Source organism: Ornithodoros turicata, chromosome 3 (assembly GCF_037126465.1).
Source record: "Ornithodoros turicata isolate Travis chromosome 3, ASM3712646v1, whole genome shotgun sequence".
NCBI lineage: Eukaryota > Metazoa > Arthropoda > Arachnida > Ixodida > Argasidae > Ornithodoros > Ornithodoros turicata.
Genome location: NC_088203.1, coordinates 49,676,801 through 50,249,975, shown reverse-complemented (window position 1 = coordinate 50,249,975; position 573,175 = coordinate 49,676,801). Strand labels below are relative to the sequence as shown.

Genomic DNA, 573,175 nt, shown 5'->3' with positions numbered 1-573,175 from the left:
TGGAGCCAGTAAGAGTAGCACTTGCAAACAACTATCCTGGTGGGTCCGGCCTGCTTCTAACCACCTCTACTAGCGTGCACATGCCAGTGAAGGTGATGGTGACCTCCTTGTGGACATTTGGAAAACCATGGTAAACCATGCTGCCAACATTCATGTGGGCCACAATGGGATGTTGACAAGGTGCCTCCACAAGCCACTGGACAACAGGTCTTGGCTCCGCAAAGGTACCTTTCCATATCTAATAACGTATGTGTTGCGTTACTCATTTGATTATCATGTCTAGGATCTCCAGCACACAAAAGGCTTGAAGAAATCGTCACAGCCCCACTGCTGACACGGGACATCAAGCAGTTGTCCCCACACACGCAGACCTTTGCCTTGGAGTCATTCCACAATGTCATTAACCAGTTCGCTCACAAGTCTGTGGCGTTTTCTTCGGGGTGTCGGAGCGAATCGAAAACCGGAACCGAAAACCGAAAAAAAACGCCATTTTGGTGCGAACCGGAACGGAATCGAAACCGTATAGGTTTTTTTTCGCTCAGGAGGGAAACCGAAAAAAATCTTTGACGGTTTTCGGTCCAAGCAAAAACTTCGCCGGTTTGGAACGAGTAAGCAAATGAAACTGTCGTCGTGTGTTCTGAAGTCATGTCATGGATACTTTACGAGAGTTACGGGTAAGGTGCAATGTATGTCGGTAGACTATGACCCTTAGGCTCCCTTTGTAACGTTTAATCGTTCGCGCACATAGACTTAGATGTACATGTGACTGGTTGTGACTCTCAACCAATGTGCGACCCAAGGGGGCTGCGAAACGGCTTCTCTGTCGGTAATCTCTCGCAACGTCTCCCCTGTTTCAGAGCAGCGAAGTTGAATACATGTACGTACCCGCGAGGCAAGCGCGTGCGAAGTGGCGCCTCTTTTGTGGACAGGACACGAAGAAAAGAAAATGGAGCCGTTTGAGCGCGTTTGTGAGTGAAGGTGTTCCTCGATTTGCGTCGTACTCGTGCTGTAGTGCTTGCTGGCGAGGAAGCAGCAACAGGCACTCGGATGGGACGCGATCGCACCAATCCAGCAAGGAAGTACTTTACGTATGACATCACAACAAACAAGTCCGTCTGTATCATGCGCTTCAAGAAAGGAGAATGCCTATTTGAACAGACAGTCACCTACAGGAGCCAGGAGCTACTAATTTCACAGCTGCCTATTAATATTAAATACCATGTATGCATATAAACGGGTTTACATTTTGCAGCATTGATTTTTTTTGCTGGGATTGAATATGTCCACCAGCGGAACCGGTTAAAACCGCTATGAACCGTTATTTTTTTGCTCCGGAGCAGAACCGGTACCGAACCGTTTATGATAGAACCGGAACGAGAACCGGAACGAAAACTGGAACGAAAACCGGAACGAAAAACGTTTCGGTTCGACACCCTGGTTTTCTTACTTCGGCATGCAAGCTAGGTGAATTTCACAATGCCTTGTGTTATTTAGTATGTTCCTCATGCTTTCAATGCACACGTAGGACATACATTGCCATCCTGCACTTCAATCAAAACTCCGCACGTTTGCAAGCTACTACAAAGGATGGACGACTGCATTGGAAACTGAAAGCACCAAAGGCGAAGGCTGGAGAAATGATTGCAAGCCCTGTAATGACGCAGGCGACATTTGGTGAGCAGTTCAATGAATGCGGACCATGTGCTGTTGCTCTTCAGTGAGGCACAAAACTCTTTGTCGTGTTTGCATAATTGATTCATGCATCACTTTTGAACTCTTTGAGCCCGCATAGTGACATTCTTGCTTTGGTCGTCACCATTTCAATCCTTATTTTGTTGGTTGAGAAAATGTTACCTCATGGGTGCTGAAAGTCCCTATCCACAAGAGCGTGTGAGCTGAGTTAGAAGGATTGGTACATCAAGACCGTTCTCCACACAAAACGAAATTGGAAGTAAAAAACCACTAGAAAAAAAAAGAATACTGCACACAGTATATGCTGCTACATAATGCCTATAGAAATATGTTGCTTCTAGTCATTTATGCAATACTCAGACTTGCTCTATACCTGATTCAAATGATGCATGTATTTCGTCACGATTTGAAGACATACGTAGTTATATTTGCAATCTGTTTCGTGTCTGAGGGGTAGTGATGCTGCTAGTAAATATATTCATAATAAGTAACAAAATCTTATAGCTTTTAACAAATGTTACCTGCAGTATCAGTCTGATGAACACACAAATTCTGTAAAAATATGTTTCATAAGAGAATATCAGGCAAAATGTGTGATATCTATGCCCACAAAGGAACCCCAGCTCTAAAGGACTCTCACCCCCACCTTCCAGCATATATGTTCAAGCAGAGAAAACTTGTTGTGCCATCTCAAGAGTGACATTCCATTACAGGCTATGTGAATGACCTCCTTGATTAGACTCTTCGCTTGGCAAGCACATACATCACCTTCGCAGAGGCCTTTGCAAATGCAGAGTGTGATGTCCCACCACCAATGACGCACCGCTTCAGACAGAGACCATCCAAGGACGACGTTGTAGCTGGTCATGTTTCACGATTCGCTACAACACATACAAAGTATGTACAGGCTCTTTGGTGCATGCTATACTTCATTTTCCTTGGATGCGCTGTGCACGTTATAATAGTGACAAAGAAAGCAGTGTCGTGCTCTTAACTCAAACGTAGCACATATATTTTTTCTCCATTACATAAACCCAGGAATTATTTCTGATACCTATGGTCACAGGGCCAACAGAGAAACATTTGATAGCCTCCAACAGCAATCCTTTGCAACAGTTGTGCGACCAATTAATCACAGAATACTGTACAGCCTGCTTGATCGTCCGCTGCAGCATTATCTTGCCTACCATTCAGACTCTGTTCATTGTTCACGAGCCTTATCACTTTACAGTCCACTTCATACTGTGCTAGGGTATGACGCTGAGGATGATGACTTTGACGCAGACCTGTTGATGCCTGAGTAAACAAGGCTGCTTCGCAGAGGTACAGACTTCTGTCTTGTAATCCAGCCCCTCAGAATACATGCAGTCGAATAACGCAGTAAGCGAAGGCAAGCAAGCTCATGTGGACTTGAAGAGGGTAGCATATCCTCGAGTCTAAGGAAGGTAAACGCAGAGACAAACACCGCAATGAAGTGGACAAGACGGACTTTGAGTCCATCTTATGCACTTCGTTGTTTGTGTGTTCACCTCTGTGTGCCTTCCTCAGAATGAAGGATATGTTACTCTCTGCATATCCAGTTGCATTCTCCAGCTGCGTACTACATTACCCCTTTTCTTTTCCAAAACCAGCGTTGCACACCGAAACAGGATGTTTTCCAATGGCTTTCACCTGAGTGACAGGCAAGAACAACTCCAGTGAATGGCCTGTAATTCACCTCTAAAATACAGCAGCCTCCATTCGATGCACCACATCATCAGGTGACATCGTTCCTATTACAGTTCCTAGTGCTTTGTTCTGTTTATTTTACTAAGCATAACCGTACCAACCATAATTCAATCAGTAGGAAGGGAGTTGCCTCAGGACAGAAGCCGCCGATATTTCGAACAGAGACTGTTCTTCTTCTGGGCACCGTCCTCATCATTGGCATGGTATTTAAAGGGTTAGGTGTGACGTGTTTAAAGGTTCATGCGAATTGTGGGTCAACAGCCCGGAGGGAAGAAAGGTCCGTACGGGTTTTTACGGCGGGAGTGAATGGCTGCTTTGTTAGAGTGTGGAGGGGATTATGTGAACGTAGTGATCTAGGCTACAGACCGCTTGCAGAAAAATGGAAGGTTCACGAACACGTGGACGAAACGGGACAACAGGCAAGAATTCGCAAGCATAGCGGAAGATAAGGAGGTTAGTGGTTACGTGGGGAAAATTCCAGAACGAGCAATTTCTTTTTTTTTAATATATATTTGTAATACAAAGTTGTGGCATGCAATAAAGAGAGCAGAAAGCAGTGGCCATGCAGAACATAACAGATGATAATGGAGGTAGATGGGAAAAGCATATTTTATTTGTGAAGTGTTTCTAGGGTGCCTTGTGATTTGTTGATACCGGACGGGTGGAGAGCGTTGAACTTGTATATGAGATAAGACTCCCTATCACGTCTGTCACGTGTGGATCTAAACCCGGTTTCTAGAATATTATTATTATATTCTAGAAACCGGGTTTAGATCCGTGACACGTGACACGTGACAGACGTGATAGGGAGTCTTATCTCATATACAAGTTCAACGCTCTCCACCCGTCCGGTATCAACAAATCACAAGGCACCCTAGAAACACTTCACAAATAAAATATGCTTTTCCCATCTACCTCCATTATCATCTGTTATGTTCTGCATGGCCACTGCTTTCTGCTCTCTTTAGTGCATGCCACAACTTTGTATTACAAATATATATTTAAAAAAAAAGAAATTGCTCGTTCTTGAATTTTCCCCACGTAACCACTAACCTCCTTATCTTTCGCTATGCTTGCGAATTCTTGCCTGTTGTCCCGTTTCGTCCACGTGTTCGTGAACCTTCCATTTTTCTGCAACCGGTCTGTAGCCTAGATCACTACGTTCACATAATCCCCTCCACACTCTAACAAAGCAGCCATTCACTCCCGCCGTAAAAACCCGTACGGACCTTTCTTCCCTCCGGGCTGTTGACCCACAATTCGCATGAACCTTTAAACACGTCACACCTAACCCTTTAAATACCATGCCAATGATGAGGACGGTGCCCAGAAGAAGAACAGTCTCTGTTCGAAATATCGGCGGCTTCTGTCCTGAGGCAACTCCCTTCCTACATCTCTACCGGTTCGCTGGATTTCTACCCATCTACATAATTCAATCAGTGTTATACTACTGCATTCAACATGCTCATGGACTTGTGCATGTTACCCAATAAGGTAATTCGGTACAGTAACTATTACTCTGGTGACAAAAGTAATTTCTCACAATTACAAATTAGAGAGCTAAATTTGTAATCAAGTAACTGCTCAAAATGTAAGGTATTACTATTGTTGTTACTTTTGATAATAAGTCATAAGCTCTGTAGCGATATAGTCACAACTTCAAAATTTCAAGTGACTGCCTATGTCCAAAGCTTGACCTACTATACAGACAACACGTTGTGGTAGGAAGAGATATAAGGTATCCCCAGGGCGTAGAATGCGTGTCCAGATTGATTTTACTCCGGTCACTAAGGTCCGGTGAGAGAACTTACGGGCCCCGGGGGATGAGTCTTGCCCCGGTCTCCCTTGTCACGTATAATTGTGCTAACATCCGTGGGGAGGGCCCTTCGTTGCCGGCCCTGTATACTGTACTGGAAAGCAGATTAGATGTGGCTGTGCTGGGGCCTGTGGACTGGTTTTCGTCCATGAATTCAGCTTAGTCGTTACAGTAGTTGATCAGTTTGTAATCCAATACCAAAAATTCTAATCAGATTTGAAAAATTACTTTCTCAAACATCTAATTGATTATATTTACAAAATTAATGGCTAGTAATGGCTTACTAGTAAGACAAGTAATTGGTAACATGCTAGGTGCAAGTCTGAGGTCATGCTGCATCCAGTTAAACGTGTCTAGCAGCTTTGTGTAATTGCTAGTGGGCTTCACCCCTATTTGCTAATAACGCTGATCCAAATACAGCTGCCAAATATGGTGTTGGGCAGCATAACATATAACACTTACTGTGCACGTATATATTTGTGATACGGTAAAAAAATTATGTATTTGTAACATATAACCTGTATATAGATGTACAGCTTGTGGTAGTTCTCAAACATTGTTGTTGTTGCATGTGCTTGTAATTACTTAGTATATCCACTTTCACGAAACGTTCTGTGACTAGTACTTGCATGGTGTGGCTGGATCACCGACTGTCGCTTAGTTTTTTTTTAGTTCCCTTTGATCCTGGGTCCACATGCATAAGGTCATTTACCATTTTGTTATGAGACGCAGCTCTAAGCTGCTTCAGTTTTTAGCTTCGTTGTAATTTATTTATCACACTTACTAGCTGAGTTAAATGGCGACATAACGGCTGTTTCAGCACAGTCCCCTCATCTTCGACACATATGCAAGTGGGCCCACATCCTCGGCGGAGCCTGCACCGCTAGAGGACGCTCTGTCCAGGTGGCGGAAGTAGTAATGTATCAGCTCAACTGGCCCACAACTCACATCTTCGTCTGGACGCCATTAATTAGCAATTACAGCAATTTGGGACCCCCCACATTAATCAGGATAATTCAGGGAGTCATTACACTAATTGGGGAACATCTAGGACGTGTCCAGACCACTGTGTGAGTTGTGGGCTAGTTGAGCTGCTAAAAAATAAAAAAATATGTAGAAAATAAAATGAAAAGATAGAAATAGTGTGGAGAGAAGGAGTTTAGTTGAAGATCAACGACGCCATCTTGTAGAAAGCGGTCCAGAACAGCCGCTGACTGTCGCTGGGCGACAGAGCACGGAGGCAGGTTGCAAAGCATCGCAGCTATGAACACCAGTTCCGGACATCCTGTGACGTCAGCTGTGACTTCATCATGGCATGTCTGGGCAAGTTAGGACAGCTCTGGACATGCAAGGAGAAAAACACTCGTAATACAGAGGCTGGGAAAGCTAGAGTATGCAAACCATCAATAGCTAACAAGAAAATAGAACTAGTTACACAACAAATGATCCCACCACAACAGGAGCGCAGAACCATGCGACTGCTCCATCCGAGAGGCAGGCAGAAACTGACTCGTAATGGTTTTTGTCCTGTATAAACCCCGCAGCTGCACCCCCTAGCGGTTACTTTCTCAACTAATCTCACAACAAAATTATTAAGAATCACGCCAGCGCTACTCCCGGTCCCAAGGCAGAAGATGATAGAAAATGGCGGGAATGCCCGGACAACAGCAACCAGCACCCGACGTGCACGGGCACGAAAATCGCAAACAAAGCGGGAACAAAGTTGGCGAAATCATTAGTTACACAACAAATCACCTCACCACAGTAGGAGCGCAGACCGATGCGACTGCTCTCGTCGACAGCCAGGGATCAAGTGACGACGGAGCGAACGACCGCACGTCTTCTCCCAACGAGAGCCAGAGGTGGACTGACGTAAGCGCCACTCTACGGGTGCTACGCATGCGCGCGCTCGTAGCGCCCTCTGCGCGCTCCTACCGCCACCTGCGAGAGGCTAAGAGAGAAGAGCATTCCTGCGCCCCCTGCTGGCCGTTCTCATTGGTCGTGAGGCTAAGTGAGAAGAGCATTCCTGCGCCCCCTGCTGGCAGTTCTCATTGGTCCAGACATCATCCTATTGTCTCAGGGCTACACTGTTTTTTTTTCCACTAATGCTCCTTTGGTCAATCTGCAGTGAAGCCACGGTATGACGTCATCATGCACCTGCGTGGCTCAAGGACGCGTGCGCTCTAGACAGGGGACCTATTATTTATTGAATCACTATCCCAAGATTATTTCTTTATTCTTCTATAACGATTGCATAGGAAACTATTGCAGAAGAGCACCATGCATGAAAACTGATCGTAGGAATTACTAAAGTCTAGTAAAAATTACTAGAAAATCTTACTAAATGAGACTTGCAAAAGAACAAAACATCCTAACATGTAACTCCATCAACGGCTAATGAGAGGACTAGGCACTCAACAAATCAACGCGCGCAGAACTCAGGGCAGCACTATCGTCAAGACGACAATGTTCCTTGTCAAAAAAAGACAAAATACAAAGCGTTAACAAAGGAAAGCATGCATATCGGGGCATGTCAGGACACGTCAGGACAAATTCGCACGACTGTTGGGCAACAGAGGAAAACGAACACTTGAACAGAGTGAAAAAGGCACTCACCATCATTTTTCCCGTTCACAGCATTCCCTCATTGTAAATCCGCTCGTCACAAAATCCACCTGCATCATCGAACACCATTCACCAGTGACGAACCATACATCCACACCCCATCAGAGGCAGACAGAACCCCACCTAAGCTACGCTCTTCCACTGACGGCCAACGCCAGGATCATAATTACCGTGTCTACACCCGCCAGTGTCCAAGAGAGAAGTGAATCCTTGCGCCCCCTGCAGGCCAGTCTCATTGGTCGTGACGGCATCCTATTGTCTCAGGGCTACACAGTTTTTTTTTTCCACTAATGCTCCTCTAGACAAGGTCAACCTGAAACAATAGTCTCTCGGTATGCGGTCATCATGCAGGTGCGTGGCTCAAGGACGCGTACGCTCTAGACAGGGCACCTGTTATTTATTGAATCGCTATCCCTAGATTATTTCCTTTATTCTACTATAATGATTGCGTAGGGAACTATTGCAGAAAAACACCATAGACAAGAGGAGATTGTAGCATTTCATTCCCAAAGTCTTACTGTACAGGAAAAAAAAATGGTTCAGCAAGACATAAAGTCACACACCTGTCCCCCTCGCGGTTACTCTCTGAACTAAATGAATCGCAAAATTATTAAGAATTGCTCTACTCACATTCAAGGCAGCACTATCGTCAAGAATATGCCTTGTACAAAAGGAAAAAAACTACATGCAGAAGGAAAGCATGTCAGAACAAGCCCAGGCATGTCAGCACATGTTTGTCAGACAAGGGGGGAAAAAGCGAAAAGAAACAAAGAAGGAAACCAGCATCAAACTATTTCTTCTTATTCAAAAACAGTGCTCATCATAAATCTGCCCAGGACAATACACACTATTTTTCTATTGCCACACTTTTTTCCAGTAACGGTCAATGCATTGCTACAGACTGCGTGACGTCATCACATCCTGTCTGAAGAAGAAGACACCGGCAAAGACTCCTATTATTTATTGAATCGCAAGATTATTTCCTTTGTCCTACTCTTAATGACATTGATTCTCTCATTAAAATTCAACAAAAAAGCACCCCGCATATTATCGATTTTCACCCCAAAGGCTCATCATGGTCATTAGAATTACAGTAAACTGCCACTGCTCTTTTAAAATAATAAGTGAGACCACTCAACATCACCTCCAGGCTTATGTAATACATGACCCTTTCTATGCTCATACATTCGTTGTCTGAGGCTACACCTGCGAGCAAAAAAGGCGCGGAAGCCGGGTGGGCAAAGTTCCATTCACTCATTGCGAGCAAAAAGGCGCGAAAGCACAAGACAGAACGCCTTTACGGGAACACGATAGAATTCCTATACTATATTAATGATTATTGCATTGCAGTTTAGAAAAACTACAACTGAACTATAATTTTAGGAGCCCAACTTTCTATGGAAACTATAATTGCCCTATTACTTGGATCGCTACTAATGAAGCGCTCCAATTTTTTCTCTCTTCCCATTTCAGCCTTGTCATGCAGGGAAGCAGACTCATATCCAAAATAATTAATTTACACTGAGGGTGCCGTGCTTCAGGAATTCCTATCCTGCGCTCAGATGCAAGCATTTCTTCACGGATACCTTTAACAGCTGACTTCACCAACATATCGAACACCCAACAAAATCAAACAAACAATCAGAGAAACCCTCTTCTCAGCTGCACCATGCGACTTTCTTCTGCGTAAAATCGGTGATTCGAAGAAGAGAGCTGCGAAAAATTGCGCGCGCTTGTGCTCGACCTGAAGCATATGCCAATAAACCAAGAAAAAGGCACTCATGTCTGGTATCTGATAGTGCCACATACACAGACGCATTGCCCTTGCGTAAAGAAAGCACAGGACACGGATACACAAATTTCCTTAGGTGAGCAGGGAAAAGGCTTAAGACCACAGGCCACATCGCCACGCGGCTAGCACAACATGACACCAACAAGATACTAGCAGCGGGAAGAACTGCAACACTGCTAAACAAGTCCAGACATGCCACGATGGCGTCACAAATCAGGAAGAAAAAAAAAAAGCACACGCACGCACGCACGCACAGAGGACAACGCATTAAACACACGGAGCGCTCAGGAATAATCGTAGCGTCACCGCACATGGCTACGAAGCTAAACGTCTAACACAAGACGACGACAACAAGATATTAGCGAAGGGTAAAAATTGCAACACTACCGAACAAGTCCAGACATGCGACATCGCATACAAAACACTGCTCATCGGGGAAAAGGCCTAAGCCTGCGGCGGATCATCATAGAGCGTACACAACTTCATTTTTTCTATTTTGCGTAAACTAAACGCGGTCTGCTTGGAAAACGACGTACAAATTTTCTTAAGGAGCAGAGAAATGTTTCTACTCCGTGCTCAGATACCAGCATTTCTGCTCAAAAACCTGCAAAATTAAACACTGCTTACTTCGTCAAGATATCGAACAAAATCAAACAAACAACCCCACTTCCACTGGTAGAACACTATTCAGCTTTTACGCAGGAGGCTTTCTTCTACATAAAAAGTAGAGAAAATAAGAAAAGAGCAGCGAAATATAACACGCACATTTGCTTGACTTAAAAAACCTGAAGCATATGCCAATAAACCAAGAAAAAGACACTCATGTCTGGTATCTGATAGTGCCACATACACAGACGCATTGCCCTTGCGTAAAGAAAGCACAGGACAGGGATACACAAATTTCCTTAGGTGAGCAGGGAAAAGGCTGAAGACCTCAGGTCACCACACATCGCCACGCGGCTAGCACAACATGACAGCAACAAGATACTAGCAGCGGGAAGAACTGCAACACTGCTAAACAAGTCCAGACATGCCACGATGACGTCACAAATCAGGAGAAAAAAAAGCACACGCATGCACGCACAGAGGACAACGCATTAAACACACGGAGCGCTCAGGAATAATCGTAGCGTTACCGCACATCGCTACGAAGCTCAACGTCTAACACAAGACGACGACAACAACAAGATATTAACGAAGGGTAAAAATTGCAACACTGAACAAGTCCAGACATGCGACATCGCATACAAAACACTGCTCATCGGGGAAAAGGCCTAAGCCTGCGGCGGATCATCATAGAGCATACACAACTTCATTTTTCTATTTTGCGTAAACTAAACGCGGTCTGCTTGGAAAACGACGTACAAATTTTCTTAGGGAGCAGAGAAATATAGAAATTTGTACTCCGTGCTCAGACACCAGCATTTCTGCTCAAAAACCTGCAAAATTAAGCTCTGCTTACTTCGTTAAGATATCGAACACCCAACAAAATCAAACAAACAACCCCACTTCCACTGGTAGAACACTATTCAGCTTTTACGCAGGAGGCTTTCTTCTACATAAAAAGTAGAGAAAATAAGAAAAGAGCAGCGAAATATTACACGCACTTTTGCTCGCATAGCTATAAGAGAAAAAAATAAATAAAATAACGACGCACACGCTAATAAATTGTGACAAAGACACCCATTTCTGCTATCAGATAATTATTGCATAATGCTAAATACTCATTTGCATTGGCCCTGCGTGAAGAAACCACAGGACAGGGATACACAATCTATCTTAAGCGAGCACGGAAAGTCACTTCTACTCGAACAGCTTAATACCATAAAGTCTGAATTTTTGCAAAGAAAATAAAGCCTGAACAGCGCTACGAAGTTGACAGACACATACTAACAAACAAACAAACACTTCTTCGAGTCTGTATTATCTTTTAAAAAATAACGAAAGCACACATAAAAAAAAAATCAAATCGGCTAGGTAGCCTACCAGACGTTGTGCCTTAAAGTTGACTGCACGCAATGTGCGGAAGCATGCTGTGAAGCCAACTTGCGGTTTTGCTGGATGCACATGAAGTCCGATTCCAATTGGAAATCGCGCTAAGGACGTGCCAAACGTGGAATTTTCGCAAGATTAATCCCAATACCTGGAATTCTGTTCATTTTAGCGGGAATGCTGGCGCTTGTGCTCCATTATTCGAAATTTTCGAATATTCGAATTTCTCGATTATCAAATTTTCGAATACGAATAGGGTTCGAATATCAACAATATTCGAACAATATTCGAAATTTCGAATATTCGCACACCTCTAGTGAATACTGACATTCAACGATATATAACAAAAAACAAACAAATTCCATTCTCATGAACTCTCCTCTGCCGAGCGGCTTTCTCCTGCTCTACCTGGATGCTGACTTTTTCCCCCCTCACCTACATTCTGAGTAAAAACAGTGACAGAAGAAAAGAACCGCGAAAAATTACACGCATTTGTGTCACAGGACAGGGATACACAAATTTCCTTAAGTGAGCAGGGAAAAGGCTTAAGCCGGTACCGCTCAGGAATAATCGGAGAATCACCGCGTATCGCTACGCGGCTAGCGCTTGAACAGCGCTACGAACGTGACAGATACATACTAACAAACAAACAAACAACAGCAGGACCGGCGTCGGGCACTCATAAAATACCCTGGCCAAAACAAAGACTTCGCCAGGTTCGCGAGGCAATTCCATTAAAAACGCTCGTCCTATCCTACAGATAGCAATGCAAACGCGACTGCCCTTATTTTTTAAACCACTATTTCACGCAATAGTACATAAATGTATCATTCGTGCCACACGAAAAGGCAAACACTTACTTGTCAAGTGGGGTCCCAGCGCGTGCGCGCGCGCACACACACAGGCACACACACACACACACTAACATTTTCACACTCACAAACACAAAGTCTATTTTCACAACCACATAAATCCATATTATTCCTCAGGTCAATAATTATCCTGACATCGTCAAAAGACGACACAGACATGTATGCTTACGCAAGACAATCGGTCCTCGTTCCGGATGTAATAGGATATCGTCACTCGGCCGGCGCGAACCAATAAATAAAGAAAGGAATGCATGTTCGCTATACGAAGAAAACGGTGCCGTGCTTCTACGCAGAGATCATTATACAGACGCGTAAATGTGAACATCATTCGCTACACACTGTAGCTCTCATCATTTTTAAACCAAACCGTGTTCATAGGTCTTCACTAAATAGGTGAGCCGATAATGACTCCAAATAAAATAAAATAAAATAATCATTCCAGCATCGCTGGCTGCAAGCTTGGGTACCCAACAGAGCAGCGCGCTCCTATCAACACGCCTTGGGCTGACCTTACACACCCGAAGCCTTTTCTGAATGCATTCTGCCGGAGCTGGAATAAAAGATTTATCGCGAGGGTACTACGATGTCAGCTCTGTTGCTGTTTAAGTGATAAAACAGTGCGCTTACTCGGGCAATCGCGCGCGCCCAAACCGCGAGAACGGGTCCGCGTTGCGCTCGCACCGCGGGGAATCGCACGCGTCGCGAGTCCAAACCGCGAGACCGGGCCCGCGCGCGCGCTTCGCGGTTCGGATGCACTGTTTTATCACTTAAACAGCAACAGAGCTGACATCGTAGTACCCTCGCGATAAATCTTTTATTCCAGCTCCGGCAGAATGCATTCAGAAAAGGCTTCGGGTGTGTAAGGTCAGCCCAAGGCGTGTTGATAGGAGCGCGCTGCTCTGTTGGGTACCCAAGCTTGCAGCCAGCGATGCTGGAATGATTATTTTATTTTATTTTATTTGGAGTCATTATCGGCTCACCTATTTAGTGAAGACCTATGAACACGGTTTGGTTTAAAAATGATGAGAGCTACAGTGTGTAGCGAATGATGTTCACATTTACGCGTCTGTATAATGATCTCTGCGTAGAAGCACGGCACCGTTTTCTTCGTATAGCGAACATGCATTCCTTTCTTTATTTATTGGTTCGCGCCGGCCGAGTGACGATATCCTATTACATCCGGAACGAGGACCGATTGTCTTGCGTAAGCATACATGTCTGTGTCGTCTTTTGACGATGTCAGGATAATTATTGACCTGAGGAATAATATGGATTTATGTGGTTGTGAAAATAGACTTTGTGTTTGTGAGTGTGAAAATGTTAGTGTGTGTGTGTGTGCCTGTTTGTGTGCGCGCGCGCACGCGCTGGGACCCCACTTGACAAGTAAGTGTTTGCCTTTTCGTGTGGCACGAATGATACATTTATGTACTATTGCGTGAAATAGTGGTTTAAAAAATAAGGGCAGTCGCGTTTGCATTGCTATCTGTAGGATAGGACGAGCGTTTTTAATGGAATTGCCTCGCGAACCTGGCGAAGTCTTTGTTTTGGCCAGGGTATTTTATGAGTGCCCGACGCCGGTCCTGCTGTTGTTTGTTTGTTTGTTAGTATGTATCTGTCACGTTCGTAGCGCTGTTCAAGCGCTAGCCGCGTAGCGATACGCGGTGATTCTCCGATTATTCCTGAGCGGTACCGGCTTAAGCCTTTTCCCTGCTCACTTAAGGAAATTTGTGTATCCCTGTCCTGTGACACAAATGCGTGTAATTTTTCGCGGTTCTTTTCTTCTGTCAGTGTTTTTACTCAGAATGTAGGTGAGGGGGGAAAAAGTCAGCATCCAGGTAGAGCAGGAGAAAGCCGCTCGGCAGAGGAGAGTTCATGAGAATGGAATTTGTTTGTTTTTTGTTATATATCGTTGAGTGTCAGTATTCACTAGAGGTGTGCGAATATTCGAAATTTCGAATATTGTTCGAATATTGTTGATATTCGAACCCTATTCGTATTCGAAAATTTGATAATCGAGAAATTCGAATATTCGAAAATTTCGAATAATGGAGCACAAGCGCCAGCATTCCCGCTAAAATGAACAGAATTCCAGGTATTGGGATTAATCTTGCGAAAATTCCACGTTTGGCACGTCCTTAGCGCGATTTCCAATTGGAATCGGACTTCATGTGCATCCAGCAAAACCGCAAGTTGGCTTCACAGCATGCTTCCGCACATTGCGTGCAGTCAACTTTAAGGCACAACGTCTGGTAGGCTACCTAGCCGATTTGATTTTTTTTTATGTGTGCTTTCGTTATTTTTTAAAAGATAATACAGACTCGAAGAAGTGTTTGTTTGTTTGTTAGTATGTGTCTGTCAACTTCGTAGCGCTGTTCAGGCTTTATTTTCTTTGCAAAAATTCAGACTTTATGGTATTAAGCTGTTCGAGTAGAAGTGACTTTCCGTGCTCGCTTAAGATAGATTGTGTATCCCTGTCCTGTGGTTTCTTCACGCAGGGCCAATGCAAATGAGTATTTAGCATTATGCAATAATTATCTGATAGCAGAAATGGGTGTCTTTGTCACAGTTTATTAGCGTGTGCGTCGTTATTTTATTTATTTTTTTCTCTTATAGCTATGCGAGCAAAAGTGCGTGTAATATTTCGCTGCTCTTTTCTTATTTTCTCTACTTTTATGTAGAAGAAAGCCTCCTGCGTAAAAGCTGAATAGTGTTCTACCAGTGAAAGTGGGGTTGTTTGTTTGATTTTGTTGGGTGTTCGATATCTTAACGAAGTAAGCAGAGCTTAATTTTGCAGGTTTTTGAGCAGAAATGCTGGTGTCTGAGCACGGAGTACAAATTTCTATATTTCTCTGCTCCCTAAGAAAATTTGTACGTCGTTTTCCAAGCAGACCGCGTTTAGTTTACGCAAAATAGAAAAATGAAGTTGTGTATGCTCTATGATGATCCGCCGCAGGCTTAGGCCTTTTCCCCGATGAGCAGTGTTTTGTATGCGATGTCGCATGTCTGGACTTGTTCAGTGTTGCAATTTTTACCCTTCGTTAATATCTTGTTGTTGTCGTCGTCTTGTGTTAGACGTTGAGCTTCGTAGCGATGTGCGGTAACGCTACGATTATTCCTGAGCGCTCCGTGTGTTTAATGCGTTGTCCTCTGTGCGTGCATGCGTGTGCTTTTTTTTCTCCTGATTTGTGACGTCATCGTGGCATGTCTGGACTTGTTTAGCAGTGTTGCAGTTCTTCCCGCTGCTAGTATCTTGTTGCTGTCATGTTGTGCTAGCCGCGTGGCGATGTGTGGTGACCTGAGGTCTTCAGCCTTTTCCCTGCTCACCTAAGGAAATTTGTGTATCCCTGTCCTGTGCTTTCTTTACGCAAGGGCAATGCGTCTGTGTATGTGGCACTATCAGATACCAGACATGAGTGTCTTTTTCTTGGTTTATTGGCATATGCTTCAGGTTTTTTAAGTCAAGCAAATGTGCGTGTTATATTTCGCTGCTCTTTTCTTATTTTCTCTACTTTTTATGTAGAAGAAAGCCTCCTGCGTAAAAGCTGAATAGTGTTCTACCAGTGGAAGTGGGGTTGTTTGTTTGATTTTGTTCGATATCTTGACGAAGTAAGCAGTGTTTAATTTTGCAGGTTTTTGAGCAGAAATGCTGGTATCTGAGCACGGAGTAGAAACATTTCTCTGCTCCTTAAGAAAATTTGTACGTCGTTTTCCAAGCAGACCGCGTTTAGTTTACGCAAAATAGAAAAATGAAGTTGTGTACGCTCTATGATGATCCGCCGCAGGCTTAGGCCTTTTCCCCGATGAGCAGTGTTTTGTATGCGATGTCGCATGTCTGGACTTGTTCGGTAGTGTTGCAATTTTTACCCTTCGCTAATATCTTGTTGTCGTCGTCTTGTGTTAGACGTTTAGCTTCGTAGCCATGTGCGGTGACGCTACGATTATTCCTGAGCGCTCCGTGTGTTTAATGCGTTGTCCTCTGTGCGTGCGTGCGTGCGTGTGCTTTTTTTTTTTTTCTTCCTGATTTGTGACGCCATCGTGGCATGTCTGGACTTGTTTAGCAGTGTTGCAGTTCTTCCCGCTGCTAGTATCTTGTTGGTGTCATGTTGTGCTAGCCGCGTGGCGATGTGGCCTGTGGTCTTAAGCCTTTTCCCTGCTCACCTAAGGAAATTTGTGTATCCGTGTCCTGTGCTTTCTTTACGCAAGGGCAATGCGTCTGTGTATGTGGCACTATCAGATACCAGACATGAGTGCCTTTTTCTTGGTTTATTGGCATATGCTTCAGGTCGAGCACAAGCGCGCGCAATTTTTCGCAGCTCTCTTCTTCGAATCACCGATTTTACGCAGAAGAAAGTCGCATGGTGCAGCTGAGAAGAGGGTTTCTCTGATTGTTTGTTTGATTTTGTTGGGTGTTCGATATGTTGGTGAAGTCAGCTGTTAAAGGTATCCGTGAAGAAATGCTTGCATCTGAGCGCAGGATAGGAATTCCTGAAGCACGGCACCCTCAGTGTAAATTAATTATTTTGGATATGAGTCTGCTTCCCTGCATGACAAGGCTGAAATGGGAAGAGAGAAAAAATTGGAGCGCTTCATTAGTAGCGATCCAAGTAATAGGGCAATTATAGTTTCCATAGAAAGTTGGGCTCCTAAAATTATAGTTCAGTTGTAGTTTTTCTAAACTGCAATGCAATAATCATTAATATAGTATAGGAATGCTATCGTGTTCCCGTAAAGGCGTTCTGTCTTGTGCTTTCGCGCCTTTTTGCTCGCAATGAGTGAATGGAACTTTGCCCACCCGGCTTCCGCGCCTTTTTTGCTCGCAGGTGTAGCCTCAGACAACGAATGTATGAGCATAGAAAGGGTCATGTATTACATAAGCCTGGAGGTGATGTTGAGTGGTCTCACTTATTATTTTAAAAGAGCAGTGGCAGTTTACTGTAATTCTAATGACCATGATGAGCCTTTGGGGTGAAAATCGATAATATGCGGGGTGCTTTTTTGTTGAATTTTAATGAGAGAATCAATGTCATTAAGAGTAGGACAAAGGAAATAATCTTGCGATTCAATAAATAATAGGAGTCTTTGCCGGTGTCTTCTTCTTCAGACAGGATGTGATGACGTCACGCAGTCTGTAGCAATGCATTGACCGTTACTGGAAAAAAGTGTGGCAATAGAAAAATAGTGTGTATTGTCCTGGGCAGATTTATGATGAGCACTGTTTTTGAATAAGAAGAAATAGTTTGATGCTGGTTTCCTTCTTTGTTTCTTTTCGCTTTTTCCCCCCTTGTCTGACAAACATGTGCTGACATGCCTGGGCTTGTTCTGACATGCTTTCCTTCTGCATGTAGTTTTTTTCCTTTTGTACAAGGCATATTCTTGACGATAGTGCTGCCTTGAATGTGAGTAGAGCAATTCTTAATAATTTTGCGATTCATTTAGTTCAGAGAGTAACCGCGAGGGGGACAGGTGTGTGACTTTATGTCTTGCTGAACCATTTTTTTTTCCTGTACAGTAAGACTTTGGGAATGAAATGCTACAATCTCCTCTTGTCTATGGTGTTTTTCTGCAATAGTTCCCTACGCAATCATTATAGTAGAATAAAGGAAATAATCTAGGGATAGCGATTCAATAAATAACAGGTGCCCTGTCTAGAGCGTACGCGTCCTTGAGCCACGCACCTGCATGATGACCGCATACCGAGAGACTATTGTTTCAGGTTGACCTTGTCTAGAGGAGCATTAGTGGAAAAAAAAACTGTGTAGCCCTGAGACAATAGGATGCCGTCACGACCAATGAGACTGGCCTGCAGGGGGCGCAAGGATTCACTTCTCTCTTGGACACTGGCGGGTGTAGACACGGTAATTATGATCCTGGCGTTGGCCGTCAGTGGAAGAGCGTAGCTTAGGTGGGGTTCTGTCTGCCTCTGATGGGGTGTGGATGTATGGTTCGTCACTGGTGAATGGTGTTCGATGATGCAGGTGGATTTTGTGACGAGCGGATTTACAATGAGGGAATGCTGTGAACGGGAAAAATGATGGTGAGTGCCTTTTTCACTCTGTTCAAGTGTTCGTTTTCCTCTGTTGCCCAACAGTCGTGCGAATTTGTCCTGACGTGTCCTGACATGCCCCGATATGCATGCTTTCCTTTGTTAACGCTTTGTATTTTGTCTTTTTTTGACAAGGAACATTGTCGTCTTGACGATAGTGCTGCCCTGAGTTCTGCGCGCGTTGATTTGTTGAGTGCCTAGTCCTCTCATTAGCCGTTGATGGAGTTACATGTTAGGATGTTTTGTTCTTTTGCAAGTCTCATTTAGTAAGACTTTCTAGTAATTTTTACTAGACTTTAGTAATTCCTACGATCAGTTTTCATGCATGGTGCTCTTCTGCAATAGTTTCCTATGCAATCGTTATAGAAGAATAAAGAAATAATCTTGGGATAGTGATTCAATAAATAATAGGTCCCCTGTCTAGAGCGCACGCGTCCTTGAGCCACGCAGGTGCATGATGACGTCATACCGTGGCTTCACTGCAGATTGACCAAAGGAGCATTAGTGGAAAAAAAAAACAGTGTAGCCCTGAGACAATAGGATGATGTCTGGACCAATGAGAACTGCCAGCAGGGGGCGCAGGAATGCTCTTCTCTCTTAGCCTCTCGCAGGTGGCGGTAGGAGCGCGCAGAGGGCGCTACGAGCGCGCGCATGCGTAGCACCCGTAGAGTGGCGCTTACGTCAGTCCACCTCTGGCTCTCGTTGGGAGAAGACGTGCGGTCGTTCGCTCCGTCGTCACTTGATCCCTGGCTGTCGACGAGAGCAGTCGCATCGGTCTGCGCTCCTACTGTGGTGAGGTGATTTGTTGTGTAACTAATGATTTCGCCAACTTTGTTCCCGCTTTGTTTGCGATTTTCGTGCCCGTGCACGTCGGGTGCTGGTTGCTGTTGTCCGGGCATTCCCGCCATTTTCTATCATCTTCTGCCTTGGGACCGGGAGTAGCGCTGGCGTGATTCTTAATAATTTTGTTGTGAGATTAGTTGAGAAAGTAACCGCTAGGGGGTGCAGCTGCGGGGTTTATACAGGACAAAAACCATTACGAGTCAGTTTCTGCCTGCCTCTCGGATGGAGCAGTCGCATGGTTCTGCGCTCCTGTTGTGGTGGGATCATTTGTTGTGTAACTAGTTCTATTTTCTTGTTAGCTATTGATGGTTTGCATACTCTAGCTTTCCCAGCCTCTGTATTACGAGTGTTTTTCTCCTTGCATGTCCAGAGCTGTCCTAACTTGCCCAGACATGCCATGATGACGTCACAGCTGACGTCACAGGATGTCCGGAACTGGTGTTCATAGCTGCGATGCTTTGCAACCTGCCTCCGTGCTCTGTCGCCCAGCGACAGTCAGCGGCTGTTCTGGACCGCTTTCTACAAGATGGCGTCGTTGATCTTCAACTAAACTCCTTCTCTCCACACTATTTCTATCTTTTCATTTTATTTTCTACATATTTTTTTATTTTTTAGCAGCTCAACTAGCCCACAACTCACACAGTGGTCTGGACACGTCCTAGATGTTCCCCAATTAGTGTAATGACTCCCTGAATTATCCTGATTAATGTGGGGGGTCCCAAATTGCTGTAATTGCTAATTAATGGCGTCCAGACGAAGATGTGAGTTGTGGGCCAGTTGAGCTGATACATTACTACTGGCGGATGGGACAGTTCTTCTTTTATGAAGAAGGCAGACAACTGCCAGCGGACCAACAGGCATTTCAGTTCAAACAAGACCAATTTCTGCTGTCTGTTTTTTTGTTGCATTAAAAAATGGGACATACAGCAATGACGACTGGGGCTTTTACTTCCTTTCCAGGTGCCTTCATTGGTGACTTCCAGCTTAACATTACCTCTTGTTAAATTGCTTCAACAATAAATGTAAACAGTTGCCAGAAATAAATATGTGATGTACAGCTTATTGTCAAAAAATCTATAAACCTTTTAAGTATCTTCTAATAGTAGTTAACTAACCCTTATATGTGCTTGTGAAATACCTCACAGAGACAGTTGTTAAGTTTGTGCAGACACGCTTGTTGTTAGTACAATGTTCACAGTGATACTGAGCTTGATCATCACTAAATGCCCATAACGAATTCTTGCGCGAAAGAAACATTGGTAGGATAAGTCCTCCTAAGGAACGCAATACGGTGAGCCAGCCGCTACTGTAGATCAGTGGAGAAGTCTCAGCATACCGGTCGAAAACGGGAACATCAAAACACGCACGAGTAGGAAGAACAAAATATTAGGCAGTTTATATTTGTAATGTGTACAAACGAACCCAGCAACAAAGGAAGATAGCCTACAAAAACAACGCCGCACTTCGCAAAGCGCTTACTTTGTTTCCAAAAACAAATACAATGATGTTATTTGCGCTTGCTTTCAAATGACAACACTTAAATATGAATTTGCAACACCAGGTAACTACGAAAAAGTTCCATCAGTATTCCAGTGAGTCAAAGTATTGCAATGAATCCCTGCGTGACTCGGTTGGCTCTGTCTCGGTGAAGAGGGACGGAAGCACCTCACTGATTGACGCGAACGTAGGAGCTTGAATCTTGATTGCTTGCTCTCATCGTCCGCCGAGCAAAAGACAGTTACAATAGGACACGAAGCACAACTCGCATGTAACACAGCCAGCGCAAGGGCAGCACTACACACGCAAAAAGCAGTTATTTTGTATTATCCGCGACCCGCTCACAAAGAAACGCCGGAGATCCAAAGAGAAGCGAAACGCTGGCACGACTACGACCTTGGTTGCCATGGTGCGAGAGCGATCGCCTTCACGAGAGGCCATTGTGCAACAGTGGTGACGTAACGGTGGCCACGGGTGCGTGCGTGCAGTTGCTCGAGGTACGGAACGATCGGCGCGAAAGAGGAGGAATGCGAAGGAGCAACTTCAACCGCGCGCTTTTTACAGAAGGGAGCGATTTCGCCCTGAAAAAATTCTCGCGTGTTAGGTTAAGGATAGAGAGAACCGTTTCCAGAAAAAAAAAAGTATCGGGGGTTCGGGAAATTAGTTCGGTTAAATTCGTAGTCCCTTTAAGAACGGAGCGCGTTTTGGGCCAAGTACACGATTAATTTTCGGCAAGTTAGCATTCTCACAGGATCCTGAGATTGTGTATGCTCATAAACTACTCTATAGAGATTAGCTTCAGGTAAAAATATGACGTTGATCAGTATTCATTGTTTAACTAAGCGACCGTGAATATCCACAATTCGCAAAAAAATGACGCTTTTCAGATGGTATTTTCACAAATCGTGCCATTTGTAGAACAAATCGTCTCCTGTAACATATTCAAAATCTACAGGTGTATCTTTCATTGAACGAGCAAAAAGAATTTTTCCCTTCCCGTACTCCGCTGCAGCTCATTCGTTAGCTGAGATCGTCTAGGAAGTAAAAAGTGATAACTTTGTGCCCTTTGTGATAACTAAACGCCCTCCCGCAGAATAATAAAAAAAAACACAAATATGAAATAAAGAAAACGAAAAGTAACCACTCCCGTTGTATATATATATGAATAAAAAAAAAAGAGTCTAGTGTTCTGAAATAATGGCGCTAAATTCAGTCGGCGCTATACGAACGGATACAAATTAAGTTCCCAATTCAAACTTGTCGCTTTGTGCGATGTTGTAATAACATTAGACAAATGAAAACGCCTACAGATGTTTTCATTGAATGACAGGTAGCAGGCTTTCCGAGAAGACTTTTCGTATCTCTTCGGCCTTTATCATCACAACCGCGTAACACCTTGGAAATAATCCCTCGTTCTCGGAACTTCCGTCACGAGATGTTGGGAAAGTCCGCCCCTTGGATATGCGGAGCAGTGGAGCGACCACTCCATGCCCTTTGCAACGTGGAGCACGTGTCACGTGCAGCGCCACCGTGAACGCACTGAAAAGTAACGCGATTCGCAGCGAACTTGAGAAATGCGTACCAAGGAACGTGGCTGTTATCACACGTTCCTTCCCTAGCCGGTAGCCAAACGAATTCCCTAGAAAAGGGCAAGGGATACAGGAGAGGGAGACAACAGGAGGAGTGTGATGGCACACATTTGTAATGATCATTAAAAGCGTTAAAATCCCGGTGCCCGGGTTGTACACATTTGTAAACAATAGGCGTATGTACATGATCGTTGGCTCCGATGCCGAAAGTTTCAGTTGGGGAATGCTCTCTGGAAGAATTTCTGGATCTGACCGCCGCTTGTTTATTATGGATTACGATGCACCTCGGATAATTTATTCAGGTATGTAAATTTCAAGCTTCAAATCGAGTGGCGCCGCTAAACTGGACATGGACCGAGCATTGAGGATATATCGTGTCGGAAAAAATATCCGAAAATCATGATCTACGGAGCTCGCAGACGATAGCGCGCGAGGACTTTTCCGGCGAAAGCATTGTCAGTGCGACGAAAGGAGGTTGCAAACCCAGCTCACACCGGCATGGTAGAAAGAGATAACACAGACATAGCCCAAGCAGCACAATGTACTGAAAGTCGAGTGGGGTGGACGGTATGTGTCTTACCAATATTCTTTAGTTTCACGAGTCTGTTCAAGGCCTTCTACCTACCCGTCCACCCCTATTGTACTCGACTTTCAGTACATTGTGCTGCTTGGGAGCTATTGCGTCCGGCTTTGGCTGGGACCATTCCTTCCCTCTCCCAATTTCCGGAACGGTCACTTTTTCTATCACTCTGTGGACAGGGTTTCCAACCTCCTTTCGTCGAACTGAGAGCGATTGCGCTCAAAAAATCCTCGCGCGTTGTACTCAAGTGCCAGAACAAGCATGATGTTCGGCTATTTTTGCCAATAGGATAGACCTTGAATATCACACTCAATCATCATGAATTGCAGTAAATTCGGGACGCTCTTCATGTTGGTGGGATAAAAAAGTGAACTTTACTTGGCAAATTTCCGAGTTCACTTCACAAACATAATTAAACTTAAAGGGACCGAAAAGTGAAAAATAACCCCCATATTTTTGCCCACCATTGTGCACAACATCGTTGTTTGATAAGATACAGAAAGCATCACTTCTCAATTCCGCATATCTTTTACGTATAAATATTTTGAAGATTGCCGGAACATGGACGGTGCTGCCAGCGAACGGCGAAAAAGAGCAACTTCAGGTCCAGGGCTCCCAGGGATTGGTCAACCCACTGATCTCTATGTATAAAGGCTGGATCGCGCATGGGAGAGGGGCTTGTGGGGGAGAGGCGTGCCTTGGGGCCGCCATGTTGGTGGGCCCTAAAGTGCTGTGTGTGCCCATAGAAAACAATAGGAGGCAACAGAGATTGTGAGTATTTATTGCGCTGCTAGCATTGATCATTGTTTGTCATCACACAATTTTGTAAGGTGCCAGTATACTGATGTATCCTAACAGTGTTTCACAGGTGTCCTGCCGTTCGATTCTTAATTAGGTTATGTTTTGCATTCCGAAACTAGACCGTCACTGCAGTGCAGCGCTGGGGATTCTACTACAGCACGTTTCCCAGCCAATATTTCAATAAGAAACGACTTGAGGTTAACAATAACCATGTATATAATATCCCGTACTGCGTTCTGAACAAAAATTGTTCCATAAAGAAAGGTCCGCGAAAAGATATACTCGCATGGCAGAAAGAGATCGTTCTGTAGAATCACAGCCGTTGTTTTAGCCGTGTACGCGTTTAGTATGATTTATATCAAGCATCGCCTTAGAAAGAGTCTTTTAGTAAACGACAGCGGTGCTTTGCCTCGCGAATATGGACACACCGAAGCAGCGCAAATAATCACGCAATTAGATCACACTCGTTAGGACAGTTAATCAGGTAGTGTTGTAACCTTAATCAATTAAGTTACTTAGAAAGTGGTAACACCTCCTTGAGACACAGTTCTTATATCTTTTTGAAGTACAGCCCTTCTATGTTTGTTTGCTTCTTCCTATATTTGTTCTGATTATTTGTAGGCGCGGTTGTGCCAAACTGAATGTCCTTCTCCAGCACTCACATGCTTTTGTTGAATACAACTGCAGCGTGAGAAAAGCTGCTTGGAGACGGGGTCCTGCTATCCAGTGCTGACTTTGTCATGCTTGTTATGTGGAGCATATTCCAAAAAATGCAGCTCCACGTATGGTGTTCAAATTGCAACAGGACTATTTGGAGCTTGAAACAGTTGTGATTTTGTCATTTTGGCCCTCGTGTACCCAGTCTGTGAAACGCAAACAAAAAAAGTCTAACACGATATGTTTTTGTAATGAAGATCACTGATGATGAGTAGAGAGAATATACGAGTTCAAGTTTATTCAATATTTTATAGCATTCATTATATTATTCAACATTTTATGTCAAGTTTATACAACATCAAGTTTATTCAAGTTATTTCTTGCACTTATGCGTTTCAGGATACAATGAACGTGCAGGGAGGTCGCAAAAGACTACATTTATTGTTTTGTGACCTTGCTACAATGGCAATATATATTTTAGGAATGATAATGGTCAGCTACGCTCTCTCAATTTGTAGCACTCAATTTTAGGTTGGAATGAGCAATGAATAGCAACTTCCCTCCTGATATTTTCTCATATATGCTAAATTTTAAATTTAATGTGATTGAATATGTGATAATATAATAATAATATATAAGAATATAATATGTGATAAATGAATGTGATCAACAGTAGATGTAAACAACATGAGTAGCCAGAAAAGTGCATTCTCAATAAATAATTTTCTTCTTATAGCGTATATGTGCATGCCTATTAACTGAAACAATTATCACAGTTCCCTGACAAGTTTTAATTTCTGAGAGTGTACTGTAGAGGCTGCTTAGATCTACAACAGTTCATACAAGGTATTATATACTGTGAATGCCTTTAAAAATCCCATGTGACACATATGTCTTTACTTTCTGGAGGTGCTGTGGTAGTCAAAGTTTGTGGGCATTACGCAGGTTCTGCACCCATTTCTTGAGTATGTCGAGGCACCTGTGAAGTAACCTGCATTGATGATGATTATTCCAATTTTTATGGTGCATCGACAACAATGGAAATAATACATCAGAACATTGGTTCGGGTGCAACCAGTTAAAAATGAATATGTTGTTTAATAAATGCATTGGACAAATGTTAAAACATCAGTTTAAAACATGGTTTACAATCCCTGTATCTTCTAAAAATTAGAAAGATTAAAAACTATTCTAAAAAGAATATGGAGAACTCTTCTAAAAAGAATTATAATCTCTAATTATTATATTGCTGGGTGAAGGAGCCTAAAGTGTAAGGTGTGTTTCTGATGTGAACATGTAAGAAAATATGCAAAACTGAGAGAGGCTAACCACAGTGCGTGCACTGAGGTTGTTCCTTCCTGTAACGTAGAAACCAGTGGATGAGGAACGTGATACTTACCTGTACACCCAGCCGTATCACACTGCACAGATTATTCACTGGGTAGCCCTCATGACGAAACCTGTATTGAGAGACCACTTTTGCCTTAAAAACTGCTTCAAATAGCACGACACGCTACAAATTATTACTATCGTAACAAGCTGACGATACAGCTCAGACAAAGGCGTTATTCAAGTCGCGCCACACCACCGTTACGTAGGATTCTTTGTCCCAAATCAAACCAAGGCACAAAATAATACCAATACATGAAAAAAGGTGACAATCGTGGTCTCATTATGACGTAATACCGAACTTGTGCGTGAAGGTAATTCAAAGAAATGAATGTGGCACTTGCTTCCGCAGAGAACACTGTGTACCATGCTAGCAATGCATGCAAAAAAGCGCTCGAGTGCTCGCACATATATTGATGACAACACCACCTGTGTAGTGTAACGTGTTCTTTCAAGCATATTATGCACTCAAACTGTATTTGCCGCCGGGTAAAATGCAAGTGTGCTCGATTGAACGTCGGAAGAGCGATCAAGCAACCTGCATCCAGTGCTCGTTTTGGGCAAAAAAAAAACACTTCATAATGGTCAACTAAATATACAGAATGGACGCCTATTTATTCCTCGATAAAGACTGACTCACCTGTATAAATTTAGGCCCTGTAACCTTGCCAGTACGGTTGGTACGACCGTAATTGCAAGAAGTTGCCATGATCGCTGCGGCGATTGTTGTGGGTACAGTAAGATGGCGGCCGGTTTCTTCACGCTCGCGCTCCCTATCCGCGATCCAGCATTTTACCATCGAGATCAGTGGGTCAACCCTTACCACGTCAGAGTTAATTTTGTAGAGAACAAAGCTGACGCACATTATCTTACAGCTAAATGCTATTTTAAAAATGACGCTCACTTCCATAGCTTGTACGTTAATAAAGCATTCAGCTACTTCGCCACTACGAGCTACGATCCGCCGCGCCATCTGCAAAGCCGTCGGTGTTATCCCGTTTATTGTTTACGTCGTGGGTGGTCGTGTTTGTCGCGCGTAGAGAAGTGAATGACATGTTCGTGGTTGTCGTGTCAATTATTCGAGAGACCTACATATGCCTGGTGTAGTTTTGGTGTTCGGGGATGCAAATATCATGTTCGTTCACCATCGGCGGCGTGCGTTTTCTATCACAAGATTCAACAGGAGAGTGGGCGAAAATGAATATGGTTCGAAACACTCGGTTATTAGAGGTAGCAGTCGTGCCGTGTGTGCTGAGCTCATTTTGCTTCCAATGACTACGAAGATGCCGTAGAAAGCGAATTGCGAAGACGTCCGAAGCACACTGATGCTCAGAACCCGGTGATTTTGCTTCACCGAGGTGACGAGTTCAACACAACGTCTTAGGTATGTGCAGGCGTCACACATGTATAAATTATAATATAGCGACGACGTATTCCATTTAACTTATGTTATCCTACTTGTCCCGTACTCAACATTGTCAACATCAACAAATTTAATTTTAGGGGCCTTCCAGTGTTGAAGTGGCGCAAGACTGCTTCGTGTGTGTGTGATCCAGGCACTCAAGTTGACATGACAGAAATAGCTGAAAGCAGGTATGCAAAGTCCACAGATGGAAGCACTGGATTTGTTACTTGTTGCAGACTTTGTGACATTTTTTTGAGTCTTTGGACAAGTGCAGAACGTTAGTATGATGTCAACAAGAGGAGAAGAAACCGATGAGAACTACTAGCGTGTTTGAAGGGTACAAGAATACTTCCCGTTGAGATGTAGTTATGACTTTATGACTAAGGAACGCTAATTAATTTTCTAGAGATGCATCCTCTACACTTGAATGCCCAGTGAAACAGCAGACGTTCATTGTCTTTGAAGGCCCACTACTGGAATTGTTCAATGCGTATCAGAGCTGCAGTGAGCCATGCAAGGTTACCACATCATATTGGTCCTAAATTTGCAGAGTTCCCCTATCTCAGACGCAACTGTCATTTCTCTTTATTGCTCTTCCGATCCTATCTCCTCAGAGATTAATGTGGTTCACCATACACTGCATGGGCGCTGCCTTTCTCTATACTAATGCTTTCAGTTTCTTGTTCTGTTGCATAAATCTTCACCTGAGTTTGCAGCCATCACGCTGTCTACTGTGTTTGCCCCTCATCTCTATTGATGTGCTGTAACGGTATAGCACATCAACATGCCAACAAGCTACCAAACAACCTTGCCTAGTCCTACTTTTGAATGGAAACTACACGATGTGGTAACATCCACATATATATAATATTTTAGTCGACAGAGATTTGCTGTTTTTGTACAACCTTCATTGCACATTTCTTTTGTCTCACTTAGCATGCCCGAAGAAATGTTCTGATCTTCATCAAGATGACAGGTCATTGTTTGATCTGCAGCATCATTGTTCCTGTAATCTTTTCACCAACAGAGAATACAAAAGTGAACAAATGGTAAAATATAACTAGCGTGTTAAATTCAAAAGGGAAAGACGAAACTGCTTATACTTCTCATGTTTATTTTGTTGCAGGCTTTACAACTCTATCAAGTACGTCAAAACATCAGGGCAGGAAATCCTGCTCTGTTTCCTAAATCCCTGGACAATAAAAAAGAAAGGTATAGTTTGAGTTGTGACAAAATGTTGCTTCTGCTCTTATACTATATTTCAATTAAATGTTAGGATGCATTTGTAGTGTACACTAAAGCCAGCTTCAATTTGCAGGGCTGTCAAAAGTACTTTACAAAAGTACATCTCAATTGCAGTAACAGATAACTTATGCAATAAATTATTTAGCCATTTTGGAGTACTATGCACGCCAATGGTGCATGATTAACTTTGAACCCAGATCAAGGGTTAATAATACTTGAAGTCAGCCCTCAACTCCTTCTTTACAAATGTTAGTTGGTGACGTGATAATGAATCAGTTACAAGTACTCCTTTTAGCAAAAGAGAGTTAATTAAGTGTTAAATCCCAATCTTGGTTCAATTATTAGTTGACATTTGGAAACGTGGTCAATAAGAAGTATACTAAAAGGTTATGAACACAGTTCAGCTGAATGACACTGATGAAGATTATCTTACTTACTCCTCACATATACAATTGAGACACGAGTATAACCTACAAATACATCTATGCCCACAGGCTACTTAACCCTCCAGAAACAAACTAGTAATTATAATATGCTGTGACAGCAAAGAAAAAGCAATGAGAAAAACTTGCAGCAAACAAGAAATGAAAACATGCTGACAACATTTCTACAGGGCAGCGCACTGATGGGAAAGCGTCCCTAATTGCATGCATGACGCATATCGAGATCCAGTGGAGTACTTTCTGTTGTATGTTCTCGGAGCACCCCATACCCTTCTTGTGAATGGCCGACAGGTGGTATAACGGAATTTCCTTCAGAAATAAGGGTTTCCGCCCAGTTTGCCGTTCAAGTAGTGCGTAAAGACCACGTTGCCAAGTACGTTGCCATGCTCTTCGGTTTCTCGGATGTATGTAAAAGACACTTGCAGTACTTCGGTGTCAAGGCACAGTATTTCGAAATATTCGTTAGTTCTGATGCAATCATCTCTCTGCATTTCACACGCATTCTCTACCTCTCGGCAGCAAAAACCGTAGTATCCATCCGTAGTATCCTTCAGTTTGCATTTCACACATGAACACCTGTACGACGAAAAAACAGCGCTTGTTTCGGCTTACACAAGTGCTTCTCCCTGATACATGGAAATTTCACAAAGCAGTCCATGTTCACGGCATGGTGAGCTACTGCTGAGGACGAATGTGACTCCCATTAATCTCTCGACGAGGAATCTTCTGCTGCTGCGAACACACTTTCCAGCACGCTAATGCACGAACAACAGTTCTGTGTGAGCGACAGTTCTCGAATGCGGAATTCCAGCGCACTCAGGTTCAAGAGGCTCGACATTCTCGACGTAGAAAGTGGTCACAAATGCCCACTGCCATTTTCGTTTTCGCCGGATTAGCGCCCGGAAGTGCGCATATTACATGCGTCCTCGACAGATGGCGCGGGGTCATGCAATTGCTGACAGACTGCTCGTTTTCCTACTAGGTCAACAACAACAACTTTATTTTCGGCCTAGGAGAGTGGGGAGTTTCATCGCAACAGGCGATACTCTACCCCAGTGCTTGGTGGAATGGGGGGAATAAAATAACGAGCCCCTTTACAATAACGATCGAAGTCCGATGGTGTCCAGAAATGTCAGAAGAGCTTTGAGCGCAGAGCGTTGCTGGGCTGGATTGGGCCAGGGACCAAGCAATTTCGGTAGGGAGAAAGGGCGAGAGTCCAGCTGACGAAGAGACTCGGAGTGTGTGATTCGGGAAGGTTCGTAGTGAGGGCAATGAAGAAGAATGTGCTCCAGATCCTCAAGAGCACCACAGTGGCAACAGGTGGGAGAATCAATTTGTCTCAAGCGGTAACGCCACTCAGCTGTAAAGGCGACATCGAGGCGCATGCGGTGGATTAATGCAGCATCCTGACGAGATGTGTTTCGTGGCATGCGGAAAGCGAGCATGGGATCAACTCTGTTCAACATAGAGGGGGGAAGAATGTCGGTTGTCCGTTGGCGGGAAGCCAGGGGTGTCACTAGACGTCGCAGAATTGAACGGCGGTCTCCTCTGAGCAGAACAATACGGGTCCGGTTCCGAGACGAGAGTGCTGCTTCTGCGGCGCTGTCGGCCTGCTCGTTCCCCACGACACCACAATGGGCTGGAACCCACTGGAGAACGAGCCTGTGGCCTGCGGCGTAGACAGGAGTGTGACTGGGCGTCGCAGAATTGAACGGCGGTCTCCTCTCAGCAGAACAATACGGGTCCGTTTCCGATACGAGAGTGCCGCTTCTGCGGCGCTGTCGGCCTGCTTGTTCCCCACGACACCACAATGGGCTGGAACCCACTGGAGAACTAGCCTGTGGCATGCGGCGTAGATAGTGTGGTAAGCCATTAACACATCTGTGACTAGGGGTGCGGATGGGCCTCGTATGCCGGAATTTTCAATTGATTGAAGTGCAGATTTGGAGTCTGTAAAGACTGCCCATTCCCGAGGTGTAAAGTCAGCGATGTGTTGTAGAAGGAAGGATGGCATAGAGTTCCGCAGCTGTGGAGGAGGTTGGATGTGAAAGGCGTGTTCCGTGCACTTCGCCTTCGGATGGTATGACGAATGCTGAGGCGGACTTGTTGTTTCGGGATGCGCCATCGGTATATGCTGCCGTAAACGTAGAAAACTTCTCGTCTACCAGAGCATGAAAATGGGCACGAATTGTATCATGCGTAACATTAAATCATTTCTGTCCTTTGTAGTGATTTCTATATTTTAATTAATATACTGATTACAAATAAACAAATCATTTAAATTTCAACATGATAGTGTACTTCCGTCCGTCGTCCATCACGCATCCCGAATGTTCACTCCCGAATGGGAAGTCACAGGGATGTTCGAGGAGCTGACAATACAGTGTCCGTAGGACGCCTTTTGTCTAGACCCGTTCCGCAGGATGTCGTGAGATCCTGTTCAAGACATCCGTGGGACTTCCGTGGGACTTCTGCCTGGGTCGCGACCAGGCGACATGGCGCAGGTGCGTCCGTTTCCACCCCGGGACGGATGGATGATGGATTAATGCACTTGTGTTGCAATGGCGCTTACACCTCGCAGCTGTATCGTCCATCAGAACATGTGCTGCAATACAGCCGAAAAATTGCTAAGAAGTTAAGTCCAGTCTCAAGCGCCACACAAAATTAACTTGTCCAATGTGTGTCGAGCACACAGAAGCAATTTGTTTTTTCTGCATAAGCATAAGTGGGCAAGCAAGCGAATTCGCACTTGCCTTGCTTCACATTCTCTGCGACGTTTTCCAGAAAACGTTGTAGCATGGTCCGAGCACGCTTTCCTTTCATCTCTTGTGTACCAGAGTCGGTGTTTGCATCTGATGGATATGACTGAATAAGTTCCAGCCTCCGATAGGCTTCCTCGTATGATGTTGTAAGCATGAAGGTAACTAAATTAACCATGAGGATACCTCACATAACGTCACGTGCGGCCTAACAAAATTCAAAGGTGTGACACTATATAAAACTGTATACTGCGCGTTGCTTAGAGAACTTGCAACGATACCGTTATCAGTGGTGCGTCTATCCTACGTGAAGCAGTACCATGTGACATCCTATGCTGACATGTGGTATCCAAACAGTATATTTGCAACGAAAATGGCTTCTCACCGAAAAGACCCTTCACAGTGACACTGTAGGTGCCGATCGGCCCTGTGACCGGGAAACGTTTCAAAATTTTCCTCCTCCCCTTGTTGGATGGAACCTTCAGCCACTTGCGTGTCGTGCCTTTCACCCAACTATTTGGCACAACTTCAGCTTCATCTTTTTGAGTGAAATGCGCAGGAGCAAGCACCTGAGAAAACAAACAATGTCCACAGTGTAACTCAACATGATTTGCACGTGAAGGGGTACCCAACTGACGAAAGAAAAGTTCATCCTATTGCTGCTAAAGTCTAAAGCCCTTGTCAGGACGTTATGAAGAGGAGAGTGAACAATGAATGAACTCGAAGTGACAAGTCCAGTGACGTCACGGGGTATAGAATATAGCACTGCTGCACTTCATGGTTGATTACGTTTTTGTCAGTTACCCATACACAAGAAACAAAGTCTTATCAGGGTGTCTCATATCACACTGTAGAAGCAGTACAACACATGCTTTTCATGAAACGGTAGTTTCGCAATTTTTTCGCGTCTTTTAAGTGGCCGGCACTTGAGACTAGACATCTGTGAAACAACTTAGATCCGTATGCGAGAAGACTCGAACGGTTGATGATACAAGTTTTCTTTTCTGCAGAACTCTCTTCCTATAGGGCACAAAACTCTTCCGAGACAGAACATTATGTCCCATAATATTCCCAAATCCATCATCCATGTCCGCATCTTGGGCAGATGTCCTATTTTTCCCATACGGATGTGAATACTCCCCATTCAAAGGCCGTGCTCAAGCTGTCCCGCGATTAACCGCCCCGGGGTGGAGACGGATGCACCTGCGCCATGTCGCCTTGTCGCGACCCAGACAGAGCAAATCGATCCCACGGAAGTCCCACGGATATCTTGAACAGGATCTCACAACATCCTGCGCAACGGGTCTAGACAAAAGGCGTCCTACGGACACTGTATTGTCAGCTCCTCAAACATCCCAGTGACTTCCAACGGCGGTCCAATTTGAACATTCGGGATGCGTGACGGACGACGGACGGAAGTACACTATCATGTTGAAATTTAAATGATTTGTTTATTTGTAGCCAGTATATTAATTAAAATATAGAAATCACAATAAAGGACGGAAATGATTTAATTTTACGCATGATACAAATACAATGCACTCGTGTTGCAATGGCGCTTACACCCCGCAGCGGTATCGTCCATCAGAACATGTGCTGCAATACAGCCGAACAATTGCTAAGAAGTTATGTCCAGTCTCAAGCGCCACACAAAATTAACTTGTCCAATGTGTGTCGAGCACACAGAAGCAATTTTATGAATATAGTATAAGCTAAGCATTAAACGTTTCACGGAAATGCGCCGTGCAATGATAACAATACAAAAGTTGTGAGTGGGGTAAGTCGAGAGGTCTACCTGAGTTTCGCGGCATGTTCCTGGACAGTCTTTACAGGTAATTGTTAAGATATTTTTCCTCTGGCATTTGTACGGCCATCATATAAAAACATGAAAATTCTCATGCCGACATGCATACGTTCCATTTGCGCACGAGTTCTAAATTTGATTCGAAATTTTCCATTTTACAAAAATCATGAGGACAGTTACTCACAAAGTTACATTATTATGCCTAGAGAGCATAGGTACACGAATATTTTACAGCACCGTAACACGCCAAATTCATGCTAATTCCACAGAATATCGAACAATTAATCATAAAAATGACACGTTTGAATGGACCTTTTCTCAGAGTGTGGAAGCTCTCAGACTAGTGACAGAACAACATAGAGCAGCACACATGTCACATATTTTTACGGTCTCAGACACAGAAATATATGTAGAATGTTCAGTGAAGAAGTAAATTATAATCAATTGCAAATTCTACATCAACGTATCCCAAACTGAATCTGTGAAAAGCATAATGTGAGCTGACTCAGAACGAATGAAAAAATGAGAAAAAAAAAACAGCTTGCCGAAATGCTTAATGTATACTAAACCCTAAGCATCAATTTCTCCGAGTACACCCAAACTTACCCTAGCGAAAGTGTGTTAAAAATTCGTCAGAAATAAATCACGAACAAGCGATTTGAAGGATGTTTGGAGGGGGCAAAACAATGGGAGTAATCAACATGCAACGCAAATGTTCCTCTGTACACAAATACACACCCACCGGCAGACACACGAATAAGTTTTTCAACAGTGTTTTCAATTTCTGCAGCTTGATGCTTCCTTGTAGGCAACTCATTAAATATGTCGGGGTAGGTGTTCTGATGTATCCTTTAAACCACGACTTGATTGCTTCTACGTTGCGTTTTACTTTGTGCAAGAATCTTGTCGTCAAGCCATGCGAAGCAATCTAAACATCAAAGGAAAGTTGGCTGCACTTGAGATTGTACATTTTTTTGTTGATACATTGAGCTTCAAAGAATATGCATGCTAGTCACATTATCAAATCTGAATCACATGCGCTTATATTCCTCCGAAGTGGTAGTTTGGGACATAATTAACTTACTCAGTGTGCCAAAATTTCAGTTTTTCTTGTGTTGCTTCCGATAGGATTGAGTCATTTGCCTCAATTATGTCGGTGGCGTCACAACTGTACGCAAGATGAGAAGACACCCAAGATACGTGATTCAAAGAAGATTCACATAAATCACTATAAGAAATCTAAAACACATTTATATTTCTCCAAGGTGGAATGTTAGCATGTAACCTAGTTACACAGCGTTACTCAAATAATGCCGCGATATCTGCTTTTCATGTCCCAGTAAACCACAAACGTCTATCGGACGTACCAGAAAAATATAAACGTCTACATTCAAGAGCAACATTCCATCGATATCCATCGTACGTACAGCATGTAGTTTAGAAAAGTCGGACGTCTGAGGAACGTACACAGTACCCTGATTTCAGACGTCTAGTGTGCACCCATTCCTACGTGCATTGAACGTCCGATATATGTGATACAGATGTGTTGTAAACATAAAGATGTTTGGCATCGAGAACCCTAATCGGAAATGTTACTATCTTGTAGTTTGATGGGCAGCGCGAAAACGAGCGCACAACGTCGAAATTAAAAGAAAAAAAAACGTAATGTTGAACAATTTATTTTTAATCGGTCGTCGTTGTAGTTCTTGCTTAACTAGCAAAATAAAGGTACATCGAAATAAAATCTTTCTCTGCGACGAATCGATCTCTGCTTCTTCTTCTTCAGCCAGGAGGGCAGTGACCGCTAGCCACAAAGGGCGATTGGCCAGGGCAGGTGACACCTGCATCTCGAGAGAGACTTGGCTCCGCGCTTCTACGCATGCGCCTCCGTGGGCAGCGCTGTGGCTCCACCCACCCACCAGCGCTCCCCCCCCCCCCCGTCTACACCCGCGCGCGGTTTCGCTTCGCTTCTTGCGACTCTCCAAAAGCGCGCGAACTTCGGGTTCATGTTTCTTCTCCTGCAAAATGGGGAAGACGACTGACTGCCCTTATTGCGATCGCCGTTGCAGCACTACCTTCAACCTCAATCGTCACGTCTTAAACGTTCACGGAGTAAAGTTTAACGACAAGGGTAACTTCGCCTGCTGTCACTGCTTCACCAACCATCGACATCTTGAAGACTTGGTGGCACACCATGAAACTACTCATGGCTTCCCTGCAAAATATGAAATGCGGGAGTTTCCATCGATGGCAAGTAAGTATCAAGAGGCAGAAGCGGGTGCTGTAATGATGGATTATTTCCGTTACTGAGGCAATGTCCCCCACTGTAAAAATGACAAGATGATGATAAACATCTGGAGGGCTCCTTGCAATGGACAAAAGTAAAGAAGAAATCTCAGGCATTTTAGTACAACGAAAAAGAAGAAAACTCAGGCATTTTTTTTACAGTCAGTGTCATGGTTACTAGATGACATGCAGCTTGTGAAAAGCTAGCATATCTGAAAGCTTATTTCAGTCAAGACACTGCCTTAAGTAGTTCAACAACTTGCTTCATACCAGGGATTTCCTTACACCCTCCTTGCATTTTTGCAACACCCCTCCTGAAATTTCACACGTGACCCCACCCAGCTCCGCCACCAACACGTTCTTGTAGAGAGTCCAGCGCTGCAAATTACATCCTGTACTGTCAAACTTGGGCTGTAAGACCACAGTCATACAAATGATCGTACCATGCATTTGTCCAATCTGTGTGCTAGGTATTCATTGAGCTTCGTGAGACAAGGTGCTAGTCTTTTTTCTTTGTCAGTCGTGTGATTATGCATCTTAATGTGGAAATGCCGTTCATAATGACTCTGTATTCTAATTTACTGTGAACTAATGTAATAACATGTACATACAAAACGGGAAAGTTGTGCAGAGATGTCACCATTGTGCAACAATTCTTTCCATGTCTAAGAAAAATTCCTTACGTGGGACCTTCACCAAGCATACCCCCCCTTCCCCCCTGAAAGCTCGGCACCCCACATCAGCAAATTTCTGGAAAAATCACTGCTTTATACTCCCAGCCCAGCATAACAGTAACACTCAGAAATATTTGAACAGAGTTTAGAGAGTGGAAAGAAGAAATGGAGAAGACTACACACTCCAGATTTTCGGCGTCTACGGGCTCAAGAACAGCTGCTGATGGCATCCAGAAGTGGTACCTTAGGTGCCGTCGATCAGGCACATACATTCCAAAGGGTATGACTGACGCAAAGTGAAAGTAGTTGTATAGGCTTACTTGTAAGGTTAGCTTAAAACCATTTATCTTCCTTCTGCAGGAACCGGAGCAAGACAGCTCAAATCACAGGGTAGCGTGAAAAGCGGTGGAACATGTCTTGCACATATGAAAGTCTCAAAGGATGACCAACTAGTGACGGTCAAATACCAGAGCTCACACCTAGGGCATGATTTTCAACTATGTCACACCACTCTCTCTACGTCCGAAAAAGCTACCATTGCAGGTATCAGCGTGCAATTGATGTCACAGCACTTCTTGATACATGCTTTCTTTTTGAGCTGTCATACACATATAGAGAGAAAGCTTTCCACTTGAATATCACACACAAAATATTGGGGAACAAATTGCGAGTTACCTCAGAATCCTTGAAGAGAGCTACCTCATCTTTTTTTAAAATTATGAAATAAACTCATCTATGTGCATGCATGCATTCACAGCTTGATGATGGAAATTAGTTGTTCTGAGGCTAGAACACACTGTGGACAACATTTACGTATGGCAGAAGGGCAGAGATTGTGTCTGTGTTTCTGTACTCACCGGGTGCACGGAAATAAAGCAACTATTTACATTAAAGTGTGGCCCTTTGATCTCAAAGTGCGCTGTCCGACATGTCAGCCTGGATGTATGTATTTGTTGCATTACATGCAGTCCATTGCAGAAGTTTTAGTGTTAGTCACCTAATCAATGGGGCACAATGCGTTGGTGAGTTTGAAAACAGTGCAGGCCCTCAAAGCAGTGCCTTTTTCATAAGTTAGGACTGGTTAACATATTACTGGAATACATTTGCTTGTTGTTAATTTTCTTTGAATGAATTTGATATCTTAATTGGAACCCTAACTGTAAGCAAGTAAACAGTTTTATCAGTATTTCCTACCTTTGTTGCAAATGAAATACAATATGTTACTCAAAAATGCCCCTTTTTTACACCAAAGTAGTGTAGTGTCATGTTGTACACAAGGCTTCCCTTTGTGCACGGCATGCATCATTTGTGAGTTCAGTACAGCCTCGTGGTGAACCCACATGTAGTGTGAGCTCATCTTTCTAAAACACAGTTGAGCAGTAGTTTATGTTGTGAAGGTACTGATACTGTGAGGGGTTTTATTTGTTCAACTCATTTCACTACAAACAAGTTCTGCTGCCAGTTAATTCCGTGACACAGTCTACTGGTAGAAATCGTGGTCAGATATACAATAGCAAGACATGATTACACTTTTAAGCTATCACTTCAATGTCGTAAGGAAAACATAGAACTAGATGCTTTCAGTTTCCAATGCACACATGAAGCATACATGTCTTGTTTCTAGAAAAACTGCAAGAAGGGGTGACCCTGGATGCTGTTCTGGACAGCACACGAAGTAATTTGGACGGAAGCCTACAGAGGATACATCTGGCAACACGACATGACCTCCACAACATTATGAGAGATTTTAAAATTACGTATAATGAAAAATTACATGAAAATGACTACGTCAGTGTGGCCTTATGGGTTGCAAAAATGAAGGCGGAGCATCACAACCCGGTACCCTTTTTCAAACAACAAAATGAGCAGGACGACCCAGCAGTCTTAAATCGCACGCAGGGTGACCTACTAGATGAGAGAGACTTTCTTCTTGTCATCATGACGCCACCACAATGTCAGCTCCTCACGGCCCTTGGCACAGACAGGATATGCATTGATGGCACCCATGGCACTACAGGTAATGACATGCTGTTATACTTTCATACAAGGTTTTTGGGCCTTTCACTTTTCCTTTCTGACTTCCTGATGTGCATATGCTTACTCCTGCTTTCATGACACTGGTTACTAACTTTAAACTGAGAGCAAGGGACCTTCAGGGCTAGCAGGGAAGCTCAGGGCTAGAGATTTATTCTGAAACATTGGTTAGCAACAGTTTCAGTTCCCATAGTACAAGTCAGTACTGCCAATTATTCCCACCTTAACCTTATTCCCAATTTGTAGATCCGGTTTAGTGGTGAACTAGCATTGGTGAAACCAGGACTAAGGCTTCTTGTCATGGGTTAGACATTTTGTGACAAGGCAGGTGGCATCTTTTAGATGGCAACACACATATATGTTTGTACTGCTGTCTATGTAGGCTCTGACTTTTCAGATTAGGATTTGCAGCAAATTGGGGGTTAAGAGCCTGAGACAAGGAGGGAAGGATGGAAACAACCCGGTTTCTTCCGTCCTTGTCTTGGGTACTTTCTGTCACCATGTACCAGGTTTCCTGCACCCTAGCTCTTCTACTGACAACGGTTAAACATTGAACTCTTCAACTTGACTTCAAGCTAGCTTGAACAGAAATGTATGTTAGCTTGTACATGATCTCTTTGCCTGAAGAAATTTCTTTATTATGGCACGCACACGTCAGTTACAGTGTACTAAAAGCAGCATTTAGCGCGTTGTCCCTTATACACAACAAGGCTCACAAATCAACAGCTCAGCATACAGCATGTGCAGGTTCTTACCATATGCTTGCATCATCCTTCCAGGTTTCGACTTCGAACTTGTAACACTGCTCTGCGTTGATGAGTTCGGCTGTGGTTTCCCCTGCGCTTTCTGAATTACCACCCGTACGGACTATGTGGCGATGAAGATTTTTTTTGTGCAGTAAGGGAACAGACAAGGGGGGATATATATTTATTGAATGGAAAGGTCTGCCAGGAACAGACAGGAAACCTGCATGTCAAAGCATTTATGAGTGATGATGCACCAGCATTTTACAATGCATGGAAAGACACGATGGGAAGTGCAGAGCGACAACTCTTTTGTACTTGGCACATAGACAAAAACTGGAGAGAGAACATCAGGAAGCACTTAAAGGGCAAGCAGGCACAGGAATTCACATACAAGGTAAGGACGCATTACGACAACAAGTAGAACCCGAGACAGGGAAATAAGGAACAGACAACACGTTCTCAAACACAGCAACCTATTTCATGAACAAGAAAGCCTAGGTTCCCAACAGCCCTCTGATAGGACCTTACCTTGGTCAAGAAGACGTTCAAGACCAAGAACTTGGTTTTAGCGTCATGCGATAAATCTGGGCGGTTTGCGGTGATGTCAGGCAATTCCTTTGCCGCTAAGGCCGACAAAGCTCTAACCAGGTTGTTTAAGCCATTTACAGCAGATTTAAACGCCATAAAACATAGCGTCCACACTTATCAACATTTTCAGCGATTTGGAAAGCCCCTACAAAAGAAATAAGAGATTGTAAATAATCTTCTGTTGCTGTAAAGTGTGCTCTAAAAGACCACAAAGTGCATAGGCCCTTCCGTGGTAGTGTTAGTGAGATCGGAACGTGGCAAAAGCAAGTGTCCTGTTTTGTGAAATATGCTTTGTCTTCGATTGTCCTTCCTAGCAGTTTGTCTCTGATGAATTGATTCATGTATTAAATGGTTTCCATGGCTTTCAGTGTGAGGTGATTTCCCTTGATATTAAGGCATTATACTACTCACTTAATGTACGGTAATTGTACAACAATAATAACAATAATAAATATAATCGAAACTCAACTGATTCGGTTCCAGTCTTCCACCCTGTTTGTCCCTCACCAAATTTCTTCATGTTCTCCAACTGTACGTTGACTCCACAAACATAATTTTTAATAATGCTCTTTTTGTACAGGCTGGAGGTGTTTGCATAGGCTCGGCTGTTGCTTCCGTTCTCTCTGAAATTGAAAGAAACGTTGTGTCTTTCTTGCAATTCTAAGCTTGTCGCCCACTTAAAACTGTGCAACAACTGCCAGCCTCGTTTCGACCGCACATCCGTTCTCGAAAAGAGGTAGACCCGTCTTTTTGTGGAGTATAAAGAGATTAGCTCCAGGGGGAATTGTGTTAGTATACTAACACTCTGTTTCCCCCTCAGCACTCATCAGAAGGTTGTTGGGAACCTAGGCTTCCTTGTTCATTAACTAGGTTGCTGTGTTTGAGAACGTGTCGTATCTATCCCTTATTTCCCTGTCTCAGGTTCTACTTGTTTTCTAATATGTACCAGCTTGCCTGCGCCCTAGTCCTTCTTCCTTGCGTTACGAGTTCCAGCAAGCATGTACAAAACACTTCAAGCATACAAATGAGTCCTCTTGTACTTTGTGGGGCTTTCGGGACATCCTTCATGTCGAGCTACAATGTTTAGTCCTGTTTTGTGGAAAATGAGGCAGGCAAAGTGAAAGAGGAAGAGAAAGGTGCAAGGAAGAATAATGCATTGAAGCTATGTAGCATGCGATATGAAAAGAGGAAATGTAAAGGACATTTAAGTATTGAGCAAATAATTCTGCAAAACATATTTGAATTGAAACTCTTGTGTTTGAAGTTGTGGCAGTGATTGTGAAATTGTGTGCGCACTTTTGGTTATTTTAGAAAGGGTTCCACATGATTCTTGCTGAATGTTTATCTTCATGAAGTTGGGCAATTTATGGTGATTTTTCTGGTCTGCACAAGGCCTACCCTGCAGTCATCAGCAATATAAACCTGAATGTGGAAACATGATGGATAACTAAGGGTGGACTTCACCAGAAGTGACATTCCTATGGTCACAGGTGGGGCAACTACAATGGCACGAGGTTGTGTCTTACATAACGTCTTACAATGTCTTACAATAACGAGGTTGTGTCTTACGCGTGCCTCATATGAGCCAAAACTGCTGACCTGGGAGCACCCCTTACAATGTACTGAAATGTCGACGCGGGCATCAACTTGTTTCGTTAAATTTAACGTGTACAGCGATTTATCCCTCTAATAATTCCTTTAAAGTTCTTTTGTATAAGTGCTTATAGTCAATACCGAATGATGAAAAAATTATCGTTTAGTGTTTTTCTGATAAAGCTGAAAATGTGGAACAGTACTTATTGCTTTTTGTCCCCTGGACAAATTGCAGGCCTTGAGGACACTAATGGATGAGCCGAACGAAGAGAAATTCAAAGAACTCTTGGAAGCCTTTGTTCAAGAGTGCAGGACACAGGAGTGCATGACAGCCTTCCTAAATTACTTCTTGCAATACTATGCTGGCAGAGCAAATGTTTGGGCAGCCTGTTATCGTGCAGGAGCTGGGATCAACACGAACATGAGGCTTGAGGCCCTACACAGGGTATTGAAATACTGTTACCCCCAAGGAAAGCAGAACAAAAGAGTTGACCGCCGGATATCAGCTCTTCTAAGACACAAAAAACAAGCTCTTCGATCGGCTAATCAAATTCTCCAAGCACGTACCTGCAGCACAAGCCCGGGAAATTGTAAAGCGGCATGAGGCTGGGTCTACAATCCTACCGGAGCACATCAGCACTGTTGACACACACCAGTGGTCCATCGAATCCCAGACTTGTGAAGGGATGTCTTACACTGTGACACAGCTTCCAGACAGTCCTTGTACAACAGAACCCTGCAGCTTCAGGTGTCCAAACTGCACTGCCTGCATCCATCATTTCACCTGCACGTGCCCAGATCACATTGCGCGACTGAACTTTTGCAAACATATTCAAGCAATTGCAGCTGCACAGAAGAAAAGTAGCAACACTGGAGCAGTTCCACTGCAGCCAAACCGACAGGTATGGTTATTTCATAATCGTACTTGCATAATCGTTCCAACTACTTTCAAAAATTTATTGTAACTTAAAAATTCGTAATTTAGGACTAGAAAGGCTCGAGTAGACATCCCACAGAAAAACACACAGACAAGAGAGTACGGTACTTTCTGCAGTTACTTTTCTATGATATCATTACGAGCCAACAAAGTCATGGAACAGAACTGGCGAGCACTTGTGTTCCTGTTACACGCTCGCCATTACCTGTGCTACATCAGGGGCTTCTGATTCCATGCTTGCAGTAACAGTTGCATTGTTTTCCTCATTGCAGGCGGACATCACTGAAGACGTGATGGAGTCATTGGTTACCATAGATGCCATACAGGGGAAGGGTGGCAACACACAATAGAGGAAAAGTGTTTCACGAGCCGCAGCGTTGCACCAGCAGCTTCTGTCCACTGTGATAGACCCAGCACTAGATGATAAGATAGCGTCCACACTAGACACCCTGATTCAGGCTGTGGCCTCGGCCAGATCTGGTAATACAGTTACCCTGCCACGAGAAGCTCCTAACAAGAAAGTAGTGCCCCAGCCACGGTTTATGAGCTGTAGGAAGAAAGGCGCGAAAGCATCAACGACACACATGACAAAGCCTACACACAAGGAGAAAGATGATATGACATCAGTTCTGTTCCACATGGGAGAAGTTCACCACAGTGGGTTTGACCACACGTACAATAAGTAACTGGTCATCACGAGAGGAACATATGTTTTGCATGAGCCTTCACCCTTAACTGCATGTTGAGGCCTGGTTTCTTGTAAATATTCACCACTGTGACCTTGTTTTATTATAATCTGTGTCAGACAGTCTCGCTAGAAGTTTCTGTTAAGTATCGACAATGTGTGGTCTTTGCAGTATGACATGTCCATTACATGATTACTTATCCCGATTAATTGTGATATAAAACCTACCTTCAAAATCATCATTCGTAGAGCCCTTTCGTGATGAAACGTGTTCAACATGTGATACTCAACATGTAAAAAACGCGAAAGGGCACAAGACGACAAACACGTACGTCGTTCAACTAGTAACTGCATTTATCTACCACGGTAGTCTGGAAAGACCACGCAAAGGCTGGGAGAACATAAAGCTCAAACTGGGACAAGGTTGGAGACCTACGGTTGGCTAACATTGTCAGTAGCACACTCAATAACCCGAGTATTTGTGTACGTGCTGCTGACAATGTAAGTCAAAGTTCTGTAACCTTGTCCCCGTCTGAGCTCGGCCTCGCCTTCATGAAACGGACTTTCCCCGGTGGTGCTGTCCGAATAAACTTACTCAGCTCACCACGCGTGGCCCGAATATCTGATGTGTTCGTTCAAATCAGTAAACATTAGGGACTCGTTCAAAAGATTAGTTCGCGAATCATTGACGCCAGTGGGTCATGTGACCCTGATCATTACTAGTTTTCTATGCGGAGCCTCTGCCGTAGCCACTGAGGCGCCAAATTCGAAGTAGGCAGGCACCAGGGGACTGGTTTAAGATTTCTAAGTAGTGATCATTACTAAATACGTACATGAAAAACATGTTCGCCATCTCACTTGCTAGCCAGAAAGGGCCTTTTCCGGTATACCTGACAAATAACTTGGATTTATCGAGTGCCGATCACCACCAGCGATACGTAGCGCGAGCCGATCATAAACAAAAAATAATCAGAAAACACATTTTTGATTCTGAATACCTCCACCCATACGACATCTGCCACAAAGCTCGATATCGACACGCCGTAGTGAACCATCAACGCTAAGATTCCAAAGGAGACCAGCAAGAACAGCGCAATTGTACGCAGCGAGTCGCGGAGAACCGTTCTGTATCGTTCTTCGATCCCTGGCTTTGCGACTCGCCGTCAGTGCTCTCCGATTCATCCGAGATCGTGGGGCTTGGCCAATCACAAACTGGTAAGCTCTCAGTGTGGCCAATCGAGCTCGTGGCCTGTCATATTCAAGCTTCAGAGGAATGCCGACAGATGGCGCCCGCGCCGGAATAGTTGAGTGTTGATTCATTCGATCGCTGGGAACGGCGGAAACACTACCTCGAGCGGCAAGTAAGCTTGTAGTGCTACTGAAGACTAACGAGACCAGACAACAACATGGCGGTGGAATTGCCAGGTCAGAGCGAGAGCTCGGGCTGAGCGAGGCAAGGCTATTTATTATTCGCGCCTTGATGTGATGGCGCTGGCAATGCCGCCACAGGGCCTCCCCCCTAGCCAAGCGCTGGAAGCTGGCGAATAGAAACGAGCTTGGGAGCCCAAGTGACTTGTCGGGGCGGTCTGAGTCGGGTAGACAGCCGAGGAGGCGACGGTGGGGGAAGAGTAGTTGGAGTAGTGAGCGGACAGCTTGCCGTGGAGGGTGAGTCGTAGAGTAGCTCCACGGAGAAGGAGGGCGGCAACGGTGGTACAGCGTCGACGTATGCCGGCTTAAGCCGTTCTAAGGCAACAGTGTCCTCGCGGCCGTTCAGCTGAATGGTGTAAAAGTTGGGTGAACGGCGCAGCACGAGGTGAGGGCCTGTGTAGGGCGGTTGCAGGGGCTTCCGTACAGCGTCACAGCGCACAAAGACGTGTGTGCAGGAGGCGAGGTCGGGATGCTGGAAGGCCGAGGACACACGCGAGGGCCGAGATGTTGCTGGACGAAGGGCGGCCATAGTACGGCGGAGCCGCGAAACGTAGTCAGCTGGTGAGAGAGCAGTGCTGCCTGGCAACGGGCAAATGAGATCTCCGGGGAGGCGTAGGGACGTGCCGTATACCAGCTCGGCGACGGCGCAGCCTATGTCAGGTTTAAAGGTGGAGCGGATCCCCAGGAGCGCGAGCGGGATGACTTCTGGCCAGGGTGTTTCGGGAGCTGCCCGGAGGGCAACCTTGAGCTGTCGGTGGAAGCGCTCCACGAGGCCGTTTGACGCCGGGTGGTAGGCAGTCGTTCGAATCCGCTTGCAGCCCAGTGTGTTGACGAGTCTAGAGAAGAGGGCGGACTCGAACTGGGGACCTCGGTCTGACGTGATGATAGACGGTACACCGAAGCGCGACACCCAGGTGTTCAAGAGGGCGGCTGCAACTGTGGATGCAGTGGCGTCGTGTACCGGTACAGCCTCGGGCCAACGGGTGAAGCGGTCAATGATGGTGAAGATGTAACGATAGCCGGATGATATTGGGAGTGGTCCCACCAAGTCGATGTGGATGTGAGCGAAGCGGCTGTCTGGCGCGGGAAACTGAGAAGGATGGAGGCGGGTGTGCCTGTGAACCTTAGTCCGCTGACACGGAATGCAGGCTTGAACCCAGCGCTTGATGTCCTTGTTCATGAAGGGCCAGACGTAGCGCCGAGAAATGAGTTCTTCAGTTGCCCGTATGCCAGGATGGGACAATGAATGATAGGTCGAGAAGACTTCTCGTCGAAGTGCCGCCGGAACAAATGGGCGGGGTCGACCTTGTGACGTGTCGCACGCGACAGGCTGTGTAGCGCCTGGCAGGTCGACATCGTCTATGGTTAAGGAAGAAGAAGGGTCACTTCTGAAATATGCGAGTTCTTGATCGGATGATTGGGCCTGAGCCAGTGCGTCGAGGAGCGAAGACTGACAGGTTGTCCCAATGAAGTTGACGCGACTGAGAGCGTCCGCCACCACATTATCTGCACCACTGATGTGCTGAACGTCTGTGGTGAACTCCGAGATGAATGCGAGGTGGCGGGTCTCACGAGGGGTGTAGCTTGTGCTGCATGAAGAAAATGCGTAGACGAGGGGCTTATGATCGGTGAATACAGTGAATTGTCGGCCCTCCAAGAAATGGCGAAAGTGCTTGACGGTGAGATATATGGCCAGGAGCTCGCGACCGAAGACACTGTAGCGAGTCTCCTGGGGCTTCATCTTGCGTGAAAAGAATGCTAGAGGGCGCCAAGCGCCAGAGATACGTTGTTGGAGGACGGCGCCGACAGCTGTGCTGGATGCATCGACCATGATGGACGTTGGGGCGTCGTGTTGAGGATGGAATAGAAGGGACGACGAAGCGATTGCCTGTTTGATTGCCTGGAAGGCAGCTGCCGCTTCAGGGGTCCAAACCAGCACAGAGTGTTTCGAGCGCTTGGTGCCGAGCAGAGCCTCGAGGGGACTCAGTTTGGCTGCGCATGATGGCACAAAGCGCCTATAAAAATTCACCAGCCCCAAGAATTGTCGTAGTTTGGTCACGGAAACGGGCTGCGGGAAGTCTTCAATGGCAGCGACTCGGGATGGTAAAGGCATGATGCCCTGGCTGTTGACATGGTGGCCAAGGAAGTCGAGTTCTCCGACTACGAATTCGCTCTTAGCGGCGTTGATAATGATGCCGCTCTGTTGTAAGCGGGTAAAGAGTGCCCGAAGATGATGTTCGTGCTCTGTTGGGGAGCGGCTTGCGACGAGGAGGTCATCCATGTACGCGTAGACAAATGGTAATCCGCGAATGATGTTGTCGGTGAACCTCTGAAAAGTCTGGGCAGCGTTCCGCAAGCCAAAGGGCATTCGAAGGAACTCAAACAGGCCAAATGGGGTCGTAATGGCGGTTTTTGGTATATCCTCCTCTGCCATAGGAATCTGATGGTAAGCGCGGACGAGATCTATTTTCGAGAACGTGGTGGCGCCTTCCAGATGAGCTGAGAAGTCCAAGATGTGCGGGATGGGATAGCGGTCGGGGATGGTTGCTTTGTTCAATGCGCGATAGTCGCCGCACGGGCGCCAGTCCCCGGTCTTCTTTGGCACCATGTGCAGCGGCGAAGCCCAAGTACTGGATGATGGCCTGATGATACCAAGTTCAAGCATGTGGTCAAATTCTGCCTTTGCCACGCGGAACTTTTCGGGTGCGAGGCGCCGCGGGCGGAAGTGAACTGGTGGGCCACGGGTGGAAACGTGGTGAACAACGTCGTGTTGTACGGGTTTCGTCCAGTCGGGTGGTTGAGTCAACGCAGGGAAATCCTTCAGGATAGAGGCGAAGGGGACGTCCGGCGCAGTGCAAGATAGTACGCGGGATGGTGGTGCAGGGAGGTTAAGGCCGCAGACTGACAGGGACGTTGAGCGATCAATGAGGTGCCTGCCGTTGACGTCAACGAGCAGCTTGAAACTGTTGAGAAAATCTGCTCCGAGAATTGCTTGGGTGACGTCGGCGACAAGAAAAAGCCACCTAAAATCTCTTCGGAGCCCGATGTTGAGGGTTAGAGACCGTTGGCCGTAAACGGGTATGGTAGAGGCGTTGGCGGCTCTTAGGCTGAAGCACTGCTGTCGGGGTCGGCGTGAAAATTTGTCGGCGGGTATGACGCTTACTTCCGCGCCCGTATCAACGAGGAAGCGCATCCCGGTGGTACGGTCAATGATGTGGAAAAGGCGGCTGCTGGTGGACTCGGGCGCTCTTGTCGTGGAAAAGGTTTTCGGCTGTCGCGACCACGAGCAAGGTAGGAGGCAGCGTCGCGCATCGGCGCCGAAACGGTGGTGGTAGTGACAAAGTCTGCTGGAGGTTCGGGAGCAGGAACGCGCAGCAACCGATGGGGAGTCTGCGCGATGGTCAGCGCGGCAGGAAGTTGATGATCTTGGTCGGCATAAAAGGTTTGCGACCAGATGGGTAACGTGTCGAACCTGCTGAGACAAGGCGTGGGCGGAGCTTTCGAAGCTGACCTGGGACACAGGCGGAGCGGGCAGTTCCGAGAAGCCGGAGGAATTGACGACTGCCATGTCCAGGTCTGTCAGGTATTGTCCAAGGTATTGTCCGGGTCGCCACTGTAGTGCTACTGAAGACTAACGAGACCAGACAACAACATGGCGGTGGAATTGCCAGGTCAGAGCGAGAGCTCGGGCTGAGCGAGGCAAGGCTATTTATTATTCGCGCCTTGATGTGATGGCGCTGGCAATGCCGCCACAAGCTCGATGGTGGATGGCTTTCGATTCTTACTAACAGCCCGCAGTGAGTCTCGCTGTTTCCCGTAGACGAAGTTCATTCTTTTCGAAAGAAAAGTGCTGCACCGGTCCATCGCCAGTTCTTAAACACATGAGAGGTCCGTGGCGAAAAGAATGTGAGAGAGTTGCCCTGCTTGAACTAGTTCAGGGCCGGGGTGCAGGCGAAAAGAATGGACCTACTATGAAGGGGACCAAAAAGTAACTATGAAAGTGAATTTGCGTGACCAAAGAAACCCTGCCGAGAGGCGGAAGCAAGCGGAAAGTGGACTGAAGAATGTAAACTACGAGAGAATTACAGTGCGGCAGAATGGATTGTTTATTTTCTTCACGACAGCGAAAGACGGTCCCATAAACATGCATTCCCTTGTCGCAACATATGACCAATATGGCCGGCAGGTGACTGTCAGATTTAACGCGGTAATGCGTTGTACGTACACATCATGAAACACACTAGCCCACAAAACAGAACTCTTACTCAGTTACTGTCTACAACCCTGCACATAAGTAGATGCCGGTTCGCCGTTGAGATCGGTCACATGATGTTATGACGTCACGAAAAGATGAACGAAAGAACGAATCTTTTGAACGGTTCAGTGAAGCAAAGTGAACTGTACGAACGAGTTCACCAAAGTGAACTGGATTGTCCATCACTAATACCAATATTAGCTTTATATAACATCCGAGCACAGCAAATATAATATGGGCTGCGGAACTACTGACATGCGACCTCAGACAACTGTGTGGCGATTGTGAATTTTAGCACATCTGATACTATGTGATACTGGAAGTGCCAAATTACAAAGTTGTGTGTACTGCGTTACAAGCAATTTCAGTGAGATTTGTGTTGGAAGTATTTGTTCCTGAGTCTATTAAAATAATTTTGACTTAAAACTGCTGCGTTGAATTACTATTACCTCACTTCGACCAAGAGATTGAAACATTGTGAATTCTGTGCTGCTGCTCAGGTGAAGTGAAAAATATGTCCTGTATCATTCATAACGCATGGCATGTACAGCGTAGAGCGGTGATCATATAGAACGCCCGATGGACATCCATGTGCTTCGGATGTATGTCCACTGGACATACTAAACGTCCCAGCTGAACGATCTTCTGGATGTCTAAAGGACATATGTGGTCTACTGGGTTGTGTCTGTTGACGTAAGGAATGAGGAGACGCTGTTTGCCATGAACACTAAAATCATTCTGCAGTACCCTTGAATCATGCGCCTCATGAACCGTGCAGTATGATCTTCCTATACAGGGCGTCCCAGAAAACGTGCCATTCAATTCTATTAAAAAACTACGCCACCTAGAATCATGTGGTCAACGGCGTTTGTCCTTACTAGGTTTTTGCCACCTCCTGATGTGCGTGTCATGTAATTTAAAGGGACCGAAAAGTGAATATAAACGTATCGAAACTTCATGTTCAGCGAAAAGCTTGAACCTTCAAAAGTTCAAATATCAAAGAACTCCGCTGAAATCGCTGTAGTTTTCCTGTAATCGAATTTTCCATAATTACATGTCCAGGGACCTAGTAGGAATTACCTCAAGCAATTACCCGCGGTATTCAGGACGCGGTGGTCACGTCTAAAAGGGTAACAGGCCATATCGGCCATTCCCCCGCTATTAATCACCTTAGAGCATTACGTCGCCGAGCAGAAAGAACGGCTCGTCGGACAGGGCAACTTACGGACATTGTGGAATACCGCCGGATGAAAGCTAAAGTAACACGAGAACTTAAAAACGAGGACAGGAAGCGTTGGCGTAAGTTTTGCCACCACCTTTCACCGTTCGATCCGGCCACGAAGATCTGGCGGACAATCCGTTCTCTGAAGGAGGCGCCCCCTCAAAAGAATCCTCTCGCGGCCTTGGCTCTCGTTCAGCGTGTAGACGAGAACACGCTTGCGACGGACTTCTGTGTGGTACTAACGACTCCGGCGGCTGCCTCGACCACGCCCCTACACCGCAGTTTTGTCCACAGTTTGACGGCTGAACTTCACCACGACTGGCCCCGTCCCCCGGAAGTTATGGACCGCGACTTCACACTAATCGAGCTAAAGGCAGCGTTGAAGCTTGTGAACGCCAGCTCGTCCCCTGGGCCCGATAAAATCACCTATGCCGCCCTACGAAACCTTGACGAGCGGTCACTCCAAGCTCTCCTTCATGTCTATAACACGTCTTGGCAACAACGATCTTTACCACATACATGGAAGGAGGCCTTGGTTGTTCCCATCCTGAAACCAGGCAAGCCCCCAAATGCCCTATCCTCCTTTCGCCCGGTGAGCCTGACAAGCTGTATGGGGAAACTGATGGAGAGAATGGTTCTGCATCGCCTCGACTGGTGGCTCGAAAAACGACGTGCGTTCCCTCACGAAATGGCTGGATTTCGTCGCCACCGAAGCTCCATGGATCCAGTTCTCGACCTAGTCTCTACAGTTCAACATGCTCGAGCCCATCGACGGATCGTCCGATCGGTCTTCCTCGACATCAAGCGCGCCTATGATACCGTCTCGCACATTTGTGTGCTGCATGCCTTGCGCTCGTTTGGAGTATCCGGTCGGCTCTTCATCTGGCTCCAAGACTTCCTTACGGACCGAACTGTCGCTGTCCGTACGTCCCAAGGCCAAAGCCCTCAGCATCCTGTTCCCCAAGGAGTCCCCCAAGGAAGCATTCTCAGCCCGACACTGTTTAACGTGGTGATGGCCGGCCTACAATCAGTAATTCCTCGCAAAGTGTCGTTCTCCGTGTATGCAGATGACGTCGCCCTTTGGACAGTAGGAAAATCACGCCCGGCTCTCCAGCGCCGCCTGCAGCTCGCTTTAAACAATATCCATACGTACCTGACGCACCTCGGGATGGAGCTTTCACCCGAAAAGTGTGTCGAGCTCCCTTTCACGCGTAAAGCTATGGCCAATTTCCCACTTTGGCTTGGCTCAAAGAAGCTAGAACCAGTACGCTTTCACCGCTTCCTTGGCGTGGTAATCGACTCGGACTTGCGCTGGGCTCGGTACATTAAACACCTTGAAACTAAAGTGCAGCGATGGCTCCCCGCAATCCAACATCTTTCTGGCCCAGGATGGGGCTGTGATCAGCGTTCCCTGCTCGCGGTTCACGCGGCATTGGTGAGGGCAACTGTGCTTTACAGCCTTCCTATTCTGCACAGGATATCAACAACTTCATTAAATACGCTTCGGTCCCTGTTTGCTCGAAGCCTTCGTCGATGCCTCGGAGTTCCACGAATGGCTGAAACACGACAAGTACTGGCTGAAGCTGGTGAGCTCCCGCTTGAAGTTCTCCGTGAACGGGAAACGGCTCGGCACTACCTCCGTTTGCGTGCTCACATTCCCCGCCACCCGCTACTCAGGAAAATTCGATACCGCCCTGGAAGCGACTTCTATCGAGTAGCGCAGAGGACACGCCAGACTCTCACTGGCTTCATAACTAAGGACACTATACCGCCGGAAGCCCCCTGGTCTCTCCCGGTACCGCCCACGTTTGTACGCCTCCCAAACCTTCTGCAAAGAAGAGATCAGGTCCCCCCTCAAGTCCTCCGAGCCCATTTTCATGCTCTGGTAGACGAGAAGTTTTCTACGTTTACGGCAGCATATACTGATGGCGCATCCCGAAACAACAAGTCCGCCTCAGCCTTCGTCATTCCATCCGAAGGCGTCGTGCACGGAAGACGCCTTTCACATCCAACCTCCTCCACAGCTGCGGAACTCTATGCCATCCTTTTCTTTCTACAACACATCGCTGATTTTCCACCCCGGGAATGGGCAGTCTTTACAGACTCCAAATCTGCACTTCAAGCAATTGAAACTTCCGGCATACGAGGCCCATCCGCACCCCTAGTCACCGACGTGTTAATGGCTTACCACACTATCTACGCCGCATGCCACAGGCTAGTTCTCCAGTGGGTTCCAGCCCATTGTGGTGTCGTGGGGAACAAGCAGGCCGACAGCGCCGCAGAAGCGGCACTCTCGTATCGGAAACGGACCCGTATTGTTCTGCTGAGAGGAGACCGCCGTTCAATTCTGCGACGCCCAGTCACACTCCTGGCTTCCCGCCAACTGACAACCGACGTTCTTCCCCCCTCTGTGCTGAGCAGAGTTGATCCAACGCTCGCTTTCCGCATGCCACGAAACACCTCTCGTCAAGATGCTGCATTAGTCCACCGAATGCGCCTCGATGTGGCCTTTACAGCTCAGTGGCGTTACCGCTTGAGACAAGTTGACTCTCCCACCTGCTGCCACTGTGGTGCTCTTGAGGATCTGGAGCATATTCTTCTTCATTGCCCTCACTACGAACCTTCCCGAACCACACTCTCCGAGTCTCTTCGTCAGCTGGACTCTCGCCGTTTCTCCCTATCGAAATTGCTTGGTCCCTGGCCCAATCCAGCCCAGCAACGCTCTGCGCTCAAAGCTCTTCTGACATTTCTGGACACCATCGAACTTCGATCGTTATTGTGAAGGGGCAAGTTATTTTATTCCCCCCATTCCAACCAGCAATGGGGTAGAGTATCGCCTGTGGCGATGAAACTCCACACTCTCCAAGGTCAAAAATAAAGTTGTTGTTGTTGTCTACAAAGAATAAAATGAGCTCCTGCGAAAGAACGATGAGCGTGGGTCACCCACAGAGCGAGACCTCTGTTCCGCACATGTATGAAAAATCTTCGCCTCGTGAAAGGAGCGCATAAGCGGAACTAGACGGCATCGTGCCGTGTCCCACTCCCCTGAATGCGACCAGAGGTACAGCTCAAGCATGTACATGTAAGTCGTGCGGGAGCTGAGCAGAAAAAAACAAAAAAACAAAGGACAAGGTGGAGCCTTTTCCATCTCACGTGCAGATTGCGTCGGCCGTCCGGGGCTGCCTTCTCTGACTTTTTTCTTGTTTTCTTATTTTTTCTTTTTGTTGTTGTTGTAGATTCCATTCTACAGCTATGACGTCGCAGAGGGAAAATAATTTACATTGCTTGATAGGCAAGGCAGGGTTTCGAGACATGTTAAAGGAGCACTGAGGTGACCACCAATTTCTTTTGTTTTCTTTCGTTTTTCACTGCGGAGTGTTCTGCAATAAATAAGATGAAGGCAGGTGACCTATTGGGCGAGCGCGTTCCCCATAGCTTTAAAAAACAATCTCATCGTGAAACGATGCATGGCAGACCGGGAGGATGTCGTGACGTTCGTGATCCCGCGGCACGCAATTCGTAACGTATACAGCGGCACAGCTCAACCGGCGCAAGAGCTGAAAGAGAAAGAAAGAAAAGGCTCAGGGCTCTCCTCTCTCACACGAGGACTGTGCCGTCCCTTCGTAACTGCTTTTCTAAATGTGATTGCGACACCGACTACACACCACACAGGGGAAATATTTCGCATGGTGACTCCTGATGCACAGCTTGTCGTATGTGGCAGAGTTTTGAGCCACGTTAACCTCATGCCATGCCACCTCTTTGCTCCTTTTCAGTTTCTGAAGAAAGTGTTACCAAAAGGTCTTTCTAGCGTGCATTGTCTTATGCATTTTTATTTGATGGTATCCAGGTGCCCAAGTTTGGCCTCCTGCTGTCCATGGCAGTGCTCTTTCTCTATAACGGTACCTTCCCAAGTTTGTGAAGAAGACGAACAAGAACGCACCTTGCCTGAAGAGTCTGATTGTGTGGCAGATGAAATGTTCCCGAGCATGCCAACCATTCCTTTAAACTTCTCACGCTACAGTGCAGCTGGTAACCTCAGAGGCTTCACCTCTTTAGTGTTTGTGAGAATATGTAAACATATGCGGCTGTCGGAGACATGAAGCAACGTTTGATGTTTAACTGCCAGTCGCTAGGGCGTACTCCTCATACACACATTATATTTTCGACTCTTCAATTCTTTATGCCTGTTGCTCCAGCTAATGACCATGGCGGCACGTCACCAATTCTTGAACGTGCGCCCAGCAGACCACCGACTGCACACAGACGTGCATAAGACGTCGCAACATGGATATTTGGATATGCAGTGGATTTTCGTGAGGGTCCAACTTACATCCAATGGATATCCATGGGAGCTGGACTTTACCCCTGTTTTCTGATCCTAGGAATCTCCAGACAATGTCTTTCATGGACATGTGGATATGAGGTGGATATTATACGGTGCCAATATAAAGACTCCGTAATTTAGTAGTTTTGATACTGTTTGTCGTTTGATCAGTAAGTATATTATAGTATCATAGCCCAAGGTTATTATTTAAGGTGTTATTGTTAAAAATGCTCTACCTCCCAAAAAATGAAAAAAAAACAAAAAAAACAAAACAGCAGGCTCCCTTTGTGCCCCCTCCACAGCGAGCGCGGATTTCATGGGAGACCAGATCACTCGCAGTGGCCTCTCTTGGCGAAATGGCCGGAGGCCAGAGCATATACTGTAGTACAAGTTGTTGGGGCACGTTCATTCTAAGTGTATTGGGCGGAACCCGTTTGTTACGGTGAAAGGGGCTGTCTTTGCAAGTAGCTCACGTATCTGCAGAGTCAAGGTATAATCAATAACGTGACTCGCATTCCTTCCTGCCAAATACTGTGTTTTTAATTCAAGCTATCGTTTATAATGTGATTAGCTGCTTAGTGGAGCTGTAAGTGATCGAATTCCACTGTTGTTTGACGAGCGTTACGCATAGATAAATACTTTCACGACTTGCAGCACGTGAACGATAAAAATATATAACGATTTTACTTGTTCCTCCATATCCAGTTAGCGTTTACAGAAGTTTTTGCTTGCTTTCAGCACAACAAAGTATGTGGCAGTCGGAACAGGATGTCATAAACTTCACATTTATCCGTATATTTCCCTGCAAAGTCCTGGCGACGTTCTTGTGACGTCCAACCAGTGCCCAAAATCTCGTGTACTGGATCTTACATGGATATCCCAGGGATCTCCAGGCTGCTTCCTCCAGCCAAATATCCAAAATGCGATGTCCTGCGGATGTACCTAGGACATCTGTTGTTTGCTGGGTAATACCGAAACGCGAATGTCGTTCTGAGACATCCAGTAGATATCGCATGGTTGTCCAGATATTCAGGATGTTCGCGACCTTATGGGGATGTCCTATTGATATGAATGGTTTACTTGGCGTGGAGGGAATGGGTGAGGATGACTTTGGGACTGACAAAAGGAACTAACAAAGTGTTCTTCAATGGTATATGACTATGAGCAACTACGTTATAGTCCCAGCACTGTTATAACTGTGTTTATGGTATCTGATATATGTGCCGGTTTGCTTTGCATTGCAATGCACCCTGCAATGAAAGCACCATCCTCACATCAAGAGAGTCTGTCGGTATACTTGAAGTTATGAGAATGAGAGTGAAGTAATAGTGAGTTCACAAAACGCTTGTTGACATTTCCACGGAGAACAATCCACGACAGAAATTTCTGTCGTGACAACTGGATTTTTTGTCGTACGACAGGCACTTCTGTCGTCACTACAGAAATTTGTGTCGTCATGACAAGGGTCATGTCGAAAGGGTCATGAAAGGGCCATGTCGCCTGTCGTAACGACAAGCACTTTTGTCGTGTGACGTACACGTTTGTCGTCACGACAGACTGTTCTGTCGTTACAACAGGCGGTCTTGTTGTAACTACAAAAGAGTCTGTAGTAACGACAGGAATGGATGCTGTACAACAAGCAGCTCTGTCGTACGACAGACATATTTCCCGTCGCCGTAGATAGTCGATCTCGCTGTGGCGACAGGTACTTGTCGTGCAATAAACAGCATGGGAGAGGGGCACCTAGTAAAAAACAAGAAAAGGAAAAAAAAACACGAAGTAACAGCTGTTGTGTTGTTATTATTGCTGTTATTATATTATTATTGATGCTGTTATAATTTCTGTTCTTATTCGTAGCTCTGTGTGTCCTGTGGTGTGTTTGCTGGTGCCCGGCTCTGGGTGCCGGTAACAGTTGAGTTGCCGACAATGGTTTGAGGGCGCGGGCTCACTAGCATCCTCTCTCACAAAATGACGTTCGCTAGATCTATGCTGACGACACCACAAAAAAGAAAAGGACAAAGGCAGCAAGTACCGGCACCAAAAACAGCGGCGCCGATACGACGATACACTTGAAATCGCATTTCGTGCGCGTTACTCTGGCCATGTTGCAAGACAGTCAACCAAGAAATTTAGAGAAAAAAGACAACGAAATATGAGCAAGAAACGTTCCTTACTGAACAGTTATTTTTTAAGTACAACGAAAGAAGGAAAATTTGACACGTCGTTTTCCTGGAAATAACTCGATGAACGTAAGAAATTTTCCAAAATTCGATTAGTGATGTGCTAGGAAAATTTGTAGGAATGTAGTTCTTATTAGTTTAATGTACTGGTCCTTTTTACGCCTCACGCGCACATTAACTCGTAATGGATATTTCCTCTCCGTGTGGCTTCCGATGACGACTAACATAGCGCGCCACCTGTACGCGTAGTAGGCCTGATCCTGATTCTGGGTGTTTCTGAACATTACGGCGCCATTATTATTTGTGTCGCTCGGTGCGGTTCCCTTCGTTGGCAAGTTTGCAGTTATGTTCCTGTTTATTGTCGTGAGGACAATAATGTCTGTTGATGACTGTTTATGTCGTGAGGACAATAACATGAACTTCCACGCAATAGATGGCTACGACAAACGAAACTTTTTCGGGGCATTTTGGAATGCGACGAGACGACACATGTTACACGACAGGTAAGGTGGTTTCGACAGATCATTTTGAATAAGTTTTCTTACTTCTTTGTCATACAAACATTCCAGAAACAAGGCAGGATGAATGAGCGGCGCTGAAGCAGGTGTAAAGTGGATCACGAGCCACTTGCAGAAAAAAAAAGGTAAGGACCGGCACTTGAGCATTGCGCCACGAAATGATTTATTCTGGTGTTCTAATGGCTGATTAGAAGTGAATACATGTCAGATTTTGCTCGTCGCACGGTGTACGCCAGTGTTCGCTCATCGAAACATGTCGTCTTTGCGGCTTTTAGGCAAGGCAGGACAAACAAGCACTGCACGAAGGCATGCAGAAGAAGACACTGTTTCTGCCCCTGGATTCCGCGAAAATCAGTGAACAAAGACAACGAGAGTTTGAAGACATGGGACGTTTGCAGACAGAATTGGCAACGCTGGCGCAAATTAATCGTATGCCGCAAAAGGCCATCGCTTCAAAAGTTTTTCAAAGAACTTTGCGTATGTATGCAAGCTGCGCCAACTTGTTTGTTTTCAAGTTTATTTATGAATGTACATGTGGTCTTTATTCACAAGTGATTTTTATGATGCAGTTTTGATGTCTTCCTGCGTGTTGCACTTACTATTGGGTGAATACTTTTGGGGAAATTTTGTGAATATATATATATGATTAGCATTCTTTGTCTGTCAGAGAACATCAAGGTAACTTTCAAAGCTAAGTGTACATGCACTACGTCACAGTGTTGCTCCGTTCTAACGGGTGCTGTTGACCAGATATGACTGTGTTTTTGTGACTGCGACCTTTTTTTTCTTTTTCGTTTTCTTACTAGCAATAAATACTGAAGCCATGAATGAGAAAGATGCTCGATTACTTGTGCCAGTGTGTTGAAGTGTCATTTCTGCTAAATTTGACAGGACAATAATTTGTCGCAACTTTTAGTAATAAATGTCAGCGGTAAGAATTACACGGTTAGAAACATCTCATAGTAAAAACAAAAAGCTTGTGCAGTAGGCTCCATATCACACTTTTTAAAACTATATAAATGCTTGTGAGCTCCTGATGTTTTGAACAGTAATAATTCAGAGCGCATGTGTTCAGAGTTTCGGAAATATGAAATCGACAAAAAAGTTTCTTACAAGTAGTTCGCCGGGGGCTAAAGCATCATGCACTGTTACTACAAGTCCAATTATGCTTTCTATTAACTAGAAACTACTTTGACAGATTCCGATAAGACCTGTTTTAGCACCTCTTCACTCCCAGTCTCTCTAGCAACCATGACAAAAACGGTACTAGATGATTGAAATGTCCTCACATTTGTATAATTTTGTGTATTGTCAAGGTCTAGCTTTTTTCCTAGTTTGCATGCATATAATCGCATATGAAAGATATACAAATATGACGCTTAACAAATGCTGTCATATTATGACACTGATATAGTCTCTTTTTTTCCTTTCCGTACAGGCTACAAGAGGCCCCATACATCCTGCTACAGTGAACAGTGCATGTATGAGTTTTGTAAAAGTACAGACAATAAATAGATGTACTGTTCTTCATACACAGGTTCTCCCTCATCTTGCACGTTTGCATGCAATTATACATAGTCGACACTTGTTACTGCAGATGCTGGATGTGAATGACACAACAACACGACAAGATTCATACGACACAACAAAGTACACCAGACGACAGAACAACACACGAGAGGCGTCTACAACAGACGACAGAACGACACACGACAAACATCTACAACAGAGTCGCACACGACAGGAATCTACAACAGAACGACACACGACAGACATCTACTACAAAACTGCACTCGACAGGAATCTACGACAGACAAGGTCCCAATATACGACAGCCTTGTTGTTTGTCGTATTTTTCTGTCGTTTTTTTTTCGACTGGGTAATGTCTATGAATCACTATGCCCCGTGCCTATAAGGGCAATGTAATTTCTGCCCAAAATGCGAACGGCGATGTTGGGTTCTCTGTCCTGAATGCTATTCCGAACAGATAGAGCAAAAGGAGCTAATGCGTCTCCTTTGGTGGTGTTGCTGCTTGCAGAGCCAGCTTTTGCATGATCAAGGCCGCTGTTAGCGACCGTTCGTTAGCTGTTTCGGCATTCAGCCGACGTCGTTAAGTGAGCGTTCATGGACGTCGGCTGCGGCCGTTTCCCGTTGGCACATTACGGGTATTCGGCCCTCGGTGCGGACAGTCCCGACGGAAATGTTCGGGGCTGCCGCAATTCTAACAGCCGGCGGACCTTTGCGGCTGCGGGTGCGACAGACGCTGCCGTTCCCGCTGCCTGTCCGTAGTTTCGCCAGCTGTGTTGCAGGGTTGACCACGATGATTAGGCAGGACGGGTCTGTCATGGCTCGTTCCTACGGGGATCGCCCTCTGTCCTTGACGGCAGGGATCAATTGCTCGGCGGGATGGCCCCGCATAAGGATTGCGGTGGTGCTCATCGTGTCCCACTGCAGGTAGGCGTTCGACCGAGGCTGCCCCCGCTGACCACGCACAGCGTGGTTCTAACGCCCATTCAGGCGTCGACGGGGGCCGATATTCGAGTTCGGCCAGGAGGTCGCCCTGTATGGTACGATCCTCCTGCGCCAACGCTTCAAGACTATCAAAGCGATGAGCTTGAAGGTAGGGCACGAAGCGTGGGTGGCACTGGCGGATAGCCCGTGCTACTCGCTGCTGCTCTGTTGCAGTTGGTTCTGCTCTGCTGTACAGCTCTTGCAGGGCCCGTACGAATTCTGCCAACGTCTCATTTGGATGAAGAGTACGTTTGTGCGGCTCCTCCAGGATACGATATTCGTAATCCGGGGGAAGGAATTCGTTTTTAAACCGCTGCTTGAAGTCCTGAAAGGACGTGAACCACGACTGCAGTCGGAGCCAGCGGGCGGCGTCTCCTACCAAAGCAACCTGCATGATGCGTATGATCAAGACCTCGTCTGAGATTCCCACACCAGCCTGATAGGCGGTAAGGTCATCCAAGAAGTTTGCGACTGACTTTCCATCGGTGTACCCTGAGAACGCAGGGACAGGGATTGTCAGTCGGGCGGGGACTTGTGCCTGCGGCGGCGAACCAACCCGGCATCAAGGCGTCGCGTCATCAACGAGCACAGCTCTGCCATACGTGACGGAAGCTCTGCCGTTGCTGTGGTGTCTAACTGTGGCACCGCAGATACCGCAGTCGACGTACGTTGGGATGGAGGCACGGCAGGTGCCTTCTCATCGTCGATCGGTCCTCTCGGCTCCGTACGAGCCGGGGCGACGTGTGCCGGTCGCTCCTCCGAGTGAGAGCGCTGGGGTACTGGAGTTTTTGCACGACTCCCGAGCTTGTACCCGCGGGGCGGCGTACGGTCCATCTGCTCCACGGGTCAGGCACTGGGCGGGAGGTATAACACTCAATGAAAACGAGCGGCGAAAATGCTGCCGCAACAAAGCGTAGTACAAAGAAAAAAATGAAAGAACACGAAGTAATTGAAGTACCACAATCCGGCGGTATCACACTGAAATAAAACTCGACACACTAAAATGGAACGAAAAAAATAGAACGTGCCACGTCTCCCACGTCGTCGAACGAACGAACGAGCGAGCTCGTGCCCCACGTTTGGGCGCCATTTGTGGGAGCCTACTCCCACTCTCGGGGGCAAAGCCCGTCCATTCGATCCCAGTGGAAGGCGAAACACAACTAGAAATACAAGATGTGCCAAGAAACCCTTTACTTTAACAACTCGCATGTTACAGTCTGTTCCTGTGCGCTTCCACGTCCACAGTCTTAAGGTCCGTTACAGTGTGCTTCCACGTTCACACTGCGTCAAAACCCTTCGTCGTCCTCCTTTTTACCACCTGTCCCTAACCCCATCGTCGTCCTCCTTTTTACCACCTGTCCCTAACCCCATCGTCGTCCTCCAACCTCCCAATTTCTTCGTCCTCTTTTTCCCCACAAATGAGCACCGATATGATCTAATTAAGTGTCGAGGCACACTACAAAACAGAACAGACAATTGCTATACATTGAATTGATGGACGGATTTTGTACTCGTTACCATAGGTCATGGGAGGACCTGATAAAAAGCTGCTTCGAAAAGGAGGAGCCTCGAACCGATTCAATTATCGCTGCATTTCAATACGTCCTAGACATGGTCGTATTCGGAGATATGGTGCAAATTATGGAATTCAAGATGCGAGAACTTGTATGCCGAATCTACAATAGTTATAAAAATATTTGCACGTCAACATCGGAAGGACCACTGGGATTGGTGGCGGAGTTTTTGAGGTTTGCTAACGAAGAACTGAAATACACTAGACCGAATGTAATTGTAATCATTGCAATGGGCATTGCATTAATCAAGAAAGCAATCAGATCAAACTATCATATACAAGCCGTCTATATCGCACGATTCATTACGGATTTGTTGAAGTTACACCTAATGGTTGAGACGGAAAGTACATAAAAAATCTTATCACGTGATATATTCCACCCTAGAGCCTCTACACATTCATTTTACCAGTCAATGATGTCGAATGAACAGAAGTTCAATATTGTCGTGCAAGGTCTGATGTGCCATCACTTATTGAAACTCAACAAACATATCAATTGCGGTGGACCACGGGACGATTTTCATCTAATACTCTATTGTACGCCATTCAAGAATCTTCATACAAAGAAAGTAAACATCAATAAGAGACTGTGCAAGTTCATCGCAACATAGTGCAAGTTGTTGAAGCAATACAAACACGGCGACAACATATCACCTGTTTTAATCAACGCCGGATTCAAGCGCCCAATAATCAGAATAAACTACTTGATGTCTTCGGAATTCATCAATCGAGACAACAAACGGAAACTTCAGAGTTTGGAATAGAACTGTAATTTATCGAAATAAACAAGTGTATAATTGAAATAATAAATATATTCTTTGTCATCATTGTAATGTATTCTACACATTGCAACGAAAACAGATTGTGATTAGATTGGAGATTGCTAAGGAGACGTTTATTCCACACTATGTACAGGGATCTTCGCATTTAATCAGCGCTGGCAATCAAAGAGATTTTACAGGAACACACTCTATACAACACCGACACCCGAAGGAAATAATTGTAGAAGAATCGCTAATTGAAATTTAGAGGTATATTACATCAATCTTTGTTTACAAAGAGCATCACTAATATTTATTATATTTTACTTTATTACTTATTTTATGAATGAAATTGCACAGTGTATATATTTTCTCAAACGTTTGAACAGTTGACAATACTATATTGAAAGGAATCTATGATCAAATGACGCGATGCAAGTGATGGACAAGCATGACGCGCAGGCGGAGTCTACAATTCTAATCATCATAACGTGCGGCACACAGTTCCAATAAGATTTTGGAGAATCGAATCACACAACTGTCACCAGAAATGTTTAACCACTATACAATGAAGATGAGCACTATGCGTAAGATATGTAATTATAATAAGTAACTTTTGCAAACTTAACCAAAGCAGAACACATAAACGTAGCTCCAATTCGCAGAATGTACCCGAGATTTTGCATTAGCCATACTGAAAAACTATGAGTCTATTCATTATGTTACAGCATATGAGGCACTACAAATGGGAAGGGCATACTTTAATTTTAGAAGATTTGAGCTCATAATGAAACAAAACGCAAACTCCAACACCAAGGTTCTTGTTTAAATTTTCAAAGTCAACACTGTACACTCTTTCTTACATTTTTTTAATATATTGATTAAAAAGCTGTCTATATAGTCACACATTGTATACAAGATATTTGTTTATACCTCCAGTCATCACCACAAAAGTTCTGGCGGCACATATCTACTTCCTTAGCTTCACCAGACAAAGAGTCCCCGTTGATGGATGGCGAAGATGTTGCTGATAAATTTAGTAACTTCTTCGAATCTGCGTTTTCGACTGATAACGGTATCATTCCAAATGGCTGCTTCGCTTCAAGTGTGCCCCCTATGCCTGACATTGACATCTCATTGCCCGGTATTATATCATCCCTTCTTAAACTAGATTCCAAAAAGACCCCTGGCCCTGATGGCATTCCTAATATTTTTCTCCGAACTTATGCGGAATGGGTAGCGGAGTACCTGGCGACTATATTTCATAGATCGTATCACAGCGGTGAGGTACCCTCAGATTGGAGGATAGCTAAGGTTATTCCAGTTCACAAGGGGGGCAACCGGAAGGAAGTGAAAAATTACCGCCCAATATCTCTGACGACTTATTGTTGTAAAATATTTGAACATGTTCTCACTACGAGTATGGTTGCCTTTCTTAATGAACACAGTCTGATATACTGCAGCCAGTACGGTTTCCGAAGAGGTTACTCGACCACTACACCGTTAATAGAGGTCGTTCATGATCTTTCCGAGGGTCTTAATAATAAAGTCCAAACTGACATTATATTTTTGGACCTATCCAAAGCCTTCGATAGGGTTTCTCACACTAAATTGTTGCACAAAATTAATCAGTATTTGAAAAATCAGAAGGTCGGCAAATGGTTAGAGGGCTATCTTCGAGACCGTTCTCAATTCGTTACCTATAATAATAGAAACTCTGCACTTACATCCGTGACTTCTGGTGTTCCCCAGGGGTCAGTTTTGGGGCCCCTTCTCTTTATTATGTTCACGAACGATCTCCCAAAACATATTACCTTTAAAATTAAAATGTATGCAGATGACTGCGTTCTGTATAGGCAGATCACCACTGTTGATGACCAGTGGGAGTTACAGAGGGACATCGACAGAGTGTCGGAATGGTGCCAGAAGTGGCAGATGACGCTAAAGACGCTGTGCATGACAGTGACCCTTAAGAAAAATTGCCTTTTGTTTCCCTATACGTTAGCTGGTGAGCCAATTAAACCTGCAACTAAACACAAATATTTGGGCTTAACGATCAATAATAAACTTTCGTGGCAACCCCACATCACAGACGTTTGCTCCAAAGCGTATGGTCGTCTTTTTTCCCTCCGTCATGCCCTAAGGTTAGCTACACCTTCCACTAAATTAGTAGCATATACCACTTGTATTCGCCCCTTAATTGAATACGCCTCTACAGTCTGGTTTCCACAAACTAATACGATGGTGTCACAGCTTGAAATGGTTCAGAGAAAATCACTGCGCTTCGTATACAGTAAATATAACCCTTTAGACTCTCCTTCTGCGCTGCTGGTACGGGCAGGCCTTCCTACATTAAAAACACGAGTAAGGATACAACCATTGAAAACCTTTTAGCAGATTCTGACAGGAATTTTTAAAATTCCATATGATGAATACTTTACATGCATTCAGAGAGGTGCCACCAGAACTACCCATAATCGTTACATTAAGCCCCCGTATAGTAGGGTGGAAGCCTTTAAAAATTCATTCTTCCCTATTGTAATTAAGGACTGGAATGCACAGCCTAGCGATCTTGTTAACTTCAACTCTCTTGCCTCATTTATTCGTGGAATTGATTACTTTCAAAAAATGTAAACACACTGTATTTTATTGATGGTGTTTCGGTACCTTTCTGGTAGCAAAGTGTCGTTTTGCTGTTGATGCCTACTCCTGTTTAAATTCGTGTTCAGTTGTTCGTTCAATTATTGTTTAATTGCCATTTAAGTCTTGTTAATTTTGTTCTAATTCCGAGACGGTGGATTTACTTTTGCTGTACAATATGCTCATGACCTGTACATTTTTTTTAAATTTTCACACTCCTGCAAATGACATCTTGGTGATGTCAGCAGTATCCCTTAAATATACATTAATTGCTAAAATTTATCAGATCACATTCCGGAGCAGTGGTGACTATCACACATCAGTAAGTATTTAATTAAAATTTGAACTGCTGCCGCAATTTACGAACTGAGTTGTAGAAAGTGTAATTTCACAGCTTTAGCTGGCTCACTTTGATGCGCGAAGGTTTTAGGAACTCTTTCACGATGACAAAGAATTTAATCAAGTGTATTGATATTTTCTATATACTCTATAACGTAATGCGAATTCTCAGTGACGTGGATAGTAAAAGTTACTAATATTTTTCGAACTAAATTTACTTAAAACTCGAAGAAATGGTCATCCGCGTCGTCGAACCCGTTTCCGGAAGAAAGCAACACGCTCGCATGTGGTGCCGCGCTAATGCGTCGGGCGCCGAATCGCGTTCGGTTTCGGAAGGGTGTCCGGGAAACGTGGCCGGCGGTTTGCCGAAACGCATTCGGCGACGCGACATTATTTTATCATATATTTTGTTTCAAGAGAAGCTGCCAAAATGGTGGTAGGACTCCCTAGTTTGACTATTTTGAGATGTTTCTTATCGTAGAATGTCTTGAAGATATCTAAGATGGAAAATCTGTTGTTGAAATTGTGCGTGCTACCTGGGTGAAAGGTAGTACATGTCAATGGCCCAAAGCGCCCTCTGATAAAGCAAGATGACTAATTCTGATGTGCGTTGAACCATGTGCATCCTGGGACAGCTATCAGGTTGCCATCAAGGGGTTCTTTCATGAGTATAGATCCTGTAAATTCCATAGGGTTTATTTTGTGTGAAAACGTTTTCTTTGTAAATATCTGCTGGTATTCTCTAACTAATGTGCATATCTCTCACGTTTAATTTCAGGGCAAATTTCTTTTTAGCGACATATCAACATGCAAACAACAAGCTTGACTCCGCACAATATACGTCAGAACTAAACTCTGCATCAGATGGAGACAGTCGGAAACGAAATCGGGCCCTCCCTCAAGATCTTGGTGAATGCATGGAGGTGCCAGGCCTAGGTGACGCAAAAATTGTAGTGCATTGTAGTGTAACGCATGTAGTCTATATGCTATGCAAGTATGTTAGTTGTATGCGCAGCTCCTCGGCTATTCCTCGTTCTCCCCATGGAAGCGAAACCATCTCATTGAATCCCTCTGAAATAACATCATTTCGACTGCAAAGCCACAAGGCTCAGACTTTTACCATAGTGTTGTGGCCCTTCTGTGAATGTTGCCTAATTGCTGCCTCCTTAGCGGACAGACGCTATGTCCAACCCTTTCCTCCTCTCACGCGCAGGGACACACTTGCATGGTGTACTGTGGCCTTCCGAATAAACATCACTGGGTAGCTATCCAATGGTTTGAAAATGGACCAAAACCCAGGAGAGCTCATACTAATAAAATGCAAACACTGGCTTAAACAACACGTGACATAATTTACTGTTGACGTTTAGACAGCTATGTGAGCATCCTCATCAGACAAACACAATGTACAGGACCGATTTCTGCTTTATTGTAATGGTGATGCTCTTGTAAAATTCATGGAGCATTCAGAAGGGGATTTTCGGAATACTGGCGCATCCAGCTTCATTTAGGCATAAAAGCAGGTCTTGTACTCGCACTATTTTGTTTGTCTGACGACTGCTGCAAAGGTGTCCCAAAGTTACCTGTAAATTTTGTTGTCTGCCATTTGTGTTTTTGTTGTCTGCCAGAGATATTGTGTCACATTGGAGGGAATCATCCAGGTCAGCCAACACGCAACATGTTGAGCTACCTCATCACTGACTCCTTGGCAGAGGAGTACAGTTGGCTCGGCCAAAGGGGAAAGAGAAAGTTTGTTGAACTGAAGCATTCAGGGATCGTTTTTAGTATGTATGCCACAGCTTTCAAGTTTCTCATTCTTGTGAGTCTGGACGAAATTACAATTGGATTCCGAACAGCAGTTAATTTCCTCCCCCTCTGCTTTGACCCCTTAGTGCTTGCCTCAGTTATGGCAAAAGTTGTAGGAAGTCAAATATAGTTGGCCCCATCACCTTGGAGAGGGGATTTTTAATACATATTTCTTCACGTATAAAGTCACTAATCATGTATACTTGAACTGTACGTGTAACTGACAGACGCAACGTAGTACACAAGGACGAGACAGACGATGTTGCACACTTTGAACCACTGTTTTACTAGATGGTTGAAAGTGTGCGACATCGTCTGTCTCGTCTTCGTGTATTACGTCTCGTCTGTCAGCAATATGTACCAACCTGCCCGGTCTTTGTTACACTGTACGTGTAGCTCTGTACACTTCACAACTTCAACAGCTGCAAAAAGAAAACAAAGAAATTGCCTTATATTTCTGTTTTTGTTCTGATTGCGATCTACTATCTCTATTGATAAGAAGTGTAGAAAGGATGGGGTGCCCAGCGGTCTTTGAGGAATGATCACAGAGCATATTGCATCCTGATCCACTGGACAATTCACCTTGAACAGCCTGTGGGCACCTGCTCTACAAAACTGTTAGTGAGTGCAGAGCAATGCACGTAGCATTATGTTATGCATTTGACAGTAGCATATTTGGCACTGCCACGGCTTAGCTGGTTATTTCAAATAACACTGCTAGGAAATACTGGTGTAAAAACACTGGACGTGGGCAGCAATTTCATTTATCATCCTTGAGTGTGAAATTGAAATTTTTTTCTTATTCCTTCCATTGATGTCAGACTCTGTATCAAACAATTTTAGAAAACTTCCTGAAACGTACCTAACGAGTGCAATTCAATTGCATAGATGGCCCTACATATGGAACTAAAAACTCCAGTGTTGCTCCCTTGTAACAAATACAGACATCTCAGGAAATGAACCGAAAACTGTGCTCGATATGGCCTTGACCTGTGTTTCAGTGCTGCTCTATTTTATCTCTCACAGTGACAATGAGTCTTAATTGCCGTTTGTTTCAGGAGCTGCACGGGCCAATAAAAAGACATCAGTAGCGACGAGGGTTGAAGTTGAGGCAGCCATAAAGGCTTGGATGCACCACGCGAAAGATCGCGAAGGCAAGAAGTCGTCGCAGACTGATGCTTGTGAAGGTTTTTCCTTCGCTTCTGGGACTGATCCTTCATTGCGTTGTTCTGAAATTTTATTAAATTCGTGATTAGTTATTTTGTGAAACCTGTTGCACATATATATTCTGGCTGAGGTCTACCTAAAGGTATTATGGTAACGATAAGGCACCTACCCGTCCACCCCTATTGCACTCGACTTTCAGTACATTGCGCTGCTTGGGAGGACTAGGCAGCAGATAAAGGTAAGTCGCGTAATGTTAGACAAGTCAGTCATGCGGTGCAAATGCCATCACATAAAAAATAAAAATACGCTATCTGTCAGTTACTCCTTCATCTTTTAGAGATTAGGCAAGGTAAATATAAATGGTAGCGAAGGCGAGAAAAAAAATACCAAATCTGTGTTAGCGACCCTGCGCCCTTCATGATAAACATGCGAGCGTGGTTGTTGAGGGGCAAACTACGAAGGTAAACAAAAATAATTTAATCGGAGGCGCGAATAATGTGTGTATTAATACAATATGCATATTTTTAATATAGCGATTCGCCCGGTCTGCCAGTAATACGTAAAATTATAGACAGAGCCGAATACGCTTCCGGTTCCTGTCCCTCTGCATGGTGTTAGCTACGAGTTTGCCGTACGTTGACTGCGCACTTTGTGACTGTTCATAGCCGTTTTCTTCTTCATCGCCGTCTTTTCAATTTCAAACCACCAAGTCGAACAGGGGACACTTCTCGGAGAGCTAAGGTAAGGCAGCTAGCACACACGAACAGTGGTGAAACACAACAGAACGCCGGTAAACCTGTTCCTGCAGGCTCTACCGGGAGACGCACCATGTCGAAGCGCGTACATAAGCGGTGCCTCCTGAAGGAGAAACGAAACTGTGACGCCGATGACACTATGGGCGGTATAAGTTTCCATCGTTTTTCTCGGGACCCCTTGAGGTGAGTTCCTATATATTGTAAGGAGGAGCTGAGTCACTTGGTTGAGGACGTGCAGTGTTTGCTGAGGTACAATGCGTACCTACGCCCCTTCCCCCCGAGTATTATTGACAGCGGTGAAGTGAACATAGTGCAAGCTACATAAGATTAATAGCGTTTCAATGGTATCACGTGTTTTCCAGCTTTCAGACTGTATGGACACTCCCTGGATAGGTCATCCTTCCACAGTGAGATGGTAAACATGTAAGTATTTAAGCATGTAGCTGCTGGGCTGCTTTGAACGAGGAGTTTTGCAACGGTTTGCATGTATGGGACACAAAGGGTTGTGCTGCATGTGGTCACATGTACCCAATGCTAGCATGTTGACGGCTTGCTTTGCTTGCTGATTTTTTCTTTTTTTTACCTCTGAATGTAGGGCATACAGGGTCAGGCTGCTGTAGCTAGTGCATGTTTTCATGGCACAGCGTTGCATAATTCTTCAACAATAAAACTGCTTCGCAGGTACAAGGCGTGGCTGGAGTTTTGCAACCTGGAGGCGGATACGAGTCTAATTTTTATGCGCTCCTGTCCTTTTTTAAGGTCCTGTGCTCCCAGCACTTCGCACCATTTGCTTATTTGCGCACAGGAAGGCTTCGGGTGGGATGCAGTTCCTACATTGAAGCCCACACTGCATGGCGTTGGTAAGTATAATACAAGTCAGTATGATCAAGTTATCACATGAAAATGTTGTAACCCTAGAGGCAATTATTGCGAGTGCTACTGGTGGTTTACAAGCGGAAGTAGTGCCTACGCCAATCAGAGCAGACTTGAAAGCAGTGGACCTTCAACGGAGGAACGTGTGCAAGCTGTAGTAGCCCGTGATGACGACAGCACAGGAGCAATAGACCTTCACCAGATGAGTCATCCTTGCCATGCTGAAGGTATACTTGAGTAACGTAGTTATTAGGTTGGCTAACTGTACGACATCATCTGCTTCATCAGAGTGTGGTACAGAAGCAAGTCAGCAACAGCGTGATCTGTCTCATCAGGACCATAGCTACGCATGACACACACCAGCCTTGTCAGCACAGAGCACTGTTGTCTCCCCACCGGCTGCAGTTGTCACTTCTCTGCCAGTAAACGTTGTCTGATGTCCTATGGGCAGTCTCGTCACCTCAGCACTTAGGAGGTATGTGACGAATACTCTACCGCCATGAAGTCCGCAGACCTGCGAATGCTTGTTTTGATCACCATTTGCAGGTGGAAGCGGCTGGCATCCCCCCAAAGATAAGCTCATCGTCCGGTAGTCTGGCAGCTCCACCCCAGCCAACAAAAGGCAAGCTGGATAACCTCCGGAAGAAGGTGCACCAGCTGCAAGCTCGCAACAAGAAACTTCAGAGAGACCTTGAAAGGCGAAGGCGAACGAGCACCATCCGTGAGCTGATGGAGCATGTGAGGTGTCACGTCTCTGGAACTGTCGCAGACTTCGTTGAGGCACAGATAAAGATGGGAGGTGCGCTGAACTTGTAGTTTCACAGCCCCCGTGGCTACAAGTGCTGCCAAAAGCTGTTCCACTTGCCGTCACTGAGGTCACTGCAGTTGTGGATGAAACGTATCCCACTACGACCTGGATTTTCAGATGAAGTCTTTGATGTTGTGAAGCGAAAGGTGACGAAGTTCTCTGAAATGGACAAGCTCTGTGTGATAATCTTCGACGAGATGCACATCAAGAGGGAACTCCACTACAATGCAACAGAAGACTGTTTTGAAGGATTTCCGAGCTGTGGCAACTATGCTCACACCGAGTTGGCAAACAAAGCACTTCTCTTCATGGCTAGAGACATTTGTACCCCATGGAATTTGTACCCCATACATTTGTACCCCATGCTTCAGGTCTTAGGCTACTTCTTCACTCACAGAGCAGCATCTGCTTCAGACTTGGAAGAGAAACTGCTTGAACGCTACCACCGCCTCCTGAGTGCAGGATTGAGGTCAAAAGTTGTGACATGTGACCAAGGAAGCCAGAATATCTCTCTACTGGGGAAGCTGGTTACAACTGCGAAGCCGTGTCTCACTATTGGTGATGAGAAGCTGTTCTTCATATTTGATCCACCCCACCTGCTGAAATGCCTTCGCAACATGCTGTTAAAGTATGACTTCCAGGTTGGCAACCACATCATAAGGGCGCAGCATATCCGGGATGCTTTTGTCAATGACAAACAGCTTGAAATACGGTCCATGCCACGGCTAACTGATGGACACTTCAATTTAACGTTCAGCTCAAAAATGAAACTCAAACTGGCTGCACATATCTTCAGCAACGATGTTGCAGCCTCAATGTTCACCCTATCCACTTTCCACCAGCTACCACCTGATGCCATTTACAGAGCCAGATTTGTTGAGCGCGTCAACCGTCTCTTCGACACACTTAAAAGTAGCCACCTGCATGGTAAGACGAAATATTCTTCGGCACTACAACAGGGGTCTGCTCACAAGGACTTCTTGCTGGAGTGCCTGTCCCAGTTTGAGAAGATTACAGTTCTTGGATGCAAGGAGGCCGCCCCCGTGTATCCGTGGCTTCTGCTTGACCATGACTTCCGTGCTTCAGCTCAGCGAAGACCTGCGAAACTCTGGCATACAGTACCTCCTCACTCGAAGGCTGAACCAGGATGCACTCGAACACCTTCTGCATAATTAGGACAAAGTGTGGAAGCAACCTTGACTTCAGCTGCATTCAGTTGCTACCAGTTGTTATCTGCTACTCGGACAACTTTTTAAGACTACGCAGGGCTCAAACTGTGCTGAAGACGTGGACTCCCTCCTGGCGGCAATACCTATTGGTCCTAACTACATGAGCAGACAAGGGACGAGGGTCAAGGGACAAGGGACGAGGGTCCAACAACACAACATTCTTCGCAGTGTGGTTTGGTTCAAAATTTCTCGGTGCTCACACTTGCCCCTCTGAGCAGAAATGCAGCCTGCTGGAAGACAATGCCACATCTCAGGACAGTAGCCAGCTATTACTTTTTTTTAGTGTAAAGAACATGGACAGTACTGACTTTGGAAAGCTGTCGGTTCCTCTTCCTGCCTTTGCGACGTTTGTGCGTGCGTGCGAGGAAGCCTTCAAAGCAAACATCAAGACATTCTTCACCTCCCAAGGGGTCAGGTCCAAGCTCTGTGAAGTGTTGGACACACTTGTGCCAAAGACATTGAGTTTATGTTCTTCATCGGTGTATGATGATTTATTTCAATTTTTCTCAGGGTGCGACTGTTCTGGTTTGCTCGACATAGGAATGAGGAAGTACGAAATAGTACGTTACATCAAAAGGCACTGCAGCAGGCAGTGAGACTAAGTTCATAATCTGTGCACGTTGTTTTGATGTAACCAGAATTTATTTTCTTTCCATGCAAAAGCATATGCATGGTTATGTTGTCTATCCAGTGCTTTCAGTTGTAACCTAGATTGCACATGATCTCTTGTGATTCTTTCATTCCTGTGTAGCTTACGATTGTCATAGTGCACTTTTACACATAGCTCCTTACTGTGTTGTTTGTATTTTGACAGCCATGCAGAGTTCAGTAGTCTGTGCCTCTTTATATGTTTAGTGTATGTACACCTGTGTAAACAGATACCTAGCATGCATTTCCTATTTTGAATCTTCAGCAGTTTGTTATTCTTTGATACGTATTAGGTGTATCCCTGTGAAAGCCCAAGTCATCATCTCATAATAAAGTTGTTGTTGTTGTTTGATTCCCCTTGTATATAGTTTCCTTGCATGGATTTTCTATTTTGGATCATCAGCAGTTTGCCCTCTTTTTGATATGCATTTAGTGTACACCTGTCTACATAGATCCCTAGTACGTTATTTTATATTTTGGATCCTGCACTGAGTTCAATAGTTGTGTGCACAACCGCCAGTATGTACGGGCAGTTATGTGCAGGGCTAAGCACTTTGTGCAGCTTGAAAACCTACACCACGCGGCAAAATGTGCACAAAATAGCAGAAGCAGAGAACATTGTCAATGCTTTGCCATGCCTTTAATACAAAAATGCTGTTGTAATCAAAGTAGTAGTCATGAAAAGTGTGTGTACGCTCGGAACAAGGTTGTCATTGCTGGAAGCTGAATTATTTTGGCTGAATTATTTTTGCAAGATAAAGTATCACAGACTACTAAACTAAGCTAATGGACTTGTGCCTTCTAATTCCTCCATTGCATTCATTACGAATGCCAAAAACTGTGGGGAGACATAGCACCACACAGCATGCAAGTATCATATAATGTGATCCAAAAGTCCAAATATGTTCACTGCCACCTTCTTGGTACGAGAGATATGTGGAAAGCTCCAGATGTGCATGGGGACAACAATAGCAGCATGCCTTGGACATTAAAGTCCTGGGCACTATTTGCTGGAATTCGTACATTATCCTTTTGTGCTTATTCACTACATAGACTGTCACACTGGTTATTGCACATTATTCTGTCGTGGGTGTTTATACCGGTGTTGGACGAACTAAAAATAATACAGTTTATACTGTATTTATACGGTATTTATACTGTTTACAACGCCATGGCGAATTTACCTGTGATAAAAGAAAGCAAGCCCCCACCTGGTCTCCTGTGTCCTTTGTTGCACGCATGTCGCTAGTGTTAATTCATCTCTGTTTACAAGTTGTTCATGATCTTTTGCTCTTGGATTTGCCTTCAACAGCTATTGTGACATTATGCGGCTGGGTATCGCGGTGCAAGGAACGCGCAGCGCGAGCGCCCTCCCCGCCCCGTGCTATACGTAACGGAGACGTACCAGGTGAAGTCATTATGACGAAATTTGTAGTATGCCCTGCAACGGATGGATGGCGCTGACGGTTTCTATCATGGCCGTCCTTGAAGACGTGGTGGCCAATGCAAGCTTCGCTACCATTTATATGTACCTTGGATTAGGTCCCAGCGGGTATCTTCTCAGAACAGATTTGGAATTGCCTTACTTGTTAAATGATTTCACAGACATTCTGGGACCACCGAAAAGCTTGCACTCCACGTCTCAACTGTTACCGTCTGGGTTTCAAGCTGAAAGGCTGTCTCCAGTACCAACCAGACGCCCCTTCAAAGTTCATCTGTTTTTGTTGACGGAACAGGGACACCTGGTACTGAGACATTTCATTTTCTGATGAATCAAGTACATTGCATCACTTGGGCTTGACTTGTTTTATTCGTATACCCTTGTTGCTCGGTAGCTAAGAGAAACCATGTCTGAGGTGTTTGTGTTCTTATTCCAGCGCTTTCAGAGTACATTTAAGCAGTATCATCGTACCATATGCACTGCAGCCATAGCTGGGCGAACTCACTCATGAGGGCCCTCATGAGTGCCCCTCACCCTCACCTCACGCTTTTGAGGTGAGGGCAAGCCCGCGATCAGGCCATCCGTGAGTGCACTCATAAGGTTCTTACCCTCATGAGGTCTCCTGTGAGTGCACTCATGAGGTCTTACCCTCACGAAGTCTCCTGTGAGTGCACTCATGATGTTTTGCCCCTCATGAGACCTCCTGTGAGTGCACTCATGAGGTCTGAGGGGCGCCAGGTCTGTGTGAGTGAAGTCACTGGTGAGGCCTGAGGGGTGTGAGGTCAGTGTGAGTGCATTCAGAAATGAGGTTAAATGACGCTTACGAGACGTGGGCAAATTATGAAGGCACTAGTGATATGGTTCCAGCGATCCAGCTACCGGCAGGGTGCACTTTAGAGGGCTGGTGTTCCCGTTTTTAGCAATTTCGTCTACGTCGCGCCGGGAACACAGCCAAGCGTCCTGAACTGATGGATTAGTTGGTGATATGGTTCCAGCGACCCAACTACACACAGTGTGCACTTTAAAGGGCTGATGTGCTCGCTTTTAGGAATTTCGTCTACGTCGCGCTGGAAACACAGCCAATGACAGAATGGCGTAAATGCAGGCTAGCTGGTGGATAAATTCCATGATAGGCAGCCAGGTAGAAAACACAGCCAAGCGTCCTGAGCTGACGGATTAGTTGGTGATATAGTTCCATCGACCCACGTACACGCAGTGTGCACTTTAAAGGGCTGGTCTGCCCGTTTTCAGCAGTTTCGTATATGTCGCGCTGGAAACAGAGCAAAGCGTCTTGGCTGACTGATTACTTGGTGACGTGGTTCCAGCGACCACTACACGCAGTGTGCACTTTAAAGGGCTGGTGTGCCCGTTTTTAGCAATTTCGTCTATGCCGCGCTGGGAACAGAGCAAAAGCACCCTGAGCTGACTGATTACTTGGTGATATGGTTCCATCGACCCACCTGCACGCAGTGTGCACTTTAAAGGGCTGGTCTGCCCGTTTTTAGCAGTTTCGTATATGTCGCGCTGGGAACACGGCAAAGCGTCTTGGCTGACTGATTACTTGGTGACGTGGTTCCAGCTACCCAATTATACGGCAGGGTGCACTTTAAAGGGCTGGTGTGCACGTTTTTAGAAATTTCGTCCACGTCGAGCTGGGAACACAGCCACGTGTCCTGAGTTGACTGATGACTTGGCGATATGGTTCCAGCGACCCAACTCCAGGCATGGTGCACTTTAAAGGGCTCGTGTGCACGTTTTTAGAAATTTCATCTACGTCGCGCTGGGAACACAACAAAGCCTCCTGAGCTGACTGATTACTTCATGATATGGTTCTAGAGACCCAGCTACTGGCAGGGCGCACTTTAAAGGGCTCGTGTGCACGTTTTTAGCAATTTCGTCTATATCGCGCTGGGAACACAGCAAAGCGTCCTGATTTGACTGATTACTTCGTGATATGGTTCCAGCGGCCCAACTACCGGCAGCGTGCACTTTAAAGGGCTGATGTGCACGTTTTTAGCAATTTCGTCTACGTCGCGCTGGGAACACAGCCAATTGTCCTGGGCTTTGTTGTGTTCCTAGCGCGACATAGATGGAATTGCTAAAACCCGGCACACCTGTCCTTTAAAGTGCACGCTCTCGGTAGTTGGGTCGCTGGAACCATATCACGAAGTAATCAGTCAGCTCAGCAGGCTTTGCTGTGTTCTCAGCGCGAAGTAGACGAAATTATTAAAAACGGGCACACCAGCGCCTTAAGTGCACCCTGCCTGTCGTTGGGTCGCTGGAACCATATCACGAAGTAATCAGTCAGCTCTGTAGACTTTGTTCTGTTCCCAGCGCGATGTACACGAAATTGCTAAAAACGAGCACACAAGCCCTTTAAAGTGCACCCTGCCGGTAGTTCGGTCACTGGAACCATATCATCAAGTAATCAGTCAGCTCAGGACGCTTTGCTGTGTTCCCCGCGCGACATAGACTAAATTTGTAACAACGTGCACACCAGCCCTTTAAAGTGCACCCTGCCTGTAGCTGGGTCGCTGGAACCATATCGCCAAGTAATCAGTCAGCTCAGGACGCTTTGCTGTGTTCCCAGTGCGACGTAGACGAAATTGCTAAAAACGGGCACACCAGCCCTTCAAAGTGCACCCTGCCAGTAGTTGGGTTGCTGGAACCATATCATGAAGTAATCAGTCAGCTCAGGACGCTTTGCTGTGTTCCCAGCGCGACGTAGACGAAATTGCTAAATACGTGCACACCAGCCCTTTAAAGTACACAGCCGGTGGTTGTGTCGCTGGAACCATATCATCAATGCCTTCATAATTTAATTTGCGGACGTCTGGTATGCGTCTTTTGACCTCATTTCTGAATACCCTCATACGGACCTCACACACCTCAGGCCTCACCAGTGACTTCACTCACAGAGACTTGGCGCCCCTCTGGCCTCATGAGTGCACTCACAGAAGGTCTCATGAGGGGCACAACCTCATGAGTGCACTCACAGGAGACCTTATGAGGGTAAGAGCCTCAGGGCTTGCGTTTGTGAGGGCGGTGACGGTGAGGGCGATTGAGGGCATGTGTCTGTAAGGGCCGTAAGGGTGAGGGCGAGTGAGGGCATGTGCCCGTGAGGGCCGTGAGGTTGAGGGCGAGTAAGGGCATGTGCCTATGAGGGCCGTGAGGGTGAGGGCGAGTGAGGGCCTGTGCTCGTGACGGCGGTGAAGGTTAGGGCGAGTGAGGGCATGAGCCCGTGAGGGCCGTGAGGGTGAGGGCGAGTGAGGTTTCACCAAAATGCCCACCTATGACTGCAGCACATCTTGTGTATTTTGAGTAAGGTATAAATTGAAATGTTGGCTCAGCTGTTGTATTTTGGTCACAAATAAGGTGTTCTTCTAGAGCACTCAAGGGTTACATTAAAGTAGTTTCATGTGTGCAACAGCACATACATTTTCTCAATTTTGAGTAAGGTAAATCGAAATCTTCCAGTTGATGTGTTTCGGTCATAAATTATGGTTTTCGAGACGTTTCAGGATTACATTCAAACAGCATCATTTGTGCAACAGTACATTCTTTTTCCTCAGATTTAAGTGAGGTAAATCTGTCCGCTGTTGTGTTCAGTCAATGCAACAGAAGCTTGCGTTGCATTCAAGTGGTATCATGTATACAAAAACTTATTTGATGCCTTTCTGTAGCTGCTGTACTAATATTGTGAGTAGAGGCATTCCTGCAGAACGTATCGGAGCATCTTGTACAGGGTGTCGAACCGAAACGTTTTTCGTTCCGGTTTTCGTTCCGGTTACATCATAAACGATCCGGTACCGGTTCCGCTCCGGAGCAAAAAAATAACGGTTCAAAGCGGTTTTTAACCGGTTTCGCTTCTGCTGGGAATATTCATCCCCACACACACAAAAAAAATGTTACAAAATGTAACCCCGTTTATTCCGCATACGTGGTATTTAATAGACAGATGTGAAATTGGTAGCTCCTGGTTCCTGTAGGTTACTGTCTGAATGAGCTTTCTCCTTTCTTGAAGCGCATGCTACAAACGGACTTGTTTGTCGTGATGTCATACGTAAAGTACTTTCTTGCTGGGTTGGAGTGATCGCGTCCCATCCGAATGTCTGTTGCTACTGTCTAGCCAGCAAGCACCACCGCACGAGTACGACGCAAATCGAGGAACACCTTCACTCACAAACGCGCTCGACGGCTCCGTTATATTTGCTTCGTGTCCTGACCACAAAAGAGTTGCCACATCGCACAGGCTTGCCCTCGCGTATACGTAAATGTATTCAACTTAGCTGCTCTCAAACAAGGGACGCGTTGCGCGACATTACCGATAAAGAAGCCGTTATGCAGCCCCCTTGGGTCGCTGTTTAGTTGAGGAGAGTTGGGGGATCAAATTAAAACGAACACTACGGCACATTGCTAGAGAGTCACATGTACCTCGAAGTGTGTGTGCGTGCGCGAACGATAAGCCATTACAAAGGGAGCCTAAGGGTCGTAGTATACCAACATACATTCCACCGTAACCGTAACCCTCGTATAGTATCCATGACATGACTTCAGAGCACACGACGTCTGTTTCATTCGCCTATCCGTAGTCCAAACCGGCGAAGTTTTTTCTTGGACCGAAAACCGTTAAGTATATTTTTCGGTTTCCCTCCTGAGCGAAAAAAACGTACGCGGTTTCGATTCCGTTCCGGTTCGCACCAAAATAGCGGTTTTTTTTTTTCGGTTTTCGATTCCGGTTTTCGGTTCGCTCCGACACCCTGATCTTGTATGCTATTGTTGGTATGATCTGTAGCAGTATATATATTGATAATGTTAATTATTCCATGACTTCAGCTAACATTGACATTCTTACTATTTTATTCCCCCCATTCCACCAAGCAATGGGGTAGAGTATCGCCTGTTGCGATGAAACTCCCCACTCTCCAAGGCCGAAAATAAAGTTGTTGTTGTTGTTTGACATTCTTACTTCCAGGTAGAGCTGTCACGCAGATGCCCTACCCCTTGGTATGCTTAGTTCAAGATTGTATCGAAACAATCCACCTGGTGCATTATTTTTCAATTGGCTGTGGCATTAAGTAGTGGTATATATATAACATCTGGTAACAATGGGCCGCTCAGGTTACATGCGACACGCACACGCACGATAAGACATCTCAGAAAACAATGGAAATCATGTATGGATAGTGTGAACAAAGGGTTCCCAGGTTTCAATAGCATGCGCCGCCAGGATAAGGTAACGGTTAACTCAGGTAAACAACGGGAACTCACGTGTCGATAGTGTTTGATAGGCACCTGGATGCATATTTAATGACATTTAATAACACGCAATGACATGTAATAACACGCAAATGACATGTAATAACACGCAAATGACATTTAATAACAAGCAATAACTTCCGATGACATTTAATGGCATTTTTCCGATGGGTTGACGTCACGATCAGTACGACACCTAGGTTGGTTGCCGCGTCAGAGCTCCAGGTAGTTTTGGTTTCGGTTCCCACCAAGCGCCCTCTAGTTTTCAAGCTTTGGTCGTCTGTAGTTTCGGTTTCGGTTTTAAATAAATGGACGCCAAGCTTGGTTGCTCCCACTGATCTCGATTGTAAAAGGCTGGATCGCGGATAGGGAGCGCGAGCGTGAAGAAACCGGCCGCCATCTTACGGTGCTCACAACAGTCGCCGCAGCGATCATGGCAACTTCTTGCAATTACGGTCGTACCAACCGTACTGGCAAGGTTACAGGGCCTAAATTTATACAGGTGAGTCACGCTTTATCGAGGAATAAATAGGCGTTCATTCTGTATATTTAGTTGACCATTGTGAAGTGTTTTTTTGTCCAACACGAGCACTGGATGCAGGTTGCTTGATCGCTCTTCCGACGTTCAATCGAGCACACTTGCATTTTACCCGGCGGCAAATACAGTTTGAGTGCATAATATGCTTGAAAGAACACGTTACACTACACAGGTAGTGTTGTCATCAATATATGTGCGAGAGCGCTTTTTTGCATGCATTGCTAGCATGGTACACGGTGTTCTCTGCGGAAGCAAGTGCCACATTCATTTCTTTGAATTACCTTCACGCACAAGTTCGGTATTACGTCATAATGAGACCACGATTGTCACCTTTTTTCATGTATTGGTATTGTTTTGTGCCTTGGTTTGATTTGTGACAAAGAATCCTACATAACGGTGGTGTGGCGCGACTTGAATAACCCCCAAGAACACACTGTCATCCCTGGGATATCCTAGGGGTGTCATATAGGGATGGACAGGACGTCCTGAGGAGGGTGAAATCGGTCCTCAGGGTATCCCGTAGGTGTCAAAGTGGCACTAATACATGTCCTCACGTTATGCTTAAGATCGTCCTAAGGATGTCATCAGGGACTGAATTAGGACAGCGTCAGGTTATTTGTGGGATAGTCAATTCTGTTGGTTTTACTGGTTTTCTTTGATTTTCCCAATGTATGTATGCCCTGCATCCCTTTACGAACTATATCCCAGTTCTATATCCCAGAACTACACGAGTGACCACAGCGCAAATAGGAATTTGTGGAACATTTATTGCAATTATCGCTCTAAATATTTTAAAATACAATATACAATTTTTGCAAATGGGGCCAAATACCGCTGTTGACAATCATACCAACAGTAATTACATGCTGGTCTTTTACAACTTGCCCTGTTGCTGATAACTTCTTTACTATCCTCCATGTTTTGAGGAGTAGAATGGTGCTACGGAGTAGAGGATTTGCCAGCCTTCTTGTCGGCTCTCTCACGTGCATGCCGCAACCAAGTCTGTATTGCCTTTTGAATCTCTGCCACGGTACCAACATCAGAAGTCTTGCTGACAGCACCTGCAAAAATGAATATATCCACTGAACTGCAAGCACTTTGCAACACTCAGACTACTCAAGTAATTACTAAAGAACACCTTGGCAAAAATTTCATGCCATGCCATTTCATTCATTTCGTGCCATGTTTCGCTGCAGTGGCCGGTAAAATCTTTTAGGTAGGAAAAAGCAATATGTTCCGGGCGATTTGGAATTCGAGCACAGTGCCTTATTCTCCAGCGCTTGGACATGCTTCCAACAAATGGAGGTTTACGACCGGTGTTTTCAACACGGATGGAGCATAACCTGCAATCTGGAGCATTCAGAGACATTCGCAAATGTTAGTGGTCGCGAATCTATTGACTGTGTGTGCCCAATTCACGAAATTTTGGGGGGCGTGAAATAATAGGTTTGTACAGTATGTTGATGTACACACCAGTCGTCGCGTCTCACTGGCGTCACCGAAGACCTTTCTTGTGCGGCGACTAAAGCACACTGTCAGGAAGAACTGTGGTGTCACCGTACGACACACATATTTGTACTGCACTACTGATTCTTCCCATGGTGTCAGGGATCCCGAAACGTCATTGGCAGCCTTCGAACCCTTCATTTTGGACATCACGTAGCTGAAGAACTTCTAGCATCGCAGAGGCGGAAGCAGACACTCTGGCCTGAGCAGTGCTACTGACCAATGGTGACCAACGTCACCCTAATCATGTGAACCCAGATGCAACAAGAAGTGCCTCCTCCCCTCAAGTAACGTTGTGACGTGCGTCCTGGTGCTCACATGTCTATTGTGTAGATGGAGGAGGGTGTTTAGTGCCCGGGGAGATTTGACGGGCTATTGTAGGCATCGCAAATGTGCTATGGTTGCACTCGTTGTGGGGTAACGGTTTTTCGGGCGCACGCCATTCCATACTGACCAAAACCGGAACAAAGCTCCATATCTCTAGACTGCCCCTTTAAATCGACCCTATGAAACTGCTGCACTCCAGGGAACTGAATTTCTGCTTGCCACCTGCCCCCGTCCAGTTGAATTGTTGAGCAACACTGTCCGTAATAAGCTTGTACAGGATACGTCGAGCCTTATCTCCGCAGTTCGTGCCTCCCAGCTTCATCATGTACTTCTCCTGCAAGCCAGAGACACTTCTCATGCATCACTGGCATATTTATGGAGATTATATGCACATCGTATGGCTACTGAGACACATTTTCGGCCAAGCAAAGCTGATAAGCACTAGAATGCCACAATAATGCCCAAAACAAGGTCACATCTTTAATAGTTTGAAACGAGGTCACATCAAACACCATCAGTGTTAGTTTGTTGACTCCACGCCAAATTTCCCGGGGAGGTTGGGGGGGGGGGAGGCATCGCTCAACCCGCTCGATACATATTCATTAAAAAATTGTGCGCGCTCTTTATTATGCAACATCATCCAGAAACTCTGAACTCCAATTATTTACAGTCTCGAGTTTACAGTCCTCTAAATTTCTGCTAAATACCACAGACCCCTTTTTACGCATGACTTTATGAAGCTCCCTCGAAACTCGGAAGCATTCTGTAAACTGTGAACCCCGTACAGAGAACACGCTCATGTGACCTAGGCATGCAAATTCAGAATGCTACGAGAAACTGCAAAACCTTTGGCGTCGCATGAAGCGTTCAACCCATCGGCGGCTGGCTCTGAACACGTGGCGTGGAATATCCAACCTCTTCGCGATTTCCCTAGCTTTCTCACGAAAGCCGTCGACGGTCACAGCAAGGCCGTCCCTCCTTTCTTTTCTTACGTACTCCGCAACTTCGGCTTCGAGCTCTGGATGCCTGCCTTCCTTTGGTCCCGAGAACGTCTTCCTCGTCGACGTGCAGCTAAAGATGGCGTCCCGCTGCTGGTGCCAGCGAATAACGCATGTCCTTCCCAAGCTGAATTCCTCTGCTGCCTGATGGCTGCTATGCGATTCCGCGTACAAAATCACCTTGCGCTTGAACTGGGCAGAGTATGATGCCCTCTTCGAACTCATCATGTGTGGGTAGCTGAGCAAACCGGAAAGTGGATACCGACCCTCCGAATAACTTTAGACCCCAAGCGCGCGGTGGGAAAGAGAGAAAGGAGGCCATGTCAGTGCCAGTGAGGTCGCTCGTGGTCATGTGGATGAGCACGTGGGGGAATGACTCAGGGACGCGGCTGCTACAGAGGAGTAGGGAGAAGGTGGGGTCCTTATATTCGCGGGCAAACTTTTTCAAAACTAGGTCGCTTCAACTCGGGGGGGGGGGGGTCCTTACAATCGGGGGGTCCTTAAATTTGCGAAGGTACGGTAATCTTTTCAAGCAATGAGGCAGATATCACATACTAACACCAACTCTATGGCGTCAGGCAATAAACGGAGTGGGGGAATATGTTTAATGATGATAAAAAAGAGGAAGTTTTTAATTAAGGAAAGGTAGAGTTTGAGTTATCCAGCTTTTCAATATATGGAAAACAAAGCAGGCCAAGCAAAAAGTCCAGATTTGTTTGAATTAACCAAAAGTTTATATTATCATGTTTTGAGTTAACGAGAGTGTACTCAAAGTGTATGTGTAAGTGTATGTGGTTAAAGGAGCATGGAAGTGACCCCCAAAATATTTTTGTTTATTGCTGCGACGTCTTCTGCAACGAATAAAATGAGATCCTGCCAAAGAACGATGAGCACGAGTAAGACATCGCTCTGCGCACCTTTCAAAAACCCTCTCCACATCCAAAGAGTGACTTATCACAGGCTCCGGCGCGTGACCAGTGACATCCAGTGACATAGCTCAAGCACGTATAAGATGCGCATGACCCAAAAAGAAAAAATGCCATGAGCAGATTTCACGTCATGCGGGGCTCGTGTCTCGTTCACGACTGATTTTTCCGGCTGCCTTTTGTATATTTTATTGCACAGTGACAATACGACGCAGAGCGAAAGTATTTTGCATGGTGACTCCTTGTGGACAGCTTCACAGACGAAGCAGGGTTTCGAGTTAAATGTCAGTTCCATGCTCCTTTAAATGTAACTCCTGTCTGGTAAAGCTCGCTAAGTAAATTGTCAGGTCATTCTCTGCAGCCCTTGGGATGAGCACTGAGGTCAACGTAGTATGTGATTCGATTAGCACTTGAGGTCTGTGTTGGTACTCCAAGACGAACACTGGAGAAAGATGTAGATGGGTAGAAATCCAGCGAACCGGTAGAGATGTAGGAGGGAAGTTGCCTCAGGACAGAAGCCGCCGATATAACTAATACGCCGATAAGGCAACTTCCCTCCTACTGGAGAAAGACGTACTCTAGGGGTACGTACCAGCTGTACTTTCTTCATCTCTGACTCTCTGACTTTCCTGTCGAAGTCCAGGAAGTTTTCAACATCCATGAAAGGCTCAGGGATGATATCATTTCCCTGCGTGTCTTTTGGTTCTTGGTGGCTTGAAATTAGTGTGTCCAGCATATCAGAGTGCTCTCGGAGCCGAAGCGTGATGATGCGAAGGTTGCGCAGAACTTGTTTCTCGAATTCTGCAATGTTAAGTGTGGACAGAATACTTCTATATGATTGTTCCTGAGCATGTTTAAAATACAGCGGTGAAAGGAACTATCATGCAAACTTTAGCACAGCTCAAAGCCTGATGCATGTGGCATCATACCATTGGCAGCTCCTGTGACCTCAATTGAGTACACATGAGCTGTGCTATGTGCAGGATCCCAGTTCAACTCTCTCACAAAATGTGGTGTCAGCATGATAAGCAGTCCAGAGGTTCGTGTGCATTTTTGAATATTCGGTATTATTACTGTTGCTGCTACTCGTCTTTAATTGGTCTTCGTTGCATGTGTATGTGTGTTGCACTGCGAAATATAGTCCTCATATTGAGTTTGAAAAGCAGTCTAATGCTGGCACCACTTAGCACCTGCACGGAGGGGCAGTGGTAATAAGAAAGCATGCCTATAGCAAAAATACCTTTGTCTACTGTTTTGCTAACCCATATGTACCTCAACCGCTAACTTGAGGGGAAACCAACCTGCAGGATAGCATCACCAAAATAATGTCAAACCTCCGGACATTTCTGATTACTCGTCTTCTATACCCACAGCAAGCTACTACTTTCGTCACATAACAGACTACCAGCCATTCTCACATATGATCTCATAGGACGAGTTATTGGTGGACAAAAATATGCAAGTTGAAAAATTGACAACACAAACAAAAGTTGTGGAAAGAAGATTTCCACAATCTTTCCATGAAGTATCCAGATCCAGAAGACCCTGACCTGAAGTGTAACATGATGGCAGTGGAGATGTGCGAACACGAGAGTCAGGAGGATCATGCCCTGGACGTTCTGCGAATGGGGATGAATTGGTGAAATATACAAAATCAACTGATGTGGAAAGCCTCTATATATACTATATATATATATATATATATATATATATATATATATATAGAGAGAGAGAGAGAGAGAGAGTTATGAAGAAGTGAAAGGTAAACAACAAAGGTAGGGGAAGCAATGAAAAAGGGGATGATTTACTACACATTATACTGTAAAAAAAGGTATCTAGGGGTGTGGTTAACGCTGCAGTTGAAGCTCTGCCTTAGTCAGAAGTAAAGGGTAACAAGAGTTGCTTGGAGCTTTTACACGTGTCTAGGATGGCGTCCAAATCAGGAGGCCCGCCACCTAGCGGCTGTCAGTAGTACACTTAATAGCAAGGTTGATCAACAAACCATTGAGTTCAGGATTCACGCATCATATTATGAGTTCAGAATGGGCGTCCTGTTGCACTTTTGTTGTGTAGAAGACTTGTGTGTTTCCACACTTGTTTTGTGCACTCCAGCCTTGATCCCAACTGGGGCAGGCAGTATTTCTAAATAATAACAGGGGCCATTACAGCCAAAATTAGCCAGAGGTGTAGCGTGACCCTCTCGGATTTCGCAAAAAGAAAAAAAAAAGTGTGCATTCCTTCAGGGATATGATGTAAGACATGAACTTTTTTTCACAAGATTTTGTTTTCTTGAGCATTGGGAATGCCTAAAACTTGCACCAAACATGAAAAAATGTTGTCCATTCCATGTGCCCTTCTGACCCATAGGGGCAGCATTTCTGTGCTTTCCTTGTCGTGTGTTAGATGGGAAGGGTCCATCTCACTTCCCGAAGAGCATATCTAAAGAGTACAGATCCTGCGACATCGTAAGAGGTCAAGAACAAAGCATGTTTTTGGCCAACTTTACTATACTTTTTTTCAAGTTAGCCTTCTTCTAGGGGACTTAGATTATTCATACTTGTACTACTGTACAGAGATTCGCATCATGTAAAAATTTCAAGGTGATTGTTTTCCGTTGCTTAACTAAGCAATCAAGGGGATTGATTATTCATAAAAAATGACATCTCTCAAAATTCTCACATACCTGAGGTCGCCTGGGAAGTGAAAGAAGTTGTGCCATATGTAGGACCGACCCTCTCCTATAACATATTGAAAATCTACCGGGTGTTCTTTTTTCTTTAACGAAAAAAAGAAAAACATCACAAAGCTCCGCTGTAGGTCATTCATTAGTTGAGGTCATTTAGGAAGCAAAATAAATGTGCCTTCATGAAAAGGCACACACACACACACACACACATTAAGTCCACATGTGTGTGTGGACTTCAACAAACAAAAAAATGAACAAAGGAAAGAAACTTCAGCGCATTTATTTCCGCTGTGTTAGCTACCATTATAACCTTCGAAAGAAGTTCGCCTTCTACGTACTGTTAGTTTACCAAGAGCGAGTACTCACCCTCCCCCCCCCTCCTCCTGGAAGCAGCTTTGTAGCTATTCATTGCCTGGCTCATGGCACTGATCACGGACCACAATGAGGCATGCTCCTTCCAGGGCACTAAGAGGGTATTTTTACTTTAATATATCTCATGTTCAGGGCTCATTTGCATATAAGCTGAGTATTAGTCTCAGACTAATTCTCCATTGCCTTGGCAGTGTATGGGGCATGTGTTCTACGCACGTGCAAGAAGCGCTGTCATAGCTACTGAGAATGATTATGAGACTCTTACTCAACCTTTATGCAAATTGGCCCTGGTACTGCAGCAAAAACATCTATATCCAGTGAAAGAAAGACTTTGCACATACAGCTATGCTTTCTTATTTTTTTACTTTCTGTTGTGGGAAAAATGCGCGCTAGATTATAAATGGTTTTCAAAGACTTTCGTTGGTGGTGGTACAGAGGCTGATAATGGTACCTTAGAGACGGGATATGCAAGTGCACTGACGAACCTTATGTCTCGCATATGAACAAATCCATCTGCAGATTTTCAAAATGGTAAAGGAGAGGGTCTCTTTTCACAGGAGATTATCACATATGTATAACTTTTTACGTTCTAGATTACCTCAACTAATGAATGAGCTGCACCGGAGTGTGGTGACGGAAGAAAATATTTTTTCTTGTTCTTCAAGAAAAAAAAAGAGAGAAAAACACCTGTAGATTTTCAACAAGTTCTAGGAGAGGGTATGTCCTACAAATGGCACGACTTCTTCCCAGGTGACCTCAGGTATGTGAAAATGCTATCTGAAAAGTGTCGTTTTGGAGGAATGATGAATATCCTCGATTACTTAGTTAAGCAATGAAAACAGGCCAGCTTCAAATTCTTACCGAGAAGTGAACCTCCATACAGCGGTTTATGAGCATAAATAATCTCTAGCTCCTAAGAGGCGGCAAACTCGCCAAATATTTATCGTAAATTTGGCCCAAACGTGCTTTGTTCTTGAGCTCTTACGACGTCACCGAATTAGTTATCGTTCGATATGCTCTTCAGGAAGCCAGGTGGACCTTTCCCCTCTAACACCAGACAAAGAAAACGCAGATATGCCGCCTGTATGTGTCAGAATTGCATGCGTAATGGACAACACTTTCATTTTTGGGCCAAGTTCGACGCGCTCCCACTGCTCAAGAAAACAAAATCTTGAGAAAAAAAGTCCTACATACATACCCCTGAGGGAATACACACATTGTTTTGCAGTGAAATCTGTGAGGGTCGAGCTACACCTCTAGCTGCTTTTGGTTGGAATTGCCCAATGTAAAATGCTGCTAAGGTGCCCTGATGGCAAGCATAGAGTATTACAAAAGATATGCACCACCAAGGTTCTGTGACCTTCCTAGTACACCAGAGAACCGGAACCCTACAGGCGACTGGAGCTCGTCATCTACAAAAGTTAGACAGTAATATATCACAGCGTGAGCCCCTGACAACACGTTCTGTGATGCAAAGAGCTCACCATCACTGCTGATGTTGACAGACCCCCTGTTGCTCCTTGACTGCACACGGTTGCACAAGTTTGATGATGGTGCTGCCGAGTTAGTGGATGTGCTGTTCTTACTGCTTGTGCCTTGCCCTGCAAGACACATGCAGACAGGGCAATGAGGTAGAATTACCAAAATCTGAAAAGCTGGAAAAACTTTTACCTGCTTGTTTAAAGGGACGGGCTTGCAGAGCCCGGGCAATTCCGAAACTTATCAAAACTATCTTCACGAGTACTGCACACATACAAGCGTCAAAGTTTTATTCAGAATAACCAAGTCATTTTCTAGGAATTTGTCAAAAAGTGCTGTAATGGCAGACGACGAAACCTGAGCCCCACTCTCATCCAACATCATACATAACGTCGCCCTGCGGGCAAGCTACCGTTGTCATAGTAGTTGCAACCTGTAGAAGGACCTCGGGTTGAATCGTGCTCATAAGCTCCCTTTTGTTCTCGGAATGGGGACCCCCAATGCACCCCCCCCCCCCATGCACGGGCACATTGGGTGTGGAGTCTGAGAATGTGGCATATAATCAGATACATAGAACCTAAGTCACGTTTTCTTTCCACGAGTATTTAATGCAGTCTATAAATATACGTAAACACGCATTCCTTCTCCATGTACATTGTCAGCGATACTTCATTTCGAAACTTGATCACTGTGCAATGGGGAGTGTAATTGAAGTGAGTGTAATGTATTTTTGGTCGGAGCTGTAATGCCACAGCCCGCACCCAATGATGGGTGACTTCAGATTTGTGTTTATGTGTGGGGTTGTCTCTGAGAATTAACATAGTTCTTAACCAGCATATGGGCCCAGTCTTAGAATGTGTAAGTAACGAAATGGTTTCGGCATGTTGGTAAGAATCAACCATAGTTATAAGGGCAAAATACATGAACAGAAGTAATTGGACACGGACGAGCAAGTGCTTGTCCATGTCCAGTTCCTTCTGTCCGTGTCTGTTGCACTTATGATTATGGTTAGAATGTGTGTTTTTTCGCCTGAGAACTGAAAAAAAATGTACTAGAGTCGCAGCGGTTCCCAGTCACTTCCGAAAGTCTTCTGCTCACGCCGGTGCACTAGCGCTTGCAAAAGCAAACGACTTCTGCATCCAGTCAGACTTTCCAGCAGGGTGACGTAGCCATTCTCATTGTTGCCAACTCATATCACAGCATGCTTTACAATCTTTATCAATTTAATTTGGTTATTTAATAACAGTGAAGTGCTTTGTCGGGTGAATGTGCAGTATTCCATTTTCAACAAAGTACTACAATCAAATGGTAACTTTACGAGAGGGGCAGGATGTACCAGACCGTCCCTTTAAGGGATGCAATTAGTGAGATGAACCAATAACACCAAATTACCCAAAGATGACTACAAAAAATAGCACCTGATTCCAGATAACGGAAGGACATTCGACAAGAAAAATTTGCACTATGTGCATAAATGGTTCTCCCAAGATAGCTCTAAGCCAAAATGAAACAGCAGGCAGACTCAAGAAATTGAAGTTACTGTGGAACTACTAAAGATAATGACTCTGCATCTTATCTGTTGATTTGCTTGTGTAGGGATGCTATAGGTACTATATTATCAACAGTTCGCTAAAACTGGCTAATTTGAAGAGGAGAGCAAGCTTCTTTACAGGAGCTTACATATACCTGTACAATACTTACGAGGCCAACCTTCATGCTGTTTTTTTTTGTCCCTGTGTATCCCCACTAATTTTCATCAACGACGCTGACTGCACACAACTTTCAGCTAAACGTCTGAAGCCTGTAAAATGAAGGTAATTATTTTACAATGTATTGATCAGGGCAAAATTATCTCTCAAGCAACAAGCAAGGAAGCAAGACATTTTGCTCCTTGCCCAAATTCAAGTAAAAATTTGGGCAACCGGCAGAACACAAAACTAAAACGCTAGAACACTGAAGATTTCAGTACTTGTGCTCCATTATTTTTTCACCTACTGCTGGACCACTGGAGATCAGTGTTTAAGGACCTTGGGTAATAAAAATCATTTGAAATTGTAAATTAAGGCACTGTACTGTCACATTCAGAAAGCATCCGCGCTGACCAGCTGCCTGCACCAACTCGGACTTGGTGGCAGTCAGCTGGACACCATCACCCACGATCCAGTCAGGTCGGTGGGAGTTAGTCTCCGAGCAAAAACTTTGTCCTCTCCACTCGTCCGTGTGCTCTTACTCCGACCAATCAGTATGAGTAGCACTGACACATGACCCATTTGCCACATTTGGAAGCTGCAGGAAATGCACTCTCGATGGCTATGCATTTATTACATATTTTGCATTTCCTCGTAACAGCTACAAATCTTGTACACACAGTCGAGGAACAGCTATTTCGGAAAGCGTCAATGCATGATACATCAAGCACGAGGGTGTTTCTTGTTAGGATATTGATCAGGCACTGAAGGGGGCTAACAGAGAATGGGACCCAAACAAATATGCACAGCCGGTAGTGTGCCCACGAAAACGGTAGCACTTTGATTTTGGTCATAAGACTATGGTTGGAGTTGGTGGAGAATTTGCTTGTATGGATGATGCCTTACCATCTCCAGTCCTTCTAACGGCTTCTATGTCGGGGCAGGATGTCGCACTTCGGCAAGGACGTCGGTTTTCCTTTGAGTCTGTAAAGAAAAGTTACATGCAGCAATAAGAGTCTCAAGTGAACAGTATGATGGTGAAGGTGCTTATGTGTACCAAGTCTGTAATGCATTATACAGTGATGTATCAGTCGGTGGGAATGGTTCACTGTATCAGTCGGTGTGAATGGTAGCATAGTAATGCATACAACATCAAATTCAAAGCATTGAGGAGGTTAGGGCGAGTATCTTACAAAGAACCAGGCGGGAGCACAGCCTGTAAACAACCTGGGTTTTAAACATTGAGATTTCACATTAGGAACACGCCAGTGAACAGTAGACAGATGAACATGAAGCTCACATCACAGGACAAATCTTTGGTAGATAGGCCGCCTGCTGAAGTGTTCAGTCGCAAAGTGCAAAAAAATTCGATACTTACAGTCAAGCTGCAACCAGACAGGTCGTTTTAGACATTTCTACTACATAAGTATAAGAAAATGTTAACTCACAACTTCTGAAGGGGGGAGTGCACTGACTCACTGTTGGAAGAAAGGGTGATCGCTGCTGGCTGTTATCTGCAGAGGCTGTATTGAAAGAAGGTAATCAGGAACGATTGTGCCCTAAATGCTGGCAGGGGTGTAACTTGTGACTCGCAATAACTAAAATTTACATCACAAATGTTAGACTTGACTCCAAAAACACTAAGCAAAGTAAATTGCTCACATGCCCGCTTGTTCTTGCAGGGTGGCGTAGGAGGTGGTGAACATTCATTATCAGATAGATTTTGTAGGATATGCCGCTTCCTTTGTGGCACATGCTCTGCATTCCCAGTGGAGCGTATGGTACCTGCTGCAGAGGAACAAAATGAGGAAATATGACGAAACGCAATGGGAAATATAAAGCAAGAAAGGTGTTGGAACGAAGGCCATGCACGATGGCAGTAAACTTAGGCGGAAGTTCAAGCATACACATGGCCGATTAATTTTTTTTAATAAGCTGGCTGAGTAGTTTGCATTTGTTTCCCACTTCATGCCCTAACACTGAGATGCTTTTCCTCAAGCAAACAATGTCACGTGCATCAACAAGAATCTGTGTTCAAACTTTTGCTGCAAGATGGACAATTGCCATAGAGAAAATGTTCCAAATCTTCGGAACTTCTACTCTATACACTTATTGCCTTCTTTAAGCACTCCTATCCTGACTGATAGGGCTGACCCTATAGGAGATTTCACTGGTTACACTCATTACAAACATAGGCAAACCAAAAGAGGCACTTACATCTTGGTTGTCACTGACGCGGAGGTGTAATAGGAGGGGAGCTATCATGATCGTCATCTGAAAACACTTTCCTTATTCTGAACCTCTTTCCTCGTCCATACTCCACTTCACCGTTTAGATCAGACGTCTTGGTAGCAATGGGCAGCATATGTCTTGCTTCGTCGTAAGTTTCTATTCAGCGAACAAAACAGCTCCAGTTGAAATTGAGGTGGCTGAGTAGAAGCCCAAACGACGTACCGTACGATTCCATTTCTTGACACTCGAGGAACTGCCAGTGCATTTGCGGTTGTTTCTTTTTTCGCACATACAATCCAACCTTCCTCTCCTCCTTATCAGGAGGCCAGAAGCACGAGGACCCTACAATCCATGACGATGGAACGACTGCTATTTGGTCCTGTTCTCCCGTGACCTTCACAATGATGTATTTTACAGGAGCTGCTGGAAAAGTCATTTAAGTGATGCAGCGTAGTGAGATGCGTCTTCGTCCTTAAAAACAGAGGCACAGTGTCCATGTGATGATGAATATTATGTACATGCAGCCAGGGACACAGAAAAGTAACACAGGACAGGTCCATGAGTGCACAAGGACAGCGGGCGACAGAGAAGGTGACTTTTGAGGCAGGTGCTGCTGACACAACAAAAACGACTTTGTGCATCACCACATCACTACAACGCATACGAGCGCAGAGCAGTAAGCCACTTGATGTGTAACAAATACTCGGGCAAGAACACTAGTGGCACAACACAATCCATTCAAAGCACATAAACGGGTTGCTTCACAAAGACTTGCTACTATTGAAAACTAAAAGCTGTGCATATTCAAATTGTGCAGTTAGATACAAAACAAATCACATTTCAGTAAAAATGTATTGTCATTTGACCTGGAGGAAAGCATACAGGGTGTCCCAGAAAACGTGTCATTGAATTATAATAAAAACTCTGCCACCTAGAATCATGCAGTCAACGGCATTTGTTCTTACTATGCTTTTGCCACCTCCTGATGTGAATGTCATCTAACTTGAGTTTTATTATGTCAATATTTACTAACTGAACTTGAAAATTTGCCAAGTAAAGGTCATATTTTACCTCAACAATGTGAAGCACATGCTGAATTTTCTCAAGCACATGATAACTGACATGGATATTGAGGATCCCATCCCCATCGGGAAAAATAGCCGAACATCATGCTTTCTTGAGTCCCCAGAGCATAGAGCTTGACGACTTTTTGAGCACCTGCGTGCAGTCCGACGAAAGCAGGTTGTTAAACCCAGCGCATAGACTGAGAGTAGAAAACGTGACAGTTCCTGAAATTGGGAGATTGAAGCACGATTCCAGCACAAGGGGGATGCAATAAGTCATGCCTGTCTCATCTCTTTCCATTATCTGTGTGGGCTGAGTTTAGCAACCACCTTTCGTCGGCTTGGCAACGAAGACACGTAAAAACTCGTCCAGCACTATGTCCAGAGCGCCCCAAAATGCATGATGTTCGGCTATTTTTTCCGATGGGATAGCTCCTCATTATTTGTGTCAACTAGCATGAGCTTGAGTAAATTCGGCACATGCTTCACATTGGTGGGGTAAAAAAAGCGAACTTTACTTAGCAAATTTTCCAGTAGAGTTCGTAAAAATTTACATAATAAAGCTCAAGTTACGTGACATTCACATCAGTAGGCGGCAAAAACCTAGCAAGAACAAATGCTGTTTACTGCATGATTCTAGGTGGTGCCATTTTTTATTATATAATTCAATGACACATTTTCTGGGAAACCCTGTATAATTAAGTGGCAAAGTCAAGCCCTTATCCCACTGGCACTATTGTTTGTCAGTGTGCGGTAACGGGAACACCACGTGGCAGTTAGTTCTGAAGGGCAAGAGCACACACTTCATTCGAACAGCAGACAGTGGCCAGACCTGACGGCGGGAGGGATTTGACACAACATGAATGTCAAGAATTGAAGAAGCACAGGGATGCACACACAAGTCCTCTGTGCACCTAAATTTCTTCCCTATGACACATATTTCCTGCGTCGAAGCAATACGGGCCACGCCTGTGACTTTTATGAAACTGCCATCACCCAAAAGACATGTGCTGTCACTAGAGTTATTGCGCAGTTCAAACCGTCCTGGTACAAGTACGCGCCTGTAAACAGGGTAGAATACAACCTGCAGGAAGTAACGCATCTTTGATTTCAAATGACATTTGCACAGCACTTGGAGTACGATGCCTTAAAGGAGGGGTGCACCTTTGCTCAAGGACTATGTTACGGAGCTGCTCGAGGGGCCTTTCTGGCTTACACAAGTGCCTTTTTAGAGTCTGCATATAGCTCTCAAAAGGAAATGCGCTCCAGCAGTCGAGATGTCCATGGTTTCGAACGTCATCAACCAGGTGGATCAGCCCGTGAACATTATGAGAGAGAGTCCCCTGCCCATAAATGTCAGCATGTTTCTTAACAAAGTGGCGTAGGAGCTTCTCTGCATAATCTGCATGATCTTTAGACATGCTTGGGCTCACCAATATAGATATCGCCACATGAAGCTCCAAAAAGTGTTTGTACATGGCTCTAGGAAGGGAGGTGGCCACGGAAAGAGGGCCTGTATAAAGTAAGAACATTCCGTGGCTTTCCACCTGTCTAGTTCTGACATAACCCTCGGCTTCCTAGAAAAGTCAGCTGGGACAAAGGCAGCCAATGACGCATGTTTGACAGAAACAGTCTCACGTAGTGAAGGGCTGAGGCGGTGACTTCTAGTTCCCTTAAACCACAAAGAAAGCAGTCTTTTCTGAACTCCAAGACATACAAGATGCATGTAATCCAGTGGTACATCCCGTATCATGTCTATTTGGAGCTCCTCTAGTATCGACATGCCTACATGGTGTTCTTTCTGTTGTCGGCCACGGAAACTTTCATTAGTCCTCAACGGTGCATCTAAGCATGGGAAGCACACTCTATCCTCTACATATGCACCTTCGACAGTGCACTTCGTGCAGCTATAGTATTCACTGTGCCCCTTGACTGAAAGTACATATGCCTTAGCAGGGGCATCACAAATAAATGCTGAAACCACCACTTTCACTTTTTTGCCTTTGAGGTCCATGCCGTTACTGTGGAGCTCACTGGACTCTCTCATAAATGGAGTCAGAAATGTGTTGGCACAAAACGGTTTTGACATCCCATAGTAAACTCCTACTGGGAAAGGTGGCAATCTCCTATCACAGTTAATGACTCTGCACAGGATGGGCCAAAACTGATTTTTGCTGCTCTTAGAAAGTGGAATTCCGTCTATATTGACATGTACAAGGATCACATCTGGGATGGTTTCTGCCGTGGCTAGTGTATGCTCTAGACCGTTCTTAAGCCCAAAAATGGCAGTACTTCCCCTCGCACATTTCTATTATGTTGTTTCGTCGTGGAGTGCACAACAGAGAGCGTGCACTGCTTGGAAAGTTCGCGTGGCAAGGATGTAACTTAAGAAACTTTAACAATGCTGTCACGTGCTTTTGGCCGACCCCTGAAAGTGCCCAAGTCCTCAACTGTGTCAGCATGAATCCACTTTCGGTATTCTCAAAACTGCTGTCCGTCGTATGATGACTCGAACTCGCAACAGGTTCTGAACTAGTAGCAGCGATGCGGTCTGACGGACTGCATTGTGCGGATGACGGTTCAGAGATATCCGATGGTGCCTGATCATCGTGTTGCAAGATATCTTCATTCTCATCGACGACTTCGTGCACGCGTTCGAGTGAATGATCGTGTTCTGATGCAGTGGAAGAATGTGCTGTAGCAGCACCGTCATCGTGTTTACTACCAGATAAAAGCTGGCAGCTATAGTTAGTGTCTCTCCGAACGTGCCGGTAAAACGTAGTTTTGGGAACTTTCGGCATGCCGAACACCTAGGTCATAAGACGCACTTTCGCACAGCATGTTATACACGGAGCCTAAAACAAGACATGTTTCTTACGTTCGTCTGACATCTCGACAGAAGCAAGGAATGTGCCGCAGCAGCTTTGCGAAGCACCCACAGCTTGAAATCTGCTCGAAAAATGCTGATGAACAATGACGAACCACGGAACGCTTCGAACTTTCGAAACACACTACACCGGCCATAAAACCTGGAGGCGGAACTGAACATGGAAGTGAAGTACAATATAAACCATTTACGGGAATAGCACAATAGCACAAACTCATCCAAGCATTACTGAAAATGTCTCACTTTTTAAATACTAGTTTACTTTTTATTAGTATAACGAATGGCGAATAAGATATGAAGATATGAAATCATGAAATCGAAGAATGTGACGTGCCGTCTCTCGTGCTTGTAATCCGATCGGATCTAATCGGAATCCATCCAAATCCAAATCTCCCAAAGGGAATATAAACAAACATCAATCCGTGCTTTGTTTTTCCGTATCGGAAAACCGATCTCTACTTGTGGAAATATGTTGCAGTGCGAAATTAACTGTGTTGTGTATGTTCGGCATGAGTGTGTTAACTGCTTCTACATCGCAATACGTTAGGGGTGCAAGTGCAAAGCAACAATTCGCACACGGTGACTTCGTGAGTAGTGCGTGTGGACGCTATATCACCGTACTCCTCTTCTTGCAACCGTTATTGATGTCTGCCTTCCCCAACACTGTACTCCCAGTTATTTCGAGTTTTTAAGACTGCATCACTGACAGCATAAAAGAGAGAGTGCTTGATTGTAAAGCCGATCGTGAGAGTAACATAACTTATTCACGTAACATAACTTTGATCCAGGCCAATGATAAACACGAATTGTATATTGCGTTTACGAAACATAACTACACCGTTATTAGGCGCTCTGTACAAACTTGGGGAAGCACAGTCTCCCCAGTCTAATTCGAACTCACGTCCTGCCTTGTGCGGCTACACGTAGTATTCCACAAGTCGTGTCCCCTAATTAATGTAGTGTCGTTGTGTGGGCTGCGATTCCTGATGAGATGGTATTATCTGAAATATTCACTCTATGTTGTTGTTTTCTTAATTCATAAGTTGAGCGAGCAAAAACATTAAGAATGTAGTTCCGTACCTGCTCTATGGCTCTAAAAATGAAACAATAGACGAAATACAAAAGCAGCATTACCTGAAAGTTACAAAGTTGCCATTTGCCGATATCAAGATGACCAAGGAATGTCACAAAAACTAAAAAGCAGTATTGATTCTTTTTTTCTTCTTCAATAACATTTGCCATGCTTGTGGAGGCATTTCGGCGGCACAGTCTGATGCCGGCACTGTCGACAGCGTGTGTTAAAGGGATCATGAAGACATCCCAAAGGCCTCTGCAAGCATATGTAATGCATTCCTACCCACTAATCCATTCATCATGTGGAGTATTAACCCAACACTGGAAATAATGACAGAGGTATTAAGTAAAATCCACAGCCAAAAAAGGTAACTGCTTCGATGCCTCCACTGCCAGCACGACAAAGAAACTGACTATGATGTCAAAAGCTTGCGGCTCGGGCCACTTGCTTGGTGTAACCTTGGAGTGAGCAAAGGATGTATGTGACGTCAGTCCGCTTGGAGCCATTCTCCACTGAGAACTCAGATTTTTTGGAAATCTCTTCATGGTCTGCACACTTCAGTCCACTGGTTGTGAGCCCCGGTGTGTGTGCATTTTTGCTTATGTGTCCTCTTGCTCAAGGTTTATGGGCTGTGAATGGCCACTCCAGCTGGGCACAATCTTCTCGGTTCTCTCAACATATTTTAACAAATTTGTGTGCACAATTGCATGCATAGCCCATGTATATATAATGCAATCTTCCAAGGTTACTATTGCGATGGACATTGTCACGTGAAGGGTTTGTGTTGCAGTTTTGAACATCTATTCCAAGTACGGGGTGTTTCACCTATCTTTCCAAAAAATCATATTAAAAAATCAACTCTATTGATCTCGGGGAAGCTCTTGCCATGATTTCAGAGCACTTTTATCAATTAAAATTTGGGAGAAATTGAATTTTCTTAAGTCACAAATTTAAGAAGTCAGCAATCTCTTTTACGGAAAATACTTGGTCTGTTTACCCCGTTCCATTACAAAATACATTCCCTGATACAATGGTAATAGCCAAAATAAATAAATAAATCGAAATTCAATGAAATCCAGATGTCTGAAAGAAGTGATGCATGGAGGTTATGCGTCCCATCCACTTATCATTGTCTATGCATCTGCTAATAACGGCGGCACGAACATAATGTAAAGTTATCTGAAACGAGCAAAAAGGAAGCAGAAAAGGTGGGCTACTGTTTTTCGTACGCCATGTCTTGCATTAGTTTGCATTAGCTTACCACTGTATAGTTGTGTTCAACTTAAGAAGGATCAAATGTAGTCCGTCAACCAGTGATGGCCAGTAGTTAACTACATGTAGTTAAACTACCTGATTGTAGTTAAAAAGTAGTTAGCAACTACTTGCAGAAATGTAGTGGCAACTACTAGTTAAACTACTATTTTAAGTAGTTAACTACAGTAGTTAGGTTACTGAACACGCCAGCTACTTCCGATTTGGCCGCCAGCTTTACGGTAGATTGTGCTTCCGACTTTTACCTTGAGCTACTTGTTTGATGACAACGGAGGTGCAGAGCAATTGTGTCGTGCATGTCTACTAAATCTTCACTTTCAATGCTTGTCTAGTGAAGCCTCATTTGCTGTGAAATAATTCTGCAACTTAGTTCATCGCGTAGGCACAGAAAGAATCCCTCCGCAAGCTTTGTATATGACGATCGTAGCAGTGGCTTGAGCCAGAGTTTCTCATTGCTCGTGATTCATATTTAGGTGTCCAAGAACATTACAAGGGATTGGTGTTTGTGGACAACGTTAAGTAGTTATAGACGTAGTTAAACTACATTGCTGTAGTTAAAAAAGTAGTTTTAACTACTCCCCTGAAAAGTAGTTGAACTACTAGATAAACTACTCAATCACAAAGTAGTTAGTATTTATAGTTAAACTACTGTAGAAGTAGTTAGTGGCCATCACTGCCGTCAACCTTAAAAATAGTACTGCACTGCAGATAGGATGGCTGGGCACAAAGATATCGCTGCTTCCTCCACTAGATAATGCAATCCGTCTCACCCACTCTGCTTCCGTATTGGCTGGCCGCATTACACCACATGTGCCCAACCCCATGGTGGTGGTGCAGTATCTTGCCTGTCGTGCTAGTGTGTCCCCTTATCTCCAACGGTGTATCTACATGATGGATTATATTTTTTTTCCTTCTTAAGTTGAACATGACTATAGCAAGAAACATATTTTGCAATGGAATGGTGTTAAGCTGACATACATCTTCTGTTCCTGTAAAGAAAAGGTAACCTTGATTTGTAACCAAGTAGTGTTATTTATAGTGTATGTTAATGACATCGTGTAGTTTCATACAAATTGTAAGCTGATTTCATACACTGAGGATACTAGTATATTTGTGACAGTATGGGTAACATAATGACGGAGGCAAATTTAAATACTCTCAAAAGTGAGTACATGGACTAACGCAAAATTCGCTTAAAGTCATATATGTCCAAAAGCCAAGATATGATCTTTAGGTAAAAAAAAATGTAAATACTCAATTGATGTTCAACGATGTGCCAATAGAGACTGTTGATTCAATAAAATCACTAGTGTTACTTTTCATGAAAGATTACCATGAGACGTGCATGTAACTGATATTAACAAGAAGTTATCTAGAGCATTTGGGCTAATTGACAGGCACATTTTTCCATTCCATGTAAAATTGCTTTTTTATAATTTGCTCTTTTTATCATATTACAATTATGGTTTTCTAGTATGAGGTCCACTACGCAGGAAAATTTAGGTGAACAGCAGATCATGAAAAAATAGGATGTTGTGCATAGTTGCAGATTTAGGTTATAGGGATTCCACAGAAGCAAGTTTTTGGCAGTACCACATATTGGATGCATTTAGATTTATATGACTAGGCTACGTTGTCTATTTAACAAGTTAGATAAAACGAACTGTAATATTAATTTAGAGTCTAAATCATCGTTACGTAACACACGTCATGATCATCTGTGGAAAATTGCTACGGTAGAGACTAATTATGGTAACCAATCTTTGGATTGTACACTACCCAATTTATTGAATAAACTTACTTTTGAAAGGATTTTCTCTGTCAAACTTGTCAATTCCAAAGCTGTGTCAAATTATATGTGCCTCATTCACAAATGTTTTTGGAGTCGTCACATATATAACGAGCATCCTTTTAAATTAATGTTTGTACGAGGAGCACAGCGTGAAGCAGGAGCCCGGACTCGTCAACCTGCTAGACAGAATTCTTTCCAGGTATCCCTTCACATCTGTACTTGTACAGATGAAAATAACCTGAATTTTGTAGTGCATTTGGGAAAATTGAATTTCCTGCAACTTAAATCTGATAAAGTGCCCAGAAGTCAAGGCAAAGCCGCCCAGAAATAAACGGCATTGACTTCATAATGTACAGACAAGTGCATTTTTAATATGACTTTTAGTACATACAAGGTAGCTTGCAGTCAGGACTGGTATGACAGTGGCCTATAACAGGGGTCATGCAATCGTATGATACATTCTCAATCAAATATTATTGAATTATCTCTTTTGCCACACGGGTACTTTTGTAACCAGAATAACAGCATGTCAAGCACAGTTAATAAAAAAGTACGAAAATATGCAATCTGGTATCAAATGCTGATCACAGGCAGCTCCCATATAGCGAACAATATTTCCGTCCCCTTAGCTACCCACGGGGACAGGCTAAGGACGTACGCGAATGACTCTTCACGGACAATCCGCGAGTGTCATCCTCAGGACACTCTGGGGACAGATATCGAAGGACTAGGACACGATGACACTGTGAGGATATCCTGAGGATCGTGTGTGTTCTTGGGGACGCCTTTGTCTGAGCTGTATCGTCAGCTTGTTACGATAGTAATAATTTGTAGCGTGTCGTGCTATTTGAAGCAGTTTTTAAGGCAAAAGTGGTCTCTCAATACAGGTTTCGTCATGAGGGCTACCCAGTGAATAATCTGTGTAGTGTGATACGGCTGGGTATACAGGTAAGTATCACGTTCCTCATCCACTGGTTTCTACTTTACAGGAAGGAACAACCTCAGTGCACGCACTGTGGTTAGCCTCTCTCAGTTTTGCATATTTTCTTACATGTTCACATCAGAAACACACCTTACACTTTAGGCTCCTTCACCCAGCAATATAATAATTAGAGATTATAATTCTTTTTAGAAGAGTTCCCCATATTCTTTTTAGAATAGTTTTTCATCTTTTTAATTTTTAGAAGATACAGGGATTGTAAACCATGTTTTAAACTGATGTTTTAACATTTGTCCAATGCATTTATTAAACAACGTATTCATTTTTAACTGGTTGCACCCAAACCAATGTTCTGATGTATTATTTCCTTTGTTGTCGATGCACTATAAAAATTGGAATAATCATCATCAATGCATCTTACTTCACAGCTGCCTCGACATACTCAAGAAATGGGTGCAGAACCTGCGTAATGCCCACAAACTTTGATTACCACAGCACCTCCAAAAAAGTATGTGTCACATGGGATTTTTAAATGTATTCACAGTATATAATACCTTGTATTAACTGTTGTAGATTTAAGCCGTCTCTACAGTACACTCTCAGAAATTAAAACCGTGAGAACCGTGATAATTGTTTCAGTTAATAGGCATGCACATATATGCTATAAGAAGAAAATTATTTCTTGAGAATGCACTTCTCTGGCTACCGGTGTTTACATCTACTGTTGATCACATTCATTTATCACGTATTATATTCTTATATATACTATTATATTAACAAATATTTGATCACATTAAATTCAAAATTCATCATATATAAGAAAATACCAGGAGGGAAGTTGCTATTCATTGCTCATTCTAACTTAAAATTGAGTGCTACAAATTTAGAGAGAGTACCTGTCCATTGCATTCCTAAAATATATATTGTCATTGTAGCAAGGTCATAAAACAATAAATGTAGTCTTTTGTGACCTCCCTGCACGTTCATTGTATCCTGAAATGCATAAGTGCAAGAAATAACTTTAATAAACTTGATGTTGTATAAACTTGATATAAAATGTTGAATAATATAATGTATGATATAAAATGTTGAATAAACTTGAACTTGTATATTCTCTTTACTCACCATCAGTGACCTTCTTTACAAAAGCATATCGTGTTAGATTTTTTTGTTTACGTTTCACAGACGGGGTACACGAGGGCCAAAATGACAAAATCACAACTGTTTCAAGCTCCAAATCGTCCTGCTGCAATTATCCTGTTGCAGACCATACGTGTGTAGTGCAAGAAGGCTCTTGCACATCAAAATGTAAGATGGAAGTCACAGTTAATGCAAAGTGGTTCCTATGAGAGACTTCGATGCTGAACAAAATTGTGCAAACTGCGGAAGGAGCCATAGAAGATATTCAGAAAGCGTGTCTGGTCTCACAACGGTGCTACGACGCTCTCTTTTAGATGACGATGATACTCATTGGAGTTTCAGATCTGTAACTGCATTTTTTCGAACGTGCTCCACATAACAAGCATGACAAAGTCAGCACTGGATAGCAGGCCCCCGTTCCTAAGCAGCTTTGCTCACGCTGCAGTTGTATTCAGCAAAAGCATGTGAGTACTCGAGAAGGACAATCAGTTTGGCACAACCGCGCCTGCAAATAATCAGAACAAATGAAGGAAGAAACAAACAAACATAGAAGGGCTGTACTTCAAAAAGAGGTAAATCTTGCGTCTCAAGGAGGTGTTACCACTTTTAAGTAATTTAATTGATTAAGCTTACATCACTACCTGATTAACTGTCCTAACGAGCGTGTTCTAATTGCGTGAAGCAATTAGATCACGCTCACAACGTATTTGGCCCAGCAAACCATCAATATCCCACAGACCTCCCAAATTGGTCTCACACGTCACAGATGTCACGTGTATCCTCTCAACGTCCGCTGTATATCCACCATGAAACGTCACAAATATCCCCCAGTGAATATTTTGTGGATATGCTACGAATATCACAACAATGACATTTCTTTACATTACAATAAAGATTCTTGCGGCTATAACAGCCATTTCCAGCATTCTCCAAATGCGTGACAATTTCATTTTTTGCATCAAAATGTTATAAACTCTCTTTCAATAACTAATTTCTCGCTTAAGACATGTCCATCAGAGCAAATAAAAAAGCTCTCACAGAATAATCTGCCAGTCAACACCGACTGTTGTTGTAACGTAGAATCTAATGTTGACTAATGTTGAACAATGTTGTGCGTATAAAGATAGCGCTGAATCAACGCTATTTCAACTGTGCCTGGTCAATGGTGGATTATGAACGCAAAGAAACAACGTTGAGTTTCCACAAGCCACCCAACTGAGGATTTACGCAGCAAATATTTGCGTGGATTCTACATTGCACCTTCACCATATTGTCAATCTGTATCACGAATCGAAAAGTCGTTGCGCCTTTAGTCAACATACTGCGCACCCAGTTTGTTCGCACTGTATTTTATTTATAAATTCTAAAGTGCCGTTCGCATGTAGAGTAAGGACTGTTTGATGTGGTATTTATCTCACGCATTCCTCCATTACTAATAATATTTATTTTTTTACCCTCATATCCACACCCTCTATAATCATATTTGTAACGACTCAATACATATCGCACGATAGTCAATAAACGGAGAGAGAAAAAACATATTTTACCTTTTCCACGGGAATTATTATGGTCGGGCACGTAGGTGAGGTATGAAGAAAGGAAGAACGAAGAAAGAACAAAAGAGGAAAGAGGACACAGGGAGAAAGAAGGAACAGGGAGAAAGACAGGGGAACAAGAAATGAAGTTCCCAACAAGCGCGAGCCGAAGCGTAACGACGTCAGCCTCATCGCCATTGACATTCTCCAACCGCGTTTCAAACAAGCGAGGCGCAGGCACGTCGTAGCAGTTCGATAGGATATGGCACGGAAGGGTCTTTGGAGCTTCAGCATCATGCGTATTTTGTACTGGAATATCATCGAGGTAGTACTGGCCAATACGGTGAACAACTACGTTGAGCATAACAGCGAATGCCGTGGTGTGCGAGAGGTATACCGTTCCTTTGTTCTCCGGCTTTGGAGTTCGGGTGAGTTTTCGTTCTTCCTTTTGCCTCACTTAAGATCTGTGCATTGTTGTTTGTTCAACAATCACATGTGGTGGAGGTGTGGAGCAATAACAGCTTAGAATCTCAGTAAACAGCTATCGTTTTCAGACTGGTGCGTAATACTGACGAACTCGCGCGAACTGTGGGACTGTGCGTGTGTGTGATATGTACTTTGGCGTACGCTCAAACAGTACGTAGCGCAGTTATTTCAGATGTTGCATATTGCAAAATGCAAGTATATTTCTTCACATCTATTTGATTCTGGTACTATTTTATAGGTCCCTGTGATATCTTGCATTGGGGATGATGAAAGCAACGGTGGCCTATTCTATGAACTATGAGCAGCCTGCTAGTAGATAAGCTTGGCTCAGCTACAGTTGTCTTTCATATAAAGGAAAGCAGTTACCTTTTCATGTCTTACTGCGCTGTTCTTCAACGTTCCTTAGTTTTTGCATGACCGCTAATCTTGCTGTAGAGTAAGCTAGTTGCGCTTTTTGCATTCTTTATTACATATAATTTCAGTAACAGTTGTCAGAAAGTTTGAATTGCGTGTGTTTTTGTCACATGGATGCGATGTGACTCTAGATTGATGAAACGTGACTGTTTTACAGTATCCATACCAGAGAGTCGAACCGAACCCGAACCGAAAACCGTTATTAACCGTTATTTTTGGCCGAACCGGAACTGAACTGAACCGAAAGAGTCGACACCATCTTGGAGCTGAACCGGAACTAAACCGGTAAAAAAATACCGGTTTCCGGTTCAAATAACGGTTCACACGGAATTAAGTGCGAAACTTTGGATGTTGTGCATGAACACAAAAACTATTTTTCGTATTTTTTCTTCATTTATTAGGTTCGTAGACATCCTCTTGCTTGCCGAAAAAGTCGTGCCCTCCCAACAATGATTTGGATCTTCTCGAGTCACGAAATAGCAACAGATAGTAACTTAAAACTGCTAGGACTACTAACGTCTAAAGACATACACATAAATATATATAAGAATTAGATATCAACAGGAAATGAGGGACATTTTTGGGTAGCAGTCAATAGGTGACATATTATAATGATATACTAATCAGAGTCAGCTGTACACAGGGTGTCCACCCTAGCAGCAGAAATGACCGGTGGTACATAGAACCGTCAATGGGAAACTGACACTATCCTGTGACGTTTGCGTCAGAAACAGGCACTGCACCCAGAGTCAGTCCGTTTGTAACACAAACCTGTCAGTTTTTCTTTGACAGCGCTATGTCTTCGAGATCATCTCTACCGTTATCGCAGGCATCCTGATAAATGCGAATACGCGGACCAACCGACGTATATGTCGTCGGCTGTGCGACCTTCGGTCTCTCAAATATTCTCCCCTTCCTTTTTCTTCTTCTGTTCTCTTGTACGTAGTGTATTGCGAAAGCAAACTACCTGAGCTCAGTTCTAGCACGCATTCATGTGTACAACCGCTGCAGCATAATTCCCAACGTGTGCGCGTGTGAACTTACATAAGCCCCTTATACGCTAGCCACACTGTAAACTTAATGAAACGGAATGCCGGTAAGTTCACCTCCTCACCAACTATCATCTTGTGTGGCGTCGTTCTCTCCTGGCTTGTTGAAAGCAGGGGCGTGTTGAAAAAACGGTGTCATTCGGGATGCTGGTTGGTCAGGAGGTGAAGTTACTGTCATTTCGTTTATTAAGTTAGCCCGGGCGTGCCTATAGGGTACTAGAAAGTAAAGCACCGGCCACACTCACGCTGGTCAGAATGAAAAGAACATGCCAAGTTGCCTTTCTTTGTGGATTTAAAATAAAAGAAGCAAAAACGACCATACTGATACAGTATCTAAAAATCGCCAGTGGGTCTAAAATGAGCCGAAGTGTCTGTTTGCACTTGCTTTGTCTTTGTTCCACAGACACTTCACTCTAACGCCGAGCACGGCGGCGGTCAATGCTGACACAATAACGTGCCCTTTAGTACACGTAATATCCCGGAGCTCACGATCGCACCATTCCTATCCACTTACATACCATGAAGCGTCGTTATCTGATTAACGTGTAATCGCGATTCTGACTGGTAGCGAATAATTTCAATTACTTAAATGACTTAGGCCAAGGTAGGAGGTTTGGTTGACTGTTATTCCTGGTGAGATTCTACGAACAATCCAGTGGGTGAGTTAACCTCCGCGACCTGAGCTATACGTGAGGGGAAACTCAACCCAAACGAGTAATTCATGGCTATGCTCCTCTTGTAACCGCTACTAATCTTGTCTTTCATATCGCACAAAGTCTTTCAAAATCCTGAACGACTACTGACGCTTTCCTGTCCACTTCAAGCACCGTAACACACATACGGAAGCTTATTTTAACCTGCCTGTTGTGCTTCATTCGCACCCGTCGCCCCTGAACCGGTTCGGGAACCGAACCGTTTGGAAAGAACCGGTTTGAACCATTATAATTGCTTTCTGGAGCTGAACCGGGACCGAACCCTTATCGCCGAACCTAAACCCGAACCGGACCGTTAAACGTTTCGGTTCGACTCTCTGATCCATACACACCCATGGACAGCCTCACGCATGTGTAAAGTACCTGGTGTCTCTACAACAATGAAGAGCCAGGCATAAATCAGAAGACGTCGCTTGGGTCTGCCAGTGTTTAGGCTGCTTTCGCATCGAACCATCTATATACATCGAAAGAAATTGCGCTAAGTCACTGTCTTGCATTTGTTCCCACTTGTTGCAGAGTGTCTGTTCTTTACGCCTATTTATGGCAGTGTTTGAGTTCCTATCCCAATAGATGGAATGAACTATGTTATTGATTATCTTTCAGGGATGACCTTTGCGAAGAGTCGTAGCAATCACGTGATGGTTATTATTATGACCCTTATCAGTGATCATCTGTTTTGTACATGATGTTTCACTAATTGATTTAAGATTTTAATGAACGTGCACATAAAAGGACTTACCCCTCATTGTCTTCTTGAATATTCACCATTACACATTTGCAGTATTGTACTTATCAGCCTATTTACGTTGTAATATAATATTTTGTACTATTAGAAAGAGCGTTTTTTTACAGTGCACATACCGTCAATGTACTTGGTTTGTATTCAATAAACAAACGTTAGTTGATACTATGTTCTCTGTTGCAGAGTAGTATTTTCCGTAGTATAAGTAAAAATTGCAAAAACGCAATAAAATACTGTAATAATAATATGTCCTGTATATGTCCTCTATATATCCGAATATCCCTGAGAGACATTCCTGGAACCTTCCCTGGATCAGCAAATGTGGAAGAAATACGGGTCCTCTGTCTGTCCCAGAGACGTCAACGGGCTATTCAGCTTAGTCCCTGGGATATCCCAAAATCCCAAGCGGGATATCGTGTGGACGTTTCTGAGACATATCTGGTTTACTGGGGGGCTGCTTCGGTGTGTCCATATTTGCGAGGCAAAGCACCGCAGACACTAAAAGACACTTTCTGCGGCGGTGCTTGATATAAAGCATACGAAACCGATACACGGCTAAAACAACGGCTGAGATTCTACAGAACGATCTCTTTCTGCCATGCGAGTATATCATTTCCCGGACCGTTCTTTATGGAGCAATTTTTGTCCAGAACGCAGCACGGGATATTACATACATGGTGTTTGTTAACCTCACATCGTTTCTTGTTAAAATATTGGCTGGGAAACGTACTGTAGTACAATCCCCAGCGCTGCACTGCTGTGACGGTCTAGTTTCGGAATGCAAAACATAACGTAATTAAGAATCGAACGGCAGGACACCTGTGAAACACTGTTAGGATACATCAGTATACTGGCACCTTACAAAATTGTGTGATGACAAGCAACGATCAACGCCTGCAGCGCTATAAATACTCACAATCTCCGTTGCCTCCCATTGTTTTCTATGGGCGCACACTGCGCTTTAGGGCCTCCCAACATGGCGGGCCGAATGCACGCCTCTCCCCCGCGAGCCCCTCTCCCATGCGCCATCCAGCCTTTATAGATAGAGATCAGTGGTTGCTCCACGTGTAGTCCTGGTTTCAGTTTCGAATTCCTAGGTGTTGAATGGTTGCCAGATGCCCTCTGGTTTCGAGCTTTTGACCGTCTGTAATTTCGGTTTCAAACCACAGCAACGCTAGTTTCGCTGTGACAACGTCAACGCAGGTTTTTGAATGGTTGCCAGATGTCCCTCTAGTTTCAAGCTTATGCCCGTCTGTACTTTCGGTTTCATTTGTCAAAAATGGATGCCGCGTCACAGCATGATTTTTTCCCAAGCTACTTTGATAAGTACACTCAAATAATGATGTATATCAGAGCCCGGACAATACTGTATATATTCATTTTTATTTAAGCCCATTATTTTTCTACTCTTTTATTCAACTAACAAAAGATATGTTACAAATTACCAGAGTCTTGCTTGACTTCATCCTTGTACAGAAGGAATCTGCAAAAACAAAGGAAAAACGAAACATCCTGTGAATGCTTTTCTCAATCAGAACAAAGTCTAGGATGACTCAAATCTGGATCAGGTGCCACGCAACAACAACAAGCAGCATTATCAAAGAATCGGTTAACGTTTTCCGCTTTCCGATATGCCTCTGATTCTGTGTCATGCATTTGCATTGGAGGACGACGTTTGGATTTGTCACACGGTAAAGTAAATAAACCAGTGACAACAATCACTATAAAGCAGAGGGGTTCTATACACACACATTTCCAAACTTGTGTTGCGCATTGCGACAACAGCAAACAACAAATCGAGAAACATTGCATGGCCACGTATTGTGGTTACCAGCTGTGATGGTTTCAAAATAAAAATAACAAAAATGGCATAAGGACAAGGGGTATACTCACATCCTTTCAAAAGTTGCGTCGTCGATGAAGGTCTGATCGGTCTCAGTCGTCGACAGCCAGCTTATCAGACCCTTGATTTTTGTTTTATTTCAAGGGAAGGAGGGATCACGTGAATGCATCGTGGACAGCTTCTCCTTTCGCAGGAGCAGCATGTGAAATGTGATACCTCTTGCGACGCGATCTTTTTTATTCTTCTTTTGGTATGATAACACAACTGCGAAACACCCGTCTGGCTTTTTCCAAACGCTCTTTGGGAACACCAACCACACACACACACACACACACAAAAGAAAACGTTATCGCCCTCGCAAGATGCATTTTCGCACGGCGGTAAACGCTGTCTGCCACGTACGAGGTTCCAGCAGTGAGTGTGCCAGGTAAGAGCCAAGTGACGTGAGTATTTCAAACCATTCTTGTGTTACCGTGTATCTTATAGCTAAGTGAAATGCAGACATGTATTTGTTTTAAATTCTTTTTGTTGTTTCGCTCAGATGAGACAGCAGAGACATGGTAGCCGATTTCGAAATAGTGATACCGTAACCGCTGTGCTTTCCATTCCCAATGAGTCTCGCAATATTGTACATATTGCCGGGGCATCGGTACTTGCATGGGTTCGAAGCTTATTTCACATACCCTTAAGCACTCGAAGTTGTAATAATTGTGCGCGACATTTGCTTCTTTCAAGCAATGCCATAGTTGATGTGTATCATTTTGCGACAGATTTACTCCGTATCTCGTCGGATGACCATTGCTGAGCCAAAGACGTACGGCAGTTATTGCAGCTGGACATCGGTGCACATAGATGTTATGGTCAATCTGAGTCAAGGTAGTGCATTTTCCCTGTTTCAGTGTTGGTTTTGTAAATGCTGTTGTAGCTACGAAAACGAACAGGGAAACAGCACTCAGAAAGGACAAGGTGTAGCACGACATCTCCGGGCATCTATTTACCATGACGACCTACAGCAAAATGAGACAACTCGTCATGGATTTCAATATTTATTGGTAAGCGTCTTTGGGTGACAACCTATTTTGCAACAGGTCAATTGTCATGTCGTTTATGTACACAGCGAGGTAATGGTAGCCGGTCTTCATTGCGTAGTACATGATACATAGACTTTCGGCCACCAGTTGCATTACGTCGACGTCACGATCACCGTAATAGCTGAATATGGAGCTCATCTGTTTTCCCCATTCGGAGACCAGGTCGAACGGGTGGTCGGATAGGTGTTCACACTTCCTGTGTACCCTGGCATACATTGTTTTTGAAGACTCACACACAGTCTTTTTTGCGGGAAGGTTCAGAGGCAGGGACTGGAACAGGAAAATGTCTCTGGTTATCTTAAACGCTGCGACGCACTGTGTCGTCCGTTGACTTCGATGAACCGCATTCTAACATGTCACTGCAACAGGTATGAGGACGGCGACATTTTCCTTGGAGTTGATGATCCTGGGTAATGTCTCGTATGACGCACACATCATTACCCGATTGGGACCAGGAATCGCCAGCGTTGTCTGGCTGTTCGACATCGGACCAGTGATCGCCAGTCATTTCGTCGTCGGTGGTGGCAGGTAGTTCTCCGGAACCCAAGCCCTCCTACGACTTCCACATGGTTGCAACAGGTACTGCACCTTTCCATTCCGAACGCGTCTTTTTATAATGCGGTGGCCCTTTCCAGGCTGCACACGTGTTAATTCGCTTGCATAAAATTGACCTTCAATAGGTTCTTCCTGCTGGTCACGAAAGAGATAGGTATTCGGGTAATCAGTCTTGACTGTTCTCACCACAGAAATTTCACGCGTAAATGAACCAAGATAACTTTTGACTAACTTGTGTCTAGACTTCGCTATTCTGACAAGGTCGCCAACACGAAAACGTGGCTTCTCTGGGGGTTTGCTCGGAGTAGGATAGAGCTTTTGCCTAAATAAATGTTCATTTTCTTTGTTGACATCCACAGGTCGTGCCGACATAGTTGTATGAACACGATGATTATATGCTTTGACCACAGGCTGTAAAACTTTCAAGTACGATTTATGTCCCTGATATTCGAAAGCACGATAAAGTGGCGTCATAAGACTTCGAATAGATTGTTCTGCAATACTTGCTTTCGTATTTGAATTAGAGTGGAAGAGAGATATCCCTTTTGATTTTAAAAATGTTCCGACCGATTTATTGGTGAACTATGTACCGCTGTCTGAATGAATCAGTCTCGGAGTCCCAATACGTCTAAAAGCGAGTCTCAGTCCACATATAATTTCCGCTGCTCGTTTATTCTGCACAGACACTACAGCAAGCATACGAGAAAATGCGTCGATACAAAACAAAAGATAGCGAAAACCCTATTTGTATCCCGGCAGTTTCTGAAGGTCTTTCAAATCTATTTGGAATATATCCTTCACACCCAAAACGATGGTCTTCCGGAACTGACGTGGTTGCTTAAGTTCTCTGAAGAGAGAGTACACATCACTGGCTTCCAGGAACTTGGCAACCTTTGCCGGGTTTTCATCGATGGCTCGTGCGAGTCGTTGAACACAACCTAGAGCACCAGGATGGTATACGTCCACGTAAGCAGCCATTAGCACGATTTTCTTCCGCGAACACGAAGTCCGTCGAATGACAAGTAGGCATTTATAACAGCTGCAACGTCACCTTTGTACCAAGAGGGCGATCGACTGTGCAGTTCCTATTTTATAAGCTCGATGACAGAACCACTTGGAACAACGCGAGAATGACAGATAATCCTTCCCTCTTCATCTATCGCAAATACGGTCTTTAGCATCTGCAGAATGGCGAGGGCCTTCTTCCTGTGTCGTGCGGGAAAATGCGCCAGAATGTTTTCGTCCCGAAGGTAACCACAGTGTTCCTGTTGCGGTTCCAACGTGCTAAATACTGGTTCCATTCTCGAAGTCTCTAAGCCGCTCTTGTGATAACCGGAGAAATGCGTCGGTGTGTCTCAGGTGTGAACGTAGGACTACTGGCTGATGACTCTGCAGTCTCCTCTTCAAGTCCAGATGGATGTACGATAAGTGTCGGTATATTTAGCTTGACCAATAGTGGTAGGACCTTCTCGAGATATGCGGTCGCCACACATTTCGCGCTCTTGTGAACAAATAATAAACAAGGTATACAACGTTGGTATTTGGTATTTGTCGACCATTGACAATGAGCTCAAACGTTTTGCTATTCCAGCTGAGCACGAGTTTTAGTAAACGCAGTAATTGGCTTGCTCTCATCTTGTAGCCGCTGTTCATAAAATTAACGATAGCATCTTCCTCCTCGTCCTGCTCTGAATCTGTGTTTGCTCGCTTGTCGTCGCCACAGGATTTGTCTCCTCACTTGCTGCACTAGGCTGTCTTAATGTGTTCGCGGGAGGATGCAATAGCTTGTGCAAGTACTGGATGATCTCCTTAACCTTGATATCACCAGGCTCCTGTTTATTCAATATCGACGGAATAGTGCTTTCCCGATAGGGAACAAGCTCGTATTTCTGCATTCTTTAAATTCCGATTGCTTTTGCGATGTTTTTGCCCGCTAAACTTCAAACGAGACCTAACAAGGGTAGCAACAAAAATTGCAAAAACCCGTCAGACTGATGAAGAATCCGTTTAACTTTCTTCACATCTGCACGGTCTTGCCTGGAAGCCAGCGTCCTAATGGGTGCTGCAAAAGGCTGCAATTGCTTTTTAACTTTCGGCGGTACGTCGATGTTTCCTTTGCAGAGGTTCATACAAATCTCCCTGATTGTTCGTAGCTGTTCCCTGCTGGCATGTTGCATCAGGTTGTAACGTTCTTCCGGTGTCTTTGCTTCAGCGATCATACGAAAGAAACGAATGTGTTTGTTCAGCCATCATGACCTGTATACGATCTGTCTGTGATCGTCCGGGAAAATGTTGGTCCACACCTTATAGTGATCGTTGCTCTGTTGAGACAAGTTGATAACTAAGTATGAGTATGGTTTCTGACAGGCATCTTTATATATCGTGGGCAACAAATCATTTCGACCGAAAATCTGCCTGGACAGCATACACAGCTGGTCTGTAGTGCGTGGTGAACGAAATAAAACGAGAGCCGTGCTATTGAATTGTATTGTGCGATACAAAGGGCCGTTGACGAACAGGTATTGCGAGATGAACACAGCCGTGATTGACAGGTGGTGACACCCAGCAATACAAAAATTGCAGATGTCTTTGAGTCTTTGCCGGTCAGCTAAACAGTCGTCAAAGATAAATAATGAGTGGCTATAATTCTGCGGATCTGCAGGGATGTCTTGACTGAAATTTACTTCAGGAAGGGTATCGAATACCGGCTGCTTATAAAGATAGATATACCATATTTGCTTGAACGGTTTGTCAAAGAGGACAGCTCTGTGCTTAATTAGTCGTGCCACGAAGGTGGATTTCCCGTTTTGACTAGCCCCTGAAATTGGCACCGAGGCAGGCGTCACGAACCTAAGCGGTGCTATCACTGTCATTTCGTGCAAGGGAATGAAGTCTGGTCAAGATAAGTTTCGTTAGATAAATAAGTCCATGCTTGCAAAGTGCAGGAGAAAAAGCAGACTGCAAAGGTAGGTTCGACTGCAGAGTTGACTATGTAAAAAGAAAAAAAAAGACTACTCAAGGTTGCCATGCTGGCAACTTCTTATATAAGAACTGTCTGACGCTCAGCTCCTTCACTCTCGCTCCATACCTCCTTCTGAGGAGGTATGGTGTTCAGAATGATGAAATAGTTTGCAGTGTTCTAACATGTGCTCCTGTTGTTTTCAGCTAGTCCAACCTACCCGAAGGATCATCATCATCATCATTGCATCAGTGTACAAGTAAGCATCATGTCTTCGTCGATCTTGCATAAACTTGACAAGCTAAAGAAATGTGGAGAGTTTCAAAAAATGGCGACAATTCCTAAAAACATCAAGTATTATGTGGTCGATGTTAACAAAATTGAAACGAGGTATGGCGAGGCAGTCTACGTAGAAATTATGAAGGATCACGAGCATGTAAAGGTGTTCCTTCCTGCTCGGTTTCATAAACTAAGCACTCAAGACATCGAAGACATGAGGAACACGAGCGGACTCTGGATGGAGAAGAAAGAGCGAGTTGGAAAAGACGGGAAACGTCTTCTTTCGCCAGATATCGTGTTCGGTCAATCCGAGTAAAAAAGGGAAAAGAAATGGTGACATGCCACCTTTGTCCTCCGGCCGATCGGCAGCACAACACAACAGCGCTAGGACTTCAAATTCATCTGGCTAACGTTCATAACCTTGCAACACCCTGTATCCTATTTTGTGAGGCACTCTGTACGCTCCGCTATGAGCTTCATCTACATGACAGAGACGACGACGAGCAGGATGTCAGCACATTCTTTCATGAAAACGGACGCTACCTTGCCAGTGTACTTCGACATTTCGGATTTCCGTTACGCTTTTATGTTTTGCTGAAGGCAGAACTCGGTCGACATACGCCTGAGGATGGGATCATATTTGTCACTCAATTTATTCCTTCGAGTGTGCATACGCTGTGGTCGCTACGAGACGTAGAACGTGCTGTCATTGAAGTCGGCACTGAAGTGACCAACAATTTAGAAAAGCTTGAAATGCAGGGATCGGGAATTTACTTATTTCCAATTCACGTCTGCATTCTTCATGTCGGTCGTCTCGCACCACAGCTCATTGGTTGTACCGACTTTGAATTGCCACACGAATTGAAAAAAAAGTGTCAGTGTCTTCTGAGCGTCGACCTTCACGAGGATAGTGAACAGAACATGTGTTTCGCATGTTGCATACTTCCCGGACTGCATCCTGCAAAGGGTTCTTACAGACGCAGAGCTTCATCCTACAGGTCGTACCTGTCTCAATATGTATTTCCAGAGACGTTTCCTGTAGTGTTCCCGAGAGATCTAGAAATGTTTGAGAAGCAGAACGATGTGAGCATTAACGTGTACGGTTATGACAAAGACGAAAAATATGTTTACCCGATTAAGGTTGTCGACGACCAGTGCAAGAAGCATGTCGACCTACTGCTAATTGACTTCCATTTTGTACTCATTACTAATTACATTGCTGTGTCCACACCACCTGGTTATTTTCACTGCAAATGGTGTACGATGGGTTTCACCACCCCGGGTGTACTCGCCAATCATCTACTAATGTGTAAACAGCAAAAAGTGTCCAAGACTATTTTTCCAAAGAAGGGTGAGACATTGTCGTTTGCCTGAGAGCATTTGATGTCGGAAGTTCCCTTCTACTGTGTATACGACTTTGAGAGTGTACTATCACCGTGTTCGGGAGGCGGGAATGTCTATGAGGAACACATCCCTTCATCCTTCTGTCTCCTCATCATACGCTCGTGCGATTCGTATGTCTTGAAGAAACATATTTACCGTGGTGCAGACTGCGTTTCCGTTTTCATGGAACTATTGTGTAATTTGCATGATGAGCTGTATTCGATGTTGCACGATACTGTGCCCTTGCAAACGACACCAGGAGACGAACTCGAACATTCTGAAGCCACTCACTGTAACATCTGTAAAGAACCATTCACTAAGAAGCAGAAAGTGCGAGACTACGTAGGTGGAGCGAGATCACGTAAGTGGAGAATTTTGCCAATCGTTGTGTCAGGGATGTAATCTGGAACTGCGGATACCACGTAAAGTGCCCATCATTGCGCATAATGCCAATCATGACCTCTGATTCATAGTAGCTCATCTGCACCTGCTTCGGAAGACAGACATCAGAGTGATAGCTTCCAGTTGTCAAAAGTTTAAGGCTATAGACATTGGTGTGTTCCGCTTCATAGACTCGTTAAGCTTCCTCAATGCTAGTCTCGACACATTGACGAAAAATCTATGCGACAAAGGTGAATCTAACTTCAGGTGTCTGCGTCAGTTTTTTGCAGAGGAGGACTACTTCAAGTTGGTTGTACGTAAAGGGGTTTTCTGTTATAACTACGTTACCTCTTTTGAACGTTACGACGAGCCCTGTTTGCCATCACGTGACCAGTTCTTTAACCAACTGAACGGATCAGAAGTGAGCGAGGAAGATTACCACCATGCGCAAAACGTGTTTGAAAAATTTCAACTGAAGAGCCTGGGCGAGTACTCGGATTTGTACCTTCTGACGGAGGCACTGCTTCTGGCAGACGTGTTTCAAAACTTCCGAATATGGGCGTTGGAGACACACAAAACTGAACCGCTTCATTTTGTGTCACTCCCAGGACTAGGCATGTCTTGCGCACTAAAAATGAGTCGGATTAATCTGGATTTAATCCACGATCCCGATGCCTATCTGTTAATTGAACGGGGCCTGCGTGGTGGTATGACCCAGTGTTCAACGCGAATGGCCACTTCAAATGTCCCAGGGACAGATCAGTACGATCCCGAAAATCCAAAGACCATAATTCATTACATGGACATAAATGGACTCTATGGCACAGTGATGCGTGAACCACTCCCATTCGGAGGCTTTGAATGGCTGTCACCCGAAGAGGTTGCAGGTGTAGATGTAACCCTTGTTGCAGGTTATGCAGACGTTAACCCTTGTTGCAGGTTATGCAGACGTCGGTTATTTTTTTAGAGGTAGACCTGGCCTACGTACATGAGCTCCACGAACGACATAGAGATTTACCGCTCGCGCCCGAAAAAATGAGCATTCCGTATGAGTTGCTCTCAGATTATCAGAAAGACCTGATGAAAAAATTTAACCTCCCACAGCATGATATAGAACCGAAATTACTCCTTACATTGCTTGACAAGAAGAAGTATTTCCTTCATTATTGCAGTCTAAAGTTGTACCTACAGTTGGGTCTCCAGCTCGAGAAAATTCACCGGGTGCTCAGGTTCAAACAAAAAAACAAAAACCATTCCTGAGGTCCTATGTTGACTTCCATCACAAACTACGCAAGCAGACAACCAATACCTTCAAACGTAACCTGTACAAGTGTTTAATTAACTCCGTATATGGGAAACCATGTATGAATGTACGAAAGTTCGTCGACTGCCGCTTGGCAACTTCCGAAGAGCAAGTGTTGAGATTCCTGCGTATACCGAACCTCAAACAATTCAGGGCTCTAAGCTCTAACATAGTCTTGTTTCAGTTCGTTCAATCGATAGTCCATATGCGACAGCCTCTGTACCTGGGGTTCACTATTCTCGAGCTGTCTAAAGTCATGATGTATGACTTTTATTATAACAACTTGCTTCGGGTAGCCCCGGACACAAGGCTCTTGTATATGGACACAGTTTCTTATATCGTGATGCTGAGCGATGAGAAGGCCCTTGCGGAGCTCGCCGATACCCACCTTGATACATCTGGTCATTCTTGTGATGACTCGCTGTATTCTACGAAAAACAAGACGGTGCTAGGAAAATTTAAGAACGAAATGCCCCACGACCACATCCTAGGGTTCTGTTGCCTGAAACCAAAGCTCTATGCACTAGACCTCCATAGTAAAAAACGATACAATCGTGCTAAGGGGGTGAAACAATCTGAAGCCCAGAAGTTGCATTATTCAATGTACATAGACTCTCTTAAGCTTGGTGGAGTGTACAAAGTTTGTCAGAACCTCATTGTGCGCAAGGAAAATATCAATAAAAGTGTATGTGTTACGAAAGTAGCTTTAAATCCCCTAGACACAAAGCGTTTCATTTGTGAGGATGGTATCCACACGCTACCCTTTCGGTACGCATCCAATGGAAAGAAGTAGACAGTTTTTATGCATATGTTGTCCTAGCTGGCTGTTGTTGTTGTAATGCTGTTGTTTTTTTATATAAGATTGGCCTGTAACAACATGGAAATTTTATTGTGTCAAAGTACACTGCAACATGACATGTTGTCTGTCTTTCTTGTGAATTCCTTGCGTACAAGGACGGGTATCAGCTTGTCGTTCAGTGTGAAGTTTGTTACGAAAATCTCTGAGTGCACTCTTGGAGCGAGAATCCACAAGCCAGCATGCTGCCTACATACAGGCAGTAGAGGCCACATGTAGCTGATCCGTAGCCGTGAAGTCTTTTCTTGTTATAGTAAAATGGTAGAATTCTTTGTAGACGGGCTGAATGCCGTAACTATCAAAATATATAACCACATTGTCACCGAAAACATAAGTCATGGTCCAATGTTCACCGTTACTGCTCCTTGGAGCTGTGTTAATCACATAAATGCCGGGTCTGGCTTCCTGTTTTGCGATTTCATTGCATGCAAAGGTTCCCCGAAACAGTTCTCTGGTGCAGTAGTGTCTACTGAATGCCGCATAGAACTGCCACTCCTCCATGTTTATTCTTCACACAAATTTCACTCGTCTGTCTTTGTTGATTTCTAGCACACGAGGTGTTTCGGACACAAACAACAGCGTAACTGCTTCTGTGAGATTGGCAGCAAACGTTAGGGTCAGACGAACGTTGGCTTGAACAACAGGACAAAGGGCATTCACTTCTGCATCTGGAGTCAGATGGTAATAAAGCATAAATGTCTCTTTTGCATACGCAGCTGGAGCCATTGGTATATCCTTGTGTTTTAGTTTGTGAAGCACGTGTATATAGGCTTTGGAATAGATGTCTCGTTGGAAGTCGAACTCATCTGTGTACTGTTGTCCACCAACGTCCAGTACTGCTCGTTTTAGTTTGAAGTTCTCAAGCTTGAATGGGTTTCGTGGTCTGCTACCTTGGTAGGCATCGCTCCTGACCATCAATACTGTTAACTTGGAGGGAACTCGCTCGCTGTCCAAGTCGTCAAATATCACCTGAGATTGGTTAGGGGCGATGGTTCTGTACTTAATTTCCAGTCCTCGGAGAAGGTATACTGCAGGTGTTGTTTGAAGTCTTCGTTCTATACCAACAAGTATACTCGGCGATAGCTGAACACGTCGGAGGTAGAGCACGATACGTGAAAATTCCACAGTGTGCTTTTCTGTTGAACCCTCAGCTTGCAATAGACGAAAATCGTCCGACGCTTGACGTAGCACAACTCTTATGTCAGTTCCGTTAAGAATGAGCTTCTGTTGTTGACATATGTTGCTGAAGATTGGGCTGTACACGTCATACAGTGCCGATCCTCTGGTTCGCTTGTAACGAGCGAAAACTCCGTTTGAATCAGATGTGGGAGCATATACCTCACTCGTACCTAAAGGGTCTGGCTCGTATAACATTGCTGAAGGTGTGTGTCTGAGTTACATTGTTGGCATTCGTAATGATGTCCAGGTAGGAACGGTAACCATAATGTTCGAAACTCGAAACCAAGGCTGAATTCAGGTAGATATGTACGTGTTGAAACAACGATGAACCAAACGCTTGGACAGGTATGACTGCATCAGGTGTTGTTGAAGTGCTTGTTGTAGTTACCGCTGGATCTCCATTCTTTCGAATGATCTTGCACTGAATGTGCAAAAAGCTGGATTGAAGATCAAAGAAGCCCCCACCGAGTCCCGGAACATTGTACTCGATCACTCCGCTTGATGTCGGAGCAGATACTGGGAAAAACTCGACGTATTCAGACTTCTTCAAAGCAAAGTTTGTAGGTGAAAGAGAGAAGAGTTCCAGCTGGTTTGTAGTACACAGACAGGAATCTTTATGCACTACTGCAATAGACTTTTTTTTTCTGTCAAGTAAAGAAGTCAGATTTCCTCCGCAGGTCGAGCTTGTTTACCGGCCTTGCATTTTCTTCCTTTCGCTGTGAGTCTCTGAAATAACTCGTCATGAGTTTTATGCACTGTGCGGTCTACTCCTTTCTTGACGGCTTCTCGAAATGATGCTCCTTGCTGGACTTCCTCGGCTATATGTCTTCCAATATCAAGGAGCTTTCTTCCAACGTATGGTGCTACCTTCTTGGTCAGTATGGGCAAGAAACCCTTCAATACGTCACCAAATATGCCTCCTTCAATCTGATAAAAGTTCTGGAGCAGAATAGTGTGGTAGATGCTCTCGCTTTCCTGCACCAAAATGCGCTATGCAACATGGTGGGTTTGTTATATACATTTACGTAGGTGGATCGTCAACCCGACACGTTCAGAGCCAGAAATGAATGGAATGAAATCACCTATCTCGTTTGCCAACTCGATTTGAATGGTTGTCAATTCCTTCGCAGATACATATTTATAGTAGAGATTTGTGAATAAATAAGACATCACATCATTCCTACCCTGGACTCTGAACGGTATCGATCGAAGAAGTGGTGCTGTCACGTCACCCACAAATTTGTTCTCGATGACATCGCAGTATATGAAAATATAGTTTTGAGCAGGGAATAGACACCCGTCTCGTACGGCGACTGCATAAGTTGAGAAAGTTGTCCTCTTTCCGAAGCCCAATATCAAAGCCAGTAAGGATGAAAGGTCACATAGCCATCGTTCATGCGTTCCAGGTGACCAATTCCGTTGTATGGGTTACACACGAGGAGACGAGCATCTTGCAACAAATGAAGCTTTGTTCGATACGCATGGTTAATGGAATTAACGAGGTCCTTCCCTGATTCGTAGTAGCCTTCTGGAACTTCATACTTTACCGTTCGTGAACGATAGGTAACTATGTTAATCGTTTCTTCCGTATCCACCTGGTATTTGAGTAGCTTCACGGGTGACCCTCTGTCCAACTCCCCACAGCCGATTATCTTTTCAGCCATGCCAAGCTTAGCGGCAAGAGTTGCGCTAATTTCCAACCCATAGTTCAGAGGAAGTTGTATCTCATAATGACCGCTACCACGTATAATTCTTGCCTTATACTGCAAATGCTTTGCTAAAAATTGTCTCAAAGGCAAGAGAACGTTTTCACTAGCGTTGAACTTGACCTTCTCTGTTGCTTCAATCGTAGAACCAAGGAATGTCGTAAACAACGAGATTTGGCCGAGGTAGACCACACTTAGGGACGACACAAACATGTAAGCGTCATACGCCCGGAAATCAATTAATGCAACAACTGAGGGGAAAGAGGCGCTGACGCCAGGAATCGAACCTGGGTCTTCCGATTTCCGGTCAGATATGCTAAAATATCGTTGTTTACGTCGTTTACAGATCGCCCTGGCCGTGTATGAATGAGAGAGTGGGTGAGAAAGATGTAAGAGAGAATGGGAATAGCGTGGTTGGTTGTCCGTCCCCCCCGTACTTGAGGCACTCAATGACTCATGGGAAACGGCATGCTGGTGTGGTGTAGTAGTAGCATATCTCACCGGAAATCAGAAGACCCAGGTTCGATTCCTGGCGTCAGCGCCTCTTTTCCCTCAGTTGTTGCATTCAAGGAATGTCGTTTCCGATATACTATTGACAGTGTCAGTGACATTTTTAATCGCAAAAGGGATGTTGATTTCTGTTAAAGCGGCCTCTCACCTACCCTCCAACTTCTGTGGATGGGCTAGCTTTACTCGGAACTTGCTCATTGTGTTGTCGGGAAACACATCCAAAGACGCATTTGAGAGCAGGTTCACATAGAACTGGTCAACCATGTTTTTTTTCTGATGAAATTTCTACGTGTACGCATAATTTATATCACCAGAAAATGCGTTGACGTTGTCACAGCGAAACTAGCGTTGCTGTGGTTTGAAACCGAAATTACAGACGGTCAAAAGCTTGAAACCAGAGGGCATCTGGCAACCATTCAACACCTACGAATTCGAAACTGAAACCAGAACTAGACGTGGAACAACCAAGCTCGGCGTCCATTTATTTAAAACCGAAACCGAAACTGAAACTACAGACGGCCAAAGCTTGAAAACTAGAGGGCGCTTGGTGGGAACCGAAACCAAAACTACCTGGAGCTCTAACGCGGCAACCGACCTGGTGACGGACTGATCGTGACGTCAACCCGATCGGAAAAATGCCATTAAATGTCATCGGATGTTATTGCTTGTTATTAAATGTCATTTGCGTGTTATTACATGTCATTTGCGTGTTATTACATGTCATTAAATGTGCATCCAGGTGCCTATCAAACACTATCGACACGTGAGTTCCCATTGTTTACCTGAGTTAACCGTTACCTTATCCTGGTGGCGCATGCTATTGAAACCTGGGAACCCATTGTTCACACTATCGATACATGATTTCCATTGTTTTCTGAGATATCTTATCGTGCGTGTCCGTGTCGCATGTAACCTGAGCGGGCCATTGTTCCCAGATGTTATATATACCACTACTGCATTACTATCACAACACACACTGCATGTCTAAGGTGCGTGCACAATGCATCAAACTTATTCTCAGGTACAGGCGAGCTGCTACACAATTACAACATGGAACAATTGACACAGAGATCGTGAAGTCATGCCTTTCCTCCGCGCCTTGGGCTTCATGTTGTTATCTTCACAAGCAGTTCATTTCGCCTGTGCTCTGCAGCATGAGCAAAAGCACATATTGGTTTTGGTCACAAGATACGGGACATAAATACTACACAGCATTCTACATCATGATGTCTAACAGTTGTTCACGTTTGGATATTTTAAGCATGGAATTTACCCTGCATGCACCACACCATGTCCAAACACGAACAACTACTAGACAGCAGCATGTACTGTTGCCGTATAGCATTTATGGCTTGCGTCCTGTGATCGCAAACAATGGTATCTTTTTCTGCTACAACCAGTAAACTACAGTAAAGATTTAGAAATACTGTGGCATATCATAAACCACTATCGGAAATGGCAGTTTGAAAAACCGGAGAAGACTGTCATTAGAACGGGGGGGGCATGTTTCACGGTGAAATTGTTTACAGTGTGTGCTGTACCACGTAATGCACTGCAGGCCTACCACAGTATGGTAACGCTCTGAATACTGATTTGCTCAAAAAAAGAACGTGTGCGCTTGCCTGTACTAACTTCCCCTTATGCAAAGTCGTAGAAAATTGTTGTCAGCCAATGGGGAAGGAGAGGAGATCATTCTGGACTCTCATTGACCTAAAATGTGTTGTGTGTGAAGGTCATTTTGAAGAGTGTGTTCAAGACTGTGTTCCCAGATTCTTGGCAGTGTTGACTAATAACCATAATCAAGTAGAAAGTACATTTGTTGGTTCATATATTTGTGTCATGGCAAAGTATGTAGAGAGACATCTGTCTCAACATACAGGTGCCAAAACTCTGTTTGTGCCTAAAATTTGACAAACAGTTGTCTGTTTAACACCACTAACCATGTGCCGGCCTCCATGACATGTCTGTGACATTCCAAAGTGATTAACATGTTCCATAGATATGTGCAATGCTGAGGATTATTGTGCGTGGTCATTGCTTTCTGACAAATGGTGACTTAGAATCTCAGGACAGAGCCTGCAGTGGTAGTATATTTGTGTTCTCAACATTGACGCCCATTGTGTGTCATCGGTCACCTGTAATCTGCTAACATGCACATAGCTAAAACAAAGTATATTTGTATTTGTTTGAATACAGTTGGTACACACATTGTTTGTTACGTGTTCTTTGGAAAATATAAATAAACAAATTCTCTGCTCTGCAAGTCTCCTGTCAGCGCTACAGAGGAGCTTCGAATTTCACTAAAAGCCAAGTGTGAAACTTAGACCAAATTAGTGTTGAAGGTCCATATTGCCACGAATCATCTTCGAGAAACTTCCAGGGCAGGCACGGGGGGGGGGGGGGAACGGTACATCTCATCCCGGCACGTGCTGAAGAAGAAGCAAGAAGCTTCCAGACACATCGCCTGCTCTCTGGCAAACGCACGTCCTGTTTCTAGACCTTTCGGCGCGGCGCTTAAATGCTTGTGCGCTCCAGGCTGGAGCATTCTTTCTTTGGACTCAGTTGAGTTCAGAGAGCTATCACTCTTGTGTTTTGCTACCAAGTAGTTTAATAAACCGTTTGCTGTTTATTCGACGACTCGCCAGCCCATTTCGCTTCGGGACAATATACGTCATAGATAAATACTATTATTATTATTAGATCATAGTTCAGGCTTAGGTCCTGGTTGGTAACAACGCAATTCATCCTTATTAAAAATTGGTGCAGGAGGTGACCAACATAACTAAATGCACTAATTGACTCTCACAAACTCTGCGATGTTACACTTTTGAAGCAACATTATTACGCCGCAGTGCTGTTTTTCTTTTTTTGTACCTTCTAACCTAGAAGTATTTGGTCTTCGGCATCTCCAGCCTTAGTTGCAGAGCCATTTATTTACGTTCAGCGCTGCAGCTTCATATTTGTTTCTCTGGTCGCTTGTCGGCATTAGAGAACGACAAAGATATCGTAATTAAGAGGGCAGATAAAGGAAGCGCGATAGTTGTAATGGATGAACAATCATACGTTACAGAAGGCCTCCGCCAACTTCAGTGCGCGGAATTTTACAGACCTCTGGAAACTTACCCCACCCCCGAAATTAGTGCCAATGTAACCAAAGTACTAACAAGGTTAAAAAAACGCTAAAAAGATTGACGAGAACTTGTAACAGTATTTACTCCCAAAGGACCCTAGGCCTGGTAGATTTTGCATGCTCCCCAAGATACATAAGCCAGGTAACCCCGGAAGGACGATTGTTTCCTGTAATCGTACAGGCACTGAGAATCTTTCATCATTCGTGGATCATCTCCTCAAGCCCATCCCGTCTACATTCGACGCATACGTTAAGGACACCAACCACTTCCTTCAAGATATACGTAAAATAAACGTTGCCCCTAACTGTCTGTTAGCAACTCTAGATGTCACTTTCCTGTATACTAACATTCCCCACTCAGATGGAATAGCAGCAGCAGAGTGTGCATTTAAGAATCAACCCGATCAGAGTTATGATACGTCCGTTCTCACGGAACTCCCGAATCTGATTCTAACATGCAATAACTTCGAATTCGACGACAAACACTACAGAGACAAAAAAAGGGGGGAACTGGTGTCAATTTCTTCTCCTTTCTGCGTTGAACATCCGCGTAGAGTTTTTTTTTTTCTCTCTCTCTCTCTCTGTGTACGTGTGCCTGGCAGCCTTTTTGGTTTTTCGGACAAACACTACATACAGGTCAATGGTACAGCAATGGGAACAAAAATGACCCCGAACCATGCAAATATCTTCATGGCATCCTTGGAAGAGCCGTTCCTCAGAAATTGTGCACTGAAGCCACTCCTATATAAGCGATTCCTAGATGATATATTCATTATTTGGCCCTACTCCGAATGCGATCTTCAGTTGTTCGTTAACGATTTTAACCAAGTGCCATCCCCAGTAATAAATTTATATTCAATTACTCCTCCTCAGTTATCAATTTTCTGGATGTGGAAGCGGAACCATAATGGAACCATAACCACCAGTCTGTATCGAAAGCCTACCTACTCCCAACAGTATCTATTGTTCCAGAGTTGCCACCCCAGACACACTAGGCTAGCTATCCCTTATAGTCAAGCGCTGCGTTACCGGAGAATACGTTCTAACGATGATGAACTAGACAATCTTCTTGAGAGCCTTGAAGAAACTTTCGCAAATAGAAAATATCCTAATCAAGTCGTAAAAGATGCCATAGCCAGAGCTAGACCAACCGATCGAGATAACCTAATCCAAAGACAGCCCCGAGCCGATAAGAATTCTTCAGTGAACCTCACTATTAGCTTCAACGGCTATGCCCCTGACGTAAGCCGCATACTTAAACGGCACTATGCAATCCTCACCCAACCTGATCGTATGAGTCAGGTGTTTCCGGAGCCCCGCGTTACTTATCGCCGAGCAAGGAACATCCAAGATAGACTTGTGAACGCCAACTTAAACAAGCCGTCGGAACATAACGGTTGTCAACCATGCAACGGACGCAGATGCCAGATCTGTAAATTATAGCAAACTGCTACGATAGTAGAAAGCACAAATTCTAACTATCGCACAAAAAATAATGGTCTATTTAACTGTAACTCTTCTAGCGTCCTTTATCTTCTTCAATGTAATGAGCGCAAGGCCCAATATATCGGTCAAACAGCTACATCCTTCAGAATCCGATTCAACAACCACAGGTCTGACGTCTCAAAGAAACCTAACCTACCAGTGTCTCGACATTTTAGTAAACCCGGCCACTCAATTAACGACATAGCCATTTTCGTTCTGCAATCGGGTTTTCCACCCCAACGCCTTAGGGCACAAAGAGAATTGTTCCTGATTTACTGTTGGAAGAAGCCGACAACCGGCTCCCCATTTAAGGAGCATGAGCACTACAGCATGAGCTCATGCACACGTTCATTCTTTTTTCATTAAAGCTGCTTCGTTCATCCTGAACAGTCGTCAGTCAGACAGTCTCCAATTACAACAGGTTACGGACCAGGACAGCTGTGAGTTTCACTGCGTCACTAAGAAGTCAGTGTGGAGTACTTTCGGGACAGCCTGAAGATGGATGGAGCGAACAAGTTTGCCATAGCTCGGCTAACTGATGGGAACTATGAGTCATGGAAATTCAAGATGAGGATGTTACTGATACGTGAGGAAACTTGGACCTATGTTTCTGACGACACGCCAGACAACCCACCGGATGCTTGGAGCGCGGGGGACCGCAAGGCCCAGAGCACCATATCTCTCTGCGTGGACGACACCCAGATTGTGCATATTTGCAATTGTTCGTCATCGAAGTCTATGTGGGAAGAGCTCCGTAAGGTGCACGAACGGGCCAACTTGAGGAACAAGCTCTACCTTTTGCGAAAGTTGTACCAGTCGAACATGGAAAGAGACGCAGATATGCAAGCGTATATTAGGCGCATTTTGGAATTGGTTCAACGCTTGAGGAGCATTGATCAAGAAACGACGGTCTTTCAAGTTGCCGCACTACTCCTCAGTGGACTTCCAGACAGCTATGAAACCCTGGTCACGGCCCTGGATGCTCGCTCGGAAAAATACCTCACGCTGGAATATGTCGAGGGCAAGCTGATGGACGAGTACAAGAGGAATAGAGAGCTAGCAGCTGCCACACGCGAGTCTGAATCAGCACTTCGTTCACAAGCCAAGGAAGGAGTGATCCGTTCGAGCGCGGCTGATTCGGGGGAGTGCTTCTACCGTAAAAAGCCTCGCCACTTCAGACGGGATTGCCCAGCCTGGAATGCAGAAAGGAAGTGCTCACGCAGAGTTGGCACCAAACAGCGTGCCAGGAAAGCTGCGTCGAGTCACTCGTCCTCTTCAGAAGCCGCCTTTCCTGCTGGGAGTCTCTCAGGGGCCTGGTACATTGACTCTGGAGCGACGAGCCATATGTGCAACGACAGGGAGCTTTTTGAAAAGAGCTACAAGGAGAAGTCAGAAGTTATCACTGTAGTGAACGGACAACAAGTCTTTGCTCAACGTGTGGGAGACGGCGTACTGTACTGCAGAATTAATTATTCACTGATTCAGAAAGTACGAGTACAGAGTGTTCTCTGCGTTCAGTCATTGGAGAGCAACCCACATTCGGTCAACAAATTAAACTCAGCAGGGGAATGTTGTGATCTTTCGAGAAAACCACTGCGTCGTTACAAGAGCGGACCGCGTACTCGCTAGAGGTGAGGCTCACAAAGGCCTTTATAAGCTTGTGATAGCCGATCCAGGAGCAGCCCGCGCTACGAGAGGTTCGAGTCATCACAGCCACCATGACTGCATTCACGTGTGGCATCACCGCCTCGGACACCGCAACCAAGCGGCAGTATAGAGGCTACAAAAGGAACGCTTAGCGGATGGAATTGTAGTGGAGCAGTGCGAGGAACTGCTACAGTGTGCCAGCTGCATAAAAGGAAAGATGAAGCGTGCATCATTTCCTCAACATACTTCGTCGAGGTCAGAACAACCCCTAGACTTAGTCCATACGGACGTCTGCGGACCAATGTCTGTGATGACACCAAGCAAGAGCAAGTATTTCATCACCTTCACAGACGACTTCAGTAGGTACACCTTGGTATACTTCCTCAGGTCTAAGGATGAAGTTCCTACGAAGGTGGAGGAGTACCTGGCGTACGTTTCTGACAAATTTGGCGGATATCCAAAGATCCTGCGCGCTGACAACGGTACAGAGTATACTGGGGGACGGACACGGCCAATTCTCCGGCAGAGCGGTATCGTACTTGAGTCATCAGTGTCATACAGTCCGCAACAGAATGGCGTCGCAGAAAGAAAGAACCGCACGCTCTGCGAAAGTGCTAGAAGTATGCTCTTCGGAGTGGCTTTGCCGAAGACGTATTGGGGTGAAGCTGTTCTCACGGCATGCTAACTTCAGAACAGGGTCCCAGGTAGAGCAGTAGACAGGACGCCATATGAGTTATGGAATGGTAGGAAGCAAAGCCTGGGTCATTTGAGGATCTTTGGGAGTAGGGATTTTGTGCACGTCCCAAAGGAGCACGGCGGCAAGTGGGATGCCCATGCTACTCAAGGAACACAGGTCGGCTACAGTGATACACGGAAGGGATACAGGATACTGGTAGCCGGCACAAATAAGGTTAAGACAGCTCGGAGCGACGTCTTTGATGCAGGCCCTGTCATAGAAAGGTTCTCTCTCGAATCAGGATCACAGCTAGCACCTACACACCGTCGCGACCTCAAATGCGAGGAAGCCACCACAGATCTGTCAAGCTGCGAGTTTGGGCCTTACAATGACATTATGGCGGACGTGTGTCCGACAACGTATGCACAGCCAAGTGTTGGCACACTGCTTAATGGAGTTGAGACGGTCGAAGTTGTTAAGGGTGGTGATCAGGGACGGGAGAACCCCGCTGTCGAAGTTCCTGTCGACCAAGGTCACGCCGTAGATATACCCAGGAGGTCGACGAGACCCAATAAAGGGGTGCCGCCTGTACGCCTACGCAGACTGAACTTGACAGTGATCCAGCTAACTGGAGGGAGATGCAGAAATTTCCGAACTGCGAAAAGACGAAACGGTCACCAGCAGCGAAGGAGGGAATGGACTCGCTGCATCAGCTCAACACCTGGGATCTCGTGCCGTTACCATACAGGTTGGTCGCTCAAGGCTTCTCTCAGAAATACGGGGAAGACCATGATGCTACGTTTGCCCCAGTAGCGAAACTGACGACACTGCGAGTCCTCTTGACCATAGCGGCAGCGGAAAGGCTAATCGTCCTGCATTTCGATGTCAAGACCGCATTCCTGAACGGTGACATACAGAAGCATATATACATGAAGCGACCTGAAGGGTTTATTATATATATATGTTTGCATATATGCTATATGTAAGCATATATGTTTGAAGGGGTGGTTGTTTGGTTTGAAGGGGATGCGAGGAGCATCTAGTTCGCAGATTTAAAAAAAATCGCTGTGCGGACTGAAGCAGGCAGCTAGAGCCTGGAACGTAAAAGGTAAACGTAAACATTCAACAATAATTTCCAACATCAACACTGTACTTAATCGCCACCACGGTATTCTTCGTCAGTCAGAGCGCATGCGACAAATCTTCCCGGAACCCCCACGTGTGGCCTACAGGCGCATGCAAAACCTCCATCTAGTCAGCTCCAAAGTCAACCGGCCAACAAGTCCGACGGCAGGCTGCCACCCGTGCAATGGCCACAGATATCAAATATGCAAACTAATGCGAAGTGCCCACGTGCTTAGCAGCACAAATTCTAATTTATTCGTCAAAATTCATGGTGACTTTGACTGTAATTCATACAACGTCATTTATGCCATTCAGTGCAACGCGTGTCAAGCACAATACGTAGGTCAAACCAAAACATCTTTTCGCATCAGGTTCAACAACCACCTGTCGGACGTTAATAAAAAGCCAAATCTTCCTGTTTCTCCTCATTTCAACCAGCCTGGTCATTCAATAAATGACGTCGCCCTTTTTGTTCTTCAATCAAACTTTACCTCCGATAGAGGCAGGGAACAACGCGAGCCTTACCTCATTTACAAATTCCAATCAATCATTAACGAAGATCCCGGTGTACTTTCAACAGTAAGGAATCTGGTCGTCTAGATGGGATATACTTTCCCATTTTTTCCTTTTATTTTCCTTTTTGTTTCTTTTCAGCTATGACCTCAGTACAGCTCACCCTGAGCTGGCTCCCCAAGAAAGATGACATCACCACCCGGACTTGACCTTATGGAATGTTCCAAAATATGACTCAGACAACTGACACGTGGCATACTTGCACCGATTGTGACGTCACCCAGGGAAGCTATTTAAGCAATATGCAACCCTTCTACCTCTTTTGTCCGGACGAAAGACAGTGCCACTGTCGAAACGTCGACCATTCTTTTTTTAATCTATGTGTTAAATTGTCCATTAAATAAGTTATTTATTGTTAACGTTCCTGTAGTCTGTAGTCCAAGTCTTATTATTTCACTTTATATATATATATATATATATATATATATAGCTGAAATGAAAATTGAAACACAGACTACAAAGGTACGGGAAGTAAGAAAAAAGGGATAATTTATTTACATTTAAGATACTGGGAAGCAGGCCTGGCTTTTTTAGTCCTGACGAAGACAGTGCCACTGTCGAAACGTCGACAACCCTTTTAGCATTCCAAGTATCTTAAATGTAAATAAATTATCCCTTTTTTCTTACTTCCCGTACCTTCGTAGTCTGTGTTTCAATTTTCATTTCAGCTACATATATTCGCGGTCGTCCGAACCCCATTCACCATATATATATATATATATATATATATATTAGAAGCTTAGGAGGGCGGTTGACCACGAGAATGAAATAAGCAGGAAAAATCAGAAGACGACAAAGAGCTTACAGGAAAACACAAAGGGGAGTTTATTAACACATATAGGGATAGGGGTCGACGATTCGGCAGTCAGCGCTGCCTTCGACGGGACCCGTCGAAGGAACGTGACCGTCAGAAGGTCACGTAACACGTGATTCCTCCCGTCAGGGTGATATAACTCACTCACTGAACGTTGCTATATGTATGCTATACGTGCAGCCAAAGAGCTCTGGCTATTTTTTTCCTTTTATACTTTACTGGCTTTGCACTGGGCTTTCAGTGAGTGAGTTATATCACCTTGATGGGAGGAATCACGTGTTACGTGACCTTCTGACGCCATCCGCTCAAACGTTGCCTGCCTGCGTACTGTTGATGAGGCCCAACAAGGCCGAAACAGCTGTCCAGTACTGGCATGGCGACGTTTGAGCTACAAACATATGCTATACGTGCAGCCAAAGAGCTCTGGCTATTTTTTTCCTTTTATATATATGTATATATATATATATACATATATATACGTGTACATCCCACATGAGGATGGCGTGTTAGCAGCGGAGGCGACGTATCTGCAGTACTCCGATCGCGCGGTTGACCCATCTGTATTACCAACGCTACTCAACTTGATCCTCAAAAATAATAACTTCGAATTTGACGTCCGCCACTATCTACAAATACATGGCACAGCTATGGGAACTAAGATGGCATCAACGTACGCAAATATTTTCGTGGGTGCACTAGAGGAAAAATTTCTAGCCGTGCGCGACAAAAAACCTAGTCTATACAAACGCTTCTTGGACGACATATTCATGGTTTGGCAACACTCCGAAGAAGATCTCACAGGAATCATTCGCGATTTTTACCTGGTACACCCCGCCATCAAGTTCACCCACTCCTTCTCGGCAACGACTGTTAATTTCCTAGATGTAAAAGTAACCTTAACCGAGAAGGGTTTTTCCACTGACCTGTACCGAAAGCCAACTGATGCTCAGCAGTGCCTTTCCTTTAACAGCTGCCACCCGCGCCATACTAAACTCGCCATTCCTTATAGCCAGGCACTCCGATACAGGAGGATATGCTCGGACGACGATGTTCTAAACAAAAACCTCGCGGAATTAGAGCAGACCTTCGTTAATCGTAATTTTCCACGCAGTCTAGTAAAAGACGCCCTGTCCAAAGCACGACAAACAGACCGGAGGAACTTATTCGGTAAACGCAACGACGAACCCAAGGGCGACCGCGTAAACCTTGTTCTTACCTTTGGTGCAGGCGCAGGTAATATTAACAGTATCCTCCACCGCCACCATAGCATCCTTCTGCAATCTGAACGGACACGACAAATATTTGCCGAGGAGCCACGAGTTACCTACAGACGTGCCCGCAACCTTCAAGATAGACTAGTCAACTCCAAAGTTCCCTAACCATTAACACCCACGGCGGGATGCCATCCATGCAATGGTAAAAGATGCCAAATATGCAAATCAATGCAAAGCACGGCAGCGGTCAAGAGTACAAACTCCGACTTCTTCCTTAAAATCAACGGCGACATTGACTGTAACTCCAGTAACGCTATTTACATCATTCAATGTACAACATGTTCCGCGCAATATGTACGTCAAAGTAAAAATTCATTTAGGATTCGATTCAATAACCACCGATCAGATGTTTTGAAAAAAGGAAGCCTCCCGGTTTCCCGCCATTTTAGTCGACCTGGTCATTTCATTAATAACGTCGAACTTTTTATTCTAGAGTAAATTTCAAATGCGATCGCTGCATAGAGCAACGCGAATCGTACTTGATCTACAAATTCCAACCTCTAATAAATGAGGATAAAGGAGTGCTATCAAATGTAAGAATCATATCCGGACAACGTTTTTTCTGTGTGTTCTCGGAGTGGCAGCTGTCTCTTTCTCTACAGCTGGACACAATGACGCTAAGGACACCCCGGACAACGGTTTCAACGAGCGCGACACCAGACCTTTCTGGAACTCCAAGGCTTTTTTTACACGTAATCTCCCCGGCCGATTACCCAGGAACCTTCCGGAACTTTCCAGAACATGACTCACTGACGACTGCCTCGCAGTGGAATTGTGCCGGCTGTGACGACACTTTTGTAACCTTTCAAAAGACCTTGTACATAGACTTTCGTCTTAGTCCCGAAGAAGGCGGAGCCTCCGCCGAAACGTAGACTTCCCCAGACCCTTAGTTTAAATGCCAGCTTAATAAATAACTTTCCCCCACTCCCTAGTTCAGTCTCTGTCTTTTTTCCCCCATCTATATACGACATCCTGTTCGTTCGAACCTCCATTGTGTTACGTATATATATACGTATATATATATATGCATATATATATGTATACATATATATACATACTAATTGAACGATGCGACAGCACCAGAGGACACGTGTTTCGCCGTGTTTGCGGCTCGTCGGCCCTGGGTAGCTGCGCATCGTTCGGGATTGGCAAACCAGGGGTCACTCAGCGAGCGATATACACCTGGGAGGGTGACGGAGCACTCCTCAATGCCACAGTGCAAGCCAGTGAATTATAAAGAGGGGGAAAAGCCATTAAAAAATAATTAAATGATGCTAGACGTGTTTGAAATTCAAACTTACAGATCAAAATGGCTTCTATGGCTGCACGTAGAGAAACAGATACTAATTGAACGATGCGACAGCACCAGAGGACACGTGTTTCGCCGTGTTTGCGGCTCGTCGGCCCTGGGTAGCTGCGCATCGTTCGGTATTGGCAAACCAGGGGTCACTCAGCGAGCGATATACACCTGGGAGTGTGACTGAGCACTCCTCAATGCCACAGTGCAAGCCAGTGAATTATAAAGAGGGGGGAAAAGCCATTAAAAAATAATTAAATGATGCTAGACGTGTTTTAAATTCAAACTTACAGATCAAAATGGCTTCTATGGCTGCACGTAGAGAAACAGATACTAATTGAACGATGCGACAGCACCAGAGGACACGTGTTTCGCCGTGTTTGCGGCTCGTCGGCCCTGGGTAGCTGCGCATCGTTCGGGATTGGCAAACCAGGGGTCACTCAGCGAGCGATATACACCTGGGGGGGGGGGGGGTGACTGAGCACTCCTCAATGCCACAGTGCAAGCCAGTGAATTATAAAGAGGGGGGAAAAGCCATTAAAAAATAATTAAATGATGCGGCTCGTCGGCCGACGTCGGCCGTCGAGCCGCAAACACGGCGAAACACGTGTCCTCTGGTGCTGTCGCATCGTTAAATTAGTATCCGTTTCTCTACGTGCAGCCATAGAAGCCATTTTGATCTGTAAGTTTGAATTTCAAACACGTCTAGCATCATTTAATTATTTTTTAATGGCTTTTCCCCCCTCTTTATAATCACTGGCTTGCACTGTGGCATTGAGGAGTGCTCCGTCACCCTCCCAGGTGTATATCGCTCGCTGAGTGACCCCTGGTTTGCCAATCCCGAACGATGCGCAGCTACCCAGGGCCGACGAGCCGCAAACACGGCGAAACACGTGTCCTCTGGTGCTGTCGCATCGTTCAATTAGTATCTGTTTCTCTACGTGCAGCCATAGAAGCCATTTTGATCTGTAAGCTTGAATTTCAAACACGTCTAGCATCATTTAATTATTTTTTAATGGCTTTTCCCCCCTCTTTATAATTCACTGGCTTGCACTGTGGCATTGAGGAGTGCTCAGTCACCCTCCCAGGTGTATATCGCTCGCTGAGTGACCCCTGGTTTGCCAATCCCGAACGATGCGCAGCTACCCAGGGCCGACGAGCCGCAAACACGGCGAAACACGTGTCCTCTGGTGCTGTCGCATCGTTCAATTAGTATCTGTTTCTCTACCTGCAGCCATAGAAGCCATTTTGATCTGTAAGTTTGAATTTCAAACACGTCTAGCATCATTTAATTATTTTTAATGGCTTTTCCCCCTCTTTATAATTCACTGGCTTGCACTGTGGCATTGAGGAGTGCTCAGTCACCCTCCCAGGTGTATATCGCTCGCTGAGTGACCCCTGGTTTGCCAATCCCGAACGATGCGCAGCTACCCAGGGCCGACGAGCCGCAAACACGGCGAAACACGTGTCCTCTGGTGCTGTCGCATCGTTCAATTAGTATCTGTTTCTCTACCTGCAGCCATAGAAGCCATTTTGATCTGTAAGTTTGAATTTCAAACACGTCTAGCATCATTTAATTATTTTTAATGGCTTTTCCCCCTCTTTATAATTCACTGGCTTGCACTGTGGCATTGAGGAGTGCTCAGTCACCCTCCCAGGTGTATATCGCTCGCTGAGTGACCCCTGGTTTGCCAATCCCGAACGATGCGCAGCTACCCAGGGCCGACGAGCCGCAAACACGGCGAAACACGTGTCCTCTGGTGCTGTCGCATCGTTCAATTAGTATCTGTTTCTCTACCTGCAGCCATAGAAGCCATTTTGATCTGTAAGTTTGAATTTCAAACACGTCTAGCATCATTTAATTTTTTTTAATGGCTTTTCCCCCCTCTTTATCATTCACTGGCTTGCACTGTGGCATTGAGGAGTGCTCAGTCACCCTCCCAGGTGTATATCGCTCGCTGAGTGACCCCTGGTTTGCCAATCCCGAACGATGCGCAGCTACCCAGGGCCGACGAGCCGCAAACACGGCGAAACACGTGTCCTCTGGTGCTGTCGCATCGTTCAATTAGTATCTGTTTCTCTACCTGCAGCCATAGAAGCCATTTTGATCTGTAAGTTTGAATTTCAAACACGTCTAGCATCATTTAATTATTTTTAATGGCTTTTCCCCCTCTTTATAATTCACTGGCTTGCACTGTGGCATTGAGGAGTGCTCAGTCACCCTCCCAGGTGTATATCGCTCGCTGAGTGACCCCTGGTTTGCCAATCCCGAACGATGCGCAGCTACCCAGGGCCGACGAGCCGCAAACACGGCGAAACACGTGTCCTCTGGTGCTGTCGCATCGTTCAATTAGTATGTTTCTCTACGTGCAGCCATAGAAGCCATTTTGATCTGTAAGTTTGAATTTCAAACACGTCTAGCATCATTTAATTATTTTTTAATGGCTTTTCCCCCCTCTTTATAATTCACTGGCTTGCACTGTGGCATTGAGGAGTGCTCAGTCACCCTCCCAGGTGTATATCGCTCGCTGAGTGACCCCTGGTTTGCCAATCCCGAACGATGCGCAGCTACCCAGGGCCGACGAGCCGCAAACACGGCGAAACACGTGTCCTCTGGTGCTGTCGCATCGTTCAATTAGTATCTGTTTCTCTACGTGCAGCCATAGAAGCCATTTTGATCTGTAAGTTTGAATTTCAAACACGTCTAGCATCATTTAATTATTTTTTAATGGCTTTTCCCCCCTCTTTATAATTCACTGGCTTGCACTGTGGCATTGAGGAGTGCTCAGTCACCCTCCCAGGTGTATATCGCTCGCTGAGTGACCCCTGGTTTGCCAATCCCGAACGATGCGCAGCTACCCAGGGCCGACGAGCCGCAAACACGGCGAAACACGTGTCCTCTGGTGCTGTCGCATCGTTCAATTAGTATCTGTTTCTCTACGTGCAGCCATAGAAGCCATTTTGATCTGTAAGTTTGAATTTCAAACACGTCTAGCATCATTTAATTATTTTTTAATGGCTTTTCCCCCCTCTTTATAATTCACTGGCTTGCACTGTGGCATTGAGGAGTGCTCAGTCACCCTCCCAGGTGTATATCGCTCGCTGAGTGACCCCTGGTTTGCCAATCCCGAACGATGCGCAGCTACCCAGGGCCGACGAGCCGCAAACACGGCGAAACACGTGTCCTCTGGTGCTGTCGCATCGTTCAATTAGTATCTGTTTCTCTACGTGCAGCCATAGAAGCCATTTTGATCTGTAAGTTTGAATTTCAAACACGTCTAGCATCATTCAATTATTTTTTAATGGCTTTCCCCCCCTCTTTATAATTCACTGGCTTGCACTGTGACATTGAGGAGTGCTCGGTCACCCTCCCAGGTGTATATCGCTCGCTGAGTGACCCCTGGTTTGCCAATCCCGAACGATGCGCAGCTACCCAGGGCCGACGAGCCGCAAACACGGCGAAACACGTGTCCTCTGGTGCTGTCGCATCGTTCAATTAGTATCTGTTTCTCTACGTGCAGCCATAGAAGCCATTTTGATCTGTAAGTTTGAATTTCAAACACGTCTAGCATCATTTAATTATTTTTTAATGGCTTTCCCCCCCTCTTTATATATATATATATATATATATATATATATATATCTGGATGCTGGAAGAAAGGGGTTCGGGCGACCGCGAACTTAAATAGGTACTAGCAAAATATGAGGCAGACAACGAAGATGTAGGAAGTAGAAAAAGGAGGGAGTTATTTATTTACTAGTGGAAAGTTAAGGGGGAAGTCAACGTTGCGGCGGAAGCTCCGCCTTCGTCAGGACTGAAGAATGACAAATGACACTTGCAGTTTTATACAATGCTACAATGACGTCACAATCGGGGGGTCCCGCCACCTGGCGGCCGTCAGCAGGTCAAGTACAAGGAAGTGGTTGAGTCATGTCCGGTGAAGAGGTCATCGTCCGGGAGGTGGGATGGAATCCAAGGGCTGTGGACTGTTGTTCTGCAAAGAAAAGGGGAACAAGCAGCAGTACACGATCTAAGCAGATAAGTTTCTTATTGTTGACAGTACACCAGGGTCCTCGTTTATGATAGATTGGAATTTGTAGATAAGGTAAGATTCGCGCTGTTCTCGACACCGGTCGGAACTGAAGTTTGTTTGAAGAAGGAAAATTGAAACATCGTTAATTGAATGCCCTGGCTGGCTAAAATGGCGTGGCCTAGGCACGTGCCCACACACAGAGCACTCAATCGAACTACGGGATGATATCCCAGTGTCGTCTCGACCGTATCGCTGTTCACCTGCAGATCGACAATTCATACACGATGAAGTCCGCAAGTACTTGCATCAAGGAATCATCAGGAGAAGCAACAGCGAATACGCCGCTCCAACAATAGTGGTGGATCAACCACACCATCCTACGACCCCAAGATGAATGGTCCATGACTACCGCAAACTTAATGAAAAGACTATAAACCCACCTTACCCGATGCCCATAATCGAAGATTCTCTGGATGACATCATGAGGAACGAGACTCGCTACTTCACAACGATGGACATCAAGACTGCCTTCCTAACAATTCGCATAAAGTCAGAAGATGTCCACAAGACAGCATTCATAATGCCAGATGGGAAGTACGAGTACCTAAGAATGGAGTTTGGTTTCTGCAAGGCACCCCAGACTATGCAAACAGTCATGCGCAGGACATTCGAAGGACTTCCAAACACAACCCCCTACATGGACGACGTGGGACAAGGCTCCAGAACGATACAAGAAGCGCTCGAGATACTAGAAGCAGCAGTCATCAGAGCAGTGCAAAACGGTCTCCGAATCAACATAAAGAAATGCCAGCTCATACGATCAAAAGTGACATTTCTTGGTTACGTAATCAACGCCGAATGACGCACTCCCGACCTCGCGCGCGCAGCCGACGTAGACAAATTTAGACCGCACGAAGACTCGAAACGACTCCTCTCATTCCTTCAGTTCTGCAGCTACTACAGAAGATTCATAAAGGATTTCTCCGCAATCACACGACCTCTACGAGAAATACTGCAGAAGGACTCCAAGTTCTGGTGGTCAGATGAGTGCCAACAAATAGTTGACAACCTCAAAACACAGCTGAAAAATCCGCCCACGCTAGCTGCGTTCCAGCTTCAACGCCCCACCACCGTGTACGTTGACGCATCTCAGGCTGGTCTCGGTGCCATCCTCGCCCAAACACACAGCAAGATAGAAAGAGTCGTCGAATCTGCAACCAGAGCACTCAACGCTCGAGACTCCCTCATGCACGCAAATATGCTGGAATGCATGGTCCTGCACTGGGCAGTAACAGAGAAATTCAGCATATACCTCAGGGGCGGACCAAGATTCACCGTAGTCACATACAGCATGTGTCTCACTTATCTTGTCCAAAACGGCCTCAAAAACCGCAGATTCGCACGCTGGACACTCGACCTCGCGGAGTACGACTTCATCATCAGACACTGTCCAGGAAAGTCAAATGCAGCAGCTGACGCACTATCCAGATTGCATGAGACTTCGGAGAAGCTCAAAACCTCACAGAGTGCAGAGGACACCATGTGTCACTTAGTCGTATCCAGCCCTGGATCTTGTCTGCGCGATCACCAGGCCAGTGACCCATTTTGTCGATCGATCATGCCTAAGATCAGCCAGGGTACAGGCTATCAGTTGAACAATGGCATCATAGTAAAAACCATCGTCCGTGACAATTTCAGTCGTCACGTAGTCATCGTCCCCGAAACACTTCGAGCAACTGTAATGAAAGTGTGCCATGACCAAACTGGACACATGGATGTATCAAGAACGAAGGACCAAATACAGAAAAAGTTATGGTGGCCTCAAATGTCGTCTGAGATCGCAGAATATGTCCGCAGTTGTGACACCTGCAGACGGATAAACCACAGGACAACTACGAACGAAGGTCTCCTTATTCCAAGAACAATTCCAGAGGCTCCCAATGCAGTCATCTCTCTCGATCATTTCGGACCCCTGCCTGAGAGAAATGGCAACTCTCACGTTCTGGCGTGTATCGACCATGCCACCAGATATGTAGACGCATCAGCCGTGCCTTCAACTTCATCGAAGTTTTACATAGACTTTCTGTGCAACCGTTGGATACCTAGGTTCGGCGTTCCTCACGTCGTCATCACCGATCAGGCTCGAGGATTTGTCAACAAGCATACAGCAGCCGTGCACCGGAGGCTAGGTGTCACCCACATAACCACACCGCCCTATTGGCCCCAAGCCAACGGTCTGATCGAACGCACAGTCCAAACCATGAAGACCGTCATCAGAAAGCTCATAGACTCGCACCGAAACTGGGATGAGACACTGCACGAGGCAACGCTCGCAATCAATGCTTCAAAGCAAAAAGCGACAAAGAAGTGTCCCTTCTTTCTGATGCATGGGTATGAACCGACACTTCCGAGCCAACTTAACATTGGAGTCGTCTCAGAGCAGCTCGACGAAGCACAGAGACTCCACGAGCTGGCAAAAAGACGAGTGGAAGCCAAAGAATACCTCGAGAAAAGTCAGACGTATCAGAAGCAAAGGTACGACTCAGCAAGAAAAGAACCCCACTTCAAGATAGGCGATTCAGTCTACTGCACAATTGGTGCCCGATCGTCCTCTCTCGACCCGTTCTACGAGGGCCCATTCTACATAAAATCTTTCAAGAGCTCGAACACAGTGAAACTCGAGAGTGTGCAGCCCATAAGAGGCAAAACAAAATTTAGAATTGCTAATATTGAACAACTTCGACGCAATTATCCACGCAAGGACGACGTCCCGGAGTTTTGCGACAGCATTATTGGGCGTCTTCTGTCTTCAGAACCCTCCAGAGTTGACATCACCGAGGGGACCGTATCGTTGGACGATGATGACACTCATGTGTCTCAAGAGCCTCCCGCCAACAACTTCCTCCCAGATGACGACGACCCCATACCAAGACCCTCGGCAAGCGGCCGACCAGTACGACAGCGTCGTCCACCTCAGCACCTTCAGGACTACGACGTGGAAATGATTTGAGGGCAAATCAACTTTACCCACCCGGCCGTGTCAGCGCCAGCGCAACAGACATGAAAAACAGCGACACAGCCAGCCGCAGTGTCAGAGACATCAAGAACTTCCGGCCCGATCAAAAACGACGGGTGTACGCGCTCCGGCATGAGTCTGTTTTGTCATCGTTTGTAATCTCAGTTAAATAAACCCATATGTAAAAATGTAGCGCTTGTCACCCCAGGGAAACCGCTAACACATACATACATATATATACATATGTAAAGTTTTGAACGAATGAAAGAAAAACAACGAAGGTAGGGGATGTAAAAACGGGGCGATTTATTAAAATTTAAACTAATAGAAATATATCTAGGGGAATGGTCAACGTTGCGGCGGAAGCTCCGCCTTCTTCAGGACTAAGAGCTTAGAAGGGTGTCTTGAAGCTTTTGTACATGTGTAGCATGACGTCACAGTCGGGGTTCGCGCCACCTGGTGGTCGTTTCCGGCCAACGTTGTCCAAGACACCTTGAACAAGGCTCGGAAAGTCAATTGCCAAAGCTTATTTCACAAACGAAAAAAAAAACTAAAATATGATACCATAAACTTAACTGTAACATTCGCTGGGAACATCCCAAATATTAACTATATACTGAATCACCATCATAGCATCCTACTCTAGTCCGCACGCACTAAGGAAATTTTCCCTGACCCACCACGTGTCACTTACAGAGGTGCACGCAACTTACAAGACAGCTTAGTTCGCTCTAAGGTAACAGTACCAGAGAATTCACCAACTGGCTGCCATTCATGGCTGTAGATGTCAGATTTGCAAGTAATGCAAACGGCTCAATCCGTTAAGAGCACACACTCCAACTTTTCTGTTAAAATCCACGCAGACCTAGATTGCAACCCCTCTAACGTTGACTACTTAATTCAGTGTAATGCTATGTTCACACTACGTCAGTGAACGCCGCGAATGTCGCGAACGACGGAGATGCTGGTGAACTTGTCACGTTCACACAGCAATCCGGGAATCTCGCGGACGCCGCGAAGGTGCCGAAAGCCGCAACGCGAGAGCAGAGATTGGCTCTACTTTTGACGGGAGTGCCGGGAAAGACGCAAGTCTGGACCAATCAGGGCGCTCCGCGAGCGAGAATGCTGGGACGGGAGAACAGCGGCGTAGACAACAAACATGGCGGATGCGTAACCTGGTCTACGAAAATCTAATCAAGACTCTAAGGTAGAGCTAAATGGTGTACGACACGAAACGCAAGAGGAGCGGGAACGTAGATATGAAGACCGTATCATAGCAGCTGCTGGAAGAAGACGAGGAAGTAAGTGTGTCGACTGTGTTGAGACATGTATAGGTGCACGTCGCCTGCTGCTCGAAGCGGGCATCGCTTTACAGGTTGCTGTATAAAACGCAATAAATGCGTATTTGGCAATTGTTATTCTGATGTATCACAACGACATTTTACACGTGTTACACGGAGCTTGAGTACAGTCCCAAAAATGAAACGGATCAGTTTTTGTAGCGGAGTACGGTGGTGCCAGTAGTTCCCGGCGTTCGGAACACAGTGTGAACGAGAGGGTCGCCAAAGCCGTAAAAGCGGTGAATGAGTTTCCCGCGTTGGCGGCTTTCGATGATGTAGTGTGAACATAGGATTACGCCTGCCAAGCACAGTACGTAGGCCAGAAGAAAACGTCTTTTCGAATTAGTTTCAACAACCACCAATCAGAGGCGACAACGAAAAATACAACAAATATTCCTGTTTTGCGCCATTTCAGCCAACTGGGCCATTCAATTAACGAAGTTTCAATTTTTCTTCTTCAATCAAACTTTGCTTCTGATCGATCACGAGGACAACGGGAATCTTACCTTATCTACAAATTCCAGTCCGCCATTAACGAAGACCCTGGTATATTGTCAACAATAAGAAATCTAACTGCTTAGATAAGGTATTGCTTCCTTTTCTTTTCTTTTCAGCCGGATTCCTGACACCCTTCCGACCCCAAGGACTATGACCTCACGCCTGCACTTGACACAACAACATTACCGAGCTTGACCCTAACGACTGCCAGGTGGCGCGAACCCCGACTGTGACGTCATGCTACACATGTACAAAAGCTTCAAGACACCCTTCTAATCTCGTAGTCCTGAAGAAGGCGGAGCTCCCGCCGCAACGTTGACGATTCCCCTAGATATTTTTCTATTATTTTAAATTTTAAGAAATCGCCCCGTTTTTTACTTCCCCTACCCCCTTCGTTGGCTCCCCCCTACCCCTGGCTCGCACTGTGGCATTGAGGAGTGCTCAGTCACCCACCCAGGTGTAGATCGCTCTCTGAGTGACCCCTGGTGCCAAATCAGAACGCTGCGCAGCTTCCCAGAGCTGACGAGCCGCAAACACGGCGAAACACCTGTCCTCTGGTGCTGTCGCATCGTTCCATGAGTATCGGTTTCACTGCGTGCAGCCATAGAAGCCATCTTAATATGTAATTTTGAATAACAAACACGTCTACTGTCATCTACTTGCGTATTTAATGGCTTTTTTCCCCTCATTATAATTCACTGGCTTGCACTGTCGCATTGAGGAGTGCTCAGTCACCCTCCCAGGCGTAGATCGCTCGCTGAGTGACCTCTGGTTTGCCAATTCCGAACGATGCGCAGCTACCCAAAGCTGACGAGCCGCGACACGGCGAAACACGTGTCCTCTGGTGCTGTCGCATCGTTCCATGACTATCGGTTTCACTGCGTGCAGCCATAGAAGCCATCTTAATATGTAATTTTGAATAACAAACAGGTCTACTGTCATCTACTTGCGTATTTAATGGCTTTTTTCCCCTCATTATAATTCACTGGCTTGCACTGTGGCATTGAGGAGTGCTCAGTCACCCTCCCAGGTGTAGATCGCTCGCTGAGTGACCCCTGGTTTGCCAATTCCGAACGATGCGCAGCTATCCAGAGCTGACGAGCCGAAAACACGGCGGAACACGTGTCCTCTGGTGTTGTCGCATCGTTCCATGGGTATCTGTTTCACTGCGTGCAGCCATAGAACCCATCCTAATATGTAATTTTGAATAACAAACATGTCTACTGTCATCCACTTGTGTATTTAATATCTTTTTTTCCTGCATTATAATTCACTGGCTTGCACTGTGGCATTGAGGAGTGCTCAGTCACCCTCCCAGGCGTAGATCGCTCGCTGAGTGACCTCTGGTTTGCCAATTCCGAACGATGCGCAGCTACCCAAAGCTGACGAGCCGCAAACACGGCGAAACACGTGTCCTCTGGTGTTGTCGCATCGTTCCATGGGTATCTGTTTAACTGCGTGCAGCCATAGAACCCATCTTAATATGTAATTTTGAATAACAAACACGTCTACTGTCATCTACTTGCATATTTAATGGCTTTGTTCCCCTCATTATAATTCACTGGCTTGCACTGTGGCATTGAGGAGTGCTCAGTCACCCTCCCAGGTGTAGATCGCTCGCTGAGTGACCCCTGGTTTGCCAATTCCGAACGATGCGCAGCTATCCAGAGCTGACGAGCCGAAAACACGGCGGAACACGTGTCCTCTGGTGTTGTCGCATCGTTCCATGGGTATCTGTTTCACTGCGTGCAGCCATAGAACCCATCCTAATATGTAATTTTGAATAACAAACATGTCTACTGTCATCCACTTGTGTATTTAATATCTTTTTTTCCTGCATTATAATTCACTGGCTTGCACTGTGGCATTGAGGAGTGCTCAGTCACCCTCCCAGGCGTAGATCGCTCGCTGAGTGACCTCTGGTTTGCCAATTCCGAACGATGCGCAGCTACCCAAAGCTGACGAGCCGCAAACACGGCGAAACACGTGTCCTCTGGTGTTGTCGCATCGTTCCATGGGTATCTGTTTAACTGCGTGCAGCCATAGAACCCATCTTAATATGTAATTTTGAATAACAAACACGTCTACTGTCATCTACTTGTGTATTTAATGGCTTTTTTTTTCTGCATTATAATTCACTGGCTTGCACTGTGGCATTGAGGAGTGCTCAGTCACCCTCCCAGGCGTAGATCTCTCGCTGAGTGACCTCTGGTTTGCCAATTCCGAACGATGCGCAGCTACCCAAAGCTGACGAGCCGCAAACACGGCGAAACACGTGTCCTCTGGTGCTGTCGCATCGTTCTATGAGTATCTGTTTCACTGCGTGCAGCCATAGAAGCCATCTTAATATGTAATTTTGAATAACAAACACGTCTAGTGTCATCTACTTGTGTATTTAATGGCTTTTTTTCCTGCATTAGAATTCACTGACTTCCACTGTGGCATTGACGAGTGCTCAGTCACCCTCCCAGGTGTAGATCGCTCGCTGAGTGACCCCTGGTTCGCCAATTCCGAACGATGCGCAGCTACCCAGAGCTGACGAGCCGCGACACGGCGAAACACGTGTCCTCTGGTGCTGTCGCATCGTTCCATGAGTATCGGTTTCACTGCGTGCAGCCATAGAAGCCATCTTAATATGTAATTTTGAATAACAAACACGTCTACTGTCATCTACTTGCGTATTTAATGGCTTTTTTCCCCTCATTATAATTCACTGGCTTGCACTGTGGCATTGAGGAGTGCTCAGTCACCCTCCCAGGTGTAGATCGCTCGCTGAGTGACCCCTGGTTTGCCAATTCCGAACGATGCGCAGCTATCCAGAGCTGACGAGCCGAAAACACGGCGGAACACGTGTCCTCTGGTGTTGTCGCATCGTTCCATGGGTATCTGTTTCACTGCGTGCAGCCATAGAACGCATTCTAATATGTAATTTTGAATAACAAACATGTCTACTGTCATCCACTTGTGTATTGAATATCTTTTTTTCCTGCATTATAATTCACTGGCTTGCACTGTGGCATTGAGGAGTGCTCAGTCACCCTCCCAGGCGTAGATCGCTCGCTGAGTGACCTCTGGTTTGCCAATTCCGAGCGATGCGCAGCTACCCAAAGCTGACGAGCCGCAAACACGGCGAAAGACGTGTCCTCTGGTGCTGTCGCATCGTTCTATGAGTATATGTTTCACTGCGTGCAGCCATAGACGCCATCTTAATACGTCATTTGGAATAACAAACACGTCTAGTGTCATCTACTCGTGTATTTAATGGCTATTTTTTCCTGCATTAGAATTCACTGGCTTGCACTGTGGCATTGAGGAGTGCTCAGTCACCCTCCCAGGTGTAGATCGCTCGCTGAGTGACCCCTGGTTTGCCAATTCCGAACGATGCGCAGCTACCCAAAGCTGACGAGCCGCAAACACGGCGAAACACGTGTCCTCTGGTGCTGTCGCATCGTTCCATGAGTATCTGTTTCACTGCGTGCAGCCATAGAAGCCATCTTAGTATGTAATTTTGAATAACAAACACGTCTAGTGTCATCTACTTGTGTATTTAATGGCTTTTTTCCTGCATTAGAATTCACTGGCTTGCACTGTGGCATTGAGGAGTGCTCAGTCACCCTCCCAGGTGTAGATCGCTCGCTGAGTGACCCCTGGTTCGCCAATTCCGAACGATGCGCAGCTACTTAGAGCTGACGAGCCGCGACACGGCGAAACACGTGTCCTCTGGTGCTGTCGCATCGTTCCATGAGTATCGGTTTCACTGCGTGCAGCCATAGAAGCCATCTTAATATGTAATTTTGAATAACAAACACGTCTACTGTCATCTACTTGTGTATTTAATGGCTTTTTTCCTGCATTAGAATTCACTGGCTTGCACTGTGGCATTGAGGAGTGCGCAGTCATCCTCCCAGGTGTAGATCGTTCGCTGAGTGACCCCTGGTTTGTTAATTCCGAACGATGCGCAGCTATCCAGAGCTGACGAGCCGAAAACACGGCGGAACACGTGTCCTCTGGTGTTGTCGCATCGTTCCATGGGTATCTGTTTCACTGCGTGCAGCCATAGAACGCATTCTAATATGTAATTTTGAATAACAAACATGTCTACTGTCATCCACTTGTGTATTTAATATCTTTTTTTCCTGCATTATAATTCACTGGCTTGCACTGTGGCATTGAGGAGTGCTCAGTCACCCTCCCAGGCGTAGATCGCTCGCTGAGTGACCTCTGGTTTGCCAATTCCGAGCGATGCGCAGCTACCCAAAGCTGACGAGCCGCAAACACGGCGAAAGACGTGTCCTCTGGTGCTGTCGCATCGTTCCATGAGTATCTGTTTCACTGCGTGCAGCCATAGAAGCCATCTTAGTATGTAATTTTGAATAACAAACACGTCTAGTGTCATCTACTTGTGTATTTAGTGGCTTTTTTCCTGCATTAGAATTCACTGGCTTGCACTGTGGCATTGAGGAGTGCTCAGTCACCCTCCCAGGTGTAGATCGCTCGCTGAGTGACCCCTGGTTCGCCAATTCCGAACGATGCGCAGCTACTTAGAGCTGACGAGCCGCGCCACGGCGAAACACGTGTCCTCTGGTGCTGTCGCATCGTTCCATGAGTATCTGTCTCACTGCGTGCAGCCATAGAAGCCATCTTAATATGTAATTTTGAATAACAAACACGTCTACTGTCATCTACTTGTGTATTTAATGGCTTTTTTCCTGCATTAGAATTCACTGGCTTGCACTGTGGCATTGAGGAGTGCGCAGTCACCCTCCCAGGTGTAGATCGTTCGCTGAGTGACCCCTGGTTTGTTAATTCCGAACGATGCGCAGCTACCCAAAGCTGACGAGCCGCAAACACGGCGAAACACGTGTCCTCTGGTGCTGTCGCATCGTTCTATGAGTATCTGTTTCACTGCGTGCAGCCATAGAAGCCATCTTAGTATGTAATTTTGAATAACAAACACGTCTAGTGTCATCTACTTGTGTATTTAATGGCTTTTTTCCTGCATTAGAATTCACTGGCTTGCACTGTGGCATTGAGGAGTGCTCAGTCACCCTCCCAGGTGTAGATCGCTCGCTGAGTGACCCCTGGTTCGCCAATTCCGAACGATGCGCAGCTACTTAGAGCTGACGAGCCGCGACACGGCGAAACACGTGTCCTCTGGTGCTGTCGCATCGTTCCATGAGTATCGGTTTCACTGCGTGCAGCCATAGAAGCCATCTTAATATGTAATTTTGAATAACAAACACGTCTACTGTCATCTACTTGTGTATTTAATGGCTTTTTTCCTGCATTAGAATTCACTGGCTTGCACTGTGGCATTGAGGAGTGCGCAGTCACCCTCCCAGGTGTAGATCGTTCGCTGAGTGACCCCTGGTTTGTTAATTCCGAACGATGCGCAGCTACCCAAAGCTGACGAGCCGCAAACACGGCGAAACACGTGTCCTCTGGTGCTGTCGCATCGTTCTATGAGTATCTGTTTCACTGCGTGCAGCCATAGAAGCCATCTTAGTATGTAATTTTGAATAACAAACACGTCTAGTGTCATCTACTTGTGTATTTAATGGCTTTTTTCCTGCATTAGAATTCACTGGCTTGCACTGTGGCATTGAGGAGTGCTCAGTCACCCTCCCAGGTGTAGATCGCTCGCTGAGTGACCCCTGGTTCGCCAATTCCGAACGATGCGCAGCTACTTAGAGCTGACGAGCCGCGACACGGCGAAACACGTGTCCTCTGGTGCTGTCGCATCGTTCCATGAGTATCGGTTTCACTGCGTGCAGCCATAGAAGCCATCTTAATATGTAATTTTGAATAACGAACACGTCTACTGTCATCTACTTGTGTATTTAATGGCTTTTTCCCTCATTATAATTCACTGGCTTGCACTGTGGCATTGAGGAGTGCTCAGTCACCCTCCCAGGTGTAGATTGCTCGCTGAGTGACCCCTGGTTTGCCAATTACGAACGATGCGCAGCTACCCAGGGCTGACGAGCCGCAAACACGACGGAACACGTGTCCTCTGGTGCTGTCGCATCGTTCCATGAGTATCTGTCTCACTGCGTGCACCCATAGAAGCCATCTTAATATGTCATTTTGAACAACAAACACGTCTAGTGCCATCTACTTGTGTATTTAATGGCTCTTTTTCCTGCATTAGAATTCACTGGCTTGCACTGTGGCATTGAGAAGTGCTCAGTCACCCTCACAGGTGTAGATCGCTCGCTGAGTGACCCCTGGTTTGCCAATTCCGAACGATGTGCAGCTACCCAAAGCTGACGAGCCGCATACACGACGGAACACGTGTCCTCTGGTGCTGTCGCATCGTTCCATGAGTATCTGTCTCACTGCGTGCAGCCATAGAAGCCATCTTAATATGTAATTTTGAATAACAAACACGTCTAATGTCATCTACTTGTGTATTTAATAGCTTTTTTTTCCTGCATTATATATATTTTATATATATATATATATATATATGTGTGTGTGTGTGTAGATATACACAGTAGGTAGGGGAAGTAAAAAACGGGGCAGTTTATTACAATTTAAACTAATAGAAAGATATCTAGGGGTATGGTCAACGTTGCGGCGGAAGCTCCGCCTTCTTCAGGACTATAGTTTTTCCTGAAGAAAGCGGAGGTCTGGTGAACCCAGTTGACCACCCAGAAAAATATTTTTGCCATTGCTGCATGATGGTTCTGTTCGTTGATCACTTGCTCGCTGCCTCGCAATACTCAGCATCGACATAAGGTGTCGCTACATCACAGCGCGCGACGTAAGAGCTGCTGCTTCGTTTTCGTGAAGAAGTGCGTCACTGCGGGCGCTCCATTCTCGACGTTGTCTTCTTACAGAAAACGTGGTAAGAATCTCGTGGCACACCGTCCATTTGTTTCATCACATGTCCACGTTCCGTTGAATATGCTATAGGCCTGATTCAGCGCCGACTTTTGGTGCATCTTGAGAAAAACGGGTGGTCAAGTGGAGGAACCACCGTGCTGGAAGGGGTCACTAACACGCGGAACGGGTGTTGTTACTTTTCGCACGTGCGTCAGTACGCTCTCAGGCACGGTGCCTCCATATAATTCACGACATCCCCGAAGATCCATCATGTGCATCACCTGCTGTGTTGTCTTGTGCATGAAAAAGAAAAAAAAAACTTTTTTGCGCTCTACCAATTTTTGAAGATTTGTAGCCCCTTGCTGCACGGTGGTCAACGCCATTGACCACGCTGTATACTGTCACCAGTATACCACGTATTTTTTCTAACTGAATTTTTGTGTTCTACAGGGCATAATAAACAATTATATCATGAAACGGCTCAGTCAATTCAACATAAAATTTTCTGTGCTTCACAGAGTTAAACATCTTGGAACCATAGAACCATCCGATATAGGTTTAAATTTGTCCATTTTGCATACATTTGCAATGGACCTATCACCATTAGACATAAAAGCATGTGATCATAGATCCTCTACCACGACACAAGATTTTATTAATGGAAGCTCAAAAAAATCAGAAATAAGCCAAGTAGTGTTGATGAATGTACCGTAATGAGCTGCAGTCCACTTCAAATGCCAACAGGCGCTTCTGCATTTCTGAAATACATGCAGGGTGGATGAAGTGTTTTCCGTTTCTCTTGTTCCTCTACCTTGCACTGCTGCGTACTGTAGTTGCTCTGGTTGGCACCGCGGAATGCTGCGTTGACGGCCGTGCTGAACGTGCTTGAGTAGTCGGTAGTGGAGGTGAAGTGAGGGAAGTGAAATGACCAGTTCGTGGCTCGTTTTGGTCTTGTTGAAGAGCCTTTCTTGCAAGACTGATGAATATTTTTTCCAATGTGGTGTCTGATACAAGGACGTTTTCAAGTGCAAACTGTTTACGCAACTCTCCAATGCGCTTGAACAGCTCACTCCATGGCAGCATTTCTAGTAGGTGGTACTCGTACAGTCCCTGCGAGTTAAGACGTTACATATTACATTGGCCTTAACCTTTACCGTAATTATGTTCCCAAGAAATTGATTAAGAAGATGTCTGCCCGATATACATCAATGACTACCTTATTCCAGCTAATAAAAGATGTTTGCTAACGCACGCGAAGCTGGTAAAACAAATGGTTGGAGATTCCTTTGGACTGATCAATGCGCGATCAAAGCTAGAGTTGCCGTTGGCACCCCCTACATTATATCTTGGTCTTTCTCGCATTGACTCCCAAGTCAGAGTCAGATATTGCAATGTGATATGTGCAATAAGTCCAATGTAGACCTCTACGTCATTCGATATATCGGCCAATTGAGAAATATGGATGCCTCGCTAATTCACCTCAATGCTACGAGCTTCAGGAAACACTTTAACGATAGTAGTTCTCTTTTGCATATCATGAAACAAAACTATTCCCTGACTGCAGTTAGCAAGACCTGGCTAAAAAGTAACCATACGGCTGTATACCAATAAAAAAATTTCAGGTCTGAGTTCAAGCGTCGTCATTATTTAAATACTACCAATACTGGCAGGGGTGTCGGTTTGTTTATAGCTCCCCAGGTACAGCACCAGTACTCCATTCGAGACAACATGACCATTGTCGGAGTAGTTTATCGTCCTTCAGCTGGACCCATTCCTGCGTTTATGCCAGCGTTTGAACGGATGTTACTCTATCTCTTGCATGAAAATAAGTCTGTACTTATTACTGGTGACGCCTTCAATACTAATATCCTAGACGATAATTCTTCAGCTTGTACCATGTTTTCCAATTGTCTCACTAGCTATGGCTATGTCTGTCCAGTTGTCTCACCTACCAGACTTACTGCTAATTCATCCACACTGCTGAACCATATATGGATAAAAGATTGTAACTTAGCTGTTGCTCATGTTATACAAAGTAATATTCCAGACCACTTTCCAGTATCCGCTACATTCACTACTCGCCCGTAAGTTAGTGATAAACTCACCAAATCTGAGCGCTTTGACACTCTGAAATACATCGACACTATAAAAAGTATGGACTGGAGTGCCGTTCTTAATCCTGTATGTGCTGAGGAAGCATATGAAATATTTGCGCAGTGTGTTACTGCTGCTATAAGTGCTACTACTACAATAAGAGTTCCTATGAATAAGTATATCACCTCCAGATCCCCGTGGATAACGTACGAAATCTTCAAGTGTATAAAGAAAAAAAAACGTGAGCTTGGTAAGGAACTGGAAACGCAACCATCTTTAAAAAAAATTATTCACTGTATTCAAGTTCTTAGCGAACACAGTTAAGCACGCCAAAAGGCGTTACTACCAGCAGCAAGTTCCGTCGTCCACAAGTTAAATCGAACGCGGTCAACAAATTCCTCAACAGAAATAAACGTCCTATATTAACACATAAAGTTGTAACAATACCTTTAGAAACCCATCTGACAAACATAGCTAACGCCTTCCAAGATTATTTTGCTTCCGTGGCTAACCAGTCAGCAAACGTTCCTTTGTCGCTGATGTTCCTAGACAACGTCAATCCTTTTTAGGCCATACATCTCCCTAGGACGTATATGATGCCACAACAACATTGCGTAATACCTCGCCAGGTCTACATAAGATAGCTGCCTCAAAAATAATACTGGTGAAAGAAATTATCTCTCCTGCGCTGGCGCATGTTATAAATCTTTCATTTATGCAAGGTAGATTGTAAAAAGCCCTTACAAGCGCAGTTATTCCAGTACTAAAAAAAGTCAATCCTACAATCATTAGTAACTAGAGACCAATTTCTATATTGCCAGCTATAAGTAAAATCTTTGAAAGACTGTTACATAAACGCTTTATGAGTTACCTTACCAGGTTCAATATACCAATATGAAACCAATTTGTCTTTCGCGCTGGAGTCTCACTAGAAACAGCTCTACTGACCTTCTTGGAGCGCAAAAAAGAAACAATTTATAATGATCGTTTAGCTATTGCTGTTTCTGTTGATTTTTGCTAAAGCATTTGATTGTATTGTTCATGAGGTATCTTTAAGTAGGTTAGCAAGCCTTGGAGTTTCGGGTCCTGCATTTGAACTAATTTAGAGTTGCCTTACTGGCCGACCTCAAGTTGTTAAATTCATGGAGGCTTTTTCACTACCGGCTTATTCAAGCATTGGCCTCAAGGTTCCATTTTAGGACCTCTCTTCTCTTTGATTCGCATAAGTGACCTCCCTAACTATAATAAATTGTATGAGACATTTTTGTACGCTGACGACACAGCTTTACTTGTGACTGGTCAGAATTTAACAGAACTAGCTGTGCAGCTGCAAGCCGATATTTCAAGATTAACAGAGTGCAGAGTGGTGTTTAACTAATAGGCTCAGTTTAAATGCTAACAAAACAATCGTGATTATTTTCACTCTCCTCAACGCGTGATTTTTCCACCTTATCAATATTCTTGCTTGGCGCTCAGTCAAAATTCTCCCGCGAAGTGAAATATCTTGGGGACATTGTAGGTACTCGCTTACGATTCCAGCCTCATATCAGACAAATCAGTAATACATAATGTGATATCAGTGTTCTAATGTGAGCTAGACATTATTTCTTACAGTCTGTAATTTTAAATTTGTACTATGCATTTGTGCATTTCCAATTGACATATGGCGTATGTGAATGGGGACTCACTTATGACTGTCTTATTATGAATCACAGTGCTAGATATCATTCAGAACCGGGCCATTAGGATTGGTTTTGAACTGCCATACCTCTGCAGCGTCACTCAATTTGTGACTAACGCACATATTCTTAACGTGTCACAACTAATTGCACTTCTGGTACTAAAAATTAGCCATCGTACCATTAATCGCACTCTTACCTTACCAATCATAAATTTGGAGGAACTACATCTCAGTAGCCACACAAGGGCAGGAACAAATGGCGTATTTAATCTTCCGAACATAAAAACAAATTATGGCAAACACACATTTTTGTTCCGCTCTCTGAAAGAATGGAATTGTCTGACCCCACAAATTAGTGAAGATTGTATTTTTTTTTATTGCCACCATTTTGTGATTTGAATATTCAGTTACTGTTTTGTATTGTTGGTGTATTACTGCAAGGTCAGTGTAAATTTCACCTTTAGGGTGTATTATGCTTGGCGGTAGTGTTGGCGATTATTTGGCGGCTTTGTTATTAATATCAATGCTCATAATTGTTGTAACCCTTATGGTGTGAGACAGATTTCATCATCGTCGTCGTCACCCCATCGTCATTACAATAAAGCGTGTGTCTTCGAACACCCGACATTTTGGTGGAGGTGCAAACGATTCCCCTCCCTCAGGAAAACTAGAACTACGTAGCCGCCAAATTTATTAAATGGCCACGGGCGCATTAAGGAGGAGAGTTTAAGAGGGAGTGTTTCCCTCTGTCTCCTCCAGTCTTCGTGTTTGTGAACACAATGTGTGTATAAAAGGTAAAATCAACCAACTCAATCAACACTAGAGGAGCACTGCACTGTTGTTTTTGTGATATACAGGCCGTTCCAGTTAAATCCCTGGAATAACTAATTCACCAACGCTCTTTTACAAGTATCTCTCCGATACCACCTAGAAGTTGCGAACCGTGTGAATGAGGAGATGTCGTTTTTCAAGGTCGTTATGAGAGTTCATTATTTAAAAACAATTTCAAATGAGTTAAAAAAAACGTAAGTTCTAAAGCAGGGCCCCGTCGGCAATAAAATGGGTGCCACCTCTTTTTGGACCTTCAGTGGACACGCCCGAAGCGGGTCATTTGTTGGAGTAATTGAATAGTTTCGGTTTACATATTGTGGTCGCGGCTGGTCGCGCTGAAGTGCAAAAGGATAATAGCTCTTCCACTCCCTTATCCACCAATGAATTACATCCTTTTACGCTTGGCCTCATCCCGCCGGAGCAAAAAAAAAAAAAAAGACAATATGTAAACCCAAGCCAATTAATCATGCAACAAATGACCTGCTTCGGTGGGAGATTTTTCTCTAAAAGGTGTCAACTGAAGGTCCCAAAAGGGGTAGTACCCATTTTAATGTCGACAGCGCTGTCGACATTACAATGGGACCTTGTGCCGGCGGTGTGACACGGCTCTGTGCACATTGATACAATGACGATGGCGCAGCGTCAATATACTTTGCTGATGCGGTGTCTTGTGAGAGACGCTACTGCAGCATTGCATTAATATTGCTTGCCAAACATGGTGGCGTCGGTATATCACTCGCATCATTGCTCCGTGAACACAATCACTGTTCGGTCTACGCATCTTTTTGAAATACAGCAAAAAGATTACAACACTTGCGTTGAATTTACGTTGCTGATTAAGCGTTTCGGAAAAAATGCAAATGCAACATAGCACTGCCATAATATATTCAACATTGCTTCAATAACATCATGGCAGCGGTAGCTTTACGGAATCTTTGAAACATAGCTTGGACATAACAAATATATTGATACAAACATTAAGTGGGCATGAAACAAAGCTGCAACATTGATGCAACACATTTGCAATATCTTGTGCTGTCAGGCGTGTAACAAAAACAAACTGTATAGGACGCAATGACTCGTATGGCTTGCACATTATGCATAAGAACGAGATCGTCCTAGCTGTACAGTTTTCAAGGGCACACTGTATTGATGCAATAGCTCGCCTGACTCCCTTATGCAAGGCCTACAATATGGAAGACAACATTAGTCTTCTCCTGTCGTTGTTGACTTCGTCTTTGGTGGTTCAGAGCCCTTACACCTTCTGTTGAACCTGAACCTTATGTTGTCTATCGGGATATCTAAATGCTGATCATACTTCCTTTCCTTTGCAGGGAGAAGATAAATATATTTGGTCTCACCAGGATCTCCTGCGCTCAAACTGTTACTAAACAGAACTCTACATTTCTTCAATTGCTCCTAAACACGTAATAATGTATGCAGCTTGCGAGAGCAGCGCGGGAAAATGGCAGCAAGAACATCCTGTTCGCATGTCTGGCGTACTGCGGCATTTGGTTTAAGGGAGCATGGAAGTTACCCCCCCCCCCCACACACACACACTTGTTTTGGTTTCGCTATGGTGTCTTCTGCAACGAATAAGATGAACTCCTGCGAAGGAAGGATGAGCTCGGGTAACCTACCGAGCACGCGCAAGGCTCTGATCCGGACACCTTTAAAAACTCCTCTCCACGTGCAAAGGGCGCATCTGCGAACGAGAAGACGTCGTGACCTATCATGGGCTCCGGCACGTGACCAGTGACTTCCAATGCCACAGCTCAAGCATGCATAAGCGGTGCGTGAGCCGATAAGAAAATAACAAAAAAAAAAAAACACTGCGCAGCTTCGACGTCACGCTAGGCTCGTATGTCTCGTCCAGGACTGCTTCATCCGACAGTCTTTGGTAAATTTTATTGCGCAGTGACGATACACCTCAGAGCGAAAATATTTTCCATGGTGACTCCTGGTGGAGAACTTTACAGATGAGACAAGATTTCGAGGCATGTTAAATGTCACTCCCATGCGCCTTTAAGTTTCCCTTGTATACGTAGGGGAATGAAAACCTTTCATGGTCTCAAGGAGGCACTGTCACTGCACTGTTGTGGCTTTTTTTGTTTTTTGTTCTTGTTGACTAAGTTTTTGGGATTACTCCTCTACGGCCCCCTCCACGTTGAGAGATCGTAACACCTTACACACTGTATGTACATTTTTGCCTGCATGACACGCAGGAAAACAGGCGCGGCACAATGCTGTACTTGCAACACAGTCTGTTATACAAATAGTTGGGAGGGAGTATCATACATACGTACGTATGACAAATCACGTCTATCCATGTACTCACTTTAGTAGGGAGGTGGTTTCTAACATCCAAGTCTGTCAGCATCCAAAAACTGCGTAGGGCTAAATAAGCGGAGCTTCAAACGCGCGACTTAAAGAGCATCATGCTTCTTCCATCAACATTCGAGACACTTGACGCTAAGCTATCACATAAAAAATTTCGCTCACGCGCGTCGCTCTGAGCCTGTAAAATTTCCTGTAAATTTTTGTGCAAAATAATTCTGCATTTTGTCGTGCTCGCCACAGAAACACGTCCTGTGCTGTGTACTCGCAACGAGGCTCTTTATTACCTGAATGTTTCTTCAGTTATTTGTTACCCTTGCCGCTAATAAACGGCCTCAAAACGGTCTAGCGCTTCGTGTACTCGCGTTGTCTTCCTTTTTGCTCAGAGAACATACAACATAATAATGTGTTAACGCCGTTTAGACAGAAAGCGGGGATACCACTGAGCACGCGGAGAACGCTCAGCGGGAAACAATTTTGCAGAGCGATGTTTCCTCCGCTGTAACTCCTCTCAGTCGCAGTAGTAGCACACTTGTAGATTTATGTCTCTAGAAAAAAATCGCCATGTTGCTTTTTTCCTGAACGCACTGAATTCCTTCCAACCACTTGGTACGCTGATATGATTACCTGATGGGACTCTGTGAGCTCTATCCCAGGAAATACATTATTCACGGCTGCTTCAAATGCTGGTTGCTGAGATTCATCTTTGGAGGTCAGCTTAATGGCCAAGGTGTATCCCTGACCCATCTTCTGCTTGAGGTGCTGAAGGGATCCAAGACACCGTAACTGACCCGCAACCAGTATGGCGATGCGGTCACATGCTGCCTCGCACTCATCCATGCTGCAAATGTTGGTTTGTGTATCAGTACAGTGAAACTTCTCTAATACCGACATGCAAGGGAAAAGGGCGATTGTCCGCTCATGGGAGGCACTACTTAGCGGCCGTATATGTGTGGTTACGTACTTCGACAACGGCAACATCTGCTAGAGTCTGAAGAAAGTAACATAAACACTGACAACCATCACGAAACTGAATCACGATCATTGTCTGTGTCCCCTGTGTGTACGCTACCTTGCCCAGACTCAAAGCAATGTTGGCCTATCGAATCTACCATAATGTAAAATGTTCCCCTAACCCGCTTGCACACTTTCGTTTTGCTCATCGTTATGCATTTGAGACGAATAACAACGAAAAAAATTCATCGAACACTAATACAGTCGTAAGGAAAGCACATAAGCTGAAGATGAGTGAGAAAGGTTCGTCCGGTGGCATTCGTGTATTAGGACTTTGTGAAAATGTTGCAGGACGAGAATTTCTTCCTTAACATATCTGTCGGGAGTTCTAAGAGAAGAAAAGTACCCGGAGCAGTGTTTCGTTACAGCTGTTTCGGCCTTATTGGCCTCTTTCGGCGTTCTTAGATATCTGTTAGCATACGACAGACACTGTTTCCATCGTCGCGATCAACCTCACCCATGAAGTCGTCGTTGCAAATACAGAAGCTGAAATAGCACAGCTACGGAGAACTACATCTTATGTGTGGTGTATTGTGATCCAAACTCTGGACCTCAGATCTTCGCGGACCTTATTTATTACCTGCATTTACCTACACTTAGACAAATGTAGAAACGCAAAATTAATTTTGGTGGGCAATCTTAGTCGTCGGAACTAATGGCCTCGGAGGGCAGTGATCTCCCATCTGAAAGCATGATCGATATTTGTTTCCAACATAACCTGAAACAGGTATTTTCAGAGTATACCCATCTTCAAGGGAATACACGTTCTGTTCTGGATCTTCTATTTCTAGGAAACGATATTGCAATGAAATGTTAGCGTTGTGAAGTCGTCGAGGGTTTATCTCAGCGTTCGAGGTAACTCGTTACTGTAACTAAGCTCTTTTCTTAACTTGTAACCTAACTCGGTACTTTTGCACCATGGTAGCTTTAAGAGGAACTCGTTTCTTTTTCAGGTAACTTTGCCAAAGTAACTTAAGCTAAGTTCCAAGTTACTTTTAATTCGCTTTTCGCTCACGTCCACATATTTTCTTACTTTCTCTCCGGTTCTTTCGTGGTATTTTATGTCATAAAAACTCATATTCAATCTATGACAGTATTCTATTCTGGGAGTAAGAACGGCTGCCATTGTGCGCCCACAAGGAGTAAGATGCAAAGCGCTCGAATTGTTGGACATAAACAAAAACGATGTAAGCGTGTTGCACTCATCCGCAGGCAACTCAAGGTCTTGCTCAACAGCTCACGGGCGCCGCACCTGTGTTGTGCTCTTTTGTGTCCGAAGTAACTTGGAACTAACTCGTTCATCTTTTTAAGTAACTCCGTAACTGCGGGTAATATCTCAAGCTGAAGAACTTCGTTATTAACTTAGTTACATTTTTCAGGGATTTGATGCTTTTAAAAGACGGCGAAACATCAGAATAGCTCCATTAAAGACATGTGCTCCTGCTTTAACGGAACACCAGAGTATTACCCAGCATGGCAAAAAACTTGTAAAGCACTGCATGAAAAGCATTCCCACAAAATATTTCAGCCAAAAATGTTTTCGCTGCGATGCAATTTCATTTACAAAATCGCTGGAGCGGGGTTCGACCGCTCGAACTGTAGATGACACCCGTCTAGTGCGCCGTCCGTGACTGAGAACCCTCTCATTCGTTGGTAGAAAAAATCGTTTGCTACGAGCTGCTAAGAACATGGCAAGCTGTTCCTTGTTGGTTCATTATGCCAGGTTTTCTGAAAAACATAGCATATATTCAGCCCGACAAAACCACCAGAATAATTTTCATGGCTTCTGTGCAATCCTTTGTTGCAGGTCTCCAACTGGGGAGCGAGGTACAGACTTTGTCATGACTGGGAATTAGCGAACACGACGGAGAGACACATAAAAGCAAACTCCTCGGAAGTATTTTCGCATTGAACGCCGCATCACATGACTGACGCATACAGGTCCCGACAAGAGTTGGCGGAACACGCGAGCGGTGTACATTCTCATCGGTGCGACACCTTAGCGGCAAGCGGAAGCAGGCTTGTCCTCTCGGTCAGGGGGTGCTGGCAACGACACCAATTCAAACCACCTTTCGAGTACATTAAAACCATACCGAAACTACCATGGCGTTCTTGCGCAACCAACTTCCAGCGCATTCGCTCACTCTACTTAACGAGTGAACGAGCCTATTTCCGCTCGCCGGTAGGGTGTCGCAGCGAGGAGAAAATCACAGGGGTGACATAAATCCGCCATCTTTGAAACTACCCTCAAGCGGGTGCTCTTTGCACAACCGCACCTTGTCCTGGTCGCGTCACACGAAACGTCATTTTGAGGTCATGTGACTTTGTTCAAATCCCCGCGGGAAATAGGCCTTTTCAAAATAGCCCAGAAATCTCATTCGGTTTAAAAAGATATCGCATTCACAATTCTCATTGAAAGTGATCGAAATTTCCATTGCCCAACGAACAATTTTGGACAAATATCATACTGAAAGCAACGGGTATTGAGCAGGTTTCAAAGAGAAATTCCACTAAATTTCAGTGCAGATGAAGTGGAACCACGCTCAATCACGTCCACTGAAGGCCAGTCTATAGTTTCCCACTGGCCCAATGTGCCACAGCAAGGATTTTCCCAAGTGAGCAGAAAGAAATTCTTTTTGCTGTAAAAGAGAGTCACACTAGACGACGTTTCTGCGTGAACATTTATTCTTCATACAGGGTGATTCAAGAACCATGTCATTTGGGGTTTATAAGAAAACGGTAGAACGGAAACATATGCGGTCAACGGCTCCCGTGCGGCAATTAACTTTGCCATCTGCGAAAAATACTTTTGTCGAATTTCAGCTGCAGTAAATTGAAATTTCTGAATTGAACCCTGAAATTTGCAGATGACGTTTTTTTTTACAGAATCAGGAAGCCCGTGGCGAAAAAGTGAAAATCGGCTTTTTCTGAGGCGCGTATTTGAACGGCGCACGAAATCGGCCGCAAGGGCGTGATGAAAGGAGGACATGTCCCCGCCAAGATGATAGAAAGAACACTGCCAAAAACAAGAGAAAAGAGAAAGGAAGAGACATCGCGATAATAACATGAGGTTACATGGATTCCCACTGGTACACGGCAGGAGCAGTGGAGTGCAGCTGTAGCTTCCACAGTTTCGCCACGAAAACCACCGCCCCCCTTGACCACGTGATCATCCGTCACGAATCACGACAAAATAGCCGGAAAACGGCGCCAAAGAGCGCGCGCTGGCTGATCGAACTGCGCATGTGCGCTGCGTGCCCTCTCCCCCCTCTCACTCATCTCCCCCCCCCCTGTTCCGAGCGCTTCGCCAGATCATCTGCTAATATTATCAGGAAGCAGAAAATGAAAATCCAGAAGACGAAGGAATTCACATGTAAAAATGTATTGACACGCTAAACATATACACAAGAAGCAACATTTGAATGCAAAGTAAATCTACACGATTATTACAGAATACTGCAGAATAAACAGAGCCGAGCAACAGAAAGCGTGACTATCATATTATACAATCCTTAAGGGAACCTATTCGGTTTGGAGAAAGTAGATATTATTATACATATCTATAGCACGTGATGAGTCGCAGAAGCCATCCGCTTCATCCCATCACAACTGTCGAATTTTCTGGTGACAGGGGCCACATGCTCGCGGATCGCAGGGCCACGAACAGCTGTCGGTGTCTGAATGAAAAAAAACAACAAAAAACGAGGGAACCTGTTAATGATATGGTAAACCGGAGCACAGGCAACGTTAATTGGCTGAATACGCTCTATAAGACATGCCAGCGTTACGCGTCTAATGTCGACTAATGCCAAAATTGGAGGAGCCCTGCGTACGCGATGCACGCTGTTTTCCTTTTCATGCACACCAGTGTATTAAGCATCAGACACATTCAAACAGCGGAACAAAACGCAAGAAGCAACGCCACGCAGAATCATCAACCAGATCATGACTGTTAACCGGCAGAAAGTGATGTAATACGGGGCAAGGTGCACACAGTTAGGCGACAGAATTAAACGTCTGATCACTGACATGCATCATACGTTTGTCTGGTTACCTTTCATTCAGGCGTTCATCCATGGCTCGAAGATCTTCGAAATCCACGAAACGAAATCACCGCCTGCTCACATAGGCAGACACGAGCTACACAACGGTCAGACGGGTCGGCGCCTCGGAGAAACGAACGCGGGCGAATCCACCGGTTAAATGAGCCTCAGCCAATCATGATCGAGAAGGGTCACGTGGGAGACCGGAGCCAATGGACAGTAAATAGCCGGAATTTGGCGGGAAATGCCAGTGGCGACACTATTTGCGCGGCGGCGAAACCGGCTTACTGTGCCTCCTCTGGCAGGAGCATGTCCTCCTCTCATAGCATCGGCCGACTTCGTGCGCCGTTGAAATACGCGCGTCAGAAAAAGACGATTTTCATTTTTTTTTTTTTTGCACTCGCTGTAGCATTAGAGATTTCGGCTTCCGGTGTATTCGACGAAGTTCGCCATCGACTTGCTGATTCTGTAAAAACAAAAACAAAAAAGAAACGCCATGTTGACTAGGCAAATTTCAGAGTCCAATGCAGAAATTTCAATTTATTGCAGTTCAAATTCCACAAAAGTATTTTTTTAAGATGGCAAAGTTAATTGCCGCACCGAAGCCGTTGACCGCATATTTTTTCGTTCCACCGTTTTCTTATAAACTCCAAATGACATGGTTCGTGAATAACCCTGTATATAACAATACGGTAGGCATGAAAATATTACAAGTGGTAGAAATGCGAATATTCACCAATCAGTGAAAAATCGCTAGGAAGACATAGTAAACAACAAGAGTAGAAACTTGGTTGAGCAGTTACACTTTTTGAGAGCATACTGTCCAGCCTCAACACACACCACATTTATCTATAATGAGTCAATTCATAGGGATGTATCCCCAATGTCCGAACAGCGTTGACGAAAAAAAAAATATTGAAGCAGTGAATGCCACGACGATCATGCCCTTCTGTGTTTCGTAGGTGATTCGCAATGCCCCGTGCAGCTTGCCTTTCTTGCGTGAAAATATACACAAAAGACGAAAACCATATTGCGAAGGAAGAAGCGGAGAGGGCGGACTTGTCCACATGGACAGGGTTTCGAGGCACAGGACTACACAACGTGGCCCCAGCAATGTGGCAAAGGCGACCTCATGCGCCAAAGGCATTGAGACAAAATTGCTGTGCGCTCCTCAAAAAACCAAGGTATCAGCGTTGAACCGTGGTATCAATGAGTTCTTCCAATAATGAGTAACAACGCGTCCGCGTAGCCTATTGAGAGAGACACGGCGACTTGCGCTTGTCGCTTCGCCTCTCCGGCCTGCCGCCAGCGCCGAGATTCCGGTGACGGCGGAGTTTCGTTGAGGAGCCGCTGGGGGCGCCACGCATCGCGGACAAGCAGGCGAGGTTGAGTACTCAGGAACGCGGCGCGCTTGTGCCTCCGAGCCTCGTTTACATGTTTTCTCTGCGTTTTCTTCTTTCTGTGTGTGTGTGTGTGTTCTGTGTGTGTGTGTGTGACTAAGCCTTTCGTAGCAACCATGTTTGTCCAGCACATGGTAGAGGAGGCGTTCCGAATGCGCTCATAGATGATAATGCCTCTCACGCCGCATTGCCGCGTTGGATGGGCAGGCATACCTCACCCTTTTCTTTTGTTTTGTTTTTTATGAACGTCATTTCCCCCTCTACGTCAATGACTGCATGCATTTTTGTACGTACACAATGACGGGCCATTGTTCCTTATCGTACAAAAAAATAAACAACGAAATCACATATGCCAAAAAAGAGCGTTCCAAGTAGGAGTACCTGGAAATTATAGTTTCAGTCAGTTATAGTCAGTTTCAGGGCTTCATGTTTTCATTAAGAATCTTCATTTCATATGAGATATTTCACATAACCTCAAGACCTTTCTTGAAAGTGGCTTGTGTAGCCGCTCAGGACACGTTGGACTCTTTCGTCTAAATTCACTTTCCTGGACATCTCATCAAGGATTAAAGACCAATACACAGTTCGGGGAAAGCTCAGTTCCTCTATCTCTACTTTGAGTCGTTGTGTGATCACCGGTGTCACATCAGTTTCACCGCAAGGCTATCCAAGAAATTCCTGCAAAGTGGATCTTGATGATAGATTGAGAAGTTGCCGTCTCCGTGTCGTTTATGAAGCTCTGGAGATCAATCTCAGTCTGTGATGCCTCGTCTAAATTACGAGACACAACGTCGGCTTTGGCACCATGTTCGCCACTCAGTGTAGGTCGAACGCTGGATGCTCTTTTATGCAACAACGCGCACACATTTGGTTATTTCCGGACACAGCGTCGCCTAACAGTTTTTCTTCTTTTTGCCTATTCTGCGTTATCCTGAACGAGGATCACCGCTGCCACACTTCAGTTCTGTCGTACATGACTTAGGGGGTGCAACACCCTCCGCGTTTCGTCAATTCCGCTCGATAGATGGGGCACAGGAGGACCTAACAGATTACCTAGCGTTCACTGCGGAGGTTCCTGGTACTACGGCGGCTGACGGTTACATGTTACATTACGCGACTGATCCGCCATATCAGCGGAAAGGATTACAAGACACTGTTTTCCTCTTGCTTTGTTCTTTTACCTTAGACTTCTAGCTTGCCTTGAGACCTTGACCTTCAGAACAGCGTCCGCGTATTATCTGTTACTTGTGCGTGTGATAGCAGACGGATCGACAGTTTCATTCAACAGAACTTCGTGAACACAATAAATGTTTCCAACACTCATTGTGGAACCGCGGAGAAAACAAGAAAGAACAGTAGCTGATTGCGCAGACCTTTACATTAATTTGAAAAACAGTCGCTGGCCTATTGAGAAATCAATGGAATGGTATGGCTTGCGGGTGCCCCAATGAATTCATGAATAAATTCATGCAAGCTCACATGTGCTCCTGTGTATTAGGAACCGTCGGGATCATTTCGTGAACAGGAAAATTACTGCTGCACCATCGTCAGCCCCAGATCATTAGTGCACTGTGCTGTAAAATTATTGAGGAACGTTCTACGATATCACGGTGCTTTGACACTGGCACATCTAAAGCTGTATTTTTGGTTTTTGGTATTTGGTTCAGTGTGATCGGTAAAGACCAGCAAAGTTGTGTAGTGGGCAGTGCGATCTTACGTGGCGTTCTTTCTCAGTTTTGACGGCATCTGATCACCTGAACAGTGATGGGTGTCTCAGTATAGTTGACAGTGCTGTTGTCGACTTATTTACGCTGACGCCACAACTTCGACACTCATATTTGTACACAAAGTCTAAAAAGACTGGAATGAAGCTGCATATGACAGCGGCAGCAGTTATCTTCACGAGCACAGAGCCAACAGTACATTGCTTGCAGTGGATTGTACAGCGCGCGGGGACGTCGGACAGGTTGCTGGTCGCCATCGGTGGGCAGCAAAGGGAGGCTGTAACAATCGGAAAACTTGATAGCCACATGCTTTTGTAACGAGGTGGTATGCATCGACCGCTGTGCACTGGAATTTCTAAGGCGTGCTCAGTACACAAATTGTGACCAATGAGACGAGGACGCTGACCATCGGCAACCGTGCTTGCAACAAGTCCCTCCGTTCCCTCACCTAGAGAAGGGCGATCTAGGGTACCGCGAAGTTCTATACCAAGTTCTACGCCACGTTCTACACCAATGTTTCAACTGTCAGCCAAACTGTTCGCTGCCACATGTTTTAGTACACAGAATGCAGAACATCGAAGTTGTAGAGCTGTCAACTGTCAGCTGTGGTACATTAGTGTTGCCGTTCCCTGTCGTATTTTACCCCATGAAAGGAAACTAAGCATGCATGTGAACGCTGTGTTATTTCACTGAAGCTCACGCATGCCTCATACAGGCAAGGACAGTTCAAGACAACGTAACGTTTGAGGGTTGTCTATAACAGGATGCGACTGCCGCATGCAAATGTGATTGGGCAATAAGCTGACCAACTACAGCGTTGTGCAGGATGCGCATATTTCAGTTAAGCGGCATACCGACTAACAAGAGCTCAAATATGTGTATATAAAAAAACTAGTATATAAAAACAAACAGTCAAAAAGGTGAATACAAGAGATAAGCTTCCACAATATGAAATCCACACTTGAAATCTGTTGAACAAGTGCACATACCCCACAATGCTTCGCGCTTCAACAACGCATGGGTCCGTTTCCGGACGTTCCTGTAGACACGTCTTGCGTACTGTCGCTTCTGCTAGCTCTTGATTGCTTGATTCGTGAGAGGCTGATGCTACTGAAAGATTATCCAGATGTCTTCTTTTGTAAGGCTTGTTCTTTGCGTCTCATCCGTTTTCCGCAGATAGGTTTCCTGCTATGCGAAAAACCGTGACTGTCGAGGCACAGTCATGGAACGAATCACGGAACGAAGGATTCCGAGATAAGAGCGATAGCTGAGCGCCCAAACTCTATTTATTATCACATGCCAAAAGACAGATTGTGACGATTTATCCGTTTTTTCCCACTTGTGCAGATTTCTGTGGGATGCAGACAGATGGCACCACCGCGCACAGCCAAAATCCCAGCGGGTCAGCATCGGCTAAGAATTGCTCACGAGAATCCGTGTAGCAAGCAAGAATCCGTGTAGGAATTTTGTTTATGCTTCGACATAAACAAAATCTTTCGGGACACATCGATTTTAGACATATTTTTCTAGTACTTAATGGGATTAAAATTCTCACTTTAGGTCTATTTATTTTGTGACCGGCCAATGAAATTGAAGGAAGCGCGAAACACAATTTCTGACGTCTGCGGAAACATTTCCCACATAAAAGATGGATTTCTAGAAACCTTTGAGATATTCCATTCAAGACTTACTTTTATGCAAATTGAGCAATTCCTTGCGGAGTTACGCGGTTTGAAAAATGCATGAGGAATGCCATTGGGCCAGGAGGGTGTTGCAGCCCCTTAAGTAACAGTCAGATACAAGCCGGCTCCCCAAACCTTAAAACAAAGTACTGAATACGGGCAGAACGTGAAGAAAACCAGCTGATATGCGTTTGCTCCCCGTCCGCACGCGTGTCTCGTTGTGCAGCGCCCCCGCGGTGAAATGCCGAAACTCTACAATCACAGCTCTTCCCTGAAACGGCGGCAGGCCGGAGCGGAGCGACGCGCGCAATGGCGGTGAGAGGGGACAGTGCAACCACCGAGAGGGAACAAAGCAATCCATGGATATCGTGCTGGAATACAGGTCTATCCATATGTGTCATCATTTTATGTATGTTCGTTTACAGGACATCCTGAGGACAACCAGGTAGCCGCGCTTCTCGAATTTTGTGGATATCCTGTAACAATCCTTAAGAGTGCCACGTGGACGTATAGGGGACTTCTATGAACATGAATTGAATGAATGTGAGATCCCTTTCCCAGATGCTGTCACTGCGGTGCTCTGGAGGATCTGGAGCACATTCTTCTTCATTGTGCACACTACCAACCTTCCCTAACCGCACCCTCCGGGCCTAGTGACCTGGACTCTCGCCCCTTCTCCCTATAAACAACAACAACTTTATTTTGAGATGGAGAGCGGGGAGGCTCATCGCAGGAGGCGATACTCTACCCCATTGCTGGTGGGGATGTGGGGAATAAAATGAGCCCCTTCACAATAACGATCGAAGTCCGATGGTGTCCAGAAATGTCAAAAGAGCTTTGAGCGCAGATCGTTGCTGGGCTAGATTGGGCCTGGGACCAGGCAATTTCGATAGGGAGAAGGGACGAGAGTTCAGCTGACTTAGAGACTCGGAGAGTGCGGTTCGGGAAGGTTGGTAGTGGGGGCAATGAAGAAGAATGTGCTCCAGATCCTCAAGAGCACCACAGTGGCAGCAGGTGGGAGAGTCAACTTGTGTTGGATCAACTCTGCTCAACATAGATGGGGGAGAATGTCGGTTGTCCATTGGCGGGAAGCCAGGGGTGTCACGAGGCGTCGCAGAATGGAACGGAGGTCTCCTCTCAGCAGAACAATACTGGTCCGTTTCCGATACGAGAGTGCTGCTTCTGCGGCGCTGTCGGCTTGCTCGTTTCCCACGACACCACAATTGGCTGGAACCCACTGGAGAACTAGCCTGTGGCCTGCTGCGTAGACAGTGTGGTAAGCCATTAACACATCTGTGACTAGGGGTGCGGATGGGCCTCGTATGCCGGAATAGCTTGAAGTGCAGATTTGGAGTCTGTGAAGACTGCCCATTCCCGCGGGGTAAAATCAGCTATGTGTTGTAGAAGGAAAAGGATGGCGTAGAGTTCCGCATCTGTAGAGGAGGTTGGATGTGAAAGGCGTCGTCGTTGCACTACGCCTTCGGATGGTATGACGAATGCTGAGGCGGACTTGTTGTTGCGGGATGCGCCATCTGTATATGCTGCCGTAAACGTAGAAAGTTTCTCGTGTACCAGAGCATGAAAATGGGCTCGGAGCACTTGAGGGGGGACCTGATCTCTTTTTTCCAGAAGGTTCGGAAGGCTTTCGAAAGTCGGTGGTACCGGCAGAGACCAAGGGGCTTCCGGCGGTATAATGTACTTAGCTATGAAGTCAGTGAGAGTCTGGCGTGTACTCTGCGCTACTCGGTAGAAGTCGCTTTCAGGACGGTATCAAATTTTCCTGAGGAGCGGGTGACGGGGAATGTGAGCACGCAAACGTAGGAAGGGCCGAGCCGTCAAAGGCCGAGCCCTCTCCCTATCAAAATTGCTTAGTCCCTGACCAAATCCAGCCACCAACGCTCTGCGCTCAAAATGCTTTGACCATTCTTGATACAATCGGACTTCGATCCTTATTGTGAAGGGGCTCATTATTTCCTTTCCCTTATCACCACCAGCAAAGGTGTAAGGTATCGCCTCTGGCGATGAAGCTCCCCGTTCATTATCTTAAAGAAAAAGTTGTAAATTTTCAAGAGCTCCCGTTGACTAAATGCAGCATCTATAAAAATGCATGTAACGTCAAAACTGTTGAATCTCAATCATTCGTTTCCTGTATTTCTTGTAAGGAAAAACAGCGAAGTATTTTACAAAAAATATAAAAGTTCTAGATCCACTGAGTCTAAAGAGATCCCTTCGAATGGCACCAGCTGCATTTCCGTCCAAAGAGAGGACAAATACCATATTCCTTGTTTTGTGGCGGTCCACATCTTGGAGAGTCCTGCTCGCCACTGAGGTAAAATGGAAGGATGACGTGTCTACGCTTAATTGTACGTGCACAAACAACACGGAACTACGAATTGCTCGGAAAATTAACTCGCTACCAATACAATATATGTGTTTCTTACTGCTTTTACTGATTTCGGTGTGCGACATTTGGTAGGTCTCTCGCACGCGCTCGAGAAATGCTCCATGTGACATCCCATCCTGTATGTCATTCGCACAATTGTCGAAATTGCCGCGAGAGATCCAAGTCAACACACATTGTTGGCAGAATGCAAAATTAACATTGAATGTTGCTGAACAATGGAGAACGCAAAATGAGAACATTGGTTTCGCGCGGATTCTACGTAGTCAATTCAGCACGTCAAATGTTTTGCGTGAATACAACGTGGATTTGTTGCACACAAGTTAACAGTAGATTGTCAAACTTGAAAACAGCGTCGATAACTGTAATGGAAAGTCACAGAAGGACAGACGCCGAATATACGACGTTGCATTTGCGAAAATTTTGCCTCACACCTTGAGCAAAAATTACGCTCAAACAGTGTGGCTCTGCCGCGCAGTCCGTTCAACAGCGCTTTACCAATGTTGCTTTTGCGTGATTCTGCTACTGTTAACATTGCAAAAGATAGTACAAATAAAATATTAATATGGTTGGAATTCCATATGTGGGAAACCGATAACTGATGGGGAACCAGTAACTGCTCACCCAGTAATCCAGACACGTGTATGTTATAAAATTCAGAGGATCTCGAAACCCCTACCTATAATCGAATTCCATTCATGTCAACGACAAATAAAAGTTTGGGCATTTCAGCCCCCTTTTCACAGCCATCCGACTTCGCCCCATCTTTTTAAAGGGACTATCGCATCCATCCAGGTCGATTCCGAAACTTTAGTACCACAATATTTCCCGGTGATCCCAGACAAGAGCCGCGAAAACCCGAAGTGAATACGTTGCGTCTATGCTGAGCAATCTAATGAAATGAATGAAATAAATCGAAAGAGCAGACGACGGAGTATGAAGTCCCTCTCCACCAGCTTTCCCCAAAGTCTAGAAAACGTCACGCCCAACAGGGCCAATGAGAGCGCGTCTTCTCACACAGCTGATCGGTTGGGTCGGCGAGCATCTGAAATGCGAGGCTGCGAGCAGACAGCCATCGTCATGTCGGAATCGTCGTAATACGAAAGTGACGTCGCGCCGCTTCCAAGCGATTCTGGGGATTACAGCGTTGAAGAAATGTGTGTTCGATGCGTTTTCGATGACGACTCTTACTCCGTAGACAATCTCCAACTTGACCGTGCCGCAAGTGAAGGTGCAGGCAGTGAAACGAACCGTCCGATGGCGACGACACTTTCTGGTAAGCCTATCATATCCGATCGCTCATGATGATTGTGCACTGCGGGGCATTTTGACATTTGTCCACTTGGAAATGACAGATGCCTCTGCCCTCGCTGTACCCCAGTGGAACCTGACGAACACCGGGTGTCGGTTCCTCCGAAATTGCGGGGACAGTTGTATCGCCGATCACCTGCTCCTCAATGGCGTTTGTCTGCGCTCATAGACGTACTATTCTTTTGTTGCGATGAGCGCCGCGTATTCTTGGGCGACTTGACAGTAGGTATAGTGTCAAAACACTTCTCATACGTCGTAAATGGCGTGATTTCGTTCCCATTTCATTCCGAACACACGCATAACGCTTTACTAAAACTTTGCTCTTCTTCGTCAAATAAATCATTACTTTTCTTCTTTATTATTTTTTCACACACTCCGATTCACTCGATCACTCCGATTCGTTGCGTATTGCTTCTTCACAAGCTGGATTTATGGGTACGTTGGATAAGAAACCCAAGGCAGATACCAGGATGTCCTGTGCGCAGGATCAGGAGGACACTGTACCGATCAACTTGATATAGTGGATGATACGTACAACGTAAGTGTCAAGTGTACGCAGACGAGGCATATTCAGTGTAGGACTCATCGTTATTGACATTGTTCTTTTTGTATGTGTATAAAAGCTGGTTTGCTATTGAGAAGACGTAACTGGTGTACACTATCAAAACATTATCTATGGTTCCTGCTTTTCATGACCATATGTGGTGAAGAAATGTTGCAGTGTGAAGTGACAAATTATTGAACGGTTATACTGGTCATAGTGTTAGTCATATGTGCATGCACTGACCGTTTCGGAAGTGTTAACCCTTTGTAACAGTTCAAGAAGCATGACTCACGAGAAGTGCAGACTTGAGGTCAGATATTGCAAGTACAGTGGAATGTGTAAATAATTTTCATTGCAAATCTTTCTGCAGTACAAACCCAGGTTATCACACGACAAGGACAAGCGCTGGTACTTGTGTAATGCATATTTTGAATACCAGCTTTCAGCTTCACCATAGATACGTTTCTTTTGTACCACGTTGTTCACCTACGTTGGGAAAAAAAAAGAGAAAGTTGTGTGTTTTGCCCTGAGCATGGATTTATGTTTCATTTCTAAATGAAGGTTAGAGGTTAGTGCCAATGTGTGTATTACCACAGTTTTATGTCCTCCTGTGTACATGAAAGCTTTGTGAACGTGATACAAATAATAAATGTGTCAAACAAAAGTTGATTACATTATGTCAGTAGATTTCATTTTTCCCCTCCTGGGAGAGCTGGGACTTAGGTTCATGTTGACTTGGTAGTAACAGGTTCTTTCCATACAATATACGAGCAGTGCAGATGTGAAGCTTGATGTGCTGAAACAAGAAAAAAATTAAGACTAAGAGAAAAAAACTTACTATCATGCACATATCAATGCCCAATACCACCATATTCTTGAACCGTTGGAGTGTCGTCTGTGCACTGTAACTGTAAACTGGAATTGTACCAAAAGTCACAGGTGTGCATATAGTTCATGAGACGCCGTTCATAGCCAGTTACTAAAACTGCATTTAAAAAAAGTTAATTAGTATAATAATGTGCATATTAGAGGGTCCATAACGTAGTGTTTTTCTCTGCATAAAACATGCGGTGGAAAGGGCCTTTTTTACTTTAGTTTCACAGGCTCGTTCAGTGTTTGACGCAGGTGGAAGCCTCACTTCTCGAAACTAAAAATAAAAATTCACTATATAACAATATCAAGCCTTCACAGTATGTGAGCAACACATATCGCTCGTAGAGGCTGATACTCCGCACGAACTGCCAGTTTCACAACATGAAAGTTCACTCTGGCTCAGAATTCAATTCATTCACTGTAACAACACAGATATTCAACACAGATATTCAACTTTCCTAATAAATAGAAGCTTGTCTTGCTCACCACCTGAAGCAGATTGCTGCTACCATTACCATCAATTTGCTTCTCTCCCCCTGTGATAGAAATTGAGCACAGTATGATGCATAAAAGTGTAATGCCGAATGGGGCTATTCTGTTGGAAAGCTGCCTCCATGGCTCTCTCTTGCTCACAAAAATCATGGTGAGTGCATGCTGGGTTACATGAACAAACAAATATGGGCTAAACTTTTTCTTAAACTTTAATATATTTATTTGATGAATAATAGATAATTTGATAAACTTTTCAATATCGCAACCGGGAAAGTTAGAAGGATGCCGTCAAAAAATTACGTGAGGTGCTAGTGGGACCTAAGGGGGTCTGGTACATCATTGCCGGTCGCGGTTCATACATATTCCGATGTACATTCGGAAACATCTGGAAACAAATGCTTACCTGCTCATCCGGTACGTCGCTGGTGTCCATTTGCTCATGGAACAATGTGGGCACAGCATAGGGCGTTTGCCCATTGCATTTTGTTGCGTTTTCTACTCCCATACGGGATTGCAATAGGTCCACCTCCACGTACGCTTCGTCAGCAAAATGTGAGGAACAAATGTGCCGAACGTGCAGTTCTTCTGCCACGACATGAACCCTGCCGGCGATTGCTGCTTCCAACTTGCGTTTGGCGTCCCTGTCCTTGGGCTAGTGAAATGTCATTTCTGGTTCGCCCCAGACGATTTTTTGCCGTCAGGAACACCACGACGCGTTCCCGAACTCAACGACATGTTGCAATTTCACCACTGAGCGAAATTCACCGCACATTCGAAGAAGTTGGTTGTTTCATACACGTAGCCATGCACGACGCCATCTCCGAAGCAGACGATGTCTCCGAGAGAAAATGGGAGAATGGCGCCGCCCTCGCATTGGTCCTGTTGGCTCCTACGTCACAATGATGTCACCGGAGGTTTCGCTGATCGAAAAAGCTCGTTTATTTAAAACCCAAGCAGCAGTGAAAATCGGTGAAATCGATTGTCGAATGATGCCAAGCATTCTCGTAACCATTTCCTATCCATGTCTCCGGATGCAATAGTCCCTATAACTCTGCCCCCCCCCCTTTGCCGTCTGAGACTCACCACCACAGGAGTGACACAAACCCGCCATTGTTGTAACTACCCTCAAGCGGGTGACCTTTCCTTTGAATAAATATATATCCTCCCCCCCCCCCCTCAAGCGGGTGCTTTTGGCAAAACTGCCATCTTGTCCTGGTCGCACGTCATAGGTCACGTCATTTTGAGGTCCTATGGCTTTGTATACATGCCATTTTGCCGCTTACCGACATATTTCCGTCGCCATAACGCCAGGAGATGAACGTATTTTGCCAGCGTAAACTATGCGGCGCTTCTTCCGCAACATGGAATCCCATTTCTCCTTTGTTTAAGTATATCGCATCGCCTCACTGAGTCTTAACGCGCGGTCGTCATCGTATCATTGGAAGTCGTCAACAATACTTTCTTTATTTATTTATTTACCTTCAGGTCAGGGAATTACAGAGGGGAGTGGCATAATAAAAGGAAATACAACGAATTACATGCAAAGTAATTGGTCCAGCAGCTTGCGGAAGCTATTAGGGTCCCGGACGATGACGGTGGAGGCGGGAAGACGATTCCAGTCGTTCGCTGTTCTGGGAACAAATGAATTGGCGAAGAGATTTGTGCGACTAAATGGAACAAGTAGTTTCTCTGAGTGGTCGAGGTAGTTGGAAATATGATGGGGTGGTGAGAACAGCAGATACCTGGGCAGAATGTTGTGGTAGTAAAACTTGTGAAGCAATGTGAGGCGAGCTATTTTGCGACGAACAGAAAGAAGGGGAAGGGAGGCTTGTTTCTTGAGTAGTGTTACGCTTGAGTGTCGGGAGTAGTCAGAAAATATAAAGCGAACTGCTCGATTTTGTAAGCCTTCTAATTTGTTAATGAGAGAATCCTGGTGCGGGTCCCAAATAGATGATGCGTATTCTAATTTTGGGCGAACTAATGTAACATAAAGCTGCCGTTTTAAGTCGCAGGGTGCATTTGGGTAATTGCGTATGATGAAGCCAAGCGTTTGGCTGGCTTTGGAGAGCACAGAATTAATGTGGATGTCCCACCTAAGATCACTCGAAATGTGCACACCTAAATATTTGTAACTAAGTACGCTACCCAGCTTAACGTTGCCAAGGAGGTAGGAATTAACAAAGCGGTTAGTGTGACTGATTGTCATGTGCTTGCATTTGTTAACGTTCAAGGACATGAGCCAAGTTTTACACCAAGAAGATAAGCTGTCAAGATCATTTTGTAAGTACGAGGCCTTATGTGCAAAACTGCGCATTTTACTGCAGATTATCGGATAAAAATAATTACCGTGATCGAAATACATCCAAAACGCTGCGCAGAAACAACAACCGTAGCTTCATGAGTCTTCGATATCTGTTGAAATTGTTTTAGCGAATGAAAGCACATTTTAACCACGGTGATGCTTTGCAGGGACGGACGCGCTGACACAGCATGTTGGTTAACTTATTATCGGATTGGTTCAAGTTCGGTGATTGCATTTTTTTTTATCCAGGTTAGTCTATGTTTGCTGTTGGCAATTTGCCTGGCGTGACTACATTTTCGGCGGCTTATTTTCAATATGAGGACCAGAAAACATGTGTGTGCAGCAGTTTAACAGAGATATCGACCACTGGCAAGCAGCAAATTCGTTAGGCTCCACAAGGCTACCGTTGCCCTGCTGTAGAAGTGCTTCAAGTTGTTTTATTAAAAAATATGTAAAAAAGGTTCTCGACCACACGGTTTTATTATTCTTATATTTTTAGTTCCGTATATGACCCTCTTTCACTAGCATGTTTACATTTTGCTTTCAAACGCTTTCCCTAGTTTTCTTCTTTTTTTTTTTATTCAGAGAGTGATACTAAACGGTAGGAGCAACTTATTTATTTAGACGTGGTAAACAAGACTTTCGTGCACGAGACTGCACTTCTTCAGGGTTCACCATGTGTAAATAAATAAGTTGTTCCCACCGTTTAATATCACTTTTTGATTTCCTCACCACCGGCAACTTGACATCACCTATTTTTGTGCCTTCATATCTTCATTTTTCGAACCCAGTCGTCCCGATTACGAACTATACCCTCGAGGAATTCTCGAGGAGTGCAGGCTTGGCCCCTTGGTACATGCAACTTTTACTGAGGATGGCTTGCCGTGCAGCAAGGAACTAACGCTTAAGCAAATAGCACGACTAACAGCAGCAAGTAACAACACCTAAGTGTAACATCACGATTTCATCCCGTATTCCAGAGAAAACAGGAACAAATTGTTGTCCGCATTCCTCTTCCTGAATACACATTACAGTTTGGCGCAAATGGAAACTTCAACGTCCACCATCTTGAGCGCAAACTGGCCCTCACCGTTCGAAAGAACGACGCCCTTGCACATCAAATGACCGGAATGTTTCAAATGTTAAGAGTTGAAGGACCAGACTATTTCACTCAATTGTCACCACGGGTGAAACAGGGGATCACTCAATTGTGATAATCCTAACCCAGGGAGCACATGGTGGGCTAGTAAACGTCTAAATGACGTCTAAAAAAAGAGATAAGGAATGTCTATAGAACGTCTAGGCAATTAGACCAAATGTCTAGTATCCCTCCACTAGACGTCAAATAACACGTCTAACGTTACGCCACCTAGCCATCTAGCCCTAGACATCCGATGTCTATGTACCTAGCCGTGATTTAGACACTCTTTTGACCTGGATGTCTGGAACAGGGTCAGACACTTAACCATGTATTAGACATGAAGTCTACAGCTAGACCAATTTTATCCCTCCATTCAGGCGACAGGTCTAGGGTTATACATTTCCTGTACCTTACTTTAGCCACCTTTAGACCTACTTTAGACCATGACTAGTCCTGCTACCGTCCTGGCATGCATTCATGCAGAAATATGATATAATTGATAGCAACACGGATCTCAGCATAAACATTTATTCGCAGTAAACCACACACAAAGTCTACGGTACAAAACTCTTGTCTAAAACTGGATTGACTTTGCCGCCAAGCAGGCGTCTTGTGTTTTGACTGAGGAGTGTTGAACTGGCAGCAGGGTGTTGATGGCCACCTCATTCCTTTCTTCCAACGAGTGATTGTTGGTGCTGCAGCACTGCCTCCAATGACTCACTGTGGCTAGAAAATAGAACAAAACATGTCAGAAAGCATTATGTAGCCTGCTAGTTTGTTTAGTGGCTATGCACACTCTTTCACGGGATGCTTGTCTGGCCACATAAGAGCAAAAGCTGTATCAACACTGATCTGAGAGACACAAAGAAAAGAAGCTGCACGTACAAAAATCACAGAACTGTTACAGCTACACAACACAAATTGCAGCAACAGCTGAAAATCTGTTTGCGTGTCACTACCTGATGTGGACGCTAGAGCCCTGCACCATCCGCGGATGGAAGCGGATATCCGTAAGATACTTGCGGATTCGGATGAGAATTTATCACTTTCTGCGGTGTGCGGATCGGATGGCTCGAGGTCGGATGCAGATATACCGCATGCTGTAATTTTTCTACTAGCAATTTATTTGTATTGCGCACCGACAGCGAGCGCATGCCCGGCTTCACCTTTGACCATGCACGGCCAAGACGGGAGAGAAGGCATTTTGGCGTCCACACGAGCACCGGTGAGGAAGCGTTCCAGAAGTCTCTCCATATCGCGTTTGTTGACCTTTGCTTGTCGCCATGAGTCCTTCCATTACAGCATGGAGGCATCTGAAATTATACCAACATTCTTCCGGCTGTGTTTACGCGTCCTTCGAAACTTGCGGATCTAAACGGTTGTGTATGCAACGGTGCGGATCGGATAACGTGTACGCGGATGCTAAAAATCTTATCTGCACAGGGCTCTAGCGGACGCTGCCAGGATCTCAGGGAAATGAGGATGTAACAGCTTTCGCTGTGAAAGTACATCAATGTGACAGGCGTTTTCTCGTGACACACGACCTTACCTGGTCGAGCAGGCGACTGCTAAGCACTCCATGATTGGCGCAGCACTCCCATCACTCCATTACGCTAAAACAACATCTGTGCTGCTCTGATAACTTTGGTGCAAAACTTCTGTACAGGATAAAAATAAACACTGTGTATATTATAAAAGACAATACAAAGCAAGAGCTGTATCACCACGTCAAATATTATAAGTACGTACAAGTAGTATACAAGTTTATTCACATGACGTCATCCGCAGGAGACCGCCACTGTCGCTAGCAGGCGGATTTGCTGCCATCGGCCCTATTGTAGATTTCAGTCAAGCTGTTACCCATATTATACTCACCGTATATCTGTTGTTTAAAACGTGTTGCTCTGTGATTTGTAGAATGTCTGCGCAATTTCCATATTTTTGGTGTTAATAGTCACCTAAAAAGCATAATGCAGCAAACAAATGCAAGGACTAAACATTGAGGGACCTATAGTATGGCGCTGAGGTGACTTCAGTGAATAAACCTTTTAGGAACTCAAATCTTGCACTACTACCAGATAGCTGTTTGGGTGAAGTAAGACGGAATGACATAGTCACGCTGTATACAATACCAAGGATGTCTCAAAACGACCAAGCACAAAAATACTAGTTTTGTACCGTTTGATGAATATTTTGTCTGCTGCCCACACAGGCTGTGCGGTTCCTTAGCAAGCTTCTGGCAGTCGTTTCTTCTATATCGCACTTCCCTGCTGACTTTCACAGCATCTGAAAAAAAGTTCGATTTCGTTAACCACACGACAACCACGTAAATGGAAAGCAGTTAGAGTCTTCCACCAACTATATTTGCAATACTTTGTTGACAAAAAATTTAAAGAGGCACCCTCCAGAGTAAGATTAGGGGGCACATCGAACATCAGGAACATTGCAGGACAACACAGTCACACCGTCAGTGACAACTGCTTCCCCTCACCTCACAGGGAACTGTTAAGCTTATGTGCAAACAGCTGTTTCGTAGGGTAGGTTACCACTATTTTCATATCCACCGATGCAAGATAGTCCAAGCACCTATAAAAAGAAAACCCCAGTTGCTATGAAACCATGATATGCAAACAAAAGTACTTGCGCAAAATTTTCAGTGTGTAGTTTCACTACCAGCGAAAAATGCAACAACCGAAGTCGGGCTGACATGACAATGAACTAACCAGCATTTATGTTCCGGCATGTCCGCCCTGCAAACCGTAACTGTCGACTTTCGTTTACTCAAGACTTCAACAGTCATCGAAAACTCGTTAATCTCGATGGTTAATTAGTGATACCGTATTTGTTTTAGCACAAAGACGCACCAAGGCACTTAATGAAACGTTGTACTGCCGAACATACAACGTTAATCACTACTTTGAATGCAAGTGCAGTCAGGTCAACCCACACTTCCAATATGCTTCAATCGGTGATACGAAGCCGAAATAAAGGAAACGATATTCCAATATTATGCCACGCATCTCTACTACATGCGATTTGGTGCACAGAAACAGGCACATACTTTAATGAAGAGTGAACTCACCCCTTAAACTTGAAAGCCAGAGAACAAAGAAACGTTGTCCACCACAGTACTCTGGGAGCTCTGCTGTGCTCAACAGCTTTTATCACTGGACAGTACGGCGTACGTTCTCGCTATACTCAAAAATTGCAAGACAAAACGCCCGGGAGATTAGAACTTCGAAAGATTTTCGTATAACAACCAGTGGAATGCAGCCGCGAAGACCCCAACTGCTACCCGTTGCGCGTCTGGAAAGTTTGAAGTTTCAACCGTTGAAACTGAACTGGTTCGAACTGGTTGGATGGATGGATGATGGATGGTGATTGGGTGGTGATTGGGTAGACGGGCAGGCGTCATTGCCATTGCTTTAGCTCGTGCTTATTGAGTACTTATTTTTTGTAATATCTTTAATTTCCGTGGCCGTTCATTATAATTGGGTGGTGGAGGTTAAATGTTAAATAACACATATGCCAATCCAGCGGAAGTTACACCAACATCATCATCATTATGCAATCGCCATCGTTGTTCCCTCGTTGTTGCAGCGACGAGGGCGACGAGTGTCGTATTTTGTGATGTATGTGTTGAAAATCGCTGTTCTTTTTGCAAACATTTTATCAGTGCCTTTGCTACTGAGCTACAGGTGTGCCTAATATGTAGCGCATTGCCTGTTCAGTGGTTTCAAAGAGATACCATGGGCAGTTTCAAGATTTTTTGAAGGGTCCTGAAATCCCTGAGTCACGTCAGATTCCATTTTACTGCTGCAGCTGTGTAGCTTGTGGGAAAATGTTATGTGCAGTAAACAAACATCTGCTATCTGCTGCCCACAGTACGTGCAAAGTGCTTCTGTGTTTGTGGAGCTATGGTTTATAGTGCTGCGCTGCACGATTCGTCGGCGTCGTCGACTTTTTTATTGACGTTTCAGTGATTCAGTAATTTAGTTGCTGATTTCTTTAAGTTGGTGTAGCAGTTGGTGCTAAGGTGTTGGTGCAGGGGAGTTACTTCGTACAAAATTTACATTTACCAGCAACGGTAACGCCATCAGGAACGCTAGTCCAAAAAACATTGGCCCGAACAAATGCGGGCTTCCGTTAAGAAAAAAAGATATATATTCAGTAAAATAAAATATTACTTCACAGCACTTAGATTCTGGTAATGTCTTCTAGTTGTGGATGCTGTCAGTGTATATGCATGTCAGTGAGCCAAAAACACTCGGATCATCATATGTATGGACATTATTTAAATTATCTACATACCTCAGTCAGACTGCTTTCATTTGACTGATCTTTTGTTACAATATATGGGCATACAACTCACATAACATGAAAGACTACATACTATCCATTTGGTCATAATATAATTGGACAAAGTTAATGTGGTCCATTCCTTGCATAGTTTCTGAAGGTTGTCGCAGAGTCCAGTTTTATTACCTCAGTATGATCATTTGCAAACAGATTGTACTTGCTGCTCCACACACGTGTGATGGAAAGTAAGAGAATAAGGAATTTCCTTCATGTATGAGGATCATCCAACAAAAGTTCCTCTGCTGTGATCAAAATAATAAACCTATAGCACAACATTGAAAAAATTTATGTACAGATTAGAGCTCAACGTTACTCCCTAACACAGTCACCTTATTTAGCTGAACATTTTTGATACTGTGATACCAAGTATTCAATACGTTGTCTGTGCCATGCTATGCCCTGTTTACAAAGTGAGGCATTCACTTTGCATTTCACCCGATCAATTTGTGTTTCATGATCACTTGCGAATTGGTGACTGCCGAGGGGTGCTTTGAGAGGAAGATGGAACAGCAGATTGGGCAAATTTTCATTGAAGTAGGAATCATCACCTTGAGCATGAGGAGAACGAAGTATACAGGAAGCTCACGAAAAGGAAACTCACGTTTGTGTGTCTCCTGTATACTTCATTCTCCTCATGCTCAAGGTGATGCTTCCTATTTCAACGTTGTACCAGCTCGCTTGTGTACTTTTTCTCTCTTTGGCAAATTTCCAGATGAATTTCTGGAACAAATCCCGAGTCTTTCAAGACGAGTGCAGACAGCGTTGACGTGGTTGTACTACACCCTTCCAAGTCCTGTGCGTTTTTGTTTCATTGTAGTTTGACGCTTTCCCAGGATCTCGCAGTACATATGCATTTACTGTCATTGTGCATGTGAGATAATCTACAAGTTGCACACAATGATAGTCCTAAAACATTGTCGGCATAGCCTTTCCAGACGAAAACGCGAGTTTGACCTCCTTCAGAATGCTTTCACCGGGCACCCACCATGACTTCCTATGGTATTTTGTCTCAGCACTTGCATAATGCATCCAGGTTTCATTAATAAAAATTGTTCCAAGAAATTCATCTTCACCGTCTTGATACCATTGAAGGAAAATGCAAGCTGCATTCATTCGTTGCCCTTTACAAACGTTACCGAGCAAATGTGGCCCCCATCTCGCATAACTTTCGTTGGCCATGCTGAAGGAAATTTGTTCTCATTAGTATCAGAGTGCAGTACCAGTGACCCGCCAGTCTCCGTTAACAATTCTCGGAATTTCAGAAAAGAAACGTCGTTCCGTGGTGTTATAGCTGATCTCCCACTGTACTGTTCATTGTGCAGATTTTCACGACCCTGTATAGAGGACACACCATTTCAATGCCTGTAAAGTGTTTTGTATAAACAGGTGTTAACTGTCAGTGGATATTCTCTAAAGTACTCTTTCACTCTTTTATTCTTTAACGAAAAATAGGATAACTCTTCCGTACTGGGATAGTCAGACGTACTCGGAAATATTACATCCATGCTTGAATGCCTGACACATTAGGTGAACGGCACTCCATTAACCAATATCTGCAGTGCCGGGATGTCACACCCAACTACTACACCATTCAGTTTGTCCTAGTGGTGTTTCCTTTGAATAACAAATATCGGGAAACTTATTTTTGGATAGCCCTCCTAATTCCAGTTCTCTTTCTGCATTTGGCTACATTTTTTAGATTTCTTGTGACGACTCTTGTGGACAAATACCAGCATGGAAGACTTAATAACAATTGGGGTTTACATTGCGAGACAACTGAGATCATGAGCGACGCCACAGCAGTCGGTCTGTGGATTGCCCACCTGAGTGTCCTTAAATGTGCAATGAAAGCTCACCACACAACACACCGTATTTAATGTCCCTTGTGGAAGATGGCATGTCTAAGCAACCTGTATCCTGGCACTAAGTTGCTGCTGTTTTTGGCCGGGTTCGAACCGGCGATCTCGGGATCAAAAGGCGAACAGACTCAGTCACCAGGGCCGGTCCACGGACAACTTGAACACCACAATTATGTTAACTCTGCCATCAAGTAATTCAGTTTCCTGCATATGTTTTGTAACAATTGAACTTCAGTTTTGTAAGCCTGAAAGCTAAGCTTAGAACCACCTCTTATAATATAGTGACTGTATCTGATGTGTGAATGTGTTCACACCTCTTAAAAAGCTAATAAAACAAAAATCTTGATGATTTCTAATATGTGGTACATACAAGGCCAGCTACAAGACGTCTACAATTAGACGTCAATTACTAAATGTCTACAAGATGTCTAGTAAATCACTAATTTTAGACGTCTAAATAATGGTAAGACTTTTAGACGTCTAGTCAACGTCTAGTTTGGGCACTATCCCTAAAGTCTAGGGCTAGAACAGGTCTGGACGTCTAGTTGACTACCATGTGTTCCCTGGGAAATGCCGTTCAAGCGCTGCAATCTGGATAAAAAGAAATATCGGACCAGTTATCCCACCTAAGCTCGCACCTTTCTGCTGTTCAAAAAATGAAATCCACGGTTGAACAGGTAAACGAAGAGCTGGAATCTGTAAAAGCAGAAAACTTGCTCCTTCGCAATCGTCTTGACATTGAAACTCGGTCACGGGAGATAATTTACCCAAGCAGCACAATGTACTGAAAGTCGAGTGCAATAGGGGTGGACGGTATGTGTCTTATCAATGTTCTTTCGTTTCACGAGTCTGTTCAAGGCCTTCCACCTACCCGTCCACCCCTATTGCACTCGACTTTCAGTACATTGAGCTGCTTTGGTAGTTTTCTGCGGCGCTTCCGACTCACCGGCAGAAACGTGGAATGAAACAGAGGCCAAGATTCTTGAATTTATCTCAGACAAGTTGGCAGTCTCTGTTAATAGCGGTTTCTGTTCAATCACTGCAAAGTTTTCGTCATTTAAAACCCGGAATGTTGTGCTGCAAAACAAATAAAGAAAGGCGGTACTTTTTTTTTTTTGTTCAAGAGGACTTTTGTGCCGCGACACGGTTGCCAAGAAAAACAATATTCGAGTTTGGTCTCAGAGAAAAAACTGTTCAAACTTCACTTTCATGATCTCTGGATCGATAACATCTGCTATATATATATACAAAGTGAAAATAGCTGCACGTTGAGCATATATTTACAGTTTGATCGTGCACTCCCAGCCAAGCACAGCTGTTTCGCTCTACTTGGAGCTCGTCAGCCGGGCGTAGCGAAGTGACACGATCTTGGGTCGGCACAACACACGCACACACACACACACACACACACATATATATATATACGAGGGTGGTTCCATAAGTTTCCGGCCCGAGGTAGAAAATGCCCGCGAAATTGAAAATGCGATTAAGGACGCAGGGAGCCATCTGTTGGAGGGCCGGAGCACCAGCCTCAACCCTCTCCATGCTTTTGTCAGTTGGAGAGCGGGATTTCAAACAGCCAGGGTGCACTCTTCAGTTAAAATGGAAAAAAATCGAGTACCGCGCTGTGATAAAATTTTTGACAAAAGAGGGACTTTCGCTAAAGAAATTAAAGCGCGACTGGACAACATGTGCAGGGAAGCCACTCCGCCGTACACAACGGTAAAAGACTGGACTAAGCAGTTTCGACTGGGGCGAGAGTCCATTGAAGACGATTCACGCGATGGTCGTCCAGTGGAAGTGGTGACACAAGAAAATTTGTCTCTTGTCGAGGAGGAAGTGCTGAGCGACGGGCGTCTGAAGGTGAAGGTGAAGGAAACCTCACCCACCCACCCTACAGTCCAGACTTGGCACCGAGTGACTACTTCCTGTTCTGAAACTTGAAGAGAGATCTCAGAGGACGGAGGTTTCAAAACGATAGTGAGGTGCAAGAGGCAGTTTTCCAGCATTTTTCGGACAAAACTTCGGACTATCTGTTTCTCAGCATGCAGCCATAGAAGCCATCTTAATCTGTAATTTTGAATTTCAAACACGTCTAGTGTCATTTACTTGTTTCTTTAATGGCTTTTCTTTTTCATCATTATAATTCACTCGCTTGCACTGTGGCATTGAGGAGTGCTCAGTCACCCTCCCAGGCGTATATCGCTTGCTGAGCGACCCCTGGTTTGCCAATTCCGAACGATGCGCAGCTACCCAGAGCTACAACGAGCCGCAAACACGGCGAAACACGTGTCCTCTGGTGCTGTTGCATCGTTCCATGAGTATCTATAGATATATACATATATATTTACAATTTGATCGTGCACTCGGCTGGGAGTGCACGATCAAATTGTAAACATATGCTCATGCTCGTCGTGCAGCCATACAGCATTAGCTATTTTCCCTTTATATATATATGTACACATGTTTATAAGTCCCAAACGTCGCCACACCAGCATTGGCGACGTTTGGGACTTATAAACATATGTTGAACGTGCAGCCAAAGAGCCTATGCTGTTTTTCTTCACTATATATATATATATATATATATGATTCCGCCGGTGCAACTGTGCGCTGTGTTGACCGTAGTATTAGTGATAGTTCTGCTGTTTCGGCTGCTTCTTCTCATGCCAACTTCGTCAGTGAGCAGTCCTCGCATCAGCCGCAACATAAAACTTCAATTACATTGCGGCCATTGGTTACGAATTTCATCCGCAACCAATAACCATTGGCCAGGGCCATGAATAACCATTTCGCTGTGCCCAGATTTTATGTACTCTACACGAATACAAGAAGCCTAGTCAAAAAACAGGATGAACTGTCTTCGATAGTGGATTCGTGTGAAGCAGACATTGTGTTTCTTACAACAACCTGGCTGAACGCCAGAATATCTAACGTCAAGCTATTCACATGTTACAAGGAGAATCCTTTGTATCGTGCTTACAGGCCAACCAGAACAGGCAGTTGAGTACTGATTTCCGTGTGAAATGTCTTGGAAACTTCGTTGGTGAATATTGACTAAAACCTAGAAGCTATATGGCTGTCTGCAGAGTGATCTCATAAACAAATAATTATCGGCGTATGTTACCGTCCCCCTGCAGCAAACAGTTGTTACGAATACGAAGTTCCCATTACTGAAGCCAAACAAATGTTTTTATTTTCAACGCTTCCGAACTTATTGCACTCACCCAACTCACCCAAACAATTGTGGCGCACTGTGAACAAACAAGTCCACGTAGCAACAACGTTCACTGATAACAATGGTGCCACCATAAGTTACCCTGCAACAGCTAACTTATTAAACATCCTGCTGCAAATACCGATGACCCTCGTGTACCGAAACCGCGGAACTTGTTGCCTATGGATTCACTGATAATCGATCCGTTCGGTGCGGCCAACTTAATAGACCAGCTTAAGCTGCTGTCAAATTCGGGCGTTGACCATATCAACACTAAACTGTTAAAAAGCACGAAACTGTATTCGCGATCCATTCTTACTAAACTCTTTGAACAGTCGTTGGAGGTGGGCGAGCTCCCGGATGCGTGGAAAATCGGAAAGGTTATCACTCTTTATTGGTCATGCAACCAACCCAAACAGAACACTGTATACGGAAAGTAGAGTGCAATAGGGGTGGACTGTATGTGTCTTACCAATGTTCTTGAGTTTCAAGATTTTCTTCAAGGCGTTCCAGCTACCCGTCCACCCCTATTGCACTCGACTTTCAGTACACTGTGCAGCTAAAGTATACTGTTATACTTGATATAATATATACTTTACTATATATACTATATATAACTATACTTATACTTTATCTAATAATACTTATATATGTACTGTTGCACAGTATACTGATATATTCAGTATACTGTGCAAGATATTAGTGAGTGTTACTGGATCATCCGCTATCGCCTTTGCGTACGTAAGCAATAGCGTTGGGGGTGGTTCTGCGCGCGCGCAAAACATAAAGAGAGCTTCGCACATGGCGCAGAACCATCAACGTTATCGATTACGTACGCAAAGGTGATAGCGTACGGTACACTAACACTCTCTATTGGAACATACCATCTGCAGTCATCTAACCCATCACACTGAACCAAACTCTTTCTTCTGCCCTTATCAACATCGCTTTCGCAAACATTTTCCTGCTGAGACTCAGTTGGTATCTTTCATTCACGATGCGAATCTACTTTTAAACGGCGGAACTGATGTTGATTGTATATTTTGGGACTTCATTGGGCATTCGATAAGGTCCCTCATAATCGGTTGCTTTTAAAATTATCCTTACTAAACACTGACCCTAATGCGTTGTCCTTGATTCAGTCTTTCCTTATTGAGCGGTCCTTGAGCGTCCCCCGGGGTCCCGCCTTGGGCCCGCTACTTTTTTTCATATTCATTGACGATTTACCCGGGTGCGTTAGCTCTTCCATTCGGCTTTATACCGATGACTGTATAGTCTCTCGAGCCATGACTAACTCCTCCGATTCCCATATTCTGCAGTCTGATCTGGACTCCATTCTTGACTGGTGCTCAGCATGGTCCATGGAACTGAATATTAATAAATCTAAATGTTTCACGTAGTCAGCGACCCACGTTTCAATATAAAATTAACGACGTCCCTCTCGATCAAGTATCTGAATATAAGTGTCTTCGATGTCCCATATCACCCACATTTGTAATACAGCTAACTATCCTCTTGCCTTCGTCAGACGCTCATTCTCCACGGCCCCTTCCAAGGCCCCTTCTCTTGTGCGACCAAAATTTGATTACGCATCATCAGTATTGAATCCTGGAACTGATAACATCATCAAGTGTTAGGATCGATACAAAACTGACCCCCCCCCCCCCCAGCCATTTCATACTCTTTCAACTGTCGTCGTCGCACGAATAGGTTTCTGGGTTTACCCTTCTTAGCATCTCATCGCAAGAATGCCCGCTTGTCAATTTTCCATAGGGCACTCTATCACAACGATACCATTCTCTTCTCGTACATTTAATCTTCCGCTTACACTTTGCACTGCACAGACGATTTTCGAAAAGTGCGCATTCTGTATGGAAATACTAGTGCCTTCTCAGACTCCTCCTTTGTCCCCACCGCGCCGGAATGGAACAGGTTGCCACGTGCTGTTGCTTCCATCCAGGACCCGCTCACCTTCAGGGACGCCTTACCTGATTTATTTGATGCCTAACTATTCTTAACACCTCAATTTCCCTTTTGTGCTACTTTGGTGGGGATAGGAATTCTGTGAAGACAGGATGTGGCCTTACATTCCACTGCTCTTATTCTTACAGACGATTGATTGCGTCCAAACGCCCTACTTACGTCCCTCTACCAGGAAACTTGCTCACCTTATCGAAGACACGGGTCCACAAGTTCGCTTCTGTCAACGGGGATATGTGCACAAACAGGGTGATCCCGATCTCTCCAGCGGTAACTGTGCTTCGTCAACAATTCCATGTACTTGTCATCACGCTACGCACTCTATACATCACCCGTTTTACGACCGCAGCTTCAGTGGGCATGGGAATTCTGTGAAGACGATGTGGCCTCACATTCCTCTGCTCTTATGCTTAGACGATTGCGTCCAAATGCCCTACTTACGTCCCCATACCAGGAAACTTGTTCACCATATCGAAGACACGGGTCCACAAGTTCGCTTCTATCAACGGTGGTATGTGCACAAACAGGGTGATCGCGATCCCTCCAGTGGTAACTGTGCCTTCGTCAACAATGCCATGTACTTGTCATCACCTTAGGCACTACATACACCACCCGTTTTACGACCGCAGTTTCAGTGGGCGTGGGAATTCTGTGAAGACGATGTGGCCTCACATTCCTCTGCTCTTATGCTTAGACGATTGCGTCCAAATGCCCTACTTACGTCCCCCTACCAGGATCTTGTTCACTTTATCGAATACACGGGTCCACAAGTTCACTTCTGTCAACGGTGTTATGTGCACAAACAGGGTGATCCCGATCTCTCCAGCGGTAACTGCGCCTTCGTCAACAATGCCATGTACTTGTCATCACGCTACGCACTCTATACATCACCCGTTTTACGACCGCAGCTTCACTGGGCATGGGAATTCTGTGAAGACGATGTGGCCTCACATTCCTCTGCTCTTATGCTTAGACGATTGCGTCCAAATCCCCTACTTACGTCCCCATACCAGGAAACTTGTTCACCATATCGAAGACACGGGTCCACAAGTTCGCTTCTATCAACGGTGGTATGTGCACAAACAGGGTGATCGCGATCCCTCCAGTGGTAACTGTGCCTTCGTCAACAATGCCATGTACTTGTCATCACCTTAGGCACTACATACACCACCCGTTTTACGACCGCAGTTTCAGTGGGCGTGGGAATTCTGTGAAGACGATGTGGCCTCACATTCCTCTGCTCTTATGCTTAGACGATTGCGTCCAAATGCCCTACTTACGTCCCCCTACCAGGATCTTGTTCACTTTATCGAAGACACGGGTCCACAAGTTCACTTCTGTCAACGGTGTTATGTGCACAAACAGGGTGATCCCGATCTCTCCAGCGGTAACTGCGCCTTCGTCAACAATGCCATGTACTTGTCATCACGCTACGCACTCTATACATCACCCGTTTTACGACCGCAGCTTCAGTGGGCATGGGAATTCTGTGAAGACGATGTGGCCTCACATTCCTCTGCTCTTATGCTTAGACGATTGCGTCCAAATGCCCTACTTACGTCCCCCTACCAGGATCTTGTTCACTTTATCGAAGACACGGGTCCACAAGTTCACTTCTGTCAACGGTGTTATGTGCACAAACAGGGTGATCCCGATCTCTCCAGCGGTAACTGCGCCTTCGTCAACAATGCCATGTACTTGTCATCACGCTATGCACTACATAAACCAACCGTTTTACGACCGCAGCTTCAGTGGGCATGGGAATTCTGTGAAGCCCTTATTCTTACAGGTTGGTACTTTAACATCGTTATATGCAACAACAAAAACAAATATTGTTACTCCCATGCCCACAAGTGTTGCTGACAACTATATGTGACTGTGTCTGTATTGCGCATGAATTGTTGCTTCAGTGCGGCGACATTGAGTCGTTCCCAAGGTCCCGCAACTGATATATTATCAAAACAAATGTGGGAGATGTGCGGAATGTTAAAAGAACTCAAAATCCAAACAAGTTCGCTGGACAGTCGTCAGGACGGTGTACTTAACGCTGATTAGGCGCTTCAAACTGGGCAAAGAGGCATTTGAAACCAGGTAACTGAGCTTTGCGCACGATTATAAGCGCTGTCGACGAAATGAAGTCTGCAGTAGAGCGAATGTGCCACGAGATTGAAACTGTCAAGGCAGAAAATATTCAGCTCTGTTGTCGTCTTGACGACATTGAAAACCAGTCGTGTAGAAGCAACTTAATATTTCATGGTATCAATTACATCACTAACGAAACATGGGCCCAGTCGGAACCCAATGTAACTGAACTCATGACGCAGAAATTGGGTCTCTCCATGCCCACAGATGCTTTCGAGCGCGTGCACCGTCTATAGGGCGGTTCAGAGAAGGAAGTTCACGTCCTATAATAGCGAAGATCTCGTCCTTTAAAGTTCGGGATACCGTGTTCCAAAATGAATCAAAGCTGCGTGGAACAAACTACTGTATCTATGAGGACGTTTGTGCAGCGACGCGGTTGGCCCGAAAAAAAAGCCAATTGAGTTTTGTCGCTTGCGAAACATGCCCTGTAAACTGCGCTAAACAAGCTTTGGATAGATAACAGTTGCTACGTGTACGACTCGCCGCGTAATCCTGTACGCTGTGGAAAGCGTGCTCCGACAGCTTCCTCTGGTAGTTTCCCTAGCGCGGCACAGGACGGCTATGATAGACAGTCTTTTCCTGGTGTACCTGTACTCCAGTCATCCATGGCTCTTCAGCCGAGACGTGTCGTCACAAATCAGGAATAGCTGTCCCTAAGGGGAGAACATCCTCCAACATCTAGACTATACCAGCGCTATACACAAACGGACGTACCCTCATAAAAAAAAAAAAAAAAAACGTGATAAACTTTGCTCGATCAACGACTCCTGTGGTGCAGATATTATTTTTTCTCACAGAAACTTGGTTATCTGCAAAAGTGTCAAACTCCGAAATGTTTAAATGCAATAGACAGTGCAGACTACACAGTTCATCGTGCGGACCGACCCGGCAGGACGGGAGGTGGTATTCTAATCGCTTTTGCTGATTCACTCACCGCATCCCCCATGCATATCAACACTGACCCTCAGCTGCTATGGTTGAACACTAAATGTACCTGCAAGTCTATGGTTCTCGGTGTCTGCTATAGGCCACTTTCTAGTTCAGCGACGTTTGCTAGTAAACTACATGACGTAAGCTAGTGAACGACGGCTGCTAGTAAACGATGCTAGTAAACGACATGACATACATACAACCAATTCTTAGGAGTCGTATTCGACAGCCATCTTCGATTTACGTCCCATATTAACGATATCACTCGCAGGAGTTCATACGGTATCAACGTACTCGTAAAAACCCGACATTACTTTGCGCCGTCCATTCTGCTTAACTTGTACTATGCTTTCATACACTCTCATCTGACGTACTGTGCTTCTGTGTGGGGTTTAACTCACAAAACTCATCTTCGTGCCCTTCAGGTAATTCAAAACAGAGCTATCAGAATTACATTTGGGTTACCGTTGCTCGCTCATGTCCCATATCACGAAATTCGTATTCTTACAGTTCATGACATAATCTCTTATAGTATACTAAACCTGACCTACCGTATATTACAACTTAACCTCACTTTGCCGAAAATAAATTTTCTTCACCTTCGTTCAACCCGGCGTACTAGGGCAGGAGCTGGTGGTCTGTTGAACCTACCTACGTCTAATACAAACTATGGGAAGCTGTCGTTTTTGTTCCGTGCAGCTTGCGAGTGGAACCAACTAACACGTGACATAACATGCATTCGATCTCATCCGCTATTTAGACACAAACTGAAGCATGTGTTATTCCATAATGCATCTCGTTTGTAACCACCTTCGTTTTTTTTTGTATAATCTATCTCCGTTCCACTTGCTTTTTTTGACGATGATATAAGTGTATTGTACTATAGCATCTGTAACATCATCAAGTGTATTGTATCATCTTAAATTGTTTTTATCATTGTGCTCTGTTATAATACCTTCATTTTGCTATTGATGAGGAACCTTTAACCGGGAGTACTCCCTCTGGTTCCTCTATGTGTATATTCATCTATGTATTTTCATTTATTTTGGTAAAATAAATAAATAAATGTCGAATGTCAAATAGTAGCTCGTTTCCTAAAGCTGTCCATATTTATAGTGGGCGAGTTCAACTGCCCTAGTGTTGTTTGGTTGGGACCTGACCCCCGCTTAATCGTGTACTCTGCTGCGGATGCTGACCCTTTGAACTTGTGCAAAGACTAACTTGACGGAGATGGTCACCGCCCAACACGGATTACCGGAAACACAGCTAGCACACTCAATCTTGTTTTAGTTTCTGACCCCTCTAATGTTTCAGACATTGTGTACCGACCTGAATTGAGTGACCACGTTATTATGCATTTGTATATTAATTATTTTCGAAAGCCCCGCCTAAAGAACGAAAAATCCATCCGTAACTACCATAAAGCAAACTTTGATGCTATTAACACTGAGCTAGAACGATTTTGTGACCATTTCTTCCAAGAATTTCGCGGGCGCAGAGTTCACGAGAATTCGGAAATATTCAAAACTAAGATAGAGAGCCTCATTGACAAGTTCATCCCGCTTACTAAGATCGTTTCATCACCCGAATCACTATATGGTTCAATAAGACCATCCGCCGCTTAAGGAACAAAACACGTAGACTATTCCGGATAGCTCGCTCTTCGCAGAGTACACGCCATCGGCAGAACTTTGAAGGAACCGCTAGCTTGTACAGGAATGCCATTAAGGTAGCTAAACAGGCATTCTACTCTCTAACCTTGCCTCATTTGCTAACAAGAAATGCAAAAGAATTTTGGAACGTGGTGAACAAAAAAGACAGTCATCCAGTAACACTTATAGATGATAATGGCAAAGTTCTGCCCGACTCTACAGCTGCCGATGTCCTTAATGACTACTTTGCAACTGTCTTCTCATCTGTACAAAACACTGTCCTCAGTACACCACGATCGCTAAATTTTACACCTATGGGCTCCATCGTTCGAGACCCGTTTGGCGTAGCCAAGGTAATGGCCGCACTAAAAGTATCATCCAATGCCGGCATAGACAGCACATACAGTAAATGTCTGATAAGTACTAAAATGTACTCATCACTAATACTAACGAAAATATATGGGCAATCTTTGGACGCGGACGAGTTACCTGACGTATGGAAAGTGGGAAAGATCATCCAGGTTCACAAGTAGAAATCATGCGACAAACTATAGGCCAATATTACTTACTAGTATTCCTTGCAAAATGCTCGAGCATGTAACTTACTCACATCTTATCCACCATCTGGATTTGATTTGCATTGAATGCATTGCCTCGCCTATTCGAATGTACGCTGACGATTGTGTAATTTATCGTACTATAACCAGTCCTCCTGACATTGATCTCCTTCAGTGCGACCTAAGCTCATTACAGTTGTGGTGCTCAACATGGTTAATGAAATTAAACATCCACATATGTATATATTTAAGATTATCTCGTTCACGTAACGCGTCGCGCCATCCGAGTTCTCGAGTCTGTTACATCTTTCAAGTACCTTGGCGTCCATATATCACCCAACCTGTCATGGAAGACCCAGATTACTCAGAGATGTAATGCCGCGAATTCATCCCTTGGCTTTATCCCTGGCAGTGATAGCCTTATCAAGGCGCGTGGATCTTTCCAGAACCGCGCAGCACGCTTTACTTTGTCGAACTACTGTCGAACAGCAAGTGTCGTATCAACAAAAAGATATCTGCGATTACCGCTGCTCTCTTCTCGTAGAAAAGTAATTCGTACTCGTATTCCGCAAACTGCTACACCATAACGACCCAATGGTGTCCATCTACTTTTCATCACCAGATTACACCAGTACAGGTGCATTACACTAACAGGAAGTCATTTTCCGATACTTTCTCCATTCATACAGCGTGGGATTGGAAGTCTCATCCCCGTAACATCGTCACCATCCGGGATGCTTCCACTTTTAGGGACGCACTATCCGATTTGTTTTCTTCTTCAACTTCTTCAACTTTTCGTACACGATATGTTTCTTGGTTTGTATTACATTTGTTACATGTTACTGTATCACTTATTTGTGTAATATCATGTGTTATTTATGTATAACTTATATGTTTTTCAAATGATGCCATGTATGTGCCATACGTGTAATTATATTATGCTATTTTGGTATGTGCCTTGTTTTGTGTCTGATGCCTCTCCTCTCTATAATGCCTTCTGGGCCCTGAGGGTATATAAATAAATAAACAAATAATTTGTCGCTATCTCTGCGGAGTGTGTGGATCGTTCTATGTTGCCTCTTTTCCTTTTGGTTCCATTGCTTCCCAAAGTTATACTGACCCTCCCCTCTTCAACGCCTCATAGCTAGGGTTCCACGTTTTCGGTTTTAATCGAAAATCATCGAATACACAGGAACATTCCAGGAACCGTGACAGATAAACTGCTGCACATGCACAGCTTAAGATTCCAACATGCCAAGCAGGCTTTCCTTTATTACTCTTCTTTTCTTGGTATTTGCTATGGTTGGATGACCTGCGACCACACGGAGTGTTCCAGGGTGAACCCTTTTGTCCAAGATTGGGTACGCTACTCCGAATCTTGTTCTGCTGCCATTGTAGGTGCCCCACCGCGCTTGTGAACCTTTTAGGGACGTGACGCCAAGTAGAACCTCCGTCACTAGCCTTTAGTTCTTTAGTAGAGAGATTACGACAGTACATACACGTCGACTTTCCACATACGGCCGTCCTGTCTTTCCGCAGCACCCGAGATGGGAAGAAAAAGGAAGAAGACCACGGACTACGTTTGCAAAAATCAACTTTTTGAACGAAACAATGGTCATCTAGTCCTGGCCAATCGCCCTTAGTGGATAACGGCCACTGCTCCGAGGGCGAAGAAGAAGAAGAAAAAATGATTTTGAACTCTCAGGCAAGGAAGATGTTGTCGTATGCCAGTATTGTCGCGTGACAGTTAATGTGGGCTGTGAAAGAGGTGCGGCGCGCATATCGGAGCACGTGCAATCGCGGCGTCACGTGAATCTGAATAGTTCGCGTAATGAACAAGGCGAACAAACGCCTTCTGGTCATTTCTTGCAGCACTTATAGAACTCGATCTGGTACTTCGTAAAACTGGTACTGGTAAAACTGGTAATTCGCATTGGTTGTTGCTGCTAAGGCTGCGTTAGACGTGCACAGCACTGAAATTACATTGCACTTCATATTCGCCGATAACTGTCGCGTAAACCATGTACAAGCAAGGAAAAACACCGAAAAACTCAGATTTCGCGAAAATCAATAAACATCGAAAAATATACGCCGAATCCGCCCAAAAATAAACATCGAGAACGCGGAACCCTACTCATAGCCCTGAGGATATGGATATCAATAAATAAATTATTATGAAAGTGAGTAAATTCGGCACGGTGTTCACACTGGTGAGGAAATAAGTGACCTTTCGTTGGCAAATTTTCCAATTCAATTCGCGAAAATTTTCATAATAACACTTACGTTATATAACATTCACGTCACGAGGTTGCAAAAACCTAGTAAGAAGAACTGCCTTTGACTGCGTGATTCTGGGTGGCGTCGTTTTTCTATTATAATTCAATGACACGTTTTCTGGGACTCACTGTGTAAGAGAAGCCTGTGTGTTTTGACTGCAGGCGCTTCCGAAAACTCTAAAACGGCAAACAACAAATGCAGGCGGCAAGTGCACTTCTTCGCAAGTGCTGGTGCCGTCTGCAAGCGGAAGTGCTACGCGTTCCTGGCAGCGGGCGAAGGACAACAGCTGAAAAGAATAACGGGTAGAGAGCGAGGTGTGCAAGGGCAGTCGTAGCTAAACAATGAGCGCATGAAGATGGCATGGCCGCCGCTGCAGCAACTTTCGGTGAAACACAGCTCTTTAGAAGAATTTGTGGCACCCAGCGCCGCATACTAATAATGGATTTCGAAGCACATCTAGATATGTAGGTTTCAAGGTTCAAATCGAGTGGCTGACCTAAACAACACATGAACTGTTTCCAAAACCACTATAAAGGATTTCGAACAGAGCATAAAAAGAGCGCCTGGAACGAGAAGGAGAAACTGTACAGATAAAGCGAAGTGCTGAGGCTACGTGAAATGACACGGTGGGGAAGTGAGAAGAAAAAAGACGACAATCGCAGGTGGCATCCCTCCAAGAACTTCTTTTGAATGACCACACACTGGTCAGCCAAGGTGTCATGTCAAAGGACACGGTGATGGGGGAGAGTGCAAGAGTTCTGCTGAAGGACACTAAGTAAAAATTGCCAAAATTCCTCCAGCGCATTCAATATATTGACAGTATCCCGCAGATCAAGAAAAGGGAGGAACCGGACGAACGTTGTACTCTCAGCGATGCCCATGGCACAACAAATTATGGATAATTGGATCGATTGCATGTTCAGTGCTCACATTGATACAATTATCCATAGTTTGATGTTCGCCGGGCAGCGCAAAAAGTACAACGTTTGTCTGGTTGTGTATTGTGACTGCCTTTAGACAGTGCGAAACGTTTCATGCTGTACTAGTGTTTACCAGGCGTCTGTGTACGTTTTAACTAATCATGCCAGCTGGTCCACAAAATATTACTACTTTTCAAGAGTGTGTGTACGTTTTAACTAGTCATGCTAGCTAGTCAATATTTTGTACATTGATATAAAGATATCAGTATACAAAATTACATAAAAATGTTTACATTAAACAAATGCTTTGCTTCCCATGATTCCTGACCCTGTGCGGATATCAAATGTTCAAGGAACCAATCTGCGTACCAGACGTTTCTTCTACAAAGTCCGGCATATGTGCTCCAAAATGCCAATTTGCCTCCTCCATATCTGTTCCAGAAGCAGATTTTTGCTGCTCCAATTGGAGCTACAAAGGCCCTGACACCACTTACATGCGTGTCTGTCTCAGTGGCCATTCACGTAAAGCTTAGTGCTGATCCCTGAAGAATTCGCGTAACAAATCAATTTTCTCGAAGCCGCCATACAAGACGACAGCCATTGCAGCCGACATTGATGTGCTCGCCTACACAGTTGTGATCAGCGCCGCCGTGAGGTGCGCTGAAGGTAGTGTCTGAGATGCCCGCTGGTGAAGTGTGATGCGTCTGTATTGTCGTTCAACGTAAGATTGCTATTCTCGGTGCATCTCTTTCTTCCTATTGCTGACCAGCTGAAGCCAACAGTGTTTCAATCGTTGTGTTAGTTAGACCTTCCAATATATTTCTCCCAGTTATTTTCACAGTTCAGTGCAATAAGCATGTGTCAGGAAGTTCATCTGCAACACCTAGGATGCTATTCATGGCTGAACATGACTACAGCCTTAAACAATAACTCAGTTCTCTGTGAAGTGGTCCAATGTTTTGGATAGCAGTTTTTATTTCATCAGAGGAGGATCATATAGTATGTTACTGCACTTATCGCATAGCTGCTGAATTTAAGCTGATGAAATTCTGCATAATCTATGACGAAGACATTTTAATGAGGGTATTACGACGCAGAAACATCAACACTCTCGCGCTCTTTGACGTAACTACATTGTCTCTTTTTCGCTACTATTTTCCTTCGCTCCTATTTTCCACGTTTTCATTACAAGTGCCATTAGAACCAGTGCGTAGAGCTCAAGTAAATAAAGGATTAATAAATCATGCATTCGTCGGGAACATTTCAGTTTTGCTATGCAGCGCCAAAAACTGAACTAATCTTGTAATACCTACCTATGCGACGTCAGAATCATTGAAATCCCCGAAGCAGCCCTGACACTCTTCACTACGGTGAAGATTTTCCGTCGAGCCACAACGTCCACTCCGGCACTCGGCTCGTCCAGGAACACCAGTTCGGGTAATCCTATCATGGCGACTGCGATGCTCAGCTTTCTCTTATTCCCTCCACTGCAATCGTCGAAGGCCATAAAAAGTCACGACACTAGCAAATAGCGCCGTCTTGCACAAATAGTACAGGGGCTCGTACACTGCGTCGTGTTTTGGATTTTGCGAGCGCAAACGTCTCTTCGGGGATAGAGATTGCGACCAATAGTAGGGGCCAATTAGAACTCGAGTAATATAAGAAGCCTAAATAATTAGGGAAAAGTCAAAGTCGAAATTTGTTGCCGACATTTAAAGCTCTCAAGCATTTTTAGACGTCTCCGAACGAATAATACTGCATTTCCCAATTCATCAATGGGGCACGTAGTTAACCTATCACATTACTCCCAATGTCTAGGTGGCAGTGATATAGAAATCAGTCTCTGTATACACACTTGAAATGACTCTGGAAATGAACGGCACATACATCACTTCCTAACTGATTTAATGATTCAAGTCATTGCTATGCACATTTAATTCGTTAATGACACAGTAATGGCACATCTTCTTTCAGGTCATGGGCTGTACCATCACGGGTTACACCTGGTGGGTGTTACATCTGGGGTGGGGATGCAAAGCGGTACTCGAGGTGGCAACACCGTCGTCATTACGGCGGCTTTCGTGGCAAAAGAAAAAAGAAGTGGTATTGAGGGGGAAAACGTGCGCGAATATTCCAGCAACGGGAAAAGTATGCACGGGTACAGAACAACCACGGCTAATACACTTTTCATCGTGCATGATTAATCGCACATTTAATCACGAACATGCAGGCGAGACAAATGTCACTTGCAATCGCAAACACGTCGGCCAGACAAACACATACCTCTAACGAGTTAGGCTATACAGTACTCATCGCGGTCTAAGTAATACAGTGGTCTTCTCGGACATACATGCGTGTCCAGGCCAATCGCGCTATCATGACAACGCGAACAAAGCACTAAAAAAGACGAAACGTCACTCACCAGCACCCCAACATATTGTTAAGAGAAACGGAGGTGACTCAGTCTGTTTATTATCGGGTCGGGTCGGGTCGGGTTTATTAGACGTCTTCGTCCTCTCACGCTCGCCTATTACCCGTGACAATATTTCTCTACACACACTGTTCACCACATCAGTTCCGTCCAATTAGTCCACCCCCGCCGCCACCACAACAATAGTAATGGTCACGAGAAGCACTGCGCATGACCTCCGCACTTGGCGGGAGCCAAATAGGCTTGAATACCTGAATCTTGGCGCTCACTCGCTGGGCATACGTCACGTCTATGCGCAATGAGAGTGGTGGGTTTACAGAGCCACGTGCGGCGCCGGAGGAGTAGGAGACCTTTCAATTTTGTTCTGGCTTTTCTACATTTCATTTGGAAGCAATCTGTAGAGGCAGGTCACGTTATCTGCGGGGTGTCATTTCTGCTTGCCCAATACGTGGAAAACGCATCTGTGGTCTATGGTCTTTTGACAAATTTTGAGGCTTGAAACCGCGTGCTTTCTCATTCAGCTGATAACAGGCATAGCTGAGGTTCTCCTCGGGAAGTCGCCGAAGAAGCACGAAGAGGCTCCCAGGCATGATCGCCCATCCAGGATAGCAGTCATTCCATATATCTACGCCGTTTCCCACAACATAAAGAAAGTTGCCCAGCCTGCCGGCGTTAGCGTTGTATTCACTGCACCTAACAAGTTAGGCGGGTTGTGCCGACGCGTCAACAGTGAAGAAGCCGTTGCTTCCGGATGCAACAAAAAGCATGTAAGGCCTTTCGTCCAGTGCAAGTGTAATGTTATTTGTGACATTCCTCTGACGTACGGGAAGTCGTATGTGGGGCAGACAGGATGGTGTCTGAATGACAGGCTGCGCGAACACTCACCTCGTTTGGAAGACACGCGTGTACTTAGGAGCTACACCGACAGGCTCGCCAGGGAAATTTACGAAGGAGCACAAATTCATAATAGAGGCGAAAGATGTGTCAGCAAGCCGTCAGTGGATCTATTGTGCAAAGATATTAGTTATCTTCAAGAGTGTTCCTGATTGTCCTCCTTTCATGTTCTTCTCTCCTTTTCGGTTTTGCCCCCTTTGGGAAGTAAAGCTTCAGTTGCTAATCAGCGCTCTGTGCGTGCACTTGTTTCTTCTTCGTGTCCCGTCCCTGCGTTGTTTTGCACGTATCTATGGTCTTGTTTCCTAGTCGACGGGGAAATATAAGAAACGGGAACTCCTCGAATTTATTCGCGTCATCTTGGAGGAAGCGTTTCAAGTCAGTTATCTGGAATGGTTGGAAACGCTTCAAAAATGTGTTAGGAGAAGATGACGCTCAGTCGCCTTTCGGTGAAGAAAGGAATATGAGCCAAGCAGCTGGTGGGCTGAATGCTGAGTTTGGGGAACCGAAACCGAAAGAAACCGAACCGCACACGCGAAACTAAAACCAGCAAATACTCTTAATGGGCCTAGAATGTAAGGGAATAGAAAGTCTAAAAGGGGAAGGTGGTTCAGCGGAAGGCATGCTGACGCACCGGGGTGTTCTTACAATCAGTGCAGCTTCTATCATTCATTCTATAAGCCACACGTCTTCCTGCAATGCTAGCCTGCTTGCCTAGAGTCGGAGATACATGTATCCGACTCTCTATGTCGGATATATCTACCGTATTTTGCACGGTAGCTGTGTGAGTTAAGCAGAGGTTTAGGGTGCATTGTCCCGTAGTACCAACACAAGCCATTTGAAATATTTAATGTGAGGTGAAGAAACCTTACTTTAGTTTACTCCTGGGGTAGGATTTTCACTGCTATATCTTCCGAGAAGCTATGTAAAACAGCGCAGAGCCGGGACACAAAAGAAGAGATAAATGCACACACAGAGCGCCGAGTGGCAACTGAAGCTTTACTTCCCAAAGGAGGCGAAAAAGCGAAATGGAGAGAACAGGAAAGGAGGACAATCAAGAACAATCTTGAGAATAACTAATATCTTTGTACAGTAGCTCCACTGACGGCTTGCTGACACATCTTTCACCTCCATTTTGAATCTGTGCTCCTTTGTAGATCTCCCTGGCGAGACTGTCAGAGTCGCCCTTAAGCACACGTGTGTCTTCCACATACGCAATCGCTACAGTGCATGGCCAGGTGGCTGCCTGTGTGGGTTTGCAGGGAGGACAAGTGTAAGCGCAGCCCGTCGTTCAGACACGGCCTGTCTGTCCCACATATGACTTGCCCCAGGTCAGAGGAATGTCCTAAATAGCATTACACCTGCATCTTACAAGCTTTTTGTTGCATCCGGAAGCAACGGCTTCCTCACTGTTGACGCGTAGTCTACGCCTAGCAGTCAGGGAAGAGAAATCCGTTGCGACACCCCGGTTACGTGACTGATTATCGGGAACTGATCAGAGCAGCAAAGGGGAGTGATCCTATATTCTTGGTCACATGACCAAGGCCAGACCAGACTGCCAAATGATCAGGGCACCGTTGGGGGTCGGTCTTATGTTCTCTTGCGCTCTGCCTCCTCCACTCCCACACGAATGGGAACCGGTCGTACACTATCGCACGTTCAGAAGGCTAAGCCCCTATTGCGTTTCCATTATTTTGCCGGCGCTCTCTCCTGCCTGTGTGAGAGCATAAAACAGGCAATGTACACAATTTCCAGGCTAGAGAGAGCTCGGTCCCCTACGAGGACAAGTACTATTCGGTGGATGCCCTAAACCTATACCCTCAGGGCTGCTTCCAGGGTTTTCCTTGCTGAAACAATTGAACTCCACTTTCTCCCAAGAAATGTGCATAGGATGACTTCTCAAAGAGTAGTAGATGTACACTTCCAATAATTGGGCAAAGCACATTGATACAGCGCAGTTCGCGCAGCGTTTCATTATAGGGTGATTCCGAATGAAACGTAAAGACAAAGAGGCCATAACGGAACCGAAAGGTCTCCGTTTGTCCCCGGTGCCACGCGGTGCGTTCCAGGAGCAATGTGCCTGACGTAGTCCCAGCGAGAGGGCGCCAAGATGGCTATAGACACTACTTAGTCATTAATGAATTAAATGTGTCAATAATATCTTGAAGCATTAACTTTAGAAAGTGCATTTGTCTGTACGTGCGCTTCATTTCTAGTGTCATTTCGAGTGTGTAAACCGTGGGTGAGCTCCGCATCACTGACACAAGATTTTGGAAGCGACATTGTAAGCTTATCTGTCATCATATATGGCGCATATGTCTATCAACCTAGCCCGCCGACAGTGTCGGCACAAAATGGTGATTTTAACTTGTTGGCTGTGACACCTTTTACATAGGTGAATCCGATAGGTGCGTATCTAACTAATGCAATCACAGTTACCTCACGCAGTCCGTCGGTCCGCAAGCTTTTTTTCAACGCATTTCTTCTTATCTGCATATTTTACGCGTGTTTTGTGGACGATATGCGTACGCTGCCTGCTGTCGTCGTCTTCGTCGTCAGAGTGAGAAAGAAAGCTCTTTGCACGAAACAACGCGTGTCAAGCAAGTAACGCGCAGAAGCATATTGCACGGTCTCACATTGTCTGCCCAACATTTTAGGCCATTTGCTACAACTCGCGCAAGTTCGTCATTGTTTTTTCCGTTGCTCCTGTACTGCTCTCCGACCTAGAGCAGACGACGTTATGTGTACCTTCGCGTTAGCGTGTAATTCTGTGCTACAGTTCTACAAATGACGTAACAATGGGTAGAGGTATCGGGGTATGCGGTAGGTCGAGTATTATTTTCGTATTAACGCTCACACGAAAGGAAGGAGAAGTATTCAAGGAGGACTTGTAAATAGAATTACGAAGCGTGGAAGATCTGTTACACCTGTTAGACCAGTAACTGCGGATAGGACTCCTCACCTCATGATCTGCCCAATTTGTGAATGAATTATTACATTACATAATTAATTATTTAATTAATGTTACATAATACATTATTATTCCTCCGGTGACCTCCGGTGGTGTCACAAATACAATTTTTTTATGATACACAAAATCGAATTTTTATGACCCTAATTAATTAGTTATGAAGCTTCTCATATTACCCTTGGCCTCCTACCACTCAGATCATACTCTAGCTTGCATGGTGCAAGAATGTCCGTCAAACGTTGAGGTAATCGTATTGCAGAACGCAGCGCTTATCACACACATAAGCTCGACATTGACATTCATGATCGAAGCTTGTATTCTTCACGTAAAGTGGATTCCGCACACTAAATGAAATACTGCGGCTGCAGCTTGACGGCGTTGCACGTGCAAGGGGCTTGATTTTGGGTTGAGCTGGTGCCGTATGCCTTGTTCGTTGATAACCCCGAAATTGGGTGCCTCGTTCCGAAACGTACGCACTAAGGCTTCGCTGTACTTAAGGAAACCCTGAAGCCGCGAATACAGTTGTCTAAGCCCCTAAACTGATCGTAGGACTACAACTGTGGTCGACAGGAAGTGGCCTGTAGATGCCACACGTAAAATTATTTCCGACATAGTGTAGTGGTTCTTGAGATAAATACCAGAAATGAAGAGCATGATAATAGCAGCAATGCAGCAGTTTTCAATGACGTAAATATCAGCTGCGACAGCTTAGTAGTTGTCACGTGGGTGTGCGCCGAATAAAGGCGATTTATAACTGCTTTGAAATATGCTGAAGCGTCAATGGTAGAAGTGCAAGGCTGCAGGCGTGGTGGTACATTGTAATAACGACGATAAAACCCGAGACAAGGAACAGAAAAAGGGCAACACGACACGTTCTCAACTCAGCAACCTATTAAATGGGGTTGCTGAGTTTGAAAACGTGTCGTGTTGTCCTTTTTTTCTGTTTCTTGTCTCGGGTTTTATCGTCGTTATTATGCTGAAGTGTAGCCGGCAAATATTATTTTTGACCTGGTAAATTCATTGTTTTCCAAAAAAAGTAAAAAATACAAACGCTGCTAAGGATGACGGCATCAAAATCAAAATCACTAGCCGGCTCAATGATAAATATATATTCGTATCGATGGAGACCCCTCTGTCGTGTTCTTTAGCACCTTGAGGATTGTGTTGTGTTTGTGAGTCTGAGTGTCACAGCAGCAAAACCGCTACTCTACGAAATATTTTGATCATCAGAATGCACGTGGCAGCGTTTTCGCCCTTTAGGTTTCACAAGCGACACGCCCAAGCAGCACAATGTACTGAAAGTCGAGTGCAATAGGGGTGGACGGTATGTGTCTTATCACTGTTCCTTAGTTTCAAGAGTCTGTTCAAGGTCTGTTCAAAGTCCACCCCTATTGCACTCGACTTTCAGTACATTGTGCTGCTTGGGACGTATTGGGACGTATTGGGCTGCTTGGGACGTATCCCAGATCGCTGCTGAGGATACTCTAGCTGAAATCAATGAATGAAGCAATGCTTACCTATAATTGCCAGAAACCTTATGCGCGTGCAGCGACAAATCCACAACCTTGATCATGCTGTCCACTAGTGTACGGATGTCCTTTTCGGGCACCCCACGTAGACGAGCGAACAGGTATAGGGTTTCAAATGTATTCAGCTCTGCAATAAGGCCGCCATACTGCATGCAGTAGCCAATTTTAGACTGCCACTGTAATGAAGAAGCAGCGCATGGAAGAGGTTACGTGACACCAAACATCGACTGACAGTTATGGTATGTTCGACTCATCCCCGCTCGCTCTAATGCGCGTTGGCGAGGCGCTTTGCAGGAGTTTGTTTTCAACAGTGCGCGCGCTCTGCGCTCGCCAGCTTCCTCTTGATCGGTTACTCCCATTGGAAGTGCTCTAGGGATCCCACCAGCTTTATTACTGCTGTTACAACATACGCAGAAGGGTATGACCATGTCACTGTGGGGCCTTCTACTGGAAAACCGTCAGCGTGGTTGCAGTGGTAGATTCAGGTCCCATATCGTTTTACGCTTCTACAAATAACAAAACCCGCCTCAAGTTATCAAGAATTGCTGAGGTGTTCAACTCGGCTACGGTTCGTGTTCGGCTCGTGTACGGTTCTTCCGCGTCGGCTGCGGAGCAAGAGACGGGTTGTCCCGCTTCCGTTCAAAACACCGGCACGACCAGCTCAAGATACCATCACATGCAACAAAGGGTTACAAACCTGTCGAACTCCAGCACTCATAATCATGTTGCCGATACATGCGTCCCCGGCCGTTGGAGTCACCAAACCGGTCAGCATTTGGAAGGTCGTCGATTTGCCAGCCCCATTCACGCCAAGCAAGCCGAAACATTCTTTAGGGTTGACGGTGAAACACAGAGAACGCACGGCTGTTAAATTAGGAAACTGTTTTTTTAGCCGACGCACAACAAGTGTGTACCGAGAAACAGCTTGGGTTGATACTACTCTCTCGACAAGCGCCCGCTCTGCCTCAGCATCGCTGTCTTCTAACACTTGCACTTCGCCCTCTGTATTCCATCGTCCAGATGGACTGTCCCATAGGCATACGATCGCAAGAAACACAATTGCTTCAATCATCATGATGATAAGCTGCTGACCGACAGCATCCGAAGAGAGGGACAATGGCGGCAGCATGAGATCGTTACCTTTCTTTCCTTTCTTCGCCTCTGAAATAAAAATAACCCATTTTGTCGGAGTTAGCCATCTCGATCTACTTTATACAGCTTCTCTCGGTTCTCCCTCCAGAACTTAGACCCTTCATCATCCCGCGCCACTGTTAGAAATAAGACGGTAGTTGTGGTATAATAATCTCTATTCGTCTCAACGTACAACATATGAAAATGGGACGACAACTAGAAGCCCGCTTACTCACGGCCTTGTTTTTGCTCTCCCGTCTGTCCCCTCTCAGGTTGAACGTTTTCCATGTCTGACCGTTCTTATGTCTCTTTCATAGAGCTGCGTTACTAAATGCGACAGCGTTTATGAGCGAGCCCACTGTGTTTTCTTGAGGCAGGGTATGTCCCTTTGTAAAACCTGCATTCATTCCCTGCTGCTAGGAGATTACGTGTGTTTTGAAAACGCCGAAGTACTCCCAGTGATAACAATCGTGGCCACGAAACGTGACGAGGGCGCGAAGGAAGTCGTTAAATGCGGCAGTGACAACACAGAACAAAGCAGAGAGAAAAAGAAGAGACAAGACGAAGCTGAAGCAGTAGCCCATTCACAACAGCGACATTGCGCACAGCAAACAGGGAACACTACAGGGCCCGGACCTTCAACTTTCACGTATCTATCGTTATCGTTATATTCAAGGTTGGCCCGCTCCAAAGCCGCTGTGGTCGCATAGGCTCGCACATAAGCTCGTGGCGAATCACGGGTCGAAGTGATACATTTAACGCGCGTTATGGGACAGTGACACGTTTAAGATTGGGTACCTGAGCACGAACACGTCTCGTATAACGCCAGTCCCCACCTCGCTTATCTGAGTGATATGCGCCCTTTCTCTGTCATGATCGCACGGACGAAACACAGATAATCACATAGCACCTTGATATCACATGCTTTCCATTTTCCTTCAGCAAACTAAGTTCAAGAACGCGTAATTCGTTGTTGGATAAGGAAGTGGATGACCGTCCTCTTGCGCTTCACTGCGACCAGCAGCGACAAAAATATGTAAACCGAAACCAATTAATTACTGCAACAAATGACCCGGTGGCAGTTTTTTCTCTAAAAGGTGTCCACCGAAGGTCCCCAAAATGTGTCGTACCTATTTTAAAGCCGACTTTGCCCTGCTTTAATGTTTTGTCACGAAACTCATTTGAATTTTTATTTAAATACCGCCTACAAGCCGCGCACCGCGTGAATGAGGGCGAGGGGCTCACCTCGCCCTCATTCACACGGTGCCCGGTTTCTAGATGGTATCGGACAGATACTTGTAAAAAAGAAAGTTCTTCGTGCACCCATGAACCCCTCGGTGCACCCATTCGTGAATTACTTAGCCCGGGGATTTAACTGAGACACCCATATATATTGTTAATTAAATATCAATTTAATTACTCGAATTTTAAAATTAATTAAATTAACTAATTTAATTTAATTGATTAATTTATTTTCATTAATTATTTAATATATATATATATATATATATATATATATGCAGGGTGTTCCAGATAAATGCGAACATATTTTTAAAAATATATATGCCACTTTTTCCGAGATGAAGTCAGTTGCATTATAGTATAGGCTGAAAGGCACTCCTTAGGAGGGCGTTAGCAAACTCCTAGGGCAATGCCTTAACTAACTTTTTATTTATAAAAGCTACGAAGTTGCCTCAATGAGAACATCTGGTCCCTTTGGTCATCTGATACCGCAGCCGTTTTGAGAACAAACATCCGTTTGATAGATCGTCCGCAAAAAAATTCGTGAAGGAACGCCATTTTTTCTTTATTTTGTTGATTGCGGATCTTCGGAGACGCGTCTTTCTTCCACCCCAATATGAGAGGGTGAAGGAGCACAGTTCCTCCTCATGCGTCGAAGATGAGCTTTAACTTGCAGAAACAAAAGAGAAACGAAACAAAAACAAATGTATCCGGTGACTCTATCAGGACTGCCCTTATCTTGGGTTGCATTTTCTGTTTCCTTTTAATATTTTTTTCCGAAACGCAAGAGGCGATAGTGTGCTCTTTTACCCTCTCACATTGGGGGTGAAGGAAATACGCGTCTCCGAAGATGCGCAATGAACCAAATAAAGAAAAGAATGGCGTTCCTTGACGAATTTTTTACGGACGATCCATGGAACGTATTTTTGTTCTGAAAACGGCTCCGGTATCAGGTGACCTAAGGGTGACCATATGTTCTCAATGGGAGAACGTCGTCGCTTTTCTAATTAAAAAGTTAATTAAGAAAAGTTTTATTAAGACATTGCCGTAGGAGTTTGCTAATGCCTTCCTAAGGAGTGGCCTTCAGCCTATATGCTATAATGCAATTGATTTCGTCTCCGAAAAAGTGATATATATATATATATATATATATATATTTAAAAATATGTTCGCGTTTAGCTGAAAACGTGTGATTGAATTATAACAAAAACACTACACCACCTAGAATCATGCGCTTAACGGCATTTGTTCTTATTAGGAATTTGCCAGCTACTGATGTGAATGTCATGTATGGTAAGTTTAATTAAGTAAATATTTGCGAACTGAACTCGGAAATTTTCCAAGTGAAGGTCACTTTTTTACCTCACCGATATGAAGACCGTGCCGAATTCCACTCCAATTCATGATAATCGACAATAATATTCATGAGCTATCCCATCAAAAAAAGAAATAGCCGAACATCATGCTTTTCGGAGCACCAGACCATAACGCGCGATGATGTTTTGAGCGCAATCGCTCACAGTCCGACGAAAGGAGGTTCCAAAGCCAGCCCACAAAATGATAGTAGAAAAATTAGCAGTTCCTAAAATTGGGAGAGATAATGTTTTTTTTTTTTGAGTCCGTGTTAGCGCCACGAAGCAACTGTGGCAATCAGCGGCGTACAGATGTGGACAGATGGAGAGAGGACAGCAGGAACGAGCGAAATTCTGATGCGATAAGCCATGCCTGTGTTATCTCCTTCTACGATGCTGGTGTGGGCTGGGTTTACAACCTCATTTCGTCGGACTGACAAAGACAGCACTGAAAAGTTCATCGTGCGCTATCCTGTGGGAGCATGCAGTTCATGCAGTGGGTGCAAAGCATGATGTTCGGTTATTTTTTCCCGATGGGATAGCTCCTGAGCATCCCTGTCAATTATCATTAATTTGAGTTACTTAGACACGCTCTTCACATTGGTGGGGTAAAAACGTGACCATTACTTGGCAAATTTCCGACTTAAGCTCGCAAAAGTTTACATAGTTAAACTTACGTTACACGACATTCACATCGTGAGGTGGCAGAAACCCAGTAAGAACAAAATGCCGTTGACCGCATGACCCTAGGTGGTGTAGTTTTTTTATTATAATTCAATGACACGTTTTCTGGGACACCCTGTATATATGCTGAAAGAAATGGGTTCGGGCGGCCGCACAATGAAATAGGTACTAGAAATAAACGAGAGGCAGACAACGAAGGTATGGAAGTAACAAAAAGCTTTTTATTAGCATGTGAAACGTTAAGGGACAATATACTATGAAACTTGGAAATGAACTGTCCACGTTGCGGGGGAAGCTCAGTCTTCGTCAGGGCTAAGTGGTGACAGTGAATCTTTGGAGCTTTCGCACGTGTCTAGGATGACGTCAGAATCAGGAGGGCCCCGCCACCTGGCGGCTGTCAGTAGGTCAAGTCCACGAATGTTGTGTGAAGTCTGGGTGATGTCATCGTCCTTGGATTCAGGGACGGGGACGTTGTCAGGACCCCAGCTGAAACGAAAAGAAAAAAGAAGCAGTACCTTATTTAAGTAGTTAAACTTCTTATTGTTTACTGTACACCAGGGTCTTCGTTTATGGCAGACTGGAATTTGTATATAAGGTATGATTTCCGTTTATCTCCGGATGTATGGGTAGCGAAGTTTGTATGAAGAAGAAAATTGAAACGTCTTGAATTGAATGGCCCACTCCTGGCTGAAATGGCTCACACCCGATTGGTGGTTATTGCATCTAATTCTGAAGAACGTTTTAGTCTGACCCATGTACTGTGCGTGGCACGTGTTACATTCGATTACATATACAAAGTTAGAGGAGTTGCAATCTAGACCAGCGTTGATTTTTACGTAAAAATCGGATTTTGTGCTCTTGACTGGTTGGGTGGTTTGCATTCATTTACAAATCTGGCACCTACGTCCGTTGCATGGGTGGCAGCCTCTTGGTGAATTTTCTGGCTGGCTGGTTACGGTCACGCCTGTAGGTGACACGCGGCGGTTCAGGGAAAATTTCCTTCGTGCGCTCAGACTGGAGTAGGATGCTATGATGGCAATTCAGTATATGGTTAATATTTGGGATATTTCCATCGAAGGCTACGGTCAAGTTTAATGTACCATTTGCTTAGTTATTTTTTCGTTCTTGAAATAAACTTTGGCGATCCACTTTGCGAACCTTGTCTAATGCGTCTTCAACTAGTCGGAACCGACCTAGACCAATCAGTCAAGAGCACAATATCAGATTTTTACGTGAAAATCAGCGCTGATCTATATTGTAACTCCTCTAACGTTTGATATGTAATCGAATGTAGCAAGTGCCACGCACTGTACGCGGGTCAGACTAAAACGTCTTTTAGAATTAGGTTCAATAGCCACCGATCGGATGTGACGAAAAAGCTTAATCTTCCAGTTTCGCGCCATTTCAACCAGGGAGGCCATTCAATTCAAGATGTTTCAATTTTCTTCTTCAAGGAAACTTCACTACCCATCGATCCCGACAACAACGGGTATCATACATTATCTACAAGTTCCAGGCTACCATAAAGGAAGACCCTGGCGTATTGTCAACAATAAGAACTTAGATAAGGCATTGCGTTTTTCCTTTTCGTTTCAGCTGGGGTGCTGAGAACGCCCCCTACCCGACTCCAAGGACGATGACATCATCCAGACTACTCCCAGTGTACGTGTCGTGTCCTACACTGTGGGACCAACGACATGCCGCTGGCGGAGCCCAGGTTGGCCATGTCCCACTACAGACAGCTGCTTGAGAGGATCCGCTCCCGCGGAGGCATTGAACTGGCCGTATGCACACTGGTACTGCCTCGATCCCATAACCGACGCCGCCCTTTTGTTGACAGGCGCAGGGAATACCAATGCAACCCACGAGCCTTCACCATCAACCGACTATTCGTGGAACTCTGCAAGCGGTCCCCGGACCAGTGTTATTTGGACCACGGATTCCATCAACGACACCCGAGCCGCGTCCTCGCGGCGGACGGCCTCCACCCGAACTTCGTGGGAGTGAGGACTATCACCCGCCACCTACAGGACCTGCTGCCTCGCCTGCTCCGGCATCTGCCGCAGCGCCGTGCGCACGACCCGGTGGGCCCCGACCTCGTGTAGCCCACGCTGCAGAGGCAGGTTTCTTGGATCGGCAACGCCCCGGACATATCCCAAGTCACCAGCGCCAGGATTGACTAACCGCCGGTGAGAGTGTCTCTTCTGTCTATATTTCAATTTCAATTTATTTCAATTTGTGCGGTACAGAAATTTGGTCCATGTACAAAAGGCCCAGGCCCAACAAGGTACATGGACCAACATAATGCAGTCAGTGGAAGCACATCAAGATGTACCAGTGAACATGAAAAGATCACACATCATTTGAAATACAAGCAGTATTCAAGCAAACATAAGTGACTGCATATTAATTCTATTCCGCAGTTCGAATGAAAGAAGCAACAAGACAAAGGAAGCAGAGAGAGAAAGATTAAAAAAAAAGAAAAATAGCACATGGAAATAACGCCTATGCAAATGATAATTCAAAATTGGATTACAGAACAAAGAGAACGTCGAGGAGGAGACATGGTTTAAAAGTGTCTACAGTAGAGTGCTATCTGAATTAGTTGTCAAGTATGATCTGAACACTCGTTTAAATTGCGGATACGATTACAGAGGCTCTATGAAATGCACAAGCTTATTTAGCAAATGGCGAACCAGGTATCGCATCGACTGCCTGCCGTAGTTCGCTATAAGCAAAGGTGTTTCGAATTTTCGGACATCTCTTATTGGGTACAACATCGTCCAACATGTAAGCACAAGGTTCCCTTACCAGTTTAAATGTAAACATGCTTTCAAGAGTAAGAATGTGCCCATTGGAAAATAGCTGTGTAGAAGGGGTAAAAAAATTATCATTTGTAATCATACGCACAGCACGTGTAGGACACGTAGTTTACGTAAGTTCCCGGCTCTTGTATTTCCCCAAACCAGCAGACAGTAATAGAGCTTTGAGTAAACTATTGTATAATAAATGGTTTTGATCACCCATTTCGGAAGAATATTCCTGATTTGACTTATTGCGCCTACTGATCTTGACAACTTGTGAGCGAGTTTCTTAACGTGTGTATTTCAGTGTAAGTTTTCGTGAAACCAGACCCTAAGAATTTTACTTCACTTGTTCGCTCGAGGGGTACTCCATTAATATGTAACAAGAATGATGGATCTATTGGTTTATTGATCGGTGTAAATATAATAAATTTGGTTTTCTGGACGTTCACTGTAAGTCGGTTAGAAACGAGTCACGTGAAGAGGTCCTCTAAATGTCAGTTCGCAACCCAGGCTAAGTGCGGTAGATTATCGTTGGAGAAAAATATACTGGTGTCATCAGCATATAAAACTACATTGGGGGTGCTTGGGATATTGACAATGTCATTAATACAAAGCAAAAACAAAAGGGGCCCAAGAATGGATCCCTGCGGGATTCAGCGCCATGCATTGATGAATGAATGGAGCCCTACGGGATCCATGTATTTTTACATACTGGTAGCGACCAGACAAGTAACTCTTGATCAGGTTAAATGCTATCCCGCGGATGCCCTAAAATAACATTTTTTGGTAAGATTTCGTGATGAATAGATTCAAATGCTTTGCTCAAATCTAAAAATATCCCAACCGTGTATAAGTTTTGCTCGAAGTTTTGTACAATTTTGTCTCTAATATGTATCAGCGCCATTTCTGTAGATTTGCCTTTTTGAAACCCGTATTGTGCCTCCGATATTATGCCATGCATTTAAAGATATTTGGAAAGACTTACGTTTATTACCTTCTCAATCACCTTGGAGAACAGAGGAAGTATTGAAATGGGACGGTAATTATTTAAATCTTGTTCGTCAACCACAGTCTAGTTCTCCAGTGGGTTCCAGCCCATTGTGGTGTCGTGGGCAATGAGCAGGCCGACAGCGCCGCAGAAGCAGCACTCTCGTATCGGAAACGGACCAGTAATGTTCTGCTGAGAGGAGACCGCAGTTCCATTCTGCGACGCCTCGTAACACCCCTGGCTTCCCGCCAATGGACAACCGACATTCTCCCCCCATCTATGTTAAGCAGAGTTGATCCAACGCTCGCTTTCCGCATGCCACGAAACACCTCTCGTCAAGATACTGAATTAATCCAACGAATGCGACTCGATGTGGCCTTTACAGCTGAGTGGCGTTACCGCTTGAGACAAGTTGACTCCCCCACCTGCTGCCACTGTGGTGCTCTAGAGGATCTGGAGCACATTCTTCTTCATTGCCCTCACTACCAACCTTCCCGAACCGGACCGAGTCCCTTAGTCAGCTGGACTCTCGCCTCTTCTCCCTATCGAAAATGCTTGGTCCCTGGCCCAATCGAGCCCAGCAACGACCTGCGCTCAAAGCTCTTTTGACATTTCTGGACACCATCGGACTTCGATCGTTATTGTGAAGGGGCTCATTATTTCATTCCCCACATCCCCCAGCAATGGGGTAGAGTATCGCCTCCGGCGATGAACCTCCCCACTCTCCGTCTCAAAATAAAGTTGTTGCTGTTGGTTGTTCGTCACCCCCTTTGTTGATAAGAACTACTTTTGTTATTTTTAAGGCATCAGGGAAGACTCCCGATTCTAAAATGTTAGAGATTTGACAATTTTTTTCACGCACGAGGCGTATAACGTGTTTAATAGCAGTCACTTTACACCCATCGATGCCAGAGGCAGCGGAGATGTCTTGTGCCCGTACCACAGTTTCTATTTCAGAAGCTGTTGTCGGAAAAAGAAATATAGAATATCCTGGTAGCTCGTTGGACAACCGTGACAGAACACAATCGTATGTATACTGATCCATAGTTCCGTGGGTTTTACTAATATTTCGGGATCCAATGCTTAGTAGATAATCATTCACCTTGTCAGCCAGTTTCGTACCGGAATAGAAACAGGAGTCAATACATATCTCACTCGGAACAGCAGGGTTCCCATAGCCAAAGGTCAAGTTTCTCACTCTTCTCCAGATTTTTTCCGGGATTATTGTGATTACTCTCAAAATAATGAGCATAATGATCCTCGTTTGCGTTCCATAGATCAGCAGTGACCTGATTACGTGCTTGCTTAAATGCAGCAAAAAGTGCTAGATCCCGCGCTTAAAAAATTTTTTTAAACATTGTTTTTTGCTTCAATACGGCGGTACAACGTCATCGTTATCCACTGCTTTCGTATTTTAGTTGAACGGGGTCGTGTTTTTTGTAGCGGGAAAAATTCGTTATAGCATTGCGTTATAATTTGAGCAAAGATGGAGTATTGCGCATTGACGTCGTTTGTACTGTAGAACGTTTGCCAGTTAATGCCAGATACACGTCAGATACTGACACGTCAGAACTAAGACAGATCACTGACAAATCCGTGCGATATAAATCTCACCACGCCGCTATGCAACTCAAAACTAAATTCCCAGAGGGCTAAAGATCGCTCTTAAACCAACTTTTCCCCTAAATGAACAACTTCAGGAGAGGTGGAATAGCATTCTACACAGTACTTCCACGGCGTTAATCGATCTCGATATCGCACTGTCAAGAAGCAAATGAGGAGCTCGCACGCGCAGCACAGATCGTTCACGAAACGGCCACCTTAACTTCATCACATATCTGTTTTGTGTATGTTTGTTGAAATATGATGTTTTATGGTGCCTATTGGAGAATGCACCCGTTTGGGTCCCGCCTGGGTTCGCTCCGATATCGTTCACTATTGTTAGCTTTGCTACCCATCTAATGGTTTATATATTGCTCTCTATAAGTGCTTCTTATTGCTCGTTTTGATAGAATACTTGTCTGTTCCTCTGTTCTTCAGAATCGAATAATGTAAGCAGAGAATAACTATTTTGTTGCGTCTGCGCTGGTCATATACAGCAAGCTCAGAGATTGAAACTATTTATTAAAAGTTATGTCCTGAAGGGTCTGAAGAAAGCATGTGCAGTTCAGATGTGTCTTCTGTATTGTGCTCCGAATTCGATTAATTTCTTACATTTATCAACACCGGTAATGTAACTTAATAAGAAACTACTTTCTTCATTAAAAGTTATATCCCCACTAGAATAATTTTTTTTGATTGCGTGTTAGCGCCGCGAAGCAACTCCCACTAGAATAATAGTTGCTTGTGTTTGGATGTACGTATGGATGCGTATCGGCATCCCTGGGGAGATTTTTAATGTTGGGATTCTCGCAATGATGGTGTGGTCACGTATAGAAATCTCAAATGTGTTAGAACAAAAGTTTAAATTTCGATTGTTATCATGTCGGTTATGAATATCTTCGTTAATTAAAAGACGTCCTTTGATGTAGCAACATACTGTTTTGATGTGGGTGCTCCAGGACGTGAAAATTTCTAGTGTTCGATGACTGATCTTTATGTTGACTGCCAATAAGAAAATAATTTTGCTTGTACAGTCGCGGATGCATTGGGGTTGATACTCTAATATATCCGTTCTGTGGGGAAATGTGATGGCTCGCTGGGGTCAACAGGTGGTGATTGACGCCGCGCTGGGTGATGGTTGCGGGAGAAACTATTTTTAAGTTAATGATTGTGTCCCCACTATAGGATAATGTTGGTCGGGTAAAATTGTAATCACAGTCATGGTGGTCACATATAGGGATCTCAGACCTGTTATAATAAAAGTTGTATTCTTGATTGCAATCGTATTGATTAAGAATATCTTCTTCAGTTAAAAGTTGTGTCAATTGATGTAAAATAATTATTGCTTGTTTCGATATGTATGCCCTGGCTCATTGAAAATTTGTGTGTAAGATATGATTACTGATCCTTATGATGATTGCCAATAATAAAACAGTTTTGCCTGTAAGCTGTGTACGCATTGGGGTTTATTCTTTAATATACCCCTTCTGTTGAGAAAGGCGACGGCGCACTGTGGCCAGTGGGTGGTAATTTTTGCAGCGCTGTGTAGGCCGGCTGAAAAAAGTGCACGCTTAAACAAAAGTGTGTACTCCGTTTTCTTGCCATATATATCACTCCCTTTTGGAGAATACAATTACTACCAAAAGGAGTCTCCTCACTCCCTTCAGGGAGTGGGTTTACGCTTTAACTCCCTACCGCGCGGAGAGTGATATTACTCTCCGGTAGGGTGTAAGGCGGTAATGTTACTCCCTGGTGGGAGTGAGGACACTCCTTTTTGAGAGTAATTGTAGTCTCCAAAAGGGTGTGATATATGTGGCAGGAAAAATGAGTTAAAGTAACCCTTTTTTAAGAGTGTGTAAGTGCTATGATATCTGTCACAATGATGGTGATCACATACAGGAAGCTGAGTATAGGGAACTCACACGTTTTATAATAAAATTTGTAATTTTGATTGTTGTCATGTTGATTAATGATATATTATTTGAGTAAAAGTGTCCAGTGCACAATAATTATTGATAGTTTTGAAATTGGTGCTCTGGATCAATTTGCAAGGTATATGCTATGGTATGATGTATAGCCTTACCTCTTTGGTTGCGCCTAGAACCCAAACGTTGCCACACCAGCACTGGACAGCTGTTTCGGCCTTATTGGGCCATCGTCAGCAGTGCGCAGGTGACCGACGGTTGAGGGTGGCGTCGGAAGGTCACGTGGAACGTCATAACCTCCCGTCAGGGTGACAGACTCACCTACGAAATCCCAGTGCAAAGCCATTGAAGTACTACGGGATTACTTCACTGGCCGATGCCATTTTTACATAATACTTCACTGGCTTTGCACTGGGCTTTCAGTGGTGAGTCTCTCGCCCTGACGGGAGGACTTAACGTTCCACGCGATAATCCGACGCCACTCTCAAACGTAGCTCACCTGCGCACTGCTGACGATGAGACCGAAACTGTTCAGTGCTGGCGGGCATACACGTGCACACGTGCATGCATTAATTAAGGTTGATTAGTTAGTATATACTTTATATTGGGCACTGCGGTCCACAGATGAGTGGTACGACAGGGTAGGTGACATCGTTAGTGTTTAAAATATCTAAAATGTTTGTCTGTTGCTGTTTCTTTTTCCTTTAATGACTGGTACACAATTAGCACAATTTCCAGCACCATTGGATTTAATAAATATAATTCCACTTCAACCTTTTTTGTACGACTTTTCTTTGCACATCTATAATTGCGTGTTGTAAGCGCAGGTGCATGTAATCTACGCGCAGCTGCAACGCACGTTAACTGTTTCCGAAAAATTCGCGACGGAGGCGCCCCTGGCTGCAATGTTGGCGTTTCGCCACTATTCACCAGTAAACCAGAAATGCTCCTGGACGTACCAGAAAAATCTAACTATCCAAGATCGAAGGGAACGTCTAATACAGGGTGTTCAAAATTAAGCTTTCACTAGCCCTTTATAAAGAGGCGAACAAAAGAAAACTGGTGCTATTTTTCTGTTCCTTCAGTAAGAAACAGGTGCTGCATAATTAGAAGCACCTGTTTCTTACACAAGTAGCGTAGAGTTATCATCCAGTTTCCTGTCATCGCTGTGTTTGCGTAGCGCTCGTGAAAGCTTAATTTTGAACACCCTGTATATATCTAATATACGTACTGTTAGTACGCTGGAGACGGTAGAGGTCTACGGAATGGGCATTGTACCTATGTTCTAAACATCTCTTGTGCATCTATTTAGTATGTGCAGTGGACGTATAATGGATGGTACAAACTTGTGAGATGTTTATGAAACGTTGTTCCCATTATATCCCATATTTTTCCAGAGTGCTAGAAGCAGGCGAATATAACTTGTGAGAGCGTGGGATGTTGGGGAACAAGCAACATCATCAAAGTGAATATAAACCTATCGAAATGTTCAGCGAAAAGCTTGAACCTTCTAAACAACTCCTCTTAATTCGCAGTAGCTTTCCTTCCATCGAATTTTCGATGATTGCATGTCCAGGGACCTAGTACGAAACCGACAATTTGTCAACAATTGCACCACACCGCGCCATCTGCCGAGGACGCATGTAAGACGCGCGCTTCCGCTGGCTAATCCGGTGAGATCGAAAGTGGCATTGGACGTCTGTGACCACTTTCTACGTGGAGAATGTCGAACCTCGGAACCTGAGTGCGCTACAACTCCGCATTCTAGAGCTACTGCTAGCACAGAACATCTGTTCGTACGATAACATGCCGGGAAGTGTGTCCGTCGCAGCAGAAGATTCCCCGTCCACAGATTTACCGGAGCCACCGCACCGTTGTCACCAGTAGCTGACCCTGCCGGGAACACGGACTGGTTACTGAAATTTACTTGAATCAGGGAGGAGCAGTTGTGTAAGCCGCAACAAGCACTGTTTTTTTCGTCGTGCAGGTGTTCATGGGGGAAATGCAAGCCGATGGATACTGCGGACGAGTGTTTGTGCTGCCGAGATGTAAATGCGTGTAAAAAGCAGACAGACAATTGCATCACGAACAACAACAAAAAAAGAGAAAGAAAAGAAAGAAAATCATGCGCGTGATACGCGTCGTGACGAAACGTCCATGGCGGTGCTCGTCGTCCATTTCCATCGGCTGCTACAAGTGTCTTTCACACAAGTGGCTTTCCGATAAACCGAGGAGTATGACAAGATACGCGGTAGCGCCGTGTAGTCTTCATGCGCTATTTGAACGGTAAACTGAACGGAAACGCTTATTTCTGCAGGAACTTTCGTTATATCGCCTATCGGCAATTCACAAGATGGATATGAGGTGCTCTGAGAAAACACCATAGGAAGATTCTTCCTGCTTGTGCCGTGCATGCTATTAGGAATGCTTTCCCGTCAGATGTCTATAAGGGCTTTGCACCTGCAGACTCGTAGAAATGTATATATATACATATGTTTGTAAGTCAAACTTGTTTGTAAGTCAATTTGTTACGAGGGTGCCATTGCATATGCTTATATGGACATCTAGAAAATCAAGAGAGCTATATGGACATCTAGAGAGCATAGATTTTCTAGATGTTCATATAAGCATATGCCATGGCACCCTCGTAACAAATCTGTACCGAAAACCGACTGACTCCCAACAGTACCTGTCATTTCACAGCTGCCATCCCCGACATGCTAAATTGGCCATCCCGTACAGTCAGGCCCTTCGCTACCGGCGCATTTGTTCCCAAGATGACGAGCTGGACGCAAACCTTAACGATCTTCAAAACACGCTGGTCAGCCGAAACTTCCCCCAGGATCTCGTGAAGGACGCGATATGTAGAGCCCGCCGTACTAATCGCAGTGAACTTCTAAAAAATTGAACACGCCCCGAACGCTCCAAGCGGGTTAATCTTAATCACCTTCAATGGCGCGATCCCTAACCTTAAAAACATACTAAAACGTCATCACCCAATTTTAACACAGTCGGGGCGCCTTGGAGAAATATTCCCAGAACCGCCTCGCGTAGCATATCGTCGTGCAAGGAATCTTCAAGATCACTTAGTCAATGCAAAAGTCAATAAGCCACCTCCTACAACCGAAGGCTGCCACCCATGCATCGGACGAAGATGCCAAATTTGTATTGTGATGCAGACTGCAGACAGGGTACGAAGCACAAACAGCAACTTCCAAGTAAAAATCAAAACTACTTCTGACTGCAACTCAACCAACGTAGTACATATATTGGAATGCAACGCATGGAAAGCACATATGTTGGCCAAACTACAACATCATTCCGAATTCGTTTTAATAATCACAGATCCGATATTACAAAGAAACCAAATCTCCCTGTGTCGCGTCATTTCAATCAAACCGGCCACTCATTCAAGGACATCCGCGTGTACATCTTGTAATCTGGTTTCCCCTCAGACCGTAGCAGGCAACAGCGTGAATCATTCATAATCCACAAATTCCAGTCCACGATAACGGAGACCCCGGCGTATTGTCTACAGTTCGCAGCCTTAGGTCGTAGACGAAGTCCCCCGACCCTCTTTCGTTCTTTCTGCTGTCTCTTTTTTATAATTTCAGGTTTATCATACGACCAAGGAGCACTCTCCTGGAAGACAGCCAACGCCCCTCCAAGTGCTCAATGGACCATTAGCAACAATACTCCTGCAACATCACCAACGTCGCTCCACGTGCACTGTTCCCCTCTCATTTCCCCCCTTTCCCTTGTATATAAGCCCTTGTCACCTATTTTCAAGTTTAGTCCTGTTGAAGGCAGCGCTGCTGCCGAAACGTCGACCCCTAACTGTAAATCTATTTGAGAGTGTTTCGCATAAAAAAAATTCTAACTGGCTATGTATTCGTCGGAGGATTATCGGACTTTCGGCAATTACCTTCTGGAAACTTTTGCCTCCATTGAAGATGGCTTTGGACAATTTTTAAATGCGGGGAATTTATTCTTTATATTGAGTTTTGAAAATTATCTCAGTGGTGACGTCAACGTTAATATTCTTGATGCTTCTAGACCGTCGCAGGAGTTCTAGTAAACACGTTTGGCCTCTGAAATGTCATTTCATCACGCACACGTGTCACCGAAAACTCCGCTTCTTTAATAGACTTGTTTATTACCACTGCTAACACTGACAATGTCAAGGCAGGCATTGTAACTAGCTATATTGTTTATGTTTATATTGTATTGTTTATGTTATTGTTTATCGGCAATGTTTATGTTGGTGGATACGTACTCCCGTTTTACTAAACGTGTTTCATCCCTGAGTCTTCGCCATATAAATGTAGTGGGGCTCGAAAATTTCCGTAAGGATGTCTGCTCCAATTCGGTCAACTGGAGTTCGGTGTTCAGTCACGACAATGCGAATCAGGCACATAACGACCTCTTCTTAAAGGTCAAACACCTGTATGATGTGCATTTCCCTGTTAAAACCATAAGGACTAATTGCCATGGGTGGAAGCCCTGGATAACAACACGACTGCTTTGCATGATTCACGAGAGAAATAGGCTTTATAAATGCTTTATTCGCTCTAGAGAGCCTGGCGCCTTAAAATAATTTCAATGTTATCGAAAAGTCGTGAATAAGGCATTGAAACATGCCAGAGCAGCTTATTACCAGGCATCCATCATTATTACCATGATCCAGGCAGCATTACCAGGCAATAATTCTGCAAGCACGTGGAGAACTTTGAATAGTATTTTACATCCAAACATCCCCAGACTCAGTGCCACGATTATAAACGGAGAGCAAGTAAGTGGTACAGGTTGGGACAAAAGTTTACGGAACACGCGAGCGACGTACTTTTTCTCCGGTGCGACACCCTAGCGGCTGCCGGAAGCGAGTGAGTTCACTGTTGCGGAGGGGTAGAAGGGAGCGCTGTTAGCGACACATAGCGGTAACTTGTACTTCCCTGGCACGCATAAGCGACACTGGAACCACCACTGTGTCGCTAACAGCGCATCCGTCCACCCCTTTGAAACAGTGAACTCACCCGCTTCCGGCAGCCGCTAGGGTGTCGCACCGAAGAAAAAGTACGTGGCTCGCGTGTTCCGTAAACTTTTGTCCCAAGCTGTACATCTCTCCATAGTCGTTCTAACCAGTATTTTGTAGATGCTGGGCTCAGAAATAGGTCGGTATGTAATACCGCAGATGCCTGTACGCATATTCATAATAGAATTACGGACTCAATCTTTCTTTTTCCAACCACTGCAGAAGAGGTCTGTTCATCGTTCCTTCAATTAAACAACAGTTATGCTCGTAAATGTGACGATTTACAAGTCAAACCAATTAAACATGTTATTGACCTATTACTCCTTTTTTGACACATATTTTCAACTTGTCTTTTACAACCAGAGTTTTCCCTTCTATGATGAAAGTGGCGAAGGTGATACTATTAAGTATTGGGTAAGTCGCGTTCAACTAATAATAATAACAAAAACAAAACAGTAACTAACCCAGTTGATGTATATCTCTGGGCCATGATCAGATTGAAACTGTAAAGGTCCTTAAGGTGCTCGGTGTATATTTTTCCGAAGACCTATCCTGGGAGTGCCACATATCCCATGTAAAGATCAAAATATCAAGGTCGATAGGACTTTTGAACCGTCTGCGTCATGTCTTGCCTTTGAGGTTAAATTCCTCGTATGCAATTCACTAATTTCTTCTGTCTTGCGCTGTTGCCTTTTAGTCTGGGGCACTGGAACGCTGAGAGACATAATTAGTTTCCTGACCCTACAGAAACGGGCGATTCGCATAATAGACGGTGTACCTTACGATGCATACACACAACCTTTGTTTACCACTTTCAAGGTAATGAAGGTAACCAGTATCTACAACTACCATATGTTCAAGTCTTTCCTAGTTGCTACACGACAAAATATTAGTGAGTATTAGTATACCGTTGATAAAGTTATCGTCTGTATCGGAACCAATCACACTCGTGCGTGACTCAAAATCTTATCCACTGATTGGTTCCGGTTGATACGGTGAGACGCTAGCCACGTTATCAACGGTCTGTCAAAACTCTCTAATAATGTTATGTTATCCTTGTTTGCGTTACGACACTTGTCACAACGTACTCGTCACTGTGACAAATGGACAATACCCAGGTTTAGGACGAACTACGGCCATCAATCCCTGAATTATACGATTCCGTACGGTTTGAACAGTTTCATACCCAGAAGGTGTATATCAATGGCGTCTCCTTTCCTTCCTTAACATCGTTGTTTATTTAATTTGATATTCGGGATAGCAGCTCAATATCAAGTTCTTGTTATTTTGTACACAATGTCATTGTGGTATTGTGTCATGGTTGTGTTAGTTTTAAAAGTCTCTTATGTCAAATAACGTTCCATATATTTAGCACTAAATAGATTATCTTGCTCATTTCCTGCATGCCGTCGCGAAGATCATGTTAAAAGGGGTAATGCTCTTGTCAAGCAGCCTCGTGCTGCTTTTTGGCTTCGTCCTGATTGTGTTTTTTTTTTTTCTGTGGGAGTTGCAATAAAGCATCGTTTATCGCGATCGTTATCGTTAAAACTGTCAAGCGAACCTCACTTTTTTTTACACAAATATGAAGTCCTCCACGGATAACCACACACCCAACCGAAACTATGCACAGTGTCGCAACAGAAATGGTTTTAAAGAAAGTGGTAAACATTCTGCTTTAGCCCCGCCTGCTTGATTGTCGAAAAGAAAAGTGCATGGTATTTCCTGGGAGAGGAGAAGTTGTTCCAGCCTCTTGTCTTACCTGTCTTTGCGCCGCATCGACCTTGATGCTGGTGGCAACCGACTTCTCACAAAGAAAACAAAACAGCCGACTTATCACAAGGAAGCCAAGGGAACTGAAGGCGGAAACACTTTCTCGTCTAGACACAGATTTCGCGCGCTTCTCTGCGAAAATCAAGCAGGAGAAGCCAGAGCGTAATTTTTGCAAATTTTGTTCGACTGTTTCTGTTGCGATACTGTGCATGTTTTTTGTTAGGTCTGCGGTTATCCGTGGAGCACATCATATTTCTAAAAAAAAAGGTAAGGTTTTCTTGGCAATTTTCAAAGTTCAATTGGAAAAATACATTTACCGCAGTTCAAAATTGTAAATGATGGCAAAAGTTTCCGGCAAGTACGTTGCCGGTTATAATTTTTTATCACTTTAGGTGAAACACCCTATATAGGGAGTAAATAAGATAATGTTCATCATTGATATTGGTCATTGATATTGATATTGACCAGGTTTCCAAATGCCAATTAATGTCTGAACCGAGTTTGGGATTTAGTAACTCTGTTTTGCTAAAAGGAGTGCTTGTAACTGATTCATTATCATGTTACCAACTAACATTTGTAAAGAAAGACTTGAGCGTTGACTTCAAATATTCGCAACCCTCGATCTCGGTCCACAGGTAACCATGCAGCATTGGTGTGGGCAATAGTACTCCGGAATGACTAAACAATTTATTATGCTGTAACAGGCACTCTCTGTCTTTAGGAAGGAAGTTGCCTCAGGACAGAAGCCGCCGATATTTCGAACAGAGACTGTTCTTCTTCTGGGCACCGTCCTCATCATTGGCATGGTATTTAAAGGGTTAGGTGTGACGTGTTTAAAGGTTCATGCGAATTGTGGGTCAACAGCCCGGAGGGAAGAAAGGGTCCCTGCGGGCTTCTACGGCCGGAGTGAATGGCTGCTTTGTTAGGGTGTGGAGGGGATTATGTGAACGTAGTGATCTAGGCTACAGACCGGTTACAGAAAATGGAAGGTTCACGAACACGTGGACGAAACGGGACAACAGGCAAGAATTGGCAAGCATAGCGAAAGATAAGGAGGTTAGTGGTTACGTGGGGAAAATTCCAGAACAAGCAATTTTTTTTAAATAATATTTGTAATACAAAGTTGTGGCATGCAATAAAGAATGCAGAAAGCAGTGGCCATGCAGAACATAACAGATGATGATGGAAAAGCATATTTTATTTGTGAAGTGTTTCTAGGGTGTCTTGTGATTTGTTGATACCGGACGGGTGAAGAGCGTTGAACTTGTATATGAGATAGGACTCCCTATCACGTCTGTCACGTGTGGATCTAAACCCGGTTTCTAGAATATATAGTTTAATGTTGTCAAAATTGTGACCAGGAACGTTAAAGTGTTCGGCGACTGCTTTGGGGAGTTTGTTGGACGTGTCGGTTCTGTGTCCGGTAAGGCGGTTGTTCATTTGTTGGCCGGTTTCACCAATGTATTGCATCGAGCAGTCGCCGCATTCAATGCAGTATATGACATTGGAGCTTGTGCATGTGAATGCGTGGTTAATGGGGTGGGTGTAATTGCTCGCAGTGCTTTTGATGGAGTTAGCGTGTTGAACGTGCTTGCATGTTTTGCAGCGCGGGAGGTTGCAGGGCCGTGTTCCCGTGTACGGGGCGCTTGTTTTGCTGATTTTGCTGAAAAAAAAATTGCTTGTTCTGGAATTTTCCCCACGTAACCACTAACCTCCTTATCTTTCGCTATGCTTGCCAATTCTTGCCTGTTGTCCCGTTTCGTCCACGTGTTCGTGAACCTTCCATTTTCTGTAACCGGTCTGTAGCCTAGATCACTACGTTCACATAATCCCCTCCACACCCTAACAAAGCAGCCATTCACTCCGGCCGTAGAAGCCCGCAGGGACCCTTTCTTCCCTCCGGGCTGTTGACCCACAATTTGCATGAACCCTTAAACACGTCACACCTAACCCTTTAAATACCGTGCCAATGATGAGGACGGTGCCCAGAAGAAGAACAGTCTCTGTTCGAAATATCGGCGGCTTCTGTCCTGAGGCAACTTCCTTCCTACATCTCTACCGGTTCGCTGGATTTCTACCCATCTACTCTCTGTCTTTGTAATTCTATTTAACAATATAGTGACACTTTTCCACACATAGTGCACCCACTCAATAACCAAACTAGCCCGAAGAGTTTTTCGGAATGACTGTACCCATGTACCCGTAAGTTCTCTGTTACTGAGATTGAGATGTACTTTTGTAAGGTAATTTTGAGAGCTGTTCAAATAGAAACTGGCTTCAGTGTACGCAACAGACACGTCATAAGATTTATTTGAAATATAATATCAGAGCAGAAGCAACATTTTGTCACAACTCAAACTTTATTTTTCTTTTTGATTGTCCAGGGATTTAGCAGACAGAGTAGGACTCTGCCGTCTCATGTTTTAACGTACTTGATAGAGTTATAAAACCTGGAACAAAACAAACAAGAGAAGTGTAAACAGTTTCGTCTTTGCCTTTTGAGTTTAACAAGCAAGTTATATTTTACTATTTGTGCACATTTTTATACACGAATGATAATGCCGTATATAGATCCAACCTGTCATCTTGATGAAGATGAGACCTTTTCTTCAATGAAAGATGAAAGTCACTGAAAAGGCTAGTCAGCTGTTGTACACGAACCCACATCTTCTGGATTATCGGTCCAGGGCTCTACCAATTGAGCTAAGCTAACACGGTACCTCAGCAACTTCCAGGGTGCGTCATCTGAAGGAACAAACCAGTCACTCTCTCTCACTCATCCTCCTTTCACTCTCACATTTTTGCACACTCATACACACATTCATACGACAGGGATCGACGCAAGCGGCAAATGTTGAACATGAGAGAACTGATGTTCTGAGGCTGGAACAACATAGAAGGGACAATCACATACAAGGCTTCAAGTTGCCTAAGAAATTAACGATGAAAGATGAAAGTCACTGTAAAGGTTAGCCAGCTGTAGGAAACGAACCCACATGTTCTGGATTACCGGTCCAGGGCTCTACCAATTGAGCTAAGCTAACACGTCTTCTCAGCGACTTCCAGGGTGCGTCAGTAGTGTATAGATTAACTCTGCAGCCAGGAAATGACGTGAAACAGGAAATGACGTCATCAAGGACGTATGACGTCACTCCAAGCCGCAGCCGCTCCGCCCTCATATCAGTGAGGTCAGTGGATAAGATAGTTAATCAGTGACGTCACATAGTTAATCTTAGTGATATGATATCAAAGATAAGATTAAGTAACAATAATGACATCATGGTGAAACACACTAGGAATCGAACTTGGGTCCTTTAGGTTGTCAGACGAGCAGCTTAAGCCACTGGGCCACGGGCTCTACATGTTTACTTGCGTCGCTAATCAGAATAGAATTGTGTGGGGTGGAGAGGTTGTCTGATTTCTTTTACGCCAAGTGGCGTCATGGGGAGTTGAGTTCGTTCATCTAGAGATGGCAGCACTTCCAGCAAATTTACCGCCGTTCAACAGATGGCGCTACCTGCGCCCCCAAATTTTAAATTTCGCGCCCATTTGACTTCGCTCTTGGTTTAAAAGAACTCCTCACGATCATGTTGTTTTCATTTTAGAAAAAGAAAAACAATGGCGAGCCAGTTCTATGTCAACTTACTGTCAAACGCCTCGAGTGATGTATTTCCTAGTAACACAATGAGCAAGTTCAGAGTTAAACTAGCTCAGCCAGTGCAATTAGATGGAAAGTGGGAGGTTGCTCTGGCCGAGGTGAATATCCCATTTGCAATTAATAATGTCACAGATATCGTTAATGGTATATCGGAGACTAGCCTCTTCGGTGGCGTAACCACGACAGAGCAAGTTAAGTTTCTTGCGGGAGAAAACATTATTGTACCTTTTCGTCAACTTCTAACGAAACACTTCAAAAACCAAGCCAAAATAATACGAGTCAGTGGTCATTATGAAATACAACTTCCACTAAATACTGGTCTGGAATTAAGTTCAACTCTCTCTGCTAAGCTTGGCCTTCCTGAAAAGATTATCGGTTCTTCGGAATTGGATGAAGGCCAGCCAGTAAAAGTATTGAAATATCAGGTGGACACTGAAGAGAAAGTCACCCTAATCACGTATCGTTCACGTACAACCAAATACGAAGTTCCTGAAGGGTATTATGAGTCAGGGAAGGACCTCGCCGATGCGATAAATCACGCATATCGAGCAAACTTACACCTACCAGAAGATGCTCGTCTCATATTTTACAATCCCTATAATGGAGTTTGTCAACTGGAACGTCGCAATGAGGGTTACGTTACATTTCACCCATATTTAGCTCTGATGCTTGGATTTGGAAAACGAACAACCTTCTCCAGTTTCACAGTTGCTCAGCGTGATGTCTGCCTCTTCCCAGCGCAAAATTACATTTTCGTTTACAGCGATATCATCGAAAGTGAAGCTGTAGGTGATATAACCGCACCCCTTCTTCGACTTCTCCCATTTAGACTGCAGAGTCGGAATGAGGTTATGTCCTACTCTTTCACAAATCTTTACTATAAATATGTGACTGTCAAGGAGCTGACTAGCATTCAAATCGAACTGGCAAACGAGATAGGTGATTTCATTCCCTTCATTGCTGGTTCTGGTCGTGTGGGAGTAACATTACATTTTCGAAAATGCATATAACTCAGACACCCTGTTGTATATCGCATTTCGGCAGCGGTAAACAAGATTAACCATTGCCACATTACTCAGCTCCTCTTTATCAAGTTGGATCTGGCTTTTTTTCTGAGTTGGTGCAGCGGTTTATACCTATACTGACTAAACAGGTAGCGCCCTATGTAGGTCGGAAACTTCTTGACACAGGACGTCACATAGCGGAGGAAGTGAAACAGGGAACAACGTTTGGAGAGGCACTAAGGAAAGGGGTTGGTCGCACCATCCATTCAACTCGTGACGAGTTGCTGCATAGACTCAGAGGGAAGGGTAGGAAACGTAATAAAAGCAAGGGCAACAAAATTGATCGATCAGTAAAACCAACGAAGAAACGAAGAAAGGTTGACTTTTTCACCTGAGGAAAAAAAAGATGTCTACCATCGCCTTAGTACATAAAAATTCTTGCTTCTGCACAACGAATCAGTTGGACCTGTTTTCTGTTCCACCGACAAACTTTTCTCTGGAGAAGTCAGAATATGTGGAGTTTTTCCCCATTTCTGCACCTACCTCGAGCGGTGTGATTGAATATAATGTTCCAGGTCTCGGTGGCGGCTTCTTTGATCTCCAGTCGAGTTTCTTACACATTCAATGTAGAGTTGTGCGTAAAAATGGAGACGCAGCATTGACTACAACTGGCAGTACAGTGACAACTGACAACGTTATTCCTGTACAAGCATTTGCATCTTCTCTCTTTCATCATGTCCACATTTATCTTAATTCGACTCTGGTATCTAATTTCGAACATTATGCCTATCGTTCTTACTTGGACATTGTTACAAATGCAAACAATGTTACTCAAACTCACACCCTGTCTGCAATGCTTTACGAACCAGATCCAGTGGGAGAATCTGAAAATTTTGCTGTCCCCAACGAAGCAAAAGGACTTTTCGCACGCTATAAACGCACCAAAGGATCAACTCTCTGTGATCTTTATTCTCCTATCTTTAGCGACATCTGTCAGCAAGAGAAACTTGTCCTTAATAACACCGATATACGAGTGGTGCTACCCTGCTGGAAATGAAGGGCATGATCTCAATGAATTCTCCCGCAGTTCCAATGAGATTCAATGTGAAATCAGACGACCAATTTATTCAATGTGCATAAGAGGAGTATTTCTCATTGAGGGAATTGGGAGTTTTGTAGGGAAGCGGCCTTCGCGACAACGTGTTCCACCATGTTGTGTGGCGAAGGCTGCGCACAGGGAATAAAGAACCAATTCAAGGAATTGGTCTAATGAGTATCAATGAGAAACGCTGACTTCCAATTGATTTAATGAGATACTCCACCAATACAAGGAATGCGAAGCCAATTGAATGAATTGGCCCAATGTGAACGAATGAGATACGATCATTCCCAACTGAAGGAATGAGATGCTACCTTTTCGGCGCCGTAGCACGTTTCCCCATCCGCGCTCCAAAATAGTTCGCGTGATTTCAAATGTTTTTGAATATTTCCTCAAAGGTACAGGAGCCGTGGTATAACCTACTGTTGCGCCTCCCACTTGAAGCCATTGTGTTGCAATTCATGCAATATTGCACTGCACAGAAGTTGAAGCGTCCGCCAGTCGCCAGCGGAATAGTCAGTCTCTTATGAATCGTCGAAGTGTGAGGATGGCGGTCGCGCATCTCCATCAATTCGCCCTTTATCTTTATGATTTTTGCCGTTTTAAGGTACATAGTTGACGTGTAAGGCGTTCCTGCTCTTTGTATGCCTTTACCCCTGCAGGTATTATGAGCGCTGACGGAAAGATAGCAAGATGAAGTGGAGTGTTTTAGTGACTGTTACCAACCGCGCTGTGTGAAACGGTACGTAATATGCTTTTTTTGCCTTCTGACATTATAGCGACGTCATTTGAAATTGTATTTGAAATATTATATGAAGTGTATCTGAAATGCTATTTCGTGCAGGTTGAGCCTGTACAAGGCGGCATGCAAGGGAGTCTTTGTCACGATGTGACTATCACGACGTCGTGGGAACGCAGTCTCGCCTAAGTTGGATATGCGTTAATTTTCGCTCAAGAACGGCAGGCTAGATCGTAAATCGTGAGGCGGCAGGTGCACAAGACAATGAAGAACACGGTCATCGAAAAACTCAGTGATTGAAGGAAATTTCCCCCCTGCGTTGTGCGCTGTTCGTTGTTTGGACGTTGCGAGAACGAGCCTCCATGGATTACGGTAGTGTGTGTTGGTGATGAACGTAGGTACGCCTTCAAAGACGCGTAAGTGCTGAATTGAGTATTTGTTCGTGCTATTTATTGTTTTGTGTGGTTTCTCAGTTCTATGAATACTGACACATGTGCAAGTCACTTGAAATAACTTTTCGTTTTTGTGTCTTGCTATTTGTCATAGTTTCACACCTACTGTATTGTTATGTGAACAATAAATTTTCACGAAGCAACCACACCGAGTGTATTTCTTTTTGCAGCCACAACTTCTTTGATTCTTCAACGTAACTTTCATTAGGAGCAACGGTTTCGAATACTACTACTCATTAAAAAAGTGCATTGGCAGGGAGAATATCAGGGTGACTTCAGTGGGAAATTCCATAGTGCAGCACGTTGGCTCAATGGGACGCAAGACTGACCTCGAATGAATTTGTATGGATGCTATTCAATGTGTCTCGAATTGGGCCCCATTGACTTCTACAGAGGATTTTCATTGAGACCAATTAAAACACCAGTTGTGTCCAATATAATATTTGTTCCAAATCATCTATTGGGAATTGGAATTTCAGTTGATTTTTTAATGGTGTTTGTCTGAAAGACGTCCAATTGAATTCAATGAGTTTTTCGGAAAATCTTCAATGGGACCATTTCTAGCAGGGTAAGACAATGCACTGACGAATTTAGGCTCCTCTCTGGTCCCAGCGAGACTGAAAAGCATACAATAGAGTTTTCTCGAATTGTGCTCTACCTCCGACGTGTGCAGGTTTCTCCAAGCGTACTCGTTGGCATTGAAAGAAGACTTCAAACGACACCCGCCACATACCTTCTTCGAGGTTTAGAGATTAAGTATAGGACAATCGCTCCAAACCAATCTCAGGTGATATTTGATGATCTCTATAGTGAACGAGTTCCTTCTAAGTTGACCGTATTGATGGTCAAGAGTGAAGCATATCAGGGTCATAGAGAACGGAACCCTTTTAAGCTTGAAAATTTTAAACTCAAAAGAGCAGTGCTCGACGTTGGCGGTCAACACTACACCGACGACTTCGACTTTCAACGAGACATCTATGCAAAGGGATACATGAATTTGCTTCACAAACTTAAGAGCAAGGATATACCTCTAGCTCCGGCTGCATATGCAAAAGAGACATTTATGCTTTATTATCACCTCACACCGGATGTGGAACTGCAGTCACTAAGTCCAGTGCTTCAAGCTAATGTTCGTCTCACATTGACATTTGCTGCTAACCTTACAGAAGCTGTCACGGTGCTCTTTGTTTCCGAGACACCTGTTGTTCTGGAAAAACCTGTTGTCCTGTTCTAGACGCGTTAAATTCGTATAAACGAATCAAAATGGAAGAATGGGAATTTTATACAGCTTTTGCTCGGAACCATTGCACAAGGACATGCTTTCGTGGAACTTTCGCTCGCGATGAAATTGCATTGCAAAAAGCTGGACCGGGTCTTTATGTGGTGAATACAGCTCCAAGATCTTCCCCGGGAGAACACTGGACTCTATTCCATATCTCTAACGATAGGAGCATTTCTTATTTCGATAGCTACGGAATGCGACCACTATACAAGGAGTTCTACAAATTCATACACCCAGCATCTTCATTTCACTACAACAGGAAACGACTTCAGGGATACGGCTCAGCCACATGTGAACTTTATTGTCTCTATGTAGGTAGTCTTCTCTGCTGTGGGTTTCTACTTGAAGAGTGTACTCGGAGGTTCTCACACAGCAACTTTAAACTCAATGATAGGTTGATAGCAATACTTGTGCGTAAACAGATACCACGAAAAACAGATAATATGTCATGTTGTAATGTACTCTAAAAGTGAATAAATTTGTTTTTGAAAAGAAAAGAGCCTTTATTTAGTCATCTTAGCAAGAAAGTAGGATACATTACATCAGACAGCTCACAAAAATGGCAAAAAGTATTATACAGTCACAATTTCATCATCACTTTGAAAACAAGAGAACTGAAACAAGCTGTTTTGCAAAGTACATACTCCACTTTTTTTTGCAAACACTTTGAAAAAGTTTCATTATTTAAGGAAGTGACAACTCTCTCATTCACATAAAAAAACTTAGGAAAAAAGGTGCACTGAATAAGTCAAATGAAGATATGTACAATCAACACTCCTTTAGTGTTAAACACTTGTTAGAAAAAAAAAACACAAGAATAAAGAAAGGGTAACATCTATATTGATGATAATTGGCTTTTCCATCATTTACCATCCTGATGCTTCCATCTTTGTTTACACTTGTCCGATGCATACATATGATTAGGTGTGAAAACCAAAAGGGAACGTTTCAATTCCATCTGCACAAATGTAACGCTTTGTATCCAAAGGGTTGAGAGCAATCTTTGTCACTGAGACACTTTTGTTTACATTGTCTTTGTGTACGATCAGGTTCTGTTTAATAGAGTGTATTCTGACATACTCAAGAGCGTCGGTGTACAGGGAATAAAGAAGCTTCTGTGCTTCAGAATGTTTCACACCTTTCGCACGGTTGTACTGCTTTTTGCTACTCAGTTCGAGAGCGTACAGTTTTGGTTTCAGACAACAGAAACCGAGAATGTGATCACGAGGCATCTCGTTTTTAAACATTCCCAGTACCATCTTATTTCTCGCCGAATATAACGGATGATCGGGGTCATAGCTAGAGTTACCCAGATGCTTGTCAGCTAGTTCGAGAAGCGCTTTCTCTTCACTCAACTTTATGATGAAGGAATCTGTGTCCATATACAACAGTCTAGTATCTGGAGCTACACGAAGAAGGTGGTTGTGGTAAAAATCAAACATCTTCAGCTTGGACAGTTCCAGTATCGCGAATCCTAGGTACAGTGGCTGTCTCATGCGGAGCACAGATTGAGAGAATTGGAAGAGGATAACATGAGAGCTCAGCGGTCGGAACTTCTTTAGGTTTGGTTTGCGTAGGAGTCTGAGCACTTGTTCGTCGGTTACTGTGAGACGACAGTTTACAAACTTTCTAACCTGCATACACGAACGTCCGTACACGCTATTAATTGCAATCTTAGCTTGGGAGCTTTCGAAGGCATTCGTAGCTCGTTTTCGAAGATCGTGATTGAAGTCCACATAGGATCGGAGAAAGGGCTTTTGATTGAACTTTAGAACCCTGTGAACTTTGGTGAGACGCAAGCCCAAATGCATATACAACTGCAGATTGCGATAGTGTAGAAAATATCTCTCTTTGTCGAATAATGTCAACAGTAATTTTGCATCGGTAGCTTTCTCAGGAAGGTGAAACTTCATCAATTCCTTTTGATATTCTGACAGCAGATCATAGGGAACTGACATTTTCTTGGGGGCAACTGGCAGATCTCTGTGACGTTGGTGGATTTCTTTGCCATATGCTAGATCTACCTCGAGGAAGTAACCCATAGGTGCGTCATCTGGGAGGTGTGTTATATCCAAGTTCGTGATTTCATCCTCTGTGAGCCACTCGAAACCTCCGTAAGGTAGTGGTTCTCCCATTACTGAACCGTAAAGCCCATTAACGTCTATGTAGTGGATCAAGCTACTTGGGCTTTTGGGGTCAAACTGCTCTGTTCCTGGTACATTTGCGGTCGCTTTCCTCAGCGAACACTGTGTAATACCTCCTCGTATGCCATTTTCAATCAGCAGGTATGCGTCAGGGTCGTGAATCAACTCTAGCTCTACCTTACTCATTTTTAGGGTGCAAGACATGCTTAATCCGGGCAGAGACACAAAGTGAAAAGGTTCAATCTTGTGAAAGTCAAGTGTCCACTTACGAAAGCCCTGAAACACGTCTGCTAAAAGCAGTGCGTCTGTGAGTAAATATAGGTCTGAATACTCTCCCAGATTACGGAGTTGAAATTTTTCAAAGACCCTCTGTGCATGACAATAATCTTCTTCACTTACTTCTGTCCCATTCAAAGTGTTGAAGAATTGATCCCGAGGAGGTAGAGAAAGCTCATTGTAGGCTTCGAAAGTGGTGACAAAATTGTAACAAAACACTCCTTTGCGAACAACAAGTTGAAAGTGTTCTTCGTTTGGAAAAAATTGACGAAGACAACGAAAGTTGTCTTCACCTTTCTCACGTAGATTTTTCACTAATGTTTCGAGACTAGCATTCAGGAAGTTTAAACTATCTAGGAATCGATAAGAGCCAACGTCTATAGCCTTGAATTTTTGGGAGCTACTGGCAATCACCTTTATGTCTACTTTCTTAAGCAAATGCAAGTGAGACAAAAGAAAACAGCATAGTTGGCATTGTGTGCAATGATTGGAATCTTAGGAGGCACTCTCAGTTTTAAGTTACAGGTGTTACACAAAGTTTGTCGAAATTTTCCACTTACATGGTCATGGTCACGAACTTTTTGCTTCTTTGCAAAAGATTCCTGGCAAACGTTGCAGTGACTTGCTGTGGCATGCTGCTGCTCGTTTTCTGCGGTCATTTCTAGAGGGGCAATTGTACGTATCCATTCCAAAATGTCGTCATGGAGTCTGTGCAGTAGCTCCATAAAGACAGTGACACAATTAGGTCCACGATACAGATGCTTTTGGAGGACATATGAGTCGGATGCGCGTATCACTAACAGACAAAATGAAGAGGGGATGTGATCTTCATACACATTTCCTGAATCCAGACACGGTGACAGCACACTTTCAAAGTCATATACACAGTAGAAGGGAACTTCTGACATGAGATGTTCCCCTGCAAATGCTAATGTCTCTCCCTTCTTTGGGTAAATGGTCTTGGCTACTTTCTGTTGCTTACACATACTTAAATGACACTTCAGACTTCCCTCTGAGCAGAAGCCCATTGTACATCTTTTACAATGAAATTGTCCACGAGGAACAAACAATCCATTAAAATTTGCGATGAGCACAAAATGAGAGTCAACTAGTAACAAGTCCACATGTTTCTGACGCTCCTCATCAACAACTTTGATGGGGTAAATGTAGTTTTCTTCCTTTTCGTACGCGTACACATTAATGCTAATTTCATTACGTTTCTCAAATATCTCTACATCTTTTGGGAAAGCTACGGGAAATGTATCAGGAAATACATACTGTGTTATGTATGGTCTGTAGGAAGATGCCCTCCGCCTGTGATGCGAGGCAGGATGTAGTCCAGCAATCACGGAGAAGGCAAAACACATGTTCTCTTCATCTTCATGTAGTCCATAATCCACACTCAACAGGGAACGATACTTTCGTTTCAATTCACTCGGTAACTCAAATTGGGAACATCCAATTAGTTGAGGAGCCAAACGTCCAATGTTTAGAATACAAGCAAGAATGCGAAAGAGAAAAAAACCGGAGCCTTGAATTTCTAAGTTTTCTAATGTTTGTGCTATCTCACTACTCGACTGCGCAATCGAAGGCAGTACATCTCCCTCTGACCAAACAGTTCTCACTTTAGAAGGTACAAAATGAATCTCAAGTCGTATCCTCATCGGGTGTATGTCGCCCAAGTTCTACTTTAAGAAATGTGAAGTAGCGCAGTGGGAATCAAAAGTGTCGCAATACATGAGCAAGATAGTGTTCATACTCATGAAAAAACGTTGTCACTTCATGCCCCGCCTCGTCTCTGTCATGTAGATGCAACTCGAAGCGTTTCGTGTAGTTCTGTAGTGTGCAGAGAGTCTCACAAAATGGTATGCAGGGTGTCTGGAGTTCGTGAACGTTTGCCAGATGAATTTGGAGTCCCTCTATTGTTGCATAGTACTGACGTTCATGTTGAGGACATAAGTGACAGGTCACCATGATGTGGCCACAGTGTCTCAGGATAGGAGCTGCCGATATGTCGATGTATCATCACTTTTTCTTCCCATGAGTGAATAGAATGTCGGGCGAGGCAACTCTCTTGCCATCTTTGAATCTCTCCTTTTTCTCAATTTTAAGATTTGGCAGTTGTCTCATCGCCTCTAGATCATCCTCTGTCAAACGCTTAAAGCGACTAGGAAGGTAGAACTTTACACGTTTGTCGTTCTCCATCAACACTTCTACATAGACCGCTTCGCCGTACACCGTGTCAATCTTTCGCAAATCCAAGACCTCCAGCTTTTCATTCTTCGGTAGGGTACTCATTTTCTGAATATCTCCATCTCCAGGTTTCTTGAGTTTATCGAGCTTATCCAAAATAGATGTCATACCTTCTCTTGTGGTGACTTCTCACTCTGGCTCACTTATTCTTTTCTACACACAGAGTGAAGCTGAAAATAAGAATAAATATAAGCACACTTTCCCACATATCGGAGCGAAAGGAAAAAAGTGTAACGTACCCTTCCTCCTGTGAGGATCTGTGCGAAGAATCGTCATGGAGGGCAGTCTTATATAGCGCTTTGCGAACAGTGCATGCATAGACACGTTTGACTTTGTTGGTTACCTTCTCTGACGTAACCAATCACGTGCTCATCACATGTCTAGACAAGTTTGAACAGGAAAAAGTAAGAAAAAAAACCGTCTAGAACAGACTTGTTCCGAAAAAAAAAGATACAGTCACAGACTCATATTGCGTGTTTGCACAAACTGAAAGTGCTAGAACTTGAGAATTCTACACTGACTTGCTGCACAAGATATACAGATATGAGTTTCTCAGCTCTCATATCCAACATTGACAAACTAAAGGAGTGCATAAAGGTTAAGTGTTGTTTGCCATTTATCGTTTTCATAAAAAAACACACATGCTTGAAGAAAAAAAAGAGTAAAAGTGCTATTTATACCAGTCTTCATTTACTTGGAAGAGATGACTGAGGTTAGACCTTATAGGTTTATCACTCCTGTCTCAATGACTATATCTGGACAAAGTCAAAGTGGAAAGACGACACTCGTTACACGTTTGATCAAGCATAGAGCCACTGTCTTCGATAAACCTTTCGATCGTATACTATACATATACTTGTACAAGCAACCTATTTTTGACGATTTTCCCGAGGTAACTTTCAGTCAAGATATTCCCACTAACCTGGAGGATGTTAGAAATTCTTTAATCATATTTGACGATTGCTTGGCTGACAAGAAAAGGCTAAAAGAAATCTGTAACTTCTATGTAGCTGGATGCCACCATCTCAACTGTTCGGCCATCTTCATTACTCAATATTTATTTGTTAATGATCCTCTGTATAGATGTATTCAGTTCAATAGCAGTGCTCTAATTCTATGTCGTTCTGCTCGAACTGTGGATCAATTACAAATACTTTCACGACAATTGTTTGGACGGAACAAAAGCGACTTATTGACAAGCATATATAAGGATGCTTGTAAGAAACCGTATTCATACATCGTAATTGACTTGTCTCAAAATTGTTCAGACCACTATCGAGTGTGGACGAACATATTTCCCGACGATCATCGCCAAATAGTATATAAAACATGAAACGTGTAAAGAAGAATATTCATTTTCTTCACTTGCTCGCAGAAACTACGTCACCCGAGCAACGTTATTATCTTTTGGAGCATGCTACAAAGGATCAGTTGAATACGGTCAGAGAAATTTGTATGAACCTTTGTGAAGGAAACGTCACAGTACCTCCGAGAGTAAGAAAGCAATTAAAACCTTACGCAGCATCAATTCGCATTTTGGCAAAACGAGACGCAACGGGGGCCAAGAAAGCTAAAAAGGTCTTGCAACAATCAGGTGGTTTTCTGCAGTTTCTATTACCACCTTTGTTGGGTCTCATCTCCTCATTGGGTGGAAGAGCGATTGCAAAAGCAATCGGAGTATAATCGATGCAGAAATACGAACTTGTACCTTACCGAGAAGATCACATCCCAAATATATTGAAGACAGATGAACCGGATGACATCAAGGCAAAAGAGATAATTCAGTATCTTCACTCTTTGCTACATTCAAGTAGAGCTGCAAAACAACATACAAGCGAAACACTTCCTGGATCGCGAGAAGAAGGAACACAGACCGAGGAGGGGGAGAAAAGTGACACAATTGTTGGTTTTATGAGTAGTGGTTATAAGGTCAGAGCAAACCAACTTCTGCAACTTCTACAACCAACAATCTCCTGGAATGCGCAAACCTTCGAAGTAATCGTTGACGGTCAAACGTTGGAGAATAGTAATATAATCGATCTAGTTTATTATCTTGTCTCAAGAGCGAGAAATGTTCCAACTCCTCCTTACTTCGATCGCATCTTGCCGCTATTGGTCAAACTGAATCTACCAACACTTATTGTGCATCCAAATCGTTTAAAAAAACACAGAGTACCGGGAGCATCGAGCAGTCGAGCATCGCCTGTTACAAGTGAAGCAAGCACACCTGAAGGCGCCTCGCCAGCAATCACACGTGCTGCAAAGCGTGCCCGCCGAAACCTAACATGGAGCCCATATTGAAGCCTGTGCAGGAGGAACAGAAAGACTATTTTCAAGATGAAACCATATTGTCGCACTTCCCTCCAAGGCATCATAAAAAGGTATTAGCAATACTCAAATTGATAACAACTGTTCTAGCTTACGACGAGTACGGAAGAGTTATATGTCACGGGAAGGTAGTGCCACACTCGTCCATTGTCGAATTGCTGAAGTATGAACTTCACAACAGACAACCTTCCTGGATGAGAGGAGACGTGTCAGCTACAATAAATGCCTATCTATCCCTTGACGCTCTTCGAGTTCGCAGCAGAAGAAAGCACTAATGGCCGCCTATTACGACCCAGAACATGCCGGCAGTTTTGGTGGAGTGCAGAGACTCGCTCAAGCCATCGGTGAAAAGAAGGGGAGAGTTGCTAAATATCTGGAGACAAGTGATGTTTACAGCTTACATAAGGAGTACAAGCCACCCAAGACCTTTCGGAAAATAATTGCACTCGGAAAGCAGGAAATGTTCCAAATCGACCTAAAGGACATGCAGTCTCTAAAAGGGCAAAATGATGGTTTTCGCTATTTGTTCTTCTGTATAGATGCTTTTTCCCGGCTCCTCGCTGTTGTACCCATTCGCAATAAAAAATCTCCTGAGATTCTTCGAGCATTTAAAGTTGCATTTAAGAGGATCGGTACTCCACGGCTGATACATAGTGATCGAGGAACAGAGTTTACGAACAAGGTAGTGCGAGAGTTCTTGAAAAGAAAAGGCATAACGTTATATCATTCTATGTCTATTTATAAATGTGCGATCGTTGAGAGATGTCAGCGAAGTATTGTGTCTACACTTTACCGTATCTTTACCTATCAGGGTCATAAACGTTATGTGAAGATTCTACCTCAAGTAATCAAAGCGTACAACAATCGAGTGCACAGGACTCTCTCTGCGAGACCTGTGGATGTAACCAAAGAAAACGAGCACATTTTCCGAGAAAGACTTTACCCCACCCCAACTGAAGCCCCAAAGAAACCACGTTACAATCTTGGTAATCTCGTTAGAATTGCCAAATATAGACCCCAGTTAACAAAGAGATATTTACAGTCATTTACGAAAGAGATTTTTTTCGGTGAGGGCAATCAAAATATGTTATGCTAATACATACCTACTGCGTGACCTTAACAATGAAGATATCATTGGTAGTTTCTACGAGAGTGAAATGGTAACAGTGAGAGAAGTACCGAAAGTAGAAAAGATTATAAAAAGACGAGTTAGAAATGGAAAGCTCCAGTATTTAGTTAGATTCAGTGGAACTGCGGACAAGAAGTGGATAGTAGAAAATTACCTCGGTTGAAAAAAAAAATGACCAGTACAGCATGGTCCGACGTTGAAACCCAGCCTGGCGATTCATGGTCCACAGACGACGAAACAGAGCAATCGGAAAAAGGAGAAGATGAATGCGGTAAATGGAATAGGAGGTCCCACATATTTCAACTCCATCTGCCATGTAATGAGAAACATACCTCTTGGAAGCAGCTATCAAATTGTGGGTTAACAACGGTCAAGAGGACGCCATTAGCGGAAGCTTTTCAAGTTGTGACGAACATTGTGCTGTTTCGAGCTCTACCGAATAATCCTCCAAATCAAGTCATTTGGGAAACTGCAAAGGAAATGTATTCCATGCTTCATACAGACGATTCGCTTTTAACAAGTTCATCCTTCGTTTTACTAACCGAATGGTCACGGCAAATGAGTGATCTATTTGACTTATCGACTCGTTTCGATGCCATGCAACTTGCTACAAAGAGTCTGTGTTTTATCGGCACTGCCATAAAGCATGGATTCCATTCAACTGCCAAGTACATAACTTTATTTACTCTGGACCTTTTGAAAAATCGACTTGTTTGTGAATAAGAAAAATGTATCGTCAATAAGAAATAAATTCATCCTCAATACTAAGACTTTCTCACTTCATCATAAAAGAGCGAAATGGATAGGGTGTGTTTTCTATTTTGTCTTCTGTGTCACATATTCTTTCTCGTCATAGTAACTTTTCAGTTAACGAAGTCATCATCTTCACTTCGACAAGGTAACTGTAGCAAAGAAGTTGAGCTGGAAGAATACGTTTATGCCCATACGTGTCCTCCTAATGCATCACTGCTGGCGTTACGACTTTGGGACAAGACTGGTCTTCCAACACGCTATGGAGTTACTCTCACACACAATGAAACACAACAGCTACAGATGTGCTTGAGATTGGTGAATGTCAGTCATAGCTTTTACGATCAGGAATGTGTAGAAGTATGTTGTTTGTGTGAGGATCGGGAGCTAAAAGTTCACCGCTACCCACAAAATGTATACACACTCGGTCGAACACATGGCCAACATCATTCTGGATATGGAATTACGATGTCGAAGAGGGCTGTTATATTGTTGTTAAAGTATCTCAATAAAAAGATTTAATCGGAGAATCACTAGTTTATTTTATTTTGTTTTTTAAGTGAGTAGAAATATGTACATAATAATCAAGCACTCTTTGAAGACATTACTATTTCGTTTCAACTTATTTTTTTTGTTTTAGTTCTTAACATGTGTCGCTATCATTCCATGCCCACCTCTCTTCGGAAAAGTGATGAAAAGCAGACGACGCTGGATCTCTTCCTTTGCGAAAGCAGATTTCGAAAGTGCTACCCACGCTCTACTTTGCAAAGGAAAAAAGAAAAAAAGGTCAACGAAGAGTTTGCGGACCGTGAGTAACGAGGATGTTGACTGCAACGATGTAACACGAAGCCATATGCATGGAGCGATCACGTAGAAGGAAAAGATGTAACACGATGTCGAATGCGCAAAAGTTGTCAAGCGGAAAGAAGTGAGATTAGGCTAGCGATGAGTTTGCGGAAAGAGGTGATTAGTGTCTATGACGTCTACAAGGCACGCTGTTGTCACGTGGAAGTTGTCAATAAAAGTATGGGAAAGAAAACCTTGACATAAAGATGGCTGAAACATTCAACAGAACTCCTAGCACAGCGTCGAATCCAGAGAGGGGGGCAGTCATGCGGCCTGCCTGTCAAATCCTTATGTTTTCGCCGTCACTGCGAGCCCCTCTCTGGTGAGACTGAGCTTTGCTCAATGTTCATAGCATCCGAGTTCATTGTAGCATTCACGGAAATGCAGTACGAACGGTTCATGATTGTCTCCGTCACTTCCCCATACCGTCTGGCTCACTGTAGAAACTTCAGCGGCTCGTCGGCATCATGTGTAGAGCGACTTTGCTCCTCATCGGAGCGAGACAGCCTTTCTAAGACTCTCTCATGCAACGGGAAAGTTGTCCTACAACTTCATCAGTCAAGACTTGAGTGTGATGACCTCCTTTTGTCGGAAAATCTCCGCAAAGAGACCAGTGATCTGTTGGACTTTCTGTTCGCTTTGGATATCACCAACACAAAATCAACACTGCCTCATCGTCGTCCTCACACGGTATGTGGATCGACTTAATTTAAATGTCGATTCGATGCTGTGTTAGGTTGACTGTGTCATGTAACGTCAATAGAAGGAATATTTATCCCTACAGCGAGACATGTGTGTAATTGTCTTACAATATGTCCGTTACTTACTTTGCATAACACAGTGAATTAGAGTATGAAAATCCAAATGTCAACGAAGCTCAACTGTTTTGTAAACTAGAGTAGCACTATGCTTGGCTCATTCTTTGAAATGAATATAGACTTGAAAGATAACTGTGATCTAACTGTTATAATAAAAATAAGTCATGAAAAAGCGAATGAATTTGTTCTTTTTTTATACTCGTTATTTTTTACTGTTTCGTTAGGGATGGAGAAAAATTTACAATAATGTTTTCTCCCACATTTTGCTTGCTCTCTCATGCTTACAGTATCGAGGAGGGGCTCTCCTCGTGTTATTGTTAATTGCAAATGGAATATTCATCTCAGTCAGAGCAATCTGTCACTTTCGATCTAATTGCACTGAGTGAGCGAGTTTCATTCTAAACTTGCTCCTTGTGTTACTAAGAAATACATCACTCGAGCCGTTTGACAGTAAACTGACGTAGAAGTGCTTCGTAATTTTTTTTTTGAACGAAATCATCGTGAGGAGTCTAATGGACTAATGGCGGGAATTTCTTTAATTCGTCATAGCTTCATCTGTTGAGGCAAAAGTGAATTCGCCATCTGTTTAAAATGTCAGAAAAGGCGGGCAAATTTAAAATATGCTGTAAGCTGCTGAACATGACACAAAAATCTGCGGGCGCGAAGGGGGCGCGAGTAGCGCCATCTGTTGAACGGCGGTGAATTTGCTGGAAGTGCTGCCATCTCTAGATGAACGAACTCAACTCCCCATGACGCCACCTGGCGTAGAAGAAATCAAACAACCTCTCCACCCCACACAATTCTATTCTGATTAGCAACGCAAGTAAACATGTGGAGCCCGTGGCCCAGTGGCTTAAGCTGCTCGTCTGACAACCTAATGGACCCAAGTTCGATTCCTAGTGTGTTCCACCATGACGTCATTATTGTTACTTAATCTTATCATTGATATCATATCACTAAGATTAACTATGTGACGTCACTGATTAACTATCTTATCCACTGACCTCACTGATATGAGGGCGGAGCGGCTGCGGCTTGGAGTGACGTCATACGTCCTTGATGACGTCATTTCCTGTTTGACGTCATTTCCTGGCTGCAGAGTTAATCTATACACTACTTGCGTCATCTGAATCGACAAACCCGTCAGTCTCTCTCACCCATCCTCCTTTCACTCTCACATTTTTGCATACCCATACACACATTCATACGACAGGGATCGACGCAAGCGGCAAATATTGAACATGAGAGAACTGATGTTCTGAGGCTGGAACAACATAGAAGGGGCAATCACATAGAAAGCCTCAATTTGAATAAGAAATTAACGATGAAAGATGAAAGTCACTGAAAAGGTTAGCCAGCTGTAGGACACGAACCCACATCTTCTGGATTACCGGTTCAGGGCTCTACCAATTGAGCTAAGCTAACACGCCTTCTCAGCGACTTCCATGGTGCGTCATCTGAAGGGAGAAACCAGTCACTCTCTGTCACCCATCCTCCTTTCACTATCACATTTTTGCACACCCATACACACATTCATACGACAGGGATCGACGCAAGGTGCAAATGTTGAACATGAGAGAATTGATGTTCTGAGGCTGGAACAACATAGAAGGGGCAATCAGATACAAAGCCTCAATTTGCCTAAGAAATTAACGATGAAAGATGAAAGTCACTGAAAAGGTTAGCCAGCTGTAGGACACGAACCCGCATCTTGTGGATTACTGGTTCACCGTAATCCAGACCGTGATTGAAAGGAGGATGAGTGAGTGAGAGTGACTGGTTTCTCCCTTCAGATGACGCACCCTGGAAGTCGCTGAGAAGGCGTGTTAGCTTAGCTCAATTGGTAGAGCCCTGAACCGGTAATCCAGAAGATGTGGGTTCGTGTCCTACAGCTGGCTAACGTTTTCAGTGACTTTCATCTTTCATCGTTAATTTCTTAGGCAAATTGAGGCTTTGTATGTGATTGCCCCTTCCATGTTGTTCCAGCCTCAGAACATCAGTTCTCTCATGTTCAACATTTGCCGCTTGCGTCGATCCCTGTCGTATGAATGTGTGTATGGGTGTGCAAAAATGTGAGAGTGAAAGGAGGATGGGTGAGAGAGAGTGACTGGTTTCTCCCTTCAGATGACGCACCCTGGAAGTCGCTGAGAAGGCGTGTTAGCTTAGCTCAACTGGTAGAGTCCTGGACCGGTAATCCAGAAGATGTGGGTTCGTGTCCTACAGCTGGCTAACCTTTTCAGTGACTTTCACCTTTCATCGTTAATTTCTTAGGCAACTTGAGGCCTTGTATGTGATTGTCCCTTCTATGTCGTTCCAGCCTCAGAACATCAGTTCTCCCCATTTTCTTCAAGTGTGCTGATTGTGACAAACGAAATATACAATGAAAGTTGTACAAAAACAGCAGATCTCTGTCAACTAAAATTTTAGATATGTGGACGTTACCACATCATGTAGTTTCAGTCCAAAAGTAGAACAACACGACACTTTTCACTCGTGGCAGGGGCAGAGGAAAACTCTTTGAAGTTATGATCTGTGGCAACAAAGATATTGGCATGTTGAGAAGGACAGCATAGCACATCAACCCAGATGAGGGGCAAACACAGTAGACAGGATGATGGCTTCAAACTTGCAATTGAAGAGATAGGCGGAACCCGAGACGAGGAGGGAAGAAGTGATTATGTTGTTTTACGATTTCCCTCATTCTCGTTTTTAATGTGACATTTATGACATACTTCAATTCCTTTTGTACTTTGATCATAGATATCGGTTGTTGGACATTGAAACGTTACGAGACATGCTTTCAACAAATTGGTGCACCGATGCATCGATGCCCCAAGTGCGTTGGAACATGAGTTGCCATTTTCGTACAGCGAATTTTCTGGTTTGCGTTTCGTAGTATTTGTGTGTGGCAGTAGGTATTAAGTACTTCGATATCCATCAACGAAACCTGTTTGAATTCAAATGTGAGCCTGACTACATGCCTAATCTTTGTGTCTATTTTGAGTTATCTGGACAATAAACGTGTGGTGGCCGCCGATGGTGACGATGTGCCCCTGCTGCCCCGTGCTAGTACGGTTGATCGTCAGTTCTACCGGCACGCCACGCACATCTGTCCGATGGGACATTCCATCATCACCATGTAGACAAATACCACTTCCTCTATAGTCCCGAAAGAAGAACACCATGTCCGGCGTAAGTCGGCCTCTTACCTGTTACACTGTATATAGTCGCCCTTTTCGACTCGCCACCAAAATTAACGTGCCGCTCTTTTCTCTTCCTGCTGCCTTCCCGTTATCAAAGACGGCTTTGAACCCAAGCTCTTCAATTCGTCCAACTGACAGGAGATTTCCATCTAGTGCTGGTACCTAGAGGACGTCCATCAAAAGAAATGATTTCCCGCCATTGTCGGGTACAAGCTCGAACTCTGTCTCGCCTTCCCCTACGATTTCCACGACGTCTTTATTTGCCATCTCCAGCGTTGATGGTGCTGATCGGAAGTTGCGGAGCTTGGTTCTGTCTGACGTCATGTGGTCGGTAGCGCCGCTATCCAGATACCAGAGTTGACTCCCTGTCACGACATGTCTGGTCGCACACAGTGCTTTGTGGGTTACCTGGCGGATAGGACGGGACCTCTCTCTGCATGGTCACTGGCTTGATCGTCAGAATCTGCTTCGCAATGCTTGACGATATGCCCGACCTTGCCGTACGCGAAACATCGGACAGGTCGCCTCGTCGTGTTGTGAGACCCGCGAGTCCTCCTGCCCGCGTCGCGGTCCTTTCTGTCGTCCCTTCTCGTCCTCGCAGGTTTCGGAACTGACTTGTTCTTGGCCAAAAGAGCTGTCTCCTCGCCGTGCGGGTCTGTCGACTGTTCCTCGTTACGCCGGAGCTTCCTAGGGTAAGGGTAGCTTCGTCCTGCTCGAGCTTCAAGATGAGGGGTTCATAGCTTTCGGGTAGACCCAGGAGCATTACTAGTGTCACTTCCTTGTCCGTAAAACCGTATCCTGCATTGGAGAGCTTCCTGTGCAAATCCATAGGCCTACTCAAATACGCCTTCATTGGTTCTTCCTTCTTCATTCGAACGTTCACGAAGTCACGTAGCAACTGCAAAATGTGTAGGAGTCCATATTTCGTGTGCAGCTCACGCAAGATGCCCCATGCTTCTTTTGCGTTGGCACAGGCTACAATGTCATCTAAATAACTATCTTCCACCACCAATAACAGAAAGGTAAGCGCCTTGTTATTGTATTTCTTCTCGTCGTTCGTCATTTCAGTGCCTGAGTATCCTGGGCCGACAGCCTCCCAGCAGCCCTTCTGCACGAGTGCAGTTTTGGTCCTGAGTGCCCAGGCATGATAATTCTCCGACGTCAGCTTCGGAATCTTAAATTCGTCTGCGGACACCATTCCAGATCGTCACGTGACAAACGTCTGACTGGCTGACGGCGTAACCACGGGTAGTTGCCTTGCTGGTCCAATGCTAGTCTTCGTGACGTCCTGGGCCCTTGACCTGTTACACCGTAACCCCAGGGTTCAGCAAAAAGAAAGCATCGAAAATGTGTCTAAGAGACCTCTCAAAATTTCCTGAGAGGTCTGAGAGGACCTTTCAAGAAATGTTGAAAGGTCTGGTAGGACCCTTTAGCACTTTTGAAGGGTCAGAGAGGACCTTTTAGGCAGCACAGAGGAAGACGTTGTAGAAGCATTCATGTAGCCGCGGGGGGTGGGGGACCTCTCAGACAGCGTTGCGACAGTGCGTCGTGCAACACCTCCCAGAGCAAGTGGCTACATGTGTTCCGCACCGCGGGACATGCTACCTCATCCGCTTTGGAAAAAAGTTCGCAAGATTTCACATGTTTGTGCATTATTCCTCAAAGGAACACATGCCGTGATAACTCTGTATTGCCGTTCCCCCTTGAAGCTATTGTTCTTGCAATCCGTGCATTATTGCACTGCACGTAAGTGGAAGCGTTTCGGCCAGTCGCCAGCGGTTCAATCAGTCTGTTTTGAAACGTTGAAGTGTGAGGACGTCGGCCGCGGATCTCAAGTAATTTGCGTTTTGTCTTCGGGATTCTAACTGTTTTTGGGGTATGTAGACGATGTGTTAAATATGCTTTTGTGAGTGACAGGCATTCCTGTTCGCTTTACGCTTCTACCCCTGTTCGCAGACAAGCATTATGAGCGCCGATAGGAAGATTACCAACCACGTTAGGTTACCAACGGCGCTTTGTGTCAAACGGTATGTCATATATTTCGATGCCTACACACTGACTTACACTGACATTTTGAAATTTTATTTCTTACAGATGAATCTCGTACGAAGCGACAGGTGGTGAGAACCCAAGTGGGTGAGAACCCAATCCCGGCAGTTAGTTGGCGTCTTACGCAAGCAAGGGAAACTAGACGGTCATCATGTGTCCCCAAGTATACGTAAAACAGACGAACTTGATCACCGAGAAGCAGAGTTCCTCAAGAATATTTTTCATCGCCGCTGTACGGAGATTGCGAATATGTGTCCCATGAGTTCACGCTATGTGGAATACGACAGTATGTGTTGATGATGACTGTACGCTTTCGTAGACATGTAAGTGCTAAATCTAGTTTCTGTTGCTGCTATTTACCGTTTCGTGTAGTTTCTTGCGAGCGACCCGTCAACAAATATTAGATATTCACAATTCTGCAAGACATTTGAACTGCTGTTTGAAACATAACTGTTAGATAATCTGATAGCAGTGTGCATGCCTTGAGTGTATCTGTACAATCGAAGGAACTCAATATAGGAACTCAATATGGAGTTTTGTAACATGTACTTGTCTGTATCTCTGGTGTAGCACTGTATGATTGTACTGCTCCGACGACAGGTGCAGCGTAGACGGCGAAACTGAACATTGATGTTCCGATGTCGGATCTGGGCATTAGCTTCTGAGAGGTCCTGAGAGGTCCTGTCAATCTGAGAGGTCAGTCTGAGAGGTCCACCGGCCTGAGAGGCCCTCTCAGGCTGAGAGGACCTCTCAGTCTCATAATACATTAGACCTGAGGGGTCTTTTCACTAGGGCAGGCAAGTCGAAGCTGACGGTAACGGCCGCCGAGGTTTAATGATGAGAGAACGTGAACACGAGACATGCGGGGGTATGCGCTAGAAGTGCGTCAACACAGAAAACGTAACTGAAAGTAGACGACAGATTGTCCATCATTAACATTACACTCCCAAATTTGGACAATGGCTACCATCATATTTGAGTTCGTCACACCTCTTCACCACCGCCACCACCAAACCTAGTGCAGACAGCAGTCAATGGGGCTACGGCACAATTCGTGAGTCCCCTAGCAGATTTCATTCGAGCGGGAGCTCGTAATACTAGGCCACCGTCGCTGCTCTGCCGGCCACCGCTCTGACTCAGCACCCTCCGGCTTAGACGCCCCGTACCGGTCGCGGTACGCTGTGGTAACTCACACTTCGCCAGGCCACCACGTACATCGTGATGATATTCTCCGGATCTACCAGGGGCACCTGGTCGAGCAACGCGCTCCCTTACCGTATCGCAATGCCGTTGGTCACACGCCCTGGCGACGCGTCAGCGTCAACGCCTGAACACGCTCGTGACAACGGCTCAGGTCTCCCCCACCGCACACGCCCTGCATGCCTTCACCACCCTCTTTGACGGTCTGGTACTCGTGTCCCACCAGCGACGGTCAAGTTACCGCTCATTCCTGCGCCATGGCTCTTGTCGCCGCGTGTCCGAACCCACGCCGCGTCTGAGGGGGAGCGCTACTGTGGTGGCAACTAATGATGCCAGCCATTGCGCCTGCTGCCACGCGCTGTAGGCTCTGAAAGTAGGTCAGCCAGCGATAGGTAGGTAGCTAGTAGGTGTAGCGCAGTCCCTCAGCTTTTCCCTTTCCCCTCTTGGACGTAGAGCAGTCTCATTGGATCCCTCACAAATAAGCTACCACAACAACTGCACGTGAGGTGCACATTGCTTTATCTTTTTCACCATACTGCTGTGGCCCGTCTGCGAATACCCACTTATTCCTGCTTTGTGAATGGGCTTTGCCATGTGCTTTCCATGACCTTTTTTTTTTGTCTCATGCGCAGAGACGTACTGTCCTAACGTATTGCACTGGGTCTTCAGTTCTACCGGCACCGTCCTAGCGTAAGGACACGTACATCTGCCAGCTGGGACATTCCATCATCGCCGCTCTGGGGTGACGTAGAGGGATACCACCTCCTCTACAAATTTGTACTGCAGGCCACACCCGCGTACTTCGACATTGGAAATTTTTGTGTGCCTCTTCTCTCGCTTGGTTTTTCGCTATTCACAGCTCATTTGGTATTTTGTGCACCTTACAGCTCTCTATGGAATTAGTATAGTTCTTTGTGCATAGGAGGAGGATAAGTATACCTCTCCTCAAAGTGGTACAATAGACTCGTTCTGTGGTGTTCGTTACGGGACCAAGGAATATATATTTTGTCCACCAGTACTACAGGAATAAATGATGGCCTAGCACCAAAACATGATACTAATTGAGCTATCTCTTGGTATATGGTAGAAGTGCAAGGGTGCAGGCGAGCTGATACATTGTAAAACGACGATAAAACCCTCTGTTTCCCCCTTTCCACCCATCAGGAGGTCATTGGCAGTGTAGGCTGTCATTAAATGGGTTGCTGTGTCTGAGAACGTGTCGTGTCGTCTTTTTTGTTCCGTGTCTCCGGTTTTATTGTCGCTTCTCTTGGTATATGCCTGGCAGATGCAAATGACAGGTACGGTAGACTGAGGATGTAGTTCACCGGCTTATAGTAAATACTAAGGGATGCCGGAAGAGCGGGGATATAGAAAGGGAAATAAAAAACTACAACATTAGAATACTTCAAGTTAATGTGGGTCCATATTTCACAGAGTTGCAGCTGCAGAATTTGACAAATACTAGGTTCTAGTCTAGGACCAATATTGGGGTGTGGCCTTGGAGCACTGTTCCTGTTTCTAATAATGCACATGCCTGCACACTTGCGAACATTGATTCCACTGGTGGCTGACAAACCCATTCTGGTTAGTAGAACCTCGAGTGGATGGAAGGGGCAGGCAGTGAAACTCTCGTCTTTCGAAACGTTCTCAGGTGAGCAGTCTGCGCATGCGCAGGTTGTGTCCTTGCTCACCCGCACAACGGAGCGCGACCTCACCACGTATAACTAAAACTGCCTAATGCTTCAGCTAGAATTTAATAGCTCACTACGTACGTTCGCAGCAATGTGTGATGCCGAGGAACTTCTCCACGCCACTGCAGTATCCCGCTAGGGCTACCCAAGGGTCTCCAGCAGGATCATCAGCATACTTCATGCATTTCTTATTTATGTCGTCGACTGCCAGTAGTTTCATTATGCTGTATGGCGCAATGCTTGTCGGCATACTGGACAACACTGTGTGAATGATCTCCACTGCTGACGAACCACCAGCTCTTGCCTTTACCAGCCAGATAAGTCCAGTAACGGCAATCGTTATACTGCCTGCAAATAAAAGGACTGAAGCAAGACGAAAAACAAACAAACAAAAACTCATGCTTATACATATTAAGTAGAGATGGGACGAATCCAAAATTTTTCGAATCCGAATCCACGGAAGATTCTACGAATCCACGAATCTTACGAGTCCCGAATCTTTACGAATCCTTTTTAACAGTTTAAAAAGCAAAAGAAAAAAAAAAAACACTAGCAGAATCTGATACCTTTGCTTAATGAAAAACAAATTAAATAATTCTTAAGTTTCAGGAGATAATATACCCATATGGTTTTGAAACGTAATTTATTTAACATGTTATTGATCGACTAGAAGAAATGCATAAATTCTCGCTTCTGAATTATTTCTATAAAACTAAGCAACAATCAAAAGTAAAACAAGCTAGGTTACTTTTAAACTTATAATGTAACAGTTTCTACGTGAACTCTTTCAGTCCAGAGCAATGTACATAAATAAACAAACAAACAGACAAACAAGAAAACACCTGTCGGCCAATGAAGCTTTCGGCGAACTCCAGAGGCGCAAAGTTGAAAAAGAAGCAAACAAACGTGGTCGGTGGATTCGAAAGATTCGATTCGCCGCTTTGGGCACTGGGATTCGGATTCCCGAATCTCGAATCCCTGCCTAGGTTTCGAGGATTCGCGGATTGGGTTGGCACATTTCTAATAATAACTCTGATAGGTGGCATTCAAATGCAAGGCACCATCCAGTGTGGACGCCAGCAACTTCGTCCACCATCTTGGTTATGTAGAGAGTGGCGGCGTAATGGAACGTTGCTACGCCGCCGTAGCTATGTGCATCCGCGATCTTTCTCCCCCCACGCGACATAAAATGCATACACGTTGTTGTGTTCCGTTACGCAAACAGCGTGGAGCGACCCACAGCGATGGAAATAAGCCATGTGTCACGGTGCTCTCAGTTTTACGTATGCGGGTGACGTTCGAACAAATGCGGTTTGGAAAAGCGTTGTCGTTCTCCGACTGTTTAAGCAGCTGACCGATTACTTTAGCAGCTGGATCAGGTACATTGAGATGCTCCGCAAGGAACTGCATATGCTTTCAATGTAATTGTGTAGATAGGTAAATTATGTGGATAGCCGTACAGTGCCTCTTCTCCTCCCTCCGTCTCAATGTTTTGCCATTAAGCACGTCGCTTACTCGTTTCTGCGACTGCAGTGCATTCTTCCGGAACTTGCTTGGTTCACGGAGCATCAAGATATGCACAAGGTGCTATGAACACCACCCGTGTTTTCTAAACCACTCGTCTTACCCTCATGTGTCAGCTGCCGCTCGTTCAGCATAGGCAATGCGAAATTTCCACGCATAGATGTGAATCATTGAATTTCTGCGTGGTGCCCTAGGACCATCGTCAATTGTATTACAACGGCGTTGTACCACAAGTCGCTGCTGCTATAGATACAGGTATATTGTTGGTATTAATGTTGTAATTCGCTGTCACAAGTGAGAGTGTGGATATATTTTCCTATGATACGCGTATCAGTGTTATAACGGCTCGAACACGACGAGCGCACGCATTAAAATGTTTGAAGCTTGAGAGCCTCGTTCGTCTCGTTGTTCCAGCGCCATTCCATACTAGGACCGGGTCGCACTGCGTACACGTTTCTAACACACATTTCTATGAAGACAAAATGCGAAGTGCTCCGAAAATTCGACGCGTATAGACGAAAGGTGGAAAATCTCCACAATACAACAGTTAAGACTTTGCGCAGTGACAACGGAGGAGAGCACACCAGCAAGGAATTCAACCAATATCTAGCTAACGATGGCGTAAGACGCCGGCTGACCATTTCTGGCACTCCTGAGCAGAATGGAGTTTTTGAGAGAGAATGAATCAGGAAAATCGCCAGGAGATCTGTTGAGTAGGAGAAGTGAGAATAGACCACTTACGAGTATTTGGATGTCGAGCATGGAACGTGCGAATCAGACGATGCAAGGAAAAGAAATTCGACCCGAAAGCTGAAGAATGCATCCTTGTTGGTTATCCAGAAGGCGTTAAAGGCTAAAAATTGTGGAACTGGAATCGATCGTTTCTTTGTGAGTCGGGACATCATTTTTGATGAAAACTGTTTCCCCTACAAGCTTCATCAGGCAAGCACCAGTGTTGGGACATGTGATGGTCACGTCATAATCACATTTGATGTCGATGACAGCTGAAGTGCGGGCGCACAATACCGGTCAGCAAGACCGCTGTTCTATTCACGAGCAGGATGGCTCAGAACGAGTCCGTCCGCCGTCAGCGTCAGGTGACGAGGCAAGCGGTTCAGTACCCAGCAGGTGCCCAGCACGACAAATGATTGTGCTAACACGATCATAGACGATCAGACGTTCATGGAGGTTGGCGAACAAGAATCTGCATTCAAATCTTGGCCACGGCAGTCACTTAGTGATGCAAGTCACCTCCAGAGTCACACTCTAGATGGAGCCCCCTCAGTTCCGGATAAGGAAGAATGGACAGCAGCTACACAGTGGGAGTTGGATAAAAACTTTCAAAACTGGGAGCTCGTGTCACGGGCAAGAGACTGACACGTGGTGAAATGCAAGTGAGTGTTTCCTAAGAACGCAAATTGTAAATTGGAGCGGTACAAGGCACGTTTCGTGGCATGCGGATATTCCCAAGCGGAACGGATCAATTTCAAGGAAACGTTTTCATCTGTCGTGAAGCTCAAGTGTATTAGGACGTTGTTGGCCATAGCAGTAGAAAGAGACAGGAAGATTCACCAGGTCGACATCACAGCAGCGTACCTGAATGGGACACTAAAGGAGACTGCCCCAACCTTTTACGGAATGGGGTAATCACAAGGTCTGCCTTCTAAAGAAAAGTCCGTATGGGCTGCGTCTATCAGGAAGGGAATGGAATTTCACCTTCGATAAATTTCTCAAGTCAGAAGGGATGAAGAGGTCCAAAGCTGATCCATGCGTTTATGTCGTCGTAGGAGTATACGTTGATGATCTGCTCATTACGTCAAAATATGAGAGCGAAGTCGTCAAGTTTAAGGGACGTACATCGCAAGAGTTTGACACAAAGAATTTGGGAGAGGCAAGCCACATCCTTTCCAAACGGTTGAAAAGAGACAAGGGTGGGATGCTGTCGCTCGATCAGACGCTTTATGCTAAGGAGGTCCTGGAGACGTTTGGAATGCAGATGCGAAAAGAACATCATCTCCGTTGAATCCAGGAAGTATCAAAGAGCGGACAACAGCAACAAAGCAGGGGGAGGCTTGGAACACAAATACAGACAAGCAGTTCGAGCGTTTCTGTACCTTGCCGGAGGAACCAGACGAGATTCGGCTTTTGCAACTACATATGTGAGTAAGTTCAATGGGTCTCCAACAGAAGAGCATTGAAGTGGCGTAAAGCATATCCTTGGATACGTAAAACAGACAAAGAATTATGCACTCGTTTACCAGAGAAGTGGGAAGTGCATTCAAGCCCTTTGCGACTCAGACTGGACGGGCGATCAAACAGACAGAATCATCCAGTGGATACGCGATCATGTTGGCTGGTGGTGCTATATCTTGGAGTAGTAAAAAGCAGTGAACGACTGTGCTGTCAACAACAAATGTTACGCGTATCGATGTTATAACGGCTCGAGCACATCGAGCTCACGCATTAAACGGTTTCAAGCTTGAGAGCCTCGTTCATCTCGTTGTTCCACCGCCATTCCATACTAGGGCCGGGTCGCACTGCGTGCACATTTCTAACATATATAACGCCAGCAATTAGATGATCATCATTCTTGTTGCGACTCTTGTAGGTGTCCTTTCATCGCTTCTACAAAGACTCCACACTGTACAGCAAATAAGCCATAGCCATAAAAAGAGATCAGGGCCCTAACTTGAAAGTGACACAATTCACGAAATTGTGTTAAAACATTTTGGTATTTCTGACTTTATCCCTCGTGTTGCGAGCGGCCATAACACTATCAGAGATAAGGCTGTTCCCTCTGTGTTCGCGTTCAGCAAGAAGTGCAACATTCGGAAGCCGCCATCCCACCGTGCATCACCACCATGCACCTCCAGATCACGAGGTCTGGCAGTTCCAGCACAAGAGTCGATGGAATCTCCCATGCGCCCTGACATCACTGACAATTTAGATTGGTTTACCACCAGTAGCAATGCTACTCAGATTGCAGGGTCAGTAGTGGGTGATCACCAAGTGAAGACCAGGCGCAGTGTGATACCTGAGGTGTTCACGAATATGTGATGCAATATTTTAAAACAACATCTGGCTTTAGCTAGGAATGCAGCTGTGGGCTCCGAGTGGAAAAGGAGTCTCTTGCACGCCAGCACACAGAAAGAAGGTTGCGAACGTTTAATCGTTCCATTGCACGGTTCAATGGTTGTGATGAGGAAGCTATGCTGGACCATGGAGAGAATTGGAGCAATGCTTTACGTACATGCTCAGGTGACAGTGCAGGTAAACCTGGGAAGAGCCGCAAGAGGAAGCTCAGTACTGAAAACGAACTATTCTTGGTCTTGGTGAGGCTGAGGCGTGACCTCTTTGAAGTTGATCTTGCTCATAGGTTCTGCACTGCACAGTCAACCGTGTCAAGAGTATGCGTATCATGGATCAATTCCATGTGTGTTAAACTGATAACCTTTCATCTATGGGCACCAGGTGAGGCTATCGAGGCAACAATTTCACCTGAATTCATTGAGAAGCATGCATCGAAAGGAGTGGTCTTGGACGCCACTGAGATAAGCTGTGAAGTGCCATCATCGCTGCAACTCCAGTATCATACATGCTCTGTGTGATGGTCTTCAAAGACGTTTAAGGGACTGATAGGCATCTCTGCTAATGAGCTTGTGACATTTGCGTCTGAACTGTTTACAGGCTTCACTTCTGGCAAAGGATGTGTCTTAAGGAATAGCTTTCTTGACCTTAACTTTCAAGAAGGTGATGCGGTAATGGCCGACGGAGGCTTTGTGATCAGTGATCTGTCGGAGAAGAAGGGGGTGAAGATAAACCTGCCCCCGTTTTTGTTGAATTGTTGCATACAAAAGAGATGTCTTCGCTGCGAATACATGTAGAGCGGAGGATACACAGGATAAAGGGGTACCACATTTATGACAGGCCAATGCCGCTTTCTTTGGCTTCAGTGATCAATCAGCTTTGGACGGCCAGAGTCCTCTAATATAGCAGTAAGCAGCATCCTCTCTATCCGCAGTTTCTAGAAGAGCAGATACTCGTGATGGTGCATTTGCACAGCTGTCATTTTTGCCCTTGGAAAGTGTCTGTATGGCATAGCTCTCACTATTTCGCAGCATTTTGTGCGTTGCGCTCTTAGCCCTGCAACAGTATCTTCAGTGATTGACAGCCAAAGGGTGAAGAGTTGCAATATGTACTTTCTATTATTGCGTTTTTACATTGTATTCCATGCTGAACAGAAACGTACAAAGATTACTGACATACAAAAGCATCTTACATAGCAGAAAAGGCTTCTCTGAAGGGTATGAGTGACCAGGTCGTAGAAAAGAAAATAGATGTATGTCGACCAGCTATTTGCCCTGCTCAGAAGATAAGGCAGCATATCAGAGGAAAAAACAAAGTTGTCGAGCTTCAACTTGAGGTGTGCCTGCCCAGGCTGCTGCATGAAACCGAAGGCACTCAATAGAAATCCAGTTTTCGGAGTACACAACAAAGTCGGTCCATGGGCTTTCTCTTAGAGCCACCTAGGCATAGTATTCGGAGTCCCTCTTGAGACTTGGTTACTTTGTTGATCATTTTGGTTGAAGCACAAATACAATTGTTGAGACCTCATAACGTGTGTGTCACTGTTTTTTGAGTGAACAGGGACACTTTATTTCAAGTATTTCATAAGTCTCTTCCTCTGGATCATCAACAAATCTGCCTGGGCTAGCACCCAACCAAGGATACTCCGGATGGACAACAAGACCGACCGCTGTGTCTTAATGAAATGATGTAGCCAATTATTTTCATCACGGTGCTGTAGCGGTCTGCAGCAACGCCCTCATTTTGTCGCGCATATTGGACAACAGGGACACTTGCTAATCAGTTATGTATCCTGGAGTTTCTCAAAAATCGTGCCACTCGCTTTACTTTTCCCGTAGGTCAGGTATACTCCCATTCGAATTTGGCTTACCTCAGTACAGCTTGCGACATACTTGTCCGGAATCAACAGTTTGCGATTTATCCTGCCTGAGATTTACAAGCGTTGGAAGCAATGTTTCTTCTGACTAATAGAGACGTACGGCGTGCTACCCAGTAGGTGTTCGTTAGCCGAAACAAACGCTTGCAACGCTGGGGAGGTCCCGCACCGCATACACAAGAAGCTGTCCATTCCAGGCAATCATGTCGCGAGCTGTAAATCATATATGCGAATATACAGCTTATGTATATCATATACGTAATACGGGTATTTGTATGTGTCCTGGGTAGTTTATTTTTAAATGACTTTGCGTGTAGTTTTAGAACTACTGAAATATGCTCGGTACGAAAGGAAAGCTCCTAGTACTCGATATTGGAATATAGAATTTCCTATTCGATCCGTAGTCGGAACTGAATACGCAAGTAATCGTCTTGTGTATTTGAAGATTTTGTTCTAGAATAGTCTGCTGATGTCGTACAAGCAACCGTACAACACGACCGTGTGAAACAAGGGATAAAATAGTGTGACGGTTCAGTAATGGCTGGTGTCACATTGTCCTCGGTGTGTGCCAGTGCGCCAGCCGTTTCATTCTACTGGTTTGAAGTGTACTTACCTCCAAGAGTGAAGAAGATTGTAAGTATGGAGAAAGCTCCGCCTTCCGTGTCATATAGAAAAGAAGCGAGGTAGCTTATAGAGATGGTCACGCAGGCAATTGGGAAGAGCAGAACCAGAGCGGCAACTGGAAAAAAGAACCAGAACACACCTCTTTCAGCAACGGAATTGATAGAGGAGCGGAGAGGGGGTTGAAGAGGATGGACAGATAATGATAATAGGTTATTTTACGTCGTTACACTACCATGATCATAAGCGACGTCACAAGCGTCTGACTGCGTTTTGATTTTTCCCACTTGAGGTTTCTTAAACGTGCGCCATAATATCAACACACAGCACACCATATTTAAAGGAGCACTAAAAAGCAAAAACAAGTTCACTTCAAATTACGTTACACGCTATGTTAATTTCGTACTTGTTATCGTAATTCAAAACTTTGATTCAGTTATGAAGCTGCAATCAAAATTATACCGAACTCTATCTTATTTCGGCGCTAAGCAGTGAACTTCGCTTCAGCTCGTGCATAGGTGTATTTTGTCCATGCTGCGCGTGCCATGCCATGGAGCAGTCCCGGTGGAAAAGAATAGTGCGCGTTGCGAAGCAGACTGTAGTCGCTGTCCGAAAGCCGTGAAGATATATGTTGTCAGTGGAGCATTCGCGAGAGCTGTTTTGGGCTACAATTCAGAGAAGCGCTAGTGAAAAATGGAGGACTGCACACCATGCCGCGCATTCGCGGAACACTACGATCGGACCCTTCCAAAACCCACACGTCCACCATAGGTATGCGCACGCTTCTCCTGCTGTCTCATTGGATGACGCCAATCTTTGCCTCCTGGGGATGCCTTTCGTTGCCGCCAAAGACTGCTCTGTTTTCATTGGGTGTTTCTTGTAAACGGTAGTGTTGTGTCAACTAATTTTGTCTCAAGTGTACTAATTGGAACACGGACCTTCAGTTGAGAACAAGTTGTGTTTGCATTTTAGTGCCCCTTTAATGTCCCACGCGGAAGATGGCGCGTAAGCGACTTGTACCCTGCTACAAAGTTGCTAGCGTCTTCAACCGTTATCTACCCTACAAGGACGGGACCCACGTTTAGAAATCCCGAAAGTCCGAGATTCTATCCTATTACGAAGCGCTGATGAGATGCTAGTGGAAGAGCCCCATGAAGGGCACCGATGCCATTTTGAACAGACTGCCCTTCTAGCTATGGCTCGAAATCCCAAACTTTTGTAGATACTCGGGTTTTCGGGAAATACGATACAGTGCGAGTTCGCTGTTATTCCCGCGGAACCTTCTAGTGGAGGAACACACACACGCGCACACACACATAAACACACACAAGACAACGCCACTCACAGAACGAAAGTTTCGCCGCGTATTATATTGAGCTTTCGCACCGTGCAGGGATATCCAGTTTGCACTGGAACGCGTCTCTTCTTGTCCGCAACGGTATACCTTGTTGCCGCGCCCGGCATTTTTTGCCGCAGTTAGCAGTGCACGCGACTGGTGCGCTTTGCTCTTCTCCCCTTTAAGTCCACAGTAATTGTTGTGTTCTGGTCTGGAGCATACCAATCTATTTTCTCCAACGGCTGTCGCAGCTTTTTGTTTCCACTTTTAAAACATACCAAGTCATGGAGATTAAAAGAAGAAGAAAGAGAAATTCCGCAGTGAGAGAGAGAGAGAGATTCTGCAATATGCGTGTGGCCTTATGGATCGGAAAGCTCGCGATTTCGTAGAATTTTAATCCAAGTTGAGGGGTGTTCTTGGTTATAGCCTGCGCGATCACATAAGTCAACAGGTGACCTGTCGTAGAAGGCGAGGTAGGATCGGCTTCGAATTGCAAATGATAGGTTTAGGGGGCGCTCGAAACCAAAAGACGGTAAAACATAGTTTTTTTCTTGTCACTCGTACGACCGCCTATTCATTATCCAGGAAGCTGAAATTCATTATCCCATCGCGGGATTTGACCTCGTCAAATTCCGAGGTTCAGGAATCCGCTTCAAGCCGTGGAGAAGGAATGTGTCTGTTCGAATTTCGGCGGATCTCTTCCTTCGTGTCAGGATGGCTAGAATCATCGTCCTTGCACAAGAATTCACGTTACTTCATGCAAAATACGCAGAATCTCAAAACACACAAACATAAAAAGTAAATGTAGGATGTCTTGACTAATCACTTAAACTTTGACCACGGGGATCGATTCGGCTGCCACGCGTAGCATATCTTTACGTACAAGCGAAGTGAAAAGTTGTTGTTTGATATTTACCTTTCGTACTTGTGTAAGTGTCGTTGTGAAAACTAAAAATAATGCAGATGATAATCCAGGTCACAACAAAAGTGACGGCATCAAAGAAGAGGTTGGAGAACCAAAAGAGGACGCTGGACATTCCGCTCATGAGTTGAAGCGCCTTGAAATTGCTGGTACGTTCCATGATGGCAAAGAGGACTGTCACACCCACAGTGAATGACGTAATCAATGGAAACCCCACACCGCGTAGCATGTTTGTAAATAAAGAGCTTGTGAAGTCCACCATCACGTCCACGGCGCTAAAGTTATTGGTACTAGTATCGTTGTACATGGTGGAGTCAACGACTACTGTTGCCGTTATCTGAGCCATGACCTCACCGGATACTGACCGTAGAACTGCTGTGTTTGCCAGTAGCAGAGTGAGAACTTGACTAGCCCCGTAAAAAGGGTTCCACCACGCCACAATTCTGAAACATATTAAAAGAGGACACTGTACCTGCAACAAGTATTTCACCATCCCAACTACGCAGTTACGGAACATAAACGCAATACACACAGATGAAAAAATAACAGACATAAAATGTGGCTGTTTTCCTGCTGATGCGACAAGGAGTAAAGCGACAGGACTCGGTGAGCTACTAAGGGAAGGCGGGAATAGTACAAATTGCACGTAATGGTTTGCAGATATGGGCCAACTGTAGGAGCAGAACTGCAATGAGTTATTATTTAGTGCTAGAGGTAATAACCTGCTGTGGGATTCATCGTAAAGTAGTGGTCACCCGATGTGAAATTGAAGGAACAGCGAGCCTGTAGTTGGTCGTCCTGTCAGTTCAACGAGTGCTCGGGGACGGGCAGGGTATAGGGTAATCTGTGTTGGAGCGGAGCAAATGTTTGCAGGATTTTCATGCTCACTCGCGTGAAAGACGTAATTTTTAGGATATCCCTCGAAGCGTCAATCCTGAAGATCAGCTCGGTAGACTTTCTAGAAACGCGAATTTCTAAAAAAAAAAAATAAAGCAGAAGAGGAAGTGGGGTTCGGCCACCACGCGTTCGCGCCTATACAACCACATGAGTGATCCGTGAACCACCGTTTATTCATGTCGACAGCACACGAAAAAACGAATCAACACGTCGCTCTCCCGCCTAGGCAGCCTACCAAAAACGCTTTTTGCCCAGGATTCCCGTGGCGCCATCTAGCGTCTTCGGAGACCAGCTTTCGGCACATAACTAAGGAACTTCCGTGGAGGTGTCGCAATAACACTATCGCATTCAAAGCTTGAAAATTCAGTACCTGTTACAAGTGGTACCTACCAAGAGATACACGTGCACAACACAGGCCGCAAAAAATTATTAGAAAAATACGCAGCATGGTGCTGCGCAGCTTGTGCACAGGCTGGGCGCTATAGTTCAATTATTCATAACTGAGTGGTTAGCACGAACTGGTCCAGGGTGATGACCAGAAGAATGAGTGTCTGTCGTTTGTTAAGATAATTACCCTAGGGAGATAAATGCTGAGAGAGTGTGAGAGAAGCGGGACGCTTATCCATGTGCGGAGCATGCCCTAAAAGCGATTCTCTCTCCAGTGTGTTCACATACACACCACATGTGTTCATTACACCCGCATGTTCGACAGTGGACGGCAAGGTGTCCTGAGGCAGTTGAATTGGATACCGCTGCCCTATGCTCACGCAGCCGTGTGTTGAGGCAGCGCCCCGTTTGCCCAATATATCGTCGTTCACATGAGAGCGGTATGCTGTAAACTACTTGCTGTCGGCAACTCACAAAAGCTTCTTTTTTGTGCTGCACTTTACATTCACCTGTGGGCTTAGGGTTGTTGACTCTAGAACACAAAACCTGGAGCTTCACAGGAGCAGTCAAAACTACTGGAACCCCATGCCTTTTAGCCACATTTTTGAAATTGTGAGACAAGGTATGAATGTATGGCATTATTATAGGCCTGCCCCTCAATTCGCTACGCAGCCTTCTCGCCTTGCCCTTTACCTTCTGCAATACGATCTGAGCAACGTTCTGCAAAAGTGAAAGTGGGTAGCCTACCTCCATCAACTTCTGGACCTGAGAGGCGAAGCTGCTTTGTATTTGGTGTTCACATGATTTACTCAAAGAAGACCAAAGAGCCGTTGACGCAATTCCCCTTTTAACCAACTTGGTGTGGCATAAATCAAACGGTACGACTCCTTTTTTAGACCTCGGACTGTGCTGTGCTGTGTGTGCTGTTCCGACTCAAATTCATGTGACTCAAATTCGCGTGAGCATAGGGGAGCGGTGTCCAATTCAACTCCCTCAGGACACCTTGCCGTCCACTGTCGAACATGCGGGTGTAAGCCACTTTTTGGACACACAGAGGTAAAAGCTATGCTCAAACAAAATATAGCAAGGGAGGTAGCTGAAGCATCTTTAATAATACAGAACGGGGATATGTGTGTAAGCCAGCCGTCCATTGACCTTACTTTGGAAGAGATAGCATATATGCATACGATGTAATCTTTGATGTGATAATAATATGATGAACTTTGATGAATAATATGCTCGGTACTTTGTCAGCCATGCGTGGCATGTGTGAAATTGTTAGATAGTGACGGGTTTTTTCTTTAAGCATGTGTGTTAACAAGGGGGGGGGGGCAGTGGATCTTATTCGTGCTTCAAACCTGTTCATCGTAAATGCTTTATTTTCCTTGTCCGTCTCGAAATAAATTTTCTGTCAGTTGTGAGTAAGCAGCCGTGGTGTCAACTTCGTTCTTCCTTGTGTGTTTCTTGCTGCATTCAACAGTATGTCAAGATACCAGCTACCCCAACTTCGTACACTGCTATGGCAGACACAAGCACTAAAAAAGGCAACGACGCAGAGAGCTGGCGCGCATACTATTTTTTATATCTCAGTGACAACATAAAAGTGATACATTAAGGCTGAAAGGCCATCCGGATCATAGCCGAAGCTAGTGCTATCCGTAGAAACATGCCAAACAAATATATGACAGCAGTATACACTGAACCCCAATACTACTACACTAAAAATATGCAAGTCACAAAAATCGTAAACAGTGTTATCTATGTTGATTCAAGACCAGTACTGTGAAGTAAGTGCCTATGTAATGCTAATTTAAAGTTCCTAGATGAAATTACAGATAGTGGTAAGGAATTCCACTTAATTACGCCTTGGTATTGTAAAGTACGCATCGCATGCTCATTCGCTTGTTGTTGTACTAAGAGATGATGCCCTAACACGGAGCGGCTCGTGCGAGTTAGAGGAAAATGAAGACCTAGAACTAGCCCTTCAGTAATAATACATTTCCTTATCATCAATACAGTCCTTTCAAAACACAATGTGCTAAATGGCAGAATGCGCAGTGTTTCATACAAAGGTAGACATGATTGCCTAGGATGTGCATTCAATATTGTGCGAATTATACGGTTTTGAAGAAGTTCAATGGGTCTTAAGTATGATGATTCAACGCAATATAAGAGGTGACCTTGGACTAATGAGAAATACAAAATTCTTAAGACAGCCAGAGGGAAGATTTTGCTCACCCTGTACAAAGCGCCACACGCTTGAGATAACTTAGAACATACTTGTGAAATATGTGGCTTCCAGTTAAGATGGAAGTCTAGCACAACACCCAGGTACTTAATACTATTAAGGCGTTCGATGGGTAAGCCCTTGATGATAATATTAAATTTTGATAAGTCAATACTTTTACGATGCGAACGAAATACTATGTATTTTGTCTTCGATATGTTTAACTCAAGGGCATTGTTTTCTAACCATTCGAGAAGCAATGGCATAAGAGAATCAATGTTGGTTCGAATTGTATCTATACATTTGCTGGTAAAAAACAACGCCGTATCGTCAGCATACATAAGGCAATTTGAAGACATTCCACTAGGAAAGTCATTTACGTACAAAATAAAGAACAAAGGTCCCAGGGCCGAGCCCTGGGGGACGCCAGTATGTATTGGGAGTGACGAAGAGTGGTGTCCAGCAATAGATGGTTCTATTGCTGAGGTAACTAGAGAAAAACTCGAAAGAATGGCCTCTTATACCATATTTAGACAATTTAGCGAGGAGGATATTGTGTTGAACTGTATTAAAGGCCTTCTTCAAGTCTAAAAAAATGCCAACACAGTATTCACCTCTATTAATAGTACTGTTGATAATTTCAGTTGCTGAAAGTACAGCAGTAGCTGTGGACCTCGACCTGCGAAACCCATGTTGGTTTGGGCTGATTATATTGTTTTTCAAAGAAAGTTGTCAAACTAGAGAACAGTAATTTTTTGAAAATTATGTTAAGCGCGCTTAACACGGAGATTGGGCGGTAATTAGTTAAATTATTATAGTCGCCATTTTTATATACTGGTACCACTCTAGCACTTTTAAAGATAGCTGGATAGGAGGTGAACTTAAGGAGGCGAATGCATGTGTTGACGCCGTGTCTGAAGAAGTTGAACTAGAAACACTCATAAGGAAACGTAGATGGGTAGAAATCCAGCGAACCGGTAGAGATGTAGGAAGGGAGTTGCCTCAGGACAGAAGCCGCCGATATTTCGAACAGAGACTGTTCTTCTTCTGGGCACCGTCCTCATCATTGGCATGGTATTTAAAGGGTTAGGTGTGACGTGTTTAAAGTTTCATGCGAATTGTGGGTCAACAGCCCGGAGGGAAGAAAGGGTCCGTACGGGCTTCTACGGCCGGAGTGAATGGCTGCTTTGTTAGAGTATGGAGGGGATTATGTGAACGTAGTGATCTAGGCTACAGTCCAGTTACAGAAAAATGGAAGGTTCACGAACACGTGGACGAAACGGGACAACAGACAAGAATTGGCAAGCATAGTGAAAGATAAGGAGGTTAGTGGTTACGTGGGGAAAATTCCAGAACAAGCAAAGTTTTTTTAAATATATATTTGTAATACAAAGTTGTGGCATGCAATAAAGAAAGCAGAAAGCAGTGGTCATGCAGAACATAACAGATGATAATGGAGGTAGAAGGGAAAAGCATATTTTATTTGTGAAGTGTTTCTAGGGTGCCTTGCGATTTGTTCATACCAGACGGGTGAAGAGCGTTGAACTTGTATATGAGATAAGACTCCCTATCACGTCTGTCACGTGTGGATCTAAACCCGGTTTCTAGAATATATAGTTTAATGTTGTCAAAATTGTGACCAGGAACGTTAAAGTGTTCGGCGACTGCTTTGGGGAGTTTGTTGGACGTGTCGGTTCTGTGTCCGGTAAGGCGGTTGTTCATTTGTTGGCCGGTTTCACCGATGTATTGCATAGAGCAGTCGCCGCATTCAATGCAGTATATGACATTGGAGCTTGTGCATGTGAATGCGTGGTTAACGGGGTGGGTGTAATTGCTCGCAGTGCTTTTGATGGAGTTAGCGTGTTGAACGTGCTTGCATGTTTTGCAGCGCGGGAGGTTGCAGGGCCGTGTTCCCGTGTACGGGGCGCTCGTTTTGCTGATTTTGGCATTGACCAAGGAGTCTGCTAGGTTTTTTGCGCGTCGGTATGTCACCTGTATGGGATGGGTGAATATATTGCTAAGTCGGTCACTGCTTTGGAGGAGGGGCTCGTGCTTCTGTAGAATGGCTTTGATGTTTGGAAGTGCGTTGGAATATCTTGTGATGAAGCTTATTTGGCACGCGTCAGGATTTTTTCGATTTTCCAGAACCTCGTTTCGATCGAGTGTGAGTGCCTTGCGACGGAATTCGGTTAGGAGAGAGTCTGGATAGTCCCTTTGGGCAAGTGTACTGCAGAGTTCGTCAAGCTTCTCAGCGTAATCTGTGTCGTTTGAACAAATTCTGCGTAGTCTTACACTCTGCCCATTTGGAATTCCAACCTTACAGTGGCGCGGGTGGTGACTCTTGAAGTGAAGGTATTATTGTTTGTCAGTTGGCTTTTTGTACAGGGTTGTGATGAGGTTGCCGTTGTCTAGTGATATTGTGGTGTCGAGGAAGTTAATTAAGTGAGCTGACTGTTGTGATGTGAACTTTATGGTGCTATGCGCGGTGTTCAGTAGATCTACGAACTTTTGAAATTCATGTTCCCCGTGTTCCCATATTATCAGTATATCATTTTTCAGTATATCACATATTATCAGTATCGAAGGTACACAGTGGATTTTAATGAGAGGGCGCTGAGATCTTTGTTTTCGAACAAACCCATGAATATATTTGCGTATGTGGGTGCAACAGGTGTGCCCATACTTGTACCGTGTAATTGTAGGTAGTATTGGCCATTGAACTCGAAGTAGTTCAGTTTAAGAACCAAGTCCATTAGAGCGAGTATGGTTTCCGTGTCTTTTCTGGTGTTTGTTGTAGAAAGGGTATTGCAGAGGGCTGTGATTCCGTCGTTGTGTGGGATGTTAGTCTACAGTGATGTCACATCCAGCGTGGCTAGTATTGTGTCCCTACCAAATGTACGAGTGTTGTTTATATCTCTGATTATTCTGAGGAGGTGGGGTGTGTCTTGTACATGCGATGGCAGTGTTGTCGGAATATGGTTTAAATAGTGGTCCAAGAATTTCGAGAGTCTTTCTGTTGGTGTGTTGTTATTAGATACAATTGGCCTGCCGGGGATGTCAGCCGTATAGAGCTCGTTGGCATGTACCTTGTGGATTTTGGGCAGTAAATAGAAACGACCTGCGCCTGTGTTTGGTGGGGTGAGATATCTGAGGTCATCACGTGTGATGAGCTTTCGTTCGTGGAGGTCCTGTATGGTATGTGTTATTAGAGCCGTGTACTCCTTTGCTGGGTCATGGTCCAGTTTGAGGTAGTGTTGCGTATTGTTGAGTTGCCTATGAGCTTAAGAAATATATTTATCTGTGTGCCAGATGACGATACTCCCCCCCTTATCTGCGGGCTTGATGATGATATCATCTCTATCAGCTAGCGCTTTGATGATGTCACGGTGTGTTTTAGTGAGGTTGTGACCACGCGAGCTTTGGGAAATACTGCGAAGGATGTCGTTGCTTACTTGTTTAATGTACAGGTCTAATGCGGGTTCTCGGCAGTGATTTGGTGTCCAGGTTGATGGTAGTCGGAGGTAATTCTCTAAGGCGTAGCCGTCTCGCAAAGTCTGATATGTCTTTGTGGATTTCGTATTCGTTAACAGAATTGAGTGTAGCGCAGAATGTTAACCCCCTAGAGAGGACTTGTAGTTCGTCGCTGGTTAGTGAGCGTGATATATCTATTACGGTGCTTGCGTCAGCGTTTTCTCGGGGTGAGTCAGCGATGTTGCGGTGAGTTGTGGTTGTGGTGCTGGAAATGATTTGTTCGGCTGCTGCGTGTGTCATGTTAGTGGGTCCGGTATCCGTGTCGTTGTTGGAATTAGGTTTTCCGAGTTTTGAGTGTTCCTTGTTAGCTAGCTCGCGATTGAGTTGTTGAATGTGTAGTTCGAGAGTGTTTGCCTCCGCGTCGGTGAGACTGATATTGTTCATATGGGCCTGGAGACACATTTGACACAGAGACAACAGTCGTACATTTGGTAGGGACACAATACTAGCCACGCTGGATGTGACATCACTGTATACTAACATCCCACACAACTCATAAGGAAAGTTTCACGCACTGCACATGAGAGCCAACCATGCAGATATGCACATGAAGCACACATGTTAAGCAGGACATATTCGTGCAGAGATTTAGAACAGGGGGATATTCATGAAATAGAGCACAGGGAAATGCACTCAACTAACATGCGCTTGGTTCACTGTGGTGCTGAAGATAGCCAGGGCGAAGCACTCCTAGAAAACCTATCTAGCAGCGATCCATCTTCTGATGAGGATCAACAGAGACCAACTGGCTCTGACAACAACACCGTGTCGCAACTGAGAGAATGGGTTGTGAACAGAACATCTCCCGCACCTTGGTAGATGCAATACTCAAAATACTTAAATACCGCATTCGAGAGCTTCCAACTACATCACGATCACTGCTCTGCACACCGAGAGTGACAACACTGGTGCATTTTCCGAATGGTCACTACGTGCATTTTGGCATTCTCTCGAATTTGAAGTTCTTCATGGAACAATATGGTGTCACCCGCAGATACTCATTGCTGTTGTCATTCAACATTGATGGCCTACCGTTTTTTAAAAGCAGTTCGACGGGATTTTGGTGTATCCTCGGACAGATCCAAAGCGAAGGTCCATTTCAAGAGCACCCCTTTGTCTTTCCTGTTGGTGTGTTTTGTGGCCAAGGGAAACCACCTGTCACAGATTTTCTTTCCCGTTTTGTTACTGAGCTTGGAGACTTGCTTTCTAGTGGGTTTGAGCATGAAACCTCCACAGTAATGGTGTATTTGAAAGCAGTTATATGCGATGCTTCAGCTCGTTCTTATGTGAAATCCATCAAAGGACACGCCGGGTCATATGGATGTGAAAATTGTACAACACAGGGGGTATACGATAGACGCATGATTTTTCCGGACTTCGAGTGTCCCCTTCGCACCGACGAATCATTTGAATTGCAACTGCAGCCTGAGCACCATACTGGTACATCCCCTTTAACTGCGATACAGCTTCCAATGGTGACTAAATTCCCATTGAATTATATGCACTTAGTCTGTCTCGGTGTAACAAAGAAGATGTTAGACTCGTGTCTGCATGGTTCTGAGGGCTATAGGCTCCACACAAGTAGTGTTGCTGACATTTCAAGAGCCCTTGAAGACATTAAATCTGAAGTTCCTTCTGACTGCCCTCGAAAGTGTAAAGGCTTGCATGAGGTAAAAACGTAGAAAGCCACCGAATTCAGATTTTTTCTACTCTATGGAGGACCGGTAGTACTGCGAAACATTCTGTGTGCTGATATGTATAAGCATTTTCTTGTGCTGCATGCTGCTGTTGCCATCCTTGTCAGCTCGTCACGTACACACCTGTTGGACTATGCTGAGCAGCTCCTACTTTACTACGCAAAACAATGTGTTTTGCTCTATGGAAGACCGTTTGTTGTGTACAATATGCACTCTTTGGTACATTTAGCTAATGACTGTCGTCTCCATGGGGTACTAGATTCCTTCAGTGGATTTCCATTTCAGAATTTCATGCAAGTCTTGAAGCGTCACGTTCGGCCCGGTCACAAGCCTCTCGAGCAGCTCCACAGGCGAGTGACTGATACATGGCAACGAGGCCATTGTCTGCTCAGTGTCGAAGTAGAAAAAACGGCGCAGGCTGTGAAGTGGTTACGAGCTCCAGTCACGCTCGTGGACCTTTAGTTGAGGGCTGTCATGAGCAATATAGCAAAGCATACTTGTTTGGGTCCCTAATAACGACTGCTCGAAGGGACAGGTACTTGCTGCTTTTGGATAGACGTGTTTTTGTGGTGCATAACATTGTAGTGCGTGACGCAGTGCCAGTGTTCATAGGGAAGGTATTCCAGCCGTGCCACAATTTGTATGAGTTTCCTTGCCCGTCTTCGCTACTATCCGTGTTTCTCGTCTCTGGCCTGGAGCACTCGTTTACAGCTGTGCACAGTTCAAACCTTATTTGTAAGGGCATGTGCCTTCCTTGTGGCGAGGAACTGGTGCTTTTTCCTTTGTTTTACTTTTAAGTTTTCAAAGAGTGACGTAGTTCGTGTTACTTGTTAGTTTTCATCTCGTGGAGTTCTTAAACGACCGAAGCACTTATGTGGTCTCATCGCACTGGGTTTATGAATCAAGAGCTGGGTTATGTTCCTATTGGCCATTCAAAGCATCAAAGCTTGAGATGCTAAAGCTACTAAAGAGTCACCATTTGCCTGAGCCCTCATGGAAATCCCACAGGAATTGGGTTCTTTTTAACAACAGGTAAATAGAAAATGTTTGTTTTCTGACACACTTTTGAAATAATACTACCTTGTAACTCCTTGTTCTAAATTTTGTTGTCATTAAATTATCACTACCTGCAGAGAACATTGATGAAGCACATGCGAAGTTGGCCGTGGCAGAAGATACTTCAGATTTGGAGACCGACACTGAACAACACAACAGGTCACGGAAAGAGCGGAAACGCGTTATTTTTTCTGGGAGTGACAGTAACTCAGAGGAAGAAGAAAACAAACAAGTAGCCAGGAAGGCAGCAAAGCGCGGTGAGCAGGTTAATACCGTATATTTCAGATAAGTTAGCTTGTTGTTTTGTCCAAGCCCGTAAATCCTAATATTAAGCTCTCAGTACCACGCCTGCGTGTATAGTTACCGTATGCTCAGCTAGCTAATAGTAGTTACGAGACCCATATTACTACCCCTAAGAGCAGTTCTCACCCACAAAAAATAGAGCTGGACGATAAGTTTGCATCGGTGATGTTTAAGCTTTCGCGTATCATGAAAAACCGTGAAATGTCAACTATGAGCAACGCTCAGGCACATGTTATCAAGTATCGACAAGCTCATGATTTGTGTCTTAGCGCATGCAGTCGCTCGTGCACGGACGATGACAGAAAAACAGCTTCCGCCACCCCCTCCTGTGCCACGTGTAGCGGAATTTGTACGTCCCCACCTTGTTCAGCATCACGAAGGACACCATATGGGTGACAGTGATGGTATGCATCATTTGAAGCAAGTGCGACTATATGCTGTTGGGATGCACAAAGTGTAATCGTAATTATTATCGTGACGTGCTAATTTTGCAGACGATATTAATCTAGACTGTCATCCGCCACCTCCTATTGATTCCCGGCCAGCAATTCTCCACTTATGCTCCCCTTCCAATAGTGCTGGTGAGTGTTCTAGACACGTGGTCAAACTGTAAGCTGTGATTTGCCAAGTAAGTTTCCCCTAGCATCTCAAGACCGTCACCACATGTAATACCCGCAAAACATTGTTTCATCAAGTGTCTAGTCTGACGAATACTTTCTTTTAGGTGGTTCACCAATACGCAGTGTGCCAGAAACATCAAGTCGTAGTCTCCAGAGCACTGTGTACGCTTCCACAACATTAGAACGATCGGGTAAGGCTCCAATAATAATGATGGTCGTTATGGTGCTGACAATGCATAACTAGCTAACTTGCGTTTACGTCTTCTTCAATACTAATAATGAGTTCTAGGCCAGCTCTATTAGAAAGCGCTTTCACTGAGCACATCACAATTTTACCTGTGTGTGCTCTCAGCAAAACATTGTTTCGTCAAATGGCATGTCTTAAGAACACTTTTTTAGGTGGTGCACACATTGGCAGTGCTCTACAGGCACCAAGTCGTGGTTTCCAGAACACTGTCTGTCCTCCTTCCACAATATCAGAACAGTCAGGTAAATGAATAATCATAGGACCGATTCCGTCGGCAAACCTTTTCACTGGTCATATTTCGCATGCGCCAAATGTGAACTGCTGGAATAACGTCATCCTATAAGCTTGTTTGAAGAATTCTTTCTTTTTAGGTGCTGCGTACATAGACAGTGAGTCAGAGAGACCAAACCCTGATTTTCAAAGCTCTGTGCATACGTCCTTCAGAACATCACAAGGTATGATAAGAGACTGATAACCAGCTGTGGCTTCACTTCCAAGCTTCGTTTTGGTGGGTGTATTTCTGAAACCTCCCACCGTATGCGCCGCCATCATAATCTTGCATTATCAAGCGGAACGCAAAATACACTAGAGAATGAGAGCTATACCTTGTTGCCACAGCTATTGGAGACCACTTGTGCACTGGAATTACGGCTGAAAGGTATGGCTACCTGGGAGTGCATGTCGTTGCAGACATGATGTGTGATTGCGCTTCTTGTTTTTACAGCCTTTGAAAGCAAGGTGTTTTTGCACATCAGAGAAATAATAGCACACCTGAAGTACCTTAAAGGGACTCTGACCAGAAGTTCGACAAATCTTTCGTTTGCATCTATTACGAAGGTATAATATGCTTCCAAGCCACACACGAAATATTTTGGCTGTGCCCGGCGGCAAAGTTTGCCAAACGGGGAGCTGAAAACCGGCTTCGCCTTTCCTCCTCAACTCGCGCAATCGGGGTCAAAATCTAGCCTCTTTGTAGTGGACATCCGCCAGTTTCCGTGTGCGTGACGAAAGCACGAGGTCCACGTTTCATTGGGCGCCCGGACCTGTTGTTAGTTCTGTTGTCTGACCGGTCTGTTGTCTGACCGGTTCTGTTGTTAGTGAGTTTGTGAGAACGCCGGCATCCGTCCGGAAAGCTATCTTCAATATGGACGTCGAAGGAAGAAATGCGGAGACTTCGAGCCCGGAACTTCTTTCTGACCTTTCTGCGATCGAGAAGAAAATTCTGCGTGCTGAACAGCTCGGTAGGCTTTCGAAACGTCGCCGATGCCGCGAATGCGAGACGAAGTTAGAGCTCTACGAACATCGGTCACAGATGAAGCAAAGAGCATCAGTCGCCTGTCTTCGACAGGCAGGTAAGCGATGAGCTTTTTAACGCACACTGTGATCGAACATGTAAACGTTCTCTGAAATTTCGTGATCTGATATTTAATGCGCACTTGATGTTCATGGTGCTGGTGTGGGGTGTGTCATAATGCCGAAGGAGATCGAATGCTTGTGCTGCAAGGAGCTCGAAAACACTGCCGAAGATTTCCAACTACTATTCTTCAATATGACTGTCCTAGGGTCGCATATTGAACTCCGTGGGCAGCGCGAACCTAGGAGCGACTATATTCACAAGTAAGTCACATGTGTCCTTGTCGAACGATGTTAAAATTCTGGCGCCCAAAACTGGTTTGGTCCTGCATTGAAGTCGTTAAAAACTCCAGTACAGGGCGCATCACATAAAAAGACTATACAGTACACAACTCTGAACTGGAGAAAACCAATATAGGCAATTTTGTAAGTGTCAGTGTGCTGTTCCTGAGTCACGTGTTTATGTATTGCCCTGTGCATAAGGTTTTAGCGTAGGTTTTTAGCGATATTGAGTGTTCTTGATTGTCGATTCAGTGAAAAGTAAAACAATGTTGGTTTCTAAAAGAACACAGCATGTCGCTATTTTTTTAAATTGGCCCTTCAGTGCTTCATGTGAATGCAAGAATGGCATCCCCTAAACAATAGGCAATGAGAATGATTACTGTGTTTCTGTGTAGTAATGTACAGGGTGTGGGCAGGTAAACTGCAGTTGCTCTCAGGTACATGTAGAAATGACACTATACAGACACTGTACTGTAACCGGTTACCTGTTTGCCTAAACTATATATTTTATGTCTTATGCGCCAGGAAAACCTGAATCATCATCATCATCATCATATTTTATGTACATCTGTGTAGACGATGCAGATACACTGCGTATCGCCAGTTTGCAAGGTGAGTATGGCACAAGCTTCGGAAAAACAAGAGCGTGGTCATCCCAGCCTGTGCAATGAAGAGGGTCTGGCAAGCCTTTCGCACAGAACATGCCACAGGCTTCAAGTACCCAAGATCCTAACTGGAGGTACCTCTTCGCACAGCTCGTCTATCGCATTTAAAATATTTCAGCATCTGTATTTAGGATGATTTATAGCTCTCAGGATGATGCATGGTTCATGAGTTCAATATGTTGTGTTGAAACACAATACTAGTCCTTTTTAATGAGTCTTGCAGAACAATAGATGAGCACTCCTTTCGTGACATTGTGTACCATTGCTACAGTGAACAATTTCTAGAGCAAGACTGATGAACGAACGAAAAACAGAGTACGTCTTCCAAATATGTATGTTCCTTGTAACTTCCGTATTTGTTAAGTGACTCATGTTGATGTCCCCCCTCATGTAATGCCTGTGAGGGCCTTTGAGATATATTCATAAATAAATATCAAAACGGGAAAAAAATGTAACACCTATCCTCTCTTTTTGTAAATGATACATAAACATTCTCAGAAGACTTGTTCATAGTCACACTTTGCCTCATTTTGCGTAAAGCCTAGTTCCACCTCTTACATCATCTCCACATCTTCAATCTCCAAAGCAGTACAAGGCTAAAGTAATCAGCTACTACATAAAAAGAAGGAGGGGGAGGAAAACAACAGCTAGCACATCTAAAATTCGAAGAAACCCTACTGCTTTCACGGGGCTACTCACGGCTCAGTCCTGAATCAGATCCGGATGGAAAACAGCTTTTCTGGGCCTCAGTGATAGATTCCCTTGATTGCACTGACTGTGAGGCACAACTCATTGGCTTGGTGGCAAGTGGGCTTGCATCTGATAGTACAATTTGGAATAAAGGGAGCAAGGAACATCTCTCTACGGTCTTAAGAAGGATATCAACATTACCTGGCAAGGTACAGCATTTCATGTTGCTTTCAGTAAGTACGACACTCCTCATAGCAGTTACCATTCGTGTTGGGAAAGCATGCTGAAGTTAGCTCAGGCAGTGCATCCAGAACTGTCAATCAGGTTCATAAAGAGCACCTGGTGAGAGGAACAGCAACAGTGTCCAGTAAAGACTCTCCAGGAATTTTGCAGGTTTGGGGGTCACACCTTTTAATAGTGTCGATGGAAAGCAGGGTGTGTGAAACACTAATCTCTGGTAGATGATTTCTTGTTATTTATAACCAGGTACCCATGTTCTAGTAGCCTAGAAAAAGCCTTGGCTTGGAAAAAGCTTGGTAGAGGAAATTGCTAATGAATCTGAGTGTCTTTTGTGGAAACAGGTTGTAACTGCCTTTCTGTCCACCCTTATTAGTTGCCCTACCAAAAGCAAATATGTAATGCTGTACACCATATCTGATGCTAGCACACTAATTGCTTTGAGTGTTCTCAGGCTTCTGAAATGGAGCTACCTTGTACATACACTGTGCCATGTCGGCAAGGACATAAATCAGACTGCCTTTATTTTTTTAAATTGGCCCTTCAGTGCTTCATGTGACTGCAAGAATAGCATCCCCTAAACAATAGGCAATGAGAATGATTTCTGCAATGTATTGAGCTTTGTAAAACAACAACTTTATTTAAAAATATATTCCAAAAGCCGGGTGACGACCTCATAATGTAGCGTCCTTTACTGCAAACACCGCTCAACACAACGATTAAAAACAGAGCGTAAACGTTTTGTCGCCTATCCGGGTGGCATGATCAGTACAACAGAGGCCAAAGACGAGCACATCAGCCTATCTAAGAGGGCATCATACACATCCGATAGGGGGCCACGGTTTGTATTACAGGCTGAAGCATCAGACCTGATAAAGCAGGATTGTAAGAACTTTCTAGGGCCCCATCGCTAGTCATGTGCAAAGGTTACTGCAAAATATATGTCCCTTAGGACAGCAATGGTAGACTAATTCAGACGTGGTTAGTTAAGCTAAGCATTAGTAGCTTTGGCAACGTCCCTTGTGTGCTCTTTTAGTCTTGTCCCACATCTTTTGTCTATCTCGCCAATGTAGGTTGCATCACATTCTATGCACTCAACTTGATATGCACAGTCAAAATGCCTGATGGGCACAGTGCCCTCCAAATAGCGCATGAAATACGTTGGATGAAAGGAATGCGCACCACCGATTTGACTCCTTTGATGTTGTTTTTGATTGTTCTCTGTTGTAGGGATGATGCCACCTGGATAGGCAATGAAACGTTTACTCTCTTTATTCTTAATTGTTGTGTTAAGCCGGTGTTCTCATTAAAGGATTTTACATTATGAACTTTGTTTGAATGATGATTAGTGGCGAGCTTCATACGCTGGGCCTCTACTCTAACAATTGCTTGTGGTAGTGTGGCGAAATGGAATAACGAGACTTGTAAACAATGTACTTGGCAATACATTTATTTATCGCTCATTGGTTGAAGAACCTAGTGTGGGGTTACATAACGGAGGGGCATGTAATCATACATGACCGATCACCAAAAGGCCTTGCTTTTGACTTGATTAAAATGTGAAGCGATTCTAACATAACAAATGCTGCATGGTGGCGATATGATAGGTTCTCCTCACGAGTTGTCGCCACGGTTACGGTTAGTTGAGAAACTGCACATCCAGGTAGCAGGATCAAATTTTAATTAGGCTACTTTGGTCAACACGCGAGCATACAGCACAGTGTCAAAAGCCCTTACAAAATAAAAAAAATACTACATCTACATGGACCCAGAAATCAAGACAGTTTAAAATGCTGTGAACGAATTCCACTACGTTATTTTTGCCTGAATACCCTTTTCTAAAGCCATGCTGGAATTTAAAAAATAAATCGACAGACTCAACTTGGTTGACAACGTGGTAGTACATGATGTGCTCCATTAGTTTACAGGGAACCGTAATTTCATCTTTCGAAGGCGGAGGAGCAGCTACCACGACGCTTCGTCATCTCAATGCCTCGGAGCGGCATAGCCTAGTAAGAAGCCATCAGAAGGATCTCATAAAGATAACTTGGTTGAAAAAGTGGAGGGTTCTGTGGGATACGTAAGAAAGCATACGCGTTACACAACAGCTACGAGAATGATCAACTGCACTTGCATGGTTTTCAGTACGTAGACTTGGAACTGAAAAATAAATGTGCTAACCTTGTTGAAACTACTTTTCCGTCAGGACCACACGAGAGCACACTTGGTTTCTTTAGTTGAAGGTATCATCAGGTCCCCATGCTCCTTTGAGATGCAGCAGACAGAATTTCGCTGAGGCGAGTGACTGCCGTTGCGGTTCGTCGCTTCGCAGCAGATCAAGAACAGTACACCGCAACGACAGGTGAAACGTTCAGAATATGGCGACCAACTCCAACACCAACCCAATGACCCGAACAAAGAGGATGAACCGGGAGTCACACAAGTTCGCAGTTCGCAAGCTCGGCATACGACATCCATTACAGCTGACCGGATACGGAAGCGTATATGGAACGCCGTGTACAGATTGAAAAGAAAATCGTAGAAACTGTTGCAGGTGATAAATGCAGGGTATATTTTTCTTTTTGAGGCTCTGTAACAAAAACATATTAACGTAGAAATGCCATTTCATGAAGGAAATTGACAGGTATCGCGTGACCACGTGACGCGCTTAAGCCAATTGTGGGTGTTGCGAGTGGCCCCCGTGTTGACGTCATCTTGATGGTGCGCCGGGGTGGATATTCTATATAAACGTATGTTTTCTCGGTTTGACGCTAGGCGTGCTGCACTCGGATGAAGTCGAATGTTTAAAATTCGAGTTTAGAGAAATCGTGGGGTTTTAATGCATGAATTTTCGCATGGAGAGTCGTTGTTGGGTGCTCTATCGACTACAAGTACGAAAGAGCTCCCACAGTTCCTGGTCAGAGTCCCTTTAAGAAACAGAATTCCCATATATGTGTAGCTTTAAACCTCCCAAACAACTGCCCGTGCCTACCGGCTACGTCGTTCTCCATGCTCGAAGATTTGGATATTTACCTTGAGGACGACTCAAATCTTACAGCACTGGTAATTCGCTTATTTCGCTCTAAGATCATATTCGACAGTTGGACACAAATTCCCCCATGGGACTAGATAAGCTTGTAGTCGTCTCGCATGCCGTCTCTTGATACTGATCAAAATTGCTGATGATGCAAACGATTATGATCATGAGAAGAAGGGCACTATGCGGCGCGTAAGAGCAACATATACATTAGTGGTAGTACTTACTTCATGTACAGTAGATACCATAGTTTCTATTTTTATGTCTGCTATGGCCTCAGTTGACATCTTCACATAATTTCTACGGATAGAAACATTTCTTTTATTGTATATACAGACAGAAACATGTCGCATTTATCATTGCCGAGGAGCAGCACCGTTGATAAACAACAGCACTATTTGTTTCAGGTAATTTTTTTTTACCACTAAGGGCCGTACAGAGGAGAAGGATGCCGTGCGGTGCGTGCTACGCAACATCGTCTCCAATTAGCTGGCAGTTCGATGCAGCTGGAAGGGGTCAAAAGGCGACAAGCATCCTTTCTCACAGCTGAGCAATGTTCTCAAGATGATTTTGGGTTGGTTTGGCAAAGCCTATTTACTATACGTTTATATTTATCGTAGTTGCTGCTGAGGTAACCAGTTTCAACAGATTTCACTGAGACAAGTAATCCTGCTGTGTGGTTCTCATTATATTACTGGCAAAAAAAAAGCATGCAGGTTGAGACAGCATATTACATTAGAAAAAGAATAGAATACAGAAAAGAAATCTCACGGGAGACAGCACAGTAGTTCTGAAACGGCTCATACACTTCAAGCCAGCGTATACTCCCCACAACGACCTGATGGGTGGAAAAAGAGGGAACGGGAAGTACGCAAACAGAGTTGCCCCTGAAACAAATTTTGTTCAAGTGTGTCATGTGCGTCCACGAACACGTCTACTGCTGCACGTCTACACGTCTGCCGAACACGTGACTTTAGCTTCTTGTAGAAAATGCACAATCTATGTCATCACAATGACCTTCGAGCTATGGTGATGTAGAGCCTCCAATGTCAGAGAAACGCGTGTTTAATTTTATGGAGTCTGAAATAGCATTTTTGACTCCTGCAAAGGAGATTGGCTTCTGTTATCCTTTCTAATTCTTGTGCCTGAGCTACATTTTCATTGAAGTAATCATACACCATGCACTTGTTTTCTTGATGCCATTGCTTTTGTCTCTGGCTTTTTCTTCGAGGGGCAGACTGAGAGGTGACCCTACTTCGGTTCTGTTAAAGTTACGATAGCACTATATTCTGATTAAACACTCATAAATCGCCAGTAGGAATCCTGACATGATAGGAGTGTCTAACTCTAACTAGTGTCTAACTTTTAGGCCTTTCATATATTTCACGCCATATCAAAGCTAACACTTTTTTCAAGTGTTTGTTTCAGGCTCTGTGAGGCTGAACTTCCAAGTCGCTACAGAGGCCTCTGTGACAAAAGTGATGAAGGAATGGATCTACTTCGCGGGTGACCGCAACGGAGGACGTACAGTCCGGCGCCATAGGGCCAGAGAGCCTGTGGAAGGGTACCCCCAAGCAATAATACGAAGAAAAGTGCAGTCATAATTAATAGATGTCAGTCGGCATAGGACTGTAGAGCCTGTGGGAAACACCCTAGGAAAGAAAAGTAGTACTATAACCAATAAATGTCGTTGTTATTCTTTTTGAGTGTTGTTTCGTGAATGTATTGTACAAGGGGAAGCGCATTGGTGCTTGTTGGCGAGCCAAAAGGGGGCCTAGAAAAAGCATTTGGGTGCGCACTGGCCAGCCAAACAGAATCCCATGGCGAGCATTTGGGTGATTCTTGGCCAGCCAAAGAGGTACTATGGTAAACGTTTGGTGCTTGTTGGCGAGCCAAACAGGGACCCAGGGGAAGTGTTTGGGTGCTTGTTGGCCAGCCTAAGAGGGGCCTAATCTTTGGCCTTTTTGGCTAAAAGGAACCGATCCCATACCGGTACCATACTCTTTGGTCATGCTTAGGCCAGTCATGGCCAGTTAGGCTGGCCAAACTATGACCAATTGTGGAAAATATTTGGCGTGTTGCTTGGGTTAGTCGGCCACTGCACCTTGTACCAACGTCGGTCTGATGTCACTGACAGTGGTGGTTGGCGAAAGACATTGGGCCGAGAACGTTGTGCGACGTGATGCGAGCGTACAATTGAAGGTTTGGCATAATAAATGCGTGCTAATGTCGGCCCTACTCTGCAAACAAACCCGAAAATAATGCAGCTGCTATTCGAAACAAAAGAAAAGAAAAAAATACGCTTTGACGGTTGGCAAAAAGTTGGATGACAGTTGGCCAACGACTGTTTCGGCCCGCCAACGTTGGTGCAATGCTGCATAGTGATAGGCAGAGCAATGTTTGGCAAGCCATCGGCCAGGGGGCAGATCCGACGAGACAAGACACGAGCTCGTTGGCCAAGTACTTGCCAATCACGGCTAGGTCGGCCAGGCAAGCTCTTGCAAAGCTTGGTCAAATCTCGGTGTGTTGCCTTGGGGGGAGGGAAACACGCAGTCATGTAGCACTGCATACGTTCGACTTTCGATTGTCCAAGTGATTGTCTCAAACCCAAGGCAGTAAGAGACAGAGACGTTAACTTCATGGTGAGCTAATACGACAAGCAATTCCTCATTTCAGTGTTGTTTGTGTACCCTCATTTTGACTAACACGCGAACAGGAAAGCTCGTGAAACAACCTATATATATAGTATCTGTCCTTCCTCAGGAAATAAATGAAATTGCTTTTCTTTGAGAGCTGTTTGATTCTAGTGGTTTCGGGCATATTGCGAGATTTTATGGTGCTGCCTCTCTCTATTTTTTAGCACTTTGAAAGGCTTGCGCGTTGTCCATTCTGGGAATTTTTTGTGCTTTAAAACGCCGTGCCCACTGTTCGTTGTACACTACGCCGCGAGACAATTGAGCATGAATATGAGCGACTGCTTTGGCCTAACTTGGCACAATTCAGGTTATCCGACAAAGGGCCAGCTACTGCCCAAACTTGGTTCTACACTGGCCCTGTGTTGGCCCCATGTCTTATAGGTCGGTCTGCTACATTGGCCCAAGGTTGGCAGTATTAAGTCAGGCCGAGTATGGCCAACGTCAATCCCCAAGCTTGGCCCAACCTTTTTTGCAAGGACGGCCCAACGACTTTTAGGTCGGAAGGAAACGCCGGCACGCATTTTGCCGACTTTGTTTTTCCCCTTGGGCATCCTGAAGAAGAATCACTACGACACGAGCACGATGACAATGTAGGAGTGTCTCGGATGATTGGGAGATACGAGTGGGAATATATAAAAAAAAAAAACACAAGTAATGATTAGGCTGCTGCAGTACAATGAGGTAACTCCTACTGTGAGCGAACCACAGTCGAATCGTCATGTATGTGACGCTGAGGGGCAGTGGACAAGGCTGTCATGCTGGGAAGGGGATGCGGTGAAATATTCGCACACGATACATCTCTGTATACTCAAATGCCTGTACCTGCTACGTACACGACAAAGTAAGGTATTCAAGGAAACAGGAGGTTCATAGACGGTGCACCTCCGAAACAGCCTCACTCGTGGCGTTCAGGCTCCACCAAGAACAGCTCTAAGCGGAACATGTTTGCTATGTCTGAGAAGGGTTAAACCGCCTAACTCGCGACGCAAACCCCTGTGATCCCTCTCCTCACGGCCACGAAAAAGGAAGAAGTGTTTTTCATGAACTTCCCGCCAACAGAAGGATTGTGTTGGCACTGTTCCAGTAGACGCTTGTTGCGTCCGTGTTCGTGTCATGGCACTGAGCCAGTGTGGTTTGCACGGAGTCCTTATAATGCTGTTGCGCTAACCAGGCGGCGCTGCGACTTTCCGAAGCATGTATCTCTAGTGTCCGAAGTCGGAACTACTGCCGCCCTCTCCGGTCGTCACCTAAGCGTCAGTTTGAATTAAATCTTCTACGCCCTGTTGTGATCCCGCGTGTATGGACTAATATGCGGCACTCGAATGGTTGTACATGTACGGTATTGCGGTGGGCAACTGCAGGTTTTCCCGTCCATTGTAGTCCAAGTGCCATCTGAATTAGTCCAGGTGCCATCTGATATAATCCAAGCGCCATTCAGTTTGATCCGCGCGCGTCTGAAAAATCCCAGACGCTATTCAGTTTAATCTGGGTACCATCTGAATTAATTCATGGTGTTTTTAAGCACCCTTACCATGTACCCACACGAAGGACATCCCCGCAGAATATTCTACAGACATGTAATGGATGGAAAGGTAAAATGCTGCTGACAGGACTTCTGTTCTGCTGCGTCTTATGTTGAGCATTTGCACGGCGCCGATATATCGAGAGTTAAAGCGGAAGCATAGCAGACGACACCACTGGTGCTGTCGTCTGCTAGAGAATGTCTTCTCACTGAGCTGCAGGATATTCCACACGGTTAGAAGGGCACGGGATACATGAGTCACATAGCAGACGACACCACTGGTCCTATCGTCTGCTACGGCATATCTTGTGGCTAAGCTGCAGGATGTGTGTGACGTCTTTCTGTGCTCTTCAAACCGCAGAGAACATCCTGTGGCAGAGTCACAAAATATTCCTTCGCAGACGACAGCACCACTGGTGTCGTCTGCCATGAGCATCATGCCTTTTCGCTCTCTTCTAACTGCGCGGAATATCGTGCAGTTCAGTCAGAACATATCCTGTAGCAGACGACAGCACCAGTGATGTCGTCTGCTATGTGAGTCATGCGTTTTCGTGCTCTTCTAACCGTATGGAATATCCTGCAGCTCAGGCAGAACATATTCTGTAGCAGATGAGAGCATCACTGGCGTCGTTTGCTATACTTCCGCTCCAACTCCCAATATCTCAGCGTCGTGCGAACGTTCCACATCAGACACCGTACAACTTCAGTTCCATCACCAGTTTGTTTTTACTTGTCCTTCCTCCAGAATACTGTACAGGGATGCCTCGTGTGAACACACGGTTATAGTGCTTAAAAACACCATGAATTAATTCAGATGGCACCCGGATTAAAATGAATAGCAACTGATTTGTTTCAGACGGCGCCCGGATTAAATTGAATGGCGCTTGGATTATTTCAGATGGCACCTGGACTAAAATGGACGGGTAACCCTGTAGTACTACTTTCCGAGTCCGAGGTACTTGGTATTTAAATGTCACTGTGCCGTTCCTAGGTCGACAGTCAGAGATGAACTGTAATTGAGAGGACTTGCACATGTAAGGCGGGCAGAAACATGCTGTAGACGTGTGCACTTAGAATCATGCACCGACAGACCGCAGAGTTGGGGCAAGCCCACCGTAAATACAGTGCAAGGGGGCAAGAAGCGAATTGCAGACTCGTTTCCATCTCAACGAGGTGGATTTTTTTTTCTGAAATAGCTATCAGGGGCGCAACCTACCAAAAGCTCCCTTATAGCATTTGTACCTCTGTTCCAGGTCATGGTGGGAACACTAAACGTTATGATTGGCAGTGTTTGCAGTGTTAACAATTGGCAGTGTTGCTGCGTTTTAACGGTATTATTTTACCGTGTTGACGCCTTAATGCTATGTTGACGCCCTTATAAAAATTCATTGACGATCTATAAAAACTCTGTTGACAAATGTCAATACGAATTGTTGTCTAGTTGGTCTCACGGTAGGTTATCTACAGAAATTCTCTTGACCTATTCCAAAGTGGCCACTGTGTATGTATTGAGAAGTGTCAATAGACACTATGCAATAGAACAAGAACAACTTTATTCCAAGACGATGACTGAGGAGCTTCATCACCAGGGGCGATAGTCTACCCCATTGCTGGTGGTTATGCGGGGAATGAAATAATGAAGTCCCTCACAATAAGGATCGAAGTCCTATGGTGTCCAGAAAGGTGAAGAGAGGTTTGAGGGCAGGGTGTTGGTGGGCTGGATGTGGCCAAGGTCCAATCAATTTTGTGAAAGGGAGGGGACGAGAGTCTAGCTCGTTCAGGGATCCGGAGAGTACGATCCTGGAAAGTCGGTAGTGCGGGCGTTGAGAAGAATGTCAGCACCGCAGTGACTGCAGTCAGGAGAGTCAACCTACCTCAAGCGGTAACGCCACTGTGCTGTGAAAGCCACATCGAGGCGCATTCGATGAACAAATGCAGCATCTTGACGACAGATATGTCTAGGCACACAGAAACCGAGCGTTGGATGAACTATACTCAGCATGGCTAGGAGGAGCATGTCAGCGGTTCATTGCCGGGTAGCCAGAGGAGTCACCAGGCGTCGAAGTACGGACCGCCGATCTCCTCTCAGCAGCGCAATGTGTGTCCTTCTCCGAGACGACGGGGCTGCTTCTGCGGCGCTGTTGGCGGGTTTTATTTTTTCCAAATTAAGGGGGGTAAAATTCGGGTCAACTGAAGGTCGAAAATTCATGCAAATTCGAGTGGAAAAATTACTCTCGGACTCAATTCAGGGAGATATCGAGCTTCGTTGTAGGATAAACTTTCGTTGTACCGTTTATCCAGCGTGTCAGAAGTATCAGAAGTAGAGATCAACTGCGTATCTTGTGAAACATTGGAATGACACTGCCTTGAGGTGCCTAGCTTAGGTACAATTTTGCGGGTAGCAATCGGGTTTAACCCGAAACACGTAGACCTTGATTCAGGGCAGAAATCCGGGGCGAAATCTGGTTTGACACTAAAACGTCTTGAAGTGAATTGGAGGGACAGAATTTAGTTTTTCTTTCGGCCATCCTGTGTGCCGCATATCACACAGTGGGTAATGTCAACCGATCCAAGTACAAATGTCCTCTACATTTTTGTAGCTTCAAGATCACGTGATTCAACATTCGCAGAAGACTGGAACTGCTCTTCAAATTCTGCCGAGGCAGTCAGTTTGAACGATGGTAGGTGAGGCTTCCCCCTTGAGAGAAAGCCGGATGTGTATATATTTCACAGCTGGTGCGTTGGTTCCAAAAACAAATGTGGTCCTTTTAATTGTAGCTTCAGCATCACATGGGTCATCAATTGCAGAGCCCCTGGGCTGCTCTTCAAGTTCTACAGCACCACTAAATTCAGTTGAGGGTAGGACTTTTTCTTCGCTTTAGAGGAAAGCTTTATTAATATATTTGATCATTCTATGCCAGGTGACCCAGAGGGGTTGCTCGACCGTCACGCATACAGGTTGAAAAGTGCGCACCCGGTTTACGTGTCTGATCAGTCAGGCTTTACTTTTTTTTGCAATAAGTGCGCCACTCGGAAAAAGTACAAGTGTCATGAGACGCTGTTATCTGTTCTGCTGTTATCCACCTCTTGGAGAGTGGACACTTTACCTCTAGCAGTCCATCCATGTCTCCCTCCTTCACAAGGCGGTCTGGTGAGGCTGCAACCTCCGATGCACGATGAGACCAGTCTCGATCACTTCAACGGGCCTGTCATACAGGTGCACTCACCCGGCAACTCATTGACAGTGCGCACCAGAAACAGTGCCGTCGTCTTGATACCACCCCTCCAGTGTAACATGTTCTGATGCGGAGTCGGTGTCCGTATTATACAGGGTGTCCCAGAAAACGTGTCATTGAATTATAATAAAAAAACTAGGATACCTAGAATCATGCGGTCAACAGCATTTGTTTTTATTAGGTTTTTGCCACTTCCTAATGTGAATGTCATGTACTCCAAGTTTAATTATGTAAATATTTGCGAACTGAACTCGGAAATTTGCTAAGTAAAGGTCACTTTTTTACCCCACCAATATGAAGAGCGTGCCGAATTCACTCAAATTCATGATAATTCACAGTGATACTCACGAGCTATCCCATCGGAAAAAATAGCCGAACATCATACTCTACGGGGGTCGCAGAGGATTTCGCGGCTATTTTTTCCGATGGGATAGCTTCTGAATATCCCTGTCAATTATCATTAATTTGACTAAATTAGACACGCTATTCACATTGGTGGGGTAAAAAAGTGACCTTTACTAGGGAAATTTCCGACTTAAGGTCGCAAAAATTTACATAATTAAATTTACGTTACACGACATTCACACGAGGAGGTGGCAAAAACCCAGTAAGAACAAATGCCATTGACCGCATGACTCTAGGTGGTGTAGTTTTTTTTAATTATAATTCAATGACACGTTTTCTGGGACACCCTGCATAATACGTTCCGCACGTTAGCCTTCTCCCATGAAGTTCCATCCGCCATGTCGCTGCCGGATGCAATGCGTTGACTTTCGAAGGTAGGCCCAAACTTGATCTACTTTCGGTTTAGCACTGATGTCTTGGACCCGGCCAAGGTCAGCAAACCCGAAGGGAACGCCGGGCTCTTCGATCATGTCCCTCAGTCCCGCACGCAATGATGTACGATGCTAACACCGAACACGCGCAATCAGTTTCAACACAACAATCAGACCACACGCCCCGTACAGAATTGCAATCCGGGCACGGTGAGGAGGGCGTCAGGTGTCAAGATATCGCGCAGATGATATATTCCTTTCTTTTTCTTTCAGCGTTTAAACGCGCTGCGCCGCCTCAAGTCGATAAGTCACAACTTCAAGCGAGCTCGGTTCTACTTACCAAGAGACTACGGGAGCCTACATTTTAAGTAACCCCTTCACGTAAAATGAGAGAACCGTGCCACGACAGCTGGGCAGCAGACGGCTTCAACCATTAGCAGACGATTTTGCGCGGAACGCCAGAGGGCGCCACAACCCGTGAAAATGGCGGACTGTCCACGCCGTTCCCGGGATACAGTCGTCACATATGTGGGAATCCAGCCGGACCAAGGACGGTAACTGTGAAATCTTGGTCGCCAGGACGGCCGATAGTGTGCGCAAGGTGGTAGTGATGCGCCCCTAAGTACCTGCATTTCCACGCACGTCAGGGTTGGGCATCCTCTGCATTTTCGTTTACCTACCAGGTGTGCGTGAAGCTCAATAAATTGTTCTGGAAACTGTTTACCTTCCCCCGTGCAACAACTATATAAGCATGTGCAAGCCCCATCACGTTATACTCGACCACATAAAGGGACCCTGCAGTGAATTCGAAAGATTGCACCATGCTACAAAGTGATAAGCCGCATCTGCACGCGCCTGCTCCTATGGGCATACAACTGGAGAGGTAGATGTAATGCTAAGGTTGCTGACTGTGTTTTGCCCTTCTTTGATCCACAAAAAAAATTGATTTTTTTTTTTGGGGGGGACACGTGGAACAATGTCTGTAAGCAGTATGAACAACCTACAGAGTGGGCAGATACACGAAACGGACGTCCAAAGTTGACAGTTTCGCTGAACCATGGTTAAGCAATGCGCCGCTGAGAGCTTTCGCAAACTCCCCAAATAATTTTCAATTTATTTTTGCCCTGGAATCCTTTCCATAAGCTAGGCTTCAATATATATGTTGCGTATAAAAAATCCGGGAGGTCATCGGGACCGACCTGCCTGATCTCACGTGGAATTACCCTATAGCAAATCGCTATACGTATATGGGAACTGGCCCTTAAAGGTCAGCTATGTCGATATCCCAAAAAGTCAAAATGGTTGTGATATTCTCGAAGCCCACATCCAACTCTCCCCAAAATGCACCTTCATTCTCCCGTTTCGGTGCAGTACCATGTGAAAAAAAAAAAAAAAAAAAACACATATAATTCATTCCGAAACACACATGGGTGGAGCCATGTTTCTGACGTAGATGCACCCGAACGGGCATTGTGACGTGTACGGGCCCTCGTACTTGTCAATGGATTCCAGCTACGGCTTTTCGTGGCATCACGTATATCTGTGCTTGAAAATGGCGGACAGCCAGACAGCCGTTAGCCCATTCACAGCGGTTGCCCAGTGTAGGGTCAATTATTTCACGAAATAGACTGACGTTTCTATAGCCGTTTTAGCAAGAAAATGCCAACAACGTTTTATTTTTGCAGGATAAAAGCGTGCTATGAATTTGAGAAACCACATAATGCTATGGGAAAGGTTTTGCGTACGATTTATCAATGTGTAACACCGTCGCCGATGTTATGGAACGACGAGCGACGTAAGGCAAAATACCAATCACATTAAACTTTTTGTGGGATTCTGTGCATTTTCCACAAGCTTTCTTTGAATCACACACCCCCATATTATGCTACGTCGTGTAGCACGCTACAAACTATACTGCATTTCATCTGTATATTGTTTTTAATTCCGTTTAAATTTCCATAAAGATGTGTGCTCGCATTCGATCAACTGGAGTTCGGTGTTCAGTCACGACAATGCGAATGAGGCGTATAACGACCTCTTCCTAAAGGTCAAACACCTGTATGATGTGCATTTCCCTGTCAAAAACATAAGGACTAGTTGCCATGTGCGGAAGCCCTGGGTAACAACACGACTGCTTTGCATGATTCACGAGAGAAATAGGCTTTATAAATGCTTTATTCGCTCTAGAGAGCCTGGCGCCTTAAAAGAATTTAAATGTTATAGAAACGTCGTGAATAAGGCCTTGAAACATGCCAAAGCAGCTTATTACCACGGTCTCTTTGAGAGATCAGGCAACAATTCTGCAAGCACGTGGAGAACTTTGAATAGTGTTTTACGTCCAAACATCCCCAGACTTAGTACCATGATTATAAACGGTGAGCAAGTAAATGGTACATCTCTCTGTAGTCGTTTTAACCAGTACTTAGTAGATGTTGGGCTCAGAAATAGGTCGGTATGTAATACCGCAGATGCCTGCACGCATATTCATAAAAGAATTACGGACTCAATTTTTCTTTTTCCAACTTCTGCAGAAGAGGTCTGTTCATCGTTCCTTCAATTAAAAAACAGTACGGCTCGCGATTGTGAGGATTTACAAGTCAAACCAATTAAACATGTTATTGACTTATTAGCTCCTTTTTTGACACACATTTTCAACTTGTCTTTTGCAACCGGGGTTTTCCCTTCTATGATGAAAGTGGCTATGGTGATACTACTAAGTAAAGGTGGAGATCCCAATGTATTTGGAAATTACAGGCCAATATCTTTATTGCCCATATTTTCGAAAGGCTTTGAACGTATTATTCACAAGAGATTGTCGGCTTTCTTTGAGAAATATGATGTCATTACCGACCGTCAGGTTGGGTTTCGTAAGTCACGTTCAACTGAGACGGCACTTTTATGTCAAAAAGAACAAATCATTCGCAACATCGAAAATAGGCAATTCACCTTAGCAGTCTACATCGACCTCACAAAGGCGTTTGACCTTCTTGACCACTCAGTATTACTAAACAAACTAGAGAAGTACGGAATTCGTGGCAATGCACTTTTACTTCTTTCTTCGTATTTAAGTTCACGTGAGCAATATGTCTCAATAGAGGGATATTGCTCCGATAAACTGAATATAATGACCGGTGTTCCGCAGGGCAGCATCTTAGGGCCCTTGCTGTTTAACCTGTACATTAACGACATTGTCAATGTGGCGTCCGATGCTACGTTTTTTATTTATGCCGATGATACTGCCATATTTTTCGCTGGTGCCACAGTTGAGGCAGTAACTCGGATGGCAAACACCGCCCTTCAGGCAATAAGTCACTGGGCAGAAATTAACCATTTACTTATAAATACTAACAAAGCGAAAGCTCTACTATATAAGCCAAAAAGTAAAAATAACTTAGTTGATGTGTATCTGGGCCATGATCAGATTGAAATCGTAAAGGTCGTTAAGACCCTTGGTGTATATTTTTCCGAAGACCTATCCTGGGAGTGCCACATATCCCATGTAAAGGTCAAAATATCAAGGTCGATAGGACTCTTGAATCGTCTGCGTCATGTCTTGCCTACGAGGGTGAAATTACTTGTGTACAATTCACTAATTTCTTCTGTCTTGCGCTATTGCCTTTTAGTCTGGGGCACAGGAACGCAGAGAGACATAACTAGTTTACTGACCCTACAGAAACGGGCAGTGCGTATAATAGCCGATGTACCTTACGATGCACACACACAGCCTTTGTTTACCACTTTCAAGATAATGAAGATAACCAGTACGTACAACTATCATATGTTCAAGTCTTTTCTAGTTGCCACACGACAAAATAATAATTATATGTTATCCTTGTTTGCGTTACGACACTTATCACAACGTACTCGTCACTGTGACAAATGGACAATACCCTGGTTTAGGACCAACTACGGCCATCAGTCCCTGTCTTATACCCTTCCCTACGGTTTGAATAGTTTTCATACGCAGAAGGTATATATCAATGACCTCTCCTTTTCTTCTTTAAGATCGTTGTTTATCTAATTTGATATTTCGGGATAGGAGTTCAATTTCTTGTTATTTTATACACAATTGTGTATATTGTATTGTGTTGTGTATATTGTATTGTGTAGTATTGTGCAGTATTGTACATACCGAACTGCACACATTGTAGTATTTTGTCATGGTTGTGCTAGTTTTAAAGGTTGTGTTTAAAGATTAGGTAGTTTAAAGGTTAGTTTTAAAATAGCGTTCCATAGTTCGCACTACATAGATGATTTTGTTCATTCGCTGGATGCCGTCGCGACGATTATATTAAAGGGGTAATGCCCTTGTCAAGCAGCCTCGTGCTGCTTTTTGGCTTCCCCCTGATTGTGTTCGTTATCTGGAAGTTGCAATAAAGCATCGTTTATCGTTATCGTTAATTAGCACCGTAGCACAAAAACGTGCACACGAAAGCTCGAGAAGCCATGGGGTTGCACACTATGCAGACGCAAAAGAAATACCCTATTGCCACTTAGAAATGTTTCGCGGTTTGAAGAGTTGGGGCATAGTACAGGTCCTAGAAATCAAATCGTGCACCTTAATTCTAACCTAATTGCACCTAATTCAGCATAAAGCTGAATTTTTTTCTTCCGACCTTCCTGCTGCTGGCTCCTGTAATACAAGCAAGTTCTGGCGCCTCATTAAGCCGACTCAACATGAATAAATAATGCTTAACGACGGTTATAATTTATCCACCCACAGTGCTGCGATTTATTTAAAGTCACTTTTTTCGGTGTGTACTTGTACGTCGAGCCTCCCAATATTCCCCATCTAACTCCACTTGTGTACGCCGACATGCCTCAGTTCTCGGTTTCGCCTAGTGGCATCTGTCACCTCATCGATTCCCTCAAGATCATCTCCTCTATTCCTCTTCTGGATTAAACGACATCAACTCTAAAGTCCTCGAAGGCGCCAAGCACGCATCTAGCCACTTCCTAACTGACATTTTCAACCAATCACTCTCCACTCGCAATGTACATAGCGACTGGCGGATAGGTAGTGTCATACAAATACACGAAGGCGGCTCGAAGTTATGCTCACTTAAATATCGCCCCATAACTCTTGTTAGCACCCCATGCAAACTACTTGAACACGTCATATTCTCAACTGTAATGAACTTCCTTCGTTCGTTCATTCCTTCGTTGATTCTTCTTTTCGTTTCAACATTGGTTTCGTCGCGGTCTCTCCTGTACTACCCAACTGGCTTCATTTATTCACGACTTATCCTATCACCCCGATAAAGCCATTCATACCTACCATAATACCCTTAGATTTCAAAAAAGACCTTTGATAAAGTTCCACACAACCGGCTAATCGCTAAATTATCTCGTCTAAAGATTCCGGACACCCTTCTGTTATGGATTACTAACTACCTGTCTTCACTCGAGCAATACAAATTTGTTAATGATAACTGTTCCTCTCTTTCTCTCGTTACGTCAGGTGTCCCACAAGGCTCTGTATTAGGCCCCTTACTATTCCTAATCTACATTAATGACCTCCCGACTAATCTCTCATCTCCAGTCTGACTAATCGCCGACGACTGTGTCGTTTATAAACATATTGTATCTCCCGAAGACCAAATACACCTCCAATCACACATTAATCTTATCGACCCATGGTGCTGAACATGGCTGATGCCACTAAACACATCCAAATGTTCTTACCTCCACGTCGGCAGACACCAATCTCTGTACCCTTACAAACTCGGTAACACATTAGTTAGTCACACACTCTCCTACAAGTACCTTGGTCTTCATATCACGTCCACCCTTCAATGGCACACTCACATTAACCACATCATCAGTGACTCAAACCGCTGCCTGGATTATTTCCAACGGACGCAACCTCCGTCTTGCCCCCCCCCCCCAACCTGAAGTTAAACGATAGGCATACCTCACCTTCATCCGGCCCAAATTGCAACTTGCAAGCTGTATTCGGGACCCTCATCAATCTTTCCTTCCAAATGCCATCGAATCAGTACAATATCGCGCTGCTCGTTTCATCTTATCTGATTATTCTCGACCCACAAGCGTCACCGCTCTAAATTCAGTTCTCGACCTTGAGCCATTAGATCACCATCGTAACCTCCACATACTCCATCTTCATAAACATTTGCACTCGTCGCCCCTTACTCTTCCTTACATCCGACCAGCGCATTACACAAACCAACGCTTGGATAACGCTCAGAAATGCGAACCGTTCTCCCATAGCAACGCTTTTTACTTTTCCTTCTTTCCTCGTGCCATTAGGCTATGAAATTGTTTACCCTCATCCATCACCTCAGTTGTAAATCATACATCATTTAAAACCGCTCTCCGCTCTCTTTTTCCTTTGTAGTATTACTAATCAATGCTATTGTTGTTACGCAACTAGTTGTTAGTGACTTTGTATTACTTTGCTAATGTTATTTCATTCCCTGTCTTTTTTTTTTCTTACTGTTCTGTAATCATTGCTGCATGTGTTCTCCATGTAATGCCGCAAGGCCCATGGAGCACCACAATAAATAAATAAATGCCAGTAACCAATAAGCTGCGCGATGTATAGCTTCTCGAGCACGTTTACAAAATAAAGACAATGCTTGTAGCACAACCAGCGCTCGTCGTTGCCTCGGCGCTGCGAGCCCCCCATACCGGTAATTCACCTTTCAGTCATCGCGTTTGTGCGTCTTGTTGCACTTGTGCTTAGGTTTCTTCCGTGTAAAAATTTTCTCCCTTTCAGAGTTTACTGTGTGACACTCCGTCATCCAACTACACATGGGTAACGCTGATCTCAATATTTTAGATAAGGAAATTTCGCATTATTGGTAGCAGCAGGTGCTCCTATGTGACCTCGTGAAAGTAATACTTTATCAAATGTTGTCTATGTCGCACTATTTCATTCTCAATAACACATTAGGAAGTGAGGCACATAATCAAGATCAAAATCATGACGTTTAAATTCAGAAGAGCGTGAGTATGTGAATGAGAGGGTCAGGAATTCTTCCATTAATTCTAGAAATGTTGTGCATTCATGTTTTTCACGAGCCTAGGTGCAGGGAGACCCCTCTTATTGTGATCTCGATAAATGTGGAATCATGGGCGAACTTGCACTGCGTTGTTTTTCTTAACTTGATATTTTAACGACTTCACGAACGCCTACTTAATTTCTTGCCAGCTCGTAAGCGTGTCGTGTAAGCGCTTGTCGTGTAAGCGTAGTAGCGTGGATAACTGCACTCTCTTCGTTCTCTTTATTCTAATGTACTGAGGTATACAGTGTGTCCCAGCTAAATGCGATCATATTTTTAAACAAAATATGTATCACTTTTTCCGAGATGAAATCATTTGCAATCTAGCATATGCTGAACGGCACTCCTTAGGAGGGCATTAACAAACTCCTAAGGGAATGTCTTAATTAACTTTCAATAATTAACTTTTGAATGATAAAAGCTACGAAGTTTTCCCAATGAGAACACCTGATACCGGAGTAGTTTTCAGAACAAAATATGAGTTCGATAGATCGTCCGCAAAAAATTCGTGAAGGAACACCATTTTCTTCTTTATTTTTTTCATTGCCCATCTTCGGAGACGCTTCTTTCCTTCACCCCCAACGTCAGAGGGTGAAGGAGCACAGTGCCGCCGTATGCGTCGAAGTTGAGCTTTAGCACGTGGAAACAAAACAAAAACAAATGTCTCTGGTGACTTTATTCGAACCGCCCTTATCTTGTGTTGTCTTTTCTGTTTTTTTTTTTTCATGTTTCTCTAAGACGCAAGAGGCTATAGTGTGCTGTTTCACCCTCTCACATTGTGCATGTGGGTGTGGGGGTTGCGGAGTGAAGGAAAGTCGCGTCTCCGCAGATGCGCAATGAACAAAATAAAGGGAAAAATTGTGTTTGATTTCCCTTTCCTGTCGTTAACGAAGTCCAATGAGATTCGAAATGTGTAAAAGAAGTGTCGTAGAATTTATGATACGTTTGTAGGTAGGAGGCTGTATTCCTATTCGTGCATGTTGGAGCATTTTGAGTTTGCCTACATTGAAATCTAGACGCTCTCTATGTGATGCATTATTTTAATATAAATTAATCAATGCTATCTTTATCCGCCCTCATCTAGTATCTACTCTTTGCTTTCGTTACTCGCCACGGTCTAGTAGGCATCATTCATTTTATAACCATGAATACATCCCATGATTCCAATATCCCGTATGCATTTGACCTTTAATGCAACTGACTGTCCTGACATTGATACCTTTTCTAGGTCTACGTATGTTAAGACAAGTGCAGCCGCGTATTGTGTTGTTAATGCGTGAAACCCATGCATATGTTTTCTCTTGCGTTCGCTTGCGTTCATTTTTCTTGTACTATTTTACTACCACATTTGTAGTTTCTAATACTGATTGATGCACTGCTAGTTAGGCTATAGTTTAGCCGTTGGCAGTCACCGGTGCCAAAGTAACAGCTTCATCAATCAATCAGTCAATCGATCAATCAAACAATCGACAGATCGATCGGTCAATTGATTGATCGATTAATTGATCGTAATGACAAATTAACAGTGCACTCCTCTGAACGTCGAAAGATGGGTCACTGAAAACGTTAGCCAGCTGTAGGATTCGAACCCACATTTTCTGAATTGCTGATCCAGGGCTCTACCAATTAAGCTAAGCTAACACATCTCCACTGCGGCTTACAAGGGCGCGGCATCTGAAGGGACAAACCAGCCGCTCCCTCTCGCTCGTCCTCCTTTCACTCATACATTTTTGCTCACTGATACACACATTCATGCGACGGGATCGACGCAAGCGACAACTGTTGAACATGAGAGAACTGATTTTCTGAGGTTGGAACATAGAGAGGAGAAATACTTAGGACTTTCGTCGTTAATTTCTTAGGCAATTGAGGCTTTGTATGTATTTGTCTTTTCTATGTTGTTCCAGCCTCAGAACATCAGTTCTCTCATGTACATGTAGGTGTCCAGGTATGTAGTACGTCGTGATGAAAGAAATGCACGCACTTGTTGGCTCGAAATGTTCCTCCTAAGACGAATGAGTAGACATAGTCTTTGTAGTCCTTCTCTCCCAAGTCGAGGAGATGACGTTCTGCGTTCTCTACAATGTCCACATGCGCAGTCTCATTCTTCAAGATAGGCAGATAACGGTTGTCCACGAGATCGGTCACTTGTTTGTCGTATTCGACGAATACCTTTTGCTTTGGGTACAAGGAAGCAAAGGACATGACAGTCGGCATTGCCCTATTTATGTTAGCAAACACGGCGGCACTCGCTCCTGCCAAGTCACGTTCAACTTGCTGCTCGGCCAGCACAATGAGTATCGGCAAGAGGACCCCGATGAGAAAGGGATTCCACACTCTACACTGGTATTTGATGCGCTTCGTCAGAAGAGCTCGCAGTCGTTGGAAGCAATTTGGATGCCGCACTGCGCAAGCACACAACCGCTGCACGTCTTCGTCTGAAAATATATAACAGTGTCATGGTTTATTTACACAGAACATCCTCAGATATGAAAGAACTGATGTTCTGAGGCTGGAACAACATAGAAGGGACAAATACATACAAAGCCTCAATTTGCCTAAGAAATTAACGATGAAAGTCACTGAAAAGGATACAGCTGTAGGACTCGAACCCACCTCTTCTGGATTACCCATCCAGGGCTCTACCAATTGTGCTAAGCTAACATGCCTTCTCAGCGGCTTCCAAGGGTGCGTCATCTGAAGGGACAAACCAGCCACTCTCTCTCACTCATCCTCCTTTCACCCTTACATTTTTGCTCACTCATCTTTCATCCACAGATAGTCTGAATATGTCGTCCACCTTGTTGGAAATTATTTCCTTCGCTAATCCTTGAAACACTGATCATGCAACGCTCCGGAGACAAGATCACACACAGGGACTGTGTCCTTCACTCCGTCGTGTTTCCTGATCATGTTTGAATATAACACGCTCTATACTTTTGTGCGCTTCGCTAATCCGTTTTAACATGCCTAAATCAACAGGTTCAAGGGAGCGAGATTCTGAGGATCCTGAGATTCCGAGATTATGCATTCGGAGGCATGCAACCGAGAGACAAATGTTACCCAACTTATATGGCGATGACCACATTAGACAGAGTGGTTAGATTAGGCAAACCCTTTCGCTCCGCTTGCTGCTTGCGGATAAAGGCACATCTTTTAGCTGGAAACACCTCAGATTGGATCATGATGCAGCAAAGGAACGTACATGTCACATAGCTAGTTCACACCATACAGGACATCCACCAACGAAGTCGCATCCCACGCGATGATTACTTAAGAAGCGCCCAATGCAGGACGTTTCTACTTACTTCCCAGCAGCAACGAGATCTACACTACTGAGATGATGAATGGCGAGTTTCATCGCCAAGGGCGATACTCTACCCCATTGCTGGTGGTGAGGTAGAGTACTACACTACAATGTCAGCAGCGTTGCTAAATTTACTTTTAAAAAGTAACTGAATTACAGTTACACATAGATGGGTTCCCAAGCGTTACAACTACACACACACCATTTAAAAATACACTGATACAGTTACAGGTACCTAAAAAACAGACTCAGTACTGCTATAGTTACTTTGTACGTTTTACCCGTTGAATTAATTTGCCCAGCTGCTATAACATTTCGAGTCCGATATCTATTTCTATGGACCTCTCTTTCAATAACATATATTACGTCGCGAGACAATTGCGATCAACCACAGTCGTCGTGTCTGCCCACCTGAGTTTTTTTTTTTGTAACGTGCGCCTAAACCTCTACACACGGCACACCACATTTTACGTCGTTCGATCAACACACAGCTGAGCAACTCGTACCATTCAACCAAGATGGCACCGTCCTCGGCCGGTCTTACCCTTGCGACCTGGGATCACTAGGCGGACACGCTACCGACTGAGCCTACACGCCGACGCCAGAGGACTGGCTGATACGTTGATAGCGCATGGGTATCAGGTCGTCATGATGGACTGGCAAGCAATGCCGCATTGGATAGCTCTGATAGTTGGTAGCTCACTGTGAAATGAGTGTTTACTATGTTTGTACCTTTTGTCTGCCCTGAGGAGCACAACCACTTCATTTTTTATCATTCATACTTGGTCGGATATTCTATCGCTTCTATCGGCAACGTCCGGGAGTGAAGCTGTAGCGGCCGGTGGACAGCGACGAAGATGGCCACGCGCCTGGAGCACCCGCTTGTCAGTTCCACCGACGCGGCCATGGAGATAGGCCATCGTCGCCGGTCGGGACTCATGTAGAGGGACACCACCTCCTCTAGAAAGCTACGGGTTGAGAAGCTCCCCAGCACATCCGACTCTCAGGGATATTGCAGCATCGCCCAGGAGGACTCATGTTGACGAACACCATCTCTTCTACAAAACGATATTCTTCTACGGTCACTATTTGGTTCTGTCTCCTTTGGAGTTGGTTTCCGCATAATGACGTAACTGGCTCTACAGTGAGGATTATATGGGAAATAAAAAGGGAAACCTATAGAGATTTGCTATATAGCGCTAGAAAATAGCGCGATTTTTTCCTCCTCGCAGTGCTCCAAACCGCTAGAAATTACCGCTCGCCCGAGTTGAGCTCGAGTCAAGTTTTCCAGTGCTAATATTAGCACTACAGTATTGTTGGCCAATGAGGAGTCCCTTTAACTATGACGTCGCGGAAGCCGTGGAGTTGTTTTCTTCCGCATTTCACGGAACGGCGACTGCGTTGGAGCCGGCTGGTCTGTCATTCGAAATGTCTAGTAATTTTCCGTTCATTCAGTCCCGTTCGTCCGCATGCTGTCGAACTCCGGATGCGGCATGATGGGAGGGATCGGAAACGTCCATCGAACTTCCGCTAAATTATAGTGCTAGCAGAGCATTGCAAGTGTGAACCGTCCGATAGTGAGTGCTGTCTCTGCACACCGTTTTATAGCGCTATATTAGCGCGACGATATATGTCGGAACTGGCCTTAATACCCAAAACTGGGAGTACAGCGTTCATAGTCACGTTTTCACCGGTTAACTCAAATGCGTGACACTGGGTGACGCCATATGTACCGCTGACGGAGGGAAGTCTACAAAACTTCCGTATGTGCCTGCTGTTTCTGAACAGTGAAAATGTTGAATCCAAATCAGTGACGCGCTGTGGCACCATATGCAGTCGCTGACGCGGGGAACCCTAGACAAGTTCCGGTTGTGCCTGCTGTTTTGCAAAAAGTGAAAGGACGAATATGCAAATTCATATTTGTTCTGATTATTTGATATTGCGCCAGCGACTAGATTACGTTTCTCTCACCTTTAGCTTCTTGTGCTGCTTCGTCTCCAACATTTCCTTCTTCGAGGTTCACCCTGCAGGGTTGTGAGACGTAAAATAATAATTACGCTCATACTTTTGTTACATTCTGACATCACATTGCACTGGGGGATTTGCGCTTGCTGCGATTTGAGCTCTCACTCCGGATAATGTCATATCTGGGACATCCCAGCTGAAGCCAGCCAGAACTGTAGCCCGACCCAGTTAGGTTTTGCAAAAAGAATGTGAGCATTACCTTAGGGATATGTAAGTAGGACATGCACTTTTTTCCTCAACATCTTTTTTGCTTGAGTGTTGGTGGTGCCTCGGACCTTGCCCAAACATGAAAATGTGTCGTCCGGTCTGCATGCCATTCAGACGCGTACAGGCGGCATTTCTGCGCTTTCTGTGTCTGGTGTTATTGGGGAAGGGCCCCTCTATCTTTTCGAAGAGATATGGACCGAGAACAAATCCGGTGACCTCGTAAGAGCTCAAGAACGGAGCGTGTTTTTTGCCAAGGTTACTAAACTTTGTTAGTTAAAGTTAGCATTCTCTCAGGAACCTGATATTATTTACACTCATGCGAAATACACTTCATACACTTCACGCAAAAAAAAAAAAAAAATGACGCTGACTTGCGTTCACTGCTTAACTAAGCAATCGAGAATAACGATCAGTCGTAAAAAATGACACTTTTCAGATAGTGTTTTCACATACCTGAAGGCGTCTAGGAAGTGAAAGAAGTCGTGCCATATGAAGGAAAGTTCCTCTCCTACAACATATCGAAAACCTCCAGTTGTGTTTTTCAAATTTTTATTACAGTTTTTCGTCACCACACTCGGTTGTAGATCATTCCTTAGTTGTGGTTGTTTAGTAAGTAAACTAAATGCACCTTTGTGGAAGACATCCTCTCTGATAACATGTTGAAAGTGTACGTGTATCTTTCTTCTTCAAGAAACAAAAATCGTCAGCTCATTCATATCCCGTCTGTAAGGTACCATTATCGCCCTTTGAAGAAAGCTCGACTTCTACAGCTAGTTCTACCCCAAGAACTCACACCTGCCTCTCCGAAGCACTGCTTCGTCGTCGTTACTGATTGCTTGGCTCATGGCACTGAACATGGAGCCAACGAGGGACGCTCCTTGCAGGGAACCAGGAGCCTATATCTTTTGTTCAGGTATATGCAGCAAAAACGTCTATTTCCAGTGAAAGAATGACTTTGCTTGTGCAGCTATATTCCCCCCTTGTTTCATTTTTTGTTTTTTCTGTTGTGGGAGAATTGCGTCGGAGATCATAAAAATGTTTTCGAAAACACTTTTGGTGGTTGTGGTGGTGCTGCTAAAAGATCTCGCCTTTCCCGACCCTACAGAGGTCCGCAACGTCACGACTAACTGTGTGGTGAAAGTGCGTCCCAGGTCGAATTTCTAAGGGCATTATGTCTGAGGAAAACCCAGGAAATTCCAGGAACTGTTACATCGCGTTCTGGCATGCTCGGAGCCCATAGCTCTGACCAGCCTGCACAGTAAGATACACTGCAAACATTGTGAGAAAAATGATGATAATGGGGTGACAAAGTTTTTTTTCCCGGTTAACAATAAATTCGCCAGCCGATTTGTAATATGTTATAGGAATTGTCTGTTCGCGAAATGGTGTGAGTTTTTCACGTTCTAGCAGGGAAGGGTAACGGTAATGGTAACGGAAACAGAAACGGTATATTACCGAAACTGGAGATGGTAACGATAACGGAAACGGAAAAGCATTACCGCGGTCCTCCATTACCGGAAACAGAAACGGAAACGAATCTATCGTTCGGTATTGAATTCGGGTAATGGCTATTCCTGTTGTGCGATGACATTTGAGTGACTTTTCATTTTTTTGTTTTTGTTTTGATGTCTCCATTCCCTGTAATGCTCTAATACTACACGAGAGCATGGAAAGAAAGCGCAATATTGGATGTCGAGGGAGCATACGTCGCTTACCTCGTCCCAGTCCTTGACATCAACACATGACTATACTCCATCATAGCACGAGTATGACAGCCTACGATTTTTAGTTACTTATTTTGTACTTTTTTTTTTTCATTTCACCGTGGCCATGGCAGTATTATTTACTACTGAGAGCGTCCGCTTATGAATGCGACATTGGATGATGGTTACGCCCATCTTGAGTTGCTGGACTCCGAGTGACTGAAGACTGAAGGCATGTTCCTACATTTTTTTTGTAAATCTTGAAAGATGTGCGCATCCCAACGACGTAAAATTACTTGTGTAGTGTGTACGCGTGACACCGAAGCAGCACTTGGGCAAACCAGGGTGCTGATAGAGCCGGACGGGCTGTCCTCCCGCATCTCTGTAACAACCGTTCCATTACCGGAAACAGTAACGGAAACGTAACGGAAACGAAATTGAAAGGCCGGTATCAGAAACGGATAACGGAAACGAAAATATAGCAGTAACGAAAATGGAAACGGTAACCAAAATACATCCGTTATCCTTCCCTGCTTTCTAGACGACTTCGGTTATCTGAAAACAATTATGAATGACGAGGAATCTGTTAGCAAGCGGAACTTCGCAGAAGATTAAATTCGTCCAGATGGTGGCAATTGTTCCTTACAGACGTGCTGAAAGTGCGCTGGCGTATCTCTCCTGGCGTAAGAAGAAATACGTCCGTAGTTTTTCAAAATGGTAAAGGAGAGGGTCTCCTTTCACGGGAGAGGGTCACCAAGGCATCATTTTTTACTTGGTAGACGACCTTCACGAACGAAAAAGCCGCAGCGGAAAATGCCAAGGGAAAAAAAATAATTTCAAGCAAAAAATCCATTTTTATTTGTTATTGCAGAGAACCTGTCCTACAAATGGAACGACTTCTTTCACTTTCAATACTATGTAAAAGCCTAATTTTTTACTAATGGTCGACATTCCCGATTGCTTGGTCAAGCACTGAACACAGGTCAGCTACCCATTCTTTACGTGAAGCAAATCTGCATACAGTAGTTCATGAGCAAGAATAATATCGGGTTCCTGAGAAGAATGCGAACTTGTCAAATATTTACCGTCAACTTGGCCCAAAACGCGCTCCGATTTTCAGCTCTTAAGACGTCATCGGGTTTGTTCTCGTTACATATGCTCTTTGGGGTGCTAGAAGGATCCTCCCTTCTACCGCCAGACAAAGGAGAGCCCAGACGTGTCTGTATGAGTCACAAGGGCACGCGGAACGGACAACACTAGGGCAAGTTCGAGGCACCTCCGATGCTCAAGAAAACAAAATGTTGAGAAAATAAAGTTGATTTCGTGCACACACACATACACACACACACACACACATATATATATATATATATATATATATATATATATGCTGCTATATGTATACATCATATACTTCCCTAAAATTTGGGGATTTTAGGGAAGTTACAAGCACTAGTTTATTACATAGGGAGACGTTAAAAAGTAAAATGGGCAAGGGGTCGACGTTTCGACAGTGGCACTGTCGAATCGTCGAAACAAGTAATTGTTTACTTGTTTCTTTAATGGCTTTTTCCCTCATTATAATTCACTGGCTTGCACTGTGGCATTGAGGAGCGCTCAGTCACCCTCCCAGGTGTATATCGCTCGCTGAGCAACCCGTGGTTTGCCAATTCCGAACGATGCGCAGCAACCCACAGCTGACGAGCCGCAAACACGGCGAAACACGTGTCGTCTGGGGCTGTCGCAGCGTTCCATGAGTATCTGTTTCTCTGCGTGCAGCCATAGAACCATACTGAAAAATCCTATATGTAGATCCTATACATGTGATGTTATTGGATATGGGATCTATAAGTGGTGTAGGTACCACAGGAGTTATAGGTTTTATAGGAGCAATATAGGTATTATAGGAGATGTAGGACCTGCGTCTCCTATATGAGCTACACACTGCGCGTATGGGGATACGGTATGAAATTTGGCTGTGGCGATACATGCATACACTTGCAATGAACAAAGATAATAAAATAGTAGTGCAATAAAATACCGTCCACTTCTCTGCAAATTCTTTATTAATACCATTCACAATTTTTTACGTTCAAGGACACAGCTATAAAGGCTTGCACGGCCGTGGAGCAGATGACGGAGTTGCATGGGTGAGGCGTATGCCTCATCTGTTTCACAGTAAACACAAATCAGTGAAGAGCTCTGCAACGTACTTTGGCGCGACTTACTTGATGTCTTTCAACATTTCCGTGACGTATCTGTTCATTTTCCCACGTCGTGTGTGTGCTGGCTCAGCTACGTCGTTCACTGAAATCGATCCGTGAAAAGCATCTGAAATTCAGAAATTCGTCACAAGTAGCAGGGCCACTGGAGCATCACATATGACATCTTCACCCTGATAAGCGTTGGAGGTTTACCAATAGGGACACTGAGCTAACAGATAGAGAAAGGTAATAGGAATCACAAGGGTAATAATTATTATTATTTATTCCCCCCATTCCCCGTTATTTTATTCCCCCCATTCCACCAAGCACTGGGGTAGAGTATCGCCTGTTGCGATGAAACTCCCCACTCTCCAAGGCCGAAAATAAAGTTGTTGTTGTTTGTGAGAGCATAAAGTAGGAGGAACCCACATGCTAGAAAGAATACTGAACAAAAAGTACGAAACATGACACTATTGGCACGCAACTAACCTTTACTTCACCAAATCTAAGGGCTTCTGGACGTATCTTCCAACACGCACACACGAAAGCACGTCGAGGCATCACCTGTAGAGCACAAAAACACATCCACAGCAGTTCGGTGCACCACAGAGCCACAACGAAACGCGAAACAACGGATGCGAGAACAAACGCGTATGACCTCAACGAACTTTGCAAGCGAAATGGACGCCAGAGCCCCGACTGAGGGCGGCGGTAGAAGGGAAAAGGCGGGGTCCCATAGCCTCGATTCGAGCAGCAGCAGCAGCAGCAGAGCAACAGCAGCGGAGCAGCAGAGCTGCTGCGACACGAGCGGTCCCATAGCTCTGGGCGAGAGCAGCAGCGCCGCCGAGCTGGAGAAATTCCCTGCTGCTCCCGTATCCGAATTTTTGGTTGCTGTGCTGCCCTGTTGCTCTGCAGTCTGAGCAGCCGGTCTCGCAAGCCCATCAGGAGGTTGGTTGGTATTGTTTTCGTTCGACGGTGTTTAGGGTTAGCAGGGCGGAAAATGACGGCAGACGGTTTGTGTCTGGTTGTTCTGTGATTTGTTTCTGAAGACCTGGACACGCTTGTGATTGCCAGTAGCTTGGAGCGAGTCTTCAATCATCGGGACTGCGTGAAGCGCGCTTTAAGAACATAATTCAGTTCATAAGGTTCAATAACGTGTTAGTCCGAACTTACGTGATAGATATGTTGTGTACGACAGTTGTAGCTAACATGTTCGCTTGTTTTCTGGAAAGTACTTCAAAACCCGTGACCTGGTAACGTACAAGCAAATTACGTTCACATCCATATTGTGTGAAAACCATACAGACCACATTTCTTGTGAGGGTCGACGACTTGCGAGCTAGGTTGTTGTGAATGAAACTGTCTCTTGAAAAGGGTTCGATAGAGATGGACAATGTTCAGGATACAAAAAAGGTTCGGTAGAGATAGACAATGAACGCGTTACCTTATGAAAAGAGGCAGAAACTAGTGATGACTAGCAGAAGAGGCCTTCGTTTTCGTTAGACAGCTTTATTTAACTATCAGCAACGTACGCATTTGACAGTCGCAATAAATGAAATATCGAATCCAGTAACGAGGCGATATTAATACGACAAAATCCTGTAGAAGAGTCTCCAACCCCAGCAGATGCTGCACAGCAGTGCGAAATGACGAACCCACGTTGAACGTCTGAACGTCACGAGACTTCTATTCATCAACGAAGAGTCAATTAGGTAATATGAGGCTCAGACCACCACCACAATCATTTCACAGTCCACTTGTGAGCTACAGATCCATAATATGTCCCACTCATATCAGCCTTTCACCTAGAATTGCGTTCTTACGTGTGTGTACTAAAAGGCTTAGCTACTGGGTACGCCTTCGGAATGTTCGAAACGTAAACAATGCCGTAGTTGCCAACACGTTTTGGACCTCCTATGCCGCTGCTGCCGCTAATTCAAAACGAAGCTATGGGAGGCCTCTAGCAGCAGAGCAGCCGCAGCAGAACACTGCTCTGCTGCCATGTTGCCGTGCTGCTGCTGCCGAACCGCTGCTGCTTTGCTGCTGCTGCTGCTGCTCGCATAAAGCTGTCGGACCCGGCCCAAAGAAGACGCCAGCTCTTCAGCCGCACCTCGCACTATGGCAAGATGGCAAGAGAACGGAAAGACGCGCGAAGACGGGACTAATACTATCGGAAAGACGACGGTTCCCCCATCAGAAAGAGACCTCAATCGCCTTTGACAGAATGGCGTAAATGCAGGCTAGCTGGTGGATAAATTCCATGATAGGCAAGCCTTGAGCACTTTGAGGCTTTGAGCCTTCGTGTCTGTGTTTGTTTACGTGTCTTGCCCATCGCTCAGGCTTGCCTATCAATCACCTTTCTACGCCAACAAAAAACCAATATCGAGAAAAATGCCCCCTATCCTATCCCCCTGTCCTATGTATTAGAGGGCCGCCGCAGCCACGGTGTCCTAACTCGAGAACGGAGAGGGATAGAAAGGCGCCGCAAGTTTCTACGCGTTGCCTATGTTGAGTGCGTTGATCCATTAAAAGGAAATTCGCAGGGAACAGTCAGGGAATGGTGGTCGGTGTCAGGAATTTCGCGAATGACGCCTTAACCGCTGGAAATCGACGGGTTGTCGGAGTGACAAAGTTGTAGAGCAGAGAACAGAGCACGTGCACACAAAATTTCGACTGAATCGGACGTCGGGTAAGCGAGTTGAGGCTCCGAACAGTGGGAAGCGTTTCAGGGTTGCGCTAGCCAGACTGGTCGCCTCGTCATACTCTTAAGCCGATATCGCGAGGAGAACGGAACGTCGCGCGCCTACAGGATCAACGCTGTTCGAAAGAGCACATCGAGACCGTCACACTGAAGGGAAATACGACCATGTCGCAGTAAGGGGAACGTTTTATTAACGAGATATTAGACCCGGAAACCCATCGTGCGACAAAGCAATATCGCTGAATGGGGTTCAACAACCACGGTTGAAAAACTCCGAGTACTGTAATATGCCAAATGTGTGCATGGAACGCACGCATCATTTTATGTTTGATGTTTGGACGATCAATAATTGACTTGTATGTATCGGAATTGGCAAACCAGGGGTCACTCAGCGAGCGATATACACCTGGGAGGGGACGGAGCACTCCTCAATGCCACAGTGCAAGCCAGTGAATTATAATGAGGGAAAAAAGCCATTAAAGAAACAAGTAAATGACGCTAAACGTGTTTTTAATTCACAGTTACAGATTAAGATGGCTTCTATGGCTGCACGCAGAGAAACACATACTCATGGAACGATGCGACAGCGCCAAAGGACACGTGTTTCGCTGTGTTTGCGGCTCGTCAGCTCTGGGTGGCTGCGCATCGTTCGGAATTGGCAAACCAGCGGTCACTCAGCGAGCGATATGCATCTGGGAGGGTGACGGAGCACTCCTCAATGCCACAGTGCAAGCCAGTGAATTATAATGAGGGAAAAAAGCCACTAAAGAAACAAGTAAACGACGCTAGACGTGTTTTCAATTCAAAGTTACAGATTAAGATGGCTTCTATGGCTGCACGCAGAGAAACAGATACTCATGGAACGATGCGACAGCACCAGAGGACACGTGTTTCGCCGTGTTTGCAGCTCGTCAGCTCTGGGTGTATTATAATGAGGGGGGAACGCCATTAAAGAAACAAGTAAATGACGCTAGACGTTGTAACACGTCTTGCGTCGCTTACTTGTTTCTTTAGTGGCTTTTTTTTCCCCTCATTATAATTCACTTGCTTGCACTGTGGCATTGAGGAGTGCTCCGTCACCCTCCCAGGTGCATATCGCTCGCTGAGTGACCGCTGGTTTGCCAATTCCGAACGATGCGCAGCCACCCAGAGCTGACGAGCCGCAAACACAGCGAAACACGTGTCCTCTGGTGCTGTCGCATCGTTCCATGAGTATCTGTTTTTCTGCGTGCAGCCATAGAAGCCATCTTAATATGTAATTTTGAATAACAAACACGTCTACTGTCATCTACTTGTGTATTTAATGGCTTTTTTTTATTCATTGGAATTCACTGGCTTGCACTGTGGCATTGAGGAGTGCTCCGTCACCCTCCAGGTGTATATCGCTCGCTGAGTGACCCCTGGTTTGCCAATTCCGAACGATGCGCAGCTACCTAGAGCTGAAGAGCCGCAAACACGGCGAAACACGTGTCCTCTGGTGCTGTCGCATCGTTCCATCAGTATATATATATTCAGCGAAATCTAAGAGGTTCGAGCTACAACCTGGCTGGTTTCGGCTTGAATGGCCCATCTATTCGCCGTAGATATCTGAACATATCAGTTCGAGATGCGCTTTTCGTGCTTTCCTTCCTTTTTGCAGGCTCGGGTAAGTGAAAGTGGGAAGAAGCGAGGAGTTGACCAATTTCGAGTTCGAGCAGCGAAACCTCAGTCAACGAAGTATGCTTACTTTATGTACACGTCCTCCATGGTAGACACAGTAACGCCGATCCGTCCGATCCCCAGCTTCTGCATTTGCTGCTCAATTGTGGCGAACATAGACTCAAACCCCTGTGGATCAGAGAGCCCCAGGGAGATTCTCACTTCCGTTAGGTTCTCACTATCAATTTGCGCATTAGGAGCTGTCCGCCTGACGATGCTGAGAATCATGTCCATATTCATGTTGCCGCTTTTTGCCAGGTGAATTTGGTAACCCGTACCTGGAAGTTGTGCAATTGGAGTTTAGTTCCGACGTCATGGTGTACCTGATAACGTGTGACATCATGATGAGGAGGCTATGTATACTCCTCAAATCAATAAAGACTTTCATTTACTGATCACTGTGCTCTCATTTTACTGACTTTACTGGTCACTTTACCGCACACACTCCAGGATCTGAATACCTAATACTGAGTATTAACCCTGCTGCAAAGAGTTTCTGTACAATCCTAGCATGGTTCTCACACTGTTACATTCTATGGAAACGCGCTACAGATGCGAAGAATTACGACTACTACTAACGATTTATTACATAAAATCCAAAGGCGATCTACTCTGGTTACTCTCCTGGCGTAATATGCACAAAAATGTGGCCCGTCTGGCAGACAAACTACTCTTCTGTATATCAGAGTGTGGCGATCAATTCCCAATCAAGGACAGACTTTTGAAGAAAAAAAAGATAGAAGAGATTCATCAAAAATATTACGCACATACGAAATGTTTGACTCCATTAGATCAATGGACAATACGTCATCCTTGCAAGAATTTCAGTGGCTTCTGAGGTGTGTTAGTCACCCATAAATTACTGTGAGGAGCTCCTAACGGCTCACGTTTCAATCGAAGAATCACAGTAATCACTTCAGCTTAATGGAGGTGCTAGCAGTGTTACACTGATAGTCGATTTTATATGTCATGTATCATTACTATGGATAGCGAACACACGTTTGAAAAAGGATAATCCCAGAACCTGACCCAGTCAGAGGACTTCGCAAGTGTTGCCAAGAAGGGCTGAGAACATTACAACGCGACGAAGCACGAGGCCTGTGTCAACAATAAAAAATGTCTAAAAATAGGGTGCCATGCGAGTCTAGGGTTATGACTCTATAATAAACGAAAGTCCTCCTCTCCCTTCTGAACCCATCGAGAACTTTAACTGTCGTCCTCGCATATAGTAGTGGTGTATATGCCGTGGGATGTATAATGCGTGATGATGACCTCAATGAAAGCAGTGAGGAAAAGTGATCGAGTGCTCATCACGTACGTTACCGAATACACTATTGCGACATCGCATCGCGAACGTTTCGTTCATGAAGCAAGGGACACATATTCACGTTTTCTTCCATGAATGCTCACATTCACACACAGACGAAAATACTGAGGCAGAGAATCACAACTGTTAAGCCTCACAAATACCTCGTTGGTTGGGCCTCCAGGAGGCTTAAATGTTGTGTTCGTCGGAATTATTCGCTCAGCCTCCTCAATGTATGTCTGTACGACGACACCATATCACATTCTAACATTCACATTTTTCCCTTCTCTTCTTTTCCTTTAGTTCGCATTAAACATATCCCCTCCCCCCTATTAAAACTAAGACGATGCTGTTCCGTAGTACGAACCGATCAAATGTGGTTATATCCAATACTGCGGCACGTGGGATACGTGACACCCGTCAAGGACCGTTCAGGGTGTTATCCTTAGTAAATTACGAAGTGCTGTCCTGTGTAAGTCACGTGTACAACGTGCTGGGGAGCTAGCATTCCGAGTGATTATTCTTGCTGAATCCCTTCCAACTGATCAAGCTTGCGTCATACGAAGCCCATAACAGCCTGCAACGAAGTATGAGTGCTACAACGCATGTATACTGTTATCCTTCAAAATCATGATCTGCCCACCTCCGATGAGGGGAAAGAAACAGTTCTGTATACGGAATGTGAACTAAACACCCGCATTCTATGGCAACACACATGCTTGCACGTGAAGTTTGGATTATCACGATGAACAAATCCCAAGAGGCAGGCTCACTTCTCTGAAGGCATTCACAAAACGGAGCTGTACATGCTTGCCATCTGAACATGCACAAGGTCTAATCGAAACTTCTGAGCCTTGTCTGAGAACGCATGGAGTCGTTTTTTAATCTCCTAAACGTTGCCCTTAAATATACGACTACGCTCCTGCTGTGCAAACGCAGGACTTGGACAAGAGGTATATCAAAGCATTTACGAATGAGGGACGCGGTACAGAATATTAAGTAAATAAAGGTTGCGGATGATCGAATACAAGCCAGTTTCTTACACGTGTCATCCCTTTCTTGTAAACCAGTAATCGTGAAAACGAATTACCGAATGCTTTCTTTAAAAAGATTGGCGTCCCCCAGCAGAGCAGATTCCCATGAGCCATAATGCCGATCCTGTCACCTAAGACGTCCGCTTCCTCCATGTCATGTGTGGAAAGCATTATACTGCACCGTTCCCTCAACTCTAGAAACATATCCCAAAGCTCCCTTCTGGTCTCTGGATCAATCCCCGCCGTGGGTTCGTCCAGAATAACAACCTGCAATGAAGAACTATTTGTCAGTAAGCGTCCCCTCAGGCGAAAATCTGAAATGATCGCAGAATGGTTCTAGTTTAATGTGGATGGTTTCAGCTGCATTCCCAAGTGGGGTGGCTCGTTCCACTGTGGTGGAATCAGTGGAACGAATCTGGCGTGAGATGGTTCCAGAAGTTCCAGCTGGAATCTCACAGGTACCACATTGTTCCCTGAATGTTCGATTATCCCACTTGAGATCCCAAGCTGGGCATCTTCCCCCATTGAGATGTCATTGGAGCAAGAGGCCACCCTTGCCGTGTACCCTTCTGATCTACTTTGATCTACTCTAGCACATGCATGACCTATCTTGCTGCTTTTTATCCAGCTGCGTCTGCGATAAAACATATGCCGTAACTTCAATTCGTGCTCATATTCTCATCTAAAGGTGAATAACATAAGACTAGCAAAATGGCAACAGAAGAAAAAATGACAAAAAAGAAGCTAAATAATCAGAAAAAAAAGAAGGCGACAAAGAAGAAAAAGGTTGCAGAGACGCAATGGAGATGCCATAACTGTGACGACGACGCGGCGGCCACTGGGCCACGGTACGACTAGCGGCTGGAGTTCAAATTCAAACAGCAAAGGAGCAACAGAGGCTGTTGGGAAGTGGAAGGCGTGTTGCAGAAAGTTTGTTTTGGCTTCGGTTGCCTTATCATTATCCCGTATGCCATATTTGCGTGGGCCCTTTCTAAGAGAGTGCGATGACAATGATTCCTGTGAAACACTGTCCATATCCCGGATGAGTTGCGACGCTAAGCCGGAGTTCACACGGGGCAACTTTTCCCAGCAACTCGAAGCAACTCAAACCAACGTCAGCCAACGTCTTTCGAGCAATTTCGAGTCCGCGTTCACACGCAGCAACTCGGTAGCTCCGCCCACAAGCAACCTTATGGTGACCGGAGAATGTGGGTTCGAATCGAACTTGTGGAATCTTTACTTTAGCTGCTGTTTATCAAATTTCAGTCAGTTTTATTGCCCCAATAGATCATTATTACATTCCAGAAATGGCAACTGATATGTTTCTGTGAAGTTCGTAAAAAAAGAAAAAGTTATTTCTCAGCTGCACCTGCAGGATTTGAACCCATGAATCCACGAAGGAAATCCACAACGCCATCGGGAGTCACGTGCCAATGCTCTCCTTGCTGATTGGCCGGTGCACGAGCAACTTCTCAAGTTTTCGGTCGGCGTGCGATTCGCAGCAACCCTGAGCAACTCGAGTTGCTGGAGGTTGCCGGCTGGCAGCAACTCCAAAGTTGCTCATAGTTGCTGGAAAAAGTTGCCCCGTGTGAACGCTGCCTAAGAAGACGTACACGGCGTACCGAAGAAACAGACGATGACAAATGCCTGACAGAACTTGCTCTGTATGAAGACACACATCTTACAGAACGTGTATAAAGGAGGGGGGCGCTTGGGTGATAGCCCCAAAAATGTCAGTTTATATGTTGTGGTCCGGCTGGAAATATTGAAGGCTCACGTGGTATGGGTGGAGTTTGTGCTTGTGTAGTATCTTCTGCACACTTGACTTTGATGTCTGCACTCGCGTCGCCAGGGTGCGCAGACTTACGTGGGGATCATCTACTTCTTTCAGGACCTTGTCTGTTTGTCTCGACGCACTGGTAATGATTGGGTGTGACCGGCTCTAGGTACCGGAATGTAAACTTCCTGTTGTGGACAGTCTTAAAAATGCACGCCTTATGGTACAAGATCTAGTTCCTGGAAACATTTCACTTGTGGAAACCGACTATATTGAATGCCATCAGATGGCAAAACTGTGCGGCAGACGTGGCAGGGGGCGTGTCCGCGCCAGGACCTAAAAGCGCCGTCATGAGAGATACGGGGATCCCTTAGCAGGCAGAGGACAAGGCTGTGTGTAAAGGTATGAAATAAACCTTTGTTTGTTACTCGAACCTTTTGCTTGCGGTGTCTTTCTCGGCGACGGAGCGAACGGACTGACGCCCGGAGGTTGTGGAAACACGGGTTTCCACAACTGGCGCCCAACGTGTGGCCCGAACCCACGACCCCGAGATTAAGAGTCTCGTGCTGTACCGACTGAGCTAGTCGGGCCTACCTTCGAGCCCATCGCTTTAATAGCCTTGAAGCGCTGGCGCAAGAGGCTCGCACAATTGAAGGCGACCTCTTAGCGGAACTCGAGTATCGGCCCTCGCCGCCGCCTGAATTGGCGTTAGAACCGCGCTGTGCGTGGTCAGCGGGAGCAGCCTCGGTTGAGCGCCTACCTGCAGGGGCACTGGATGAGCACAACCGCAATTATTATGCGGAGCCATCACGCCGAGCACCTGATCCGTTCCATAATGAACACAGCCCCCTGTACCCAGCATCAACGTCCGCCCTCTTCCGGCAGATCTTTTGCGCATCCACCGACGGAGCAGAGATCAGTAGCCGCTTGGACTGTTGTCCCTGATGGCCGTCCAGTCTATTGGGCATCCAGGACAAAGTGGTCAGCTCAGCCACGACCCGCGAAGAGCCGTCGCCCCTTTTGGAGGACTCCTGCTGTCGGACCGTCACCCGAATGACCCCCCGCCACCTTACACGGAAGAAGAAAGGCGCCTCCTGTGCTCGGTGTGTCGGGTACCGGAAATTCATCGCCGGACCCATCGCCGGGGAACACTTCACAAGATCAGGGTCCAGACGGCCTCCCACCCCCGGTACAATGATCTGTCAGCGCCTCTGGACACCATACAGAGGCTGCAACAGGAACTCCTGAGGGACCCACCTCCTGCCAACTCAGTCCCCCGGGTCGAAGACGTCCTCCTCGACTTCGCCGAAGACGTGGACTTGAAATTATAAATGAATTTGAGTAAATTCGATACGCTCTGCACATTGGTGGGGTAAAAAATTTACACTTAATTGGCAAATTTCCAACTTTTGCTCGCAAAACTTTACATCATTAAACTTACGTTGCACGTCATTCACATCAAGAGGTGGAAAAACCCAGTAATAACAAATGCCGTTGACCTCATGACTCTACGTGGTGTAGTTTTTTATTACAATTCAATGACACGTTTTCTGGGACACCCTGTAGATTGCAATCTTGAAACCCTGTGGCTAACTGCTCAATGCTTACAGAGGCACTTAAAGGGACAGTCGCATCAACCACAGATCGATTCCGAAACCACAGTGAAATTAGATTCCCCGTCGTTCACTGACCATGACTCCGAAAGTCCCATCCCGATCGACGGAATACTTTTTGCATAATTCGTGTGCAAGCGGCGCTACAGCAGACGACGGATGCGGGCGTCAAGCGGAACTCCCTGCTGAGAATCTTTAGCAACGTCACAAGGAATCTGACCAATAAGAACGCGGCGAGCCAGAGGAGTCCCCGCGGCTCGCAGCTTGCATGAGCAAGGTCAGGGAGACGAAGGCGAAGGCATATACGGAGATGGCGGACTCGGAACGCGGAAGTGGCGAATCGTGCTGTTCAAATGCCTTTAGTAATAGCTCCTGTGACGAATATACATGTTTGATGACGGCCCATATTCGACGGATCCGCTTCCTCTGTAAGTTGCTGGTGATGTACGCGCTGCAGCTGCGTTAGCGCAACAGAATGAGCCTCAGGACCACTGCTTTAGGTACGTTCATGATCGGAGTGCTCAATACTTCATGCCGTGACGTTCACTACGACGCAGGAAAAAATCCAAGTGTTTGTGCGGCGTCTGTGCTCCCCAGGAACACGATGAGTAGGTATATGCTGCAGTACTGGTGAAGTGGCAGAGTTGTGCAATGACGGCGAAGTACAGTGTAAGCACGCATCACACTTTGTTCCCACCCAGGGAACACATGGTAGTCTACTAGACGTCCAGACCTGTTCTAACCCTAGACTTTAGGGATAGTGCCCAAACTAGACGTTGACTAGACGTCTAGTCTAGAAAGTCTTACTATTATTTAGACGTCTAAAATTAGTGATTTACTAGACATCTGGTAGACATTTAGTAATTGACGTCTAATTGTAGACATCTTGTAGCTGGCCTTGTATATACCACATATTAGAAATCATCAAGATTTTGTCTTATTAGAATTTTAAGAGGTGTGAACACATTCACACATCAAATAGAGTCACTAAATTATAAGAAGTGGTTCTCAGCTTAGCCTTCAGGCTTACAAAACTGAAGTTCAATTGTTACAAAACATATGCGGGAAACTGAATTACTTGATGGCAGAGTTAACATAATTGTGTTGTTCAAGTTGTCTGTGAACTGGCCTTGGTGGCTCAGTCTGTAGTGTGTTCACCTTCTCACCCCGAGATCACCGGTTCGAACCCGGTCAAAAACACCAGCAACTTAGTGCAAGGATACAAGTTGCTTAGACATATGCCATCTTCCGCAAGGGACATTAAATACGACGTGCTGTGTGGTGAGCTTTCATTGCACATTTAAGGACACTCAGGTGGGCTATCCACAGACCGACTGCTGTGGCGTCGCTCATGATCTCAGTTGTCTCGCAATGTAAACCCCAATTATTATTAAGTCTTCCATGCTGGTATCTGTCCACAAGGGTCACCACAAGAAATCTAAAAAATGTAGCCAAATGCAGAAAGAGAACTGGAATTAGGAGAGTCATCCAAAAATAAGTTTCCCGATATTTGTTATTCAAAGGTAACACCACTAGGACAAACTCAATTGTATAGTAGTTGGGTGCGACATCCCGGCACTGCAGACGTTGGTTAATGCAGTGCCGTTCACCTATGTGTCAGGCATTCAAGCATGGACGTAATATTTCCGAGTACGTCTGACTATCCTAGATTTATCCTAGATAAGAGTTATCCTACTTTTCGTTAAAGAAAAAATAGTGCTTTAGAGAATATCCACTGACAGTTAACACCTGTTTATAAAAACACTTTAGAGGCATTGAAATGGTGTGTCCTCTATAGACGACCCGCTGTTTACAAACACGTGACGTCACGAAGGAAGCCGGTTCGAGGCTGCGCTTCCCAGTGGTGGGCAGGAAGAAGCATCAAAGCGTGGGAAATATGAACGACGTTGCTGTTACCGCGCTTTCCTCGTACGCGGAGTCGCTGCCACGGGATGCGAAACAGCGCTATATTGACAAGCTTAAGTGCGACAATTCGTCGTACTTTGATCCATATTACCAAGAGAGTGGTTGGATAAATAACCCGAGCCAATGGCCGCCACTGGCATACGGTGATATTTATACGTACCTCATAGACACGAAAGGTATGTTCACTAAAGAAACCCTAAAAGCCTACAAGAGCCTGGAGGCTTATAACTACGTTGTCAACGGGTACGTCAGGACAATCTACATGCATGATGTTGAACGGAATGCCACATGCTGCTTCTTGAAGGCTGAAGTTTCCCCATCGCAGAGATCGATGAGCAGCCCTTGTGAAGCATGGGCACTTCTTTGCAAAACGAGCGGCTCTGTCAAGACAGCCAACTGCACATGTATGTCGGGGTAAGCTGCTTTTATTTCCCATCGTGACTTAGCTAATACGGAAGCGTAACCATATGTACTCAATTGATGGTCTTCACACAGGTTAGGAGAGGTCTGCAGCCATGTTGCCGCTATACTTTTAAAGGTGGAATACATGCTAACATCTGGTCTTCAGTGCTCAAGTACATCCCAGCTTTGCTCCTGGAATGCCACATTCAAGAAAGAGGTAAGGTCTGATACTATTACATCTGGCAAGGGAAGCTGTTATTGAGCTTTACACAACACATGACAGGTTCAGTCTGCATCAAATGATCTATTTACATTACTTTCGGCTGCAAATTGCAAAGTGCACCAATGACAGTTACTGCCTCATTGACGGTCTTAAGTGATGTGATGGGCAGCACTGTCCTCAGAAGGCGGTATTTTTTCATCCTGCCGATTACTCGCTCGACGTGTATGCGGAGATGTGACATTTGTCGGGACTTCTCGGTCTCTGCTTGTGACAGCTGCTGCCTTCCTTTCGTAAAGGCTGGCATTTGCACTTGTATGCCAAGGACAGCCAGCTCTTTGCTCACGATGAACCCTCGATCCGCCAGAACCTGGTCACCATACCTGAGAAGGTATGGGAGCTCGGAGTCCAGGGTTATCCTCTTATCAGTTGCTCTGCCACCCCAGCAGTCTGATATGTGGCAAATTTGACCATTTGGTGTGATGCAGATTAAAAACTTTATAGTGCAGTGGTGCTTGTAGGTGGAGAACATCTGCCCCCTTGGATGCAAGCCGGTGGGTCTGTCCGTCAGTACTTCAGTGCAATCGATGATTACCTTTACATCTGGAAAGAGCCTCTGGAAAACTTTAGGGCGATTCCTTAAGAATGCTTCACGTTCTGGCCACACAATTAAGAACTTCAGCTCGTGTGCCAGCGACATTATGCCTTGGTTGAACACCCGACTTGCTGTGTTCTCAGATACGTCAAACCGCGTTGCAAGGTCCTTGATGTCACTTCCTATACGCAGTCTCATTATAATTAGCAGTAGTTGGTCTTCAGCAGACAAGGCAGATGTAACTCGATGCTTCTTGTACAATGAGCACACATACTCAAACATTTCCACAGTAAGCCCTGTGTAGTACTGGAGTTTGGCTGGGCTTGATGATACCTTTCTGTATCCAAACTTGCATTGTTGGAGTTCCTCTTCAAGGGATTGACACCTCTGCTTCTGAAGCAGATATTCCGCATGAAGAATTTTGTTGTGGTCCTTCGTGGCATCGAGCTCCTTGGACTTTGCAACAAAAGTTGTATGGATCTGCTGCAGCCACAGATCTAAAGTGAAAGTGAAAGGCATGTGTATGACATTACATGAATGCAAATTCATCACACCAGAGCATCATAATTAAACAAGGTTACGATTATCATGTGTCACATGATCATAGGGTGAATTGTCTTTCGTTCTAGGTGCAGCCCGCAAAAGTCAGGGACATAAAATTTTTTAAACCAAGGCGTGGGAAACGGGCCGAAGCAGCATGCAGCAGAGCCCCACAATCCCATGGATACCAAGATGTGTCAAAGGAAGAAATTGAAGACAGGCTAAACAGACTTCATCAGATAATGCCAGATGCTTGTGTCGTCACAGCCTTTGCAAAGTACTGTGAGGGTAGAGGTGAGACAACAGAAAGTGCTGATGAAGAAAGTGAAGCATTGCCCCCGTCACTCTACAATCTGTACCGTGCAGATTTGAAGGATGCAAGTAACGTGGATATTGGGACTGTTGCTAATACTGAGTTTCGCTGTATTAGTATCACAGAAGATGAAGCAAAAGCCGTTGCCCTTGCAACAGTGTCGCAAAGGTCATGTCTCGAATGGCACGAGCAAAGGTGTGGTCGCATAACTGCGTCCAATTTCTACAGAGTATTAAAGTGCAAGAGTGAGCTTTCTGCATATAACATTTCGACAGAGATAGTAACTGCTCCACTCGTAAGGTACAATCAAGACACTACTGTCCCTGCTCTTTTGTGGGGAATACAAAACGAACAAAATGCAAGAGCACAGTATGTATCAGCAGTGACAAGCCTCCACACAGACTTTACATGTGAAGAAGCTGGGCTGCACATTCTGCCAAAATACCCCTATCTTGCAGCTAGTCCTGACGGTATCATCTCTTGTCAGTGTTGTGGGAAAGGCACCCTAGAAGTGAAGTGCCCCTACAAGCACCGAAATATTGCAGCTCAGGATATCAAAGGCTCAGACTTCTTTTTGGATGATAACTATCAACTGAAACAATCCCATAAGTACTTTTTTCAGGTGCAAGCACAGATTGCGCTCTGTAATGCCCTATACTGTGATTTGGTCTGTTGGACACCACATGGCATGGTCGTTACACGAGTCCAGAGGTCTGATTGTTTCATAGAAAGACATGAGCAAACACTTCAACAGTTTCACATTAAGTACGTGATGCCAAGACTGCTATCCAGGAAGTCAGAAAAACCGGGCAGAAGCAAGAAAAAAATTTCAGAATGCCAGTGAAAATGCCCAAAACATATCAACCTAGTCAAGGTTTTTGTGTTACTGAATGAAGAAAAACTACCAACAGAGTCCATTTATGGCGTTTGTGATAAAGCATCTCGCGTGTGCACCTATACGTTACTACATGCGCTCATAAGTTATTTTCATTCTAGTGCAATATGTAAATGTCAGGGAGGCTCACAATGTGTTCTGTTGACTTTTTATGCTGGTGCAATATCTAACTGTAAGGAAGCCTCGTGACGGATTTTATTTGCTTTTCTACGCAACTGCAATAGGTAAATGTAACAGTGTCTCGTGATGTGTTTCATTGTGATGTGTGTGTGATTGTGTGTGTGTGATTGTGTGTGTTTTATGCTGGTGCAGTATCTTAATATAAGGTAAGTCTTGTGACAGATTTCATTTTACTTTTTTACGTTGCTGCAATATGTAAATGTAAGAGTGTCTCGTGATATATTATATTGACTTTTTACGCTAACACAGTATGTACATACTTATCAGTTGTGTGGCATACTTTGCTTGTCTAAGTGCAATACCTAAGTGAAAGAAAATAAAAGCTGTGAAAATAAAAAAGCATTACAGTGTGGCAACTCAATTCGTAATAATAATAATTTGGGGTTTACGTTGCGAAGCAACTATATTGCTATGAGCGACGCCACAGTGGTCGGTCTATGGGTTAATTTTGCCCACCTGAGGGTTCTTTAACGTGCGTGAAATCTCGCACACGGCTTAACGTCCCTTCCGGGGACGGCGTGCGTAAGCAATCCGTACCCGCCACCGAATTGCTCGCGTCCTCGGCCGGGATTGTACCCGCGTCCTTGGGATTGGAAGGCGCGCACGCTACCAACCAAGCCACCGAGGCCGGTCAACTCAATTCATAAACACTGGATCAGGTGCATGTCAGGTTATGCAACATTACCATCAAACTATGGAGAAGCAGTTAATCACAGCAGCACAGAGTATGCCAGTCATTGCCAATAACGTACCAGTGGGACCCTGAGCACTTGGCACACTGTGATCCTCATCACCTGCATGAGCCGAACAATGTACGTCTGAACCTTGGGGAAAAAAAAGATAAAACAAGTGATGTACCCGAGACCAATCAAACAATAAGAACTCTTCACGCCAGCAAATAGCACACCTTGATTAGCCTGGGTGGTGAGCATAGCCTCAAGCTCGTCCGCATTGGCTGACGGCAAATCTGGTGAATCCAAGCCAAGGCCAAAATTAAGAACATGAATTACAGTTTCACCAAGCAATAAGAACACTTCACGTCAGCAAATAGCACACCTTGACCAGCCTGGGCGGAGAGCACAGCCTCATGCCTGTCTACATTGGCTGCCTGCAAATCTGGTGCACCCAAGCAAAAGCAAAAATGAAGAAGGTGAATTGTGGTTGTAACAAACAATAAGAACACTTCATGCCAGCAAATAGCACACCTTGATCAGCCTGGGTGGAGAGCACAGCCTCAGGCTCGTCTGCATCGGCTGAGTGCATATCTGGTGTACCCAAGCCAAGGCAAAAATGAAAATGATGGGTTGCAGTTCAGTCACTTGCAGGTAGCATAAAACACTTTCGTTCGAGAAATAGCTCACCAGCAGCATCCTGGGCCCAAGATTCACCACTACATTCACCTTCCACAGCAGCCATCTCGGATCCATGCGAACCTGAATAATAAATCCTGATATGTATGACACAGACAAGGGTCCGTGCAGAGCTGTTAGTATGTTGTAGACTTAGTATGTAGTCTCACTAAACCAAGAACGACTATGTGTACAGGTAACACCTTACCGTGATCCGCTTTTCTTCGCTTGTTTGCACGTTCATATCTCTGAGCAATTTGGGCCTTGGACGAGTCTGTTGTCTTCTTGTAGCAAAACACCGTTGGCACCCAATCAGGATGTGAGGGGTCATTGGAGGCAGCACCTGTTCAATCCAACATCCAGCAGGTATAACGTTCTGTAAAGTTCACACAATGTTTGCGCTTTTCGCTCGCTTCTCTACGTTATGGGACATTCATTACATTCTTAGCTTCGTAGATGATCATACTGTCACTGAAGACGGCAATGTTTTACAAGTTTAGCTCCCAGTATTTTTTATCTGCTACTGAAATTGTGCGGAAGGACTATTCATACGTATTTCACGCTATGTCGTCGAGTCAAATGCGCGCGAGGTTCATCTACGCCGACCGCAGTACCGCTGCTCTTCTGCCAAACCCCCCCAAACCTACGTGGGTTACGAGCTGTGAAGTCTACATGGACCCCCTGGGGGCGGCTCATGCGTGTGATGCAACAAACATATCTTACCAGTGATGAAATGGTCCCCACAGACTCTGTCATGAACCGCCGGCGACCAATTTTTCCGCCGTACCGCGTTTATCCACTTCTGCCGCCTCGCAGAGTCCGTTGGAAAACGACAGAACGTCTTCTTGCATCCTCGGTACCATCGGTTGGCACAGTCTACAGCACAGCACGACGACGGCATGCGAGATTTGCTTGCACATACAAAACAACGCAAAAATCTACGCTAATCGGCTTGGTTTGCCTACGGGAGACGAGTTGTTTTGCCCACCAGCATGCTTTGCGCGGGAACGTGACGTAACGATGACGTAGCGGTTCGGGTCGTCTATACAGGGTCGTGAAAATCTGCACAATGAACAGTAGAGTGGGAGATCAGCTATAACACCACGAAACAACGCTTCTTTTCTGAAATTCCGAGAATTGTTAACGGAGACTGGCGGGTCACTGGTACTGCACTCTGATACTAATGTGAACAAATTTCCTTCAGCTTGGTCAACGATAGTTATGCGAGATGGGGGCTACATTTGCTCGGTAACGTTCGTAAAGAGCAACGAATGAATGCAGCTTGCATTTTCCTTCAATGGTATCAAGACGGTCAAGATGAATTTCTTGGAACAATTATTATTAATGAAACGTGGGTGCATTATGCAAGTGCTGAGACAAAATACCATAAGAAGTCATGGGGGGTGCCCGGTGAAAGCATTTTGAAGGAGGTCAAACTCGCGTTTTCGTCTGGAAAGGCTATACCGACAGTGTTTTAGGACTATCGCTGTGTCTTGTAGATTATCTCACACGCACAATCACAGTAAATGCACATGTACTGCGAGATCCTGGGTAAGCTTCAAACTACAATGAAACAAAAACGCACAGGACTTGGAAGGGTGTAGCGTACCACGTCAACGCTGTCTAAACCCGTCTTGAAAGACTCGGGATTTGTTCCCGAAATTCATCTGGAAATTTGCCAAGAGAGAAGATGTACACAAGTAAGCTGGTACAACGTTGAAGTAGGAAGCATCACCTTGAGCATGAGGAGAATGAAGTATATACGAGACACACAAACTTGAGTTTCCTTTTCGTGAGCTTCCTGTATACTTCGTTCTCCTTATGCTCAAGGTGATGATTCCTAGAAAATGTGCCCAATTTGCTGCTCCATCTTCCTCTCAAAGCGCCCCTCGGCAGTCACCAATTCGCAAGTGATCATGAAACAAATTGATCAGGTGAAATGCCTCACTTTGTAAACAGGACATAGGATGGCACAGAAAATACAGTATTGAATACTTGATATCACAGCACCAAATATGTTCAGCTAAATGACTAAGCTAAGTGACTATATTAGGCAGTAACGTTGAGCTCTAATCTGTACGTGAATTTTTTCAATGTTATGCTATAGATTTATTGTTTTGTTCACAGCAGAGGAACTTTTGTTGGATGATCCTCATACATGAAGGAAATTCCTTATTCTGTTACTTTCCATCACACATGTGTGAAGCAGCAAGTACAATCTGTTTGCAAATGATCCTACTGAGGTAATAAAACTGGACTCTGTAACAACTTTCAGAAACTATGCACGAATGGACCACATTAACGCTGTCCAATTATATTATGACCAAATGAATAGTATCTAGTCTTTCATGCTATGTGAGTTGTATGCCCATATATTGTAACAAAAGATCAGTCAGATGAAGGCAGTCTGACTGAGGTACGTAGATAATTTAAATAATGTCCATACATATGATGATCCGAGTTTTTTTGACTCACTGGCATACATATATGTAGCATCCACAACTAGAAGACATTACCAGAATCTAAGTGCTGTGAAGTAATGTTTTATTTTACTGTATATATATATTTTTTCTTAACGAAAGCCCACATTTCTTCGGGGCAATGTTTCTTGCGTTCCTGATGGCGTTACCGTTGCTGGTAAATGTAAATCGTGTACGTCAGTAACTCCCCTGCAGAATACTACGCTAAACCAACTTAAAGAAATCAGCAACTAAATTATCGAATCACTTAAATGTCAATAAAAAAGTCTACGACTCCGACGCAGCACTATAAACTATTGCTCCATAAACACAGAAGCACTTTGCACGTACTGTGGGCAGCAGATGGCAGATGTTTGTTTACTGCACATAACATTTTCCCACAAGCTACACAGCTGCAGCAGTAAAATGGAATCTGACGTGACTCAGGGATTTCAGGACCCTTCAAAAAATCTTGAAACTGCCCATGGTATCTCTTTGAAACCGCTGAACAGGCAATACGGTACATATTAGGCACACCTGCAGCTCAGTAGCAAAGGCACTGATAAAATGTTTGCAAAAAGAACAGCGATTTTCAACACACACAGCACAACACAAAATACGACACTCGTCAATCGTCGCTCCAACGACGATGGCGATGGCATAATGATGATGATGTTGGAGTCACTTCCGCTGGATTGGCATATGTGTTATTTAACATTTAGCCTCCGCCACCCAATTATAATGAACGGCCACGGAAATGTAGAATATTACAAAAAATAAGTACTCAATATGCACGAGCTAAAGCAATGTCATTCACGTCAGCCCGTCTACCCAATCACCATCCATCATCCATCCATCCAACCAGTTCGAACCTGTTCAGTTTCAACCGTTGCAACTTCAGACTTTCCGGATGCGCAACGGGTAGCAGTTGGGTCTTGGCGGCTGCACTCCACTGGTTGTTATACGGAAATCTTTCTAAGTTCCAATGTCCCGCACGTTTTGTCTTGCAACGTTTGAGCATAGCGAGAACGTACGCCGTGCTGTCCAGTGATAAAAACTGTTGAGCGCAGCAGAGCTCCCAGAGTACTCTGTGGTGGACAGCGTTTCTTTGTTCTCTGGCTTTCAAGTTTAGGGGTGAGTTCAGTCTTCATTAAAAGTATGTGCCTGTTTCTGTGTACCAAATCGCATGTAGTAGAGATGCGTGGCATAATATCGGAATATCGTTTCCTTTGTCTATTTCGGCTTCGTATCACCGATTGAAGCACATTGGAAGTGTGGGTTGACCTGACTGCACTTGCATTCAAAGTAGTGATTAACGTTGTATGTTCGGCAGTACAATGTTTCAGTAATTGTCTTGGTTCGTCTTGGTGCTAAAACAAATACGGTATCACTAATTAACCATCGAGATTCACGAGCTTTCGATGACTGTTGAAGTCTTGAGTAAACGAAAGTCGACAGTTACGGTTTGCAGGGCGGACACGCCGGAACATAAATGCTGGTTAGTTCATTGTCATGTCAGCCCGACTTCGGTTGTTGCATTTTTCTCTGGTAGTGAAACCAGGCACTGAAAATTTTGTGCAAGTACTTTTGTTTACATATCATGGTTTCATAGCAACTGCCTTTTTCTTTTTATAGGTGCTTGGACTACCTTGCATCGGTGGATATGAAAATAGTGGTAACCCACCCTAGGAAACATTTATTTGCACATAAGCTTAATAGTTCCCTGTGAGGTAAGGGGAAGCAGTTGTCTCTGACGTGTGACAGTGTTCTCCTCCAATGTTTCTGATGTTCGATGTGCCCCCTAATCTTACTCTAGAGGGAGCCTCTTGTAAACAAAGTATTGCAAATACAGTAGTTGGTGGAAGGCTGTAACTGCTTTCCATTTACATGGCTGTTGTGCGGTTAACGAAATGGAACTTTTTTTCAGATGCTGTGAAAGTCAGTAGGGAAGTGCGATGTAGAAGAAAGGACTGCCAGAAGCTTGCTAAAGAACCGCACAACATGTATGGGCAGCAGACAAAATATTCATCAAAGAGTACAAAACTAGTATTTCTGTGCTTAGTCGTTTTGAAACATCCTTGGTATTGTATGGAGAACAGCGTCACTATGTCATTCCGTCTTACTTCACCCAAACAGCTATCTGGCAGTAGTGCAAGATTTGAGATGCTAAAGGGTTTATTCAGTGAAGTCACCTCAGCGCTATACTATAGGTTCCTCAATGTTACGTCCTTGCATTTGTTCGCTGCATTATGCTTTTTAGGTGACTATTAACACCGAAAACATGGAAATTGCTTGGATATTCTACAAATCACAGGGCGACAAGTTTTAAACACCAGATATACGGTGAGTATAATATGGGTAAGAGCTTGGCTGGGATCTACAATATGGTGGCCGATGGCAGCAAATCTGCCTGCTAGCGACAGTGTTCTCCTGTGGATGACGTCATGTGAATAAGCCCTATAATATTTGACGTGGTGATACAGTTCTTGCTTTGTATTGTCTTTTATAATATACACAGTGCTTATTTTTATCCTTTACAGAATTTTTGCACCAAAGTTATGAGAGCAGCACAGTTGTTGTTTTAGCGTAACGCAGTGATGGAAGTGCTGCGCCAATCATGGAGTGCTTCGCACTCGCCTGCTCGACCAGGTAAGGTCGTGCATCACGAGAAAACGCCTGTCACATTGATGCACTTTCACCAGGTGTCTTTCACAGCGACAGCTGTTACATCTTCGTTTCCCTGAGATCCGGGCAGCGTCCACATCAGGTAGTCACGCACAAACAGATTTTCAGCTGTTTCTGCAATTCGTGTTGTGTAGCTGTAACAGTCCTGTAATTTTTGTACGTGCAGCTTCTTTTCTGTATGTGTCTCTCAGATCAGTGTTGATACAGTTTTTGCTCTTATGTGGCCAGACAAGCATCCCGTGAAAGAGTGTGCATAGCCACTAAACAAACTAGTTCGAACTAGCAGGGTACATAATGCTTTCTGACATGTTTTGTTCTATTTTCTAGCCACAGTGAGTCATTGGAGACAGTGCTGCAGAACCAACAATCACTCATTGCAAGAAAGGAATGAGGTGACCTTCAACACCCTGTTGCCAATTCAACAGTCATCAGTCAAAACACAAGACGCCTGCTTGGCAGCAAAGTCAATCCATTTTGAGACTGAGGTTTGTACCATAGACTTCGTGTGTGGTTTACTGTGAATAAATGTTCATGCTGAGATCCATGTTGCTATCAATTATATCACATTTCTGCATGAATCCATGCCAGGACGGTAGCAGGACTAGTCATGGTCTAATGTACGTCTAAGGGTGGCTAAAGTAAGGTACAGGAAATGTATAATCCTAGACCTGTCGCCTGAATGGAGGGATAAAATTGGTCTAGCTGTAGACTTCATGTCTAATACATGGATAAGTGTCTGACCCTGTTCCAGGCATCAGGTCAAAAGAATGACAATCTCGGCTAGGTACATAGACATCGGATGTCTAGAGCTAGATGGCTAGGTGGCGTAACGTTAGACGTGTTATTTAACGTCTAGTGAACAGATGCTTGACATTTTGTCTAGTGTCTAGACATTCTATAGACATTCCTTATCTCTTTTTTCAGACTCATTTAGACGGCTACTAGCCCACCATGTGCTCCCTGGGCAGCTCTCTGTCTTCGGCCAGAACTTCTGGTGGTGTATCCACCTCAGTATTGCAGCGACGATAGCAGTCTTCGCCTACGGTATGTACCCACGATACGTGTTTAGGAAAGTGTCCTTTCTTTTTACAGCTACGTCAGTTTCACTGCTTATTGTGTGTTTACAAGCTGAGTTTGGAGATTTCTTGGACCGAGAAACAGACGACAGATACCTGGGTGTGTCGTCCGCATGATTCGCCAACGTTTTTTCAATCCCGGTTCTATCAGGGCTATCATCATTAGTGTGCCTCATTTCCTGTTCACACCTACACCATAGCAGGCTTGTGTAGTTTCCAATTGAGAAGTGAGAAACAGAATCTGTGTTACCACAGTAATCCCGAGAAGTGCAAAGAAATATGCAGGAGCAATAAACTACCTGGCCATAAGTGACAGTTATACTTTTAATGGTAGTGTAATGCTTCTTATCGTTGGCATAGCATGTGAGGGATATAACACGTCAAATAATATCATGTAATGTTTCATAACTCACTAATGGTACAGTTACACCTCGTTATCATAGTAAGTGATGCGTCTGTCTGGGAATGTCCACAATTTGTCATTTCCACGGAAGATTGTTCTGCCTTGATACAGCAAAACAAATTTTGATACCTGTCATTGATCCAATTTTTTAGCACCACTGTTTTGAAAACAGCTTTGAAGACTAACTTCAGAGATCCTTGGCAGAGCATTACCTGTTGTCTATTATTATTCATCTGTATTATAATCATTATTATAATGACAGGCAATAAGTTACGCAAATGTGAATAAATCTTTGTGTTGACTGAGTGTTGACCATTCAAGAGCCATTGCACAAGTCCACATCCAACTCTTCATGCACAGATATTTATTATTTGCTATGCACAGACAGTTATCAGCGTGCACCACTCTGGCAATGTCCCTCGGGATCTGAAGCGGGGACTCACAAAAAAAAAGGAAAAAAAAACAGCTTCGTAAGTTCAATTGCGATGAAAATCTAGAATTGTGTGTTGTTTGCATTTGCATGGACGGTTTCATGAACTTCGGGTAATTAACATGGGGTAGACGAGTTCCACCTTCACTTACCTTTTCCAAACGCACAATCAGTAGTTCACCGATAACCTCAAGCTTGGGGGAGTGTTGCAAAAAAAAAAAATTGGGGCTGCGGTTACATTATAGCAGTGGTACACAGGAAAAAAAAAAACTCTGGGTGTTCTGGGGGATCTGGATCGATCTCTAGGCGCAACCAAGTGTAAAATTTTTGGAAGGGTTAGTACATCGTGAAATGACCCTCATGCCTCAGACCCCACTACTCGAATAATGCACCTCCCTTTTACAGTAAGAGACCTCTTGCTATCTACGGCATATCCTATCAAAGCTCATAGGACAGCAAATTTGGTCAATGCTTATGTGACAGTGCCTCGTAGAACATGCAGCTTTTCTGTTGAATTGACACTACATCCCTGGTAGCCCCTTTAATGTCTGGAGGCAGGTGCATCATTTTACATTCAACCAGCAGTAATGTAGTAGTAATGTAGTAGCCAGCAGCATTGCAAAAAAGGAAACAAGGGCTTAATGTCAACGCTGCATCAGCATCATTCATCATCTCTCAATAAAGTTGTTGTTGTCAGCCTCTGCGCAAACGCTTGGGTGGACCTGAAAAGGACCGTTTTTTTCTTTGTTTTTCGTTTCCTTCTTTTAAGTTATTTTGTCTTGGCATGTAGCTGTGAGACGTCAGTAGAAGCCATGAAGTCCTTCTGTTTACCGGGTACGGGCGACGTGCAGGAAAAAAATAAAGCAGCCCCAGGCTTGGCGGCAGACGACAGCGTCCTTCACCGCGGATTAGCCAGATTCCACCTTACATCACGCGATGTTGTTGGCCTGGCGCTTTCCAGGATGAAAACGAAACCGGATCTTCGGAAGTTCGGTTCCTCATCACCCGGGCGGTTTCGGAAGGAGAAAATTCGGCCAATAGCTCGTGGTAGTGTACCGAACACATTGACATTGGATTCGTTACCATGGTTCCGGATGCGACAGTCCCTTTAAAGGAACAGTGAAGTGAATTTCAACTCAGGGTAACCTTATGATTTTAAGAAAGCCTTGGAAGAGTACATGGTCAGTTACGAAATATTTCGTTTGGAATCCCCCTTTTACTTTGAGTAACCGAATTTCAAAGATTGCATTCGAGCGTAAGGCTGACTACTCTTTAAACAAAAACACTGGGTGAGCTTGCGTCGGACATACCTAGTGTCCTTATCCGCGTCGCGGTCAGTGGAGAAAACGTAACGGCAGAAATGTTTTGGGGTACACTCCGTGTGATGTCAAATTTACCAAACCTGAATGCCCTCGTGCTTTGGATAATCCAGCAGTCTCGTTGGCAAAACTTTTAGTCCTACGAGGGCACGCCGGAGACACAGCATGACACGATGCCATCCGCATATCGCCGACGGTGAATGAATTTCCCTCATCGCCGTCACCTGACCCGTGGGAAACAGTCTTCATGTGTAATGAAAATCTTGAGAGCCTCACAGCGGAAATGTGGCATTGCTCCTTCAGTTCAGGTGTCCTTGCGGCACGTGCGTGCCGATGCCAACAGTAGAGGAATTCCTTTGTTGTCGAGAAATGAAACATTACGGAAGCAGCGCAGCGGTTGCATTTCAAGAAATCAGTACTTTGAAGTACTGTGGCTGGACACTGATGTGCTCCAGATGTCCTACTGCTACTAGAGAGAAACCGACGACTGCGCCCTTGTTAGGAACAGCGAAGTGAACAAGTGAGTTCATTCACGTGTGCCTTCAGTTTGTTATCAGTAAAGCTACATATAACCTTACGCTGTCCATGGTACATGCAAGAAGTTTCCGTACGTTGCCTACAAACAGTTTACCGGGTGGCTCTGGGGACCATTAGGAAAGCACAGAAGAAAAGTCCTCAAAGCATGTGCTGTACATGCCATAAGAGAAACTTTCCTTCTCAAGTATACAAATGTTTTTTGCCTTTTGACGTGCGATGCAGTAGGTGCTGTCTGACCTTGTGTATGTTTATTCGCTTCCACTGAGGTGAAGCTCTCACTTTTCTTTTGTGTGCTTGTTGGTAGCATTGAATGCCTGCCACCTTGACAGAGGTACACTAGATGGTTTCGTCGTGAACACTGTAAGACTATAACGGTATCCCTTTCACCCACAATAGATGTATGCCATACACAGCCACTACACAGTAAAGTACATTCTACGGACATCAAACCTTGTAAATATTGCTTTATTGATCACTGCGCTTATGAATGAACATATGAGTGATAGCAGTGAACAAACAAACAAGGAAGGAGTACGTCTCCGTACTGTGTTCATATCAGTTTGCAAGTGCTTCACCTCCCACCAACCAGTAACGGAATGTATGGAAGTTTCTTTTCTTTTTTTTTCTTTTCAGTGCACAGGTGTTTGCCACAAACACGTTCCGGCCCATAACCTCTAAGAGAACATGGGTTATCACCTTGCCTATTGAACATCACACGAGTTTATGACTTCGTCATCAGTATAAGAAGGGTCTCGGGTGGGGACATGCCAATGTCTTCAACAGAGGCTTCTCTTCAGAGCCATCTCTATAATTGTATTCGCAAGCATGTGAAGAAGAATTTTAGACGACTTCTGTGCTCAGCCATCTATGTAACCGTTTCTCAGTTTGCCATTATAAATTCCCAATGTTTTCCCTCACACCAGTCCATTTGCAGTCATTGGTGCGGGCTCAGGGCTTTTGCGAACTGCTACTCTTTCACTGTTGCGCATATCTTTGCAAGTTGTCGGTGTTTCAGAGATCGATCGTGATCTACATCGTCTGCATCTAAAGAGTGATCTACATCTTCTGTAAAAAAAAAGAAGAAATTAATATGGTCATGGCTAATTGTGTTTCCTATGCTCTTTATATTAAAACATGATCCCTCATGGATGTCAGGAATGTTGATAGCGTATTGGGTCAATCCTGGACACATTATCTCGAAGTCAGTATACACTGTTTCCTGAATAACAGTTTGTTTGTATACGTAAGCTCATACTTCTCCACATGCTAAGCATAAGCTCTCTATTTCTCTCAGAATTGGAACTACAGCAACAAAGATAGTTACAAGTTACAAGGTCCTCTTGTGGGCTACATGGCCCATAAACATTTTCCAAGCATGGCAGTTACATATTGCAATTGGTTATTATAAGTAACTAAGCTAGATTTTTACGTTTTACGACGTGTACTTCTTACGTCACTGTTTCAGATGAAAACCTTGTGCGCATTCTTTTGTATTATTTTTTTCACGCCCTGAATCCCCTCTAACAAGAATATGTATTTCCTCCTTACCACCTTCTTTGTCCCCTTTCTCTGATGTAAATCAATGTAAATAGGTACACCAAGTGTGTGTGTGTGTCTGTCTCGTACCTAATGGAGGACGGACCCCGTCCGAAAGCTAGTTTTAGTAAAAGAAATTATTTTCATGTTTCAGTCTCTTCAGATACTTATCTGATTCACTTGCGAAAGCTAGCCTTTTCCATTTTTGCCTGTTAATTTCCACTGTACACTCTCATTGCCGTCCCTTTTAACGTTACTCTGAAAATGTCGTGACCGGTAATTCAGAAGTGACATATCAATTTCCTTAAGGTGACGCCCAGTTTATAAGTTATACGCAGGTAACTAACTTCAACATCAAAGGGACGGCTTGGTCACAGGCGCAGCGTTGCCGCCGTGCTATCGTGCCCCCTTAATATAGCAGCAATTTTGATGTCACCTCTACAACGGAAGCTCGCTTTGCACGTGATCCACCCCACCCTTTCTCCCTTCGTCTTCTTGTCAAGGAACGCATTTGTCGTTATGCGAAGTCGTCTCGTGCGCGTCTCCTTGAACAACATTTGAAAAATTGTCGGTAAGTTACCTGTTTCGCTCAGCAATTAGCAAACAGTTTTTACCTAGCAGTTTAGCCTCTGCTCTAGCAATTACAGCACCGCGCTCACAGCTATCAGGTGAGCATTACTCGTTAAGCGTTGATGAGAAAGACATCGCCACTGGTCTGTTTCATGCCGATGACAAACAGACATTCACGGCATTCGCCGTTGCATGTGCGGTGCAGACTGTCCATGTCCTGGATAGGTTATGGACGTTTATGAAGCCGGCAACGCCAAAAGGACATTGTGTTGCTTGTGATACTATGAGTTTTGACTATATCATCCTCTAAATGTAGGAGCTCGCAAAAGGTATTTGCCTGTGATTGTAATCCTTTTGAGTGCATCCGTCCAAGTTTGGTGTAGTTTTCACAATTTTGTGATATGTATATAACTTGATAATATGCTCTCGAATCAACTTAATTGTGCATTTTCTTATTGTTGTCGCAATAAACGAGGGGGCTAATGCTGACAGCAGTGTGTGCAGCGGAATTCTTCACAAAAATGCCCTGGCGGAACAATTCGACACCAGTGACCACAGACCAGGAATGTCTCCTTTTAGTAAGCTCCCCACGTTTATACGGGCTGATGGATACGCGTGTGTTAGTGCTCACTATTTTTGTATAAAAATTTTCAAAATCAGAAGATTTGTGTGAGAGGGCCATTGGGTCGGGCGCATCACTTAAAAACATGCACAGCGACATCCTCACTATTCATTCTTGTTTTAGAGACGAAGAACGTTGTCGACGCCTACTTCTCTTCGTCATGGTTAACACATTCTATCACACTCGCGAAAGAATCATTAAGAATGTCATAGATGATTTTACTGCTTACTGTTTTAATACTTATTTATGTACTACCGGCTTAATGAAGGTACTATCTGGCAACCTTCGTGTATCAAAGTTTTAAGGAGTTCCCAGATAAAAGTGCGCATTTTAGTACTAGTGAGCTGTACACGCTGCCCATCCATTGGCCGATGTGCCAAGTGAACTTACCAACAAGATAATGGTTGAGGAAACGGTTACCCGTGCAAAATTGTTCGGCAGTCGGTTTTGTTTTGTTTTTCTCGAAACATACTGTACAGCTCTCGCGTTTTGTACAGCTAATATCGAAAATCTGTATACAGCTTCCCTTACATTCCACAACAACACTGAGTCTCGTCCCCAAGCACAATCAGGACCACCTTGGCAGTGCTTGGGAAATATTAATTACACAGGATTCCTGAACCTTGCCAGCTCAAAGGTCCTGTTTAAATATTCGTCAAGCGCCGCAAAGGTGGCCATGATAGCCCTTGGAGACGAGACTTAGTGTTATTGTGGTGTGTAACGGGAGCTGTACAGATTTTGGATAAGCAATATAGAAGGATTATCTCGCAGGGTACAAACAACTTGCTGAATAAAGGCTACAAAAATGCGGAGGAAAGGTATATTTTCGAGGAAAGAGTCCCCTTAATATAAAGGTAATTTTGATAGTTTTAGAGGTGATCATATAGCCTTCCTTCAGAAGAAACTAAAGGTAACAGTTAGCACTTCTGAATAGAGATAATATTTGACCATGTTTTTTGCCTTTAAATAAAGGGGACGCTATTGAGAGTGTATGCTCTGCAACACGGCCGTGAGTTCTGATAATCCTACTTGTGCCGCGAGAGGGAGTCTGCAACCCTTTTGGTAGGTGTTTTAGGTGAGATCACTTGAATATTAATCGACTCGAGTAAAAAGAGAACCTGGTCAACAGCAAATTCTACAAGGTGTCATTTGAATCTGTGCAAACATAACAAGCTATCAATTCATACAATGGCTGCACTGGCCCCACTGAAAAGGATTGTGCCAGACAGCAAGATGTTCCCTGCAGTCATCTTGTTCACCTCTGGCCAAGATAAATTGTGTTCACTTGCGCACTCAGCTTTTGCGGTGAGAAGTGTGACGCGAACATTGTGCCAATTTTGTGCGTAAGTCCTGATTTTCTGAAGAAGTTCTAATAGTGGAGTTCTGATTTTGATATACTACTTCTGGTCTGGTGAAGCAGAGGCCACAACACTACAGATTAGAAGTGTATTTAGTATATGTGAACTTGAATCAGCAGGTTATATGCAATTCAAAACTCTTCTCTTCAGATTCCTAGAATGACTCAACAGCGGGTTCCACCAGAGGTGAAGTTGTCATCATATTATGCACCTGCAAGGAATGCAGTAGTTAAAATTTCAAACACAAGCGCTTGTCTACCCCTGAGCATGAGGGTGTATGGACAATAGGTGTTTAAATCATCACTGGAGAATGATTGAGATGTGTTGACGGTAAATCATCCGTTTGGATGCTTTTACTTTCACTTCCACTTTCATGATTTTCACTTTCTTGTCAGACGCGATGGAAGCCTGTGTCGCTTATTGCTGATATAAACGAAGAATACGGTCAGTATCTAGCACAGAATTTATCTCATACTTACATTCTCCCGCGAGAGCTCAAGGGTTCCAAGGGGAAGGGGCATGTTCCGTTTGGTACGTTACGTAGCGTGAAAACAATATGGATTTCAAATGAACTATATCTATATATGTATTATTCCTGTGTAGCGTTTTATACATATCTCGTGTGCACTGGTGTTCGCATCGTCAGACGTCACAAGGTCAGTAACACTGGTGTCGGGACTGCGGCCCGTTTGAGACGTTTTCCATCGTCCGCTGCTACCATTTCGTACCACTCGTCAGAGAAATGGGTTGAGCAAATACGGCGTGGATCACGGATGCCTTGAGCAAGCGCTTGCAACCACTTTCGTTTCCCCGCATTATCCGTTGGAATCTTGTGCCACACAACGTCTCTTGTCGAAAGAGCACACTTGGTGTATCCCCAACCATTACAGTGTATACTTGGCATCGCTGTCAGATGAAGTTTTGCATACACAACCTCGCCAGATGCAATTCGCATGAGGGGAACCGAGATCAGAGAGTTGAGAGCAAACAGAGCGTGTGACAGAATTTTGGGATAGTGTTTCTTCGATATTTTGAAGAATTGTCCCAGTAACTCTTGTGATTCTTATAGTAGTGTTTATTGGTAATTAGTAGCCGGTCATAAGTTCATCGTGTATTATTAAGGTATCACGTGACGGAAGTACTCGGATCATGACTTTTTAGCTGTTGTGAGGCACAACCTACCGTCTGATTTGATTTCTCTAATTTGTGCTTCGTAATAATTAACGCGCTTAGTTCTTAGGCTCTATGCGCAGCATCACACAGGCAAACACTACCAGGTCGCACACAGAAAGAAGGGGGTCAAATTTAATTTTACAGTTGCTGTAATTGATGGCCTTTGTTATCGTCCTCCTTCGGAGAATAGGTTTTTCGTTAACGAGCTGCATGACGCATTAAACCTTATAGACGTATGTTTTTCTAAGACACCCTTGCCCTTGCTGGGTGACTTTCCAGGTATAGTTTAAAGCTCGACTTCGCCTCATGTATCTGTTAGCTCTGATGACGCTGTTGATTTCGTTGATCTATGCCACGACTTTAACTTGACCGAGTTTGTTACTGCAGTTGGAGATAGGCCAAATATTCTTGACCTTGCCATCACATCCCACCCTGATTTGCTGTCTAATATTTTGTACCTGCCTGCCTTGTTATGAATTTGTTTATCAACATGCCGTGTATTTCACGAGTGAGGCATACCAAAAACAGCCGCAACTACAACAAGGCTCATAAATTCGAGGTTCGAGGTAACTCGTTACTGTAAGTAAGTTCATTTTTTTTGTAACTTGTAACATAACACACTTTTGCGCCGTGGTAACTTTCAGAGGAACTCGTTCCTTTTTCAGGTAACTTTGGCAAAGTAACTTGAGCAAAGTTACAAGTTACTTTTAATTCGCTTTTCACTCACGTCCACATATTTTCTTGCTTTCCCTCCGGTTCTTTCGTGGCATTTGATGCAATAAAACATGGTATTCAATCAATGACAGTATTCTATTTAGGAAGGAAGAACTGCTGCCGCTGAATTGAAGCTGAACCATTGTGCGCCCACAGGGAGTAAGATGCAAAGCGTTCGAATTGTTAGACATAAATGAAAACGATCTAAGCGTGTTGCACTCCTCCGCTGGGAACTCAATGTCTAACTCAACTGCTCATGCGCGCTACACCTATGCAGTGTCGTTTAGTGTCCGAAGTAACTTAGGAGTAACTTGTCCTTTCTTCTTTTTTTTTCAAGTAACTCTAACTGCGAGTCACATTTCATGCTGAAGAACTTCGTTATTAACTTGGTTAAATTTTACACACGGTAACTTACCTCGTAACGAGTTCTTTTTGACGGGTGGCTTCTCGATCTATGAATCTCAGATTAGGCAGGTTTTTAGACAATTTCATCGGTGAGTTACCCGATCGCCTGCTTCAAGAGAACTGAAACTTATCCACAAATAAGGTTAATGATCCTATTGATCAATTCATTCCTCTCATCACAATTGTAACCATGCCTGAATCTCCATGGTTCAATTGCTCCATCAGGCGACCAAGAAATAAAAAAATTAGGCTTTTCAAAATAGCACGGCGTTGGCAAATTGATCCCAACTGGTTGGGCTACAAGATAGCCGCTAGCCAATAGAAAACTGCCATCAAGGACGTAAAGCTTACCTTCTTTTCTTCAATTCTACCGAAGTTACTAGCAAACAATCACAAGCAATTCCTGAACGTTATCAATAAACAGGTGCCCACCTCCTGATCTTTAACGGATCATACACTCTAAGAAAAAAAGGGAGTCGCGAGGCGTCAGATGCGCGCCTGACCCCCCAGTCGCCGTTTCTCTGGCAATGACTCCCCCTTCCTTCTCGCACTCCTTCGAGCGGAATCTGCTGCGTGCGAGAAGGGGAGGAGAGTGGACCGGTGGAGCCGCTAGCAGTGCCCCCAAAACGTGAGACTGCGTGAAACGGCTGCCTGCATACAGTACAACGCATAGGTGAAAAAATTGCTGTGCTAATGTGCCATGTATAGACAATGATTGTGCACCGCTTAGACAACTAAAAAGTAAAACGAAAAAGTGAAAACATGCACATACACGCATAATGCGCCTCTCAACTCATATTTGAGGCTCTGGGATTTGCCGCTCCACATTTTGGATCCCGTCAACGGATTTGAAACATGCAGAAACGCGCGCGGGTGCTTGAGCATGGTCTTTCTAGTTTTGTAACTTTTCGTTCATCATTTTCGCGGGACGTTTGCGTGAGGATAGCACGAGTGTCACTGTGTTTGTGAAATACAAGTCGTCGACGAAGCAAAATCTCAGTGGGAGGCGATCACCGTGCAGATGACGTGAAGTAAGCATTACGGGGCTCAAGCTTTCGATGCCGGACAAACTGCTGATACAGGTAAATGGATGTCTGATTTCGTTGTATTGCATGCGTTTTCTGCGCTTCTTTGCACAATGAATACAGGGACAGTTGTGCTGTGTGAGGAAGTGTGTGTGTCTAAGGGTACACGCAAAAGTCGATCGTACAAACGCACATGCTTAGAAGATCTTGAAACAGTGTCGCGTGTGCGTGCATGCTGCTGTCCAATTGAGCATACAAATCAGTGTTTTTCTCCCCCGATTTTCGTATGTGCTTGTCTGCCTGTGGTCTGCCATTTCCATTATTCAGGTGAAACGCAGATTGGTCGAGGAATTTGCGCAGTTCAACGCAGGACGGAATTTTCACATAATGTCTGATTTTTATATAATGCAGTTGCTTGATATGTTATAGTTTTGTGCACGTTTTGTCCTTATGGAAAGCTTTTCTTTCTTTCAAGCATGTACGTCTGCGCAGTATACAGCTTCATCTGAGCTGTACTTCAGAACACCGCATCAGCTGAGATTGCGTTATATATCTTCATGCATTAAGCATCTGTCTTTTTCCAGCTCCTTGCCTTTGAAATGGAGGCACAGTAAGCGTGTGCCAACACCCATACATGGGAGGAGAGAGCTGGAGCCATGGTCTTGTTGCTGTTGACCTTGGCTCCTGCTTTGCAGAACTCAGATGCATATGTAATCGTCACCTTTCTACTCTAGCAGTTCAGATAATTCTTCGGTACACCAGAACCACGCAATACCTGCTTCTTCCCAGTGGTATACCTTCTGCTGTGGTTATTTATGAAGGTGTCTGCTGGTCAGAAAGCAGTGGCTCTGTGTTGAAGGTATGACACTGCACAATCTCAATTTTTTGAATAATACAGGTGTGTCACATATTTAGTCGCCATTGTAATTTGCCCATCGCATTAGGTGTCCTGGTCAGTGATATGTTCTGCTTTCTGCCACCACTGCTAAGAGAGAAGACAGATCGAGTCATCATGAAGTTGGTAAGCAATTCTTTGTGCTGTAGGTCCATTTTGCTGAGAAGGGGTGGGTGGGTCTCCGAGATATATGGAATACTTATACACCTATCTGAGCCATCGTGCAACCCCTGTAATAATGAACATAAAGGCGCATACAAAGATTATGCGTAAACATGGATACATTAGGTTAATATAAATGGTTTTTACTAAATACAGATATTTATTTGCAGATAAAGATAATTATTTACTTTAGGTAGATTCTATCACTGCTGCCCCTAGATTACTGGCATTGGGCCCCGCAAATGGAGCAGTTTGGTATCGGAGTTAGTCAATTAGCTAAATGTTTGAATTATTCATTTAAGGAGTAGGTAAAGTTTGGCTAGAGTTGGAGCACCCAATTAGGCTCACTGCAGTTAATACGCACCTACGGAGGTCACGCTAGTAGTTTGTTTGTGCTACAGTACACATTTATGTTTTAATATGTAGTGCATATACCGCGTGTTTCATGTAAACTGATCAAAAAATTGGAACTGGCGATGTAGGCGCTGGAGCATTGCGGGTCTTTCGGTAATTACCAGTTCTGGAAACATTTGCCACCATCGAGGAAGGCTTTGGACAATTTCTAATTGCAGGAAACTTATTTTTAGGCAAGTGAACTTCGAAAATTGCCACGCGAACCTCACTTACTTTTTACAGCAATACGAAGTCCTACACGGATAGCGCCCAAGAAGCCCAACGAAAACTATGCGAAAATAACTAAAGAAGATGGCGTTGTTTGTAGAGCGCACACAGTACTTTTTCAACAGTAAGCCAGCTTTGGCATTTTCTTTGACTATTTCGTTGATATTTGGTATTGTGGCTGCAACATACGGCAGAAAATGACTAATGGGAAATTATTGGCAGTTATCTACAGGGTGTTACCTAATAAAAGTCTACCCACGCCAGCATGCTGTGCTCGCCAATTACTCAATGCAGGTGGTACGATGTGTTGCCTACGTATAAAACTCATAAGGACATTTCATCGTAGTAAATATCGAAGTGATTGAGCACCGCAATGCAAAGTTATAGCGCAAAACGTGAGGTTCCCGTAGTCAGTGGCGGTGTTGTGAATCGCAGTATTGACACAGTTCCCGAGACGGCGACGTGCCGCTCTGGCAATCCATCCTTACAGTCAGCAGTCAGAGACGTCCCCGCGTTATGTTGTTTCACTGTTTTCAGTAAGCAGACGACATCACTTCTGGGTGTCGTCTGCTATAATTACGTCGACATTTTCGTTCCTCACGTTGCTCACTTCGGGAGCAAAATACGACAGTTACACGAGAGCGAAATGAAAACTGCAGTTCCATCCAGCTGGCAGGGTATGCGACACATAGCCGTCTGGGGAGCAGCATGTCAACTGCTCTTCGCAACGCCGCCATCTTTATTGTTTTGACTACGGGAATTGCACGTTTTGCGTTATAACTCCGTGTTGCGTATAACTCAATCACTTCGAAATTTACCAAGATTAATTGTACTTATGAGCTTTATCTGAAGACCGCACAATCTGCCACCTGCACTGAGTAATCAGCGAGTACGGCGTGCCTGCACGGGTAGACTTTTATAGGGTAACACCCTGTATATTCTATTGTGTACGGTACTTCACCTGGAATTTTTGAATTTTGACACCGCTCTGGTCGAACACTGGTGTAATTTTTGTCATTACAGGTAACCTACTTCAACTGATTCCTGTACATGACAATCGCTACAAGGAAAAGGGCTTCCGGTCCGATGACCACATGTACATCCCTCTTTTGAAAGTATATTAAAAATAAAGTACATAATGTGTACGTGATTATGTAGCATATCTGTTCAAAAGCACCATTTTTTTCCTGCAGTAGGTTCTCAAAAATGGCTTGGGTCAATCACATCACTACAGTGCTGATGAGAAACATCATCATTTTACCTTGTTTCATTCAAATACCAAAACCACATACCAACTCAATTTTACCCCTAAATTATCATATTGCCACGTATCGTCTTTGGGGCGACCACACGCAACAACAACAACAGGCAACGAGGCGTCGAACGACGGGCTGGGGTCCGCGACACGTCGCTCTACACGGCAAGCGATCCTTCTGGAAGATCTGCTCCTTTGCTCGCATCAATCTCAAGGACGGACCGACGACCTTGGAGCGGCTTCGGTATTTCCTTCTCTCCACCGACGCGTGTTTTCTACGATGTTCACCGCTGTGTATAAAAGCTTGTGAGCTCCCAGTCGGAGCATTATTTAACCTTAGTTCTGTCTAAGAGCTACCGCTCTAGTGCTAGCGAGCTAAGCAGCTAGAATAAAGCGTTCGCCGATTATTCGCCGTCTCGCTCGCCTGTTTTCATTCGTGACATATCTGGTTGAGGTGCGGGGCAATCCGTGCTCAACGGCCTGGAAGAAAAGCAACGACTGAGTCGAAGACAGCGTGGTCTACCTGCGGAATTCGGCCCACTTGGACCCCCAACCCGCAAGAAGATGACTACGGAAAGCACCACTCAAACGGTGCAGCCGGTCACCGCGCCTGTCGCCCCTAGACGATCGCCGAAAACATTTACCGGAGAACTGTACGACGATGTTGACGACTGGCTCGACCGGATCGCTGGGTTTAACAGGTGGAACGATGACCAGAAGCTCGTCAACATCTACTTCTTTCTTGACGGGACGGCGCTGACCTGGCTGGAGAACAGGGAGGACTCTTTTACGCCCTGGAATGTAATCAAAGCCGATACGTGGCAGACGACCTGTGTGGCGCAGCCCTGACCGGGAAAACTGAGGGCTGCAACTCCGGGACGTGAAGCTGCGGACCGACGAAAAGTTACAATACCTCGAACTCGACGAACAGCAACGCAGCACCGCCGCGACGCTCGAAAAATTACCAATAACCTGCAAATACCCATTGACAGCCATGTGACGACCGATACCGGCGCTGACGACTCTGTTATAAGTGCTACGTTGGCTAAGAAGCTTCGGAAGGTGCAAACGAAGTGGGATGGGCATGACATCAGGACTGCTGGTGGACACGTCGTAACACCGACTGACCGATGCACGGCAGTCATACAAGTGCGCGACATCCAGTACTTCGTCAGCTTCGTCGTCCTGCCGAACTGCCCACGTGACGTCATCCTCGGAATGGACCTTCTACTAGAAAATAAAGCGGTCATCGACTTCACCAACGAAGTAATTTCCTTAGAGACACCAGAAGGGGAAGACGACGATAAGGCGCGGCTGACGCGTATGAGCTCGGAGAAGCGCACAAATACGCATGTGGCAACTGTAGCAAGTCAGCGGGTCAACCTTCCTTTCTTGTCATCACGTATTATTACTGCTGTGAATGACACAGCCCCGAATGGCTCTCTGTTGGCCGAAGGAAACATTCATCTCCTCCTACAACGCGGCATCGGGATAGCAAGAGGAATTGTGCAGAGAAAATGCGCAGAGGAAATGCAGCTACTGATTACGAACTTTAACCAGGAACCGCAGCATCTCACAAGTGGCACAAAAATAGCTGTCCTTGCGGACGATTATATCACCACAAGTATTTGTTTCCTGGGCAGTCCGCGCACCGACTGCGCCACAGAACACCACGACCGCCCGTTCAACATGAACCCTCAACTAACTGCGGCGCAGAAGCACACCCTTCTGCCAGTACTACAGGCGTTCGGTGACTGTTTGGCCAGTTCGTCCAAAGTGCGACAGATGACGGTAGGAAAGCATCGCATCGTAGTCGACGAAGACGTCCGGCCGATTCATCGTATGCCATATCGGGTGTCACCTAAAGAGCGAGAAGCCATCCGAGCACAAGTAGAAGAAATGCTGGACGACGTCATTATCCAGCCGTCGACGAGTCCGTGGCCGTCGCCGGTAGTACTCGTGAAGAAAAAAGACGGAACACCCAGGTTCTGCGTCGACTACCGAAAACTCAACGAGGTCACCAAGAAGGACGTTTACCCGTTACCACGCATCTACGACACACTCGATCGTCTCCAAAATACGAAGTTCTTCTGGACCTCAAGACGGTGTACTGGCAAGTGGAAGTCAACGAACGCGATCGTGAGAAAACGGCCTTCGTTACTCCGGATGGGCTTTACGAATTCAAGGTTATGCCGTTCGGCCTCTGCACAGCTCCAGCTACGTTTCAACGAGTCATGGACACCGTACTGGCTGGGTAAAAATGGCAAACCTGCCTTGTGTACCTCGACGACGACGTCGTCTTCGCAAGAACCTTCGAGGAACACATAGAACGGGACTATCACTAAAACCTGAAAAATGTCGGGTTCGCCTACCAAGAACTCGGCCATCTTGTAAGCGGCGACGGCATACGCCCGGATCCCGAAAAGACAGCGGCAATCGCCAATTACCCTCTTCCTTCTAACATTAAAGACGTACGAAGCTTCCTTGGTATCTGCGCCTACTATCGCCGCTTCATCCCAAATTTCTCGAAAACCGCGTCACCGCTCAACGCACTGACAAAGGATGGAGCTTCTTTTGAGTGACGCGGAGCGCCACAACGGGCCTTCGCCGAATCACCATCACCATCATCATCATCATCACGTACAAGTCGGGAAGAAAGCACAAAGAAGCCTTACGCTGTGTGCCCTGGCGACCTACGTCAAGGACGTACGTGCTGAAATAATGTTTTAAATCATTCAGTGCCTTCACGCATCAAGCGTCATGGAACAGCTGGTCACACCACACTGTTAGACGAAAAGTTACATATAAAAGGTATAAATCAGGTCTAAAGTACGATATTTATACCTCAGTATCACTGTCGATGCCCCGTTTAAACCATGTGTAAGGCATAGATCACTCCGTCTATACCTTCCACGGCAGCTGAGGGTATAATGAAGTACTTCTCCATTACGTATATACCTTCAGCATTTTGTATACCTTTTCTTCCACAACATCACGGATCACGTTAATTTGTGGCGGCGATTGTATCATCTCAGTTAAAAAAAATAAGTTAATTTAAAAACATAGCCAGTAATACACTAGCATTCTAATTAGGTTGGGCGGTGACATCTGAAACCTATTATTTGTTCCCAAAATAAATAAATCCACACGCCCTCACTTCTTAAGTTGCTTCTCGGGCGAAGGATGGTCTCCACTATGCGTAGCCGCGGTGTGTTGTATATGTGTCTGTTCTCCGGCTAATGCCAACTGCTCCTGGAAATGTTTTTGCTAATATTTGTTGGTGTTACTTCTTGGTTTCCACTTTGATGCTAATTGTTGCGTCATTTCTTTGCTCTCCTATTCACATCCATCCTTTGTGAGTTTGTGCGCGAGCGTCTCCAGGTATTTTCTTGTTTCGCCATCGTTATTTTTGTCCTGTTTTTCAAAATTTGTCGAAAGATCGGCTGGGAAGCCGCCACTCGGATATAACGCTGAAATAAATCGAATATTTCCGTTTTCGTCAATTATACCACATGGTCTTCAAAATATACCCTCTAGGAGGTATATGAAAAGTATATCTAAACTGGTAGCGAAAACAAGCCAAAATACCAAATCAGACCCATCGGCAAAGCTACCAGCATAAGGCGCGAGCGATCCTGGATGTTGGTAGTAGAGGTACGATCGTAAACAACATGGGCGTGGCTTGTTTGTGTACTAATAGGTTACTCATAATTTCAATGTAGAAAAAAACTTCCCCACTCGTGCACATATACAAAATCATCTACCACCCGAGTACATTTTCTTGTCCCGCTCCCTTTGCGCATGTGTCACAGTGGGCATGTTTATCCGTGCATCTCTGTATCAGTGCCGTGTGTCCGTGCATGTAATACGGAGTTCGTACACTTTTGGGGTTAAACAGGAAGCGACGTTCAGATCTCGGAGCTGTAGAACAAGGCTTACACGTGTGAAGAGATGAATACTACAATTCATCCGCTGTTGCTGGCACCGCGAAAAAAAAAATCGTCATGGGACAAGCGGCCATGATAGGGCAGTGTTAGCAGGAATCAGCTGTGCGCCAGCGATGCCATGTTTTGTTGCAACGTACAGCTTCGTCCAAACTTAACTTGAACACGGCGCCGACCTGCGGAGCAAGAGGGACGACACCCTAACGGCTCTAACTGGAATTATCGGGAGAGAGCTTTGAGGGCTGTCCTACTCGCATCACGGGGGTGCCCGTCCGAGAACTGGTGCTCCGCTTCGAACGAAAGCTGACTTTTACCTGGATATTTGTTATCTATACATCGTTCCAGTCTGTTCTGGAGATTGCGGCGGGCGATTGAAATCTTCGCTATCTGATCAGTGATTATCCGCGCCGTTAGCAACCATGTCATTGGTATGCGTCATATTGTTGCAGTGGCGTCACATTGATTGGAATTAAGCAATAGAATGAAAGCACAATGGAATAATAGTACACGTAAATGCATTGCGCTGGAAAAGATTGTTGCTTAAAGCACTACATTCCGCGCCACGTTGTATCATATGTTCGCTATGGCCAGCCAGTTGACAAGCTTGTTCCATTCTCCCAGTGATTCCCCTTGTGTCGCAGCGTGCTAGCGAAGAAGTTAAACATGCTAACTACATACTGTGGAGTAGTCGGCGCCCTTATGGGTGCTACACTTTATTTATTTATTCAAACAACAACAACGAGGATGAGCAGCTTGCTATACTTCGAAATAATTTATGGCAAAGAAAGCTTTGTAGAACGTCGTAAGAATGGAATTTTCCATGCGACATCACAATGTGGTTACTCGCTCGCATTATTCACATATTCACTGTCCATTACCACTTCCATGCTGCTTCAAGAATAACTCGGGTTCGTTATGCGAGTGAAATTGTTTGTATCGCTTGAACGCACAAAGCCTCTCCCGCGCAGTTAATAGCAAGGAAACGGCAGTTTTGAGGCAACTGATGTTGCTTTACTGCTATCAGCGATATCAGGTGGCACAAGGTCACGTAATCACTACAAAACAAGCTGAAGCTTTGGGTCTCCTATCACTGCCCATTCGAAGCGGAGCAACAGCTCTGAGACGGGCACCCCCATGATGCGAGTAGGACAGCCCTCAGCGCTCTCTCCCGATAATTACAATTGGAGCCGCTAGTGTGTCGTCCCTCTTGCTTCGCAGGCCGGCGCCGTGTTAAAGTTAAGTTTGGACGAAGCTGTACCTTCAATGGCCACTTATTGAATAAATGCATACATCTAATCACTACGTGTACGTATAGCTCTAGGTGAGAAATGGACCTTAAGTGAACCTTCCTAATTTCTGTGTGGTCATCACGCCCTTCAGTTTGGAGTTGTCAAAATCTGTGATAACTGTACGTATTTCGAATTGATATGTTTCATTAAACCTGACATGATTTATTTCTCTATGTTCTCGTCTGGTATTGTTGCTTGGGTGGGGAAAAGGGAATACAACGCACTACTTATTATTCATACTACTGACGTCATCTCTGACGTTGTTTATATACAATCGTAGTAGTCCGTGCAATGGATGGATGGCGCTGGCCGTCTCTATCATGGCGTCATTCTGAAGACACAGGGCCCAACGGGAGTTGCGCTACCTGTTTAAACATACCTTGGTATATGTTTATACCCTGAGGTGCAAATAATATACCTTCAGGGAGGTATAAAGATAGTATACCCTGAGGAAGGTATAGCGTTTATACCTCAAAAGGTATGCGCCCTGGGACAAGCCGTTTATACCCCAAAAGGTATAAATTTTTCTAACAGTGCAGTGCGACTTACGTTTTTTTTCTTTTTCGTTCTAGTTCTATTCTATCCCAAGTAACACGAAATGTTGCATCAACGTTGGACTGACGTTGTCCTTTCAACTCTCCAATGTTGGAGTAACGAGGGATTCCAACATTGGAACAGTGTGGGAATGTCGCCTCCTTTAATGTTACATCTACATTGGTAAGCAACATTTCTTCTGATATAACAACGACATTCTTACAACATATGCTATTCAGCGCTGGAATCACAACAATATTTCACGGTTATAACGTTGGTCTCACGTCTCCCTAACATTGTTCCGACATTTAAGCAACATCTCCCCCATACTGGTCCCACGTTCGCTCTGACACTGCTCAGACGTTACAGCAACATCTGTTCCAACAATGTTCCAATGTTAGTACAATGTATGCCCACACACTCTTCCGATATCATCTGCCCAGCAGCATTCCAACATTTGAGCAACATCTGCCCCTTATACGCTGGTCCCACGTTTGCGCTGACACTGCTCAGACATTACATCGACATCTGCTCCAACAATGTTCCAACGTTAGTACAATGTATGCCCGCACACTGTTCCGACGTCATCCGCCCAGCAGCATTCTGACATTTGAGCAACATGTGCCGCCTATATGCTGATCCCACGTTTGCGTGGACACTGCTCCGACATTACATCAACATCTGCCCCAACAATGTTCCAACGTTAGTACAATGTATGCCCTCACACTGTTCAGATATCGTCTGCCCAGCAGCATTCCGACACTGATCCCACGCCTGTTCTAATGACGTTGCAGCGTTACAGCGACGTCTGCACAGACGGCATATTCTAGAGTTTCATGTCTGCCTGAGCATAGCCAGTGTCATAGTATGCAGCATGCAAGAAAATGAAATGATGTGAATGTAACGGTTTATTCACAAATGCCACTGGTGTTCAGGCCTAGTGGTGTTTCAGGCCCAGTGGTGTTTCAGAAAGGCCTACGGGAGTTTCAGGCCCAGTGGTGTTTCAGAAAGGCCTACGGGAGTTTCAGGCCTAGTGGTGTTTCAGAAAGGCCTACGGGAGGTTCAGGCCCACTGGAGGTTCAGGCCTGAAAAGAAAAGTTTATTAGCAGATACAACAAAATTTCAACGTGGACTTCATAGCATAGGTGGTGACATCACAGTGACCTCAATGGCCAATGGCACCACAAAAATAAGGGAACTGAAAATGACAAGCATGCAAAGGTGCATGTGACTTGCTGTTGATTGTTTTTTTTTTTATGGCTCAAGAGAAACAGACCACGCTGTGCCACCGCAGGGGAGGGCTGCGGATAATTTTGGCCACCTGGGGATCTTTAATTAACATGCGCCAAAAATCTTCGACACGCTGTGCAACTTGCTGCTGAAGCACAGCCATTTTTTTTAATTCAAAGCTAGTCACCAGAAGTACACATGTGATGCTGTAATTGCACCTCTGTGCTGATTACAGTTTGGCACAAGTTCACTTAAGATGTTGTGCAGCTGCCAGGGCCTATTTGCACAATGACATCTCTCCGGCAAAGATATGGCCCACCCTTACGTGAATATCGCGTCTCCCAGCTCCTACAGGTGGTGTGGCATGCGTGCAAAATGAGACCTACCGAGTGCTGGATAGAGCAAAATAAGCAAGATAGTGCAATTTGGAAGCAATTGTGGCACCCCCACTAGCACTATTCAAAATATTCCAATTTATGGACATAACCAACACCAGAACCTAGAGGGAGAGAAAAACAACTGGCAGGCTGGTTCATCAAACACCCAATAGGTTGACACACGATGATGAACCAGTCAGAGCAGTTTACGAGAGTTTGGCCATTCAGTGATCTTCTGCCTTCTGTTTTGGAGATGGGAGCCGCCGTGACATCAGAACCACTGGCCTTGGCACCACCCATCGTGTGACGTCAAATGGCACGCTTTAAGACAGGCTCCTCCCAATGACCAAACTCTCCTAATAAATGGAAGCAGTCTACCAGGTGTCTTTCTCACCCCCTACAAAGGTTCGGTAGTTGGTTATGTCCATAAATTGGAATACCATATTTACTCGAATTAACGCACATCCTTGAGGGAGCATCAGTGTCAGAGCCATCACTCACTATGTACATGTCATCCTCCATGCCACCAAGTGTGTTCGTAATGCGACATTTCGTGAAAGATTTCTGATTGTTGCCTGGGGCTTATACAGAATTTAATCCTTGGGGGCACAGAAGGTGGGTTTTACAAGAGGGCGTATTTACATACTTTTGACTCAATATTGTGCAAGACACATGGTTTCGCTTTTGACCATGTCAACACGACCGGAGCGAAGGCACTGTGAGTCAACCTCCCTCTGTGTAACTTTCTGTAGTGCTAGTGGGGGTATCACAATCACTTCCAAACTGCACTACCTTGCTCATTTGGCTGTGCACCTCTTCAGTTTGCTATAAAAAGACAAAGGTTGGATGAGACACCTACCTTTTACGCTTACGTAGGTCGCCAGGGGCCTGCCTGAACTGTTTCGCTATCTCTTCCCTGATTTCCAGGTTTGTTGCATTGGTGTACGTGGTCCTCACAGCCACTAAAAGAAACATAGGCAGAAATTAGCGCACTGACATTGTTAACATGGAATTGTGTCTGTGCACGGACATGAGGAGCACACACACGAGCCCTTTCCACATCTAATTTTGTACTTCACAGCGGAGAAATGGAATGTGTAATGCAGAAGGATTGGTATATCAAGCTAAAGCAGTTGTAAGCTGGCAGTGCCTTTATATTATAAAAAATGGGGACAGTGCCACAGTGTTCTGTTACTACTCCTCAGCTGATGTAAAGCAGCTAGGTGATCTAAAAACCTACAACAGCGGAAAACGAGTAAGGGTGCCATGCTGGCCCAGTCTTCTATGGAAATAGTGACAATTAACCCTTGAGAGAGGCAAGCGTTTGTGGTATACATGATCTTTTAAATGCAGCTATCATGATCACAGCACTGGATATCCATGTACCCCTCAAAAAGGCAGGACGGGCAAGCACTGGTCAAATTATTGGAAACCTATCTAGATTATGCACTGAAGAAATAATCATAAGTCACGTACTAAACACTGCCTGGCATATCTTCGTTACTTGAAATTCCCGCTTATTTGGCTGTCGGGCTGTGTACACAAGGACTGAAGCAACCTCCTTGGAGAACAGCTGTCTAATGATTCTCCTTGTAAGGTCTTTCGGGGTGTGGCCGCCAACACTTCGCAGAGACTGCACCTGGAAATTACAAAGAGAAGTCCATTGGAAGGTGCTATCTGCAGAGAAAAGGTGGGTTTAACATGGACTATGTCACAAGTCTACGCTAGGCGACACCATGATGTAGACCACAGAAGCGTGCGCAAGAACTGAGCACTGGGAGCTCCAGCAGAGGCCGCTGCTCTGTTAGCGCTACATGGCCACAAAAACGAGACCCTGAAGTCTGCCAGCATCGGTATTATTTCAATCACGAAACTAAAGCATAGTACTCCATGATGTATTACTGAAAACAAGAATTCTGTAGAAATGTCGAAGAAGGCTTTACCACAGCACTGAAGTTGTTGTCTTCTGTGATGAATGACTCCATGTTGTCAAATTCATCCATGGTTTGCAATGGCAGCTGCGGCATGCCCTCAATGTTACCGATCACTACAGCACTGCTATGTTTTTTCTGCTGCAGCATGATTTTCAAATGGCGGATTTCCTCTCTGTTGTTCCTGATCTCTTCCATCTGACGCTCGAGGTGCCCAAGCACCTTCTTGTGAAAACCTAAAACTCGCCAAACATCAACAAAAGTGCTCAAGTACAGTAGGTAAATACCAAAAGCGCTACTTACGAGCATTTACCCTCAGCAGTTTATCTGCTATGTCCGACTGCACGCTGCCAGACATGAAGTGGGCTGGAATTGAAAATGTTCATGTGACTTTAGGTGCAAAAACATGGGGGTGGGTGGCAGTTCAGGTAAGGCTCAAGGTTACTGAACCAGTTGAAGGACTCCACTGATAAGGCAGCAAGCTTTCGTTTCATGTTTTGACATGAAAATGAGCATCTCAGCACCATCAGTGCCTGCTTATTTTATTTTTCTTGCTATTGAACACAATACTGCACACAACTGAGGACTCCTTGTGGAAGAGTCTGTCAGCTTCAACAACATTTAATCACTATATTCCAATAGCAGGGGGTAGATATCGGGAGTATGCTACAGTTCGAAGTCTGAAGTCCTCACTAAATATAACGAGAAAAAAGATCGCTGAGCACACATCAACCGTGAGAGTCCATTTGATAATGTCGTACAACAAATAAGCAGCATGTGCCACAGCAAGGTGCTGTTCTGGTTGGAGACAGGGGAGAGCAGTGTCTCACAAAACCCAGACATTTGATTCCGAATGTGATTGAATAAAAAAAAAACGAACAGAAGTAACCCTCCCACAATAAAAAATTGGGCTATGACATAGGTGCTCCCCAAGAATGGGTCTAAAACGTTATACTGCCTGCACTTAGAGGTCTCCAAAAAAAGCAGCTGAATTGCACAAATGCCCATAAAATTTTCTAACTTGTTGTGGTTGCCTTCAGTACACTAAACTGGTGTTGCTGTATGCTACTACAACTAGCTACAATGCAATACCTGAGGCTAGTGACCCACGTCGCGAGCTGGCATGCCTTTGAGCTTCGCCAGGACTGGCCCCGAGACTGTTGCTGTTTGGTTCTGAAATGTGAAGTCGACAGTAACTGTGAAACCAGAAATTACTTCCAAGACAAACATGATTACGGTGTACGCAAAAAAGAAATGACAGGCGAAAAATGCACCACACCACCTTCATCTCTCCACTCATCCTCGGAATCAGACGCAGCCCTTATTGGTGCAGCTGGCGAATCACCACAGTCACTCGACTGTGACAAGTCTGTTATATATCTGAGGTTTTCGCATTCTCTGGTAGCCTGCTCATAGGCTGAAACATCAGAAATACAGAGTTTATTCACACTAGCTATGCATGTCATTGTAAGACAAGAACACTTGCAGAGCAACCAGGAGTAACTGTGCAAATGCATGTCGACCACCTTAAATGGTACAAAATACTGGAAAATAAACTACAGTTAATCTGTAAATAAACGGTAATCTGCTTTTCAATGCACAGACACTCGCGGGAAACTGCCAACAGCGAACTTAACCTGGACATAACAATGCAAAACCGATCTTGGACTAACCTATTCAGACAAATACAACTAAATAGGACTAACTTATTCATTTCTCGTTGTTCAGGACTAACCTAACAATTAACAAACATGCTGTTCCGTCGTGAATTGGATTTCGCAACCGGGAATATCGAGGTCCTCTCCTAGATAGGCCTCCGTTACTTTCATTACATATTTAAACACTGCATAAAGGTTGGGCCATTACTTACTTCCACGGAAGAGCCGCCGGATGTTTGAGAAAACTTCCCACGTTGTCTGCACCACTGGCTCGCAAGCCTTGATTGAACGAAGTACCCGGGATTTTGAATATGGCGGCCACCAACACGACTTGTTGTCTGCCGTGACCCAGCACGAGGGCACAACTTCTAAAGTGTTCCCTGTCTTAAAATGCACGACGGAAAACTTCCCGTGCTCTGCCATACGTTTCGGGGCACAAGAAACAACAAAACGAAAAACGAAAAGCAAACAGACACGACGGAATGACTTCTTTCGTTAACTTCCAAACTTCCGTATGTTGAGCCATCACATGTGCTGTGCTATGTAACTATGGGAATGATGATGATGATTGAGATCCATGTTGCCAGACTGCTAGGCTCAAAACAAGGCTGCGGGCGTAGGTGGTGTAGCTTATTTGGAACTGTTAAAAATAAACGCTAAGGAATAAACGTTTAAGTATCCACCGTCAAAACTAAACTTTAAAAATATACGCTTAAATAAATCCACAATAAAAATGAACCATCCACCGTTAATAACAAATCGTCAAAACCTTACACTTAAAAACATATAGAATGGCGTAGATGCAGGCTAGCTGGTGGATCTTTCAAATGTTTATTTAAAAAGTTAGGTGAAACCGGCTCTCAGTCTGCCCGCACCGGCCAAAGCATGGTAAACTGCAAGCAAGCGACTTGAACGCTTGTGGTGGGGGATTCATTTGACTATGGATAGTATTTGCTGAAAACTATCGATAGTAAGCTGTACACAGTCCAAACCCGCTTGCTGCAAAAATGTAGAAGTCACTGCTCAGAGTTTTATTATCAATGTAATCGAATACTTTTATTTACAGTTGCACAGTATTGATATTTTGGAATAGTTTCGGATTGTTAGCATGAAAAATCGATTACACAAAACACAGGAACTGTCCTGAAAACAGAGGGGAACCTCTGCTTAAACCAACAAAGCAGAAAAAAAAGCAATTTAATGGATTGTTGTGCTCTATGCATATGGCTGACATTAATCAGAGCAGTCGCATAAGCTGTCAAACTATATGAGTATAGTTTATATGTACACGGGTAGAAATACTGTGAACCGGTAAGGAAGCATCAAGTCCAGTGCCCCAGGACGAGAGCCGCCGATATTTCGAACAGACTGTTCTTCTTCTAGGCCATTCTTCTGGGTTCTCATCCTGAGGCACTGCCTTCATATAGTTTGTTACTGTCACGGTTTACGGGCTTGTCACATAAGGACCATTAACTCCTCAGAAATGCCCACTTTTAAGTGCCTAATCCCATTTAAGTGCCCAAATGCAGTGTAGATGTATAATACTCGGATATTTCATATTTCATGAACTTCGTAATTACCGTAATTTCACACGTATAAACCGCAACGCAGATAAGCCGCAGGACGCGTTTTTTGGGACGTTTTGAAAATTTTCTGGCAGATAAGCCGCACCCGCATATAAGCCGCGGGCAATACGAGACGACTGATTTGTGCGAAAAAGCAGACCATAGAGAAGGCCATAAACCCTGTGGTCCATACTCCGGGATCGGCACAGTGTACAACAGAGGAGATCAGTTCTGGAGTTCTACCAAGATCGGATTGTGCCCTTGTCGGGTGTTTTTCGTGGACTGATGGGTCAGTGATCTTCCAGAAGACGTGAATCACTAAAGCTGCTTGGGGGGATGCACCAGGAAGATCAATCTACTCGAATGTGGACCCGTCCCTGTTACGCACTGTTCGTGCATCGGCAGGGCAGTGCTGTTCCAGAGACACTGTCGGCCCTTTCGTTAAAATCGGCGTATGGGGAAAATAACAGGAAAAAATAGTCACCAGATAAGCCGCACCGGTGGATAAGCCGCAGGGCGCCCGTGAGAAAAACAAAGTGCGCATAAGCCGCGGCTAATACGCGTGAAAATACGGTAATGTACCTATGACTTGAAAACCCGAGACGAGGTAGGGTTTGTGTTTGTCTGATATCATCCCTACCTAGTCTCGGGTTTTCAAGTCATGGATCGTCATCTCACCATCACGCTTGCTGCACCTAACTTTCCCTTCGTTTTCATAATGTACCCCCCACCCGGATAGGTAACGACAAATCAAGAGCGAAACGCGATCGTCGAACTGCGGTTTTGATTCCGATGGAAATATGTTCAACTTTGAAATTGCGAGAGACAAAACTATCAATAGTTTGCATCAGCGAAAAGCACGGTTTCGTTTTTAAAAGGAACATGAATAAAGTGTTCAATTCGTAATGGACAACCTAGTTTGCAGGAGCGAACCGCAAACTTCGTAATGCAAAATGAAGTTTAGTAGACACAGAGTGTATGGGACCGATTGGTAGAGCAAGACGACAATAGAAAGGGACACAGACAACGACGACGCAAAGCTACGCAAATGCGTCGTACTTGTCCTTGTCCGTTTCTATTGTCGCCTTGCTCTAGGAAAGTTTAGTTTTCGAAAGAAACAAACTAAAGCTATGCAGGAGCGAAACGTGAATTCAGGTGTGCTGGATTGACTTGACTCAAGCGACGTGAGGATCGGAGAACAGCACCACCTATATGTCACGATACTATCGAACCTGAACCTGAATCGATAGTTCGAAAAAACTATCCTGATGCTACCGAAATTCCGGTTCACATAGTTGGACAGTCGATAGTCAAACACTATCGATACTATCGAATGTTTCGATAATATCACCCACCTCATATCATCGTCATCATCACCTCACCTGTTGCATAAAATTGTTGCGCTATGTTAAAATGAGTGGCGAGTGTCCCAATCACTCGCTACGTCAGCGTTAAAGAGCACGACGGAAAAAAATCGCAGACCAACTGCGAGAACTGTACGGCAGCGACTATCCAAGCAGTGACGAAGCTACACCGAAAGCGAAGCGCGCCCACGGCGCAATATACAACGATCATGGGCACTTGACGAGGCCTTTCCCGCCGGCATCATGCGCAGAGTAAGTTGAGCTATTGCTGGTGTTCGTAACTGGTTAGAAATCGTGTTAGCCAGACCAGTACATATGCAGTGGGATACCTTACTCCACCGCAAAGATAACTCCTCACTGGACAAACGACAATAATGATACGACGCGAAAACTTCGGTTTTCGAGGAGTTTGAGAAAAACGACTGTAATTAAAGCAGTCGTAACGTTACAGTTAAAATTGTAGTACATTGGGTACTGTGTTGTTCGTGGTGACTGCACAAAATACATAGGTGCCATAATCCGGTCAGTATTTGTACCCCAAAACGAAGCCCTCATATGGACAAGTTCCCCAAGCAGCACAGTAACATTCGAGTGCATAGTGGTGGACGGGTAGATATGTTGAAGCGCAGCACTGTTAAGGCACTTGCTAGACAAGTACATTGCCTGTGCAAACAGGCCACCAACCTGTATATTGTGCTGCTTGTGTTCATTCATTCGAGACAGGCCTAGGGCTTGGTGGGAGAAACTACGCAGCATTAACCTAAGATCCCCGCTTGCAAGTTACGCACATACATAGAGCTATGTTTTATGTCGATTGTCAGGAGAGCCTGATATTTTCAGGAGATATTGACACATGCAAATGCTTTAGGTTTTTGTTCTAAATGACCCAGCTTCTTGAATGAATTTTAGGCAAGTCTCAGGTTACTGCCTGAAATTTCAGGTTCTGTTCATGTTGGTTTCTCTCAGGCATAGTTCCATTCTGTATACATCACTCAGATAGCTTCACATCACATCATCATAGCTTGTAACATGCTTTTACTTTGCTCCCGCCCAGTGGCAGTAACATCACCTATCCATTTGATCACTCTTCTGACAGCAGCATAACATCCCACCAGCACATCCAGAGTGTTAGCTCTGATGATCTTCCAGTTGATATGTGAGTAAAAGTTTAATTGGGTCTTCACCTACATTCGTTAGTTTCAATCCGGACGACTGGAATATAGCTGCACGTTTGTCAGGTAACTTATGAAATGTCTTTACTTTGCTCCCACTCAGTGCCTGCAGTGTCAGCTCTCTACACGCACAGTACAGGCAGGAGTTCGACAGTCTGTGCAGCGGCATAACCGATCAAGAGCTCACTGAAACTGATAGCTCTTACAGTCTTCCAACTGATGAGTAAGTACACACATAAAGTGCACATCCAGTGACCCTCCAGCACTGAAACTTTAAGCAGCCTTTATGTTTTCAATCTAGTACTGTGAATCTGTCTCTGCACACTGATGCCAAACTAATGTACAGTTCATCTACTCTGTCCCATGGCTGAGGGGAAGCCTTCTCCAACTATTGGCTGTTCTCTTGTCAGTGATGTGTAGAAATGGAACGTTTGTTTTGCCAGAGCATTCAGAGATGGAAATGCTGCCATATTTTCTCCAAAATGCACAAGAAAGCAAACCTTGTGACACTGTGCAACAAACACACATTTTTCTGAATCTGCACTTTGTCTGTTCCAAAGAGAGCTGCCTATTGTTTCCAGCTGCTTTAACCTGCTTAGGTCTACTAAGATAGCAGTAGAGGTAATTGCAATAGGTACCTTGCTCTGCTGCTTCCTCTTCACAGTACTGTATGTTACTTCTGATTTGTAATGCCGATGTGAAAACCTTCCCAACAGCCCAAGCAATGAATCAGATGCAGCTTCGCATTCAGACAGTGGGCCAGGTGACTCCAGTAGCCCACATGGTTTGCGGACGGACCCTTCTGTTTCTGAGTGAGTGTCGTGTAGTTGCATGCATCCTGACAGACTACTGAAGAGGCATTCGTCACATGCACTCCACTCAGCCTTTTTTCCTAACCTAAGGGCACAGTTAAATCAGATGGGTTTCACCAAATTCACTTTACCTCATCCTATCGTGCGCCCTTATTGCTTCGCAATACATCAGTGTCAGTGTGCAGTTCAGTCCCTTGGTGTCATGTTGTGTCACTGTTTCAAGAAGCCATTGTTCTGTGTCATTGGGTTGAAGCACTTCAAGATTTACAATTCATGTTCATAACCAACAAATTTTGGCAACGTAGATGGGTAGAAATCCAGCGAACCGGTAGAGATGTAGGAAGGGAGTTGCCTCAGGACAGAAGCCGCCGATATTTCGGAAAGAGACTGTTCTTCTTCTGGGCACCGTCCTCATCATTGGCATGGTATTTAAAGGGTTAGGTGTGACGTGTTTAAAGGTTCATGCGAATTGTGGGTCAACAGCCCGGAGGGAAGAAAGGGTCCGTACGGGCTTCTACGGCCGGAGTGAATGGCTGCTTTGTTAGAGTGTGGAGGGGATTACCTGAACGTAGGGATCTAGGCTCCAGACCGGTTACAGAAAAATGGGTTGTTCACGGACACGTGGACGAAACGGGACAACAGGCAAGAATTTGCAAGCATAGCGAAAGATAAGGAGGTCAGTGGTTACGGGGGGAAAAATTCCAGAGCGAGCAAGGGTTTCTTTCATTTTTTTTATATTACTAATACAAAGTGGCATGCAATAAAGAAAGCAGAAAGCAGTGGCCATGCAGAACATAACAGATGATAATGGAGATAGAAGGGAAAAGCATATTTTATTTGTGAAGTGTTTCTAGGGTGCCTTGTGATTTGTTGATACCGGACAGGTGAAGAGCGTTGAACTTGTATATGAGATAACACTCCCTATCACGTCTGTCACGTGTGGATCTAAACCCGGTTTCTAGAATATATAGTTTAATGTTGTCAAAATTGTGACCAGGAACGTTAAAGTGTTCGGTGACTGCTTTGGAGAGTTTGTTGGACGTGTCGGTTTTGTGTCCGGTAAGGAGGTTGTTCATTTGTTGGCAGGTTTCACCGATATATTGCATAGAGCAGTCACCGCATTCAATGCAGTATATGACATTGGAGCTTGTGCATGTGAATGCGTGGTTAACGAGGCGGGTGTAATTGCTTGCAGTGCTTTTGATGGAGTTAGCGTGTTGAACGTGCTTGCATGTTTTGCAGCGCGGGAGGTTGCAGGGTCGTGCTCCCGTGTACGGGGTGCTGGTTTTTCTGATTTTGGCATTGACCAAGGAGTCTGCTAGGTTTTTTGCACGTCGGTATGTCACCTGTATTCCCAGGTGACACACCGGTGATATGCAGGTGACATACCGACGCGCAAAAAACCTAGCACACTCCTTGGTCAATGCCAAAATCAGCAAAACCAGCACCCCGTACACGGGAGCACGACCCTGCAACCTCCCGCGCTGCAAAACATGCAAGCACGTTCAACACGCTAACTCCATCAAAAGCACTGCAAGCAATTACACCCACCCCGTTAACCACGCATTCACATGCACAAGCTCCAATGTCATATACTGCATTGAATGCGGTGACTGCTCTATGCAATATATCGGTGAAACCTGCCAACAAATGAACAACCGCCTTACCGGACACAGAACCGACACGTCCAACAAACTCCCCAAAGCAGTCACCGAACACTTTAACGTTCCTGGTCACAATTTTGACAACATTAAACTATATATTCTAGAAACCGGGTTTAGATCCACACGTGACAGACGTGATAGGGAGTGTTATCTCATATACAAGTTCAACGCTCTTCACCCGTCCGGTATCAACAAATCACAAGGCACCCTAGAAACACTTCACAAGTAAAATATGCTTTTCCCTTCTATCTCCATTATCATCTGTTATGTTCTGCATGGCCACTGCTTTCTGCTTTCTTTATTGCATGCCACTTTGTATTACTAATATGAAAAAAAAAAGAAGAAACCCTTGCTCGCTCTGGAATTTTGTCCCCCCCCCCCCCGTAATCACTGACCTCCTTATCTTTCGCTATGCTTCCAAATTCTTGCCTGTTGTCCCGTTTCGTCCACGTGTTCGTGAACCTTCCATTTTTCTGTAACCGGTCTGTTGCCTAGATCACTACGTTCAGATAATCCCCTCCACACTCTAACAAAGCAGCCATTCACTCCGGCCGTAGAAGCCCGTACGGACCCTTTCTTCCCTCCGGGCTGTTGACCCACAATTCGCATGAACCTTTAAACACGTCACACCTAACCCTTTAAATACCATGCCAATGATGAGGACGGTGTGCAGAAGAAGAACAGTCTCTGTTCGAAATATCGGCGGCTTCTGTCCTGAGGCAACTCCCTTCCTAAATTTTGGCAACGTTTGGTAGCCACATGTGCCCAACACAATGCCGTGATTGTTCATTTGCCAGCCCACACTCTGTTGCGTGCAAATGGACTCTCAACGAGCTGCTGTAAAAGGCAGTGCATCCAGCAGTGGCGACTGCTGCCCAGCCAACAAACTTGTGCTTTATGTGCACCCATGAAAATTGTATCATTTCTTCTTGTTCTTGTTATAAGTAAGACTTGTACACTTCGTTTATGTGGTGTCTTTGTGTTTCAGGGGCAACTCTACCGTAACAGTGCACAGTAGTGTGACACTTGCTGTTCAACTTGCACTCTGGGCCATAACATGCAACACACCACAGGCCCACCTCAGCAGCTTGCTTCAGATACTCAAGCCATATCATCCCGATCTGCCATGTGATGCAAGGACCCTGCTACAAACGCCTAGGGAGTCAAAAGTATCCTCACTCGCAGGAGGAGACTATTTTTATGTTGGCATTGCTCAGGGACTCTATGCACTCTTAAGGGCTGGATACCTAAAGACTACTTCTATCACTTTGAAAATTAACATAGATGGTATTCCCATCTCCAAAAGTTCAACATTGTCATTGTGGCCTATCTTAATCCATGTCAAAGAATCTGCTTCAAAAACACCATTTCTTGCTGCAGCATACATAGGGAAAACCAAGCCATCGTCAGCTCAGGAGTTCCTGAGACATTTTGTGTGTGAGGTGAAACAGCTGATGGAATCAGGCTTGTGTCTTCATGGGAAAATGTTGAAGGTTGCCATAGGTTGTTTTATTTGTGACCTCCCTGCACGGGCCTTCATCAAATGTATCACAGGGCATACTGGGTACTATGCCTGTGAGCGCTGCGAGTTACGAGGCCATCATTCAAAGACGCACAAAAAGAGGCTGTACATGGATGCTTCAGCTGCAAAGAGATCATGGGTTTCATTTCGTAACCAAGTGCAAAGGGAACATCACAAAGGAACTTCCCCTCTCGTGGAACTAGACATAGATCTTATTAAATGTGTCCCGTACGATTACATGCATCTCGTGTGCCTTGGTGTGATGAGGACTATGATCATGCAACACTGGATGTCCAGCAAACCGCAGCCCGCAAAATTGGCCAATGCCACGAAAGAGCTTATATGATCAAAGCTGCTAGCGCTCAGGTCATTTATACCAGTAGAGTTTGCTCGAAAGCCAAGGGAACTGAAAATGATTCACTACTGGAAGGCAACAGAGTTCAGACAGTTTCTTCTATACACTGGTGCAGTTGTGTTGTACAAGTGTGTAACACATGAAATGTACACGCATTTCCTCCTCCTGAGCTGCAGCATTCAGATACTTGTTTCGCCAACCCTGTCGAAGTCATTGCTGAAAACAGCTGAGCGACTGCTTCGAAAGTTTGTGTCGTCTGCAGTGCATGTGTATGGTCGTGGCTTCTATGTAATGAATGTTCACTGTTTGTTGCATCTAGTTGAAGATGTAGAGAATTTTGGATGCCTTGACAGCTTTTCAGCTTTTGTGTTTGAAGATTATCTGCAGCACTTAAAACGGTTACTGTGGGGTACTTACCTTCCCCTGCAGCAACTCCAGAACCGACTCGCAGAGATGAACTCTGTTGCCTTAAAAGCTTCAAAGCGCCAAGATGTAAAAGGCTATGCCTTAAAGCAGAAACAAAACAGTGGCCCCCATCCCTTAGGTTTGATGTGTTTTGGCATGTACAGGGTAATTGAGTTTGCCAAGTTTTCAGTTTCTCTTAGCCGTGCTGACTGTATTCTTCACATGACAGACGGAAGCATTGTAAAGGTCGTCAACATTGTTGATTCTGATGGTGGTGCTGTGTTTGTAGGCTATGCCTTTAAGAAGCTTGAGAACTTTTTTGAGTTACCCATAGTGTCTTCTAAACTGCACATTTATTGTGTGTCTGATATGGACAAGCAAAGTTTAAAGGTTTGGCCCATCTCATCTGTTCAGCACAAAATGACTATGCTACCCATTGATGACTCACGACATGTGGTTCTACCATTGTTTCATTTAACATAGTCTGTCAGTTTTGCCAAGCCAAGCTTGCCAAGCTTCATTCAGTTATGTCCCACATGAATGTCACTGTTGGTCACCTTTATTAAATTTTATTTCTCAATTGCAATGATGTGATGTGATTTTTAACTGATGCCTGGTACAGCCAAGCCCTTTTATTATCATCTTGGATACGGGCCCACAAGTTTTTTTTTGTCTTATTTTGCTGCTTGCTATCATGGCGTCTGCAGTTCCGAAATGCTGTTCCGAAATCCAAACACATGTCGATGAATTACCTGTGTGGGAGCTGCGTTGTGATGGACAATGAAGTTCCAATAGTGAGAATGATAATGATTACGGCACTTGATGATGAGCAATAAATGAAGTCTTAGAACTAGAACGGTGCAGAAGCTCACGTTGATACCGGAGGTTATGTTGTCCTTGTAAAAGCTTTCGCCACGAAGCTGTGTCAATTTAGAGCTAGATAAAATGCTCTTGCGCTCGCAACAAACGTACATGTTTAGCGGCCTTCTACTTGCTGATATACTTCGCTGATGCAATCCCGAGAGGCAATTTCACGAAAGCTGCTTTTTAACGATACTCTGATGTACAATACAATATGACTTCGCGTTCCCATCAGTAACGTTATAAATAGGGTCAACTGTACCTGCTTTCTAAATCTAGCTTTATTTGTTTACATCTTGCTTTCTTGTCCTGTTTTGCGTCCTGCAGTTTTGAAGCAATGACTGTTGCAGTGTTGTGTAGTATTTTGGATCAGTTTTTCCTAGTGTTTCCTTTGGGTGAGTTCGCATAATCAAACACATACGAAAAAAAGCGTAATATTGTGAAATGCTGCCTGGGTGAGGGCACACAGAAAGTGGCATAATTTCAGGTATATGGCTAGGGGCTTGTTGCGTTTCATGCATTTACGAATACAGCCCAGCACATAGAGTTCCATTTCCTCAACATTCAGGCGCAGTTCAGCACAAAATCCGTATTCCAAAAAAGTTCTATCGGTATTAAAATAAAAATATTGGAAAAAAGGGCACCGTACCAATGCTGGAGGGACGTTACTAATTTTATGTAGACTCTTCAACGTTCCTCCAAAATTGTAGCAGCGCTGTGAATTCCACATCGGAACAGCTATTTTATATCCATAATCTAACAACGTAGGATCGATTGGGACTGCCCCATATTGGACAAAAGGCACCATACCAATGCCGGAGCGACGTTACTAATTTCATGTAGACTCTCCAACGTTCCTCCAAAATTGTTGCAGCACTGTCAATTCCATGTCGGAACAGCTATTTCATATCCATATTCTAACAACGTCAGATCGATGACGCCTGCCCCATGTTGGAAAAAAGGCACCACACCAATGCCGGAGCGACGTCACTAATTTTATGTACACTCTCCAACGTTCCTCCAAAATTGTTGCAGCACTGTCAATTCCACGTCGGAACAGCTATTTCATATCCATATTCTAACAACGTCAGATCGATGACGCCTGCCCCGTGTTGGAAAAAAGGCACCACACCAATGCCGGAGCGACGTTACTAATTTTATGTAGGCTCTCCAACGTTCCTCCAAAATTGTTGCAGCGCTGTGAATTCCAAGTCGGAACAGAGATTTTATATCCATATTCTAACAACGTAGGATCGGTTGTGACTGCCCCATATTGGACAAAAGGCACCGTACCAATGCCGGAGCGTCGTTACTAATTTTATGTAGACTCTCCAACGTTCCTCCAAAATTGTTGCAGCGCTGTGAATTCCAAGTCGGAACAGAGATTTTATATCCATATTCTAACAACGTAGGATCGGTTGTGACTGCCCCATATTGGACAAAAGGCACCGTACCAATGCCGGAGCGTCGTTACTAATTTTATGTAGACTCTCCAACGTTCCTCCAAAATTGTTGCAGCGCTGTGAATTCCAAGTCGGAACAGAGATTTTATATCCATATTCTAACAACGTAGGATCGGTTGTGACTGCCCCATATTGGACAAAAGGCACCGTACCAATGCCGGAGCGTCGTTACTAATTTTATGTAGACTCTCCAACGTTCCTCCAAAATTGTTGCAGCGCTGTGAATTCCAAGTCGGAACAGAGATTTTATATCCATATTCTAACAACGTAGGATCGGTTGTGACTGCCCCATATTGGACAAAAGGCACCGTACCAATGCCGGAGCGTCGTTACTAATTTTATGTAGACTCTCCAACGTTCCTCCAAAATTGTTGCAGCGCTGTGAATTCCAAGTCGGAACAGAGATTTTATATCCATATTCTAACAACGTAGGATCGGTTGTGACTGCCCCATATTGGACAAAAGGCACCGTACCAATGCCGGAGCGTCGTTACTAATTTTATGTAGACTCTCCAACGTTCCTCCAAAATTGTTGCAGCGCTGTGAATTCCAAGTCGGAACAGAGATTTTATATCCATATTCTAACAACGTAGGATCGGTTGTGACTGCCCCATATTGGACAAAAGGCACCGTACCAATGCCGGAGCGTCGTTACTAATTTTATGTAGACTCTCCAACGTTCCTCCAAAATTGTTGCAGCGCTGTGAATTCCAAGTCGGAACAGAGATTTTATATCCATATTCTAACAACGTAGGATCAGTTGTGACTGCCCCATATTGGACAAAAGGCACCGTACCAATGCCGGAGCGTCGTTACTAATTTTATGTAGACTCTCCAACGTTCCTCCAAAATTGTTGCAGCGCTGTGAATTCCAAGTCGGAGCAGCTATTTCATATCCATATTCTAACAACGTTGGATCGGTTGTGACTGCCCCATATTGGACAAAAGGCACCGTCCCAATGCCGGAGCGATGTTACTAATTTTCTGTAGACTGCCCAACGTTCCCCCAAAATTGTTGCAGCACTGTAAATTCCACGTCAGTACAGCTATTTCATTTCCATATACTTACAACGTTGGATCAGTGGCGACTGCCCCATATTGCAAAAAAGGCACTGTACCAATGCTGGAGCAAGGTTACAAATTTTATGTAAGCCCCTAATCATTTCTCCGACATTGTTCCAGTGCTGTATATCCCACGTCGGCACAGCTCTCTCATATCCATGTGCTGACAATGCTGGATCGGTGGCAACTGCCCCACATTGGAAGGAAAACACTGTACCAGTGCCGGAGCAATGTTACAGGTTTCATGGATAACTTCCAGCATTTATCTGACATTGTTCCAGCACTGTGAATTTCGTGTTGGGATAACAACATGGCATGCATATTCCAGCAACATTTGCAAAGTTAATATTCGTAACCAAATATTGCACCAATACTGCGGCAATGGCTGTAAATTAACATTGATATTCCAATATGAATGGAACGTCGCAACAATATTGCCAACATTGGCCAACGTATCCAACGTTTCCCCAACATTATTCCTACACTTTGTGTTACTTGGGATGCTGTTTATCGCTGTGGTGTCGGTGTTACAACCACCGGCATAATGCAATTTAAAGGCACTGCACCAACTTCCACCAGAAGCACACTGGACCGGTGTAATTTGCATTACTGTTCCCCACTTTGATGCCAGTGGTGCAACCACAGCATATTGCACGCTGCAATTTGTAGTATGGGATGGACTCTCATAGTGCACAACGCTCAATTGTTCTGAACACGATTTAATTAGCAATTAGAGCTAATTGTGACCCCCCACATTAATCAGTACCCTCCAGGGAGTCACCACACTAATTGGGGAGCGTCTAACTCGTGTCCAGGCCAGCTGAGCGTTGTGCACTACGAGAGTCCATAAAAAAGAAAAAATAGATAGTGACAGAGTGAAGAGAAGGAGTTTAGTCGAAGATCAAATGACGCCATGTTGAAGAAAGCGGTCCCGAACGGCCGCTGACCATCGCCGGGCGACGGAGCACAGAGGCAGGTTGCAAAGCATCGCAGCTATGATGTCATCATGACATGTCTGCGCAGGTTAGGACAGCTCTGGACATGCGAAGAGAAAAACACTCGTAATACAGAGGCTGGGAAAGGAAGAGCATGCTAACCATCAATAGCAATCAACAAAAAGAATTAGTTACACAACAAATCATCCCACCACAACAGGAGCGCAGAACCATGCGACTGCTCCATCCGACAGCCAGGCGGCGAACTGACTCGTAATGGTTTTTTCCTCTGTATAAAGTCCCGCAGCTGCACCCCAAGCGGTTACTTTCTCAACTAATGTCACGACAAAGTTATTAAGAATCACGCCTGGGGTACTCTCGTTCCCAAGGCAGAAAAGGTAGAAAATGGCGGGGATGCCCGGACAACAGCAACCAGCGCCCGACGTGCACGGGCATGAAAATCGCAAACAAAGCAGGAACAAAGTTGGCGAAAGCATTAGTTACACAAGTAATCAGCTCACCACAACAGGAGCGCGCAGACCGATGCGACTGCTCCATCCGACAGCCTGACACCAACTGAGCCGCGCGGGGACTGCAGAGCGACCGAGCACACGTCTGGCGCTCCGCGAGATCCAGCGAGGAAGTGACTGGGACGCATGCGCGCGCTCTTAGCGCCCTCTGCGGCGACCACCTGCGTGAGGCTAAGAGAAAAGAACATTCCCGCGCCCTCCTCTTGCGTTGCTCATTGGTCGTGACGTCATATCCCATTGTCCCAAGGCTAGACCGATTTTTTTTTCACACGCTCAGTCGACACAACTTGACAAGGTCAATCTGCAATGAAGCCATGGCATGACGTCATCGTGCATCTGCGTGTCTCAAGGACGTGTACGCTCTAGACAGGGGACCTGTTATTTATTGAATCACTATCCCAAGATAATATATCACTATCCCAAGACAAAATATCCTAACATGTAACTTCATAGTGGCTAATAAGAGGACTAGGCACTCAACAACTCAACACAGAGTACAGGTAACAAGGAACGCGAGAACGATGCGTCTACTCCATCTGACAGCCAGGCACGGAACTGAATCTTAATGCTTTTTCTCCTCTATAAAGTCATGCATGTGTCCCTCTTGCGGTTGATTTCTGAACTAATTTAATCGCAAAATTATTAAGAATTGCTCTAGCACTATTCCCGTTCAGGGCAGCACTATCGACATCGTCAAGACAAGATGTTCCTTGTCAAAAAAGAAAAAAATACAAAGCGTCAACAAAGGAAAGCATGCATGTCGGGGCATGTCAGGACACGTCAGGACAAATCGCACGACTACTGGGTAACAGAGGAAAACAAACACAGAGACACTTGAACAGAGTGAAAAAGACACTCACCATAATTTTCACGTTCACTGCATTCCCTTATTGCAAATCCGTTCGTCACAAAATCATCACCACAATCGTCGCACACCATTCACCAGTGATGAACCACACATCCCCGCACCCCATCAGAGGCAGACGGAACCCCACCGAAGCTACGCTTTTCCACTGAGGCCAACGCAATTGCTAGGAACAGAATTAACGTCTCCACACCCACCAGTGTCCAAGAAAGAAGTGAATCCTTGCGCCCCCCGCAGGCCGTGCTCATTGGTCGTGACGTCATCCTATTGTCTCAGGGCTACACTGTTTTTTCCCACTAATGCTCCTCTGGACAATGTCCACCTCAAACAATAGTGTCGGGGTATAACGTCATCATGCAGCTGCGAGGCTCAAGGACGCGTACGCTCTAGACAGGGGACCTGTTATTTATTGAATCACTATCCCAAGATTATTTCCTTTATTCTACTATAATGATTGCATAGGGAACTATTGCAGAGAAACACCATACATGAGGTGATTGTAGGAATTAAGCATTTCATTCCCAAAGTCTTACTAAATTAGACTTGCAAAAGAACAAAATATCCTAACACCTTCATCGCCTACATACAACTAGCTAATCGAGACATGTCCATCCCTTCCGAGAGCCAGGCGGCTAACTGAATAATGTCGCTTTGTTCCTCGACTGGATAAAGCCATGCACCTGTCCCCCTTGTGGTTACTCTCTGAACTAAATGAATCGCAAAATTATTAAGAACAGCACTACTCCCATTCAAGGCAGCACTATCGACATCGTCAAGAATGTTCCTTGTCAAACAGAAAAAAAACTACATGTAGAAGGAAAACATGACAGAACAGGTCAGGACATGTCAGCGCATGTTTGTCAGACAACAAGGGGGAAAAAGCAAAGAGAAACGCTTGAACAAAGCAGAAAACCAAAATCAAACTATTTCTAAGCACACGCAGTCCTCTTATTCAAAAACAGTGCTCATCACAAATCCGTCCAAGACAATACACACCATTTTCTATTGCTACACTTTTTTCCAGTATGTATGTGTACGGTCAATGCATTGCTACAGACTGCGTGACGTCATCACATCCTGTCTGAAGAAGACAGCGGCAAAGACAAAGACTCCTATTATTTATTGAATCACAAGATTATTTCCTTTGTCCGATTCTTAATGACGTTCACTTTTACAATAAAATTCAACAAAAAAAGCACCGTGCATATTAGCGATTTTCACCCCAAAGGCTCATCATGGTCATTAGAGTCACAACACCAGTAAACTACCACTTGTCTTTCAAAATAATAAGTATGACCACTCAACATCATCACCAGGCTTACGTAATACATGACCCTTTCTATGCTCGTATACTCATTGTCTGAGGCTACACCTGCGAGCAAAAAGGCGCGAAAGCCGGGGGCAGAGTTCCATTCGCGCACGACAAAGCACAAGACAGAACGCCTTTACGGGAACATGATGGCATTCCCACCATATTAATGATTTTCTATCTTGCATTGCAGTTTAGAAAAACTACTACTACAAAACTATAATTTTAGGAGTCTATCAAAAATTCTACTTTCTATGGAAACTATAATTGCCCTATTAGTTGGACCACTATTAATGAAGCGCTCCAATGTTTTCTCTCTTCCCATATCAGCCTTGTCATGCAGTGAAGCAGACTCACATCCAAAATAATTAATTTACACTGAGTGTGCGGTGCTTCAGGAATTCCTATCCTGCGCTCAGATGCAAGCATTTCTGCACGGATACCTATAACAGCTTACTTCTTCAACGTACCGAGCTCCTAACAACATCTAACAAACAGAGAAACTCACTTCTCAGCTTTACCATGCGACTTTCTTCTGCACAAAAGCCGTGATTTGAGGAAAGGGCAGCAAAAATTGCGCCCACTTGTGCTTGACTTCAAAAAACTGAAGCATATGATAATAAACTAAGAAAAAGACACTCATGTCTGGTATCAGATAATGCTACATACACAGCCGCATTGTCCCCTCGTAAAGAAAGCACAGGAGAAGGGCACACAAATTCCTTTAAGCGAGAAGGGAAAAGGCTTAAGACAGAGCGCTGAAGAATAATAGCGGAGTCACCGGGCATCGGTACGCGGCTAACACAAGATAACAAGATAATAGCGACGGGTAAAATTGCAACACTGCTAAACAAGTTCCAACATGCCATGATGACGTCGCAAACCAGGAAAAAAGCACGCACACACAGTCATCAGCTCAGGAATGCACAAGGAGAGGTGGTATATTGTAATTTCTCCTCCACGCTCACATACCAGCATTTCTCCGCAAATACTTATAGCTGCATACAGCTTACTCCATCAACATATCAAGCAAAGTGAATACTGACACTCAACAATAACATATAACAAGAAACAAACAAATTTCATTCTCATGAACTCTCCTCTGCCGGCTTTCTGCTGCTCTACCTGGATGCTGACTTTTTCCCCTCATTTACATTCTGAGTAAAAGCAGTGAAAGAAGAAAAGAACCGCGAAAAATTACATGCTTGTGTGTCCCAAAAGCTGTAACTGCAAGAAATCGTAGCGCACGCTAATAAACTGAGAAAAAGACACCCTTTTCTGCCACCAGATAATTCTTGCATAATGCCACATACACAGTCGCATTGCCCTTGCGCAAAGAAAGCACAGGACAGGGATACACAAATTGCCTTAAGTGAGCAGGGAAAAGGCTTAAGTCGTACCGCTCAGGAATAATCGGAGAATCACCGCCTATCGATACGCGGCTAGCACAACATGAGAGCAAGAAGATATTAGCGAAGGGTAAAAATGGCAACACTACATGTCCAAACATGTGACATCGCATACAAAATACTGCTCATCGGGGAAAAGGCCTAAGCCTGCGACAGAAAATCATAGAGCATACACAACTTATTTCGCATAAACTAAACGCGGTCGGCTTGGAAAACGACGTACAAATTTTCTTAGGGAGCAGAGAAACAAAGGAATTTCTAGTCCGTGCTCAGATACCAGCGTTTCTGCTCAAAAACATGCAATATTTAGCACTGCTTACTTCATCAAGATATCGAACACCCAACAAAATCAACACACCCCACTTCCACTGATAGAACACTATTCAGATTTTACCAGGAGGCTTTCTTCTGCGTAAAAGTAGAGAAAATAAGAAAAGAGAAGCGATTACACGCACTTCTGCTCGCACAGCGATAAGAGAAAAAAATAAAATAACGAGGCACAAGCTAATAAACTGTGACAAAGGCACCCATTTCTGCTATCAGATAATTATTGCATAATGCTAAATACCAATTGCATTGTGCCTGCGTGAAGAAAGCACAGAAAAAGGACATCAATTTATCTTAAGCGAGCAGGAAAAGCCAATTCTACTCGGACAGCTTAATACCATAAAGTCTGAATTTTTGCAAGGAAAACAAAGCTCAGTGGATGTGGCATGTCTCAGTGGCATGTGAGTGACAAAGGAAAAACAGCGCTACGAACGTGACAGATACATACTAACAAACAAACAACAACAGGACCGGCGTGGGGTACTCCAATACCCTGTCCAAAATGAAGACTTCACCAGGTTCGCGAGGCAATTCAATTAAAAACGCTCGTCCTATCCTACAGATAGCAATGCAAACGCGACTATCCTTATTTTTTTAGCAGCGCAGCATGGCATAGCTTCAGTTTTTCTTGAGCCGTAAAAAAACAAATCAATGAATCAATCAACAGAAGTCCCCTCCGCGTTTGTATGTTTGCCATTTTCAGTCCCCTTATTTTCATGTGGCACCATTGAACATTGAAGTCACTGTGATGTCTCCACCAGTGCTGTGATGTCCACATTGAAATTTTTAAATTTGACTGCACATGAGCAAGAAAAAAATTGTATCTTTTGTCTTTTTCAGGCCTGAACATCAGTAGGCAACACACACAAGGCATGAACATCCTCATATGTGAATAAACCATTATATTCACAACATTTCATTTGCTTGCACGCTGCATACTACGACACTAGCTATGCTCAAGCAGACATGTCGTTGCAACGTCGGAATGCCATGGGGAAGACGTTGGTGTAACGCCAGAACAACGTTAGAACAGGCGTAGGAACAGCATAGGGGCGAATTTTGCTCAAATGTCGGAACACTGCTGGCCACATAATATTGGAACAATGTGTGGGCATACGTTGCACTAACGTTGGAACATTGTTTCTGTAACGTCGGAGCAGTGTCAGTGCCAACATGGGACCAACATATAGTGGCAGACGTTGCTCAAATATCCGAACACTGCTGGGCAGATAATATCGGAAGAGTGTGTGGGCATACATTGCACTAACGTTGGAACACTGTTGGAATAGATGTTGCTGTAACGTCAGAGCAGTGTCAGCGCAAAATTGGGAGCAGCATAGGGGCAGATGTTGCCCACATGTCGCAACAATGTTAGGGCAGACGTGGGACCAACGTTGGAACCCTAAAATATTGTCGTGATTCCAGCGTCGAGTCGCGTACGTTGTAAGGATGTGGTTGTTACGTCAGAAGAAACATTGCTTGCTAATGTAGACTTAACATTAAAGGAGGCGACATTCCCACACTGTTCCAATGTTGGAATCCCTCATTACTCCAACATTGGAGAGTCGAAAAGACAACGTCAGTCCAACGTTGATGCCACATTTCGTGTTACTTGGGTTGTTGAGTGCCTAGTCCTCTTATTAGCCATTGATGGAGTTACGTGTTAGGATATTTTGTTCTTTTGTTTTTTGTTCTTTGGAATTCGCAATAGTTTCCTATGCAATCGTTATTGAAGAATAAAGGAAATAATCTTGGGATAGTGATTCAATAAATAACAGGTCCCTAGGTGTCTAGAGCATACACGTCCTTGAGCCACGCAGGTGCATGATGACATCATGCCATGGCTTCATTGCAGATTGACCCTGTCAAGTTGTGTCGAACAAGCGTGTGAAAAAAAAATAAAATCGGTGTAGCCTTGGGACAATGGGATATGACGTCACGACCAATGAGCAACGCAAGAGGAGGGCGCAGGAATGCTCATCTCTCTTGGCCTCTCGCAGGTGGTCGCCGCAGAGGGCGCTAAGAGCGCGCGCATGCGTAGCGCCCGCGGCGCGGTGCCCCAGTCACTTCCTCGCTGGATCTCGCGGAGTGCCAGACCTGTCACCGGTCGCTCCGCAGTCCCCGCGCGGCTCAGTTTGTGTCAGGCTGTCGGATGGTGCAGTCAGTCCTCCTCAGGAAACCGAGGATGCGGCTGTAGAGTATGTACCACTGCGCCAATCTACAACGTTGCAAGCTCATTGGCCCAGGCTGCGTGCGCACTCCGATTGGTCGACAACGTTTTGAAATCGCATTTTGTACGCGCGCATGTGTGTGCAGCGTCCCGGCGGCCGTTTCAGCAGTTTCAGCATAGTTTCGAAATAGCTCGCATCGGTCGGCACGGCGTCCGTCCGTCCTCCTGTGTTCCGTGTTTCGGTGATGTCAATCGGCAGAACAGTTTGTGATTTTACGCGTGTTATGCTGTTCCTGGACACGACTATTATCCCACGTACAGTCTATCAACTACGGAACTGGAATGCTTCGTGGGCTGGTGCGGTTGGAGCGTGAAGAACGCGTTCGGGCGCCGTCGGATTTTGAGGCCTAACAACAAAGACAGGATTATGATTACGTGCCACACAAGTGCCCTTTCCGCTTTGCAAACAACGAAAGAAGATGCTCATCATAAAATCGGCCGGCAAGGCGTCCTCTCGTGTTCCGTGTTTCGGTGATGTCAATCGGCAGAACAGTTTATAGAAGTGTTCGCTGGTTTATTCATGCGTCGATGTGATTCAACGTGTGTTGTGCTGTTCCTGGACACGACTATTATCCAACGAACAGTCTATCAACTCTGGAACTGGAATGCTTCGTGAGTTGGAGCTGTCAGAGAGTGAAGAACAAGCGCGGGCCCCGTCGGATTTCGAGAGCTGTGTTTGTTTTGTTCCAAGTTCGAATTTATGCGTCAGCAACGCAGTGGACTTTGTATTCACAGTGCATTCATGTATCAGATCTTTGAATCAGTGCTTTGTGTCAAATAAATATTTCTTTTAGCCAAAAGAAGCTTCAGTTATTTTGAATATCGGGTAACGGCGGTAGGCGTGAAATCCGGTAGAAGTCGATGGTAGCCAGAACGGGTCGAAAGGTCAGCCAAAGTTAAGGCTCCTGATTGGCCGACTGGCATTGCATAATTTCTACAACGTTGCACTCTCATTGGTCGTGTGCCCAGTGTTGTGTGAATTATCTCAAACTATGGGCTCTATGGGGAGCTGTTGGAGCCTGGTGCAGTCGCATCGGTCTGCGCTCCTGTTGTGGTGAGCTGATTTGTTGTGTAACTAATGCTTTGGCCAACTTTGTCCCTGCTTTGTTTGCGATTTTCATGCCCGTGCACGTCGGGCGCTGGTTGCTGTTGCCCGGGCATCCCCGCCATTTTCTATCTTCTTCTGCCTTGGGAATGAGAGTAGCGCAGACGTAATTCTTAATAATTTTGTCGTGAGATTAGTTGAGAAAGCAACCGCTAGGGGGTGCAGCTGCGGGACTTTATACAGAAGAAAAAAACATTACGAGTCGGTTCTTTGCCTGGCTGTCAGATGGAGCAGTCGCATCGTTCTGCGCTCCTGTTGTGGTGGGATGATTTCTTGTGTAACTAATGCTTTTTGTTGATTGCTATTGATGGTTAGCATACTCTTGCTTCCCAGCCTCTGTATTACGAGTGTTTTTCATTTCGCATGTCCAGAGCTGTCCTAACCTGCCCAGACATGTGATGATGACATCATAGCTGCGATGCTTTGCAACCTGCCTCTGTGCTCCGTCGCCCGGCGATGGTCAGCGGCCGTTCGGGACCGCTTTCTTCAACATGGCGTCGTTTGATCTTCAACTAAACTCCTTCTCTCCACTCTATCTCTATCTATTTTTGTCTTTTTTATGGACTGTCGTAGTGCACAACGCTCAGCTGGTCTGGACACGAGTTAGACGCTCCCCAATTAGTGTGGTGACTCCCTAGAGGGTGCTGATTAATGTGGGGGTCCCAATTAGCTCTAATTGCTAATTAAATCGTGTTCAGGACAGTTGAGCGTTGTGCACTTTGACAGTCCATCCCATACTACTGCAATTTAAAGGGGAGGTGCCACTTAGTGAACTGTCACTTACTGAAGCACAGCAAAGCAGTATACTTTGAATTACTGCATACACTTTGGCGCCAGTGGTGCATACATTCCATATTGCGTACTACTGTTTAAAGGGGCGTTGCTCATGCTATTAGGAAGTTTCATCTTCTACCAGAAGCACAGCGGAGCAACGTAATTTAAATTACTGTTTACCGCACTGGCGCCAGTAGTGCAAGACTATTTTGCATATTGCAGATTAAAATGGCGCTGTACACGCGTTCAGCAATTTTTTCAACTTATCCCAGAGGCATATAGGAACAATATCGTTTGAACTACCATTTACGCTTTAAAGTGAGTTGTACAATCGCGGCGTGTTACATATTGACCTTTAAAGGCGCGGTGCACGCGCTCTTAGAAATTCTATTGAACAGCAGTGGGTGCATTTTTTTATTCAATCCGTGTAACTCGGGAGTACCCCTGGGTGGCCGAGAAAGCGGGTGTACCGGAGATGACGTGATACCCTGTCACCCGAGGGTTGCAGGGGAACTCTCTCCTACTCGCTTGGCAGGTGGGCTCAAGGCGGGTAGGGGTTAGCAAGGGTTCTGATGTCACGCGCGCGAATTTTCGAGAGCAGACGACAAGTCGTACGATCTCGTCTGACAGCTACGTCCCAGCTGATGTCCGTACAGTGAGCGGAACAGCGGAAGCATATAGGACCTAATTTATCATATCCCTGTCTTTCACGGGTTGATTGCTGTCACAACAAATTGTAAGTATGACAAATTCCATCTGTTGAGATGAGAGGCTTTAGGTTAGATAGGCCACACATATCATATTTAAGTACCTATAATTTTCATTTTATATCGTGGGTGTTCTGCCCTAGTGCCAGCTATATGGAAGGAAGGAAGGAAGGAAATTCCTTATTTATACATCATTTTACATGACATATTGCAAACTTCGCAGGTTGAATAATAAAATTTGAAAATGGTGACAAACATAAAAGGGATCATACGCCAGCGGTGTGTCACTGATCCCAATGATAACAATATGACAAAAAGAAAAATACACATATGGCAGTTACACAAATATCCTATCGTTCAAGATATTTACACATATTGCACATAACTCAAGCTTTACTACAACAGTCAGATATGCTGTAATAAGAATAATTTCGCATGGTTTTATATCTCATCAGATTTGAAATAATTCCTTACTTGGTTGATAAATATGAATAATGATTTAGAAAAATATCCATAGTTTGTACGTATCTTTGGTAGAGGAAGTGTATATGGCACATAATTTCATACTGAGGCTGTAACTTCACGTTTGGTCAAGGTTATACATAGTTTATGTGTCAACTTATATACAACTGTACATAACCTGGAACGAAATAATTCTGAGACTGTTGGAGAACGCAAATATAAATACAGATATATTGACATATCCTCCCATAAACTACTCAAATTTTATTCTGTGGGTATATATCCTCTTGCATCTAGGTGCAAAGTCGTCTTCAACTTTCGCTCCGCCATTATTACTTACGCGAAAGTGGCATGCGTAAGAGAAACAGTACTTTTTCCGTGAATATCGATGATTGTCGCTGCAATGTCTTCCTTGATTAAACTGACGTCAAGTCTTGATTTTCCGAACAGAAAGAGAAGGAAATCGCGGAAGGTTATTTCATTAACAAGTTGGGTGACAACTGCGTTAGCACGCTCTGTGTGATTTTATATAGAAAAGAAGTGGGGTGACTTGACTGTTCTTAATGCTTGTGTAACCTTTTGTCGAGTAAAACTTTCTTGAATGTGCATTTCCGTCCCTTTCTCTGTTTTTTAGCGCCGTTATTATGGGGCAGAATGACATGTTTCGCCGCTGCCGTAAGGTCTAGTGAAAACCACTATCTCAAGCAAATAACACCAAAGACGCCATTGAAGTGCAGATTTTGCATTATATCATTGAATATTCTCTTTCTTCGAATTCGATATTCGGAATTATTTGCGCGATTTTGATTCCATCCACTTACCTCTACCACATAGCTGGTGGTGATGCAGGGAATGAGATAATGAGCCCCACCACAATAAGGATCGAAGTCCTGTGGTGTCCAGAAAGGTGAAGAGAGCCTTGAGGGCAGAGCGTTGGTGTGCGGGATGTGGCCAGCGACCAAGCAAATTTGTGAGAGAGGGAGGCGGGAGTCTAGCTCGTTGAGGGATCCGGAGAGTACGGTTCGGGGAGGTTGGTAGTGTGGGCAATGGACAAGAATGTACTCTAGACCTTCAACGGTACCGCACAGGCTGCCGTGGGGAGAGGCAACTTGTCACAAGCGGTAGCGCCACTGTGCTGTGAAGGCCACATCGAAGCGCATTCGATGAACTAATGCGGCATCTTGACGAGAGATATGTGCAGGCATGCGGAAAGCGAGCACTGGATCAACTCTGCTCAGCAGGGAGTGGGGAGAATGTCAGCTGTCCGTCGGCGGGTAGCCACAGGAGTCACGAGGCGTGGAAGTACGGACCGACGATCTTTCAGCAGTGCAATGCGCGCCTGTCTCCGAGACGAGAGAGCTGCTTTGGCGGCGCTGTCCGCCTGTTCATTGCCTTCGACACCGCAATGGGCTGGAACCCATTGGAGAACGAGCCTGTGCCCTGCTTCGTAGTTTGTAAGCCATTAGCACATCCATAACCAATGATGCGGAGGAGCCTCAGATGCCAAGATTTTCAATTGCTTGCAGCGCAGATGTTGAGTCAGTGAATATGACCCAATTCAGTGAACGATGTGCTGCAGAAAGAAAAGTATGGCATAGAGTTCCGCAGCTGTGAATGAGGTTTGATGCGAAAGGCGACGTCTTTCAACTACGGCTTCAGATGGGATGACGAATGCCGACGCGGGCTTGCCATTTCGAGATGCGCCATCGATGTATAGAGGTAGAAAACTTCGCATCTACGGCAGCATAAAAATGGGCTCGAAGCACTTGAGGGGGAACGTGATCTCTGTGGTCCTGGAGGTCCAGAAGAGTGCGAAGGTGGGTGGCACAGGCAGAGACCAGGGGGCGTTCGGCGGTGTGACGTCCTTAGGTATGAAGCCAGTGAGCGCCTGGCGTGTCCTCTGCGCTACGCGATGGAAATCACTTTCAGGACGGTATCGAATTTTCCTGCCGAGCGGGTGACGAGGAATGTGCGCACGCAAACGTAGGAAATGTCGAGCCGTTTTCCGCTCACGGAGGACCTCCAGCGGAAGTTCACCAGCTTCAGCCAGGACTTGTCGTGTTTCAGCCATTCTTCGAACTCCAAGGCAGCGACGAAGGCTTCGGACGAACAGTGTCCGAGGGGTATTTAACGATGTTGCAGAGACCGTGTGCAAGACTGGAAGGCACAGTCGCACAGTAAAGCACAGTCGCCCTCACAAAAGCCACGTGAACGGCTAGAAGGGAGCGATGATCACAGCCTCAGCGTAAGCCAGAAAGATGTTGAGTTGCAGGAAGCCATCGCTGCATTTTGGTTTCAGGGTGCTTAATGTGGCGAGCCCAGCACAGGTTTCAGTCGAGGACCACACCAAGGAAGCGATGGGAACGCACATGGTCGAGCTTCTTTGCACCCACCCAAAGGGGTAAATTACTCATAGCCTTGTGAGTCAAAAGCTCAAGAATGAAACGTAGAGTGCCTAAGCGCAACGACGGCGCATTTAACATGAATGGGCTCAAATTATACCTCCTAGCATAGGGCAAGTTGAGGACAGTATGGGTTTTTCGCGTGGCATTTTCTAAGCAATATTTTTTCTCGTCTGTGACACCAGGAAGAGCACAGACGTTGTCTGGGCTTTGAAGTAACGTGTTGACGTTCTGCACGTTGCTTTAAAGACGTGAGACGCTGTTTTGCAGATGTGGTCGAGCTAAAAGGGGCCTTTTCTTGTCCCATCAGGGCCGGCGATAGAGGAGGGGGGCGGGTAAGGTCAAAGAGTTAGGCCACGCGGTTGCATAGGCCTCGTGCACGAAGCCTTCAACTAGGGATTATGGAAGTAGGATTTTCAAGTATGCACTTAATCGCACGCGCGATCTTCGGCTAAAACATAAAGGAGAGAAGAATATGTTATGTGCCGTTCCGTCATCCCGTACTGCTAAAATCTCCCACTGCGAAAATCTTATAATTTCTTATCTTTTCATTACTGCTGGTGTGAAACAGGCTCCGCGATGTGCCTTCGCCTCAGGCCCCGCACATCCTGTGGCAACCACATCGCAGTGGTTCCACAGACTGATAGCGACACCGGAGGGAACCCGTCGGGACTGTGGGGGCGTTCCCTGATGGATGAAAAAGCGGGGCGGAAAGAGGAAGAGGGGCAGTTGGTTTTGCTGGATGCAAGCCGGAGGTCTGGTTCTGTCAAAGGTACAATAAACCATCTTGTTTGTTTGAACCTGTTCTGCTGCTTGTTCCTTCGCGGGCTGAACGGACGGGCTGACGCCCCAGGGTTGTGGGAACTGAGGTTTCCACAACCCTTAGCACCTGCCCTGTGTCCCGTCTGTAGCTTTCGCGAGCATCGACTTCCAATTTGCTCATTTCTGCTCCTCGGCTAATAAAATATGACTTCACCGTTATGATGCCGTGTCATTGACCTGTGTTTTCATGTGCACTACTCGTGACGCAAGACGGGCAAGAAGTTCCCTTTGTGCAGTGGAGCAGCCTAGATCGTGATTACCGTGCTGCTAAACGAGCACAATCTTGAAAATAATGTTCTGTATGGTCAGCTAAATACGACTTATTAGCATTGTGCACACGTTTTCCCGACACGGTCACGTGAGGTAGGAAGAACATGTTTTTCGAGTGGAAGTTCATTTCCGCATCGTAGCAAAATTTAAGCTACACCATTGGTATGCGTGAGTAGAAGAGGGGCCTGATCGGACGCGCATGCATTTCTCGTTTCTTACCCTCCTATAACGAGTTAATAAATTGCAACACGGTCCTAAATTTTCTTTGCTACGTACACACTGGTATGTATATCTCATTGCAACAAAAATACTAAAAAGGGGCTAATTCGACTTAACCCAATGTTGCATACAGAGGTTCAATTATAATTACGTACCTGCGGTTGAGTCACAATTGCAATGGCTGCACTCAGTCTCCTCTTCATGCCTCCGGAGAGCGCTTTCGCCAGTTCATTAGCCTTGGGCGTCAAGTTCACGCTAGCCAGAACGTTGGATACACGCGCTTCCAAATCCTTGCCAGACAACTGGGCTCTAAGCTGCACAGTAATCATTGCATGTTCTAGAAAGCTGCATTTATTTCTTCAATCGGACCTTCCGGTAACTTACCGAACCAAAAAAAGCCAAGTGCTCGTGCGCTGTGAGTTCTGGGAAGAAAACATCGAACTGCGGGCACAGGGCGATATTTTTTTGTGCACTTGCAGTATTCTTGACGACATCAAAGCCGCAGATGACAGCAGTGCCTTCTGTTGGAGGCAAAATACCTAAGAACAAATGGTGAGTTAACTCAATCGTATCATAGACCGGCAATAGCACTTCCGTAGGAGTATGAGACTATTGAATATGATGGAAACCTATGATAGTAAACAAAACATTGTGAAATTGATCGGGCCAGTTAGCCTTACACATACGTGGAATGGAATTTCTGTTTATGCGCGACCCCAACCTTCTCAACGAAAACACGAGTTCGTGAGTTTCCTGCGGAGTAGCTATGGTGAGCTTCCTCGGCACGACATTCGAGTGCGGAAACAGTTGCAGAGACGCTGCACTTGAACGGCAGATAGGGAGAGAAACAGGCGCTCTTTGCAGCAGACGACTAGGGGGGAGCACCAAATGACAGCATGCTTCATCGGAAGTGGTGTTAATGAAATTTGCTATATCAAGGCCCCGTCTTGGGAAGGACCAGCAGCAACGAAAGCAGAAGACATCTCTGTTGTCGAAAAAAATAATTCCGAAAGTAGAAAATAGCTACTGGGGTAATTACTTTTCAGAAGAAAGTATCAGTATCTAGGTAATGCTAGGTATGCTATTTTGGCTCGGGGAGAATCATCCATTTATAAGATCGTGTAACTATGATTGGACATTTCTTGATTGTTGAGTTTTGATTTATTCGGCTTTCGTTTATCAAAAACGCTTTCTCAAGTTACGCCGACGTTGTAACTGTAACCACTTCGAAAAGAGTTACTGTAACTGCGATTCACTGATTATTTGAATAACTCATTTACTCATGACTGAATCCACCAGTATGGAGGTCAGTGGTCGAACGGCTCACCTCATGCGGCAATGCCTGTTTCTTATGCAGAAATATATCTGAAGGTTACCACGCTCACAGGATGTTGCGCTTATTGTGTGCATGGGAGACCCTTTTCGGCTGTAGTGCGAGTCACACGGGAGTCTCTCGGCGAACGTCATATGTCACGTGAGAAGGTCGCTTCTTCGCGCGCGCTGGCCGCTGGGGATTCTTCTAGCTGTGGAGTGATGTGGAATGTGCGCATGTGCTCGTAGGTAATAGTTTTTTACGCGTAGTGCTGCATAGCCTTGCTGGATGGACATGAGATGAGTTTGTGTAAAACCGACAAGGGTTCGCTACACTGAGTGCATTCAGGTAGTTCTTCCTCTCGAAAGGGGGAAGTGTCTGAAGTTTCACCGCTTCCCCGGGCCAGAGTTGTAATGAACGGCACTGGCACTGCCCTGGCCAAAATAGGGAAACCGATCACCGACAGCGCTGGGTATCCGTCATACGGCAAGGAAAGCTTTTGTTCGTTTGTCAAACCAAGCATATCATTCCAGATTGCAAGAAGAAGAGTAATATCTCCTTTCTACTAGTACTAGTCGTTTCTTCGCGGGCAAAATGGGGGATATATTTATTAGACCAAATAAAAAAGGGAGAGGAAACGCAAGATAGGGATCAGTGTTTGCCGAACGGCAGCACAAGTGCCTGCTGCTTAACTTCGGAAAATTTTGCAATCAACAACTACAAATCACAAGAGGGCTGTTCTGACTCACACAGCAGGGCTGAACTCCCTGAACTTTCATCTTCTCCCACGGACACCCGCAGCATAATACAATTTAGACTAAGTGCGACAGGTGTGAGCAAGCAGTTGTCTGTGATGTGTGAATCAAATGCGTGCTCAAATCGCTGAAAACTGATACATGTTTCTCTTTATCTGTTCTTGTTAATATCTATATCTCGAAATTCGGAAGCACTTACAACAACAATAAATGATAGAGAAGTTATGATGACATGCGCTGTTTACCCCTGGTAGCCACAGGACCCTACCCTACTTGACAGAGGTTAATATAAGAGGAGACACGTACAGAAGTTACACATAGCTATGATAATCTATACTATTTTGTGAAGTGAAATAAATGTAAAAATCGCCGTGCATCGAATACATAATGCTGAATTCAAGAAGTCGTAACGGGTGTGGCAGCCACACTGCCAGCGCCCCTGGCGCGAGAAATGGGCCAGACCTGTTCTGGCCTCCGACAGAACAGTGCGTCTTACCTGCTTTAACCACATCATCATGTCTACAGGAGACGGCGATCCCAATTTCGCACCACTAACCGCCCCCTTCAGCCCCGCTCGACGGTCCGCTACCGTCACCGCTGTCACTGTCAAGCTCCCACCCTTTTGGGATCGGAACCCTGCCACCTGGTTCATACAAGCCGGAGCCCAGTTGCATCTCGCTGGCATTACTGCACAATCCACGAAGTTCTATCATGTCATTTCCGTGCTTTCCCCATCTGCGGCCGAGGAGGTTTACGACATCATTGCTTCACCTCCCATGGACATCCCGTCAAACGAACGGACGCCAAACCAAAAATGCTGCCCTGCTCAAGCGAACGACCTGCTCGGACCGCGCGCGCCTTCAACAACTTCTATCGGCCGAAGAGCCCGGCGACAGACGCCCTACACAACTGTTGCGCCGTATGAAGCAACTACTCGGCGATGGAGCATCATCAACCAGTGACAGTTTCATCCGGGAGCTGTTCCTACAAAGACTCCCGCGGAACGTTCAAATGGTTCTCGCCGCAACCTCGAATCTATCCACAGACGAGCTAGCCACTCTCGCTGACACTGCCATGGAAGCGGCCTCACCGACTGTAACGAATGTAGCGTACCACCTCTGATTCCTCCTGCTCCCATGTCTGCTCAAGAGTATTCAACCCGACTTCTACACAGAAAATATTGCACTATTGCACTTTTTACTTTAAAATTACTTAAAAATTATTTAAATTTTTAAGAAATTTAAATTATTAAATAGTGCAAAATCTAACTTAATGCAATATTTTCCGTGGATTTAATTAAGGTAAAATTGCCACACTGCTCGACAAGTCTAAGCATGCCAGAGCGCGTGGAAAAGGCCTAACCGCTACTACTAAACGGCACGGAGAAAACAGTACACATCGGGGCAATCGACTAGGCCTAGCCACAGCGTTATCACCTACAGAATTCAACGGCTAGCACAAGACAAGAACCACAAAAATACTAGTCACACAACGCTAAACATGCGATAACACGAACAAAAGGCTTGGTCACTGCTAAACAAGTCTAAACATGCACGTACGGCAAACATGCGAGAAAAGGCTTAACACGAGCGCGGTAAAACAAGGCGCAAACATCGGCAAATCACCCACCTTTTCCCCCGCAGCGACGGAGCGTCCAGGGATCAAGTGACGCAGAGCGGAGACGATGGAGCGACGTACCGCACATCTTCTGCTGACGAGAGCCAGCGACCGACTGACACAGGCGCCTCTCCGCGACCACTACGCATGCGCTCGTAGCGCAATCAGCGCGCTCCTAGCGCCACCTGCGAGAGGCTAAGAGAGAACTGGATTCCTCCGCCCTCTCCTTGCCTTGCTTGTGACGCCGGCCTATTGTCCCAGGGCTACACTGTTTTTTTTTTCACTAATGCTCAACTGGACAAGGTCCACCTGAAACAATAGTGCCGCAGCATGACGTCATCACCCAAGAATGCATCCGTACGGTTCAAGGGCGCATTGAATTGAATCACCATCCCAAGATTATTTCATTTTTACAACTATGTTGATTGTATAAAAATAGAAAACCTACTGCAGAAGATCACCATGCATGAAAACTGATCGTAGGAATAAAAATGTCTTACTAATGAGACTATCCCAAGATTATTTGCTTTATTCTTCTATAACGATTGCATAGGAAATTATTGCGAATTCGAAAGTCTTACTAAATGAGACTTGCAAAAGAACAAAATATCCTAACACGTGACTCCATCAATGGCTAATAAGCGGACTAGGCACTCACCAAATCAACACAGAGTATGAGGCGCGCGGAACGATGCGTCAACTCCATCTGACAGCCAGGCACGAACTGAATCGTAATGCTTTGATAATAAAACATTTGAACAGAGTGAAAAAGACACACATCATCATCGGACACGTACACTGCATTCCCTCATTGTACGTCCGCTCAACACAAAATCCACCAGAATCGTCGCACACCATACACCAGTGACGAAACCATACATCTGTACCCTGTCAGAGGTAAACCGAATCCCACCGAGACTACGCTTGTCCACTAACGGCTAACACACATGCTAGGAACAGAATTAACGGACCCACACCCGCCAATGTCCAAGAGACAAGTGAATCCTGGCGCCTTCTGCAGGCCTTGTTCATTGGTCGTGACGTCAGCCTATTGTCTCAGGGCTACACTGTTTTTTTCCACTAATGCTCAAGGTTCACCTGAAACAATAGAGTCGCGGTATGACGTCATCATGCACCTGCGTGGCTCAAGAACGGGTTCGCTCTAGACAGGGGACCTGTTATTTATTGAATCACTATCCTAAGATTATTTCCTTTCTTCTACTGTAACGATTGCATAGGAAATTATTGCAGAAAAACACCATGCATGAAAGCTGATTGTAGTCTTACTTAATGAGACTCGCAAAAGAACAAAATATCCTAACACCATCAATGGCTACATACAACGAGCTAATCGAGACATGTCCGTCCGATCCGAGAGCCAGGAAGATAACTGAATAATGACGCTTTGTTCCTCGACTGGATAAAGCCATGCACCTGCCCCGTTGCGGTTACTCTCTGAACTAAACGAATCGCAAAATTATTAAGAATAGCACTACTCCCATTCAGGGCAGCACTATCGTCAAGACAAGAATGTTCGTTGTCAAAAAGAAAAAAAACTACATGCAGAAGGAAAGCATGACAGAACAGGTCAGGGGATGTGAGCGCATGTTTGTCAGACAAAAAGGTGGGAAAAAGCGAAGAGAAACACTTGAACAAAGCAGAAAACCAGCGTCAAACTATTTCTAAACACACACACTCCCCTTATTCAAAAACAGTGCTCATCATAAATCCGTCCAGGACAATGCACACCATTTTCCTATTCCTGCACTTTTTTCCAGTAACGGTCAATGCATTGCTAAAGACTGCATGACGTCATCACATCCTGTCTGAAGGAGACAGCGGCAAAGACAAAGACTCCTATTATTTATTGAATCGCAAGATTAGTTCCTTTGTCCTACTCTTAATGATATTCATTCTTACATTAAAAATCAACAAATAAGCACGGTGCATACTAGCGATTTTCACCCCAAAGGCCCATCATGGTCATTAAAATCACAACACCAGTAAACTACCACTGATCTTTGAAATAATAATTGTGACCACTCAACATCATCACCAGGTTTATGTAATATATTACCCTTTCTATGCTCGTATACTCGCTGTCTGAGGCTACACCTGCGAGCAAAAAGGCACGAAAGCCTGGGGGCAAAGTTCCATTTGCGATCGACGGAGGATTAGACAACGCCATCGCACAAAAAGTCCGTACTACACTCAATATAATTTAGGAGCCTTAAAATTCTACTTTCTATGGAAACAATAATTGCCCTGTTACCTGGATCACTATTAATCAAGCGCTCCAATTTTTTTTCTTCGCATTTCAGCCTTGTCATGCAGTGAAGCAGTCTTACAACCAAAATAATTAATTTACACTGAGGGTGGCGTGCTAGGAATTTCTGTCCTGCGCTCAGATGCAAGCATTTCTGCACAAATACCTATAACAGCTGACTTCATCAACACATCTTGCTCCTAATGACATCTAAGAAACAAAAAAAACATACAAACCCTCTTCTCCGCTGTACCATGCGGGTTTCTTCTGCGTACAATCGGTGAAAAAGGGAAAGAGCCGCAAAAATTGCGCGCACTTGTGCTTGACTTTAAAAATAGAAGCATACGCTAATAAACTAAGAAAAAACCACCCATTTGTGCTATCTGATAATTCTTGCATAATGCTACATACACAGCCGCATTGCCCTTGCGTAAAGAGTGCACAGGACAAGGGCACACAAATTCCTTTAAGCGAGCAGGGAAAAGGCTTAAGACCTCAGGAATAATCGCAGAGTCAGCACACATCGCTACGCGGCTAACACAAGATAACAACAAGATAATAGCGGCGGGTAAAATTGCAACACTGCTAAACAAGCCCATGATGACGCTGCGAACCAGGAAAAAAAGCACACATGCGCACGCGCGCACACAGCAGCTCAGGAATGCACAAGGGGAGGTGCTGTATTGGAATTTCTCCTCCACGCTCACATACCAGCATTTGTATACACAAATACTGCATACAGCTTACTTCATCAACATATCGAGAACCCAACAACATATAACAAAAAACAAATTCAATTCTCATGAACTCTCCTTTGCCGAGAGGCTTTCTCCTGCTCTACCTGGATGCTGACTTTTTCCTCTCACCTACATTCTGAGTAAAAGCAGTGAAAGAAGAAAAGAACCGCATTTGTGCCCCAATGGCTGTAACTGCAAGAAACCGTAGCACACGCTAATAAACTGAGCAAAAGACATTCATTTCTGCCACCAGATAATTCTTGCATAATGCCACGTACACAGTCGCATTGCCCTTGCGTAAAGAAGGCAGAGGACAGGGATACACAAATTTTCTTAAGTGAGCAGGGAAAAGGCTTAAGTCGAACCGCTCAGCAATAATCGGAGAATCACCACTTATTGCTACGAAACTCAACGGCTAGCACAACATGACAGCAACAAGATATTAGCGAAGGCGCGCGCTTTTCTGAACCAGGGACCCCACTTGACAAGTAAGTGCTATCTGCTTGCCTTTTCGTGTGACACGAGTGATACATTTATGTACTATTGCGTGAAATTGTGGTTTAAAAAATAAGGGTAGTCGCCTTTGCATTGCTATCTGTAGGATAGGACGAGCGTTTTTAATGGAATTGCCTCGCGAACCTGCTGAAGTCTTTGCTTTGGACAGGGTATTTTATGAGTGCCCGACGCCGGTCCTGTTGTTGTTTGTTTGTTAGTAGGTATCTGTCACGTTCGTAGCGCTGTTCAAGCTTTGTTTTCCTTGCAGAAATTCAGACGTTATGGTATTAAGCTGTCCGACTAGAATTGACTTTCCCTGCTCGCCTAAGATAAATTGTGTGTCCTTTTTCTGTGCTTTCTTCACGCAGGGACAATGCAATTGAGTATTTAGCATTATGCAATAATTATCTGATAGCAGAAATTGCTGTCTTTGTCACAGTCTATTAGCGTGCGCCTCGTTATTTTGCTTTTTTCTCTTATAGGTATGCGAGCAAAAGTGTGTGTAGTTTTTCGCTGCTCTTTTCTTATTTTCTCTACTTTTACGCAGAAGAAAGCATCCTGGTAAAAGCTGAATACTGTTCTATCAGTGGAAGTGGGGTTGTTTGTTTGATTTTGTTGGTGTTCAATATCTTGATGAAGTAAGCAGTGTTTAATTTTGCAGTCATGAGTTTTTGAGCAGAAATGCTGGTATCTGAGCACGGAGTAGAAATTCCTATATTTCTCTGCTCTCTGAGAAAATTTGTGCGTCGTTTTCCAAACAGACTGCGTTTAGTTTACGCGAAATAGAAAAATGAAGTTGTGTAAGCTCTATGATTTTCTGTCGCTTGCTTAGGCCTTTTCCCCGATGAGCAGTATTTGGTATGCTATATCGCATGTCTAGATTTGTTCAGTCGTGTCTTTCTTGCTGCAATTTTTACACTTCGCTAATATCTTGTTGCTGTCATGCTAGCCGTCGAGTTTCGTAGCGATAAGCGGTGATTCTCCGATATTTATTAGCGTGCGCTACGGTTTCTTGCAGTTAGAGCTATTGGGGCACAAATGCGTGTAATTTTTCGCGGTTCTTTTCTTATTTCACTGAGAATGTAGGTGAGGGGAAAGCCGCTCGGCAGAGAAGAGTTCATGAGAATGGAATTTGTTTGTTTTTTGTTATATGTTGTTGAGTGTCAGTATTCACTTTGCTTGATATATTGATGGAGTAAGCTGTATGCAGCTATAAGTATTTGTGTAGAAATGCTGGTATGTGAGCGTGGAGGAGAAATTCCAATAAAGCATCTCTCCTTGTGCATTCCTGAGCTGGTGTCTGCGTGTGCGTGCTTTTTTCCTGGTTTGCGACGTCGTCATGGCACGTTGGGGCTTGCTTAGCAGTGTTGCAATTTTACCCGTCGCTATTATCTTGTTATCTTGTGTTAGCCGCGTACCGATGCCCGGTGACTCCGCTATTATTCTTCAGCGCTCTGTCTTAAGCCTTTTCCCTTCTCGCTTAAATTATATATTATTATTCTCGCGTTATCTTGTGTTAGCCGCGTAGCGGTGTGTGGTGACTCTGCGATTATTCCTGAGGTCTTAAGCCTTTTCCCTGCTCGCTTAAAGGAATTTGTGTGCCCTTGTCTTGTGCTTTCTTTACGCAAGGGCAATGCGGCTGTGTATGGAGCATTATGCAAAAATTATCTGATATAAGGCATGAGTGTCTCTTTCTTAGTTTATTAGCATATGCTTCAGTTTTTAAACTCAAGTACAAGTGCACGCAATTTTTGCTGCTCTTTCCTCAAATCACTGCTTTTGCTGCTGCTAAGCTGAGAAGTGGGTTTCTCTGGTTGTTTGTTAGATGTTGTTTGGAGCTCGGTATGAAGAAGTAAGCTGTTATAGGTATTCGTGCAGAAATTCTTGCTGACCGCAGGACAGGAAAATCCTGAAGCGCGGCACCCTCAGTGTGAATTAATTATTTTGGATGTGAGTCTGCTTCACTGCATGACAAGGCTGAAATGGGAAGAGAGAAAAAATTGGAGCGCTTGATTAATCCAGGTAACAGGACAATTATTGTTTCCATAGAAAGGAGAATTTTAATAGGCTCCTAAAATTATTTTTTGTAGTAGTTTTTCTAAACTGCAATGCAAGATAGAAAATCATTAATATGGTAGGAATGCAATCAAAACATATATCTGTTCCCGTAAAGGCGTTCTGTCTTGTGCTTTGTCGTGCGCGAACGGAACTTTGCCCCCCGGCTTTCGCACCTTTTTGCTCGCACATGTAGCCTCAGACAACGAGTATACGAGCATAGAAAGGAGTAGTAATTGGTCTGGTCGTATAGGAGCGGGCTGTCTGCTCAGCAACATGGACCCCTGGGCCTTGCCCCTGAGCCCTGCGCGTATTTTTCCCTGCGCGGCGCGTGTGCGGAGGGTTGTCCGCGCGCTTATCGGCGGGGGTAGGGCTGCGTGCGCGTTTACCCTCACATTTTTCAGCCTGGGCCACCTTCTTTGGTCATTTTTCCGCCTGGGCCGACTTCATTCGTATTTTTACCCGATACAACAGATGCGAAATAGGCGATTTACATGCATGCATAGACATGCAAAGGACAGCCGCACACAAAAGTACAAGTGAAAATATATTAATTAAAGTTATTATTGCCAGGAATTATTATCACACATCATACACAATATTTTTATTAAAGGTAATCACACATACAAGTTTTCAGTTAATCAGTAGGGTAGCACAGTTAATCAAAGAATATATTTTTAATCAATACGATACAATTAAAATTACAAGTTTTATTATAAAAAGTATAACATTATTATATGTGAGCATCATAATGTTTTAATTACAAAGTTCTGATAGATGTATGTAACGTCAAGCACTGGGCTGTCCGGGTGCATACCAGCGGGCCGACGGGGCTGAGCGTGACCTTATCGTTGTGCACCCTGGGCCGACTTCTCTGGCGATTTTTCTACATGGGTCGAGTTGCATTTCACATTTGATATTTCTGTGTGGTGCATTAGAACTTTCTGTTGCAAGATATTACAAAAATTGATGTAATTAAATTTTTTTCTCATTTTTGATTGAGTATTGTTGGTACCATTTAATAATTTGGAATTTCTCTGCATGTTCAATAAGAATATCGCATCTGTACAAACTTAGTCGACTTGCCAACCACTTTGACGAAAGATTTCCGTTTCAAGGAAAGGACGCGAAAGGATAGCGATCCCAACGAGTAATATCGGCATATATTTGCACTGCACAATAAAAATATATCGCCTTTGAACTATCTTATCTGACCTCTAGAGCGTTCTGTTTGCTGGACGAAGGAATATAGCCCCCAACCCTTTGAGTAATAAAGCATGGGATAAAGCATACAGTCTCCCGGCTGTGAGGAAAAGAGTGAAAACTGAGATGAAAACGGTGCATATTTTCTATGTCTCCATCAATGTTCGTAGTGTTAGTAAGAACTTCCCACTATTCCACTGATGGTTCTCACGTATAGGAATATTAGACTTTTTACAATAAAACTTGTAATTTTGTCTGTAATCATATTGATTAAGAATATCTTCTTTGATTAAATGTGGTGACAGTTACTTGTTTTGATATGATACTGTGTAGCTATTTCCCTACATGTTGGAGGATATGTCGGTTTGGTTCTATATTAATGCTCATAAGAAACTTTTCATAAGAAACTGATTAATGTTTGTTTCACTGTCATGTTTCACTTCATAAGAAACTGATTAATTAAGTTTCTGTCATGTTGGAATATTAAACTAGTAAGCAATGAGATGAATGTTGATTTTATGTTTTCTTTCAGAATCAGATGGCTAGGTACAGTGAATAAAATATGTATATGCTTTACATGTACTGTCTTGCATTTTGTTTCTTCTGTTTCAGGTCGTGAATGCTTTCGGCTGGGTTTTTCTCCTTCACCCTTCCTTGACATCACAATTGGCATTACAATTCCCAGCACTATTGGCTTTAATAAATATATTTTCACTTGTACTTTTTGTGTATGACTCCTCTTTGTATGTCTATAGTTGCATGTAAACCGTCTACCACACACATGTTGTAGCGAAAAAAAAAGAATGAAGTCGGCCCAGGCTGAAAAATGTGCGACGGTAAGCGCACGCGAAGCCCTCCCCCCGCCAGTAAGCGCACGGACAACCCTCCGTACACGCGCCGACCGCCGATGAGCTGAAAAACATTCGCGAACGAAGTCGGCCAAGGCGGAAAATCGCCAGAGAAGTCGGCCCAGGGTGCACAACAATAAGGTCACGCTCAGCCCCGTCGGCCCGCTGGTATGCACCCGGACAGCCCATCACATGCGCGCCAGTGCTTGAAGTTACATACATCTATCAGAACTTTGTAATTAAAACACTATGAGGCTCACATATAATGATGTTAGACTTTTTATAAGACTTATCTTCTTTGATTAAATGTGCTACCCTACTGATTAACTGAAAACTTGTATGTATGATTACCTTTAATAAAAATATTGTGTATGATGTGTGATAATAATTCCTGGCAATAATAACTTTAATATATTTTCACTTGTACTTTTGTGTACGGCTATCCTTTGCATGTCTGTGCATGCATGTAAATCGCCTATTGCGCACCTGTTGTCTCGGGTAAAAATACAAATGAAGTCGGCCCAGGCGGAAAAATGACGAAAGAAGTTGGCCCAGGCTGAAAAATGTGAGAGCGTAAACGCGCACGCAGCCCTCTCCCCGCCGATAAGCGCGCGGACAACCCTCCGCACACGCGCCGCGCGGAGAAAAATGCGCGCAGGGCTCAGGGGTAGGGCCCAGGGGTCCAGGTTGCTGAATGGATCCCCCGCTCCTGCGACCAGACCAATTACTACTGAACGGGTCATGTGTTACATAATCCTGGTGGTGATGTTGAGTGGTCTCACTTATTATTTTAAAAGAGCAGTGGTAGTTTACTGGTGTTGTGATTCTAATGACCATGATGAGCCTTTAGGGTGAAAATCGCTAATATACACGGTGCTTTTTTTGTTGAATTTTATTGTAAAAGTGAAGGTCATTCGGAAAAAGGAAATAACCTTGCGATTCAATAAATAATAGGAGTGTTTGTCTTTGCCGCTGCCTTCTTCAGGCAGGATGCGATGACGTCACGCAGTCTGTAGCAATGCATTGACCGTTACTGGAAAAAGTGTAGCAATAGAAAAATGGTGTGTATTGTCCTGGACGGATTTATGGTGAGCACTGTTTTTGAATAAGAGGTGTGCGTGTGCTTAGAAATAGTTTGATGTTGGTTTTCTTCTTTGTTCAAGTGTTTCTTTTCGCTTTTTTCCCTCTTGTTGTCTGACAAACATGCGCTGACATGCCCAGACCTGTTCTGACATGCTTTCCTTCTACATGTAGTTTTTTCTTTTTGAAAAGAAACATTCTTGACGATGTCGATAGTGCTGCCTTGAATAAGAGTAGAGCTATTCTTAATAATTTTGCGATTCATTTAGTTCAGAGAATAACCGCAAGGGGGACAGGTGTGTGATTTTATTCAGGAACAACAAAGCGTCATTATTCAGTTAGCTGCCTGGCTCTCGGATGAGATGGACATGTCTTGCTCAACCATTATTTTGTTCTTTTGCAAATCTCATTTAGTAAGATATTTGGGAATGGAATTCTTAATTCCTACAATCAGCTTTCATGCATGGTGTTTTTCTGCAATAGTTTCCTATGCAATCGTTATAGCAGAATAAAGGGTGTTGAGTCAGAGAAAGGACTGCAGCGGAAGGTTCTTTATTGCCGGCTGGGTGCCAACTGAACTCGATCAGGGTGGCCGAGTAGAATGGTCAAAGGCTGGCGCGTAACACGAGGGGCGTGCGAAACTCGATGTGCCTGCGCACGGCGCACGCCATCTGTGTCGTCTGCTACATGGCCCTCCCGCTGGAGACAGCCCAGGCTGTCCGGCCATGAGACATGCTTAGAGCGGCCGGGTGCAGAGGAACGGCTGTTGGGAGCGATGGACGACGAGGAACCGGGAGCAAAGGAGGCGACAATGCCGGGGTTTTCGAGGTACGCCGGTTTCAGCCGGTCGACCGAGACGGTATCCTCTTTCCCGTTTACCAAAATGCGGTATGTTTTGTCGTTCCTGGCGAGGACAGGATGCGGTCCGGAGTAAGGCGGAGAGAGGGACTTACGCACCGAGTCTGTCCGCAGGAACACGTGGGTTGCCGTAGGCAGGTCTTGGGGGATGTTGGGGCTATGGTGGGATGAAGCTCTCGACGGGGTTGCTCGCACAATGCTGAAAGAGCGATGAAGGCGCTGAAGGAGGGCCGAAGGTGATATGTCGGGTTTCGACGGGCTAAAGAACTCTGCGGAGAGGCGGAGTGAACAGCCGTAGAAGAGGTCGGCGCAACTGCATCCGAGGTCTGGCTTAAGGGCGGCACGAATACCCAAGAGCACGAGAGGGAGACGAGAGACCCAGTGATCTCTGTCTTCGTGGGCGATGAGCGTTCCACCATGCCATTAGAAGCAGGATGATAGGGCGTTGTGCGTAGCCTGGTGGTGCCGAGGAGGGTAGCAAAAGCGGTGAAGAGCTGGCTTTCGAACTGCCGCCCCCGGTCAGTTGTGATTTGGGAGGGTACGCCAAAACGCGATATCCACATAGACAAGAAGCTGGCGGCGACAGTTTCGGCTGACATGTCTGGCATGGGGAACGCCTCTGGCCATCGAGTGTAACGGTCCACGGCGGTGAGAAAATAGCGATTGCCGGAGGACGGGGGCAGCGGTCCCACTATGTCCAGGTGGACCATGTCGAAGCGGGCGTCGGGGAGAGCGAAACGTCCTAGTGGGGTCACAGTGTGGCGGTGAGTCTTCGATCGCTGACAGCGTAGGCAGGCACGTGCCCAGGTTCGCACGTCGCTGTACATAGCGGTCTGCTACGAGGCGCTGAGACGCACGAATGCCAGGATGGGCCAGGTTGTGCAGCGCAGCAAAGAGTGACCGTCGGAGGTGGGCGGCGACGAAGGGTCTTGGCCTTGGCGTCGTGGTGTCGCAGCAAATGGTGCGGGAAGAACCGGGTACAGGGAAACCCAACAGCTTCAGCGAGGAGCTCGAGCGGAGGCGCAAAAGGCGGAGCTCCTCGTCGTGGGCTTGGGCTTCGGCTATGACGTCAGGCGACGAGGGGTCAATGACTGTTGGAATGGAGGAAATGCGACTGAGGGCGTCGGCAGGACCGTTGAGGGACCCCCTAACGTACTGGATGTTGGTCGAAAATTCAGCCAAGAATGCTAGGTGGCGAATCTCTCTGAGAATACCGACTGCTGGCCGACTGGAAGGCGTGCGTGAGGGGCTTTTGGTCCGTCAGGATGGTAAATGCGCGACCTTCCAAAAAATGGCGAAAGTGGCGAACGGCCAAGTACGCCGCGAGAAGTTCCCGTCCGAAGGTGCTGTATTTGGTTTCGGGGGGCTTCAGGCCTTTGGAGAAAAATGCGATAGGCTGCCAAGCGTCACTGATCCTCTGCTGGAGAACAGCGCCTACAGCGGTCCCCGATGCGTCAACCATGAGGACTGTGGGGGCGTCATGCTTGGGGTGGTGCAGCATAGTGCACTGTGCGAGGGCGGTCTTGATTCGCTGAATGGCTGCGTCGACTTCAGGTGTCCAAGGAAGTGAGCTGGACGGTGACTTCGTGCACTTAAGGAGTTGTTCGAGTGGACGAAGGGTCTCGGCGCAGCGCGGGATAAAACGCCTGTAGAAGTTAACGAGGCCCAAACACCGCCGCAGCTGATGGAGTGAGTGAGGCTGCGGGAACGTCGTAATTGCCTGGACCTTTTCTGGTAGCGGATAGATGCCTTCGGGTGTTACTTTGTGGCCAAGGAACTCGACCGTTTGCACCCCGAACTCGCACTTCTGAGAGTTGACAACTATTCCGTGGGCTTCGAGACGTTCGAACAGGACACGGAGGTGATGTTCATGCTCTTGAGGGGTGGCGCTGGCGACTAGCAGATCATCAATATAGGCGAAGACGAACGGCAGACCGCGCACGACGCAGTCGATGAACCGCTGGAGTGTTTGAGCCGCTTTGCGCAGGCCAAAAGGCATGCGCGGGAACTCAAACAGTCCAAACGGGGTGGTGATGGCGGTTTTCTTGACGTCGTCGGGGGCTACCTGAATTTGATGGTACGCCTTCATGAGATCAATCTTGCTAAAGATGGTGGCGCCTTGCAAGTTCACGGTAAAGTCCTGAAGGCGAGGCAGAGGGTAGCGGTCGGGAATGGTGACTAAATTCAAAGCACGGTAATCGCCGCAAGGGCGCCAGTCGCCGGTTTTCTTAGGCACCATATGCAGTGCCGAAGACCAACTGCTTGAAGACGGACGAGCGACACCCAGTGCAAGCATATGGTCGAATTCGGCACGTGCGATCTTCAATTTTTCTGGCGCCAGACGACGTGGGCGGGCGAAGACGGGGGCGCCGGAGGTGTGGATGTGGTGGACTACGTCATGGGCCACGGGCTTCGACCAATCCGGCGCTTGAGTTAATGAAGGAAAATCCTTCAGCAGTGCAGCGAAGGGAGAGGATAAGGCACCGATCACCGTGGCCCATGACGTAGTCCACCACATCCACACCTCCGGCGCCCCCGTCTTCGCCCGCCCACGTCGTCTGGCGCCAGAAAAATTGAAGAGGGCCTGCGCACGGCGCATGCCATCTGTGTCGTCTGCTACAAGGATATAATCTTGGGACAGTGATTAAATAAATAGCAGGTCCCCCGTCTAGAGCGTACGCGTCCTTGAGCCACGCAGGTGCATGATGACGTCATACCGCGACTCTATTTTTTCAGGTGGACCTTGTCCAGAGGAGATGGGTTGGACATTAGTGGAAAAAAAACAGTGTAGCCCTGAGACAATAGGCTGACGTCACGACCAATGAACAAGGCCTGCAGAGGGCGCTAGGATTCCCTATTCTCTTGGACTGCGTGTGTGGATGCGTTAATGCTGTTCCTAGCAATTGTGTTGGCCGTTAGTGGAAAAGCGTAGCCTCGGTGGAATTCAGTTTACCTCTGACGGGGTACGGATGAATGGTTTCGTCACTGGTGTATGGTGTGCGACGATTGTGGTGGATTTTGTGACGAATGGATTTACAATGAGGGAATGCGGTGAACGTGAAACATGGTGGTGAGTGTCTTTTTCACTCTGTTCAAGTGTTTTTCTGTGTTTGCTTTCCTCTGTTGCCCGGCAGTCGTGTGATTTTTCCTCGTTTAACAGCGCTCCTGACACGTCCTGACCTGCATACTTTCCTTTGCTGACACTTTGTATTTTTTCTTTTTGACAAGGAACATTCTTGTCTTGACGATGACGCTAGTGTTGCCCTGAACGTGAATAGAGCTAGAACGATCCTTAATAATTTTGCGATTAAATTAGTTCAGAAAGTAACCGCAAGAGGGACAGATGGGTGAATCTATAGAGGAGAAAAAAGCATTACGATTCAGTTCCGTGCCTGGCTGTCGGATGGAGTAGACGCATCGTTCTGCGCTCCTTGTTACCCATACTCTGTGTTGATTTGTTGAGTGCCTAGTCCTCTTATTAGCCGTTGATGGAGTTACGTGTTAGGATATTTTGTTCTTTTGCAAGTCTCATTTAGTAAGACTTTGGAGTTCCTACGGGCAGCTTTCATGCATGGTGCTCTTCTGCAACAGTTTCCTATTCAATCGTTATAGAAGAAAAAAGGAAATAATCTTGGGATAGTGATTCAATAAATAATAGGTCCCCTGTCTAGAGCGCACGCGTCCTTCATCCACGCAGGTGCATGATGACGTCATGCCATGGCTTCACTGCAGGTTGACCTTGTCCAGTTGTGTCGACCGTGTGAAAAAAAATCAGGGTAGCCCTGAGACAATGGGATGACGTCACGACCAATGAACAATGCAAGAAGAGGGCGCAGGAATGCTCTTCTGTCTTAGCCTCTCCCAGGTGGTCGCCGCAGGTGGCGGTAGGAGCACGCAGAGGGCGCTAGGAGAGCGCGCACATGCGTGGTCGGGTGGAGCAGAGTGCGCTAGGAGCACGCGTATGCGTAGCTGCCGCAGCGCGACGCCTCAGTCAGTTGCTCGCTGGCTGTCGCGGAGAGCAGACGTGTGCTCGGTTGCTCCGCAGCCCCCGCGCTCGCTCAGTTTCTGACTGGCTGTCGCGGAAAGCAGACGTGTGCTCGGTTGCTGCACAGTGTCCGCGCCCGCCCAGTTTCTGCCTGGCTGATGAGCAGTCACCGTGGAGGAAGAGGTGAGTGATTTGCAGCGCTCATTTTCTCGCATGTTCGCCGTGCCGCCCCCGTGTTTAGCGGTGACGAACGAGTGATTTGTCGATGTTTGACCACGCTCGTGTTAAGCCTTTTCTCGCTTGTTTAGCGGAGAGCAAGCCTTTTCTCTGTGTTGACGCACGTTTAGCGGTTCCCGCCTTGTGTTAGCTGCATACTGTTGTGACGCTGTGGTTAGGCCTAGTCGATTGCCTTTTCCCCAATGTGTACTGTTTTCTGTGTGTGTACTGTGTGTTAAACCTTTTCTCTCGCACGCCTGGACTTGGTTAGCAGTGCTGCCATTTTTACCTGCCGCAAGTATCTTGCTGTTCTCTTTCTCGCATAGAGCTATGATGGTGGCGCCATCTGGTGTGATGCCTTGCAACTACTTGGCCACCTGTCGTCGATCTCTGCAACTGCCTGTTGCCAACTACCAACATGGCGGGCGCTGGTCACTCTGGTGTTGCGGAGCGGCTTCTTCGCCGCGGCATCGTTGATTTTCGAATAAATTGTTTCTCTCCACTCTATTTCTATCTTTTTATTTTATTTTCTACCTATTTTTTATTTTTATGGACACAGATTGTCGGCAACGCACACGGTGGTCTGGACACGTGTTAGATGCTCCCCAATTAGTGTGATGACTCATTGGATGATGCTGATTAATGTGGGGGGGGTCCCAATTAGCTCTAATTGCTAATTAAACGTGTCCAGAAGCCTTGTAGCGTTGCGGACAGTCTGTGTCCAGTCACTACTACTACCTAGTGTATGGGAAATGTTGTGGATAAAGGGGAGTACAACTAACTTGTTTCGCACAGTACTTGCAGTAGTAGGAGGCTGAGAAACAAGTAAGGAAAAAAGTGCTTAAGCAGCGTGTCAAGTTTGTAACCTGCAGATCCTAATCTCTGAAGTTGCTTGTCTAAAGACTCAGCAACCGTGTGCTGACATGCCTTCCGGATCGCAACCGAGAGGAGGGACTTAACAACAGCATTCTTTACAGCTATTGCATGGCAAATGCCAGGGGACAAAACAGGTTTAGGATCCAGTGTCCCATATTGCCAACAAAAAACCCCGGAGGAAAGAAGGGTAAGATCTGCCTTTCACTTCTCCTCCTTACCGTTGCTCCCGGGTGCCAGTTGGCGCTTTGCTATTCAGAAAGATTTGGTTGTCAATGACGCCGTGCTCCTTGAGACGGGCAAGTCTTCCCGTTTTTATCTGCTTCAATCTTCATCATTCAATGAAAAAGCCTTGGACGCCATTGCATCGGTTTTAAAACCTTTTACTAGGAATTTGAAACTGAACAAATGCATAGGTAATCAGATTTTTATGTAAACACCATTTTCGCCAATCGACTATTAATGTCATCTCGCGTACTAAGTGGGACACGTTCTCAGTTAAGTTCTTAGTGAAGGATCATAAACCTTCTCGTCCGTTGAGGGTTGTGGTTAATCGAAATGCTACTTGGCAAAAAGTGGTTTCATCCTATATCCAAAACTCCCTGAAGTGCATTTTTCTTCCGAACTCACTTTCTATAAGAAATTCAGATACTTCAGGAACTTTTTGAGTTTCATGGAGCAAAGTTGTCACTGATGTCGTTAAACGTAAAGGATTTATATTTTTCTTTGGACAGCGTTATTCTTTTTTCCCGGCTAAAATCAGTGTTGGAACACAACCTCATAGCCTTTCAAACGAAAGCTGGAATTCCTATTTCTTCCTTCCTTGGGTTGGTTTCCTTGTACGTGTCTTCCACAGTTGTCTGCGTGAATGAAACCAATTACATCCAGTCTAAGGGTGTGTGTATTGTGTCGTCTATCGCACCAAAGCTGCGTGAAATTTATCTCACTGCTTTGGATGCCTCTTCTTGGGTCGCGCTTCAACCGCAGCCATGCCTAATAAGGCGGTATGTTGATGATATTATTATTTTAGTTGCGGACGCAACCTCCTTTGCTACCCTTTGTCCTCTATTACAAAAAGACTACTCGGAGTTAACCTTCACTACTGAGACGCCGACTAATGGTTCTTTGCGTTTTTTAGATCTTACCCTTAGTTCCTCCAGGGGGTTTTGTAGGCAATATGGGAGACTGGATCCTAAACCTGTTTTGTCCGCTGCCAGTTGCCATGCAAAAGCACAATGTACTGAAAGTCGAATGCAATGGGGGTCGACGGTATGTGTCTTATCAATGTTCTTTAGTTTCACGGGTTTGTTCAAGGCCTCCCACCTGCCCGCCCACTCCAATTGCACCCTACGTTCAGTACATTGTGCTCCTTAAGAATTGTACATTTTATCAAAGATGAGGCGTCTCGCCTTCTTTTGGAAGCTTCCACTATCGCCCGCACTTCCCGGTGTATTAGTCAGTATTCTGTGACATTGGCCCCTTCGCTTTGTGACCTACTTCTTCCCGCCTAGTGTTTTGGTTCAATAAACTTGTTATTGCTGGTCTGAGCCTCATCTTGTGTTGTTGCTGTTTTCCGTCCTCGTCGTCCCTCCTCAAGTTCAAGGAAATGTTGCCTTCTACATCTTCACACCAGCTCGCTTGCCTCCTTGTGTTATGTCCCCTTCCCCCGTTATCTTGCTATACCGCTATCTCCTTAGTGGTTTCGACCAGTACACGCAACGCACGAAGCTACCCTGATGCCACAGCTGGAAACCGGACCTTCTAGCATACTTCGATATCGTGTTTCGGCTTTCTTTCCCAAGGCTCTACCGACTGCATTCCACAGTTTTAAAGCCGCCTTATCGCGCCTTTACTATCATCCTCGGCACGACCAGTAATGTATAAGTGTACTGCTGTGTAAGAGTTCCTTGGTAAGAGTCTACCCATGTGAGATCACCTCCGTAATGAAACATTTAGAGTGTCGAAAAGATCATATACCTTTGCCCTGAACATGCCCAACAATCTCGACAATCAATTGCTTTGGTGTGGCTCATACACCCACAGTGTAACATATGTAATATGAGAAAGTAATCAGACCGCGTTCGGCAACGTGTGTAAGTTTAGGTAATCCTATCTCGCCAGAAATGCTTTACCAGAGGCACAACACATTAAAGCAAAGTCAGCGGTACATTTCGAGTGCAATGAATGACTATAGCGACATCTCATTGCTTTCCCTATATTTTCGTATTCCTGTTCCGAAGGACACGGTGATTTGTTTATCTGCTCGGAATAGGGCCGGTGCTAGGGGTGTGCGGAGCCTGCGGCAAAGGCACATTGCGGGGCCTGTTTCACACCAGCACTAATGAAAAGTTAAGAAATAAGATTTTCGCAGTGGGGGATTTTAGCAGTACGGGAACTGGCAGCAGGACAGAAGGGTGCAAAATCCACGGTATAGCTTGCAGGTTGGCGGATTTTTCTTAAAAGTGGGACTTTTTCTCACCAGGTGACGTAATGGCACATAACATTTTAAAATGATATTTTAAAAAAAGTAATCCCTGGTTGAGGCCTTTGTGCGCGAGGTCTATGCAAGCGCGGGGCCTTAGGCGGTCGCCTTACTCGCCTACCCCTGTCGCTGGCCCTGGCTCGGAACAATAAAGCTGCAAAACACAGCTCATATCAACACGCTCACATTAGTTTTGCAACTGATTGTATGACGGAAACTCGTTTCGTAGTCACTATTACACAGTATGTTATACATAACTGTTTGTGTTTCGCAAGTGTGAGCTTAAAAGTTAGGTGGGTCATTCCACGCCAAATGATCCAAAGGTCCTCCTTGACCCCCCGCACTTCTCGACCAAAAAATTATCGTGGATACCCTATGGTATTAATAGACATTTACCAAAGTTTTACTAAGCATGTGTCATTTTACACGGGGTCAAAATTCTCGGAAAGCACGAAAATCACAGTATACTTGAAATAATCGGGCAGGTGCATCGCTCGCGTTACACGTATAATTATTGTACTGAAGTACTTGTACTTGTACTTGTGAAGTATTGTACTTGTGTGCTGAAGGAGAAATTTTTGGGAAATTTCAACTTTTAGTGCCCTAAAACGCCCCGACTATCGGCGCTTTTTCTTGCGACTTTGCGAGTTTTCAAATATACTTTACGTAACAGCTGGAATTCATGAAACCTTTGTGGCCGTTCATGACAACCCATTCTACAAGCCAGCTGGTTTTCATAGCCGTCAATGCATTAGTTTTTGCCACAGTACACCTTAAACCTGGCGATTTTCGCAAAGTTTGACGTTTTTACGGCCAATTTTGAAAAGGAAGCGCTCGTCATAGAACAGTCATTTGGTATACATTAGGTAAAGGAAACTCTCAGCTCAAACATATAAAAAAAACCAAAGAGGTACTTTTTGATAAGCGCGAGAAAATATTTTTGTTCCTGAACATACTACGCGGAGGCGCACGCACTCTCCGGTGGATGGAGTGCGTTGGTGAGCAGCGCGGGCCAGGCGCGCTGCAACGCGAGAGCTCAGATACGCCGCTGCTTGTCGCACGATGCCAAAAACGATAATTTGGACTTGTGGGCACCAGTGTAGTGCATGCACAGCCTGCCAATGTCGCGACAGGTAAGGAGACTGCTTCCGCAAGTAATGCAACGCGAGTTGATACTTTGCGTTACAGACCCAACCGAAGCATATAGCCGCATGAAAGCACTCTTACTTATACCTTCCTCTTATCATTTTCATACGTGTTGCAAAAAAGCAAAACGTCTGCAACGCAAATAAATGGCCCTGCTCAGTACTCCAGTATGCCCAAGGAACCCAAGATGACGTCCCAGAGTTGTGTGCATCATATACGTAGTCTTCGAAGTTGAAAATTTATCACTGGAAAAGGGTTGTTTTCCTGGGCCTCCATGGATAGTTGTTTCCCCTTGGAGACAGTAGCCTGCGGTGCAGGTGGCAGCATGCCACAGGCTCTACACGTTGCTCAGCTTTGCATGTGCCGCCAGTTTATTGCGCTTGTAATAGGCAAACATGTGGTAAGATGATAACGTTTTGGAGATGGCGGCTCTAGGGGAGATGCAAATCCCAACGACACGTGAACATACGTTTATGCTCTTTATTGCTCCGTGGTTGGCAGAAAAGACCCTGTCGGGACGACTTCGTCGATCACTTGACGCATAAATGGGAATCACTGAAATACCAGCACTGCGCGGCAAAGCAACAATCAGAGTTCCTTCGGAGTCTGATTCGCTCCCTCATAAAGAAGGTGTCATCCTAATAGATTTTGCCGAAAACTACAGCTTTATCGTACAGGACACTCCGCAATTTTTCTATTTGGATCGAGGACAGGCCACCATTCATTCGATGGTATTTTACAACCGCTTCCCTAGTGACATGAACTTGCGTCACCGTACATTCGTTGTGATATCAGATTGCTTACGGCACGATAATGCAGTGGTCTGTAACTTTCAGACAGAGCACACACGCAGAATAAGAGCAGACTATCCCCATGTAAATAAACTTCACTGCTTCACGGACGGCGCAGGTTCGCAATACAAAAACAAAAAATGTTTCGTCAACCTCTGTTACCACTACTCGGATTCCAGCATAAGTGTATCATGGCACTTCTATGCGACCTCACGTGGGAAATGGACGTGCGATGGAGCTGGGACCCTGAAGAGGCTTGCTGCAAAAGCCAGCATTCAGAGGCACTTAGAAGGTCACATACTGAGACACGTGGATTTGTACAGCTGGGCAGAGGCAAATCTCGACGCCATTACATCGATCTGGGTGCCAGTGGAACAGGTAATGCGGCAGCAAGGGGCGCTGAAGAACCGCTACGACAACGCAAGGGCCGTGTCTGAAACAAGGAGGTATCGCTGATTCGAACTCGTCAGCCGCACTGAAATTACCGTGAAGACATCCATTCCCAACAGCATCGGGTATTCCGGGTGTTCAAAAACCTGCCAGAAACGCGGAGCCGCCTTCTACTGCATCAACAACTTGACATAATCTTGAGCGACTTCACCGTGCTAGTGTGCTGGGCACAACCAGTCATTTGTGTTATAGACGTTTTGTTTTTGTACAACTCGTATGAAAATCATAAGAGGAAGGTGTAAGTAAAAGTGCTTTCACGCGGTTATACGTTTCGGTCGGGTTTGTAATGCAAAGTATCCACTCGCGTTGCTATACTGGTGGAGGCTCCTTGCCTGTCGCGACATTGGCAGTAGGCTGTGCATGCACTAGACCGGTGCCCACAAGTCAAAATTATTTTTTGGCATCGTGCGACAGCGGCGTATCTGAGCCCGCGATGCTCACCAACGCTCCCCCTCCACTGGAGAGCGCGTGCGCCTCCGCCTAGTATGTTCAGCGGGGAAAAAAATCGCGCTTATCAAAATACCTCTTTACTTTTTGATATGTTTTTGCTGATGGTTTTCTTTACCTAATGTATACCAAATGAGTGTTCTATGACAACCGTTTCCTTTTCAAAATTGGTCGTAAAAACGTCAAACTTTGCGAAAATAGCCAGGTTTAAGGTGTACTATGGCAAAAACTACTGCATTGACGGCTTTGAAAACCAGCAGGATTGTAGAATGGGCCCTCGTGAACGGCCACAAAGTGTTCAAGAAGTTCAGCTGTTACGTAAAGTATATTAAAAAATACGCAAAGTCGCAAGAAAAAGCGCCGATAGCCGGGGCGTTTGAGGGCACTAAAAGTTGAAGTTCCCCAAAAATTTCTTCTTCAGCCATTTTCCGAACCCAGTTGTCTGTTTCAGCACTATAATTATGCGTGTAACGCGAGCGATGCACCCGAACCGATCATTTTAAGCATACTATGGTTTTCGTACTTACCGAAAACTTTGACCCGGCGTAAAATGACAGGCAGAAAATAGACCAACGACAGCTTAAGTCGAGACATGTACTACTTTGCATTGGAAAATGTGATATATGAGGTTCTACGATGTGCTAGGGTTGTCAAACCAAGTTTATCGAGGATAGGTTAATAATTATAGACACCAATGCGTCGGTCATAGAGAATGTACAATGACTCCAAGGGATTCGATGCTGTCATTCGGTCAATCTCTTATCTTTGAAAATTAGTGAAGCTAATTAAGTATGCCATTTCAGTTAGCCATCGAACACTGATGCTACCGGCTAGGGAAGATATCCGAGAGGCCAGGTATGTTATGCGCCCAAACGGCACGTCCGGGGCTCTCATAAATTTTTAATAACAACTGTGGCACCTAACAAAGGACAACCTGTATATCCTGATGTGTTTCCATACTGGCTCCCGGAAGAATTCGAAGCTCGTTCGAGTAGACCGAATGTACAATCGTGTTTATGAAATAGCCAAAAAAAAACTTTACACACAAATAAAAGATTTGACTAAAATTGGCGGGCTAAAGTGTGCCTAACGAACCAACATTCAGTTTGCTTATAGAAATAAGGTATTCTGAGGCACGATAAGTCTATAAGTTATGTTACATGCCCTCATGTTACATGCGTATCCGTAGGTTCTCTGCACTGCACAGCCGATTATTTTGGCTTCAGCGTTAAAAGGACATTGTGATCGCATGTGCAGCCATGCGAAGTTTTTCCCAACATGAAGACGTCACTAACTCTTATGGGTAAATCAAATGTTCATCGTGCTTCATTCGTATTTATTCAACTCATACGTATTAGCAATCGATGCTACACAACTGACTTACTTGCTGCACGCAGTTGCTTATCAACCGGTCAATAAACTTTTCTTCACACCTACAGAAACAATGATCGAATGAAAAAAGACGCGATAGCGAACAACACAGTGCCGAGCAGGCTGCTGAAAGCGCGAGCATGTACGTCTAGATCAAGATTGTAAATCTTCAAAAGAACTACGCTGATAAGACAGCACACCTGCTAGAACCCTCTCCACTGACGAAAAGAAAAGCCAGGAGTACGGGTTTCGAAAAGCATGCGGCATTAGGCTGCAGTAGGGATAGATTTGAGCCACTACGACTTTAGCTGTATTAAGTATGGAAAATAAAAGACAGGAAAGCAGAACGATATGTTTCCTTTACTTTTCTATTTTTTTTCGTTGTCTGAAATTGTGCTTATTTTGAGAGATTTTGAGAGATGAGGACAACAGAAAGTCGCCAGATAATCGCAAATCAAACAAAAACAGCAGAATGTCGTGATTTCTAAACTGTTTTTGTAGTTTCGAGGTGAACGACATACCTACAGTGTCTAAAAAATGCAGATGACATTGACAAGGCAACGAGCATTATTGTGGTCAAAAGAGAGCAGAGTAATGCGTTGTAATACAAACCGGCCACGTGACCGCCTTTTACAATTGCGCTTGCCTCGCTAGAGAGGCTCCTGCGTTAGCGAGCACCCTGACATCCTATAGCTGTATCATAAGTTGTCTTCAGGTATTAATAAGCCCCCCCCCCCAAAAAAAAAAAGGAAAAAGGAGAGAGCGAGAAACATGAAACGAAACCGGCAGTCTATACAAACGGTGTGTTCATCCACTCGGAGTTTCGGAATATATAGATCGGTTTTATTGGCGACGAGCGCGACCTACAGGGGACGCTCTAAAAGTCACGTGATCCGCCGGTAGTGTGGAAACAACGGGATGCGTGTCTGCGGTAGTGACCGCGTTTGGTCGTGCTTATCCGTCATTGCGCTGTTTTTAATTGCAAATCGTCATCAGCTACACCTGGAATGAACTTCCAGAACTAGCCGAAACATGAAAAGTTTATAATATTATGATTATCTTGATAATCAAGCTGCGAAACGGAAAGCAAGCGCCAGAAAAATTGGTGCACTATGAGGCATGTTCGGCTCATTTCGCCGAAACGTACGTCGGAATGAAACAAAAGGGTAAGGTACGACTTGGTGGACAGAAAACTGCAACAATATGGTGCTCTTGGTTTCCCGTCCAGATCCGAAACGTTGTTTTCAGGAACGAAATATTGTGCCGTCAAGAAATCTACCCACGAATGCTCGACAAGCCTCCATCAAAAAGCCGGCCTGAGAAAATCGTCATTGCGCTGTACTGTTAGATATGTTCTTGGGCGATTTCGTATATTGTGCTATCGATCTTCGTAGTGCTTTGCCGTTGTCGCAGGATACAGATTAGGTCTCTGAATAGGTCTGATTAGGTCTCTGTCTTAGTTGTACTACGGAAGGAAACTTGTATCACATCAGTCACATATCTCCAGCTAGTTATGTAGGAATAAGGGTGTTATACTGCCATATGGTTTCCACTGTAGAGCAGTTCATGGACTTGGACATCACACTGTACAATATAACAGTAATAATATTAATGAAACAAACAAACACGAATACATACAAGTTCCTGCTGGCGTCCAGAACGAAACTACTACGCACACACAAGATAGCAGCACATATGATCACTCACGACAGCGTTCAATGTATGCAATATGCAGCTCCTTGAGGACTGTCACTGTAGTGCAAAAGGGGGTGATTAAGCTTGCACCTCACACAATTGCAGACCTGTCGTTATTTGTTTAAATTAAAAAGGATGAAACTGTTAACACCTATTATTACCATTCGAAAGTTTATCTGTATTGAATAACTCTGTACTAGCTGCTAATGTCCACGATTCTCAAATGTATTGTTACACGTTGCACTCATTCTATGACACCCCGCTTTTTATCTTTCAATTCAGTTCAAACTGTACGGTGCCCATGAGCAACCGGATTGGTCTGAGTAATTCTGCACTACAGTAATTGTAATCAAACATTATACACTGACGGTAACCAAGCACAACAAACAAATACTTGTGACACGGCGCTCAAGGCCGATAAGAAGGCTGTTTTTACACACAAAAATATCCGCATCTGTAAGCTGGTGTGGGCATTGATAGGGAAACTAGAAGGCAAAGTCCATCCGTAACAGCACTTCATCACGCGCGCACCTTTCTAGCGCGCATGAATTTAAACAGGAACATACTCATTACAAATTTAATGTTTATTTGACTCTGTCTAGCCACGCTTCAGGACAGGCAACATTCATGCGGCTGTCACTCCGCTGAACACCATTATCAAACTCAACTAAACGTGCGTTGGCAAGCTGGCGAACGGCGTTGCATCCACACTACGCAGTTCGCTCCGCCGCCGCGGGAGGGGCGCCACCGTTCGCGCTCGTCCCCAATAGTTCGGCGTCATGCGCGTGTGTTCATGGTTGTCCTACTTCCCTCATCTTACATGCGTATCCGTAGGTTCTCTGCACTGCCGAGCCTTCAGCCTTCCGCATTTTTTTCGTCTAGACGACACCATCTACGTCATCGCGACATATGCACGACAACATTCACTCCACTTATAGACCTGTCGTGCCTCAAAATACCTTGTTTCTACAATCAAACTGAATGTTGGTTCGTTAGTCAATTTTAGTGAAATCTTTTATTTGTGTATGGTCTCAAATTTTGCAACCATGTCATTTTTTAGTTTCCTTTTTTTGTGTGTGCGCAATTTCATAAATGCGATTGTACATTCGGTCTACTCGAACGAGCCTCGAATTCTTCCGGGAGTCAGTATGGAAACACATCAGGATATACAGGTTGTCCTCTGTTAGGTGCCACAGTTGTTATTAAAAATTTATGAGAGCCCCGGACGTGCCGTTCGGGCGCCTAACATACCTGGCCTCTCGGATATCTTTCCTAGCCGGTCTCATCAGTGTTCGATGGCTAACTAAAATGGTACACTTAATTAGCTTCACTAATTTTCAAGGATAAGAGATTGACCGAATGACAACATTGAATCCCTTGGAGTCATTGACATTCTCTATGACCGACACATTGGTGTCTATAATTATGAACCTATTTTATGTTTTGTTTGATTTCTCACAGTTTAGCAGATGATACCAACAGACTTCGTAACAGCCATAATGTGTACACGTTCGCTCTTTATTACAACCTCAACGATGTTAGTTCTCCTAACTGCTGTCAAGTTTTTAGTTGTTTATATCCTATACCCTTACCACGTGAGGTAACACACAAATCTTTGCTCCTCGTATTGATACTTCTTATTTGTCTTCTTTATCTGTTTTAGTCTCTTCTGCGGCGAGCCATTTCCCAAACCTGTGGTTGCGCGTGGCCTTGAACGTAGGCTTCGCCGCAACGCGTTCGTGTGGCGATGGAAGGCCTCTTTACAGATTCAAAATTTGGAACCCGAATGGAACCTTGAAGATGCCACTATTCATGCCCAAAAAATTGCTAAAAAGTTTTGTCCTGGGAGAGGCAAGATGCTATTAGAGAATGAATGCAAAGCGCTGCCAGCAGAATATGTAGCACGCGCTTTTCGTTCCAGAATACACAGGCTCTATGGGAGCCATTTTAGGTGAAGCCTGCTTCTACGTTGTGTCCCTAATTCTTGGGCATGGGAATGACTAGAAAGAATTCTGCTTCATCGTTATCTCCACTTTTTCTCTGTGTGTTCTACACGTCTTCCAGATTATGAAAATTAGTGCTAGCAGTAACGGAGAAGGAAGCCGCCGCTACCCGTATTTATAGCGGAAATACTTTTTCCGGTACCAATTTAAAATGTAGCGCGACCGCTACTCCGCTACTCAAAAAAGTAGAAAGTACAGTAGTGGCACTACTAGTAGCGCCGCTATGTACAACGTGGTATGGGAGCCATTTCTTTCTTGGGATGGAGTCACGTCTTCCTTGCGGAATCGCAAACGAAGCAAATCCCTTTACGAACTGGGTATTGCTCTGAAGTGCACAACAACATCGCATGGCGCCAGCACGACAAAGACGTTAGACGCGAGAAAATTGTGCAAACAAATGTCAAGACACAAACAGAAAGGGACACTTCGCACGCGCTTCCCGGATGACGGCGCGGAGAGCCAAATATCGTCAGAAGACTGGGATGGATGGAGCGGTCGAGGAGGCGATAGATGACTCTTTGGGAAAAGATCTGAAGGTGGCTCTACTTTCCAATATCTTGGGGCTGTTCTGGAAGACCTCCAAAAGGGGGTGATCTGTGCCTCTTGATCTTAGTGGGTTTGTGCTGCTCTCTAAATCTGGGATTAAGATATGGCATTTTTTTAACCTCTGAATAAGAGGTAGCCAGACAGCACCACACCTAGAGTGTATGCCTGCTACGTATCCGACGAAATAAGGGGTTGATAAAAACAGGAGGTTCATAGACGGTGCGCCGTCGAGAAGACCCGCATTTTTGGGGTTCGGGCTGCATCATGAATAATATTAAGAGGGGCATAGAGGGACTGGTTAAGTCTCCGACGAATTTAACCGCCTAACTGCGTCGGGAATCCTATATGAACGTTATCGTTGCAGCCACGAAAGAGAAAACACACACAAACGTCCGTACGACGAATCTATATTGCAAAATCTCGGGGAAACGACACCATCAACAATGTTACACCAGTTTACTTGCGTTTTAATGCTTTGTTCACCTTTAGTTTTTGGTGTGTTCTTTGGAGTGGTGTTGCTGTGCTCCAGTATGCGTTTGCTTCCTGCTATGTTTACTGATGCCGTTGAACGGGTGTGGTGTGATACGCGTTTAATCTGTTGATACACATTTCGTATTTCAAGATCGCAACTTGTTTATGTGAAGAGGCAACAGTATGTACCTGGACATCTTGTTACCCGTTGCCCATGGTGCACGGTCCCCATCCATATTCTTTATATCAGGGAAGTGTTGTCTCTGTTTATTTCCAGCCTACAACGCGCTTATGAGCAAAGGCATCCGCATGTACGTGGACCTTCCTTGTTACTCTCTACATGGTCACCGTTCATATTCTTCGTCTAAGGAATAAAGAGAAACTACGCAGTTTGTTAGGTAGAATCGCCACTGTGTAAGATTAGCCTAAGCTAGAAACTGTTACTCTGATAGACCTTTGTGGGTCGGATGGCATGTTGGATCAGGTGATACTTGGAAAACGAAATGCAGATTACAGGTGAGCGCACGGGTAATACGTCAGCTCGTTACTTTCCGTCATGTGCGGTCAAGTTCTATCGCCGCTAGGTCGACGACACGTTCGTGATTCTCAACACTGACCATGTTAACGAGTTCCACTCGGTTCTAAACAGCATTGAGCCATCGACCAATTTCACTTACGAGATGGAACAAAATGGCAAGCTTCCTTTCTTGGATGTGTGTGCGCGCCGATGTAGCTCGGGAGGCATTATTTATCATCCAGCACCGAGTTACGGGCTTCTGAGGACGCGACGATCGCCGATAACTTGGACAAACGTGGCTACCGACGCAGGTTTATTGAGGCCACTCGCAAACACATGCAAGCATCTGGACCGCAGGACGGGAGCCGCACCCGTCAGACACGCGTTGTCATCCCCTACGTCAAAGGCGTTGCTGAATGTATCCACCGGGCTTTGCTTCCGTTGGACTACATTCAAACCGCATGACTCCGAAGTCTCATATCGAAACCAAAGGACCCCGTCCCCCCGGAAGACCAGTCTTGAGTAGTCCACAAACGACAATGGCAAGACTGTGACACGTGCTACGATGATGGAACGAATAACCGAGAGACACGGGACACGAAGACAAGCACAAGAGTTCTCAGAAGAAGAAGGAGAAGTTCGGAGAACTCTTGAGCTTGTCTGCGTGTCCCGTGTCTCTCGGTTATTCGTTCCATCATCATGCACCAGTTAGTCTGCGCCCTATCTCTTTTATCGGACACGTGTTACGTTGGCTAGACAGGCAGGAAACGGAACACTCGTTTCAAATAACGTAAGCGGGACATAAAGAACGCGACGCACGCCCCACGGTTTAAGACGGAGCTTACAGAACATTGTTGGGATGCGGGACACTGTTTGAACAACGCAGTGACCTCGGCTCGAGAACAAAGAAGGGGACCGAGGAGGGTTCTAGAGTCTTGGCACATACGCGGTGATCCCTCGGATTGTAACAAAAACCGTGGCCCCCTTCCCGAACAATACTTCCACCTCCTTAAATAGCGACCGGTTGTGTAATCTCTCATTCAGTTTGGCACTGATGATGTCCGTCGCATGACAGACGAAACGTCTGAGTAAACCTTGTTATTTTGTTATGTTAAGTCGGAGTTCTCTACTTTTTTGTCTAGTTATGTCGTCTCCCGGCTTTTGGAGTATTTTTGCACATTACTTCGTTGCTTGCTTCGAGAGAAATGAATGATTTGAAAGGAATCGCTTTTTTTGTTTTTTTAATGGCGCGATTTTCTGGTCAAATCACGGAGTAGAGAGAGGAAAGGAAGAGAGTGAGGAAATGGCAATACACACTTCTGTAGAACCTCCAAACTAAAGGGGTGATCTGTACCTCTTTATCTTCACGGGTTTCTGGTACATGCTAAATCATTTTTTTTACTCTCTGGGTAAGCCACAGCCATACGCTACCAGGTTTAGAGTACAAATGATGCTGGTGGCGACGTAAGAAAGAAACCATGTAAACATGATACCTGTAAACGCAATGCATTCGCGCAACAAGAACGCATTCCCACACTCCGGTACTGCAAATCCGGTACCGGGCGACGTAGACTGAATATTGAGACGTCCGGATGACCGAGACGTAACTTCCACATCCTCCACTAACATCTCATGCGCACACGTATAGTATTTCACAATGTTCTTTTTACCGTGATATTTTCGTTGTCAGTGATCGTCGTGAAACTTACCCGTTAAGATGCTCATCATGGTAGTCTTACCAGCCCCATTATGACCTAGGAGCACCGTGATTTCGCCTTTGAAAAATCTGACGTCAATGCCATTCAAGGCTGTATTGCCTCCGAAGTTCTGTGCAAGCAACAGAAACGCATGATTTATATTAGCGAGTCGTTGTTTCTGTATACTTACCTTACGCAATCCTTTTATCGCGATTACAGCTTCTGCATTCGGATCTGGTTCAAACCGAGCGGGATCCTGCGCCGCTAGGGCTGCCGTATCTACGTTATCGACTGTGACCCTGGGACGCCAGTACTTCGGCTGATATAATTGAAAGGAGGAGAAACGGAAAAGAGTCAATGACGGCAAGACAAGCAGACAAGCGTGATAGGCTTCTGTTAGCTGTGCCAGAAATGACGATGTTTAAATATAGTAGTGGGTGACTGTGGGGTGCCAGAGAGCAGAGCTAGTCAGAGTGATGTTATGATAATGCACGCAAGTGTGAGAAATGCCATGTTTACCGTTGGTTGCCACTTGTCTACTGGCTAGAAGACGAGTGAAAACACGCACGTTATGGTTTGTGGGACACTTCCGACACGCACAAACTAGACGGACTTTAAACCTCACTTTGAGCTCAATAAAAACATCATTTCCAATGAAATAACGAAACTAATATTTTAAATTAAAATATAATTAAAAGTAGTCATACTAGTTGTACTTCTATGACACTATGTTAATCTGAGAGCATGTGGCGGCTGCGGCAGTTTCTGTTATACGCCATCTAAATCTGCCCTTTGTCCTATGTCTATATGCACTGTCGTACGTACCAGACAGCAGTGACCAGTTCTTATTATTTGTATTTTCTGTTACATCCAGCGTGCCGGTAACTGTAATAGTATCGTAAAGGTACGTTGCGTATAGGGTAGTTCTCTATACAATATTCCCTATACGAACGAAATTTCCTACGAAATACGATCAGGCTCTCGAATAAATGTAAAAAATATATGTCGATGCCACTGTACAGCATAGAAAAATGAATGCCGTAGTTGGAACTTTTTGCGTTACATGGTCCGGTAGCTATAGGGGATGAGGACGAAACTGGATTTCAGCAGATAAGGCCGCCGCCTGCGAGACCGAGCAATGGTATCACTTTGCACAGGATAATGATTTTCCTTACTGACCTTAGTCCACATAGAGCATCATAGGCCCCCGCGTTTTCAGTGCTGTGTCCCTGTACACGTTTAGTTTGCAAAAATTACCAAGGTTGAACCGTAGTCCCAAAAAGCACCGCATTCAGTGCGACGTTGCAGAGGTTCCGCCAAAAAGAATGAATGGATAAATGAACGAGCGAGCCAGCGAGCGAGCGAACAAACCAACGAACGTACGAAAACTCGCATTTTTTCATCTGTTTGCTTGTTCACAGCACTTTCGGATGACCCATACCATATAGCACCAAAAACATATCTCCAAAATGGAAATATCGTAGATGGAATACTGACCTGCACACAGAAGAAAAAAAGAAATTGGGACTTCATCGGTAACGTCACATGGCGAAGTGGCAACATGCGCAGACACACTGTCCCACTCCCGCATGCAGCAAAACCGAATTTCTCGAACGGTGTTCCGGCTTCTCTCTTTACAGGTGAGTGGATTCCTTTGCCTCTTTGAGACACCCCATTGTCCTCCAGATCGTTGTTGCCAGGTTCCGGTGTCTTTTCTTAGGTTCTCATGCTAATTTCAATTCCATCCGGCGGTAATAAGGTATGCAATTTAGCCACTCCGGCGAGCTTTTGGGACCTTGGCTTCGAGCTTGTGTTGGCTTCGTCTCGCCTTGCATAGTTCCGCTTGCTGACAGACCGTGGTTTGGGCATTGGACCTTGGACATCCGTAACTTAAAAACCCGAGAATGGGGGACAAAAAACTACACCACAGACAAGTCTGAAAAGTTTTCTCAAATACACGAGCATATACAGTGTTCAAGTGGGTGAGACAGAAGGGTGATGGGGACGTAAGTAGATCCCCAAAACCAACAGGAAGGTTAGGGAAGGCTTACTTACACAGTTCCCAATGGAGATAACGGACAGCGTTTCCTTCATAAGTCTTTTGTCAAGGTCACTTTCACTGGACACTACAACGGTTTCATGCCATCTGGGCGCACAACCTCTACAAACTTGTATGTGTTTTACCATTTCGGAAAAACAATCATTACATTTTACTCCCGCAAGCGATCATTTAGGCAACGTTTATTTTGGCAGATATTACAGAAACCACATTCCAAAGGTATCTGATATTAGAACGACAGTTTACATACACAGTTCTGTGAATTTTACACGGAGTTTCGACTTTTTCTCAGAGGGTCAACGAGCCTAATCGCAGGTTATCTCTAAGCAGGTTATGGGAAATTTGGTGAAAATAAGGAATTACGGCACGGTGACCAGTAACACTCTTTTCTTTCAGGGAACAGGAGAAAAGCTTCTTTTCAAGCGACATCAGTACAGTCTTGCATTGGGAGTACCTCGTGTTCCTCAACCGAGATAGATGGTGGGACAGAGAACAATGCAACTGGTGAACACAGTTTTCAGAGCATTTGACAGTAGCCGCGTGATGACTGCAAACTTGATAGTTTTTGAATGGCAGCTTGCAGCTAGCAAGATAGGCTACAGAGACTACCTAACTTGCCATACTTCCAGCAAAGATAAGGGCTGAACAAAAGTCGTACATCTAAAAATTGTAGCTCGCCATTCATGAAAAAATGGCTAGGAAGCAAGCGAGCTGGTGAAGATGATGCATAATGTAAAAACCACGAGACTAGGGAACACGAAGGGACAGACACAACACGAAGTCTCAAAAGAGAGACTGAGACTTCATGTTGTGTCAGTTCTTTCCTTGTTCTCATAACGCGTTCACAGTCACAAATACAAGACTCTTCGATTGACGACAACAAGTCATCGACAAATCTTCTTAGAAGTAGAGAGGCGGTGGAAACAGTTGAAATACAGCAGAATCAACAGTATGCAAATAAATTTGACAATACCTGTGCAATGGCGGAACCAATACAGATGCCAGTTTTTTGAACAAACAAATCTCCATCAATAATTAGCAGTTGATTTAACATACAATTCTAGAATTTGTAAAAAAAATCCCTTACACGGCTTAACACAGTTTCCGCTTGGATTGGATGTCCCTGTCAAAGCACGGTTATAGTGCTTAAACACACCATGGATTAATTCAGATGGCACCCGTATTAAATTGAATGGCATCTGGGTTTTTTCAGATGGGGCCCGGATGGAGTTGGATGGCGCTTGGATTATTTCAGATGGCACTTGACGCAAGCGGGAACTGTTGAACATGAGACAACTGATGTCCTGAGGCTGGAACACATTGAAAGCGCGAATACATACAAAGCGTCAAGTGCCTAAGATATTAATGATGACGATGGAAGTCACTGAAAAGGTTAGCTAGTTGTAAGACTCGAACCCACATCTTCTAGATTACCGGTTCATGGCAGTTGTGCCTAACTCGTTACAAGTAACTCGTTACTTGGTGACGGTTACTTTTTTTGGTAACGAAGTAACGATTCAGTTACTTGTTAAAAAAATGTAATAGTAACGGAATCAGTTACAAAAATTGGTAACTCGTTACTGACGTTACTCGTTCCTTTTCTTCAGCGTGGTGGAGCACATTTCGGCCCTCCGTGTGGCGCAATGCGTGGACCTGCGTGACCCACGACCACGTGTGACTTAAAGTATTATTGCAGTCCTTCGCTGGATGTGTTGTTGACGTGCTGAATCGTCTTAAACGAATGCTCTTGTCTTTTCTCTTGTTTCCGTAATCTTCGACCATCACCCCTTCCCAAGAATGGGCACCAATTGTGCTATATCTACAAAAAACGCGTTTCCACTTCTAGCCTTTTCTTGTTTTTGCTAAGCTTCTGAGCGCCCTAATTATGACGCAGCCCCTCGTCTGTTTTTGGGAACCGTTGGTGATCGGTGGCACGAAAACCGGTGTCTTTTCTTGTGTTTTCATAACCTCCGATCACCCCCACTTCGGCAGCAGATATCTTCACACGGAAGAGAACGAAGATCACTGATGTAAATTTCGAGTATCAGCTTCTTGTGAAGTGCGATTTCTCATTAATAATGATTTGAATGTCAAGTGACGGCATGTTTGTTGGCTCCTTTAACTATGCGGCGGTAACGTAAAAGTAACTCGTTACCTGTAAGTAACGAGAACTCGTTACTTTTGTATGTTGGTAACGAGCAACGTATTTAGTTACTTTTTTCTGAAGTAACGGGTAACGGTATTTAGTTCCTATTTTTTGGTAACGGGCACAAGTCTGGGCTCTACCAATTGAGCTAAGCTAACACACCTCCCCAGCGACTTCCAAGGGCGCGTCATCTGAAGGGACAAATCAACCACTTTATCTCACTCATCTTACTATTACATTTTGCTCACTCATACAGACAATCATACGCGCAAGCGGCAACTGTTGAACATGAGAGAACTGATGTCCTGAGGCTGGAACACATAGAAAGCGCGAATACGTACAAAGTCTGAAGTGCCTAAGATACTATACGATAAAAGATGGAAGTCACTGAAAGGGTTAGCCAGCTGTAGGACACGAACCCACATCTTCTGGGTTACCAGTTCAGGACTCTACCAATTGAGCCAAGGTAATACTTGCTAAGCTACGCTAACACTTGCTGAGCTAAGCCTTGGGAGCCGCTAGAGAGGTATGTTAGCTTAGCTCAATTGGTAGAGCCTTGGACTGGTAATCCAGAAGATGTGGGTTCGAGCCCCACAGCTGGCTAACCTTTTGAGTGACTGCCATCTTTCGTCGTCAATTTCTTTGGCACTTGAGGCTTTGTATGTATTTGTCCTTTCTATGTGTTCCAGTCTCAGGACATTAGTTCTCTTATGTTCAACAGCTGCCGCTTGCGTCGTATCCTTCGTATGATTGTGTGTATAAAAAAAATGTAAGAGAGAAAGGGGATGAGTGAGAGAGTAGCTTGATTTGTCCCTTCAGATGACGCGCCCTTGGAAGCCGCTGGGGAGGTATAGGAAGGGAGTTGCCTCAGGACAGAAGCCGCCGATATTTCGAACAGAGACTGTTCTTCTTCTGGGCACCGTCCTCATCATTGGCATGGTATTTAAAGGGTTAGGTGTGACGTGTTTAATGGTTCATGCGAATTGTGGGTCAACAGCCCGGAGGGAAGAAAGGGTCCGTACGGGCTTCTACGGCGGGAGTGAATGGCTGCTTTGTTAGAGTGTGGAGGGGATTATGTGAACGTAGTGATCTAGGCTACAGACCGGTTACAGAAAAATGGAAGGTTCACGAACACGTGGACGAAACGGGACAACAGGCAAGAATTCGCAAGCGAAAGATAAGGAGGTTAATGGTTACGTGGTGAAAATTCCAGAACGAGCAAAGGTTTTTTTTTAAATATATATTTGTAATACAAAGTTGTGGCATGCAATAAAGAGAGCAGAAAGCAGTGGCCATGCAGAACATAACAGATGATAATGGATGTAGAAGGGAAAAGCATATTTTATTTGTGAAGTGTTTCTAGGGTGCCTTGTGATTTGTTGATACCGGACGGGTGAAGAGCGTTGAACTTGTATATGTATCACGTCTGTCACGTGTGGATCTAAACCCGGTTTCTAGAATATATAGTTTAATGTTGTCAAAATTGTGACCAGGAACGTTAAAGTGTTCGGCGACTGCTTTGGGGAGCTTGTTGGACGTGTCGGTTCTGTGTCCGGTAAGGCGGTTGTACATTTGTTGGCCGGTTTCACCAATGTATTGCATAGAGCAGTCGCCGCATTCAATGCAGTATATGACATTGGAGCTTGTGCATGTGAATGCGTGGTTAACGGGGTGGGTGTAATTGCTCGCAGTGCTTTTGATGGAGTTAGCGTGTTGAACGTGCTTGCATGTTTTGCAGCGCGGGAGGTTGCAGGGTCGTGTTCCCGTGTACGGGGTGCTTGTTTTGCTGAATTTGGCATAGACCAAGGAGTCTGCCAGGTTTCTTGCGCGTCGGTATGTCACCTGTATGGGATTTGTGAATATGTTGCTAAGTCGGTCACTGCTTTGGAGGAGGGGCTCGTGCTTCTTTAGAATGGCTTTGATGTTTGGAAGTGCGTTGGAATATCTTGTGATGAAGCTTATTTGGCACACGTCGGGATTTTTTCGGTTTTCCAGAATCTCGTTTCGATCGAGTGTGAGTGCCTTGTGACGGAAATCGGTTAGGAGGGAGTCTGGATAGTCCCTTTGGGCAAGTGTATTGCAGAGTTCGTCAAGCTTCTCAGCGTAATCTGTGTCGTTTGAACAAATTCTGCGTAGTCTTACACTCTGCCCATTAGGAATTCCAACCTTACAGTGACGCGGGTGGTGACTCTTGAAGTGAAGGTATTGTTTGTCAGTTGGCTTTGTGTACAGGGTTGTGATGAGGTTGCCGTTGTCTAGTGATATGAAAGTGAGTTGACTGTTGTGATGTGAACTTTATGTTGCTATGCGCGGTGTTCAGTAGATGTACGAACTTTTGAAATTCATGTTCCCCGTGTTCCCATATTATCAGTATATCATCGATGTATCGAAGGTACACCGTGGGTTTTAATGAGAGGGCGCTGAGAACTTTGTTTTCTAAGAACCCCATGAAGATATTTGCGTATGTGGGTCCAACAGGTGTGCCCATACTTGTACCGTGTACTTGTAGGTAGTATTCGCCATTGAACTCGAAGTAGTTCAGTTTAAGGACCAAGTCCATTAGAGCGAGTATGGTTTCCGTGTCTTTTCTGGTGTTTGTTGTAGAAAGGGTATTGCGGAGGGCTGTGATTCCGTCGTTGTGTGGGATGTTAGTATACAGTGATGTCACATCCAGCGTGGCTAGTATTGTGTCCCTACCAAATGTACGAGTGTTGTTTATATCTCTGATTATTCTGAGGGGATGGGGTGTGTCTAGTACATGCGATGGCAGTGTTGTCGGAATATGGTTTAAATAGTGGTCCAGGAATTTCGAGAGTCTTTCTGTTGGTGTGTTGTTATTAGATACAATTGGCCTGCCGGGGATGTCAGCCGTATAGAGCTCGTTGGCGTGTACCTTGTGGATTTTGGGCAATAAATAGAAACGACCTGCGCCTGTGTTTGATGGGGTGAGATATCTGAGGTCATCACGTGTGATGAGCTTTCGTTCGTGGAGGTCCTGTATGGTATGGGTTATTAGCGCTGTGTACCCCTTTGTTGGGTCATGGTCCAGTTTGAGGTAGTGTTGCGTATTCTTGAGTTGCCTATGAGCTTCAGAGATATATTTATCTGTGGGCCAGATGACGATACTCCCACCCTTATCTGCGGACTTGATAATGATATCTCTGTCAGCTAGCGCTTTGATGATGTCACGCTGTGTTTTAGTGAGATTGTGACCACGCGAGCTTTGGGAAATACCGCGAAGGATGTCGTTGCTTACTTGTTTAATGTACAGGTCAGTGCGGGTTCTCGGCCGTGAACCCGCACTAGACTAAACAAGTAAGCAACGACATCCTTCGTGGTATTTCCCAAAGCTCGCGTGGTCACAACCTCACTAAAACACAGCGTGACATCATCAAAGCGCTAGCTGACAGATATGATATCATTATCAAGCCCGCAGATAAGTGTGGGAGTATCGTCATCTGGCCCACAGATAAATATATCTCTGAAGCTCATAGGCAACTCAACAATACGCAACACTACCTCAAACTGGACCATGACCCAACAAAGGAGTACACAGCGCTAATAACCCATACCATACAGGACCTCCACGAACGAAAGCTCATCACACGTGATGACCTCAGATATCTCACCCCATCAAACACAGGCGCAGGTCGTTTCTATTTATTGCCCAAAATCCACAAGGTACACGCCAACGAGGTCTATACGGCTGACATCCCCGGCAGGCCAATTGTATCTAATAACAACACACCAACAGAAAGACTCTCGAAATTCCTGGACCACTATTGAAACCATATTCTGACAACACTGCCATCGCATGTACAAGACACACCCCACCTCCTCAGAATAATCAGAGATATAAACAACACTCGTACATTTGGTAGGGACACAATACTAGCCACGCTGGATGTGACATCACTGTATACTAACATCCCACACAACGACGGAATCACAGCCCTCTGCAATACCCTTTCTACAACAACACCAGAAAAGACACGGAAACCATACTCGCTCTAATGGACTTGGTCCTTAAACTGAACTACTTCGAGTTCAATGGCGAACACTACCTACAAGTACACGGTACAAGTATGGGCACACCTGTTGCACCCACATACGCAAATATCTTCATGGGGTTCTTAGAAAACAAAGTTCTCAGCGCCCTCTCATTAAAACCCACGGTGTACCTTCGATACATCGATGATATACTAATAATATGGGAACACAGGGAACATGAATTTCAAAAGTTCGTACATCTACTGAACACCGCGCATAGCAACATAAAGTTCACATCACAACAGTCAACTCACTTAATTAACTTCCTCGACACCACGATATCACTAGGCAACGGCAACCTCATCACAACCCTGTACAAAAAGCCAACTGACAAACAACAATACCTTCACTTCAAGAGTCACCACCCGCGTCACTGTAAGGTTGGAATTCCTAATGGGCAGAGTGTAAGACTACGCAGAATTTGTTCAAACGACACAGATTACGCTGAGAAGCTTGACAAACTCTGCAGTACACTTGCCCAAAGGGACTATCCAGACTCCCTCCTAACCGAATTCCGTCACAAGGCACTCACACCCGATCGAGACGAGGTTCTGGAAAAAATCCCGACGTGTGCCAAATAAGCTTCATCACAAGATATTCCAACGCACTTCCAAACATCAAAGCCATTCTAAAGAAGCACGAGCCCCTCCTCCAAAGCAGTGACCGACTTCACAAATCCCATACAGGTGACATACCGACGCGCAAAAAACCTGGCAGACTCCTTGGTGAATGCCAAAATCAGCAAAACAAGCACCCCGTACACGGGAACACGACCCCGCAACCTCCCGCGCTGCAAAACATGCAAGCACGTTCAACACGCTAACTCCATCAAAAGCACTGCGAGCAATTACACCCACCCCGTTAACCACGCATTCACATGCATAAGCTCCAATGTCATACACTGCATTGAATGCGGCGACTGCTCTATGCAATACATTGGTGAAACCGGCCAACAAATGAACAACCGCCTTACCGGACACAGAACCGACACGTCCAACAAGCTCCCCAAAGCAGTCGCCGAACACTTTAACGTTCCTGGTCACAATTTTGACAGCATTAAACTATATATTCTAGAAACCGGGTTTAGATCCACACGTGACAGACGTGACAGGGAGTCTTATCTCATATACAAGTTCAACGCTCTTCACCCGTCCGGTATCAACAAATCACAAGGCACCCTAGAAACACTTCACAAATAAAATATGCTTTTCCCTTCTACATCCATTATCATCTGTTATGTTCTGGCCACTGCTTTCTTCTCTCTTTATTGCATGCCACAACTTTGTATTACAAATATATATTTAAAAAAAAACCTTTGCTCGTTCTGGAATTTTCACCACGTAACCCCTAACCTCCTTATCTTTCGCTATGCTTGCGAATTCTTGCCTGTTGTCCCGTTTCGTCCACGTGTTCGTGAACCTTCCATTTTTCTGTAACCGGTCTGTAGCCTAGATCACTACGTTCACATAATCCCCTCCACACTCTAACAAAGCAGCCATTCACTCCCGCCGTAAAAACCCGTACGGACCTTTCTTCCCTCCGGGCTGTTGACCCACAATTCGCATGAACCTTTAAACACGTCACACCTAACCCTTTAAATACCATGCCAATGATGAGGACGGTGCCCAGAAGAAGAACAGTCTCTGTTCGAAATATCGGCGGCTTCTGTCCTGAGGCAACTCCCTTCCTACATCTCTACCGGTTCGCTGGATTTCTACCCATCTACGCTGGGGAGGTGTGTTAGCTTAGCTCAATTGGTACAGACCGGCAATCCAGAAGATGTGGGTTCAAGTCCTTCCTCTGGCTTACCTTTTCAGTGACTTGCACCTTCCATCGTTAATTTCTTAGGCACTTCAGGTTTTGCATGTATGTGTCCTTCCCAAGGCTGGACATGTACTACAATAATTTGTATTATAGTAGTATTACTGTAATACACTTTGTATGTGTATTACGTATTATAATGCGCAAAAACGCGCATTACAAGTATCATCATACTGCAGTAATAAGCATTCGTTCACCGCGTATGCACTATCAGCATGATGATAATCCGGTCAAGCGGGTCAGCACACCACACGTTAGTCACCACCATTAGTCAGTGTACCATCTCCGCTCATAAAATTACTGGGAATGAAATGATCAGTCAGAAGTGTTTCGAGCGCTGTGTTCATGGTTAATGTACGCATCAGGGCCGGCTTCTACTTCTGGTACTCGGGAGATTTTCACCCCCTCCCACGCTGGCGATGGGATGACGAAGATTACCGCCTGTACTCGCGAGTCCGTAGTGTGCGGTTTAGGATTCATATGCAGAAACCCCAGGTATGCACACGATGAATTTGACTGCGTCATTATATTTACATTTGTAGAGTGCGCACATAGGGCCGTATTACATGGTGTCATTTGCATTTCAGCGTCGAGGGCGAAGCGTGAATGAAACGAAACGCCAATATTCAGCAAAGGGCGAGCTTGTACATATAATATGTAATGTGGTTTCCTCTCATAATTAGCCGTTCTAATTTATATTTTGCGTTAGTCCCCTTTCTGCGAACGTAGCCGCACAGAACGAAGACATCGAACGACGTGCCTTCCTGCGATATGAGTGAGTTACTGTGTTATTTTCAGTGGCGAGTTACTTTTCGTCATTGTTTACGATACAGAGCACCGAAAAATCTACCATTGGTAAAGAACTGTTAGGAGAATAAAACTTTTCGGCGAACATATTCTTGTGTCCTTTTATGAATATTACGAGGGCACGTTACCCTTGTTTGCGCTCGAAAAGCAGCTCAAATAACGTATACATATTAAATATTTGAAATACAGATATGTTTAATTATCATCTTCGCGGCTGGTTAATTAAACGTTGTCAGGTTGCTGTTCCGCATTTTAAACGTTCACATACGTTGTATTAACACAAACTGCGTTTCCGTTATGCTAAATATGCGTTGTGGTCGCTGTTAATTCAACCCGTTCTTGGCTGTGCCGCCACGCTGAATCCACGTTAGTTTCGAACTTTGATCCTGCGTTCATTTTATTGATTTTAAACGTGTGCTTGCGTTGAATTTTCAATGTTGTGTTGACTGGGATGTATTGTACCGTTTAGTTATTGGATATACCGGCACGCTGGGTGTAATGACATTGAATGCCATTCGCACGAATTCAATACTGCAACAGACTATAATATACCAAATGCCGTTTTCACAACATCCGCATTAGCTATGGAGATTTGCGACACCTCGAGCACACACACATATATCAGAACTAGCCTGTAAATCACCGTCCTGCAGAGTGTGTTCTTAGAGTGCAGCCACACGAACACACTCATACACACGAACGAAAAAAAATCCACCTGTTAGCTTGGTGTGTGCCTGTCTTAGCAGGTTTAGTAGGCAGTTCATATTTCCAGAATTCTACCAACGTAAACGATATTCATGTTTCCTGGCAGGCAGTCTGTGGTAAAGACATCTACACGATTGCAGCTGCTGTTACGATACCAGAAGAGGAAAGTAGAATGGTTGCGCTATTCCAGTCACCCACGGCAGTACTCTGGTGAAATACCACACTAGGATGGCCATAGCCAGGTCGGTAGCCAGCATCATCATCCAGACGTCGAGTATGGTGATGTTGTCTTGTTCTTCTGAGAACACCGTTACGACAGACCATCCTGCTGAGCCTGGTACATTCAGTAGGTGACATTCGAGGGTGTTGACAAAGAAACGGCAAGCAGAAGAAAGGATTCATACCTTTCAGGTCAGAAGCAAGTTGAATTAGTAATATTGTGTAATAAGTTCCAATGACAGGCGTCATGCAGTAGGCCAATTTCCAAATGCGGGAGTACATCATATACTCAACAAGTGAGTAACCGACCCTGACAAGTGGCCAGAGGGACGCCACCAACCAGTAGATGATGGCAAAAGTGACAGCCACGTTCGCTGAAAGAAAGTAACACAATCCTTTACAGGAACAACGAAATGGCATTTATGGATTCTGTAAACCATACATGGCATAGGAATCATGGTGTTGGAAGCAACAGTTTCATCTTATCAATCTGAGATTTAGTTTAAAATTCAATGAAAACATTAAATGCACAATATGTAGAGCGCCTAGCAGCGTCATTTCTACCCCAGTCGCACAGATGACTGACATTCCCTGGCCTTGGACACAATGATGTGATCCTGTGTGGCGCGCTGCCAGAAATTTCACGCACTTAATTGGTGTTCTACGCTTGGTGCAGCGCGTCAATTACGGTGAAGAGTTTCATATATCGCGTAGCAGTCAGGTTTGTGCAGCAATGGAACTGAAAAATGGCAGTCGCATCCTATGCAACACCGGCATCTTGTGTTAACCTGCGTTGCTTGCGACTGTTGCCTGTTAATCTGACTTTTCGTTAACGCAAAACCACAGGTTTGCGCGACGATGTCATTCGTTTTGTGTATCGTGTATCGCATTGTGTATTCGTGATGTATTCGTTTTGTACCGTTGTGCATCGTCATGCGGACAGTTCATTCACTTTACGTTTTACTTGCTGTTACACTAGCATGTGGACAGGTTTGTTCCGCCGAGTCGCTGACGCTACGATGGCAGTATCAGGGCACGCAGGAAAACAGAAACGTGACAATTTTTCTTTCTTTGTTGCTATTGGGTACTGCGCGAATTCTGTGCGCTGAGTGAAACTAATTATCACGCAGGAAATACGTCAGAGGGGTCCTGCGCATGAAATTTTGCTCAGGCACCGTTCCACGCAATGATATACGCGCCTTATAGTGCATATACGCACCTTATTACACGATTCCATACACACCAGGCAGTCCGGCCTGTTAGAAAGACAGTTATGTACAAAAAGATTAACTTACACCTCTTAAAAAGGCATGCCACAAACAAGATATGCATTCCAACGTGAAGACAGAAGAGCAGCAATGCTGTCTCAACGAGAGTGATGTCAGCGCCCGCTATGGTGGGACGGGAGTTTCCAACGTACACAAGTATTACGCCGATAGGGATGCAAGCGGTGACAGTGATAAAAAGCGACGTGCAGAGATGACCAACCCAGTAGATGAACTCACTGAGTCCCATGAGTTTCAGCATCTCCTGCAATTCAGAAAGACCGCGTCCTACCATCGATTCTATTTTGCGTTATGGTTAGCAATGTTACACTGTGAGAACTGAAGTTCACCGCTTAGCACGTGGAGGGCCAACCGCCGCAGAGTATGACGCCACTATGTTGTGTGATTTCAGACGGCAGGATGGCCTACGTCAGTCTAGACTTTCGTAATAGCTAATAACCGAACTTAATTTCTGGATCTTGTAATAAATTAACAACATTCGGAATGACAGATGACTAGCAACGCATTATGTGGTGAAGTTTCTTTACTGTGCAACGTGTGGCTCTCCGAAGACCGCACAAAACTCACCCGATCCAGTGGCGTTACCCGGCACGCTAGTATATGCTTGGTCTCAGCAATCTTATTTGGCAGGTTTTCACTGGTATTATGGGACAAACGTTAAAGTCGCGAGTGCAGTCAGACAGGAAATCGCAGGATTTTCCAGTGAATGAGAATGGCTAAATACTAAAAGAGTGAAGAAGCGGAAAAAAGAATTGTGAAAAGGTCTCCTTTCGATATCTGATCCGCGATGGCATAGTTGGCCGCCGATGTGTTTTTCAATGGCGCAAGTGGCAGTAGACGGTGTTTAAGTGTTCCCTTGTGTCTGTGCGAACCTTGCTGATGCGATGATAATTTAGCTTCCGTAGTGTAAAGGCAACACATTATTCATCCTACAGCAGCATGTGGTTCCATGTGGCATATTGAGTTGTCACGTATCTGATGTTACGGCCTGTCCGACACATAGCGGTGCGCTAATATAGTCAGCTACAAAACAAAGCGCAAAGACAGAGCTCACTGTTATCGGGTGGTTCATATTTGCAAAGAGGCGATAGCGCTATAATTTAGCGGGAGTTCGGTAGTACTTTCCGGTCTCTCCCGCCATAGAGACTGCATAGTTCGGCAGCATGCGGACCAACCAAGTTCCATCAACTGAACGAATGAAAAGTTACCAGCCATTTTGGATGACAGACTCGCTGTTTCCGATGCGGACGCCGCGCTGTGAATCGCGGAAGCAAAACTCGACCACTTTCGCGACGTCGCCGCTGAAGGCCTCATTGGCCAACACGAATGTAGTGCTAACCTGGCAAGGGTTAATTTTAACCGATTAGAAGCACTGCGACGACGAAAATATCGCTCTGCTTTTTAGTGGCATAGATCAAATCGCTACATGTGGGACACACCTTCAGTCTGTTGTGGGGAGTCAATGAACCAAGGATTGCGTAACACAGCATTCTATAACACAACTCTCCATTGCCACCAATGAAGCGAAGTGTCTGAAGCAACCCTTATGAAAATGAATATTTTCTTCCTGGAGACTTCTTGTATCCTTTGACTTGTGTGTTGACAGTGTGTTGACTTTCAATTCTTGATCATGTCAATAGGAATTGCTATGACATCATTTTGACAATCTCTTGAACTACCTTATGTGTACCTTTTGTGGACAAGGTATATTGATGTCGTTGTTGACAGTTTGTGGACTTTCTATGCGCCTATGTAGGAAGTACTTATTTCAACCGTTTTTTTTTTCCCTACATAGATGAATTCCGTATTATTATTTACTGCATTATCGGACAGTGATGTCCACAGAGGTCGACCTGAAGGGGGTACCGAGCATCAAGAGAGAAACTGATGTTCTGAGGCTGGAACAACATAGAAGGGACAGATACAAACAAAGCCTCAAATTGCCTAAGAAATCAACGATTGGTAGAGCCCTGGACCGGTAATCCAGAAGATGTGGGTTCGATCCCTACAGTTGGCTAACCTTTTCAGTGACTTTAATCTTTCATCGTACCGAGCATCCCATAGGGGGGAGGGGATATGTATATAGAGCCATACTTGTGGCTGTATTCACTGGGAGACAAGCTGTATGGGTAATATCAGCAATTTCTGGGTGTGTTGCAAAAAAGCACATGGGGTGTACACCACTCCTGGGAGGTGGAGAGGTCCGCGCTATCGGCTCTCTAAAGAAAGCGGTATTTCATAATTAAGTGTAGTAGCTTGAACACCACTTTGCCACCTTTTAGCTACATATTAGAACACTAAGTACATTTTCGATGGCTTTGAGAAGGCGGTTCCTCGTATTATTTATACTTCAGTTGAGTACACAATATATTTCCAACTTATACGACCACATGAGGATCATGCGCATGCGACACGTTTGCTGCACATTTTGACTTAGATCCTCCGTGCCTCTCCCTCGCCTCATCACGAAGGAGCCATCGCCATTAGCATAATCGGAATGCCGTTGGATCGGTTGCAACATGTTTCAACCGTCTCAGGCTCTCAGTGTTTGCTCGTCAATTACAGAACAAAGGAGGACATGATTTTGCGTCGTAAGAGATAAGCTGTGTGATAGAAGTGTGTCATAAAGCTTCACGTATATTCATATACGATGACTGTTGTGCCGTAGGTTTTTGTTGTTGATTTCGACCAGCGGCTGCAGTCTTGTGTCCCGCCAGGTAAGTGTGTATCAGTTCGTGGCCGGTGTTGGTTCTGCTAATTTCATTCTCGTTTTTGCAGGCCATGAAAGAACAAAGGAGGATATTTTGCGTCGTAAGGGGTAAGCTGTGTCATAGAAGTGTGTGATCGAGTTTCACTTGTATTCATACCATGACTGTTGTATTGTAGGTTTTTGTATGTTTCGAGCGTTAAGTGCAAACGAGCTCTGTCATTTCGAGCTTTCTCACGCAATCGCTAATACGGCAAGGTTATATTTGCCTGACCTGAACAAACCGTTTGTAGTACAAACAGATGCTTGCGATTATGGGGTTGGCGCAGTTCTCTTGCAGGAGCATGACGCTATTCTCTGTCCAGTGGCTTTTGCAAGTCGCACGCTGAATCCGGCAGAACGGAATTACTCCGTCACGGAAAAGGAATGCTTGGCGACCATCTTCGCTCTCAGGAAGTTCTGTACCTCGACTGCACCACTTTCACCGTCCAGACTGACCACCAGGCACTTTCTTGGCTGCAGCGGCTCCTCAACCCATCTGGATGTCTTGCCAGGTGGGCGCTGACGCTACAACGCTACTCCTTCAACGTGGAGTACAGGCGGGGCTCGACGAACGTGGTAGCAGACGCGCTTTCCCGTGCGCCTCTACCGGAGGGGGGAGAGGAAGGCACCGAGGCGCCTTCTCAACTCCCTGCAGCAGCACAAGTGGCACGAGACGTATCTTCGTCTTGGGGCACGGTCGTGAGCAGAGAGCAGCTCCTAGACGCTGAGAGAGCGGATGGCCTTTGTCAGCGGGTGTCTAAATGGTTAGCTGAGCAGGACTCAGCAGGCACCGGAACGACTGACGGACGGCACAACTCCTATCTGCTGGGCGAGGATGGCATCCCGTTCAGATACATACCCCAGGCGGATGACGATGACGGCTCATCCCCATTCAGAGTCGTGGTGCCACGGAAGTTGCGTAAGTCTTTCATACGTTACTTTCATGATTCAGCCTTGGCAGGTCACAACAGTGGCAGGAAAACTGATGAAAAGTTATGTCGTGTTGCGACATGGCCAGGAATGAGGCAGGACGTAACTAAGTATGTTTGCACTTGTCCCGTATGCCAGAGAGCAAAACCTCGTGGTGGTTTACCCCCTGGGCGCTTACAGCCTATTCAGAGCAATAGGCCCTGGCAGATAGTTGCTTGTGATGTGATGGAACCTTTTCCCTGTAGTCCTAGAGGTAACCAGTATTTGTTTGTGGTTACTGATCATTTCACGAAATGGGTTGAGCTGTTTCCTCTCAGGACGCTGACTTCTCAGAGATTGTGGTAAAGACTACTCGACACATTTTGCCGGTTCGGGTTTCCTGCTCTGCTCATCACAGATAACGCTACCTACTTTACAAGTAAGGTGTTCTCAGATTCTTGCGCTGTCTTAGGCATTCAGCACAAGAAGACTTCCCCATATCACCCTCAGACTAACATTACCGAACGTGTTAATCGGAACCTGAAAATGATGTTGGTTGCTTTTACTAGTCAGCACCACCGTGATTGGGATCTTCGCCTGGCTGAACTGGCGTTCGCTACACGGACAACAGTAAACGGATCTACAGGCTTCACCCCAGCGTTCCTGAACTTGGGACGAGAGGCACCTTTTCCAGTGGAGAATGCTCTACGCCTCCGTGATTGCAGTACCCAGCCTCCTTATTCAAGGTTCGCTGATGAACTCCCGAGTCGACTGGACGATGCAGCTCGGACGGCTCGGGAGAATCTGGACGTCGCACGGTTGGACCAGGCTCGCCAGTACAACAGAGGTCGACGGAACCTCACCTACAGCGTCGGTGACCTCGTCCTTCGACGGACTCACCCGCAAAAGTGATGCCGCACGCGGCTTTGCAGCTTCACTCGCAGATAGGTGGAATGGCCCCTTCGAGGTAAGTGCGTGCTCCTCCGGCCTCACTTACAGGCTTCGTCGTTGTGACACGGGCGAAGAAACTGGGCCAGTACACATCTCGGACCTGAAAACTTACCACCTCCGAGACCCTGAGAGCGAAGAAGCAGACGTTCAGCTTCCTCCGCTAGACCTGGACAAGGATCCCGTTCCCGGACCCTCCAGTCGCTACAGTTTGCGTTCCCGCAGGCGACGCACGTAGCTGCCACTATCCTAGTCGCTACATCCTAGTGCTCTTGTGTAGTTGGTCTTTCTTAGTGTGGATTTCTGTTTCGCAGTCTTCAGCTATAATCTTCTGGGGGAGAACCTTTTCAGGTTCTCACGGTTTGAAATTGCTTTCTCACCGGATTCCCCTTTTCTTTCATCTCAGACTAGGATGCCTCCTCAACGTAAGAGGTCCGCGGGCCCTCGACCCTCAAGTGCTGGTCACTCTTCTGACACTCCCAGACCACCAGCTGGAACCACGACGGCCACCAGGCGATCCGTTGCAACGTGGACGGTCGTGTCGGATGAACAACCTATTGCTTGGGCTTCCCGGTGGCCGGACCGCCTAACCTCGTCCTCTACGCTCAGATGACCCCACGAGGGCTTCTCCGCCCTTCCGAGGGCTGCTGCTCACAGACCGCCATCTAAACGATCCACCCCTCCCACTATCAGAAGAAGAAAGGCGCCTCCTGTGCCCGGTGTGTCGGGTACCGGAAATTCATCGACGGACCCACCGCAAGGGCACACTTCACCGGACTAGGGTCCAGACGGCCTCCCAGCCCCGGTGCAACGACTTGTCAGCGGCTCTGGACACCATACGGAGGCTGCAACCGGAACTCCTGAGGGACCCACCTCCGGCTCACCCAGTCCCCCAGATCGAAGACGTCCTCCTGGACTTCGCCGAAGACGAAGACTTGTAAACGTGTTGGACATTTTGAGGATGGGGGAGTGTGAGAACCGATTATATTGCATGCCACCAGATGGCAAAACTGTGCGGCAGACGGAGTATGGGGGCGTGTCCGCGCCAGGAGATAAAATGCGCGGCGATGAGACATACGGGCAGATTTTCCTTCGCGGGCCGTGGGCAAGGCTGTGTGTAAAGGTACGCAATAAATCCTTGTTTGTTGTTTGAACCTTTTGCTTGCTGTGTCTTCCTCGGCGACGGGGCGGACGGACTGACGCCCCGACGTTGTGGAAACACGTGTTTCCACAGTGCATAAGTATCAGATCGTGGTCAGTGTTGATTGTGCTAATTTCATTCCCGCTTTTGCAGGTCTTACTTTGTTGAACAGTAAGTTGGGTGAACCAAACTTGTTGTTGCTATGACCATTTACTCGGTTTTACTGACTTGCGTTTGAACATTACTAGTTTGCGATTGAACAGCCTATTCAGACACATTTCTCTCCAACGCTTCAAAGACGTCGCTCTCGCCGAAATTCGGCGAATTTTGAAGTCCACCGTTATCGTGGGTCGCCAGAAGTACTCAGACCTCAAGCGGTCATTGACTGTCTATTGTGCGACGCGACACTGTGTGGCATAAAGCATGTGTACGTGTGGAAGATTTCACTACTGTGTGCGCGGGATGTTTTGTGTGATTGTGTCGACACTGGATACCAATTTCAATGTATGCATTTTCGGAATAAAATAGATACATATATAGTTTTGCTGTACCTCAGTTAGTGTATTTTATGCGTGTTGCTATTGAGTGAACAATACAACGGAGAAATTCTTCTACAAAAACTCTTCACACCATACGCGGGATGTTGTTAATCGGGCTTTTAAAAAAAGAGCGAAGGTAGGTTCGTGGGTGACGCCGACTCATTGACAGCTGAGTCACAGCAATTAGTCAACAGAGAAATTGAGATCACATATAACAATACTTACACATGAAGGTCACACGAAATTTGTGTAAAGTATATGGAGAGTCTACAGAAAGATATGTTACCTTCCTCTGAATAATTGTCAACAAGACTTAAAGTTCCATAAGTCAACATAAAATCAATATGTGAGGTGAACACAAGGCTAATAGAAAATGTACTGAATGTCTGTGCTCCATGTTGACTAAGTTCTGTAGAATGGAAACAAAAGGCCAACAGTCATTTTTGTAAGGGAATGCTAGATTTAACCTCGCATTGTTGAGGGCACTATCCCGTACATTGATACTTTTATTTTTCCGGGAAGTGTGTCTCGTCGTGTGAAGATATACTACCATTGGGGGATGGCGGTTTCAATATACAATGAAACTGGCAATAACTCGAGCGTCGAAAGAGCGACAGGTAGTGCATGTGAGGCGGCCACGTGTTTTGAAGCGATGGAGCTGATTGGAGGAGAGGAGATAGACCGCTATCGGAACATGATAAGGCGAAGGTAGTTTCAACGCTCGAGAAGCATGTAGTTATGGTCTTGGCTCATTTGCATAGCGAAGTTTGACAATTTATATCTCAAAGTACGTTCCCTTCACATGGCGTTAAATAACGACTGCAGATTTGAATAATGAGCGATTCCAATTTCGCTAACTTGCATTAACCGGCAAACGTCTAATTAGTACGTTAATTAATAAATTTTAGCTAATTAGTATTCGAGTAGTTGCACACGCTGTCCTACAATACGTTCTCCTTGCCGTGTAACCGTCCCGCTAAAACGGCATCTATTTTGCTCGACTAGGCTCCCTGTAGCGCATTAAAAAAAAAAGAAAGAAAACACACACACACACCTAGTGTATTGACTAAAACAGTCTCGTTGTCAAAATTGTTGCGCACTATCTGGAACAGTGCTCTTCGGGAAGAGGTGTACTCCGATAGGATATAAAGTAATCGAAACAATAATGGACCCTTGTCCTTGACCAGGTGGGGGTGGAAAAGGTGTACCAACCGATATCATCGACATGATAGAACATACTACCGTTGTATCCTTCGCGTGCTTCACAAGTACGGTACTGGACAAAAGTTTACGGAACAGGCTCCGTCGCATTCCTTCCTCAGAGTGAAACGCCAGCGCCGTATGGGACCATACGAACTTACAGTCGTGTGCCCAGGCACATCCAGACTCCAGACTCTCTGTCCAGAATCCAGACTCCTGTTTGCAAGTCCGTACGTTACCATTCGCTGCTAGCGTTTCGCTCTGAGGAAGGAATGCGCCGCAGCGTGTTTCGCAAACTTTTGCCAAACACTGTACTACATCCTTGTTTCTTGCAGGGAATACACAACTTGACCCCCAACACAAGCCATGTAAAAAAGACAGAATTCAAGACCCATTTTCTTTTGAACGGCCGAATGGAGACCTAACGTGATTGAGTTTTTCCATACGCTATTTCTCCTGTACTATACTGTACCAGCACACCTATTTTCAGCTCTGTGCACATTCCACATGGGTGCTGCAAGTGGAGGGATGTACAATGTGTGAAAACGAAAAGCACGAAAAGCATTTTTACACTGTTAAACGCAACATACATGTGAATGTCACCGTTTACTGAGATAATTCCTGTACTGTGGCTTGGGAAAAGTATTCCACGACATATGAAAAAGGAAGAAGAAGACAGACATCAAGTCAATTGTTTTGGAGATGATGGGTCATGCAACACAGAGATCAACGTTCTGAAAAATCATCTGTTCATTTTATTTTGACCATACTGTTGGTACACATCTTGTGGGTCGTTAGAGGAAGTGGCTGGCATCAAACACCACTAAAGTTTTTGTTTATTTTTTGTTTGTTTTTTTCACGAAAGTAATGATATTTTTACTCTAAAACGATCGCGGCTGGTAGACCACTCCAGCCTTCTACTGCGTGTGGAGAAACGAAAACTAAAACTGAAAAAAACGAAAAGGATTCAAACGCAAAATGGTGTTTATGCCTCGAATTTAAAACATCGTCTATCAAGAAAGGAGAAGGGGAATGAGATATGTCAGTCATAGTCATATGTGGGGTCAGACGGAATGTCTTGAAATGTTAATCAACGAGGAGCAAATGTGGCACAAACTAGTTGCAGATGTTCTTTGTAGATATATCGAGATCATTTTCTCTGCACGCTTTGGAGTCGGTCTTTATGACAAATGAGGTGCGGGTCCAAATCTATGCAGCCTTATTTCATAATGGATAGAACAAGTGTTTCGTATACAGTTTATACTGTTTATCTAATATGATAGGTCGAGTAGCATAATTTTCGCTGTAACGCGTCTTTGCGTCGCTTTTTTACAGGTGCCTACAGTATAGTCAACGTGCACATTTTGTGAGATTTAATGTGGCTGAATGTACACACCTAGGTATTTGTAAGAGCTGGCTTTCATAATGGAAGCGTTATGTCGCTTAATGGCTATTTGCTTCTTTGTCACCTGCATAAATACAGTTTTCCTTACATTGGCGCTTAACCGTAAGGTACAGCTTGGGACAAAAGTTTACGGAACACGGGGTTGTCACATTTCTCCATTTGGACGACACCCTAGCAGCAAACAGAGGTGGACGCACAGATTGAGAGATGGACAGAACAGCCGAGCACCCGTTTCTTATTCGATAGCTTCTTGATATGTAGCAGGGGGACGATCCCATGAAGAAATACGCCAGTGCCGTGTTCCGTAAACTTTTGTCCCAAGCTGTACCAAACCATCTTGTAATTTCCTGCAGCGCCCTCGACAAAACGAATTGGTCAGCAACACAAGAACACAGAAATCTGCGGTAAAGGGCAGTGTGATCTGAATACAGGCTCAGAGATCGCTAATGTCAGGAATTGCATTAATATATAAATTCAATAATACAGGCCCTAAGACAGATCCCCTAAGAGAGATCCCCGAGGGACTCCCGACGTTACTTCAAGTAAGTCGGAATCAAAGTCCCCAATCTGAAGAAATAGTTTTTTACATGACAAGTATGACTCGAATCACTTGCGAAGGGTGTTTCCCTGACTCCCTTCCCACAGTTGTTCCCTTGACTGCCCTACCCACACTACACACACTGACTACACACACATCGCAGAGAAGACGAAGCACTGTTTTCATTCAGTGATGTTATTTCATTGGTCTTCCTCTTTCTTTTTCTTTTTTTTGTGCACATACTGATTTCCGCTGCTCTACGTTACAAAAACAATACTGCCGTCGCCCCAGAACACGAGCAGGTTCAGTGACCCTCCGTGGCATTGCCAAATGTAGAATGGGACAAGCAAATTAATATAGTTAGTCCCATAGAAATTCAGGAAAAAAACTTCCCAGGAACAGCACCGCAAAACGACGCTGCCCCAACGACCTTTTCACAGGCCATGCAATCGTAGATACGGCCCACCCGGGGGCGGACCGCGTTATCAACCCAATTGACAAATCCTACAGGAATTCTCACAAGAAACATCTCACAAAATCCTAAGAGAACTTCTATGGGATTATTGCCCAAATTCTCACAGGTTTTCTCATAGAATTTTTCACCCGATCTCTATGAGTTTCTCTTAAGGGTTTCTCGTAGACATTCTTATAGCTTGTTTCTCACAAGACTCAGTTCAAATGTTCTTATAAGATTTGCAGGAGACAGTAAGGAAATGATGTTCAACACCAAGTGACAATCTGTGTAATCTGTTCACTCTTTATTTAAATCTTTCAAAAAAATCGCATGCTCAGGACAAAAGAACTCAGCCTTGTAGCCTTCGGTGGATCTGAGGGCCTCTCATTAAGATATCGTGTATACGCATCTCAAAGAAAAAAGAAGAGAAAGTAAGAACGTCATATTGTTAAATGTGAGATTACGATGCTACATATGCTCTTGTTTGGAAAGGGAGGCAAAGCATGTGTGTGCGAAAATTAGTTGAAGGAGCACACATTTTAGAATACAGGCATATGGTGCAATGAAATCATAATCTAGGCCAGAAAAACCCCAATTGTGATGCACACCCTCAGTTCAGTCGGAGTATTAATTTATACTCGCAGGTAATGATGACTACTGTGCGGGATAAGCTGTTTTAGTTATGATAAGGCTTATCGCTGTGATGAGATCATTATTGCGAGTCATATAGAATTCCAATATGATAATAGGGAACGCTGCTTTAATTTTCATGCTCTTTTTATGGACCTAACACATTCTGCTTTATCCACCTTCCGTAGTCCGCACCTTCTGTTCCAAACGGAAGACCGTAAACACATCTACATGGTGTTTTTACGGTCTTACGTTTGGTACAGAATGTTCAGCATGCAGAAAGTTCCGAAAGCAGAATGTCTTTAGACCCGTAAAAACAGAAAAAAAATCGTCTACAAATAACGATGCATAGTAGTCATGCATTTTGGGTCGCCATGCAAACGCGATTGTCTAAGAGAACTAGATAAACTACTTGACTTCCAGAGCAAGAAAGTTACAAAATGCAATACAAATAGACAATCGAGCAAGACCTAAGCAAATACAGCATTCAATTCATAAAAAACATACACAGCACATAACTTGCAAGACAAGAAAAGTTATTCTGTAGAATTCGTAAGTGTTTGTCGTACTTTCCTCATCTTCCACCCCTACCAGAAGAGGCGTGGAGGATACTACAACTAAACAAATACGATATTTGATGGTTTGCTGGAGGAGATATAATTTTCTCTAGCGAGAGATCTACAATATTCTAAATACACAATTTTGGAAGCTTCAGTACAGTACTTCCGATATCAGTGTACCCTTACCGTTAGTTTATATACCTCAATCATTTTAAAATTTTGGACGTTAGACCGAACACCTCACGCAAACAGTAACATGACTACAGTTGACGCGATGCATGGACGGATTCGGCGACCAGTCGAAACAATGGGAGGAACTGGTCTACTGAAATTAATTTTCGCACTCCAAAACACGAGGTATGTGAATATTTTCCTCCAGTCGTAATGAGGTCACCCTCAGTTTCTAGATAAAGCTGTAAACCTACTCAATTACACAAATGCAATGCCCTCTAGAAATATGTATTCCTGAGGAGCAGACACCACGTTGAATGAGATAACTGAGCTTACCTCCACGCATTTTTACTTCTGCCCGGTTCCAGCCACGCTGCCGTCCTCAGCATACCAAAACGCCAGTTTAATGTTCTTGTTGAGGCCTTCCTATGTCGTTGTCTCAGATTCCGTGATACACTTCCGTGAAGTGTCGCTTCTGTGCCGTCTTCGATGTAGTTTACGTGGGCGCATATTGAGTATTCGCAGCAGACTCCTTCACCTTCACTACATGTGTTTGAATGGCGGCGCCAAACGGTCAAACCCCACGCAGGGGGCATCAGCGTACACCGATGTTTGGTGAGTGGCGCCACCACGGACCCCCAGACCCAAGGTGTTAACCGTACCGTGCCGACGGGATTTAAGGTGAAGGGTAGAAACCATGAACGGTGGCGGTCGGGGTCTTGGTCAAGCCCCGGCCGATGGGTTTTCTTTAAAACTCCGGGACCTTCCCACATGTATGAATGTGAAGTGTGGGTGACCACCTTGAACATTCGTTTACTTAAACCTTATATGGGTAAGAATTCTATTCCTTCCTCGATCGCGGGCGGAAAGCGCCCGCGGACCGAAGTTTTCAAACAGGCATTTGACGCCTTTCAAACTAAATATATTGTTATAAGCAGTGTGAACACAGACTGAGAAAAACATTCCACTCGGGAAAATGTCACCGGTCTTCATCGAAAAGGCGATGGCATCTCTGTCAAAGAACGTGAAAGAAATCAAGCGCCTTAGATCAGGTGACTTACTGCTGCAATGCACTTCTGAAGCCCGACAGCGAGCGTATACTGAACACACAGGAGATGCACGGGATCAAAATATCAGCAACCTTGCATAGGACCCTTAATACCTGCCGTGGTGTCGTGTCATTAGCGGAACTCATTCACGTTCCATCAGAAGAGATACTAGAAAATCTAAAAAGCCAAAAAGGGATTGATGTCAGGAAAATAAAAATCCGTAAAAACAACGAGTATATAGCGACGCGCAACACAATCCTCAATTTCGACTGTCCTACTCTACCAGAAAGGCTGAAGGTAGGGTATCTGACCGCAGAGGTGCGGCCATATATTCCTAATCCACTCAGGTGCTTCAAGTGTAACCACTTTGGCAATCCTTCCGATACTTGCAGAGGATCTGCATGCTGTGCTCGTTGCAGCAAGCAGGACCACAACTCCAAGGAGTGCAGAGGGCCAGATCACTGCGTCAACTGTGCAGGTGACCACCCTTCGTACTCTAGGTCTTGCCCAAAGTGGGAGTTTGAGTAGGAGGTGATGCACATCAAAGTCACACAAAAACTAAGTTATCGAGAAGCCAGGATGAAGGCATCTCCTTTCCAGTTCCAGAAATCCTTTTCATCTGTTGTTAAGGAAAAACCCAGGATGATGTCATGCGCAACACAGACAGAGAATACCATACAAAGTGAAGAAACGTGTACACCTCTTTCTCAAACACCACCTCCTGTAACAGTAACTACAGTTTCGCAATCCTCTTCCGTGGCGTCGTTTTCCAAGACGCCACCTTCTTCATCGCAACCCGTGGAGGCCAGCTCCACGGAATGCGATGACGACACGAGCTCGCAAGGCTCTTTTGCGAGCATGAGCTCACAATCTCAAAGGAAACCTAAGAGCAGTATTTCGCCTACGGAACTCCCGGCTGCTCGGAAGAAAACTCCGAGGCAGCCCATAATGCCCCCAAAGAAGAAATAATTAAAAGTTCTTTAGACATTACATTCTTCCACATGACCAAGATGCCTCTTGTGCAAACCTTTCTAATTTTCTGTATTATGGCAGTCCTCCAGTGGAATTGTCGAGGGATTCTCACTAATCTTGATGATGTGAATGATCTTTCGGACAGGTATGACACACTGTGTTTTGCACTACAAGAGACTTATCTGAATCCACAACAGACACATACACTGTGAAGATGGAACCTGTTCCGAAACGATCGGGTTGATGCAGCACGTGCATCTGAAGGTGTTGCTATCCTCACACCAGAAACCCTCCCTGCAAAGCATTTTCCACTTAAAACAGCACTCGAGGCAGTTGCTGTTGAAATATGTCTTCAGGGGTATTAACTGTATGTTGCTTATACCTATCACCATCAACTGTAGTATATCAGAACACACTGGAAACTTTAATTGATGAACTACCACTGCCTTTCCTCTTACTGGGAGATTTTAATGCCCATAACTGTTTATGGGGCAGCTCGAGAGTCGACAGGCGAGGAAAACTGTTGGAAAAGATATTACTCTCTAGACCTATCTGTCTTCTAAACAAAGGAAGTCCTACTTATGTAAGCAGTGCTAATCAATCTTTCTCTGCTACCGACCTCTCCTTGTGCAGCCCATCAATATTTCAAAGCATTGACTGGGCAGTAGATCAGAATCCTCGGGGCAGTGACCACTTTCCGGTAGTCGTGAAACTGCACAACGCCCCAACCACCCTAGGTACACGTCCACCTGGGTGGCAACTGTCACAAGCTGATTGGAATCTCTTCAAGGAAGGCCGATCTCCTAACACCATCTTTCCAAGGTTTAAGTATAGAAGATGTCAATAATCTTATCACTCACACCATTATAAATGCTGCTGAACAGTCAATCCCACAAACATCCGGTCGCTTCCCTAAGCGCTCCAAGCCTTGGTGGACGAGCGACTGTGAGACTGCACGCAAAGAACAAAATCGGGCGTGGGGTGTCTTTCGAAGGCACCCCACAACTGCAAACTTAGTTGCATTCAGGAAAGCACGTGCAAAAGCGCGCTGGACACGAAGACAGGCAAAAAAATAATCTTGGAAGAGTTTTGTATCTTCTTTAAATTGTAACACCCCCTCAAAACTTATATGCGAGAGGCTAAGGAAAATCAAAGGGGATTACACAAGTTTCTCTGTCCCACTAGTGGAGGTAAATGGCATAGTTTGTCAGAGTTTGGAAGAGCAGGCCAATACCCTTGGGGAGCATAAGCAACATGTATCCAGCTCAGCTCACTAAGGAGCGATTTTTTGAAAATAAAATCATCTGCTGAGAAACAGACGATTCGAAGCGAAGGTGGTGACAAGTATGCATACAATTGATTCTTTACAATGACTGAGCTACAAAGGGCTCTGTCATCCATTAAAGTTACAGCACCAGGTCCTGATCGCGTTACCTACTCCATAATCCAGCACTTATCTTCCACATCTTTAGGATCCCTTCTTGATTTCTTTAATCTTGTCTGGCGAGTGGGTTGTCTTCCGTCTGGCTGGAAGGTGGCAACCGTCCTTTCATTGCTGAAGCCTGGAAAGGACCCCTCAAACCCCTCCAGCTATCGACCCATAGCGCTCACAAGTTGTCTAGGGAAAACTTTTGAGCGCATGCTGAATGATCGCCTTATGTGTTTCCTTGAAGAAAATAAATGTCTCGATAAATTCCAGAGTGGCTTCAGAGCTGCGTGCTCGACAACTGATCACCTGTTGCGGCTAGAGACTGCCATCAGGGAAGCATTTGTCCGGAGGCAGCATTGTGTGTCCGTATTTTTCGACATCGAAAAGGCTTACGACACTGCCCGGCGGTATGGTATTCTGCAGGATCTGCACACTCTGGGAATAAGCGGCCGCATGTTTCGCTGCATTGCCAATTTCCTTCAAGGACGATTATTTCGGATCCAGTTTGGATCGACACTTTCTCGCCCATTCATACAGGAGAACGGTGTACCGCAAGGGTCCGTCCTAAGTGTGACTCTTTTCATTGTAAAGATGAACTCCATAGCAAGTGCCATTCCCCCTTCAGTCAGGTATTCACTGTATGTTGATGATGTTCAAATTTCGTGTTCATCTTCCAGCATTGCTAGGTGCGAGCGTCAACTCCAACTCACAATAAACAAGTTGGTCAAATGGTCGCACGAAAATGGTTTCCCCGGAAAATTACGTCTGTCTCCTTCTCTAGGGTACGGGGAGTATTTCCCGAACCAACACTTAAAATGGGTAGCCACGACATTAATGTAAAGCCTGAACATAAATTCCTTGGGCTTATATTTGACCGGAAATTGACTTTCCTTCCTCACCTCAAACACCTCAAGGTAAAGGCCATTAAATCTCTCAATCTTCTAAAGATGCTCACCGGTCCTGGGAAGCAGACCGTGACACACTCCGATCTACGTCTCCACTGTTCTTTCCAAATTGGATTATGGATGTGCTGTGTACTGTTCAGCACGGCCATCTACACTCAAAATCATCGATCCAGTACACCACCAAGGATTGCGTTTAGTTCTCGGAGCTCGGAGTTCTCGGAGGAATCAAATCAGTGGTCTTTACAGCAACGTAGGTTTTAGCCTACTGCTTCATATGCACTCAGAATCAGGGGTCACCCCGAGAACCCAGCATATCAATGTGTGAAAGATACGCAATTCAGACAGCACTTCTTGAACAGACCTTCACCCGTGCCTTCTTTTAGCATTAGAATGTCACAAGCAGTCGAACACTACACTGGCTTTCCAGAATACAACTCTCTGATTCTTGAGACAACTAAGAAAATCTCTCCATGGCAGCTCCCTCCAAAATGCAACATGTCCCTTTCAAGATACAACAAACGTGATACTGCTAACACCATACTGCAGCAGGAATTTGAGGTGCTAAAAGATAGCTTTGGCAGCCATGTAGAGTTGCACACTGATGGATCAAAGACTGTTTCCGGGGTATCGTGCGCTATGGTCACTGGCACAGTTACAAGGTCACATCGTTTGAAAGACACTATGTCTGTTTTCGCCAGGGAAGTGTATGCCATTATTTTAGCCCTCTATATTTTGCAAAATCATATCAAATCGTCAGTCATATACACAGATTCTTTGAGTTCCTTACATGCTATCTGTAGTATTCGTTGCACAAAAGACCCCATTGTTCATCGTGGAAGGAGCCTAGCAAGCACTATAGCTAACAGGGCTTATCGGTTACTGTTCTGCTGGGTACCCAGCCATGTTGGGATACCCGGAAGCGAAAAGGCCGATCGAGCAGCTGCGACTGCCCTAACAAATGAGACAACGCCTTTCAATATCCCATCAAAAGATCTCAGGCTATGTTTAAAAAGCAGCATTAAAGGGATAGTCGCATCCGGAAGCGTGTTCCGGAACTATTATGGTCATGTTCCCTATCGTTCACGTACACATCGTTCACATCGTACGTCGGCAAATTTTCCCCGCACAAATCCACTTGGTCGACTCAGAAACGATTTTTAAATGTTCCCGCTTCCGGCGCGCACGGCAATCCCCGCAAGGCGCCGACACTGGATGACGTCACCCGGATAAACCAACCATCAGGAGGCGCTCCTTCCCGCCGCAGATTCTATGTGTGTCTGAGCGTGCGGCAGCCCCTTTTTCTTGTTGTCTTGTCGCGTTTGCTTTGAAGTACTTTGAACCACAGCGTGTGGCCTAGGATTTCACGCCGTTGACGTGCGATGTCACAGCCAGGAAACCGGTGCTACGTGCTCGGGTGCAGAAAGACTTATAACGCGAATCCCGAGCTTACATTTCACCGACCTCACAATGGCGAAACGAAACGAAAGTGGGAGGCAGCGATCGCCAGCCACTACTGTGGTGTGGCCAAAGGATTGAATGTTTCACGCGTCTGTTCCTGTCATTTCGCCGACGACGCCTATTTTGATGAAAATCTATTGCAAGTTCGGCTTGTGCTACGGCAGAAACAGAAGCGGCTGAAGATTGACGCCGTGCCTACCACCCCTACCACATTCGATCAGGAACAAGGGCAGGAACCAGTAACGGAGCTAAGTGACAATTTTGCGTGGTCACAGCTATGCGCTGCGATGAAAAATATCAGTTGTCACAGTAAACATCATCGCGAACACCGGGCCTCGCTGCCGATTGTAACGTCACAGTCACACCGGCTACTAATGTACACAAATTATTACAATGATTGCAGCATCCTGACGCAATAGTACGCGTACTCTAGAGAAAAAAGATTGGTGTGTTGTTGCTCTGCTATTTGTCGCCAGTATTATGCAGGAGTAACGTAACACTCCCACATGGCAGCGTTATTCTAATCTTATTGCAGCTAGTGGATGGTTCTGCAGTTCATAGTGTAAGTCTGATGGCAGCATTCAGGGATGTGAAAGCATCGCAATCTGTGTTTGGCTACGTCCGAGACACTTGCATCAGTATTCTACTGCAGCCTTGTTGCTAATTTCTGGCTCTATTTCAGGCGGCAGCAAGCACGTCAACGGAATCAACTGGATTTGGTATGTTTTGTCAAGCCACGAAAATATTGCAATTCTTTTTGCACGTCCCACAAAAAACGGATATGTACGAGCCCTAAAAATTGTAGAGTTCTGTGAAAGGAATCTTGTGTGATGCGGCTGCCAGCGTTTATAATGTAAGGTCGACAGGAAAATAACTGTGCCAGTCAAGCAGGGACCGCAAAGGGGAAGATTTATTTGCATAGTCATTTTTATATTTGTTATTGTACCTGCTAGGCCCTCAACATATTCTTTTGAGTGTTAACACTCAAGGCCATATTTCAGATGTGGAGGTCATGGCTGAAGCAAGTGCTGGGGACCCACTTCACGGCGCATCTCACAAGGGGGTTGTCATCCCCTGATTCCAGGAAGAGGAAAACAATGGACACAGACTTGCATAGCGTATTAGTACACCAGATATGGATCTGCCGACGTGAACCCTCCTAACATCCCTGTGGCAGCGTACCTGTAACCGCTCAGACTTCACACCACATTAATGTAGAACCACAACACAATATAATAAAATAGCTTAGGTTTATTTGCCTCCCATACATAATGGGAGGCAAATAAACCTATGCTATTTCGTTATTCCCTCTCCGTCATACTCCACTGTACAATAAATCGATACAATTATAATCGATACAATTATATCGATACAATTCTTTATTCCCGTCACTACACCGCATTGATTTGATTTATTTGATGCGCATTTGATGCCAAAGCTAATACTGCCACGTGTAGTAGTTTTTGCTGTACAGATGGGTAGACAGTCTGTTGACTGCAATTGGAGATACAGAGTGACCAGACAAAACATCCCCCACACTGCAATGACGAAAAGACGAAAATTGCTGCAAGACGAAAATTTTGCTGACATAGGCACACTTGGTCTAAATGAGCCCTTGGTCATCCCCCTTGCCTCCTATCAGAGGTTTAGGAGGATACTATTGGTGTATGGTGTACGGATAAACCTATCCGTACACCAGACACCTATAGTATCCTCCAAAACCTCTGATGGGAGGCAAGGGGGATGACCAAGGGCTCATTTACACAAAGTATGCCTATGTCAGCAAAATTTTTGTCTTGCCACTACATGTCTCCAATTCCAGCCATCAGTATGCACCAGCTTGTCTCTCTTGTCAAGACACCCTTGCTTCGATGGTCCTAACGCTGATAGCCTTGATAGGACGTAGATGGGAACTCCCTCCTGATGGCTCGGACAACGCATCCAGGAACCTGTCGTCTGTTCCTTGGACCAAGGTATCCCCAGACCCATCTCGTGAATGACGAGTATGCCGTGAACCTCAGGCAGCTGGAAAAGACAAATCCACATGACATTTGTTTTTGTTTAGCATTATATCTTGTGGGCATTTGCATACCTGCCAAATCTCCCACAGTGTTGGGAAGACAATGGCCAGAACAGAAGAGCAGACACTATCCCAACCTTGGAGTTCAACGCCTGTGCATTCCTTTCTTAGTTCCGGGGTCTCCCGCATTTTGAATGTGGAAGGTTGGCAGGTGTGCAACATAGTACAACAGAAAAATGGTCCGCCTCTTTCAGGATGAACCCGATTCCAACAGCTAACTCCCTCCCTAAGCAGCTTCCCTCCAATTCCGGCAAAATCCAATTTCTCCCAAAATATATTACTCTTACATTCTTCAGTAACATGCTCCCCCCCCCCTTTATTGGCACCTCAAATGCTTCTGTTTTCAGACTTGTAAGACTATCCTTCAGAATTCCCACTGGATATCTGTCAATCAGGGTTTTGTGTTGCCAATCAGGCCATGGCTAACTGGTATAATTGAGAGCATGTCGAGACTAGCTGAGGCGACTGTGTTGCTTCACTTTTCCTAATGGAATTGTTGGACCAGGATTCTGGGTCGTTCCACGGCTGTCGGCCACCCTTATGATTTATAGGGGACAAACTTGTGTAGGCCAAAACGCTGCTGAGAATAGCCGCCCTTTTGTATACAACCCCTGTCCACTTTAGGTTCGACAATTTGCGTAACCAACAACACCCGACTAGCACCCGAGTTTACCCTTCCGAATCTTGATGGGAGGTCATTTAAACCGAAAAAATCATTACGGTCACAATTAATCACAGCAAACGGAAGAGCACTGCAGCAGGCTTACCTGTGGTCCTGGGGATTGAGTCGCCTAAAATGTTGATCATAGCGGCAGAATTGAGGCGCGTACACCACTAGAAGCTCCCTACGGAGGCAGATGTCCTTGAGTAATGGGTGTTGTGTTATGCACTGCACGGCGGCACTGTTGCACATTTCTACCACCCTGGCAACAAAATGGCAACACAGGCGCTCGTCGGGCTCCTGTGGGTCGCAGACTCCACACAGACACCTGCCGACAACAATTTCAACATTCTAAACTGTTTCGCACATCCGACGGCAACCATGCAAAAAGATACGTCACCTGAAAATGTCATCCCGCGGGTTAGCCGCAGCCACATCTCGTGCATGGTCGGCGGGTTCCAGAGGCATTAGGTCCGTAGAGTATGGGTCATCATCCAGCATTAACTCGTCGCCGCTACCGCTTACATGTTCGTCAGAATCTCCCCCAGACAGAGAAACATCACTCTCGTTTTCAGACTCTATGTTTGCTACCTTCGCCTTCGCTTCGCGATCGCCAAACAGGCGCGCGGCTCGCATTTACCCAGGGCGCGCGCTGATTGGCCTTATCCGGGTGACGTTTGCTCCCGCTTTTAGAGAGCGAGGGCGCAAGGATTCCGGTTTCCTTTTCATCGGATTGCGCGAAAAGTACGCCGCGGATCGAAATGGTATTTTCGGGCCCATTTCAGTGGTCGGCAAGGAATTAGAATTCGGATTAGTTTCGAAATTGACCTCGGAGAATGCGACTGTCCCTTTAACAGACACTGGCAAAGGTTTTGGGACCAACAGACAAGCAACAAATTACATACTATAAAAACCATGATAGGCCCTCCTCCATCTGCATCCAATAGACTGAATGAGGTGCTATCTTGTCGTCTCCGCTTGGGACACACATACTTAACACATAGATATCTCTTACGGGAAGAAGACCCTCCTGAATGCAGTCCCTGTGGGGAGCAACTCTCAATCCTCCATATCTTTATTGTATGCCCACCATATCAGCACCTTCGTGAACGTCATTTTGTTTTATTCTATAGAAACTTCTTACCACTCCACCCAGCGCTTTTGCTGGGAGATGAAAGTTTCATACCCTTTGAAAATATCTATGTTTTTTAGAGATACCGGGTTTTTAAAGGATCTGTGATTTTAATTACTAACCCAGCACTCAACACCGTTTTAGTAAATACACAAATTTTACCCAGATAAAACTTACACTAGTATTTGGCGCATTATGGCCTTAGTAGCTAATGCGCCAGAAAAACCCAAATCAAACCAATCAAACGGTCAAACCACGAACGCCACGGTCTACTAGATCATCTTTCGTTGAGGCACGGCACCAGTCTGAGAGAGTGAAACACAGTAGAGAGAAACACGGCGCCAGTCTGTCATATGACTGTCATATGACTGTCATATGGGGCTGCTGTGAGAAATTATATGAGAAAGATCTTAGATCTCTTAGATTAAAGATCTCTTACAGATCTTAGAAGCCGGGAGAGATCTTACAGAGCTCTCCATCTCTTTTCACAAAAAACACCCTTGAAATTTCTCTGAAGATGCACAATCAGAAGTTCATTTAAAGGATTTTGTGAGAGAAAATATGTTCTCTATAAGAATGTCTGTAGGAATCCCCATCCTCTGTGAAAATTCCTAAAAGAAAGCTCTAATCTTGTAAGAAAGTTTGTAGGATTTTTCAATAGGGAAGGCGCCCTTCTCCAATATGTGAAGGACCGGCTCCCCTTTACCTTCCTCCACCGCGTACGCGGATTTGAAGGGTGACAGCAGTATAACCCACGCGCTAGAAGCCGTCGTAGAGATTGCAGTACTATACAACCCATTTTTTTACAACCCGCTCCTAGAGTCGAAAGGACCGAAATATTTTCGTAATGGTGACGGACATAAGCCTCATCAACTCGCAGTGCATCTGCTTCGAGGAATTTAGCGTTACAGAACAGATACCCCTTTCTATCGGACATTGGGTTTCTCACTTGACCTGTCACTTCCCTAGTCATTAGAGATTATTTCCACGAACACCTTCCCTGGAATGAAACCACCGATCCGAGTTCCAATTACAAGATAGAGACGACACCCTTATTAGCACAAGCAAAGATAATGTAGGTACCAGCATGCTTGGAAAGTCGCAGCAGCTCTTCCTCAGTACGTACTGTTGGGCAGTTTCCAAGGATATCTGCCACCAACGGCTTTATTTGTACAGCCTGACTCGCGAAAGGTAAATGTCCTCTGCGGGAATACAAGTACTTCTGCCATGTCAGACACAGGATTGTTCATCTCTGCATTGTTCATTATTTGCAGATGTGGCTTGATCATTTTAACAAATGAATAAAAGTGCGGGGCTGCAGTGGTTGCATAGTCCGGAATAACCTCCTAATAAACACTGGGGAGTGAGGCTAAGATCGCTCCATGAAGGGAGTGCACATAGCACTCCACATTATATACGGCCACGGAAATCCTTGCAACGCCATCTCAGTTCGCGAGGGTAACCGAGCAACAGTTGGCTCTCTTTTGACTCCCTTTTTTCTCAGAGTGTACCTTCGTTCATTCTTTTAGCTAAGCCAAGGGAAACTCCATAAGCCGCCTGACTGTTCAAAATCCTGAAAATCCCATAAGAAATATGAGGGGTGTTCAAGTCAACCCTGGACTTTTCATGCGGACAGGCATTTTTCAACGTAATCTCCAGCTGCACTAAAGCACTTGTCCCAGCGTTTCACGTCGGCTTGGATGCAGACAGCGTAGAAATCCTTACCGGCGCGTAGCAGCCATGGTCGGACCGCATTCTTGACCTCGAAGTGGCGGCCCCCAAGGAACGCCTTCAGTGCCCCGAAGAGATGGAAATAGCTGGGTGCGAGGTCTGGACTGTAAGGGGGATGTGGTAGCAACTACCAGCAAGTTCCTATAAGGCGTGCGTCGTGAGATGCGCGGTATGCTGGCGTGCATTGTCCTGTAGGAGGAGGACTTCTTCGATGATGAGACCTGGCCGCTTTTGCTTCAGTACCTTAGGCACATCCCTGAGTACCTGGCAGCAACATGCACTATTGATGGTGGTACCACTGGGCATAAAATCAACATCAACAACGCCAGCCTTGTCCCAGGAAACCGTGGCGCTCCACAAGTTGGATGTTCTCAGTAACTCTGACACTCCGCCCCGGCCTGGATCGTCCTGCAGTGATGTACGGCCGTCTCGGAACCGTTTGCACCACTCAAACGCTGTGCTGTATAGTGGCCATACTGAGCCTGAAGTCTTCTGTGAATTTCATATGACTTTACGCCTTCATTCACGAGAAACTTGACAATTCGCTGTACGATGTGCAGGCTCACCTCGTTGTCGGCCATATTGTCCGGCACAGGTCTTCTGTTTTGTACAAGCTTTGGACCACCACGTGATGAACACAGAGGCCTGTCGGGTGTGAAAATGACGAAAAAGAAGTAGCGCGAGCCATTTGTACACTCAGGAGACAGAAAGTCCCGATTTGACTTGAATACCCCTCGTATGAAATGAGTTTTTTTTTTTTATATACCGTGTTAGCGCCGCAAAGCACCTGTGGCTATGAGCGGCGTACAGATAGACAGGTGGAGAGAGGACAGCAGGAATTAGTTGGGGACCTGAGGGGGACATGAAAGTCTCGTTTATATTTGATCCACCCTCTTAATCAGTAGCGCACGGTTAGTAGAAGGCCATCATGTGAGCTCGAGATTTACGATGTTAATCGAAATTTTAATACGGGATCGAATTTGTTTCCGGCGTCATCGAGCATGATGAGTACTTGAGGCCTTCACATGTGGGCAGAGCAACGTTGTATATGCCGCAACTCCCCACCGTTCAAACTGATCATTGCGTCTAGCTACTTTCAGAGTTGAACTACAGAATGCGAGCAAATATAACCAAAATGCGTCAACCTTACTTTTATGCCAGTCTCAGTTTCGGTGACGACAGTACCCACTTGAATTGCGAAAGGGATCAAGAAGCCCAAGACGAGCAGCCCCAACACGTCTGCGCATGGACTTGCTCGATCCATGGGAAGCCTTGGTTGAGGAAACTGCTTCGTTGCAACCTTGTAGAAAATGTTCTTTCACAATTTCGTCTAACGATATTCAGCAAGAAAAAAGAAAAAGACATTACCGTAGGAATTTTCTTGGGATCCACCGCCTTCTTCTGTGCGATCCAGCCAATATGTGAACGTTCCAGTTTCATTTGTAACGAAGCAATCTTGACTGCAATAAGCGGTGCCATAATTTGTAGGCATGTACGCAAATCACCTGGTGTAGCATTTATTTCAAAACAAAATGTGACTAAGCTATGGTCACGCTTTCATGAATGTAAAAATTGATAATGCTGTGGGAAAAGTTACTAAATGCAACTTATGGTATGCTACAGTTACAGCGAGGACTTCATTGAGGGACCGTTTAGGTTGCATAAATGTGTTTGCTACGCTTCAGATCAGATAGGTAAGGTCCAACCACGCAATGTTCATCAGAAGATCAAAAGCTACATAAGGATGTTGATGACAAAACAGTTTTACTTAGTACTTCGTTTACAGTACTTAGAAACCAGGCTTGGTAGATCTATGCAACCTATTTAATGTTGATCTAGTACGTACATTTCACAAGGAATGTTTCTTTCGAAGACAGAACATAGGTACATCGTTGATTCGGTGATATGAACGCACGCATGCACAGTTTAAACATTGTTCAAGAATGCTATATTTTCATTCAGTGGTACAACTAGCTCAATTCCATTAGTTTCTATGTAGATGCAAAAATTACACATTCTTGAATTAATGATAGCAAGTCAATCGCTTGTAATTAATCGATTGACGACACAGCGTCCGCTTTTACACGAATACGACACAAGTAATCACATTCGTATTCGCTTACCGCACCTCCTCACACGAATACTCTCTAGCGAGTTGTTCAGCATACCTTGGTGGGAGAGGATTCACTGCCATAACTGGATACGATGTGCTTAAATTGCGGTCATGTGACCACGGCTAGTGCAGCATTGACTTAAGGTTAGGATCAGCGCCATTACTATATACAATGGATAGTTCGCGGAGCTCTCAACTAATTTCATGGCGCAAATGGGCCTAGATACCTTGCTATAAGAGTGAATCTCAGTGAAGGGGGTGGGGAAGCGGCCCAGCCCCAATTCTAGCGGACTCCATGAGCGCTATGTGCAGCTCACGGAGACAGGGAAAAGCACGAAACACGCGAAACCGAGGACACCAACAACGTGGACATGGACGGCCTTTGTCATCGATCGCTTCCATGGACCAAAGCGGTTTATCTGGCCAGTAGATCAGCGCCCAGCCCAATCAGCTCCATCGCTTCCAAGCACGCGGCCCTCCCTTTTGAACTTCTTCTGGCACTAGAGGCGGCCTTGTTTCGTTTCATAGTAATATGAGATGATGAACAACTACACGCAAGGCTATGCACACGCACGTCTCCATTGCTTCCTTGGCGAGGTAGTAGTCTCGGACCAGCGCTGGGCTCGCCACATTAAGTACCTTGAACCAAAGTGCAGCGATGGCTCCCTGCGATTTAACATAGTTCTGGCTCAGCATGTGGCTGTGATCAGCGCTCCCTGCTCGCCATTAACGAGGCGTTGGTGAGGGCGACCGTGCTTTACAGCCTCCCCATCACGATCATAACAACCTCATTAAATAACCCTCGGACACTGCTTCCCGAAGCTTTCGTCACTGCCCTGAGTTCCCGGAATGGCTGGAAAACGGCAAGTCCAGGCTGAAGCTGGTAAACTCCCGGTTGAGGTTATACGTGAATGTGAAACGGCAAGGCGCTTCCTACGTTTGCGTGCTGCTCAGAAAAAGGTCAATACCGTCCTAAAGCCACTTTATTGAGTAGCGCAGACGTCATGCCAGAATCTCGCAGGCTCCGTAGCTAAGAACGTAACACAGCCGGAAGCCCCCTGGCTCTGCCAGAACCGCCGACCCTCGTAAGCTTTCCGAACCTTCTGGAAAGAAGAGGTCAGGTTCCGCCTGAAGTCCTTCGAACCATTTTTAGTCTCTGGTATACAAGAAGTTTTCTACGTCTACAGCAGCATACACAGATGCCCCATCCAGCAATAAAGTGCCTCGGCATACGCAATCCCATTCGAAGGCGTCGAAGGACTACGCCTTTCGCATCCAACCTCATCAACAGCTGCGGAACTCTGTGCCATCCTTTTCTTTCTGCAGAACGTCGTTGATTTTATCCCACGGGAATTTGCAGCCTTCACTGACTCAAAATCTGCGCTGCAAGCTATTGAAAATCCTAGCATACACTCTAAAAAATAAAACTCCTTTTTAGGTGTAATTGGGGTGTATTTGGGGTGTGTCAATTGCTTTACTCCCTTATTAAACCCTCCAGAAAGAGAATACACCCTGCTTTTGGTCTGAAATGGGTGTAAAATAAGTATGTCCCTCTCTGCAGGGTAATATTTCGAGATTTGGTGTGAAAAAGGTGTAGTGGCCTCAAATTTCTAATGCTTTGCTACGACAGGTCTGGCAACAGTGTGCTGTTTACTCTGTTCTCCAGCTATGGCGGTTGGAGTTAGTTGTGGTAGTTTTCGTGTTCTTTGTGGAGGTCGTTTGGTGAACTACAGGTCATTTGACCATCTGAGTTTAGTATGACACTGCAAGTATTATGGTTCCGGGTCTCGAACGGATGCAAGCAACAGATGCGCCATGCCCATCGGATCGAGTAACTTGTCCGAGCGTATTGCTGCAGCGTGCTGTTTGGTAAGTGTTGTCGGTGTATTTTGTTTTGTCTGGTTGATTGAGGTGCCTTTGAAGCGGGTATTTTGAGATTATGTTTGAACCTTAAGTGAAATGCACGGATGAGATCAGAGAACAGTGCGCGTCGCGTTGTAACGGTCACATGTGGTCGTTAGGCAAAGTCAAGGGGTATACGTAAGAAACGAAGCTGGTGCAATTTGTGGTAGCAAGTAAAGCAGCTGGCAAGAGTCAAAACTCAAGAGGCAAGAGGTAGCGGGCAATGAAACCACGAGGCTACAACCCCATGATTTCCGGTCAGGTGTGCTGAGTCAATGGCTGTGCGCGTCTTCTGAACAAGGCCCTGGCAAGTTTGTGTGTTGGCGATGTCAGAATGGTGTAATGGGTAATACACTTGACCAGAAATCAGAGAGGTATGGGTTCGGGTCTCGCGACACTTCGCTGACCCTTTACAGATTGCAGCTTTGTAGGGACATTGGTCTTTTAACTACACTATGATTGTGTGCTTCTTAATTTCGACGTTATTTTAGTGTAATCATCTGCTTTTTCACTAGTCACAATATTACCGTGGTTTTGGCGTATTATAGATTGAGTTCCTTTTGCGCCAATGAAATTCAATCATCATCATCATTTATCGATTGTCTTACTTTCTAGCTTGAGCTGCTTGCATGTTGACGAGGGCTGCGTTTGTGTATACTCTTAATTCTTCTCTAGCCTCAGCCATCTGCGTCACTGTCATGTAATTTGTAGTTCCCCCTTAATTTGATTAAAGGTCAGCTATGCCGATATCCCAAATAGTCTAAACGGCTGTGATATTCTGAAAGCCCACATCCAGCTCTCCCAAAAATGCACCTTCATTCTCTCAGTTCGGTACAGTACCATGTCAAAAAAATAGATAATTCATTCCGAAATACACATGGGCGCAGCCATTTTTATGACGTAGATGCACCCGAACGGGCATTGTGACGTGTACGCGCCTTCGTACTTGTCAGTGGATTTCAGCTACGGCTTCTCGCGGCTTCACCACGGAGTAGAAGTAAGGAGGCCGAACTCTGCCAGAAAGTTTCGTACATAATTCACCGAATATTTGTGGCCGCGTGGCGGCGCTCGTGAACTGCCGGAGGCTGGGTCGGAGGCCTCTCCTGGAGTTATGCCTTAGAAATGCGCTTCGTGCGAACTTATATTACATGTCAAATACTGGGATTAAAACTGGGTTTGATAAATAAACACGTTCACTGGAGGGAGTATCAACTGTCATTCGTCAATTATGCGCCTACAGTATGATTCGGGGAAGCAAGCAACGCTTTCGTTTCGAAGCTTGGTGGGAAAGCCTTCTTGACGGTACTAGCAGTGATGAGGGGAAGCCACCTCCAAGGGATACCGACAGCGAAAGCAAAGTTTTCGCAAAGATGAACGCGAACGCCGAAAAATGATCTTCCCGATTGCTTGTCTTTATTTTAGTGCCGTCGAAGCTTCTAGCATGAGACTGTCAGTTTAAACGCAGCAGAAGCACTTCGCGAAGAACTTGGAAGCGATATTTTTTATATGCTTTCCAGTGACATCTAAGAAGTATACTGACTGACTTTAATCCTTCAAAGGGCAATGTCTTCTGTGACAAAAGACTACAAACGAATGAAGTTGTCTTTTGAGTCTGGTTTAACTCTATACCTTTTGTTATCATGATAATCTAAATTGGAATGTTGTGGTGTGAAGCCAACTTCAAGGATATGACGGCGCTGTTGTTTTGCTGATTGCACATCTCCACTGCAATTCAGAGAAAGCGAAAGTCGCCAGTGTTTAGCGCGCCGTGTCTGCTGCCCAGCAGACGCGTGATTTTGTGTAAATTATGAGCAAAAACTGCTTCATACCTTTAAGAGTTAGTTCACATCAGGTCAGCTGTTGAACCTGCTAACATTTCTCGAGAACATAATAATGAAGAGACTAAGTGGGAGGATGCATGAGGATATGCTCTTTTGCATTGTTGACGACATGGAACAGACTCTTGTGCCAGCTCTTGGCTGTGAACACAAGGATGACCTAACAAGATCTGTCATATCTTATTACATGAGGATGCACATCGAATGTAATATGGAAAACGGACGACACGGAGACAAGGCAAGGAAGACAAAACTGCAGCAAAAGCAATCAAAGTTACAATCACAGAGTGCGACTGGGAACTGATAAGGTCTGCGATGAAAGAAAAAGCAAAAGTCAGAGACTGAGTGATCGACTGCACTGTCTTTCCCCCTTTATTGAATCACGGGCACACTATACGACTGCGTTTGATGTGACAGGCAAATGCTAACGATCTATGAAAACAGATGGAAATGAAACGCAAAAACGTATCCGTACCTGTGTTCATGAGTCATTTCTGTACGAAGTATGGTGGGTATGTCTGTAAAAGGAGCCTGAGAACAACCTTCCATCACGGGTATTTCTCAATCGACATTTTGCATGTAAAGGCGCCGGTAGAGCTGTGGCTTAACATCTGCTGCGGATAACAGTAATGCTGTAACACTACATTAAAAGAAAGCAAGCGACCAACATAAGAAAACCTGCCGTTGTACACAGCCGTTCAACAGCCGGGCTCCCTTGGCTGTTCTACACTACACTCTACACACCTCTGCGAGTCCCGTAACGGCTGCTTTCCCACATGGCGCACAGAAAATGGTATTGCGAGTTTAAAAAAATGCATCTCGAGACAAAAGGCGTATATTGAAAATTGCATGGGCACAAGATGAAAGTGTTTCTTCATCAAGCTATCCTTGAGCTCTTGTTTCGAAGGTTGTTTTCGTAACCGGAATAAATAGCGCTAACCAAGGCGTAACTACGGGAGGAGCCGCGATGCCAGCCTCCGTCAGTTCGCGAGCGCCGCCACACGGCCACAAATATTCGATGAATTAGGTACGAAACTCTCCTAACAGCGCTCGGGGAGAGATCGGCCTCCTTACTTCTACTCCGTGGGCTTCACGTATCTGTGCTTGAAGATGGCGGACAGCCGGGTTTCACCGTTCCGCGATAAGTAAACAGTGCAGCAGCTGCAGTGCAGCAGTCATTCGCGAACCAACCTCTGTGCGATGGAATTCGTCGTTTGTGTTTTGTGAGCACGTACAATTTGTATCAAGTCGCGTCTGCGTTAGCCCCTTTACAGCACTTGCCCATTGTAGAAACTGACGTTTCGACAGCCGTGTTAGCAAGAAAATGCCGACAGCGTTTTATTCCTGCAGGAAAAAATTGTGCTATGTATTTGAGAAACTGCATACTGCTATGGCACAAGTTTTACGTACGATTTATCAATGAGCAACAGCGTCGACGATGGTATGTAACGATGAGAGACGTAAAACGAAATACAAATCACATTTTAAACTTTTTGTGGGATTCTGTGCATTTTCCAGAAGCTTTCTTTGAATCACACACTCCCATGTCACGCTGCGTTGTGTGGCACGCTACAAACTACTGCATTTCATGTCTTACATCTGGATATTGTTTGTAATGAGCACCGTGGCACAAAAACATGCACACGAAAGCTCCAGTAGCCATGTGGTTGCACACTATGCAGACGCAAAAGAAGTACCAGAGCACATATTGCCACTTAGAAATGGTGTTTGTAGAAATGTGGTGTCTGAGGAGTTAGGGCATAGCATAGACACCAGAAATCAGGTGCACCTTATCCTTCTGTAGAGTGCTCTTTCAATTCACAACTCAGCCCATGGGGTGTAAAAGTGTTAGAGGCAATTATGTGACTTGTCGTCCTGGGTGACATCACTGGCCAGCCTCGGAATTTATTCCGTGCTCAGAAATTATTGTACAAATCACTTTGTATGTAGGACATGATAAGCAATATGTAAGGTGCAACCTTGTCTGCAGCATTTTCAGTTTTTACAGTCTTTACAGTTAGAGACACGTTACCAAACCATTTGCATACGGCACTTTTACAGGGGCCGTGTACCTTGAGTTTTGAATTTATAAAATTTATAAAAATATAAGTATACAATATGTAATATGAAATTTATATAAAACAAAAATAACATTTATAAAAAGAATTTATAAAGATAAATAAAAAGGCTTCATGGAAGCAATCCGTCAGCATACCCATTGTACATGAAGCACAATTATATATGCTTGGACATCATCTAATTAATCTTCTGAACCATATGTGTGGCTGCATATGAATTTTTTTTTATACGCATGCTCTACCTTCCTATTCCTACATGCGCACACGAATAACAGCGAACATATGTGAAGTGGCAAAAAGCAATGCTAGACTCTACCATCATTGTGCCCCTTTAACTTTTCCACATTTATGCTGGTAAACAAGGAATATCTCACTAGAAAAGAAGACATTTGTGCATTGTTTGGCAAGCAAATATATTTATGTACATTTTCCATCAATCAACAATGTTGTGACCTGAAGCAAATATTAATGTCAACAAGGAAAGTACTTACAAATTATTCCTATGTGCTCAAATGTAGACATGACAATTATGTTTTTGTACCTCAGCACAGTACAGTTTCGAAATTAACAAACCGCACAGCATCAGCAATCTCAAGAAGGGAATCACATAAAGCTCCAATAATAGACTGTGCAAACAAAGCTAAAAAAAAAAAGTACTTCAAGAATATGGAATACTTCATGGAATATACACATATATGCTGCTAAGCAAATGACAATTTAACCAATAGAATAACAGACAAGAAAAAGGGGTTATATATCTCCCCCTCTCCTCATTCTATTTCACAGGCAGCCTTTGTATCATTCTGAGTGTGCCCGTGCGTTCCCTTTGAGATAACGTATCTCGGACAGAAGCAAATCCAACAGCAGACTGCTTACACATGCAACTGTCTTGGATTTCTCTAACCACTTGTTATTTAACCGCTGCGTTGAGCTGTGTGTTCTGGAAATTTAGGCAGCATCCAGAGTCCCTGCAATGTGTTGCCATGTTTCTCGAGGGCATCAAAAGTCCGTCCTTGGCTGCCTGTGTTTCACTATGGCTCTCAGATACAAACTACCCCATTTCAACACAGTAGAAAACACAGATTTGTAAGTAGCATCTGTTGATTGCACTGTACATATCCCCCATATAAAGGATCATAGTGAATACTACATCTTGTGCGATAATGTCAGGAACACAAAAAAGCTAGATTTGAAACCACTCTTACGTCTTAGTAGTAGTATTTGTGTGAAGCTACGCAATTCCTGTCCTGCAAATAATTTAAACCATATGTTTCATCTGCCAGCGTGATGATGCCCTGAAAAGCAATTCACACTTGGCGGGAACTACCGGTTCTGAAACCTATCCCTGACATGTGTAGCCATCAGGGAGGAAACCCAAGGGCTGCGGTGGAAAAGCCAAACACACACGGGCTATGTTCTCACTGTGTATCAGCTGCTCTGGCTGCTAAGAAGAACATGTTCCAAGTTAATATAACATGGGTTGACATGATACGCCGGCGAAAGCTAACCAATAAAATTAGTAGTTAAATGTACAATACGTAAACGCTTGCCATAACATGCAATTTCCTTCCTGCATTCATGCGCTACCATTCAACCCACATAAACAGTGTACTCAATTTTTTTATAGCATTACACGTCGTTTCACAGAACTTGAACAAGATTATATAGCACACGATAAAAGTAGAGTGAACATAATGTGCAGAAAAAATGGCTAGGAAGCAAGCGAGCTGGTGAAGATGATGCGTATGTAAAACCCCGAGACTAGGGAACACAAAGGGACGTGTTTGTGTCTGTCCCTTCGTGTTCCCTAGTCTTGGGGTTTTACATCATGCATAATGTGCAGCTTTCCATTCACGCTTAATGGCCATAGCAGTAATGCATGAAGGCCACTGCTAAGTTGTGTTAAGAAACACTACTTTATGTTTGCCATCTCTAAATGAAACGTACCTGACCTGATCCAAATTAACCGTTCTGAGTCTGGGACACACAAAGAGAAAAACGCAACACACACCACAACATTAACAGATAGGCAAATGAGCTGTGGCGAGCTCCACCTTGGGACAAAGTCAACAAGTAATTCACCAAAAGTCAATGAGCGCCTGAAATGTAACATCTCTGACTGGTAGCAGGACGGTCCACGTTCAATTCCTGGTGCTAGCACTGACTGGCTTTTTCATGAATTATTTGTTGAAGTTTCGATGTGCTTGACAACCATTCGTCAACCATTGTATCCTCATGAGGTGATGAGGGTTTGTCATCTCAAAGAGACTCCCTTTCTGGCATGTGTCCTTATGGATGCTCATCACTGCAGAAAAAAAAAGGAAAAAAGAAAAAGCATTTAATGACAAGAAATGGATATTGGTATTTACTGTATAATGATTGTGCACAACAGAAAGAAGACATTTGCACAGAAGCCCGTGCTTCTTCAGGTCTAACATCAAGTTACAAAATTCCAGAATATATGACATGTTGTAAGGTAGAGAATAAGTAGAGTTGTAGGGGAAGTTGTACCCCTTTTTATTTTATTATATATGACTCCATAATTATTTTTATGTCTGTACCAACCCTCGCTCTCTACATTACAACATGTTTTATATATTCTGGGATTTTGTAACTTCATGTTAGACATTAACAAGAGCAGCCTTGTGCACAAAAGTCTCGTCTCATTAAAATTTAGATGCTCTCAACTGTCTTCTTTCTGTTGTGAATCTCTATTACAGCATACCTGCACATTGCTGTTCTGCGTACTGTGACTTTGCAGTAAGAGTATGAACTTTGGGTAAAAAGACTACACAACGCCGCTCAGGTATTTTTGCCTATCGAACAGTATGTATGTATGCAGTATGCACACAGTATTTGTGCACCGGACCCACTAAAAATGTAGTGAATGTGGCATTGCCCACTGTAATGCACCAAGTTGAACACAATTATTGTAGAATCCAGGTATTTTAGCTTACATGTCAAGCCAGTACCACATCCAGTGCGAAGTTGTGACAAATAAATAGTTTCCATTTTTCTTAGCTCTCAGAACACAGACAGTGAATTAATAAGAGTAGACAATGTTAACGTGAATTCTGGGATATTCTTCAATTAAAGATTCACAGATAGTAAAGGCACCTTCCTCAATGGACGTTGATGACACTGAAAATTCTAAAACGTTATCAGAGGCGACATCAGCTTCGGTGTGTCAAAGGATTGTATGTCCAACAGTAATCCAGTTAACAGTAACAAAAATGTGCAAAAGACAAATTAACTGAACTAATGTAACGTACCTTCTATATCAGACAGTGAAGCTTGTAACACCCCGTCCACAGGAACCAGTGTCCAGACAGCAAAAGTGCTTGAACTGGGAGATAGCAGCTAATCGGAATGGCGACCTTTGTTTTCCACCCTGAAAGCACAGGTTGTAACTTTGAGGGCAGATTTAAAAGTGGTGTCAAGATGTCTGCATGCGAGCGCACATGAAAAGTTGAACATAGGTGAATACTCAAATTATAACATCACATTGTCATACCTATTGGTTGAGGTGGACTGCAACTAACGTGTCAGCAATTTCTTCATGCACCAGATGCAAGCCAGACCATGCTTCATTTCCGCCTTCAGCGTGCACCTGTGATTATCAATACTATTGTGCTGTTAATCGTGGTTATATCAGAGTAAGCGCAGTAGGACAGCTGCACAATCGATTCATTAAGCTTGCTATTTTTTATATCTGAACCTCGACTTACCTTTTTTGCTCTCGTTTTTTGCCCTCGTTTTTTGCCTTGGTCCTCCGCGACACGTTCAAAACGTTGTGCGTCGGGCACCTGAGATTTTCATCAGACGATTTCGTACCGAGATTCCAAAGTGCCTCTGGAGTCGCGCGTAACCTATGATAACATTCATGGACGAAATCCTTGCAGTGGAAGTTAGCAGGCACCACTGTCAGCCAAGAGCTTCGCACTGCTTGGTCCTTTGGCAGCTCATAATAGGTAACACTTGAATTCTCCGATGAATTGTTCTAACAGCGTAGCACCATCGCATCTTCGACAACTTCGCCGTGGCATATCACGTATCATATCGCTCCAGCCCGTAAAAGGCAAGATCAGAACAAGGAAGTGCACTTTCCAAGCGACGCCGTGCCAAAAGAAAAATATTCACATGCTTCGTTTCCGGCTTAGCAACAACATAACAGCTGCTCGCTTATGTATGATGCACAGAGGACGAAACGAAAGAAGCCAAGCGGCTAAGCCAAGAGTCCATGCCAAGCCAAAGACAGATAAACCGAGAGCAGTGACGTCGGTGCGCCCGTGCGCAGGGTTTGCCGACGGTCTGACGGCCGGGCGTGGGAACGAAAAAAACTGTTTTCTAAAAAACTACGAACAGTTGGAGCAAGATATTTCGCACACATATTCAGTGTTCGCTAATGAACACACAGCGCGAGTACTGCTCAGTTCTGCGGCACTTCAAAATCGGCATATCTGACCTTTTAAGGCATTTCACAGTTTTCTCTTTCACTACAGAGGAAGGACTTCTTGGCCTCACCGTATCTTGGTCGACATGTTGGTGGACACTTTTATGTTTTGTGTTGTGCGGTGACTATGTAATTATTATTGCAGTGCATGCAGCGTATTATACTAGGTAATCCGAATAAATAATATGGCTGTTATTTCAACCGTTGTGTTTCTGTTGCCCTCGGCATAACACTCTTACTGAAGGGTGTTGTCTTGTTTCGGGGTGTAGACATACACCAAAAAGGGAGTCAGTTAGGGTTCCGCTAGATTACATCCAAAAAGGAGTTTAGAGTGTGCGAGGCTCATCCGCTCCCCTGGTCATGGTCTGATGTGTTAATAGCTTACCACCCCGTGTACGAAACAGGCCACAGGCTGGCTCTCCAGTGGGCTCCAGCCTATTATGTTGTCCTGGGGAATGAGCAGGCCGACAGCGCCACAGAAGCAACTCTCTCGTACCGGAAGCGGACAAGTATTACACTGCTGATAGGAGGATGTCTTTCCATTCTGCGACGCTTCGCGACAACCGACATTCTTCCCCCATCTGTGCTGAGGAGAGTTGGTCCCACACTCGCTTTCCGCATCGCGAAACACTTCTCGTCAAGATTCTGCATTAATTCACCGAATGCACTCGATGTGGCGTTTACAGTTCAGTGGCGCTACCGCTTGAGACGAGTTGACTATCCCTAGTGTTGTCACTGTGGTGCTCTAGGAGACCTGGAGAGTACGACCCACCAATTCAACCCACCGAATCCAATCCACCAACGTTTGCGCTCAATGCTCTTTTCACCTGTCTTGACACCATCGGACTCCGATTCTTATTGTGAAGGGGATCCCCGCATCACCACTTGTAATGGAGTAGAGTATCGCCTCTGGCGATGAAACTCCATTTCATCACCTTAAAATAAAGTTGTTTTTGTTTCAAAAACAATTTTATTTTGAGATCTTGATATGATGAATCGTTGTTTCATCCCCAGGGGCTATATAAGGTGATGAATGTATGGAAGTACGCACTTGTTCCTGGATTTTTGAATATCAGCGCCTTCTCGAACTTCGCGTAAACCCTCTAGCTGAACAGCTGCCTCATCAATGTTTGTTTTGTTTTTTCGTGTTAGCGTCGCGCACCGATTGTGGCTCTGAGTGGGGGAACTGTGCCGACATTCTTGTTTGTAATTAATAATATACCAAGAGAATGACCGCCTGGTCGTATAGCTCTCATGATAAAACGGCACTTATCCTGCTCTCATTTGTTTCGATCAAAAAGGCTGCAGAACGGAATTTGAGAAGTGTATTAAGTAAAAGAAAATCCTGTACAACACCGCGACAACAGCGTAGGAAGATGATGCTTCCGCCTGTGGAGCGTGTTGAAATCGCTCCTCAGTTTGAGAATAATGTGTATGTTATGCCAGGGCGGGCGAACGAGTATGGACACGCTCCTAGAGCATCCGCTCCACAGGGCCATGGAGATAGGCCACCGTCATCGCCTCTCCGTAGCATACCATCATAGCCGCTCGGGACTCATAGGGGGACATCACCTCCTCTACATTGACCCCAACTATGAACACCAATTTCGGCGGAACTCGGCCTCTTGAACCATCCCAAATTTTGCAGCAGCTTCACCGGCACGGTGCTGAGCATCCCATCGTGGAAACCACCCAACCCAACGACGCCCTGCGTTCACGCAACGACCCGACCATTCAACTACGATTGGATTCCTTCGAACCGGCTCATTCGCGCGCCACGTCCTGGTCATATTTCAGCCACAGAAGTAATGGTGCACAAGTTAAGCTGACAAATGATAAAGTAAAGATAAACGGTAGGATGTACTACTGGGACAATGGCAAAGACAGTATGTGTCTCCTTGATTCTAGAGCCCCAAGCGCAGAATGACATAATAAATCCAGTAAAGAACTGATCATGGTATGCTTGAACTCGCAAAGTATTGTCAACAAAGCAACTGAGATAGAAGAGGTGTTATTGTTTTATAATCAGCACGTGGTCGTTATTACTGAAACGTGGCTGAAACCAGAAATACTTGATGAAGATATTTTCCCTCCGACATATAAAGCATACAGACATGATAGACAGTCCAGATGTGGTGGCGTTGCTATCCTTGTTAGAAAGAATATTAATTATGTGCTTTTAGATTGTATTGATAATCATGAAAGCTTATGTTGCAAGATTAACTTTTGGGGACACAGCTTGATTTTGATGGGTGTGTACAGGCCACCATCTGCAAGACCTGAATTTTTACAAGATCTATATGACTATATAGGTAATTTTCGACAAAACAAAGTTGTGATTGCTGGCGACTTTAATTTAGGGAATATAGACTGGGTAGCACAAAAACCAACTGAGGGGAACGTGAAAAGTTCTGAACTTCTTTTGGATATGATGTTCGCTTATGACTTAAGTCAAGTTGTGCGGGAACCTACGCGAGTTACTAACACAAGTTCATCTATTCTGGACTTGGTTTTTTGCAGTAATAGCATTAGGAATTGTTCAGTAAGTGTTAATCAAGGTATATCTGATCATAGGCTGGTTTGTTGGACGTACCGATTCCAGCAGCTAACAAAGTCAAAACCTAATAAATACATTACTGTCATGGATTATGATAACGGTAATGACACAGCTATTGCACAGTATCTAAATGACTCATTTGAAACTTTCACGGATACTGATGTAAATGCACTGTGGAATAAATTTAAAACCTCTTGTAGGTATTGCCTGGAAACATTTGTACCTAACAAAAAGAAAAAGGTGGGTCGAAATAACCCCTGGGTAAATCGAGAAATAATTCACCTAAAGCGCAAGATAAAGAGGTTACGGCGACGCCCAAATTATGATAGGCACGTGATTACAGAGCTTAAAACAACTTTGCGTGCAAAGTTATGCCAAGCAAAAGACTTTTTTCTTTCGAGTACGTTAACAAACTTTGCGAAACACTCGCCACGAAAATTTTGGAACGACCGAACGATGACCGAACGAAAGGAGGCTGTTGATCAGATACGCCATGACAACGTAGTAATTACTGATCAGAAACATGTCGCGGAATTATTAAACACTTATTTTCAAAGTGTATTTTCCTCTGGGTCGTGTTCAGTTTTGGCTCTTGAGAACGAAAATAATAATGCACAGATAGAGATAACATATAATGGAGTGCTTTCAATGTTACTAGGCCTTGATGTAAAGAAATCAGTTGGGCCAGATGAGATCCCCTTGGTGTTCTTGAGAAGGCATGCGGAGTCATTGGGTAAATATTTAACTGTCATTTTTAGGCAGTCTCTTTCGACATGCAATATTCCAGACGAATGGCGTGTTGCACGTGTGGTTCCAATTTTCAAAAAGGGAGATCGAGCACTCATCAGTAATTACCGCCCCATATCGCTTACTTGTATTCCTTGTAAACTGTTAGAACACATCATATCAAACTATCTGTCATGCTTCCTTGAACAAAACAACATTCTTAGTCATTGTCAACATGGGTTCCGGCGGGGCTTATCTACAGTTACACAGTTAGTATCAATAGTACACGAGTTTTCTATGGTTCTAGACAAGTCAGGACAGGTTGACGTCATCTTTTTAGATTATTCGAAAGCGTTCGACAAGGTACCACACGAAAAACTACTTGTTAAACTAAACAACCTTGGAGTGCCTTCTAACTTATTAAGGTGGATCCAATCATATTTAAGGCAGCGCGAGCAATATGTTGTAATTGGAAGCAATCGATCTAGACACTTGAATGTCACGTCCGGGGTTCCACAGGGGTCTGTATTAGGTCCGCTCCTGTTTTTAGTCTATATAAATGACTTAGCGGAGTTCTTGGGTACCGATGTGTCAGTTCGCATGTTTGCAGACGATTGTGTAGTGTATTCCCCAGTATCTTCAAGCCACGATCAAAAACTCTTAAACTGTGCGTTATCTAAACTGAAAACTTGGTGTGATACATGGGACATGGTTATTAATTTGGAGAAAACTGTCTTTATGACTATTACAACCAAAAAACAATCCCCAAGGTACGGGTACACTATTAACAACAGTAAAATCTCCCAAGTGAATTATTATGGGTTGGCCGGATTTAATCCAACCGGATTTAATCCACCGGATTTTTTTGGGTTTTATCCACCCAAATTTCTCCGGACTTTTCTGGATTTTATCCACCTTACTTCTTTTTTTTTTTTTGTTATTCCACAAAGGGTGCATTTCTTCATTTACGTTTCTCTTCACACAGTTGGACGGCTGCGATGATATAGACGAGGTGAATTTCTTTGTAATTTTATTCATACGATAAAATGAAATCAACATGGCTGCGCTGTCGAAACATTAGTTGCAACTTTCAACGTACACGCTCCACCCTCTACAAGCACAAGTCGCCACTAGACTGTTCATGGGCGTAATCACACTAATCGCTTCTAAAATGACGGTGGATCTTCACAAGCTTCGCTGCCTTCTCGAGCCCAAGTCGATTCCTGACAGCACTCCACACCATTCCGCATGATGAGAATATGCGCTCGATGGACGCCGCAGATGCAGTCTTTCTTACCGCTCTACAACTGGTGACCTGGACGTCCTTCAACGAATTTCAACTGTGCTATAACTAGCTATTCAAATCTGTTGGAATCGTACCAGGCACATTTTCGCTGCTCTTAATAGTGAATAGAAAATTTATTTTTCTTATACCCGGTGTCGCAGCTAGCTGGGAACATTTTTTATAGAAAAACTGTGGTCATTTCCGTAACGCTTACGTTGCAAACCGATGCCGTACTGTAAGCACCGTTGGTTTGCAACTTGTGTTGCAACACTGGTGTGTTGTGTTGTGTTCCGAGACACCGTATATATGCTGCGTACAACGTTTCACCATGTTGCTATGACGCTCCTGATATTCTCCAGTAATCTCCAAAATCATCCAATAAAGTCCGGTTTTATGCAAAAAAGTCCACTGGAGAGGACTTTTTTAAAAAAGTCCGGATTTTTTCCAACCCTGATTATTACAGATGTCTTGGTGTTACAATAACAAGTGACCTGAAATGGACAAAGCACATAGAAGACTTATGTTCGTCAGCTCGTCGAAAACTGTGTGTCCTTAGAAGACGTCTCAAAAACACGAACGTGACTGTGAAACTAATGGCATTTAGAACGGTGATCCTTCCCACCCTCGACTACGCTAGTATTGTATGGGATCCCCATACGAAAGTTGACATTGAGAAAATTGAGAAAATCTAGAAATTAGGATTGCGCTTTATTTATAACCGGTATGATAGGCTTGCTTCGATGACCGAGCTGATGACTAAGGCAGACCTTCTACCGCTACAGCAACGTCGTAGACAAGCTCGATTGAGGTTTATGTATTCTCTTTATTTCCATCGCATAGGTTTAAATCGGAGCAATTACATATCGGAACTAAATACAAGAACAGGTAGACATTCTCATGGGCATGCTATAACACCCATATTTGCGCGTACTAACAGATTTAAGTATTCTTTCTTTCCTCGGACCATTGAAGAGTGGAACCGATTACTATCTGAAGCATTTTGCTCCGACAATGCCTTCTCATTAGCAGTGGAATGCCAGTGCACCTAATTAGAGCAATTTATAGCTACAGCATGTGAGTACCCCAGGAATGTCGCTTTTGTACGCCCTGATATCTGTCCTGTTTTCACTCCTGCATGGGCCCTTCGGGCCTGCAGTATCGTTGAAATAAAATAAAATAAATAAATAATAAATAAATATTTCGAAAGGCTTCCTCTGCTCGGCAAGACCACAGCTATACTGCAGACGCCACATTGCGAAGCACATCCCTCCGGCACACACGCTTCACAGCTGCATCCGCCTTCGCTCCTACCGTACCCCGGCACTCTTCACCAGGGAAAGGTAACGGAATCTTCTTTGTTTCCGTTATCACCTCCGTTACTGGCCCTTATTTGTTTGTTTCAGTTTCGATTATCACCATTGTTACTTTCGTTTCCGTTACGTTTCGTTTTTCGGTACCGCCCCACCTCCAGGTTTTTTTTTCTTCTGTCTTTCCTTTCCTTTTTTTTTATTCTAAAAAGAGCATTGAGACCGTGACAAAACTTAATCCCTCTACGTTCTGCAGTCTATTTTGAGGACTCCAGGAATAGATTCATAAAAGAGACAACGTACGTTTATTCAAAATACACATTGAGGTACGTGATTTCTGTGAACAGCTAGAACATAGAACGATTTCCTTAATTAGCAGCACAACGAACACACAACCGTCGAACGCAATTCACGCGCTACCGCATCTTTTCTTCGTCGTCGTCTCGCAATGTCCAAGAACATATGATATAAGCTACAGTGCCATCAAACCAACGACAGCAACAGAGATCTGTTAATGCACTTCCATAGTATATCATCCATAGGTAAAGTTCTCCTGCTTCATGACAATACACTGGCAGGACTCTCCTGTCGCGAATGTGAAGGTCTCCTATGGGGTCCCAATCGCTGCAGCGTTGGCGCGCCGCACCTGTGCTTGTGCAACGCGACGTGCGCGAAGCTCGTCACAAAACGTAAGGACAACCCATAATGCCACTCCATAACTGGCCTCCGCACACAATCGCGCAGCCTCGTCTCGGCTGCTGCTATAGGCCCCGAACAAGCGCATAGACGCGCCCTGCGTTCCACACCCCCTGCGGGATGAGTTTTCATCGGCGGTATGATGCTAACTCACGAAGTCTGTGTGTGGTGTACGAATGCGTGACATTTATATTTGTATGGGAATGCTTATCACATTAAAAGTAACACAACTGTCAGAAGTGGGAGTATGAGAGCAGCATTGTGACCAGTGTGTGGCGGAGGACGGTATTTTTGATGAGGCAATCCAGAAAAATATAGGACGTTGAGGCTATTTTTTATCTGTCCTTGACGAAATCCTTGCATGTTGAATGCGTCTTTTGTGCTTGAATTTTCTCAAACATTAAATTGGTAGTTTAGGATTGAGGAAAATTGTTCTGTCCTCTTGCGACAATGGACTCCATGTTGGTTATGTGACGTGGGCGATGCAATACACATGTGAAGTCGGAGCCGCATTTAAGGGGGGAATACACCATATTCCAAGACTATCTCCCAAGAAAACATCTCTACCTCTCAAGACCCCGCTTTGAGAGTCACAATTTTTTCACATCTTTTTCCTTCGGGGGCATCTCTCTTCTTTTCAAAATTTGTACGCGCTTGTGTCATATGCGCTTGAGGGTAGGAGCAATCTAATTAACTCTATTATTCAAAATTCAATATACATTTTCTAAATATTGGCTGCATGCTGGGTAATGACGAAAAGGTAATGTCTTAGGCATTTGAGGCTTTGTATGTGTTTGTCCTTTCTGTGTGTTCCAGCAACGGAACATCAATTGTCTCATGTTCAAGGGGTAATGAAATTTGACACATGTCGTTTCAGTATCATTTTGAAAAAAAAAAAAAAAGTAGCAGAGGGGATTCGCGATATCTGCTCAAGATTGTGTGGCGCAGCACCTTGCGCACCATTTGCTAGCGAATTTTCTCTGCTACTGTTTTGGTACCTGCATAAGGAACATCTGGCGTGAATATCATGGAAAATCATTGATAAGTTTTCGACAAAAGGTCCATAGAAGCTGAAAAAAAGTAGCAGTTTTGTCATCAAACCATCATTTGCTGCTTTATGCACATTGCAGGGCACACAACGCTATAAAATAATACATAAATAAATACACTGTAGCTCCTGCAATCGTGTTGGCCTAGACATTTTGACTTGTTTTTTGTTTTGTTTGTTTTTTTCGGCGCCCATGCTCAGGTAGTTCCTTCAAGCACCAGTCAGCTGCTACAACAACGTTGGTACGCCTTGATACATACTGCTAGTTTGTAACTATCTACTGCTTCCCCTCTCTGCTGTGAACGCACAAGTCTGGAACCTTCTGGTCCACAAGGAAGACTTATGGCTCCATATTGAAGTTAATCTTGTTGTTGTGGCAACATACACCAAAACGAATGCACAATACTAACGCTCACACGGCTATTTGCAATACAGCCAATACAATGCACAGTGTGTGCACGATGGCCCCCTTGTGGCAATGATGTGGTACTAAACTGAGCCAGAGATGGCAATACGAATGAAGAGAAACAGCAAATAATGCTCCTTTTCAAGACGTTTCAAAACAGTGTCGCCATTTTTAGTGCGGATCCCCAGACAAAATCCGCTCTAACACGAAAATCAACGTATATTATCATCCAATGTTTCAGCTTTCTTCCCGTTCAGTAATTTAAGTTAGTGCAGCGCGAAATTTCCTCAATCACCGTCTCTATATGCATGTACACTATAGCGGTACCAATCTACGGAATTGGCGTTCCGACGGTATCCAGATCGCACCTGTACCAGAGGGGAGGCAATTTCTCTTCTCAGCTCGGGCGTTTCGCTATTCCACGATAAAAAAGACGGCAGTAGCCGCAGCTAAACGCGTGGCCAAAAATCTGCGGAGGGAGACTCTTTTCGAAGAGCGCTTAAAACATCGGAGAAAGATACGGGTCAAGAAATTCTTCGAGATCTCGGAGGGGCCGGGCGAAGAAAGAGGAGAAAACCGGACGTCTTCGACAGCATAAATCACGCCTGTTGCGCGGCAACAATCTAGATGCGAGATTAACGGACACGATTAACGTCGTACTCCCTGACACTCCTCTGTTAGATATGTCGGAAACACAATTATTTTCCGTCCCGGGAACGCAATGGCATATACTGAAGGGTGAATACGAGGTATTCTACCCGGTCGCTGACATATCCTCCGTCATAGAGTTCCAGCTCTCGAATTTGGGGCATCACTATCTCGATTTGAACTCCGCGTACATACCCTAGTAGCACAAAAAGTCTAGAAAACGTTTTATTTTGGTTAAACTGGGATAGAAGACGTTCGAGACGTTATCGAGACATTTGGAAGACGTAATTAACAGTACGTTTATAAGACGTGCTGATATAACGTTTAAAAAACAGCTTAGTAATACCACTATAAGAGCTATCCTAACTTACGACGTTTCTAAAACCCTTTCGTGTCGCATCTAAAAGACGTATTTTGACACCGGTTTTAAAGACGAAAATTTCAAGCTCAAATTCAACGGAATATTCAAATTTCACACATTTTTTTTCTCTCATGTGTTCGCTTGACGCTGTCTTGTTTGAAGATTGTTGGTAGCAGTTGTCGAAAGATCCAACATTTGTCGAACTCTAAGAAATGTGAAGCCTAGGCAGGTATACTGGATTCTTCGACATATCATTTGAAGGAATCTTCTTGAGCCCCGTTGAACACGTTAATTCGAACCACGGACAGGCGACGAAAGATGAAAGTTTTTCGTCTTTTGTTATGATTTATATGTCGTGTACCATTTCCGATCGCACCCTATCCAAGGTGCCACCGCTATCATAGCTGACGGCCGCAGCTTTCTTTCGCCGTATATAGTGGGATCCAACATGTTGCATTACCGCCACTACAATAATTGAGAAGTCAATTGCTAATAGAACGGGCGTAATGTTGACCAACGGTACATCATCACTCTCAAATTAAGAAGGATTAGGAACATACACTACACGTTCGTGTTGAGGATGAACTATAATTCTAACCAATTCAAACAAATGAAATTCCAGGACACGAACCGTATCGAAAATATTGCAAGTGAAATTTGAATGAAATTTGAAATTAGAATTTATTCCGAACAACTCGACTGAGGTGAGGAGGTGAACGGACCGTCGGCCGCGATATCGCCAAGAGGGCGCGTCGTAATACGTTTCCGTGCCGCACACCATGGCTCGTGCGAGTTGAAAATAGTTCGCGTTATTTCAAATGTTTGTGAACATATTATCCTCAAAAGTACATGTTCTATGGTACCTTGGTATTACACCTGTTATTGTAAGCTAATTTTAATGCGTTCCGTACAAGATTCAGCGGATGTATGTGGACGCGTTCCCCAGAAGCGCCGGGACCACCAGCAGCAACGGTCAACGGATTAATCAGTCTCTCACGAAATGTTGGAGCGTAAGGTTGTACGCGGTCGCTCGCAAGCAGTCGGCGTCATTCATGCTTGATTTCGAGGATTCTATCCGTGTCTAAGGTGAGTAGCCGATTTGTCAAGCATACCCGTTTTTCAACGCCGCTTTGCAATGTTTTTACCCGAGCTCGCAGGCACTAATTGATGGGAGGATCGTGCAGTCAGTGTGTTACCACGCGCGCTGTGTGCAACGGTATGTAATATATTTTGATGATCACTTACGTTGACATGCTGCTGTTCCAGCACCTTTTGCATTATGTTTCGAAATGTTATTACTTGAAGGTTTCCCTCGTACGACGCGTCTGGCATAGGGGCGTCGGCATTTGTCAGCAGGTGGTCAAAACGGAATCTCAACAAAGCTGAATGGCCTTCATTTTCAAGCAAGAAAAGCAAGCTGGACCGGCATTACAAATCTACGAAACACAGAAGAGGGTCATGTCATATATATATATATATTTCGTCGGCAGTGTTTGGACACGTGGATACATCTCTATGAAGTTGCTCATTGTGGATTTACGTTGTGCGTTAACGATGGACAGAATGCTTTCACAACATGTAAGTGCTTATTAAGGTTTTTGTTGTGGTGTTCTGTGGTGGTGTTCTGTAAGGTTTTTGTTGTGTAATTCATTTGTGGGTTTACTATATGTCTTGCTAGCGATTTTCAACCGCTTGGTATTCGCTCTTATAAAAAAAAAACATCAGAAATAACTTTCGCCATTGTATCTGCCACTTGCAATATTTTCACATCTTCTGTACTTTTATGTGTAAGAATAAATGTTCACGCAGGAACTGTATTTTGTGTAATTCATTTTTACAGCAAAAACATGCTTTCTGATGCAACAGAATAGTCACTTCACATTCAAAAAGTGCGTCGGCAATGAGTTTTTCAATGTGACTTTAATGGGAAAATCATTGCTGCTCTAAACTTGGCCAATGGGAAACTAGGCTGGCCTCCAATGGGTGCCACCGAGCGCGGTTCCACTTCGTTCACATTGATATTTACATTGATTTCTCATTGAAACACACTAAATTCTTGTTGCTTTCAATATGGTATTTGTCCAAACTTGTCGATTCGGAATGAGAAATTTTGGTCACTTTCAGTGAGAATTGTGAATCCACTTAAACCGAATGAGCCTTCTGGTCTATTTTGAATTGGACTATTTCCAGCAGGGCTGTGTTGCAATCATATAGCATGCTTCTGCTTGCTCTCCTAATTGCGTCTGACATTTCGGCAGTATTGTAAATAAACAAGGAGGCGTTAGTCATGGGTTCTGGGGTAATTTCTATTTCATTTACAGATTGGTACAGATTGGTGGCTCATGGTAGGACCCAAAAGCGACAAGCCAGACCCAGAAATTCATGGGTCAACAGCAGGATGCAGACATTATAAAGTGTCTGATCTGCAATAGTATTCAGTGGGTGAAAGCACGTAACTCACTGAGTATTGTTCAGAATGGATACTCCATCCCTGTATGCACTGCCTCTTAGGACAGCAGCATGCATCAAGAATGCATGCTACTGTCCTCAGAGGGAACAGAAAGGGCACTATATTTAATCATTCTTCGAAACGTTTATTAAACGTTTTACATGCACCTTGACAAGATGTCTTGGATACCTCGCATAGCCGTCTTCAAGACGTCTGCAATGACGTCTTTGAGAGAAAAACGAGCGTCACGTTATCCCACGTTACAAAACGTTACGTAGACCAAAAACGAAACGTTTTCTAGACAAAAAACTAGTTTTTTGTCCACCATTTTTCGACGTTTTCGAAACGTTTTGTGCTACTAGGGTAGTGACGAAAGTCCGCATCGTACGTGACGATGGGACGCTACCGGAAACACACGCTGGCGATCGGACGACCTACGACAGTGGATGTGGTTTCTGTCGAGTACATCCTTTAGTTTCTGAGCAACTCTATCCTTCACAGGGCCGACTGGCACGGTGTCGATTCGGTTTTGTGCGGTAGACACTAGAGCAACAGCATCGCACAAAGCTTGGCCGGATGCCTCCAGACGCGTAATGCTGCCGGAGATGAAAGCGTAGGTAGCCGAAATGTACGCCAGGTGAGCAGCAATCTTAGTCACCTGTAAGATATCTTCGGCTCGTTTCACACTATCGGCCTCTTCGCTCGAGAACTGCTGTATAACTGCGCGAAGTCTGTGTGGAGGTATTCGACTGGGCTCAGCCAACATGTCCGAACATGTCAAAATCGGTGTGTGTGTGTGGGGGGGGGGGGGAGCGGGGTGTCATGCAGTCTGTCTTTGAAGGCATTTAGCCTTGCAGGTGCTTTTAGAAACACCTACTTTACGGATGAGATCAGCTTATTCACGTCTCTGAAATTGTCCCCGATTTTTTCTGCAACACCATGCAAAGCGTCCGCCAGGCAGGTGACGTGAATCATTCTGGGTTAGAACACTTTTAGTAATTTTGCGGCGCGATGCATGTATGGTGCAGCATCGGTGTAGAGAAGCAACACTTTGTCTCCTTAACTCCACATGGATACAATTCTTTCATAGAAACATTGATAAAGTAAGCCACCGTGTCGCCGTTTGTCCTTTCCAGTGGCTTGCGGGATATGAAATACGGGCGGCTGCTTTGACCTGGAGTTAATTTTTCTGACCACCATGTTGGCTAGATATTGCCCATTTGCATCCGTCGCCTCGTCAACCCCAATCCAGATGTAGGACTCTCGTATTTCAGAACGAATTGTACCTAGTACTTCTTCGTACGTGGAGCCTAAATATTTTTTTTCGCCGCGTCGACTAAGGCGAGATTTTCGTACTGCAGTACTTCTCCAATGTGGTCTTGAAGACGCTGTTCTCCAACTTCGCCCACGGTATGTTTTCTGCAACAAGTGCCGTACACAAATGGGCGTGCAGTTCACTCTTCTTTTCGTCTTAAGCACAGTCCTTAAGAAAGCTTCGGCAGGACGTCGACGGAGAGTCCTTAGTGCAGTTGACCTTGTGCGTGGCTGTAGCAGCATATTGCTCTAGGTGAATTTTTTTTTTCTCGGGCAAACCCTGGAAAAAAAAGAAAGTGGTGTGTTTTGCTGTTTTGCCCTGAGCATGGATTTATGCTTCATTTCTAAATGGAGGATAGAGGTTAGTGCCAATGTGTATATTACCACAGTTTTATCTCCTCTTATGTACATGAAAGCTTTGTGAACGTGCTACAGATATTAAATGTGTCACACAAAAGCTGATTACATTATATCAGTAGATTTTATTTCCCTCCTCCATGCTATTTCTTCAGTTCCTGTGTGGAGAGCTGGCATTTAGGTTCATGTTGACAGGGTGGCAACAGGTTCTTTCCTTCCATACAATATACGAGCAGTGCAGATGTGAAGCTTGATGTGCTGAAACGAGAAAGAAAACGACTAAGAGAAAAAAAAATAATTAGAATTAGAACAAAATTAACAAGACTTACATGACAATTAAATGAAATGCACATATCAATGGCCAATACCACCATATTCTTGACCCCTTGGAGTGTCCTCTGTGCACTGGAACTGGAATGGTACTGAAAGTCACAGGCGTATATATAGTTCATGAGACGCAGCTCATAGCCAGTTACTAAAATTGCATTTTAAAAAGGTTAATTAGAATCACAAACAGAATTCCGGAAAGTGTTTGCAGCTGGACCAAAAACAATAATGTGCATGTTGGAGGGTTCATAACGTAGTGTTTGTCTCTGCATAAAACACTTCTGGAAAGGGCCTTTTTTACTGTAATAGTCACTGGCCCGCAGGTGGAAGCCTCAATTCTAGAACCTAAAAATAAAAATTCACTATATAACAACATCAGGCCTTCACAGTATGTGAGCAATATATATCACTCGTAGAGGCTGACACTCCGCATGAGCTGCCAGTTTCACAACATGAACGTTCACTCTGACTCAGAATTCAATTCATTCACTGTACAACACAGATATTAAACTACTTTCCTAATAAATGGAAGCTTGTCACACTCATCACCTGAAGCAGGTTCCTGCTACCATTGCCATCAAGTTGCTTCTCTCCACCTGTGATAGAAATTCAGCACTTGATGTTGGACAGTATGATGCGTAAAAGTGTAATGCCGAATGGGGCTATTCTGTTGGAAAGTTGCCTCCATGGCTCTCTCTTGCTCACAACAACGATGGTGAGTGCATGCTGGGCTATACATGAGCAAAGAAAGATGGGATGAACTTTTTCTTAAACTTTAATATCTTTAATTGATAAATAATAGATAATTTGATAAACTTTTGAATATCGCAACCGGAAAAGTTAGAGGAATGCCGTCAAAAAATCACATGAGGTGCTAGTCGGGCCTAAGGGGGTCTGGTACATCATTGCCGGCCGCGGTTTATACATATTCTGATGTCCATTCGGAAACAACACCTGGAAAGAAATGTTTACCTGCTCATCCGGTACGTCGGTGGTGTCAATTTGTTCATGGAACAATGTGGGCACAGCATAGGGCTTTAACCTCTTGCGTTTTGCTGTCAGTCCCATACGGGATTGCAATAGGTCCGCCTATGCGTACGCTTGGTCGGCAAAATGTGAGGAACCAAAGTGCAGAACGTGCAATTCTTCTGGCACGAGAAGAAGCCTGCCGGCGATTGCTGCTTCCAACTTTCGTTTGGCGTCCCTGTCCTTGGGCTCGTGAAACGTCATTTCTGGTTTCGCCCCAGTCGACTTTTTGCCATCAGGAACACCACGACGCGTTCCCGAACTCAACGACATGTTGCAATTTCACCACTGAACGAAATTCACAGCACTTTCGAAGAAATAGGTTGTTTCATACACGTAGCCATTCACGACGCCATCTCCAAAGCAGACGATGTCCCCGAGAGAAAATGGGGGAACGGCGCCTGCGGCGCACCCGCACTAGTCCTGTTGGCTCTTACGTCAAAATGATGTCATCGGAGGTTTCGGTGATCGAAAAAGGTCGTTTATTTAAAACCCAAACATTTCTCAGCAGTGAAAATTTGTGAAATCGATTGTCGAACGAAGCCAAGCATTCTCGTAACCATTTCCTACCCATGTCTCCGGATGCGATAGTCCCTTTAACAAAATAGTGCAACTGTCGTCAACATAGACCACAGTACCCTATCAAAACTAGCCGCAACGTCGTTTATTTTCTTAGTTGCCTCCTCCAAAATATCGTATTCCGGCACAGAGTGGTGAGAATTCTGCTCCAGTACTCCCACTTCCAGTTTCGATATCTTTCGTGTAATAAGCGCTCCAATACGATTATCCATTTCACACGCCCGTACACAACACACCGACTTCCGCTCCTACCGTTGATATCCCGCAGAGGCCGCAGCACGTAAGGCGCCGAACATGCGGTTTCTCAGGGCTGTAGCAGCAACGGAGGCGGTATTGCGTGTGCGCGCGGGGGGCGAACAGTGGCAGTATGGGCCGTCCAAGGCAGTTTACGTATTCTGAAGAGCCTGGGGACGTCGCACAAGCACGGGCGAGAGGCCCCAAAGCTACAGCGAAACGGACACAGCAGCAGGCACCGGAGTCTCGACACGCGAGCTCAAATACACAGATGTATGTGTATTCCCTATTGAAAAATCCTACAGATTTTCTCACAAAAATGTTGCTTTCTCTTAGAATTTCTCACAGAAATGGTGTAGTCTCTCAAGTTTTCTTTTAGAACATTTTCAGTCTCATAGAAAATCTTACAAGGAAACATTGTCAGATGCATCTTTAAGAGAAACTACAGTAGATTATTTTAAGAGAAAACATCTCATCCTCAATATCTCTCAGAATGACTTACTTTCTCTTAGGATATCTCACAGAAATGATTTATTCTCTTAAGTTTTCTGTTAGAACATCCTCCGTCTCACAGAAAATCTTACAAGGAAACATTGTCAGATGCATCTGTAAGAGAAACTACAGTAGATTATTTTAAGAGAAGACACCTTATCCTCAGGATCTCTCAGAATGACTTAACCCGGTGAGATTCTCGCAAGCTTTCTGAGAGAAAGCCTTTCTCACAGAATTCTCACAGGATAGGCTCCATTTGTGAGAAACGTGAAGGAGAACCCTGTGAGAGAGGTTCTCTCTTAGAAATTACAGGAAAGAATCTCACAGCAAGATGGAATGAGTTCAAACTTCCCCTACAATATGACAGATGTGAGCTGGATGGAAAACTAATATAAATTCCATCCAGAGTTCCTCATCCATCTACCTATAATAATTTCTTGAAAATATGAACCAGCAATTCGATGGGATCGCAGTTTTCCGTGACAAAAAAAAAAAAAAAAGAAGGAAAAGCGGAATTCAGTGTGAAATTTTCGGAAATTAGCGTTTTTCCGCAATAATGGCAGGCTACACGTGTCTGCACCCACTGTGCGCGCACTCTTCAAGGTGCATGCACAATGAAAACAGGGCGATGCCGACCACGATTCCTTTCTGTTACGAATTCCATTTTGAAGATGCTAATGTTCTTCAGTTTGCTCCATTGTTTAAAGGTATACTTCGTATACTTTTCTACTCCGGGGGGACAAGTGGGTCCCTCAGTGTTATTACCGCCCGAGCTGTCCTTTTTTGCGGCTCACGTGGCCATTATGTAATCCAGTTGTGCAGAATCTGGAGCAATGCGGGCTCATACGAGGAAACAATCACGAACCCTACAGGACAAGTTTTCCGCTTCACTTTATGTGCGCGCCAAAAATCGGTATTTCTTCATGAAAAGTTTTCGTGTCCAAGTTCAAAATCGATGATGCACGCAAAAATCCATGTTTTTTTTCCCCTTATATACATAATGTGTACGTGCACAAAAGAAGGCAAATAAGTACCACACTCATTCAAAAATGCTTTTAATTGGTACGAAATAATTGCACTGTGTTATGCACCAAAAACATGATATTGCATATACACAGACCCTTCAATCTTCAGTACTTACGACACACATAAGCAATGAAAAGACCATTGTATAATATGTACATACACTGAAAGAAAACGCAGAAGCTGTATCACTGCAGTTAACTACCTGTCTATAAGTTGATGAGACATTAATCTATATATAAACGTAAGTAATCAAGAGCATGCCAAGACAATGCAAAATATGATTATATGCAGACTAACGTAAAATGGCAAAAAGGAATATGACATAGGTAGGCAGATACATGTCAACTGAAATTGAACCAGTAGAACGAAAACCAAGACAAATGCAGGTGGACACATGTACTTGACAAAAATAACTATAAACCAATCACTGAATGCAGATAGAGAAACTCAAAACATGACAAACACCGGGTCGCTATTAAGTGAACTTATTCTGTACCTTTCTCTTCCCCCATGCATGCACATATCTATGGCCTGGTTAGGACGAAACCGCCATCCCTGCCTTGGGATGACGGCAGGCCCAATCTTTAAATATCGTGTAATGACGTGCATGTGTGTATAAACAACTACAAGACGAAAAAAAAGAAACTGGTACATTATGAACATTGTGCTCAGTCTACTGAAACAGACAATAAAGTTGAATGGTAATTTAACTGATGAACTGGTAATAATGAAATGTTTCGTTAACCACTCATATCTACTACAAGTCTTCACATTCATATCTAACACCAGAAAGTTACTGCGTCAATGTGATTTCACAGTTTTCAACACTAACATTTTGTCACATGACCAATTATTATTTAATCAATCTAACTGAGCAGCTATTTTGTATTTACTTTAGCTGCAAGCTAATACTGGTGTTTCATTTGTGATGTCAAATAAGGGTTACCTATCTTACTAAATGTTACCAAATGGCTGCATGCGACACAATGGTGGTCTCGGTAAGATAAACATAACAATGGGTCAGCATTGCACACTGCACGTTAGTCCGTCTCATTGTGATTTGGAAGTTTGCACACATATGACTTGCCTTCATCTGGAAGATTCATGAAGAGACAGACGCTCTGAATATCTGATACCGAAATAGCACGCAGGGTCACTTGAGGGGACACTGTACACTCGTACAGATAACTAGGCAGTCGTGTGTCACCAGAGATATCTGTACACAGTATGTTCTTGCACAACAAGACACACTTCTCCTGTCCTTGTACTGAGAGTTTGTATATTCTTCGTATTTGGAAAAACTCATCTGAATGTGTAACTATGACACTGCTGTCACTCTTTGATACTCGAGTGTAGGCTTGACTGTGGAACACCATTCCGTTCATAACAAAACGGTAATACTCCATGGCAAATTGCGGGCTGCAATGACAGACTTGCTGTAGTGCAGCTACTTCTGCCATGGAAAACTGAGATACAGGCTTGGACCGGCCAAGAAAACATGCATCATCTATACGTGTTGCACTCTGAATTTTGCGGTAGCCCAACATATTTTCACAGAAGTCACTTATATATTTCGACAGTGGCACAGTGCAGATAACTTTATCCAGCTGCTGTGCCATTGCAGCCCTTTCCAGAACCTGCAAGGGTGCCCCTTTTGCAGCAGTTACGTACTGTATCAAAGTGCCGTTACCCCCCTCAAACACAAATGAGGAGTGCTCTGCAGACTTTGCAAGATGAAGCAGCAGATGAATGTTGTACGTCATTTTGGTTGTTCCGTTGATAGAAGCATGTCTTGTAACAAATTCCGTCAACAGGTCACGTAGGGAGAGGCATACATGAAAGGGTTAGACGGATACTAGCTATACAATAGGTTTACTGTAAATTTCATGCTTGACATTACTGCAGAACAGTGAACAGGGAAGTCCCTTACTGGCTCGTTGCAGCATTGCCCGAGTCAGCTCTGAGCATAACAGCAAATATATAGCTTCTGCAAGTCGCTTCATTTGATTCCAATGTTGCACTGGAACGACGCCAAGGGTACACGGAAGGCAGTAAAAAAGAAGCCAGTTTCGCCATTCGTTTGCCTTCCAATAGCTGCGTTCAGCCAGAGATCTTGGCAACCGGGTGAAGCTATGAGGTGGCCTGATGGCGAGAAGGCGCTTGTCGATGATTTCAACGGTAGCATTGCCACCTGCGTAAACCAACGTACCACATGCAATCATGCTTTTTTAGCCCCATTAGTGCAACCTTACCTGCGACACCGGCCGAAATCACAATATCTGTAAGTTGCCTTGTCACCCCAAGGAGAACACAATGCATGTAGTCAATACTTTGACCCCATATGATGTTAAAATGTGGCAGGTTCACCAAAGCAGAGGGCCCTTTAAGTCCGTTGACAGGGCGGCCATGCTCTACCGCTAGTGTCATGTCCCTGATAACACCGTTCACTGTTCTTTCGCCGACAGTGCCTGTATCCGGAAATCTCATGGTTCCTGAAAAGAAAAGTGCAAGAACGTGTTAGTACACATACATGTTTCACTTTACGGAAGCTCTCATTACGTACCGTCAATATGTTGACCTTTGATGAAACACCACGGACATGGGAAATACCCACTGAAGAGCGTGTGGTTCTGAATGGCAGCACGCGCTGGAGTGTCCGCACAGCAGGAGATGACGGTAACTTTTGATGAAATCTTCTCCCCACCACTGTGCCACGTCAGTGGTGCCATTGAGTTTATTTCGTCCACAAGCTTTTCAAGGAAGACAATCATGTTGGGGTGCGATTTTCCAAACCAGAGCCCTGCGAGCATGCAGTTCTGGAACCTTTGCTGTGGCGGCAGCTCGTTCAAGATGAATTGGATTGGCCACATTGAAACTTTTGAAGATTTATACACCGGACTACCATCTGTGCTGATTGTTAGTGTGAGGTCAGACCACCTCATGTGACCCTCGTTGTGCATCCTTCGAAGAAGTGTACCACTCGTGATGTCGGTGACAGCATCCGACATTCTTTCTTTGCACAAGTCCTTCAAGTTCTTGTGAAGCACAGCTGTGTTTCGCATCACGACATTCTTCACTTGCTCATTCATACTAAGAATACTGAAGAAATGGCCATCCTTTCGCAGGTCAGACTGCTGGCGTGACACATCACATGTGTAGCACAGCATTTCAGCTTTGTTAGAGCCATCTTGCAGAAGTGATCGGCAGTGTTGACAATAAAAGTGATGCTTGGCATGTTTATCGCCCTTTGGAAGCCACAACTTCCGAAACAAGTACTTACTGCCTGGCAGTACATCATTTGACTGTCCAAAAAGTGCGTTTATCAACTTTAGCAGGTCATCAACAGCAGACCATGTCAACCCGTGGCTCACAATAAAGGACATCACCATACATATGGCATCGACTTTCTTTGTTGACGAGTTTGGCAGTGTACTTTCACGATATTCCATAAAAGCATCTGTGAGAACTTCTGGTTCTGCAAAGGTGGCGATATCGTCCAGCGGTATATTTTCAGGATCACTGTTTTGAGAGTCCGTGTCACTGCAGCTATCAGCACCACTGTCACTGTCTTCAGTAGGACGTAAAACAAACTCTGTGCCGACGCCTGAAGTCCCCGGAGCAGACCACTCGTCTTCGCATGCGGCGGTAATGTCCGATGGGAAAATTCCTCCAAACGACTCCTGTGTGTCACAGTTGTTCTGTTGAACACAAGGTCTAACATGAGATGAATCCACACAGACACTTCGGTGTGTTGTCATTGTGTGTGGGTCCTCTTCCTGTGCCATCGCGTTATTGTGCTCGATGTGTGTGCCTACTACGTTACCACTTGTATCTGATCGTGTGTTCCTGCTGCTGGAAAGTACCCTTCTTCGGTATATGGTCGTTCGAGGTACGTTGAACGGTGCATCTTTGTAAAGATATAATTTCTTTCTCCTTTTGGCTCCAGTCCTCCGACGGTTCGGCATTTTCGGTTAGCGGTTGGAGAACGGCGTGAAAACACAGCGACGAAGCGACGAATGACCACCAAAACACCCACCCTGCTACCCCTGTTTTGTTTTCCAATGCAAAGTTGCGGACCTGTTTTCAGCAACATCAAAAATAGCTACTGGGTTGCCTACCGATATACGCTGTGGATAGTGGAATATAAAAAAATACATATAATGCATATTTCACGGATGTTCTCGTTTTTATATTTCAAAACTGACATTTCCAGAGCAAGCGTCAGTACCGCACTTTTCGTCTGCTACATGCCAGGCCGACTGGCTACTGCTACGTTTCCCGAAGCAATGTAACTGAAGGATCTGAATAAACCAGTGTTTTTGTCAAGTGTTCGTAGTCTCAGCACTGTATATTTCACAACTCTTGTCGTATTAATAGTTTTTCAGAAAAGCATCGCTCGGGAACTATAAGCTTTAGCGTAAGACATACCCTGCGCCGCTGTGCTGCGCGTAGGATTACCGTTGTGCTGTCAATCGGAACTACGTGCAGTGGATTCAACACGTGGTTCTCAGTTGTTATGGTTGAAGACGACACGGTCATATTATTAGGTGTAATTTCTTTGGTCGAAAGCGTTCCCTTGTTCGGTGTACGGGAGTGAGTGAAGCTTTGTCGTGCTCGGGATGCATGCCTACACCAAATACATCGAAGATGGCATGGAAGCAATTGTTCCCACAAGCCTTGTCAAAGATTTCAATCCCACTACCACAAGAGGTTTCAAGAAAGTAACCAAACAGACATTTTGGTACGCAGAGGATGGCAGCATGGCTGGGTACTACCCAGCGGAGATTAGGATGCTTGGAGGTGAGTGTCGTGAACTCGTGATACATTATTGTTCCACCAGTTTTGTGTTTGTGGCCGGAAGGTCCTGCGGCTTGGTTTCACAAAAACTGATATTTGAAATGGTCAGTGGTTCCTCAACTTGGAGTCGCACGTCAACTCTGTGCTTTCATTACTGGACGTGACATTACGGATTAACTAACATTCGTAAAAAGAATTAAGGGCCCTAATTATGTAACAATCCCATACCGGCGCTGTCGTCACGTAACTGTCAGATGCAGACAGATGAGACACATCAATGTAATCTTGTGCTAGTTGAATTGTTTCGCCGCGGAATTGTTACTGAGCTATATATGAGTTGAGCTTTACGTTAACATGTGATAGACCCCCCGATCTCTGTTCGAAAATAATCAGTGTCTGTGACACTGTTCCTAAGTGTTTCACATTTAACTTCTAGACAGGAAACGTTCAGATTTATGTGATTCATTTTCCACAGAATCAGAAGGTGAACTCATAAAGTTGATGCTTGAGGGAAACCTCGCTATCCCGAGAATTCTGAAGACTGATGACGTTCCCCAAAGCCAGGTACGTGCATAATGTGGGTCTATGATGAGGGTCTTCTGTACTGTTCCTAACAATCATAATGTTTTCATTAGCAGTCACAACCCAGACTCCCATCAAAAAAGCACAGGAAAAACAGTGAAAAGGAGGCGAGACAAAAAGATATGAAAAGAGTGCTGGCAAAAAGAACCAGGGTAGAACGGTCTGGCAGTGATGACGCACTGCCGAAACTTCCAGAAGCTGCACAGGATTGTGGCTTTGCTTGTCACGAGAAGCTGGCAAGTTACAGGAATATGTACGAAATGGAGTTGAAGGCGAAGCAGGAACTGCAAGGAAAAGTCTGCAGGCAACAGTAGGAGCATTGCAGAAAAAGTTAGAGGCAGCAGTGGAAGAGGTGTCTGTAGAGAGGGCCCTGTGCCGACGGTTGCAGGAGACTATGTTGAAGAAGTTAGGTATGCTTCCATCCTGGTTCTCAAATTGCTAAAAACTTCGGTGCACAGCTACCTTACTGTTATGATCTGTTTTGTAGTATCTAGATTGCATCCTCATAATTTTTTGTGAGGAGTAGTTGTTACTTTACAGGGTGGGATTGCTTTGCTTTCAGATGTTATCCCCATGCCTATAGGGCACCAAAGACCTGAGCAGAATGAGTGTGGTCTGCTAGAGTCATCTGAGCACCTGCAGGCAGCCTGGCACACTCTGGGTGCTTGTGAGACCGGGGACAGTGAAAATTGGACGGTTAGTAGTTGGCAAAAATTATGTAGGGATCACAACAATCTCATTAAAGGGGCACTAAAATGCAAAAACCATGAAAAAATGGCTAAGAAGCGAGTGAGCTGGGGAAGATGATGCATAATGTAAAACCCCGAGACTAGGGAACACAAAGGGACAGACAAAACATGTGGTCGCAAACACAGCTCAGTGGAAAAATGAATAAAACATTTGGAGGTCATTTCGGTTATCCTTTGTATAGCATGTCACCACTACACAGTCCTCCTTACTATGGGGTCAGTGGGTGGTAGTCTACCTATCATAAGTGAAAGTTGAATTCCATTCATGCATTAGTGTGTTTGAGACTTCGTGTTGCGTCTGTCCCTTCATGTTCTGTAGTCTCGGGGGTTTTACATTATGCAAAAACAAGTTCACTTCAATTTATGTTACACACTTTGTTAATTTCATACTTGTTATCATAATTCAAAACTTTGATTCCATTACGAACCTACAATCAAAATCATAGCGGGCTCTTGCTTGCTTCAGCGCTAAGCAGTGAACGTCGCCTCAGCCATCAGTGTGTTTAGTTCATGCTGGACATGTCACGCCATTGAGCGGTCAAGCGGAAGAAAATATAGTGCGCGTTGCGAAGTGGACCGGTGTCGCTGTCCGAAGAACGTGAAGATAAATGTTGTCATTGGAACATTCGCGAGAACTGTTGTGGGCTACAGTTCAGTGAATCTGTATTGAAAAATGCAGCCGTGGGCATCATGTCGCGCATATACACAGAACACTACGATCGGACCAGTTTCAAATCCCCACGTCCAGTATAGGTATGCGCACGCTTCTCGTGCTGTCTCATTGGATGCCGCCAATCTTTGCCTGTGTCCGCATTGTGTGAACCAATGTGCACCCACATTTGCATAAATCTAGTGCACATGTTTGCTTACCCAATTTTACCCCCTGAATTTAGAAAAAAATATTTCCTGAAAACTACGGGCTCTAGTTGTATGACTTTTAGCTGGCCAACAGAAGATATCACAGCATCAACAGGAAGCCGAAAAATTTGTCTCGGGACGTGATGCTCCCATGATGGAAGGGTGTACCCCCCTTGCCTGAACTACATTTGAAGTATCTTTATTAGTAATTCAGTACAATTATAAAATAGATCACACAGCTTTTCATTTGGGCTGCGCACCCTCCAGTGAAAACTACATTTAAGAAGCTCTTACAGTATTCTCATAAAATTCTGTTCAAAATAAAAACGACATTGTGTGTAACAGTACGACCTTACTGAGGCATGAACAAATGACCATTATAATCAGCATTCTTCATCATTATTCATCAACATAATATTCATTTTTTAAAATTCTTGATCACATATTTGCAAGTGTTCCTTTTATTTAATTGGCTTACAGGAGCCGTATGGCATTTCCTGCCAGGAACAGCAGCCAAGCCCACAGCTTACGATGGTGGCACCACAGCCTGCTATGTTGACACCACAGCCTACCATGGTGACACCACAGCCTACCATGGTGACACCACAACCTACCATGGTGACACCACAGCCTTCACCAGCCCACACGGATGCTACACCTGTCGTCCCAACACCTCAACTGAGAGATGTACAAGCGCCAGCTAAGGAGACACCAGCCCAGCGCAGCACCAAGAGGTGTACAAATCGGAAACGGCTGTTTTCAACAGAGAATTTGGAAAACACAAGCTCTGTGGCACCCTTCTCTGTGGTGGACAACAAGGCGAGTCGATGTCATCTTGACAAACACACTAACGCATGCATGGAATTTAACTATTACTTATGATAAGTGGACTACCACCTACTGACACCTATAGTAACGGGGACTGTGTATAGGTAACATGTCGTACAAAGGAGCACCGAAATTACATCCAAATGTTTTATTCATTTTTTCATTGTGTTGTGTTTTACAATGAATAAAATGCGCTCCTGCGAAAGGATGATGTGTGCAGGTGAGCTACAGAACGCACGTGAGGCCTCTGTTCTGCACACCTCTAAAAATCCTTTCTCGTGAAAACAGCGTAACAGAACGAAGAGATGTCGCGACCTAATGTGGGTAATCCCAGGACACGTGAGTCTTGATATGCAGCGGCACAATTCAAGCATGTATAGTGAGCATGTGAACTGAATTTTTTAACCGTGGGAATTGACTCTTCTTTAAACGATTCCGTTCCACAGCTATAATACATCGCAGAGTGCAAATATTTTATGGTGAACCCTCATGGACAACTTGACCAATGAGGCTAGGTCTCAAGTCGTGTGAAATTTCACCTTATTGATCCTTTAAGTGGGGAATCTGATATACCACAAAAGGCCCAATATTCAATTCTGCATATTTGCTTGTATTGCTTTGGTTCTTGCTTTTCTGTCCTCAGCAGCCCATGCTTATTTGCCAAAAGTGTGAGGTAAATTAAAGGAGCAATGACGTGACACATAACATTGCTCAAACCCTGCCTAATCTGTCCAGCTATCCATCAGCAGTCATTATGCAAAATGCTATCACTCGGTGGTGTATTGTAAACTGTGCACTCACATTTATGAAGCTCCTCTCTGTCATCCACATTCTTATCACCTGCCCACACCACGAAATCCATCGCCAGCATCATTTTACAGAGTTTTATACGCATTTTTTGCCTCTTCATCCAGCGCTCTTGCTTGGCGATGAGGCTATTATTCCCTTCAGTAAACTTTTTAATTTTTTAAAAGACACTGGAATTGTAAGTCTTGTGTAGTTTTAGTCTTGTATTTTAGATGTTACTTCTCTCCTTTTTTAAGTACTGCACCTACTTCTTGCTAGTTTTATTTTAATCACAGTGTTGGCGCATTATGACCTATGTAGTTAATGCGCCATTAAAACTCCAATCATCATCATCATCACATTTATGAAGACAGTCTGGCAAAGCAGCTGTTGACAGCTGACGCGATTCTTGTGTTATGTGGAAAAATATTTGCTTTTTCTCTTTCTATTTTTCTTTTTTGCTCACACACTATACATGCTCGGGCTATCATTCTTTATGTCATGAAGTCACAAGACCTGGACTGGGACCAATTACGTTACGATGGCTCCTTGTTCCGTGATGTGTACTTTTCACGAGAGAAGATTTTTAGAGGAGCACGGAACATAGGCCTGATGCACGCTCTATGGGTCACCTGCATGCTCGTCGTTCTTTTACAGGAGCTCATGTTATTCGTTGCAGAACATAGCACAGTAAAAAACTGAAAACATTTTGCGGGTCGCCTCAGTGCTCCTTTAAAGGTGCTCAGCTCTCCACCATTTCGTATCTGCCATGTGTTCCTGCAGGGTAATTCTTTTTTGGGGATGAGCAAGTTTGATTTGACTTGATATGACTGTTGCTGAACAAAGGGGTAATAATACATGAACATGTACTTGACCCTGCATCCTGCTTTTGTCTGCTTCAGGTACACTTAGGGAATAACGTATATGTTCCAAAGGAGAAGTTGGAATGGGCCATGGAGGCTAAAAGAGACTCCACGTTTTGCCGGGAGCTGTCACGGCAGCTGTGGACTGAGGCTGAGCTCCAGGGTAGAAGCCTGAGCGGCAAGCTAAGCAACCGATATGCAAAGGCAGGTGTGCAGCCAAAACCTGCTCTCACCCCCAGCAAAGTTCAGGCTCTTGCAAGTGAGTTCTCCTAATGCATATTTGAATGTCTGATACAGTCTAAAGTTTAAGTATCACAGCTGCTAAACATGATCAAGGTCACTTCTGAAGTTCCAGTCGTTATTTGATTTGTCTGTGTGCGCTGTGATCAACGATTTACTTCACTCATGGGAGTCGCAACGGATCACCAAGTCGAGGCTTGCTATGAATTCGGCTGTATGTCCATCATTCCGTTAGTCAGTTCTTGCTCCGTGTGCAAGCCATTGGGAACAAATTGCACTGCAATATTTCCTGATGGAATTCCATTCTGTACTGAAATGATATGTTTCCGACAGCATACAAGTTAAGAGAAACGGGGGTGACCATTTATTACACGACTCTAGCACGTGACCTTTCCAGCGCCATGGGGCCATGCTTCGAGGCACTTCCATCACTGCTGCTGTTATTCCTCTTATGGTCCCCTGGCACCTGTGCAAATTTTTCGGCATTGCTTAATTATTACACACCTATGCTAGTGCACTAACAAGCCCAGCTCCTCATATGACATCAGGAATAGCTCCTGTGTACATGGAGTAGCAGAGATGAATGCCATGCAAGAGAAAATTACCTGTGTGCTAGGTCCCCCATTACAGGAAAATGAGCACACGCACATTGTTATGGTGTAAACGTGTGAATATTTATGCCACATCCTGATATCTGATTTATTACTGCTGTCTTTCGTATCATGGTATCTAACATATAGCTCTTTCCTCTAGTTGAAGGACTTGTTCACTTCACGCATGTTGCTAAGTGTGGTGCCCTGTGTATAAACTCTGTGGGTCTCCATCTCTGTTATTGCTGACTTATCGTTTTTGCTCCGAACACCGTTTCAGATGCCTATCAGAAGTTTGTGCGGGAGGGAGGACAGTCTGAGGTTCCAGTGCCGAAGAGACTGGACTCATTTGTCATACATATGAGAAGCTTCTTAAATGATCTTAATAAAGAATAAAATTATTGTATATTGTGTTATGTTTTTATCCTTGTGCTTATTATCCTGATCTGTATTATTCATCCCTTCGTGTAGAGCATTTACCAGGTTTCGGAAACACACACAAAACTAAAACTATATGAGAGGAGGTTTCTTGAGAAGAGAAATCCTGTGAGAACTGCTAAGAGAAATTCTATGAGAAATCCTGTGAGAACTGCTAAGAGAAATCCTGTGAGAATTCCTATGAGATTTTGTTCCATTATCCCACAGAATTTCTCTTAGAGTTCTGTAAGAAGTATTTGAAGGATTCTTTGTGAGATTTTTCAGCAGGGTTGTCATTAACATCTCATTCGCTGCCATTGCCACTGTAACTTACATCATGCATGCCTTTTTTTCTTTTGTCTGGGAGACGGCAATCTTGCCCTACCTACCTGGCCGACCTTACCCTGCGGCTCGCAACGATTGGTGGTAACGTTGGGATCGTACAACTACGTTCTGCTAGTGAACAGCAGCAGAGCAGAATCCATTGTTCCTGGGATGCAGCTGTTGACTGTTTTGGTTGTGGTGCGTTTTGCCCAGGATTACATATCTGCGTCTATTCATTTCGACTGCAGAAGTACCTCTCGGAATATTATTCACGGTATTTCTGATATATCAGTGCTGTGTGCGGGCAACATTGCCAGTAGCATCAAGGATTTAATGCAGTTGCTGCCGACATACTGCCGAAATGCAAAAAGAGAGCGATAAAACAGGCGAAGGGTATTAAGGCCACTGCAGACGTTGGAATCAATCTCAAAATGTTTCAGTCGTTCAATGTGCAACAGAAAACGCTGATATTAATTTTCACCTCTGCGGCGAGCTATCTGGGAAGACTTCAAGGAGCACAGCCTGTGCCAGTGCGCACGTCACCTTCAAGTCTCAGCGTGGAAGGAGATCAGCTTAAGAACTACGTCACATCAGCTGGTGCTACAGATGTTGACAACCGCGTTGAATTACGCAGTTGCGGCTAGTGTAGGCACGGTTGCGTTGAGAGAAGGCACAGTAACAATGTCTCAAACATGCAGCGATTATACTACCTGAGGTTGGTTTGGCCGGTGCTGCGTACGAAGGTGCAGCCTTCGCAGCAAAAATATATCCTTTCGCTACATGTTGGACTATGGTGTAGTTCAGGTTTGTGTCATTGCCGGATGATGTCACAAAGAAGCAGTCATGTGAAACGGAGCATGACTTCATAACGTCCTCTAACGTGCTGGCCCCTGTGAGGTTTGAACCGGGAAGTGCCGGCGTCCCGATTCCAGATCCTGCAATAACCAGAAACGTTATCCCTCGTCATCGTTCGTCTCTGTATGAGGATTGTTAACTGCGCTGTTAGTGCCTACAACTTATCTTTCTTCATTCTTTGTTCTACGCACACTTCACAGTGAAATTCCTTTGTACCTGCCACGCTCCCATACACCTTGCCTTTCCTGCCCTACCGGGATGGCCAGGTTAGATCCGTAGACGCCGAAACAGCGTTTCGTTTCTCGCAAGGAAATACGAGCTACGGCAGCGGGGGCACATCTGATTGCAAGTGTAAGTGCCGCTTCTCCACTTTACACTTGTTTCCTTACTCCTCACAATCTTTATGGGCTTTGTTGCTGCCAAACAGAGAGGGACGTACCTGCCGCATTAATGTCGGTTATAAATACTGGGAAGAGTTTGTAGCCTCCTAGCGCTCGCTGTTTTAATGCAGGCTACTTCTATGGTCGCTCAAATATTGCCTAAGTGAGCTCACCCGGGTGTGTATACCACAAGACCTGCTACAGGGACGATGGAATTACACTCTTTAATTGTCATGACGTCTGCATGCGGTGTAATAACGCTGCGCCTCTACCTCAGCCTGTATATTTATTGCTTATTATTTTAGAAACCCAGAGGTCCACAAAGGTCATTACATCCGTGTACAATACACACACCCATACAATGGGAAACACAATGCTAGGGCAGACTGCAGGTTAGAAAAAATCGTAGATAAGTACAAGAGACATACATACAGTTATAATGTTCAATGCAATACAGCGCAGGAGACAGAAAGAATTGCAGAAACAAATAAATAAAAAATCAAGAATAATAAATAAATGAAGAGAGCCCGCAAGAAATACAAATGCCATAATGGAATTGTATGGAATAATTTGTGGAACAGGCACATACGAAATAATTTCCTTAGGTGACCCAAACAACAACTACTACTTTATTGTGAGACGGATGGGGAGTTTTTCACCCGAGGGCGATACTCTACCCCTTTGCTGCTTTTAATGCGGGGAAGGAAATAACGAGCCCCTTCACAATAAGAAGCGAAGTCCTGTGGTATCCAGACAGGTGAAGAGAGCTTTCAGGGCAGTGTTGATGAACTGGATGTGGCCAGGGACCAAGCAATATCTCTATATCAAGCTCTATATGATAGAGAGGGAGCGAGAGTTCAGCTCGTTAAGGGATCCGGAGAGTACGGTTCGGGAAGGTTGTTAGTCTGGACAGTGGAGAAGAATGTGTTCAGCGCCGCAGTGACAGCATTGGGGAGAGTCAATTTGTCTCAAGCGGTATCTCCACTGCGCTGTAAAAGACACATCGAGGTGCATTCAACGAACTTGTGGTGGCCACCGGTGACGACGATATGCCCCTGATGCAACGCGCTACTGCGCTGTCACCGTCCCAGCGTGAGGCCATGATTATCTGCCCGCTGGGAAATTCCATCATCGCCGGTCAGGACTCGTGTAGGGGAAGACCATCGTCCTCTACATTTGGTGACCCGAACGAAGACCACAATGTTCGGTGTAATTCGGTCGCTTGCCATCGGAAATTTGGACAGCGAATACCACCATTAGACATCAATTCGGCCCACCTCGCCACCACTAACCCCAGTGCAGACAGCAGTCGATGGCGCTACGGCACAATTCGTGAGTCCCCGAGCACGTCTCTCCACCGGGGGCTCGTAATAGGAGGCCACCATCCTCTCGCTCTGACCCGGCACTCTTCGGCTTCGATCTCCCGTACCAGTCGCGATACGCCGTGGTATCACACGGAAATCAACGTGAAAGATCCCATAAATCGAGTGACGTTGGTGATCGCATATAAATTGGCTGCCGGTTGTTACGTAGGCACTTGTGAGCATTCTGCATGGCTTTTAACAACGTCCTTCTCCGTTCGTTACTTGTATGTTACTTGTCTAAGTGTGTCTGATTATGTTACTACTGTTCCATTTGCGTTGGTCATTAGTATTGATAGGATGATTTGATATGTGACACATTGCCTTGTGTGTGTTTATCGTTGACAACTGTCACGGTCAGAGTAGGAACCCAGAGCCTTGTCAAGCTGCTTCTTGCAGCTTTTTGCACTGGGCCTCCCACATTGTACTTGCTACAATGTAAAATAAAGTTTCAATTCAATTCAAATTTCCCAAGGCAACGTCACATTTTCTTTGCGGAAATGGATTCCCCGTGGTTATTTTACTCAGTATAGCACATAATCCCAATCGTATTCCAATGGCAATTGCCGAAATAAATTCGACGAAAATACGTGGAAATGAGCCCTTGTCTGCGCCTCTTTTTTGACGGCTGTAGTTTGAGCGCAAAGCTACGAAGAAAGGAGGTTACATTGACACGCCACACGAAGGGGAAACGGTTACAAGCCCAACCCACAGAAGAGTTCCGCTGCTAGGTATCTGGGGTCGGATTCACAAAGAGCTCGTGCGACGGAATCTGTCGTATCTGCGTCGTACGGGAAAGTTACGACGAAGTGTAGATTCACGAAGGGCGCGCGTCGCAAAATCTTCGCAGCTTACGGCGGAATCCTGCGAGAGCTCCCGAGCAGTCTTACGAAGAAAGATGGCGGCGTTATTTGGCAGCGGTGGATTTGGAGACGGCAAACAAAGACTCCGTAATACGCGCCAACGCATTGCACTTTGCCACAGAACCTTCGAAACCATCCTCGAAGTGACATTAAGGCACTTTTTTGCTTGGTAACCTTCAACAAATGCTTCAACTTTGTGCTCCGTAAAATCGGGTCGCAGGGATTTTTCAAGCATCCCATGCACCCCGCTAAGACACCCCCAACACCCCTCCAAATTGTCTGCAAGAAAGGCAAAAGAAGCCACAAAAGCGGCAAAACTGGGTGCCACACACCGCTTACAAAACACCCTCACCCACCCCCTCCCCGAGACGAACATACTGGAAATATATTTGCTGTGTCATCGAACGCGTTTCGCCTGTGATTGCATGGCATCCATTATGGCTAACGAAAGATCGAGAGCACGTGCAGTAACAAAACATTTGGGGACGAACAACTTCGTCTTCTTCTAACGGGACGACTCTTATTGGTGCGATTACAAATTTTCGTCATCGTTACCATAGCGAAAACATAATCTCGCACCCTTTGGCTGTTTCTCTCGGAGGTGCACGTGACAGGAAGCGAGCAACTTCCTCTTCCTCGTCAAAGGGGGTACCCTCTCCACTACGATAGCTTTGTGAATCGCGCTTACGACGCCGTCGTACGCGCGTCGCAGGCTACGACGTCTTAGCGCATCTTAGCGTAACTTACGATCGCGTTTGTGAATCCGACCCCTGCTTTGCCCACGTCAGTTTCAGCGTCGCGCTCTTTTTCCTTCATTCGTTTTTGCTTGCTTTTGTGTGCTCTTGTGTTTGTTTGCTTTTGGGTGCGCGTGAAACCCGATCCTCCTGTACGCGGCGGTTTTCACAATGACCGCAGATAGCGGTCTCGCAATTTTTCTGCACCACCTTATTGTGATGAACCTGTGTATGTGTGTGTGTGTGTGAGAGAGACAGAGTTGTAGGCACGAACGCCTGTCAGCGCTCTTCTTTTTCCAATTTCTTTTGCTTCAACATGCTGCGGTTTTCTTAACATTCGACACACTTCCTATGTACTTTTATTAGGTTATCATTAGCAACACTTTCAATGCAGAACAGGATAGGTTTCCCTGAACAATAGAAGACAAACCAACTTAAAAAAGACAAAAGAACGAAAGTTGAAAACAAAACGAATGGCGTGAAAGCAAAATATCACCATGCACCAAGTGTGGCTAAAAGTGTTCGAAGTGTTCACCATCGGCGGAAATGCACAGGTTGGCCCTCCGAATTGTGTCTTTCGCGGCCCTTTTTATTTCGGATCTGCAGAGCGACGAGCAGAAAGCAGTGATTTTCCCCTGCAGGTCAGCCGGCGATCGTGGCTCGCTTTTGTATACTTCGTCTTTGATGCGACCCCAGAGGGAAAAGTCCATCGGCGTTAAGTCATGACACCTGGCTGGTCATGACACTGGACCAAATCGGTCAACCCACTTCTCCCGGAACATCTCACGGCGCAGCTGTACTGCACGCCGCGCGCTGTGAGGTGGAGCCCCATCGCGCTGGAACCATACGCGGGTCTGTTCAGCAAGATGCAGGTCATCAACAAAGCTGAACACGGCATCTAAAATGTCGTACTGATGCTTGCAGTACCGTAGCTAGTGTGGGTTTGTTTGGCTCGAATAATGCACGTTGTGGAGATTCACTTGAGCGCTATGGCAGAAGTGGGCCTCATCAGTCCAAATGACCCTGTTCACAAGTTTTTGCTCTCCTCCGTCTGACATGGGATCCAGTTACAGAAATACAGCCGTTTCTCGTTGTCGCCCGGCTGGAAATGTTGATGAAGGCTCACGTGGTACGGGTGGAGTTTGTGCTTGTGTAGTATCCTCAGCACACTTGACTTCGATGTCAGTACTCGCTTTGCCAGGGTGCGCAGACTTACATGGGGATCATCTCCTATTTCTTTCGGGACTTTGTCTCGACCCGCTGGCAGTGACTGGGTGTGACCGGCTCTGTGTACCGGTATGGAAACTTCCTGTTGTGGACAGTCTCAAAAATGCACGCCTTATGGTACAAGAGCTCACCACCCTAGTTCCTGGAAACATTTCACTGTATTTGAGGACTGCTATGTCATAGTCCATACCTGCGGCCCCTAGAGCAATGATCATCCTTGTTTTTTCTTGGTTGCAATACATGGTGCTTGCGATCGCTGCCGTTTACTTGTTCACTGCATTCACTGAGACCGGAGTTCAAAACGCTCCAAAAATGTATTTCCTTCCCTACCTGTGAACACGTCGTGTGACCTCGTTTTTGATAAGATAGGTCTGATTCCCGCACTCACCGCGCGTGTTAGTCCCGCGGCTAAGGCTTGTAACCCTTCCCTCCCTCGTGTGGCGTGTCAATGTAACCTCCTTTCCTCGCAGCGTTGCGCCCAAGCTACAGCCGTCAAGAAAGAGGCGGAGCCAAGGGCTCTTTTTCACGGATTTTACTCGAATTTATTTCGGCAATTGCCATTGCATTACGAGTGGGATTGTGTGCTATGCTGAGAAAAATGACCACGGGGAACCCATTTCCGCAAAGTTAAACGTTAGGTTGCCTTAACTTTCCGTCAACTGAAATGAAATAAAAATGTTACCAATATGTGGCAAAAATTATTGGCAGAAAAAATCCATTGACCGCACGTCTCTCCGGGAATTATGTTTTGTACTATAAATTTCTACCATGGTTGGTGGACCACCCTGCATATAGTAATGTTAGTAGGGTGTGTCGTTAGCTGTGCTCTAAGGGAGAGGTGCGGTGAACAAATGCAAGCGAACTACTTGCATGCCTGCATGTGACCGAGGTGTGTTCTTCTCATGATAAGTTCCCAGGCAGCACAAACCCTCGGGAAAAGAATGGGAACGCAATGGGGGCATCGGCTCCTGAACGGGTGATAGTACCCGACTGGTTCCCAGCGGTGTGGGAACAGAGGAGGTAGAGCGCAAGAGAAGACAAGGTCGCCCCCGACGGTGCCCTGATCATTTCCCGGTCTGGTCCGCTTTTGGTCATGTAAACAATAATATAGGATCGCATCCCCGATGCTGCTCTGAACATTTCCCGATCTGGACTGATATTGGTCATGTGACCAAAATATAGGATCGCTCCCCGATACTGATCTCGTCACTTCACGATAATCAGTCACATGACCGGGGTGCGGCAACCGATTTTTCTTCCTGGACTGTCAGGCGCCGAGTGTTGCAATCACGTGACCGACAGTTTCGAATCTGGCCAATGATGTTCCTCGATCATCCAGCCACGTTTGCAGTTGCACTGTCGGAGTCCCCGTCGCTCTCGCTGTCAGTAACAAACGTGTTCGGCCGTGCTCCCGAAACTTTCAAGGAATTTCGAATTTTTTTTAGGAATTCCTCGAGGGGTGCTATTTCTTCTTGTGGTATTCCTCGCATTGATAAACGTTACTCATAGATGCTTTTCAACATGAATGACACCGTTCTAGAAGGCTTCTCTCCAAACTTAGCAGCCCAGCATCACATAGTTTCGATTTCAGTGATCCGTTGTGGTTTTTGCGTTGCTTTTAGGACAATGAACTACGGTTTGGTGAAAATATGGTTCAGTAAAGTGTGGAATCGTATGTATTGTGTATTTGGCATCAAACGAAATATAACCATTTCTCAGGACGACTGGGTGCTGCAGCTGTGCTTTCCAACTCCTGCGTGCCTACAAAACTGGAATGCTGGAGGTCTTCAGCTCCAGGTTCGTTGTTGTAGTTATTCTAAATAAAAAATAAAAAACTTCCGAAGTGAATAAATTATTCCGCTTTAATCCGTTTGCACAATATGATCGACGCATGATATGTCAATTTGTTTCGAATTGTGAGTGAATGAAAGCGATCCTGATCTTTTATTCAGAATGTCATGCTGGACCACTTCCAGAACGTGCCTAGAGAATGCAATGCCTTGAGGGGGGTATCAGTGAAGTGCCCACAACCAGATCTCTGCCTCAGATCCAGTGATGACGGTCAAGATTTTTCTCGCGGATCCCTGATTTCTGCAGGAAATTCCGTCATATCACCTGTCGGCTATTCACAAGAAGGATATGGGGTGCTCTGAGAAAGTACAATAGAAAGTATTCTTCCTGCGTGCGTCGTGCATTTAGGGACGCTTTCCCCATCAGTGTGCGGACTTATAGAAATGTATATATTGAACATGAGACATATTGAACATATTTCATCTGTATATATTGATGTCAGCAAATTTTCATTTCTTGCTTGCTGCAAGTTTTTCTCATTGCTTTTCCTTGCAGTCACAGCATATTATAATTATTAGTTTGTTCCTAGAGGGTTAAGCAACCTGGGGCATATCTGTATTTGTAGATTATACACATGTCTTGTATATATGATGAGTAAATAAGATAATTTTCATCAGTGTCACTCAGCTGAACTGTGTTCATAACATTTTAATATACTTCTTATTGACCAGATTTCCAAATGCAAATTAATATTTGAACCGAGGTTGGGATTTAACAGTTAATTAACTCTGTTTTGCTAGAAGGAGTACTTGTAACTGATTCATTATCATGTCACCAACTAACATTCGTAAAGAAGGACTTCAGGGCTGACTTGCAACCCTTAATCTGGGTTCAAAGTAAACCATGCAGCATTGATGTGGGCAATGCAAATACTCCAAATGGCTGAATAATTTATTGTGTAAGTTCTCTGTTACTGTAATTTAGATGTACTTTTGTAAAGTACTTTTGACAGCCCTGCAAATTGAAAGTGGCTTCAGTGTACACGACAAACGCATCGTCGCAGAAGCAACATTTTGTCACATCTCAAACTATAGCCTTCTTTTTTTATTGTCAGGGGATTTAGGAAACAGAGCAGAATTAACTTCCTGCCCACTGATGTTTTGACATGCTTGATAGAGTTGTAAAACCTGCAACAAAATAAACAAGAGAAGTATAAACAGTTTTGTCTTTCCCTTTTAACAAGAAAGTTATATTTTATCATTTGTGCACTTTTGTATTCTGTGTTGATGAAAAGATTACAGGAACAATAATGCTGCAGATAGATCCAACAATGACCTGTCATCTTGATGAAGATGAGAACTTTTCTTCACGTATGCTAAGTGAGACAAAAGAAATGTATAATGAAGGTTGTACAAAAAAAAAAGTAAATCTACTTTGACTAAAATTTTATATATGTGGATGTCACCACATGTAGTTTCCATACAAAAGTAGGACTAGGCAGGGTTGTTTGGTTGTTGTTGGTATGTTGATGTGCTATACCGTTATAGCACATCAATATAGATGAGGGGCAAACACAGTAGACAAGCGTGATGGCTGCAAACTCTCAATTGAAGATTTATTCCGCACAACAAGAAACTGAAAGCATGAGTAGAAAAAGGCAGTGCCAATGCAATGCATGGACAACCACAGTAATCTCTGAGAAGGTAGGATCGGGAGAGCAATAAAGAGAAATGACAGTTGCGTCCGAGATAGGGGAACTCTGCAAATTTAGGACCAATATGATGTGGTAACCTTGCATGGCTCACGGCAGCTGTGACACACTTTGAAAAATTCCAGTAGTGGGGCTTCAAAGACAATGAACTTCCGCTGTTTCACTGGGAATTCAAGTGTAGAGGATGCATCTCTAGAAAATTAATTAGCGTTCCTTAGTCTACCTCAACAGGAAGTATTCGTCTACCCTTCAAAGAATATAGTAGTTCTCATCGGTTTCTTCTACTGTTGACGTCATACTAATGTTCTGCACCTGTCCAGAGACCCCCAAAATGTCACAAAGTCTGCAACACGTAAAAGATCTAGTGCTTCCATCTGTGCACATTGCATACCTGTTTTCAGCTATTTCTGCCATGTCAACTTGAGTGCCTGGATCACACGCACACGAAGCAGTCTTGCGCCACTTCAACGCTGGAAGGCCCCTAAAATTAAATTTGTTAATGTTGACAATGTTCCGCACGGGACAAGTAGGATAACATAAGTTAAATGGAATACGTCATCGCTATATTATAATTTATACATGTGTGACACCTGTACATACCTAAGACGTTGTGTTCAACTCGTCACCTCGGTAAAGCAAAATCACTGGTTACTGAACGGCAGTTTGCTTCGGACGTCTTCGCAATTCGCCTTCTACGGCATCTTCGCAGTCATCGGTAGCATAACGAGTTCAGCAAACACGACACGAATGTAGAAGACGATGGTCTTACTCTACATGAGCCCCGACCGGCGATGACGGTATGCCACGGAGAGGCGATGACGGTGGCCTATCTCCATGGCCGCGCCGGTGGAACTGAGAAGCAGGTGCTCCACGCGCGTGGCCATCGTTGCAGTCATTGTCGTCGTCCAGCGTGCCGCGACCGGCACGGGAGCCGAAGCCGAGGCGTCGGCTGCCGCGACTGCCGCGACCGGCAGGTGAGCTCAAGGCTCGAGTGTCGCGGCCGGCAGTGAGGAGCGTGAGAACAGGAGTGAAGAGTACCGAGATGCGGTAGGAGTGAAGGCGGCTCAATCTGTGAAGCACGTGTGTGCCGGAGGTAGGGCGGCTCGATGATGTCGTCACAAATTTGGGATGGTGAAGGGCCGAATTGCTCCGGACGTGACGTTCTTCGTCCGGGTCACCAAATGTAGAGGACGATGGTCTTCCTCTACATGAGCCCCGACCGGTGATGATGGTATGCCACGGAGAGGCGATGACGGTGGCCTATCTCCATGGCCGCGACGGTGGAACTGAGAAGCGGGTGCTCCACGCGCGTGGCCATCGTTGTCGTCGTCCAGCGTCCGCTACAACGACTGCTGTATCTAATAGCCGAGTGCTTCGAACCACATTCGTTTTCGCGCACTGTCCTGAGGAATCTTGTACTAGAACACGCCCGTCGTCGAAGATGAACGAAGCTGATTTTCGCATCCCCGAACACCAAAACTACACCACGCATATATAGGTCTCTCTAATACGACGGATAATATCGGAAACGGACCAGTATTGTTCTGCTGAGAGGAGACCTCCGTTCAATTGTGCGACGTCTAGTGACACCCCTGGCTTCCCGCCAACGAACAACCGACATTCTTCCCCCCTCTATGTTGAGCAGAGTTGATCTAACGCTCGCTTTCCGCATGCCACGAAACACCTCTCGTCAAGATGCTGCATTAATCCACCGAATGCGCCTCGATGCGGGCTTTACAGTTCAGTGGCGTTACCGCTTGAGACAAGTTGACTCTCCCACCTGCTGCCACTGTGGTGCTCTTGAGGATCTGGAGCATATTCTTCTTCATTGCCCTCACTGCCAACCTTCCCGAACCACACTCTCCGAGTCTCTTCGTCAGCTGGACTCTCGCCCTTTCTCCCTATCGAAATTAGGGAGTTTTACTCAATCGTTTTTACCCGAACCACCTATACGAAAGCAAACGAATGAGCGAGGCGAGGCGACTTTTATTGGGTCGGTATGAATCGTTCCTTTCGAAATGGTGCGGTGGCGCTTTGAACTAGATTTAAGCGCCGGATTTGAGTGGAGCACTGCACAGCATCTAACGGTTTAAGTGGAAAATTCGCAATTACGAGATGAATGTGCCGTATCGCAGCGTTCTTCGCGACCCGCTGTTGGCCGAATGTTTAAGCTGGGACGAGATTGAAGATGTCATTTTGCGATCCCGATTTCGCGAACGGCGGGCGAAACAGACTTCTACATATGGCCGACTGGAGCTGACGGCAATGGATGCAGACGATGTTAGAAAACAGTTTCGTTTCGAGAAAGAGGACATCATGCGTCTAGAAGCAGCTCTACACGTGCAGGACGTGAAAGCACAAGAAAGCACTCTAAAAGGGGACGAGGCGCTTTGCATAGCCTTAAGACGGCTTGCCTACCCGAACAGACTTTGCGACCTAGAGAGAATGTTCGGCCGCCACTATTCGACGCATTCTATTGTCTCCAACGTCGTTATTGAACATATCGCCGAAACGTTCGGGCATCTTTTGAACAACCCGCTATCGCACTCGTGGCTGGAGCTGGAGAACTTTGCACAGGTAAGCATCTCAAATGACAGTGCATGCACCAGCGCCTATGTGCTGTAAACATGTTTACGAATTTTAAAACGACATTTCCAGGCAATCTACGAAAAGGGTGCTCCTGTAAAGAATTGTTGGGACTTTATTGACGGTACCGCGAGGCCCATATGTCGTCCATCTTCGAGTCAAAGAATTTACTTTTCGAAACACAAGCGCGTCCATGCCGTTAAGTATCAGAGCGTTATGTGCCCAAACGGCATCATCGCACAGCTCGACGCTCTCTATCCCGGAAGCAGACACGATGCAGGTATGTTTTGAGAGAGAGAGAGAGAACTCTCCTCCAAGATGAATCTTCTCCTTGTGTGCATGTGCAGCAATGATTTGCACGTAGATATGCTCTAGCTGTCACTTACCAGCTATGACTGGCATAGCCAAAGGTGAGTGGTTTCTGGGGGTTGCAAAATGGTACCTAAGGTAGTGCATTTAGGAGAGGGAAACAAGAGGGAAATCATCCTCTCCCATGTAAAGTCCCTGCAGAACCCCTCCCAAAATATTTTTTCTGGCTACGCCACTGCCACTGTAGCCCAACTCAGTTTTGTACATTTTGTTAAGACATTTATGTTTATTTAATTTTCAGGAATCTTCCGTGACAGTGGTCTGTATGGGAGGCTGGAACAACTTATGGATGGACGCACATTTGTTCTGTATGGGGACCCTGCCTGCCCGCTGCTACCGCTCCTTTTTCGACCATATTCTGGTGCTGCACTGTTTCTTCAACAGGAGGCATTTAACAAACAGATGAGCACTGTTAGGCAGTGTGTGGAATGGGGTTTCGGAAAAATCATTTCGGAATTCGCATTCCTAGATTTCAAGAAAAACCAAAAGCTGCTCTTACAAAATGTAGCATCTATGTACAAGGCAGGAGTAATAGGGACCGCGCGACAACTAAAGGGGGCGCGCTGCTCCGCCGCGACAGCGCCGCCAGTGGCGGTCTTGGGCGTATCCGACGTGATACCACGCCGCCCGTTCTATGCATTCTCAAGTGGAACCGTAGCTTGCGTGGCGACCGCCGTAATTAGAAGGGCTAATTTTCGGAGTGCAACTAATGTGGAACCTTTCTGGGGCGCGAACGAAGTGAATGGAGACAAACTGCACAGAAGCAACCACCGTATTTATAATGTATCTAACAGTACGGAAGGAGAACAACCACTCGCATCTGTCCGGTCAAAACACCTGAAAGTGATACGTCGAGAGGACGGTTACTTGACTCCCCACAAAACCCTGGCTTGCTAGCGAAGGCATATACGTGTATTCCCCTGACTCCAGCCATTTGTAATATCATGTTTTTGACTGAGTCTTGTTCTTGTATTCCTTTTGTCGTCTTTGCACACACATAGCTTCGTCACTGAAATTTACATCGTGCGTCCGTTTTATCCATACAAATAAACACGTGGGGTCACAACTTATTGCCTGAACTTGTACTGCAGTTTTTCCAGTATCTTCAGGTACAATAACGCTAAAGAGATCCTCAAAGAAGAAAGTTAATGAGTTTTTACCTCGGCTACCGCCGTAGGCTTGCGGGACGACAGCTGTGAAATGGTCGGTGAGTAAATACAACCTTTTGGACAACGTAGAACTTCTGTTCTCACTGTGAGACTTGTCATACCGGGAGCAATATCGGCTCTGGGCACTGGCGATGAAACACCTCAATCATTATCTCGAAATAGGTTGCCGTTTGGTCGGTGCATTTGACGGTGATATCCAGCGGCGTTTCACCGTCACGAAAGTGACAACTGTAAATCATTGATAATTTTGCAGGTCCTCATTCAGTTTCATTGAAACTAGAACAAAAGAAATAGAATATATTCGCTCATGTTGTGCACACCTCATGCAATGGCCGAACGCGCGTCACAAACGCTATTATGGCGTCACGCGTCACACAAATGCTATTATGGCGCGTCACAAACGCTGGTATTGGAAGCGTAGAAATCACGAGAAATTAAGCATCTGGTCCCTAATGAAGAGTTCTTTTAGGTGCTGGCACAGTTAGCGATGCTGTGGCAAAAAAAAAAAAAAAAAACGATGCCCGCACTTCACATGTAAACAAAACTGGCTACCCGGCGGCTATCACGCAAGGTACTTTCTCCGGAGGCCGCATCGCGGCGCCACCAGTTTGTCGCACAGTCCCTATATTAACAAATTGCCACACATGCTTGTACGGGAGTCAGACATCTGATTACTTTAACCTTCCACCACCGTCCCTAGAGGAATATCTCAGGTAGGTAGGTGGTACATGTCTATACATTTTTTTTTTGGCAAACTCCGTGAGCAGATTACAGCAGCTGGAGTTAATTCATTATAAAGCAACAGTTACTTACTTCCCCAACAATGGGGTAGAGTACCACCCTTGGTGATGAAACTCCCCATTCACCATCTCCAAATAAAGTTGTTGTTGTTGTAACATCTTACCGCATAATAAGAGTGCATCAATTCCTTATGTGTGCAGTATATCAGTCTGGATCACAGGCTTGTATTAAGCAAGGTAGAGAGCTGTCTACCAGAAAAGTTCAGTTTAACCTGCTGTTAAAGCAGGTGTTTATTCAAGTAAATATCACAGCATGAACATCCCACCGTGTGGTTGTTGCATCTTTTCTGAGGCAGTGTAACATATCACAGTGTACAGTATATATGTCTTAAAGCATAAACATCCAGCTATGTGGTGATCAAATCTTTTTTCTAGGCCTAATGTATCACAAATATAGAGCACTGTTTACTGTATTGTTATTGCAGTACACTAGCAGAAATGAGCAGTTGAACATGAGACTGGTTTACGTGCGTAAAATCAGAACAATTGCAAGGTCGGAGCTTGCAGAAAAAACAAACAAACAAATCAGATTTAATAACAACATCTATGCGGGGGCAGAGTGCATTTTAACAGCAGTGCTACCTTCAATAGGACATGTCCTCGCAATGGTAGCACTGCTGTCATAACGTTGACTCCTTTGCAGTAGTTTGTGTTAATTGATGATGCCTCTCCTGTTTTTCCTGTGGACATTAACTCCATTCCATTCTGAGGCTCAGCAAGCCTTCAACTGAACCCCTGGGTGCAATAAGGGGAGAAGTCAAAAAATAAAAAAAACGAGAAAAGGGACCTGCTCTGATGGTACGTCCCATTGACACACATGCATTTCCCATTTCTTACCCTCCTGAGGCGGGCAAATAAATTGCAATACAGTCCTAAATTTTCTTTGGCAGGTACATACTGGTATGTAGATGTCATTGTAGGAAAAATAGTAAAAAGGGGATTAGTCGACTTATCCTCTTACTGCATACAGAGGTTCAATTATAGTGCCCAGTCAACATGACCACCTGCTCCAAAGCAACACTGAAGTCAAGTAAAATTAAATACTAAATAAGACAAATAGAAAATGCTTCGTTATGCTAGAGCTATATAAAAAACGTAATATACAGAGAAAAGGACTAGACAACCACAATGCACTTGTTAGGTGCACCCTTCATATTGCACACAGTATTGCACATTTCAGTGTGAACTGACCTATTCAATGCATTCATTCGTAAAAAAGAGTTTCAGTAATGCATTTAAAGCTCTCGAGCAAAAAGGAAGAGTAAACATTGTAAATATCACAGGCAAGTTAAATTACATACAGTAGAGCCGAACTACAGTGAGTTAGTCGGGACACAAAATATTTACTACGTGAGTATCTTGAAGTTATGGGTCAGTCTCTAGAAACTGTAACTAAGTTACAGTTACTAGTAGCCTGCAAAATTAGTACCTCGGTTAGAGACACAGTTACGCTTTTCAAGATGTAGCTATACTACAGTTACTGCTATAGTTACCACACCAAGGGAACTCAGTTACTCTGCGGTTACATCTAAAGGATGTCGAATAAACATAATTGTCTAAAATTCTTTCAGTATTTGTACAGTACAAGCATAGTTATGCACAGGTGATTTCGTACCAGTCAGTCTGAGGCCATCTTTGCTGCATGCGTTATATAAAAATTCGTTAAATTCCTGAGAGAGACAGAGGTTCTACTGTATACACTTGTGTAGAGTACTGTAATCAGAAGGGATTATTAAACTTTGCAATGCTGCATTAAATTTACAAAATGCATTTTCACATCCCTGTAATATGATGAAAGAATTATTTGTTCTTAGGTACTTGAGGCTTTCTGTGTTTGTCCTTCTCTGTGTTCCAGCCTCAGAACATCAATTTCCTTCGTGCCCTTGTAATACGCACTATACACTGACAATTACATAGCTGCTCTGCACTCTTAAAAATGAACTTCACCGCATAGCACGCTCCTAGCCAACCATCATCCTGAATGGCAACGTTCTCGCCCCTGATTTGTTGAAAACGGGAGGCGTACGCCTTTTTTGTGACACTTATGTTGTTCATAATTGTCACAAAAAAGGCGTACGCCTCCGTTTTCAACAAATCAGGGGCGAGAACGTTGTCATTCGGGATGATGGTTGGCTAGGAGCGTGCTATGCGGTGAAGTTCATTTTTAAGAGTGTATGACAGATACTTCTGGTGATAAGATTCTACAGTGGACCTGACCTTTGGAGCAAATGGTTAAGAAGTGTTTCTAAGATGTGTGCTTGAGAACGAATCCTCTCCTCTTCTAACTGCATTCTGGAAATCTCAATTTCTCGGAAACGTTCTCTATCAAATGCGTGTCTGTCCTCTTCCAGCCGAAGCCTTCTTTCTTCAAGCTGCATCCTCCTTTCCTCCAGGTTCAGCTGCCTTTCCTTGATTGTGAATTCACGTTCTGCTCTTCTCTCAATGAAGTCCAGGTCCTGGTCCTCCCTTCTCCTTTTTCCTACAAAAGGATCACAAAGATTACTGACCCATTTCATACAGCTTCATAGCTTGTGTAATTTGAATACCCCATATGCTATTTATTCTGCATTAGCGATCACCAGCACTATGCATGGGACTTATTGGCCAGATTTATACCAGGCACTAAATTGGATAAATAGGTTTAATGGTGTTTAATTGCACAACAAAATTTCTTACTGCGTCGGGTAGCCTGTCCCAGTGAAGTGTCTGGCGCAGTAAGCACGGCATCTTGGGCAGGATGTATGGCGTCTTGGGCAACAGGCTGTGTGTCATGAGTGGCACTGCGCTCTTCTTCATGTGTCACATGCTGTGTGTCTTCTTCGAGCATGTCGTCCATGTGGTCATGTGACTCCCCATCGTACATCCGTGCGAAAGCTGCTTGTGCAGTGGAAGCTGCACACCCAAAAACAGAAAAACAAGAGTCATGAGAAAACTGAAGCAAGTGTGCTGGTTACTAGAATACACGAGGAAAAAACCCTGCCACTTAGGGAGACAATGAAAAAGTTGTCTGCGTGAGCCAGTTTTCCATCGTCTCCCTAGTCTAAGGGTTTTTTCATCATGTATGAAAATTATAGTTCCAATCTAGTCTCATATATTTAGTTCTAGGTTTCATTAGGTTCCTTCCCCAAGTACAATGCGGCTCATGCAACATTGCAACATACAAAGAAAAATCACTGTATAAAAAAAAGTGAGCCATGCTTCAACACAGTCGTTGCATACTGCACAGCAACAAATTGGACCTGAAACAGCAAGTTACTACAAGCAAGCGACTCAGCACAACATTACAAAACCACATCATAACTGCCGGTGTCGTCCTTTACTGGCACTGCTACCAATTACATCAGCAACATCCCCAGAAAGTGACCGCTAGAGGAATGCAGAGCTTCAGGGGGCAGAATATGGATATATTATATATGTTATATCTGGGAATATGGGTACCCTTATGGGTATATGCATTGACACCCAAGCTGTTTTGAGTCATCTCAAACGTTATGGTGGGCATTGCTAACAACCAGGAAGTGTGTACAACACCCTGGGTTGGGGTGAACTTACGGGGGTCAACCTCAGCAAGAGCAGCATCACGTGCGGTACTAGCTACGGCTTTCGGTCTTGGTGCTCGTCGTCGAAAATGGCCAAACTCGGTGGCGATGTCGACCACCTCTTGCAGCAGCTTCTCCTTCTCGTCGTACTGCTCCTCCGTGACTGATCTACGAGTAAAAAAATCTAAATTAGTACTCTTCCACCTATGACATGTCAACTCATGCTGTGTTGTCTGAGTTAAACAGAAACATGTTCAACAGATCTAGCGTAACGTAATATACGCAGTTATGGCTTCAGACATACCCTAAACGCCGTGTAGCTTACACTTTACGACGATTAGGAAATGCCGGCCTGGTGATTTATGACATAAGTACGATAGCTTGCGCTTTAACCGACACCAATAAAACACTTCACGTGTACAAGCATAGATCATTCGCATGTTCTACCTTGCAAACTGGGAACTGCAACGTTTTTATGTGCTTACTTTCTCAAGTTTTCTGTATCTTCCCTTCGAAAGAGCTTCAGTAGGTACTCCGTACGTTCACGCACGGCACGGACGCTGTAACCTTTATCCGTCAGCGAGTTGGCAGCGCTCGCCACGTCTTGCCATTTTGAGGGATCACGGTAGGGGTTGCAGCCAACAACTTCCCGCAGAAGGTTTAAATCATCCGCCACAGTGAACCTTTTTTTCTTCTGAGAAGTCGCAGCTGCGCTCGCACTCCCACTGGTCGCCGCCATCTTGTTTATCGATGTCAATCGGTCGTGCTCGCCGAATGCAACGAAACGACTCAGAGCGAGTGGGTCGTTAGAACGAAATCGCGCGTCCTACTACTCGCTCACTGATTCGTACAGCGCATCCGCGACGTTTGAGTCGGTCGTTTCGGTCGGAGAAAAAGGACGCAGTAAAACTCCCTATTGCTTGGTCCCTGGCCCAATCCAGCCCAGCAACGCTCTGCGCTCAAAGCTCTTCTGACATTTCTGGACACCATCGGACTTCGATCGTTATTGTGAAGGGGCTCGTTATTTTATTCCCCACATTCCCACCAGCAAAGGGGTACAGTATCGCCTGTGGCGATGAAACTGCCCACTCTCCAAGGTCAAAAATATAGTTGTTGTTGTCTCTAATACGTGACGCAGCAGCCACAGACATGTCATTCACTTCCATTTTCTTCGCGAACCAACACGACCACCCACGAAGTAGACAATAAACGCGATAACATAGAGACGGCCTTGCAGATGGCGCGGCGGATCGTAGCTCGTAGTGGCGAAGTAGCTGAATGCTTTATTAATGCTTTATCAATGTAGAAACTATCGAAGTGAGCGTCATTTTTAAAATGGCGCTTAGCTATAAGATAATGTGCGTCAACTTTGTTCTCTACAAAATTAACTCTCACGTGGTAAGGGTTGACCAATCCCTGGGAGCTCTGGACCCGAAACCCAAGTTGCGCTTTTTCGACGTTTATTGGGAGCACCGTCCATGTTCCGGCAATCTTCAAAATATTTATACGTAAAAAATATCCCGAACTGAGAAGTAATGCTTTCTGTGTGTTATCAAACAACGACGTTGTGCACGATAGTGGGCAAAAATATGGGGGTTATTTTTCACTTTTCGGTCCCTTTAAAGACAAAGGTACGAGTCACACTACATGTGCCATACTGGTTCTCGAATTGTATGTATATTGCCCTTGTATTAGCAAAGGTGCACAAATATTTTCCTATATTCTCTTAAAGAGGATAGAACGATTATGACACATGTCATACGGATTCTCAAGTTGTTCACGCATTCCATGTTGTTCGGGGTAACTCGATACTGTAACTAAGCTACTCAGCTAAGCTATTTCAGTAACTTTTTGCTTAGCTCTCTGCTTTTGAGCTTCAGTAACATTTTGAGGAGTTCGTTCATTTGTCTATTTTTGGGGGGGAAGGGGGGACGTTTGTCAGAGTAACTTGGAGAAAGTTCCAAGTTATATTTGTTCGATTCACGTCTACAAACATCGCATGCTGAGTTCATGCTGCACGTAGAGAAACAGAGTATCTGTTTCTCTACGTGCAGCCATAGAAGCCATCTTAATCTGTAAGTTTGAATTTCAAACACGTCTAGCGTCATTTACTTATTTCTTTAATGGCTTTTCCCCCTCTTTATAATGCACTGGCTTGCACTGTGGCATTGAGGAGTGCTCAGTCACCCTCCCAGGTGTATATCTCTCGCTGAGTGACCCCTGGTTTGCCAATCCCGAACGATGCGCAGCTACCCAGGGCTGACGAGCCGCAAACACGGCGAAACACGTGTCCTCTGGTGCTGTCGCATCGTTCCATGAGTATCTGTTTCTCTACGTGCAGCCATAGAAGCCATCTTAATCTGTAAGTTTGAATTTCAAACACGTCTAGCGCCATTTACTCATTTCTTTAATGGCTTTTTTGCCCTCTTTATAATTCACTGACTTGCACTGTGGCATTGAGGAGTGCTCAGTCACCCTCCCAGGTGTATATCGCTCGCTGAGTGACCCCTGGTTTGCCAATCCCGAACGATGCGCAGCTACCCAGGGCTGACGAGCCGCAAACACGGCGAAACACGTGTCCTCTGGTGCAGTCGCATCGTTCCATGAGTATCTGTTTCTCTACGTGCAGCCATAGAAGCCATCTTAATCTGTAAGTTTGAATTTCAAACACGTCTAGCGTCATTTACTTATTTCTTTAATGGCTTTTTCCCCCTCTTTATAATTCACTGGCTTGCACTGTGGCATTCAGAAGTGCTCAGTCACCCTCCCAGGTGTATATCGCTCGCTGAGTGACCCCTGGTTTGCCAATTCCGAAGGATGCGCAGCTACCCAGGGCTGACGAGCCGCAAACACGGCGAAACACGTGTCCTCTGGTGCTGTCGCATCGTTCCACGAGTATCTGTTTCTCTACGTGCAGCCATAGAAGCCATCTTAATCTGTAAGTTTGAATTTCAAACACGTCTAGCGTCATTTACTTATTTCTTTAATGGCTTTTTTGCCCTCTTTATAATTCACTGACTTGCACTGTGGCATTGAGGAGTGCTCAGTCACCCTCCCAGGTGTATATCGCTCGCTGAGTGACCCCTGGTTTGCCAATCCCGAACGATGCGCAGCTACCCAGGGCTGACGAGCCGCAAACACGGCGAAACACGTGTCCTCTGGTGCAGTCGCATCGTTCCATGAGTATCTGTTTCTCTACGTGCAGCCATAGAAGCCATCTTAATCTGTAAGTTTGAATTTCAAACACGTCTAGCGTCATTTACTCATTTCTTTAATGGCTTTTTTGCCCTCTTTATAATTCACTGACTTGCACTGTGGCATTGAGGAGTGCTCAGTCACCCTCCCAGGTGTATATCGCTCGCTGAGTGACCCCTGGTTTGCCAATCCCGAACGATGCGCAGCTACCCAGGGCTGACGAGCCGCAAACACGGCGAAACACGTGTCCTCTGGTGCAGTCGCATCGTTCCATGAGTATCTGTTTCTCTACGTGCAGCCATAGAAGCCATCTTAATCTGTAAGTTTGAATTTCAAACACGTCTAGCGTCATTTACTTATTTCTTTAATGGCTTTTTTCCCCCTCTTTATAATTCACTGGCTTGCACTGTGGCATTCAGAAGTGCTCAGTCACCCTCCCAGGTGTATATCGCTCGCTGAGTGACCCCTGGTTTGCCAATTCCGAAGGATGCGCAGCTACCCAGGGCTGACGAGCCGCAAACACGGCGAAACACGTGTCCTCTGGTGCTGTCGCATCGTTCCACGAGTATCTGTTTCTCTACGTGCAGCCATAGAAGCCATCTTAATCTGTAAGTTTGAATTTCAAACACGTCTAGCGTCATTTACTTATTTCTTTAATGGCTTTTCCCCCTCTTTATAATGCACTGGCTTGCACTGTGGCATTGAGGAGTGCTCAGTCACCCTCCCAGGTGTATATCTCTCGCTGAGTGACCCCTGGTTTGCCAATCCCGAACGATGCGCAGCTACCCAGGGCTGACGAGCCGCAAACACGGCGAAACACGTGTCCTCTGGTGCTGTCGCATCGTTCCATGAGTATCTGTTTCTCTACGTGCAGCCATAGAAGCCATCTTAATCTGTAAGTTTGAATTTCAAACACGTCTAGCGCCATTTACTCATTTCTTTAATGGCTTTTTTGCCCTCTTTATAATTCACTGACTTGCACTGTGGCATTGAGGAGTGCTCAGTCACCCTCCCAGGTGTATATCGCTCGCTGAGTGACCCCTGGTTTGCCAATCCCGAACGATGCGCAGCTACCCAGGGCTGACGAGCCGCAAACACGGCGAAACACGTGTCCTCTGGTGCAGTCGCATCGTTCCATGAGTATCTGTTTCTCTACGTGCAGCCATAGAAGCCATCTTAATCTGTAAGTTTGCATTTCAAACACGTCTAGCGTCATTTACTTATTTCTTTAATGGCTTTTTTCCCCCTCTTTATAATTCACTGGCTTGCACTGTGGCATTCAGAAGTGCTCAGTCACCCTCCCAGGTGTATATCGCTCGCTGAGTGACCCCTGGTTTGCCAATTCCGAAGGATGCGCAGCTACCCAGGGCTGACGAGCCGCAAACACGGCGAAACACGTGTCCTCTGGTGCTGTCGCATCGTTCCACGAGTATCTGTTTCTCTACGTGCAGCCATAGAAGCCATCTTAATCTGTAAGTTTGAATTTCAAACACGTCTAGCGTCATTTACTTATTTCTTTAATGGCTTTTTTGCCCTCTTTATATATGTACATGCAATTTAGCTGTCTTTAAATGAGTGTAGAAGAGCTAAAATACGTGTGCAAGTCAAATGTTAATGCTTTTGTCATGTTTATTTATGATTGGTGGTACACCGGCACTACAATGGCAGCCGTCATAGAGGCATGCAAATGCATCCTGTGAACAGCCAATGTATTTTTCATTGGTTCTTCACCGGTGAGCTCGGCTAAAGTCTAACATGAGAGGACGATGTCTGGGAAAGTGTTAACACATTGAGGAAAATAAATGTTGTTTAAGCATGTGTACTACAAATAATACTGTAGCTATAATGAATTCATTATAACAAGAAAAAATAGGCCACGGGGACGGCGAAATTGGGTACAGTCCACAATTAAACATGTATCTTTATTCATTCATAGCACTACACGGGGTGAGTCACGAAAAGCTGACCCGTGCGCTTGACAAAGAGAGTGATAAATGAAAAGTGGCTACCTCATTGGCTACCACCTGCTGAAATCCAAGTAGCACAAAGATATGCTCAGGTTTCCATTTATCGCTGTTTGTGAAGCACCCTGGTCAGTTTTGTGTGACGTACGATGTTATGTCAGGCCACAATACAAGTTGATGCCACGTATGCTATGTCATAACAAAGCCATTTAGTAGAAACTCACTGTCACCACAATGTGCATGCATAAAGATTGACAAAAATAAGTAGCATTGCTGGAAACATTACAACTGCAAAAGCAAGCAAGAGAAGTGCAACACGATATTAATACAGCGGAGTCGAAAATATTAAAAACAAGTACAAGGTATGAGTACCCGAAGTGTTCCCCAGTAAATAGGCAACAAATACAACTGACATGCACTGACACTACAAATGCAAAAGTGGCATTATCACGTGACCTGACTTGTAGTCCAGTATAAGGCATTGTTTTGCATTATTGAAAATAGTCACATGACACCATCTGTTCCGCGTACAAGCCTTGTCGGTTCGAAACACGTTCAAATACGTAGATTGCAGGGGCTTGGTAAAAAAGGCACGCTTCTGAGGCAGGGAGGCACAACACACCTCATTTCCGTTTACCGCTTCCATGTACACCAGTGCTCCTGCATTAAGAATGTACGTAGAATTCACCTCAACATTGCCATTCTCCTCTTGGCGTCTTCGACATATCAACCTGGCTGCGCTCCGAAACATGGCGGCTAAGTTGGGACAAAGGGTTATTTTGCGCTTCGCAGAAGTTTTTTAATCTTGCCCAAGTAGGACTCAAATGGAAAAGCACTGAAGCCAGCGCGATGCCCATGCACTTTGCACTCGTCTGCAAGATGAATGATGGAGTGGACATTGTACACCACGCTTTGTGCACCGTATAGATGTACACACTCTTGCGAGAAGTACTCAAGCAGTTGTCTGGCATAATCGTGCTGAGTACGACACATTGCAGGTGGAGCAAGGATTCTTGCAGCCACGAAGAGATATAGGAAGTGAGCGTACAGCTCATCCTTCAAAATACCCTTGAGGACAAGAGGTCCAACGTACATAAAAAAAAATTATGTATTCTGTGGCTTTCCACCTTTCTAGTTTTACAACACCACGAGGCTTCCGTTGGAACGCTTTTGGAATATATTTGGCACTAGATATGAGCCTACAGCTGAGCTCGGTCTTCTGTGATTGTGTCACACAATAAGGTCGTGGACCATTAACCCACGCGTGAAGGAATCGGCGCATTACACCGAGGCATAACAAATGTATCTACTGGATGGGGAAACCAAACACCATGCCAAGTTGAAGTTGAAGGAACGGCGACAGTCCTTTGTGGTGTTCTGAATTTTCTTGAGCACGAAATGAGAAGTCCGTCCTACTTGAATGGTCTGTGTCAGGGAAAAACATCCTATGATCAGTGTACACCCCACGCTGCGTGCACCTTTGACATTCATAGTGAGCGTTGTGGCCCTTTGTGACCTTCACAAAGCTTCGTGCTGGTGCGTCACAAGTGACAGCCTTCAGTGTGACAGCCACATTTTGCCCTTTGTGTTGCAAGCCATTTGATGTCAGGTCCTTTACTTCCTGAATGAATGCCTTGAGGTAGTTGTTCAAGCACGGAGGTTTTCCTTTTCCGCAGTAAACACTGACAAGGAATGGTTTACTGCTCTCAACGTTAGTTATCCGACACAATATGGGCCAGAAGTTTGTTCCTGAACTTCTGTAGAGTGGCAGATCATCAATGCTTGCATGTAACTCAAGTCTTGAAGGCACGCGACCACAACCCAGAGCTTGTCGTATCCCACACTTCAACCCAAAATGCACAAATGTACCATCCTGCTGCAGAGGTGCTTTCCGTTGTGTACCAAGTATTGATCTGGCATCATTTGGTAAGTCAAAGTCCCACTTACGCAGGAGAGATGAAATATCGTTTAAGCAAGCATGTGTTAGGTGATGCTTCACAGCTAATCTTGCCAGCTCGGCAACTAACAGTGGGCTAGTTCCATCTCAAATCGAACAATCCGGTACACTTGATGCCTCGAATGAACGGGAAAAAAATATATGTTGAAGCCATCGGTGAGTTAGGAGAAATAAACGCTTTCCGAATTCTCTGCGCTGCGCGGTTCGGGAAACAGGAGATGAGGAAAATACTGCATCTCAGAAGACGATGTCGCCGCGTGCGGGTTTGAGCGTTCCCTACAAGGCTATTTCTTGTCGCATTCTTCTAGTTTGTTGATCTGGCTTTAGACCACTTAGGGCACAATAGGATCCTGCGTTGGCAGTGTTGTGTCGGTTTTTGTTTGTCTGCAATAAAATATCAAAGCACCATATTCATTGCAACTGTGCGGACGATATACAAAACGGATAAGATTGAGCTTGATGGAGTTTAATTTGTCATTCATGGGGCTATCGAATGATGTATAATTTGTTGCTCTACTCTGTAAGGAACGTAAGCGACACCTCTTTTCGTAGCACCATACCACCGAAAATTGACGAATTTCGGAAGCCTTTATCTAAAAAAACCCATCAAAAACTTTCCTCGAAAATTGTATATGTTGTCGGTAGTTCCTTACACTATGCACACAAGAAAAATCAAAATTCGGACTTGATCGGTAGGCGCACTGTGAATTTTTTGCCAGCCCTATATACGGAGCGCATTCAAGTGGTTGCACCGTGTCCCGCGTGTTGCAAAATCGAATTTTACAAACTTTCAACTTCTGTCTTCACATAAAAAGTAATTGCTATCATTTGAAACCGTTCTGAGCGTTTGCGTTCACTACAGTGGTGTAATCGCAACCAGCGACCAGATGTGCTCGCATTTTTTGCGGGATGTCACACATGCATTGCAAGTGTTGGAAGCCCGTGAAGAGCAGAATGATTTTACATCTTTGTAAGAGGTATATCTGTTCAGGGTTATTCTAAGCAAGCATATTTACTGTACACATTATGGCAGGAGGGACGCAGTGACTTCCAGTATTCTTTAAAGGGAAGGTCTCGTACCCCCTGCCCCTCTCATAAAGTGTACCATTCGATTGCCCTTTGTTGAAAATGGAATACTGCGAATTTACCCGACAAAATACGCCACGGTTATTAAATAACCGAACTAAATTGATAAAGATTCAAGAGCATGCCGCGATCTGTGTTGGCAACAATAAGAACAACCACGTCGCCCTGCGCGAAAGTCCGTGATAGGATACAGAAATCGTCTACTTTTGAGCGCACTAGTGCATCGGCGTGAGCAGACGACTTTCAGGAGTTACTGGGCACCGCGGCAACTCTCGTACATTTTCTTTCAGTTCTCAGGTGAAAAATGCACATTCTAAGAAGTGGCAAGCATGGTGGTTTATAACAACGATATTAATCCTCAGAGACAAGTTACAAGTCGCAGGACAACCCCACCCACAATCACAAATCTGGAGTCGCCGGCCATCGGCGCGCGCGGTCGCATTAAAGCTCGGACCAAAAATATATTACGCGCGCTTCCATTACCTCCCCGTTGCACACTGATCATGCTTCGAAATGAAGTGCCGCTGACGACCTACATGGGGAAGGAGTGCGTGTTTATTTAAAAACCGCATTAGATACTCACGGAAAGAAAACACCTGGCTTAGCTTCCACGTATCCGATTACGCGCCACATTATCGGAGACCCCACAGTCAATGCTCGGACTACATTCTCCGCTCGCGGAGGTATAAGCCTGAGTGTCCCCATTTCGAGAGCAAAGGAGATGACTCAACCCAATGTGCTTGTGCAAGTTACAATTACCATGACAACGACAACGTACCCGCAGGCCGACGTCATACGTGACTCATGCATGAGAGAAGCGCACGTTTCGTCGTCTGCTATTACGGCACGTTTCGACAAATTTCTCGAAAATGACTTGGTTATTCCGAATGAAAATTTGACGGTTGTATGTGTAGAGTTTTCGTGAAGCTAGTTTTGGCTAAGTTTCGGAATCGCCCCGGCTGTACGAGACAAGTCCCTTTAAAGCATTTCCTTTCCTACGGCCCCATGACCGCGGACGGGGGAAATTGCACTGAGGAAAGTGTTGTTGTGTAGTGGGGGGTTCTTACGCACACACTCAAGGCTATTTCATGGTGCCTTTTGTGAACCTTGCCAAAACAGCCCGACTGGCGCCGCTGTCCAATATGTTCTTCGGTTCGACATGCTGCGACCATGGCAAGGCCTGATCGAATTAACTCCCGGAAGACACCTTGCCTACACACAGAAGACGCACTCTCTTCTTCACTCAGTTCTCGACTACAGAAGTGCGCGGAGTGCCCTTATACAGAGTGTGCGAAGACATCTGCATTACTGTAGTGTGTCGTCCTGGCATCACATCTACCTCAATGGCCTCTTCGTTGTACAGCGCTGACCGTGTGTATTTCGCTGACTACAGCCTCATACACAAGAAAAAAGTTCTTTGGACAAATGACTTTCGCTTTGCTTCGCGTAGCTGCCATAAAGACTCTGGTTCCAGCAGATCAAGCCGACGGCGTAACAGAAATGGGCCAGCTATGCAGAAGCTGCTTCAAGTATTTCACAGCAACGGTGGCTGAATCACAGCATGCAGCAATGTCGCCCACATTTGAAAGAAGCTCACAAGGTGATCCCTTTGCGCACCAGCCCGACGTGGTCGAAGAAATCAATGAGTATACGTATATGTATATCATCTGAAGCCATTAGCTTCACACCGCTTAAGCCAAGAAGGAAGTCGGCGGGGCATATGCACAGCGGAAACACTCCGAAATATCTGAAGAGATGGGCAGAAGGACAGGCCGTAAATAGAGGCCGCTTTCGGTGTTGCCTTGCCAGGAACATCCAGGGGTAACTGCCAAGATTGCATCGGGTTAGCATGTAACGTGAGAAGAGCCTATCAAGAAATCTGACAAGAGCCTGCCATCAAAAGTAACATTAAGGAAAGTGGCTCCTACAACAGCCTAAAGCAGTTCATGACACGAGCACTCTCATCCACACGAAATGCTCTGCATAACTTACGTTACCTTCTTACCTTCGTTACTTTGTCTTCTTCGCTGTTAAGTGTTTTTATTCTCTGTACTGTAAATATGCTTCGATATGATCACCGTGGACAAATATACCTCTTATAAATACGCAAAAGTATTCTAAAGCATTCTGTTCTTGACGGGCTCCCGGCACTTGCAATGCATGTGTGTCATCCCGCAAAAAAATGTGAGCACTCTGGTTGCTCCACAATCTACGTTCAGCGATTATAACACTGTTATGAACGGAATCGCTCAGAACGGTTTCAAATGATAGCAATTACTTTTTATGTGAAGACAAAAGTTGAAAGTCCCTTTGGAAAATTCGATTTTGCAACACGCGGGACACGGTGCAACCGCTAGAATGCGCTCCGCGTATATGGCTGGCACACGGTGCACCTACCGATCAAGTCCGAATTTTGATTTTTCTTCTGTGCATAGTTTAAGGAACTACCTACAACATATAAAATTGTCGTAAAAAAATCGTCTACTGAGATGCGGTTTTTCCCTCCTCTCGTATTTCCCGAACTGCGCAGCGCAGAGAATTCGGAAAGCGTTTATTTTTGCTAACTCACCCATGGCTTCAACGTATATTTTTTTCCCGTTCATTCGAGACATCAAGTGTACCAGGTTGTTCGATTTGAAATGGAACTAGTCAGTGGACGATTCCACGGTTGTCGTTCACCAGTCTGGTTCACTTCACTAGAATCGCATAAGGAGACTGAATATTTAGCTTGAAGGAGGTCATCTTGGACGTTTATTTCATCGTCCATCGGAGCTGCGGGGTTCTGATTCCTCGAAGTAGGATTCGGATGCGGAACTTGCAGTAGGAGTTACTGCGACTGGATCGAACATCTGTGACTGGGAAAGGCCATGTTGAGGACTCGCTGCCGATGTCGAAGCAATCTCGTGCAGGGCTTCCCGGTATTCATTCCGCAGTGTCTGGCACACCTTCCACTTCGATATCACACCGTGCGCTAACAGAATGACATGAATATTCTCACAGATTTAGCTGTACTCAAAACGGTGGCAAATCATTAGGAACCGATCAGGCTTGTCGGCAACGGCTCGTAGTCGACATTCATGTGGCTTCATGCATTGTTACCATCATTCATGTTATTAAAAGAAATTGCGTACTATACGTGATATCATCTGTTTTGCGTGTCTTCGTTATATTCGCGATTCCAGCGAAGCCGTGGCCACCTGGCGACGATTTCGGAAAGCTGCGAGTGGAGGTCCAGCAGTGGGTCCGGACAGGGAAGCGGTACGGCGATACACGTTTCTCTTGCTTATGGACAGAACGACGACAGCAAAGAATGTATCGACATCGAAAAGAGGAATGTTGCACTACTAATTTATTCTCAGCCTGTTGAAAACGCCCCACGCTTTCTTTTGTTTCCCTAATCAAGAAGAACGGAACGGAGGTCCCATGTGTCGACCGAGTTTCCGGACCAACTCTGTTACCACGATACTATCTTAATATTAATCTTAGTAATGCCAAACGAGGAACCCGCATTTGTTTGTCATATTGATATATATGCATTTTTCAGACCTCAGGCAAAGTAAACAATATCACCGTACTAATGCGGCGTAGACAAGCATCCACTATGAATGTTCTCTGGGATTGAAAGCTTCTGTCTAGTGCCGCACACGTATCAACGAATGACTCGCAAAGGTAAAAATATCACACCAAGTTGTACGTAAATACAAAGAGCGGTAGAGAAAACGAATACTTCACTTTGCCAGAGCGTCTCTTCCAGCCCTCAGATGTTCACCGCACAGCATAATGCATGTTAAATAGCTGCAGATGTATGGTGTAAAGTGAAGACAAGGTACAACTTGTGCATTACAATTTTATGATTCCTTCTCTATGTTCCGATAAAAAGTATCAATTAATAGAGACACTACACTTCCAACGGAGCTGTTGTTCCCTTGATTGCAACACTCACACGTAAATACGAGGGACTCTCAGAGGAGAAACTCAAACATGGTATTGCTTGGAGACTAGTAATCCACATTCGAAAACACATGAAATGTCACTCTTCTTGGAAACATATCCCTGCTTTGCCTTCTTAAATTCTAAAATGCCTCCTTTGTTCACTCGACGTTTGTAAAGAAACTTCGAGGACGGGAACTCTTGGCCTACTTTTCTGAGTTGAACTGCACAGTATGAGATGACCAGATGATAAAGTTAATTCCTTTTTCATGAAACATGCCCATTTGTGGGTATTAAAAACTGAAACAGACGAACATAATTAGGCCGACACATTGTGGACTACGCTTGCTTGGAAGTTCGCGGCGCCACCTATAGTTCATTGGAATCGCGAATTTCGTGTTAGCGAGTGAAAAGTTAACGTGTCAGCGCGGAACGTAATCCAACCAAATCCAATCCGGACCACCGAACGAGCCAAGTCTAGCGCAGCCAACTGCACCATTTTGAAAAGCACGCCTCTTGTGTTGCGTGCCATTTTCACCCGTCGCAACAGACGCCATGGTAACGTTTAGACTGCCCCAAGTGTCCTCCAGTATCCGCAAGGTAAGCTCCGTGAACTTCCAATGTGAGTTGCACAACTAGAGCTGTCTGTCACCTATTCTCAACTGCTTGCTAAACGTATCCGCCTCGTTTATTTGCAGAATCATGCGAAACAAGTACATCGTTGTGAAATTTCCGGCAGAAGGTAACAAGGTCGAACTTGAACCAGCGACTTGGGTTTTACCTGGTGACAAATTTTGTCTTTTGCCGCCGGAAAATTTCGTGGGCATCCGAGACTGTGTCAAAGCATGCAAAGAACCTGGGACCGACTGGACTCTCTGCCCAATAGTGAAAATGGCGGAATGCCGTAAGTTGTGTCAATTTGCTGTCCATTTTTGTCACTGTAGCGAGTGTAACAGCACCCGTACGTGTGTTGGAAACATTTCGCCTTACAGGCGGATACCGCCGAGGACTCAGGAAACTAAAAATGGCCATGGATTTGGAAACGCACGGCCCCACACAGTCAGAGGCTTCTGGTAAGCTGCGGCAATGTATCCGTGTGTCGCATTTCTTGTCATCAACAAGTCAGAAGGTGGCAACCTTAACTTTTTTTTTTTCAAATCAGGAAGGCGGTACAGAAGGCTACACTGCTTCACAGGATTATACCTTGCCTGACCCCCGTAAGTTTGTTGGGCCTTTATGCTGCTGAAACGCTTGGTGTGGTGATTGCGTGCTCTTAACGTGCCCATTTTGTTGCAATCATTGCAAATTCCATTGTGCTGCTTGCATATTCCCTTGGAATATTCAGTCACGTCACCACGTACTCTCATGATGGCCCTTTCTGTCGTGCTGCTTGCATGTTCCCTTGGAATATTCAGTCACGTCACCACGTACTCTCATGTTGACCCTTTCTGTCGTGCTGCTTGCATGTTCCCTTGGAATATTCAGTCACGTCACCACGTACTCTCATCATGGCCCTTTCTGTCGTGCTGCTTGCATGGTCCCTTGGAATACTCAGCCACGTCACCACGTACTCTCACGATGGTCCTTTCTGTCGTGCTGCTTGCATGTTCCCTTGGAATATTCAGTCACGTTACCACGTACTCTCATGATGGCCCTTTCTGTCGTGCTGCTTGCATGTTCCCTTGGAATACTCAGTCACGTCACCACGTACTCCCATGATGGCCCTTTCTGTCGTGCTGCTTGCATGTTCCCTTGGAATACTCAGTCACGTCACCACGTACTCTCATGATGCCCTTTCTGTCGTGCTGCTTGCATGTTCCCTTGGAATACTCAGCCACGTCACCACGTACTCTCATGATGGCCCTTTCTGTCGTGCTGCTTGCATGTTCCCTTGGAATACTCAGCCACGTCACCACGTACTCTCATGATGGCCCTTTCTGTCGTGCTGCTTGCATGTTCCCTTGGAATACTCAGTCACGTCACCACGTACTCCCATGATGGCCCTTTCTGTCGTGCTGCTTGCATGTTCCCTTGGAATACTCAGTCACGTCACCACGTACTCTCATGATGCCCTTTCTGTCGTGCTGCTTGCATGTTCCCTTGGAATACTCAGCCACGTCACCACGTACTCTCATGATGGCCCTTTCTGTCGTGCTGCTTGCATGTTCCCTTGGAATACTCAGCCACGTCACCACGTACTCTCATGATGGCCCTTTCTGTCGTGCTGCTTGCATGTTCCCTTGGAATACTCAGTCACGTCACCACGTACTCTCATGATGGCCCTTTCTGTCGTGCTGCTTGCATGTTCCCTTGGAATACTCAGGCACGTCACCACGTAGTCTCATGATGGCCCTTTCTGTCGTGCTGCTTGCACGTTCCCTTGGAATACTCAGTCACGTCACCACGTACTCTCATGATGGCCCTTTCTGTCGTGCTGCTTGCACGTTCCCTTGGAATACTCAGTCACGTCACCACGTACTCTCATGATGGCCCTTTCTGTCGTGCTGCTTGCATGTTCCGTTGGAATACTCAGCCACGTCGCCACGTACTCTCATGATGGCCCTTTCTGTCGTGCTGCTTGCATGTTCCCTTGGAATACTCAGCCACGTCACCACGTACTCTCATGATGGCCCTTTCTGTCGTGCTGCTTGCATGTTCCCTTGGAATACTCAGTCACGTCACCACGTACTCTCATGATGGCCCTTTCTGTCGTGCTGCTTGCATGTTCCCTTGGAATACTCAGGCACGTCACCACGTAGTCTCATGATGGCCCTTTCTGTCGTGCTGCTTGCACGTTCCCTTGGAATACTCAGTCACGTCACCACGTACTCTCATGATGGCCCTTTCTGTCGTGCTGCTTGCACGTTCCCTTGGAATACTCAGTCACGTCACCACGTACTCTCATGATGGCCCTTTCTGTCGTGCTGCTTGCATGTTCCGTTGGAATACTCAGCCACGTCACCACGTACTCTCATTATGGCCCTTTCTGTCGTGCTGCTTGCATGTTCCCTTGGAATACTCAGCCACGTCACCACGTAGTCTCATGATGGCCCTTTCTGTCGTGCTGCTTGCATGTTCCCTTGGAATACTCAGCCACGTCACCACGTACTCTCATGATGGCCCTTTCTGTCGTGCTGCTTGCATGTTCCCTTGGAATACTCAGTCACGTCACCACGTACTCCCATGATGGCCCTTTCTGTCGTGCTGCTTGCATGTTCCCTTGGAATACTCAGTCACGTCACCACGTACTCTCATGATGCCCTTTCTGTCGTGCTGCTTGCATGTTCCGTTGGAATATTCAGTCACGTCACCACGTACTCTCATGATGGCCCTTTCTGTCGTGCTGCTTGCATGTTCCCTTGGAATACTCAGTCACGTCACCACGTACTCTCATGATGGCCCTTTCTGTCGTGCTGCTTGCATGTTCCCTTGGAATACTCAGTCACGTCACCACGTACTCTCATGATGGCCCTTTCTGTCGTGCTGCTTGCATGTTCCGTTGGAATATTCAGTCACGTCACCACGTACTCTCATGATGGCCCTTTCTGTCGTGCTGCTTGCATGTTCCCTTGGAATACTCAGTCACGTCACCACGTACTCTCATGATGGCCCTTTCTGTCGTGCTGCTTGCATGTTCCCTTGGAATACTCAGCCACGTCACCATGTAGTCTCATGATGGCCCTTTCTGTCGTGCTGCTTGCACGTTCCCTTGGAATACTCAGTCACGTCACCACGTACTCTCATGATGGCCCTTTCTGTCGTGCTGCTTGCACGTTCCCTTGGAATACTCAGCCACGTCACCACGTAGTCTCATGATGGCCCTTTGTGTCGTGCTGCTTGCACGTTCCCTTGGAATACTCAGTCACGTCACCACGTACTCTCATGATGGCCCTTTCTGTCGTGCTGCTTGCATGTTCCGTTGGAATATTCAGTCACGTCACCACGTACTCTCATGATGGCCCTTTCTGTCGTGCTGCTTGCATGTTCCCTTGGAATACTCAGTCACGTCACCACGTACTCTCATGATGGCCCTTTCTGTCGTGCTGCTTGCATGTTCCGTTGGAATATTCAGTCACGTCACCACGTACTCTCATGATGGCCCTTTCTGTCGTGCTGCTTGCATGTTCCCTTGGAATACTCAGCCACGTCACCACGTAGTCTCATGATGGCCCTTTCTGTCGTGCTGCTTGCACGTTCCCTTGGAATACTCAGCCACGTCACCACGTAGTCTCATGATGGCCCTTTCTGTCGTGCTGCTTGCACGTTCCCTTGGAATACTCAGTCACGTCACCACGTACTCTCATGATGGCCCTTTCTGTCGTGCTGCTTGCATGTTCCCTTGGAATACTCAGCCACGTCACCACGTAGTCTCATGATGGCCGTTTCTGTCGTGCTGCTTGCACGTTCCCTTGGAATACTCAGTCACGTCACCACGTACTCTCATGATGGCCCTTTCTGTCGTGCTGCTTGCATGTTCCCTTGGAATACTCAGTCACGTCACCACGTACTCTCATGATGGCCCTTTCTGTCGTGCTGATTGCATGTTCCGTTGGAATATTCAGTCACGTCACCACGTACTCTCATGGTGGCCCTTGGCCATTTTCGCTGGTGTGCTTGCCTGGTATATTTAATCAGAATAATTTGTGGCTTTATGTCATGAGACAACTGTGATGTATTTCATGTGACTATATAGTCACATTAGGCTTACTTGCTTCAGGTGAAGAGGACACAGAAAATATTCACTCTCCAAGCCCAAAGAGACGACGCGAGTTTCCTCCTCCTCGTGAGTAAACCTTATTGCCTTGTTCGTTAAGTGCCATGCCCTTTCAAATAGTGTCGAGTACATCTGATCATATACTCCCAACTTTGTATTCTGTATGTCGCTTCTCATCTTGTGTCGTTTTTGTTCATAATATACACACAACTCGCATGGACAGCATCCCTTACATGTTGCAGCTTCCAGAGCATCTGTGGCTGCCTTGTCTGCTTTACTGGGTGCTGTAGTGATATGTACCAGCTGCTCCTTGCACCACTTGTTTTACTTACTGTGCTCACCGTCATCTTTGTTTATGCTTTAATAACATTCTTTTGTATGGACAGCAAGTAACTTTTACCCTGATACACAGAACGATAAGTAGTTTTTTCAGCAACTTGACCATACCCACTTCGCATCTTCTCAGGCTGAAATATGCCGTAAACTCTTGCAGTGACTTCAATGAACTCCAACCTACATCAAGGAGGTAGTCCAAGTATACTATGTGAGTTGTGTGCCATGCCTGCAATTGAATTGAATTTTTGTTCAAACTTTGTCTTGCCTCAGTTTAGCCGGTTCTGCAAACAAAGGCAGAGCAGCCAGTATCGTGCAAGACACAGAGAGGGGCATGACAAGTACGTTATTTTGTGTCTATAAAGCGTTTGACATTGCATGCAGATTGAACGAGTTCTCACGCAGGTTTCGATACAAAATGCCTGAAAGTGGTGCTCGAGAATGGGATGCTCTTGAGAGAGCTAAACCACAGAATTGCTGCCCTTGAAACCACATCAAGGTGTGGGCAACCCCTGCAGAGCCCCGTGGTGCCGGAGCTAGATGATCTTGAACAGCCAATTTCGAGACGCGAAGAGCTCTCACACGTTGAGAATGTTCTGAGCGAAGCATCAGCAAAAATTGCCTTGGTAAACTTGCAGAGCCCTTTCATTCTTTACGCTTGTTCTTGCATGTTTTCCTCTTACGATTTTGATTTCATGTACACAGACCAACCGGGTGGGACGTCTGGGAGGAGGCGACCTCAAAGAGGTCGTGAAAATTGTGCTGGATCTCACCATGAAGGACGAGGTACAGGCCCTGTTCAGCATTGAAGGACGGAGAGGGAAAAATGCACTCAAGACCTCTCCTCTGTTCAATGTTGTTATCAGTAAGTATTGTTCATCCGGGTTGATCCCAAGTTTAGTTAGCATTAGAGGACTCTTTGCTGCTTGTAATTTCTGCGTTAGAAGTAGTTAGACATACCATAACCATGCAGATGCCTAATAGTGTTTCTTCAGATATATAGTGTCCACGCTAACTGCAAACAAGATTCCTCATTAAACATTCCCTAGTGAGAAAACTGGTGCCGTTGCTTGAAGACTTGTTTTCATTATTAACGTATTTTCCAGGTGCTGTCCAACAACGCTTGTGTGGGCTAACGCAGGATGTCACCGACGCAGAGATCCAGGCTCGTGTGGGCAAATACCTGGCGGGGTCGTGCGATCGAAACGGCGGGCGTAAGAGGCGCATGAAGGATACTGAATAATTTTTTTCTCACCCCTTCACAAACTGACTCAGAATTTCTGTGCATGGACGGATATCTCACGCAATGGCAGACATCCACATAGATAAGGACATCCTTCTAAATTATTGAGCTTCTTCTGCTTGCAGAGCAACGACCATGCTGTCCCAAAGCAGACAATCAAAAAGCGATGGTGTATGACAAAACAAGTTTGTCCTCCGGAACTGCCTCAAAAAAAGCTACAGTGCATATCTCGTTACGTCTTGTAACAGGCTTCACTGGAGCTTTAGGTGCTTCGACATCGAAGGGCAGTTCAGAAGCCAATGCAGAGCTATGTGCGTCGTTGTTGCCCATGGCTGCGGGAGAACTAAAACAAAAAGAAAAATCTATTGATCCGTATTTCTGCACGAAAATCACTGCTATGATGGGCAATCGATCTTGATTTCGTATTTGAACACCAAAGCGCACTTGTCACAGTGAATGAACGGCTGCGACGTGTATGAGGGGCAACTAGCATAACCACACATAATTTGATTAGCGGCATATCAGAAACGTACAAGTTACGGCAATGCACTGCACAATGAAACGCCGCTAAGGTACCGGTCACAAAAAGTAATCAAACTTGTCTTACCGTTCACCTGCGGTACGTCGGAAAGAGTGCTGACTTCCTCTCTGACGATTTCTGCGTCCTTTGGAGGTGCAGGGATTCCCTGTAATGTTCGTCTTACCGCTGTTGTGATGATCACGTGGATGTGCCATTCCGTTCTCACATTAAAACCCTCAAACTACCCGCAAGCGTCTGCGTGCACAACGGTTGCAGTCCGAGAGAACACGCGTGGCCGGACAGACGTGATGTCTCCTCGGTCGTTTTTCTTTCTCCTCCGTTCGACGGACCGTTTGGATACTCGCGCCTCAATGAAATGACTCTCGCCCAATCAGCGCGAAGGAAACTGACGCCAGTTCTTGGAGACCAATGAGCATCCAAATATTTATACATATAATGCGCAGCCAATCACAGATCTTCCGAGCGCGCGCGCCGGTGGCGACAGTATTTTGGAGGCGGTGCGTTTCGTTTGAGAGCCGGCGGCTGACAGCAGTATAGGTATCCTCACGGAGGTGATCGTTGTGCTATTGTCAGTGTATGGTCGTCGATTGTGGTTGCGTGTAATAATTTCATCCGCATCGACCATCGCATATTTATCTTCTGTTGTGCGACCTGTGTGGTGAACTGCAACGATCAAGATTGCCTCTCGATTGCTGAGGCATTCCAGCAGAGTCCTTTATCCGCTTTCGAGCCTGGTGTCTGTTGATCACGTCTTTGATCAAGTGTTTGATCACTGTAGGCAATGTAAACAGAAAGTAAGTTGATGCAAGGTAGCCTTACGCTGCAAGGGACTCCCACACGCACAACTTTTACGGTTTTATCGTTTTAAGAAATCGATATCGTACTTTCAACGTGTCACAAATCTGCAACGCGTTAAGGCGGGGTCCCATAGCCTTGATTTGAGCAGCAGCAGCAGAGCAACAGCAGCGGAGCAGCAGAGCTGCAGCGACACGAGCGGTCCCATAGCACTGGGCGAGAGCAGCAGCGCTGCCCAGCTGCAGGAATTCCCTGCTGCTCTCGTATCCGAATTTTTGGTTGCTGTGCTGCCCTGTTGCTCTGCAGCCTGAGCAGCCGGTCTCGAAAGCCAATCAGGAGGCTGGTTGGTATTGTTTTCGTTCGACGGTGTTTAGGGTTAGCAGGGCGGTGAGTGACGGCAGAAGGTTTGTTTCTGGTTGTTCTGTGATTGATTCTGAAGACCTGGATACGCTTGTGATTGCCAGTAGTTTGGAGCGAGTGTTCAATCATCGGGACTGCGTGAAGTGCGCTTTCAGGACATAATTCAGTTCATAAAGTTCAATAAAGTGTTCGACCGAACCTACGTGATACATATGTTGTGTACCAGTTGTAGCTACATGTTCGCTTGTTTTCTGGAAAGTACTTCCAAACCCGTGACCTGATAACGTACAAGCAAATTACTTTCACGTCCATGCCGTGTGAAAACCAAACCGAACAAATTTCTTGTGGTCGGTATTCCAAGACCTTGCTAGGTGGTTGTAAATGAAACTGACCCTTGAAAAGGGTAGATGGAGATAGACAACCTTCAGACAACAAGAAAAGGTTCGATAGAGATAGATAATGAACCCATTCCTTGTGAAAACAGGCAGAAAGCAGTGAGTACTAGCAGAAGGGGCCTTCGTTTTCGTTAGACAGTTTTATTTCACTAAGAGCAACGTACGCATTTGACAGTCACCGTAAATCAAAATGTCGAATACTATAGTAACGAGGCAATATTTATACGACAAAATCCCGTAGAAGAATCTCCACACAACACAGAAAGGACTGTTCTGCACAGCACAGCAGTAGGACGAACCTACGTTGGATGTCATGAAACTGACTACACATCAACGAAGAGTCAGGTAATACGAGGCTCAGACCACCACCACACTCATCTCAAAGTTCACTTATGAGCTCCAAATCGACAATATATCTCTCACACAAACGCCTTTCACCTAGGATTGCGTTCCTAGGTGTGTGCACTAAAAGGCTTAGCCGCTGCGTACGCCTTCGGAATGTGCGAAATGTAAACAATGACACAGTTGCCAACACGTTTTGTGTTTCCTAAGCCGCTGCTGCCGCTAATTCAAAACGAAGCTATGGGACGCCTCCAGCAGCAGAGCAGCGGCAGCAGAAAGCTGCTCTGCTGCCATGTTGCCGTGTTGCTGCTGCCGCACCGCTGCTGCTTTGCTGCTGCTGCTCGCATAAAGCTATGGGACCCGGCCCTTAGAGTATCTCTGCTGGCTGTGTTTCTTTGGAGCGCAACTCATACAGAAAACGTACTCAGGGTGCTGCCTTGTTTACGTCCTCGTCCTGTGTGTGTGTGTGTGTGTGTGTGTGTGTGTGTATTTCGTTTGTCTGTTTAGCGCTGTTTTCGTCATGTTACCCAGGGCGTCCTTGCTTGTGAGCGTCCAAGTGTCGTGACCCCCTGTCAGTGCGGTGCGCGGCTGTGCTTAACTCTGACCTCTCTTATTTCTGCATTTCAGCATATCAGATTATTGTACAAATCACTAAGCACTAAATTGATTGTTCTGTTTAGCCCACAAAGATTAATCGTTACGTTTTGACTGTCTCTTGCTCTGATGAAATTTCACGTAATAGGAACATACCTAATGTACATATTTGTCATTACAGTTACTGAGCATATTTATCATCTGATATGATGCATTTGACATTGTTAAAATAAACGGCCACACTGTAATGCCATTAGACTACATCTGAGCCATTCAGAATTTTGAGTATATTGAGACCATGTACACAAAATATAGATGTTAAAATAAACGAAATGAACGAAGGAGGTGTTATACGAGTTTCAAGAGTGGTGTTTCAAGGATGGAGCAAACAGGAATGGACCAAAGAAAACACATACAACAGCTGCAACATCAGAAATAAGGCTGTGCTGCTATTTTGTTCAATAATTGCATTGTGCTTATTTCTTCAACATCATATATTATTAAGGGAACACTTTTACACAAGTGGTTGGGGACTTACATATTTTCCATGCTCATTCTTTACAAGCTTCTCTCTCAACTTCATACTGGCATTGTAAATTTCACTAGCATTATCATCGCACCATTACATGCCAAACCATCACCACCACCAATGCCTAAAAACTCCCCACAGCTCATGCCATGCCATGCTAAAATACGGCTGCCAACAGCACATCATGCACTAAACAAGTGTAGGAAGGCGGGGTAGGTCGTACGAATTATGGTGTGTAGACCAGTGTTGCGGATTTGAATCCACGGATTTTATTTAAGTCCGGATTTGAATCCACCGGAGGGCTGGCGGATTTGATTTATGATTTGATTTGCGCAAAAAAAAAATATGGGCAGGATTTGGATTTGGATGGAATCGCATTTTCCACTAATGAATTGGATTTGGATTCAATCGCATATTCCAGGTATAATTTGGATTTGGATTCAATCGCATTTTCCACGAATGATTTGGATTGGGATTAAATCGCCCTTTTTCAGCGGATTTGCGCGTGGATTTCACCGAGCTCCCTCACAAAATGCATGGATTTGAAATTGAGCGAAGCGCAGTTTCGCATTCTACGCGAATTGATGTGACCTTGTCTGAAATCTGCACACGCACTTGCCATCACGCCAACAGCACATCATGCACTAAACAAGTGTAGGTAGGCAGGGTAGGTCGTACGAATTATGGTGTGTAGACCAGTGTTGCGGATTTGAATGCACGGATTTTATTTAAGTCCGGATTTAAATCCACCGGAGGGCTGGCGGATTTGATTTATGATTTGATTTGCGCAAAAAAAAAATATGGGCAGGATTTGGATTTGGATTGAATCGCATTTTCCACTAATGAATTTGATTTGGATTCAATCGCATATTCCAGGTATGATTTGGATTTGGATTCAATCGCATTTTCCACGAATGATTTGGATTGGGATTAAATCGCCCTTTTTCAGCGGATTTGCGCGTGGATTTCGCCGAGCTCCCTCACAAGATGCATGGATTTGAAATTGAGCGAAGCGCCGTTTCGCATTCTACGCGAATTGATGTGACCTTGTCTGAAATCTGCACACGCACTTGCCATCATGCCAACAGCACATCATGCACTAAACAAGTGTAGGAAGGCGGGGTAGGTCGTACGAATTATGGTGTGTAGACCAGTGTTGCGGTTTGAGTCCACGGATATTATTTAAGTCCGGATTTAAATCCACCGGAGGGCTGGCGGATTTGATTTATGATTTGATTTGCGCAAAAAAAAAAAAATATATGGGCAGGATTTGGATTTGGATTGAATCGCATTTTCCACTAATGAATTGGATTGGGATTCAATCGCATATTCCAGGTATGATTTGGATTCAATCGCATTTTCCACGAATGATTTGGATTGGGATTAAATCGCCCTTTTTCAGCGGGTTTGCGCGTGGATTTCGCCGAGCTCGCTCACAAGATGCATGGATTTGAAATTGAGCGAAGCGCCGTTTCGCATTGTACACGAATTGACGTGACCTTGTCTGAAATCTGCACACACAATAGCGCCGTCCTCTCCCCAGAGCGACAGGAGTAGCCCTTTTGTTCGAATCACTTCCCCTCACCGCACCGAGGGAACACCAGGTGCAGTTCTTTGAACGCAGTTAACGTTATTCTGTCGATTGGACGGCACCGTTCCTGTGGACCTCTAGCTGAGTCTTCAAGCACGACCCGTTTCGAGCTTGCCAAATCATGTCGCGAAATCCTTGGTCTTCGCCATCATATTGAACTCATATAGGTACACGCATTCACGTCAAAACGAAGTAAAAACGAACAATAAATATATCACATCCTATCATTTTGTGATTTCGGGAAGGCAAGCCTTTCCTACTCCCACGGACAATCATGGCAAAATGTGCAACTCTTCCTCGCATACCCTTTTTTTTTCCTGGATTACAACAGTCTGTACTGCGCGAAGAAAATTCTTACAACGCCCCGAAACGTCAGCATTAAAATAGACCCATGGGCTACATGTTTACTATAAGTATTCGTAACATGTCCCACGATTTATTAACGATCCATTTAATTGTCACCCCCAGGGTATAGTAACCAACGACCCGTGGTCTGTTGAGTACTGATGGTAGAAATCGACGCAGGCGTGTGTTTTTGGGCGTAGCTGCGAGCCTAGGCCCGTGATAGGAATTCCTTCACTCAGGCGTATTCGCCCGGTGCTAAATGACGAGAAGGTTCCTGACCCAAAATCCGCTTTTGGGAAGGTGCACCATACCTACCAACTCCACACTGTTCATGCCCCGTGAAGCGAACACGATACGTGATGATGGAGATGGGGGTTGTGCACCGCCCCTCCCAGAGTCTGAGACAACGGGGAATTAAATGACGGAGGACGAGTTTTTTTTTTCGTGAGGAAGAATCTAATGCTATCACACTGCAGGCCTGCAGGCCGACGCAGCTCTGTGCTCGGGCAATGCTCGGGACTGCCTAGCTCTGGGGGAAGTACTCATGCCCTCCAAAACGCGAACGGTGTTAGCTTCCAGCTAATCGTACGGCGGCTGGTCGCGCGTGAAATACGACATCCACATTCAACGATCCCAACGATCCGAAATGGCTGCGCGCCTTCAACCTTGAAGAGGGAGCACGCTCGGTATGCCCGTTGCCCGCACGGGGCGTGCGAACGCTAGAGGTGGCACAGTGGGGTCGCCTTCTGTCCACTCTTGGGTAGTTCCATATAAAAAGGACAAGGCTGGGGAAATTGATAATTCTTAATTTTCATGAAAAAATATATGTTAGATAGCATCTCGATTGATGACAAATGCAACAATTTCGAGCTCCATCCGATGAACCGTTTCCGATATAGAGGCGGAAGGTAGCGGCGGCGGATGTTGGTTCGAATTTTTTTCCCAACTTCGACCTTATAGGATCGCGCTTCTTGTTTTACCACATCCTTCAAATTTGGCTGATAAAAACTATGGGTTCAAGACAGCACGCGGAAAAAGTCCCGTGGCTCCTACTTTAAAGGGGCACTACGAAAAAATTCCCGAACACAGCACTTCCGGCAAAAAATATACGATTTAGAACTTTTGTTGTTCATGAGCGGGTGCAGGCATTCCCTTGAAGGTAGATTCATTAGAGCCGCTAACTCATTCACTATCGACTGGTATAGATATCATTTATATAGCTCCTGTGGTAGAGCGAGCAAATGGCTGTAAGTAGAAGCAACTCGCGAAATTGCTCCCCCGAATCGCCCCCCAAAACGTCAGTTTATACATTGGATTTCCCTCTCCCCCTCCCCCACTACGCTCTCCGACAAAGAACCCCTCCCCCCCCCCCCCCACACACACACCGATCGTCTGGATCCGCCCCTGACACAGGCTGATACGTGGTGACTGATAGTCTGGTACACGCCGTGCAGGCGAAACCGAAAGTGTCTTTCTAAACTCAAAAATTTGTCCTAAAATATGAATAAAATTTCAGCCTGCGGATTGATAGGTTGGCCCTTTATATCCTCGTCAATCAGACGAAATGTATTGCTCTTTGTGCCACGTCATGCTGTTATTTAGCCGTTGATTAGTGAATACGTGCAGTATTAGTAATTTGTATACACGGTTATAGGTCTAGTAAAGCTACTCCACGAATTTTGGCTCCCGGATTTGTGAAAAGATTCGATAAATTCGGATTTAAAAGCGGATTTGATTTAGGTCCGGAAAAACAAATCCGGATTTAAAAGGATTTGATCTAACGTGTTAAAATTTAAATCCGGACTTGATTTGGATTTGATTTACTACCTTCAGAAAAAAATGCGGATTTGATTGAAATCCGATTTCAGCGGCCAAATCCGCAACACTGGTGTAGACAGCCAGAAGACGCGGACAGAAGAACAATGACACAGACGACTGCATCATGCACTAAGCTCTGCGAAATCACTCGTTATTTAAGTTAATTTAGGATTCTTGTTCAGAAAGAATTTGCGTAGCGATGCAGTTAGTTATCACTCCACTCTAACACAGATCACTCAACTTTGACTGTGAAATGACCGAAGAGGCCTGTGCGATGCTATGAAAATGATAACTGCCCCTGTATAATTGTGTAAACTTATTTTGTTTGAGCAGCTCTTCACCGATCGCTTGGCATTTTTTTAGTTTTCCAGTCATGGAATAGTTCTCGGACTATTTTCCCAGTTTTCTATGCTTTACTGGATTGCAGACATCCTGAGATACACACGGTAATTCAAGCAACTGGGTATTCGAGGATTACATGTTTGTATCGCTCATGTTTGTGACCTTCCTCGACTAATTCTCGTTCTTTACACAGATGATAAAGCTCTGAAAAATTATTGCGCAGGCTGCATTTCTGCACTGTGTGATTATGCAGTTTGACTGTGCAGCTTTGTATTGAGAGATTGTGCTATTTCTTGAGAAACAACACAGCGGAATATCAAAGCAAGGCACACCTAGAGGTGCTCATTCTAGCATGAAATCTCTGTAGTCACTGATCATTGTCTGCTTGCTTTCAGCATTGATCTATAGCAGACAGTAAGATTAAGTTCGCAATGGACAAATGTACGCAATGCAAATAAGCTCACACAAAGAAAGGAATGCAACTTGAAATCAGGTGCATCTTAGTTACAATGTGCTGTATTACTTTTATTAAAATTTATATGATTGTATATCTTTCTTCCACAATTTCAGTTATTTTTTGAGCCACGTTGGTAGGTGTCACTTTGTAGAGGCCGACATATTCATCCAGTTGTGTCAGCACAAATCTATGCAACTACACTGTTTAATGTAGTGAGCATGGTGTACTGCATCATGAAGGACAAAGTTTGGGAGCAGATGTATGGGACATAACACTGAATATGTAGTAAAATAATATAGATGCCTCTGCATGACTAACCACCTAACTTCAGTAACAAGTGATGAACATGCAGTCTTCAGGCAACTTCAGGAAATTAATACATGATGTACGGGGAGATGGTCTGCACGATATACCAGCACCCAAAGCAACAGTTTCACAGGTTCCGGGCAAATGCATTACGTTGGCGCACCCCCCCCCCCCCCAAGATGAGCATGTAATTATTTCGTTCCACTTTACTGAACTTTATGCACCCTTAAGGGTTCTACAGAAAATGTGGGAAGAGAGGGGGTTCTAAAAAGGAACAGAAGTAGTGTGAATTTCCCGTTAAAAAGAAATGAAAAATTCCACACACACACACAACCACAAGATTTACGAACCTATGATGAAGCTCTTACACAGACATGTTTTTCGTGTGTTTCATGAAGGTCAGTTGTGTTAAGGATGGCATGGTATGCGATAAGCCTAAGCTAATGCCAGCCACAAATTTGTATATCAGTAAATTTTCTTGACATGTGACTTTGAAGAACTGCTTACTTGAAACAAAATAAATAACCAGGTGTGACACATATACAATCATATGTCACAGGCATTTGGTGCCAGTCATTCAGTGAAAGTAGTTTGCATGAGATGTCACATATTCTCCTGGTTACGATGAGGGGGAAGGAAGCTTTCAAGCGATAAATGTATATCATGGTGTCGCGTATTGCAACAGCATTCAGGCACTGTTTCGAGTGACAGATCCATAGATGTTAAAATCATTTGTCATGACGCTGATGACACACTGTTAGTTACATCCGAACTTTGTTACCGTAGTATTCCCATATGCTGTATGCCCTCCACTCACTGCTTTAAGGGTGGAGTGCATGTCAAGGCAGAGGAGAGCTGGTGTGAAATGGGAGTACCCATTCTGCACAGATATTGTGCAGTACATGTCATACGGGAAAAACCATGGACACTTAGCATGCACCTGAGCTGGTGCAAAGGGAACAAGTTGTAACACAATTGATTGTACAGTGAGGTACTACACATATGCATATTAGAAGTGAATATCGGTTTGGTGCACTATATTTGAACTCAGCTACTCAGAACATGTTGAAGACAGGCGCAACACCAAATTAGAGGCATTGTGCCATTCGCGATAAATAGAAGCAAAATCATGTAGCATGATTCCATAGGAATGTGTTTTCCCATTCTTAAAATTTACCTGTACAGGATATGAGACTGCCCAACAAGAGTGCACTCATCAAACCAGTGTAAAGCTGCAGTGTCGTCAAGCAATTTTAAGAGTCCTGCTCACAGAAATGATGCAGAACAGCATGCATACATTTTAGCTTGAAAGAAAAGCCTTGAGCTTCAAGAGACACAAAAGGGACACTTTTTTTTTGTTTAGTGCTATATTCACACTCAACACCTGAGTACATGGATCAACTCTGTTGCCACATGACAGCTATCAACAACATAAACGAAGGAGAGCTAGTGTAACATGGGTGCATGTTTACCCTGCTTTACTACTGTCATCTATATCCACACTGAACACATGCGCACAGAAATTAACTATGCAGCGATACGGCAGCTGTCTATAACGTAAAAGAACGATAGCTACTGTTAACATGGGGCCGTGCTCTTCCACGTTCTCGTGTGCTCAGTGTATATACAAACAGCTGCACTAGCAGGACAAATCTGTACCCATGCTAAGAGAAGCTAACTTTCTTTTAAGTAGTAACAGTCATGTGGCCATGTACAATATTTCCATGCACTCATGCTACAGTTATTGCAGAACCACATTTCCATTTTGATGTTGCATGTACCAGCTGGCTACTATGTCTATCTGGAAGATGTTATATGCAGTAATTGCAGTTGATCTAATTTTCAACTTTAAGTGCAGTGCAATGTGAGCAAGGGAGCTCAAAGTTTCTGTACACATTGCCCTTGATTCCTATGCCATTCAGCTGTTTTGCAGTACACCTCAGATATATTAGCGGAGTCAGCCTGTGGAATGTAGCAATGATTTTTTTCCTTGTGCACCATTGCTCACTTATGTTCTCATGTGACCTCACCAACTAATTGAGCAGGGTATCGAGAGTGCATGCCTCTATGTAAAAAGTCATCCTTGTGGGACTACGTAACAGCCTTTATTGTCGGAATATAAACAAAAATCTCACGAATACAAAGTTGTTGTGACGAATGAGTCCACAACAGAGATTTTTTGAGAAAGGGTCTCCGGAATATATGTGCTTATACAATGCACAAAAACTGTCAGTGATTGGTTATGGTTATGTATCTGCAATAGTTAACCTAAGAAGTTATGATGCTTCGAAAAGGTATCCAGCCTGCTTTAGCACACTGCTGTGTAGTGTCTTTTGCAGAAGCAGCCCTATAAAAGCAGATCTACTGTTACCAGACGATAAATCAAAATAGAAGTAAGCAACTAGGCGATTCCACGCGAAATGATCCAGCGGACCTGCCCGGCCCTCACAAAACTATGGCGAATTTTTACGAAAAATGTTTTAGCAGTCCCTAATAGTGCAAAACGACACACCACGAAACATTTCTTCCTAAATCTCAATGTGGCGGGTGCTAGACACAAGCAAAGTTCGCAGTGCTGGCGAGAACCGTGCCTAGCGTGAACGGCAGGTGCGGCTCATAGATATAACCTAGAACTGTGCGGTTTTCTTTTGCGTATAGAGGAAGCCATGCGTTACACAGCGTTCCAATCCCGGCTGTCGTGCTGTAATCGCCGTTTGTATACAGAGGCCGGAAGTTTCGCAATTTTCCTCCTACTTCGCAATTTTTTTTTGTGGAAAATCAAACCATTAAGTTTTACTGAATATTTTTCCTTGAGAAGGCCTCGTGGAATACTTCAACAGGAAAAATCGCAAGACACGTAACTCAGGTAGTCATTGCAGGAAAGAAAGAGGAAGTATGCGATTTTTCCAAAATTCGCTACAATCGAGCGTAAAACACGCAATGAAGAGGTCGGAAGAGACGCCTAAAACCAATGTAGTTTTATAAAACGAGCCTTCCTCTCCAACATATTAAAAAGCTCGAGGGTGTTCTTGCGTATAGAGGAGATTTTTTTTTTTTTTTGTAGTAGAGGATATTACGGCCACACTGACCTACGTTGCTTGTATCCGGTGGGGTGCTATATTTGTTTCTTGGGCTCCCGATTTAATTCATCGTATTTCCTATTTTTTTCTGGTTGGTTTTCAATATCACAACCACCCGGACCAAAGGAACATGGCTCCAGTTGAGCGCTGTGGAGTTCCAATTCACCAGTATGAATATTATAGGCACGTAGAGGCACGTTCAGTTGATGAAAGTTCCCTTTAACTGTCACATTTAAATGCTGAACAATTCAGCAAAAATATTAACCACGAAAAGTTTAACAAATTATAACGCTTGAGGAAAAGACGAACGTGCAAAAGTCATTGACATGGCAGTACTGGAAACGACGGAATCTCGTGGTGGTGGCTCATCGTCCATGCTGTCCTAGGTTCCAGTGAGGCTCACAGCTATATAAAGCGTTGCACCATTCGCATATGGAAGCGTATACCTGCGGATATCCGCAAGAAACTTCTGGGTTCGGATGAAATACGGACGCTTGCTGTGATCTGCGGATCGGACGCGGATGGCGCCGGATCAGGAGCGGGTCAGACGCGGATAAACCGCGAGATCGCGCCATCAGTTTGCTTCACACTAGGTACAGAACATAGAGTACAAGGTGTACAAAAGCCGCTCGCGCATCTGAGAGAGTTCTCTGGCGTCTCGAGTCGAGGTGCGCGTTCGGCGCCGATCTTGCTTTTCACTTGCAAAAAACTCTACTTATCCCCCTTTGGTGCAAAATGTGTTTCGGTGCTTGGTGCCGTAAATCTTTCGTGGAAGCTAAATCTGTACTTGCTGTCGTGTATCCTTTGGTGGCATCATGGACACTCAGGACCTGTCCTCGCTCCAAAAGCTATGCCGCTCCGGGGTTTTCACTGTCATAACGAAAGAGAGGAAGTCGCCCGTGTGGATGAAGTTTGGTGACAGCTTTTCTTTGTTGGCATTTTTTTTTTCTGTTTTGTGCTGACGGGAAATAACGTTTATTTCCTGGAAAATTGGCCTGATATATCGAGCATAGAAACTGAACTATTGCTGCGTGCCGTGTGAGACCGGGATTTTTCGGATAGGATGCGGATGTCAAAAAGCTCATCCGCGCAGAGCTTTAGCTCACACGACAGAAAGTGTTACTTAGACCTGTCCATCACCGCTAATCCCCAATCTCCGTTGCCGGCACCGTGCACACCGGAAACAATGCCATAAACTTAACCACCCAGGATTGCAATACGTGTGTTATGCTACAGCAGCAAAGACTATGGTAACCTTGCAGAAGTCTGCGCCACAGCATATTGCTTGGCCATTAAAACCCAACTAGACCAGAGAAAAATTGAAAATAAACAGAATTAAAACAGGAGCCCAAGAAACAAATATAACACCCCACTGGATACATGCAACGTGGGTCAGTGTGGCCGTAATACCCTCTACTACAAAAAAAATATTTTCTCCTGCATACGAAAAAAACACCCTCGAGATTTTTTAATATGTTGTAGAGGAAGGCTCGTTCTATAAAACAGCGTTGGTTTCAGGCGTCTCTTCCGACCTCTTCATTGCGTGTTTTACGCTCGATTGTAGCGAATTTCGGAAAAATCGCATACTTCCTCTTTTTTTCCTGCAATGACTATGAAGGTTACGTCTCTGCCGATTTTTTCTGTTGAAGTATTCCTTGGGGCCTTGGCAGGAAAAAAATATTCGTTAAAATTTAATGGTTTGATTTTCCACAAAAAAATCACGAAGTAGGAGGAAAATTGCGAAACTTCCGGCCTTTGTATACATACACCGATTACAGCACGACAACCGGGATTTGGACGCTGTGTAGAGCATAGTTTCCTCTATACGCAAAAGAGAACCGCACAGTTTTAGGTGCTTTCTATGAGCCGCACCTGCCGTTCACGCCATGCACGGTTTTCGCCAGCGCTGCGAATTTTGCTCGTGTCTAGCACCCGCCACATTGAGATTTTGGAAGAAATGTTTCGTGGTGTGTCGTTTTGCACTATTAGGGACTGCTAAAAAAAATATTCGTAAAAATTCGTGATCGTTTTGTGGGGGCCGAGCAGGCCAGCATTTTGCGTGGAATCGCCCAACTGTCTTTTTGAATGTTTTCCAATGTAGCAGTAGTAACACAATACCTGAAGAACTGTTTTTCATTGGTCTCCTCTGCTGTGGCATGCTGAAATAAGTAAAACGCACATTTCAGTTTCATCTATGATTAGATGTGAATCCAGGGAAAATGGGGACCTCGTTCGGTTTTGCTCCGGTATTTTCATAATCTGGGAACGCAAAATCTGCTCAAATTTCGTGTTCAGTGTAGTGCAACATGAAGTTTCAACGGGAAATATTTCCATGCCTCGATAGTATCCACACAACAGCCGCAAGATGCTAATGCACTTTATGATCAGTCCTGTTGCACGGTTAGATGTCTCTGGAGATAACACACGCTGCAAAGAGATGATAGATACTGGGACGGTTAATAAACATGCGAGTAGATAACGCCCCTCAATTTCTCCACCGGGGCTCGCAACAACCATCTAGCACGTTACTGCTCTTACTGTACAATGACAGGGGTGCTTACAGTGTGTATCACAGGAGATGACACTTATAATAAGCGCCAGCACAGCCAGCACCATGCTTTGTTTGACGATGCACATTGACGTTCGGCCATCCGCACTCTCTATCGGCCCATTGGATTGGTATCTGGATTTTGTCCAGTGGCACATGTCGATGTCACTCGCTTTGACCACACTTTGACGGTGCTTTTAGGTTTACCATGCAAGAGCTTGCAATAGCGCCTTCTAAAAACAACTGCTGCATTTCGTGCTCCCGGTCAATAGTTACGCCAGTTTTCTTTACTAACCGTGCATTTAAACCGATTCTGTTTACTTTTTACCAGTTAGACTTCGAATTAGTGAAACATCACCTACCACAACCACTCTACGATAGTTTTTTCAGCACACGCTCACAGTTGCAACGTACTTAGGCCGACGTTAAACTAGCCCCTCCCCTAGTTTAAAATACGTCCCATTCAAATACATTGGTCTTAAACCACCGGTTTAAGTAGCTTGGGTGGATGATCGAAATGGAATACTTGAAGCGAATATTCGTCCCATTGCGATAAAATCCATCTCATAGGCGCTTCTAGTAACTATATCAATCAAAACTTATATACACTACTATACGCTATGTCACAACTGGAGAAAAATACTAAGGCTCTTCAAACCCGTTCCAGGGAAGCCTGGAAGGTACCCCGTTGCCGAACACAATATGGGTCGCACATGCTACGCCACCAGCTGCCGTTCCTCATAAACAAGCACGAGGAAATCTTGATAAATCAGAAATTGAAAAACATCACTAACAGGCGTCTCCGGTTGCACTGGGTTGAAAACATGCAAGCATAAACAGTTACGATGTCATGGTATTTTTGGTCATAATTAAATTCCAATTTAATTAAATTTAAAAAATGTAGCAAATTTTGTGATTTTTCCTTTACTCAGTGACTTGTATTGAGTACTTCTGAATTATCCTTTTTTTCTTTTCTTTTCACCCACTCTGTTTCTACATACTACAGAAAGTGTATGGGTACTGCAGTAAATTTTGCATGTTTTTGTTCTTTACTTACTGAGCTGCATTGAGTGCTTTTATTTTATAATTCTTCTTTCCACTATTCTCCTGTGCCATATTTCTACTTACTACAGAAAGTCTATGGGTATGAGAATATGTTGTGTGATTCTTGTGCATTATTTATCTCTACTGTGTACTTCTGCGTCTTAATTATAGTGCTGCCTAGTGTCAGTGCGGCCCCCGCATGCCCTCAAGCTACTTTGTTGCAGCTTTTTTTCCAGGACCACCGCCATCTTCTGTTAGATGGAAACGGAAACAATAAAAAAAAACTTACCCAAGATTTGATGAAAAATTCTTCGTGAACCGAGGATTAGGCCTACCGGTCACAACCGCTTCTGGTAGACTCTGGTGAAATGCGCATGCGCCGTGCAAGAAGCTCGCTATATGCGGTACCATTGGCTTCACAGCAGCAGGTTGTAGAGCATGGGGTGGTGATCCAGGACTGGCGAACGAAAGTCTCAAGTGATCGATTTGAACCCGACGTCACTAAACCAATGGTTTAAGTAAGTTGGTGAATAGGGGTAATGATGTTCAAGAGATTGCGCGTAAGTATGTAACAGTTCGTTGCTGGGAATAGGCTGTGTCGACAGCATCATTGTGCTTGTACTACACTCCATGTGTCATCATGTAGTATTTACATAAAGTGTTCATCGTGAAGTAGCATTTTATCACTGTCGACCAGAAAACTTTGTGTGCGGTGCTGTTTCGCATTTGCGTCCCAAGCGTTTCCGCTTCTACACATTTTCCCAATTTCGGTCCTATTACAACTACTGGAGTCTGAATAGATTCATGATGGAACAGTTTTGTACAACCTCCGTCGTTATTTCTATGTTTCGTTTGTCGCATTTGTTTCTATATGAGCTATATTATGAAACGTCTCCGAAAGAGTAAATACTTCAAGATATTTGCGCTAAGAAAATAATGTAATGGCGAGGGAATTTACTCGTAATTTGAGACTGAGTGGGAACCGTATGTGTTCGGCAGTGGCAAGCATAGTCTTCAAGCTTTCTTTCACCTGGAAGAACAGCTGTGCAGGCATCACAATATCCGCACACAACATACGGTTGTTATTCACTCTGCTATGTGATTGTGTCAATGTTAAAGGGGCTGAGAAGTGAAAAATAACCCCCATATTTTTGCCCACTGTCGTGCACAACATCGTTGTTTGATAAGACACAGAAAGCATTACTTCTCAATTCGGCATATTTTTTACGTATAAATATTTTGAAGATCGCCGGAACATGGACGGTGCTGCCAGCGAACGGCGAAAAAGAGCAACTTGGGTTTCGGGTCCAGGGCTCCCAGGGATTGGTAAGCCCTTACCACGTGAGAGTTAATTTTGTAGAGAACAAAGTTGACGCACATTATCTTACGGCTAAACGCCATTTTAAAAATGATGCTCACTTCCATAGCTTTTACGTTAATAAAGCATTCAGCTACTTCGCCGCTACGAGCTACGATCCGCCGCGCCATCTGCAAGGCCATCTGTGTTGTCGCGTTTATTGTTTACGTCGTGGGTGGTCATGTTGGTCGCGCGAAGCAGAAACCAGAAAGTATAAGTGAATGACATGTCCGTGGCTGTTGTGTCAATTATTCGAGAGACCTACATATACCTGGTGTAGTTTTGGTGTAGGGGGATGCAAAAATCATGTTAGTTCACCATCGGCGGTGGGCGTTTTCTACCACAAGATTCAACAGGAGAGTGCACGAAAACGAATGTGGTTCGAAACACTCGGTTATTAGATGTAGCAGTCGTGTCGTGTATGCTGAGCTCATTTTGCTGCAGATGACAACGAATATCCCGTAGAAAGCGAATTGCGAAGACGTAACGAAGCACAATGATGCTCAGTACCCAGTGATTTTTGTTCACCGAGGTGACGAGTTCGACACAACGTCTTAGGTACGTACAGGCGTCACACATGTATAAATTATAATATAGCGATGACGTATTCCATTTAACTTATGTTATCCTACTTGTCCCGTACTCAACATTGTCTACTTCAACAAATTTAATTTTAGGGGCTTTCCAGTGTTGAAGTAGCGCAAGACTGCTTCGTGTGTGTGATCAAGTTGACATGACAGAAATAGCTGAAAGCAGGTATCCAAAGTCCACAGATGGAAGCACTAGATTTGTTATGTGTTGTAGACTTTGTGGCATTTTTTGGAGTCTTTGGACAGGTGCAGAACATTAGTATGACGTCAACAATAGGAGAATAAACCGATGACTACTACTAGCTTGTTTGAAGGGTACAAGAATACTTCCTGTTGAGGTGTAGTTATGACTTTATGACTAAGGAACGCTAATTAATTTTCTAGAGATGCATCCTCTACACTTGAATGCCCAATGAAACAGCGAACGTTCATTGTCTTTGAAGCCCCACTACTGGAATTGTTCAATGTGTGTCAGAGCTGTAGTGAGCCATGCAAGGTTACCACATCATATTGGTCCTAAATTTGCAGAGTTCCCCTATCTCGGACGCAACTGTCATTTCTTTTTATTACTCTTCCGATCCTACCTTCTCAGAGATTAGTGTGGTTCACCATACACTGCATGGGCACTGCCTTTCTCTACTCATGCTTTCGGTTTCTTGTTCTGTTGAATAAATGTTCACTTGAGTTTGCAGCCATCACGCTGTCTACTGTGTTTGCCCCTCATCTATATTGATGTGCTGCAACGGTATAGCACATCAACATGCCAACAACCTACCAACAACTACCAAAACACCTTGCCTAGTCCTACTTTTGGATGGAAACTACACGATGTGGTAACATCCACATATATAAAGTTTTAGTCGACGGAGATCTGCTGTTTTTGTACAACCTTCATTGTACATTTCTTTTGTCTCACTTAGCATGCCTGAAGAAATGTTCTCATCTTCATCAAGAATTCATCAAGAAGGTCATTGTTTGATCTGCAGCATTATTGTTCCTGTAATCTTTTCACGAACAGAGAATACAAAAGTGAACAAATGGTAAAATATAACTAGCTTGTTAAATTCAAAAGTGTTTATACGTCTCTTGTTTATTTTGTTGCAGGTTTTACAACTCTATCAAGTACGTCAAAACATCAGAAGTCATCAGAAACATCAGTAGTCCTACTCTGTTTCCTAAATTCCTGGACAATAAAAAAGAAAGATATAGTTTGAGTTGTGACAAAACGTTGCTTCCGCTCTAATATTATATTTCAATCAAATGTTACGATGCATTTGTAGTGTACACTGAAGCCAGTTTCAATTCGCAGGGCTGTCAAAAGTACTTTACAAAAGTACTAGTACATCTCAATTACAGTAACAGAGAACTTATGCAATAAATTATATAGCCATTTTGGAGTACTATGCACACCAATGGTGCATGGTTAACTTTGAACCGAGATCAAGGGTTAATAATAATTGAAGTCAGCCCTCAAGTCCTTCTTTACAAATGTTAGTTGGTGACGTGATAATGAATCAGTTACAAGTACTCCGTTTAGCAAAACAGAGTTAATTAAGTGCTAAATCCCAAGCTTGGTTCAAATATTAATTGACATTTGGAAACCTGGTCACTAAGAAGTATACTAAAAGGCTATGAACATAGTTCAGCTGAATGACACTGATGAAAATTATCTTACTTACTCCTCACATATACAATTGAGACATGAGTATAACGTACAAATACATCTATGCCTACAGGTTACTTAACCCTCCAGGAACAAGCTAGGAATTATAATATGGTGTGACAGCAAAGAAAAAGCAATGAGAAAAACTTGCAGCAAGCACGAAATGAAAATATGCTGACATCAACATTTCTACAAGTCTATGCACTGATGGGAAAGCATCCCTAATTGCATGCATGACGCAGATCGAGATCCAGTGGAGTACTTTCTATTGTATTTTCTCGGAGCACCCCATATCCTTCTTGTGAATGGAAGACAGGTGGTATAACGGAATTTCCTGCAGAAATAAGGGTTTTCCTGTCCAGTTTGCCGTTCAAGTAGCGCGTAAAGACAGACGGCGCTGCCGTGTCTGTTGCCATGCTCTTCGGTTTCTCGGATGTATGTAAAAGACACTTGCAGTACTTCGATGTCAAGGCACAGTATTTCGAGATGTTCATTAGTTCTGATGCAATTGTCTGTCTGCCTTCCACACGCATTCTCTACCTCTCGGCAGCAAAAGCCGTAGTATCCATCCGTAGTATCTGTCGGTTTGCATTTCACACATGAACACCTTCACGACGAAAAAACAGCGCTTGTTTCGGCTTACACAAGTGCTTCTCCCTGATACATGGAAATTTCACAAAGCAGTCCATGTTCACGGCACGGTGAGCTACTGCTGAGGACGAATGTGAGGACTAATCTCTGGACGAGTAATCTTCTGCTGCAAAGAACACACTTTCCACCTCGCTAACGCACGAACAACAGTTCTGCGTGAGCGACAGTTCTCGAATGCGGAATTCCAGCGCACTCATGTTCAAGAGGCTCAACATTCTCTACGTAGAAAGTGGTCACAAATGCCCACTGCCATTTTCGTTTTCGCCGGATTAGCGCCCGGAAGTGCGCGTATTACATGCGTCCTCGACAGATGGCGCGGGGTCATGCAATTGTTGACAGACTGCTCGGTTTCCTACAATTCGATTACAGAAAAACTACAGCGATTTCAGCGGATCTCTTTGATATTTGAACTTTTGAAGGTTCAAGCTTTTCGCTGAACATAAAGTTTGGATAGGTTTATATTCACTTTTCGGTCCCTTTAAGTCACCTGTTTTGGTCTGGTAGTACCAGTTTTTTTCCTTGTAAGGTAACATGTAGGTGACCGCATGGAGGACAAAGACAAGAAACTGGCTTGTCTGGGGTAGGAGCTCACACTCGCATAGCTGAACAAAAGAAAATGTGGGACGAACTTCACATAAAAGACAAATAGCAATATATCCTCAACAACCGCTGATTAGTTTATAATAGGCGCAATTGCATATAGCGTGTCCATGGACGGAATTTTTTTGTTTTGGAGAAATCTTTTTTTTTTAGTTATAAGAGATGACAATATGTTCTACATTCCAGATCGATGTATTGATTAGATTTCGTTTAATTATTCGAGATAGAAGCTAGGTGCAAATGCAACATCGGCTTCCCTGTGTGCCGCTTGTGCCGCTACAGTTTTAAAAGCACGCTCGAGACCATTTAGCGCGAGGACATGGCCCCGAAATAATGGTTGTGTGAGAGTAAGTCTTGGAGCATTCATTGTGTCCTTTCATTTGAACGTGAGGCCGAAACAACGCTGCAGAACTGCAATCCGCACGTTTAGTGTGATGTCGCGCAGGATGCAAGTTTTAGAGTCGTTTAATATTTTGGTACAATATTTATAAGATGTAAAAATAAGTGCAAGGGTACCATTGCATACAATGGAGTAGCAGGCACCGTAAATTTATACCTCTTCTTGGCGTGGGTGCTTACCATAAATAATTATCTGTTAATAAACGCACTTGAGAATTTCTGAATGTGAAGATCATAGGAAAGAAAGGAAGGCAAACGAGTACAACAGAGGTTGCAGTTCATCTCTCTGACTTCTGATTTCAGTTACTGATTGCTATTGGTTAGAGATACGGCTCCAACATCAGGAAAGCGAATTTGCACTGTGGATCCGCTAGAATAACAAAAATGCAGAATTGTTTTTAAGGTTTGTGAGAAAATTTCATGGTTCTTGAGACCTTGAAAATGGCATTCTTAGGTTCCAGGGCATTAAAGACCAGTGATAAGAAAGTGCTTGAAGTAGTATGTATAGATACATATCTTGCAGCTTTTGCATGGCAAATCGTTGTCTACGAAAGTGCGTGAATCAATGTCGGCCTAAACTTACATACAAGGAGATTTCGTTACAAGGTGGCCACAAAACAATTACGCTTACTGGAACACCGAAATTGTGTCTTCATGTAGTAACGGTTTGGTTGTGTTCCATTTTAACGCTCAGAACTGGATTTTCGTTGAAATAACCCGCCATTTCGAAAATGTTTTCCGAATATTCGATAGCCTTCCCCTGGCGCCTAATCATCCCGTTTCACCTTTTTTACTTGGGATGTGCATCCGGGAGACAGAGCATTGCTGTATGCCCCCTTTGCATGAAAACAGCGATCTCTCCAATTGACAACATCAGCTGTTTTGCCTGCAGCAAGTGTACGCCCTCTCTACACGAACGCCATCGCTACAGTGTGACGTCAGGTGCGTATACTAGTCTATCCCTATCCGTATATACGTTAATAATATTAATAATATCGAAGTGTTACATACTGGGCCATGCGCTAAAGATGAAATTATCTCTGAAGAAGGAAAGGACGTACTGCATATATATACGGCGTGTGCCTCGTTTGTCTGCTCAGTCGAGAGCGAATAACTATACGCTAAAAATAAATAAACACTCATGCAACTGTGCACCAAAATTTTGGAAATACGAAGTAAAAACTGTTTTCCTTCGTTCTTGGTTATGAAAGCAATGCGTCGAAACCATATTCGACAAAATGTAAGCCAAAATGTAAGCATTGTATTACGGATCACACGGTAAAAATAAGGCACCCTTTATTAGATGCACACAGGAAAGAATACCGACTTAAATCATGGGCTTTACTTCAGGCAAAGTGGGAACGACGCCAGTCTTCATAACGGGGAAGAACTGGCGAAAGCCACGAACAGCCTATCAACCACGAACACACTTGGACGCCATGCGAGACTTGAAAGCCGTGCTGTACAGTGGAGGCTGTACACTACGCCCCTCCGATACATGAATAATATATTCCATTCTGACTGGTAGCCTTCCCAAAGCCTACGAAACCTGACATGTGAAGAAAGAAGATGAAATCTCCCGCACCTGCCCGTACCTGACCACAGGAAACTGTGGTAGATTATGCATTGTGCCGGCAGTTTCATTCGAAATATGTCATAGCGTGCCAAACATGCATTTATCTGCAACATACAATAATTCTAGTCGGTCCAAAATCAAGACCTTTAGTGTTTTTTCATCGTCCTAGTACGGAGCCACATCGAGAGAAAAACGTGCATTGGCATGAAAAGACGCTTCAGTTATACCGAATAAAAGAAACGCAGTGCACATGACGGTAAGAGAATGACTTACCAGTGCTGTTTAAGACCTCCGGAAAACCATTCTGAAGGATAAATGTCATGTACGGGGATGAGTCATTAGGGCCGTACACAAGCGTCCCAACAGGTATTTCAGAAAAATCTCCGTAGACCATAGCTGGGGTGTACGTCAGGGGCATCGGAAGGTTCTTAGAAAGCTGTGACATGTAGATGTAGAACATGCCGATTATGGCTGCCAATTGAAGTAGGGTAAAGAAAGGGTGTCTCCGGAGCGTCTGAATGTAGATGTTCTTCCAGAGTAGCACGAAGAGCTGTGCTACGACACCCATCACCTGAAATGTGCAAAACGTTAATGTTACCGCGTTTTAGCAGGAATTAGAGTCTGAAATTCTAGAACATTTCGCCTCCGAGAATAATAGGTTCTTTTAAAGGAGCGTGACAGAACTCAAAAACAAACATGTCGGGAGAGCTGGAAATTATGATTACGAACCCTGGGACACATTGGCACAAAAACTACGAGTGCAGCGCGTAGTACTGAAGCGGAAGCTAACTTTCAATCTCGCGGATCAGAAAACTTGCTCTCCTTAACTGCCAGTCTGCAACGTCATATGCGTCGCGAAAACTGAGGCGCGCTTCTTTTAATCTTTCTTTATTTTTCAGTTGCATTTCGCGCCCCACGCCTCGGATCTCGGCTGGTCGATCACACTAGCAGATTGTGCCAATGGTAGCTCCTCTACTTGACGTCACCAGAGCCGAGGAGCCGCTGGGTGAGGTCGCCGCCGCTACCCGCGCTATTTTGTAAAACAATTTTCAAAGCAAATTATCACTTCCCAAAAGAAATATTCTGCGTGACGGTGCCTGAAGGTAGTATGTTCATATGACGCAGCAGAAAAATATATGCTCCAAGAGCCTTTCATGCTGCATTAAGTCTCCAGACAACCACTACCCTAATGAGTGGCTCCCCCTGCACCGGTCATTAGGTTGATTTCACAACTTAGGGATCTTTAAGGCTCTCTCACATCAGAACATGCAGCACCCGGTATTTCGGGTACCTCGCGGTAGACTGCGTGTTTGGGGAGCGTTTGCAGTGTCAGCAACATGTCTCTCGTACTCGGCGAGTTTCGAACCCGATACACATTACTAACTGATCCACTGAAGCTGGTGAAACTTAAAGTGATATGAATATAGAAGCTGGTTTCACACAGTTCGTGACATGTCCCAGCCATGTCCCTTTGAACAGTGTGAAGCAGGCTGGTCACAAAACGGCTTATGGCCACTACGGCAACGTACAGAAATTAAGCTCATATAAACCGAGTGAAGAAGGTATATTCAGATAAATAGAGTATGTTTTGTAAACTCCCTACTACAACATCACAGCGACTAATATTTGTTAGTATATCGAAAACATGCAGATTGCCTAACTTGTATTACGCATATTAGGTTTCACGAGCTCTTCCATTAAGTAATAAGGTCATTCGCAAATTTCTTTACCGATATCGCGAAGCATACGGTATTTAGATGTAGCGAACAACAGTGTTCTGAACACTACACTCTTGGGCGCATACCTGCACAACACAAAAAACGGCAGCACTGTGGAGAATATGTCGTTGTTACTTGCGAACTGAAGGGGAGGGGGGGCATAATACGCGCCCTTTTGCGACCTCTATGCGTCTCCTATGTTGAATAAAACAGGGTAGAGAGTTCGAATGAGGGATGCCAATGAACCTGTTTTCAGACCGTATTCAAGTTAGCTTCACCTTGATTTTGTTAGGGGATATCTTGTAGACCACAGGCTGCTCAACTCAGGCTGCTCAACAACAACAGCTTTATTGCGAGACAATGAATGGGGTGTTTCATCGCCTAGGGCGATACTCTACCCCATTGCTGGTGGTGATGCGGGGAATGAAATAATGAGCCCCTTCAGGATCGAAGTCTACCAAAAAACGCCCTACAGTCTTGGCTACAAACTACAAACTTGACCGAGATAGACTGGCAAGGACAACTTACCCTGATGTCAAGTTCGCATTGGAATGAGCTTGCACTGCTTCATCTTCGTCTTCTATACGTTGAAGCGGCGTGAACATACACAAGCATCGTTATCAAGTTCAGAAATTTTATTTCTGGGAATTGTGTCGGGATTGAAAAGCATATCGACTTGAACTCAATTTTTCATTGAAATACCTTCTGCAATCATAGTGTGCAGCAGCGCAAATCGCGGGCGGCTCAGAGGGAAGGGAAGCACTACAAAATTACACATAATACACAAAGAAAACGCGATAACATTCTAACGCTCGTTACATGTGCCTATTATCATAATTATCATGCAGAATGAATCACAATAAAACGTTGACAAGTAATTTATGCCCACCATTGCGATACGGCCATGATAACAAGGGCGACAACATCAATGAACTTCATTTTTGAGATGGGGACGGGGTGCGTCAGCGCGACACGTGATACCCTACTCTATTGCGAACGGTAATTTGGTTCAAATATGCGTCAAGCTGCTAGACAGCCTTTTTTGTTTGTTTTTTCTTTTTCAGGTATCCCTTCATCTGTACTTGTATGGATGAAAATAAATCTGAATCGGAAATATACGATAAATCTCACAGAGAGGATTAAATTCAGCTTTTGACGTCTTCGACAATCAGCTTGCATTGCTTACGTCCTTCGATATATGTCTAACGTTTATTCCATTGCGACTTTTCACGACACGGATGTAATGTTTCACTTCCAACGGCACCGACTTTAAGCAGTGTGTCGCTCTGAATCGATACCACTGGACGAGCAAGTGTTTCCTTGAACCACTCGGTGCTCTTCCCAGGGAAGAGTTTCAGGTTTGAGTGCACCTCACCCTAGTGTTTGCTCGCGTTTCTAAGGAACCATAAGAATAACAACTTTATTTTGATGAAGGTGATGATTGCCGTAGTATATACCAGAGTTCGGGGTAACTCGTTACTGTAACTAAGTTCCTTTTTTCGTTAACTTATAACTTAACTCGGTACTTTTGCGCCGCGGTAACATTCAGAGGAACTCGTTCCTTTTGCAGGTAAGTTTGCCAAAGTAACTTAAACTAAGTTCCAAGTTACTTTTAATTCGTTTTTTCACTCACGTCCACATATTTTATTGCTTTCTCTCCGGTTCCGTCGTGGCATTTTAAACCATGAAGAGTGACATTACCGTGACAGTATTCTATTCACGAATTAAGAACCGCTGCCATTGAACTGAAGCTGAACCACTGTGCACCCACATGAAGTAAGATGCAAAGCGTTCGAACTGTTGGACATAAACGGAATCGATCTAAGCGTGTTGCAGTCACTCGCAGGTAACCCAAGGTCTAACTCAACTGCTCACGCGCGCTGCATATGTGTAGTGCTATTTTTTGTCCGAAGTAACTTGGAAGTAACTCTGCAAATGCAAGTTACATTTCAGGCCGAAGAACTTCGTTATTAACTTAGTTACATTTTTCACACGGTAACTTAACTTGCAACGAGTTCTTTTTGACGGATATCTTCCCGGTCTATGGTATATACAATGCACATTTCGACGTCGAGATCAGTCCTCTCAATTGTCGTAGATGCCAGCCAGCTGGCCCGTGACACTTTTAGATAGCTGCAAACTTCTCGGTTTTACGGAGGATCGGAGAGCTCCAAACGACCTCATGCACTAGGCCTCTGTGAAGTGCAAAAAACGAACGGTTGTCACAGCCACATCGATGTTCAAAAGTGTACGGAATGACTGACGTCCGTCGCTGCACTATGGCTCCAGGGTGTTTATTGTGGCAAGACCAGCGAAGGCTCGACTAGATGACCATGCCCAGAATCGGTCAAAACGTACAGCATCAAGCTTGTTGATTCAGATCCACATAGGAAAAGTTGTTAAATGCTAGTGTGCGACCTGAAGTTTGCCTATTTTTCTGCTCGAGGGCCGTTCCCAAGCCGCATGTGGTCGTGAATATTATATAACGCCAGTTGAGAGTGATCGTGGACGTCCGTAAAGTGACGAACGACCGTGAAGTGACCAATACAACCTTATATACAAACTTTGGATTGTATCGATTGTAGACGTGCCATCGCGATGTTAAACCATGTGCGTGGGACGAGCCCTGTTGTCCTCAATATGCTCCTAAGTGAAAATATCTAATATAAAATGGCGGATGGGGTTACGAGGTACAGCTCGGAGCCGTGCTTAATATATGCGGTACAATACTATATTGTAAATCGAAAGGAATACAAAGATGAAAGATGAAAGTCACTGAAAAGGGTAGCCAGCTGTAGGGACCGAACCCACATCTTCTGGATTACCGGTCCAGGGCTCTACCAACTGAGCTAAGCTAACACGCCTCTCCAATAATACAAAGATGTGAGCATTAGGTGGTTGTTACAGGCCACTTTTTTTTTTCTTTTTTTTTTTTTGTTGCTTCGCGGAACTAACACGGAATAACAATAACACTAACTTTTTTTTTCTCTTCTCTTTACGTCAGGATGACAGGACGTACAACTCTAACAAATGGTGCCGCACCAAATTTTCTCAAATCTAATGTGACCAGACGAACCGATTCAGTCTGAATGTGGTCACGCCACCATGCTTTTGAGACGGCGTTTTTTCCCCTGCGTTTTGCGTTCAGCGTGCATAATGTTATGAAGCGCCAGGTTACTGTCTACACTGTAGTTGCTTAATCTTGTTCCTTCATAATATCGGCAGGGGGCTCAGTCTCTCCCGACGCACTCAAGAATGTGGTGTCTGTCATCATCACATAGTGTGAGGACAATGGTATATTTTTAGTGCCGAAGTGTACGACATGGGCTTGCAACCAAGCACTGCGGAACAGATTTCGGCCTCCCGTGTGTGCTAGGTGTTTGTTTCTTGCGCCCATCCTTGCGTAGGGGATAGTGATCATGAGTTCTTTCTCGTAGCTCACGCTCCATACATACTGAAGAACATCAGAGCTACATCTCGCCACATACCAGTATTTCTACGCACCAAAGAACATAGCGTAGAAGCACGACCTATCAAATCAAAAGCTCAAGTATATGTTATAGCCGAAGCAGTACAAGGTGCACTATTGGCAAATTTTTTGTTAAATTAAGCTAATTAGACTAATTAATGAGGTACACTGATAGAAAACACCTATTTGGGTAGCAAAAACCTTCACAAGTGACGTTGTGAAGGTTTCCCATTGTATCTACGTATACCATTAAAATTAACTTGGGATCACTCTCTCGTGCAACGCCCTGTAGATATGTATTAGCTGTGATGTCTAAGATTATACATATTTATACCTAAATTTTGGCACGAGTGGCTCATGTATTCATTCATGCAGATGTCTGTCACATGCACATGAAGGTATATGTCTGCTCATGCACATCATGTCTATACAAGTCACAAAGGCAGCATGCATGTTGACAGAACATTTATTTTTAATAAAGTACTGGGCAAACACTAACTAGAATGCGAAAGTATGAACAAGATGCCGGATATCGTCAGCACTTCCCCTCATTGCACAATGTACCTGCCAACGAATCATGATGCTCCTCCGAAGTAGATAATAACATAGATGGACACCAATCCCAGCACTTGTATCATTGGCAGCTGCAAGCAATGCCTCCGTCTTCGGGTACATACCCTGATCTTGATGCAGGAATGGTTCTCACATCAACTGAAAGTAGAAAACACAAACTACCTGATATTCCTGTAAAAGCCTGTATGTAAAAATGTATGAAAGGAAGGGCCTCAAGACGATAGCCGCCGATATTTCGAGAGACTGTTCTTCTTCTGGGCACCGTTCTGATCATTGGCGTTAGGTATCACTTTTTAAAGGACCATGCTAATTGTGGGTCAGCAACACGAGGGAAGAAAGGGTCCGTTCAGGCTCTTACGGCGGAGGTGAATGGCCACTTTGTTAGAGAGTGGAGTGGATCATGTGAATTAAGGCATCTTTGCGTCAGACCGGTTACAAATATGCTTTGTCCACGAACAACGGGACGAAACGGGACAACAGGCAGACATGGGCGATCATTCCGAAAGACAAGGAGGTTAGTGGATAGGTATAGATGACCGTTAGAAGCATGAGTCCAATGTGGATCTTGCAGGTGACATACTCATAAAACCGATGACAAACTGACCCTATGGGCGCAGCAACGAGGTCATTACGAACGTATAGCGCTGTTCTGCTCTCAGAGCATTGATGAGATCGATAGATTGTGTATCCATTACCGTGACGTGCAGAGTTCATGCTCTGCTCGCATAGAGCTATAAAAGGGAGGGTGTACTGTTGTAGATGTGGCTCAAAATCAGGGAGCTTGTCACGCAAGCTTCGAGGATTCCATTGCATGGCCAAGGCCTTCCTATACAATGTCGTCATACTGAGGTAAAGATAATGCCTCCAGTGCCAGAAGCGCTCGAAGTTCGGGCAGTTGCGACGCACCAGGAAACGAGACACTTGCGTTAAAGGGGCCGTAAACAGGCCACCAAACATTTCTGAAATAATGATACCCCATGAAAGAACGCAGATCATAATACCCAAATATACATTTCGTTCGGCTCGTGCCAGCTCATTGACACATATAACTGCTATCAAAGATGAGTAACCAGCGAGCCTCTCTCCACCACGCATACGTCACATGGCTTCGTAGCGTTTTGCCGTCCAATCGGGGTGCCGAGCTGCGCACATGACGTTTCAAATTACCAGCCAATAAACATACTTCGTTATCAGCTGTGAGTCGGAGCGCTCAGTTTGTTTGTGTGAAACGACGTTTTGCGCTCCGCGGTTCTGAAATTCAACGTCATGACATCTTCAACATCTCCGGCTGGCGCAAACGTCAACAGTTGGACTGCTATCACATGACGCGATTCGAACCCGGGTTCCTCCCAGTCACGACGTGACATGGCCAGCACGCTATCCACTGTACCATGCGAGTTGGTGACGTGATGCCGCGTGGCTCAAACCAAAGTACACCAGTTGTCGGAACCATCCGAAGATGACGAAGATGTTCCATCGCGCACCTACCTAAGATTCCGGAACTGTAGTCCCGGATATTCATTCGCGCTCGTGGTGTGCTGCGTGCTACTGCCCAGAAAACGTAGTACGCGTATGCTACCTAAATTAAACGCATTTCTTTTTCAGTTTGAGGCTGTAACTGTTTAGATTTTGAATAGAAGAGGATTCACGTTCATCTAGTCCAATTCCGCATTTGAAATAAAATCATACGTGGAACTCTCGATCGTAATTAGCGAGGAAAGCGCTACGTCAAAATGGAGTAAAGTTAGGCCGCGGGGCGGAGCTAAAATGCGAAAGAGTGCAGTGAATATTTCATCCGTATGCAAGCGCCTTTTATTTTTGAGCCTTAGTAATTGCAAGGAGTTTTCACTGCCTAATTTCCAATAATATAACAAAAAGAAATGTGAACCTTTTGTACCTGTTTACGGCCCCTTTTAAGTGCAGCGTGTACAGAGAAGGCACATCGTCAGGCTAACTGTCTGCTCGTACATGCTGGTTGAGTCACACCGGCGTAAGTGCGTGTAATCTGCCGTGATGTACCAGGAGATGTAGGGTGGGTGCTTGTGATGGGCTTACCCGCTATGGTGTTCAGCTACCTCCATTCGCCTCGTGCAGATCGAGGTGGGAGTGCTGGAAATGCTTCTGCATTTGTAACAGACGGGAGTGTAGCACTACCACCCCTAGAAACATGTCATAGGGATGGGTAGAATTAGAATCGCTGTATATATTAGCTGAACTCGATCCCAGAGACTGATAGAGATTAGACCTGCCAATTTGTCGGACGAAGGCAGATAGGCGAGCGGGTGATGCAGGAAATGACTTCATTAAACAAAACGGTTTACTCTGTATATAAGGTGCTACACTGAATGTACAGACGATAATTCCAAACAATATTGAAGAGCAATTACAGCACACGTTACATACGTGAAAAACCAAATAAATACACTTGCTACAATGGGGATAATCGAGTTAACACTCAAAACGGCCATACAGCCACTTCTCCAAACAAGTTAAAACGGCCACATAGGCAATGCTCGTGGTGACTCTTACAACGGTCACACAGGCGACACTCGTGGCAACTCTTACAACGGCCAAAGAGACAACACTCGCGGTAACTCTTACAACGGCCACACAGGCAATACTCTCGGTAACTTACAGGCAATCCTCGCGGAATCTCTATAATAGCACCCAACCAAAACAAAAGTTCTTATCTGGCAGGGCGGGAGGTACTCGGAGTCGGGAGTTGCTCGATGCTCACAAGAGTTCGGGGACTGCGGAGAGACCCGACGAGTCTCACGTCGATACCAGGTTTGTGCCACACAGAACACGACGCTTCACCCACAGGTGAAACTGAAGAAGACCTTCCTTTCCCTTAACTGGACCTTGGTGAAAATCCCAGTCTTACTGGTCTAACTGGATACCACTCTCCAGTGTTAGACCGGGTCATTAACGCAGTATGAGACTGGTTTTACTGGAATGTCCAGGGATGTCACTGGCCTTGCTGGTATAATCAGTGGAGGCACCGGTTTTACTGGGATGTACAGTGTTGGCACTGGTATCACTGGGATGTACAGTGTTTGGCACTGGTGTCACTGCTCATGCTGCTCTTGTTATTGACCTAGGAACTAGGTCAATAACAAGAGCAGCACATAAATCAATGTAACATCTACAATTTCTTTATTCTATCAACGGCTTCCGCCTCTTCCCCTGACGGGCAGTGTCAGCCAAAAAATCTGAGAGGACTTTTCTCACAGCTTTGAGGCGGATCTCGTTTGGGACTTCCGTTGGGTGGCTGTTGATGTGAATCCCATATGCCTCTGTAAAAGGGAAAGGTGACACAGCCTGTTCATTTTAATTCATGTCACTTGCATCACACCCGTCTGCTGTTCTACAATGTCACCTGTAAAATAGTTTCACTACATCTGCAAGTGGAAGCCGTAACCTAGGAATTATTTCAAAGTAAGGTTTTCGTGATAACCGGAAAGTTTGATGGGTCCTGATTTCAAAGCAATTTCAGGAAAACTTCGGCAAATGTTATCATTCAGTACCAGTTATTTGTAACAAGTTTAGGAACGCGATCAGTGGGGGAGTAAAGCAAGGTGCTTGGATCCTCTCAGGTGACCCAGCAAAATAATTTGGCAGCTTCAGAACCACCTGTTCGAGTTTTCACAAGTGCAGCCTTTAACCTGAACCCAACCTGGCTCAATCACGGGAATGCAGCTCTTTTCTCCGATTTATCTCTCGTGTTTGAGCTTTCTTAGGCCGACGTAGAAAATCTGAGAGGTTCTACCAAGCTGCGCATGGTTTCCACATCTCTTGTCTATTTTAGGTTCTCCTAACACTGGCTCACTTTGAGTTCCTGTAAGAATGTCATACAACATACACCCTTCCGGATCTCACGGATTTTTTTTTACTTTTATGAATTTCCTGATGGTCGAGCAACATTATGTGGGGTGAGAGGACCCACATTTACAAAGTGAGGAAGTGCTGCATGAAATTACTCACTCGTTATGGCCTCCAATTTCGTTGGCGTCGCTTGCTGCTTGGAGGTGCCAGCAACTCCTGGCCTCCGGGAAGGCTGCCCCGTAATACTTCTACACGAAATTTCATCTACGGTCCAGAAGTGCTGAGCCAGGTCTTTAATGGCCTTCATGTCCGTTGCCTGTCGTTGAATGAAGGCAAGCTTCATTGCAGGAATGAAGTGGTTGTTCCCGAGGTCACACTAAATATTCATACCAAATAAAAAATATCAAATCAACATAAACAATGCCATTACCAGAGCTGTAAAATCTTGCTATAACGCACAACCACTGACCATCCACCAGAACACAAAAATAATTTGCAGGGTAATTAGGGTACAAGATGAAAAAAAGTGTGTCAATTATGGTTGCACACTTTCAAGAGTGTTTAGTTATTCCAATGCCTCTAGAAAAATCGTCACACTCAGCAAACCACCACAAATTTGATTGATTGATTGATTGATTGGTTGGGTTGGGTTGGGTTGGGTTGGGTTGGGTTCGAGGTTAGGTTAGGTTAGGTTCGAGGTTAGGCTACGTCAGCTAAATAGGGGCGGAGATTGATGATTGGATGGTGTTGCTGAACCGCCGTGCAAGTACTCAGGCAAGGCGCCGTGCAGTACTCGTTCAGGCAAGTACTCAGCTCGGAAAGTTTCAAGGAGCATGTGACGATTTTATTGGGAGTATATAAGGCGAAGGGATATGAGGGTCGCGCTCATAATGCGCCTGCCATTCCACCGCTACCTGGGACCCGGGAACCCGCTTCGGAACGGAGAGCCAGTGGACGAGGACGACCTCATCGCACGGCACCACGACCATCTCTATGAACGAGCGCAGGAAGCAGAAGATATCTACTCGGCCGATAGACACGCCATCAGAGACTTTGCGTCGGACATTGCGGTCCGCGGATCTCTCCACTCTGTGCTCGGAGGACTTGGACTGGGAGGAAAGCACCTGTTCGAACGATACATCGTCGAACACCCAGTGTACGGCATGCAGACGCGCAGTAGGAAGCGAACGGCTCCAGAAGAAGAAGAAGAAGAAGAAGAGAGACCAGAGCGAAGACCGCGAACCGAATCACCCGGAGGAGGAGGAGGAGCAGACGCCAGAGGACAAGGAGAATCTCTATCCCGTGCTACGCGAGCTATTGACGGAGATCCGGGAGGAGCAGGAGTAGGATCTGGCAGCGGCACGAACGAACGAAGTACAGTCACGCAGATACTACGAGTTCCAAAAGACCAAGGTTCCCTGCTCGTGTTTAACGATTCCAAGATATTAACTTCGTGGGCGTTCAAGACGCATCCGGGCCCCATCACTTTTGGCGACCACACCAAGATCCAAGGCTTCCTGACGTCCATGATCCACTTGCCCGTGGAATATCCTTTCTTCTACATGACCCCGTACCAATTCAAGGGTCTAAACGTGGGAGCATCTCGAGCCGTCTCGTGCGCCGTGAAAGTCACGCCCCACGGCATACGCACGCCTTGGAAGACGGGCACCAGCATCGTCTAGCCCGTCAACACGGACATGCTATTGTACGGCATGACGGCAATTGGTCTGAACCACTCGTTCGACACCATACCCGTAGTGCCAGCGAGTTTCGAAACGGGCAACCCGATGACCGTAACGGACCAAGACTTTCTCTTTCCACCTGCACGCAAGAGGATGGCACAGAGCTACTGGGGACCCATAAACGAAAACATCGCAACTCTAGAACGCGTCGAAATACCTACGTGCATGGGCGTGCCCAGACACGCAAAGGCGTACGAAGCGATCCTCGTACACGGCGACAATCACTGTCCGCACCTGACGAAGCACGCGAACGTGTTTCCTTTCAAGGGCCACGTCGGAATGCAAGCCATCAACTACGAATATCGCTTCAACCCGTCCAACGCTTACCTGGCTATACCGACCGAAAGACCCGTACACGAGCACGTGGTATCCATCACCAACTCGGACGACTTGCGAGCATCGTTCAAAGATCCCACCAAGAGAGGCAACTTGGGAAAGATGGACATCATGATGACTCAGGACATAGACTTGGCACACAAGGACCGTTACTACGCAGTAATCGAACGTATCCACTCCAAGACCGGACTAGGCGCGGCACCCGTTCAACCAAGTCAACCAAATTGCAACTTTGGCATAATGGCCGTCTCCAAATACCTCAAGGACGACGTCTCGTCCAAAAACCAATTTCAAGACATTACGGCATTCTGGCAAGTGGACAGCGAATTCATCGTCTATCAGCCGCGCAACAGCACCAGTACCAACTCGTACAGGACAGCGGCGATAAACAGATTCTACGTACAACACGTGCGCCGATTTCAGGTTAGGCAACGCAGGCGAAGGAGAACTGATCGGACCCGAGATCGGATGTACATACGGAGGTTATCCGAGTCTCGTTTGGGCTCCTACGCACCGAGACGAAACACTATTGAGACCGGTGCCCGGCAGCGTGGGCGACCAAATACCTCCTCCTCCTAGACCAACGCCCGAAGGCGTAATGCAGGCGGACGATCCCGTCGCCGCCGTGGAATCCTCCAGACAATCGGAGCAAGCAAGAGAGCAAGCGGAGCGCCAACGGGTCGCTCCAGAAGAGGCTAGAGTAGCAGCCGAGGAATTACGTACGAGCCAGATAAATGCGCTACGCGAAGACGCAGACTTGGCCCGACGCGACCACGACTACATACTGCAACAGTTGAGAGAGAGAGAAGCAGCAGCAGCAGCAGCAGCAGCAGCAAGTCGCGGTGGCGGCGGCGGTCGCGGCGGGGGTACCGGCGGTGGCGGCAGCAGAGGAGGAGGAGGAAGAGGCAGACCTCCGAGAGAATTATCACTACCCTTCGACCCTTCGACCGAATAAAAGTTTTTATTCAATCTCTCTATACAAGTCTATAAAAACTCTACAACTCTATAACCCTATAAAAACTCTACAACTCTATAACTCTATAACAACTCTACAACTCTATAACTCAACAATTCAGCAAGTCATCATAGCAACAATCATCATTGACGACAAGATGTAGTCGACCACCCCTTACATTTAATAAAAGGTATATATATATAATTCTTCAAGCTCTCCAACTCAACACCACCAAGTCGGCATAGCAACAGTCAGTGTTGGGACGACAGGATGATGTCGATCACCCCTTACATTTAATAAAAGGTATATATATATATAATTCTTTAGCTCTCCAACTCAACACCAGCAATTCAGCATAGCAACAGTCAACTTCATTGTCTGGCGAACATGCTTTCACAGGAAATGCGCACATCCTTTCACAGGAAACCAGCGGTGCTTCATTACAGACTTCCTTCTATTGTCTCGCATTTCCCAGGAAACGAGTGGTGGTTTGTTAAAGACTTCCTTCCATTCTCTGGCATTTCGCAGGAAGGGCTTTAATGACTCCCTTCCATTCTCTGGCATTTCACAGGAAACGAGTGGTTGTTATAAAGACTATGTGTCTGTGCCATCTCACAGGAAAAGCTCTTACAATAGCTTGCTCTAAATGATGTTTTACAGCGAGCTGGTGTGATTATAAGATTGAATAAAGACGTCGGTCTTGACGTTATTCCAGCTTATCACCTCGACACACCCACTATACTCCTGTGACAGCACTACTGCCAAGCATAGTGCTAATATGAAGAATGCACTGCTTCAGACACAGCTGCCCAATTTCAGTTTCGTGGTACCGCACCATAAAAGTACCATAAAAGTTCTCTGAAGAATAGCTGTGCAGAAAGAGTAGCAACACAGGTACAGGAAGAAGTAATGCGCCAGTTTGCTCCCATGTTTTGTTGCAATTTTTCACTAAAGCAATAGAATGCCACTAAATCATGAAACTGAAATTAGTCATGTCGGAAGTCCTTGTCCAGGTTCAGCTCAAACATTTGCAGCATGCAGTGATCGCGAACATGTTAAAGAGCCATAACTTAAAAACCCGGGACTAAAGGGGACAAAAAACGACAAACACAGACAAGGTCTCAAACACAGCTGAAAGTTTACTTAACAGCACAAACATATAAGGGTTCAAGTGGGTGAGAATGAAGGGTGAGGAGAACGTAAGAACGTCCCTAAAACCAACGGGAAGGTCAGGGAAGGCCTGCTGACACAGTTCCCAGCAGAGATAATGGACAGCGTTTCCTTCATAAGCCTTTTGTTGAGGTCACTTTCACTGGACATTACAAAGGTTTCATGCCATCTGGGCGCACAACCTCTACAGACTTGTAGGTGTTTTACCAATTCGGAAGAACAATCGTTATTTTTTACTTTGAGGGCATGCTCCCGCAAGCGATCATTTAGGCAGCGTTTACTTTGGCCGATATAACAAAAACCACATTCAAGAGGTATCTGATATACAATATTAGAACGGCAGTTCACATACATAGTTCTGTGGGTTTTACACAAAGTTTCAACTTTTTCAAAATGTGTCAACGAGTCTAAACGAAAATCATTTCGTTTAGACCGTTTCAAGACGTTTCTTCCGAAGATGGACGCCGAGGAAGCAGAACTCAGCTTGAGCAGTGGCAATACTGTTGCCAAGTTTACACAGTGTGAAGAGGGCCTGAAGACGAGGAGCTTGGTGGTCGGATTCAGAAGGCGGGACAGAGTACACAGGAGGAAGATGAGGGACGAAGAAACGTTTCGTGTCTCCTATTTGTGACTCCCTCCGTTCAGTTGACCTTACATGGCATCACAAGAAGAGGCTACTCTCGGCACATCGGTCTGTTGTGAGTGATTATCTGAATTCCTTGCAATCATCTGCGAACATTCTGTGGACTTTGTTGTTCGGTCCAAGCTTCCACCAGAACTCTCACTATAAGCATTGGCTCTCCTTGAAGAATGCAGCTTTTTCTTCTAGATTCTCTGTTTTGCGGATCTCCATGCTTCCCTGCCCCATGAGACCTAAACCTCGTCATGAGTCACATTGCAACGTTGTTAACCCCAGAAACGTTCCCGTGTCGTCAAGTACATCGAATATTTTGTCTAAAGGACCAACATTTTGTTTAAATTTAAGGTCGTCAAAGCTTGATGTTGCCGCTTGCATTTTCAAAGTTTCCTCCGCTTTGAATGACCCTGAAAAATCATCTGCCTTTTGTGAGCAAGCTATGAGACGGTTGTCCCAATGCGTTGATTCAGGCTTCCCTGCAACGAAACGAGGTACCTTGCCCATAACAACCATTCAAAATGAACTTCGGATGAAAGGATTATATCTATTGCAAACGGACAAATCATCAAAGTTTGCTGTCCTACCTGTGAGCCTTTTTGAATCTAAAAAGACGGATGCAGTTGTGAAATTGCTTAAGCCGTTCCCAGGCAATTTGCAGAAATCAAAACTGGCGATTTGTTCAATGCTCATGGAAAACGATATGAGTGCTATCTGTAAGGCTATACGTTCCGCTTCCCGTTCGACCCTTTCGGTCAAGTTTTTGTTGAAAGATCACAAGGTTGATATGCCTCTGAGAATTGTCGTAAATGAGAACCACACTTGGCAAAAAGTTGTATCTTCTTTCATTAAGAACTGTCTCTCCTCAATTTACGAATCTAGCCCACTTGTCTTCAAAAATTCTGAGAGTCTTCTTGAGGCCCTGGCATCTTTTCACGGTAAAAAATGTCACGCATTGTCCCTGGATATTAAGGAACTGTATTATTCTCTCCGAGCTGATACTCTGTTAAACCGTGTAAGAGATTTTTTAGAGTGTAACCTGGTGCGTTTCCAGTCAAAAGCGGGTATTTCAGTCTCGGATTTTCTTCGAGTTCTAGAAATGTATCTTAAATAGACTGTTATAAGTATTGATGGAGAATTGTTTACCGAAAAGACTGGCATCTGTATTGGTTCTGCTATTGCACCGGTATTGTCAGAAATTTACCTGCGTACTGTTGATACTGCTGTGTTGTCATTTATTTCAACTGTTTCCACTACCTCTCTTCTTGTAAGAAGGTTTGTCGATGATTTGTTACTGTTGTCAAATGAAGAGTCCATCATTTCTGACTGTGAACGTGTTATCAGGTCTGTCGCTCCCGAACTAGATTTTACTGTTGGGTACCCCATGAATGGAGAGCTACAGTTTTTCGATGTACGACTTTTGTTCAGCCCTGATCTTTGCTGGAACTATGGCAAAGTAGTTCCTAAACCTATCCTGTCTGCTAGTAGCTGCCACTCAAAAACTGTCAAGTTTGGAGTTATCGCCGGGTCTTGTGTTCACCAGTTACATTCTTCTCTGTGCCACCAACTGTCTCGGTTGAGGGACGCGGGCTACTCCCATTGTACGATTTTTCATGGTCTAATGACACTTGGAAACAAGCTTTTTTCCGTTTCCCTGAAAGAAAATAATGTTACTGGTCATCTTGTCGTAATTCCGTATCTTCATAAAATTTCTTATAACCTGCTTTTTGTTGCGAAGAAATTTGATGCGAACCTTGTATTTAGAAATGATTTTCGTTTAGACTCGTTGACACCTTTTGAAAAAGTTGAAACTTCGTGTAAAACCCACAGAACTATGTATGTGAACTGTCGTTCTAATATTGTATATCAGATACCTCTTGAATGTGGTTTTTGTTATATCGGCCACAGTAAACGCTGCCTAAATGATCGCTTGCGGGAGCATGCCCTCAAAGTAAAAAATAACGATTGTTCTTCCGAATTGGTAAAACGCCTACAAGTCTGTAGAGGTTGTGCGCCCAGATGGCATGAAACCTTTGTAATGTCCAGTGAAAGTGACCTCAACAAAAGGCTTATGAAGGAAACGCTGTCCATTATCTCTGCTGGGAACTGTGTCAGCAAGCCTTCCCTGACCTTCCCGTTGGTTTTAGGGACGTTCTTACGTTCTCCTCACCCTTCATTCTCACCCACTTGAACCCTTATATGTTTGTGCTGTTAAGTAAACTTTCAGCTGTGTTTGAAACCTTGTCTGTGTTTGTCGTTTTTTGTCCCCTAGTCTCGGGTTTTTAAGTTATGGATCTATACCACCAGCTCGCTTGCTACCTCTCTATCCTCATGTTAAAGAGATTCGTCCCCTGTCCTCTGCAGTTGAATAGTTCAGCCCTTGCGACTGCTGGACGGATAAGATCCTAATGAAGGAACTGATGAAAGCAGTGCATTAACGAGTGCAACGGTAAGCTGCCAATGGCATCTGGATTGGAGATATGTATGCGATACAAAGACAGAAGTACAAAGGATACCTGATTGTCTGGCTGATGCCCGTGAGCATGCAACATCAAGATTGGCTACTGGTCCCTCTGTGCTAGGACGACAATGGGAAGCTGTGAGAAATTGCAAAAGCACACTTATGATGGCCCATTTCACGATGGATGGCAACCGAAGAACAACAGCAGAATGATTCAGTAAAAAAACGTTGCAGACAATTGTGCTCTGACACATGTAATGCTCGACATGCAAAATATGGGGGCAAATGACAAAAGATGCGCACCTGATGGCTGTGGTAAAGCCCCTACTGGAGATGCTCCACAGTCTAGAAAAAAAGAACAAAAGTAAGAAGCGGACATATGTAACACACAACTTTACACAGTTATAGCTGGGTCATTCCAGGCCAAGCGATCCAATGATGTCGCTCGTCCAGGGGTCACCAGCAGATACGTCACGAACCCTGGAGGACCCTCTCAGCAGCCACCCTTTCAATTTTTGACTTTCTAAGTGCTGTAGAGGCCAAGCAATGCGCTGCCAGAGTGAACACAGTTCGCGCTCACAGCGGAATGTTAGCAGCCCCCTAGCCGCGGAACGCTTGCGAATTTCGCATTATTCTTTCCTGACGTATCTGCTGGTGACCCCTCAAATCAACCAGATTTCTAAAATTGAAACCGGTGACGGTCGAGCGACGGCATTGGATCACTTGGCACGGAATGACCCAGCTCGGGTTCCGCATTTTCAGTATTTGCCAAAAAAACAACACGTTCACATAAAACACTTTCAATGGACACGACAACCCCGGGTTCAGATATAGTGTGTACTGGAATTTGCTCATGACATAGCACATATCAAATCACTTGTGGGGTCCTCCCTGGCACCCTCGTAGGAGGCTAGCACTCCGTATTGGCCGTGGGCGACCGCAAGTCCCCAAAGTCAAGGGAGGACCCCAGGAGGAGAAGGGACGCGGGGGAAAACAACCGGACAGTGACAATCGTGCATGAACGGTCGGTTTGTATAGCTGTCTGCGACCTTTTTGGCGGCAAAGATTAAACCACGTAAGTCACATCTCTTGTGTCCGAGTCATTCTTGTTTGACAATAGGGAACGGCTATTGGCTATTAGAGCACCCACGGTAGGGTGGAAGTTGACCGGGAGGATTTAACCCATATTTCCCAGACACTGTAGCTGCCAATTTTATGGGACCTACTTTTGGCGCAAACGATGTAAAATACCCATGATATCCCAATTTGACAAAACAAATAGATGCCAAAATACACCCTCCCGAATCTCCCCCAAAATAAGTGCTGAAAATGCTGAATCCGAGTTATAGCACAGTGAGCTGACAACGTGGTTTAAGTACTGACCATCCAATTTTGATGTGATGTCATCTTTTCCTTCTGAGCCAGGAAATACTTGCTGATCTGGAGGATACCAATGCCCTCTTTGATTAGTGAGTACTACAGTATGCCACATAAAAACACAAAAAAGCAATGAACTCCTTACTTGCCTTTCTATCAAAATGCACAGAAAACAGTAATGAAAAAGCACCACACACATTTACGGCGTGAGCAAATGTTATGACATTTCTAAAAAAAGCTACACAACATAAGCAGGGTGTCTACCAAACTGTACTGTTTAAATACGCTGACTTTTCCAGGATTTCACAATTTCAACTTTTTTTTCCAGAAATTTAATGACACCTTCTCACCAGCCACCCTGCAGTGTAATACATGCAAAATCCACAGTGATGATTAGTTATAAAATATATTGGCAAATCTTCAATGACGTGAAGTTATCCGCCATGCTGACGGCAGCAACAATGGTGCGCCCATGTCTGGTGGTAGAGACATCATCATTAGCTTCATAGATGCACGACTCAGGACACTCTGTGAGGGATAGGCCGAAAGCTGTAACAACTCTGATGCCCTAATGCACAACTTATTGTCTCACGGCATGTGATTTTGCAGAACACTTCCTCACCTAAAAATAATTTAGAAAATAAACACTTCTCAAGTTCAGCTTCTCTTTCCTTTGTATCCTTGACAAATGTAGCTTTTTTCTGCTCTCCAGTCTTCCGTGCAATTTCTGAAACAAGCATGCTAGAATTGAGCGCAATAATAAATTTGTCAAAGATATTGGTGGCTAGGGACAGGGCAACATGCTGAAGTCGCGGTGGCATTGACGCACTAAAGTTGCGACAGGCTCTAATTCTGCTACATCAGTTTTTCCCATTAGTCACTAACTAAAAAGTCAGTTAAAACATTTCAATGAATTAGTTGTCCGGTTGATGTGCACCAATTACCACAAAGCTTCGGCCATAATTTTATATTATGTTCAAAAACAGAATAAGTATTTGGGCTTGAATATAAAAATGTCCCAGTAAAAAGAAAACCATGCTGCATTGGAGAGAAGGGAGATGGTGCAGCAAGCTGGTATGAACTTACGATAGCGGCTCTGAGAGGCAGTCCCTACCTGACCACTTTCTGTGTCAGTGGCTCACATGTCATAACTCAGTGATAATATTTCATCATCAACTTTCTGTACCGATGTTGTCAAGAAGTGCCAAGGTAAGTCGGTGGGTTTTCTCCTGCTCTTCATGCAGTTTTTTGCTCAGTCCGGCGATAGTCCTGTGTTTTTCAGCATGCAGGCTTTCCGGTACAAGTGAATCATCGGATGAGCGGCATTCTTCATCTGAGTGCTTGTTTAGCCCATGTTTTCGTTGTCTGAAACAGAGACATTAGCAGCAATGAAATCCCACCACATGCCAACTACAGTAACCTCCGCTACAGTACTAGAAAGGTCACTCACTCTCTTTTGTTCTGTCTTCTCTGGCCGACGGGATGCGATCTGCTTCAAACGATGCTTCGTTGCACTTGCTTTCACTTTTTTGATGTCAGATTCTCTTCTCTGACATGAAAAACCTTATTCAGTATCAAAAATTACTTTGTGTACCGGTAGAAAATAATTGCTACCTAAGCACAGACGTGTTGCCGGGATGTAAAAGGCTTATTGTGATAAAGCCCATGGGTACTAAATGGGAAAACCACAAAGACCTCAGAGTGAACCAAGGTTTTGCCGATACCACTTGCATCCTTGCTGTGGAGCTGCAAATGTACATTTGCGTTGCGGGCAGGATGGTAATCTTGGTCACACTCGAAAATGTGCGGTATGGGCAGCTTTCTTGATTTCAACTTCCTGATATGGTCGGCCTTGGTGTCTGAAGCAAGACTAATATGTTATGCGCTAAAGCAAACCAAAGTTCGAACTGCACTACAACGAACGCAGTTATTTAACACTAAAAGGAATTTCTGTCACAAGAAACATAGCAAGACAATGAAAAACATGCTAATAGGCGACGTCAAACTCGGAAATCCGACGACTGGGAGCCAACTGCGAAAGGGAAAAGGAAAGGGACTGGTTACGGGGAACAGTAAGTAAAGTCCGCCATGAAGTGCTGGATCATATGACTGTTGCTGGCACGTCGGCATTACTCTGCGGCTACTATGGGACCGCACCAGTTTCGTCAGACAAAGCGGGTTTGCAACGGCTATTTGCTTCTGCTTCTGGAGATCCTGACATGCCAAATGCTAACGGCCTAAATGAAGTATTATTTGATACAGACGCAACAACAAAAAACACGTGGTTACATAAAATACCACATTTGCTGTCATCAGAAATAAATAAGCTTATTACCTGCCAGATCCGAAATCTGTGCCTGATAATGCTCGTCGTCACTTACTTGGCCACGTTTGCAGCACCAATACACCATGTGCGGACTGCTGCCAAAATCGGTGTCACTTCTTGGGTGGAAATCCCGTATCAACGGCACCGGCACGATAGCTCGAACGTCGTTGGCAACATAACATACGTATGCATGCAATATGTTAAACAAAAACAAAAACGAATACTACCACAGAGCCAAAGCAAGATTAACGATCAGTAACTACGAAGATTCAGTGCAACTCAATGACAGATGACGGCGTGCAGCCTCCGGCAGAAGTAATTACTCCTTAAGTAATTACTTAAGATGTTTAAACAAGCTCGAATTGGATTGTACTGGCAACTAGGTGGCTATGAGGTCACTGGTCTTAGAAGCGATGCGGATGACTTGGCTAATTCAGCAACAGATTGTACAGTTTCAAAGTTCAGTTGTCAGTTCAGTTGTGGTGTATTAGGCGTGTTTCGTTCGCGGCGACAAAGCATATACGTGTTCAAAGCGACTCAAGAAGCAATCATGCGGAACAACGAAAGCACTTAAACTTCGGGAAAAGGAGGAGACGGGGGACACAAAAAACACAGCAGAGGAAAGGCGCATCAGCTCTCAATATTTCTCAATGCAACAGCGAAGCTGGCCCCGACCGTTCGACTACAGCTCAGCGAAGAGGACCATAGCCGAGGTCACCCCATGGGCTGGCTTTGTCACCCCAAAATGATAGCTTTGACCTCCGGAATCGTAGTATCTACAGCATGCTTCACGCAAAAGCGGCCTAGAGCGCTACACAACGAGGGCACACAGCTCGCAGATTTCGGACATTCGAACATGGCAAACGCTGAACCAGCCGGCAGCGACAACCTCCCGGAAGCTGAACAAGGTAGTGATACAGTAACTTTTGCAGATCCCTTGGAGGAAGTGTCTGAGGCAGAAACCTGGGAACATGTCACCGCAGTGAATATCGCAGACGACGACAACGACGCGGACCAGTGTGCTCCTGCATTTGCTTGTGAAGAATAAATTTTGATAACATGCTTTGATGAATTCCGCACTAAGACATTGCCGCATTCAACTACCACAAAGCCGGGAGCAGTCGTAATGCTAATGTCCATTGTTGTAAGCAACGGCCTCACCCCGAAGGCACTTGGCGACATCCTCGGCTTCGTCAATAAACTCTTTGAACCAGAGAATGATGTTTTACCGCGCCTGTTCCGGAAGTTGTGGAAAAAAAAAAGCACAGGAGTATACCACGTTCCATCATGTATGTTTCACACGCGGATTACTCTCGGACAGCAGTGGCGAGTGTGAAATATGTGGGGAGATCACAAAGATTTATGGCAACAACATTCAGCATGCAGGGGCAACTTAAGTTTGCTGTAGAAAAGAACAAGCAGGAGTTGCACAGAAACATAATGTCGTCCAGGTCAGAGACAGGTGTGATAAGTGACATGAGCAGCGCCGCAGGCTATGGAGCCTTGAAGGAAAGGGTAGGCCTACGTACAGGTGACTTGACTCTGACTGTAAACACGGATGGAAGTCCCATTTTTCAGTCATAATAATGGTACCGTGATGTTACACGTAAGGTTTATCTGCGGAGTGTGCCGCAAGGTAGGACTGCGGATAATTTTTATCACCTGGGGTTCTTTTGACGTGCGCCGGAAATTTCCGACACACGGTGCTGGAAGCTATGTTTACCTCCCGCACATTGATACCGCCCTCGGCCGGTATCGAACCCGCGATCTTGAGCGCAGCAAGCCAGCACGTTACCGACTGAGCTACCGAGGACGACATCGAACACTTCCGTCATCGAACACTTCCGTCATCGAACACTTCCGTTTGGCCAATCCAATTTGTTGTGAATGAGCTTTCAACTCGTACACGCTTCCGCAACTGCACCCTTGCTGGACTGTGGTTTTCGAGGAGTCACCCTGACATGTCCATTTTCTTGACACAGTTCGTGGAGCAGATGGGCAGCATGGAGCCATTATATTGGGAAGAAGGTTGAGTTCAGCACAGGTCACGGGCAGTTGTGCTCTGCTGTGCTGTTGATGCACCAGCAAGGGCAGCCGTCCTTAATATGAAGCAACATAATGGTTACTGTTCCTGCACGTGGTGTCTTATGATATGTAAATATATTGACGGTAAGTGGCCATCTGTGTAATCGGACGTGCACTTTGATGCTTGTTTCACGGTAGCAGGTCAACATCTTTCAGGTTGCGTACGTTACATAAGCAGTAACCCTGTGGAAGAGCACACTTGGCGTTGGAGCTTGACACTGACATAAATGGCATCAAAGGGCCAGCACCAATGATGAACCTGCCAGGTATGTCGCTTTAGTGCCACGTTTAGATACGTACTGAGTGAAATGAAAAATGAAACTTTAAAAAAACTAAAATGTTGCTTACAGTGAAATATTAAAAACTTGCAGGCTTTGAACTCGTCAGAGGATGTAGCGTGGAGTACATGCACTCGGTGTTGCTTGGGGTGACACGGCAAATTAACCGACTATGTCTTTAACCCTTCTCACTCGTAAGAACGCTACTACATAGGTATGAAATATATGCCAGCATATTATCATTACAAACGTGTGATATTTTTGTAATACTTGTTGTCTAGCAAGCTGTACAGTTGAACACATATGCACTTTTGCTTCTCATAGTTAATATGCACTAACATGAGAAGGAGGATAGCACATCAGTATGACCCAGGTACACATTTGCTGGGTATCGAAGTCAACACACCTCTTGGTAGCCGGGATCTTATCAGTAGAGGAAAAATCGTCTGGGGAAAGCAGAAGATCGGCATTTTCCAGTTTGTGGCATCCTGTCAGGGGCGCCGCGACATGGGGGCAAACATGGGGTATTCTTACACGTGTATTCTTCGTACGTGTTACAGCCTTTCTCCCCACTGTGCTGACACACCGCTGCCAGAGTCAGCCGGAATCACAAACTGAGCTCCAAGCGCTGTATTCAATGTTGTGTATTGCGTTCAAGCAAAGCACAGGAATAGATATCCTGTGTACCGCGGATTGGAAACCTTACTGCGCAGGAGCTTGTAGCTGTACACCAGCTGGAGGTAATTGTTCACATGTGGCAGAAGCAGAGCATTCACTGAACTAAGTTATTTTAACTAACTGCAGTGTCAGTGCAAAAGAATGAATAGCATGAACGTTAAAGCTAAACATTGTGGCAGAACACGAAGAGGGAGAGAACATGACAGACAGGGACAGGGTTATCTCGCCCCTGTTCCTCTCAGTGTCCTGCCGTAACGTTAGCATTAGTGGTAACTGTGCAAGTTTACATGCACATGTAATTATGCAACCGAATCATGTAATGTGCAATTAATGCACTCACAGCAATAACTCACCACGGATTGGAAACCTTACTGCGCAGGAGCTTGTAGCTGTACACCAGCTGGAGGTAATTGTTCACATGTGGCAGAAGCAGAGCATTCACTGAACTAAGTTATTTTAAGTAACTGTAGTGTCAGTGCAAAAGGATGAAGAGCATGTACGTTAAAGCTAAACATTGTGGCAGAACACGAAGAGGGAGAGAACATGACAGACAGGGACAGGGTTATCTCGCCCCTGTTCCTCTCAGTGTCCTGCCGTAACGTTAGCATTAGTGGTAACTGTGCAAGTTTACATGCACATGTAATTATGCAACCGAATCATGCAATGTGCAATTAATGCACTCACAGCAATAACTAAGCACGGATTGGAAACCTTACTGCGCAGGAGCTTGTAGCTGTACACCAGCTGGAGGTAATTGTTCACATGCGGCAGAAGCAGAGCATTCACTGAACTAAGTTATTTTAACTAACTGTAGTGTCAGTCTAAAGGATGAAGAGCATGTACGTTAAAGCTAAACATTGTGGCAGAACACGAAGAGGGAGAGAACAGGACAGACAGGGACAGGGTTATCTCGCCCCTGTCCCTCTCAGTGTCCTGCCGTAACGTGTAGCATTAGTGGTAATTGTGCAAGTTTACATGCACATGTAATTATGCAACCAAATCATGCAATGTGCAATTAATACACTCATAGCAATAACTTACCACAAAACTGTCTGACTTACACACATATTTTTGTCTACTGGAACTTGAGCTCAAGAAACTACAAAAAAGGAGGCGTCAGGGGCTGCTTGCAGGCTGCGAATGCGAGCTGGTATCCATTTATGTTAGCTATCTAATGGTTCATTCTTTGTAGTCATTTCTGTTTATGTCACGCCTTAGACTGGAATGGACTCTTTTCTGTGCCGTGTAATTTTATTTCTGGACCTTAAGCTGTATGCGATTTATTTTCAAGAACATCAATTAACTTCTGTGCATTCCTTTAAATAAGTCAAGTTTGTTATCATCTTCTGCATCTTTCTTCTTCCCAAAGTCAGCCAGGATGGTGTTGTTCCACCTCTGTAGCGTGGTATGTTTACAGCATTATGCATTTATACTTGAGGAGCATTATGTTTACTTGAGGAGAGCAGTGCATTATGATTTATGAACCATTTATTGAGCATTGTTGGCCTAATAAGTTTGTTGCTGCTTTTAGGCTCTCGTGACCACCTGGCAAGGATCAACAACCTTCTCGCAATCAACCCACCACACTGTATCACAAGGCTTCCACGGAGTCTCGGCGACGGTGTTCACTGGAAGGCCTCAGAACTCAGGAACTGGTTGCTATTTTATAGCATCCCTTGCACAGCGAACGTACTGCCACGCGAGTACTGGAGGCCTCTCGCTAAGCTCTGCGGAACTGTGCACATCCTGTTGCGAGAGCAAGTAACCCAAAGGGATCTTTCGCATGCAGGTAAAAAAATTATGCTTGATACACATAATGTTGTGAAATGTTACATATGTGCGATGTGTTACAGATAATGAATTATGTGAAGGCTCACAGTTGCGTCATTGTTTCTGTTTTGTAGATGGACTCCTACGAAGCTCTGTTGAAAGCTCTGTCCCCCTGTATGGGGAAGGCTTTATGACATTTAACGTCAATTCCCTTCTCCACCTCGTTGACTCGCTGAGGGTTCTTGGACCCCTGTGGTCCCACTCGGCGTTTGTGTTCGAGGGAGGAAACGGAAGGTTGGTGAATCTCGTTTCTGCTGCGAAGGGTGTACCACACCAAATAACAGAGAAGATCGCCATGAGCGAGAAGCTCGAAGGTGCCCTAGCCACAGATCGTCTTCCCACTGAAGAGAAGGCCTTTTGTGACCGCCTTCTTGGACACCGTCCAATCCACTCTGCCTCGTATGTTGGAGGAGCTTGGATGCTAGGTAGCGGGTGCCCAGGGAACCTAAATTCAGTTGAGTTGCGTGCGGTGGAGAACTTTGTTGCAAGTGATGTAAGTGGCATTGCTGAATACCAAAGGTTCATCTTCAACCACCGAGTATTCCACAGCACTGGGTACAGAAGAGCGGGGAAGACAGACACAACTGTGTTCATAACTCGCCATGGGGATTACAGAAGAATTAAAAAAATCATCGAAGTTCGTACACAGGGATCACGGAAGTACTTGCTAATATGCAGGAAGGTTGTGGTAGCAGTGCCTTCTCTTATGATGCCACCACATATCAAGGAGTGCTTCCTGTCTCAATGTGCAGGAGTGACCATTTGTGACCCTGTAGATATAAATGATGTTTGTATTTTCATTTCTTTCCCAAGGCGACACTTGTACGTGTGCGACATCCCCAACAAAATCGAGCGTGATTGATTGCCATTCGTAACTATAAATTGGTAACATGGGGGCTCAAGTGTGCATGGTGTGAAGAACGAGGGGTGTTCAAGTCAAACCGGGATTTTCTGTCTCCTGAGTGTACAAATCGCTCGCGCTACTTCTTTTTCGTCATTTTCACACGCGACAGACCTCCGCGTTCACCACGTGGTGGTCAAAAGTTTGTGTATAACAGAAGACACGTGCTGGACAAGATGGCAGACAACGAGGTGAGCGCTCACACCGAACAGGGGATCGTCATGAAGTTTCTCGTGAATGAATTGTAAAGTCGTCTGAAATTCCCAGAAGACTTCATGCTCAGTATGGCCACGATACACTTAGCCGCAGCAAAGCGTTTGAGTGGTGCAAACGGTTCCGAGACGGCCGTGTATCACTGCAGGACGAGAGAGTTCCAGAGTTCCAGAGAACGTCCAACTTGTGGAGCGCCTGATCCTCAAGTACCCACGGATAACATGTCTCGAACTGGCTCGAAAGACTGACATTTCTGGAGGAACGTTGAACGCTATCATTCATGAACACCTCCAGTTTCGCAAATTTAGTGCCCGTGAGTCCCGAGGTTGGGTTCCGTGTTTGACCGGCAGAGAAGACTGGAAAAGCTAAGGTGCCGTTTCGACACTGAAGCACGGCCGTTCCTTGACAGGATTATCACGTGCTATGAAACGTGGGTGCAGCATTTCACTCCTGAGTCCAAACGCGCATCAAAACAGTGGAAGCGTCGGGGCTCGCCTGCTCCCAAGAAGTTCCGAAGCACCCCGCCTGCGGGTAAGGTCATGGCCACGGTTTTCTGGGACAAGGCTGGCGTGGTTCATGTCCATTTTCTGCCCAGAGGTACCACCACCAATAGTACATGTTACTGTCAGGTTCGCAGGGATGTGCATAGGGCGCTGAAGCAAAACCGGCCGGGCCTCATCACCTAAGGAGTCCTCCTTCTACAGGACAATCCACGCCCGCATACTGCGCATATCACGGCACACACCTTACAGCAACTTGGCTGGGAGTTGCTGCCACATCCCACTTACAGTCCAGCCCTCGCACCCAGCGATTTCTATCTCTTCAGGCCACTGAAGGCTTTCCTTGGGGGCCGCCACTTCAGCTGTGACGACGAGGTCAAGGATGCGGTCCGATCATGGCTGCTACACGCCGGTAAGGATTTCTACGCTGCTGGCATCCAAGCCCTCGTTAAACGCTGGGACAAGTGCATTAGTGAAGCTGTAGATTACGTTGAAAAATAAAAGTAATTTCTCACCTGTAAGTTCATTTCACTTTTGCGAAAAATGAAAACTGAAAAGCTATAAGGATTAATTATGGATTAATTGTGCCCACCTGAGGGTTGTGTAACGTGCGTGAAATATATCACATGCGTGACAAAATATTTAACGACCCTCCCGGATCCTGCGTGGATAAGCAATCCGTACCAACCACCGAATTGCTAGCCTCTTCAATCGGGTTCAAACCCGCGCACCTTGGGATTGGAATGCCGACACGCTTCCATGCACGCTTTCACAATAAAAGCTTGTTTACAATGTCCTCGGAAGCTGCATGGGCCATAGAACTACAAACTGCATGAGAGGACAACGAAAGTAACTCAAGCTTAGTTATTGTTTACATACAAAAGTCGAGCCTAAATGGCAATAATATGCCTTGCTGTAGTAACTCAAGTCATACTCAAAAAGAGTACAGTGCTAAACTAAACAAGCAAGGCACAACTAAAAACACGCATTTGGGTATGGGTCACAAGCTTCCCAACATACTCGCTTCAAAATTTATAATTATATATGCACTTAATTACGTGTGACTAATTACTCAAAAGCTGCGGCGATTATCCGTCACCAATGCAGGCTTGTATTGTCCTAGTCATACTCACAACCCCCATTGTCTACAATGGCCGCTGCAGACGGCTTTACTTGTTGACTTCCAGTCACGCCAGTCAGGTCCAGATCTGTCCAGTGACCAAGTAGAGACTGGTGTCCAGTGAGGCCAGTGTGAATTCCAGTCAGTCACACCAGTCAGGTTCCAGTTGTCCAGTGACTAGTGCACACTGGCCTCCAGTTACACCAGTGTGCGTTCCAGTCACATGCCAGTGTGTCCAGTGACCAGTCAAGACTGGTGTCCAGTGGAACGAGTGTGTGCGTTCCTGTCTTCCCAGTTTGATTTCCAGTGCAACCAGTAATATTTTCGGTCTGCCTAGCATGTGCCAGTTATATTTCCAGTCTCAGATCTTACTGGTTATTTAAATAGGGGACGAATTTGCATCGTTGATCTTAACTGCACTAACCCATAGCTTAGTTCCCACACCCGTCGGCCCTTCCTTCACAGAGCGCCGCCAATACCCTCCGGCCACGATTACGACGGACCGTGCCCGGCTCAGGGACTGCTCGACTTTGAGCTCTCTCTGAGACCTGCACACTGACCGTCCCGAAAACAACGTACGATCCACCGCGGGACTCCAACTCTTAAAAGTATAACGAAGAAACACACTATACAACGAAGAAACACACGCTTGGTCCAGTGTCTGCCCGCTCACGGAACCCTCCAGTTCGCAACTGCAACTGCGTTAATTAGAATATGACCAATTCCGGATACACGGGCAAGCTTCACACGTTCTCAAAACTGCAGCCCCAGCGTTACACGTTGTTCCTATCCTATGTTATCGTCTTTCTCCCCTACTTTTCTTTTACAAAAGTAGCCAATTCTCTTTGAGCCTGGATGCCTTTTCTTCGTCTCAATTCCTTCCCCCACCTAAACATACAGCTGTCACGACCAAGTCCCGGGAAGCTACGGTCGTAAATAAGTGAAAACACACGAAAATATTTGGCGTACTGTGACAAAGCCGAAGTCGTAGTATCCCATGCTGGTGTCTTTTGGTGGCGGCGGTCTCCACACAAAGAAAATGATGCGGGATGACCGGATTTGCACTTAAGTGCAAATCCGGCCATCCACCACTGCAGTGGAAGCGGTCTAGGTGGACAACAGTTTCCATTCATCGTCTCTAATTTTCTGAAAGGCCCTCAAAAGAAGAATCCGTTACTAATGCTCCGTTTTACCAGCCCTCTTTTTTGTGAGCGGAAGTGACAATGAAGTGAGAACATAGTGAGCATGAGTGAGTGAGAGTTTATAGCGTTGACTTCCGTACAAATGCTTCCCAGAAAACACCATAGCTGTGCAATGTTGAATGGTGTCCCAGGGTGTCTCATACAGGGTGTCCCAGAAAACGTCCCATTGAATTATAACGAACCAGACCAGCTAGACTAACTATAGCTAGAACTATATTATAACTAACTAGACCACGAAAGCCAGTTGGATTTTTTAATTCCAACTGGATGTCAGTTGGAAATTTTAAAACCAATTGGGAAGTCCAACTGGCTCCTTGGACTCCAGTTGGACAGCCAATTGGAAAGTCAAGATCATATTGGAAGCTGGAATTGGACTCAACTAGGTCAATACGAAAACCAATGGGGACCAACTGGGCACTTCATTTCCAACTGGGCTGCCCAATTGGAAATTCATAAACCAAATGCTAACTCCAGCTGGCTTCTTGGACTCTGTAGTTGTACATTCAGATCGTCAATGTTGAACTGGATTAGCAATTGGACACTGGAGTCTCATATGGTTCATGCTAATTGATGATTGAAATTCCTATACTCATACTTAAAAAGGAAAAGAAATCTAGTCTGTCATATTACGTTTCAATTGGCCACTAGTTCGACGAATTGGGTCTTAGTTACTTGGTGATAATTAAGTAACTTGGTTACTTGGTGATAATGAACTAAGGTTCCAAATGGTCCCCAATTGATCATCACCGTTGGCAACTCGGGTTCCCTGAGCTTTGCTGTAGGAACCTAGTCATGCCGACGCACTTAAACTGGTTCCTCGAATCTACTAAAGCATCTCAATGCTTCTCTGCAAGCACGACTCTGTGTCGACCTATATATCGACTACATTTAACTTGTGACACATCGTCACCAGACAAATGGCACAGAAAGAACCTAAAATAAGACGTTAAACTTTTGTTGATGTAACCAAGTTGTAATGAATATTCACAGGTACATTGGAATTGATGCTGTTAAAGTACTTAGAAAAATGTCTGAGCCAAAGCTGCAGATGAATAGGTTCAAAGGCATAGTCAGGTATGGCCCTGGAAAAATGTATCTGTACAGTTACTAAAGCACTTGGTATCTTTGCATTTTCTTTCATCCATCATCTCCAGCAGCCTGCTAAAACCACAGGTCAGTTTACGTGATGTACGTTTTGTAGTTCCACAGCTCACTTGAATTCTGAAAATACTTTTGAAAGGCTCAGCTTGAATCTTGCTAAGAAAATACAACGGGCATTTTGCAAATTTATTTAATTAAATTTTGATATAGCGGTTATACTTGGACAACACTGGGGTGGTACATGCCATTTAATAAATCTTAAGTAGCCATGCCATGCAGGTGGGTGTCATTAGGTTACAAAAAGTACGTTATTACAAAGTTACTCTGCAACGAAAGTAACACAGTTACATATAGAAGTACACACATAAAAGAACGTACCTGCTGCAATACACAGGGAGAGTTTCTATACAAAGGTACTGGGATACTTTTCTTAGTTACTTAAAACCGTGTCTAGAATATGAATGGATGAACTACAAAATTAAAGGAAGTTTCAACTCATTGAAACACTGTCACTCAAAGGCCGGGTTTCACCAATGCTGATTAAAGGGGGCAAGACACTTTCTTAGGAGTGGTTCATTACATCATGGACACAATGTACTGGACACCAGAATAGAGAGGGGCAAATAATTATTCCTTTATGTATCATAGTCACCATTTCCCCCGCGGCGACGGTGCGTCCGCTCCCCACGGCGCGTCCGCTCCCCACGGCAGCCAGGCAGAAACTGAGTCGGCGCGGGGACTGCGGAGCGACCGAGCGCACATCTGCACTCCGCGAGATCCAGCGAGCATGTGACTAAGGCGCCGCGCCGCAGCGCCCTCTGCGCCGTCCGCCCGTCATGGAGGGGGTCACGCCGGCGGTTTCGGTTCCGCTCTCTGCTCCTCCCGCTGCGCGCACGCTCCTAGCGGTAACGGGTGGCTTCTCCGTTTCGGTTTCGCTAGTAGTAATGAATGACTACGCCTATCAGGAAACGCACATCTTGGTCTAACACGATTAATTAAGTAATTAGAGCTAATTGGGACTCCCCAATTAATCAGGATCTTCCAGGCAGTCACCACAATAATTGGGGGGCATCTAACTCGTGTCCAGACCAAGATGAGCATTTTCGGCTACTCGTGGTCATAAAACGAAAAAAAAACTAGATAGAGATAGAGTGGAGAGAAGGGGTTTAATTGAAGATCAACGACGCCGTCTTGAAGAAAGGGGTCCTGAACAACCGCTGACCATCGCTGGGAGACGGAGCACAGAGGCAGGTTGCAAAGCATCGCAGCTATGACCGCCAGTTACAGTCATCCTGTGACGTCAGCTGTGACGTCATCATGATGTGTCTGGGCAGGTTAGGACAGCTCTGGAAATGCGAGGAGAAAAACACTCATAATACAGAGGCTGGGAAAGCAAGAGTAAATATGCTAACCATCATTAGCTAACAACAAAAAGAATTAGTTACACAACAAATGGGCCCACCACAACAGCAGTCAGTGGCGTCGGAACTATTTTTCCACTAGGGGAGCGGAAAAAATTGCTACCACCACCACCATCATCATCATCATCATTTATTTTCCTTGAGGGCTCATGCAGAAAATACAGGGGTGGTACACAAATTGAAAACGTGCTCCAGGCAAATTACGACATGTGCATACCCATACAACCAGGAACGTCCGAAGGACGTCCCATATTGGTCGTATGTCTGCGTCTTAGGCAGATGTCGAATGGACGTCTACGGGATATCCGCTTGGGATATTTTTAATGTCCTGGCACAGTCAGGGTGGGACAAATGTTATGGACGTCCGCAGGATGTCTTTGTTATGTTCGCTTGGGATTTCAAAATTTCATGGGAAATAAGAAAAAACAGGCATATTGTCCAAGAGAGGCCCTCGTTCTAGAACAGTCCTATACGGGCCTAAATGTTCGCGTTAAATATTGTCGACAAAAAAGAAGAGAAATCTTGCTTCCATCCTAAGCACGCGACAAAGCAACATCCCCACTGTTTGGCTTTTTTTTTTTTTTTGCAGAAGGTCGCGCAACAGCTTCTTTCTAAAAAGAACGACAATGCGAGAACTATATATATCATATCAACCACCTATAACGCGCGCTTGCCGCAAGTGCTGTATGGCTCCGGCCGCCTTTAAAAAATCAAACCTTTCTATTGCGTGTCCATTTATCATTACTTTAGATTTTAAAACATTATTTGAGGATTTGCTTGCAATAAGTAGTTGAACCCCAATGTATGCTTAAATATCATATAATAACGCGCAAGCGGCGGAAGCTGAAGGCCCGATGTCACATATGTTTGGGTTTCGCTTTGTGACGTGTTAATAAGGATATCATCATCGCTATCGCTATTACCACTGGCTAGCATGGCGTTCTGTCATGTCGTCTGTTTATGTTCGCCCAGCTCTTGTCATCCCGTTAATCTTGCTGATCTTGTGCCCATCCTGTGCAATCGATGATTTCTATCCTAGCCGGAGTGCGTAAGTAATGTCGTTAAGCAAGGCGTTACGCTTTAAACCGTAGCTTTTCGTCTGAATGTCGTACATATGCTGTAGCGTGCAGGGCTGCCTATGTACAGTTGTGAGCAATGCCTAAAGTCAGTGACAAGCGACACATTTACCACAAAGCGTATAGGCAGTCAGATAGGACATTGGCTGCTTGTCATGTAGAAAGGGAGCCGACGGGCGCTGGTCCTTCGACCGCAGCCAGCCCTTTAAGTGAATCGTACGTAGGTCGTAGTGAAAGTGACATACCCAGCGACGCTTCACCAGTTTCATCAGATAGCACAAGCCTCCCTGAAGAGTCTGATGAGGAGCTACAGCCCACTCTAGTGCACGTCAGTAGAACGGAACCGAATACTTTGTCCGACATTGCACATAGTGTAAATGTACTTTCCGTTGGATCTATAGACAGGGACTTGGTAACGACATCAGAAGTATCTACAGATCTCTCGATCCTGGATAGAATACGAGTTTGGGCTGTGAACCACAATGTAACTCATGCAGCAGTGACAGCTTTGCTGAAGGTGCTCAGAACTCATCCTGCCCACGCTGATTTTCCCTCTGATGCCCGTACGTTACTAGGAGCACCACGTAACACAGGAGCGAAGATTTCTCCCCTATGCAATGGCAAGTACTGCCACTTTGGGGTAGCAGCAGGTCTTCAGTCACTCTTCAGCATCTCGGACTGTTTGCCTTCAGTTTTGCAGCTTATCATAAGCATCGATGGCCTCCCCATCAGCAAAAGCTCGAAACTTCAGCTGTGGCCCATTCAGTGTACAGTCAAGCACTCTTGTAAGAGTGCAGTATTCCTGGTTGGTGTCTACGCAGGGACAGAAAAACCTGCTTCCGCAAATGAGTTTTTGAGTCCATTAGTTAGCGATCTCAAACAGTTGTGTTCGGACGGGATAACGATTAATGATCAAACCAGCCGTGTCGTAATTGAGAGCTTTGTATGCGATTCCCCAGCTCGTGCATTTGTGCTTTCTACGAAGGGACACAATGCACGTTCAGGGTGCCCCAAGTGCACTGTGGAAGGTGAATACAAAGTAAACCGGATGTGCTTTGTGGACATGAACGCACCATTGAGAACAGATGAAAGTTTCCGCGAACAGCAGGATTCAGACTACCATAAGGGCACATCTGTTCTAACTGAACTCGAAATTGACTGTATTTCTGCTGTGCCCCTTGATTACATGCATTTGATATGCTTGGGGGTTATGAGGAAGCTGCTATTGTTGTGGACCAGCAACCCTATGACAGCAGTTGGGCCAGGTGATAGGCAAACCATATCCGAATTGAATAGCTCTCTTGCAGCGCACATGCAAGTAGAATTTTGTAGAAAACCGAGGTCTCTGCAGGAGCTAGACCGCTGGAAGGCGACAGAGTTCAGGATGGTACTCCTTTACACTGGACCTTGCATTTTGAAAGGCAATTTGCCAAGTGACATGTACACGAACTTTGTTGTCCTTCATTGCGCAATATCCATACTTGCCAAGGAAGGACTCAGTCAAGATCATTGTAGCTATGCTGACTCTCTCCTGCGCTTGTTTGTTGCACGGTTTGCGCAACTATATGGTGATCATCACGTGTCACTAAATGTCCACTGCTGCGTACATCTGGCTAAAGACGTGCAAAACCATGGGGCGTTAGACACTTTCAGTGCATTCCCATTTGAAAATAACATGAAGTTTTTGAAGCGACATCTGCGGAAGTACGAAACACCTCTAGAGCAGCTCTACAACAGGTTTGCTGAAAGACAGAACACGTTGGCAGTATGTAGACAATTGTCAGCAGGTGTTGAACTTCGCCACCCACATTCGTCTGGACCATTGCTGCCAGAATGCACAGGCCCACAATTCAGCACTGTAAAACTTCGTGGTTGTACCTTGAAAGTTACTGAAGGTGACAACTGCTGTGCAGTAGGGCAACATATAATTCAGATAGAGAACTTTGCTACTTTACGGTCCACACGGGAGGTCTGCATTTTAGGTCGTGAATTCCGTGTCAAAGAAGACTTGTATGTGAAACCATTTGCATCATCACGTATTGGAGCCCATGTAGTATCTCACCTATCTCAGCTAAAATGTTGGCCACTCACTGGGGTGAAAAAAATGGTGAAGCTTCCGTTCAGGGGACATCACGTAGTCATGCCATTGCTACATGGATTATTTCAGTGAGTGGTGTAACAGTTGACTGCCGTTACCTGAACCCAGATTATGGTGCATTGATTTATTATTATTGTCCTAGAGCTTTTGTATTTGTTTGCATCGGTACTGTTGTTGTACATTTCTCGATCTATCTCACATGTATTTGTCTTTTTTGTTAAGTGCTCTT

The 573,175-nt window shown here is 44.9% G+C and overlaps 3 protein-coding genes, 4 long non-coding RNA genes and 1 other non-coding gene across 8 annotated transcripts; 2 read left to right on the top strand and 6 right to left on the bottom strand.

The window, feature by feature from the left end:
* Window positions 1-87,722: 87,722 nt before the first annotated feature.
* On the bottom strand, window positions 87,723-90,607 carry LOC135387036 (uncharacterized). The gene is made up of 3 exons (XR_010420800.1): window positions 90,282-90,607; window positions 89,389-89,488; window positions 87,723-87,809 (listed from the first exon to the last, which is right to left on the bottom strand). It is a non-coding gene; the product is annotated as an uncharacterized LOC135387036 (long non-coding RNA).
* Window positions 90,608-149,142: 58,535 nt separating this feature from the next.
* LOC135388463 (phospholipid-transporting ATPase ABCA1-like) lies at window positions 149,143-540,142 on the bottom strand. Its single transcript, XM_064618039.1, has 25 exons — window positions 540,104-540,142; window positions 538,131-538,428; window positions 480,838-481,062; window positions 441,240-441,331; window positions 441,022-441,171; window positions 417,220-417,454; window positions 416,110-416,298; window positions 415,861-416,039; window positions 404,308-404,436; window positions 404,130-404,247; window positions 372,586-372,740; window positions 372,357-372,515; window positions 305,629-305,839; window positions 303,261-303,510; window positions 294,666-294,718; window positions 291,372-291,825; window positions 256,898-257,346; window positions 254,638-254,763; window positions 247,619-247,885; window positions 202,781-203,244; window positions 202,072-202,259; window positions 195,575-195,748; window positions 156,069-156,282; window positions 149,310-149,608; window positions 149,143-149,256 (listed from the first exon to the last, which is right to left on the bottom strand). Exons 2-25 carry the CDS (start codon window positions 538,423-538,425, stop codon window positions 149,229-149,231), a joined length of 5,103 nt encoding a protein of 1,700 aa, XP_064474109.1. The 5' UTR covers window positions 538,426-538,428; window positions 540,104-540,142; the 3' UTR covers window positions 149,143-149,228.
* On the bottom strand, window positions 176,553-177,530 carry LOC135387035 (uncharacterized). Its single transcript, XR_010420799.1, has 3 exons — window positions 177,451-177,530; window positions 176,860-176,954; window positions 176,553-176,654 (listed from the first exon to the last, which is right to left on the bottom strand). It is a non-coding gene; the product is annotated as an uncharacterized LOC135387035 (long non-coding RNA).
* Window positions 315,655-316,406, bottom strand: LOC135388464 (uncharacterized). The gene is made up of 3 exons (XR_010421390.1): window positions 316,371-316,406; window positions 316,106-316,293; window positions 315,655-315,725 (listed from the first exon to the last, which is right to left on the bottom strand). It is a non-coding gene; the product is annotated as an uncharacterized LOC135388464 (long non-coding RNA).
* LOC135387034 (uncharacterized) lies at window positions 341,290-346,779 on the bottom strand. Its single transcript, XM_064616463.1, has 7 exons — window positions 345,215-346,779; window positions 345,025-345,105; window positions 344,236-344,298; window positions 343,945-344,168; window positions 343,478-343,640; window positions 342,861-342,963; window positions 341,290-341,479 (listed from the first exon to the last, which is right to left on the bottom strand). The coding sequence occupies exons 1-7, from the start codon at window positions 345,447-345,449 to the stop codon at window positions 341,446-341,448; spliced, it is 903 nt and encodes a 300-aa protein (XP_064472533.1). The 5' UTR covers window positions 345,450-346,779; the 3' UTR covers window positions 341,290-341,445.
* On the top strand, window positions 348,569-354,035 carry LOC135387672 (uncharacterized). The gene is made up of 6 exons (XM_064616777.1): window positions 348,569-348,575; window positions 348,636-348,771; window positions 349,574-349,675; window positions 349,795-349,914; window positions 350,408-350,503; window positions 353,156-354,035. Exons 1-6 carry the CDS (start codon window positions 348,569-348,571, stop codon window positions 354,033-354,035), a joined length of 1,341 nt encoding a protein of 446 aa, XP_064472847.1.
* Trnat-ggu (transfer RNA threonine (anticodon GGU)) lies at window positions 408,853-408,925 on the top strand. The gene has a single exon. It is a non-coding gene; the product is annotated as a tRNA-Thr (tRNA).
* On the bottom strand, window positions 488,444-490,369 carry LOC135387033 (uncharacterized). The gene is made up of 3 exons (XR_010420798.1): window positions 489,650-490,369; window positions 489,441-489,530; window positions 488,444-488,525 (listed from the first exon to the last, which is right to left on the bottom strand). It is a non-coding gene; the product is annotated as an uncharacterized LOC135387033 (long non-coding RNA).
* Window positions 540,143-573,175: the final 33,033 nt, after the last annotated feature.

Coding starts and splice junctions, on each gene's coding strand:
- LOC135387672 (XM_064616777.1), top strand. Junction 349,676..349,794: donor GATGATCTTCCAGTTGATAT/GTGAGTAAAAGT, acceptor GCTCCCACTCAG/TGCCTGCAGTGTCAGCTCTC. Junction 349,915..350,407: donor TACAGTCTTCCAACTGATGA/GTAAGTACACAC, acceptor CCTTCCCAACAG/CCCAAGCAATGAATCAGATG.
- LOC135387034 (XM_064616463.1), bottom strand. CDS start 345,449: ATGCATTTGCACAGTTACTCCTGGTTGCTCTGCAAGTGTTCTTGTCTT. Junction 344,299..345,024: donor ACGTGGGTCACTAGCCTCAG/GTATTGCATTGT, acceptor TTTCAATTCCAG/CCCACTTCATGTCTGGCAGC. Junction 341,480..342,860: donor GACCTACGTAAGCGTAAAAG/GTAGGTGTCTCA, acceptor TTTTCTTTTCAG/GCCTGAACCTCCAGTGGGCC.
- LOC135388463 (XM_064618039.1), bottom strand. CDS start 538,425: ATGGGTGTCGTAGCACAGCTCTTCGTGCTACTCTGGAAGAACATCTAC. Junction 303,511..305,628: donor CTTTTTAAAGAAAGCATTCG/GTAATTCGTTTT, acceptor CACAACTTCCAG/GTACGGGTTACCAAATTCAC. Junction 247,886..254,637: donor AATCTTCTTCACTCTTGGAG/GTAAGTACACTT, acceptor TTTTATTTGCAG/GCAGTATAACGATTGCCGTT.